Source organism: Balaenoptera ricei, chromosome 4 (genome assembly GCF_028023285.1).
Source record: "Balaenoptera ricei isolate mBalRic1 chromosome 4, mBalRic1.hap2, whole genome shotgun sequence".
NCBI lineage: Eukaryota > Metazoa > Chordata > Mammalia > Artiodactyla > Balaenopteridae > Balaenoptera > Balaenoptera ricei.
This window is the reverse complement of record NC_082642.1, coordinates 93,568,719-94,044,935: the sequence shown is the minus strand read 5'-3', so window position 1 is coordinate 94,044,935 and position 476,217 is coordinate 93,568,719. Positions and strand designations below refer to the sequence as shown.

The 476,217-nt window shown below is 39.6% G+C and overlaps 8 protein-coding genes, 1 long non-coding RNA gene, 2 other non-coding genes and 2 pseudogenes across 29 annotated transcripts; 8 read left to right on the top strand and 5 right to left on the bottom strand.

The window, feature by feature from the left end:
- Positions 1-4,573: 4,573 nt before the first annotated feature.
- On the bottom strand, positions 4,574-52,479 carry IQCB1 (IQ motif containing B1). Of its 6 annotated transcripts, none has more exons than XM_059921010.1 (15): positions 52,389-52,479; positions 51,770-51,852; positions 47,375-47,486; positions 46,979-47,141; positions 44,982-45,111; positions 32,611-32,704; positions 26,354-26,453; positions 23,195-23,373; positions 21,106-21,215; positions 20,387-20,496; positions 16,550-16,692; positions 14,796-14,944; positions 7,619-7,750; positions 5,992-6,148; positions 4,574-5,155 (listed from the first exon to the last, which is right to left on the bottom strand). In XM_059921010.1, exons 3-15 carry the CDS (start codon positions 47,472-47,474, stop codon positions 4,926-4,928), a joined length of 1,797 nt encoding a protein of 598 aa, XP_059776993.1. In that variant the 5' UTR covers positions 47,475-47,486; positions 51,770-51,852; positions 52,389-52,479; the 3' UTR covers positions 4,574-4,925. The 6 variants fall into 6 exon arrangements, with proteins under 6 accessions (XP_059776993.1, XP_059776994.1, XP_059776995.1 ...); XM_059921011.1 differs by lacking the exon at positions 52,389-52,479 and adding an exon at positions 51,983-52,372; XM_059921012.1 differs by lacking the exon at positions 52,389-52,479 and adding an exon at positions 52,245-52,372.
- LOC132365412 (pirin-like) lies at positions 10,919-12,877 on the bottom strand (annotated as a pseudogene).
- A 109-nt stretch (positions 52,480-52,588) lies between the features above and the next one.
- EAF2 (ELL associated factor 2) lies at positions 52,589-109,054 on the top strand. Of its 2 annotated transcripts, none has more exons than XM_059921007.1 (6): positions 52,589-52,767; positions 59,145-59,239; positions 67,250-67,386; positions 69,474-69,619; positions 87,501-87,761; positions 108,978-109,054. In XM_059921007.1, exons 1-6 carry the CDS (start codon positions 52,659-52,661, stop codon positions 109,052-109,054), a joined length of 825 nt encoding a protein of 274 aa, XP_059776990.1. In that variant the 5' UTR covers positions 52,589-52,658. The 2 variants fall into 2 exon arrangements, with proteins under 2 accessions (XP_059776990.1, XP_059776991.1); XM_059921008.1 differs by lacking the exon at positions 108,978-109,054 and adding an exon at positions 103,343-103,767.
- TRNAG-ACC (transfer RNA glycine (anticodon ACC)) lies at positions 65,376-65,448 on the top strand. Its single transcript has one exon. It is a non-coding gene; the product is annotated as a tRNA-Gly (tRNA).
- SLC15A2 (solute carrier family 15 member 2) lies at positions 108,922-146,103 on the top strand. Of its 2 annotated transcripts, XM_059920997.1 has the most exons (22): positions 108,923-109,169; positions 111,004-111,091; positions 111,695-111,836; positions 119,616-119,708; positions 120,808-120,907; positions 122,723-122,813; positions 123,099-123,176; positions 128,915-128,997; positions 129,419-129,505; positions 129,679-129,768; positions 129,993-130,037; positions 131,090-131,122; positions 131,850-131,938; positions 133,068-133,149; positions 133,725-133,859; positions 134,802-134,966; positions 135,120-135,166; positions 136,781-136,891; positions 137,561-137,657; positions 143,079-143,225; positions 143,800-143,904; positions 144,251-146,103. In XM_059920997.1, the coding sequence occupies exons 1-22, from the start codon at positions 109,065-109,067 to the stop codon at positions 144,425-144,427; spliced, it is 2,190 nt and encodes a 729-aa protein (XP_059776980.1). In that variant the 5' UTR covers positions 108,923-109,064; the 3' UTR covers positions 144,428-146,103. The 2 variants fall into 2 exon arrangements, with proteins under 2 accessions (XP_059776981.1, XP_059776980.1); XM_059920998.1 differs by lacking the exon at positions 119,616-119,708 and having other exon boundaries at positions 108,922-109,169.
- On the bottom strand, positions 134,926-213,294 carry ILDR1 (immunoglobulin like domain containing receptor 1). Of its 5 annotated transcripts, none has more exons than XM_059920999.1 (8): positions 212,941-213,291; positions 199,992-200,162; positions 198,444-198,593; positions 194,685-194,804; positions 194,260-194,406; positions 188,117-188,248; positions 187,066-187,898; positions 134,948-135,286 (listed from the first exon to the last, which is right to left on the bottom strand). In XM_059920999.1, the coding sequence occupies exons 1-8, from the start codon at positions 212,993-212,995 to the stop codon at positions 135,101-135,103; spliced, it is 1,794 nt and encodes a 597-aa protein (XP_059776982.1). In that variant the 5' UTR covers positions 212,996-213,291; the 3' UTR covers positions 134,948-135,100. The 5 variants fall into 5 exon arrangements, with proteins under 5 accessions (XP_059776985.1, XP_059776982.1, XP_059776987.1 ...); XM_059921004.1 differs by lacking the exon at positions 134,948-135,286 and adding an exon at positions 173,266-174,704 and having other exon boundaries at positions 187,107-187,898; positions 212,941-213,288; XM_059921003.1 differs by lacking the exon at positions 134,948-135,286 and adding an exon at positions 173,266-174,704 and having other exon boundaries at positions 212,941-213,287.
- Positions 213,295-226,160: 12,866 nt separating this feature from the next.
- Positions 226,161-342,392, bottom strand: LOC132364809 (uncharacterized). Of its 2 annotated transcripts, none has more exons than XR_009502921.1 (5): positions 342,290-342,392; positions 314,568-314,740; positions 303,670-303,791; positions 263,254-263,288; positions 226,161-226,421 (listed from the first exon to the last, which is right to left on the bottom strand). It is a non-coding gene; the product is annotated as an uncharacterized LOC132364809 (long non-coding RNA). The 2 variants fall into 2 exon arrangements; XR_009502922.1 differs by lacking the exon at positions 342,290-342,392 and adding an exon at positions 341,980-342,063.
- On the top strand, positions 231,728-292,361 carry CD86 (CD86 molecule). 2 transcript variants are annotated; one of them, XM_059921005.1, is made up of 7 exons: positions 231,728-231,802; positions 265,883-265,932; positions 277,273-277,608; positions 279,185-279,493; positions 282,197-282,349; positions 289,717-289,762; positions 292,241-292,361. In XM_059921005.1, the coding sequence occupies exons 1-7, from the start codon at positions 231,789-231,791 to the stop codon at positions 292,335-292,337; spliced, it is 1,005 nt and encodes a 334-aa protein (XP_059776988.1). In that variant the 5' UTR covers positions 231,728-231,788; the 3' UTR covers positions 292,338-292,361. The 2 variants fall into 2 exon arrangements, with proteins under 2 accessions (XP_059776988.1, XP_059776989.1); XM_059921006.1 differs by having other exon boundaries at positions 292,246-292,337.
- Positions 341,229-420,121, top strand: CASR (calcium sensing receptor). 6 transcript variants are annotated; one of them, XM_059920995.1, is made up of 8 exons: positions 341,479-341,800; positions 375,454-375,613; positions 389,871-390,294; positions 392,621-392,927; positions 396,942-397,826; positions 411,197-411,427; positions 415,702-415,825; positions 417,135-420,121. In XM_059920995.1, the coding sequence occupies exons 3-8, from the start codon at positions 390,110-390,112 to the stop codon at positions 418,646-418,648; spliced, it is 3,246 nt and encodes a 1,081-aa protein (XP_059776978.1). In that variant the 5' UTR covers positions 341,479-341,800; positions 375,454-375,613; positions 389,871-390,109; the 3' UTR covers positions 418,649-420,121. The 6 variants fall into 6 exon arrangements, with proteins under 6 accessions (XP_059776979.1, XP_059776978.1, XP_059776975.1 ...); XM_059920993.1 differs by lacking the exon at positions 341,479-341,800 and adding an exon at positions 341,816-342,119; XM_059920994.1 differs by lacking the exon at positions 341,479-341,800 and adding an exon at positions 341,816-342,119 and having other exon boundaries at positions 375,454-375,617.
- On the top strand, positions 347,126-347,587 carry LOC132365411 (large ribosomal subunit protein uL22-like). Its single transcript, XM_059922133.1, has one exon. It carries the CDS (start codon positions 347,126-347,128, stop codon positions 347,585-347,587), a length of 462 nt encoding a protein of 153 aa, XP_059778116.1.
- A 5,771-nt stretch (positions 420,122-425,892) lies between the features above and the next one.
- On the bottom strand, positions 425,893-425,964 carry TRNAR-UCU (transfer RNA arginine (anticodon UCU)). Its single transcript has one exon. It is a non-coding gene; the product is annotated as a tRNA-Arg (tRNA).
- Positions 425,965-458,646: 32,682 nt separating this feature from the next.
- LOC132365410 (SRA stem-loop-interacting RNA-binding protein, mitochondrial-like) lies at positions 458,647-458,978 on the top strand (annotated as a pseudogene).
- A 1,712-nt stretch (positions 458,979-460,690) lies between these two features.
- Positions 460,691-469,927, top strand: CSTA (cystatin A). The gene is made up of 3 exons (XM_059922132.1): positions 460,691-460,949; positions 466,167-466,268; positions 469,716-469,927. The coding sequence occupies exons 1-3, from the start codon at positions 460,884-460,886 to the stop codon at positions 469,842-469,844; spliced, it is 297 nt and encodes a 98-aa protein (XP_059778115.1). The 5' UTR covers positions 460,691-460,883; the 3' UTR covers positions 469,845-469,927.
- The last annotated feature ends 6,290 nt before the right edge of the window (positions 469,928-476,217 follow it).

The window sequence follows — 476,217 nt, the reverse complement described above, 5'->3', positions numbered from 1 at the left end:
CTGGCCTCCAATGTTTCTGATAACAAATCTGCTGATATTTTATTGAGGATCCCTTGTATGTGACAAGTCACTTCTCTTTTGCTGCTTTTGAGATTCTCTATCTTTGACAGTAAATTAACTTCTAAATTGATTAAAAATAAGAAAAAATCTTTTATATTTACTTAATTTTTACAATTTCCCTCACTTTTTTTTGTGTAGATCTAATTTCTATCTTGTATCCTGTTCCTTCTTCTAAAAAATCTTTAGTTTTTCCTTTATGATCAGCTTTGTTTTTCTGGAAAATATCTTTATTTTGCCTTAATTTTTTGAAAGATATTATTGCTGTATGTGGAATTCTGGGTTGATAGTTTTTTCTATTAGCATTCTAAAGATGTCATTTCCATTGTCTTCAGGCTTGTATAGTTTCTAATGAGAAGTCTGTTGAAACTCTTATATTTGTTTCTTGGTATAAAATTTTCCTTTTTCTCTGCTCTCATGATTTCCTATTTATCTTTGATTTGAAGCAATGTGACTATGATGTATTTAGGTGTGTTTTTACATTTGTAACATAATTGTTATTTATCCTGCTTGAGGTTCTCTGGGATTCTTGAATCTGTGTTTCATTAATTTTTCAAAAATCCTTGGCCATTTTTACTTCATCTATTTCTACCTCATTTCTCTTTCTTCTGCTTCTGGGACTTCAATTACTTGCATGTCATATTGTTTGATATTGTCTCCTAGCTCTTGGAGGCTCTGTTCTCCTTACTGCCCCACCCCTCATTTTTTTCTTTTCTCTTGGTGTTTCTGTTTGGAAAATTTCTATTGATGTATTGGCAAATTTACCTATTCTTTATTCAATTCTAGTCTGCTAATGAACTTGTCAAAGAACTGCTAACAAACTTAACCTCTGATATCGTGCTTTTGCTAGCATTTCCACTAATCTATTTTAAAAGCTTCCATCTCTGTGAAATTCTCCATTTGTTTTTGCACGTTGTTTACTTTTACATTTTGTCTTTTATTAATAACAGTTATTATGGTATTTTTTTGTGAATTCCAATATCTGAGTCATCTCTGAATCTGGGTTTGTTATCTCTCGACAAAAGTTTTTTTTTTCCCAGCTTTTTTGTGTGTCTCAATTTTTGACTAAACGTCATACATGTGTAGAACAGAAAAGACTAAGGTAGATACTGTTTATGCCCAGATATGGGTACATCTCTCTTTGTATCAGACAGTTAATGTGGGGTTGTTGTATAGTAAAGAATTTGTTCTTTGCCTCGAGTTCCTGGGATGGGGCTTCTAAACCCTTGGAATTTCCTGAACAATAGGAGTGTCTTTATTCTTTGTGGTGGGCTCAAAGGGATTAGAGTTTTGAGGCTTCGAGCCACATGATATCAGCCTGACCTTCTGACCACTGGCGAGGTGTCAGGGGCTGGGGATTGATTTCTGTCACATGGCCACTGGTACAATTAATCATGCCTATGTAATGAAACTCCAGTAAAAACTCTGAACATTAAGGGTCATTTGAACTTCCTGGTTGGTGAGCACATCAGTGTGCCAGGACGGTGATGCATCCTGATTCCATGGGGAGAAGGCATGGAAGCTCCATGTTTGGGATCCTCCAAGACCTTGCCCTAAGTGTTCTTTACTTGGCTAAACCTTATTTGTATCACTACAGCAAAACTAGTCAAAAGTATTTTGTTTCCTGAGTTCTCTGGTTTATCCTAGAGAATTATCAAACCTGATAGGTTTGTGGGAACCCCCAAATTTGTGGTAAGTTGGTCAGAAGTGTGGGAAGTCTGGGTATATCTGAATTTATGAGGGAATTTTGTTGGGGACTATGACCTCAACTTTGGAGTTTGCATTAACTCCAGTGGATAACATTATATCACAAATGGCCAAAAAGTACATGAAAAGGTGCTCAGCATCACTAATCATCAGGGAAATGCAAATCAAAACCACAATGAGATATCACCTCACACCTGTTAAGATGTCTTTTATTAAAAAAAGCAAGAGATAAGTGTTGGCAAGAATATGGAGAAAAGGAAACCCTTGTACACTGTTGGTTGGAGTGTAAATTGGTACAGCCATTATGGAAGAGTATAGAGGTTCCTAAAAAAAAAAAAAGAAAACCCAAAAATAGAACTACCATGTAATCCAGCAAGCCCCCTTCAGGGTATATACCTGCAGGAAATGAAATCAGTATCTCAGAGGCATCATTGCAGCATTATTCACAATCGTCAACATATGAAAACAATCTAAGTGTTAATGGATGAATAGATACAGAAGATGTCAGAAAATATAAACATATAATATTATTTGGTCATGAGAAGAAAAGAAATCCTGCATTTGTGACAAGGATGAGCCTGGAGGATATTGTGCTAAGTGAAATAAGCCATACAGAGAAAAACTATATGATCTCACTTGTTATGTGGAATCTTAAAAAAAAAAAAAAAAAAAAAAAAGTCAAACTCAGAAACATAAGGTAGAAGGTAGAATGGTAGCTCCCAGGGGCTAGGTGGGGGAAATGGGGAGATGCTGGTTAAAGGGTACAAACTTTCAGTTATAAGATGAATAAAGTCTTCAATATTTAATCATTAAAGTTCAGTAGCAATCATTAGCATTAGCAGACATCTGCTTTCTATTGGTGTAGGATTTCTGGGCCCAAAATCATTTCCTGCCTCCCTCCCAGGAGAGAGGGTTTTTATTTCTATCCCGCCCTCAGCAACACTGGATCTCTACTTGTATCTGGGGGCTAGACTGTTCGCTACCCCACACGCCCAACACACAGACAGCTAGGTTTTGTTTCTGTTCCTTCCTTAAGCGCAATGGAATTTTCTCTGAGCCTTGGAGGTAACAGGGCTTGCTGCCCCTGCTCTAGCAGCTTAAGACTTTTAAGAGAAGGGTTTGGGAAAGCAGGTGAGTCTTTGGGCATGTCACCCAATAGCAGCCTATCACTTCACGTTTGCCTGTGCCACTAAAGGCATCTCTTCAGGTCTGCCCTGCTCCCAAACTTTCTTGTTTGTGTTTGGTAGAGGTCTAACTTCTCCTTCAGAAGGTCCTAGATATTCTAAACTGACATGCTACCCACACTTGGCCTTTAAGAATGTTTTTTTTTGTTTTGCTTTTAAAACATGTATTTATTTGGTTGCACCAGGTCTTAGTTGCGGCAGGCAGGCTCCTTAGTTGTGGCTAGCCAGCTCCTTAGTTGCAGCACGTGGGCTCCTTAGTTATGGCATGCAAGCTCTTAGTTGCAGCATGCATGTGGGATAAAGTTCCCTGACCAGGGATCAAACCCGGGCCCCCTGCACTGGAAGCGCAGCCTTATCCACTGCACCACCTAGGACTCCTAAGAATTTGTTAACATTTTAGTTGATTTCTTCCTATCCAGCCACCTTTGTCTCTTGTGCTCTACTAAAGATGAAATGGGGGACTTCCCTTGTGGTGCGGTGGTTAAAAATCCGCCTGCCAATGAAGGGGACATGGGTTCGAGCCCTGGTCCTGGAAGATCCCACATACGGTGGAGCAACAAAGCCCATGCGCCACAACTGCTGAGCCCGCATGCCACAACTACTGAAGCCCGTGCGCCTAGAGCCCATGCTCCACAACAAGAGAAGCCACTGAAGTGAGAAGCCCATACACCGCAACGAAGAGTAGCCCCCGCTCGCCGCAACTAGAGAAAGCCCACGTGGAGCAATGAAGACCCAATACAGCCAAAAATAAATTAAAAAAAAAAAAAAGATGAAATGGTTTATTTCACAGATACTGAGTCCCATCAATTTACTTGGTTATCTTGAGGCCTCAACTATCTGATAAGCTCAAGAAAAATGATTTTTATAGATTACCTGGCATTTTTTTTGTTAAGATGGAAGAAACATTCTCATGGAGCTTTTTACCTTCTAAGTGAAATCAGAACTCTCATCTGCTTATTCTTACAAATGAATTTTATTCATTTTCAATTATCAATAAAAATTACATTAGAATCTTGACTAGAATTTTACTAAACTAACTTTGGTGGGATGAACAACATTATAGTATTTGGTCTTCCCAACCGGAAATACTGGTTTTCCTACTCATTTATAGAAAAGGCACACTCCAGGTTCCTTATGATATGGAGTCAATAATTTAATTGATTTTAACTTAAATTCCATATTATCACAAACACAAATAGAGGTGGCTTCTGGTATTAAAACACAGTTAAAGATAAACAGGAAAATCAGAAATTATTAGATTGGAACCAAATAATCATGTAGGTATTGAGAATCATAACAGAAAGTAAGCATTGTTTTAGCTCTGAGATTCCTAACAGACAAATCAAAATGCAAATAGTGGGTTATATAGTTCTCTTAGTTTAATAGAAAGAATGCAGTTTTATCAGGAGAAATTTTTCTTGCACTGAATCCTAGGAGGACTTTTTAATGTAGTTCCTTTTAGAAATAACAAGATAGAAATTGAGTTCAAACACTGTTTGGTAGAAAATAGTCAAATGTCTTTCAAATGACCACTTCTTTTCCTCACCGTAATAAATGCCAAGAGCACATTTCCTATATTAATAGAAAAATCAATAAATGTGAAAAGCTGAAGTAACCCTGACAAGTTTTTCAGAACAATTGTTGAAAATATTTATTTAGAAAACAACTTTAGTTGGAAAACAGCAGAAACAAAAATAGAAATATCACATTTCATATATGCAATAGAATACAATGCTGAGTTTAGCTCCATAATAAAAGCCATACCAATTATTATGTGTGGCCAAGGATGGAAGTATGGAAAAAGAAAAAGAACTGAAATCGAGGTAGAAGATAACTCTGCTTACTGCCTTCAAGTCTTGTTTGGAGAGGAACCTCTGGAAAACCATGAGTTAGGATAATGCTAGTCTACTAGCATGTCAGAGGCAGAACCAATATAATCTCTTGAAATATAATTTGTCATTCCTCCAGGTAACTCCCTTAAGGGGGTTTGGTTCCACCAATGAATAAAGTTCCTAATTCTATACTAAGTTCATCCTTTGGGATATCAATCTCATCTCTTGCTTCTTCCCCAAGCTTCTTCCACCAGGGTGCTTGTATATGCTTCAGGGTGTTAAGATGGGCCTGCTTGGCCTTGGCTGCCACAGGCCTGGATCTGCTTAGGAAGAGCTCAGGTTCTTTTCCTTCTGCCTCCTTCAGACTTGGTGCTTCTGTGGTAAACAGAAAATAAAAAGGTGAGTGGAAGAGTTCTGTACCAAACAAATAGCAACTTGGAAACTACAGAGTTGGAACTCTGCAATAGCAGGCAAAAACAAGGTTCCAACTCTGAGTCTATTATTATTGTCAGCTGTAGATGGCATGTGACTATTCACAAGTTGTAGCCCACGCTTCCATGTTTAAAGGGAAAGAATAAAAGAAAGAGGTAGATTTTTTTAGATGGTTTATTTAAAAGAGCAGGAACTTTTAATAGCAGAATCTTTACAGATGAGAGGCTCAGTTCCAGCCACCTATCCATTCAAAAACACAAAATTTGCAAGTAATGGCACTAAAGAGAGGACCCTGGCCCTTTTTGCTCCACAAATACTAAAAGTGTTTCAGAGGCCATCTGAAACACTGGCTTCATGGATGGGATCTCTCATTAAATGCACCAGTGGTTGTGAGAAGCAGATGAATTAATTTTTGTGAAAACACTTCATTAAAGTGCCACCATAACCACTCTCATCATCTACTTTTAAAATATGTTCAAAAAGCTTTTCATACTATATAATAGAATCTGGCTAGTAGGGCTCAGCATCTTTATAATTAATAACTTTTCTAAGTTGACACATATCAATGATTGCAAGGCTGATGGAAGCAGTCAAGAAGGTTATGGGGTCTGCATCATTTGAAATCACTGTGTGCTGATATGATCTAGAAGAAGAAATTTCTGAGGATAGGAGATGGGCTAATAGACCACTAAATGGTGTTTTCCTTCTGAAAATCTAGATGTCACAAAATCTTACATAGGCTGTTCCTTTTAGGAAGCAAAAATGGAATGAGCACATACTCATCAACTGTTCAATGTTGGTGTTGATCCGAGCCGTCAGTGCCTCCCTGTGCTGTTGGGCTCTCTCTTCTAGAGCCCTGCCCATGAAGTAGTGTTGCAGTCGTTCTTGTGCTTGGGAATGGAGCTCCCTGTTGATCACACCTGATACCTCAGAGCCCTGGGAACAAAGGACAAAAAAATTGTCACATGAAGGACACATATATCAAAGTACGTTTCACTTAACCACTTAGTAGAGGTTCTAAAATGCTTAGCTGTCTCTCATCAATTGAATGTTATGGTTGATATCTACTTTGTACTCTTGAGCAAGCATTAAATAGCCTCTTAAAAGCAGCTTTAGATGAAAATGCAGGTGGGCCAGATTCTTTTTGGTATGCTCCTATACCTCACTTCCTCACATAGTATGGTATTCTGGGAGAAGAGATAAGATTGAGGAATCATAGTGAAAATTACAAATGGTTTGGTAAAGATACTGGCCTGGAAGAGGAGTAACAAGACCAATCCTTTTGTTCTAGCCCCACCTGGTAAGACTACCTAACTTCTTGTCCTATCCCCACTCCCAAACTTATCTAAGCCATAATGTTATAACGGCTTCTAATTTCACAGAACAAGGGACAAAATCATTCAAAGGACCATATTCTTTTGGCTAGTCAGCTACTTTAAAAGGAACTTACCTAATTAGTTTGGACAAGGATGAAATAATCTCAACATTGAAGCTGATAGAGCTCGACACCCCAGCTTTCTCAAATATTCCAGTTCATGGATCTTGGATACAGCCCTACTCCAGCTAACACCTTACTTTTCAGCCACAGAGTAACAGCTGTATTAGAGTATGGCTAAAGCAGCACTTCTTTTTTAAACAGGAGAATTCATCACAATCACACACAGTGCATTAAAAAAAAAGAGATCAAAGACCTAAACAGAAGGACTAAAACTATAAAACTCTTAGAAGAAAAGACAGAGGAAAAGCTTCATGATATTAGATTTGGCAATGATTTCTTAAATATGACACTGAAGGCACAGACAACAAAAGAAAAACCAGACAAACTATACTTCATCAAAATGAAAAAGTTTTGTGTATCAAAGGACACTATCAACAGTAAAAAGGCAGCCCACAGAATGGAAGAAAATGTTTGTAAATCATACATCTGATATGGGATTAATATCCAGAATATACAGAGAACTCCTAAAACTCAACAACACAAAAACAAACGACCTGATTAAAAAATGGGCAAAGGACTTGAATTGAAATTTCTCCAAAAAAGATATACAAATAGCCAATAAACACATGAAAAGATGTTCAAAATCACTAATTAGAGAATGCAAATCGAAATCACAATACTTCACATTCTTTAGGATGTGAAAATAATAAATGTTGGTGAGGATGTGAAGAAGTCTTGCTGATGCAGTATGGAAAACCACTAATTTGAAGTGAAGTCTCCTTTACTATTGACTTTACCTCTACGGTCCACGTAATTATAGGAAGACGCCAAATCCATTGACTATGGTAAAGCAACTGCATTACCTTATGCCAACAATATATGTACATATACAGCTGAGACACTTTGTTGGTGAATATCACCCACTGCAATAATGTAACACCGGTACCATGGCACAAAAGCCTACATACTGGATGTCTTCTGATATAGTCATCCACTTGTTGCTTCAGTTCAACTCTGCATGCATCAGTGAGTTCTCTGAGTCCTTGCCAAGGAGCAAATAGTTTCTTTTTCTTACGGCACTTTGCTAGGAATTTAAGAGCCTGGGACAAAAAAAAAAAAAAAAAAGATTTGTGATTTTTTCTTCCCTAACAGAACTATTTTCTTCCTGTAAAAACATATAGTGACAACAGTTGTTAACTCTTTTGTGTATGGGGAGAAAGATAGGATTGTGACTGGGGTGACAGAGGACAATAACTTTATTGTTATATTCTTCTGTAGTGTTTTAATATTTTACAAGGATATATTCATGTATTATTTGTACAGAAGGCAATAAAGAGAAAAAAATAGGAAATCAGCTTTGGGTTCTAGTCTTAATTCTAGTCCCTTATAAAACTGTTTGATTTTGGGCAAGTCATTCAATCTCTATAGGACAGGTTCTATGTCTACAGAAAACAGGAAACCCAATTGTACTTAGCCAAACGATTGTAAAGATCAAGGAGAAGGTATACAAGAAAAAGCTTGGTAAATGAATGTGCTTTCTCCTGTCCTTCAGAATGAATTCCTGATAAGAAATCTTGTAACAGGCAAGATGTGGAGACACATTTGAAATTATTCTGCCCAATTTTTTTTTTCACTCTTCTCCCTTCTTTGTAGTTTTTATTTTCATCAAAGTTATATGTTCACATTGCTTAAGGCAAGGGTTGGCAAATTATGGCCCACAGGTCAATCCAGCCTGCTGCCTGTTTTTGAACAGCTGAAAAATGGTTTTTTACATTTTATATGATTACAAAGTTCAAAAGGAAAAGAATTATTTCATGACATGTGAAAATTATGTGAAATTCAAAATTCAGTGTCTACAAATGTTTATTGAAACAAGAGTCATGCTCATTTGTTTACATACTGTCCACAGCTTCCTTTGGGCTACAACTGTAGAGTTGAATAGTTCCAAGAAACCGTATGACTTGCAAAACCTAAAATATTTTACTATTTGATGCTTTCCAAAAAGTTTGTTGATATAACTATTGTTTAAAGTGTCAGTTTTAGAAGAAATGTTAAAAACCTCTCCCCCAAAGACAGCAACTTTAGTTCTTTCAGGTTTTTCTTCTGATGTTTATCTCCATCTACATTTTTGTGATTTTTTTCAGTGATAGGTATTATCTATTGACTTTCTCGTATGAAAGGTAAGGACTTAGCTCTCTTTCACACATACTTTCCATATCTCCAAATATCCATTATTAAATCATAATTTTAGTTAATGTTAATGTTCAGTGTTTACATTATTATGACTACATAAAGGCTATTCATTTTTCAACCATGTAGTGATGATTACTTTTTCTTCCTTGCATATTTTTATTTTCACTGGAATTAATAACTCTATTATTTTCCTGTGCTTATTTTTCTATATATTTATCACTGATTACATATCACAGTTTCTGCCCTAACTGTTCATACGTTAAAACACATCAGGCAATCTATCAAATTAATTTTCTTAGATACACATATTCTGGAGCTTTCTGACTTGTCCCAATCTGGATAGATTATTCCCTATGCTTGGTGCATAGCTGTCATCCCGAGATCCCCCACTCCCCATCATCTTGGTGACTCTTTTCATCTTTCCTTTGTGTTTCCTGGATTCCATGTTGTCCTTTCTTGGGTTATTCCTTTGTTTCAGAGACTCTGTGATGCATAAAAATGTCTTTAGTCTATCTTTACCTTTAATTGATGGTTTGGTTGGATGTAGAATTCTAGTTGGAAATCACTTTCCCTCAAACATTTGACAGCCTTACTCCAATATCTTTTAGCTTCCAATGATGCTGTTGAGTACTTTTCACCCCAGTGTATTTCACAATAATGTGAAATAGATGTGAGTGTATTTTTGTCATTGTACTGGACATTCAGTGTTTTTAATCTAAACCACATGATATTCAATTCTGAGAAATCTTAAATTATTTGATTTCTTCTCCTCCAGGTTTTTTTTTTTTTCCTTTGTTTCAAATGTTTGACCTCCTAGACTGGTTCTGTTTTCTTTTTGCCCTGCTCTCTAGATTTCCCAAACCTTTTTTTCTAGCCCTTTTATTATGTCTTTTTTTTTTTCTTTCAAATTTTATTCCATTTGTTCCCTGTTATCCAGCATCTTGGTTTTTGTTTCATGTTTTATTTTCTTTTAGCTCTCAGAGAAAATAATACATTTTAAAAGTTTTCTTATCCCTGCAGTATCTCTATTTCCACCAAGTAGTTTTATTCTATTTGTTTCGGCCTTAGCTTCCTGCAGACGTCCAGTGATACTTTCAGCTGATATTTAAGAGTGGGCACTAAAAAGCTGTTTAGAAATGCTGAGCAGATGGGTAGGGTTTATCTATTCTGTACTTCTTTATAGGGCTACTGAACTGGGCTGTTTCATTGGAGTACCTCATTGTGAGTACATGTATAACTATTCCCTTGGGCTGTTCAGATTTCCTAAAGAAAATGTTTTCAACCTACTGTTTACAGGATACAAGCCTGGCTGACAGCACTGAGAGCTGAGAAGAAAAAAGGGCGTGGAGGTTTTCACATTCAATATAAAGATTTCCTTAATACCCCTGTTTTTACTATAGTACTTGAGCCTTCAACTGCGCTTACATTCTCCTATTGAGAGATTTTTCTCCTTTTCTTCTATTCTTCCCTTTTTTTGATTTTTCTTCCTTCCTTCTCCTTCTATCTTTCCTCTACTTCCTGCTTTTAGTATGAAGCCAGGCTTATGATGCTACTCTGGGAACTCAGAGTAAAGTTTCCAGAACAGAGGAATTTTTGCCCTTAGATCAGAAAAGTCCACCTTGGCATCTCTGTCTCTTTTCCTCATTCTTTGTCATTTTAGGACTCTCTGAAATTGTATTTATCTCCCAATGTTTATTTTTTCAACTGGTTTGTTTCAGTAAGTGCTTTTGTGGTTGGTCTTTAATAGATATGTATATTTGATACTGTTCTGCTATAATCAAGTAGCAAGAATTAGCTATCATTCTGGCTCTAGAGAGCAGACGCCAGCAAACATCACCTTCCTTCTGAGCTGCTGCTTCTTTTTTTTGTTTTTTTAAAGAAGGAACAATTAGGTTTATTTGCTTGTGCCAGGAAATATCTCACATACATTGCTATAAAAACCATGTTTATCACTTTAGTGTGGAATTCTTTAGAAGCATTGGCAAAGTCAGCTTTGGAAACTGGATGCACTGAACTGGTGGATGCCACAAATGGAAAATTCTAGAAGGCAGCCAGACCTGCCCTTGTGCTTGTCACTAGTTTCCAGTCTTTGATTTCCAGGATTTGGCTCTTTCAAAGCCATTTTTCACATTTCTGAAATCAAGAAAGGCTTGAGAAATCTCTTCATTTGTGTGCATCAAAAATGAACCTAGAGTAAAAAGAGACATTCAAAAAGTTCTGGGTGACGAGAATATTTTCTTCTACCACTAAAATTGTGCATATTTCTGTAGTTCTTAATTTGAAACAAACTCAGGCATATCTGAATAGCAAACGGTTATTTTCCCAGCATCAGATCCTCGAGGACTGTAGAACAGGTTTTTAGGATTGTGTATGATTATAAAGACCAAACTTCAGATAAACATATGCAATTAGATCTCACTCATCCATTGCAGGCTGTCATCAGCAATGGCAATCTCTTTATTCAAAACATTCTTAGGTTTGGTTCTATCATGACCATTTTTGTAGTTTTAGTTCTTTTTACCTTTTTTATTTTTTTAAATTGAGGTATAATTGACATACAATATTATATTAGTTTCAGGTGTCCAACATAATGATTCGATATTTGTATATATTGGGAAATGATTGTCCCAAAAGTCTAGTTAACATCTGTCACCATACATAGAGAATTTTTTTTTTCCTTGTGATGAGAACTTTAAAGATTTACTGTAGTTGTCAGTTAAATAGCATTGGCTGATGTCAAGAACTGAACTGATCTGATAAAAAAAAAACTGGCAAATCTTGTCATAGTTTTGGTGTCTCTGCAGTATATGAGGCTGTGTCCTTACATGAGGGGTCTAAGTCATTTTTGAAAACTAGTAGCACCTTGCTGACAATAACAGAAGATTACAAAAATTTCAAGTCAAGAAAGAATCACATTTTGGATTCTTTAGGGGTCAGCACACTTTTCCATGTTGAACAACTGTTACTCTCTCTTTTTTAAAATTTACTTATTTAATTTATTTATTTTTGGCTGCGTTGGGTCTTCTTTATTGCTGCGCACAGGCTTTCTCTAGTTGCGGTGCACAGGCTTCTCATTGCGGTGGCTTCTCTTGTTGCAAAGCACGGGCTCTAGACACGCGGGCTTCAGTAGTTGTGGCTCGTGGGCTCTACAGCGCAGGCTCAGTAGTTGTGGCGCAAGGGCTTTGCTGCTGCACGGCATGTGGGATCTTCCCGGACCAGGGATCGAACCCATGTCCCCTGCCTTGGCAGGTGGATTCTTAACCACTCGCTACCAGGGAAGTCCCAACAACTGGTTCTCTTAATGGCTCCCCAGGAATTAGGACAAAGTGGCTTCTCTCAGGATCCTTGTTCTCCACCTGGACACTGTCACCTTCCGCCAGCACAGCTGTGTGATGAGGTTCTATCTTTGGTTGTGTGTTATCAGGTCCAATATGCACGTTTCCAGATATGGTATAAATGAAGCTTGATCACCCTTTAGGAACAGGCTGGGAATGCTTTGCTCCTTGGTCCAATCTGAAGTCCAAATATAAAGTTGGTGTGTAAGTGTAAATCTTGGACTTGATTCCCAGGGCTTCTCCAGAAATGACAGCAATGGTAACACCATCCTTACGGGTTTAGGGATTTCGCTGCTTTTCACTTCCTGGTACCAAGGCTCCACCATCTTCTGTGAGCTCCTCAAATTAACCCACAGCTGTAGGCCATGGACTGACTCCTCCGAGCAAGGCATCTCCGCATGCACAATGCCCCAGCCCATGGTCATCCACTGCAGGTCTCCTGTGTTCAACTGACCAGCATGTCCACAGAAGTCTTTGCTGGCCATGCTAACCCCCTTCCAGGAGGTAATACACTGTTTCAAAACCTCAGTGTGGGTGATCAGGAAATCCACCTGGTCTACCACCTTTAAATTCATCAAACAGTAAAAATGGATCCAGATTTTTAAACTAAGGTCAGCCAATGCTTCTGCGGACCCATGCTCCAACCCTTTCCGACTGCTCCCAGCTAAGCACTAAGAGGGTAACCTTGCAGGATGCCATATAAAGGCTAAAATGAGAGCATGCTGAAGCTTAGCAGATTGCAGTGCTCTGCAGAAAGAAAAGTCATTTGCCACTTGCACCAAATTGCAGAGGACCATTTAAGCATCTCTGACCATCTCCCTTGGAGACTCCCCTGGGAGTCTAAAGCTGGCCGGGGAGGGTGGGGTCCTGCTAACTGATCGACGGCACCGGCCCCGCCTGGCCCCATGGGTACCCGGTACTCCAGCGTGCTTGGGGGCCCCTTCTGAGCTTTTTAAGAGATGAAAAAGCAAGAAAAGAAAATCCTGGAACATTAAAAAGGAAAAGACAGCTAATTCTTCAAATTTAATTCTAATACTACACCACTACAGAGAACTCCAACTTGTTTACATAAGGATGTGTAATTTGAAATTAGCAGGTTTACGTAAGGTTTTCTTGATTTTTATCTGTCTGAGAAACAATGCCTCTCTTTTAGGCAAAGTGAGGGACAGAAGGCAAACAACAGTTCTGGCCTTTGTCTGCCAAGGACACTAATAACCAGTTCCTCCTGAGGGATAAGTTCAATGAAATGATATTCCAACTTCCTTCTGCGAAATTGATAATTATTTCCTTTTCTTTGTTATCAAGGTCATCTGCAGTGCGAATAGAAATATAAAGTGAGTCAAATATGTAATTTTAAATTTTCTGGGAGGCAGAATAAAAAGGTAAAAACAGGTGAAATTAATATTTTGCATGTACTGAGTTACATAAGCATAACTCAATATATGTAAAATAGTAGCATTTCCACATGTAATTGAGACTCCGTGCTTCCACTGCACCACTGCAGGGGACACAGATTCCATTCCTGGTGGGGGAACTAAGATCCTGCATGCTGCCATGGAGCCCAGCCAAAAAAAAAAAAAAAAAGACGGTAGCCATGAGGTAAAGGTATTAGAAAGGACCCAAGGCACTGATATCCACGGGTCCATGGGTTAATCCTTAGATGGCATTGCTTAGCAGAGGGTAAACAGCAGATGTGGGTGTGATTCAGTGATGGTGCAGGACTGTTTGTTGCACACATGGCCTAAAATCCCCAAAAGAGCCTGAGAAAGATGGAGGTGGCAGACATCTCTTCCTATTTCCCTAGTATTTATTTTTTAAGCGGTTTAAAATATCTTTGTAAAAGCTTAATCAGAGAAATCAATAAGGAGACTGTTCAAAATCTATCACTGTGAAAAACTGAAATTGACCTAAAGTTTAACAATAAGGGATTATAAAACTAAATGCTACATGATCTGAAATCCTAATATGAACGTTAACTATCTATAATAACTAGATATTAGGAAAACTGGTCATTAAGTGAAATAGACAGCCTTGTACTATGTTTTTCCAAGGCAATAAAATATTACTATGCTCCAGATAAATCCCAGGAAGATCATCATTTAAGAACACGATTCTATAATTCAAGAATTATAATGATCTAATTATACCTAATGTATTACCTGCACATTAAAAAACATCTAATATGATACGCTGCTCCTACGTAGGACTTTACAATTGACAAAATACTTTCCCATAAATTAGGTCATCTGATCCACATAACAACTGAGTGAAAAGATAGGGTAGACATTCATTCATACGTCAAGCACATTCAGGAAGCTGACAATAAATAAGACTTAGTTCCTTACCCTTGAGATTCTCACTGCTCAAGTAAGAAAGAAAAAAATTAACAAATAACACTGCATTTTGGTAAATGATGTACAAGCGTCTATGGAAATACTAAGGACTGAATGTCTAAATCATTTTGGCCAGTGATAAGGATGTTCTCATTTTAAGAAACTAAGGCTCAGAAAAGCTAAGTGACTTGACCAAGACTTTACAGCAGGTAAACAGGAAAGTCAGGTTTGAACCCATGTCTTCGCCTCCTAATCCAGTACTCTTTTTACTAAATCAGACTCACTGCTCTCTGAAGTGTGACAGCTGCTTTATACTCCACAAGAGATGGCCTCTGTTGGCAAAAATTCTTCCTTTCCCTGTACCCTCTCCAATGTTTCTGGATAATCAATGCTGATTTCTCTTCTATTTCCCGATTATGTTTTTCCACCTGACCTAAAAAGATAACAAAACACTATTACAACATACTCACTTCTACGCTTTCTCAAGTTCTAGAATCAGGACAATGAAAGTACCAACAATCTTGCAGTCCTTTTATTTTTTTCAATATTGATTTTCCCAATTCTATTATTTTACAATGGTTGTAAGATTTTAGATACAAAACGCTCCAAAAGCTTTCTCAGATTATGCATCTTCTTTAGAAAAGACTCATATCATTTTTTTGTCTCAGAGGAATGAGAAAAGGGCTAAAAATCCAATAGCAAGAACATTTAGAAAAAAGAATCACAAGTAAATAGTTAGAAAGTCATTCAGTACTACCAAAAGGGAAAGGCACATTGTGTATATATGTTACCTACTCTGCGTGGTTCTAAATTTCTCTTTAGTCACTCAGTTAGTTCTACAGATGACTTTCTGGGAGTTGGTCAGCATATAGTCTAGGGTTCACAGGAGCTAAGTGATAGAATAAGGCAGAAGGTAAAAATAAAAAGGGATATATTTGAGAGACAGTACCAAAAATTGATAGGATTTAGTGGTGAACTAGATGTGGAGGGAGGGAAAAAATTCTAGGATGTCTCATAGATGGGACACTGAGTAGACTGTTGGTGCAATAACCTGAGAGATGAGGAATACAGGAAGAGGAAATCAGTGAGGGAAGATAATGACTAGTTTTGAGGATGCTTGTGGATATCTAAGTAAAGCTAACCAATAGGCAGCTGGCTACAGGGCTGTGTTGTCCAATGTAGTAGGCACTAGCCACAAATGGTTACATAAATTTAAAGAAAGTAAAATAAAATTTTAGATCCTCAAGTGCACTAGCCACATTTCAAGTCAACAGCTACCTCTAGCCATTGGTATTGTGAAGATATAGAACATTTCAGTTTGTAGAAAGTTCTACTGGGCAGGGCTGGTCTAGAGCTTAGGAGAGAGGGTGAGGATGCAGACAAGATTCCAGAGTGCTAAGCACTCAGTTGGTAGTTGAAGCTGCAGTTATGGTTGGGATACCTCAGGAAGAGCAACATGAGAATAATGGGGTAAGGATGGAACCCTGGGAAACATCTGTATTTAAGGGAAAGAAAGAGAAATAAGAGCCTAGTGAAGGATACTGGGAATGAGTAGTAGAAGGGGGAAGGAGTAGAACAAAAAAGGAATCTTGAAATGACTCACATCTCCCAGACTACACTTTAATATTAATTTCAGCTTAGTGTGTCAAAAGTGGCAAGAGGTGTCACAAGGTTTGTACTGAGTTCTGAGGGCAGAATGTAGCAATATTCTAACTCCTTACTTAAGTTCAAGGGGGTTCTTTCTTTATGTCAAAGACAGATATCTTTAAGCATAAAATTTTATGTTTCACTAATTTATCTGAAAGAAAAGAAAAATTACTGGAGAGATTGCTCATCATCAACTAATAGGCCTTAATCAAAATAAAAATAATAACTTTTTTTGACTCAAGAGATTTAATAAGATTTATCTGAAAAAGGAGAAACAGGGAAAAGGTCCACATTTAAAAAAATAAATCATCAGGTAGCTAGGAAATTTGGTTTATTAAAAGATACCCTAATCAGTCTTAATTACACTTATAAAACTGATACTGCCACACACCTGGATGAACTATTTCAAGCATACTCAGCCGTAATTCTCGGGAAAGTCTCATGGCTCTCTGCCTTTGAAGTTGCAGTTGTAATCTGCGGTCCTCTTCTTCCTTCTGTCTACTTAGCTTCAGTAACATCTTTGTTCGTTTAGATCTGTGATGGAAACATTAAGTACACACAATTTTCATAATTATATGTCCACTCAAGAAGTATTTATGAAAAACGGCTTAACCTCACTAGTAATCATATAAATACAGACAGCAAAAAAAATTTTAAACATAATTCCTAGTGTAGTTAGAGTATGATGAAATAACTTTTCATGTGCTGCTCTACAACCTTTCTGAAGAAATATTTTGGATACATGCATCAAAATATTTCTGAAGAAATACTTAAAATATGTATCAAAAGCCTTAAAAATGTTAACCAATTAATTCCATTTCTAATAATTTTCTTAAGGAAAAATCCGATAAGTATGTAAAGACTTACGTTAAAGGATGTTCTCCATAGCATTACAACAGTAACAAGCTGAAAACAAACCATATGTCCTACAATAGTGAGTTATATAAATAAATACTGGTTCATTCACTGGATGGAATTCTATAAACTACGAAAAAATAAAAATTTCAAAGAAACAATCACTGTCCCTAAGGCAAACAAAGAAGAGATAGAGTTATGCCCTTAAGCTCGGTTTCAAGGGGGAAGTTGAAGGGTAGTGGAATATGCCACTCTGGCATAAAGATCGTTTTGAGCTGGAGGCAAATGAGAATCAGGAAACACAGAAAGAAGCCTTCCCAGAGGATCCCTTAACTGACTAAAAGCAGAAACAGCTGAGAAATGAGGACTGCCATAAATTTCCCCTCCCAAGGAAGTTTTATGGCCATAGAGATGGAAAGTTGATGCTAAGATAGACCTGCACAAATAACCCATATCTCCCATAAGTTCCCCAATATATTTACCATCCCCAATATACTTACCTTCCCCCAGTTTGCTGCCCTCAGAAACCTAAATCCTTTTCTTTTCACCTGTCACTTCTCTATAACTTATTCTTTGTTAATGTCTATATAGGCCCAAATTCTTTTCTTTTTTTTTTTTTTTTTAAGGTAAGAAGTGGATTTATTTAGAGAAATACATGTTCCATAGACAAAATGTGGTCTGTCTCAAAAGGTGAGAACGGCCCTGGGAGAAACACACTCCACAGAGTGTGGGCCATCTCAGAAGGCGAGAGCTATATAAGCCCAAATTCTAACCACCCCTTTAAGTTATGCATCATGTCAGGTTTCTTCCATGTGATGTGTGCTACACATGTTAAGAAACTGTTTTTCTCTTGTTAATCTGTTTTTGTTTTTGTCAGTATAATTTTCAGGGCCCCAACCACCAAACTTAAAATATATAGAGGTAAAAATTGTTTTCTTCCCCTACAAAGTCAAACAAATAAAATTAAAATACCTAAGTATCAGCACCATGATAGAGGAAGGTAAATTGTGAGCTGTCCTGCTTGTGAGGCAGCTGTTAGCTGCTTCAGTAAACCTTGCTGAGGAAAAGGGTACTTAACAGAAAACAAAGTTTCTGACCATGAAAAGTGATTAAATAAAGAAGAAACCCCCAAGAAAGTGCTTTAGCAAGGGTGTGACTATAAAAGAGTACCTCTTGTTGAATCCAAAGCTCTGATGAATCTAGGTCCATAACTGTGAGTGGTGGGCAGTCCCTCCCCCAAAAAAACATGGGAGAGGGAAATTACTCTGAGATAATAACCTGACCACAAAGAGACAGAAATAACCTTGGCAGAAAGCCCAGCTACAAAGGAAGTAAAAGAAATTTGCATAAACTGTTGCAACTAATAGAAGAGGAAAGGTGCTGAAGCCTGGAGCAAACTGGAGATTCAAAAACTAAAAACTCATTATAATGTGAGATTTAAATAATTTTGGCTTCATGGCTAATGTCTTATAATGGATATATTTATAACTGGTCTGGTGTTGTTACATAAAGCAATGGAATTTCTATTTTAAAATAGTGGAATCTTAATTAGATTCCACAGATAACCCTCTAAGTGGACAAAATCTTTAATCCTAGGATACTTCTAAGTAAAGATTTTAATATTACAAAGAAAAGTAAACTGGCAAATTTGGCAACTACTGTAAGACTAAACATTAAAGGTCTGAATCCATGGCATAGGGGCACCTTTAAATGTAAGAGGGTACATAGCTGAGAATGGTAGCAGGAAGAATCCATAAGGGATAACTACTCTGAGTTCACCACAAAGGTAAAGCTATACCAAGAACATCTCAGACTCTTGAATAGAAGAATATACACTGTGACTCTCAAAATATTCATCATTTCCCAAATTTATTTAACCAAAGAAATAACTTTTTTAATATTTGTAAAGAAATAGCTAGTAGGATAGACAAACTTTGAGCAGTGCTGGAATGGATTATACTTGCCTCTCATGAGTACTATTTACTTAACAGATCTGCCTGCCTAACTAGATTTGTAAATCTTCAAGGGCAAAAAATGTGCCATATGCATTTTCCTCCCTACCACATTCTAAGTGCCCAGTAACATGCTGCAAAAAACTTTCTATTATTTTAATTTTGTGAGGTACATAGACAATTATCCCCATCTTATAGATGGGAAATTTGAGGCTGAGAGAGGTGGGGCAACTTGTCCAAGATCATTCAGCCCATAAGTTGCTGAGGAGGGATACAAACTCAAGTCTGTTTAACTCTCCCAATACCTAGCACAGCCTCTGGCATATATTAGGCACTTGAAGCATGCTTAAAAAATTAATGTTTTTTTGGCTATCAACAAAACTCATGACCAATGATATTAATAACTTACCTTTTAAGTCTTCTCTGAAGGAAACTTTTATCAATGAAAAGCATGTCCACTAAGGGACACAGCCAGAGTGGCTTCAAGACCTTCCACTAACCCATCCAGATTCTTAGAGGCAATGGAAAGAAAACACACAGACACAAATGACTTAGCTCCTAAGGTCATTTATGATAAAGTAGAGCCATCTCGGAGGTGATTTCTCATGCAGCCTAACTTAAAGCTAAATTTTAGTTCACTATTTTAAAACACAGTTGTAACTGAGAAACACAGCTGCAGTTATTAAAAGAATAGTTTCAGTTTTCTTAAAAAAAACATTGACTTCTGGAATATGCAAGTTACACTTTCGTGAACTAAAATTTGGCTTTAAATTAGGTTACATGAAATCACCTCTGAGATGGCTCTAATTTATCAACAACGACCTAAGAGCTAACTCATTGTGTGTGGTGTGTGTGTGTTCTTTTTGTCACCTCTAAGAATCTGGATGGGTTAGTCATGTAAAAACTGGGCCATGTCTTCAGTATTTCATTTTTAGTCTACTTGAAATAGCAACAAATGACAAACTATGTCATATCTCAGTGACCATATGTATCCACGCCATATTTACTGAGGAAAATCAGGTTAACATACTTAAACCTTTTTGTACTCATACACATTCTTACCATAATTACATATGAACAATTATGGCAATTTTTAGTTTTAAGGGTTTAATGAGATAATTGACCATTACTGGCTCCCTCTGTAGGCCTGGCCCACAAAAAAGTCTTATTAAGTGAACAGGATTGTGTATTTGTTACATCAGATTCCTGTCTTGCATTATGTCCTTTGCTTTTGAAAGTGCATCTGGTTAATGAAGTGCTGGTACTCAGAAATGTATGAAGCAAGAATGAAAGAAACAGATTAGAATATTGAAAAAGAAAAAAAAAAAAACACCCCAAACTCTAAGTTTTCACTCAGCTATACTCTAATAAGATATATCTAGCCCTCTCAGATCATAATTCCTCTCACCCCAATTTTTTACCTGAAACTCCTCTGCAAAGTAATCACAGCAGATGGAAGCTTCTTTAATCTCTTTCTAGTCTGGAAACCCTTCCAATAAGCTTGAATCAAGCAAGCTGCTTGATGCAGTTTCTGAAATTAAAGGCCAGAATTAATTTAGAGACATCTCTAGGAAAGTCTTTTTTAGAAGTTTACTTCTTAAAATATCAGGCCTGGGCAAGTATTAATCTCCATCTTTAATAAGCTGAGCAGGAGGCAACATCTGCATAGGCCCAGGACAGGGAAGGCGTAAGAATATTAAACCTGATCTCCCAAAGGAAGCTCAGTTAGGCATTATCTAGAATATATTCAAGATACAGTCTAGTTAGCTTCAAATTCTCCCTGATTAATCTCACTTCCATTCCCATTACAAGGATTTCATAGTTTTGCTTATTTAATGCTTTAACATCTTTGCTTCACTTCCTATGCCTGGCTTCATTTATTCAAAGATTCAAGGGTATGAGGGACTCTTTGTATAGGTTAAAAAAAAAAAAGGCTCTGGGGTTAAAAATTTAGACCATAAACAACTCCTTCTCCCATAAAACTATGGCTGCTCTGGATGTTAGGGGAAAATAAGTAAAGGAAGGGGGAGAGAGAGCAAAAAAAAAGATTCAAGAGACTACCACTATCCAATATTTTGAAACTAAAATGTTTACTGAAATGTTAGTTAATATCATGCAAATTATTTTTATAATTTAATACCTGCTCTTCTACTTCCTGATAGACCTTAGGGCTTAAAAGACCAATGAGCTGTCTAAGTTCTTGACTAAACTCTGTCCCAGGCTCTTGTTTATTTAGTAGACTTCTGAGTCCTGAAATGCAATAACAAAGGCACAACTATTAATAATAAAATATGATTTTGTTATCTAATCAGAATTAAAATTTGAGGTTAAAAAGTCTAGTTTAGAAACAAATGAAAACAATAACAAGATTAATCACATGATTTTTCTTTTTCCTTTTCTCAAAAACTTCTAGATTGAGGTCTTTAGGATTTTCCACTGTCCTGGAGTTCTTATGTGCTCACTTGTGAGATCTGATGCAAAATCTGTCTAGTCAACCTCTTTAATTAAAAAAAAAAGGAAGAGTGGAATCACTGCAATAAGTCAAAGGGTAGAGACATATAGTTGTTTTTTTTTTTTTTGAACATAAATACCTTAAACAAAAACATTTAAAAAAAGATAATGAATACATACTGAGTAAATGCCTATCCTGTGGTAGCACTTAAGCAGGTTATTAGTTACTACTAATTAAAGGAAGTTATTATTACATAAAAATATACAGTAATGTATGTAATTTGGGGTAAATCAATAGGTTCCTGAGCTTTTATTATAGGAGAAGTGCTATAATATTAAAATACTGCACTTTCATCCCAAATTAAAACTGAGTAGTAATATAAGTTACAAAGTAAGTACTATTTCCAGGGCATGGAGGAATGATGGATTATAATGTATGTACGCAATATACATAAGCAAGGGAAAATGGCCTTGGACTGTACAACTGGGGAAGCCACTAAATGGGTCTTTCTATGTCTTATACTTTCTTCAAGACTCAAGTTCTCAGCAGTATTAATAATTGTAAAATATCTTGAGGAAACTGAATAAGTTCTACTGTTGAGAAAAGAAAGGGAGACAGCTTAAGATAAAATTCCTTTAGAAGGAACTCTGTTGTACATTCACATTTCTATAGAAGAAATCTAATTACAGAAATAAAAAATGTGTATCTGGCACAATATCATCTAGACAGTTTTATTACTGGCACTTCTCTCCCTATTTCTATAATACATAAAATAATTACAATGTTCACAGTAATGACTCATGCAAGATAAGTCACTAAAGTGCCTTCCAAATCATCAAGAATGATTAAAGGCCATTGTAATAGTTTTGGTATTAAATGCATCACATTATATTCTAATTCTTGAAATTTTATATATAACATAACCCTGTATTAGTAAGTATATTTAATCAATTAGAAACATACTTCTTGACCATACTGAATAAGAAAATATATTGTAATGAATTCATGGCTCTGGCTAGCAAAGAAATAAAACAAAGCTAACATATAACTCTGATTAACAGTTGAAAAAAAAAACTACCTGAGTAATTCTGGGTAAACACCTACATTTTTTCCATGCCTCTGTTTCCACTGCTATATAACGAGGATAAGAATAAACATCTCACAGGATTGTTATGAAGATTAAATATTTTAATACACATAAAGTATGAGGAATAGTTATCTGACACACAGTAAATGCTCAATTAAATGAAAGATATTATATGGTAATGGTAAAACACTGAGTCCTTTCCTTCTCAAGTTTTCAGACTTTTTATTCACATATGTTTGATTTTGGAGGTGAGGGAAATTTTTTGTTTGTCTTTGAGGAAAGGCAGTATAGGAGTTGAAGAGTAATTATCAATTGATGTAAAGATCAAAAGGGCTGTCAATCTCTGAAGCACAGCTCTATTTTCTCAGTAAAGTTAGGTAAGATCACTGATCTTTTTGGTCATTATTTTACTACACTATATGGTATATTCAATACACAACCTTCTTGTCAGAGAGGGAGCAAATATTCATTGTAACCTTGTCAATAAGGTATCATATGCCGTCTGTTGAGACACGAAGATGGCTGGATTACATAAAGGTTTTTTCCCTGAATTGTTATCTGCTGTGACAGAGTTTATCCGCACATTTCAATTATTGACTTTTTAAAAACACAAGCATTTTGTTTTCCATAAACCATCAATAAAAATGTTCTTTTTGAGACTTGCAAGAAAAGAAAGAATATATGTACTACCTTTGTAGCAGGCACTTAGTCTCAGTAAAATCAAAATTTCCTGATGGGATTCAGCCATCAACAGTAGGAGCCTTGTAGCAGTACTTCTTATGACTGGACTAGGAGTTGATAAAAGTTTGAAAACAACTTCATCTAAAATTGAATGCAGGGTTTTCCCTTCTATTCTGAGTAAATCACCACTAATAGAACAAAATAAAAAAATAAAAAATGTACCGTTACTAAATGACACATAAGTATCACAAAAAATTAAACATTAAAGGTGCAGCAACTTAATGCCTATGGCCTGATCCATGAAGATAACCAGTAGTTTAAGCAGATAGCTTAGTTCCAAGAATACATCACATTAAATCAATTAATTGAATTCTTACTGTAAGGCACCATGCTAGGTAAAGTAAGGAATACAAAGTTGCCCAAGAAACTTGCAATCAAATACTGGAGGAAAGATAAATGTGCAAAATAGTAAATAGATGGTTCAAAAGCTTCAAGGCAATAATAAGAGGAAAATCACAGGACATTAAGTACATGGTTCACTGCTTAATGATGTACGAAGACAAACATGTTATAGGAATTCAATTATCATGTACTTAATATAGAAGGAACTTTTTCTTTTAGTATTCCTTTATTACACTAGCAACTTCATGTTGCATTACCGATGTCACGAAAAATTACCTGAAACATCGAAATAGTCAAAAGGGATTACTGGGTGTTCTTTTACTCACCCCACCAAGGAGTATGTGATTTTCTAGGGGTGTGTACCTTTGATTATCCATTTACTACTGATTAGGATATTTTGCAATTCTGTAAAAGTAGATGTTGGCTTGTAGAAAGCAAATAATGGCAATGATTATTATCTGAGAGCAATGCAAAGAGATTCTTACTCAACAACAATATAAATGACTTTTATCCAGTAGAAAAAGTAACCGTAACGGTTATGCCTGATATTCTCTACCATTCAGCTCCTGTGATAACATGTTCTTCTGATCCTCTTCCATCCTCTACTTACAGATTTTTGACCATTCTTTCTCAGTCTTCTTTGTGGGCTCCCCTTCCCCAATATACCCCTTAAAGGTTACTCCCCAGGATTCCATTTTCAGCCCATTTCTTTTCTCACTCTATTCATATTTTCCACTGAGCTCATCTTCTCTCATGTTTTTAACTATCGTTTTTAGGCTAACTCATAAGTCCATAGTTCTAGTCCAGATCTCTTCCAGAAGTCACATTCACTTGTCAGTGGACATTTAAGTTGTCTTGTCTTTGGGTGTTACAGATAAAGCTGCTATAAACATTTGTGTACAAGTCTTTGCATGGACTCTTATTTCTCTGCCTGCTGTAAACATCTACCTATGTTGGACATAACCAATATTGAATTTGTTTTGGCTATACCACTGTCTATTATCCATTATAGAAAACTTGGTGTCATACCTGAAGGCATCCTTTATCTTACTGCGTATCAAAATGCTCAGGAAGACCTAAGGATTTTTTATTTTGACCAGCTTCATTAAAGTATAATTGATATACAACAAACTGCACACATTTAATGTACAATTTGGTAAGTTTTGACGTTTCCCCATCACAATCAAGATAATGAACATACCCATCACCCCCCAAAGCTTCCTTTTGTTTCACTGTAGTCCCTCCCTTCTTACCTTCCCTGGCACCTTATACCCAGGCAACCACTGATCTGCTTTCTGTCACTATAAATTAATTTACATTTTCTAGAATTTTATACATAGTTATGATTGTAGATCCTATCTGAACATCATCAGTTTGCAGAAATGATTACTTTGTATTACTAAAGGAAGAGGGGGAAAAAAAAAGAGCAAAGCAGAGATTCTATGATGGCACAAGTTTGATTTTCTCATCCTTTTAAAGCCAAATCAAAGTATGACCATTTCTGCTAAATTTCCTGCCTTTGTATACTTTACAAATAAAGAAAATTTTAAGATGTAGGCAGTTTCAATAACCAGATGTGGTTAACTTGCTTGGAAACAATTTGATCCTTTCAGATCTTGCTTTTATTTTGTTTGGATGATCCAGAATGGTGCTCAGTCTAGTGCTATTATCCCCCACTACTAAGATGAAACCATCCTGAGTACTCTCAGTGCTCCATTTTTCATGTAGTTTTCCAGTTTGGCTGCTGGAATCAGTCAGTATTCTTGGCTCTGTGTTTCTGGTACTGCTCCTTTTAATCCTTTTGGATTACTGTTTTCCATGACATTGGATAGTTTCCTCAAACGCATGTGCTGATCAGTACTCTACTGAAAACTTGAAGGGGACTCTGCAGATCTCTGGGGTTCTCTCTTTGTGTAGCTCTCTCTTCTATGGTATCCTGTCTTATGAACTCTAGCCTACTTTTTACCCTCTGCATGTTGTTTCTTACCTGTGTGCACTTGCTTATATTGTTATCTCTGCCTAGAAATACTGTTTTCTCTTCTTCCTCCCTGGCTAATTTCTCATCCGTAAAGTTTCATCTCAGGTGTTAACCTTCTCCAGGAAGTATCCCCCCCTCAGTTTGGTTTAGGAGCTTCTCTAATATTTGTGTACCCTTAAACATTGTAACTTATTACACTGTAATATAATTGTCCTTATGTGTTAGTCTCTTCCACTATACTGTAAGCTATTTGAAGACAAGGTTCATATCTTAATCAATTTTGTAAACCCAATGACAGACAAATACTTGGCACATATAGTAGATGCTTAACAAATCCATATTGAACTGAAAGAATCAATGATTTCAACAGTATTTACTCTGCCTTTCTATTTTAACCTGGGGAAATTGCCTATTACTTCTTTTATGCCCTTCTATAGCACCTGGCAAATACTAAGCTTGCCGTTTACTAAATAAATATATGATTAAACATTTTTTATTGTGATCCCAATATTTTCCTTCAGATATCACAGTAATTTTTCTTCTCTAAGCCTGAGATTTGGGCTAAAATCTTCTTAAGCTCTGAGATAAGATACAAATTTGATAATAAATTTCCAGTCTTTTACAGTATTTTACAACCATTTTTTTCTGAAATACAATGGTAATAATAGAGCTTTTTAAATGCCATGTATAAGTCATATACAATCGATGATTTTAGGAAAATTGGAATAAAATTGGTAATGCTCTGATCACAAATAAAAAATTCTACATATTTTGTAAGGCCAAGTTACCTGCTGATCTGTAGTATGTTCTGTAGCATGGTCATGACCGTAGATCCTACCTGAACATTGTCAGTTTGTAGTAAGTGCAAGAAATGATCACTTCGCAGTACTAAAGGAAGAGAAGATAAGAAAGATTAAGATTCTATGATGATATAATTGGTATTTACTTGCCCTTTCAAAACCAAGCCAAAGCATAATCATTTCTGTTAAACTTCCTGCCTTTATATACTTTGCAATAAAGATCTTTTAGAATAGTTTCAATAACTATAATAGATAGCTATTCCATTTTTATGGACAGTTACAAATAAAGAAATACTAAGCTAAGATGGGACTTCCCTGGTGGCGCAGTGGATAAGAATCTGCCTGCCAATGTAGGTGACATGGGTTCGATCACTGGTCCGGGAAGATCCCACATGCCACAGAGCAACTAAACCCATGCGCCACAACTACTGAGCCTGCACTCTAGAGCCCACGAGCCACAACTACTGAGCCCGCGTGCCACAAATACTGAAGCCTACGCACCTAGAGCCTGTGCTCCACAACAAGAAAGCCACCGCAATGAGAAGCCCGCGCACTGCAGCGAAGAGTAGCCCCTGCTCGCTGCAATTAGAGAAAGCACGAAGACCCAACGCAGCCAAAAATAAATTAAAAAAAAAATAAAGAAATACTAAGCTAAGAATCTACTGTTATCTCCCCTTAAATTAAAAGTAAAATATAAAATCCTAAGACTGAATCTCCTTTTCTAGCAGTGATTTCAGTGAAGAAAACCAAGTTTTCTGTGAAAAAAAGAGAACGTGAAGGAATAGCAATGGTACAGATGACCGTAATCAGCGGCTCGTGTCCTTAAAAATTTAATTGTTATATAATGTGTCATGTTTATCATGTTTGCTATATCTTATCTTAAATAATAATAAAATCATTAACTACCCAGAAGAGTATTTGTTTTTATTGGTTTATAATTTTTAGGCTCTGAGCAGCCAGTTATGAAGACTTGGCACTGGATGCTTACACAAGTCGCTTAACCTCTCAGAACACCTATTTCTGCCTCTGTAAAACTAAAAATAACAGCTCTTTCACAGACTACTGTAAAATGTCCTAGAACAGGGTAGGTTCCCAGTAAATGTCAGTTTATAGTCCTTTCTTCACTAACTGATCAGAATTTTTTTTTAAAATAAATTTATTTATTTATTTATTTATTTTTGGCTGTGTTGGGTCTTTGTTGCTGTGCATGGGCTTTCTCTAGTTGTGGTGAGTGGGGGCTACTCTTCGTTGCGGTGTTTGGGCTTCTCATTGTGGTGGCTTCTCTTGTTGCGGAGCATGGGCTCTAGGTGCACAGGCTTCAGCAGTTGTGGCACACGGGCTGTAGAGCGCAGGCTCAGTAGTTGTGGCACACAGTCTTAGTTGCTCCATGGCATGTGGGATATTCCCGGACCAGGGCTCGAACCCGTGTCCCCTGCATTGGCAGGCGGATTCTTAACCACTGCACCACCAGGGAAGCCCCTCAGAATTTTAATTAAAGTGGGATCAGGTATGTTGGCAAGGCAGCTCTGTGAACACTACCCTAGCTTCTACAAAACAACTTTCCTCTTTTCCTCTTTCAGTTTCCTGAGGGAACGTATTTGATTTCTTTCACATACTAACTACTGTTCTTCATTTCTATTTATATAATCCAGTATTTCAATATCTCACCAGATACCATTCTTTTTTTAATGTTTAACAACTTCAAAACACAATACCACTACTATTAAATATTTTTATGGCTTCTAATTTTCTATTCTTTAATAGCAAAAAAATTCTCCTCTGTAGCTGGGATAAGTGTATTTTTCCATTTTTGTCTACTTAAAGATGTTTCATTAACAACTCTTTAATTAACTCTGAATTCACTGAAATCATGTAGTATCTAGTGTGTATATACCTTTTTTCTATATTGGAAAAATTATGATAATTTATTAAAGTTATTCTACTTTATTTTTTATACTATTTGTCTTATATTATTATATAACTTATTTTTGAAGCCTCTATTATGTTTTTCAAGTACTATTTGGTCCCCCAAACTAAAACTGATACTTTTGCCCATTTCTTTATTTAATTAAACTTTTTACAATTAAAGTTTCAAACATATGTAAGAGTAGAGAGAACAGTATAATGACCCTGCATGTACCAGTCACTCAACTTTAACAGTGATCAACTCACCAACAATCTTGTTTCACCTATCCCATCTACTTCCTGCCTCCCATTTTATTTGAAAGCAAATCTAAGACATCAAATCATTTTATCCACAAGTATTTCAATACATATTCTCAAAACATATGAATTATTAAAAAATAAAACATAGCCATTATCTAACCTAAATAATCATGATTCCCTGATTTTATCAAATATCCAGTCAGTCCTCCCATTTCCATTTTTTGTGTGAATTTTTAAAAGTTTATTTGAATCAAGATCCAATTAAGAGTCACACATTGGAACTGGTTATCTTTCAAATTTCTTTTAACCTATGGGTTTCTACTTTACCTTTTTTCCCCCTTGCAATTTATTTGTTGATGAAACTATGTCAATTGTCCTATGAGTTTCCCACAGTCTAGCTTTGCTAACTGCATTCCTGGGGTATAATTTAATGTTTCTCTGACCTTCTACAAATTGGTAGTTGGAGCTCCAGGATCAAAATGATTCATGTTTGAATTTTTGGCATATCCATGTCATATGTGAGGTTATGATGAGGCACTTATTATCTGGTTTTCTCTCCTTCTGAGGTGTTGACAGTGATGGATAATTCACTAAAGGTTGCAAAATGGCACTATTCTATCATACCTTTTTCACTTATTAGTTGGGATATGTTTATAAAGAAAAGTTTCTCCTCATCAATATGTAAGAAAAGGCAGTATAAATGCTGGACTCTTCATTTAACAGTTTTCAAAATGAATTGGTCCCCTAGCAGACTCTAATGGTAACTTTTATTAATAGTGGTATGGGAATATATAAAAAAAGATTAGCAAAATGTTGATAGTTGTTGAAGCTCAGTGATGAGTACATAGGGGTTCATTATACTATTCTACTTTCCATAATAAAAGGTTAAAGTTAATAATCTCACTATATTTGATGAGTTTTAATCCACTGTAGTTATTACCCTTATTACTGTTCAAATTTCCCATTTTTAGCTAGTAGAAGCCTCCTTATGTTGGCTCCTGAGTCCTTTTCACAGAATCCTAATAGACTTTGATTGCTTCCTTCCTATCTAGTATTCAAGATACTTTTGGCTTACCTTGCATATTTTCTACCTCATACCTATATACAGTCAGCCGTTTCTCCAAGGAGGTGGTTCTTTTGAGAGAAAAGGTTACTGGACATCCTAATTTTGTATCCAATTGTTTAACTTAGTTTTAATACCTACTTTATTGGTGTTTTAAATCTACAGATTGATCTGCGGAGTATTGTCACATTTGTTATAATTTTTTTTTAAAATTTGAACATGGTGTTAATTTATTAATAATAACTATGAATCCGAAGAGTTGAAACCACCTTAAAAACACCTCCACATACCAGAAAATGACCCAGTTCACAACAATATATATACACATACACATATATAAATTTCTCTGACCTAGTTACAAATTCTATTGCACAGAGTATTCCTCTAGTACATACGTCTTTACTACTCTCTGCCTAATGGAAACATCCTGTTTTGGATAAGAGCCCTGATGCCTGGCAAAGCACCTCACTGCGTGTATCTACTGCCAGCAGATCAAGGAGGCCAGCAAGGAGAAAACACGAATGGCCCTAGAAAAAGGCATAATACATATTTAATCTCCTAATTCCAACCTTACATCAACATACTATAGCAGTTGTTTTCCATGTAAGTTAAATACTACAAGAGTTATGTTTATGAGTCTGAAGTTCAGCTCTACGCTGGGCCTAGAATTTGGCCTCAAAACCACAATAATGTGACCCTGAAAGAAAAATGTGGCTAATTCTTTAAGTAACACAGAATTTCCAATTTTCTAATTTTTATTGGGTTACAATCGAGAATGTTAATTTAACAACGTGATAGAGGTTGGCAGTAATATATATTAGTACAAATGTGTCTATGTTTTATATAAATTTGCAGTTAATCAACTACACTAATAATAAATATAAGAGTTATCTTTTTATTTGGGTCTCTTTCACATTCATGTTTCTTTCACAGGTTAGAAAAACAAACCTTCCCGCAGGAATTGACAAAGCAAAGGAAAGGAGAAGCTCTTACTGGCTGGGATCCACTTCTGGCACTTGTCGCAGAAGTAGGACAGCTGCTCCTCTCTCCACGACACGTCCCCTTCATCACTGTTTAGGGAGTCCCCGCTCTGGTCGTGAGACAAGTCCACGGACACCTGGTCCTCTGACTCGATGATCAGCAGAGTCTCCCCCTCCACCTCTCCCTCCTCCAGCCCCTCCAAGGTGGACGTTCTTGTGGCTTCATCGTCGTGCCGACTGATCAAACTGCTCAGATGGATGTTACTCTCCATCCCTCCCGGCTTGCAGGTTCAGTGCTCTCGGGAACAATCTCAGTCTCTGGACACTAAGCTTGAAGGGGCTCCTTGCTGACCACACAAACTCTCAGAAGAGCGTCTGCCTGGCTCTACTCAGACACAAGGGGCACTTAAAGCAATTATTTAGAATATACGATCCATCGTCCTTTTTCTGATCAAGTTTAAAAGGACGGTGACCACAAAAAGGCTGAAGATCTCACTAAGCTGTTCTCCATCAACACTCACACACACTTAACGCTGTCTGTTCCATCAATATCTCACACGCATTTCAAGTCACGTTTTTTGAGATCCTTTTGCCAACACCATCTTCTCTCTTTCTGCTTCAAGTTGCTCAGTCAGAAGAATCTGTTCTCCCAAAAGACGAATATTTTCTTTTTTCCGATTTTGCCTCTCAATGTCTCTGATCACTCCGTCACGAAGCCTCTGCTGGTCCTGCCGCTGCTTCATATGCACGCCCGCCATGGTGGCCGCCGTCAGCACCACCAAGAGGCCCAGCACCACCTTCGAGCTCCCCGACATCCCGGCGCCGGCCACCGCGGCCTCCGCTCTCAGTGCCCCAGGCCTGGGGCCGCCGCCGAGCACGCGCCGTTGTTGGGGCGGGCCAGGCTCGACCCCTCGAGTGCAGAGCCCCAGCTGCCGCCAGGCGCGAGCAGTCGCTTGTTATAATTTTTTAAAAGGAATATGGCATATTTAAAAATTTTTCAAGTATTCTCTCTCTCACTGTCTCTCTTTAACTAGGTCTTTAATATCTCACTATAGTGTGGCTAAGTACTTTATATTTTTGGTAAAATAGTTCTTTAAGTTGGGAAGTTTATAATAATATTTGTTCTATAATGGGAAATGGATAATGCTTTTTTTAAAAAGAAGTATTCAAGCATGTTACTTAGCTCTATGTGGCTATAACTACCAAAAGTATTAGTTATACTCATCGAAAGTAGTTGCCTTTAGAAAATGGGAACTGGAGTGAGGTGTGAGGGCCAAGGATTGTGTGTATTTTTTAAACAATTCTTACGGAACTATCTGACTCTTTAAATTATGCACATGCATAATTCTGAGAGTAAAAAATAAAATATTAATATTCAGTTCAATTTTTACATTCTAAAAAATATCAATGTTCTTATATTATTCCTATATAATTACATTTTTCTTAGATTAAATCTTTCAAGAAGGTAAGAATGTTGTCATCATTATTAGTTTACTTTCTCAGTCTCAAGGAAACATAATATAAAACTAACATGTATTTGTATTGCTCAATGTAAGTACAGAAATCCTATATAGTAACTTTCAAGTTTAGTAAAATATCATTAGATAAAAGCTTACTCTTACATCAATAGTTAGGCTGTGAGTTAAATTGTATCTATACTCTGTACATAGGGATTTCTATCATACTAAGTCTAAAATATAACTGTAATCTTTGGGGGAAAAAAAAAAAGATTTTCCCTAGACTAAACTGTTAAGATCATTAATCCTTATCTTAGATTTGCTAAATAGAAAAAGCTAAGGAGAAAGTTATATTTTAGCAATTTTCCGCTTAATGTAATATCTACATTGTTAATGTTGTCTATTTAAAGCTGGAACATCCAAATGTAATTTTTTTTTGTGTGTGTGGGGTTATTTCAGTGTGGTTTCATTTAACTGTGGTTATCTGTAGTTAATGAGGTATTTATTTTTAGAAAAAAAAATCAAACTGTTAGTGGGTGACTCTACAATGAGTATCAATTAAAAAATCTTTTTTCTTACCATTCTGGATGAGTTGAACATGTCCTCCCAATAGCCAGAAGAGAGAATCAGTCACAATTTCAAAAAAGTGTAGTAATGCATCTTTTTCTTCACCCTTAACACACACACAAAAAACCAATTGACTTTTCTGTAATTGTTTTAATTAATAAAAAAAATAGACTTCTCTTTGAGGAGTCACAGGACCTGGTTTCTGGATCTATCTCAGCTATTTATGAGGTACATGATCTTGTAGCTTTTAGTTTCTTAATTTATAAAACTGTGGTAACAGGCTGGTAATACCTACTCTACTTAACAGAAATGATTGCTATCCAGAGGTCAAATGGGACAATATACGTAGTATAAGAACTACAAGTTGATACACTAGGATTTTTCAATACCAGCTATACATAAGAATCATCTATGGAGTTTTAAAAAATATCCCTATGCACAGGCTTTAGTCCAAACATACTGAAATCTGAATCTCCAAAGTTAAAAGTCTGGACATCTGACTTTTTACAAAGTTAGGTGTGTGATTTGGTTATGTAGCCAGGGTTGAAAATCACTGCAATATGCAAATGTAGATGTCAGCATAAAAAGCATTATTATTAGTGCATTTCAGTTGCAGCTTCTACTCTATGACTCCATGAAGGCAGAGACCATGTTATTTAGCTCTCCACTATACACCCAGTGTCTAAAACAGTTCTGACACACAGTGAAAGTTCAATCAATATTTATCCAATAAATAAATGACAATATTTTCTGCTTCTTTCCTTCTGGAAAGTAGGGTGAGAAATTATTCTACATTAGAGTATGTGTCACAATGGGAAATAAGAAACAGATTACATTCACAATTCTGTCTTACTGGCCACATAATTTTAGTGGAAAGTTGTATAAAGGCCATTAATCTTATCCATGTCCTGAATGTACTGTGGCATACAAGTAATGACAACAGCAAAAACATGGTTGCTATGGTTACTCTTCATAATAATGAAAGTATTTTCTTCCTATTATTCTACCTCAGGGTTAGATAGGTGCTTAAATAGACGTGTACTAACAAATATACCAACAGTCAAAAAAGAAAGAAGTGTAACATTAGATCAAGAATCCCTTTAGTCCAATAAACTGCCTTAGCCAGTTTCACTGAAATAAAGGGCATGGTAATCTTCATTGCTGCCAACCTCGAAGTATAGTGCTGGGCTCCTATACTTACTGATTTCCTTTAAAAACCCATTAGATAATGTCACCCACAAATTCATGGCCTCTGAGACTGGTTAACAAAATTTACCCTTAAGTCACTACAAAATTCTGGCAGTTATTTTTCTATTCTTACATATAAAATACATATATTGGGTTGGCCAAAAAGTTCATTCGGGTTTTTCTGTAACATGTTATGAAAAACACAAACTTTCTGGCCAACCTAATATATATATATGTATGTGTGTGTGTGTGTGTGTGTGTATACATATATATATATATATATGCACGTATATATGTATATGTGTATGCATATTTTAACGAGTTTGCAGTTTAGGCCATAATACCCTGTGTATGTCCCACCATGTGCTCTACTACCTACCTGCTAGCTAATTTAAAAATATATATATAATTGGGAAACAACTAGGTAGATAGAACTAATAGATAAATTCAGTTTTCTTTTTCTTTTTTTATCACTAGAAACAGAATTTTAATTAATTTTAAACCAAAGTCCAAATTGTTCCATTTTAGTCTGTGTTGATAATTAACTTTTTCTGTGCTTCCCATTGCCATGATGACCCATCAACAAACAAGTGTGGGGACCTTCAAGATGGTGGAGGAGTAAGACGTGGAGATCACCTTCCTCCCCACAAATACATCAAAAATACATCTACATGTGGAACAATGACTACAGAACACCTACTGAATGCTGGCAGAAGACCTCAGACTTCCCAAAAGGCAAGAAAATCCCCACGTACCTGGGTAGTGCAAAATAAACAAGAAAAACCACAGACAAAAGAATAGGGATGGGACCTGCACCTCTGGGAGGGAGCTCTGAAGGAGGAAAAGTTTCCACACACTAGGAAGCCCCTTCACTGTCGGTGACAGGGGGTGACCAGGGGGGAAGCTTCGGAGCCACGGAGGAGAGTGCAGCAACAGGGGTGCAGAGGGCACAGCGGAGAGATTCTCGCACAGAGGATCGGTGCCGACCAGCGCTCACCAGCCTGAGAGGCTTGTCTGCTCACCCACCGAGGCGGGTGGGGGCTGCGAGCTAAGGCTCAGGCTTTGGAGGTCAGATGCCAGGGAGAGGACTGGGGTTGGCTGCATGAAGTCTGCCTGAAGGGGGCTAGTGCACCACAGCTAGCAGGGAGGGAGTCCGGGAAAGAATCTGAACCTGCCTAAGAGGCAAGAGACCATTCTTTTGGGGTGCGCAAGTAGAGTGGATTCCTGCTCCATGTGCCCAGAGACAGCAGAGCACTGCCTAAGCGAGCTCCAGAGATGGGCATGAGCCACGACTGTCAGCTTGGACCCCAGAGATGGGCATGGACCGCTAACGCTGCCGCCGCTGCCACCAAGAATCCTATATGCAAGCTCAGGTCACTATCCACACCTTCCCTGGGAGGCTGTGTAGCATGCCACTGCCAGGGTCCCATGATCCAGGGACAACTTCCCTGGGAGAACACAAGGCACACCTCAGGCTGTTGCAATGTCACACTGGCCTCTCCCTCCACAGGCTTGCCCCGCATGCCAAATATGACTACTGTACCCCTCCCTCTCCCTGGCCTGAGTGAGCAAGAAAGCCCTAATCAGCTGCTGCTTTAACCCCCTCCTGTCTGGGTGGCGAACAGATGCTTAAGGGGGGCCTACACGCAGAGGCGGGGCCAAAACCAAAGCTGAACCCCAGGAGCTGTACGAACAAAGAAGAGAAAGGGAAATTTCTCTGTGCAGCCTCAGAAGCAGTGGATTAAATCCCCACAATCAACTTGATAAACCCTGCATGTTTGGAATACAGGAATAGACAACGAATGTTCCCAAAATTGAGGTGGTGGACTTTGGAGCAACTGTAGACGTGGGGTTTGCTTTCTGCGTCTGATTTGTTTTTTGGGTTTAGGTTTATCTTAGTTTGGTTTTTAGTGCTTGTTATCATTGGTGGATTTATTAGTTTGGTTACTCTCTTCCTTTTTATTTTATTTTTATTTAAAAAATTTTTTTTCCTTTTTTCTCTTTTTGTGAGTGTGTGTGTATATGTTTCTTTCTGTGATTATTGTCGGTATAGGTTTGCTTTTACCATTTGTCCTAGGGTTCTGTCTGTTCGTTTTTGTTGTTGTTGTTGTTTGGTTTTGTTTGTTTTCTTTTTATCAGTGTGTGTGTGTATGTTTCTTTGTGTGATTTTGTCTGTATAGTTTTGCTTTTACCATTTGGTTTGGGGTTCTATCTGTTCATTTTTTTTCTGTTGTTTTTTTCCTTCCTTTTCTTCTGAGCCATGTGGCTGGCAGGGTGGCAGGGTCTTGGTGCTCTGGCCAGGTGTTAGGCCTGATACTCCGAGGTGGGAGAGCCAAGTCCAGGACACTGGACCACCAGAGACCTCCAGGCTCCACGTAATATCAATCAGCAAGAGCTCTCCCAGAGATCTCCATCTCAACACTAAGACCCAGCTCCATCCAACAGCCAGCAAGCTCCAGTGCTGGACGCCCCATGCCAAACAACTAGCAAGACAGGAACACAACCCCACTCGACAGCAGAGAGGCTGCCTAAAGTCATAATAAGTTCACAGACACCCCAAAAAACACCACCAGACACGGCCCTGCCCACCAGAAGGACAAGATCCAGCCTTACCCAGCAGAACACAGGCACCAGTCCCCTCCACCAGGAAGCCTACCCAAGCCACTGAACGAACATCACCCACTGGGGGCAGACACCAAAAATAACGGGAACTATGAACCTACAGCCTGTGAAAAGGAGACCTCAAACACCGTAAGTTAAACAAAATGAGAAGACAAAGAAATATGCAGCAGATGAAGGAGCAAGGTAAAAACCCACGAGACCAAAGAAATGAAGAGGAAATAGGCAGCCTACCTGAAAAAGAATTCAGAGTAACGATAGTAAAGATGATCCAAAATCTCAGAAATAGAATGGAGAAAACAGAAGAAACGTTCAACAAGGACCTAGAAGAACTAAAGAGCAAACAAACAATGATGAACAACACAATAAATTAAATTTAAAATACTCTAGAAGGAATCAATAACAGAATAACTGAGGCAGAAGAACGGATAAGTGACCTGGAAGATACAATAGTGGAAATAACTGCCACAGAGCAGAATAAAGAAAAAAGAATGAAAAGAACTCAGGACAGTCTCAGAGAACTCTGGGACAACATTAAACACACCAACATTCGAATTATAGGGGTCCCAGAAGAAGAAGAGAAAAAGAAAGGGTCTGAGAAAACATTTGAAGAGATTATAGTTGAAAACTTCCATAACATGGGAAAGGAAAGAGTCAATCAAGTCCAGGAAGCACAGAGAGTCCCATACAGGATAAGTCAAAGGAGAAACATGCCAAGACACATATTAATCAAACTACCAAAAATTAAATACAAAGAAAAAATATTAAAAGCAGCAAGGGAAAAGCAACAAACAACATAGAAGGGAATCCCCATAAGGTTAACAGCTGATCTTTTAGCAAAAACTCTGCAAGCCAGAAGGGAAAGGCAAGACATATTTAAAGTGATAAGGAAAAACCTACAACCAAGATTACTCTACCCAGCAAGGATCTCATTCAGATTCGACGGAGCAATTAAAAACTTTGCAGAAAAGCAAAAGTTAAGAGAATTCAGCACCACCAAACCAGCTTTACAACAAATGCTAAAGGAATTTCTCTAGGCAGGAAACACAAGAGAAGGAAAAGACCTACAAAAAACACACGCAAAACAATTAAGAAAATGGTAATAGGAACATACATGTCAATAATTACCCTAAAAGTAAATGGATTAAATGCTCCAACCAAAAGACACAGACCGGCTGAATGGATACAAAAACAAAACCCATATATATTCTGCCTACAAGAGACCCACTTCAGACCTAGGGACACATACAGACTGAAAGTGAGGGGATGGAAAAAGGTATTCCATGCAAATGGAAATCAAAAGAAAGCTGGAATAGCAATATTCATATCAGACAAAATAGACTTTAAAATAAAGACTATTACAAGAGACAAAGAAGGACACTACATAACGATCAAGGGATCAATCCAAGAAAAAGATATAACAATTGTAAATATTTATGCACCCAACATAGGAGCACCTCAATACATAAGACAAATGCTAACAGCCATAAAAGGGGAAATCAACAGTAACGCAATCATAGTAGGGGACTTTAACACCCCACTTTCACCAATGGACAGATCATCCAAAATGAAAATAAATAAGGAAACACAAGCTTTAAATGACACATCAAACCAGATGGACTTAATTGACATTTATAGGACATTCCATCCAAAAACAACAGAATACACTTTCTTCTCAAGTGCACATGGAACATTCTCCAGGACAGATCATACCTCGGGTCACAAATCAAGACTCAGTAAATTTAAGAAAATTGAAATCATATCAAGTATCTTTTCCGACCACAATGCTATGAGACTAGATATCAATTACAGTAAAAAAAAAATTGTAAAATATACAAACACATAGAGGCTAAACAATATGCTACTAAATAACCAAGAGATCACTGAAGAAATCAAAGAGGAAATCAAAAAAATACCTAGAAACAAATGACAATGAAAACATGATGTCCCAGAAACATTTTCTGGGGGAGGGGCAAGACGGCGGAAGAGTAAGACGCGGAGATCACCTTCCTTCCCACAGATACAGTAGAAATACATCTACACGTGGAACTGCTCCTACAGAACACCCACTGAATGCTGGCAGAAGACGTCAGACCTCCCAAAAGTCTGAGCCGTGTGGATGAAAGGCTCTTGGTGCTCCAGCCAGGCATCAGGGCTGTCCCTCTGAGGTGGGAGAGCCAACTTCAGGACACTGGTCCACAAGAGACCTCCCAGCTCTATGTAATACCAAACGGTGAAAATCTCTCAGAGATCTCCATCTCAACATCAAGACCCAGCTTCACTCAACGACCAGCAAGCTACAGTACTGGACACCCTATGCCAAACAACTAGCAAGACAGGAACACAGCCCCATCCATTAGCAGAGAGGCTGCCTAAAATCATAATAAGGCCACAGACACCCCAAAACACACCACCAGACGTGGACGTGCCCACCAGAAAGACAAGATCCAACCTCATCCACCAGAACACAGGCACTAGTCCCCTCCACCAGGAAGCCTACACAACCCACTCAACCAACCTTACCCACTGGGGACAGATACCAAAAACAACGGGAACTACGAACCTGCAGCCTGTGAAAAGGAGACCCCAAACACAGTAAGATAAGCAAAATGAGAAGACAAAAAACCACACAGCAGGTGAAGGAGCAGGGTCAAAACACACCAGACCTAACAAATGAAGAGGAAATAGGCAGTCTACCTGAAAAAGAATTCAGAATAATGATAGTAAAGATGATCCAAAATCTTGGAAATAGAATAGACAAAATGCAAGAAACATTTAACAAGGATGTAGAAGAACTAAAGAGGAACCAAGCAACGATGAAAAGCACAATAAATGAAATTAAAAATACTCTAGACGGGATCAATAGCAGAATAACTGAGGCAGAAGAACGGATAAGTGACCTGGAAGATAAAATAGTGGAAATAACTACTACAGAGCAGGATAAAGAAAAAAGAATGAAAAGAACTGAGGACAGTCTCAGAGACCTCTGGGACAACATTAAACGCACCAACATTCGAATTATAGGGGTCCCAGAAGAAGAAGAGAAAAAGAAAGGGACTGAGAAAATATTTGAAGAGATTATAGTTGAAAACGTCCCTAATATGGGAAAGGAAATAGTTAATCAAGTCCAGGAAGCACAGAGAGTCCCATACAGGATAAACCCAAGGAGAAACACGCCAAGACACATTAATCAAACTATCAAAACATGATGACCCAAAACCTATGGGATGCAGCAAAAGCAGTTCTAAGAGGGAAGTTTATAGCAATACAATCATACCTCAAGAAACAAGAAAAATCTCAAACAACCTAACCTTACACCTAAAGCAATAAGAGAAAGAAGAGCAAAAAAACCCCCAAAGTTAGCAGAAGGAAAGAAATCATAAAGATGAGAGCAGAAATAAATGAAAAAGAAATGAAGGAAACAATAGCAAAGATCAATAAAACAAAAGCTGGTTCTTTGAGAAGATAAACGAAATTGATAAACCATTAGCCAGACTCATCAAGAAAAAAACAGAGAAAACTCAAATCAAAAGAATTAGAAATAAAAAGCTAACAACTGACACTGCAGAAATACAAAGGATCATGAGAGACTACTACAAGCAACTATATGCCAATAAAATGGACAACCTGGAAGAAATGGACGAATTCTTAGAAAAGTACAACCTTCCAAGACTGAACCAGGAAGAAATAGAAAATATGAACAGACCAATCACAAGTAATGAAATTGAAACTGTGATTAAAAACCTTCCAACAAACAAAAGCTCAGGACCAGATGGCTTCACAGGTGAATTCTATCAAACTTATCCTTCTCACACTCTTCCAAAATATAGCAGAGGGAGGAACACTCCCAAACTCATTCCACGAGGCCACCATCACCCCAATACCAAAACCAGACAAAGATGTCACAAAAAAAGAAAACTAAAGACCAATATCACTGATGAACACAGATGCAAAAATCCTCAACAAAATACGAGCAAACAGAATCCAACAGCACATTAAAAGGATCATACAGCATGATCAAGTGGGGTTTATCCCAGGGATGCAAGGATTCTTCAATATATGCAAATCAATCAATGTGATACACCATATTAACAAATTGAAGGATAAAAAACATATGATAATCTCAATAGATGCAGAAAAGGCTTTCGACAAAATTCAACACCCACTTATGATAAAAACTCTCCAGAAAGTGCGCATAGAGGGAACCTACCTCAACGTAATAAAGCCCATATATGACAAATCCACAGCCAACATCATTCTCAATGGTGAAAAACTGAAACCACTTCTTCTAAGATCCGGAAAAAGACAAGGTTGCCCACTCTCACTACTATTATTCAACATAGTTTTGGAAGTTTTAGCCACAGGAATCAGAGAAGAAAAAGAAATAAAAGGAATCCAAATCAGAAAAGAAGAAGTAAAGCTGTCACTGTTTGCAGATGACATGATACTAAACATAGAGAATCCTAAAGATGCTACCAGAAAACTACTAGAGCTAATCAATGAATTCGGTAAAGTAGCAGGATACAAAATTAATGCACAGAAATCTCTTGCATTCCTATACATTAATGATGAAAAATCTGAAAGAGAAATTAAGGAAATACTCCCATTTACCATTACAACAAAAAGAATAAAATACCTAGGAATAAACCTACCTAAGGAGACAAAAGACCTGTATGCAGAAAACTATAAGACACTGATGAAAGAAATTAAAAACGATACAAACAGATGGAGAGATATACCATGTTCTTGGATTGGAAGAATCAATATTGTGAAAATGACTATACTACCAAAGCAATCTACAGATTTAATGCAGTCCCTATCAAACTACCAATGCCATTTTCCACAGAACTAGAACAAAAAATTTTACAATTTGTATGGAAACACAAAAGATCCTGAAGAGCCAAAGCAATCTTGAGAAAGGAAAAAGGAGCTGGAGGAATCAGGTTCCCTGACTTCAGACTATAGCACAAAGCTATAGTAATCAAGACAGTATGGTACTGGCACAAAAACAGAAATATAGATCAATGGAACAGGATAGAAAGCCCAGAGATAAACCCACGCACATATGGCCACCTTATCTTTGATAAAGGAGGCAAGAATATACAATGGAGAAAAGACAGCCTCTTCAATAAGTGGTGCTGGGAAAACTGGACAGCTACATGTAAAACAATGAAATTAGAACACTTCCTAACACCATACACAGAAATACACTCTAAATGGATTAAAAACTTCAATGTAAGGCCAGACACTATAAAACTCTTAGAGGAAAACATAGGCAGAACACTGTATGACATAAACCACAGCAAGATCCTTTTTGACCCACCTCCTAGAGAAATGTGAATAAAAACAAAAATAAACAAATGGGACCTAATGAAAATTAAAAGCTTTTGCACAGCAAAGGAAACCATAAACAAGTCAAAAGACAACCCTCAGAATGGGAGAAAAGATTTGCAAATGAAGCAATTGAGAAAGGATTAATCTCCAAAATTTACAAGCAGCTCATGCAGCTCAGTATCGAAAAAAGAAACAACCCAATCCAAAAATGGGTAGAAGACCTAAATAGACATTTCTCCAAAGAAGATATACAGATTGCCAACAAACACATGAAAGGATGCTCAACATCACTAATCATTAGAGAAATGCAAATCAAAACCACAATGAGGTATCACCTCACATCGGTCAGAATGGCCACCATCAAAAAATCTACAAACAATAAATGCTGGAGAGGGTGTGGAGAAAAGGGAGCCCTCTTGCACTGTTGGCGGGATTGTAAACTGATACAGCCACTATGGAGAACAGTATGGAGGTTCCTTAAAAAACTAAAACTAGAACTACCATATAACCCAGCAATCCCACTACTGGGCATATACCCTGAGAAAACCATAATTCAAAAAGAGACATGTATCACAATGTTCATTGCAGCACTATTTACAATACCCAGGACATGGACGCAACCTAAGTGTCCATCAACAGATGAATGGATAAAGAAGATGTGGCACATATATACAATGGAATGTTACTCAGCCATAAAAAGAAATGAAACTGAGAAATGAAACTTATTTGTACTGAGGTGGATGGACCTAGAGTCTGTCATACAGAGTGAAGTCAGAAAGAGAAAAATAAATACCATATGCTAACATATATATGGAATGTAAAAAAAAAATGGTTTTGATGAACCTAGGGGCAGGACAGGAATAAAGATGCAGACGTAGAGAATGGACTTGAGGACACAGGGAGGGGAAGGGTAAGCTGGGACCAAGTGAGAGAGTAGCACTGACATATATACACTACCAAATGTAAAATAGATAGCTAGTGGGAAGCAGCTGCATGGCACAGGGAGATCAGCTTGGTACTTTGTGACCACCTAGAGAGGTGGGATAGGGAAGGTGGGAGGGAGACGCAAGAGGGAGGGGATATGGGGATATATGTATACATATAGCTGATTCACTTTTTTATACAGCAGAAACAAACACAACATTGTAAAGCAATTATACTCCAATAAAGATGTTAAAAAAAACAAAAAACAAGTGCAACAGGAAGAACTGGATGGGCTCAGTGGCAGAGGCTGGGCTTTCAGGCCAAAGAGAGCTGGTCCTCCTGCCTTACCAGCCTGTCTATCACACCAGTACCTGCTCCATTGGAACCTGAGTCATGGACTCAGACAGCAACTTCCTGCCTGGATTCTGGACACTTCTGTGTCCTCCTGGTCCTGTGCACTGAATCCTGTCTCTCGTCATTTTCTTTTTATTCACCATTTTAATTTGTTCTGTGGTCAAGTGGCTCTCTTTTTTTGTAGCTGATTTACTCCCTTTGATGTATATACTAAAGAATTTTTTATCTCTATACAAATACCATGATTAAGAATAAGAAAGTATTATGAAAAGTACTGAAGGACTGTAGAAATGAAAAGAATATAAGTATTATTGCTTTTAAGTGGGGAATATTAAATAAAAGTGCTTTGAAGAAAACATAAAGCTTTCATAATGGTCTGAGCTATTCATGAGATGGAAATTCATTTTACAAAGGAGGAAGCTGAGATAGAGTGAAATCAAGTGATTTGACCAAGAACCCAGAGTTAGTTTGTGGCACAGCCAGAAAAGAAATCAAGTTCAACACAATTTCTATAGTTCATGCCGCTTTAACTGAACTGAATTATATCTAGCAAATATGCAAATATTTATTTACTGCTAGCATCCCTCAAAATGTCAATGGAGATGCTAGAAGTGGCATCTGTGACCCATATACTCTACCACTAAGTTAAATTCTCTGCCAACAATACTTCTCATATTCAAACCACTCTTTTGTCCATACTGTTGTATATCTTGCTCAATTTCACTCTTAAACTTTTTAAACTTATTTTTTTGAATTAAAAATATACCTGTCTTAGGTTTTCTATAAGAAATACCTAGAGATTTTATCTACTTTATTAGCCTGAGAGTTGTTTAAATGCAAAACTATGTCTATTCCTTATATACCCAAAGCATCTCAAATGGAACTTAACATCCTATAGTGATTTACATTATTATTTCCCTTCATAATTCACAGAAGTTGTGAATCTGCTCTATCTCTGATGTGGCAGTTGGCCCAAATGTACATATAGCCAAGAACTCTTCCAAGGTGGAATTTCAGCCTTGCGGACTTATCACTCCTTATATATTCTATATCCAAACTGATCTAATTGACATTTACAGAACATTACACACTACAACTGAGGAGTTCACATTCAGGTATACAGGGAGTCTTTGCTTTTGCATGGTACCATGTTAAATGAAATCTGTGTATGTCAAAAGCTTTACATGTCCCTGATATCCATGAGTTTCAGTTAAGACAGCACTGTGCAAAGTAAGGACTGCTTGTAATGGAACCTTCACCACTATAAAACATATGGAGTGCCATAAAACAAGTCTGAAAATACTTCAAAGGTCTGAAATGACACAGAGTATGTTATCTGACATGACAGAATTAAATTAGAAACTGATAACAATAAAACACCAACAAAACCCTCAAATATTTTGAAACTAAGCAACATACTTCTAAATGATCCATAGGTCAAAAAACAAAAAAAAAGTACATATAGCATCCAGCACAATTCACCCAAGAAATACTTGTTGGAGTGAAATGAATCCAAATGTTTAGGTTGAAATATTTTGACTAGAGAGGATCTGAAGGAGCATATAGAAAGTGCACCTTTATTCTTCTTCACCATTGGAGCTACTGAGAAAAGCCTTGGGCCTAGAGAACAATACTTTCTTCCACTACTGATTTAAGTAGAAGGTATGTTTTAGGAAAATGCTACGGAAATAAATGTCTATGGGTGATGCTCAAAACTGAGTAGTAAAACAGATCCTTCAAAAAGCATACTGTCATACAATATGCTTCAGTTCAGTCAGCACTTTAAAAATTTCAAATGTAGAGATTTTCTTTTTTTGGGTTGTAGCTTTAAAAATGTTTGAATCCATTACTCTAATTGTACTTTCAGCCAAATATTGCACACTTGAAAAAACAATGTGGAACATCGTCTCAAGAATTAACCTGTTTTGGCTACAAAACAAAAAACCCTAAATAAATACATATACCTTAGCTGCGTTGATGAAACATGTTTGCAATTGCCTCCCCAAAACCAGAAAATTTTCTGCAGCTGATGGAAGTAATTCATTGTAAAATTCCTCTGCATCTTCTCCTGGTTCTAAGCCCACACAGCAATGGCTGAAATAAGAGCACAAGTTTGTGATTAAGTTTGTGCTAATTATAAATTTTAGATGAATGCTAAAGCTTCTATAGACACAGTGTCTTAATGAGAATTTTTAGTATCTTTCTTTTGTTGCCAAGCCAATAAAGAACTTTTACAGGAAAATTAGTGTAACAACTTTCTTAACAAGTAACAAGTAAACAGTGGTGTGGATTTTGCCTGTACTTAGAGCTAGGACTTACATGTCCTAAAAACTTACTTGTCAATCCTTCAGGAAACAAAATACACTTGGCTCACAATAAAGAGAAAGAGGCAAGTTTTCAGTGAAGGGGCTACACACACTCTAAAAGCAACAGAATACCATTCAGGAGTAACATATGTGTTAACTGATACATTTTACACATCAGAGAGCTGAAAAATAGCTAGGGTAGCATTAGTCTACAAGGGACAGATTATCAATTTTTTCCAATAGATCTACTTTCCTAAAATCTGCAAAATATCTGATTGCACATTCCCTACATCAGAAGAGGAGACAGCAAAAACTCTAGTAGGAACAGTTTACAATATACATTGAAAGAGAGAAGGTCATTTAGAGAAATGGGTCCTCTGGAAACCACACATAAAGTCACCCCCTGGATATGAAATGAGTATATTCAAAAGTCTCAATGATAAGAACTATTTGTGCAGACTAATACCAAAAAAAGTCCCCAATCCAAGAATGGTCTCTATGTGTGTACTCTAATGAGTAAGTACCGATGTTAGAGGCTTGTGCAGACACTGATAAGCAAGAGTGACTACATACTGAGTACACTAAAAACTGACTAATGCTTTTTTTTTTTTTGCATATCAGTTCCTAAGGTCAATAGACTTACACTACATGTACCAGTTTCTCTTTTCCCTTTGGTTTCTAAAGTTAATTAAGAGTACTACTTTCATTGAAAATGTTAATAAATGAAATACGTTTTTTGTACATTCACAAACATGGGGATTTCTTAAGACTTGGAGTCCACTTCTGAGAGCCTAGCTCAATCAATATTTCCATGAGCTAACATATCTAACAACACAAAGACATAAGGCTCTATTTACTTAAGGAAATAATTAATCTTGAAAATTAAGGTATAAAAAAATATTGCATGTGTTAACTGTTTTTCCTAACTGTATACCTTGAATCTGGCCTTTATCTACCTATGTTTAATTATAAGCAGTTTCAAAAGCTAAGATCCAACTAGTACTGCACATTTTCAGTTACTTAATTAGGAAGTGGCTTAGACACTGAGAACACCTGATTTATTTTATTGCCTCCTATATGAAAAAAGATTTTGATCTTTTTCTCGTAATTTCTAGCATGGCAGTAGATCAGTAAATGCTACTTCTAAATTTATTGACATGATTTGGGTTACTTAATGAAATATACAGTTGAGACAGCTAAACCAATATACTGTGAAATGAAGTTTCTGTATCTCTTCTCCTGCAGTCCTTTGCTTATGCCTTTCATTTCAGCACCTATTTCATTCTGCCTTGTATGATAAATCCACATGACTGTCATCCCACGTCTACTGTAAGTTTTTCCAGTATAGAGCCAGTGCCTTAATCTCTTCATTTCTTCAATATTTTTTAGTCTTTAGTCTATTAGGTCCTTGGGATTCAGTGGTGAGCACAAGATCACCATCTTCGTAGAGCTTATGGAGTGAAATTTTTGACAGTGAAATATTCACAAATACAGTTAGGAATAATAATATATAGTATGAAGGAAAAGTACATCCATAACATACCATGGGAGGTTGCCAATGCTTGTTAGCCAGATGAAGAAAAGAAAGCAAATGTTGAAATTAAGAATCTACTACTATATCCCTCAACAACAAGCTGATTTATTGTTCATTTTACCTTAATATCTGTGTAAGCTGGGAAATTGTAGTCCAACCACCCTGGATTCGAGAACAATCTTGACTGAGGACCAAGAGGCAATACCGAATGAGATCATAACAATATATATCTTGTTTGACTTTCTTCAACTCTGAGCTTCCAAAAGGTGTGTTGTTTATTATTTCTAAGGCAAAAGGAAATAAGATACACTTATTTTTGCTCAATAAATCCAAGAGCTATCCATATTTTTATAGGTTGAATAATGACTAAAAATACATTTAAAAGGAAAAAGAAATCACTGCTTTATCACAGTGTTAAGATTTCACTGAACAAATTAAAAACAAATGCTAAAATTGTACCCATGATGGAACTTGTTTTGTTAAACAGTGTCAGCCGATCACAAAAAGATTTTCTTACCTTTTAACTTCAACAGTATAACAGGGACATTCTGCTCAGGACTTATTGCAACTTCAGCAGCTAGAGATAAGATCCTTGGGTCTGTACCCATTGCCTTCATTTCTCATACCACCTATATTTGACAGAATCAGAAAAATAAAGGTCAATAGCCTAAAACATTCACCCCCTAAATAATGTTTGAAATATAAATGACAACAGCTTTGCTTGGTTCAAGAAGTGAAGGGTAGATTTTTCTCATTTCTTCCTTATAGGGAGAAACTGGTTTTTCCAACTAGTGTACCTCTAAAAGAGCTAAAGACCCTTATACCTTACTGTAACAGCTACACTAGGTACTGTTTATTGTGCACTCTCTAAGAGTCAGAAACTGTGCTTGGTGCTTCACATTCACTCTCTCTAATCTGCACAACAATCCTAGGTCAGGAGTTAATTTTCTTTTATCATGAAAGAGAAACTGAGTGTGCAGAAATGAGCTAATACAGGCCTAAGACTGATATCTTTTTTAAAGGTCTCCTTACAAGGTTGGCCCTTGCCTGATGTCTAGGAACTTGGATTTCAGGAGGGTTTCCACCAGTTTCCTAATATGACTGGCTCACTGGGCCTAAACTGTTTGTAAAAACAATGCGGTTTATGTTGAACACCTGCTTTCCTTCCTGAAGTCTGGAATTCTGATATGTGGTAGCAGACGATGCCTACATGACCATCTCCAATAAAGACTCTGTCACTGAGTCTCTAGTGACCGTCCCTGGTAAACAACACTTCAACATGTTATTACAACTCACTGAAGGAGGAATTAAGCATGTCCTATGTGACTCCGCTGGGAGAGGACTCTTGGAAGTTTGCACCTGTTCTCCTCTGAATTTCATCTCATGTGCCTTCTCCCTTTGATGATTTTCTTTTGTATCCTTTTAGTGTAATAAATCATAGCTATGATTACGATTATATCCTGAGAACTATGAGCCCTCCTAGCAAATTACTAAACCTGGAGTTGGTCCTGGGGATTCCCAACACACAACTCAGAAATGTTATTATAAGATAACCAAAGCTTGTTTATAAATAGCATAGTGAATAAATCGATTATCTTAAAAAAAAATCCACATCCCAATTCAATTTGTTGCTAAAACTTTTCTTTAAAAAATTTAAAGAAAATTAAATTCTTTTAATTTAAGTATTCAAAGCTCAAAGATACCATTTTAAAAAAAGTATAATCTTAACTTATTTATAATTAATAAATACTAACATATATTAAGTGCTTACTATGAATTAAGCACTGTGCTAAGTGCTTTCATATGCATTATCTCATTTAATCCTCACAACAGGACTATGAGGTAAAGCCTTTAATCACCTACATTTTACAGATTAAAAAAAAGTAAAGTTTGAAGAAGTTAAGAAACTTGTCATGGTTCCACCAGCATGTGGTGGAGTCAGTATTCAAATCCAGATCAGTATGAATCCAATTTCCATTACAATGTTCATTATATTCCTTCCCACACAAAAGAGTAAAGAAACACAAAACACATTCCCAAATAACCTACTTCTCACTTTTTAAGCTATTATTCTTCATAACTGGCACCAGGGTTCACCCTTTATATTAAAGAGTTGGGAACTTCCCTGGTGGTCCAGTGGTAAAGAATCCACATTCCAATGCAGGGGATGCGGGTTTGTTTGATCCCTGGTTGGGGAACTAAGATCCCACATGCCGCGGGGCAACTAAGCCCACACACCACAACTACTGAGCCCACACGCCTCAACTAGAGAGCCCGTGTGCTGCAAACTACAGAGCCCACATGCTCTGGAGCCCACGCCACAACGAGAGAGAAAATGTGCAGGCCATGACTAGAGAGAAGCCCGCATGCCGCCACGAAGAGCTCCCGTGCTGCAACGAAAGATCCCACATGTTGCAACTAAGACTCGATGCAGCCAAAAATAAGATAAATAAATAAATAAAATAAATATTGAAAAAAAAAGAGTTGGCCATAATACAGGATCCAAAAATCATTCCTTTTTAGGTAAAATACACATCATTAAAAAACAAGTTTTCTGGAAACATTTTTAAAGAAAGCCCAGCACAACTCTTGGCACACTAACTTTCTAGGAGAGTGGATATAGTTATCTCATTCTTTCCAATGGCTGCATTATGCTATGCTTCCTTTGTAAGAGTGTATCAAAATATATTTAAACATCTCCTCTACTGGAAGTCATTCAGAGTGTATGCTAGTACAAGCAATGCTGCAATGAATATCAAAGTATATGTCTTAGGTACTCATGATAGTACTCTGTGGGATGAATTCTTCCCTTGCAGTCAGATGGTCGGGTGGCAGGACACATATTTTAAAATTTTTGATTAGATACCAAATTTTTCTCCAAAATGGGTGTTCCAATTTACACTTCCACCAACAATGTATGAGGGTGTTCATTTTACTATGCCTTCAATAGTACCTAATGTTATATTTTACATTTTTGTCAATCCGCTAGGTGAAAAATGGTATCTCCTTGTTTTAATTTTTATTTCTTTGATTATTAGGGAGGTTCAGCACGTTTCATGTTCACTGGCCATTTATTCTTTTATATATTTTCTCTTCACATACCTCACTTTTTCTATTGGCTTCTCTTATTCTTTTGTAGAAGCTTTAAGTTTTTCATACATGGATATACACCCTTTATCTTTTATATTGGCTATAAACACTTTATCCTCATCTGTCGTTTATTTTTTAAAGCTTGATTATGGTTTTACTGTAGTTTTACAATTTTTATGTAGTCAAGTATAACAATCTTCCCTCTATAACTTCTGCCTTTGGAGTCATGCTTAGAAAGGTCCTCCCTATCATAAGAGCTAAAATATAATCTCCTAATTTTTTCTACTGTTTTTATTATTTTGTTTTACTTATATCTTCATAAACATACAACTTTATTTATATCTTCAATACAAATGTAAGTTATTTTTGTGAGTGGTTTAAGATAGGAAGCTATAACAGATGAGGTTACAGACTGGTGAAAAAAGAACAAATGCACATAGCTGTCATAAATTTCTGAGATAATTTATCATGAATGGATACAAGAGAAGCAATCTGAAATGTCACTTGGGTATATTTTTAGATTCTATTTAGTTCATTAGTCTATTTCTTTCTTCCTGGGCTAGTACAACATATTTCATTTAGATATATGTTTAGAGAAAATTCACATTAGAAGGTAAGCTTCATAAGGGCAAAACTCATACCATTATTGGTGGCTGCCTTCTTACCTCTTTGGTTCACTGTTATATTCCCAGAGGCTAGACTAGCGCTTGGCATGTGGTAGGTACTTAGTATTTATATATGTTGAAACAATGAATAAATGCACAAACTTTGGGTATTCCAAAACCTCAATTTCTTGATGCTCTGCTTTTCTCCTGGTTATAAAATGGAAACCTCAGACTTCTGGTTGAAAGCCTTTTTAAAGTAAAATAGATTCACAACACTGTTCTTGCTCTCTGGCTAATATAAGAAAACATCACTAAAACATCATCACCACCACCAAACATGCGTAGGGCTCTATGATAGACCCAAGGTTCACAAAGATTTTATATAGGACAGATTTCCTGCTCACATTCTGGCTAGGAAAGAAAAGTATACACACAGACCCATATACACACATACGTAAAATAAAATAATTATGTAAAATACATTACATGCCAAACAGGTGACACAGATGATAAGAATAAAGACCACAGAGTCAGAGGACAGGGTTTCCATGAACAAGCTTTCTTACCTGTAAACAAAATAATAATTCCTACCTCCTAGAATAATTCAAGGTTTAGAAAAGAAGGCAGCCACTAAAGATGGCCCTAAAATGTTGCATGACAGTAAAGTCTCAAAAATAATAACCATTCAGAGAGCTTTTACTTTATCCCATGAATTGTTTTAAATGCTTTCTTGTACTAATTTAATCCTCTCAACAACTGTAAGGTATAAGTACTATTATTTTTTCCTCCCATTTTAATGATGAGCATCCTTAACTTTGGTTTGCACAAAGTCATATTGTATAGAGTATGAAGCTGGGGTTCAAACCCAAAGATTCTGGCTTTAGAACCCAAGTGCTTAACTACCACAGGGAACAGTCTTAGTACACCTTAAAAGAGTAGAATTTGGACAAGCAGATAGGCTGAGAGAGACACAGGCATCTACCTGCCTGGAACAATAAATTACAAACCTGGCGAAGGTAGCAGTTAAGTGAGAAAGTTTTCTGATTACGTAATTACCCTGAAAAACCACCACTGTTATGGCAACCATTTGTAAACCTTCTCTTGGAGGCTTCTCTTCTAATACAGCACTTCTCTCATCTTTACCCTTAAACTCACGAACTTTTGACAGGAAAAAAGAAGAAAAAAGACAATTATTTTTCAATTATTTATGCTATTACCCTGCTGCCAGAGCACAAGGTCTGGCCTTGATCTTTTGGGAATTCCGTCTTCGGGGCCGTGCCGTTACCGCCGCCACAGATCACTGTGAAGAAGATAAAGAAGGTAACCCAATGCAATCCAGCTGCAACTAATCCTAAATATCTGCAGTTCCAAACTTTGAAACTTTTTTACCCGCCCCACTTCCCCCCCTCCCTCTATCCCAATCCTTATACCACCAGGAACTTCCTCTGGAACATAAGGTCAAAAAACGATTGCTGAGGTAACGGCGTCGCCTCCAGTCAGGTCCACCGACCGCGTCTCTGAGGCCACGGGCGTCTCTACTCCGGATTCTAGAGCCGGCTTTCGTGCTACCAGGCCTTGGACAAGACACCAGGCCTAGTGACCAGGCTCCGCCCCTCCCCCGCCTCAGTTTCCAAACCAGATCTCCACAGAAAAGGCGTGGAAAAGGCCGATTCTCCCTTTAAGAGCTCCTACAAGACGGGTCGCTTGGTCCAGAAGCCTGCGGTCCGGGCTTCCCGGTATCCCGGGGCGCCCTCCTTCCCCAGCCGCTCCGTCAGATCGGCTACCTCCTTCCTGCCTCGCGTTGCTCCGCCAAATAACCCCGCTCCCACCGCTCACCTCAGAAATGCGGCGTGCCGGAGTCTGCGTGCGTCGCAACGTGGGAAATGGAGCCCCGCTGCAGGACCAGGAGCCTCGGGGCCAAGGGGCGGGGCGCCCCTCTCCAGGAAACCAATCAGCACGCGAGAGGCCCGGTGGGACTGCGCTCGTCGGCCGCGGGGCGGAGTCTATGGTGGCTGCGCCCGCGGTGGCCAAGCACCTCTTCTTCAGGCTGAGTTGGCAGAGGGTAGTGAGCGCCGGTGGCCGAGGCAGAGTCGGAGCCGGAGGAGAATGATGAATGGAACCGCGGGACCTTCGCATATTGACAGTCGCGAGCGGGTTCTCAAGTTAGGGGAGAGTTTTGAGAAGCAGCCGCGCTGCGCCTTCCACACTGTGCGCTGTGAGTGAGGACGACCCCCGGGGAAAGGGGGGGAGCTCTGGGTATGGGGGTGCGGAAGCACAACTCTCTCCAAGTCGTGTTCGCACAGACCCCCCCCAACCCCTTATTCTATGGGAGAATGGGGTGCCCAGCGCGACCCGCTGCCCTGTCCGGAGTGCTAGGGGGCCGGTGGAAGCAGCCTGGTCGAGCAGGTGTGGGTAATTCTGAGCAGAGAGATTTAGGTAAGACCAGCAGGTAGAAAGGGACGCTTTGTGGAGGAGGTCTACAGGGGTGACTATGGGTGGAGTCAGACGTGACTGGCGGATCATGCAGAGGTGGAAAGGAAAGTACAGTTGACGCTTGAACAACGCAGGGGTTAGGGACGTCGACCCCGCGCAGTGGAAAATCCACGGACTCCTATCTCGGCCTCAAAAACGAAGGAATCGATACATGACTCACCCAAGGTCCCGAAGCTGAAACCGTTTGGGTAGAATCAGGACTCAAACTATAGTTTTTTTGATTCCACGTATTGTAATCTCTAATGGAACACAAACTTTTCCCCACACTTCGTTAATTTAAGGATCTGTAAGATGAAAATACAGATACTCTATTTATTGGAAAAAATCCTCATGTAAGTGGACCCGTGCGGTGCAGACCCGTGCGTGTTATTCAAGGAACAGCTGTAATAAGGTGACAAATGGAAGGGGGCAAAGGGAAATGGGAAGGGAAAATGCCTTTAGGTTGGTAGGGAAACATTCTCTCCTTTCTTCACTTTTGGTGTCTGCCTGATGAAAATGCGTTTAGGTTGGTAGGAAAACATTCTCTCCTTTCTTCACTTTTGGTGTCTGACTGATGAGGGTTCTTATTTAATGTGTTCCTGGAGAAAGATTCTGGGCCATTCTAATAATCTGTATCTCTTTTGGACCCCTGATTTCATTCAGTCACTTATCAAATACTGATTATCACTGTACTGAAGGGTGTGTTATGAATTTATTAGAAAGATATTTAACCCCTGTGATTTCTCCTTTTGGTTTCCCTTTGTCCTCTGGAACTAGTTTTGATACATTTTTCTCTTCTATGTTGTTGAGGTAGAAAATGGAACTCTTTTGCTTTAATAGTTGGATGGTGTAGATTCCAGGAAGGAAAATATAGTATATTATGATTTGGTATGTAAAACATTCATGTTTTGCATAATAGCTCTCATAGAATTATAGAGTGGGAAGGAAACTTTGAGATCACTGAATCATAACCTCTTATTTTTCTGTGGCCAAACTGTAAAGTAAGTATTTTTTCACTTCCTCTTTCTAGCCCTGCCCTTCCTTAGTGTCTCATCATTCCACCCTTCTCAGTCATTCTGTCCTTAGACTGTTCAGAGATCTTTATGGTTTTTACTCTGAAGTGTGCCATGCTTCAATTAAAACTCACATTCTCCAAAAGTTTACTTAAGTTGTACACAATCTAATTACAGTAACTCACAGTAAAGTTATGAAGAACCAATAGGTTTAACTCTCCAAAGATATATTTACATTTTATGAAAGGATTTTATTAAGCAAAATTAATATCCGGTTGATAGAATAAATGGGGGCGATATTTGCAAACAGATCTTCAACACTGTCCCTTCTTTACCATACTTTGTGGTCCAAGACCTTGAAACAGCTAGTGCTGGCTGTGCAGTTTCTCTCCTTCTTCAGTCCCATTTTCCAGAAGTATGATATAGTTCTTATCTGGTTTCTCCATGCCTTTCTCTCAAATAATAACTTCCCTCTCCTTTCCTCTTCTTTCTCAGGTATACAGTAATCTTAGTATCAATTTTTTTAATGATAAGGTTTGAGATTACACGAATTTGCTCAAGAATCTATTTCCGTGTAACTTGGGTATATAGTCTCTTTTTAAGGGCATAAGCCCCAAATTAAGTGAATAAGAAATAGCCTTCGAAAAGCACTTTGCAGGTGCTCAAAGCCTTTTATTTATAAAAGTTCTCAAAATGCTGGAATCGTGTCTTCAGAATCAGAGTATCAGATGATCCTGTTACAAGAATGAAAATAAACAAAACAACAATAATAATAACCACAAGAAACCCAAATGTTTGAATACACCTTTAGTCCTGTGGAAGACATCAGAAAGGTTTTCTGCCCTTAGTTTTATTCTTGTTGAAGCAGACAGAACCTTTCTAGATTTATTAAAAGAAAACCAATCATTATCCTTGAGGATAGGTTCATTTCCCATATGATTCTCATCCTTAAGGACTCAGAGTGAGGGATGGAAACTATAGACTTTCATACAGGCAGGTGGATATGATTTATTTATTTATTTTTTTAATTGTACATTTTTCTTTCTGGAAACCAAAAATGTTTAGTATTTTTAATTATCACTACTACATATAAAGATATGTTTTTTCCTCAGGGAACTGAAGAAGAACTTTGTTTCTATTTTCAGAAAAATATACTCATGTTTAAGCTCTGTAATGAAGTAGAACAGAAATACACACAGATAATACATTAATTTCAACTTTTTATTAACTATGTAAAATAGACAATTCACTTTAAGTTGCTGAGCTCATCTTATCTATAGAATGAAGCAATAAATTCAGCCATTCTATCATTTTTTATTAAAATTATAAACTGCCCTTAAATTGACAGGTATGTGAAAAATACAATATTTTCAATATCAGTTTTACGTAATGCTTGAAGCTTTCATTCATTCACTAAATGTAAATATCTTTCTAAATCTTCTTTTTTTAACAGGTAAGGCTGTAAAGATAAATATTGAAAGTATCATGATAATTTGTAAGAATGGTTCAAATATATTTTAGCATGACATTTATTTATTTATTAAAAATTTTTTTATTGAAACATAGTTGGCATACAATATTATGTGAGTTTCAGGTTTCCTACATAATGATTTGACATTTCCATACATTATGAAATGATCAAGACAAGTCTAGTAACCATCTGTCCCCATACAAAGTTATTACAATATTATTGACCATGTTCCTTATGCTGTATATTATATCCCCATGACTTGTTTCTTATGTAACTGGAGGCTTGTACCTCTTAATCCCCTTCAGGGTGGACCTAATTTATAACAAACAAATCAATGTTACCTGGGAGAAAGTAATATTCTATCTTTATGTACTTGGGTAATTATGCCTGTTCAATACACTGAGGTTTTGGAAAAACCTGGATGTGAATTCTGACCTCTACCACCTATATATGTAATGTAACTTTAGGAATATTCTCGAAGCTTTCAGTCTCAGTTTTCTTAAATGTAAAATGGTAATTATAATATCTACATTTCAGAGTTTCAGGATTAAATAAGATAGTATAAACAACCTAGCACAGTTTCTGGTGCACGGTAGAGAAAAAATAGTAGTCACCATTATTATTGAAGGGTTATATTCATGTGTGTATGCAGAGTGCCAATAAATGTACTTAACCTAGACTTTCAAAAAGCATTTATCAGGGCTTGGCAGTAAAACCTATCAAAAACATAGTCTGGCATGTGGTAGGGAAGATGTGGGATGTTCTGTAAATGATAAACTTAATGCTTAACAGCAGATGCTTCACTGGGTAGAAGAGTTTGAGCAATAGAACCCATTAGAATTAATTTTGGATTTGAGCTAGTACTAGTTTTACAATTTATAACCAGATAAGGGAATAAAGATTGAAATTCCTAAGTTTGTAAATGGCACCATTTTTTCCTGTCATGAAATGATGAGCTCATGGACGGTGACTACAGGAAGATTGTCTGAGGCACCAAGTGGAGCCACTCCCAAAAAACTGGTTGTTAAGCTTTGGTATGAGCAAACATTAGAAAGTACACTAATGAAAAATAGGATTAAAATTATATTTACAATTAATGTTCTCTGATTAGTGTGGTATACTGGAAAGGGTATGGGTTTTGGAGTTAGTTGAATTAGTTCAGATTCCAGGAAATAAATTTATGTTACTAATTGTGGACTCTTTTGTGAAGATATTGACATTGTGTGATGCTACAGCCAAAATAGTCAGAGAAGTGATCAACAATGATAGGAAAAGTGTTGAGAATAAAGCAGGAAATGTTTTTCCACTCTTTATGTAATATAAGTAATTGTATTGTAAACCTGAAGAAAATAACATAGATGAAGGAAATCCAGAGAAAATAAATAAATGATAAAATTAGTGGTGAGGCTTCCAAACCAAGAAGAACCGAAAGAAATAAACTAGTCTGGAATCATTCCAACTTAGAAGAGAATACATTTGACATTAGAAAACATATGGAAAGCATGAACATGAGATTATTCAACAAATTCTGTAGTTCTAGAGCTATGTTTAACCCCTTGAATCTCAAAATTTGTATACTTAAAAAGAAATTTCTTGTATGAAGGAAATAAAAGACAACGCTACTTAATATAACAAGTAATAAAATGTGGAATTTATTCTAACGATAATAATTAGAAATATAAATAGGTTCAGAATAGTTTTGATGGACTTACTGGTTATAAATTCCAGCTTATTAAGCAAAGCTACAGATATTTTGAGTACATTTCTATCTGTTATTGGTATCTCGTATACTATAGGGATTTATGCATAGGCTCCAAGGGCTTGTGAATCCCTAGAAATTATATAGTATTTGATATGTATGTTCATATATGCATTTTTTAAGCATGTATTACTTTTTTAAAAATTAATTAATTAATTTTTGTATTTTTGGCTGCATTGGGTCTTTGTTGCTGCATGTGGGCTTTTCTCTAGTTGCATCGAGCTGGGGCTACTCTTTGTTGCAGTGCGTGGGCTTCTCATTGCGGTGGCTTTGCTTCCCTTGTTCTGAAGTATGGGCTCTAGGTGCACGGGCTTCAGTAGTTGTGGCACACGGGCTCAGTAGTTGTGGCTCATGGGCTCTAGAGCGCAGGCTCAGTAGTTGTGGTGCAAGGGCTTAGTTGCTCCACGGCATGTGGAATCTTCCTGGACCAGGGCTCGAACCCGTGTCCCCTGCATTGGCAGGCGGATTCTTAACCACTGCGCCACCAGGGAAGTCCCCACATATGCATTTTTATGCAGAGAGGGTCTGTAGCTGGTCTATAATTTTCATCAGATTCCGATAGGGGCTTATGACTATCCCTCATCTCCTAACACCACCCCTCCAGACACATGCATATACACAGAAGTTCGGAACTGTGGATCTAAGGCAAAGAGGCTATATAATATGGAATGGGTAGAGTGTGTGGCTTGAGTTCCTGGCTTATCTTTTACTGGCTTCATTACTTTAGAGGAGTTCACCATCAGTAAAATATGGGTGAGAATATTCAATTCAGAGAGTTGTTGTGAAGATCAAAAGTAATGATATATTATAAAGAAAAAGAATCTGTTTTTAAACACTAAAACAGAGGTTATAGATTTACCCTATCAGCTGATTTGACTTTAGAGATGCTTTTTTTGACCCACACAGTTGTTGTTTTAACATGATTTGGTTGTAAATACCTAAAAATCAAGATCTTTTATACAAAAATCTGGATTACCAGCCTCTATTTAAAAAAATTCAGAAGATAACCTGGCAACAGCAAAGGAATTCTGTATCAGAATTATTATCAGTCATTGATATATATATATTTTTTTTAATTTTTGAATTTTATTTTATTTATTTTTTATACAGCAGGTTCTTATTAGTCATTGATGTATATTGATGTGAATTATTTTTAAGTGACTTTCATATCTTAGAGGTTTTTAAGCTTGCTCAGTATGTGAAATATCTTAGCACCCTGTGTTTTCTCTAGGTGATATATTTTAATGACATCATTTGAATTATGATCTAATTCAAAATGAAAACTTATTTTAATTTCTTCTGAAGTGGCAGATTTGGTTAAATTTACACATCTTTTAGTGGTGTATGTATCCATGAAAAACTCAAGCTGTTAAACTGAATAAGCTTTCTTTAAATTTTCCCCATGAATGTGTGTTTGCTGTGTTTTCATTCATTTTGTATTCTGCTAGGACAGCAGACAAGTGGTAGTAGGAGCCCAAGATGGTTTAAGAAAAATTTAGGGGAGAAAAAAACCTGAAAATTGAAGATGTTCTACTGATACTGGTTTTTAGCAAATTGTCAAGATACTGACATTATTTCGCTTTTAGCAGTGGAACATCTTAGTCTAGTTCATCTTGATCTAAACAGGATCCCAAGGGATCATGAAGTGAAGAATACTGTTTTAGAGTGTACCTATTTCTTTTTTTCTCAGAATTATACATACACAAATAATCTGGATTGTATTTTGTTTGTTTGCAATATTAAGACTCTTCTAAGCCATTTTAATTACTGGCTGTTGAAAAATGATTTATCACTCTGAAACATGCTCATATTTTTGATGTCCAGGTATTCAGGTATTCTTCCATCTTATAAAAACCAGTATCTATATCTATTTTTAGATGACTTCAAACCTGCTTCTATTGACACTTCTTGTGAAGGAGAGCTTGAAGTCGGCAAAGGTGAACAGGTGACAATTACTCTACCAAATATAGAAGTGAGTATTTCCATATATTTAAACTAAATGGGTGTTTTTACAGGATTTCCACTAAATTTAAATGAAAATAATTGTACAATTCATGTAGTGGTAGTCAGTTAAAGAAATTAATAAATACAGCAAAGCAAAAAAATCATATTTTAAACTATCTTAAGGAAAACAATCTTAAACTCTTAAAATTTACTTTGTAAGTTTCAAGAACTATCATATTAAATGATTTGAAACAATTGGAGGTCTAAACAGATATTTATTAAATCACTATTATGAGCCAAATTTTGTTCTCCAAACTAGGAATAATAACATATGCCCTGACATCTAGTCCTAATCTGTTACAGCAAACAGACACATAAACATCTATCTAGTGCTATAGATTAGTACAGAGACAAAATTCTGTTTAAGCACATAAGTGGAATTAGATACTCTGCCTGGTGGAATCTTGAAAGGCTTCACAAAGCATATGCTATGTGGGCTGAGACTTAAAGGACAAGTGGAATTTCATCCGTTATAAGAGGAGTAGAATATTCTAGGCAAAAAGAACAGTATGTGAAAGGCTCCAAATGGAGAAAGGACAAGTGGAATAAATGAATGAATGTAGTAAATTACAGAATAATGAAAAATGATTGATAGGAGTAGAGACTGGAAAGGTAGATTGGGACCAGATTATAAAGAATCTTTTATGTTGTAATGTAGAATTTGGAGATTATGCCATAGGTATTAGAGAACCATTAGAGGTTTTTAAGCAGAGAGCTAACATGATTAGATTTGTGCTTTGGGAGTGATTTTAACAATGACTTAGGGAATGGATTGGAAAAGAAAGAGACTAGGTCAGGGAGGCCTTTACCAAAATTTTGCCCATTTCAAAAATTTTCAGATATATCAAAGTAACACTATCAAATACTGTTTACATAAATATGCAAGTTCTTTGTTGTATGCTCTAGTTTTCTCAGTCCTTGAGTTAGAAATTTCTTAGCATTCAACTTGTTTCTTTTTCCTTTTATACTGACTTGATCTATTCTCAAAGAAAACCAAGACTAACTTTATACTCTAACATAGAAAACACTGGACTTTCTGCGATTTTTTTACATTTTTTTAACTTTTGTAATAGGAATGGTTTTGTGCTAGTTCATCCACATTCTCTTGTATACATTTATGAGATGGCTTGTCATGGTTAGAGGTATAGCAAGCAAGCTCTCTATCCTCTATTTAGCCTTCCATCTGTTTCTTTTTGTCTGTCAACACTATATATTGAGACCCCACCTTTATGTCAGACTATATGAGTTGCTGCCTCTGAAGGTTTCCCTAATGTTAATGAAATTTGTGGGTGCATTTTATTGTATATTTCTCATTTGCTCCCTTAGAAATTGAAGAAAATGAAAAATCAACTCAGTCTGAGACATTGTAGATAAGTAAGCCTTTGTATTACTCTGTTATTAAAAAGTGTTCAGATTCTGGTGTCTCTAAAATAGTTTGGATATTAAGTACCCAATAATCTAAGGCTTTTTTTGCTTTATGAGGTTTATTAAAGAAAAGCCCAAATCATTCACTTAATCTTAAAAGTTATTGAAAAACCTCAGGTGGATAACAGGCACCACCTATTATCCTGGTCTCAGATTATAGGATTATTGATCAGTGATGATTGCTTTGCAGAACTTTAGTTGAGTTCTTCTTTGCCACGTAGCATATTATTTTCTCAAATTGCAATCCTCCCATCCTCATCCCTTGCATTCTCTTTCTACTCCAAGCAGATGGGGATTCTTACATTTATTAATAAACCTTTTTCATTCACACATAATCCTGCTTTAATCAAGAGTTACCATCTACCATGTGTTCGATTTGGGTCTCAGTTGAAAATACTTCTTGAAGGAATGACAACTATAGGACGAAAATTTCAAGCTTCAAATTGTAAATTTATGAAATAGCAGAGAAATCATTTGGGAAAAAGTAGTTCCCTCCCCACCTCAGCCCACCAGAGATATGTCCAAAATGACTATGCCTCAATATTTTTGTGTGTATATGTGTGCATGAGAAAGGGAGACGGATGGACAGACAGACCATATATGCATATACTTTCTGTGTGGTAAGTCCTTTGCTAGGTAGCTGTTAAGAATGCAGAGGTAGGGACTTCCCTGGCGGTCCAATGGTTAAGACTCCACATTTCCACTGCAGGGGACACGGGTTCGATCCCTGTTGGGGGAACTAAGATCCAGCATGCCACGTGGCGTGACCAAAAATAAAAATAAAAAAAGAAGACAGAGGTAGACTGGACGTGGTAGGTGTCCTAAAAAATATTATCATTTAATGAGGAAGATAGGAGATAATTGATTAAAATTTAGTAATGTAAGGACTATCATAAAGGTATACACAGAATATTATGGGAGTACAAAAGAGAGACGATTCAGCCTGGGGAGGGAGAGGAGACATCAGGATATGCTGTCTTGAAGATGAGTTGAAATTACCCAGGTGAAGGAAAGCGGGAAGGACCTCTTAGAGAAAAGAAAGATGTGGGCTAAGACAAAGCAACAAGAGTGTGTTACATTTGAAGAACTATATATAAGCCACTATGGCTAGGTAAGAAAGGGTGCATATGGAGACATAGTCGGAGATGGTATTTAGGAATCAGATAAAGAAAGGCCTAATGTGTAATGCAAAAGAATTTGAATTTTATCCTGTGAATCTTTCAGATAGCTGGAATGGAAGAGAATTGTTAAAATTACCACTTGCTAAGAGCAATTTTTTTTTCTGCTGGGCCTACAATCCTTGAACAATTGTGAATAAGAATAGAAATTATATTCTCAAATTTTGTGGGTTTTTTCCCCCTTCATTAAAGAACTTCTTCAAATAAGTAGGAGGTTTACGTTTCTTCACAGTTCTTAATTTTGTGGGTATTTTGTGGAAATGTAATGATTATTAGTTTGAGGCATTTAGATTCTCCTATTTTCTTTATCAACTTGCCTTCATCATCTTGGTGAAAATGCCTAGAAGCTTGGAGGCATTCCATAAAATAGACTTTTTATTACACTTTTTTTTAAAATTTTATTTTTATTTTTGGCTGTGTTGTGTCTTTGTTGCTGCGCGCGGGCATTCTCTAGTTGCAGCGAGCGGGGGCTACTCTTTGTTGCGATGCGCGGGCTTCTCATTGCTGTGGCTTCTCTTGTTGCAGAGTACGGGCTCTAGGCACGTGGGCTTTGGTAGTTGTGGCACGTGGGCTCAGTAGTTGTGACTCACAGGCTCTAGAGCGCAGGCTCAGTAGTTGTGGCACACGGGCTTAGTTGCTCCGCGGCATGTGGGATCCTCCTGGACCAGGGCTCGAACTCATGTCCCCTGCATTGGCAGGCGGACTCCCAACCACTGCGCCACCAGGGAAGCCCCTATTATACTTTTAAGAGTACCTTCAGGTTCTGGTGGTTCTTCGATAGGGTAGATTTTCTAATTCTCATTCCTCTAGGTGTTCTTTGGTAGTATCAAATAGAAGAAACTAATAAAAATGAAGACTGTTAAGGGGGTTAATATTGGGCATTTACAAATCTCTCTTTTTTGTAAACAATTCTCTATGGTTGAGTGCTATAAAATTTCAAAATGTTGAATATTGAAAGGAAAAGATTTACTTGACTGTTATGATTTGTCATTGGTGTTGTCCAGTTTGGCATATTTTTAGTGCTATCTTGTGGGGTACTTTTGTGGGCTTTGATGAAATAGCCCACAGGAAACTTCCAGCTACACTTCCTATTATGCAATGAGTGCATCTCTAGTGGTTGCTCAACAACTTTAGCCCACAAACCCTGGACCTGTGAGAGTTCCATATGTCTGATGACTACTATGCCACTCTAGATGACCCTGTTGGTCAAAGTCCCTTCCAAGATGAACCTAGTCTGATTCTTTCCATTGAGTTTACTTAGCTTACATGGGAAAATAGCCTACCACATTCTTGGGACTTCAGCTTATTTTAGGACTTGACTCCTATTTTAATGTCCTATTACAGTTATACTTCTAAATGAGTTATATTTTTATCATTGTATAATAAACCTTTTTTACCCTGTTTCTGTGATTTTAAGCTTAAATACCACCTTGTTTAATATTAATATTGCCAACTTTGCTTTCTTTTTGTTTGCATGTTCATGGAATCTTAGTGTCTCTTACTTTTATTTAGCTTACATTTTAAGTATATCTTTTGTTAACAGAATATTCTGTGTTTCATTTTTAAACCCATTTTGACACTTTCTATTTTTTTTTTAAAACTTATTCATGGCTGTGTTGGGTCTTCGTTTCTGTGCGAGGGCTCTCTCCAGTTGCGGCAAGTGGGGGCCACTCTTCATCGCGGTGCGCGGGCCTCTCACTATCGCGGCCTCTCTTGTTGCGGAGCACAGGCTCCAGACGCACAGGCTCAGCAATTGTGGCTTACGGGCCCAGCTGCTCCGTGGCATGCGGGATCTTCCCAGACCAGGGCTTGAACCCGTGTCCCCTGCATTGGCAGGCAGACTCTCAACCACTGCACCACCAGGGAAGCCCCAACACTTTCTATTTTTATTAGGAGAATTCTATCCACATTTAGTTCAAAGTTTTGATACTTGATTTTTATTTCTATCATCTTATAGTATGTGTATTAGTTATTTTAATTTGTTTTCTTTTTTTTGTTCTTTATTAGTTTCGTCAAGCGTCTCTTCTTTCTTTTCTTTTTCTTTGTTTTCCCTCATGTTACTTTGGGAGTACTATTGTACTCTTCCATTCCATTACTGATTACTTTCCTTTCCTGGTATTCATAATCAGGCATGATCAAATTTGCCTGTTAGCAGATGGGAAATAAAACTAGAAGGAGAGTAGGGAGGAGGATAACAGTAATCTAGGTGAGCTGATGATTGGGTTCTGAAGTTGGGTTATAGCAGTAATCCTGGAGGTGGTAGGATGTGTTCCATAGTTATTCAGAGGCAAAGAGAGTTTATATGCTTCGGAGTTTCCTGGTACCTTAATAGTTTAACACCCCTTTCTTGGAATATGAAATAAGAGGGCAGAAATTGAAGTTTAAAATAAGAATGGTGCTCAATTTAACGAGGAAAAAGTTTAATTAAAAAAAACTTGTTCGGGGCTTCCCTGGTGGCACAGTGGTTGGGAGTCTGCCTGCCAATGCAGGGGACACAAGTTCGAGCCCTGGTCTGGGAGGATCCCACATGCCGCGGAGCTACTGGGCCCGTGAGCCACAATTACTGAGCCTGCGCGTCTGGAGCCTGTGCTCTGCAACAAGAGAGGCCGCGATAATGAGGCCCGCGCACCGCGATGAAGAGTGGCCCCCGCTTGCCACAACTAGAGAAAGCCCTCACACAGAAACGAAGACCCAACACAGCCATAAATAAATAAATAAAAATTTAAAAAAGATTTAAATTAAAAAAAAAAGTCAATGACTCAGCTACTTGCCTTTAAAAAAAAAAAAAACAAAAAAAAAAACTTGTTCAAAGTATAGAAGGCAGGTACAGGGATTGTGAAAGGCTTATTTAACTTGTTATTTATGGTAAAAATGTTCATATTGTTTACATTCAACATTCATTGAGTATCTGTGAAGAGCTTGATACTTCAGGTGCTAGGAGCAATAAAAAATTTCTAATCCAGTCCTCCTCCTTCAGAAACTCAGAGTACAATAACATATTGTATTTTTAAATGTTTTCTATTCTAAGTAAGAATACAAGTATTTTTTAAGAAGAATATATTACATGACTCTCTTAAATGTAATTTGGAGCCCTTGGGTTGCTATTCTGGGGTATCTTACTCACTTGTTTTTAGTCAAGACGTTTGAAAAATATACTTATCAGCCAAGTAGGCCCAACTTAGTTTTGTCATGATCATGCTTCTGGCTCTCTACCTTACCAGGGCTTCAGCTAAGTGCTCGGCATCTCACTCTTCTAGGGCCACTCCAGGTATGTCCTTATCTATGTGCTATGCATGCTTGACTTCCTGTAGATCATTTTTGTTTTAGAAAAACTTGTTCCTTACTTTTGGTTTCATAATTTTCTCTCCCAACCTCTCAGAGGTCTCTAACCTACCCCTTTTTTATGGCATCCTCAATTACCAAATTTATCTCATACTCCTCTGGTAATGTGTTAAGCCTCTAATGATTGTTAACTTTTAAAATATGATATCCCCTGGGACTTCCCTGGTGGTCCAGTGGTTAAGACTCTGTGCTACCAATGTAGGGGGCCTGGGTTCGATCCCTGGTCAGGGAACTAGATCCCGCATGCCACAACTAACAGCCTGCATGCCTCAACTAAAAGATCCCGCATGCCGCAAAGAAGATCCCACATGTGGCAATGAAGATCCCACGTCCACAACTAAGACCCGGCACAGCTAAATAAATAAATAAATAAATATTTAAAAAAATATATGATAGGCCCTTTAGTCTTTTTTAGAAGTCACCTTTTTCTAACCTGATCTAACTTTACTATTGTATTTGGCAAAATTATTATAATCAGTGCTTTAAAAATTTAATGTACTTTTATAAAGTTCAAAACCAAGCAATTATAACAATATATTATTTAGGGATACATATATGTGGGATAAAATAAGAGAATGAGAAACATAAAATTCCTTCAGGGTTGAGGGAGGCAGGGACAAAGGATAGAAGAGGAGCATAGGTAGCTGTAGGTTATTAGTAATGACCAGGATTCTTTAACCTTTTATTATGGAAAATAGAATAGTATAATGAACCCCTATGTACTTACTGAGCTTCAACAATTATCAACATTTTGCTAATCTTTTTTTAATAGAGCTTCCTACTTTTTTCCTGGCATATTTTAAAGCAATCGCAGACATTCACAAATGCTTATGTATGCATCTCTAACTGATAAGGATATTTTAATTTTCACCTAAGTACCATGCTAACCATGCTATTATCACACATAGTAGAATTAATTGTAATACTTGGTCCATATTCATGTTTTCATGATGGTTTCAAAAATGTCTTTTTTCAGTTTTTCTCCCTAGGAATCCATATAAAATCCCTATATTGTATTTTTATTTATTTATTTTTATTGAGGTTAATTTACAAAGTTCTGTTAGTTTCAAGTGTACAGCAAAGTGATTCAGTTATACATATATATTCTTTTTCAGATTCTTTTCCATTATAGATTATTATAAGATATTGAGTATAGTTCCCTGTGCTATACAGTAGTTCCTTGTTGTTTACCTATTTTATATTCCTATATTGTATTCTGATATTATGTTTCTTATCTCTTTTATTCTATAAAAGTCCCTCCCCCCTTTTATGCCACCGGTTTGTTAGAGAAACCAGGTTAATTGTCCTAGAGAATATACCCACATTCTGGATTTCAAATTACTTCTGTCTGGGATTATGTAACTTGTTTCTCCTTCCTCATATTTCCTATAAACTGGTAGTTATTTCTAAAGCCTTGGTGAGAGTTAGATTCTTTGTGGGTTTTTTTTCAGGCAAGAACACTTTATAGGTGATGCTGCATACTTTCTTTTATATCACATCATGAAGCACATAATGTCTGGTTGTCCCACTTTTAAGGACGCTAAAATTGATCAGTGAGTTTAATGTAACATATGTTCCCTGATACATTCATTTTCCTTAATCTGCATAGGGAAGCACCCCTTTAATAAAATGCCAGATTTAAAAAATTAAATTTAGGAAGGAAGAAGACGAAGGGTAGGAAATATAACTCAGGACTTTTGTTCCCTTATTTTAAAGTATATTGGTTGTATTAGAACTGAATCCCAATTTCCTATTTTAGACCATGTCTACAAAGATTTGTGAAACAAATCTTTACTGGCTCAGGGCAGCTGCTTCCTCTGTTCCCTTTCCTCAAGACAGCAATTTTGAGATCTCAGCCTCTCTTCATCTGTCTTTTTTACTATACTCCTTATTGCCAGAGTAGTAAATTTAGGCAGTTAGGTGACTTGAAGTACAGTATATCAATAGATTGAGAAAGGCAGAAGATCTCAAAGGCCCTCTCAACTGAATTTCTATGATAAATTTCAAGTAATGATAATTAATTTTTTAAACAGGGTTCAACTACACCAGTAACTGTTTTCAAAGGTTCAAAGAAACCTTACTTAAAAGAATGCATTTTGATTATTAACCATGATACTGGGGAATGTCGACTAGAAAAACTCAGCAGCAACATCACTGTAAAAAAAACAAGGTATGTGGTTAATGAAATAAATTATTTAATCATCACATAAATTGCTAAGAGAATGTCAGTGAAAAAAGTTATTGGATTAAGTCACACTATTACATAAGGGTTATTTCTGTGTGGTACAAAAATGTTTTGATCTTTTTCCAAGTTTAAATTTGATGAAGATCCTTTAGCCAGAAGCTTTTACCATTTCTCCCTATGATATTTAAAAGCTTGTTTTGTTTCTAAATGTTTTCTTATGTGTAGGTATATCTTTTATTCTACTGTAGATACTTTTGTAGATCTGGACTAAAAGGAGCCATTACACATTCTCCAAAATAATTTCATTATCAGTAGTAAAATTTTATCAAGCACTTAGAAAATGTGAGGCAAGAAAAAGAATTTCCTATACAAATACTAACCTTAGAACTTTCACATTTTAATTGGATTAGCAGATAATTCCATTAAAAATGTCAATAAGAGAACATAGCCATCTCAAATTTTTTTTTTTGGGGAACTAGGCAGTGCATTAATTAACATGTAGTATACTCTAAAAGCCATACAAATAGTATAGATAAAAATTGTTCTAGGAATTAAAGGAAGGGAGACATTATGGTTCATCGGAGCATTCAGGGAGCCCTTACTGATGTACCTTAAGAGGAGGTTGAGATTTAGGGCTTTTTTTTCCCCCAAACATATTTCATGATAAGGATTGCCTTTGGGTGCTTGTTAAACAAATGAGTTCCTAAATTCAACTACAGATCAGGGAAGGAGCCCAGGAAACTTTTTTTTGTTTTTTAATTATCCCCTCTTCCCAGGTGATTTTTATTTGTAGGAAAGTTTGGAAAATACTGATTTAATTGATCAGAGAGAACATGAGGATGTAAACAAGACAGGAATATATCTGACTTATTTGGAACCTATGAATAAGACTTGCTTGAATAGAGCAGAGGTTTGTTTCTTTCCCTGTATACAAGTATAGAAAGTGGGGTATGAGGTTGGAAGTAGACTAGAGGTAAGGTTATAAAGGTAGATTGCCTTCAATATTAACTATGAAATTAGGACATTGTCTTTTTTTTTTTTTTAATTTTATTTATTTATTTATTTATTTATTTATTTATTTATTTATTTATGGCTGTGTTGGGTCTTCGTTTCTGTGCCAGGGCTTTCTCTAGTTGCGGCAAGTGGGGGCCACTCTTCATCGCAGTGTGCGGGCCTCTCACTATCGCAGTCTCTCTTGTTGCGGAGCACAGGCTCCAGATGCGCAGGCTCAGCAATTGTGGCTCACGGGCCTAGTCGCTCCGTGGCATGTGGGATCTTCCCAGACCAGGGCTCGAACCCGTGTCCCCTGCATTGGCAGGCAGATTCTCAACCACTGCGCCACCAGGGAAGCCCAGGACATTGTCTTATTGCCGGTGGTTGCATATTAAAGTTTTTTTAACCAGGGATCGACATGCTTACATTCTTGTTTTGAAATGTAAATCGACCAAACAAATTGATTTAAATGAAACAATGTGGGAAAGAGAAAAATGCACAAACCACAATTTTTTAGAGTAAGAATGAAGAGAAAAGTGAAGTTCTAAATACTTTGTGAAGGAAGAACTAACAGGATTTGGTGACGAAATGGGAGAGGCAAAGTCAAGCATAGTTGTGTTATATACGTTTTTTTTTTTTAAAGTATTGAAGGGAAAGTATACGAACCTCCTTTGATAACATGTCTTAACCTTATGAATGAGAAATGTGGGAGTGACTTAATTTTAACAGAAATGATAATTTCAGAATTTAGGGAATATAATGTATCTGCTATACTCATGTATAATTTCATTTTATTTTAGTCATTTGTGTATGTCTTATCTCTTCAATTTTGAGCAGTGGTTTTTTTTTTATTCACATGTGTATCCCTCAGTGGATCTGTGTGTATGCCATGCCTATAGCAGGGATCAATAAAGGTTTGTTAAATAATGAATTAAATTAATGCTTTAATCCTTGAATATCATTTTAAAGATCTCTAAGAAAAAGAATAAGTGGTCGATTTTAGTAGCTTTGTAAGTTGAAATTGTTGTTATATTGCAATCATCATACCTGTTTTGACCTTTTGATTTTCTTAACTGCAGAGTTGAAGGAAGCAGTAAAATTCAGTATCGTATAGAGCAGCAGCAGCAACAAATGCGGAATTCAACTAGGACTCCCAATCTTGTAAAACATTCTCCATCGGAAGACAAGATGTCCCCAGCATCTCTGATGGATGATATTGAAAGAGGTAAAATCTATGAGTATGTAATGGCCCTTTAAAAGAAATTATTAATAAATGTTAAGTGAAATTTTTCATTTTAATTGATAAGGGAACTAACTGTAAAATTCTAAAAACATAATGTTTTTTGTTATGGTTCTAGGGGAAAAGTGTAGTTTATGATTTAGAGTATTATGTACATAAGCCTGTGTCTATATAACAGAATTTATATTTTTTATTATTCAGGGGAAAAAGTAACTGTTTAGATATGTGTAACTGGAGTTTTCTTCTTTTTGACAGTTGTGATGATTCCAGTTTAGTCCTTCACAGCGTCTTCTTGTTGAAGTTTTTTTATGTGTAGCCAGACTATAGATGTCTAAGATGTAGCCAAACCAATAGTGAAGTGAGGAGATGTAGTAAGCCAAAGCAGCAGGCAAGTTCTTCTGAACTGCTGCTCACTTCTCAGCAGGAAGGTGCTTCTAGAGAGGCACAGTCTTTTTGAAAGTAAGGAAACTTAAATATCCATTTTTTTTCTAGCTGCAGTTTGGGTGTTTATGTTATAGTAATTGTGGTAGGAGTAAGATCCTGGTCACCAAAGTTTATTTGTTTCTACGCTTTGCCTTCATAACTTGCATATAGCTCTCCATTTCCACTTGCCCCCTTCTAGGCCCAGTATAGTATTAGCTCCCTAATATATTAGTGTTCCCTTTACAAACAATAAGGAAAATATAAGCTCAGAACCCTTGTTGCTACAAGGGATCTTGAATTTTATTTTATTGTTATATCTGCTTCCAAAATGGATTTGAATCATTATATCATTTTATATATGTGTACAATAAAAATCTGGACCAGAAAATTAAGATACTGGAGGGAAGAGGAAGCAAATTTGCTAATTATTAAAACATTAAATTTATATCTGAGCTTCCTATCCACTAATAGAAAACTGAAAACTTTAGTATATTTTGTATTATCTAAGAGGTTCCAAAGACTTGGACTCTTCCCTGCTACTAAATTCTAAAAGGAATTCATCATATGGAACCTGTTCTTCAGAGAATTAAACTGTATAGTACCTTCAACTATAATTTTGCAATACAAAAAGAAGTTCCTCTATGTGGCAGGTTTTTAGCAGAGACCTTAATAAAAACATTGTATTGTAGAATATAAGTGAAGGTAATCCAAGCATAAGATCTAACTTTGTATACGAATTTACCTTGAGATGTTTGCAGAGCATGTTCCTTAGACTATCTTCTTTTAAATATTTTCTTAATATTTGACCCTACTATGCCAATGCCTACTGCTATGGTTGAAACACTTTTAAGTTTATGATTAGATGTCTGTCCGCTTTACTACTGTTTCTCTTGTTTAATTTTTACATTTACCTGTTTGGGCTATCTGGAATTCTAGTTTAAGAAATAAGAATCTAAATTTCCTTCCTCCCCAACAGTGTAATTACATAGATATTGATAGAGAATCAACAAATATAGTATTGAAAAAGAGTAGCAATATCCATTTTTTGAATAAGCCAATATTTCTTCTGCTGATATGAAAAGCCATTTTTTAAATTCAATTTTTATTTTATATTGGGGTATAGTTGCTTTACAACGTTGTGTTAGTTTCAGGTGTACAGAAAAGTGATTCAGTCATACATATACATGTATCTATGCTTTTTCAAATTCTTTTCCCATTTAGGTTATTACAGAGTATTGAGCATATTTCCCTGTGCTATGCAGTAGGTCCTTGTTGATTATCTATTTTATATATAGTAGTGTATATATGTTAATCCCAAACTCCTAATTTATCCCTCCCCCACCTTTCCCCTTTGGTAACCATAAGTTTGTTTTCGAAGTCTGTGAGTCTGTTTCTGTTTTGTAAATAAGTTCATTTGTGTCATCTTTTTACATTTCACATATAAGTGATATTATATGATATCTGTCTTTCTGTGTCTGACTTACTTCTCTTAGTATGATAATCTCTAGGTCCATCCATGTTGCTGCAAATGGCATTATATCATTCTTTTTTATTGCTGAGTAATATTCCATTGTGTATATATACCACATCTTCTTTATCCATTCATCTGTCGTTGGACATTTAGGTTGATTCCATGTCTTGGCTATTGTAAATAATGCTGCATTGAACATTGGGGTGCATGTGTCTTTTCAAATTATGGTTTTTCTCCATATATGCCCAGGAGTGGGATTGCTGGATCATGTGGTAGCTCTATTATTACTCTTTTAAGGAGCCTCCTTACCTTTCTCCATAGTGGCTGTACCAATTTACATTCCCACCAACAGTGTAGGAGGGTTCCCTTTTCTCCACACCCTCTCCAGCATTTATTGTTTGTAGACTTTTTGATGATGGCCATCCTGACTGGTGTGAGGTGATACCTCACTGTAGTTTTGATTTGCATTTCTCTAATAATTAGCGATGTGGAGCATTTTTTCTTGTGCCTTTTGGCCATCTGTATGTCTTCTTTGGAGAAATGTCTGTTTAGATCTTCTGCCCATTTTTTGATTGTGTTGTTTATTTTTTTTGATATAGAGCTGCATGAGCTGTTTGTCTGTTTTAGAGATTAATCCCTTGTCGGTCGCTTCATTTGCAAATGTTTTCTTCCATTCTGTGGGTTGTGTTTTTGTTTTGTTTATGGTTTCTCTTTGCACTGCAAAAGCTTTTAAGTTTATTTTTAGGTCCCATTTTATTTTAAGGTCACATTTGTTAATTTTTTATTTTATTTTCATTACTCTAGGAGGTGGATCCCAAAAGATATTGCTGCAATTTATGTCAGAGTGTTCTGCCTATGTTTTCCTCTAAGAGTTTTATAGTATCTGGTCATACATTTAGGTCTTTAATCCATTTTGAGTTTATTTTTGTGTATGGTGTTAGAGAATGTTCTAATTTCATTCTTTTACATATAGCTGTCCAGTTTTCCTAGCACCACTTATTGAAGAGACTGTCTTTTCTCCATTGAATATTCTTGCTTCTGTCATAGATTAATTGACCATAGGTGTGTAAGTTTATTCCTGAGCTTTCTATCCTGTTCCATTGATCTATATTTCTGTCTTTGTGCCTGTACCATTCTGTTTTGATTACTGTAGCTTTGTAGTATAGTTTGAAGTCAGGGAGCCTGATTCCTCCAGCTCCATTTTTCCTCTCAGGATTGCTTTGGCTATTTAGAGTCTTTTCTGTTTCCATACAAGTTCTGAAATTTTTTGTTCTAGTTCTGTGAAGAATGCCATTGGTAATTTGATAGGGATTGCACTGAATCTGTAGATTGCCTTGGATAGTATAGTCATTTTGACAATATTGATTCTTTCAATCCAAGAACATGGTATATCTTTCCATCTGTTTGTGTCATCTTTGATTTCCTTCATCAGTGTCATAGTTTTCAGAGTACAGGTCTTTTGCCTCCTTAGGTAGGTTTTTTCCTAGGTATTTTATTCTTTTTGATGTGATGGTAAATGGGACTGTTTCCTTAATTTCTCTTTCTGATTTTCATTGTTAGTGTATAGAAATGCAAGATATTTCTGTGTATTAATTTTTTATCCGGCAACCTTACTGAGTTCCTTGATAAGCTCTAGTAGTTTTCTGGTAACATCTTTAGGATTTTCTATGTATAGTATCATATCATCTGCAAACAGTGACAGTTTTACTTCTTCTTTTCCAATTTGGATTCCTTTTATTTCTTCTGCTTCTCTGATTCCTATGGCTAGGACTTCCAAGACTATGTTGAATAAAAGTGGTGAGAGTGGACATTCTTGTCTTGTTCCTGATCTTGGAGGAAATGCTTTCAGCTTTTCACCACTGAGTATGATGTTAGCTGTGTGTTTGTCATATAAGGCCTTTATTATGTTGAGGTATGTTCCCTCCATGCCCACTTTCTGGAGAGTTTTTATCATAAATGGGTGGTGCTGGATTTTGTCAAAAGCTTTTTCTGCATCTATTGAGATAATCATATGGTTTTTACTCTTCAGTTTGTTAATGTGGTGTATCACACTGATTGATTTGCAGATACTGAATAATCCCTGCATCCCTGGGATAAATTCCACTTGATCATGGTGTATGATCCTTTTAATGTATTTGTTAAATTCGATTTGCTAGTATTTTGTTGAGGATTTCTGCATCTATGTTCATCAGTGATTCTGACTTGTAATTTTCTTTTTTTGTGGTATCTTTGTCTGATTTTGGTATCAGGGTGATGGTGGCCTCATAGCATGAGTCTGGGAGTGTCACTTCCTTTGCAAGTTTTTGGAATAGTTTCAGATGTGTAGGTGTTAACTCGTCTCTAAATGTTTGATAGAATTCACCTGTCATGCCATCTGGCCCTGGGCTTTTGTTTGTTGGAAGTTTTTAAATCACAGTTTCAATTTCAGTACTTGTGATTAGTCTGTTCATATTTTCTGCTTTTTCTGGTTCAGTCTTAGAAGTTGTACCTTTCTAAGAATTTATTTCTTTTAGGTTGTCCATTTTCTTGGCATATAGTTGCTTATAACAGTCTCTTGTGATCTTTTATATATTTGTGGTGTCAGTTGTAACTTCTCCTTTTTCATTTCTAATTTTATTGATTTGAGCCCTTTCCCTTTTTTCTTAATGAGCCTCGCTAAAGGTTCATCAATTTTGTTTATCTTTTCAAAGAACCAGCTTTTAGTTTCATTGATCTTTTCTATTGTTTTCTTCATCTCTATTTCATTTATTTCTTTTGTGATCTTTATGATTTCTTTCCTTCTACTAACTTTGGGGTTTGTTCTTCTTGCTCTAGTTTCTTTAGTTATAAGGTTAGGTTGTTTATTTGAGATTTTTCCTGTTTCACGAGGTAAGGTTGTATTGCTATAAATTTCCCTCTTAGAACTGCTTAAGGTAATTATCGATATGTATGTTCTTCTTGTCATTTTGTTCATTGTTTAGGATTTGTTTTTGTAGGTTTTTTTTCTTCCCTTCCTCTTTTGTTCTTTTCTCTTTTGATTTGATGACTGTCTTTAGTGTTGTTTGGATTGTATTTTCTTTTTTTCTGTGTATCTATTGTAGATTTTTGGTTTGCAGTTACCATGATGTTTTGATATAGCAGCCTATATATATATATATATATATATATATATATATATATATATATATATATATATATATATAACACATTTTTTACCAGAGACGTATTACAGCCACAGGTGTTAGTTTCTGCAAAAAATCCCCGGTCAATAATGTGTTAAGTTGCTGTTCTCTTAATTTCAAATGTATTTCCAATATCCTGCATTTGTACTCTCCTCCTCTCACGATTGCTGGTTTTGATATATTTGTGTATGGATGATATCCTAGCTTTACTGTATGTTTCTCTTTACCTGTGAGCTTCTCTTGTTTCTAGTTACGGGCTTTTCTTTTCCACCTAGAGAAGTTTCTTTAGCATTTGTTGTAAAGCTGCTTTGGTGGTGCTGAATTCTCTTAGCTTTTTCGTGTCTGTAAAGCTTTTGATTTCTCCGTTGTATCTGAATGAGAGCCTTGCTGGGTAAGCTATTCTTGGTCGTAGGTTTTTCCCTTTCATCACTTTAAATATATTGTGCCACTCCTTTCTGGTCCACAGAGTTTCTGCTGAAAAATCAGCTGATAAACTTATGGGAATCCCCTTGTATGTTATTTGTTGATTTTCCCTTGTTGCTTTTACTATCTTCTCTTTGTCTTTAATTTTTGTCAATTTGAATAATATGTGTCTTGGCATGTTCCTCCTTGGGTTTGTCCTGTATGTGACTTTATGCACTTCCTGAACTTGAATGAGTATTTCCTTTCTCATGTTAGGGAAGTTTTCAGCTATTGTCTCTTCAAATATTTTCTCAGGCCCTTTCGCTCTCTCTCTTCTCCTTCTGGGACCCCTATAATGCAAATGTTTGTCCATTTCATGTTGTTCCAGAGACGTCTTAAACTGTCCTCATTTCTTTTCATTCTTTTTTCTTTATTCTATTCTGCAGCAGTGATTTCCACCATTCTGTCTTCCAGCTCACTTATTTGTTCTTCTGCCTCATTTATTCTGCTATTGATTCTTTCTAGTGTATTTTTCATTTCAGTTATTGTATTTTTCATCTGTTTGTTCCTTAAATCTTCTAGCTCCGAAAAGCCATTTTTATCACATGCAGAATTTCTTTCTGGACTTGTCTGTCTCACAACATAAGATGTACAGTGGCCAATACATGTATGAAAAATGGATCAGATTCACTAATGCTTTCAAAGTTCAAATTTTAAGATTAAAAGATATTTTTTTCTAAAATTTAATAGTTTCATTCTTGCAATGTCTGACACTGTGAAGAGGTTACAAGAGTATGCCTAGAAATGAATAAGCTAAAAGTTTAACATAATTTCAAGGAAAAATGGATAAATTCACTTCATAGTGGGAGATTTTTAGTATGCCCCCTCTCAGTAATTGATAGATTCAGGCAAACCCCAGATTAATAAGATTTGCAAAACACCATTAAGAAACTTGAAGTAAGTAGACATACATAGCACTTCCACAGTTCGAGATATACAGGTTTTTCAAGTCCATGTGAAATTAAAAAACAAAACAAAAGAAAACTGACCATGTGCTACATAGCAAAGCATCTCAACAAAAAAAGACATTTTGGGACTTCCCTGGTGGCACAGTGGTTGAGAATCTGCCTGCCAATGCAACGGACACAGGTTTGATCCCTGGTCTGGGAAGATCCCACATGCTGCGGAGCAAGTAAGCCTGTGCATCACAGCTACTGAGACTGCACTCTAGAGCCCTTGAGCCACAACTACTGAGCCCGTGCACCACAACTACTGAAGTCCAAGTGCCTAGAGCCCATGCTCCACAACAAGAGAAGCCACCACAATGAGAAGCCCACACACCACAAGAAAGAGTAGCCCCTGCTCGCCACAACTAGAGAAAGCCTGCATGCAGCAACAAAGACCCAACGCAGCCCCCCCAAAAAAAAAAAGACATTTTTCTTTTTTTAATTGAAGTATAGTTGATTTACAATATTATATTAGTTTCAGGTGTACAACATAGTGATTCAATATTTTTATAGATTATAATCCACTTAAAGTTATTATAAAATAATGGCTATATTTCCCTGTGCTGTACAATATATCCTTCTTAAATTTTATTTTACACATATTAGTTTGTATCTTTTAATCCCATACCCCTATCTTACTACCACTCTCCCCATGGGTAACCACTAGTTTGTTCTCTATATATGTGAGTCTGTTTCTGTTTTGTTATACACATGTTTTGTTTTATCTTTTAGATTTTATATTACACGTATAAGGGATAAGATACAGTATTTGTCTTATTCTCTCTGACTTATTTCACTAAGCATAATACCCTCTAGGTCCATCCATGTTGTTGCAAATGGCAAAATTTTGTTCTTTTTATGGCTGAGTAATATTTCATTGTGTATATATATATGTGTGTGTGTGTGTGTGTGTGTGTGTGTGTGTATAAATACCACATCTTCTTTATTCATTTATCTGTTGATGGATACTTAGATTGCTTCCATATCTTGGCTATTGTAAATAATGCTGCTATGAACATTGGGGTGCATGTATCTTTTCAAGTTAGTGTTTTTGTTCTCTTTGGATATATACCCTGGAATGGGATTGCTGGATCATATGATAATTCTATTTTTAGTTTTTTTAAGGAACCTTTATACTGTTTTCCATAGTGGCTGCACCAATCCACATTCCCATCAACAATGTACTATGGTTCCCTTTTCTCCACATCCTTGCCAACATTTGTTATTTGTAGACTTTTTTATGATAGCCATTTTGACAGGTGTGAGGTGATATCTCATTGTGGTTTTGATTTGCATTTCTCTGATGATTAGCGATGTTAAACACTTTTTCATGTACCAGTTGGCCATCTGTGTATCTTCTTTGGCAAGAGTCTGTTCCAGTCTTCTGCCCATTTTTAACCAGGTTCTTTAGGTATTTTTGGATATTGAGTTTTATGAGCTGTTTATATATTTTGAATATTAACTCCTTATTAGTCATATCGTTTGCAAATATTTCCTCCCAATCAGGAGGTTGTCTTTTCATTTTGTCATTAGTTTCCTTTGCTGTGCAAAACTTTTAAGTTTAATTAGGTCCCTTTTATTTTTGCTTTTGCTTCTTTTGTCTTAGGAGACAGATCCAAAAAATATTACTACAATTTATGTCAAAGAGTGTTCTGCCTATGATCTCCTCTTGGAGTTTTATGGTTTCAGTTCTTACATTTCTGTCTTTAATCCATTTCGGGTTTATTTTTGTATATGGTATAAGGAAATGTTCTAATCTCATTCATTTACATGTAGCTGTCCAGTTTTCCCAGCCCCACTTATCGAAGTGTCTTTTCTCTATTATGTATTCTTGCCTCCTTTGTCATAATTGACCATAAGTGCATGGGTTTATTTCTGTCTCTGTATTCTTTTCCACTGATCTATGTGCCTGTTTTTGTGCCAGTATCATGGTGTTTTGTTTTGTTTTGTTTTTATAAATTTATTTTATTTATTTATTTTTGGCTGTGCTGGGTCTCCGCTGCTGCACGCGGGCTCTCTCTAGCTGCAGCGAGCCGGGGGCCACTCTTCGCTGTGGTGTGGGGGCTTCTCATTGCGGTGGCTTCTCTTTGTTGTGGAGTGTGTGCTCCAGGCATGCGGGCTTCAGTAGTTGTGGCACGCAGGCTCTAGAGCGCAGGCTCAGCAGTTGTGGCACACACAGGCCCAGTTGCTCCGCGGCATGTGGGATCCTCCCAGACCAGGGCTCAAACCCGCATCCCCTGCACTGGCAGGCAGACTCCCAACCACTGTGCCACCAGGGAAGCCCTATCATGGTGTTTTGATTACTGTAGCTTTGTAGCAAAATCTGAAGTCAGGGAGTGTGAAACCTCCAGCTTTGTTCTCTTTTCTCAAGACTACTTTGGCAATTTCGGGTCTTTGTGGTTCCATACGAATTTGAGGGTTATTTCTTCTAGTTCTGTGAAAAATGTCATGAGTATTTTGATAGGGAAAGAGATATTTTTTTCATTTATCTGCTTGGTAGTAGCTAAAATAATTGTCAACATCCAGTACTGGTGAGGATATAAAGGGAAATAAATGTGTTCATACATTTTTGAAGAAGCATAAATTGACATTTTTTTGTAGAGGAATTTTTCCTGCAAAACACTTAGGACAGGGTCTAGCACAAAGAAACTACTATATAAGGTTTTGCTTTCATTATCATCCTTATTTGCCAATAACTATTAAATTAAAAGTGTGCCTATTCCTTACCTAGAAAGTCTAGAAATTTCTCTTATTGTGAAACTTGTACAGATAGATGCATAATTACATAGATATACCTATATCAGTCACATAAGAGTGCTCAATGTGGCATTTTTTTATACTAAGGAAAAAATGGAAAAATCCTAGGTGCACATCAAGAAGGGATTACAATACTATACATCCCTATTAAAAAAGAGCTAGTGCACATTTTAGTAACAAAGAATGATATCCAAATATATTATTAAGTAAAAAAGTTTTTACGTATTATACAGTGTGTGTGAGTGTGTATGAACCATTTTTGAAATCAAAATGTGTATATAGTTGCAGATGCATAGACGAACTTGGAAGAATTATACTAAAATGTAAGCATTATCTTTGGGAGTTTGGATTATAGGAACCTTTCACTTTCTGTGGTGCAAATTGTTACTTGAATTTTTACGATGAACTTGTTATTTTTCAGATAATGATTATTTATTGAGAAGACAATATAATGTAAAAACAATGTTAATGTAAAACCACTCATAATCTCACCACCCTAATGCAACTATGTTAATTTCTGCCTATATTGTATATATATTTAATATTTATTTATTTATTTGGTTACACTGGGTCTTAGTTGTGGCAGGCAGGCTCCTTAGTTGTGGCTCGCCAGCTCCTTAGTTGCGGCTCGCCAGCTCCTTAGTTGCGACTAAGCAACTCGCCAGCACATGAGCTCCTTAGTTGTGACAGGAGGGCTCCTTAGTTGCGTCTCCAGGTCTCCTTAGTTGCAACTTGCCAGCTCCTTAGTTGTGGCACATGGGCTCCTTAGTTGCAGCAGGCGGGCTCCTTAATTGCAGCTCATGGGCTCCTTAGTTGTGGCACATGGGCTCCTTAGTTGTGGCATGCGAACTCTTAGTTGCGGCATGCATGTGGAATCTAGTTCCCTGACCAGGGATTGAACCAGGCCCCCTGCATTGGGAGCACAGAGTCTTATCCACTGTGCCACCACGGAAGTCCCTGTATACTTTTTATGTTATGTAAAAATATGTTATATTTTATTTTTTGGGCAACTACTATGTGCCAAGTCTTCCTGTACATTATTTCAGTTAACCTTTAGAATTTTTCTTAAGAAATAGTTCAAACACATAGAAATTACAGAGACTAATGTAACAGATTATAAACCTACAACTTAGATTTAACATTTTACCACTTTGGTTTCAGTTTTTTAAAAAATTACAGAAGTTTCTTTCCTTTCCAACACATTCTCTTCCTTTTCCTGTCTATCTATGCACATGTCTGAATGTACTCTAAAGGATTTATATACTTTGCTATTCCTTGAAACAGTTTGTATGTGGTAGATTTTTCTAAATTTCTTTAATAACGATAGGTTTGTTCAGTTTCTATTTCTTCATTCAGTTTTGGTAATTCATATCTGTCTATTTCTTCGTTCAGTTTTGGTAATTCATATTTGTCTTGAAAATTATTAGTTTAATTCACATTTTCAAAATACTGGCATAATTTGTCCATATAAATCTCTACAGTGTCTGTAGTTATGGCACGTTTTTATTCCTAACACTGATTATTCATGCCCTTTCTCTCTTTTTCTTAACCAATATTTCTAGAATTTGATACATTTCATTAGGCTTCAGTGAACCAGCTTTTGGTTGTGGTGAGACATAATTAATGTGGTGACTAAGAATGACATCTTCAGAGTCAGACTACTCTCATTCAAATCCCAGCTCCATCATTTATCAGCTGGGTGGCCTAGGGAAATTTACTTAACCTCTTATTCTCTCTGTGTATGTTTTCTCATTTTTTAAATAGAGATAATAATTAGGATTATTGAGAGGATTAAATGCAATAAATATATATAAAGTACCTAAAGCAATTCCTGGCACTAGGAAGTATTCAAATATTAGCTATTATTTTAATTTTTATTGTTATTTTCTTTTTCCTTTTTTTACTCTTTCATTAATGTATGCTCTTTAAAAATAATATATCCTTCTTTGACTTGCTTTGAGTTTGCTGTGTTGTTCTTATAATTGGATGCTTAGTTCATCTATATTGAATTTATCTTTTGTATGCATTTAAGAGTATAAATAGCTTTCTAGGTATCACTGCATCTAGTAAATGACTAACACTTCCATGGTAGTTAAATTCTAAAAATTTTTGTAATTTCAGTTCTTAGACAATAAATCATTTATAAGAATGTTTTGTGGTTTCCAAATATATGGAATTTAAGGAAAATATTGGGCAGGCTTCAAACAATGACAACATATTTTCTGCTCATAAATCTTCAATTTGTGTAGGGCTCAGTAGGGATAGTTCATAGCTGTTCTAGGAACAGCTGGTGTCAGCTGGACTGACTTGGGGTCTAGCAGCTGGAATCATTTGAAGACTCACTTATTCACATCTGCCAGTTGTTGCTGGCTTTTGGCTGAGACTTTGGGGGTTGTCAGCTGGAAAAGCTACACATTGCCTTTCCAGGTGGCCTGGGCTTCCTCACAACATAGTGGCTGGGTTCCAAGAATAAGTGTCGAGAAAGGGAGAGTGGAAGGGAGAAAGGATACAGAGGAGTGAGGTCAAAACTTTATCTTTTTAATTACACAGGCTCAGAAATCATGTAGGATCACTTGTGCGAGTGTGTTTCTGTGTGTATCTGACACAAAATCTTCATGTATTTGAAGTACAGTTTGCTAGGTTTTGACATATGTGTACATCCTAAAATTACAACCACAACCACAATCAGGGTAATGAACATATTTATCACTCTAAAAAGTTTCTTCCTCCTCCTTTGTAATCCCTCTCTCCCACTCCTTCCCACCCCATCCATTCCCAGGTAACTACTGATCTGCTTTATGTCATTATCATTAGTTTGCTTTTTCCAGAAATTTGTATCAGTGGAATCATATAATATGTCCTCATTTTTGCATAGATTTTTGCACTAAACATAATTATTTTAAGAATCATCCATTATTGAAGGTTGTATCAATAGCTCATTCCTTTTTATTGCTGAGCAGTAATCTACTTTATGGATATACAGGAATTTGTTTATCTGCTCAACCTGAAGATGGACATTTGGGTTGTTTCCAGTTTTTGGCTTTTACAAATAAAGCTGCTATGAACATAACATACAAGTCTTTGAAAAGACAAATGTTTTCTTTTCTCCATAGTAAATATGTAGGAGTGAAATAGCTGGATTGTATGATAGGTGTGTATTTAACTTTTTAAGCAACTGCCAAAATGTTTTCCAAAGTGGTTGTACTATTTTACATTCCTACCAGCAGTGTACATCTATATCAATGCTTGGATCAGTTTTAATGAGGTGTGTAGTGGTATCTTATTGTGGCCTAATTTTTTTTAAAAAATAAATTTTTAAAAATTTATTTTATTGAAGTATAGTTGATTTACAATGTTGTGTTAGTTTCTGGCATACAGCAAAGCGATTCAGCAGAAAAACCTGAGTGAACTTTTTGGCCAACCCAATGTATATAATAGTTTGCATCTGGTAATCCCAAACTCCCAATCCATCCCGCTCCACCCCCTCTCCCCCTTGGCAACCACAAGTCTGTTCTCTGTGTATATGAGTCTGTTTCTGTTTCATAGATAAGTTCATTTGTGTCATGTTTTAGATTCCACATGTAAGTAATATCATATGGTATTTGTCTTTCTCTTTCTGACTTACTTCACTTATATGATAATCTCTAGGTCCATCCATGTTGCTGCAAATGGCATTATTTCATTCTTTTTTATAGCTGAGTAGTATTCCATTGTGTGTGTATGTGTGTGTGTGTTTGTGTTTGTGTGTATACACACCACATCTTTTTTATCCATTCATCTATCAATAGACATTTAGGTGTTTCCATGCCTTGGCTATTGTAAATAGTGCTGCTGTGAACATAGGGGTGCTTGTATCTTTTTGAATTATGGTTTTGTCCGGATATATGCCCAGGAGTGGGATTGTTGGATCATATTCATTGTCACTTTAGTTTTCATTTCCCTAATGACTAATGATGTTGAGTATCTTTTCATGTCCTTATTTGCCATCATTATATTTTCTTCAGGCACAATGTCTATTCAAATCTTTTGCCCATTTAAAAAATTGGATTATTTATTTTCTTATTAGACTTATAGGAATTCTTTATATATTTTGAATACAAGTTCTTCATCAGATACATGCCTTGCACATATTTTCTCCCAGTCTGTGGATTGTATTTTTTCATTCTCTTAACAATGTAATTTGAAGAGCCAAAGATTTTAATTTTGAATACATGCATTTTACCCATTTTTTTCTGGATTCTCCTTTTGGTGTCATATTGAAATTTTTTGCCTAAACCAAGATCATAGTAACAAAGGTTTTCTTTCATGTTTTCTTTTAGAAGTTTTATAGTTTTACATTTAGGCCCATGCTTCATTTTGAGTCAATTTTTGTATATGGTACATGGTATGTATCAAAGGTGTTTTTTTTGCATGTGGATATTGAATTATTCCAGCACCATTTGTTGTAAAGACTGTCTTTTCTCATATATTTGCACCTTTGTAAAAAACAAATCAGTTGTCCATATTGTGTGTGTCTATTTCTGGACTCTTTATTCTGATATGTTGATCTATTTGTTTATCTTTATGGCAACACCATATTGTGTTGATAGTTGTAGCTTTATATAAGTCTGGAAACCAGGAAATTTTAGTCCTACAACTTTGTTCTTCTCTTACAAAGTTGTTTTGCATATTCTAGGACTCTTCCATTTTCACGTGAATTTTAGAATTAGCTTCTCAATTTCTTAAAGAGCCTGTTGAAATTTTTATTGGGATTGCATTGAATCCATAGATCAATTTGGGTAAAACTGGCATCTTAACAATATTGAGTCTTCTGACCCGTGAACACAGTATCTCTCTCCATTTATTTAGATCTTTAATTTCTCTCAGAAATGCTTTATGGTTTTCAACATACAGGTCGTTCAAATATTTTGTCAGAATTATCTATAATTATTTAATTTTTTAATAATTATTTAATTTTCTGAAGCTATTATAAATGCTCTTGTTTATATGATTTTAATTTCTAATTGCTCATTGCTAGTACATAGAAATAAAACTGATTTTTGTATATTGTCCCTGTATATTTAACCTTGCTAACCTCACTATTCTAGAGCTTTTTTGTAGATACCATCAGCTTTTCTACATAGACAATCACGTTATCTGTAAATAATGACAATTTCACCTCTTCCTTTCCAATCTGGATGGCTTTTATTTCCTTTTCATGACTTACGGCACCAATTACAACCTTCAATACAACGTTGACTAGAGGCAGTCAAAGTGGAAAACCTCTTCTTTCTGATGCTGGAGGGAAAATATTCAGTCCCTTATAATTATGTATGATTTCAGCTGTAAGCTTTTCCTAGATGTCCTTCATAAGGTTAACTTCTTTTTTTTTTTTTTTAAACATCTTTATTGAAGTATAATTGCCTTACAATGGTGTGTTAGCTTCTGCTTTATAACAAAGTGAATCAGTTATACATATACAATATGTTCCCATTTCTCTTCCCTCTTGCATCTCCCTCCCTCCCTCCCTCCCCATCCCACCCCTCTAGGTGGTCACAAAGCACCGGGCTGATCTTCCTGTGCTATGCGGCTGCTTCCCACTAGCTATCTATTTTACATTTGGTAGTGTATATATGTCCATGACACATAAGGTTAACTTCTATTTCTATTTTGCTGAGTTTTTATCGAGAATCACTGTTGAAATTTCTGCTGTTTTGAGATGGCTTTTATTTTTCAGTTTTTAATATAGTGAATTATATGGATTGATTTTTGGAAGTTTGTATTCCTTGGAAAACCCCACTTAATCATGATGTATTGTCCTTTTAATATAGGACATTTCTTAACCTCAGCAATAGTGGCATTTGGAGTTGGATGGTTCTTTGTCAGGGGCTGTTTTATGCATTGTAGGATGTTTAGCAGCGTCTCTAGCTTCTACCCACTAGATGCTAGTATCACCACTTGCCCCCAGTTGTGACAACCAAAAATGTCTCCAGATTGCTGGATGTCTCCCTGGGTGACAAAATCATAGCTGGTTGAAAACCACTGTTATATATTATTAAATGTGATTTGGTAAAATTTTCATTAAAAATTTTGTGTCTGTTCATAAGGGATATTTTTTTTTTCTGGTAATGTCTTTGTTGGATTTTGTATAAGTAATTCTGGCCCTAAGGAATGAATTGGAAAGTATTTCTTCCTTTTTAATTATACAGAAGCATTTGTATCAAACTGATATTATTTCTTCCTTAAATAACTGGTAGAATTCACTAGTGAAGTCATCTGTCACTGGTGATCTGTGTGTAGGGTGTGGGGAGGGTTTTAACTACAACTTAGTTTTTTTTTGGAAGATTTGTGGATATTCCGGTTATCTGTTTCTTCTTGAGTGAACTTTAGTAGTTTGTGCCTTTCAAGGAATTGATCCATTTCATCTAATTTATTGAGTTTGTGGACATAAAGTAGTTCACAGTGTTCCTTTCTATTCATTTAATGCTGTAAGATCTGTAGTGCTATCACCTCTTTCACTCCGGATATTAGTAATTTATATCTAGTATCTTTTTTTTCTTGATAAACCTGGTTGAGTTTGATCAACATTATTTATCTCAAGCAGTCAATTTATGTTTCATTTATTTTCACTTTTTTTTCTGTTGTCTTTCTTGTTTTGTGCTTTTGCTATTTTTTTTCCTTCTGCTTACTTTAGTTTTAATTTGCTCTTCTTTCTCTAACTTCTTAAGGTACAGCTTAATTCATTTAATTGAGACTTCCTTTTTCCCCCCAGTATAATCATTTAATGTTTCAAATTTCTCTCCAAGCTGTGCTTTAGTTGTATTCCAGATTTTGATAAGTTGTGTTTTTATTTTCATTCAATTAGAAGTATTTTCTGAAATCTTTTTGATTTCGTATTTGACCCATGGGTTTCTTAGAAGTGTGTTTAGTTCTCAACTACTTGAATATTATCTAGGTTCCATCTATAAATTTTAAATTATTTTGTTTTGATAGAGAACGTACTCTGTGTAAGTTCAGTCTCTTAAAATGTATTGTGGAACAAGATGACATAGACTTATCTATTTCTGCTTCTCCCCACTAAGTAAAACTATAAACCCTGGAAATAATGCAAAAGAGAATCAAAGGAGAACTCTGAAAGATGGAAAGAGGAAGGTAATCTGGTTAGGGACCCAAGGAAGCACTAGAAGAACAGCTTATTCAGGGCACCTTATAACCTCCCCCTTCAGAAGATGACAATTCAGGCCCAGCATGTCCTGACTCCAGCTTAGTTACAGAAGGCGTCTCAGATAGGCTTATTCTTCCCCCAGATTGAAAGAGGTATCCAACAACAGCAGGCTAGTCAAGACAAGCGTTTCTAACACAATACACAAACACACACAAACACACACACAAAATGGCAACTATGTGAGATTATGTGTTAATTAACTTGATTATGGTAATCATTTCACAATGTATATGTATATCAAAGCATCATGTTGTACACTTTTGATATGTGCAAGTTTTTTGCCAATTATACCTCAGTAAAACTGAAAAAATTCATCTCTATGTATTGTGTTGCATTACATATATTGGGGGAATAAGAAAAGAATTGGAGGACGGTTTCTAACAAAACAGATTTCAATTTTTACAATTTAAAACGTTCACATTCTTTTTTGTATTTTATTTGAGTTACATGGGTAATTAAGTATAATGGCATAAGTAAATATAGTATTTAAGTTTAGATATTGCCTATGTCTTTTACTTTTCATAATCCCAACATTGAATATAGCTCGGCTTGATAGCAGAGGAGCTTTTTATTTTATTTTTTGGGGCGTCCGTGAACTATGTGTATATGTTGTCCAGACATAGGACAGGGAGAAAGAAGGACTGCCAGAGAAGAGCTGGGAAAGAAAGGTTTGGGTTCAGGGATGCAATTTTTGCCAGAAAAGTTGACTTTAAAAAAATTAATTAATTAATTTATTTATTTATTTTGGCTGCATTGGGTCTTTGCTGCTCCGCGCAGGCTTTCTCTAGTTGGGGCGGGCGGGGGCTACTCTTCGTTGCAGTGCACAGGCTTCTCATTGCGGTGGCTTCTCTTGTTGTGGTGCGCAGACTTCAGTAGTTGTGGCACGCGGGCTCAGTAGTTGTGACTTGCAGGATCTAGAGAGCAGGCTTAGTAGTTGTGGCGCACGGGCTTAGTTGCTCCACGGCATGTGGGATCTTCCCGGACCAGGGCTTGAACCCGTGTCCCCTGCATTGGCAGGCGGATTCTTAACCACTGCACCACCAGGGAAGTCCTGACATTTTTTTTTAAACTCTTGGTTGGTTAGTAACAAAGACCACACTCAGGCTCTAACAGTAGGTGAGTTGGTGTCAAAATCTAAAATGCCAGTTTCCAAGCAGAATTTTAAAACATATATGGTCACAAGAAAGTGTTAGGAGTGATTATTCCTGGAGAGTAGGATTAAAGGGACTTGAGGAGGGGGTAAGAGGGATTTTACTTTTCATTTTGTACTAGTAGAGGAGCTTTTTAAATAAAATGCTTTAAATCTGTAAATGTATGTTTAGTCTTACTTATTACCCTTCAAGTTTGTTAGAAACTGATACATTCAAATTTTATTATATTTATTTAATATTTATAGTTAATATTTATTTAAGCTAACTATTAACTTCTGTTTTATTTTCAGAACTGAAGGCAGAAGCTAGTCTAATGGACCAGATGAGTAGTTGTGAGAGTTCATCAGATTCCAAAAGTTCATCATCTTCAAGCAGTGAGGATAGTTCTAGTGATTCAGAAGATGAAGAGTGCAGATCCTCTCCTTCTGATCCAGGGAATTATGTCTCAAAACATCCTACCATGTCTACCATGCCACAGTGCAGGATTCCTGAGATAGTGGCCGGTCATAATAAACATCATGACAGCAATGGCCTTCTGATGAATACTTTAAGTAAGTATACATAAGCATGAGTAATTGGAAAAGTAAGAATTCACAGTGGAGCCATACTGATTATGGTCTAAAATTTGCATACAGAGAAAGACTTCTTTTTTATTCATTTGACAGTATTAACCATTACCTTCTTTTTTTTTAATTTATTTTTTTCTTATTAGTTACCAATTTTTACATATCAGTGTATATATGTCAATCCCAATCTACCAATTCATCCCACCAGCACCCCCCCAGCACTTCCTCCCCTTGGTGTCCATATGTTTGTTCTCTAAATCTGTGTCTATTTCTGCCTTGCAAACTGGTTCATCTGTACCATTTTTCTAGATTCCACATATATGCGTTAATATATGATATTTGTTTTTCTCTTTCTGACTTACTACACTCTGTATGACAATCTCTAGTTCCATCCACGTCTCTACAAATGACCCAATTTCGTTCCTTTTTATGGCTGAGTAATATTCTATTGTATATATGTGCCACATCTTCTTTATCCATTCGTCTGTCAGTGGGCATTTAGGTTGCTTCCATGACCTGGCTATTGTAAATAGTGCTGCAATGAACATTGGGGTGCATATGTCATTTTGAATTATGGTTTTCTCTGGGAATATGCCCAGTAGTGGGATTGCTGGGTCATATGGTAATTCTATATTTAGTTTTTTAAGGAACCTCCATACTGTTCTCCCTAGTGGCTGTATCAATTTACATTCCCACCAACAGTGCAAGAGGGTTCCCTTTTCTCCACACCCTCTCCAGCATTTGCTGTTTGTAGATTTTCTGATGATGCCCATTCTAACCAGTGTGAGGTGATATCTCATTGTAGTTTTGATTTGCATTTATCTGATAGTTAGTGATGTTGAGCAGCTTTTCATGTGCCTCTTGGCCATCTATATGTCTTCTTTGGAGAAATGTCTATTTAGGTCTTCTGCACATTTTTGGATTGGGTTGTTTGTTATTCTAATATTGAGCTGCATGAACTGTTTATATATTTTAGAGATTAATCCTTTGTCCGTTGATTCGTTTGCAAATATTTTCTCCCATTCTGAGGGTTGTCTTTGCGTTTTCTTTATAGTTTCCTTTGCTGTGCAAAAGCTTTTAAGTTTCATTAGGTCCCATGTGTTTATTTTTGTTTTTCTTTCCATTACTCTAGGAGGTGGGTCAAAAAAGGTCTTGCTGTGATTTATATCAAAGAGTGTTCTGCCTATGTTTTCCTCTAAGAGTTTTATAGTGTCTGGTCTTACATTTAGGTCTTTAATCCATTTTGAGTTTATTTTTGTGTATGGTGTTAGGGAGTGTCCTAATTTCATTCTTTTACATGCAGCTGCCCAGTTTTCCCAGCACCACTTATTGAAGAGACTGTCTTTTCTCTGTTGTATATCCTTGCCTCCTTTGTCATAGATTAGTTGACCATAGGTGCATGGGTTTATCTCTGGGCTTTCTATCCTGTTCCACTGATCTATCTTCCTGTTTTTGTGCCAGTACCATATTGTATTGATTACTGTAGCTTTGTAGTATAGTCTGAAGTCAGGGAGTCTGAGTCCTCCAGCTCCCATTTTTTCCCTCAAGACTGCTTTGGCTATTCGGGGTCTTTTGTGTCTCCATACAAATTTTAAGATTTTTTGTTCTAGTTCTGTAAAGAATGCCACTGGTAATTTGATAGGGATTGCACTGAATCTGTAGATTGCTTTGAGTAGTATACTCATTTTCATAATATTGATTCTTCCAATCCAAGAACATGGTATATCTCTCCATCTGTTTGTGTCATCTTTGATTGCTTTCATCAGTGTCTTATAGTTTTCTGAGTACAGGTCTTTTACTTCCCTAGGTAGGTTTATTCCTAGGTATTTTATTCTTTTTGTTGCAGTGGTAAATGGGAGTGTTTCCTTAATTTCTCTTTCACATTTTTCATCATTAGTGTATAGGAATGCAAGAGATTTCTGTACATTAATTTTGTATCCTGCACCTTTACCAAATTCATTGATTAGTTCTAGTAGTTTTCTCGTGGCATCTTTAGGATTCTCTGTGTATAGTATCATGTCGTCTGCAAACAGTGACAGCTTTACTTCTTCTTTTCCAATTTGTGTTCCTTTTGTGTTCAAACTTTCAGTTTTGTGTTCAAAAGTTTCAGTTTTTCACCATTGAGGACAATGTTGGCTGTGGGTTTGTCATATATGGCCTTTATTACATTGAGGAAAGTTCCCTCTATGCCTACTTTCTGCAGGGCTTTTATCATAAATGGGTGTTGAATTTTGTCGAAAGCTTTCTCTGCATCTATTGAGATGATCATATGGTTTTTCTCCTTCAATTTGTTAATATGATGTATCATGTTGATTGATTTGCGTATATTGAAGAATCCTTGCATTCCTGGAATAAACCCCACTTGATCATGGTGTATGATCCTTTTAATGTGCTGTTGGATTCTGTTTGCTAGTATTTTGTTGAGGATTTTAGCATCTATGTTCATCAGTGATATTGGCCTGTAGTTTTCTTTCTTTGTGACATCTTTGTCTGGTTTTGGTATCAGGGTGATGGTGGCCTCGTAGAATGAGTTTGGGAGTGTTCCTCCCTCTGCAATATTTTGGAAGAGTTTGAGAAGGATAGGTGTTAGCTCTTCTCTAAATGTTGATAGAATTCGCCTGTGAAGCCATCTGGTCCTGGGCTTTTGTTTGTTGGAAGATTTTTAATCACAGTTTCAATTTCAGTGCTTGTGATTGGTCTGTTCATATTTTCTATTTCTTTCTGGTTCAGTCTCGGCAGGTTGTGCATTTCTAAGAATCTGTCCATTTCTTGCAGGTTGTCCATTTTATTGGCATAGAGTTGCTTGTAGTAATCTCTCATGATCGTTTGTATTTCTGCAATGTCAGTGGTTACTTCTCCTTTTTCATTTCTAATTCTATTGAATTGAGTCTTCTCCCTTTTTCTCTTGATGAGTCTGGCTAATGGTTTATCAATTTTGTTGATCTTCTCGAAGAACCAGCTTTTAGTTTCATTGATTTTTGCTATTGTTTCCTTCATTTCTTTTTCATTTATTTCTGATCTGATCTTTATGATTTCTTTCCTTCTGCTAGCTTTGGGGTTTTTTTGCTCTTCTTTCTCTAATTGCTTTAGGTGCAAGGTTAGGTTGTTTATTCGAGATGTTTCCTGTTTCTTGAGGTAGGCTTGTATTGCTATAAACTTCCCTCTTAGAACTGCTTCTGCTGCGTCCCATAGGTTTTGGGTCATCGTGTCTCCATTGTCATTTGTTTCTAGGTATTTTTTGATTTCCCCATTGATTTCTTCAGTGATCACTTCGTTATTAAGTAGTGTATTGTGTAGCCTCCATGTGTTTGTATTTTTTACAGATCTTTTCCTGTAATTGATATCTAGTCTCATAGCATTGTGGTCGGAAAAGATACTTGATACGATTTCAATTTTCTTAAATTTACCAAGGCTTGATTTGTGACCCAAGATATAATCTATCCTGGAGAATGTTCCATGAGCACTTGAGAAAAATGTGTATTCTGTTGTTTTTGGGTGGAATGTCCTATAAATATCAATTAAGTCCATCTTGTTTAATGTATCATTTAAAGCTTGTGTTTCCTTATTTATTTTCATTTTGGATGATCTGTCTGGACAGTTTTTATCATAAATGGGTGTTGAATTTTGTCAAAAGCTTTTTCTGCATCTATTGTGATGATCATATGGTTTTTATTCTTCAATTTGTTAATATGGTGTATCACATTGATTGATTTGCATATACTGAAGAATCCTTGCATCCCTGGGATAAACCACACTTGATCATGGTGTATGATGCTTTTAATGTGTTGTTGGGTTCTGTTTGCTAGTATTTTGTTGAGGATTTTTGCGTCTATATTCATCAGTGATATTGGTCTGTAATTTTCTTTTTTTGTAGTATCTTTGTCTGTTTTTGGTATCAGGGTGATGGTGGCCTTGTAGAATGAATTTGGGAGTGTTCCTTCCTCTGCAATTTTTTTGGAAGAGTTTGAGAAGGATGGGTGTTAGCTCTTCTCTAAATGTTTGATAGAATTCACCTGTGAAGCCATCTGGTCCTGGACTTTTGTTTGTTGGAAGACTTTTAATCACAGTTTCAATTTCATTACTTGTGATTGGTCTGTTCATAGTTTCTATTTCTTCCTAGTTCAGTCTAGGAAGGTTATACCTTTCTAAGAATTTGTCCATTTCTTCCAGGTTGTCCATTTTATTGGCATAGAGTTGCTTGTAGTAGTCTCTTATGATGCTTTGTATTTCTGCGGTGTCCATTGTAACTTCTTCTTTTTCATTTCTGATTGTATTGATTTGAGTCCTCTCCCTCTTTTTCTTGATGAGTCTGGCTAAAAGTTTATCAGTTTTGTTTATCTTTTCAAAGAACCAGCTTTTAGTTTTATTGATCTTTGCTATTGTTTTCTTTGTTTCTATTTCATTTATTTCCGCTCTGATCTTTATGATTTCTTTCCTTGTACTAACTTTGGGTTTTATTTGTTCTTCTTTCTCTAGTTCCTTTAGGTGTAAGGTTAGATTGTTTATTTGAGATTTTTCTTGTTTCTTGAGGTAGGATTGTATTGCTGTAAACTTCCCTCTTAGAACTGCTTTTGCTGCATCCCATAGGTTTTGGATCATCGTGTTTTCATTGTTATTTGTCTCTAGATATTTCTTGATTTCCTCTTTGATTTCTTCAGTGATCTCTTGGTTATTTAGTAATGTATTGTTTAGCCTCCATGAGTTTGTGTTTTTTACATTTTTTTCCCTGTGATTGATTTCTAATCTCATAGTGTTGTGGTCAGAAAAGACGCTTTGTTATGATTTCAATTTTCTTAAATTTACCGAGGCTTGTCTTTTGACCCACGATGTCATCTATCCTGGAGAATGTTCCATGTGCACTTGAGAAGAACGTGTAATCTGCTGTTTTGGATGGAATGTCCTATAAATATCAATTAAATCTATCTGGTCTATTGTGTCATTTAAAGCTTGTGTTTCCTTATTAATTTTCTGTCTGGAGGATCTGTCCATTGGTGTAAGTGAGGTGTTAAAGTCCCCCAGTATTATTGTGTTACTGTCGATTTTCTCTTTTATAGCTGTTAGCAGTTGCCATATGTATTGAGGTGCTCCTATGTTGGGTGTATATATATTTATAATTGTTATATCTTCTTCTTGGATTGATCCCTTGATCATTATGTAGTGTCCTTCCTTGTCTCTTGTAACATTCTTTGTTTGAAAGTCTATTTTATCTGATATGAGTATTGCTACTACACCTTTCTCTTGATTTCCATTTGCATGGAATATCTTTTTCCATCCCCTCACTTTCAGTCTGTATGTGTCCCTAGGTCTGAAGTGGGTCTCTTGTAGACAGCATATATACAGGTCTTGTTTTCGTATCCATTCAGCGAGCCTGTGTCTATTGGTTGGAGCATTTAATCCATTCACGTTTAAGGTAATTATCGATATGTATGTTCCTATTACCATTTTCTTCATGGTTATGGGTTTGTTTTTGTGCATCCTTTTCTTCTCTTGTGTTTCCCACTTAGAAAAGTTCCTTTAGCATTTGTTGTAGACCTGGTTTGGTGGTGCTGAATTCTGTTAGTGTTTGCTTGTCTATAAACCTTTTGATTTCTGTGTCAAATCTGAATGAGATCCTTGCCTGGTAAAGTAATCTTGGTTGTAGTTTCTTTCCTTTCATCACTTTAAATATATCATGCTACTCCCTTCTAGCTAGTAGAGTTTCTGCTGAGAAATCAGCTATTAACCTTATGGGAGTTCCCTTGTATGTTATTGTAGTTTTTCCCTTGTTGCTTTCAGTAATTTTTCTTTGTCTTTAATTTTTGTCATTTTGATTACTCTGTGTCTCGGTGTATTTCTCCTTGGGTTTATCCTGCCTGGGACTCTCTGCACTTCCTGGACTTCGGTGGCTATTTCCTTTCCCATGTTAGGGAAGTTTTCAACTATAATCTCTTCAGATATTCTCTCGAGTCCTTTCTCTCTCTTGTCTCCTTCTGGGACCCCTATAATGTGAATGTTGTTGCGTTTAATGTTGTCCCAGAAGTTTCTTAGGCTGTGTTCATTTCTTTTCATTCTTTTTTCTTTATTTTGTTCCGCAGTTGTGAATTCCACCATTTTGTCCTCCAGGTCACTTATCCATTCTTCTGCCTCAATTATTCTGCTATTGATTCCTTCTAGTGGATTTTTCATTTCAGTTATAGTATTGTTCATCTCTGTTTATTTGTTCTTTAATTTTTCTAGGTGCTTGTTCTTTAATTCTTCTAGGTCTTTGTCAGACATTTCTTGCATCTTCTTGATCTTTGCCTCCATTCTTTTTCCAGGGTCCTGGATCATCTTCACTATCATTATTCTGAATTCTTTTTCTGGAAGGTTGCCTATCTCCACTTCATTTAGTTGTTTTTCTGGGGTTTTATCTTCTTCCTTTATCTGGTACATAGTCCTCTTCCTTTTCATTTTGTCTATCTTTCTGTGAATGTGGTTTTCGTTCCACAGGCTGCAGAATTGTCATTCTTCTTGCTTCTGCTGTCTGCCATCTCAACCATTACCTTCTTATTGAATTATTCATTTCCTTTTGACTCTGTAGCATAACGTCCTATTGGCTTTTCTCCTACCTTTCTAGGTACTTTTCTGTCTCTTCTTTGCTAGTTTATAAGCTTTTACTCAGTCATTAGAGCTGGGGTTCTGCAAGGCTTAATTCTAGGTCCATTTTTTGTTTTATTCTATATTCTTTCCGCAGATAATCTCCATATTTCTGTTGCAGTCAATACTTATATATAGATAACTTGTAAATTTGCATCTCTGACCCATACCTCTGAGCTCTAGACACATAAGTCCAACACATCTCATATTAAAAGGCATTTCAAATTCACCCTGTCCAAAACCAATTTATAATCTTTCACTATGTTTCTTCCTAGTGAAAGGCAGGAATCATCTAATTATGCGAACCAGAAGTGATTGTATTCTAGGGTTGAGTTTCTCTCCCTCTTTACAGTATAGTCAATCCTTCACCTTCACCAAGTCCTGTTTATATTACCTTCTTAATCTCAAAGTCATCTACTTTTCTGCATCTCCACCACTGTCACTCTAGTTAAACTTACCATTATTTCTTGCTTTAACAATGCAATGACTTTCTAACTGGTTCACCACTTATCTACTCAAACCCATTTTTGATCTACTAAGTACATTGCGGCCATATTGATCTTTTCATAATTCAAGTATTATTTGTCTCTCCTACTTTAAACTTTACAATAGCTTATAATTTCTTTTAGGATAGAGACAAAACATTTTAACGTAAGAGTCTTGCCCTTTCTGTTCTAGCAACATTTTCCTTCTTTTTGTCACCATACTCAAATACTTTTGCCTACCTCAGGGACTATACCCGTACTGTCCATTCAGCTAGAAATAGTTCTTTCTTTTCATGTAGTTAACTTTTTCTCCTTTAGATTGTAGTTTTATATATACTTTATCAAGAAAGCCTTTCTTGACCTTTATGAAAAGATGAAATCCTCCTTGTTATAGACCTTCAGAGCAATATCTTCTTTATATCAATTATCATTTATAAATTTATATTTATTTGATTTGTTCTCTTCTAAAGTATAAGCTCCAGGAGGGCAGTGATCTTGCTTATTTTGCTTATCACTGAATACTAGCACCTGGCACAGTACCTGATATGTAGTAGATGCTCAGTAAATTCTTTTTGATAAAGGCATGCAGGTTGATACTCTCTGGGGGAGAATGGGACTTTCTGTATATTTAAAACTAATCTCACTGTGTTAATTTTAACGGTAAAGTAAATATCTAGGAAAGACCGACTTGCTCTAACTTAATAACAGAAGTAAATAAGGGAGGAGCCAAGCATGGGTGGTAGAGTAAAACTGTGGTTGTCGTTATGGTAGTGTAAAACTATGTGTTAATTAGGGACTAGGAAAGGTCTTTTGAACTTCCAGTTATTTATGTATTTAGTGCTATTATTTATAACTTGAGAAGTGAAATTATAGCATCTGATTTCTTGAATGGCCAAATAATGACAAATACTAGGAGGATAAACAGTAATGAATTTGTATGCCCATAATAATATACCTTCACAATGTATGTAACTACATATTTAAAAATGTAGTTACATATGTGTATTTGTATATATAAAACAAAAATTGACAGAGGTAGGGGAAATTGACAAGTCTATTGTAATGGTAGCTTTAATGTATCTGTATTCAAGGATACAGAATTTAGTAAGGGTATAAAATCTTTGAACAACACAATTAACATGTCCTTTTTTTTAATATAATAAATTCTATCTTTTTTCTTTTTTTTTTTGGTCCACAGCACAGTGTCATTTATGTAAATTAAAATTGGTCATAGGAAGCAATTTATTTTTTGCAAGAGCACAAACAAATGGAAGGAACTACACTGTGATACTTTTCTAGGGATGCTAGGAAATATCATGAACTAGGTGATTTAAAACAACAGAAATGTATTCTCTCACAGTTCTGGAGTCCAGGAGTTAAAATGAAAGTGTCAGAAGGGTTGATTTCTTCTGGAGGATCTGAAAAAGAATCTGTTTTGTGACTCTCCTAGCTTCTGGTGGTTGCTGGCAATCCTTGGTGTTCCTTGGCTTGTAGACACAGTGCTCCAAACTTGATCTCTGTCTTCCTTCTCTGTGTGTCTGTGTTCACATTTATTTTTTCTTTTTTATACCTTTTTTAAAATTTATTTTTATTGCAGTATAGTTGAATTACAATGTTGTGTTAATTACTGCTATACAGCAAAATGACTCAGTTATATATATATATTTATTTATATACATTCTTTTTCATATTCTTTTCCATTATCACAGGGTATTGAATATAGTTCCCTGTGCTATACAGTAGGACCTTGTTGTTTACCGATTCTATATATACCAGTTTCCATCTGCTAATCCCAAACTCCCAATCCAACCCTCTTCTACCACCCTCCCCCTTGGCAACCACCAGTCTATTCTCTGTACCTGACTCTGTTTCTGTTTCATAGATAGGTTCATTTGTGTCATCGTTTAGATTCCACATATAAGTGATATCATATGGTATTTGTCTTTCTCTTTCTGACTTACTTCACTTACTATGATAATCTCTAGTTGCTTCCATGTTGCTGCAAATGGCATTATTTCGTTCTTTTCTATGGCTGAGTAGTATTCCATTGTATATATGTATATATGTACCACATCTTCTTTATCCATTCATCTGTAGATGGGCATTTAGGTTGTTTCCATGTCTTGGCTATTGTGAATAGTGCTGCTATGAACACAGGGGTGCATGCATCTTTTTGAATTATAGTTTTGTCTGGATATATGCCCAGGAGTGGGATTGCTGGATCATATGGTAATTATATTTTTAGTTTTCTGATGAACCTCCATACTGTTTTCCACAGTAGCTATACCAACTTACATTCCCACCAACAGTGTAGAAGGGTTCCCTTTTCTCCACACCCTCTCCAGCATTTTTTATTTGTAGACTTTTTAGTGATGGCCATTCTGACCAGTGAGAAGTGGTACCTCATTGTAGTTTTGATTTGCATTTCTCTAATAATTAGTGGTGTTGAGCATCTTTTCATGTGCCTATTAGCCATTTGTATTTCTTCTTTGGAGAAATGTCTCTTTAGGTCTTCTGCCCATTTTTCGATTGGGTTGTTTGTCTTTTTGTTGTCAAGTTGTATGAGCTGTTTGTATGTTTTAGAGATTAAGCCCTTGCCAGTCGTATGAGCTGTTTGTATATTTTGGAAATTAAGCCCTTGTCAGTTGCATCATTTGCAAATATTTTCTCCCATTCTGTAGGTTGTCTTTTTGTTTTGTTTATGGTTTCTTTTGCTGTGCAAAAGCTTGTAAGTTTGATTAGCTCCCATTTGTTTTTGTTTTTATTTCTATTGCTTGGGAGGCTGAACATGCCCGTTCTAACAGTAAATACGTAGAATCTTACAATCTAAAAATGAGAAGCAGGCATTCTTTTAAGAATATAAATAAAAACCATTTATGGAAATTACTTTCTACTAGGACAAATGAAATAACACATTTAAAAGAATTCATATTTTATTCATCATATCACATGACTATAAAACAATGAGAATATAAATAAATAACAAAAAATCGTTTAAAATACATGCTTAGAAACTTTGGAGCACATACCTAGTGATTTACACGTTAAAAGGAAATTACAATGAAATTATAAAATATTTATAATTAAGCAATATCAGAAATATCTCAACAATTTTGGGGTGCAACCAAAATGATAGAGGTAAATTTGTAGCCTCAAAATGTTCTTTTTTTAAAAAAATTGAAAATAAATGCGTGAAAGTTTCACCTTTAGGAACTAGAAGAACAATAAGATCTTAAAGCAGGAAAGAAAAGTGTTATAGATTAGAATTGAAATTAGTATAATAGATAGCAAAGAAACATTAGAGAATCAACAAGACTATAAGTTATTTCTTTGAAAACTTATAAGAAGACCAACCTGTAACTAGGGCTGATGAAGAAGAAAAGAGTAAAACATAGTATTAGGAATGAAAAAGTGGTTAAAATTATGGTATGTTTTTATTTTTTTAATTATGGAAACTTTACAAAAATTTTATCCCAGTAAATTTGGCATAAAAATGGATGATTTTCTAGGAAAAGAGTATAATTTACCAAATCTGACTCAAAAAGAAGTGGAAAGTCTGAAGAAACCATTAACAATTAACATCTCTTCCTCCTTCATCCTATCTCCATATCCCCAAGATGCTAGAAAATTGAAGATAATTTTACAGATGAATTTTAGCAGATCTTCAAGGAACAAACAATTCTTATCTTCTACAAACTGTTTCAGAGAATAGAAGAGTAGGGTAAGCAACCCAGTTCATTTATAATTCTAGAGTAATCTCAATATCAAAACTGAACAGGAACAAGACAAAAAGCATTATAGACCAATTTCACTTAAGAACATGGATGTAAAATTACTAAATAAGATATTAGCAAATTGAATAACCACTGTACTTAAAACAAGCAAGCTAAATCATGACCAAGTAAAGCTCATCACAGAAATGTAGGAAATGTTCAATATCTGGAATGATATCAATATAATTTACCACATTAACAGATTACAGGAATAAAGCCGTATGATCATTTCAACAAATTTGAATTTGACAACAGTCAGTATTTATTAATTTTAAAACTTTTACTGAAGATTGAATATAAGGGAATTTCCTTAACGTTATAAAAGTTAATCACAAAGAACAAAACTACTGCCAACATTATACTAGTAGAGACTCCAGAAGCATTTCCATTAAAGTCAGGAAGAAGACAAGGAGGACTAATATCATGATTTCTGTTCAACGTTGTACTGAAGGTTCTAGAAAATGTGGTAAAACAAGTAAAAGAAATGAAAATAAGAATCGGAAACAGGAAATAAAATGATCCTTATTTGTAGACAATGTAATTGTCTACATAGAAAATCCAAAGGAATCCACAAATATAGAAATAGTAAAAGAATTTAGAAATATTTTGGATGCAAAAATGATATGGAAAAATCAGCAGCAATCTTGTTATACAAGTAGTAACCACTTGGAATTTCTTTTAAAAAAATAGTGAATTTCTTTGCTTGATATATTTTATCCAAACTTTAAGTTTCCTACGAGGAAATAAACCCTTTTTTATTGTTACTGCAGTCATCCCATTTTCAACCTTAGCAGACTCAACACCCTCTTTTATAACATATATTTAAGTCCCCTTTACTATTCTGAAATGAATTTTATAGCTTAATATCATCTAGGTACATACATCTTTGAAAATAATTAATGTACTATTAAGACAAAATGAAAATAGTTTATAATAAAGTAATATATATTCTACTTTGTAAATGTTCAGGCCTGGTGAGACAACATAACAAAGTGCCATATGTTTGCACTTAGGTTTAATGAATATATTTGGAATTAAGGGAAGCAAGGCAATATTCAACTCATATGTCAATAATTTTTCTTTTTATTTATCTTGTTAAAATAAGGACTGGAAAGGTATATACATACATATTCATAGAACTGCGTACACAGATACGTTTTGAGGTGCTGTATTGCTGACCCAAAGCCAATGAGCAACATAGATATCACTGTGTTTTCAGAAACAATTGAAAAAAATCTTTGTAAAGGTCTCAAAATAAAAGTAAAGTCTTCTTTCAGTTTACATGATAGTTGCATCCTTGTAAATTTCAGAGAATTTTATATCTGTGCAAAAGGATACTTTTAGTTTATAAAAATGCAATTAGTTCTGACCTTAAAATTATAAACAGATCTCTCAAGTACATGAGTATCCCACTGGACTTTCAAAAGTTTTACAGAATGTAGAAGAGTTCTTTATTGTTTACGACTGGTCCTTGCATTACAAGACATTTAAGATTCCTAAGTTCCCTGTTCACTAAATGCCACTAGCAATCTGCAAATCCCTGGGACAAGCAACCCCTCACGTACATTTCTATAACATCTCCTAGGGGGCAGTATTGCTCTCATTGAGAAACATTGGTTTAGGTATCTGAATGCATTTGCTATGGGTATACTCTTTTTTCCAAGTCATAATTACCATTTTGATTGAAAACATATTTCCTTTACTAAGCATCTCATATTCAAAGGCTAATCTCATATCTTCAAAACTGAACATTTCAACCAACAGCATGGTAATGCTGTGCTTATAACCTCCGTAGTATGAAGTCTATTAAGAAAAACGGAACTCAGGACATTTGGGTTTGTATCACTTGAGAAACTCATTTTACAGGCATCACATCAAGATAAACATTCTTATGCCATACAATAGTTGTGTAATAAGTAGAAACTTAAGCCTTGAACATAAGAAAATGGTCATGTGAACCAGATGCACAAATGAAGCTTTAGCAGGTTTCTTTATCAAGTGACGTAATTAGTTCTGGAGTTCATGCAGTGGACTGAGGTATCTTACAGCAGCTTATATATGGCCTAAAAAGTACTCATCTTAAATTGGATATTAACTTCAAAATATGCCAGCTTTTGTTGATTGTGGAGTAGTTTAAAAATACAAGAGTTTGGGGCTTCCCTGGTGGCGCAGTGGTTGAGAATCTGCCTGCTAATGCAGGGGACACGGGTTCGCGCCCTGGTCTGGGAAGATCCCACATGCCACGGAGCAACTAGGCCCGTGAGCCACAACTACTGAGCCTGCGCGTCTGGAGCCTGTGCTCCGCAACAAAAGAGGCCACAATAGTGAGAGGCCCGCGCACCGCGATGAAGAGTAGCCCCCGCTTGCCGCAACTACAAGAAGCCCTAGCACAGAAACGAAGACCCAACATAGTAATCAATCAATCAATAAATAAATCTTTAAAAAAAAAAAAAATACAAGAGTTTGTTAACCATTGTAATTTACCACCCAAAAGATTTATCCAATCCTATAGCTTCAAATAAACCCCCTGTAATCAATAACTCCCAAATCTTTTGCGGCTGTAGCCTCTACCCTGAGCTTCAGACTTGTATATCCAATTGCCTATACCATATATACTTGAATATTTACTAGGTATTTCAAATGTACCTTGTTAAAAATTGAACTTGTGATTTTTTTTTACACAGTCTTGTTCCTCTGGCTTTTCTCATCTCAGTAAATGATACCACCATTTATCCAGTTGTTTAGACCAGAAATCTTGGGGGTCATCCTTCACTTTTCTCTTTCTCTCATGCACTAAGTCCAGTACTGTTGATAGTCCTGTAAGCACTATCTTCAAAGCAAATTATAAATCTGACCACTTAGCACCACCTTCACCTGAACCACCTGAGTCTAAGCCAATATTACTTCTTTTTTCCCCAGTTTTATTGAGATATAATTAACATACAGCACTGTATAATTTTAAAGTATACAACTGTTTAACTACATACATCCTGAAATGATTACCACTATAGGTTTAGTGACTATCCATCATCTCATATACATAAAACATTAAAGAAATAGGAAAAAATTTTTTTCCTTGCAACAAGAACTCTTAGAATTTACTCTCTTAACAACTTTCATATATAACATACAACAGTGTTAATTATTTTTATCATGTTATACATTACATCCCTAGTATTTATCTTATAGCTGGAAGTTTGTACCTTTTGACTGCCTTTTATCTAATTTCCCCTCCCCCCAACCCCCCACTCATGGTAGCCACAGATCTGATCTTTTTCTCTGAGTTTGTTTGTTTTTGAAGTATAATTGACCTACAACACTATGTTAGTTCTTGGTACACAGCATAGTGATTTGATATTTCTATACATTTCAAAGCAATTACCATAAGTCTAGTTGCCATCTGTCACCATACAAAGATACTACATAGTTACTGACTATACTCCCCACAATGTACATTTCATACTTGTCACTATTTTATAACTGAAAGTTTGTACCTCATCTATTTCTCTCCTCACCCTATCCACCTCCCCTCTGGCACCTGTTTGTTCCCTGTATTTGTCACTCTGTTCCTTTTTATATGTTCATTTGTTTTGTTTTTTAGATTCCACATATAAGTGAAGTCATACAATATTTGTCTTTCTCAAAGCTGATATATCTGACATGAGAAACTGCATAGACTCATAACTGTTCTCCCTGATTCCATGTTTCCTCCACACCATTATAGTCTATTCACTGATATACAATAGTGTTCAAGTCAGTTGCCTGTTTAAAATTTTCCAGTGAATTGAATTCCCATTACATTTCAAACAAAATCTAAAGTTTTTTCCATGATCTACACACCATGGTCTTCTGGATATCTTTCTGACCTATTTCCCTACATTCTCTTCCTCATTCATTCCACTCCAGCCACAGGGGTGTTTTTGCTGTCAGAGAACACAAGAAGCATGCTTCTGCCTTGGGGCATTTGTATTTGCTTTTTCCTGAGCCTGGACATTTTCCCCCACCTCTGTATTTTCATTACTCTCTCTCTACATTTGGATCTCTGTTCTAATGTCCCACCTTGAGGAGGCATTCCTAACTACCCTATTTAAAATAGCATCTCTCACCAATCTCCCCAGACCTATCTAAATAATGTAATATTTATCCCTACTTAGGATAAATATTACATTATATATTTGTTTATTGTCTGTCTCCCCCACTGGAATGTAAGTTCCATGACTGTAAGAACATGGATGAATTACAAAAGAATCAATGATGAGGTACTCTTTAACATATACTACTTAATGACTTTGACTGAATTTGAAGTAAAAAATTATACATTTTTTCACTCTTCAAAATAGTCTGATCTTCTGAACCACATTTTCTCCTCATTTCCTGATGTAATTAAATCAGTGATATAAAAGAAGGGTGATGTTGGTATGTGAAAGAAGACTAAAATATCAATAGATGCCAAGTGACACTAAAACTGCTGAAGATTGGTGGTTTATTTTTTCTTTACAGGTAATAGTAATTCTTTGAGTTGCTACTGATGTGACTAATAATCAGATTGCTTATCCTATAATTTAAAGACATAATGATGGCTAAACAGGATCACCTTGGGGTTATATTTTGTAAAACATCTATGTTATCCAAAAATATTAAATATTAAAATATTAAATATTCAATTACTACAGTTTTCCTTTTTTTATTTTAGGAAATGATTTGCAGCTGAGTGAATCAGGAAGTGACAGTGATGACTGAAGAAATATTCAGCTATAAGTATAAAGTTTATAAGACATGTGACAATTTATTTTATATTAGGAATAAAAATTCCCAAGACTGAGGAAAATGTATCTTAACTTTGATGATAAGAGAAATTTAATCTGATTCAGAATTTTCAGTTGATGTTACATTTTTTACCTTTTATGGGTACCAGCATTTTCATGTGTTTTCATTTAATCTTAACAAAACTCCTAGGAAGTTTTACAGATGCGAAAACAAACTTCAGAGGTTAGGTTACTTGCCCACATATTGTTAACAAGTGGCAGATCAGGTGTTCTGAAGTTCAGGTTCAGTGGTCTGTTTTACCACACTGCTGTTTTCAATTGTGAATGGCAAAACTGTTGATTTATAATAAATGTCCTGGTTTTAATTACATCTCTGAGCCTTTCTATCTGATATTCCTTAAATTTTGGTTGAAAATTAAGCTAAAATTTAGGGTAAAGGTGAAGCTAAGTAATTGTTTTAATGAAACAATTGTTCTCTTATCTCTCACACATTTTATCATGTTCTCTTATCTCTTTGATACTTTTTAATCATTTTCTTATTTTGCTTTTGAGAGTAAAAATAAGCATTTATGTTAATGAGATAAATAATTAATATTTATACCTATAACATTTTTGAATTTGGGGGAAATGATAAATATTATAGTTGAGAGTCACTAACCAGCAGCAAGTTTTTTTTTTTAAATTAATAAACTTTATTTTTAAGAGCAGTTTTAGTTTCACAGCAAAGTTGAGCAGAAAGTACAGAGAATTCTCATATACTCCCTGTTCCCACACATGCACAACCTCCCCAACTATGAACATCCTGCCCAGAGTGGTACCTTTTTTTTTTGTATAATTGATGAACCTACATTCACACACCATCACCCAAAGTCCATAGTTCACATTAGAGTTCACTCTTTGTGTTGTATGTTCTATGGGTGTTAACAAATGTACAATGACATTTATCTACCACTGTAGTATCATATAGGATAGTTTCACTGCCGTAAAAATCCTGTGCTCTGCCAATTCATTCCTCCACACCCCAACCCCTGGTAATCAGTGATCTTTTTACTGTCTCCTTAGTTTTGCCTTTTCCAGAATATCTTATAATTGAAATCATACATTACGCATCCTTTTCAGATTGGCTTCTTTTACCTAGTAATATGCACTTAAGTTTCCTCCATGTCTTTTGCATGTCTTGATAGTTCATTTCTTTTTAGCACTGAATAATATTATTACATTGTTTGGATGTACCATAGTTTATTTATCCACTAACTGATGATAATATAAGCGCGAAAGTAAGTTGGCTACAAAGGAACAAAAATCAGTGGGCTTTGAACTATTCCATAACACTACACTAAAACTCTAAAGTTAGTAAAGCTGCGTCAGCACAAGGTATGAGTGTGACCTATGAATTATGTATTCATCAAATATCATCTACAGTTCGGCAAGAAGGCATTCTTAGACATGTCAGAATTCAGGAATTATATCATTCACATATCATTAATGTAATAATTACTTTAGTAATTTCCAGTTTATTAAGAGATGAATCAAAATTACCAACTCAAGAATGGGAAAAATATTATAAAAATATATTCTAAAAAGGTTGAAACCTTCTTCAAAGGGACTGACTCAATTCGTAGGAGTAGTATAATATATAATATATATTATTATATTGGGTTGGCTAAAAAATTCATTTGGGTTTTTCCGTAAGATGGTATGGAAAAACCTTAAAGAACTTTTTGGCCAACCCAATATTTATTATAAGTAAATATTTATTACAAATATATATAATCTTACCTGGGTGGTGGTTGTGTGAGTTACACATATGTAAAAAATAGTGGAGTTTTACACTTAAGATTTGTGCCTTTTAAGTTACGTTTAATTTTTAAAGTCCATAAACAAAATCAGTAGAAAAAATATTTGCAACATAGAGGGTAGCAGAGCTTTAATATAAATGATATAAAGGTAGATCTTACAAACTTACAAGAAGGGGACAAACAACTCAATAGAAAAAAGGGAATGAATCTGCAGTTCTGAAAATTATAAAAACATTTTTGTCACAGCTATCTCACTTCTAGAAATTCATTCTACAGATACATTTGACTTATTTGCAAGGTTATTATTACAGTATTATTTATAATTGCAAAAGACTTAAAAAATCTGAATGTGAACCTTTATTTATTGATTTTTGAAGTGATTTATATAGTCTGGACACAAATTCTTTGACAATATATGTAATATGAGTATTTTCTCCCACTTTGTGAGTTGTCTTTTTACTCTTAATGGTATCTTTTGGTGAACAAAGAAGTTATTGATTTTAATACTGTCCCATACATCAATTCTTTTTCTTTTATGGTTACCATATTTTATGTCTTATTTAAGAAATCTTGGCTTATCCACAGTCGTAAAGATGCTCTCTTATGTTTTCCTCTAAAAGCTTTAATTTTTTAAACTTTGACAGTTAGATCTGTAATCTATATTGAATTGGTTTTTATGCATGGTGTAAGATATATTTACACCATGCATAAAAACATGGGTAAACGTATTTTTTTCCATATGAGTATCTAGATGGTGTTTTTTTAGTTGAAAACACCATCATTTCCCCCACTGCACTGCAGTGTCACATTTGTCATAACTGATGCCTCAGTATATGTGTGGGTCTTTTTCTGAACTCTGTTCTGTTGCATTGGTTGCCTTATCTATCTTTGTGTCTGTTCCACTCTGTTATAATTACTGTAGCTTTATAATAGGTCTCCTACTGGTTAGTGCAAATCCTCCACTATTGTTCTTCAAGATTGCCTTTGCTATTCTTCGCTTTTTGTATCTCTATATGAATTTTAAAAATCAACTTGTCATTTTCTACACTCACAAAACCTGTTGGATTTTGTGTTGCAACTATAGATTGATTTGGGGATTACTGACATTTTTGCTGAGTCTTCCAAATCATGAGCATGGTATGTCTGTCCATTTATTTAGATCTTTAATTTCTTTCAATAATGTTTTAGAGTGGTTAGTATTGACGTCTTAGACATCTTTCAATAGATTTATTCCTAGGTATTTTTTATGCTATTAGAGCTGGTATAATGTTTTAAATTCCCTTTTCTCTTTGTTTTTGCTGATATTTAAATACAATTTATTTCTATATGATGATTTTGTATTCATACACCTTGCTAAACACATGTTCCCTTTTAATTTCATATTTGCCTCTTCTCTCTGACTATATTAGTATCTGTCATTTTCAGCCTCCTTTCTGTACATGATTGTAAAATATCACTCTCTTCTGTTATAATCACTGAGGTCACAAATATTTTTTACTCTTATCACTGATATTTTAGATTCTTTCACTCTATTTTTTTTTATCTTTCAAGAGTTTGTACTCATTTCTATTCAGGAGTTGCTTTTCTGTTTGATCTTTTCCCTTTTATCCTTCTATCTGATTTCAACTTAGCAAAAATGATGGTGTACAAGAGGCATCTTGATAAGATAGAAAAGGTTCTAGAATAGGTCTTGGAGGCTGGGAGGCTCTTCTGTAATATTCTTCAGGCTAGACTAGGGAAAGGATTTCAAACCAGTATTCACCAAATCCCTATTATAAGAATTACCAGAGATGCTTATTAAAAATACAAGTTCTTAGATACCTACTTAGATCTATTGAATAAGACTTTTCAAAGCAAAGGCCTGTTAATTGTGTGTGGTGTGTGTGTGAATTGCTGTGGAAATTTGTAGTTATAGGTATATATACAAATATAAATATATATGTAAATATATATATCCTTAAGTGATTTTTAGCATCTGGGAAGTTTAGTTTATGTAGGACAAGATTAAGATTCCTTTCATCTCTGATACTATTCGATTTTATAAATGCTAGCATTGTATTGCCATAATCAAAAGAAGAATTTCACTTAAACAAACGAGTATCAGAGAACCAATGCCAATACTCTAAAGTCTGGTATTTAGGGCACCTATAAGCACAAATGAATTGGTGCCTTGCCTACCGGTGCTATTCCATCTGCTCTGAGAGATCAAATGCTATTCCAGAGGTACAAGGCCAGAGCAGGGGGAGCCAGTGATATAATTAGATCTTAAAAGCATCTGTGCCCCTAGTGGTTAACTTGACTAGTAAGTTTTGACTGTTCATTTGTTTTGTATCCAGAGTCATTAACCAAACTAGGTCAGAAAGGGCAGTACTTCCTGAAAGAATAACTGTAGCTTAATCATTAATGTCACAAACAGAAATGAATTGGACCCTTCTTTGGGTAAAGGTTGGTGGAAGAGAAGCAGGAGGAGGAGTGAATAGAAGCTGGGAAAACATGGTCAAAGTCTAAGATGGAGTTTAGGGAGGAAAGGGTAGAGTTTCTCCTGGTCTTATTTGTCAATAACTCAAATAGGTAATGTTAGAATTTTATGAGGGATAGAGTCATAGGTTCTCATATTCTAAAATAAAATAATTCATTCTTCTGTTTCCTGACTTCTTTTTTCGTTTAGTCCTCATTTTTCTTATTGCTCTCTAGCCATTCTTTTCCTTTTTCTTTTGATTGATAGCTAGATGGGCACCGTACTCTCTTGTTCTTTTACCTCTTTAACTTAGCAAAAATAATACTGTCTAAAATGTATCTATCATTGTCATCTCTGTTCTTGTTCCTCCTCTGATAAGAACTAAATATTATATTCTGGAGTCATTTGGGAGTCCATTCACTGAAAATTAAGAAATATAATGTTTATAATGGTTCCTAGAAAATAACTGGCTCATAATTTTTACACAAATTAAATTTTATTTACTAGTGAAATGATGGATTCATTTTGAAGTGAAAAAAATGAAAACACAGAGAATGAATTTAGCAAAGGAGAAGAATGATTCCCAAATGTACATCACCAACCCTTTCCTTTTGTTTTCTTCAGCTCCACCTCTTTAATTGCTTATAAGACATTTCTAGTTGAACTTTATTATGCTGAAAACCAAAAATCAACATTTTTTGTATCTCTCCAAATTCTGTTTGGAGATAACTTTCCCTCTTCGATGCATTTCATTTCCCCTACATTGCTATGTTTTTATTTCCATAGTTTCCATTCCTAAGTAATGACCACAGGCATTACTGATACTAATCTGTAGTGGCATAGTGAAAATTCCAGCTCTGCCACTTACTGGCCACATGACTTTGGACAAATTACATAACCTCTTGAGACATTAGTTCCTATAAAATGGGGATAGTAGTAAGAATTAGAACATGTAGATATAATATATATGTGTGTGTGTGTATGTGTGTATAAACCTTCCCCACAATAGGTGTGCAATAAATGGTAGCTATTATTACCCTGAAATCGATCTCAAAATCTACTCTAGGCTATGCTCCAGGCATTGTGTTAACTAATTTTCACTCATTTGAAATTTTCCAGCATTATACTGTCTCATCCCATGATGTGTTATTCTCACTTCCCTGTGACATAAACATTCTTTTGAACTAGTCTCTGAGACCCAATCCTTTCTTTTTCTATAGCTGTCTGCTTTGCAGGCAGCTGCTGATGCCTGACACCCACAGGGTTAAACCTAGTTGCTGAAGCCACCCCCTCTTCCCCTCCCAGTCCCCCTTTTCACAGTAGCCTGGCAGCTGTCCCAACTGCCTACCGAAGCCAAATGCTTGAAGAGAGAGAGAGAGTAAGGAGCCAGCCATGAATCTCTTCCAGAAAAATGAGTTCAAGGAAACTCCTTTTTTACCTGTCTCCCCTGAAGAGGTACCACCTCGACCACCCAGCTTTCCAAAGAAGCCATCTCCGGTGAGTCCTCAGATTCGGTTCTGTCTCTGGTAGGAACAGACTTACTCTTTTGGTTCTCCTCCTTGGCCCCTGGAGCTTCATGCTGAGCTGTGTTAGAGTATTAAAAACTATTCTCTCTTGGAGTTAGAATTAACCTGTAAACCAAACCTAAACAGAAGTTTCCTTTAACTTAAGAGAGGAAGCAGCAGGAAGAGGTAGTCAGAGTTCTTCAGTTGGTATCCAGGACTTGGCTGTATTTCATTGTATATTCTGAGTTTCTCTGGGGTGCAAAAAAAGTAATTTGAATGTCCAGGGAAACTTGGCAAGTACTCCTTTCTGGAGAACTGTGTGTGATTGTTTTCTTCACCAAAAAAAATCTCAGCCCTTAGTTTCCCCTGTGCACAGAATCTATGCTGACCACCAAGAGAAGTTTTAGAACAGATCTAGTCTCTGTTACTGTGTTCCAGTTTACAGTGGGAGAAAGGACAGAGAAACAAGGAAGTAATAATGTTTTACTTTATACACTTGTTAAAGCACTTCCCAATTCTTATTCAATCCTCATATCAAAATCCTGTAAATGGAGAGGATATAGACATACTAGCCAGTATTTACTGAATTCTTACTACAGGCAAAGAGGTAGCTGTAGTAGTATTCTAGAGGTGGTAGTTTCTTTGGAATAACAAAACTGAAGTATAAAGCCAAGTGTAGTGACATGGCCTGGATCAGTATGTTAACACAGCCAGTGACAGTGTTACATAGCTAGTAGAAATGTGTTAACTAAACTTCAGGTTGCATGATTCTCGAGCTGTGAGCTGGGAAGGTAATAAGACTAATTCATATTGTCTTTCAAGCAAGTTTTTATCATACGTTAATGTATGTTAATATTTTGGAGGGTTGTTTTTATATATCCATGTGGATAAAAGAATGAATACATTAATTTATTTAGTTATACGTTTTCTGGTCCCAAAGAATATGAGGCTGCTTACAAAGATGTATGTACATCTTATGAATAAGAAAAGGCAATAAAAATCTCATGATAAGATTCGATTGAACCAAGGACACATATCTCCATCCCCCTCTCATATTGGCTGGGCTATCATAATGAGTAGGGATTTGAAATAAAGCATGATGTTCCTTTTATTCTGACTGATACAGTGCATGAAATAGCGTAGTCCTTTTAATGCCCAAAAGGATTAGCATGAAAATGTTATAGAATCTCTCTTTCATAGAAAGAATGGACACTTAATTTGACAAGATTTAAGAACTCTCTGCCCAAGGTCAAGGTGATCAATCATCTTACCTTTAAGAATCTGTACTGGGCTCTGTGCCTGGCTTCAGTAGCCACTGAATGGGAAGCCTTCATATTGCTAGGATTTCTCCCAGCACAGTGAATGGGGCAAGTGGGAACAGAAAGGTTAATCCGCACAGTGGAGCTAAGCAGGATACTGACATCTGAGTGTGACTGCCTGGACATCAAGTGCTCCAGAGGCCAACCCTTTGTTCTGTTCCTGAAAATAAGTATGATTATTCTCCTACCCAGAGCCCCAGGCTTTTCATTTAGTACCTGTGGGAAGATGAACAGGTCCTGGTGTCTAGTATCAAGGAATGCCTGAGCAGTTTCATGTTAAATGAATTAAGGAACAAAGTAATATTCAGAATGGCTTCTCACTGCTAAATCAGCAATGCAAGCACTTTTAATGTGATACTGGCTGTTTCATGAAGAGCAGGGGCCATTGTTTCACATGACCCATCATGGCAACCTAAAATAAATGATTTTTTTCTGTTGTGGAACAATCTAATGGTTTAAACAGGGAAATATAGTTCACGCTTGAACCATTGCCTTTTTGTTTCTTAGAAAATCTGTGGCTCCAACTATCCACTGAGTATTGTCTTCATTGTGGTGAATGAATTCTGTGAGCGCTTTTCCTATTATGGCATGAAAGGTAATTTTGTGTCCCCGAGTCCTACTCTTCTCCACTCACTCTCACCCCATGTTTGTAACAGCCTGTCTCATATGCACTTATTTCCCTTATCTACTCTTTCTGCCTTCATCCAATTGGTCCTTTCCTTTGGGGAAGACTTCCAAAAAATGCCTCATGGGATTTCACCTACTAACTCATACAGGCCAAGAACAGAAAGGCCAAGTGGAAATCAGAACACAGCCTATGAGAATATAGGTGGAAAAACTCTCATCATCGACATTCCATTCTTCATTTCTGTTCCTCAGGTCTATGGATTATATCATTGCTGGGAAGGAGAAGGAAGGGATATTAGAAACCCCATGTTATCTTTTGGATTGGCCTAAATGATGCTGTGTACACATAGACTGAAGGGAGGAGTATTGCATTTGTATACTAAGCATAGCCCCATTCACTCCCACAACTCCAAGGGGCCCTGCTTCTACTGCCCAGCAATCACCCCTCATCACTTCACTGATAGGAGTGTTGAAGGTCAAGATCAACTTCAAAGACCATATCAAATGTTCTTCTGCTCCATAAATCATTTTAATGCATCTATTTTGTTTTGTCTCTCTTTTTTTGCTTCAGCTGTGCTGACCCTGTATTTCCTGTATTTCCTGCACTGGAGTGAAGACACTTCCACATCTGTATACCATGCCTTCAGCAGCCTCTGTTATTTCACTCCCATCCTGGGAGCAGCCATTGCTGACTCATGGTTGGGAAAATTCAAGTAAGGATGATGGGAGGTCACAGTCCAAGAAGCTGCACATATTAATTGTGCAGAGACTATCACTTCTAGCCTCTTGCATCCAAGCAAGAACATACTTATGTCATCCATGACAAATAAGAATCTCTCTCAGACTGACAATACAGAAAGGTTTTGTCTCTTCATTATCAGTTTTTCCAGTATTTTTATACCCTTTTCAGTCAGCAGGGTTTTTTTCTTTTATCTAATTTTAATCTTCCATTCTGTAATGTAAGACTAGTTCTTGTTCTGATCTCAGGTGATAGAGATTGCTACCCACAAGAAAATTTATAATTCAATGTAGTTATTTAATATGCTATCCATCTCTTCTCTAGATTGAGTCATCCCAACACTTTTACTATCTTCTTATGAATCCCTCTTTTTAGCTCTTTTACCATCTCTGCTTCTCTTCTCTAACCTCCTTCTGTAGTTTCTTTCTTAAGAATATAATATCTTCATGAGTTAGAGTAATGGTCTATTCAGTTCAGTATCTTTTAAGTCCCTGAAAATAGCACCAAGAGATATGTTTGGGATAGTGTTATTTTTGTCCCCTATAACATCATCCTCATGGGCTAGAGATGGCTCTTAGATATCCATCACTCAGGTATTTTCTGTGGACTTGTCATCTATGGAATTGTCTAAATTAGCATTTCTCAAAGTGCATTCTGTTGAAAATTGGTTGTATAGGATCTAATGAATGTTATGTGGGAACATAAAGCTCTCATAGTCAAATAAGTTTGGAAAATGCTAGGCTGAATAAAGCTAAAAAGGTATCTTTACTGCATGACTTCTTACAGCCTTTAACATGTGAATTCATACTATAAAATATCCAAGAGGAGGTTATGGTATGTAGTATTTTCCAAACTTATTTAACCATGGAATATTTTTTCAGGATTCCTTGTGGATCTAGTGTTCCAAGGAATCCTCTTTAGTAAACATTGGTTTCTATCTCACTTTGGCCTAGATATATTCATTCTCCTAAAGTTTTTAATCAGCACCCAGTATAGCGCTACAACCACAACTTAGTGCTAAACACAGTTTCTTGCCTTGGGAAAGGTATGGCAGGTGGCTGAGATCTATGTTTGCTCCTTATGTAGTAGTAGTTACCGAGTCCATCCAGATAGAGGGTTGGCACTATGTGCAGAAAGAAAGTATAAACCATGGTATATAGTCTTCATTCAGTTATAGAATAAAAGACTCACACATATCACGTAGTAATTTTATTTATTTTTAAAATGACTTCCTTTAAGATTGAAAAAGTATAGATCCGAGATTTGGTAAGCAATAGCTTCCTGACTATTTCAGAGGAAATTTAGCACCCTCCACTTGTGCCCTCAATCTCAATCCTCAATCCTTTTTAAAATTTTTTTGAATTTATTTTTATTGAGGTATAACTTACATAAAGTACACAAATCCAAAAGTCTTAAATGTACAGCTGGATGAATTTTTACAGATGTATCACCGTCACCTAGATCACTCTCCTTGGTGTCTTTGTACCCTCAATACCTCCGTCTCTTGCCTTCAAATTCTTCCTCAGAGACACTCTTGTCCTGTACCTAGAAGCAAGGGCAAATATGAGACCTTTAAACAAACAAAATTATTGTTAACCTTTCTTTTTCTATCTTCTTTGTCTTATTACCACTACCTTCAGATTTTTAAAAGAATCATTTATTATTTGTTGCCTTCCTTTCTCACTCTTCATTATCGCTCCTTAGGGTAGAGTAATGTAATGCAGTGCAGTAGAATCCAATTAGATTCAACTTAAGCTGATTGAGTTTAATTCAGTAAATGTTTATTGAGCAACTTCTATTTGTCCAAAGAACCATGAGGGATAAAAAGATGAATAAGACATAATACCTGCTTCATGTTGTTCATATTCAACTAGCTTTAATACAAAGCAGATTACGGTAAGTGAAATAATATATAGTATGTCATCTTTTTATCCTATTGAAATTCTTCTCTCTAAGATCACTGGTAATGATCTCTTTGTTATCAAACCCAGTGGTCTTTTCTAAATTCTTATTCACTTTGAACGTGTTTTAACATTTTAGTCTGTTATCACTCCTAAATTCTTGAAACTTCCTGGGCTTCTCTAACACTGTATTTTCTGGTTCTTTTACTTTTTTGGATTCTTCCTCATTTGGCTTTTCTTTTGCTTTTTGTTTACTTTACTCTTTCCTGAATGTAGGCATTTCCCCAGTGTATACCTTTTACCCTCTTCCCTTTCTCCAGATTCTCCTTCAGCAAGCTCTGCAGTGTCCATTTTACCTATATGCTAATGGCTCCTCAAACTCTGTAATCTTAACCTGTCACTCAAGCGCCCTTATGCATTATAACTACACATTAGCATTCATCTCCTGGATATTCCACCTTATCCTCTCTCCTAGCTTTCCTATACTCCCACATCCAATCAGTTTTCAAATTCTGCCAATTCTATTTCTATAATCTCTGTCACTTTCTCCCTCTTCAACACTGTATCCCACGGCCATCAATCACCACTACTCTAGTTTTGGTTTTCATTAGCCTCTAAATTGGGCTATTGAAATGGACATGTATGATGTTTTCATTGCTTCCCATATCTTTTGTTCACAATTGAGTCTATGCACTACTGTCAAATTAATCTTCCTAAAAGAAATCTCTGTTCATATTACTACTCTGCTCAAAAATTTCTGCTAACACTCTGTCTACTAATCTCATCCAATTTACCTTTCTGCTCTTATTGTCATACTCCCTTTCAAAAATGTACACTAGAGAAAAACCAAATACTAATATTTACCTAATGATAACCAGGGACATTTCTTTTCCATGTCTGTTTGCATAGTTTCTACTTCATGGAATCTCCTTCCTCCCCAGCCTTCTATGTCCAAACCCTTTAAGGCTCAGTTCTAATTCCACCTATGCAATGGAGTATTCTCTGCCCCTCACCTTTCACCACTAGCCAGAAGTAATCTAAAGTTCTCTAAACTCCTTATTTTTTACCCTCATGTGACATTTACCAAACTCTGTCTTATCATAACTATTGTATATGAATCTAATACCTTCTTCAGACACTTAGAAGACAAAGTCTCATTTATATTTTTATCCACAGCACCTAGAACAGTGCCTGGTACATAACAGGCCCACAGCAAGTGTTTCAATTAATAAATTTATTCACCCTCAGATACTCAAATGTAGGCACAAGACTGAGGTAGGTGTGGGCAGGTGTGAAGATGACTTATTTTGTTGTGGGTATTGTGGTTGCTTTTTTTTTTTTTTAATCTCTACTTCAGCTACTTTTTAAAAATAAATTTATTTATTTATTTATTTATTTATTTATTTTTTCTGCTTAAAACCAGATTCATTTATTATACCACAATTCTGTAAGTGAGAAGTTGGAGCCAGTCAGTTGGCTCACAGGTCTGGGTGTCTCCTAGGTTGGACTCTGGGGAATAATCTACCACCAGCCTCATTCGTTGTTGGCTGAATTCATTTCCTTGTCATTGTAGGTGCTTATTTTCTTGCCATCTTTCAGGTGGAGGTGTCCCCTTTCCTTGACACGTGGTTCTTTCCATATTCAGGCTATCAGTATGGCGTATCAAACCCTTCTCGAACTTTGAATCTCTTCCCCTTCTGTTACCAGAGAAAAGTCTCTGCTTTTAAGGGCTCATATGATTAGATCAGGCTCATCTAGTTAGTCTCCCTATCTTACTGTCAATTGTGTCATATAATATAACATAATTAAAGAAGTGACATCTCATTATAGTTATAGGTTCCAGGGATTAGGGTGAGACATCACTGGTGGGGGGGTGTGGATTTCAGCAATTCTGCCTGGCACCATGGCATACGACAATAAGGGGTAGTGACAAAGAGCATTCTTATGTCAACATCTGCTTTGTGCCTCAAGAGTAATAGCCTTGATTACCTTTGACACTTGATAATAATAAAAGAAATATTTTAAAATAATATGGAAATTTTTATTTGATGACAACATTTTAAATTAATTCCTGAAATAGAAGAACACTGACATTTGTGAAAATATGAGAAAAGTTCTGTCCGTTTGTAGTAAAGAAAATATTTCCTCTTTTTGAACAAAGATGATTTTTTGAAGCTCTATAAAAAAAGAAATAGGATTATAAAAATATCTAAGTCCCAAGGTTCCAATAGATTCTGCTAGGTGTGTGACTTTCTGGAGAGTTTCCTTTTTCCTAAGGAAGGAGCTATTTGAGCATCGTGTACCTTTCTACCATTAATTCTCTTGGAGCACGAAATTACCGCCTCTGTGTATCCTCTGCACTGCATCCAGAGCAACCACACTCACATACTAAGGTAGCAGGCCCAGCATTTATCTATAAATTTAGAGCCTTTCGTACTGTGAAAACATCATGGACTAATAAAAAACATCTAGGAATTGTTATGAGTTGCCTGAGATACTTTCCCCATAAATTTTTAAATTATTACTTAATTTTGATATTTCTTTCTTTGGAAATAGATTCTCTGTTGATTTTATAAGAAACCATAAATTCTTAAGGAGTGATCAGTCAACTATTAGCTTTGCACTATTTCAAGCAAATGACAATATTACGTGATAATAAAGTAGTGAACTTCTTAAATTAGACATGTGCATTAAAACAAACCCTTCCTGGTTGGAAACCCAAGTGACTGTCATTAACCACTTTAGTATCACAGCAGGCTACACAAATTATTATTACATTTAATTAGCATTCTGACAAGTTGAGGAATTCTTTACCTGCATTCAGATTACACACAGAAAGTGATCTGAAAGCATTTCCTGCCTTGAAAGCACCAAAGCAAATCAAAGAAATCAGCTCCAATCTTATCTTTATCTTGACTGTGTTGGGTCTTCGTTGCTGTGTGCGGGCTTTCTCTAGTTGCGGCGAGCGGGGGCTACTCTTCGTTGCGGTGCGCGGGCTTCTCATTGCAGTGGCTCTCTTGTTGCGGAGCACGGGCTCTAGGTGCATGGGCTTCAGTAGTTGAGGCACACGGGCTCAGTAGTTGTGGTGCACAGGCTTAGTTGCTCTGTGACATGTGGGATCTTCCCGGACCAGGGCTCGAACCCGTGTCCCCCTGCACTGGCAGGCTGATTCTTAACCATTTCGCCACCAGGGAAGCCCTGTGGTTGCTTTTTAAATAACAAAACTCTTTGGGGGATGAATTGGTATCTCTTTCTGAGAGAAAGTGAGTTGGAGAAAACATGAGTAACTTGTTCTGTTGGGGTGTGTGTGAGCTCACGTGTACAAAAACAATGATGACAGCAACATAAGAATATAAGTATTTAAAACTCCTCTCCTTTTCTTCAGATGTTATCTTCAGGATGAAAAACATCCTATAACATTAGAAACATCTGAATTTAGTAAACAACTTCTATTAAAAGTGCTTCCTCTGTTTGCAGTCCCAGAATCATAGCTTTGTTAAGAGAAAATGGGTACCCAGGGTCCCTGACTCTTGTATAAGGAACTCCCTATGTCAGGAAAGAGGTGAACCTTCCTTCAGGGCTACACACAGGAAAGAGTAGCCAGTGGATACACAATGGAAAAGAAAATTTTTAAGCATGGACACTGGCTTTTTATGATTTCTATAAACATCTACTGAGAGGGTTAATTACATGCTCAGATGCAATTTTTGATACCTAGTTGCTTTTAAGACAGAATAGCATTTTTAGTCATAGTCCCTAGTGTTGGTTTTTACCTTGTGACCTGTGCCTATCACTCTGGACTCCTGATCATGGCAATCACTAAAAGCCACTCTGTTAAATGTGTTTATTGCCGAATATGCTTTTGGATGTCTTCTCTACAATTTCTGTTTTTTTTGAGTGTGTCTATAGCGTGTCCTTCCCCCACTATTTTTTTTTTTTTGTCTTGTCAGAGCTGACCCTCTTTATGCTGGGTCTCTTCCTCTGCTATCAGAGGAAGTATGTATAATAATATATGCCTACTGCACATACTCCTTCTCAGTTCCTAAGCTTTAGTTTACAATGTCTCTGGCTTTTGATATTCTTACGGTTAAATAAAATTTAAAACTTCTTTCTCTTCCCATTCCTTTTTCCACATTAACTTGTTCATGATAAAACTGAAGGAATGCTGGGCTGTAAGAAAGTAGAAGTTCTAGACCTAATCCTAATACTAATTAGAATGTCACCTTTGACTTCTCTGGATTTCACTTTCCTCATTTGCAAATGGAAGATTGGTCAAGTCTATCTAAAACAGAACTGTGTCCTGTGGTTGGGATTGTAATGACCCCAATGACTCCATTTCAAATGCAGAATTTCCAAGTCTCTCTTGACTTCTCTCTCCTTCTGTTAAAGTTCTCTGCCATTAGCTTCCTGTCTTATATTCTTCACATTCTAGACTAATTCCCTGAATCTTTCACCTAGAAGGTTGCCCGTTTTCCTTTTAAGGCACTTACACTTCTCTCATTCATTTAGTCCAGCAACCTGATATTGCCCTGTTCTCCCAACGCAGACTATCACTCCAGCTCAGACTCCTTTTGTTTTTTCTCTGTGATGATTTAGCATAGATCATCTATTTTGTGTTCATAATTGTTGGCCTTTTTTTCAGTCCCTTTTTATTCCCTTTCTTTCTATTCATTCTTTTTATTTCAATGAAGGGAACTTTTCTCCAGAAGACGCTACAAGGCCTTTTGGAAAAGGCTGCCCCCTCCCCTAATATTAATTAGCCCTGGTTTAGTCACTCAGCTTTCTTATCCCCTGCTTCCCATTATAAACCCTCTAAGATCTCTTCCCTGGAGGGCCAACCTAGGAAGATTAGGCATTTAGAATGAGAAATCCACATTCTGAGATTTCTGACATCTCCAGCCTCTCTCTGCTACCTTCATTCCATTCTTTATATTCCACATTAGCATATAACACTTCAAAATCACAGAAGTAAGCTATATAATTTCCAAGATTCCTTCTAGTATTAATATTCTACTTATATATAAAGAGAATACTGGTGTCCTAATACAAATAATACACATTGTATATTTGGTAGTATGCCATGTTTCAGTGTGTATATCTCTACATATGTTCTTACTGGAATTCCTCAATCTTCTACTTCCTGTTTGTCATTCAGAATTTTTTGAAAAACAACATAACAACAAGTCCCTATCAACTGCATGAGCTATATCACCGGACAGTCTGTTCAAAGACCCTGGTTCCTTTCTTACCCTTGGGAAATTGTCCATGAGGAAACTGTGGTGGGGATTACAATTAACCCAAGTGTTCAGACTGAACCTGAGAGCCCTTTACCTCTCTATATATCCCAGTGATTGTGTTTAGAGAAAGTTCTTTGTGTTAACCATCCCTTCTTTCCTGTTTATGTGACGTTCTTTCTTGACCCTGATGGATTTCTAGAGCCAAAGACATTCCTTGGAAGAAACCTCAGGTCAAAGTATCCTGTTCTTCTGGTTCTCCTTACTTAAAACATTATCGCTGGCTACAAATCCAACCTGGTCATGACATATCTACACAAGATCAGGGGTACTCTGTGTTTGTGTGGGGTTAGTGAGGGAAAAGAGAGAGCAGGTATGAGAAAGGAATGTCCATTATCTCTAACACTACAGGGTAAAGAGTTACTGTCTCTTTTTCTAGACTGTTTCATTCACCATTATTATTTCTATTTGCATATCTCAGGTAATTCTTTCCTCCTCCACCCCCTCCTTCTGCCGCTCCTTTTATCCTGGCACTGAGAACAGTATGAACTCTGAGTCTGTAATTACTCAAATCTCTGAATTCTGTTTGTAGACGGACTGATTTAACTCTCTCAACAGGACAATCATCTATCTCTCCTTGGTGTATGTGCTTGGCCATGTGATCAAGTCCATGGGTGCCTTACCAGTACTGGGGGGACAAATGTTACACACGTGAGTAAAATCATGGAATAAACTAAACCACTTTTCCTCCATTGGGCAGGTAAATGTCTCACACATTCATTACAGATGTTTTTCTGTCTTCTTACCAATGATGTCCCTTTATTTTCCAATCTGTTTTAATACCAAATCGGTTAAGGAAAAACTTTGACCAGTTAAACTCTTTCCTGCTTTATCTGAGCTCATTTGTTTTTATTAAATATTTGGGGACTAGTAGAATGCCCAGTTAGTATCCTTTTCATAAAAACTCTTCATGTGCTTGAAGACATTAAAACCTTCATGCCCTCCATATTCCCTCACCTATTCACCCATCCACACATTGTACCTTTACCAGAGTTAAAAAAAAATGTCTGTGATATTTCCTTATAATACATTGTAGAATTCATTTTCAAAGCTTAGATTATTTCCATTTATGTGTAGTTCCATATATTCCAGTTGCTCTATCCCTCTTTATTAAGCTCTTGATGTTTATGATGCCAGAGACTCTTGATAGATTCTGATGTCTGTTGGTTCAGTCAGTAGAGAGGATTAGAGTTGTTCAAGAAGCAGGTCATACATATTCATGTTTATACTGTGCCTATATGTGTATTTTCCAATGAGTTAAGAATTTTGTTTGAAATTTAATAAATATTAGATACCTCCTTATTGTTGTCCCCTCAGAAATCAGTGACACTTCTCCTATTAGTTATGACTAGTTTAACATTTTATTTTGTGGTTACTAAGGATATGTGGGATAAGGGTTCACAAGGTCATTCTATTGAAGTGTCCCTTTGACTAAGACAAGATTGAGAACCAGTGCTTTAACTTTGGAGTTCCTTCAGTATCTGCTTCTATCTGTTGTGCACAAGGGGTAAATGAAACGATCAGGGACAAATCTCACCATGTAATATATACTTGCTGGCAGAAACTCAAGGATTATAAGTGTACCTGAGTCTCCCCTAGGAGTGAAGGCATATGGAAAATGCCCACAGTGTAGAAATGTGAAGAAGGTCTTTGCCCTTGTACACATTTTTTTTCTCTTGTAGCTCTATATTTCATTTCTACAGTTGTGTTTAGTATCAATATGGTTAGTACTCTCACCTCTCCATTTCAGAGTCCTATCAATGGTCGGCCTGAGTCTAATAGCTTTGGGGACAGGAGGTATCAAACCCTGTGTGGCAGCTTTTGGTGGAGACCAGTTTGAAGAAAAACATGTAAGAATCCTGTAATTTCTGTGTTTTCAAGAATGTAGAGCAGGCATCAAACGGCAGGTAACCATTTGCCAAGATTGAAGTGATCCACTAGTCAGATCATATCTGGGGAGCTGTGTTCAGTGCTGGGTACTGGTCATTAGTAGAGGGAAAAACTGCAACATTTCAAAGGAAAGTGACCAGGGTGGTAGATGGACTAAAAGATGCTCTTATGAAGAAAGGTTGAGGGAAATGGAGATATTTATAGCCTGGATAAGATAAGAATTAAAGAGAATATTTTAGCTGTCTATAGATATTTGAAGGATGTCAGTAATTAAACCAAAGATCAATGGCTGAAAGCTATAGGAAGCTGGCTTCTGGCTTGATGGAAAGAAAAACTTCAAATAGTTGGAAGTAGTTTACTCTCACTTGAGGTACTTAAGAAGATACATGGTAATCACTTCGGGAATGGGAGGTGATGAGTAGTGTGGAGATGATTTAAGCATCTCTAGCTTTGAGATTCTATGGAAGGGGAAAAGGACCATTTGGAATAAAACAGAATGAGTTTCTCCAGATGAACCTGTCTGGATGATCATTCCTTCTTTTCCTAAATACTTGCCACTGTCAGTGGGAGGGGAAAACAGTATGAATAAAGGTAAAAATGGGCCTGTATAAGGAAGCAGTGACAACTAGGCAAGGGAAGTAGTCTATGCTTAGATCAGCCAACATTTCTAGCTTCCTCTTTTTTCCTCTCAGCTTTCTTTTTTGGCTGTCTTCATGTGTTATTCCCTCTTCTGTAGCTAGTTACCATGTTTCTGGGTTTTCACTCTGTTCTTTCTCTGTGTCCTGTCTTCCTTCGTGTCTCTAACCCTTCAGACCATTTGAGTTATTTTATATTCTTTATCTGCCTGAGGGTCCATAGATCATAATTGCTTGCTGACGTTGGAGAAATAACCAACCTCTGGCAAGTGGGATTCTATGCACAATGAACTATACACGTAGATTGGTGTAACGAGTTTAAATGGGGACCAGAAGAGGAAGCAAAGCACACCATAAATAGAAAATGAGGATTGTGCTGATGTGTCAGGAAAAGATCCGAGGTGTCAGAATGAAGCACAGAAGTGCACAATGAATAAAGCATCAGCAACTGTATTTGAAAATTGCTTCATTTTGTAGCTGCTCCACAAAGATATTTCAATAATAGTACAAACCCACCTCCAGGTTTCCACCAGCCATTTCCAAGCCCACAGACATCCTTTTATACTCTTTGGCAGACTTCCCATAAACATTAGGTAAATTATCCTGTTTGAAGGATAATTTACTCCACTGTCCCATGTTCTAGTCCTATTCCTACCACACATTCCACAAAATCAATTATTTAATTTAGTCACTTAATAAATTCAGTTAATAAACATTTACTGAGTCTGTAGTATAACAGGTACTATGCTAGTGGGGATTACAGATAATAATAAGATACAATTTCTGCCCTAAAGGAACTCAACCTACAGAAAGAAACAGACATTTAATGCAAAGAAACTAATATTAGAATAGATATGTATAGGACACAGTACATAGGCATAGTGTACAAGATGATCATTTTTGCGAAGATAAAGGGGTAAAACAATGTTAAAGATGCTTGTACTAGGGTTTGAAAGATAGGGAAATGTTTGGCGTCAGCGAGATATGTGTTAAAATATCTAATATGATATTCACATACCATGGAGGCAGTGCCTGAATCTGTCTCTGTGTATGTACCTCTCGCTTAGTCTGAACATGAGGTGGGGGGTGGAGCTAGGAGGCACATTGCACTGATGATTTGTCCTTTTTTTATTTTTTCAGGCAGAGGAACGGACTAGATACTTCTCAGTCTTCTACCTCTCCATCAATGCAGGGAGCTTGATTTCTACATTTGTCACACCCATGCTGAGAGGTTGGGATCTTTTCTGAGGGACTCTGTATAAGCTTTACTCTGGCCAGCCAGAAATCTGTTCAAGGCTTCCTCCTGTCCATCTTCTTCTTTTATAAGGGTTTGAAAATCTGAGAAAATTTCTTTTAATCTTGCTTTGTCTGGCCCAAAAGAAGGATTGTGGATTAGGTGATGGGAAGAAAAAGGATGGCTATGTCTATGACCTCAAAAACCTGAGCTTACAGAATAGAACATCAAAGACTTAAGATTCAGGATTAATTTGTTTTGTTTTGTTTTGTTTTCCTGTAGGAGATGTGCAATGTTTTGGGAAAGACTGCTATGCATTGGCTTTTGGAGTTCCAGGATTGCTTATGGTGATAGCTCTTGGTAAGTGCAGTGGAGCAAAGGAAACTAATAGCCACTGATGCCTTCCACATGTAAAGCATGATGTAAGCACTTTACACAAACTATTTCATTCAGTCCTCACACTAACCTATTAGGTAAGTGTTATTGTAGGGGTTTTCCCTAGACATTGGCGATAAATTAACTGAATAAAGTCAGAAACCTCAAAAAAAGTGCCCAAGGTTACATAACTAATAAGAAGTTTCCTAGAGAGCTTTAAAAAAGACTGATCCCTGGACCCTATGTAGGACTAATTAAATCAGGATCTCTGTGGGATAGGGCCTTGGCATCTGTAACTTTTTAAGTATTTAGGTGATTCTGATGTGTAGTCAAGGTTGAGATGTACTGATCTACACTACAGTATATAATGAAGCAAGGAAAATAATTAATCCTTCCTTTTGAACTAGCTTATTTCATCTGATGGTTATTTATCTGGTAATTGGAAGACTTTTAAAATTCGTTGGGCCTTTTAAAGTAGCTTCTAGGTTTAGCCGTTTCTGCCCTGCTCTGCAATGCTCCCAAGAAGTTTGCTCTTAAGCAAAGAGAATAAGAGGTGTTGGATAAGTAGGGGGAGACTGATGCAACTTAGATCAAGTGGCATTCTCTTTACCACAGGGAACCCAGGAATGGAAGTGGAACAGGGATGTGTGTGTTGCTTAATTTACACAGCCTAAAGGGAAACTTGGACATGATTGTTTCTAATCATTGACCTGGAAACCTGTTCTCACACTGAGCCTTTGGGTGACACCGCCCCCCTGGAAGATATCCAGTCCAAACACATAAAGAGCTCAATAGAGGATAAAGAGCCCAGAGACTCAATGTTCCATCTGATTATTTTCTACCGGGGGTTGGGGGGGGGGCTAATATTATTATATCAGATTGCAATTCCAATTCCAAGGAAATGTATGCGTAATTCCTGGAGCCCTGTGATAATACATTCTTTGCTTCCTTCTCCCTTTTTTTTTTTTTTAACATCTTTATTGGAGTATAATTGCTTTACAATGGTGTGTTAGTTTCTGCTTTATAACAAAGTGAATCAGTTATACATATACATATGTTCCCATATCTCTTCCCTCTTGCGTCTCCCTCCCTCCCACCCTCCCTATCCCACCCCTCTAGGTGGTCACAAAGCACAGAGCTGATCTCCCTGTGACCTTCTCCCTTTGAAGTCAAATATTTTCCTGGTTTTCCTCTGATTAGTACTATGTCTTTTTCTCTGGATCATTGAACAATAATATTATTTACATATCAGAGTAATTATGACGATCAAAAGAGATGCTGTAATGGAAATGTTTAATAAATTATGAAATGTTAAATAAGTATTAGCTGTCATCATTAGTCAGCTGCTTCAATTTTCTGGGTACTAATAAATAAGTCAGTTCTCTGACTTTTCACTATAATTTAATTTATTCATTTGATTTTTTTTCACTCATTAATTTGATAGACATTGACTTAATGAGCCGTTTATGTGTCAGATTCTGTGCTAGGTATTGGGGTCACAGTGGTGAATTAGACAGCTACAGAATTCATGCTTTCAAAGAATTTATTTGGTCCAGCAGGAGGAGGGAGACAGATAAGAAAACAGGAAATTTCAATATAGTATGATCACTGTCACAGCTGGTGAAATACAGAGAAAGCTATAGGAACACATAGGAGGGATATCTGACTAAGACTTCGAGGGTCAGGAAAGAAGTGATGTGTAAGGTAAGACCTAAAGGATTAGCAGCAATTAATTCAAAGATTAATCAAAGAAAAGATTGAAAGTGAAACAGAAATAGGACACGGTATCTGTAAGACAAGGAGATGAGAAATAGTATGACATATTTGAAGGCCTTAAAGGAATTCAAATTGCCTGGAGCATAAATGGAAAGATAGAGAGGAGAAATTGACAGAAACTAGATAATAAAGGGCCTTTTAACCTACTAAGGAATTAGAACTTTATCAGGAGACTAGTAGGGAGCTTCAAAAGGATTTTGAATAGAGGAATGATTGTTAGATTTTTATTTTTCAGTGGTATTTCTGACTGTAATGTGGAGAAAGAATGGGTTAAGGGTGAGACAAGGATACCCTTTGTCTTGATTACTGAATTTTGGTACTCCCTTAAATTTTGTGCTCAAGGTGAGTGCCTCACTTAGCTCACCCTCCTTGGCCCTGACAGAATTGACAAACTTGATATGATTAGATGTGTGAAAATAAGGGAGAAGATAAGCCAAGATTGAATGTAGGGTTCTGGCTTGAGCAAATGGTGGATAGTAGGGTCATTAACTGATAATAAGGAAGAATAGGTTTGGGGCAATACTAATGAATTTAGTTTTGGATACATTACATTTTAGATGTCCTTGAAACATTTAATTGGGAGTATCAAACATTTATTTGGAAATACAGGTTTAAAGTTCAGAAGAAATGTTTCAGCTATAAAGATCTGGAGCTATTAATATATGGATAGCAATTAATTCATGAAAATAGATGGAATAACTAAGAGATAATAAGAGTAGGGTAAAAAGACAGCAAGGATAGAACCGTGAGGAACACAGGTATTTAAAAGACAGTCAAATGCATATATACACTACCAAACGTAAAATAGATAGCTAGTGGGAAGCAACCGCATAGCACAGGGAGATCTGCTCTGTGCTTTGTGACCACCTAGAGGGGTGGGATAGGGAGGGTGGGAGGGAGGGAGATGCAAGAGGGAAGAGATATGGTAACATATGTATATGTATAACTGATTCACTTTGTTATACAGCAGAAACTAACACACCATTGTAAAGCAATTATACTCCAATAAAGATGTTAAAAAAAAAAAAAAGAAGACAGTCAAATGATCTAAGCACCAGGAATTAGAGATAAACAAGTTATGGTACCTATTTGCAAGGAATTTTATTTTCCTGGTGAAGATACAGATAAGTGAACAATGAAGTTCTGTTCACTGTGATAAGTGCAGAAATAAAGATATCTACAAGGAAGTGCAGCAAAGGCATGAGTAACTAGGTTGCACTGAAGTTATTCAAATAAAGATTCACAAAAGAAAAGTTGGGGAAGGGCTCTCCAGGTAGGAAAAAAACAGTGCAAATGGAGAGGCAGAAAACAGAACATCGTATTTTGAGAACCAGTGTGATTTCATTAATGCCAGAATCAAATCTCTAAGGGGCAATCTCTATGGCATAAACCTTTAGAATAATGTTTCAAATTTGTATGGGAATGAGTCTTAATATAATGAAAACTTAATAATGATTATTTTCTCCAATATATAGATTGTCAATTCTTTGTTATGTATTTATATTATTAAATGAGATTATTCAGTGTTGAGCATACATTTATACAAGCCAGCATTTACTTGTAAGTTCTTGTATTTCCTTTACAATGAAAATGTGTTAAGGGTCAAATTTTGTATTTGAATTAGGTAAAGGGTTCAACAGTTAACAACAAAAAAAGACAGGCAAAGAGGGAAAACCCACAGATGAGACTAAGAAGGAATGGCCAAAGTGATAGTTGTTCTATCTTGGCTACCAAGAGGATTTCAAGAAGGGACTCATTCAGAGTAACAAATGTTACTGACTGGGAAGGCAAGATAAGGGTGGAAAATGTCCATTAAATATAGCAACAAGAGGGTCATTGATTTGATGATATCAGCTATGGTAGATTGGTGGAGATTCGAGACTAATTAGAGTAGATTGGGAAGTGAATAAGAGGGACGAAAGGGAAGACAGTATTTATAGCTAAAAGGCGACATGGAGTCAAGAGAGGATATTGAGCATGCTTGAATGTCATTAGGAAGACTCTAGTAAAGAAACATGTTGAAGATGTAATATAAGACAGTATAATCAGTACGAAAGTACACATGGCACAATTGCCTTTATACAGGAGGAGGAACATCAATCACCCTCACCTAAATGGAGAAAGGAGAGGATGGGTGTGGATACAGAAGTTAATAGATTTGGTGGCAAGAAGTTGAGGGAGTTTTCATTTGAAGCCTTCTATCTTCTTTGTGAAGTAAGAGGCAACGTCTACTAGTGGGAGGAGATGGTAGAGAAACTCAAGGTCCCTACTCATCTTCTTTAGTTAAGTGGCCTTGAAATTTAAGTGTGAACTTGTCAAGGTCTTCCTTTTATCACTTCACTGTCACTTTTTAGACCAGAATTCCTGAGAATTTCAGCCTCTTTCTGGGATCATTCTTAGTTTCAAGAGCAGTCTATTTCCTGTCCAAAATCTTCCACTTATCTAGATACCTCTTTATCTGCCCACTGGTCTCCCAGGAATAGCATTCTTTCTCTGAACTATTTTTTCTATCAACAATAAGAAGGCTGTGGTAGGTAAATGGTGCTATTTGGAGAAGCTTTGTGGAAACTGAGAGGATAAATAAAGAAAAAGTGGTAGAGTGAATCTGACTGAGAGGAATGGAGAAATTAGAAAGTTAAGATAGAGAAAAGTAAGGTGATTCAGGCATTCTGGATGTAAGGATATTGGAAATTGCTACTGGTCACTGAGAAAAGCATCTTGGGTAGGAGATCTACTAGAGGGGCATCTTGCTGGAGCTGGGAAGTCCATTCAGGAGGAAAGTACGTCTGGGAGGGTACCAAGATGGAGGTTTCCCACGGATTTTAGTTAAATTTAATAAACTTGAAAAAAATTTACTTTTTTATAATTGTAAAAGTAATATCTCATTGCTGGTAATTTGGAAAATAAAGGAGAAAATAAGAAAATTAAATTCACCTATAGATAACTGTGGAGATGTTGCTAAAGGATAAAGATAGGCGTTGAGGGAAAGAGAATGAGCTCAAGAACAGAAATAGAACAGAAAAGAATTTTTCATAGAAATGATAAATAGTGGTTAGAGGATAAGGTGCCAAATGGAGAATAATGAAAGGTAAAATGGGAAGTGGTAGGTTGAGGGGAGCTCCATTGCAGACAGGGGCCACCTCTTTTTTATCTTTATTACCAGTAGTATCTAGCACAGTGTGTAATGCAAGAATGAATGAATGAGGTGCTTTATGGTGGTTAAGAGTATAGATTCTTGAGTCAGGCCTCAGGTCAAAAATGCAGTTTCTGGCACTTTCTTGTACAAATTGCTTAATTTCTTTAATCCTTGATTTCTTCATGTGTAAAATAGAGTATTACATATTTTGTCAGGTTAAATCAGTACTGTATGTAAAATGCCTAACACTTCACATATAATAATAAATCTTCAAGAGATCATTAATGATAATAATAACCACCAGGATAATAATGAATTTGGGAAGGCCTTCCATGCCAGGAGTTTGGGCTTGTTAGGTAGGTCCAGGAAAAAATATTTTAATTTGGCATCAGATAAAAGAAGAAGAGAACAGGACTGAGAAACTAGTTGGTGGCCGTTTTGTTAATACAGGGTAGAAGTTGTGAGGTCCTACACAAGAGTCGCAGCAGTGGTGATGCAAAAGAGGGGGCAGGCAGGAAATGCACTGAAGACAGAGGGTCAGTGAAAGTTGGTAATATGTCAGATGTAGAGATGAGGAAAGAAGAGTGAGAATTCAAAGGTGACTTTCATTTCTGTGATAACAGGAAAGTCTCAACACTGACCATTTTGGCTCCCATAGTTTTTATAACTCCAAAGTCAGGTAGCGTCAGTCAGTTCCCTCCCTTTATGAGATGTGCCAGTTGCTCCTATATGTCAGCATTCTGTCCTTAGTGTTTACATACTGAATGTGCTAAATGAGAAGCTAAGAACCTTGTTTGTCTATCAACTGCAGTTGTGTTTGCAATGGGAAGCAAAATATACAGAAAACCACCTCCTGAAGGAAACATAGTGACTCAAGTTGTCAAATGTATCTGGGTAAGTCCATGAATTATTTGCCTGCCTTTTTCAATCAAAGGGAAAGAGATGCTGTGCTGAGCATATAGGCCTTCAAACATGGCTTTTCTCAATGACCTCTGCTCTACTTCTGTGCCTTTTGGCAAACTGAGATTAATCGGTCTTCCCTCTGTGCCTCTACTTAACCATTAAGTTAAAAATAATGTAATCGTTTTTAAAAATGGGCAAAAGTCTTCTGAAATGTAGTTATATATGTTGCCAACAGAAAATAAGGATAGGTAAAATTAGATTTGAAATATTCTGAAATTCAATGCCTGATGAAATCAAAAGGTTGGAGTAAGTCACTTAAGAGTTATGTGTGTTTGAGGGAAGAGATAATGAATTGGAAAAAGCAGGGGATGGTTTTTTTGGTATCTCCTCTGATATCTACGCTCTGCCCTAGTTTGCCATTTCCAACCGTTTCAAGAACCGTTCTGCGGACATTCCAAAGCGAGAGCACTGGCTGGACTGGGCAGCTGAGAAATACCCAGTAAGTTGGAACTGTAGAAACATCTGATGCCTCCATGTAGTCTTTCCTAATGTCCAAACTGATTCCCTCCTGCTGTATTTGACCTCTTCTCTTACTGTTCTGGGCCACTTCTACTCTAAGCAAGAAAACCCTATCTGGCAATTCAGCCTGTTCCTTCTCACCCCTTCTTGCAGAGGCACCTCATTATGGATGTGAAGGCACTGACCAGGGTACTATTTCTTTATATCCCGTTGCCCATGTTCTGGGCTCTTTTGGATCAGCAGGTAAGAATGGAGACACAGGAGGGAGGGGATATGGGAATATATGTATACGTATAGCTGATTCACTTTGTTATACAGCAGAAACTAACACACCATTGTAAAACAATTATACTCCAATAAAGATGTTAAAAAAAAAAAAAGAATAGTTCTTTTGAAAGCTACCCCTTCTTCCAGCCCCTTCCCTCTCAGAGAAAGGGATTTCTTTTAATAGCATCTGTTTGCCCTAGGGCTCACGATGGACCTTGCAAGCCACCAGGATGAATGGGAATTTGGTGAGTAGAAGAGATTTTTCCAGAGAAGTCTATCATTTTCTTTATAATCCATATTAAGGAGAAATTTCTTTGTGTTTTTGCCTGAAAAGTGACATAAGATCATAAGAGATGTGTCTTTAGCATGAAGATCCTGAGTAGGCAAAGTAAAGAAAGCAAATCTAGAAAGAAAAAACAGAATCTTATCTTTAGAAATCAGAAATGTAAGGATGGAAAGGTTTAAATGTATACAAAGAAGCATTGAGAGGGTAGCAAATGAAGTGATAGAGCCTAGGGGAGTGGATGTTTTCTTCCATCTAAGCCTGGCCAGGGCACAGCGGGTTTGATTGCTGCTACAACACAATTGGCACCATCTCTTAGGCAGGGCTAACAGCAGAGGACCCAGAGGTGGGATATTTTGTACATGGATACAGAAATAACGGGAAAATTGTAAACATTATTTCCTCTTTTTCCAATTTCCATTCATTGGCAAAAAGTCTTCTCTCATTTGTTCCCACTTCCTAGATTATTGTATTGTTCTTCTATTGTCTCAGTTGTGAAGAGGGCAGGGTAGAATGATGCCAGGGTTTTATGATGCCAGTCTGTTTGGAGCCTGCTTAATATAATTTCACTTTTTTCCTTCCCCTGGCTGTCCAGGATTTACCATGTTTGTCCTCTTTTTGACCTCCTGGAGAACAACTTCAGAAACACTGTGTGTCAGTGGGAGTCTTCACCCTAACCATGATGTCTTGTCCTTCGTATTATTACCACCTACGACTGCAGTTACTGAGATGAATAAAAAACACACTGACTCTATTCTCTTTCAAGTTAAAGAAAGTATAATGCACAGAAAATAAGATTCTCCCTTAAGCCCATCTGCCTTCAGGAGACGTAGCCTAAAGCCATTCCCAGTCTCTTTCCCCACGTACTCTTACAAGGATAATAGTGATCCTGAACCAAAGACCTGATGGATTTTACCTTACCGCTTCTCACCTGCTAATTAGCAAGATGGTTGATCTAGGCTTTTTTTTTGTCTTTAGGCCACCATCTTAATGTCATTTGTTATCATGTTTCAGGGTTTTTTTGTGCTTCAGCCTGACCAGATGCAGGTAGGAGACTTCTCTATAGTGCCGGGTACTTATTTCTTTCCTCATCTACACCATTGCCTGTAGTAGTAGGATTACCAACCATAATTTGATGTTTTTTTCCTTGTATGCTGAGGAGAGCTAAACATAGGGATGAAAATATTCTCTTTAAGCCCCACACTTCTCTTTCACATCCTCTGTTAAGTAAGTAGCTCCTGATCAACTCAAGGGAGACTGAGTTTTGAGCTCACAGGGCAAGTATAAGCACTGGATTTTTTTCCATGTCAAGTATCATGGAAATATTGTCAAAGAAAGTATAAGGCTTTGTTGTGTGAGCAACAAAATCAGAATCTCTGTTTATTGGTGACTCCCAGGTATTTTTTAAAACTCTTGTTCAACAATCCCCAATTCTTCCTTCTCTCATTCCTTTCTCCTGGCCTTGACATTTTTCCCTTGGCTGTGGTGCTGAAGAAGATAAGTGAAAATGGGAGGGGAAAGCTCCCAGTTGATTGACAGAAAAACAGGTTCAGAGTGAAACTGGTTCCTTGGGATATTTGGAAGCTAATGTGCTATGCAGGGGAAATAGAGTCTTGGGTGTAAAGAGACTGAAAGATGTGGAATCATTCTGTACATAGTATGATGAAAGTGTGTTTGGATGTGAGAGAGAGTGCACACATGCAAATGAGAGCACATGCTCACACTCATGATAGAAGAACACTTGTAACTAATCCTTTTTACCATGGTGTTACAGGTACTAAATCCCTTTTTGGTTCTTATCTTCATCCCATTGTTTGACCTTGTCATTTATCGTCTGGTCTCCAAGTGTGGCATTAACTTCACGTAAGTGCTCACTATGCCTATGTTACTCCAAACTGACTCAACATTTGCCCAGTTTGATAAAGAGTCAATATCTTTTCTACTTAGTGATGATTTGTTTTGATTTATCATTTTTCTGCTTCTGTTTATCCATGTTAGATTAAACGCCTGTTAATACTGGAGGACGGGAATTAGATCTAATTAATTCTTATGATAGAGAGTCCAAGCCATTACTACAGACTTACATATGTGATGTTGAAGAGTTAGGACTATACTTCATGGAAAGTCAAAAGTATGTGAGATTAGGCTCCTAAACCAACTTGTTGCTTTGTTCTTGAAAGTTGCCTCTTCAAAGAAGTCCAAAGCCTTTGAGGATAACTAATCCCTTTAAATCTTCTACTGTCCCTATGAAACAAATGGGGGACCTCATAAGAGTGGGGATAGAATTGTCCCTAATTACTGCTTTCCCCCCCTTCTAAATAGAAGTGTTATTCTTTGTAAAGTTTGACAGAGGAGGGTGTTAAGTCTTCTCTAATTTCTGATTTAATAGCAATTTCCTTTTGATAACCACTTACCATATTCAAATGACCTTTTGTCATTTACTCATTCATTGAGCAGTTTATTGAGTTCAGCACCAAGTGCTATGCAAATGTAAAAGCACAAATCTTGCTCTTAAGGTGTTTACTCTTTAGTAAGGAAGCTAGAAAATATGCAAGGTTAATTATTGCAACAAGGTGAAATATGTTAAGTGCCCTAAGAAGGAAAGCAAAGTGCCAGGGAAATGCAGAGATGGAAGAGAGATGGAAGAGAGAGGCCAGGGTCAAGAAAGACTTCTGAAGAAGAGGAAAAGGAGGTAATAATATATAGTGACTAGTATATGGTAAATGTTCAGTAAATCTGGCTATATTACTATTATTTTTGTTATTATGACATAATGGATTAAAAAAATCATAAGCAAAGATAGAGGGAAAAATTTGGTGCATTACAGAGGACAATTCAGTATGACTCAGGTAAAAGTAGAAAGAAGGTTGTTTGAAGGGGAGGCAATACTTTGAAAAGTAATTGGGACCAAATTAGCTAAGCTTAGGGGGTTTAGATTTTATTCTTTAGAGTCTAGAGTTTAGCTATAATTGTCTCTTTCTTTCCCCTATAGATCACTTAGGAAAATGGCTGTTGGTATGATCCTAGCATGCCTGGCCTTTGCAGTTGCTGCTACTGTAGAGATAAAAATTAATGTGAGTACAATAAATCTTAAGCCATGAGGGCAGGACCATACCTATTTTGTTCACTTTTCTGACTTGTTCAATCTTGATTCCCTGGGCCCTAAGCACAGTACCTGTTTTAAAGAAGGTGCATAATAAGTGTTTGTGGTAAATGAGTAGATACAGGGGTAGAGCAGCAGTGCAAAATGAAGCCCACCTCCCACCTGAGTGATTCAGAGTATATTGTCAAGGAATTTCTAAACACCGGTATCCAAGATATATAACCATCTCTTAGATAGCTTACCAGACACTCAAACAAATAACTTTTGGCAGATTGAATAGCCACTATTAGGGAATGATGTATGAGGCCACGGCTGAGTCAAAAAGCATGGAGTTTGTTACCTGGCATCAGTGCTTGCTATATTGAGCTGGTATTTCCCCCTCCAAACTGCCTTCAGAGTTTTCTAAGCCAAATGCTCTTTAGAGGTAGAAAACTGTGTCCTCCTGACTAGATGAGCTAGGCTGTCGAGAAAGGACTGAGGTATGTGTTCTCATGGTATCTGAAGGGTTATTTGTTGGTAATTCTAACATGTGTTCTCTGTCCTAAGGAAATGGCCCCACCCCAACCAGATTCCCAAGAGATTTTCCTACAAGTCTTGAATCTGGCAGATAATGAGGTGGAGGTTACAGTGCTGGGAGATGAAAACAACTCTCTGTTGGCAGAGTCCATCAAATCCTTTCAGGTGACGTATGGACTTGAATGAATCAGAAATACATTCAGATTATGCGCCAAGGCAGCAGCATAATACAGTGGTGAAGAGCGTGCACTTGGGGAGTCAAACTGCCCCAGTCCAATTCCTGGTTCTGCCACTCCCTAGCTATAAGACCCTGAACAGGTTATTTGATCTCTAAGCCTCAGTTTTAGCATCTGTAAAATGGCAATAATTTTTATGTCATAAGCTGTTGTAAGGATAAATATTATATGTAAAGTGCTTAGCATAATGTCTGGGACATTGTAAGCTCTCAATAGGTTGTAATTTGTCTTATTATTTCAAACTGCCTTGTAACACACACCCTGTGGAAGAGTTTGGCTTGCATATTTTCACTACTATATTATACATATTCTGAAATATTCATTTAAAAATATTTTTTAAATAATAAAAGTAATATACGTTTATTGTAGAAAATAGGGGAGTATGTCAAAAGATATAAAAACCACCTATAAATCCATCACATGGAGATAATAATAGTTAGCATTTTTGTATAAATGAATAAACAAATTTTTAAAAAGTGTTGAAACACTATATGTTGTATTGACCTTGATTTTTTTCTTAACATTAACTGCATCATAAGCATTTTCCCATGCCCTTAGGTAAACTTTGAGAATGTGATTTTAATGGATACATAATATTCTATTCTGTGGCTATAACATGGTTTAGTAAAATATTTCCTTATAGGTATTTAATTTTTTTTGTTATTATACATAATTCTATAATGAACATCCTTACTCATAAACCTTTATTCAAGCCTCTAATTACTCCTATGGTATATTTCTAGAAATGGAATTACTAGGTTAAAGGGTAATGTTGAAAGTATCTAATGAGGTCACCTGCCCTGGGTTACTATGAGATTGTGATGTCCAAGATGGGGTAGAAGGTGAGTGTGACAGGCTCTTCATTCTATAGAAAATGCCACACTATTCCAGACTCCACCTGAAGACAAAAAGCCAGAATTTCCACTTCCAACTGAAATATCACAATTTGTCTGTCTACACTGAGCATTCTGTGGAGGAGAAAAAATGGTACACTCTGATCATTCGAGAAGATGGGAGAAGTATTTCTAGCATGATGGTAAGTTGAGGAATGGCCTAGTTTCCAAATTATCTTAGAGTATGATGACTGGGCTCATCAATATCTTACCAAGGATATGACTGATGATCAAAGTTTCTGATTATCAGTTCCCTCTTGTCAGCTGTAACTGATTTTTACTTCCCTCTGTTGTAGGTAAAGGATGAAGAAAACAAAACAACCAATGGGATGACAGCCATGAGGTTTGGATGCCAAGGAGACCCAGGCCTCTCTGTTCTCTTGAATCTTGGGTCTCTTCTGATCTGTGGGGCTTCACATAAAGAGACTTCACATTCTACTTGTCTTGTACAGGGATTCTCTTCCTAGAATGTCAAGAGAATTAGTGTCAGAAGGCATTTCCCAGGGCAGTGAGAAGCATAGATTCAAAACCAAGTCTTTTGGCTTGCTTTCTCCTGTGGTATTCAAAGATGACCCTGTATTTATGTACGCCCCCTGTGCTCTGCAACATAAATCTCTTCTGCTGAATTGTATCCACTTATCTTGCTCTTAGGAAAATAACTGAATTCTTTCCTCTCTGTGATCACCAGAGAGAAATTTAGAAGTAAGCAAATAATCCTCCCTTCGTTATTGGTAGTTGAATATCTTTTATAGTTACTGTGTTTTTAAAGTAAAATTTAAAATAAACCTATAGAGGCCTCATGGTTTAGTAAAGGCAACACACTTGGAGTCAAAAGACTTGGTTTTGAATCTAGATAAGGCTGAAGGTCTTGTTAGACAGCCTGGGACATTTACAGAAATGGAGCCCTGAAGGGGTCACCTGCTCACTGGGGCAGGAATCTGACATGAAATAGACAGATGCATGTGCCTATTAGATGGTTGCTGTTGAGAATAGCATTTTAGAGGAGAACTTTCAATGAAAAGTTTGAATTTCACTGAAGGGTGGAACAGTCATAATAATCTGCTTTTGCATATGCAGCTTCAGAAAAAGTAAACAGATCAAAATAAGTAAGACAACAATGAGGATAGGACTTCCCTGGGTCAGAGAGCAATGGGAACCTCCAGGAAGGATGAAAGGGAGCAATTTCTAGGTTAGTGCAGGATGATTGAATGTCCAGAAATCAATATCAAGGATTTTAGAGGGAACTGCCCTTCTAATCCCATGGGCCAGGGACCAACGCAAATGCTACCAGAAACCCAAACTGAGGGAGCAATTTAGCAGCCTGGGTTCAAAAGACTAGAAAGATGGTTCTGAAAGAGTCCAGGGTTATCTGCAGACCCAAAACAATGATAGTTCAACCTACTGTGGGCTGGGAGTCTGAGCTTTGCATAAGTCAAATCAGACTTCATTTGTAAGAGGATAAAGTATCAGTTTTATATAAATACTGGTATGTATTTATACATACATGTGTATATATATATATATATGTATATATATATATATATACATATATATATATATACACACATAATTATTTTTCTTAGTGGAGTCTCAGTTGATGAATTACACCATTAGAAGAGGGAAAGAAATTAGGTGCAGCTAAGGTGGGTTAGTAAGGAGACTCGGACTGCCATGGGTGATCACAATAGTGTCATCCCAGCTGAAATCAGGTGAGAGTGTGGCAGATAAAAAGCTAATACCTGAGGAAAGAAAAGGTTAGGGACAGCTAAGACTACTGATTGCTTCTTACATGTGAGTTCGTTTATTCACCCAGTTAACAATATACATCACGTACCTTTTATGTGCCAGCCACTGTTCTAGGCACTAGGCATATAGCAGTAAACAAAACAGAAAAGGCCCCTGCCCTTTTATCAGGTGGGAGAGTTAGTCTGATCTGTAACAATGTCTCTACCCTTAGGTTTGTTAACACTTTGCATGAAGAGATCAACATCTCCCTGGGTACAGATAGCTCCCTCCGTGTTGAAGAAGACTATGGTGTGTCTGCTTACAGAAGTGTGCAAAGAGGAGAGTAAGAGCATTACCCTTGTAATTTTACTTTTATCAACAACTGTTTTTTAAATGCTTTCTTTGCATATAGGTGGGAGGATTAGGTATATCTCAGCTAATTTTAAATACACACAGATTCCTGCTCTCTTTCGACCTTTGCCTCCTTCCCTCAGTCTCACCTTTTTCTGCACAGATATATTGAGATCATGCTTGTTGTAAAGGCCATACTGTATAGTCAACAGGCCATCTCTGGGAGGTTTGCCAGTTTATTATTGGCTTCCACTCCTACCCTTTGGTAACTCCTATTAACACCTCCTTCGAGCTTATCCTTTCAGGTTCACTGTTTTATGCTGTTCCACTAATTCATAAGACTTAGAAGAGAAAAATTCGTAAAATTTAGATGAGAAGACTTAGAGTCTGAAGTTCACAAAAGAAGAGAATTTGTGCCTTCTGCATTCAGGTTTAAGGTGAAAAAAAAAATTAGCCAACAGACAATGAAAAGCTCAGATCAGGGGTAGAAAACATCTGACATGAAAATAATTCACTCTGAGACTCCTCTCCTCAAAGAGAAATGGTAGCTTTGCTGATTGATTCACCATCAGTAGAGAGATGAAATCACTCTTTCCTCCAGAGATGGGAGTGCTTTTCTAAACTGTAATGTTGATTCTAACCTAAATTTATCCTGTTCCAGATATCCTGCAGTGCCTTGTAGAACAAAAAATGAGGACTTTTCACTGAATTTGGGTCTACTAGACTTTGGTGCAGCTTATCTGTTTGTTATTACTAATGTAAGTAGCTCATGGCCACCCTTACTCTCTCCTTCCATATATCTGTATCTATATTTATGTCTATATAACTATATCATATCTATATATATATATAAATCTATATCTATCTGAATCTGTATCTATCCTGGGACCCAAAGAAGACTCTGTGGCAAGACAGCATCACATACTTATTTCTAGTGTAAGGTGATAGTTTCTGTAGTGACTTTAGAAAACCTACTAAGGTCTCCATGAGGACTTAAAAGAGATAACATTGGCAACAGGCACAGGGTCTTGGGGAATGGTAGACATAATTTATCCTGAGTCATTGCTATGAGGTGACATGGTCTGCTGCAGTCTCATTATGGCCCCAAGAAAACAATAATTGTTTAGGTCTTCTTGACTGACTCCACATGCGGGTCTCCTAGCTCCTTGGAAACTGATCTGCTAGCATATCACAGTCTGAAATACCAAGACTGGTAGCAAATGTCAATCTCTACACAAAGTTTAGGGAATGAATTAACTGTGCTCCATCAAAAGCAATTGTCTCAGCACTCAGGACATGACACCTCTGAATTTTAATTCTGATGTGAATCTTGATTCTAATTTTATTTCATTACTTTTGACATTGTATTAAATATAAAAAGAAGACAGTGAATAAGAAAAAGATGGAAAATTTCTAGAAGTGTGATGAGAATAATCTGTAAAGTTTTTTTAATTTTAATTAATTTAATTAGCATATCTTTAGTATGCCATTTTTTATTACAGCTTTATTGAGATATAAGTCATATACCATACAGTTCACCCACTTAAAGTGTATAATGGTTTTCAATGCACTAACATATTCAATATATATTGTATATTCAATACATATATAGAATATATTTTCAATAATGTATGTTCAATGGTTTTTAATAAATTCACAGAGTTGTGTAATTTTAGAACATTTTCATCATTCCAAAAAGAAGCTTAGCAGTTACTCACTATTCCCCCCCATACCCTCTAACACTAGCGACCACTTGTTTACTTTCAGTCTCTATAAATTTGCCTATTCTGCCTATTTCGTATAAATGGAATGATATAACGTGGCCTTTTGTGTCTGGATTCTTTCATTTAGCATATTTTTTAAGGTTCATTCATATAGCATACATCAGTACTTCATTTCTTTTTATTGCCCAATAATATTCCATTTTATAGGTATAACACATTTTATTCATATTCATCAGTTGATGAACATTTGGTTGTTTTCACCTTTTGACTAACATAAATAATGTTGTTATGAACATTCATGTACAAGTTTTTGTGTGGACATATATTTTCACTTCTCTTGGGTGGAATTGTTGGGTCACATGGTAACTCTATGTTTAACCATTTGAGGAACTGCTGCTAGACTTTTCCAAAGTGAGCATACATTTAACATTCCCACCAATAGAAGGTGGCAATTTTTCTACATCTTTGCCAACACTTGTTTTTCTATCTTCTTAATTATAGCCATCCTAGTAGGTATGAAATGATATTTCATTGTGGTTTTTATTTATATTTTCCTGATGACTAATGATGTTCAGCACCTTTTTATGTACTTTTTGGCCATTTGTAATCTGCTTTGGAGAAATGTCTATTCAAATTCTTTGCCCAATTTCTAATTGGGTTGTGTTTTAATTATTGAGTTGTGAGCATTCCTTATGTATTTTTTTTTTTTTTAGAAATTCACGTTCTTATTGATTGATTGATTGATTGATTGATTGATTGCTGTGTTGGGTCTTCGTTTCTGTGCGAGGGCTTTCTCTAGTTGCGGCAAGCGGGGACCACTCTTCATCGCGTTGCGCGGGCCTCTCACTATCGCAGCCTCTCTTGTTGCGGAGCACAGGCTCCAGACGCGCAGGCTCAGTAATTGTGGCTCACGGGCCCAGTTGCTCCGTGGCATGTGGGATCTTCCCAGACCAGGGCTCGAACCCGTGTTCCCTGCATTGGCAGGCAGATTCTCAACCACTGCGCCACCAGGGAAGCCCTACCTTATGTATTTTAAACATAAGTCAATTATCAGATATATATTTGCAAATATTTCCTCCCATTCAATAGGTTGTCTTTTTAACTTCCTTAATGGTGTCCACTGAAGTACTAACATTTTTAATCTCTATGATGTTCAATTTATCAATTTTTTTCTTTGATTGCTTGTGCTTTTGGTGTTACATCTAAGAAACCATTGCGAAATCCAGTGTCATGAGAATTTATGCCCATTATTTTCCTTTAAGAGTTTTATAGTTTTACCTCTTATATTTAGGTCTTTAATCCATTTTGAGTTCATTTTTGTATATGATGTGAGCTTGGGGCTTAACTGCATTCTTTTGTATGTGAATATCCAGTTGTCCCAGCACAATTTGTTGAAGACTCGTCTTTTCCCGTTAAATGGTCTTGACATTTCTTGTCAAAAGTCAATTGACCAGAAATGTGAAGGCTTATTTCTGGATTCTCAATTCTATTCTATTGATCTATATATTTATTCTTGTGCCAGTACAATAATCTCTTGGTTACTGTTATTTTGTAGTAAATTTCAAAATCAGGAAGTATGAGTTTTTCAACTTAGTTCTTCCCTTTAAAGATTGGTTTGGCTATTATGGGTCCCATGAATTTTCAGATGAATTTTAGGATCAGCTTAGGATCAGAAGCCAGCTGGGATTTTTGAGAGGGATTGCACTGAATCTGTAGGTGATTTTGAGTTTTGCTATCTTAACAATATTGTCTCCTGGTCAGTGAACATGAGATGTTTTTCCATTTATTTAGGTCTTCCTTAAGACCTAAATTTTTCAACAATATTTTGTAGTTTTTAGAGTATAGGTTTTACATTTATTTTGTTAAATTTATTCCTAAGTATTTTATTCTTTATTTTGCTGTTGCTAATGTAATCATTTTCCTAATTTCATTTTTAGATTGTTCATTGCAAATATGTAGAAATACAATTGATATTGATCTTGTGTCCTGCAACCCTACTGAACTCATTTGATAGTTTTAATAGTTTTTTAGTGGATCCCTTAGGACTTTCTACATACAAGATCCTGTCATCTGCATAAAGAAGATTTACTTCTATCTTTTCAGTGTGGATGACTTTTATTTCTTTTTCTTGACTAATTGCTCTTGCTTGAACCTCCAATACAGTATTGAATAGAAGTGGTGAGAGTAGACATCCTCCTAGGGGGAAAGCATTCAGTCTTTTATCACTAAGTATGTTAGCTGTGGGGTTTTCATAGGTATTTATCAGGTATCAGGTTAAGTTCCCTTCTATTCCTAGTTTGTTGTGGGTTTTGTTTGTTTTTTACTCTGAAGGGGGGAGGTTGAATTTTGTCAAATGCTTTTTCTGTGTCTATTGAGATAATCATATGGTTTTCTATTGATATGGTATATTATATTAATTGATTTTCTGATGTTAAACCAACCTAGCTGTATTAGTTTTCTAGGGCTGCTGTAACAAAGTACCACAAGCTGAGTGGCTTTATCAACAGAAATTTATTTCCTTACAGTCATAAAGGCTAGAAGTCCAAGATCAAGGTGTTGGTAGAGCTGGTTCCTTCTGAGAGCTGTGAGAAAGAATCTGTTTCATTTAGCTTCCTTTAGCTTCTAGTGGTTTTCTGGCAGTATTTGGTGTTTCTTGATGTGTAAAAGAATCACTCCAGTCTCTGCCTTCATCTTCTAATGGAGTTCTCCCTGTATGTTTGTCTATGTTCAAATTTCTCTTATGAGGACACCAGTCACATTAGATTAGAGCCCACCCTAGTGACCTCATTTTAACTTGACTAATTCTATCTGTAACAACCCTATTTCTAAATAAGGTCACATTCTCAGGTACTAGGGGTTAGGACTTCCAACATGAGTTTTAGGGGGACACAACTCAACCCATAACACTTGCATTCCTGGTGTTTTCCTTCTGTCTCTCATATACTGCTCAAGATAGAGGCTATATATATTGTTTCTGAATGCCAGGATAATAAGCATCTAGAGTAGAGATCATATATTAGAGGCCTGAGGGCCCAGTTCCTCACGTAGTCCTGTTTTGTTTGGTCTGTACAGTCTTGACAAAAATAAAAATAATTATTATTAATTGACAATATTTAAAATTAGAGTGATTTTACCTAAGAAACTGGAATCCTTACATTTCTTAAAAACAAAATCAGAAGATTCTATAACAGGTATTACCATGTCAGTTGGCTGGTGCTATAGTGCCTGTACACTTTAGATGGGGCTGGGCTGTCCAGTTCACCATAGTCCCTATCATTACCATTCAGCCTGCTTTGTTTAGTTAATTACCTGCCTGTGTGTATTTGAGAATGTGACCTTGATTTACAAGCTCAGGTCACAGTCTTCTCTTAGGCTAAGAAAACCCAAATATATGCCCAGGTATTGTTCACAATACCAACTAAAACAACATTTGCCTTACTACATTTCAAACGCAATGGGTTTTGACTCAGAGAATCAAGGGCATTTGGACATCAAAGACTTTTGATTTCAGGGACTTTTGACCTATATGTTTTAGCTCCGCTATTTTTATCTCATGATATATCCAGATATTACACTGGCTATCTAATAACACTTACTACCTAATAACTTGGTTTTACTCCAACAAAAATACATAATTCCAAAAATTTAATTCCATTATTGTAAGAAATATTAGTAAATATAATCTATATAAAATAAAACCAACTACAGCTAAAAACCTGCATGTAATAAAAGTAATTTTAGATGAAAAAAGAATTGTAGAATCGTGTATATTGGTAACATTAATAACAAAAAATTGACCCTGAAAAGATTCTTTTTGACCAAAATTTTACAGAAAAATTGCATCTTTTTGACAAAATTTGAATGTGTAAGATTTGAGTTCAAAAATAATGGCTAATAAATAGAATTCAACATAGCAAGTGGTATTTGATATGGATTTTAAAACATTGATCAAGAAAATCTTCAATGTAAGGGTTACCAAGAAAATAACTCATTTTGATAAAAGTAATTTTAGTAAAATAGATATTTAAATGGAAAATGTTAGAAATAGTTTAACTGTATTTACATAGAAAATTTAACAAGGAGTTAAACTTTTCTTAAGTACATGCTTTTCTGAAAATTCATTGTGTTTGTATAATTCAGATGCCATTTTACATTTAAAATGTTGGTCAGGATCAAAATACCCAGTAGGTCAAAATGGTGGGAATCCAAAGTACAGTATCAAAATAGTCTACCATTTAAGGGCTCTGCAGTAATGGTATTTGATTGACTGAAGTCAGGGAAGTGAGTTCAGTGTTAGTGAAAGGAATTTCAAAAAACTGAAATTGTGTAGAAATTGCTTGGTAGCACAAGGATGAAAATACAATGAGGGGATGGATATAAGACCATAAAATGTTGTAGGCCAGGAATATTTACTTGAGACTCCTGACAAGCCCATTTCTTCTTTCCCTCACTAAGAGCACCAGTCAGGGTCCTCAGGCCTGGAAGATGGAATATATCCCAGCCAACAAAATGTCCATCGCATGGCAGCTACCACAATATGCCCTTGTTACAGCTGGGGAGGTCATGTTCTCTGTCACAGGACTTGAGTTTTCTTATTCTCAGGTAGGTTTTTGCAAGTGGAAGGTGGAGGTGGAGCTGTTGCTCAGAGGATGGAGTTTTAATCCCGGCACTGCCTTAATTAGGTATGTGACCCTGGCCAAGACCTCCATATTTTTTGGCCTTAGATTCCTTATGGTCCTGAACAGAGTATCAACTTGACTCCTAGGGTAATGGCAGGCGGGATCCCTATGCTGTTTGGGATCCAGAAAAGGATACTTAAATACTGAGAATAAGGGCTATGGAATCAAACTGCCCACATTCAGATTTTGGCTGCACACCTAATGTGTAACCTTGAGCAAGTGTATCTCTCTAATGCTATTTTTCTTTATGTAAAAAATAATAGTAATAGAACTTATCCCTTAGGGTTGTAATGAAGATTATATGAAATAATGAATTAAAATATTCAGTTAAGAGCTCCATCTTATTGTTACTTTGAACATTATTACCATCCCCTGAATCAATGTGATAGCTGAACTTAGTAGGGGAAGTTTTTGTGGGAGAAGTTTTCTGGATAGATGCATGGGGCATGAGGGTGGTGTAGGGAGTTTGTTTACTAACAAATTTGTGTCCTCTCTAGGCTCCCTCTAGCATGAAGTCGGTACTCCAGGCAGCCTGGTTGTTGACAGTTGCAGTTGGGAACATCATCGTGCTTATTGTGGCACAGTTCAGCAGCCTGGTACAGGTATGGACCTAAGGGAAGCAGGAGCACGTGTCTACCCAAGAATTTCCCTCCAACTTCCTCTGCTCTCTCTTCCCCCTCCCCTCTGTCTCCCACATTCCCCACTCAGCCCTCTGACTTGAGATGGATTAGATACCCACAGACTTTGCCAGAAAAATAGACATGTAAGTGGCAATAATGACTACAATAGGCCCATGCAAGGAGAGGCCAGTGAGCCCTGTCTTTTCCTGCCAAAGCTCTTCCTAAACAGGTGACCCTGGGTAAATCTGCTCCCCAGTCCTCATCCTATAAAGATCCCTTTAGTTTCAGGTTCTCCATATTCTTCTCTTATATGTATTTCTTCCTGCAGTGGGCCGAATTCATTTTGTTTTCCTGCCTCCTACTGGTGGTCTGCCTGATCTTCTCCATCATGGGCCACTACTATGTTCCTATAAAGCCAGAGGATATTCAGGGGTCAGCAGATAAGCAGATTCCCAAAATCCAAGGAAACATGATCAACCTGGAGACCAAGAAGACAAAGCTCTAATGACTCCCTGGACCCTGCCCAGACCCCAGTTCCTGACTCTGGTCTTGGCCGTCACCATCTTCAAGCATTTTTTACTCCGACTTGGTTAGAAGAGAGAAGTAGTATCATATCTGAGCTAATCTCCTCTACTTTTCTCCCATGATAGAGGCAGTTCTAGGACTGGGTTTTTCAGTACATTATAGCAAGGCCCCTGAGACTCTATGTCTTCCCATCTGTCAGTGAACTCGGTAAACCTTGTGTAGTGTTGCTGAAGCTGGCCTGCTACCTCCAAATGGCCATGAAAAACACAAGTGTATAATTGAGGTTAGTCCCTGTGGTTATCAAAGTTATGTAGGAATTGTTTTACCTGCCATTTAGAACTGCTGACCCCACTTTTTGAAGTGCTGATTTAGAGGCAAAATTGCAGAATAACAGAGAAATGGTATTTCAAGTTTCTTCATTAGCAGTGTAATTGTACTGTGTACAAGGACCTCAAGAATTGGTATGTCTGGTGTGATCTGGTCCAGGGCCTGGCTTCTCAGGTATCCAGATTTGATAAGACCTTAGTTAATTTTTCAGTACAGATAGTAGGAAACAAAATGACATTTTATTAACACATAGGAGAAGATATATCTTTCTGATAATTACAGTATTTTATCTACTAACCCAAATCCCCTTTCTCAGTACTGATAGATATTTGGAAACCAAATTAAAGATAGTAAACATGGTTCTGGAAAAGAGAACAAGTATAAATTGCAGAAGTCCTAATGAGCCATTTCTTCTACAGTGTACATTCTTCTTAGGGACTACAATGTTTCAGCCCTAGAGTGCGCCCTCCTGTGGACAGCTGTGTAGACACTAATTATAATTTTCCACCCCTGCCTTTTCAAAGTTGTTGGACCAGCTTTTTCTTATTATTACATCATCTTGCTTATTGCAACAAGTATTTAATAACGACAGTATTTTTATGAATACAACTTCCTTTTTTATTAGTACTTCCCTCGGCCTGAAAGTAGTGGATCTGTTTTGATAATTTTTCCTGTTTTACTTTTCCCAAAATTTTTAAATGCCATTTCTTCATTTAGGCCTGGATTTTCCTGTTTATTAAAAAAAAAAGTTATATTAATACTCTAGGTTTGAGCTTCTAAAATGGCAATGCTCAATGGGGGACATGGTCCCATATTAGGATTCTAACAAAATCTGGGGGTTGAGGGAAGGAGTGGTAGAACATGACAGGTTTTTGTTTGTTGCTGTGTTGGTGAAAAAATTTGAGAAATATTACCTTGCACACAATGAATGAATCAGTGGACAGACATGGGAATATCATGACTCTACAGTGTATTGCTGGGGGAAAAGTTCAGAACAGTTGTCCTAGAGAGCCTCATTTCCATTGGTTTTGCTCCATTATTCTCATCTAGAACTGTGTTGAGTCAGTCTCATGTTGTAAATGTAACAAGGAAAGTTGCTTCAGTTTCCCAAGCTTTAATACTCTAGTCTTAGTTACCAAGTTTTCCGAAGTACCGAAGTGACAGCAACACCATCCAGTTTCCACAGATATCTTAATGTGAACCTGACTGTGCTTCTTGAGAAGATTCTCTGTTCATTTTTGAGCAGCTTTAACTCAATCTGTTCTATGAACTATTGTTTCAAGAGATATTAACAGTGCTCTGTGAATAAAAGTTTTTATGGATAAATAACTTTTGGAAATGAAGCATATATATCTTCTTCTTAACATTTGCATATTAAGGATTCTGAGATATCCTTCAGTAAAGACACAAGACACTTTGTTTAGTCTCACATGGTATAGTGTTCTGCAGAACACTGACTTGGGAAAAACTGGCAGGCAATTCTTCCTTATGTTGAACTGAAAGCTTTCTCTTTGGAACCTCCTACCATTGGTTCTTTCCTTTATGGCTAACAAGAATAAGCATAAACCTCTCTTTTATGCAGCAGAATTTCTGCTATTTGGGGAGAATTTTCATGTCGCCTCCCCAGTCATCAAGTAAGTATTCATCAAGCTAAAGATTCTCAGTTTTTTTTCATGGCTCTTCACAGGGCATAGTCCAGTTCTTTCACAACTGTTTTTCCACTTCTGAAAAATATCCTTTCCCTGAAATGTAACAGTGGGTCAGAATCCCTCTTAATATGTGATATCTGAAGCCAAATATGTACAGCATTCCAGAATTGGTTGGACCAGAAGAACCTGCTTTTCTCCAAACAATACACTTCTGTTAATGTAGCCTTAGGTAACATTAGATGTTTTTGGCAACTGCATCACAATGTAGGCTTACCTTTTAATCACATGGTTGGTTAAAACCTCAAAATTTTTTAAGAGAGTTATTTTTTTATTCAAATACATCTTTGAGTTTCACTATATGCCATTCATTGAGTTAGGTGTTGGAAAAACAAAGATGAGTAATCTGCTATACCTGTGTGCAAGGTTACCTCACTCATCTTGACTAGCTGTCAAGATCTTAGAGGGTACACGGGGCTTGAGGAAGTAATGGAATACTGAGGAAGAGCAAGAAGGACAGTATGACAGGAGTGGAGTAAGTAAGGTGCAAAGAGGTAGAGGATGCAGTCCCAGGAAGCTAGGGACCAGATTATGTGGGGCCTGTGGCCATGATAAGACATTTTGATGTTATTCTAAGTGAGATATGAAACCGTTGGAGGTTTAGAACATGGGGATGACATAATCTGACATTCTCTAAGATCAATTTGGCTGCTAAGTAGAGAACTGTCTGTAAGCAGGAAGGAATGGAAGCAGGGAGTCCAATTAGGAGATACTTATAATAGTCCAGGTAAAACATGATATTTAGCCAAGGTGGTAGCAGTGGAGGTGGGGAGAAATGGCTTGACTTGGAATAAATTAAATTATCTTTAAGGTAGGACTGACATGAATTGAATATGGTTTGCATATATGATTTGAAAGAAAGAAATCAGTGCTGACTCTTAGATTTGAAGGCTCGGGTAATGAGGATGAATGATGGTGCAATTTTCTGAGAGTAGGGAAGACTAGGGCAAGAATAGATTTGGGGTGTAAAGTAACTAAGAGTTTTGTGCATATTGAACTTCAGATGCCAATAAGGTATCCAGTTGGAGATGTTGAGCTGGCAGTTTTATGAGTCTGAATTTCAGTTAAGAGCCTGGAGCTGGATATATAAACTTGAGAGTCATCAGCATATAAACGGTATTTAAAGGCATGACACTGGAGCAGATATCCTAGGAAGTAAACGTATACAGAGAAGAGGTTCAAGGTCTAGTCCTGGGGTTTCCCAACATTAGAGATCTAGAAGAGGAGGATCCAGAAAAGGTGATGAGAATGAATGATTTATGAAGTAAGAGGAAAACCAGGAGAATGTAATTTAATTATACATTGTTTATTACAATTAGATAAAACTAAAATGAAAAAGAAAATCATTGACCTAAAGGAAGCACATGTTCCTCTTTTCTATGTAAGTTTACCTGAATTCTTTTGCCTCCATGGTTTAATTCAATTTAATGGAACTTTTTTTTTTTAACCTGAGAGACATTATGTCAGAAGCTATGGGAGAAATCAATTGGAATAAATAGAGTCCCTACTCTTAAGGAGTTTGCAGTAGGAAGATAAGGCATGTACCTAAATAACTATCATGTAAATAAAAATTAGTGTAATAATTTTCATTTGTTTAGCATTTTACTTTTCACATGCATTATTTCAGTCCTGTTTACTGAAGATAGAATGTCACCTATACCAAGGAAATTACAAAATATTACGAAAATTCATAAGAAGGAGAGATTACTTCTGGCCACGGGAATTAGGGAAGGATTCATGGAGTAGATAGTGTATTAGGCTTGACCTTGAAGGTGACTAGAATTTGGACATGGAAGCAAGGGACAAGACAGCATTGCAGGTAGAGAGTCCCTCACAAGCAAAGGTGAAGAGGCAGGAATACAAAACATTGGGAAAATGATGAGTAGCCTGATTTGTGTGGAGTAGAGTGTGTGCAGAGTAGTAGTGGGAGATAAGGCTGGAGAAGTATATAAAAATATGTTGGAGTCTTCCACATCCATAGACATAAACATTAACACCAATTCTTTGGCTCCTTTTTAATGCCAGTGATCTCCATTTTACTTTATCTAGGGTAACTCAGTCATCCTCAAACTCAACTATATCTTAAACTTAAACATACCTTGAAAGACTCTACCTCCAAAATCTTCAATTTTGAGATCTTCTATCCTTCAACTTTTCCTCCCCCTCTCTATTGAACTCATTGTTCATCTTCATTTTAACCTCCAATTGACACATCTCAGTTTTCTCATACTGTGTGCTAGTCTGGCCATGAAACTAGCTTGGACCTCATGATCAGTTATTATAGCTCCACATTTTAATTATGCATTTGCTACCACCTCAGAATTTTTGGCCTTCTTCACCTTCCAATGTCTTTGCCAATCTCTTCTACCACTAGGCACATATATCCATTATTTCTATTCCTATTTTTGGATTGCCTGGGAGTGCAGGAAAAAGTCACAAGACGTTGATTATGTAGTTCCAAATTCTACATCATTTACCCATTTTCCAAATTAGGAACTTAGGCATTTTCCATGATTCCTCCCTCTGCCACTTCACACATACTCAACTGATCAACAAATCTTGGAGATTCTACTTACTTAGTAGGCTTCGAATCTGTCCACTTCTCTCCTTTCCCACTGCCACTATACCAGTTAAAGCCACCATCATATCTGTAGATTATTACAACAGCCTTTTAAGTTTACTTTTCGGCCTCCAATTTTTCCTACATTACTAGCAATATGATCTTTCTTACAATGTAACCCATATTGCTTTATTGCTTAAAAACACTTCATTGCTCCCTGTTCAATCTAAACTTCTAACTTCTCAACAAGGCCATCTGACCTTGTCCCTACCTACCTAACTAGTCTCATCCTGCCACTGGCCCTTGTCAAGTTGCACACACCCCCACACACAGAGATCTGTTGAGATCTTAATTGGGATTTTATCACACCTATAGGTCAGTCTGGGGAGAGTTGGCATCTTTACCATACTGAGCCTTCCCAACCTTGAATCTTTCTTTTTTAAATGTCATCCCTTTTACTTTCTTTGGGTTTAATTTGCTTTGCTCTTTCTAACTTCTTGATATAGATACTTGGTTCATTTTTTTTTAATATAATATACACATTTAGGATAATAGTGGGGTTTTTTTTAAATAAGTTTATTTTATTTATCTATTTTTGGCTGTGTTGGGTCTTCGTTGCTGTGCACGGGCTTTCTCTAGTTGCGGCGAGCGGGGGCTACTCTTTTTTTTTTTTTTTTCCCCCACATTGAGCCGGTCTTTATTTGCATCCGTTCATTTATTCATTGGTTTATCCATTCAACACATTTTTTTTCCTTTTTTTTCTTTTAACATCTTTATTGGAGTATAATTGCTTTACAGTGGTTTGTTAGTTTCTGCTTTGTAACAAAGTGAATCAGCTATACATATACATACATCCCCATATCTCCTCCGTCGTGCGTCTCCCTCCCATCCTCCCTATCCCACCCCTCTAGGTGGGCACAAAGCACGGAGCTGATCTCCCTGTGCTATGCGGCTGCTTCCCACTAGCTATCTATTTTACATTTGTTAGTATATATAAGTCCATGCCACTCTCTCACTTCATCCCAGCTTACCCTTCCCCCTCCCCGTGTCCTCAAGTCCATTCTCTACGTCTGCGTCTTTATTCCTGTCCTGCCCCTGGTTTCTTCAGAAACTTTTTTTTTTTTTTTTTAGATTCCATATATATGTGTTAACATACGGTATTTATTTTTCTCTTTCTGATTTACTTCACTCTGTATGACAGTCTCTAGGTCCACCTACCTCACTACAAATAACTCAATTTCGTTTCTTTTTATGGCTGAGTAATATTCCATTGTATATATGTTCCACATCTTCTTTATCCATTCATCTGTCGATGGACACTTAGTTTGCTTCCATGTCCTGGCTATTGTAAATAGAGCTGCAATGAACATTGTGGTATATGACTCTTTTTGAATTATGGTTTTCTCAGGGTATATGCCCAGTAATGGGATTGCTGGGTCATATGGTAGATCTAGTTTTAGTATTTTAAGGAACCTCCATACTGTTCTCCATAGTGGCTGTATCAATTTACATTCCCACCAACAGTGCAAGAGGGTTCCCTTTTCTCCACACCCTCTCCAGCATTTAATGTTTGTAGATTTTTAAATGATGGCCATTCTGACTGGTGTGAGGTGATACCTCATTGTAGTTTTGATTTGCATTTCTCTAATGATTAGTGATGTTGAGCATGCTTTCATGTGTTTGTTGGCAATCTGTATGTCTTCTTTGGAGAAATGTCTATTTAGATCTTCTGCCCATTTTTGGATTCGGTTGTTTGCTTTCTAGATATTGAGCTGCATGAGCTGCTTGTAAGTCTTAGAGATTAATCCTTTGTCAGTTGCTTCATTTGCAAATATTTTCTCCCATTCTGAGGGTTGTCTTTTCGTCTTCTTTATGGTTTCCTTTGCTGTGCAAAAGCTTTTAAGTTTCAGTAGGTCCCATTTATTTATTTTTGTTCTTATTTCCATTTCTCTAGGAGGTGGGTCAAAAAGGATCTTGCTGTGATTTATGTCACAGAGAGTTCTGCCTATGTTTTCCTCTAAGAGTTTTATAGTGTCTGGCCTTACATTTAGGTCTTTAATCCATTTTGAGTTTATTTTTGTTTATGGAGTTAGGGAGTGTTCTAATTTCATTCTTTTACATGTAGCTGTCCAGTTTTCCCAGCACCACTTATTGAAGAGGCTGTCTTTTCTCCATTGTATATTCTTGCCTCCTTTATCAAAAATAAGGTGACCATATGTGTGTGGGTTTACCTCTGGGCTTTCTATCCTGTTCCATTGATCTATATTTCTGTTTTTGTGCCAGTACTGTACTGTCTTGATTACTGTAGCTTTGTACTATAGTCTGAAGTCAGGGAGCCTGATTCATCTAGCTCTGTTTTTCTTTCTCAAGATTGCTTTGCCTATTTGGGGTCTTTTGTGTTTCCATACAAATTGTGAAATATTTTGTTCTAGTTCTGTGAAAAATGCCATTGGTAGTTTGATAGGGATCGCATTGACTCTGTAGATTGCTTTGGGTAGTAGAGTCATTTTCACAATGTTGATTCTTCCAATCCAAGAACATGGTATATCTCTCCATCTGTTTGTATCTTTAATTTCTTTCATCAGTGTCTTATAGTTTTCTACATACAGGTCTTTTGTCTCCTTAGGTAGGTTTATTCCTAGGTATTTTATTCTTTTTGTTGCAGTGGTAAATGGGAGTGTTTCCTTAATTTCTCTTTCAGATTTTTCATCATTAGTGTATAGGAATGCAAGAGATTTCTGTGCATTAATTGTGTATCCTGCAACTTTACCAAATTCATTGATTAGCTCTAGTAGTTTTCTGATAGCATCTTTAAGGCTTCTCTATGTACAGTCTCATGTCATCTGCAAACAGTGACAGTTTTACTTCTTCTTTTCCAATTTGGATTCCTTTTATTTATTTTTCTTCTCTGATTGCTGTGGCTAAAACTCCCAAAACTATGTTGAATAATAGTGGTGAGAGTGGACATCCTTGTCTTGTTCCTGATCTTAGAGGAAATGGTTTCATTTTTTCACCATTGAGAATGATGTTGGCTATGGGTTTGTCATATATGGCCTTTATTATGTTGAGGTAAGTTCCCTCTATGCCTACTTTCTGGAGGGTTTTTATCATAAATAGGTGTCAAATTTTGTCAAAAGCTTTTTCTGCATCTATTGAGATGATCATATGGTTTTTCTCCTTCAGTTTGTTAATATGGTTTATCACATTGATTGATTTGAGTATATTGAAGAATCCTTGCATTCCTGGCATCAACCCCACTTGATCATGGTGTATGATCCTTTTAATGTGCTGTTGGATTCTGTTTGCTAGTATTTTGTTGAGGATTTTTGCGTCTATGTTCATCAGTGATATTGGCCTGTATCTTTTTTCTTTGTCTGGTTTTGGTATCAGGGTGATGGTGGCCTCGTAGAATGAGTTTGGGAGTGTTCCTCCCTCTGCTCTATTTTGGAAGAGTTTGAGAAGGGTAGGTGTTAGCTATTCTCTAAATGTTTGATAGAATTTGCTTATGAAGCCATCTGGTCCTGGACTTTTGTTTGTTGGAAGATTTTAATCACAGTCTCAATTTCAGTGCTTGTGATTGGTCTGTTTATATTTTCTGTGTCTTTCTGGTTCAGTCTCGGTAGGTTGTGCTTTTCTAAGAATTTGTCCATTTCTTCCAGGTTGTTCATTGTACTGGCATATAGTTGCTTGTAGTAATCTCTCATGATCCTTTGTATTTCTGCAGTGTCAGTTGTTACTACTCCTTTTTCATTTCTAATTCTATTGATTTGAGTCTTCTCCCTTTTTTTCTTGATGAGTCTAGCTACTGGTTGGTCAATTTTGTTTTTTTGTTTTTTGTTTTTTTTTTAAACATCTTTATTGAAGTATAATTGTCTTACAATGGTGTGTTAGCTTCTGCTTTATAACAGAGTGAATCAGTTATACACATACAATATGTTCCCATATCTCTTCCCTCTTGCATCTCCCTCCCTCCCACCCTCCCCATCCCACCCCTCTAGGTGGTCACAAAGCACCGAGCTGATCTCCCTCTGCTATGTGGCTGCTTCCCACTGGTTATCTATTTTACATTTGGTAGTGTATATATGTCCATGACACTCTCTTACCCTGTCACATCTCACCCCACCCCCTCCCCATATCCTCAAGTCCATTCTCTAGTATGTCTGTGTCTTTATTCCCGTCTTGCCACTAGGTTCTTCATGGCCTTTTTTTTTTTTTTCCCTTAGATTCCGTATATATGTGTTAGCATACTGTATTTGTTTTTCTCTTTCTGACTTACTTCACTCTGTATGACAGACTCTAACTCCATCCACCTCATTACAAATACCTCCATTTCATTTCTTTTTATGGCTGAGTAATATTCCATTGTATATATGTGCCACATCTTCTTTATCCATTCATCTGTCGATGGACATTTAGGTTGCTTCCATGTCCTGGCTATTGTAAATAGAGCTGCAATGAACATTTTGGTACATGACTCTTTTTGACCTATGGTTTTCTCAGGGTATATGCCCAGTAGTGGGATTGCTGGGTTGTATGGTAGTTCTATTTGTAGTTTTTTAAGGAACCTCCATACTGTTCTCCATAGTGGCTGTATCAATTTACATTCCCACCAACAGTGCAAGAGTGTTCCCTTTCCTCCACACCCTCTCCAGCATTTATTGTTTCTAGATTTTTTGATGATGGCCATTCTGACCGGTGTGAGATGATATCTCATTGTAGTTTTGATTTGCATTTCTCTAATGATTAATGATGTTGAGCATTCTTTCATGTGTCTGTAGGCCATCTGTATATCTTCTTTGGAGAAATGTCTATTTAGGTCTTCTTCCCATTTTTGGATTGGGTTGTTCCTTTTTTTGTTATTGAGCTGCATGAGCTGCTTGTAGATCTTGGAGATTAATCCTTTGTCAGTTGCTTCATTTGCAAATATTTTCTCCCATTCTGATGATTGTCTTTTGGTCTTGTTTATGGTTTCCTTTGCTGTGCAAAAGCTTTTAAGTTTCATTAGGTCCCATTTGTTTATTTGTGTTCTTATTTCCATTTCTCTGGGAGCTGGGTCAAAAAGAATCTTGCTGTGATGTATGTCATAGAGTGTTCTGCCTATGTTTTCCTCTAAGAGTTTGATAGTGTCTGCCCTTACACTTAGGTCTTTAATCCATTTTGAGTTTATTTTTGTGCATGGTGTCAGGGAGTGTTCTAATTTCATACTTTTACATGTAGCTGTCCAATTTTCCCAGCACCACTTATTGAAGAGGCTGTCTTTTCTCCACTGTATATGCTTGCCTCCTTTATCAAAGATAAGGTGACCATATGTGTGTGGGTTTATCTCTGGGCTTTCTATCCTGTTCCATTGATCTATATTTCTGTTTTTGTGCCAGTACCAAACTGTCTTGATTACTGAAGCTTTGTAATATAGTCTGAAGTCAGGGAGCCTGATTCCCCCAGCTCCATTTTTCGTTCTCAAGATTGCTTTGGCTATTCGGGGTCTTTTGTGTTTCCATACAAATTGTGAAATTTTTTGTTCTAGTTCTGTGAAAAATGCCAGTGGTAGTTTGATAGGGATTGCATTGAATCTTTAGATTGCTTTGGGTAGTAGAGTCATTTTCACAATGTTGATTCTTCCAATCCAGGAACATGGTATATCTCTCCATCTATTTGTATCATCTTTAATTTCTTTCATCAGTGTCTTATAATTTTCTGCATACAGGGCTTTTGTCTCCTTAGGTAGGTTTATTCCTAGATATTTTATTCTTTTTGTTGCAATGGTAAACGGGAGTGTTTTCTTAATTTCACTTTCAGATTTTTCGTCATTAGTGTATAGAAATGCAAGAGATTTCTGTGCATTAATTTTGTATCCTGCTACTTTACCAAAATCATTGATTAACTCTAGGAGTTTTCTGGTAGCATCTTTAGGATTCTCTATGTATAGTATCATGTCATCTGCAAATAGTGACAGCTTTACTTCTTCTTTTCCGATTTGGATTCTTTTATTTCTTTGTCTTCTCTGATTACTGTGGCTAACACTTCCAAAGCTATGTTGAATAATAGTGGTGAGAGTGGGCAACCTTGCTTGTTCCTGATCTTAGTGGAAATGGTTTCATTTTTTCACCATTGAGGACAATGTTGGCTGTGGGTTTGTCATATATGGCCTTTATTATGTTGAGGAAAGTTCCCACTATGCCTACTTTCTGCAGGGCTTTTATCATAAATGGGTGTTGAATTTTGTCGAAAGCTTTCTCTGCATCTATTGAGATGATCATATGATTTTTCTCCTTCAATTTGTTAATACGGTGTATCACATTGATTGATTTGCGTATATTGAAGAATCCTTGCATTCCTGGGATAAACCCCACTTGATCAAGATGTATGATCCTTTTAATGTGCTGTTGGATTCTGTTTGCTAGTATTTTGTTGAGGATTTTTGCATCTATGTTCATCAGTGATATTGGCCTGTAGTTTTCTTTCCTTGTGACATCTTTGTCTGGTTTTGGTATCAGGGTGATGGTGGCCTCGTAGAATGAGTTTGGGAGTGTTCCTCCCTCTGCAATATTTTGGAAGAGTTTGAGAAGAATAGGTGTTAGCTCTTCTCTAAATGTTTGATAGAATTCACCTGTGAAGCCATCTGGTCCTGGGCTTTTGTTTGTTGGAAGGTTTTTAATCACAGTTTCAATTTCAGTGCTTGTGATTGGTCTGTTCATATTTTCTATTTCTTCCTGGTTCAGTCTCGGCAGTTTGTGCATTTCTAAGAATCTGTCCATTTCTTCCAGGTTGTCCATTTTATTGGCATAGAGTTGCTTGTAGTAATCTCTCATGATCTTTTGTATTTCTGCAGTGTCAGTGGTTACTTCTCCTTTTTCATTTCTAATTCTATTGATTTGAGTCTTCTCCCTTTTTCTCTTGATGAGTCTGGCTAATGGTTTATCAATTTTGTTTATCTTCTCAAAGAACCAGCTTTTAGTTTCATTGATTTTTGCTATTGTTTCCTTCATTTCTTTTTCATTTATTTCTGACCTGATCTTTATAATTTCTTTCCTTCTGCTGGCTTTGGGGGTTTTTTGTTCTTCTTTCCCTAATTGCTTTAGGTGCAAGGTTAGGTTCTTTATTCGAGATGTTTCCTGTTTCTTGAGGTAGGCTTGTATTGCTATAAACTTCCCTCTTAGCACTGCTTTTGCTGTGTCCCATAGGTTTTGGGTCATCGTATCTCCATTGTCATTTGTTTCTAGGTATTTTTTGATTTCCCCTTTGATTTCTTCAGTGATCACTTCGTTATTAAGTAGTGTATTGTGTAGCCTCCATGAGTTTGTATTTTTTACAGATCTTTTCCTGTAATTGATATCTAGTCTCATAGCGTTGTGGTCGGAAAAGATACTTGATACGATTTCAATTTTCTTAAATTTACCAAGGCTTGATTTGTGACCCAAGATATGATCTATCCTGGAGAATGTTCCATGAGCACTTGAGAAAAATGTGTATTCTGTTGTTTTTGGGTGGAATGTACTATAAATATCAATTAAGTCCATCTTGTTTAATGTATCATTTAAAGCTTGTGTTTCCTTATTTATTTTCATTTTGGATGATCTGTCCATTGGTGAAAGTGGGGTGTTAAAGTCCCCTACTATGATTGTGTTGCTGTCAATTCCCCCTTTTATGGCTGTTAGTATTTGCCTTATGTATTGAGGTGCTCCTATGTTGGGTGCATAAATATTTACAATTGTTATACCTTCCTCTTGGATCGATCCCTTGATCATTATATAGTGTCCTTCTTTGTCTCTTGTAATAGTCTTTATTTTAAAGTCTATTTTGTCTGATATGAGAATTGCTACTCCAGCTTTCTTTTGATTTCCATTTGCATGGCATATCTTTTTCCATCCCCTCACTTTCAGTCTGTATGTGTCTCTAGGTCTGAAGTGGGTCTCTTGTAGACAGCATATATATGGGTTTTGTTTTTGTATCCATTCAGCCAGCCTGTGTCTTTTGGTGGGAGCATTTAATCCATTTACATTCAAGGTAATTATCGATATGTATGTTCCTATTCCCATTTTCTAAAATGTTTTGGGTTTGTTATTGTAGGTGTTTTCCTTCTCTTGTGTTTCTTGCCTACAGAAGTTCCTTTAGCATTTGTTGTAAAGCTGGTTTGGTGGTGCTGAACTCTCTCAGCTTTTGCTTGTCTGTAAAGGTTTTAATTTCTCCATCGAATCTGAATGAGATCCTTGCTGGGTAGAGTAATCTTGGTTGTAGGTTTTTCTCCTTCATGACTTTAAGTATATCCTGCCACTCCCTTCTGGCTTGCAGAGTTTCTGCTGAAAGATCAGATGTTAACCTTATGGGGATTCCCTTGTGTGTTATTTGTTGTCTTTCCCTTGCTGCCTTTAATATGTTTTCCTTATATTTAATTTTTGACAGTTTGATTAATATGTGTCTTGGCGTGTTTCTCCTTGGGTTTATCCTGTATGGGACTCTCTGTGCTTCCAGGACTTGATTAACTATTTCCTTTCCCATATTAGGGAAGTTTTCAACTATAATCTCTTCAAATATTTTCTCAGTCCCTTTCTCTTTCTCTTCTTCTTCTGGGACCCCTATAATTCGAATGTTGGTGCGTTTAATGTTGTCCCAGAGGTCTCTGAGACTGTCCTCAGTTCTTTTCATTCTTTTTTCTTTATCCTGCTCTGCAGTAGTTATTTCCACCATTTTATCTTCCAGGTCACTTATCCTTTCTTCTGCCTCAGTTATTCTGCTATTGATCCCATCTAGAGTATTTTTAATTTCATTTATTGTGTTTTTCATCATGGCTTGGTTCCTCTTTAGTTCTTCTACGTCCTTGTTAAATGTTTCTTGCATTTTGTCTATTCTATTTCCCAGATTTTGGATCATCCTTTCTATCATTATTCTGAATTCTTTTTCAGGTAGACTACCTATTTCCTCTTCATTTGTTACGTCTGGTGTGTTTTGACCCTGCTCCTTCATCTGCTGTGTGTTTTTCTGTCGTCTCATTTTGCTTATCTTACTGTGTTTGGGGTCTCCTTTTCACAGGCTGCAGGTTCGTAGTTCCCATTGTTTTTGTTATCTGTCCCCAGTGGCTAAGGTTGGTTCAGCGGGTTGTGTAGGCTTCCTGGGGAAGGGGACTAGTGCCTGAGCTCTGGTGGATGAGGCTGGATCTTGTCTTTCTGGTGGGCACGTCCACGTCTGGTGGTGTGTTTTGGGGTGTCTGTGGCCTTATTATGATTCTAGGCAGCCTCTCTGCTAATGGATGGGGCTGTGTTCCTGTCTTGCTAGTTGTTTGGCATAGGGTGTCCAGCACTGTAGCTTGCTGGTCATTGAGTGAAGCTGGGTCTTGATGTTGAGATGGAGATCTCTGAGAGATTTTTGCCGTTTGGTATTACGTAGAGCTGGGAGGTCTCTTGTGGACCAGTGTCCTGAAGTTGGCTCTCCCACCTCAGAGGCACGGCCCTGTTGCCTGGCTGGAGCACCAAGAGCCTTTCGTCCACACGGCTCAGAGTAAAAGGGAGAAAAAATAGAAAGAAAGAAAGAAAGAAAGAAAGAAAGAGGCTATAATATAGTGAAGTAAAATAAAGCTATTATAAAGCAAAGCTATACAGACAAAATCTCACCCAGAAGCATATACATATACACTCACAAAAAAAAAGGAAAAGGGGAAAAATTAATATATCCTGCTCCCAACGTCCACCTCCTGAATTTGGGATGATTCGTTGTCTATTCAGGTATTCAACAGATGCAGGCACATCAAGTTGTTTGTGGAGTTTTAATCCGCTGCTTCTGAGGCTGCTGGGAGAGATTTCCCCTTCTCTTCCCTGTTCGCACAGCTCCTGGGGTTCAGCTTTGGAATTTGGACCCACCTCTGCGTGTAGGTCGCCTGAGGGCGTCTGTTCCCCGCCCAGACAGGACGCGGTTAAAGGAGCAGCTGCTTCGGGGGCTCTGGCTCACCCAGGCCGCGGGGAGGGAGGGGTACAGAGGAGGCGGGGCGAGCCTGCGGCGGCAGAAGCCGGCGTGACGTTGCAGCAGCCTGAGGCGCGCAGTGCGTTCTCCCAGGGAAGTTGTCCCCGGATCACGGGACCCTGGCAGTGGCGGGCTGCACAGGCTCCCGGGAGGGGCGGTGTGGAGAGTGACCTGTGCTCGCACACAGGATTTTTGGAGGCGGCAGCAGCAGCCCCAGCGTCTCACGCCCGTCTCTGGGGTCCGCGCTGATAGCCGCGGCTCGCGCCCGTCTCTGGAGTTCGTTTAGGCGGCGCTCTGAATCCCCTCTCCTTGCGCGCCGTGAGACAAAGAGGCAAGAAAAAGTCTCTTGCGTCTTCGGCAGCTGCAGACTTTTTCCCGGTCTCCCTCCCAGCCAGCTGTGGTGCGCTAACCCCTTCAGGCTGTGTTCACGCCACCAGCCCCAGTCCTCTCCCTGCGATCCGACCGAAGCCGAGCCTCAGCTCCCAGCCCCTCCCGCCCCGGTGGGGGAGCAGACAAGCCTCTCGGGCTGGTGAGTGCTGCTCGGTGCCGAGCCTCCGTGCGGGAACCTCTCCGCTTTGCCCTCTGCACCCCTGTGGCTGCGCTCTCCTCCGTGGCTCCGAAGCTTCCCCCCTCTGCCACCCGCAGTCTCTGCCCGCGAAGGGGCTTCCTAGTGCGTGGAAGTCTTTCCTCGTTCACAGCTCCCTCCCACTGGTGCAGGTGCCGTCCCTATTCTTTTGTCTCTGTTATTTCTTTTTTCTTTTGCCCTACCCAAGTACGGGGGGAGTTGCTTGCCTTTTTGGAGGTCGGACGTTTTCTGCCAGCGTTCAGTGGGTATTCTGTAGGAGCAGTTCCACGTGTAGATGTATTTCTACTGTATCTGTGGGAAGGAAGGTGATCTCCGCATCTTACTCTTCCGCCATCTTCTCTCCTCCATCAATTTTGTTTATCTTCTCAAAGAACCAGATTTTAGTTTTATTGATCTTTGCTATCGTTTCCTTCATTTCTTTTTCATTTATTTCTGATCTGGTCTTTATGATTTCTTTCCTTTTGCTAACTATGGGGTTTTTTTGTTCTTCTTTCTCTAATTGCTTTAGGTGTAAGGTTAGGTTGTTTATTTGAGATGTTTCTTGTTTCTTGAGGTAGGATTGTGTAGCTATAAACGTCCCTCTTAGAACTGCTTTTGCTGCATCCCATAGGTTTTGAGTCGTCGTGTTTTCATTGTCATTTGTTTCTAGGGTTTTTTTATTCCCTTTTTGATTTTTTCAGTGATTTCTTGGTTATTAGGTAGTGTATTATTTAGCCTCCATGTGTTTGTATTTTTTACACATTTTTTCCTGTAATTGATATCTAGTCTCATAGCGTTGTGGTCGGAAAAGATACTTGATACGATTTCAATTTTCTTAAATTTACCAAGGCTTGATTTGTGACCCAAGATAGGGTCTATCCTGGAGCATGTTCCATGTGCACTTGAGAAGAAAGTGTATTCTGTTGTTTTTTGATGGAATGTCCTATAAATATCAGTTAAGTCCATCTTGTTTAATGTATCATTTAAAGCTTGTGTTTCCTTATTTATTTCATTTTGGATGATCGGTCCATTGGTGAAAGTGGGGTGTTAAAGTCCCCTACTATGATTGTGTTACTGTTGATTTCCCCTTTTATGGCTGTTAGCATTTGCCTTATGTATTGAGGTGCTCCTGTGTTGGGTGCATAAATATTTACAATTGTTATATCTTCTTGGATTGATCCCTTGATCATTATATAGTGTCCTTCTTTGTCTCTTGTAATAGTCTTTATTTTAAAGTCTATTTTGTCTGATATGAGAATTGCTACTCCAGCTTTCTTTTGATTTCCATTTGCATGGCATATCTTTTTCCATCCCCTCACTTTCAGTCTGTATGTGTCCTTAGGTCTGAAGTGGGCCTCTTGTAGACAGAATATATACAGGTCTTGTTTTTGTATCCATTCAGCCAGTCTATGTCTTTTGGTGGGAACATTTAATCCATATACATTTCAGGTAATTATCGATATGTATGTTCCTATTACCATTTTCTTATTTGTTTTGGGTTTGTTATTGTAGGTCTTTTCCTTCTCTTGTGTTTCTTGCCTAGAGGAGTTCCTTAGCATTTGTTTTAAAGCTGGTTTGGTGGTGCTGAATTTTCTTACCTTTTGCTCTCTGTAAAGGTTTTAATTTCTCCATCGAATCTGAATGAGATCCTTGCTGGGTAGAGTAATCTTGGTTGTAGATTTTTCCCTTTCATCACTTTAAATATGTCTTGCAACTCCCTCTGGTTTGCAGAGTTTCTGCTGAAAGATCAGCTGTTAACCTTATGGGGATTCCCTTGTATGTTATTTGTTGTTTTTCCCTTGCTGCTTTTAACATTTTTTCTTTGTGTTAATTTTTGATAGCTTGATTAATATGTGTCTTAGTGTGTTTCTCCTTGGATTTATCCTGTATGGGACTCTCTGTGCTTCCTGGACTTGATTGACTATTTCCTTTCCCATATTAGGGAAGTTTTCAACTATAATCTCTTCAGATATTTTCTCAGTCTCTTTCTTTTTCTCTTCTTCTTCTGGGACCCCTATAATTCGAATGTTGGTGTGTTTAATGTTGTCCCAGAGGTCTCTGTGACTGTCCTCAATTCTTTTCATTCTTTTTTCTTCATTCTGCTCTGCAGTAGTTATTTCCACTATTTTATCCTGCAGGTCACTTATCCGTTCTTCTGCCTCAGTTATTCTGCTAGTGATTCCTTCTAGGGAATTTTAAATTTCATTTATTGTGTTGTTCATCATTGTTTGTTTGCTCTTTAGTTCTTCTAGGTCCTTGTTAAACGTTTCTTGTATTTTCTCCATTCTATTTCCAAGATTTTGGATCATTTTACTATCATTACTCTGAATTCTTTTTCAGGTAGACTGCCTATTTCCTCTTCATTTGTTTGGTCTGGTGAGTTTTTACCTTGCTCCTTCATCTGCTGTGTGTTTCTCTGTCTTCTGATTTTGCTTAACTTACTGTGTTTGGGGTTTCCTTTTCGCAGGCTGCAAGTTCGTAGTTCCTGCCATTTTTGGTGTCTGCCCCCAGTGGGTAGGGTTGGTTCAGTGTGTTGTGTAGGCTTCCTGGTGGAGGGGACTAGTGCCTGTGTTCTGGTAGATGAGGCTGGATCTTGTCTTTGTTGTGGGCAGGACTGCGTCCGGTGGTGTGTTGTGGGGTGTCTGTGACCTTATTATGATTTTAGGCAGCCTCTCTGCTAATGGGTGGGGTTGTGTTCCTGTCTTGCTAATTGTTTGGCATAGGGTGTCCAGCACTGTAGCTTGCCGGTTGTTGAGTGGAGCTGGGTCTTATTGTTGAGATGCAGATCTCTGGGAGAGCTTTCGCTGTTTGATATTACATGGAGCCAGGAAGTCTCTGGTGGACCAGTGTCCTGAACTCGGCTCTCCCACCTCAAAGGCACAGGCCTGACACCCCATCGGAGCACCAAGACCCTTTCAGGCGCACAGCCAGGTACGTGGGGAGTTTCTTGCCTTTTGGGAAGTCTGAGGTCTTCTGCCAGCGTTCAGTATGTGTTCTGTAGGAGTTGTTCCACATGTAGATGTATTTCTGATGTATTTGTGGAGAGGAAGATGATCTCCATATCTTACTCCTCTGCCATCTTGAAGGTCTGTCTCTCTAATCTTCTTGAATCTGTAAGTTAACATCTTTCATCAAATTTGAAAAATTTTCAGCCTTTGACTATTTCTTTGAATATTTTTTCAGCCCTACTCTCCTCCTCTGCTTCTGGGGCTCTCATGACATAAATGTTAGATCTTTTGTTATTGTCCCACATGCCGCTGAGGCTCTGTTCATTTACTGTTGTTGACTGGATAGCTTCTATTAACCTGTTTTTGAGTTTACTGATTCTTTATTCTGTCATCTCTAGTCTACTGTTGAGCACATCTAGTGAGTTTTATTTCATTTATTGTAAATTTCAGTTTTTATAATTTCTTTTTTATTCTTTTTTATAGCTTTATTTCTTTGCTGAGACTTTCTATTTTTTCATTTGTTTCAAGAATGTTTGTAATTGGTAGTTAAAATATTTTTATGATTGCTGTTTTAAAGTGCTTGCCAAATAATTCCAACATCTGAATCATCTCATTGTTGGCATCTGCTAATTGCCTTTTCTCATCCAAGTTGTGATTGTCCTGGTGCTTAGAATGGTGAATTATTTTCAATTGTATCTCATACATTTTGGTTATTATGTTGTTAGATTCTACATGCAATCTTTTTCTTTTTTGGCAAGGAGTCACCCTGTTTAAGAGTAGTGCTCAGGTCAGGTGGAGGTGGATATTCAGTTTCCCATTGGGTCCTGTGACAACCCTAGGTCCTATGATACCAACTGGCACTACCTCATTGCTGCTGGGTTTAAAGTTGAGCTCCCTGCTGGGCCCCACTGACAGCAGGGGGGAGATTAGAGTGCCATATAGCTCCACCTCATACTTCCCCTTCCACCTCATTGCTAGTGGGTGGGTGTGGCAGTTCAGTTCTCTGCTGAGCTCCATTTAAACTAGGGATGGAAAGATGGTGAGAGTGGAGAATGTGGACCACCAATATGTCCCACTTCATTCCATCTCATTGCTGCCTGGTAGAGGAAGAAGTTCAGCAACCCCCTGGGCCCTGCTGACACAAGGGCAGGAAGGAAGAAGAGTGCTGACTAGCACCACCTTCAACAACCTCCTTTTGCCTCCTAGCTGATAAGTAAGTGTTGGAAGCTCAGCTCCTTGCTTAGTCATGCTGACACTACCCCAGTGGTGGAACTGGAGTACTGCCTGCTATCACTGACCTTGCATACACCACCCTGATGGGAGAAGCAGAATGGTAGCAATGGTTGAGGGATGAAAGTTCAACTCCCTGCTCAGTCCCACAGACATTACAGTGGAGGAGACAGTTTTCCATTGGTGTTTGGATGGAGTAGGATTGGTATTGCAAACAATGTTTTCTGTTCTGCTAACCTGCTCTTTTTCTGGTTCCTTGGCTGTGTGAACAGTCATTATGGAGGACTTTTTTTGCTGCACCCGTTGGTGGTTGCAGTTTGTAGGCTTCTCCAGCACCCTGCCTGAGATACATAGGAAACAGAAGGAAACCTAGGAATTCCTGTGAGTTTACTTTCTAAAAACCCAAACATAATGTGATTTTTGTTTTGTTGACCCTTCCTTTCTTCCACAGACTATAGTAGAGGCCTTCGTAAGGGTGAGATTAATGTTTGGTATGGCATCTAGGGAGGGTTTATAAGGTCTTGTGTGGTCCCTGAGAAATTATGAATCCTGTATGGTGGCACGTAGACCATGTTGCAACGTGTAGCTTGAGTAGTGGCATGTGGCCTCCTTCCTAGGCTATGCCATAACAAACAAAGCCAGCACAATTCACTTTTAACATGTCTGGTTTCTGCATTGCTCTGGTGCCTTCTGAGACACTAGGACCTCTAGAAGAGGTGGATTTAGTTCTAACTAAAGGTAAGTTTCTTATTGCTCTGGTTAGAGAGACAGCTTTGTATTATTACCAGAAGAAACATGGACTCTGGACTAGCAAACTCTAGTTTGAATCTCTACTCTATTTACTACTGTGGGTCCTTTTGCAAAGTTTCTTAATATCTCTGAGACTTGGGTAAAGGGTGATAATAACTGTCCATAGTGTTTCTCAGAGAAGAGAATAAAATAAAATATGTGCAAAGCATTGGGGATACAGTAGGTACTCCATAAATACTATAGTCTACTACATTAAGTTTTAATCTTTAGGAAAGAAAGTTCAGATCTTCAGTAAGTTAGAACTTTATTGGTATAAACCTGCCTTGGGCTAACTTCATCTATATTCTCTGCAATATCCAATTATAGAAATTCAAAAAGGAGCCAGAATTCTACTAATGAAGCACAGTAGGTTCTGAGTCCATGATATTCAATTCCCTGAAGACAAGGATCATATCTTATATTTCTTTTACATTCTCCAGAGGATCCTCCCTGCCCAAACCTCTCTCTTAGAGAAGCTCACCAGCCACACCCAGAAGAGGGGAAGCCCTAGGTATTAAGCGACGCTGCCATCCTTGGAGATTGGACCAAGGCAGAACATTGGCCCAAGTAGGGCTCATCAGAGTCTCTCAAGAATTTAGAATTGAGACAAACGTTCAGAGAGTCAGATGGAATAGGACACTCAAACTGAAGGGTGTGTGGGTTTTGGGGGGTCAGGGGTGGTGGCAGCATGGCAACTTTTGTGTAAGCAGAAGTTACACAGGGGTGAGATTAGAATCCTGTAAAAGAATGTGGTCAGCTGAGAGGACACATGAGCAAAAGAGAGAAAAGCTTAAGTATGAAGACACACAGCTTGGAAGGAAAACAAAAAGAGCAACAAAGAGACAAAAACAGACAAGAGGACAGACATCCAGGGAAAAGTGAGAAAGAAAAGGGGACAGGATATCAGGAACACAGAGAATTGGAATGCTCAACCTAGAAGAATTCAGATGACTCTAGGAATGTGTTAGCTGCAAACACCACTGAGCCTCTGTTGCCAGAAGCAGCCGCTTTACACCTGATTGATGGTGCCTGCCTTGTCTGAAGACCCTGTAATGACCCTACTTGAGGTGATTACCAGGTAAGTGAGTTCCAGCTTTCCTCACACACTCCCCAGCTCTCCCTCACATCTGCTTCCACATCTACAGCTAGAGGCAGATCCTAAAATGCATGTGGGCCAACTACACAGTCAAATTTGGGAGCAAGAGGCCTGCATGGTAAAAGAGTTGCAAAACTGCACTAATGTTTATCAGCAAAACCCCAGAGGAATAAACATGGAACTGAATTATGAGGATACTACACTAGAAATGGAGGAAAAGAATTTCAGTTAGGTTAAAAATGATTATATAGGTGCACTTATCAGAGAGTCTGCATTCAATGTGCTATCACATGCAGTTGGTAGAGTTCTAATAATTTCATCTTTTTGTAGACTGAAAATTGGATTCACTTCTCACCTAGGCTGAGTTGAGATGCCAGAAATCCCTTATAGAGGAAGGAATAGAAAGATCTAGGGAGATGAGAATGCCAGCATGGATTTATGTACTACCCTCTAAGCCATCCCAACCCTGAGGACACAGCTGTCGTAAGAACATTGAGAAATGCATTAATGAAGGTAGTACCAACGTATTTGAAAAGCACCACAGTGGCTACCTTCTGTAGGTCAGAGATGAAGGTGGAAAATACTGATATTGAAATAGATTCTGTGATTTCAATAAGGATGATGGCAGCTTGGGATCGAAGAGATAATAAGTGGCACCAAATTGCCAGAAACAACTTGGAGCTCGTTATTTTAATAGGCAGAAGAGCTGGTGTGGGTAATCAATTTGGTTTGACCCACAGGAACATTTGGCATTGAATAACTGATCATAGGGTCACTAGCGCTGAAATTAGGAGGATCATCATGCTTACCTGGGTAAAGAAAAATTTCTCTGAAGTAAAGGCCCTTTGGTGAGCATTTACATAGGACACAGATATTCTCACACTCTGAGTTCATTCTGAGAGATCCCGTCACATACCTCCTTTTCCAGACCAACTTGTTACCAATCCTCATTATCTTATTCCTTTCATGTCCCCGACTATCCTGCCAAATCATTAGCCCCTGTCCATGCATTACTATAGAGCTTCTCCACAGGCCTGCTTTCCTGTGGGCAAAATGAGATGTCCTGTTTAAAATTATGCCCATTGGATGGAATTTCCATTTTATTTTGCTGAAGGGTCACTCCTTGGTGGGGCTGCTGCATTGCAGAAGTCATCTCCAGCTGTCATGCAAAACCATCTATGAACTAGGCTCAGATATTTTTCAATCAACTGGCCATGGAGAGCACTTCATGCGGCTTAAGTATAGTATGAGGGCAGGATGGCAATGCAATGGGAGTAGCACACCAGGAGAGAGAACTACCTGCTCATCCAATTTACACTTGCTCAAGCCCAGTCCCAAATATACCATGTGATGCAGGAGTGTTACTGGGCATGCCTGACTCTATGGCTTAGTAGATTGGACACCCAATTCAGGTGGGGCAGCTGTTGTTTTACAGTCAAGTGAGTGTTCAGTCTTTACCACAGCCCAATAGGAAGCCAAGAGTTCTCTTTCAAAATAAGGATAATAATAACTTTTCAAAATAGGTGTGATTTTACTCAAAAACCCTATGGGCCTCTACTCTGAATCTCCTATCAGGGCTTTCACAGAGTCCATACAGTATCTTGATCAGTCACAGGTATTTTGCAAACCATTGGACTCACTGGTCATAAATAATCATCTACATTCAAACTAGGAATGTCTTGAGAGTAAAGGGGGCACTAGTAATAAATATGCTGGGACAACAGGCATAAATTTCTTGTCCACTTGCAGTCAATTCCTGTTCGCACCCCAATCTCAGGCAACCCCTAATCTACTTTCTGTCTCTACAGAGTTGTCTTTTCTGGATCATATGATATGTGGTCTTATGCATCTGGGTTCCTTCACTGAACATATTGTTTTCGAAGTTCATCCATGTTGTAGCACATATCAGTTATTTGTTCTTTTTTTACTACTGAATAGAATTCCATTGTATGGATATACCATATTTTGTTCATCGATTCACCAGTTGATGGAAATTTGGATTTTTTTCTACATTTTTAGTTATTAAAAATAAGGCTCCTATGAACATTCATGTACAAGTCTTTACATGAATATATTATTCCTCTTGGGTAGATGCCAGGGAGTGAAATTGCTGGGTCATATGGTAAATTTATGTTTAATGTCTGTTTTTCTTTTTTTTAACATCTTTATTGGAGTATAATTGCTTTACAATGGTGTGTTAATTTCTGCTTTATAACAAAGTGAATCAGCTATACATATACATATATCTCCATATCTCCTCCCTCTTGCATCTCCCTCCCACACTCCCTATCCCACCCCCCTAGGTGGTCACAAAGCACTGAGCTGATCTCCCTGTGGCTGCTTCCCACTAGCTATTTTACATTTGGTAGGGTATATATGTCCATGCCACTCTCTCACTTCATCCCAGCTTACCCTTCCCCCTCCCTGTGTCCTCAGGTCCATTCTCTATATCTGCATCTTTATTCCTGTCCTGCCCCTAGGTTCTTCAGAACGATTTTTTTTTTTTAGAATGTGTTTTTTTTTTAATTGACAAAAGGCATTTCAAAGTGGCTACATCATTTTACATTTCTATCAGCAATTATGAGGATTCCCATTTCTCCATGTCTGGGCCTCCACTTATTATTGTCTGTCTCTTTTATTATCATCATTCTAGTGGGTGTGTGGTTTTAATTCGTATTTTCCTAATGACTAATGACATGATAAAGAGCATCTTTACATGTGCTTATTAGCCATCTTTGTTTTCTTTGGTGAAATCGCTATTCAAATCTTGTCTTTTTAAAAATTGGGTTCTTTGTCTTCTTATTGAGTTATGAGATTTCTTTATATATTCTGGTTAGAAGTATTTTATTAGAAACATGATTTGTCACTATATTCTCTAAGTTTGTGGCTTGTATTTCCATTTCCTTAATGGTGTTTTTTGAAGTGCAAAAGTTTTAAATTTTGATGAAGTCCAATTTATAAATTTTTCTTTTAAGGATTATGCTGTTGGTGTCATAACTAAGAACTCTTTAAGTAATCCAAGGACACAAAGGCTTTCTACTACCTTTTCCTCTAAATGTTTTACAGTTTTAGCTCTTACACTTAAGTCCACTGTCCATTTTGAGTTAACTGCTTTTGTGTGCTATGAATTAAGGGTCTAAATCCACTTTTTGGCATGTGGCTATTGGCAAATGACCCAGCAGCATTTGTAGAAAAGACTATCTTTTCCCCATTGAATTGCCTAACTAGCTTTGCCAAAAATGAACTTACCATAAATATAAGGATTTATTTCTGGACTCTCAATTCTGTTCCATTGATCAATATGTCTCTATCCTTATGTCAGTACCACACTGTCTCAATTATGGTAGCTTTATAGTACATTTTAAAATGGGAAGGTATAAGTCCTCCAACTGTATTTTTCAAGATTGTTTTGACTATTCTGGTAATCAGTCTTGCCTACCTAGAATAAATCCCACTTGTTTGTGGTGTATAATTATTTTTGTGTATTAAAATATTTGGTAATATTCTGTTAAGGATTTTTGCATCTAAGTTCATGAGGGATGTTTGTTTGTAGTTTTCTTTTCTTTTCTTTTTTTTTTTTTTTTGGTCATATCTTTGTCTGGCTCTGTACTGTCTTCCTGAATGAGTTGGGAAATGTTTCCTCTTCTATTTTCTGGAAGAGATTGTGTAAAGTTCGTTTTAACTACCCTTTAAAGGTTTGATACAATTATCCAGTGAGACTATCTGGGCCTTGAGATTTCATTTTGGAGAGCCTTTCAATTAAAAATTCAATTTCCTTAATGGTTATAGGGCTATTCAGATTGTCTATTTCATCTTACTTGAATTTTAGCAGTTTGTGGTTCTTAAGGAATTGTTCCATTTTTTTTTCTAAGTTGTCATATTTATAAGCATACAGTTATATGTAGTACTCACTTATTTTTTTTAATGGCTGCACTATGTGGAATGATATATCTGCTTTCATTCCTGATATTGGTGTTTTGTGTTCTATTTTTGTCAGTCTTGCTAGAGGTTTACCAAATTCATTATTTTTTTGAAGAACGAACTTTTTGTTTCCTTGGGGTTTTTTTTTTTCAGTAATTTTTTCCTATTTCCAATTTTATTTTCTGTATTATCTCATTCCTGCTGCATGCTTTGGGTTTATTTTGCTCCTTTTTCTAGTTTCTGGAGGACAGATGTTATTGATATGACACCTTTCCTCATTTTAAATGTAAGCATTTAGACCTATAAATTTCCCTCTCAATACTGCTTTAGTTGCATCCTACATACTTTAAGTTGCGTTTTAATTTTTATTTAGTTCTACATACTTTTAAATTTCCCTTGAGACTTATTATTTGACCCATAATTATTTAGAAGTGTGTTGCTTAGTTTCCAAGTGTTTTGAGAGTTTCCTGTTGTCTGTCTTACAGATTTCCAGTTTGATTCCACCATAGTCAGAGCACACATGCTTTATTATTTCAATTCTTTTATATTTGTCAAGATTTGTTTTATGTGTGTTTTTTTTTTCCTACTTGGTCAATGTTTCACAGGAAATTGAGAAAAATGTAGTCTACTGTTGTTGGATGGTCTGTTTTATATATGTTAATTAGATCCTGATGATTGTGTTGTTCAGATCTTCTATATCCTTGTGATTTTTTGCCTAACAGTTCTATTGGTTGCTGAATGTGAGCAGTGTTAACGTTCCCAACTATAATCATACATTCTTCTCTTTCTCATTTCAGCTTTAACAGTTTGCCTCATGTATTTGAGGCTCTGTGGTTTATACACATTAGTATATCGTGTCTTCCTGGCAGATTTATCCTTTCATCATTATATAATATCCCTTTTTTTCTCATAATTTTCTTTGCTTTGAAGGCTACCTTATGAGCTATTAATATTGTCACTGCTTTTTATTTCTCTATTTTTTTAAAAAAAATATTTATTTATTTTTGGCTGTGTTGGGTCTTTGTTTCTGTGCGAGGGCTTTCTCCAGTTGCAGCAAGCGGGGGCCACTCTTCATCGCGGTGCGCGGACCTCTCACCATCGCGGCCTCTCTTGTTGCGGAGCACAGGCTCCAGACGCGCAGGCTCAGTAGCTTTGGTTCACGGGTCCAGTTGCTCCGCGGCATGTGGGATCTTCCCAGACCAGGGCTCGAACCCATGTCCCCTGCATTGGCAGGCAGACTCTCAACCACTGCGCCACCAGGGAAGCCCTATTTCTCTATTATTAATCTGTACATAGTATATCTTTTCCCATCCTTTTACTTTCAACCTACCTGTGGTTGAATATGAAGTGAGTTTCTTATATGCAGCATATAGTTGGATTCGGTTTTTTAATTTTTTAATCTACTCTGCTAATCTCTGTCTTTTGATTGGTATGTTTAGACCATTTACAATTAAGGTAATTATTGATATGTTAGCACTTTACGATGCTATTTTATTATTTAGTTTCTACTTGTTTCCTTTGGTTGTTGTTGCTCTTTATTCTTTTTTCTTGCCTTTCTGCAGGTTATTTGAACATGTTTTAGGATTCCATCTTAGTTTATAGCACTTTTGAGTTCATCTCTGCAGTTTTCATAGTGGTTGCTCTGGGTGCTGCTTGTAACTCTGTACTTGGTATCACAGTGTTTACCATTTAAAATGAAATATAGAAACCTCACTTCCAATTAGGTCTCTTTACCTTCCCCACCTTTACATATCATTGTTAACTCATTGCATAACTTCTATTTCTTTTGTGAGATTTTTTTCCTTTTGGGTTTTATAAATCATATTTTATGATTGAAACAAATTATAATACCATCTAATACTCAAAAAATGTCTACGGTCTGGACTCATATTTCCGATCTTTCTATTGTTTCTTCTTGCGTTCTGATGCTTAAGTTTCCTTTTACCATTTTCTTTCTGTTTGAAGAACTTCCTTTGTCCAGTCTTTCCAGGGTGTATCTGCTAGTCACAAAATCTTTTAGTTTTCATTCATCTGTGAATGTTTTTATTTTCCCTTCATTTCTGAAAACTAGTTTTGCCAGATATAAAATTATGGGTCAACAGTTATTTTCTTTCAGTGCTTAAAAAAATATTTGGCCATTTCCTTTTTCATGATTTCACATGAGAAATCCATTCAAATTGGTGTTTCCCTATAGGGAATGCATTGTTTCTCTCTGGCTGCTTTCAGGATTTTTTTCTTTGTCTTTAGTTTTCAAAAGTTTAATTATGATGTGTATTGGCACGGATTCTTTGGGTTTATCCTGTTTAGAGTTCATTCAGCTTCTTGGATCTCTATGTTGATGTCATTCATCAAATTTGGGAAGTTTTCAGTCATTGTTTCTTTGAATGCTTATTCATTTCCCCACTCTTTCTCCTTTACTTTCTGGGACTCCAATGAAATGAATGTTGGATATTTTGTTATTGTTCCACAGGTCCCTGAGGCTCTGGTCATTTTTTTCCCAATCATCTCTTTTCCATTATTCATACTGGGTGAATTCTACTGTTTTGTCCTCATGTTCACTGATTCTATTCTTCATCATCTCCAGTCTTCTGTTGAGCCCATCCAGCAAGTTTTAAATCTCTATTGTATTTTTCAGTTCTATAATTTCCACCTGTTTCTTTTTTGCATAACTTCTATTTCTTTTCTGGATTTTCTACATTTTAATTTAAGACAATTTGTAATTGATTGTTGTAGCATCTTTATAATGTCTGCCTTAAAATTCTTATCAGATAACTCCAACATCTGATTCCTCTCAGTGTTGGCATCAGTTGATTTCACTTTTCATTCAAGTTGTGATTTTCTAGGTTCTTGATTTATATCCTGGACATTTGGTCTATTGTGTTAGGACAATCTGGGACCTATTTAAATATTTTATTTTACACGAATTTACTCTATTTAAGTTTAACACATGAGTCTTAGCCTACTTTTGTGGGCTGTGATTCCAACAACAGTTTAATTTTCAGAGACTTTGTGACTGCCTGAGGGAGGCAGGTGAGGAAATCCTTCTATTAGTAATCCCCCCCAGCCCCCCGCCAGCTACCCAGGTTTCTCTGGGCAGGGAGGAGAGATAAAGTGATTTCTGGGACCAGGCTGCTAGCTACAGGGCTGCTAGCTGTGACAGGTTCTTTTTCATGATTCCGCCAGTCAGCCCTAGTGTCTCTGGGCAGAGGAGGAGAGTCTCTGGCCCTTGGGGACAAAGAGGCTTCCCCAGGTGGGCCACCTGCTTTACCTGGGTGTCTCTTACTGGTTCCTCCCATCCACATCAGTATCTCTCCATAGAAGAGAGGAGTCTCTGGCCCAGCAGGGTAGGAGAATGCTTCCCCTGGTCACTTATTTTTGGCAGGACTCCCAGTTGTTCCCCCTTGCCTGAGGTTGTCAGAGGGACTCCCACTACAGGGGGAAGAACAAGCTACTAGACTACTTTCTGTTGCCAAGTGGGAAGTCAGAAAAACATCAGGTCTGGGTGGCTGCCTTCTGTTGGTTGGGGGACACAAGATGCCCTGCCTCTGTGTTGTCATCTGGTCCTGGGTTCCCAAACCAAATCGTCTTCTTCTTAGCACCCTTCAGAGTCATCTTTTGCTTGTCTCTTGTGTCATTTCTAGGATATATAAAGTTGTGCTTAGGGAGGAGGAGCAGGGAAAAAGAGGTCTATGCCATCTTGTCCAGACCAGAAGTCCCTCAGCTACTGAATTATCCATTAAAATTTTATTTTTTCTGTTTTACCAATTTAGACTCAGTTACATTATGGATAGTAAAAATCCCAAAGACACCTTTGCACAGTGCAGGTATTTAAACAATATTCTCTAATATGTAATTAATGAGACTGGGAGAAACAATGGATGTTAATACAAAAGGATCTAAAATGAGCTTAAGGCCATACACATAAAGATACTGTTGAACACGCACACGCGTGCACACACACACACACACACAAACACACACAGACATGCACATACTTCCTTTCAGGCCATCTACTTACAGTCTGCTCAAGGAGAGTCTCTACATGAAGCACAAATGGATTGATGAAGCCACCAGAAGGGGCTGAGGAAAATGAGAGAGACAGGTAGGGCCTATTACAGAGAGGCACAGACCCTTCCTCCTGGGGCACTGAGTAGTAAAACCTGCCTGGATGCCTTTGCTTGGGGAATAACTCTGCAAGGCTGAGTGGTGCCAGGAGAAAGGTCACTCCAAAATTATCAGGTTGGCCTGGCTCTTCTCTGAGCTTTAGTCGGGAAGAAGGCTTAATTTCATCAAGTGCATCAAAATAGATGTTTGGGGCAGAATCCTCAGGCCAGTAGGTTTCACTTACTTCTTCTTTACTTATGTACTGTGTTGTTCCCAAGAAGCATTTAAAGTGGTTTTAATGGATGCATGTTATATAGGAAAATATAAATTACATATAGGCCAAAAAAAAAAAAAAAAGGCAAGAAGAAAACAAAGGACAGGAATAAGACTGGTGCAAAAGTGCTTCTCTGTGACTTTCTACACACGCAATAAATAGCCTGTGAGAGGGCACATTGCTGGAGTATTTCCTGTGCCATCTCTGAGTGAACCCTCAAAGGCATTCAGGACCAGGCTTGGGGGCAGTAAAGTGGACTCGTAACATGGAGGGATCCTCTAGATATGCTATAGGGGGAGACAAGTTTCCATGGAAATTTCCCTATAGTACTCCATAGATTTCCTGCTCCTAAGAGGAGCAGGAAATGTTTGATTTCCTCTTAAAGATTCCTGAGTTCTCACTTTGAGAATGGCCACAGTTCTGAGCAGTGTAACCTAGTTGAAGACTCAGGCTACTAAGTTCCTGAGGGATCACATCCCAGTTAGAATTCATTACAAGTCTGACTATCTAAATATGCAGGGTGTGTACCAAGGCTAAAATTACAGTCATTAATTCCTCAAATTTTGTTTATAAAATTCTTCTATTTGATTCTCAGAACCTAAGCCAAAACTGTTAGATACAAACTTGCGGTGTCCATCTCAAGTCAGCTGGAATGGCCCCTCCCAAGTCAGCTGGAAATCTAGGTGATGCTGATGACACGCAGGAGCTGAGAAGTAGCCACAGAAGCAGTGTTGTGCCTGGTGACTAAATGACCACACTCCTTCCACTATGGGAGCTCTCTCTCTCCTGGGGAATAGAAGAATATACAAAAATCCAGTCAGCTGGGCTCTATTGTCTATGTATACAATACACAAGTAGGCTTGATTCTGGTGCAAATCCTCAGTGAATGGTGGCTGCTGGGACAGCAGCTCTGAATCTAAAAATTATTTCTTGACTTGTCATGAAGCCAGTTTCTCCCCTTGGCTTATGTTTCTCATCTTTCTACCTCGCTGGAGCCTCCCTCAAACACCTTTAATTTCTGAAAATTTCTTAGAGTCTCATTCACTCTGCTTTTTGCTGATTTTTAACATCTTTAAGTCTCTCTTAGATCGAAAAACAAGGTACCCTGTTCCATTCATGAGTCCCTCTCTCTATCATTTATTCATGAAGATATGGCCCAGTTTTCCTTTTCCCATTTATATTCTCCTGAACCATCTGTTCTCAGCCCTTGTCTAAAAAGTTAAGCTTCACACCTTGGTATTTCTCTGATGTTATTTGTTCAGATCACTAATTACCTCTTCCTGACCAAACGCGGTGGCTTTTCTTCAGAAGTTATTCCACTTGATCTTTTGGCTTTCTCATCTTGCACTATGAAGGCTTCAAGAACTATGGTTTTAATTTCTTGTATTTCTCTAACTTTGTATTGGAGGAGATTATTTTTATTTCAGTTTTGAATATCTACAATGTCATCTATGAATGTGACCCTTCTTGTTTGAAATGGCAAGATAAGGTATCTGCCTCAAAACATACTGTTCAAAATGTATATGTATGTACTATATTCATGTTACTATAAAAATTTTTTGTGTTTCCATTTTATCAAGAAAGTGAGTTTTGAGAGCATGGTTTCTAATCAAAATGCTGTGGGATGCGAGACTGTAGCCAAGATGGCAGAGTAGAAAGGCCCTGAGCTCACCTCCTCTCATGAGCACACCAAAATCACAACTATCTCCAGAACCACCATCAATAAAAAACAAAACAAAACAAAACAAAACAAAACAAAACAAAACTGGAACCTACAGGAAAAGATCTCCTACAACTAAAGATATATAGAAAGAACCACAATGAGACAGGTAGGAGGGGCAGACTTGCAATATAATCAAATCCCATACCCCCTGGGTGGGTGAACCACAAACTGGAGAATAATTATATTGCAGAGGTTCTCCCACAGGAGTGAGAGTTCTGAGCCCCACATCAGGCTCCCCAACCTGGGGATCCAGCACCAGAAGATGAGCCCCCAGAGCATTTGGCTTTGAAGGCCAGCTGGGCTTAATTGCAGGAGCCCCACAGGACTGGGGGAAATAGAGACTTCACTCTTAAAGGGAGTACACAAAAGCTCCCATTCACCAGGATGCAAGGCAAAAGCAATCCTTTGATAGGAGCCTGGGCCAGACCTACCTGCTGGTCTTGGAGAGTCTCCTGGAGAGGTAGGGGTGGCTATAGCTCACCCTGGGGATATAGACACTGGTTGCAGACATATTAAACATTCAGCCACATGAACACTCCTGGCAGCTGCCATATTGGCTCATTAGAGTCAAGACCTGGGTCCAACCAACAGCCTGTAGGTGCACTAGTGCTGGGACATCTCAGGCCAAACAACTAACTTGGCGGGGACACAGCCCCACCCATCCACAGACAGGCTGCCTAAAGACTACAGAGCCCACAAAAGCCTCTAGACACAGCCCAGCCCACCAAAGGGCCAAGACCCAGCTCCATACACCAGTGGGCAGGTACCAGCCCCTCCCACCAGGAAGCCTGCACAAGCCTCTAGATCAGCCTCACCCACCAGGGGGCAGACACCAGAAGCAAGAAATCCACGATCCTGCAATGCAGACCAGATCCTACCCTGGGACCACCTGGACCCTGGCCCTGCCCACTGTCATGCGAATGCAAACTTCAGGACACCCCAGACCCCATACCCAACTGTGTCAGGAACTGCCCCCCTTCCACCAATGGTCTGAAACAAGCTCTGAGATCCCTAGACCCTGCAGCAAGACTTGGGAACTAGCTCTGCCTGCCAGTAGTCTGGCACTAACCCCAGGATCTGGCTTCACCTGCTAGTGGGTGTGCAACAGCCCCAGAATCTTCAGGATCCTGACTTTGCCCACCAGGGAGCCAGCACTAGCCCTGGGGAGCCCACTTGGATTCCAAAACCAGGCACCTCATGACTAGACCACACTAAACAGCAGGCAGCAGCATCTGTACAAGACAGGGGCTGACACCAACCAAACTAGGGGCCAACCAAGCCTACCAGACTGCCCACATAGCCTGCCTCAACAGAAGGGCCCACGTAGCCCTCTTAGGGGGAACCCCTAGAGAATACAGCTTGGGTAACAAGAGGGGAATGCACTGCTAGGACCCATAGGACGCCTCCTACAGAGGGCCACTTCTCCAAGTTTGAGAAACATAACTAATATACCATATACACAAAAATACAAATAGCAACTTGGACAAAATAAGGTGGCAGAGGAATATGTTCCAGACGAAGGAACAAGATAAAACCCCAGAAGATGAACTAAGTGAAGTGGAGATAGGCAATCTATCTGAGAAGGATTTTAGAGTAATACTCATAACGATTATCAAGGAACTCAAGAAGAAAATGGATGCACAGAGTGAGAAGTTAGAGATTTTTAACAAAGAATTAGAAAATATAAAGAACAACCAAACAGAATTGAAGAATACAATAACTGAAATAAAAATATTTATTTACAGATTGCTGTATAAAAACCTCATGGTAACCACAAACCAAAAATCTATAATAGATATACGCACAAAAAAGAGAAAGAAGTCCAAACATAACACTAAAGGTAGTCATCAAATCACAAGAGACGAGAACAAAAGAAGAAAAGGAAAAAAGACCCAGAACAAATCCAAACCAATTAACAAAATGGCAATAAGAACACACATATCAGTAATTACCTTAAATGTAAATGGACTAAATGCTCCAACCAAAACACATAGACTGGCTGAATGAATACAAAAACAAGACCCATAATATATGCTGCCTACAGGAGATTCAGTTCAGATCTACAGACTGAAAGTGAGGGGGTGGAAAAATGTATTCCATGCAAATGGAAGTCAAAAGAAACCTAGAGTAGCAATACTTATATCAGACAAAATAGAGTTTAAAATATAAAGACACTGGCACAGAAACAGAAATATAGATCAATGGAACAGGATAGAAAGCCCAGAGATAAACCCACGCACATATGGTCACCTTATCTTTGATAAAGGAGGCAAGAATATACAGTGGAGAAAAGACAGCCTCTTCAATAAGTGGTGCTGGGAAAACTGGACAGCTACATGTAAAAGAATGAAATTAGAACACTCCCTAACACCATACACAAAAATAAACTCAAAATGGATTAAAGACCTAAATGTAAGGCCAGACACCATCAAACTCTTAGAGGAAAACATAGGCAGAACATTCTATGACATACATCACAGCAAGATCCTTTTTGACCCACCTCCTAGAGAAATGGAAATAAAAACAAAAATAAACAAATGGGACCTAATGAAATGTAAAAGCTTTTGCACAGCAAAGGAAACCATAAACGATGAAAAGACAACCCTCAGAATGTGAGAAAATATTTGCAAATGAAGCAACTGACAAAGGATTATTCTCCAAAATTTACAAGCAGCTCATCCAGCTCAATATCAACAAAACAAACAACCCAGTCCAAAAATGGGCAGAAGACCTAAACAGACATTTCTCCAAAGAGGACATACAGATGGCCAAGAAGCACATGAAAAGCTGCTGAACATCACTAATTATTAGAGAAATGTAAATCAAAACTACAAGGAGGTATTACCTCACACCAGTTAGAATGGGCATCATCAGAAAATCTACAAACAACAAATGCTGGAGAGGGTGTGGAGAAAAGGGAACCCTCTTGCACTGTTGGTGGGAATGTAAATTGATACAGCCACTATGAAGAACAGTATGGACGTTCCTTAAAAACTAAAACTAGAACTAACATACGACCCAGCAATCCCACTACTGGGCATATACCCTGAGAAAACCATAATTCAAAGAGAGTCATGTACTAAAATGTTCATTGCAGCTGTATTTACAATAGCCAGGACATGGAAGCAACCTAAGTGTCCATCAACAGATGAATGGATAAAGAAGATGTGGCACATATATACAATGGAATATTACTCGTCATAAAAAGGAATGAAACTGAGTTATTTGTAGTGAGGTGGATGGACCTAGAGACTGTCATTCAGAGTGAAGTAAGTCAGAAAGAGAAAAATAAATACCGTATGCTAATACATATATATGGAATCTAAAAAAAAAAAAAATGGTCATGAAGAACCTAGGGGCAAGACGGGAATAAAGATGCAGACCTACTAGAGAATGGACTTGAGGATACGGGGAGGGGGAAGGGTAAGCTGGGATGAAGTGAGAGAGTGGCATGGACATATAGACACTACCAAACGTAAAATAGATAACTAGTGGGAAGCAGCCACATAGCACAAGGAGATCAGCTCGGTGCTTTGTGACCACCTAGAGGGGTGGGATAGGGAGGGGGGGAGGGAGAGAGATGCAAGAGGGAAGAGATATGGGGACATATGTATATGTATAACTGATTCACTTTGTTATAAAGCAGAAACTAACACACCATTGTAAAGCAATTATACTCCAATAAAGATGTTAAAAATATATATATATATATAAAGACACTGACAAGTGTCCTTGTCCTTATAAGAGACAAGGACACTACATAATGATCAAAGGATCAATCCAAGAAGATAAAGTAATTGTAAATATATATGCACCCAACATAGGAGCACTTCAATATATAAGGCAAATGTTAACAGACATAAAAGGAGAAACTGACAGTAACATAATAATAGTGAGAGACTTTAACACCCCACTTACATCAATGGACAGATAATCCAGACAGAAATTAGTAAGGAAACAGAGGTCTTAAATAACACATTAGACCAAACGGACTCAACTGATATTTATAGAGCATTCCATCCAAAAGCAGCAGGTTACACATTCAAGTGCACACGGAACATTCTCCAGGATAGATCACGTTAGGCCATAAAACAAGCCTTGGTAAATTTAAGAAAATTGAAATCTTATCAAGCATCTTTTCTGACCACAATGCTATGAGACTAGAAATCAACTACAAGAAAAAAAACTGCAAAAAACACAAACACGTGGAGGCTAAACAATATGCTACTAATGGATCACTGAAGAAATCAAAGAGGAAATTTTTAAATACCTAGAGACAAATGAAAATGAAAGCACAATGATCCAAAACCTATGGGACACAGCAAAAGCAGTTCTAAGAGGGATGTTTATAGCAATACAAGCTTACCTCAGAAACAAGAAAAATCTCAAATAACCTAACCTTATACTTAAAGCAACTAGAGAAAGAAGAGCACACAAAACCCAAAGTTAGTAGAAGGAAAGAAATCACAAAGTTCAGAGCAGAAATAAATGAAATAGAGACCAAAGAACCCCACAAAAACAATAGAAAAGACCAATGAAACTAAAAGCTGGTTCTTTGAAAAGATAAACAAAATTGATAAGCCTTTACTCAGACTTATCCAGGATCATAAGAGAATACTACGAGCAACTCTATGCCAATAAAATGGACAGCCTAGGAGAAATGGACAAATTCTTAGGACGTACAATCTCCCTAGACTGAACCAGGAAGAAATAGAAAATACGAACAGACAAATTACCAGTAAGGAAACTGAATCGGTAATTTAAAAACTCCCAAAAAACAAAAGTCCAGAACAAGATAGCTTCACAGATGAATTCTACCAAACATTTAGAGAAGTGTTAACACCTATCCTTCTGAAACTATTCTAAAAAACTGCAGAGGAAGGAGCACTTCTGAACCCATTCTCTGAGGCCACCATCACCCTGATACCAAAACCAGACAAAGATATCACACAAAAAAGAAAATTATAGGCCAATATCACTGATGAACACAGATGCAAAAATCCTCAACAAAATACTAGCAAATCAGGCTTCCCTGGTGGCACACTGGTTAAGAATCCACCTGCCAATGCAGGAGACATGGGTTCAAGCCCTGGTCTGGGAAGATACACACGCCTTGGAGCAACTAAGCCCATGCGTCACTACTACTGAGCCTGTGCTCTAGAGCCCGTGAACCACAACTACTGAGCCCATGCGCCACAACTACTGAAGCCCGTGTGCCTAGAGCCTGTGCTCTGCAACAAGAGAAGCCACCGCAATGAGAAGCCCATGCACCACAACGAAGAGTAGCCCCCACTCGCCACAACTAGAGAAAGCCCGTGCACAGCAACAAAGACCCTATGCAGCCAAAAATAAATAAATAAATAAATAAATAAAAATACTAGCAAATCAAGTCCAACAATACATTAAAAGGATAATATACCATGATCAAGTGGGATTTATCCCAGGTATGCAAAGATTTTTCAATATCCTCAAATCAATCAGTGTGATATACCACACATTAACAAATTGAAGAATAAAAACCATACGATACAATCATCTCAATTGAAGCAGAAAAGGCTTCTGATACAATTCAACATCCATTTATGATAAAACCTCTCCAGAAAGTGGGCATAAAGGGAACATATCTCAACATAATTAAGGCCATATATGACAAACCCACAGCTAACATCATACTCAATGGTGAAAAGCTGAAAGCATTCCCTCTAAGATCAGGTACAAGACAAGGATGCCCACTCTTGCCACTTTTATTCAACATAGTTGTGGAAGTCACAGCCACTGCAATCAGAGAAGAAAAAGAAATAAAAGGAATCCAGATGGGAAAGGAAGTAGTAAAACTGTCACTGTTTGCAAATGACATGATACTATACATAGAAAATTCTAAAGACACTACCAGAAAACTACTAGAGCTCATCAATGAATTCAGTAAAGTTGCAGGATACAAAATTAACGTATAGAAATCTGTTGCATTTCTATACACTAACAACAAAATATCAGAAAGAGAAATTAAGGAAACAATACCGTTAAAAAAATAAAATACCTAGGAATAAACCTACCTTAAGGGGGCAAAAGACCTGTACTCTGAAAACTATAAGGCGCTGATGAAAGAAATTGAGGATGACACAAACAGATGGAAAGATATACCATATTCCTGGATTGGAAGAATCAGTATTGTTAAAATGACCATACTACCCAAGGCAATCTACAGATTCAATGCAACCCCTATCAAATTACCAATGACATTTTCCACAGAACTAGAACAAAAGATTTTTAATTTGTATGGAAACACAAAAGACCTTGGATAGCTAAACTAATCTTGAGAAAGAAGAACGGAGCTGGAGCAATCTCACTCCCTGACTTCAGACTATACTATAAAGCTACACTAAACAAAACAATATGGTACTGGCACAAAATCAGACACATACTTCAATGGAACAGGACTGAAAGCCCAGAAATAAACCCATGTACTTATGGTCAATTAATCTACAACAAAGGAGGCAAGAATATACAGTGGAGAACAGACAGTCTCTTCAACAAGTGGTGATGGGAAAACTGGACAGCTACCTGTAAAAGAATGAAATTAGAAAATTCTCTAACACCATATACAAAAGCAAACTAAATGTAAGACTGGATACTATAAAACTCCTAGAGGAAAACATAAGTGGAACACTCTGACATAAGTTGCAGCAATTTTTTTTTGGATCTGCCTCCTAGAGTAATGGAAACAAAAGCAAAAATAAACAAATGGGACCTAAATAACTTAAAAGCTTTTGCACAGCAAAGGAAACCATATACAAAATGAAAAGACAACCTACAGAATGGGAGAAAAATATTTGCAGGCAATGCGACCAACAAGGGATTAATTTCCAAAATATACAAACAGCTTATACATCTCAATAAAATAAAACCCCAATAACCCAATCAAAAAATTGACAGAAGACCTAATTAGACATTCCTCCAAAGATGACACACAGATCGCCAACAGGCACATGAAAGGATGCTCAACATCACTAAATATTAGAGAAATGCAAATCAAAACTACAATGAGGTATCACCTCACATTGGTCAGAATGGCCATCATCAAAAAGTCTACAAATGATAAATACTAGAGAGGGTGTGGAGAAAAAAGAACCCTTCTACACCGTTGGTGGGAATGTAAATTGGTGCAGTCACTATGGAAACAGTATGAAGTTTTCTTAAAAAACTAAAAATAGAGTCACCATATAATCCAGCAATCCCACTCCTGGGCATATATCTGGAAAAGATGCAAACTCTAATTTGAAAAGAAACATGCACCCCAATGTTCATAGCGGCACTATTTACAATAGCCAAGACATGGAAGCAACCTAAATGTCCAGCAACAGATGAATGGATAAAGAAGATGTGGTATATATGCATAGACATAGAAAACAAACTTTATGGCTACTAAAGGGGAAAAGGTGGGGGAGGGATAAATTAGGAGTTTGGGATTAAAATATGCTACTATATATTTATAAAACAGATAACCAACAAGGACCTACTATATAGCGCAGGGAACTATACTCAATATCTTGTAATAACCTATAATGGAAAAGAATCTAAAAAAGAATATATATACAAATATATATATATATATATATATACACACACACACATATATAAACAAATAATATATATAAAACTGAATCACTTTGCTGAAACTAATACACATTGTAAATCAACTATATTTCAATAATTTTTTTCTTTTTTTTTGGCCACATCACGCAGCATGTGGGATCTTAGTTCCCCAACCAGGGATCAAACCCATGCCCCCTGCAGTGGAAGCATGAAGTCTTAACCAGTGGACCATCAGGGAAGTCCAATAAATTTTTTTTTAAAAAGATGTGGTATATATATACAATGGACTATTACTCAGCCATTAAAAAGAATGAAATAATGTCATTTGTAGCAACATGTATGGACCTAGAGATTATCATACTAAGTGAAGTAAGTCAGACACAGAAACACAGATATCATATAATATCACTTATATGTGAGATTAAAAAATGATACAAATGGACTTATTTACAAAACAGAAATAGACCCACAGTCATAGAAAACAAACTTATGGTTATCAAAGGGAAAGGGGTGGGGGATAAAGTAGGAACTTGGGATTAACACATACACACTACTATATATAAAGTAGATAAACAACAAGGACCTCCTGTATAGCACAGGGAACTATATTCAATATCTTGTAATAATCTATAACAGAAAAGAGTCTGAAAAAGAATATATATATAAAACTGAATCACTTTGCTGTACACCTGAAACATTGTAAACCAACAATACATCAATAAAAAAAATTTTTCTTGGAACAAAAATGCTGTGGGATGAATGCTCTCTGACACAAAGGAAAGCAACAAAATGGGGCCAAAGGAAGTTGTACGGGGCTTTCTAAAGAAAAGACATTATCAAAGAATAGATATTTTACTGAAAGTAGAAGAAATTACCATAATCTAAAATTTTTTAAATTAAATCAAAGAGTCAAGAAAAAAGAAAAAGATCTTGGATTCTCTACAGCAAGTTTGAGTTTAGCTTGGAGAGGAAAGAATGCAGTAGCTTTCTCTTGCATTAGAACAGGTGTGTACAGGCCAAGATTGGAACAAATCAGCAATGCCTTGGGAAGCCCTTTCTGACAGAGCAAGAGTAGAAAGAAAGATGATCGATTTGAAGGATACCACAAACACAGGGGCCACTCAGTCTGAAACCCCTGGAGTTTAAAGCTTGATATTACCGCTTCTTATATTTCTGAGACTGTTGACTATTGGTGGAGTGAAAAGACCACCAGACACGCAATGAGATCTTGGCTGGAGTCCTGGTTCTGGAGTCAAATGGAAGATACCTCAACATAACTTCTCTTTTCTCATGGGCACTGTGCAGACAATACTCCTTACCTAGTTCAGTTCCCATGAGATCATTTACATGCAAGGCCTTGCCTGTTGGTATCTACTTGTTAAACATTACTCTATAGAGAGACTCCATTTGAGCCAAAAGATTTTTTGATTAATTCATATTACTCTGAATATTCAATAAAGTATTTTTAATAAGTATTTTGTAAAAAGTTATGGTAAAGCTGTAACTGTTGAAAGCTTGATTTAAGAAAATAGTGATACATCTTATCAGCTCAATTTAAGAAACTCAAGTTATATATAATCAAAGATCACCACCTAGTGGCCCAATTGTACTATAACTTCTAAAGTTAGCTGCAAGCTCCAAAGACTTCAGAGGCTAGAAGGTGTGTGGAAAGCATCCGGCCCCGCCAAGGAGAGGAGCGAAGAGAGATTTTGGGCCCACTAAAAGCATTCAAAATTCAAGTTACAAACAAAATAAACAAAACACGGTGCCCTTCAAACGAATCAACCTTCCAAATCAAGCTTTGGTCTTGGGCCTCTGGTCACTCAGAGTATGAGTGGACAGTTGAATGGGATAAAGTAAAGTGATAACTATTTTGGAGATAAGCTCAGAGAAATCCAAAACACTGAAGGCCTTTACAATTATCTTAAGTGACTTTGCCTCTCACAAGCAACTTTACAATCAAAAATTTGGTTTGCTTGTGATAGAATTATTGGTGTGTACATCTTGATGATAAGGAAGAAATAAAGTCACAAGAAAACATCATTGCCCCACATAATCTTCTTCTAATTAGGCAGCATGAGTTATTGAAAAGGGCATAGTCTTGAGTCAGAGGGCTTTGTTCAAATTCTGGCTTCACTCCCTATTGGCTGTGTGACCTTGAGCATGTTACTTAACCTCACTGAGCCTCACAGGGCTATCGCAAGGATTAAATGAAATAAGCCTTATTCTGGTATCCAAAACATAACTGGTGCTCCTTTTACCCTTCTCTCACTTGCAAGAAACCATATAATTTAGAAGAAAATAAAGAAAAAGTTTAACTTAAAAGAAAATAGGGTTTGGATTTGAAGCCGAAAGCTGACTTTTAAATTACATTTTTCTGTTAAAATGAAGATAAGAGACTGTCTAGTAATCATATGACCAAAGTAACAGTGGTTGTCCTGGCTCTGATTGATTCTGTATTTTCTTTCAGGGTGTAATTTTCTCACTGGTAACATGGAAGAAAGAGTTGTATCCACCGTAAAATGAACATAATAGTACAAACCTCACAGGGTGTTGAAAGGATTAAATGAGATGTTGCCTAAATGTCCATAGCTCAGTACCACTTAGTAAGGATACTACTAAGTTTCATTATTACTGGTCTTTGCCTCTCTCGTGGGACATCTGTGAGAATATAATTGCCATTGATTATTTCAGAAATGCCTGCGGGCTTTTGCTACCTTCCTCACAAATCACTCTTTCACCAAGGTTCTTCCCTAGAAAGACCAGCACTGGGGCTCTCATAAGGTGCCTGTTTCTTTGTACACACTATGCAGATGATCGGTTTTAAAGCAAGTTCACAGCAGAACTTGCATTTCCAAATGAGAGTTGTATCCTTCAAAGTGCGTGAGAGATTAAAATTCTATTCCTCTAATATCCCTCTACTCTGGGAACTTCCCTCACAACCTACTACATATCCCTTTATCTCAACAGAAGCAAAACAGAAAAAGGATTTTAGTCGAATAGAGAAATAGATTTTTGTGGGTAGCCTGTAGGTTGGTTCTGAGGCAGTTCATGAGTATTTCTGAGCAACAGCCAGCATAACTTTGCAAAGTGACAACATAGAAGGAATACTGTCATTAGGGTATATTAATTACAAGATGATATTTTAAAGTCACATCTTAAAGGGGAAAAAAAGGTCTATATTTGGAGGCGTAAAAAGCCTGCATCCCTCTTTGTGCCCCTTTCCATCGGCACCTTGCCTGTTCACAGAGTCCTAAAGTTTTGACCCGTATTTGGGATATCAGGGTTTTTGGGGGGTTTTGTTTTGTTTTGTTTTTGTTTCCCTAAATCACTTTAACGATACTTTCCGGAGGGGTTGGGGGTGGGTCTCAGGCCCTTGCACACTGACTTGCAGCACCCAGAAGTGGCACAAGTGTCCTGTCAGGCCCACGGTTCTAATTTGGGGTATGGAAATTGTTGCTAAGTAAAGCAAGGCAGCTATGACAGGAAGTAAAGCCTCAGCCGGTGGAAGCCTGTGCTGGAGTTCTAGCTCCACTACTCACAAGGCGCTTAATTATTTGGAGCTTCGTCTCCTCACCCGTGAAACGGGGGGACCCGGCCCGACTGGCCTCAGCAGACTGTGAAGCATCGCGCCCGGAGTCCCTCCCCTGCTCTTGGCACTCACGGGTCCCTTCCGGCTCTGCAAGAGGGGTCTCACCACGCCCAGAGGGCCAGCGGGGCAAAACAGAGATGAGGGACCCTCCGCGGCGGCAGGGGACGTGGCCTGTGTCAGCCTGGCTGAAGGGTCCTTTCTGCCCACGCCCGACCCTCAGCGGGAAGCCCCAGGCTCACCGAGCGCCTCTGCACACTCCCTTTTTTCCTGCCATTCTTGCCTGGGGTGACATCCAGCGAGCGGTAGCTGGGTGGCTTCTCCTCAGGCCAGTTTGGGGAGCGCGAGCGGCGGCGGCGGCGGCGGCGGGGCCCCCAGTTCCGGGGCTGCCTCTCCTTCTCCTCCTCCTCCTCGGAGCTCCAGGAACTGAGGCCGGAGGGCAGCGGAGGGGAGTAGCTGCGGTGCCGGCGCCTCTGGTGGCCCCGGGCGCTGCCCTGGGGGCTGGGCCCGCGGGGTCTCTCTGGGTAGCGGCTCCGGAGAGGGGGGCGGTTGGGCGGCCAGCGGGCCTCGCTGGACGAGGGGCCGTCGCTGAGGCTGTCCCTGTCTGACCAGGGCGTGGGTGACCCGCGCTGCCTGGAGCCGCGGCGCCTTCCGCTCCACAGTCGGCCCAGCTCCCTTTGCTCCAACGCCCAGCGCTGAGGCTCCGGGTCCCGGTGCTCCTGCTGGAAATCAGAGTAGCGGTGTTGCCTCCTCCCCTCCCTCAGATCCCAGGGTCCGGGGGGAGGCGGGGGGAGCCACTGCTGGCGGGAGGAGTTGCTGGTCCTCCGCAAAGATGGCAGGTCTCTGACCAGCGGGGGCAGGTGGATGATTCTGCGTTCCACGACCTCAGAGCCCAGGGAGGACAGCATGCTGCGGGGATGGCCAGATCTGCCTTGGAGGTCAGCCGGCAGGGGCTGGGCTGGGTTGAGGTTCCGCAGCTCTTTCTCCAAATACTCTAGGACACCGTTGGTGATGGGAGGGTGAGCGGTGGTCTGGGTCACTGGCACCTCTGGGAGGCTGGATCGCAGGGACAAATCTGAGTGAAAATAAGGAAAAGAACATGCAGAACTGCTGGTCCAAAACACGCTCCTCAGAATCAGGGCACCAAAGTGCCACCTTATTAGCTTGCATCTACCCCCTCCCATCCTCAGTCGTAAAGATGCCCACCATATTGGTCATGAAGGCCCCAATGCAGCCCATGCTCCTACCCTTGCCCTTTACCCTCTCCCACCCCAAATCTCTGGCAAGGTTTACCTCGCTGCAGCAGTGGGTTCATTGGATAAGATGAAAACTGGGAGCTCCTGTCCGCCCCCCAGTACAGGGGTTTTTCGATCATCTGAGGGCCTAGGGCCTGAGCCTGCTTCATGTAGCGGTGGTGGGCCAGGGCTGCAGGGGGAAAAGGAGAAATGCAGACCCTCAGCCAGGGCAAGGCCCACACCTCCCACTTCACTTCTCTCCACCTAGCAGCCTTGCCAAGAGGCCACTTTCTCTCTTCAAAGTTTATTGTGACCTCTCTCGCATGGGAGTAAGAGTTAAGGGAAGTAGTGAATCAACTATTCCTTTGGCAAGGAGCTGGGAATAAATTCCCTAGCCAACACTGCAACTCCTGCACACTAGGAAATATATCTTAAAACTTGACTTCCTAGTCTTGAAAACATTTCATTGTTCTGCCCATTTCCAAGGTCACCTAAAATGTATAGGTAGATACATAGGTATTAGCAGGCAATGAAATTTCAGGCCATAGGCCAAATATAGAAGGTACAGATGCAAAGGGCTTAGAGGAGGCGTTAGTCAGGGGCTGCTTGGGAGGACTGCCTGCTCAGAGTGGAAAAAGAGAAGGACGCAGATGCTGAGGTCAATGGGCAGAATTACTGGTAAAGGGAGAGGGACTGAAGAACGTTTCTAGCTGGTAATGCCAGCCCTGGGTGGGAGAAAACCAGGGGGAAGAAGGCAGAGAATGCAAAAAAGTTGAAGTGGATCCTTTCTACTCTTCTCCTCACTTTATTAAGTATTGGGGTTTTCCCTAAGTAGGGGGACTCTCTAATGGGTGGGGTAGAGGCAGAGAAGGGAGAAGGGAAATACCATTTCCTTTCAGGGCAAAGAAAATAATACAAAAAAGCAGCACAAGGGATCCATAGAGATGTTTCTCCAGTCCCTTAGGTGCAGCTGGTCTGAAGCACACAACCCACAGCAAGTACAAATTAAAAACAAACGCATCTAGTTGTTTTTGTTCATGAATTTCTATTTTGAGGTAATTGTGACCAAGGGCACATGTCTCCCAAGCTCCCTGTCTATCCATGCATGTAGGAAATGTGCTTGTGTGCTTAAGTGCAGGAAGTGCCTGCCAGCTTGGCACTCTCACCTCCTCCTGGGTTCCTCAAGCCCTGTGGCCACCCCTAAAGCAGCAGGGCTCTGCCAGAGGCTTCCTCTTACCGCAGTAGGAAGAGGTAGAAGACAGGCATTCTGGACCCAGCTGCATAGCTTGGGGGATTTGCTGAGGCCAGCAGCTAAAGGGCCATCTGGAAGGCTACCCAATGGCTCTAGTATGAAACCAACTTCCAGCACAATAGGAAGTGGTTTCAGCCAAGCCCCCAAAAATGTTTGGAGCCCCAGCCCTGATGGTGAGTCACAGCCCAGCATGGAGGAAATCAGATGCAAACTTAGAGCAGCTCACCCAGCTGCCACATCTTCATGCCAAAGGACAGCACTTCAGACCCTCTGAAGATAGGTTCACTTGCTCAGCACTTTCCTCTCCCTCTTGCTAACAGGTGCCTCCCCCAGCTCCCTATACGTGGCATCTTCAGCACACACAATGCCCTCCTTAATATGCGCCAGTCACTTTACATGAGCTAACTAATCCTCAGAGAAATCTCTTAATATGAGAATCAGATGAGGAAGTTAGGCTTACAGAGGTTACCTTCCCAGCCCAATGTCCCGCAGCTGGTGACTGGCAGAGGCAGCATGTGACCCGGTGTCTGTCTGCCACTCAAGCCTGTACTCTTTCTGCCAAACCACAGAGTCCCCAGACTCCTTTATTTATGTGATAAAGCAAAAAGAAACAACCTAAAAACAAAAAACCCCTTCCCTAGTGGTAGTGCCTCACTTTATTTCTCTCCACTCAGCACCACACCATTCAAAACCCACTTCAGACTAATCTCTGCTTCCAAGGCCTGGGGACATCTGATTCCATTGGGAACAACCCTACCCACCCCCTGCCCCTCTGACTGAATCTTGGTTTCCTCCAGATGGTACCATTCCCCCTTTGGGCCACTTCCTTCTTCAACTCCTCCAATTCAATAGGAGGGAAAAGGAGAGTTGGGCTTAACTCCTTGCTCCCCAAATGACTTTTTAATTAATGGGACCCCCTGCAGAGATGACTCCCTAGAGACCCTCCCAGATCCTCCACGAGCTTTCCTGTCAAATTTTTACATATTCCCAAGATTAACCCACCTGCTCCCTTCTCAGCTGCCATAAACTTTTTCCCAGGGTCCCTCCTTTCCCTGATTCACTGGAACTGATGAGCTGGGAGTGGAAAAACACAGCCTCTGAGCTTCTCCCTTGCCCTCCTGTCCCTGGAAACAGCTCCATGGGGAAGTCTAGACTATCTGGGGTTTCTATTGCTCACCTAATGGGGGAATCAGGCAATAAAATAAGAAACACGGAGAAATTAACAAAGCTTCAGGACTCCTAATAAGTTATCTCTGAACCTCAGTGGTGTAAAGTCTGCCTTGGTCACCTTTAAGGAGCTAGTTAAATATACAGACTCCTGGATCCTGCTCCCAGACTGACCTTCAGTCTAATACAAGGTAAGAAAATCCATGTTTTCAACAAGCTCTCTGACTTTAATGCAGGGAGTCAAACTGGAGTTAACTATTGTGGATTCTCAACAACATTCTGAGAATTATGGTCCTCAGGGATAGGTTTCCTTAAACACAGGTTTTGAGGGTCACGTGGACTTCAACGTGAATCCCAGCATGTATTAGCTGTGTAATTTTGAGTGAGTTTCCAGAGTGTCTGAGCCCAATCTCCTCATCTCTGAGCTGGGGATAATAATACCTACTTCACAAAGTTGTTGAAGTTAAATGAGGTAATGCACATGAAATGCCTAATACATGACAGACAGTCAATAGCTCATGGCTCTCACTGTTACAATAAATTGTTAAAATAAGTCGCTTCTTTCACCTTAGATCTCATAGAAGACAAAAAGTACACATTTGGAGACTAAACCACCAAAAGCATATTCATCCTCATTTCTGAGGAAAGCCCAGGGCATGTTCTTTAAAATGACCCTTTTGTGGCGGAAATAACACTCAACACCTCCCCTCCGGCAGAGACCTGCAGCCAGCCTCCTCTGTGTGCATCACCCATGGTGCCCCTGAGGACCTCCAACTTCTTACTATTCCTTACCACCCCCTCTCTGCTCTTACAGTGTGTTCTTCGCCCTCCCTGACCCATGGTCACACATTCCTTTTTTGCATACATACACTGGCAGTATACACAGTATAGCAACTTGACTGGCAGTCCTTTCACTGACATCCTCAGGAGCACCCTAGAATCTCACGCCCCTTGAACTCTTGCCATTTCAGCTTTAGGGAACCACCAGTCAATGATTCCTGGGCCCACACTGGCTGCACAGTCAAGCAACCGACCTCATATAGCCCTTCTCCCAATGTGCGTAGATCTCCTTGACTCATCTAGCGACCCTGCTGCCCTCCTCCAGAGCAGCAGTTTAAACTTCTCATGTCTTCCCCTCCCTATGAACTTTCAGCTAATGACATGTCTTTGTTGAGGAAGAGGAACCAGCCCTGGACATGGAATCAAGAGATCTAGGTCTAGTCCAGGGCTCATCACTAACAAGCTGTGTGTAATGGTGGAAAAGTCTCTCTAGGCCTCACTTCCCTCAGCTGAGGGGATGGGGAGGTGGGTGGCATAGATCAGAGATTCTCCGTGCGGCCTATAGCCCACTGCAGGGTGCACCTAGGGGTTCTGTGGGGAGGAGGGTCAACAAGCAATCTAGGGATGGAAGTTGTTTCTCCAGTTCCCACGGAAAAAAAAATAAGGTTCAGTGTCAATAACTTCCATCTTTAAGTTCTACTGTAGGTTGTTTACTAGTACTAAGTGAATTACCAAGGATTACTAAACTTTGGTGTCATTTTCATTTTTCTCCTCTCTGGTCCTCTTTTAACTCTCACTGGAAAGTAGGAGCAGGTTGGAGAGGTGGGCTGTGGTCTCGGAAGCTCAAGAATCACTGGCATCGTTCTCGAAGCTGCCTTTTGCATCTAGAATTTTGATGTGCTGAAATCGAGACAGGCTGGCGTGAGCGCGCCCCCTCAGCTCCTTCCCTTACACTTTAATCATCTTCCAGGTGTTAACAACTTCCCCTCTCTCTTCAGAGGGCAGGTTTCCTTTTCCTTTTCTCTCTAAAGGTGATCCTTTCACTGTAAGCCTGATGTCTCTCCCACTGGCTCCATCCCTTCTCAGTCATCGCCTCACTTCACAACGCTTCCCTTCACTCTCTTTCTATTGGCCTTGGTTCTCTGTCTACAAATATGCTTAGGGTTACCTTATTCTAAAAAAAATCAACGATCACATACACCCTCTTCCCCACCCAAGTTGTTTCCTTGACAACTCCTGCCCCCTCCATGTAATCTCCTCTTATCACCTAATTTCTCAGGACACACTCCCCAGGTGACTCACTTTGAAAGTGATCTCATCTGCTCAAGTTCAGGGATCTTTATTTGTGGCCCACATTTCTTTATTTTACCAGTTCTTCTAAATGACCTCTAACCTCTAACCACTTAGGAGAAACCACTTTCTCCCAGAACCTGTTTATCAGCTTACTGACAGTGGATACATTTATCACTTGGGCTGACTGGGTCCCTAGCCCTGACTGTTTTGAGTACCCCACAGACCTAGGGATTCCAAGAAAGTATCTTGGGAGAGTTTCTCTCCTCTCGGTCTGCATATTACTGCTCCAGTGGCAGTGACTTCTACATGGCATGTCTCCCAGAGGCCTCTGAAAGGTAGGGAGCGCCATGGCCCAATATTGAGTTCTCTGCTATTTTTCTTCTCTTGAAGGAGTTCATTGGTATCTCAGCCAATCCCATAGTGATCTACACAGATAGGTCGTGGCAGCCTCTCTCGTGGGAAATTCAGGTGCTCATAAATCAGATGAGCACAAATGCAACGCTGCACTACTTCTGCTACTTACCAGCTGTGTGACTCCTCTGACCTTCAGTCTCCTCATTGTTAAATAATGATGATACCTGCCTTCTAGGGTTGTGAGGATTCAAAAGGGAAATATATGCAAAGGGCCCACACACACCAGACATCCAATAAAAGTTAGTTCTCTTTTCCTGTAAGACAGCAACCTCAGAACATAGGCCTGAAACTAGACTCAGACCATTGACCTTCTTGACCTTGTAGATTAGGTTTTGTTTCTGTCTTAAGAGCCAATTTCTTATTTTTTTCTTTTGAAAGTTTTCCTTTCAAATGGACCAAAATGATAAGAGTGGTTATATCTGGGTGCTTAGATTAGTCCTTTCATTTTCCTACATTTCAAATTTTCTACAATTTAATACTTTACTTATATCATCAGGAAAAGGAAATCTTACTTTGAAAACACAAAAACTCCTTCCATTTAAAGCTGTTGATTCCATCTCTTTAGCAAGGAAAGATCTTTGTAGAATAATTCTTTTTCTTTTGCCTTCACCAAATTTTTTACGGCATATCACAATTCTGTTTTAAAAGGTCAAACTTAAGCCCAAAGAAAGATCACATTAGAGCAAGATCTTCTTCTGCCCCCTCTTTCCTTTGCCTAAAAATGAGGCTCTCAAAGTGTGGCCCCCAGACTGGCAGCATTGCATCACCTGTGAACTTTTGAGAAATATAAATTCTCAGGGCCACCCAAGACCGATTAAATCAGAAACTCTGGAGATGGAGGCCTCCAGGAGATTCTTAAGTTTGAGAACCCCTGCTCCAACACCTCTCTCTTCTCATCTGTTCTTCTCAAGTCATCTTTGAGAAGTGGCCTTCTCTCTCACGGCTCCATGCAAATCACTCCCTCCAGCCACCTCGTGTCCAAGCAAGGTCAGTGCTGGGAGCAAATACTGCAGCACAGGCACATCAGGGCTGCTGACATGTAGGCAGAGACATCTGAACGCGGCCTTAGGCAGGCTAGGAGGTGAACAGGCAGAAGTCCTCCCACTTTGCTCCATAGCTTCCCTGAGCATAATTCCCTGGGCTGCGGCCAAAGACCTCTGAGCCTCTGACGGGAGAAGGGCATGGAGGAGAACCTGGAAGAACCCAAGGTTTTGACCTGGGCATAGGAAATTGATCTGCCTGGGGCACTAGGCTCCCGCACCACCCCACCCCACTGCTCGTCCATCCCCTCTCACCTTCCTCGGGGCAGCAGCAGCGGGTGGGACAGCAGGGGCAGCGGAGGTAGCAGCAGCAGTACTGAGGACAGCACTGGCACCAGCACACTCCAATCAGCAGGAGCAGGAGGAGGGCTCCCAGGATGATGAAGATCACTGTCAGCCAGTCTGCAGGAGAGAAGCGGAGCAGCGACTGAACTAAACATGCAGGTGCGTGCTTCAGGTTGTAACATTGTAGAGGTCTGATCAACACAGCTCTTGACCTATAGGTTAAGGCTGAGCAATATACAGGCAAAAAAAAAAAAAGTTTATCTTTGTTAAGGGAACTTCAGAGGCTGGCTACTGACAACAATAACCTAGGCTTGCTTGTTTCTGTTTTTCTTTTTTTTCTGTATGTAAAAGTGTCACAGTGAGGTGGCCAAATAGAAAGCTCCAGGAGCACTTACGCAGGACAATGAGCTTCACTTCCTTATCTGGGTCTCCTGACGTGTCCCCTGGAGCCTCAATGGTGCAGTAATACACTCCATGGTCCCACCACATCACTTCATTAATCACAAGATCTGCTCCTGCAACAGGGGAGGCGAAGGTGCCAGTGGTTAAAGGAGAGGGATCTGATCTATGGTAGCTTCAAGTCCCCAGCATTGTACTTCCACATCCCAAGAGGGCCTCTCATAGTTCAGAGAAAGGCCTCAATTCCTTCCTTTGAGACTCTCTTCTTTCTCCAAACAATATAAAGGTGGCAGAACTTACCATTCATTGAGCCCTACTAGGTACCTTGAAAGGATTTTGGATACATCACCTCATTTACTTTCCAAAACAACTCGAAGTGGGTGAGGTAGAGATAACCGGCTATCTCCCAATGTCTATTCTCCCCTTCTCTCACGATCATAGAAGTTCTGGTCATGTACATGGCCATCCAGAATAAAATCACTATTTCCCACCCTCATTTACAGATGGACACGGACATGTGACTCAGTTCTGGTGGACACAATATAAGCAGAAGTGTCACATGATGGCTCCCAGGAACTTTTTATTTTTTTATTAAATTTATTTATTTATTTATTTTTGGCTGTGTTGGGTCTTCGTTTCTGTGCGAGGGCTTTCTCCAGTTCCGGCGAGCGGGGGCCACTCTTCATCGCGGTGTGCGGGCCTCTCACTGTCGCGGCCTCTTCCATTGCGGAGCACAGGCTCCAGACGCGCAGGCTCAGTAGTCGTGGCTCACGGGCCCAGCCGCTGCACGGCATGTGGGATCTTCCCAGACCAGGGCTCGAAGCCGTGTCCCCTGCATTGGCAGGCAGATTCTTAACCACTGCGTCACCAGGGAAGCCCCCAGGAACTTTTAAAAAAACAGTTTAGGAACTTCTTTGCCCCTTTCTTCTTCAACTCTGTTATCTGGAAAGCAAATGTGATGGCTGCCATCTTGGACCATGAGGAAGGAGATGACATTCTTGGTGAGCTGGGAGGAACTTGGGTCCCTGAGGACATAATGGAACAGACCCACCACACTAGTTCTGGTCTGTCTACCTCCAAATTTATACATTAGAGGAAATAAACTTTATTGTTTAAGTCACTAATATTTTGGGCTTTTGCTTACTTGCAATCAAACTTAATCCTGATACAGTGGGTAGGATTATTAGCTGCATTTCAGATGAGGAAACTAAGACTAGAGGAAGCTAGAACAGAGAGAGGTAACAGAGGTAGGTTCAAACTCATGTCTCTGCCCCAAAGCTGGTGCCCTTAACCACCAAGCTCTACTGTCCTCTCCTAACTGGGTGGATAACTCCACAGCCTGGATTCCTCACAAGCTGGAAACACATACTTCTGAATCTTGAAAGGACAGGTGAGATGAACTTGAATAATAAGTAAGGATGAAATGCCAATATTTTAAGGGTAAATGTTACTCAAGAAAAGAATTTCAGTTTTCATGAGCACCAAGCATCTACCCCATTAAGATAGGTGAATGTTATGTTCACACTTACTAAATGCAACAAATGTTCACTAAAGACCTTTTGTGGGTCCAGCACTATATCAGACTCTGTGGAAGGTCAAACAAGACCTATCTCTGTCCTCAAAGGGCTTGAGATCCAGTCAAAGGCATCAGGGCAGCTCCCACGTCCCTGCTACTTCAGCCACAATAAGTACCAGAGGACACCTTCAAATTCTTAAAGACCTTAGTTATAGACTTGCTCCTGCTCAGTTGGCAGTCCTAGCTGCAATTCTTTATTATCTCTTTGTCAAGAAATATTTACTGAGGAAATGAAACAAACATGCAAGGTCACGCACCACTGGAGCTAACTTCGACTTCTGTTTCCTTCTCTTTCTACGTCAATCCCTATGGTTTTTTCCTACCCCATGATTTTCCAAACCCGCTGCCTTTCCCAGAAACAAGCTTGCCCCAGACTTGGAAGAATGGTGAAAGTGCTTAGGAGGAAATTCCCCCTCCAAGGTTAATGTGTATTATAAATCCGCCCCAATTTTATTAGAGACATAAGGATTATTTCAGGGATGTCAGAGTAATGAGGACATTCAGATATGCTAATATTTTAAATGATCCAAGAACTGATTTGACAGGGTCTTCTCAAATGATGCAAACACAGGCATAAAAGTATCGGAAAACAAGGGCTCCAAGAAGTCACAACAAGCCTGGGGTTAAAAATTAAAACCAAGGGGAAATACCACTTTCCCATGGGAGTAAGAAGGAGGCAGAGTTTGACCCAAACGTGGTTGGGAGGGGAAGTAGTAGACAGTGCTGCTCAAAACTAGAAAAAAAGACAGAAAATCAGGGACTATCCCCTAAGGGCACTTTCATCCTTCAAAAACTGTAAAGGAGACTTTAAACTTTGGGGTCAGATCGGAGCTAATTCTGTGGGCTCTGGAGAAAGCAGAGTCACCCTGAACCTCTGAGCATGCACCTAGAAACTGGAAAAGGACAGATGTTCCCTAAGGCTGAGCATTCAAGGGTTGACTTGGGAAGGTCCGTGGTTGAATGTAAATGGATCAGACTTATGTATTATAGCCAAAGTATTATATACAAAGGTGGAAGCAATTTTTAAACTGGCTTGATCTACCTCAACAGTCATAGAATATTCACTGATTTCCTCACATTGTTGCTATGAGTACCCTGAGTGGCCTTCTAGGTGTATTCTCCCACTTTTTTTTTTTTTTTTTCACTTTTAACCAGCCAATATTTATTTAACACTGCACATAAAGCTCATTGAAATACGCTCTGAATTCTGTGCCAATAATCCATTGCAGCAGTCCTGGATTACAAGACAGGAATGTGGGGCGCTGACCCATCCATTCAAAAGTGTGTTGCGTGATCATAATTGAAGTTTACTGCACACTTAATGTTTGCTAAGTGCTTTATACCTATTATCTCACTTAATCCTGACAACTCTCCATGAGATACATGCTACGGCAAGTCCCATCTTACAGAAATTGAGGCTAAAAAAAATGGAAGGGACTTGCCCAAGTTCACACACCCTGTAAGTGCAGAACGGGGATCTACACCTGAGTCTGACCCCAGAGCCGGGGCTGACCACTGCTCCCTGTACTCCCACAAAGAATGCATATGCTTCAGACATAGCTCTCAGATATCACATTTGACACTCACTTCGGTGTGGGGAGACAGAGGCCATTATGCCCATCTTTCAGATGTGGCAACAGAGGCCAGAGAAAAGAATGGATCTGCTGCTGGTCACTAAGCAAGGGAGTGGAAGCATGGGGGCACCCACCCTGTCTTTTGATTCTAAGCACAATGCTCTTTCCTCTACCAATGGAGGGCGAGGGTCTATGGTGGCCATCTACTTGGAAACCCCTATTTCCTTAGATTTGGGCAACAGAAGTGGCCAGAGGGGAACTCAGGGGCCTGGGGTTCGAGCAGGCCCTGAGAGCAATTTGTAGAAGGAATCAAGGGAGCCTGAGCCACACGTTAGACCTGCATCTTGGAAAAGCAAAGGAAATCACCCACTCCCTGACCTTTAGCCAAAGCTGTAGGATGTCTTCTTGCCTGAGACCAACTTCCAGGGTAATGACTTCAGATGGTATAGCACATTCTGTGTATTTCACACTTTCCTCAAAAAATGAAAGTGACCAAGTAGACCGTCAGGCAGCAGAAAAAAAGGGAAATCCCCACAATGACTCAGACCTCTGGGCCTGGTCTACACACCTCTCCACCCCCAGTTCCCTGCTGCCTCCACACTCACGGTTCTGGATGGTGATCTTGCGCTGCCGGTAATCCACCCCCAGCACGGGCTCGTTCTGCCCCCGCCTCTGGGCCACGATGCGAACCTCCCGCTGGCTGTCATTGCAGTCATTGGATGGGTCCTGGCCCAGGGATAAAGCCGCCTGGTATGCTGGGGAAAGAGTACACACCTAAGTCACACAGCAGTGGGGAATTCCCATGAAGAAAGGTGCCCTTAGTGCTTTCTGGAGCAATGAATGTTCTCAATTTTTCCTGAGCCTATGCAGCCCCTGGGAATCTTCTTAAACATGAAGATTCTGATTCTGGAGTGGGGATCTGAGATTCTGCATTTCTAATGAGCTCCCAGGTGGCACCAATGACCCACACTTTGAGCAGAAAGACTCCAGACCCCTCTAATGGGCCATCATTTCCAAATCCTGACTGCATCCCCATCTCCCACCCCAGTTTCCCTTGCCTCATTTTCAAAGTCACCCCAGAATCTGCTCCCATATGGTTCATCCACCTGCCCTTACAATAAAAGTTTTGAGAGCTGTTAAATCTGCTGGTGATAAATGCGTACTAGCCGGTCCCTCCTACCTTCCCACTTAATGCAGGCATTTTAAGAGTAACCCCCAGGAAACAATGCCTCAATTTAGAGAGGGGTGTCTTGGGGACAATGTCAGGCTCCGCGGGTGGCTCAGACAGTTAGGTTTTGGAGTTCATATTGTAAGATACTAGGGCTAAAAAAGGTAAAGCTGATGTCTCGCCCTGCTCTTCCTCATCTCGGGAAGCTCAGTTCCTTCCTGTGAACAGGGTATCTAGTTCTATTCTCCAAATTTCTAACGGTTAATTGTCCCAGGCTGGTGGTGGGGATCAGGGTTCCTTTGTTTCTTGAGAGAGGCAGAGGTGGGCAGCTAGGGAAGAGTTTTGGTTCCAGACAGCAGGACTGATGTGAGTAGGGCAGCTGTTACTGAGAGGTAGGACTTGGCTAAGCGTGGGGAGAGCGGCACAGCGCTCCGGGATGTCCAGCAACGAACAGGCTGCCTGTGGCCAGGGAGCGCTCCAGCACTGAGAGTGTTTAGTCCACAGAGGACTGACCGTCCACCAGGAAGGCTGGCTCTAGAACGGAGTGTGGCAGTGGGCGGGAGGCTCACAGGTGACCACTCCTCATGCGTCACAGGGGGCGGGTAGGAGTCTTGTCTGCATTCGGAGGAGGTGGGGGTGATGAGAGGCAGACCTACATCCTCATCTTAGCGCATGGGTGGGCAACCAGGAATGAACTAGGAGTCACGACTTGCTCTGCCTTTTACTTAATGTCTAAGCTGCCTTAATTTATTTTAGAACAAGGCGGGACATAAATTTTAAAATAAATAAATATTATGTGACCCTGAATAAGTTATTTCATCTACCTGGCCTCCGTTTATCTATAAAATGAGGGGACAGTATTAAGTGATCTTTCTGGCTTCTTCTCACTATAAGGATTTGTGATCCTAAATAATTCCTACACCCTAATGGCGGTACTTCACAGAAGGGCTCCGGGAGAGCAGGGGGTAGGGAGGAGGGCACTCACATGCAGAGTAGTAATCAAAGATGGGGTCCTTGCAGAAGGACTTGAAGCGCCAGGTCACCACCACATCCTGGAGCTGGGCAGAGGTGGTGTAGTCACATTTGAGAACGACGGAGGCAAACAGGGTGACGTAGCGCTCCGTGTGCTGGACTGTCACCAGCAAGGACACACACCCTGCGGCCAAGAGCGGGAGACAATGCTGAAGGCAGACCTCAGGTAGGTCTCTAAGGGGTGACCTACTTCTATTCATGGGGCAATAAAAGCATTGCACGCAAGCAAACACACCGCCTGACTGGCTGGGAGCAGCTCACAAGCTGCCTGTGTTCTTACTTAGCCAGGGCAGGGTTGGGACGGAAACTGCACAGACACCCTGGAGGAGACGGAGGAGAAAAAGAGCAAAAACCATGACTCTCAAGTCGCTCCCAGTCCACAGGGAGCGATAACACATCCAACAATGATAAAGAAACGATATTAAAAGAAGGCCATGTATGTACTGGAGTGACTCTGCTAATATATATAATTTTTCATGTCGCTTCTCTTCTTAAAATGTTTTCTCTTTTCCCTAAGGATAAAGTTCAACCTCTGTACCCTGGCCTAGGAGGCCAGTCACGTCTGCCTTCAGCCTTTCTCTGGGGCCTCATCTCCCTTCGTGCCCACCCCCACTCGGGGCTTCAGCCACTCCGGGCTTGCCTCAGTCCTCCCCGCGCTAGGAGTGCTGTCTTCCCCAGATCCTCCCACATGTACGTCTCTTGGCTGGAGCACTCTTCCACATCACCAGCTGCCACTCCACTCCCTTCCCCAGGCTAAGTACCACTTATTTCTTAGGTCTTCAGCTGCACCCTTACCTCCTCAAGAAGCCTCCTCTGACTGCAAGTCTGGGAGAGGGGCCTTCCTCTGTTTTCCCAGAGTGCCTCATCCTACCCCCAGGCAGAGCATTTCACACTTCTGGGGATGGCCTGTCTACTGTAGGCTCTGAGAAGGCCGACTGGGTTTGCCTCTGACTCATTGTTCAAATACAAGAGCCTCATACTGTGCCTGTCACCTCCTTGACACCCAACAAATGTTTGTTGAATAAATGATGGGATGGATGACCAGTGAAAATTGGCAGTTCAACTGGCTGACATAACCATAAAGAAAATAAAACAAAAATGATCAGACTGTGACAAATTTTATCACGAAAGACTTGAAGGAACTAACAATTTTTCTTTTTACTTTTTAAAAACTTTCTCCCCTTACCCTCCAAATCTACGGATATACTGAAAGCTCCAAGTCTGTGTTGACGAGGAACCAGGTGGCACAGAAATGTCAGGTGGGACTTTGACATGGTCAGAAGTCCACACGTAACCAGCATCTTCAAGTGTTCCTATGTCAATATGGATTCTAGGCCAAGTTATAGGGGCTTTCTCATAGGAGGTTTAGTGTAGAGCAGTAGTATTCAAACTTGAGCATATACCACCAGGAGGACTCGTGACAGCCCAGATCACTGTCAGCAGGAGTTTCTAATTCAGTAGGACTTGGGTGGGATCCAAGAACTTCTATTTCTAACAAATTTCCAGGAGATGCTGATACTACTTTGATGGGTACCATACTTTGAGAACCACTGGTGTAGACTAGCTAAAGTAAACCCAGGCTTTGGACTCAGATACAACTGGGTTCAAATCAAACTGTACTACTCACTTGGACATTGGACAAGTTATTTACTCTCTCTGAGCTTGTGTTTCCTCAGCTATGAATGGAGATTATAACAGTACTAACCTAATCAGGTCCTTGCAAGAATGCAATGAGATAACCCACTCCTGGCACTTGGCATGGTACCTGGCAAGGTGCTGGCATATATGCTGCCATGTTAGTGACACTGTATGAGTCTTTTTCCTTTTTTCCCTAATTATGAGGGCCAAGGAGAAAGGGGTTCAAGCTGGGAGTCCCTCCAATAGAGTTCTCAGGTAGAGCTACCTTCATTTTGACTGTTACTCCCATAAACAAAATAAATACAGTCACCCCCGTTATAGAGCAGCTGGGTGGGCCTGGCTCAATGGCCAGAGACACATGGTTCTGGGTCCTGCCTCGCCTTCTGGACACAACCCTCATAAGACAGCCACCAGCAGCCACTTTTCTCATGTCCACAGAGAGGTAGCAGAATGTTGCTTGGGACAGGCTCTGGTCCCCAGAAATGACCTGAGCCATCTCCAGGGCTGGGCTGTAATGAGGATGTGCCAGTGACAGCCATGCTAGAGAGAGGGTCTGCAGCAGTGTGGGGGAGACCTGTGGGTGGGAAGCATCACAGAAGGAAGAGATTTAAGCTAGACCCTAAAACCCAAGTAGGATTAAGACGATACGTGAAAAATAGGGAGAGGGCAGAGAGACGCACTGTGTCAGGATGGAAGAAAGGAGTGAGCAAAGGCCCTTATCAGGAAGGGGCAGTTCCTTGGAGAACCTGGAGGGAACCAACCCAGCTGGTGCCTCTGGCTTTATAGACAGAGGATAAATAAGGTGAGCTGGTGGTGGGGAGTAGGAAGTGGGGAGATGGGGTGGAGTGTAAATTGCACTCCAGAGTCTATTTCCAGTTAATGGATAATCACTGAAGGCTTTCCTGAAGAAGAGTAATAAGGTGAAAGAGATGTTTTTAGGAAGATGGATGACTTCCTTATTTAGTTGTGAATGGAAAAAGAACATCATTTTGAAAATAAGCCTTGAGGAGTTTGGGGGAAATAGCTGCTGTCTCTATTAGCTGTAGGATTCCTGGAAATCAGTCCAATCAGAATGGAAGAGCTAATGACTAGTATCTCCAGCCTAATGAGGATTATTTCATAATCTGATTTTTTATTTTTGCTTCTCCACCTTCACCACCTCTTTGTTTTTTTCCAGAACTGACCTGAAGTAGACCTTGGAGCTTTTACCCAACACAGCTTTAACTGAATACCAGAAGCAGCTACAGGTAAGATTTGACAATGAATAGGATGGCACTGTCAACACTAGCTTATTTTGTTCAGTAACATGCATGGATTGGAATAGAGAGAAAAACATTGATTTGTGGTGTAAACAAAATCTTAGGTTCACAAAGCACTTTCAAATATTTTCTTTTATTCCCTAAATATGAGCCCTGGGAGGAAACAAGTTGTGCCGGTGCATACACAGCAAATCTAGGATTGGATAAGGCAAGTGGCTTGTCTGTGGTCATTCATTTTCTAAGGGGGTTGGAGCCAAGATTCTGCCCCTGAGCAGTCTCTTGCCACTCTACCTGGCTATTCTTTAAATAAAGGAAGATGTTTGGTATTCAATAGCTTGCAAATAATCAGAGCATGGGGCCAGGCTACAAGAGCAATAATTAATATACAATGGGCAGCAGTTAACTCTAATACTGTGATTAATAAACTACATATTCTTTATTTTGCTGAATGGTAATTCAATACAAATGACAGTTTATTCAAAGGACTCCAGTCAACATTATTTGTATAGAGGTGGAATATCTGCAGGGGGGTAGTGCAGGTTTGCTGGGAGTCAGAGAGGGTATTTGGTTGGAGCCAGAAGTTGCTCTGGGGTAGCTTTGAAGATGGCTGAATCTGACACCCTGAGGCAGAAGAATGGGGACAAGGGTGATCACCTTCATTACCAAATGCTCACTCAGCTTCTTTTCCATGAATGCTCTTGTTATGGACAAACTACACGTGGGGTGACTTGACTCACCTTTACCAACGTCAGCACTGGCTTTGTTGCCTGGTATTTCTCTTTTATCCTCTCTTTAATTTCATGCCTTAGGTGAATTTCAAGCCTTGAAATACAGCAGGTTCCCACATATCTGACCATAATGAGCTCACTCACACTCCCTCCAGGGGTCTGTTGGCCCTACAGCATCCTGAACAGCTCCCAGACCTTCACCCCTCGCCCACCCTCACATGGAGAGTGGGGGAGAGTCTCAGGGCAAAAAGTACCGAGCAACCAGCAAACCCTTCTCACTTCTTCTCAGCTGTTGCTCTGGATTTCAGCATCTACTGTGTACCAGGTGATATACATACATTGTCTCTAATTCTCACAAAATTCCCTAGGGTGGGGTCAGCCCTGCTCATATCTGTGGGCAAAAGTTCAGAGACTATAATAAACCAGGCCCTCTCAGCCTCAGGATTTGAACTTGGGTCTTGCTCACACCAAATCCAATCTTTCCCAAGAAGGCAAGCCTGACTTTCCAAGTAGAAGTCAGGCACTGGACTCTCAAAAAGCAGGAGGAATTTCCAGATTGGGAGGAAGAGAGAGGAGGTAGCAAGACAGACCATTTCAAAGGCAGAAACCGCCTATCTTTTCCTTTAGCCTCTAATTTCTCTGTAAAACTAACCACACTGGGCACGCACACTACTAAGCAGGTAAAGTTTTCAAGAAGAGACTAAGGGCAGCAGAATCTGGGCTGAAAATATGAAGAGATTCAAAAAGATAAGTGTTCTGTTTATATGTGTCCTGGTTGCATCCTTACTCTTTTAAACCCAGTACTACAGGTTTTCAAATTCTTAAATTTTCTTTCTCTTCTTAAATTCCCTTCATCCTGTGGCATCTCCTTCTCCCCAGTTCATCACCATCTAATTGTCTAGTTGTGTCTATAATTTTCTCCTGAAAACGTTAATTCTGGAGACTGATTTTCTGAGTTCAAATTCTGCCTCCACTCCCCTGCTAGCTAAAAGACCTGACAAGTTATTTCCAAACTACAGTTGTTTCTATATATGCAAAATTGGGATGATGATAATATGTGCCTGATAGGGTAATAGTGAGGGTTACATGAGATAAATATGTCCAGCATTTAGCAAAGAACCTGGCACATAATAGACACTCAATAAACAGTAGCTATTATTTATATCATTTGTTCTTACCTTGCCCACTTCAAGAGGTAGAGATCAATTGAGAACAGCATGTAAAAGCATTTTGAAAGAATTAAAATGATACAAATGTAAGCTATCATTACTGCCTTCTCTTTGCAAAATGAGTTAGTGCATTAAAAGCTTTTAAAGCTGCGTCTTACCTGGCAAACCCATTCACAGTTAGTCTCTGTGAAAGAGGAAGGGAGATCTGTAAGGGTGGAAAGGTAACTTCAGATGAGATAGCAGAGCTCATGGGAAGGAGGGAAGGAGAAGGGGATTCTCTGTTTCCCGCCATGAGGTACTTTCCAAGACTACGCTGCTGCGCAGAGTGGGGACTACCATCCTGCGTTGAAGTGGAAGGTAAATATACCAATGGAAAAAAAGAGTATCTTTACAATTAAATGCCATGTGTTCCCAAATAGATGCAGATCTTTACACATTTATTTATTCAGCCTGTCTTCCCTGTGTAGTATCAGAGTGGGCAAGATGTTTTATAGTTTCTAGAACATATTATCCATACAGTATAGGGATACAGGTACAAAAGGTTTTTTTCCTTTTAAGCTAAGAATCACTTTCAGGGGACTGGATGGCATTTCCCCTCCTTCCCACATGAAGGGTCTTGCTTGGAAGGGAGTGGCAGGCAGGGAGGAGAGCAAGGTCTTTCCCGGCAAGGGGCAGTGGCCTGATGGTGCCTCCGATGGAAGGTCTTGATTCCTGTTTTTCAGGCACCCAGGCACCTCTGCTCCACTAATCAGGTTAACAAAAAGTACACAGGTTTAATCCTATCAGAGTTTATGTCAGGGCAAGCTATCTCCCCAAGTATATTTACCATCAGTATTTGTTACATTTCCTCAGGTAACAGTGCAAACAGAAGAGGAATCAAGGGGAAGAGGGCCTGGCAATGCATGGGCAAGAAGTAAGGGACGGAGAGAGCAAGGAGAGGAGAAAAGGGGAGAAAGAAGCAGGTTGGGGCGGGGGAGGAATTATGTCTACGCATTGCACGTTTAACAAAGGTCTGGGGGTGCTTCTCGACAGTTGTTAGGCTTGGGGTGGCAGAAGCCTATGTCTACCGTGGGGAGGAAACTGGTAACTACTGAGCACTTCAGTGTTGGTCAGGATGGTATTGGGGGCTTCATTATGTAGTATGTAGTTTAACCTTGGCAAACCCCCATGAGATCAGCCTTATTTTTCTCTCAATTTCATAGATGAGGAAAATCCTCAGGGAGATTAAGTAACTGGTTTGAAGCCACACAGCTAGTAAATAGCAAAACTAGACATAAGCGTATACCTCTAAAATCCCAAATCCTACAGTTTCCATTGTACCACCTGCCTTCTGGATAAGCTTCCTAATGGTGGAGGTTTAACCCTTTAAGAGACATTCACAAATTTATTTTAACCATTTTGTAGAGAAACCCCTTTCTTCCCTTTTTATTTATAAGATAAATAATAAGAAACTTCAAACAATAGAGAAGGGTATAAAGTAAAAAGTTCATCCTTGCTCACTATGAACTCTACTCTCCAGAGGCACCATAATTCGGAGTCTACCCTCCACATCTTTTCCTACACGTTTTTTTAAAAAAAATTAATCATATTATGTACATTGACCTGCAACTTTGTTTTTTCTTCAAACTAATGAGATATCATTATATTCTATCTCAGTATATATAGATCTAATTTTTTTAGTGGCTGCATGAAAATTCGCTACATGGATGAACCATAACTTACCCATTTTTCTAATGATGGGCATTTAGATTGTTTCTAATATTTCACTATTACAAACAATGCTGAAATAATTTGTTGAAATGAATACCTTTATATTATATAAAGTATCTCTTCACATGCATGCTTTTATTCTTGTAGGATGTATTTCTCAAAGAGAGATTGCTGGGTCAAAGGGGATAAGGCTTTTATATTTCAATAGACAATTCAGGAAAGAAATTTATATTCCCATCAACAGTGTGTGACACTCCCATGTTTCACCACAATCCTTCCAACAGGGGAAATATCAATCTTTAAAAATTTTCTGATAAACTACTAGGTGAAAAAAATAGCCCCTCAGGTGGTTTGAATTTGATATCCTTTGGTTATTAGGGGTAGAGGACAACAAGACCTGGTTGAGAGGCAGATGCTCGGGGTTTCCCAAAGTCAGACGCTCAGTGTCTGTGACTCAGTGACTCATCTGTGTCCCCACATGCTAATCTCAGAGCACATGCAAATTGAAGTCTCACCAGAATGACAAATTTCTGTGTGCCCTGGGCCTTCAGAGGTCACTCATTCACTCATTTATTGAATACCTACTATGAGCCAGGTGCTGTTCCAGATGATGGGGGTAAAGTAGCTAATGAGAGAGACAAGGTCCCTGTACTCTTGGAACTTATACTCTTGGGGAAAGTCAACAATATATAAGTAAACAGATAAACAAGGTACCTCTGGTCATGGCTAAGCTTTATAGGATTGCTTAGAAACTGCTAGAGCTTTGAATAACAAATCCTACTACTGTACAATAAGAGCCAAGAGGACACACGGGTCCAAATCCTCCTCATAGCTCTTCTTGGTTGTTTCAGAATCTAAATCAGGCCCCAAATCTAAATCCTATTCCTTCTGTACAAACTTGGGCTTCTTCCCTATTTCCCATCTCAGTTAATGGACAAGACTGAAAACTAGGAATCGTCCTTGACATCTCTTTCTTCCTCACTCCATATAAAATCTATTATCAAATTGGGTTTATTTGTCTCCTAAGTATTTCTGGAATCTCTGTCTCTCCATCGTCACCATCACCCTAGCACAAGCTACCATCACTTCCAGCCTGCATACTGCTTCAGCTTAACTGGTACCTGCACATACTCTGGTTTTCCTCCATGTGGATTCCACACCCGTCTCCCAACTCTTTCTCCTTAAATATCTCCAAAAGCTGTCCATTGTTCTTAGGATAAATACAAAGCCTTCTACCATGACCCATGAGGCCATGCATATCTGGTCCTACCTATCCCCGGCCTCCTTTCCACCACACGTCCGGTGGCTTCCTCCTCTCAGTCACACTGATATTCTTGCCACCTCTCATTCTCACTGAGCTCCTATCCAGCAGCCTTGCACATACTATTCATTTGTTTGGGATGATCACCCCTCAGCTCTCAGTGTAAGCATCATTTCTCCAGGAAGAGCCTCCTGAATGAGCAAAATCCATCTATTATATGCTCTTGTGGTGCCTTGTATCTCTTTCTCATGGTCCCTATCATAGTTGTATTTCTACATTTGCTTGTATTTCCTTTAGACCATAAGCACCATGGGGACCAAAGCCGTGTCTGCTTTTGTTTGAGAGTACGTCTGGCACATGGTGTGCATTAAACCTTTGCTGAATAAACAAACAAATAAATTCATACAAGACAGGCTAAGCTGCTTGGAACAAATTTTAAGTGCTCTGAAAGTACAGAAAACAAATGGTTAAAGTCAACCATTTGTAATATGGCCAGAGAAAAAGCAAGGAAGAAGGGTGTATGTTGGGGGGAGAGGGGGTACAAGAGCATACTCATAGCAGTGGAGACAAGGCTGCCCATGTTAGTGAGGCCATAATGAGTGAGCCTTGAATTCCAAAGAGCTTTAATCCACTCATATAAACTATGGGGATCCAGTAGAGGTTCTTGGAGGACTCAAGTGAAGGTGGGAAAGATTAATCCAGGTAGGTTAACCCATCATCTGGGTGGAGGATGGTTGGAACTAGGCAGAGAGGTAGCAGCCTAGAGGCAAGGAGATGGTTAAGATGCTGGGATTAAGTAATAGCACATGGTGATTAACTGGGTTTGGGAAATGAAGAAAGTGTAGAATGCTTTCCTCTGACCTCACCTTACCCTAAGATTTGTAGATTGGAAGATCCAGAAACGAGGACTGGAGAAAGACAAGACATGATCAGAGTCTTCCTAACTCTTAAAACACACAATTTTATTTCTCCCCTAAGGACTTCAAATAATGAAATAAAGTATTAGGCTGAAAGAAACTTAGGCAGACAGTACAGTAATTACCCAGCATCTCATCCCACTGCATTGTTGTTGAGGCAAGAGGTTTAATGATTAACATCTGGTTACACATCCAGGAGGTAGTCAATTTCTATTTCTACCAGGATTCAATTAGACAAAACAAACCTGCTCCATGGTATGAAATAGGTGAAAGAGCAATGGACTGAGTGAGGATGCCAGGGTTCCCGTCGTCCCAGCTCTCAAACCAACTCCACTGTGTCAACTTGAGACGCCTGACTTCCTGGGACACAGATTTCCTTATCTGTAAAACTGGCTGGGAGGGGAAGACAAGGACTGGGAATGATTTCTACTTGTGTTCGCAGAGCACTGGGGTTCTGGGAGGTACTTCAGGGAGCCTCATGGCAGGGGGGTGGGGGGCAAGGGAGGAGTCGAGTGGACAGTCCCCCATCCATCACCTGAGAAGCTCTACTTTTTACTATCTACTGTATCAGGGACCAAGATGTCATTAGGTCTTCAGTATGATCCCAACCTTCACCCCCACCACCAAGGGAAAGCTCCTGGTCTAGATGCTCTCTAAGAATCTTGTCCCTTAGATGTCAGCTGTCTGATTTCCCAAAGAATAATATAAGTTGATAGCTACGTGTATCTATAAGTTAACACCCCTCTAAGATCTTTTTAAATATTCACAAAAGCACAAACAACACACAACCTTTTAGAATTTGGCAGTGGGGGGGCAGGGGGCAGAATCTAAACTTTTCATTCCAGGAATAAACTTTGAGGTTGGATGAAGGTAACCAGAGCTATTAGCCAATAATGCAAAGGGCTATAGGAACTTACTTTAGCCTTAACTTAAGGCTCTGTATTAAGAAGCAAATCTCACTTGTGTGATAAAAACTTCTTTCTTTTTAAGGAAAAACAGTTTGGAGAATTACACACGCACAAAACCCTCTGACAACCCATCTCTCCACAGCTCCAAACATAAAGACTGTGGTAACTTCACAGGACTTCCTGACCTCAGAGGCCCCAAGCCACACCAACTAGCCAGTACCCACATCTGACATAATCTCTCTACTGACCCACACTTCGCAACTGCAGAAACTTGGATGCTAATCAGAGAGCTGGGTTGACTTTTCTTTAGAAACAGAAGAGAACAAGGTGACAGACCAAAATGAATACGTTCTAATGCAGGGTTTTCCAAAGTTCATACCTCAGTTTGCAGTGGGTCTTGAGAAAATCAACTTACTGGATTTTTCTATTTAATACTGTTAATTTGGGGATTACTTTCTATGAATTTAAATGTTATTAAAGTAATATTTAATGTTAATTTGTTATTCTTTTATCAACATAGTAACTGGTTGTGTGTGTGTGTGTGTGTGTGTGTGTGTGTGTGTGTATACCTTTTGTTCTTATTTTATAAATCTCATATATGTGTGTATATGTCACAATGTAAACTGTATTTCTTCCTGAACTTAGGATTTTTCCGTGTTCAGCATTCTTTGCTTCTAAAATGTGTCACGCAGGTAGGCTTCCACTTAACGAATGCCAGGCAAATACAGCAGTCTGTATTATTTGACCACCTCAGTATCCTGGCTACTCACACTGCATGGTTGGTTCATGAACACCTGGAGCTCCACTTTCTGAAGTCTCTGTCCACTTAGCAATTTGCTTACTTTAAGAATATACCCTTTAGCCACCAGAAAACTACTAGAGCTAATCAAAGAATTTGGTAAAGTTGCAGGATACAAAATTAATGCACAGAAATCTCTTGCATTCCTATACACTAACAACAAAAGATCAGAAAGAGAAATTAAGGAAACAATCCCATTCACCATTGCAACAAAAAGAATAAAATACCTAGGAATAAATCTACCTAAGGAGACAAAAGACCTGTATGTAGAAAACTATAAGACACTGATGAAAGAAATCAAAGATGACACAAACAGAAGGAAAGATATACCATGTTCTTGGATTGGAAGAATCAATAGTGTGAAAATGACTATACTGCCCAAAGCAATCTACAGATTCAATGCAATCCCTATCAAATTACCAGTGGCATTTTTTACAGAACTGGAACAAAAAATCTTAAAATTTGTATGGAGACACAAAAGACCCTGAATAGCCAAAGCAGTCTTCAGGGGAAAAAAATGGAGCTGGAGGAATCAGACTCTCTGACTTCAGACTATACTACAAAGCTACAGTAATCAAGACAATATGGTACTGGCACAAAAACAGAAACATAGATCAATGGAACAGGATTGAAAGCCCAGAGATAAACCCACGCACCTATGGTCAACTAATCTATGACAAAGGAGGCAAGGATATACAATGGAGAAAAGACAGTCTCTTCAATAAGTGGTGCTGGGAAAACTGGACAGCTATATGTAAAAGAATGAAATTAGAACACTCCCTAACACCATACACAAAAATAAACTCAAAATGGATTAAAGACCTAAATGTAAGACCAGACACTATAAAACTCTTAGAGGAAAACATAGGCGGAACACTCTTTGACATAAATCACAGCAAGATCTTTTTTGACCCACCTCCTAGAGTAATGGAAATAAAAACAAAAATAAACAAATGGGACCTACTGAAACTTAAAAGCTTTTGCACAGCAAAGGAAACTATAAACAAGATGAAAAGACAACCCTCAGAGTGGGAGAAAATATTTGCAAACGAATCAATGGACAAAGGATTAATCTCCAAAATATATAAACAGTTCAAGCAGCTCAATATTAGAATAACAACCCAATCCAAAAATGTGCAGAAGACCTAAATAGACATTTCTCCAAAGAAGACATATAGATGGCCAAGAGGCACATGAAAAGATGCTCAACATCACTAATTATTAGAGAAATGCAAACCAAAACTACAATGAGGTATCACCTCACACCGGTTAGAATGAGCATCATCAGAAAATCTACAAGCAACAAATGATGGAGAGGGTGTGGAGAAAAGGGAACCCTCTTGCACTGTTGGTGGGAATATAAATTGATACAGCCACTATGGAGTACAGTATGGAGGTTCCTTAAAAAACTAAAAATAGAATTACCATATGACACAGCAATCCCACTACTGGGCATATACCCAGAGAAAACGATAATTCAGAAAGACACATGTACCCCAATGTTCATTGCAGCACTATTTACAGTAGCCAGGTCATGGAAGCAACCTAAATGCCCATCGACAGACGAATGGATAAAGAAGATGTGGTACATATATACAATGGTATATTACTCAGCCATAAAAAGGAACGAAATTGGGTCATTTGTAGAGACGTGGATGGACCTAGAGACTGTCGTACAGAGTGAAGTAAGTCAGAAAGAGAAAAACAAATATCATGCATTAACACATATATGTAGAATCTAGAAAAATGGTATAGATGAACCGGTTTGCAAGGCAGAAATAGAGACACAGATGTAGAGAACAAACGTATGGACACCAAAGGGGGAAAGAGGGATGAATTGGGAGATTGGGATTGACATATATACACCAATATGTATAAAATAGATAACTAATAAGAACCTGCTGTATAAAAATAAAATAAAATTCCAAAAAAAAAGAATATACCCTTTGGTTATAATCATTGTGTTTGAAAAATGTTGAGCGTTCAATAGTCTTTGTAAAAATAGAGCAGCTTTTAAAACATCATGCTGGTGATTTAAGGATTGGGTTTTATACCCTAATGGGATTTTTGTCTGTAAGTCTTCTTTTATTATTCTTTTGACCTAGATGACTGCTGGCTACAAAGTCCTAATTCTGAGGATGGGGTGCCCAGGGGCAGAAGTGGGAATTAAGAATTACAATTAGGAATTGTAAGAGTGGTGTTTCCGCCTCCATCACTTTGGCTTTAGAGACCAAGAAGTGCCTAAAGAGCAGGAGGAGAAGCCCAGAGGCTCCTGGCTTCTTCCTTAGCTGCACCTGTTTCGGAAGGGCCTAGGCTAATAAAAGAAGAAAACAACAGGTTCCCACAGGCAGAAACTCGATTCAGTCCCCGCAACTCCTGGCGCCCGTGCCAAGAGCCACCTGAGCGCGGCCCAGGCCTCCGCTGTCCTGCCTGTGGCCAGCTCTGCAAGGCCAGGCAACAATGGCTTCCTCTCCCCTTGGGCCCCGGGTGGGACCCATTTTCCCACGGCTCACCTGCTGGGAGCCAGGTGAAGAGCAGCAGCCAAGGTGCGGGCAGCTCGGGGCCCATGCCGGCCCTCTCCGGTCCCTTTCAGCTCAGGGGCTCCAGGGACACTGTGTCTGTCTTCATCAGCGGCCGGTTCAGGGCGCACCGCTTCTCCAAAGAATCCCCCCGCTTTCCGCTCACTGCGCGCAGCGCGGCAGGAGGACCGGTCCAGCTCCGCGGGCAGGTACCGCCCGCCTCCAGTCCACCTGGGAGCTCCCCGCGGCTCCGCCTCCCGCTCCGCGCGCCGCCGTTTCCTGCTCCGCCCCGCCCTGGCCCGCGGCCACCTTTCCTACCTGCCACCGCCCCCAGGCAGGCTGCCAAGTGATTCTCCTCGCCGAAACACCATCTCATGCCACTCTTGCCTCCCACCTATAAGAGCCTGTTACCATTTTCCCCAGAAGTTCTTCGGAAATCTTACCCCTAGCAAATTTCTCCCTCACTCTTCGTAGAATTATGTGGATATAACTTTCTAGGGAGTATTTCCTGCCGTATGTTTCCATTCACTCATACGTGCTTGGAAAACATTTTTTTTTCCCCACTAAAAACACACTAATAGAAAGTTTATGTGTAATGATTGTTCAGGTTTTCTATAAATAAAGATGGTGGGGTGTGAACTAGAGAAATAGACCTAATTTTCCAAGTTATAAAAGAAAAGGGTGCTCATTATAGAAAAGTTAGAAAAGATATAAATTAATGGCAGTAAGAAAAAATCCTGCTCCCACCATCCATAGTTAGGCATCGTTAATATTGGTTTAGGCCTTATTATTTGCCATCCTGAATGCAGCTCAGCAGCCCCTCACAGACCTCAGCCTCCCAAGATGAAAGATTCTAGGCCTCTTTGCACCAGGCCACCTAGGATGTATTCCCAGTCTCTCCTTCTTCCTTGGTAGGAAGTAAGGGGTAAAGCAAATCAGAGGAGGAAGGCACAGTTGCCTTCAGGAACCAGCCAACCAATGACATTAATTTGGAAAGTGACATGAACACTGGCCAATATAAATAGACAGCAAGCCACCTTATACACCTCTCCTTTATCAGGGATTTCTCACTGTGCTCCCCGTTCTGTAACAAACACAATTCCCCCCTCCTCCTAGCCACCACCTTTTCCCTGAAGAAAATAGTTATAAAAATGCATTGAACATGGTTTCTGCCCTCAGGGACCTCCTATTCTGCTCACCGACCTTAGAAGTCAGTATTATTTCTCCTAAGTGTATATCCTGTTTTGCTCTGCCAGGAAGGCTCCTCTTCGCTTGGCACTACCGGAGTCCCTCATCTCGCCTCCACCCAGAGGAGCATCCTTGTCCTGAATCTGACTGGAGGTTTCAACCCAGTCTCTTCTCTCCAAATCCCCTCCTCCCCCCTCCACTCCTGGGTCTGGCCTCTGGTTCCCCAATAGGGCCTCTCCACTTTAAATAGTTTTCTTGTAGCCTCTTCTCTTCTAAAAAGTAGGAAGTAAAATCAGGAAGTGCATGGCCAAAGGCAGATGGCACAGTGTGTTTAGGAGCCTTTGGATCTTCCGCAGTGGGATCCCAGCACAGCAGGAGCAGCAGGATACAATGTGAGTGAGGGGTGCTCCCCCAACGCCTTCCAGGGACCCTGCACGTGCTCCCAGGAACCTTGTATGTGTTTGAGAGTTTGTGACCCTGAGGGATTTGTGTGATTCCTGGCTTTGAGAATTGTTCTAGGGAAATTTTCAATCCAGTCTAAAAAAGTATGAGCCCTCTCCTTCCCACACCTATACCTCCCTTAGCCCTTGCTTTGGTATTAAGGTCATTTTGCTATTCACTGAAGTCAGCATTTCTCCATGTTTATTCCATGGAACGGTAGTTCCATGGAATGTTAATAAATTGTATGTGGAAAAAGGGCTCTTTGATCAAATATATTCAAGAAATGCTGGGTTAAACTAAATGAAACATTTTTCCAGGACCTATCAACCCCTTAGGGTGCTAATATACATTTGAATTTCCAAGAGAATATGTCATGCAGCATTTCCCAGCATTGTTCAACCACAAAACCCTTTTTTCTCATACATATCTTAGGGCAGATGTCCCATGGAACATATTCTGGGAAAGCCTGGTGGTCTAACCCAAACATAACTGGGGGAATACGTTGAGGCTTACATAGGAACAACAACAACAAAATAATGACTTTAACAAAGGTTATTCCAAGTGTAGTAGAATTAGAAAATTCCCTTATTTTCTCTTGAGAATCACTCATTCAACTGAACATCTACCTCCATTTCTTCTCTTGTAGTGAACACTTAGGTTAACTTTATATGGTCCTCTGTCTACTATGTGCATCTTTTTTTCTTCACCACTTATTACATATTATGTACCAAGTAATGTTCTACGTGCTTTACATGCATTATCGCATTAAATTCCCACAACAACTGTATGAAATTGGAACTTATTATCAATTCCATTTTATGGAATGGAAGCTGAAATACAAAGAAGTAACTTGCCCAAGGTGACAAAGCTAGTAAGTGGTGGAGTTATGAGTCTAAGTGAGGCAATCTAATTCCAGATCTTGTGCTCTTAGTTATTATACCACCATACACTCTCACCTAGTTACGTCTCAATGTGTATAGTTGACTCTATCAGCGTGTGCTAATGCAGTTTCTTTCCACATATGCCATTTAGCTCCAGACAAAGAAAAACTCCATTCCACTGCCATGAGCTCTCCTGGGCCAGTCATTTTGCCAACATGTGCCATTCATTCAACAAAGATTAAGTAAGAGTATACATTTGGCTCAGAACAAATAGTTTTTTCATTGCTAGATATAGAAGTAAAAATCATTTGACCTGCTGATACTGACTGAGACAAAAGTGTCCTCATCTGCAAAATAATAATAGCTACTACTATTAAACACTTACATTGTGCTAGGCACTATTCTAAGCACTTTTTGTTTTAACTTCAATAATTCTTTCAACAACACTATGAGGCAAGGACTATCATTGACCCCATTTTATAGCTGATGAACTTGAGGCACAAAGATTCAGTTATTTACCCAGGGCCACCCAGTTTGTAAGTAATAGAGCTGAGATGCAAACTCAAGCAACCTGACTTCAGAGCACACAGCCTTAATTACTACTCTAGTTATGCTGTGCTTCTTTGTGTCGACTGGTCCAGGCTCTGACCACAAAGTACTGAGCTTATGATCTCACCATTTGTAATTGCACTTCCTAGTTGAAACTGTATCCATGAATGTTCTGAATACTGAGTCTATATGTGCATATGCATCTGTATTTGAGAATACTGTGACATTTCTACATCTATATGTGTATTTATCAAGAATGGAGAAAAGAAAAGAACATGTAAATAAAAATTATGCTTCAGGCGTTAAAGGTAAAGGAGGGCAAGGAAAGAAAGTCACCAACTGATGCTGCACCATTTGGAGTATGTCTTATTCATCTTTGTATGCCTGGCATATAGCATAGTACCTGGCATATAGGTAGTGCTCAATAAATATTTGTTGAGCTGTTAATCCTTAGTTTCTGGAGGAAGTGACATGTGATCTGGGTTTGAAAACAAATAAAATTTTGCCAGAGTAATCCAAGCAGAGAGACCAGCATGTGAAGAATCATGGAACCAGGAAATAGCATAGCTGAATTATAAGCACTTGAGTTCTGCTAGACTATAGAGCAAGGTGGGGAGTGGTAGGAAAGTATGTTAGAGAGCTAGCCAGGGTAAATAAAGGGCCTTGCGTGACCAGCTGGATTACTAAGACTTCATATAATAGACACTGGGAAGCCAGTGAAGGGTTTTAAGCTGGGCGAGGCATGACCAGACTTGCATTTTAGAAAGATAAACTTGGTAGCAGTAAGAAGAATGGTAGGTGAGAATTGAGATGAAAGGCAGGGAGACCAGTTAGGAAACTGATACTATAGTCAGGGTGGGAGATACTGAGGGCTTAAGCCAGTCGTTGGTGTTGGGAATGGAGAGGAGAGAATACTTGGGCAGATATTTCGAATATAGAATTGACAAGATTGGTGATAAATTAGATGTGGGAATTGAGAGAAGAATATAAGTTTCTGACTATTGAGCCTGGGTGGATGGTGATGCCTTTAAAGAACACAGATATATAGAAAGGTTTTGAATCACTTCAAACACATTGCACCTGAGAGAATAGTGGACCATCCAAATGAAAATCCTATGGAGGGTTGGACATCTTTATTAAGTGCGATCTGGTTAGTTTAGGTTAGTAGGACATGCACAACTATATAGGGAGGTCTGGGTTAGTAGGGACTGAGAAACCTCCTGGATTAGTGGGATATAACAAGACAATTATCTTGGAGTAGGGCTAAAAGCAGGAGGTGGTAGAATCTAGTAAAAGGAGTTTGAGAACAAATACATTTAGTATCACCATTCCTAGTCAACATTTTACAGGATATTATAACTAGTATAATAAGAAAATAAAAAGTAAAAGTCTGAAAATGAAGGATAAAGATGTTACATTATGATTATCTACACAAAACATTGAAGAGAATCTATAAATTATATATAAGGACTAACAAGAAAGATTGCTGGAAACAAGGTCAATATACTAATGTCACTGGTGTTTGTATATACCAACAATATCCATTTAGAAGAAATGAATTTAAAATATACATTTGCAATAGCAGTAAATCTATAAAGTAACTAGGAATAAATCTAAAAATATATGTGGAACAGTTTTATGAAGAAATTTGAAAAAAGGTACCGAAGACATTTTTTAAAGATTTAAATAAATACAAAGATGTACCATGCTCATAGATAAGAACACTCAATATCACTAAGGATGATAATATTTCCCCAGTTAATCAAATTCTATATATTTCTAACAAAATTCTGAAAAAAATCTCTGTAAAACTTCACAAGCCATTTCTAAGATTAAAAGGAAATTATAGGGTGATAAGTAGCTAAATAATTTTGAAGAAAAATTAGGAGGAAGAGGGAATTTGCCTCTTCAAATGATAAAGCTAGAGCAATTAAAACAACGTGGCACTGGCATATAGATAGACAGACAAGTGGAACGTAACAGAGATTCTGGAAATAGACACCCATAATAATGGGAACTTGATATATAACAGAGATGGCATTACAATGCAATGGGACAACCATAAACTATTAAGTAAGTGATGCTGGGACAATTAGTGTCTGTTGTATTAAAAGATAAGGTGTATCTTTTCTTCATACCGCATACAAAATTCCAAACTGATTCAAATCTACATATTAAAGGTAAGAATTTCAATTTTTTATAAGAAAATATAGAATACCCATATGACCTTGTAGAAAAGACTGAATTATTAAACAGAAAACAAAAAGAATAATTCATTAAGGAATACTGATACATAAGACTAAATTAAATTTAAAAGTTCTATAAACAAAAGACAACATATACAAAGTGAACAAACAAACCACAAACTGGAAAAATATATTTGCTGTGCATTTAAAAGGCAAAAAAACTATAACCAACAAATATTTTAAAACTCCTAAAAAGTAAGCAGGAGACAATCCAATGGTAAGGGAGATGAACAGGCAATTCACATTAGAGGAAATCTGATTCAGTATTAAACATATTAAAAGATGCTCAACTTGACTAGTAATCAAAAACTGGAAATTTAAAACAACAAATGCTACTTCATATTTGACAAATTGGTTAAAATGTAAAAGTCTGAGCCAAATAAGCATTAGTAAAGATGTGAGAAGTGTAAATTGGTTCAACTACTTTGAAGAACAATTTTACAAAGCCTCATAAAGTTGAAGGTGAACATATCCTAGGATCTTGTGATTTCCCCTCTAGGTCTCCACTCTATAGAAATTCTCAACTCTTGTGAACACAGATACATGTGCAAGGGTGTTCACTGCAAAGCAATTTGTGCAAAACTTGGAAACAACTTTCTACTGGAGGGAAATAATAAGATAGGGATGGATATCAATGGAATGAGATAATATGCCACTGTTAAAATGAATTAACTAGATCTATACCATGGATGAACATTACAGATATAAAGTTATATGAATAAAGAAGTTGCAAGATACTGTTTTGTCAAATGTTAAGACACAAAACAATATCGTGTAGTGTTATAGAAGATTCATATATATGTAGAACGAAGTATAAAAACATTCAGGGGAATGGGATTCACCAGTATTAGAGTGTTGTTACTCCTGAGAGAGGGAGAGGAGAGAAATGGGTTGGAAGGGACTTTAGCTGAATCTGTAACATTTTATTTTTTTTTAAATATTTGAAACAAATATGCTAAAAAGGTAAAATCAGTTAAATTTAGGTGGTATAAGTGTGAGATTATATTATATTGTGTGCTTTTCTGTACCTTTGGAATCTTAGGTATTTAAAAAATACTTTCAAGACAAAAAAAGAGAGTGAGCAGTGGGTGTAGAATCAGACCAAGTGTGTTTGTCTCATGACATTTCCACTGGCATTCAGTGTGACTTTATGTAAGTCACTTTGGGCCTAGATGTTTTTATCTATCGAATGGGAAACTGCATGAGATAACCTCCTTGGTCCCTCCCAGCTCTGGCATTCTACAGTTCAAAGGTGAGAAGAACCCAGATTAGGAAGATGTTAGGGTCCCTTGACTGGACAGAGGAATACAGAACCAATGCATCTCTGAGGGTGACCTCCCTGAGAGAAGGGTCCTCCTGGGTTCTGCCCATTCTGAGCAAAGGGGTAGACTCCATGTTCTGCCAAAGGATGAGACCCATGTACTTTAATTGCACTTGTCATTGAGAAGCTAAGAATCTGGTTCTCTCAATATTTTATTATAAGGAGAGAAACCAGAGACGAATTGGGGGGGGGGGTGGCTGGGGGAATGGGGCTGCATTCCTGAGGCTGGAGCCATAGAGAAGAGGTCCATGTCCTCAGGTCATAGCAACAAAGGCAGAAAGCCTGGAGTTTTGCTACCACCAGAGGGATTTTTTTTTCCTCTCTAGTGTTTCTTCCTCTTGTGTCAAGGCCCAGTTTGCTATTCAGACTCAGAGCTCCTCTAAGATGATGAGCTCACTCTATGCACATCTCGGTAAAGCTCAATGAGGGTCAGACTATCCAGTTCTTTCCAGCCCACTTCAGAGACTCTGGTTCAATTAGTCTATGGGGAGGCCCAGGAAGGAGTATTTTTTTTTTAAGTTCCCAGGTGGTTCCAATGTGCAGGCAGAGTTGAGAAGCTAGTTGAAGGGTGAGCTGGGTAAAAGAATGCCCCACATATTTGTTACCAAACAGGGTATTCCCTAGCGCAGTCCCTAAATGAAACACTTTCCAACACATCTCTTATGTCAGCTTCTCTTTAGTAACTTTGCTTTGCCGCCACCTTGAGTGACAGAATAGGAGAGTTTCTACTCCAAAGACTATGATCCTGAGATGTGTAACTTTCCCATTTTTTGGCTTCTCCATCAGGGCAGCACAATATGGTACCTTCAGATGGCAGTGAATCTCAGGTCATTACCACCAAGTAATAGCTGTATAACTCTGAACAGTTATAACACAGTAGTAACACACACTCTCTAAGCCTGTTTCTTTATTTGTAGCACAAGGGAGTTAAACTAGATCAGTGGTTTTTAAACTGTTCTGAGAAACTGTTCTGTGGAATATCTAAGGGGTTGCCTCTGCCAGAGAGGCCGGTTTGAAAAATCACTGGATCAAATGATCCAGAAGGTCTTTTCCAGAACCAACATTCAACAACTCCAAATTCTATAGGAATAGATTTATGCTACCACCAAAGGCTACTGTAACCCACATGCCTTGAGGCCTGCTGAAGATCACATTTAGCAACCCTGGTCTAAAGCAGATATTATAAACTGGCTAGTTGAAAGCCAAATTCAGCACAAAGTCCTGTTTTGTCTATGCCTGAAGAGTATTCTTTTCTTTCCTTGGTATCTTTTTAAAATTTTCCTAATTTGAAGTATAAAACAATGCTGAAATCTGCACAAATAAGAGGTGTATGGTTCATTGAACCATCACGCTGTAAACACACCTTCGCAACCACCACCCTGGGCAAGTTACAGAACAGTTAGCACCATTTCAGAAGCTCCACCTCATTACCCCTCGTAGTCATTCCCTCCTTTCTCCTCTTCAAAGGTAACCACCATCTTGATTTCTTACATTGTAGATTGGTTTTGCCTCTTTTAACACTTATATAAAGGAAATAATGTAGTACAGTTTTTGGAGTTTGTCTCTTTTGCTCAATATTAGTGAGCAAAAGAATTAGTGAGATTCATCTATGGTTTCGCATGTACCTGTAGTTTATGAATCTGTAGTTTACTAATTTTCATTTCTGAATAGTTTCCCATTGTTAGAATATACCACAATTTATTTATGCATTCTATTGTTGATAGACATTTGATTTGTTTCTACAATTTGGCTATTATGAATAATGATGCTATAAGCATACTTGTAAATGTTCGGGGGGCCATACACCCACCCTTTTTTGCTTCTATAATTCAGGGTCAAATTATTTGGTCATAGGGTATGTGTGGTGATTTTAATATATGTCCATAAAGTCTTTGACCCTCCTGTCTTCGAAAGGGGGAGCCTAAATCCATGACCCTCAAGAGTAGGCTGGACTTAGTGACTCACTTCTAATGAATAAAATAACAGAAGTGACACCGTGTTACCTCCAAGACTAGGTCATAAAAGACATTACAGTTTCTTCCTTGTCTCCTCTGGGGGAAAAGCAGTTGCGATATTATGAGGATACTTAGCTAGTCCTATGGAGAGGCCCACACACTGAGGAAGTAAGGCCTCCTGCCAGTGGCCATGTGAGTGAGCTATCCTGGAAGGAAATTGTCTAGCTGCAGTGAAGTCTTCCAAAGAACTGACATCTTGACTAAACTCATGAGAGACCCTGAGCCAAAAACCCTACAGCTAAACTACTTTCAAATACCTGACCCACAGAAAGAGTGAGAGAATATATATTTATTATTTTAAGTCACTGAAACAATATTGTTATTATGCAGCAATAGATTACCAGCAGAGGAAGCGTATGTTCAACCTTAGTAGAAAATGCCAAAGATTTTTTCCAAATTTACCCACACACCACCAGTGTATGAACGTTTTAATTGTTCCACATCCTTGGCAATATTTGGAACTGACAGTCTTTTCAAGTATAGCTCTACGGGTAGGTGTGTAATGGTATTGTATTGTGGTTTAATTTGCATTTCCCTGATGACTAATGAAGTTGATTAGATGACTAGTAAACTTTCATATGTTTATTGGCCTTTTGGACTTTTGGATATCTTATTTTTGGCTTTGGTGGAATCTTTTGCTTATTTTTCTATTAATTTCTTGATTTTTAGGAGTTTCTTATGTGTCTTGGATATGGTCCTTTCCGTGGTTAAAAATATCTTCTCCTAATTTGTAGGACTTGCCTTCTTGCTCTCTTAATGATATTGTTTGATGAACAAATATTTTTATTTATTTAATAATTTATTATTTATAAATTTTAAAATCTTTTCCTTTAATGTCCTTAATATTTTAGTATTTTATTTCAGAAATACTTGCCTTCCCTAGGGTAATGAAGATATTCTCCTCTATTGTCTCCTAGAAGGATTATATTTTGGTTTTTACATTTCAGTCTATAACCCACATTGAATTAAGTTGTGAAGTACAGGGTGGGTTAAGTTTCTTTTTCTCATATGGATCCAATTGACCAAGCCCAGTTATTGAAAATTAATTTATTTATCCACTGCTCAGCAGTGTTAGCTCTTCCAAAAGTCAAGTGTTGATACATGTGTCTCTCTGATTCTGGATTCTCTATTCTCTTCCATTGGTCTATTTATTTGCCTACCTCTGTATCTATACTCTTTTAATTAGAGCTTTATAACAAGTCCTGATATCAGCTAGAGCAAGTCCTTCTACCTCATTTTTTCCTTAAAACTGACTTTTCTTAGCTCTTTGCATTGACACACACATTTTGGAATCAGTGTGATAATTTCCAGAAAAATCTGCTAGGATCTTAATTGGGATTGCCTTACATCAGTAGGTCAATTTGGGGGAGTTTTATATTTTGAGCATTTTTATATTTTGAGCCCTCCAATATCTCCATTTATTTTTATATTTTTCAATTTCTCTTAACAATTTTTAAGGGTTTTTTTTTTTTGGTAGAAATGCCACACATCTTCATGAGGTTTATTTCTATTGATATTGTTTGATGGCAAATTGTATCCTTAAAAAAATTTTATTTTCTATTATTTGCGGTTGGTATATAGACATTAAGTTGATTTTGTATACTGACCTTGTATTCAGCAGACTTGTGTGTCTGGTCATTTTTGTTGAGCCCCAGAAATTGTACATGAAAAATTACAGTGATTAATTCTGGTTTCACCTCAGAAGATGTAGAAAGCTATAAGGACAGTTGTTCCCACCCTAACAACAAGAAAATGCTGGACAAACTGCAAACCAATGAAGAACTCTTAAAAGAACTGCTATGACAGGGCAAAAATATAACCCAAAATTTAGGGAGAGACAAGCTCCTATATGGAAAAACAGGATGCGAGCATTTGATTACCTGGGGCAGATGCCTCCAGATGCCACATATCAGTAACAAGAATCAGCTGGAAAATTGTAACAATTAATTGTAAAGACTGAGTGTAGGTTAGTGTGATACAGCGAAGCCCCTGGCTTGCATCGTTTTTCTGTGAGAACGTCATCGGGAGCTCACAAGGAAAACTGGAGAAAATCCTGTGGAAATTTTCTTCACAGGGATGGGTGGATGATGGAGATTAGAAACTGCTGCAGAAACTCTGCCCAAACCCATCTATCCTGTCTCCCATATGGAACAAAAGGCTTAATCTGCAGGGATAATGAAAACAAAAACTATATCCTTAGGGCACTTGTGGAAGCCCGTTGCCGCTCGGGTACAAAAGCAGGAAAACCATGTTCATCCCTGGGAAAAAGTCAGGAATAGGTTCTAGCCTAGCACTTGATTTGGAGGAGGGACAGGAACACTTAGTGAAGGCCCACAGGAAGCAGGTTCACAATGTCTGACTAAAACTGAAACAATTAGAGAATCAGAGAACTCTGCCTTCCTCATGCCCCTCCTCCATAACCACTCTGATAAGCATCAAGTAAGATAAGAATGGAATACAGCTAGGAGAGCTGCAAAAGACAGATTCTTTCTGGGGAGCAGTTCAAAGGGAAGACTCAAAGCAGAGAGAGATGAAGCCAGGTGTAGAGCAGACATTTGGAGAAACACCCTGGCAAATAGCCCACACAAGTTATCATTAGAGAAATTTGAAGTCTACGGTACACTGAGGTTAACCATACCAACAACAAACTTCAAACCCAACTCAACTCCAGACAAACTTAACACAAATCCCCACATTGCTAAGGACCTAGAGAAGGAAGGCATGTTTATCTCTAAGCACAAAACATATTTACCTCAGCATCTATTATTTTATATAACACATCTGATTTTGAACAAAAAATTATGAGGCTGTCTTACTTGATTCAGGCTGTCGTAACAAAATTCCATAGACTGGGTGGCTTAAGAAGAAATTTATTTCTCACAGTTCTGGAGGTTGGAAGTCCAAGATCAGCGTGCCAGCATGGTTGGGTTCTGATGATGAAGACAAGCAGGACCCTGTGGGGCCTTCCCAGGGGCATGCCCCACCCCTGTGTTCCCCATCTGTTCTTCGTAAAATTGCTTTAGCTTCCTAGGCCTTCCCTGAGTTCCAAAGAGCAAATTTAATCAGAGAAGTGAAAAAAATGAAAAAACAAAGAAAAACAATCAAGCAAAACAAAATAATAATAGTTTAGCCATAAAACAAAGTCAAGAAAGTCAAGTCTTTAGTTCCTCCTCAAGAGCTGTAGATAATATCCTAGCCATATCCTTAAGTTGTTTTGCAGATACTAAAAACCCCACCAGGTGGAAAAAAGTTAACTGCATGCTGACCACCAGCAAGTAAACCGCAGACTGTTTGGAACCAGAATGTTGATGATCTAGATCCCCGAAACACCACTCTATTACCTCATCATCAACCAATCAAAAAACTGTGCATGGATTGTGCACACCCTCTCTCACACTGTCTTTAAAAACCCTTCCCTGAAAGTCGTTGGAGAGTTCAGGTCTTTTAAACATGAGCTGCCTATTCTCCTTGTTTGGCACCCTACAATAAATGCTATACTTTCCTGCACCACAACCCAGTGTCAATGGACTGGCTTTGCTGTGCACTGGACAAGCAGACCCAAGTTTGGTTTGGTACCAGTGAGAGCTCTCTTCCTGACTTTCAGATGGCTGCCTTCTCTCTGTGTCCTCATATGGTAAGAGAGAGAAAGAGAGTGAGCATGCAAGTTCTCTGGTGTCTCTTTGTATATGGGCACTAATCCCATCACGAGGGTCCCACATCTAATTACCTCCCAAAGGCTTCATCTCCAAATACTATCACATTGGATGTTAGGGCCTCAACATACAAATTTGTATAGCAGAGGCATACAAAAAGTCAAGAAAAATAAAAATCTGAAGAGACAAAGCAATCATCAGAACCAAACACAAATATGATACATATGTTGGCACTATCTTATAGGAGATTTAAAATAATTGTAATTAATATGTTAAAGGACCTAATGGAAAAGGTATTTTAAAGATAATTTTAGCAGAGAAATGTAAACTATAAGAAAGAATCAATTTAAAAATGCAGTAACAGAGAAGAAAAATGCCTTAAACAGGCCCATCAATAGACTTGACATAGCAAAAGAAAGAATCATGGAACTTGAAAGTAGGTCAATAAAAATTATATAAACTGATAAGAGGAAAAATAGGATGGGGGAAAAAAAACAGAACAGAGGAACCAAGAGCTGAAGGAAACTGCCAAATGGTATAATATACATGTAATTGGAATCCCAGAAGGACTAAAGAGAAAGAATATGAGACAGAACAAATATCTGGAGAAATAATGGCCAAAAATTTTCTAAAATTAATGCCATACCTCAAACCACAGACCTAAGAAGCTCAGAGAACACCATGAAGGATAAATATCAAAATCAAACCAAACCAAAACAAAAAACAAAAAAAAACCAAAAAAACCCCGAAACCCACTAATATTTGTATTTGCTAGGCTACCCTAACAAAATGCCACAGACTGGTTGACTTAAGCAACAGAAATTTATTTCTCACAGTTCTGAAGTGTGCAAGTTCAAGATCAAGGTATGGCAGGACTGATTTCCTCTGAGGCATCTCCTTGTGGCTTGCACATGGCCATCCTCTTGCTGTCTCTTCACATGGTCATCCCTTTGTCCATGACTATCATCCATGGTGTCTCTTTTTGTGTCCAAACTTTCCCTTCTTATAAGGACATCAGTCAGATTGGATTAGGAACCATCTTAACAGCCTCATTGAAACTTAATCACCTCCTTAAAGACCATATCTTCAAATACAGTCACATCCATGGTAATTGGGGTTAGGACTTCAACATATAAATTTGAGGGGGGGACACAATTCAGTTCACACCAATATTCAAAGTGCTGAAAACCAAAAGCAAAGAGAAAATCTTAAAAATAGGAAAAAAAAAAAAAGTACCTGCAGAAGAACAAGGATAGGAATTACAGCAGACTGTAATTCTTTTTCTCCCCCTGAAACCATGCAAGTAAGAAGACAATGGAGTGACATATTTAAAGTGCTGAAAGTAAAAAAAACCTGTCAACTCCAATTCTTTGCTCAGCAAAAAATATTCTTCAGAAATGATGGAGAAATACTTTTTCAGACAAATGTTGATAAAATTCATTGCCAGTATGCATACTCCCCAAGAAATGTAAAAACACACAAAGAGCAGAAAACAAGCAAACAGAAAACCCTTTAGGTGAAGGAATATGTATTGGTCAGAAATTAACAGGCATACCTCAGAGATACCACTGGTTTGTTTCCAAACCACCTTAACAAAGTGAGTCACACAAATTTTCTGGTTTCCCAGTGCATATAAAAGTTATGTTTCCACTATATTGTAGTCTATTAAGTGTGCAATAGCACTATGTTTAAAAAAACAATGAACATACCTTAATTTAAAAATGCTTTATTGCTGAAAAATGCTAACCTTTATCTGACAAGTCTGGGTTGCTGCAAACCTTCATTTTGTAAAATATGCAGTATCTGCAAAGTGTAATAAACCAAAGCACAATAAAATGAGGTATGGCTGTATACACAAAAAATTTAATGAAATAATAGAATAAATAAAATGGAATAAATGAAAGAAAATAAAATCTTTTTTTCTTAGAATTAAATGTGCTAAAAAAATAACTGATCATATAAAGCAAAAAATGACAATGTAGTGTGTTTAAAACAGGAGTAAAAGTAAAATAGATGATAAAATAGCACAATTTTAAAATTTACTGATAAGTTCTTAAAAGACCTAGTTAAAAAAGAACTTCTTTTCTTTCTTAACGTAGACATTTATTGTTATAAACTTCCCTCTTGGAAATGCATTTGCTTCATACCATAAGTTTTGGTAATTTGTGTTTTCATTTTTATCTGTTCAAAGTTTCTTTTTGACTCCTTTTTTTGATTTCTTCTTTGACCCATTGGTCACTACCGATTTTAGTAATTTTAGTCTTTTTTTCTTAATCCACCTAGCTGAAGGTTTGTCAATTTTTTTGATCTTTTAAAAAGTACCAAATTTGATTTTATTGATTTCTCTATTTTTTTCTATTTCATTTCTGTTCTAATCTTTATTATTTCCTTCCTTCTGCTATTTTTGGGATTAGTTTGTTCTTTTTCTAGTTCCTTAAGATGTAAAGTTTCTAGTTCCCTACATTGTTGATTTGAGATCCTTGTCTTTTAACATCAGTGTTTATAGCTATAAATATCCATCTTAGTCCTAGTTTTCACTGTGTCCCATAAGTTTTCGTGTTTTGTTTTTGTTTTCATTCATCTCTAAGTATTTTCTAATATCCTTTGTGATTTCCCCTTTGATCCAGCAGTTGCTTAAAAATATGTTGTTTAATTTCCACAAATTTGTGAATTTTCCAGTTTTGGTTCTGTTATTGATTTCTAACTTCATCCCACTGTGGTCTGAGAAGATATTTTGTATGACATCTTTAAAATCTATTGAAAGTTAATTTGAGGCCTAACATATGGTCTACCCTGGAAAATATCTTAAGTGTACTTGAGAAGATGTATGCTGTTGTTGTTGGGTAAAGTGTTCTATGTATGTCTGTTGGATCTAGTCAGTCTACTGTGTCCTCTGTTTCCTTACTTATCTTCTATTTGGTTGTTCTATTCATTATGGAGAGTGGTCTAATGAAGTCTCCAACTATCAGTAATTACTAAAAAGGAGAGACTTACTTTTGTCATTTTGCTATTTGTTTTCTACCTTCCTTATAGATTTTTTTGTCCCTCTTTTCCTACATTATCATCTTCCTTTGTGTTTAGTTGATTTTTTGCAGTGAAATGTTTAAATTTCTTTCTTATATCCTTTTATACATATTCTATATCTATTTTCTTTGTGATTACCATGGAGATTACAATTAAACATACTAAAGCTGTAGCATTCTAATTTGAATTATACTTGCTTAACTTTAATAATAAACAAAAACTCTGCTCCTTTACAACTCTGTCACCACCCCTTTCAGTTGCTGATATTACAAAATTACATCTTTATTCATTGTGTGCTCCAAAACATAAACTAATGAGTCTTTTAAATGCATTAATCTCTTAAACTATGTAGAAAACAAAATGTAGAGTTACAAATCAAAGTTACAATAATACTAGCTTTTAGAATTGCCAGTGTATTAACCTTTATTGAGATCTTTATTTCTTCATACAACTTTGAGTTACTCTCTAGTTTGCTTTCATTTCACCCTACAGGACTTTCTCTGCATTTCTTGCAGAGAAAATCTAGTAGGAAACAACTCTCTCAGCTTCTGTTTACCTGGGGATGACTTAATTTCTCCCTTACATTTGAAGGACAGGTTTTCCATATATAGGGTTGTTGATTGACAGGTTTTTCTTTTTTTTTTTTTTTAGTACTTAAAATATATTGGCCCATGGCCTTCTGGCCTCCAAAGTTTCTGATAAGAAATGTGGTGCTAATCTTATTGAGAATCCCTTGTATATTACAAGTCCTTCTCAACTGATGCCCTGAAGGTTCTTTGTATTTAGCTTTCCAGAAACTTCATCATAATATGTCTCAGTGTAGGTCTCTTTGAGTTCATCTTACTTGCAGTTTGTTGAGCTGCTTGGATGTTTATATTCATATCTTTCATCAAATTTGTGAAGTGTTCTGCCCCTTTCTCCCTCTTTTCTCCTTCTGGGACTCTCACAATGAATATGTTGATTGATTTCATGGTGTCCCATGGGTACCTTAGGCTCTGATAATTTGTCTTCATCTTTTTTCCTGTTTCTCTGTCTTGATAATTTCTTTTGTCTTATCCTCAAGTTCATTGATTCTTTCTTCTGCCTACTGAAATTTTCCTTTGACTCCTTCTAGTGAATTTTAAAATTTCAGTTATTGTACTTTTTAGCTCTATAATTTTTTTGGTTTCTTTTTAGGTTTCCTATCTCTTTTATTGATACTTCCATATTGTTCATACATCATTTTATTGACTTTCTCCACATCTTCCTTTAGTTCTTTGAGCATCTTTAAGATAGTTGTTTTAAAGTAGATGTGCCATCAAGTCTTTAACAAGATCAGTTTCTGTTGATTTATTTTTTCCTTTTAATGGAAAATTCTAAGAGGGACGTTTATATTTTCCTTTATATACATTGTGATATGATTTTTTTGTTGAAAGCTGGACATTTGAATCTAATGTGGTAACTCTGGAGATCAGATTAGCCACCTTTCCCACTGTTTGCTTTTTGTTATTCTTTTTGTTTTTTTAAGTTGTTGTAGGCTGTCTCTGTGCCAAGGATCACACTGAGGTATAAACTTAAGGTCTTTTCAGGTCTTTTTTGAGTCTTTGCCTTTCCCACTTTCTAATTTTCCCCACATATGCAGTTGTTTTTGAATTTCCTAGTCTTTAATGTCTGGCTCCAAAGAGTGGAAAAAGAGAAAAAGGAAGGAAGAGGAAGGGCACCAGTCCTTTAAATCCACTGTAAGTCACTTCAGCTGGCGGCAGGGGAGGTGCAACAAAAACGGCTTCTCATCTCTTTGTCTGCACTTCTGTACCTGAAGCAGCAGTCGGGGATCAGGACATATATCCCAGATATTTGGAGTACAGGGTCTTGTTTTGCCCACCCTGATACATGCAAGCTGTGTGCAAGGTGCTCCAGGAACTTGTGCACAATTGCCTGCAGTGGGACTGGGAGTGGCAGATGGGTAGCTGCTCCCCTGTGCCAAGAGCTGAAATTGATTGAAATTAACCACAATTTACAGTCCAAGCCTTCCCTTGGAAATTGAAAGCCTTCAATAGACTACAGAGTTCCAAAATAGTTACAACAGACAGATTCTGCCAGTGCAATTGTCTAGGTGGTGAGAGAGATTCCTGGTGCTTCCTGCTCTGCCACCTTCCCAGAATCCTATCACCTGTTATTTTCAAACTTCATTAAAAATAATATAGGAAATCTATTTCTAATAATTTTTCTTAACATTCTGATCTTCTAAACTAATTTACAACAATTTTTTTTAGTGTTATCTCTATATGTTTTACTGGCTTTCAAGCTTACCAAAGTTTTATTTCTTTCTTTAATCATAGCTTTTCCATTCTTAGGCTTTCAATTTTAATTCATTTCTAATTATTTGGGAACACACATATTTAAGTAATTTATTTTGGAAGGTTATCTTAGTGGTGGTATTTTTGTTGTTGTTGTTTTTGCCTGCTTGGTAATATATTTCTACTGACTTCACACTTAACTGGCATCTTATCTGGGAAGAGAATGCTACCTCAAAACACTATGGATATTGTTCTGTGGTTTTCTGACATTTAGGGTTGATTAAGAGGCCAAGCTGGTTTAACTTTCTCTGCAGTCATCCTACTTTAATTTTTTTTCCTCTTTTTTTAGTTTTCTTTGTCTTTGGAATTTAAAATGCTCACAATGATTTCTCTGGATGAAAATCCATTTTCTTAAAAACATTTTTTTGACCATCTGAACCCTTTGAGTTCCTTAATTGTGCCTTTTTTAGTTCATACGTGGAAATTTCTTTTCTTCTGGTAATAGATTCCACTTGATGAATTTTGTGTTTCTCTCTCAAGTACATCTTTTAATTTTAGGGTTCTGCTTTTTTTTTCAGGTCTCTATTTCAGGAATCCTCTCTTTGACCAATCTAACTTTTGGCTATAGTAGGAATGACATAATAAAAGTGGTAGTTTTTGTTTGCCCTCCTTGGTTGTGCAGCTCTCATAGGAGGTCACCCCCTTGCCCTTGAAGTTCAGTGAAATCTTCCATCATCCTTGTGGTGGAAATCACAGGGGGAGGCTACCCACTTCCAATACACATCCATAATAAATCACACTTTTTACTGTCTTACCAAAATCTATAGAACGTTCTTATTCCATCTTATAGATGCAGAGTGTTGTTTTTTTTTTTCTCTCTTTTAATTATCTTATTTTCTAGGCTTTTTGAGGGAGTTTCAAGAGGGGGGATTTTTAGTCAGCTTTATCTTAATGCCATGTCTGGAACTCAAGCCACTGAATTATTATTTTTAAAATATATTTAGACCTAGGTCAACAAATTCAAATGCAAGAAAAGGGTTAAATTTCTTCCACAAGTGTTGGCAAAATCTGTAGAAAAAAAGAGGAACAGCCTTTAATAAAGAAAGTTACAAAGTAAACAGTCATTGAGGAGGAAAGCTTTCAGGGGTGTAGGAGGGGTTGTTCCTCCTCCCACTGCCAACTAGCACAGACAGACAGACAAACGAAGTCATTCCCAGACAGTTACCCCAACAGCAGAAACCAGTGAAGATGGGTCTCGGATGGTGAGTGATCATTCTTATTCTTGAAAGGCAATTATGAGTTAAGTGACCTCAGTGTCAGGCTGAGGTCGAGGATGGTGCTGTTTTCTGTTCTTCCTGCCCAAGAATGCTAATTATGTATTAAGGACGTATTTATGCAGCAGGAATATCTGGGAGAAAGAGCAATCTATGCTATGGAAGGTTAGCTAGAGTCTTGAAGCCATTTGCACCTTCTTGCTCCATCACTCTAAGATGATCCCATACCTCCAAGGCAGGGGAGCTTTTAAAAAATGTCTACCGAAGATATACATGTCTTCGGTAGACATTTAAAAAATGTCTACCAAAGATATTTGACTACTAATTGAAGATGAGATGGAAATGTCAAAATGTTTATTGGTTGTTGGGGGTTTTTTAAGTGATTTAATTTTGATTTTTGAAATTTGTTTTTCAGATATTTAAATGTTACAGTTATTGATTTCAAGAATCAGGAAATTTTAAAATGTCTGTACAAGTATAACAAATGACAGGGAGTAAATTCAATGGACACCAAGGTCAGTTTGGCCTGGGGGTGGGGAATGAGATAGAGAAAGTAGAAAGAGAGAGGCCGAGGAAAAGGAAGAGGAATAAGAGGTGTAAAAAGAAAATGCAGAACCCAGATAATGAGTCACAAAGAGGCCATGGGAGATTCTGAGCAGGGTGAGGTAGCAGAAGGAGGTAGAGTAATTCATTTAGCTACCGGGTATTGAACATGCATGATATGCTGTGTAGTTTACTAGTGTGATTTCACTGAATTTTAATCTTCACAGTGACTCTCAGGCAGATGATATCATCATTGTGTTTTATGGATGAGATAACTATGGCTTAAAGCAGCTAAATAATTAACTCAAGGACACACTGGTCATAAGGAGTAAAAATCTTTCTTTTCACTTTGTCCTGTACCAAAAGGTTTCTCCATGTCCTGGCAGGCCCCCATGGCAGTGACTTACTGGAAGAAGTCACATCCACCCTTCTCTTGGATGGTGGCAGCTGGGGTCACTGGTTATTTATTATTGTTCTTTGAAAATCTACGTAGCCCTCATCTATCCAGTGCTTACTGGTTTGGTAGACAGCTTTGCTGCTTTTATTTCAGAAGATTAGAATTTAATTTCCAAGTAAAGACTCCTTTTCCCTCCAGTGAAATTTTGAAATGTTACCCATGTATGAAGTGAGCAATTTCAGAATATATAATTTTTGTGGAACCATAGAAGTGGTACCTTATGCTAACACTGCCTGCAGATGTCTATAGAACCACAGGCCACTGTCTACACTGTTCTTGTTAAGATTCTCTTTGTTTCACAGTGCCTGAAAATTGATCATGAACAGGAAATTTTAAAATATAAATGGCCAATACTGTTTAGTCTTACCTGAAATAAAAGAAATGCAAATTAAAAGTGAAATGTCATTTTTCTTTTATCAACTTGGCAAATATTTTGTTTGAAAAGCAAGCAAGTAAGAATCCTATGTGTTTCTAAGGAGGGAGGAACATTTACACCCTTATTACCTGTTGATGATAATATAATCTTTCTAGACAATAATCTAGTGATACATACCAAAAGCAAAATGTATACGCCTTTTAACCAAGTAGTTCAACTTTTAGGAATTTATTGTAAGGACGCAAGCATATTTTTCTTGCCATTGTTTCTCATAGGGAAAATCTTAGAAACACCTTAAATATCTAAACATAAGTAGTTGGTTAATTATGGAACATCCATGATGAAATACCATGCAATCATTAAAAACTGTATTGTAGAACAATTCTTAATGTATTCTGTATAAGAAAAAAAACAGAATGTACACTGCTACTACTTTTATACATGATACCTCTATACACACAATATTAGAAATACAGATGATTTTTATTTTCTACTTGTGCTTTTGAACTTGGATCACATCTGCAGGCAGAAAAATAAAACTAGATATTTAAGAAAAAGTAACCAATAGCCGGCTTCTCTCAGAAAAGCAGTCAGCTGTCTAGTGGTATGTGATCACTCATAATTTGTGGAGCTCCATTGTTAGGGCTTTGGCCCTTTGTGTTTAACTTTTTTGTCTCTTGACTCCTTCTCAAAATATACTCACTCTACCCATAAATCACTAGATCCTGATAAGCCTGTTTTCATAGAATATTCTATGTGGAAGAGACCAGAGTGTTCATTTCCTTATTTTACAAATGGATCTCATGGCTCTGGAGTGAGCTGCACGGTGAAAGAACAGTGCAGGGGTTAAGTGGCCACGGTTAGGAACCAAAGTGCTAGTGTTTCTGTCCTGGATTCTTTCACTTTCTAGCTGTGTGACCTTGGACAAATTGCTTAACAATTGAAATCCTTAGTGTTTTACTGTATAATGGGGATAATTGTGATAAAATAATTGTGAGATTTTAATGAGATAATCCACGTAAGGTACTTAGAACCTTGTCGCGGTAAGTACTCAGTGATTATTATTATTGTTGTTGTTTATTACTATTACTGTTAGGATTAAGAAATAGAAGGGAGGTCATTTGTCCAAGATGATACAGCTACTTGATGTCAATGCTAGGACTAGAATTCAGGAAAGATTTTTCCCAGCAGAAGTGTTCAATCCCCTCTGAGCCTGTCAGGACAACCCTAGGCTGGGCTCCCAGGGGAGCTGACAATGAAACAGGCAGAGCCCAAGGACAAGACCAGCCACCTCCAGGAAATGACTTTGATCACAGTGGGAAGCCAAATGCTGGAAAGGAGGATGAGGGTAGGGAAGCCGAGAGCCAAGTTAGATGCAAGGATGAAGCCAGGAGCAAAGAGCTAGTACAGGAGAGAAAAGATGGCTCAGAGACCCTCCTGAGGCTTTTTAGACCACCAGCTGTGGGCTTCATGGGAAGTCAACATAATTTAAACACCCAAGGTCTGGGTAATTAAGTAGACAAATGGGGTGCATGGGGGAATTGCAGGTATAGCTGTGAGAAGATGCCTGACAAGTAGTACTCATAGAGGATGAGGTGGACACTGGGAGGGGTCAGAACAAGGACACTCTCTCCCCCCTGCCCTGAGCCCAGGCATCCACTGTGATTATCCTAAAGTCACAGCCTACATTTGAAGAACCATAAACAAGCAAAAATATGATAAAATTTGCTTTAAAAATTCCTCGGGCAGCAGAGTGCAGAACTGAGTTAACAAGGAAATCATTTAGGAAACTATTAGACTAATAGGACTATAGGAAACTAATTCAAGGAGAGGTGTTGAGGACATGAAACCAGGGCAGTTATGGTAGGGTGAGAGAGGAGAGGATGCATTTAGGAGATATTTACACACTAGAATTGATAGGATTTGGTTTTTGACAGATATGGAGCTTGGAAGGAGACATCTAAGTATATAGTGGCATCCTTCACAAAATGAGGGATATAGGAAGTGGATTGGGTTTGGGCCAGGGGAAAGAGGACAGAAGTTGAATTCATTTTTTAACATGCTGAATTTGAGATCTTTTGGAGCAGCTAGATGGTGATGTCCAAGTAGGCAACTGGATATACAGGTGTAAAGCTCAAGAAAGAGGTATGGGTTGCAGAAAACATTAAGAGTCTTCAGCATAAGTATAGGTGATAGTTGAAATTCTCGTTGTGGGTGAGATCACTAGGGAGAGGGGATGGTGAATTGAGAAGAAGCCAAGGATGGAAGCTGGAAAATTTTGACATTTAAGGAGGTAGATGAGGATAAAGAGTCCACAGTAGACACCAAGGAGGGACTAGAGAGAATGGAACAGAGCAGGAGAAAAGTGATGTCATAGGAACCAGGGGAGGAGAGAGACGCAAGAAAGAGAAGGACAGCTGTACACCTGAAACTAACATAATATTATAAATCAACTGTACTTCAGTTTAAAAAAAGAGGAGGACATGTCCATGGAAAGACAAAGCATATTTACCAAATTTCTACACTGAGCACATGAGATACAGAAAAAGTGACTCTAGGGACTAAGGGTTAAGGGTTGGTTGTGTCCCCTCAAAATTTATATGTTTTAAGACTCTTGGTACAGAGTCTTAAATTGCTTTCCAGAAAGGTTATAGCCATTCACAATCCCACAATCAGTAGTATATGAAAGTACCATTCTTCTTAATGGTATCTCAGGATGTGACTGTATGTAGAGATAGGGTCTTTACAGAGATAATCAAGCTAAAATGAGGTCATTAGGATGGGCCCTAATCCAAGATGACTAATATGCTTAAAAGTAAGAGGAAATTTGGACACAGAATCATGCATAGAGGGAAGACCATGTGAAGAGACTTGGAAAAGATGGCCATCTACAAGCCAAGAAGAGAGGCCTAGAACAGATCCTTCCCTTAAAACCCTCAGAAGGAGGGTTGTTTAAACCACAAAGTTTGTGGTACTTTGTTATCACAGCCCTAACAAACTAATACATTTGGTGGGTGTACATAATCCTTTGGTGAAAGTGCAAATAGCCAGAGAAAGAAACTGTGAGTAAGTATCTCAGAGAGGTTGGTGAGGAACCAAAAAAGGATTAGGTCACCTAAGCTAAGAGGTGAAAAATATTTCACAAAGTAGAGGGTAGTCACGGTGTCAAATTCTGCAGAAAGGTGAAGTAGGAGAATGACTGAAAACGTCACTCCAGAGGTCAGTGGTGACCTTTGCGGAGCACTCCCAGCTGAGTAGAGGGGGTAGATCTTAGAGAGCTGAGAACAGAGACAGCAGATAGATCACTCCCACAAAACATTAGGTGATGAAAGGGGACCTCTTCACTGAACCAAACTCACCTCTGCTGTCCATAAAGGGCCACACGGAGACATCCTAGAGTCAATCGGCCAGACCTGGAGTCTCCTCTGCTTTCTGCAGCTGTCATTTTATATGTTGGATTTTTGGTACTGACATAGATTCCATTCTCTTTTGTTAAGCCATAAGAAATGTGTTTGTCAAAGCTTCTCAGAGATGAACCCTATGATGAATCTGATGTTGTAAGGGGGATGTTGTAAGACTGTGGTGAATCTAATGATGTAAAGGAAAAAACAAGCCTGAGTGGAATTTGGGGGATCATTATAGCTTAGGTCAATAAGCAGGAAAAAACATAGTAGAATTGGAATAGGGAAGTATTAAAGCGTTGTCTTAGAAAGCTTTGAAGTCAAAGTGAGTCTAAAATTTGCCTTCTGTAGCCTCAGGATATTATTGGCCAAGCAATGCAAATGTCACACTTCTATATTATTGGGGATCAAATTAATCAGGTGTGACTCTACTAAAAGATCTAATAAAATTTTTTTAAATGAACATTTAGCGAAATAAATGAATTAGTCAATAGCAGCCAGGAAATAACCATGGGGTAAAACCTGAAATAAATAAGTACCCAAAAGATAAACCTAGATCATCATCTCCATCTTACAACTATTTTCAACCAAGTAAACAATAAATCTTTATCAAGAACCTGATAGTTTTAAGGCAGTATGGAGGATACAGAAGAAAAAGCCAACATACAATTTTTATAATCTAATTGGGAATGGAAAACAACAATTATGAAGTGACAAAAGCAATCCAATGCCATTAATAATTAAGTGATTTTAAAATATACAAATAACAAAAAAATGTTCATTTTCAGTAGACATTGAAGAAACACCAAATGAGATGTTTTCATTTATCAGATTAAACAGTAAACAAGTAATCCAATTACAAAATGGGCAAAAGACATAAAAACATTTCCCCAAAGAGGATATACAGATGATAAGTAAGCACATGAAAAGATGTTCAACATCATTATCCATTATGGGAATGAAAATTAAAACCATAGTGATCTATTATCGTACACTTATCAGAATGGCTAAAGTGAAAAATAATGGTAACACCAAATGCTGGCAGGATGCAGAGAAACTGGATCACTCATACGTTGCTGCTGGGACTGTAAAATGGTACAGCCACTCTGGAAAACCGTTTGGCAGTTTCTTACAAAACTAAACATACATTTATCATATAACCCAGCAATTGCATTCTTGGGCATTTATCCCAGAGAAATGAAAACCTATGCTCACACAAAAAACACTACATGAATATTCATACCAGCTTTATTGTTAATAGTCAAAAACTAAGGGGAAAAAATGTCCTTCCTTGGGTGAATGATTAAACAAACTGTGGTACACATATACCATGAAATACTACTCAGCAATAAAAGGAAAGAACTACTGATACACACAGAAACTTGAACGAATCTCCAGGGAATAACGCTAAGTGAAAATGCCAATCCCAAAATGCTACTGTGTGATTCCATTTATATGACATTCTTGAGACAACAAAATCACGGAGATGAGAACAAGTTGGTGGTTGCCATAGTTAGGGGTGGTGGGGAAAGGAAGAGGTATGTGTGGCTACAAAGGGATAGCACCAGGGAGCCTTGTGGTGATGGAACAGTTCTGTATCCTGATAATGGCAGTTGTTACATGAATCTACACGTGTGATAAAACTGCATAGAACTACACACACACACACACACACACAGAGGAGTGCACATAAACCATAAAACTGGTGAAATCTGAATAAACTCTGTGGATTAAACCAATGTCAGTTTCCTGATTTTGACATCGTACTAGTGTTATACAAGACATTACCATTGGGGGAAATTGGTTGAAGGGTATATAGGGCCTCCCTGTACACTTTTTTTCAGCTTCCTTTGAATCTTTAATTATTTCAAAATAAACAGTTTAAAATGTAATTTTAAAAGACAAAATTTTCATCTTCACTAAATATTAAGGAAATGCCAGTGCAAACACCAATGAGATATATTCATTTATCAAATTAATAATTTATGTTTCATTAGGGGATGGGGGTATTAATGCTCAGAGTATACAGGAAGAATGGTACTTTCATATACTACTGACTGTGGGATTGTGAATGGCTATAACTTTTCTGGAAAGCAATTTAAGATGCTGTATCAAGAGCCTTAAAAATGCAGATAACAAGCAAACTTGGCCACTGCCTATTTCTCTATGTTCTAAGTAATTTTTTCAGTTCATTCAGCACCTTTGTTCCAGGCACTATGCCACACATTTGAAATATACCAAAGACGAGCAAATATGATTTCTGTCCTGAAAGAGCTCAGCTTAGTGGTAAATATATTAAATGTGGTGTTATTTTTATGACTGAAGTGTGTGAGGTTCCCCAGGAGCACAAAGCTGTCTGTTTTCCGTTTGTCTGTAGGTAGTATTGTGTCTTAGATAAGTGCCAGCGTTTTGAGTCAGTCGGGCTGGTGTCAAATAATAACTAGTTAATAAGTAATTTTGTACTTATTAGCGAAGTCACCTTGGGGAAGCTATCCAGCTCCCTGAACTTCAGTGCTTTCATCTGTAAAATAAGGCTATTGGTACTTACCAATGCTATGAGGGCTATAAGAATTTATAATGGATGTAAAGTCTTGTGAAAATGAAATATTTTAGGCTTCACATTCTTTTCTTTAAAATCTATTATTTCCTATCTTTTAAATGAAGTCTTAAATTTCTTTGGCTCTGCCTTTTCTGACTCAGTTCTAGCAAATGGATTTTTACCTATAACTCAAAAGTTGCTATAATAGACCTCCTAATTATAGATAAGAGAAGGCCAGGCTCAATGCAAGTGAATAAGGTGAAAGCCAAACAAAAAAGCCACCTAAAATATATTTATATGAGGTAGGATGCCAAAAACATTAAAATGAAACCCTGTCCTGTGATTGGTAATCAAGTGAGTGTCTTCATGAAGTTGTCCTTGAAACCCCCTTTTTAGCCTTTTGGACCTCAAATATTTTATTTCTGCTTGCGTGCTTTTAATTTATAAAGATGTTTTTGCTCATTAGTCATCATGGGTAACATATTCAAATTTACACTTCTACTTCTAGAAGATATATAAACTATCATTTTTCTTTACCATAAAAATATGCTTATTTATCTTGTTCTAATAATTTCACCTTTAGGGATCTATATAATTAGATAATGAGGGATGTTAACAGATTTGTGCACAAAAATGTTTATTACACCATTATTTAATATAATGAAAAGTAAGAATCAACCTAAATTTTTCATAGTAGGTGAATGGTTAAGTAAACTAAAAGTGAGGTGAAGTTGATGATGACTTCTTGATGACAGAAGAAAACATAAGGCTATGGAATTATAAAGAAAATAATGCAGAGAAACAAGATAGCAAGCAAATACGTCAAAGTAGTCATAGTGATTACCTCTAGATTGGTGGGATTGCAGAAATAGGGATTTCATTGCTCTGCTAAGGAGGATGAAGTCAAGGTAAAAAGTCATCTAGTAGAGGGGTACAGACTCGTAAGTCAAGAGTGGCAAACATAGAACACCCTTGAGACCCTCAGATAACAGAAGTGAGTGATGGAACAAGACAGGTGAGAGCTGGGAGACAGAAGCTAAGGGGGTTGAAAGTGTGGACCCAGCAAGACACTTCCCTAAGGAAGCCAGATCCTAAGGCAGAGGCCACTTATCTTCTTCTCTTCTGACTGAGTTGGGAGCATTCCCAAGATCTTCCCCTGGGGGTTGGAAGGAAGTGGATTGGGAGCGAGGGGAGAACTTGATTGAGAGCTCAGTGGAGAAGGCGGAAATTTGAGGAACATGGAGAATTTAGACAGTAGGGAGTAGAAAAGTTAATGTGCCCATTCAGTGGCTCACCCAAGACTTTATTTCCAAGAGAATTCCCTGGCTTGTTAAGTGTTCGTGGTTGCCAGAAAATAAAAGTTAAAAAAAGGAAAAGAGGCTCAAACCCAGGCTCTTTAATGCCTCCAGCTGAATTTTCACACATACAGGCGAATGATCCCTTTAAACACTACTTAGTTATTGATATCAGGGGCTCATTCAGTTCTGGGGGGCCTTAGGAAAAACATCTGCTTAAAGGAACTTTGGGCAGGTTACTTAATTCTCTAAGTCTCAGTTTCTTCATCTGTTCAAAGGTTTAATAGTTTCAGTTTTTCAGAGGGTAAGGATTAAGTGAACTCTGGAGGAATATGAAATGCGTGGCTCGAAGTAGGAAGGAACAGTGACGGCTGAGACGAGCAGGGACAGGGCTAGGAACTTACGTAGGTGTTGTCCCTGGATCCTTACGACGACCGTGTGAGCCTGGTATTATTTTCCCCATTGAAAAAAAATGAGGAAATTGAGGTTTAGAGAGGTTTAGTAAGTTACTCAACATCACAAAATTAGTAAGGGGCAGAGTAGAGACATGTACTCAAAAAAGTGCCAAACCACACCAAAAAAGTACGCTGACATCTGACATTCTAATGATAGTCACATAGTATGATGTTAGAAATTAAAACAGATTCAATTCTATATACCACTAAAACGTTGAGGTTGCCAGCTGTGCGTCCCTGAGCAAGTGGCCTAACTTCTCTGAAACTTAGTTCCCTCACTTGTAAAACTTTGTATGTTTGTTGTGCAGATTAAATGAAGTAACAGATTTAAAGTACTTAGCAGAGCACCTAGCTTATAAGCAATCAGCTAATAGATATTAACTTTAATAACATTTACTGGACCTGTTCCTTTGCTAAGCACCAGGAACGCAAAGGGGAATGAAACATGTCCCTTGCCCTTGTGGAACTCAGGGCAGGAGAGCCATATGAGCAGTGAGATTGTAGCACAATGAGGAAATAGCTATAATGGAAGAATAAGTAATATGATTTGGGAGCAAGGAAGATATAGATATTGTGAAAAGAGGAGGGGAAGGACGGCCAAAAAAAAAAGGTTTCAGCTGTGAACTGTGGAATGATCTGGATCTTAAAGGAAGAGGAGCATTTTGCCGACAGAGAAGGCAGGAAAGGCATTCCAGACAGAAGGAACAGTTTGTGCAAAGGCAAAGAAGGCAAAAGAGTCTTGAAAGGATTTGAGAGGGTCAGGGAATAGTGAACAGTTCAAGTGTGACTAGAGGGTAAGTTATATGAGTTGACTGATAAAAGCAGAAGAGAAAGCTTGGATTCAGGCTGTCAAGGGCCTCATGTGTCTTGCTAAGTAAGTGTGACTTCTGCCCATGAGGAACAGGGAGTAAGTCTTTAAAGCAAGGAAGTTTCATAATCAGATTGTTTTTGATGAAAGATAATGGTAGGGTAAAGGATAGTGAGAGGGAACCAGCCTGGAGGCTGCTGCAATAGTCCGGACAAATGGTGACAAAGATCCTAACATTGACCGCCATTGAATTGGAAGTGGGTGGGGAGGAAGGGGAAGTGAGGGGGTCACTTAAACACGTGTGAAATCCAAGGTATGAAAATGGCTTGGTCCCGTCTTACCACAGTCATCCCAAAGGACCAAAACAAAAACACAGAAAACCTCTTTTAAAAATAATCTCTTTTGTTTGTATGCAAATAGGCCATGCACAGTGAAAATGCAACTCAAGTGTGACGACAGATACAATATTCTGTCTTCAATCCATGAAACATGAAGATGGAACTGGTTTACAAATGCTGTCCTTCTTAAAAATTCCAACTCCTCACATTAAAGCTGTAGCTAACCAGAGCAAGGCTTATTTGAAATTGTTTTCAGTCTTAAACCAGATATGTGGAAATCTATTTAAGGCACTTTTCAAAGGAAGCTTTACTAACATTGCTGCAGAGTAGGAAGAGCAACAACTTGTTTCACTGGAAAATTTCTTTCATATAGCAACACCTCTGCGTGGTGGTGGACCTTTAGAATTTTCCAGATAAAGGTGTGTGAAGGGAACTGCAAAAATTACACTTCTATGGTTCTGCACCACCAACTTGAAAATTGCAAATTCAAGTTGACAAATACGTATTTTAAGGGTTCACAGAAGTCTTATGTGCATTGCTTTTGGTTACAAAGATGACACAGGGAAGTGAGCCTTTGGGTATGAAGTACCCCCTCCCTCAACCCTGCTGTGAAATGGAAGCTTTAAAAAATCCAGTGGTTTTTTTTTTTTTTTTTAAACAAGCTTAGTCATATTAGTTGTGTTCTGTATGCCCCAGTCTATTTTATTTTACTTTGTAGTGCACATTTTATTTATACTCCTATATAAATATTTTGCATAAAAAGGTGCTTTCTCAGGTCTTTGTGCTTCCCTAAATTTGAAATATACTGCCATTTATTAAAATGTGTCAGTTTTGTTATGTATTATATTCCCTCCTCTGCACACACAGGAAAAAATACATGGACTTAACTTTTCTAGCATCTTTTACGTTTAGAAGATTACCTCATTTTATTTCTTCTAACCGAGGTTATAAAGGAAATGGCAAATGTCAAACGCTTTGTGAAAGAAATGACAGTTTCTCAGAATGCGTAAGTGCATACTCTTAAGCAAGGGGCCCCTTTAAATTCAGAGAGCACACTCTTCTGAACTGAGGTTTAATGTTCCCAGGTAATGCTAAAGATTGAAAGGATGTAAGTTTGGAATCAGATATTCACTGTTAGATTCTGAAAAGTTCCATCACCAATGCTGGCAGTTTATTGTATCAATTTTTAAACTTGCCACTGTATATATTTCCTTCCTCTTGGAAAGATTTTATGTGGTTTTGTTATTTGTTAACTAATAGGCCATCTTTTGAGTAAATTATCAGAGAAAGTCCTGGGATTGTAAAATTGTATCGTAAACCTTACTGAATAGCTAGAGCATAGAATTATTAAATTAGTTAAGGATCACTGAGTCTACCCCTCCCTCAAGTGAGCTCTCTCAATTGTTCCACCCATGACTAATGGTCATGCAGACACTGTGACCATTTAAAATATGAACTATCTCTCAGAGAGCCTATCCTTGAGATGGAGGGCCTGGGGAAATTTTTCTTAACCGTGGCCTACATGATCTAGTTAGAATCTGCCTCATGCTTTTAAGATGGTATTTGATCATTAGGACATCATATGTAACTGAAGTTGTTTATGTTGAAAATCAGTTGGTGGCAAGTACCTTGACATTATTAGATTGCGTAGGTGTCCTGCACTCACCTGCAGGATCTGGGAGGACAGGGACCCTCTGCTTTTGCTCACCTTGGATCCCAGGACCAGCCCAGGGCCTGTACTTAATCAAGGCTGGTTAAGCATTTGTTGATGAATGAAGGCAAATTAAAAAGTAGAAATTCCAAATAGTGCAATTACATCTGTGGATTTTTAAGAATTATTGAAAAATGGGAAATGTTAACTGAGATACAAAGATCAGTGGGAACACAGGTGAAGCATAAAATGTGTGTATTTGGATGTCACTAGAGTCTATAGTTACTACCAGTTCCCATGTATGCTCTGACACCAGCCTTGATGCTCTGCCCAGCCCTTCCAGGAGGTGTTTGTACACACAGCAGGCTGGCAAGGCAGGACGGATGCTCTGGATGTGATCTTGCTGGTATAATCCTGGTCTCTGTGCACTGAGTTGTGAATTCCTTGGTTCCCTTAAGCTGCCATTCTTCTCTGGCTTAACCTTGTTTCTGACCTGTGGTCCAGTTCCCCGCTGGTCCCTAGGGCCTGTCCCGCAGTGAAGGGCCTTGTTCCATGGGGACAAACAAGGAAGCATCTCCATTCACCGCACTGTAGATATCACACTTCTCAGAAACTCCTGATTCTGGGTGTGTCGTAGCACACTGCCACCCCATTCTGCCCTGTCTCCACCAGACCACTGAGGCCTCTCAGACCCTGAGTGTGGGATGGCCGGCTCCTCGCATGCTGGGGTTGTCGCCCCCAGCTCCATCTTCCTCCCTTTCCTCACTCACCCAGACCACTAGAGCTCATCTAAAGGCCACCGCCATCTCCGGTACAACAGTACTTCTTTTTCTAAAATGCACGTACCCTGACGCTTACCCTTTCGACAGTTTTTTTCCTTAACCTACTTTTCAATATATGCTAATGTGATCTTCAATCCAAATAGACGTATTTTGCTGCTGAATATTAAGCCACCGTGTGATTTTGAGAGAAGAATGATTTGTATTCACTTGATAGAATCTTGCAAAACAACTGTTGGTGCCTCTTGCCTTTCTGACTTCTTAGAGGACATCTAGGCAAAAGTGTATCACTGGGTCCTAGTTTCGGTGTTCAGAAGCTGATCAAATACAAGTTAAGAAACAATACACATGGCCTCTTTCTTAGCATGCATGAATGATAGGTGTGAATTTGCATCATGAGAAAGTGAATAGAAGGAGGGCAGCTAGGGAGACCAAACAAGCCAGCCTAGGACAGGAGGGGAGCCCGTGCTAGAGGTTGTAAGGGTGAGGGTCTCTCCTACCTTGTCGACCCACTTGCAGGATATAAATACCGAGGCTGCAGAATTTGGGCTCAGAGAAAAAGACTGATGCTTAACTATATAAAATCCATTTTAAATGTAGGTCAAGATTGTATCTCCCCCTCAAAGAAAAAAGAAACATTTTATTTCTAAGAATGTTCCTCCAGAAACATGGAACTGAAAGCTATTTTTTTTTAATTGATCTGGCCCTTAGAAAACAACGGGGGCTTTTTCTTTAATTTACCTAAGGAATTGACATAAAAATCTATGGCTCTGCATCAGAAAGATGCAGAAAATGTCAAAATAGAGGGCAGAACCACAAAACTGGAGATTTTTCACTGCAACATTTTATGCATGGCATCTGATAAGTGTGCAACATGGAGAAGTGAACCTCTGGACTGTGAAATTCATGCTAATTTCTTACCCACTAGTCTAGAAGCCCTCTAAAATGTCACATCGTTCATTTGGTTGCTTTACCAGGAATCATTGCATGTGGTGAGTGTGCATGTGTGTGTGTTCAATTAATAGATTTTATTTTTAAAACAGTTTTAGATTTACAGAAAAATGAAGCAGATAATACAGAGAATTCCCGTATACCCCCTACGCTGTACAGTTTCCCCTATTATTATCATCTTGCATTACTGTGGTATATTTGTTACAATTAATGAACCAATATTGATACATTATTATTAACTAAAGTCCATACTTTGTTTCCCTCTTTGTGTTCTATGGCTTTTGACAAATTTATAATAACCTGTATCTACCATTACAGTATCAGAGTAGTTTCCCTGCCCTAAAAATCCCCTGTGCTCCCCCTATTCATCTTTCCTCAAGTACCCTGGCAACCACTGATCTTACTGTCTCCATGGTTTATGTCTTTTTTAGAATGTCATCTAGTTGGAATCATACAGTAGGTATGCTTTTCAAACTGGCTTCTTTCATCAAGCAATATGCATTTAAAGTTCTGCCATGTCTTTTTGTGGCTTGATAGCTCATTTTTTAATCACTGAATAATATCCCATTGTGCGGACATATCACAGTTTGTTCATCCATTCACTTATTAAAGGGCATCTTAGTTGCTTCTAGTTTCGGCAATTATGAGTAAAGCTGCTGTAAATATTCATGTGTAGGTTTTTGTGTGGACATAAGTTTTCAATTCATTTGGGTAAATACCTAGGAGCATGACTGCTGGGTCATATGGTAGGCTTATGTTAAGTTTTATAAGAAACTGTCAGATTGTGTTCCAAAGCGCCTATATAATTTTGCATTCCTACCAGCAATGAATGAGGGTTCCTTTTGCCCCACATTCTTATCAGCACTTGGTACTGTCAGTTTTGTGAATTGTAACCATTCTAACAGGTATGTCGTTAGTAGCTCGCTGTTGTTTTAATCAGCAATTCCCTAATGATATATGAAACTGAGCATCTTTTCCTATGCTTTATTTGCCATCAGTATATCTTTGGTGACTTTGTATAATCGGATCGTTTGCCGTTTTTAAATTGAGTTGTTTCTTTTCTTATCTTTGAGATTTAAGAGTTCTTTGTACATTTTAGATACCAGTCCTTTATCAGATTTGTGTTTGACAAATATTTCTCCCAGTCTGTGGCTTGTCTTTTCATTCTCTTAGTGGTTAGTGTGTTTATGCTTTAAGGAGGAAGGTTCTAAAAATACAATTTTACAACAGCAGTAAAAGGCAAATGTCATAGCAAATGTTCTATGCTCTTTCTCAGGTGGTGTCAGGGAATCCTGTCTGTGGACCCAGCAGAGTTTCATTAAAAGTAGAGTCATATGCTGGGGCGGCTGACCATCCTGCATTATTAGAGGTTGTGCGACAAGGCTGGGAAGAAGAACAGGACCCAGCCCTAGGCTGCATCACTTCTAAATAAAGAAAAATTCAGAAACTGTGTTTACAGTCCAATCCTGGGCCCCCTGCATGGATTATACCATGTGTAGGCTATGAATTTCTGTCCATGAATCCAAGTGTGTAAGAGATGATCACTTTTCCTATTTCTTAATCCCAACTCTGAGCCCCCATTCTGCCAGTCGGACAGGAGACTCCATCTTGATCATACAGGGGTGCCCTTCCCCTCTTGTGGCCCAGTCAGAATTCAGGAAGTTTACCTGGTGCCTAAGAAGTGGTGGAAGTCCTAGTCTGTATTGGTTGCCATTGGCAGCCTTACTTTCTAGCCCACAGTGGTCTGTGAAGTCTGGCAGCTCTTTGCCCCACGCCACGGTGGGGAATGAGGTCACCTACTGAGGCTGGGTTCCCTGAGCCAAGGGCGCTGGCTCTCTAGGCATGAGCCACTGCCCCTGAGGTTGTTGTCTCTTTGGGAGCAGTGAGAGGGGTGCTTGATTCCCGCTACACATGGGCCCCGTGCCCCTCTGCCCTCTCTCCCTTCCTTCCGCATCTCAAAAGCACTCTCTGTGTTATCTCTCACCCTCTAGGGCACCTGTATTGTCTTTTCCAGGGGCTTTCACAAAAGTCCAGGAGTGCCTTTGACTTTAGGTCTCTTCTGCTTTCTTCTCTGCAAAAATCTCTGTGTCAAGGAAGCTCAGAAAACAAACACTAATTAACATTTCAATAAATCATTTCTCTACAATTATTTGTGGAAACTATTTTGTCCGGTATCAGAACCACCACCTGGAATACTTTTAGAGTGCCTCTTGACCACTGGCCACAGGAAGCCATTTATATAAAGCAACAAATATGAATGGAATTGGAAAATTCAGCTAAGTGTTTGGCTGTTTCCAAATACCACAGGTTTCTAGCTTTGCCTCCCAGAGTGGACCCTAACGATGTGGTCCCAGAGGAACATCTCTTGAGCAAAGCTGAGCAAGGACATAGGGAAGGGATCTGTTTCCTCCACTCAGCCACCATCTATAAGCCACTCCCCTCCTGCTGCTTCCCTGGTAGCCTTGGCCTCCTCAGACCTTAGAACATCTGGGAGTGAGGCAGTGGAGGAAGCAGCCCCACACAGAAGGCAGGTTTCTGAGGTTACCAGCAACTTCCTCCTCGCTAAACACAAGGAACTGATCTTCATTTTGTTTGACCTCTTCTTAGCATTTGAAACTGTTGACCACCATCACTGTTGAACCCTATCTGTTCTTGGCTCTGATGACCCTTGGTAAGGCCTCCTTATCAGATGTTCGAGTGGCACAGGCTTGGAGGGATGGCTAATTTACAATGGATGACATACGTGGGATTCAGAGTAATTTCAATTGGCTGAACGCTGGCCCCAAATACTGATACACAAACAAGATGGGGCCAAGAGGGTGGTGATCTGACTCGACATGTGAAAAAAATCATGGTCAGCCAACCTACCGATGCAACTATTTACAGGCTAATTTGATCTCTGACTCATTAACAAAAGTGATCTTGTCACTGCCCCTTTCATTCTGTGAGCAAAGAGACAGGTGACAAACTCAGGGACATGGGTGCCAGTGCGAGAGCCACCAAGTTGATTAGGGTTCTAGAGACCAAATCATATGAGGAACAGTTGAGGACACTGACCATATTTAGTTGAGAGAAGAGACTATTAAGGAAATTTATAATATCTGCTTTTGACTATTTGGAGGATTTTATATCTAGATAGATATAGATACAGATATAGATATAGATGTAGATATAGACACACACATACATATATTCTGGTAGTTCTAGAAAACATGTCAAGGACAACTAGATGGTACTTATGGGGGTGAGGAGTAAGGAGTGGGAGATTTGGGATTATTATAAAGAAGACCTTTGTCTTTTTTTTTAAATTAATTTTATTGGAGGATAGTTGATTTACAATGTTTTGTTAGTTTCAGATGTACAGCACAGCGATTCAGTTATACATATACATACATTCATTCTTTTTCAGATTCTTTTCCCATATAGGTTATTACAGAATATTGAGTAGAGTTTCCTGTGCTATACATTAGGTCCTTCTTGGTTAGCTATTTTATATATAGTAGTGTGTGTATATTAATCCCAAGTTCCCAATTTATTCCTCCCCCCCATGTTTCCCCTTTGGTAACCATAAGTTTGTTTTTGATGTCTGTGAGCCTGTTTCTGTTTTGTAAATAAGTTCATTTGTATCGTTTTTAAAAATTAGATTCCACATATGAGCGATATAGTATGGTATTTGTCTTTCTCTGAAGAAGACCTTTGTCTTGTAACTGTCTTATCAGGTAGTGAGTTTTCTAATATCAGTGAAAAAGCAAAGACTGGACATCCATCTATCAGAGATGATATCGAGGGGGGTCGTTACTTGAGTGAGAGACTGGAACGACTTCTGAGGTCCCTTAAACAACCCTGCAACTCAAATTAAGTCATAGAGTAGGAGAATTCCATGACACTGTATCATCCTTTATTTCTGCTGCCTGTCTCATCTCCCTGCACTTCTGTGTTACAGCTTTGGAGGAGGCTGCTCTAAGCAAGAACTAAAATAAATGGATGAAAGAAGGGATATGGAAAAAAGAAAACAAAAACAAAAAACCTTTTTTAAAAAAGGACCTACTACATGCCAGAATCTGTGCTAGGTACCATGTATATATATGTATATATGTCATCCTATTTGACCCTCACAACAAGCTTATAAGATACTTAGTATTACTTCTGTGAGGAAACTAAGGCTCAGAGAAGTTAAGTAACTTCCCCAAGAACACACAGTTATTAACTATTGGAGCTGGGGTTTGAACACAGGTCTCTGTGATTCCAAAGTCCAGTGTGACGTGTTATTTTTACTCATCCTTTATTTATGGCAAATGATACTGCTTTTTAAAATTTTTAGTATTGACATAAGGCTTCCTTTTAAAATAAATTTACTTAAAGTAAGTTAAGAGAAAAATATTTTACAGAGAATAGTACAGATTTTACATGGGTATGAAGTGGTACTAGTACCTAGAATGACTGAAGTTTGGGAAATACTATTCCAAATGTTTTGATAGCAGGACTTTCCAATTTAGTCAATCTTATATTTTGATTGCTGAGTACAAGGAAGAGAAGAAAAGTTGAAGAGTAAGTGGAATGTGAATTAGTCTCCTGTGCTCTGATAGGTGGGGTAATTTCATGTGTTACAATAAGGAAACCAAATGGACCCTTTCAAATTAAAAACTATATGATTGTAAAATCCAGAGGAAAACCCCAGGTGGGGCCTATTCGAATAAAGGATGACGTTTCCAAGGTATGCACACAGAGTGGCTGAGGGGAAGTAGTGGGGAAGAATGATCATCACCTTTCCAGTGATAGAAGGAAGATCTTTGTGGAAAGGTCAAAGTGAGAATTGGAAAGTCCAAAAAGAAGATAGGAAAGTAGTAATGAAGACTAAATAGCGCATAGCATGCTCTGTGTCGGGTGATTTACATGCAAGACCTCATTTGTTTTTCACAACAACGTGGCAAGGAAGCTATTACTAGTCACAATTCATAGATGAGAAGACTGAGACTGGGAGGCGTTCAATAACTTGCCCAGGGTCCAGTGGCTCAAGCCAGGATTTGCCCTTGGGCTGACCACCAGTTCCAAACCCGCACTACTTCCCCTGCACCACACGCCCTTGCTTGGGTGGACCTCCTCCACCCAGACAACATCAAGCAGTTTTCACTTTGTCTCTCTTAATTTCTCCAGCCTCGCAGGGCACAGCTAGCCTCCAAGAGGCGGGGAGGCATGCTCAGAGGGGGCTGCCTCTCTCCTGAGCTGCAGACTCAGAGGCACATAATTGCCCCCAAAATTGAGCAGAGGGCATTGTAGGGCCTGATCGGGTCAGAAAAAGAAGCTATGCGTTTGGGGCAGGATTATATATGTGAGGCCTATTTCTGCCTAAGCACTGGATTTGGAAAAATCCACTTGGAATTCACATGCTTTCGTACTTCTTCTTGTGACTTTTCCCCAGACTCAAGAGTACCATCCGCTTCCAGGAATAGCAAACCAAGGTAACAGAAACATTCTAGGCTACGACAATTAGGATTAGATTAGGGTAATCTGAAAATAGGGGCTGTGTAGGCTCATTGGCTTCTCGCAGGATCTATGGAGTGGTACTCAGTGAATGATTTTGTGGGGAAGGTGACAGTTGAAACACTGGGTCTCTCTGCTCTCTCTCGTTGAGGACTGTCTCCTGCAACCCGGCCGAGCCAGACACAGCATCTGGCACATAGCTGCCCAGTAAAACGTTTGCTGAACTGAGCTGACTCTTTACCTGTGGACCTCTGTAATCTGTCAGGGAAGGTGTCTTTGCCATGTTTGTGGCGGGGCTGTCTTTGGGGGGTTTCCTCAGGGCTTTACAGTCACTCGCTCTCAGGAGTGCATTTGTAGTCATTCTCATCAGTGGAAATGCCCACCTGTCAGCAGAAGTTATCTGGAACCAGCGAGAACACTGCCACTGTCTGTGGTGTTATTTCTCTCTAGTCAGTTCCCCTTTCTGCATTTGAGATCTAGCCTCAGCCCTGACATTCTTTCTCTACTAGGAGTGTTAGGAGGTATGGGGAGCTCACAAAGGCTCCTCTTCATTTATTCTTAATACCTTGCTTCTGTGTTCCTCGGGAATGCCACTGGGCTTATGCCTCTGGTCTCTGGGAGCTGCAGTGGATGGGCATTTGTGACAGGTATGTTCTTATGAAGCTTGTATGCCTGGGGGAGCATGGTATGGGATCAAGCTGCATCTGGGGCAGATGTTCAGAGGTGGGGCTGACAGCCAACAAGGGAGTGGGTAAGAAGGGGTGAGGGGTACGTGCTTAAAACCTTTGACCATCAGGCTTGATTCTCAGACTGGCTACGTCGGAGGTGGGACATTATCGAAATGTGTCTCTTCCAGTCAGATCCCTTTGTCTGCTTTGGTGAGCTAAGAGACATGACAGGCAGGAAATAGACGGCACCACTTACCAAACAACTGGCAGCCGCTCTTGGCCTTGGAGTGCTGGGGGCTACAAGCAGCTCTGCTCCAGGAGAAGCTGTCCAAGTATGCTAGCCCTGACTGAGCCCCTTGTGCCAGTAGAAAGTCCAGAGGACGGGGACAAAACTTACACACTCTGAAATGGCCTCTGCTTTCTTGATTGGCCTTTCCCTTCTCCTGTCCAGAAACCTTTGCCCATTTCTTCCTCCCATCCAAGTGCCCCATCCCAATATTGGCCCCTTTTGGCACCAGAGACCAATAGCTTATTTGGAAAGAAATAGTCCGAGGTCAAAAGAGAGCCCAGGCAGTGGTTTATCGTGTTCTGTATACCATGAACATATTTGCATTTGCAAATAGGCTTAAAATAGCAACTCCACTAACAGTTATTTAAGGCTCTGGAGAGACAGGTGAAAATAATTTTTGGCCAAGGGAACTTCCCACTCCTCTCAAATTATAATAACTGAGGAGTTGACCTGTTCCTCCCAACCTCAATCTTGGGACTCAGGCTCTGGACTAAAATAAGTCAATTTAATTGCACAAGTTCACAGTTTTATATCTTCTGTTTGCTGCTACAGATACCACTAACTCTATTTACATGAGCTATCCTGTGTATAATGAAAGCTTTTTCAAATCCCTGCTCATTTGTGTGTTCTAAATACATTTATTGAATGCTTCCTACATCCTAGGTACCGGGTTTCTAACAGGGAGCATAAAAGACATGGTCCTTGTCCTCTTGAAGCTTCTAACCTAGTGAAAAAACAGTGCTAATTAAATAGTCACACTAAAAAATTACCGTATAGCAACAGTGCTTTGAAGAGAAGAAATGGTTCTTTGTGATTGCGCTCACTGTTCAATAACTATGTCTTTGAGCTTGATATTTTGGTTCCTCTGATATCCCCAGATAACAGATGTCCCCTCCTGGTGGAGGTGAGGACTGGATTTCATGAAATTGAGGCTAGGGTGGGAGGGGAGAGGACATGAAAGGTGAAAGGGTGAGCCAAGCTAGATTCCTTAGTAGAAAAATCAAGGTTCAGATACCATGCTTCAAAAATCAGATGGGCTTCCCTGGTGGCGCAGTGGCTGAGAATCCACTGACACGGGTTCGAGCTCTGGTCCGGGAAGATCCCACATACCCATGCGCCACAACTACTGAGCCTGCGCTCCAGAGCCTGCGAGCCACAACTACTGAGCCTGTGCTCTAGAGCCCGTGCCCCACAACAAGAGAAGCCACCGCAATGAGAGGCCCGCACACCGCAACGAAGAGTAGCCCCCACTCTCTGCAACTAGAGAAAGCCCATGTGCAGCAACGAAGACCCAACGCAGCCGAAAATAAATTAACAAACAAATAAATTTATTAAAAAGAAAAATCAGATAGAGGTGGGAGTTGAGTTTAGGGGTCTCTGGGCCAGGAGATTGAAGCTGTGAAGACACAGAACTAGAGCAAACATGTCTAAACAAGCGAGGAGGTGGTGGGGAGTTTCCTGGAGTCATTCAGAGTCCAAGCAAGTGGGGACACTTCACCTTTCATGGTCAGGAAGGATGGATAGGCCTTAGGCTGAGCATATAACCCTTTATTAGACCCTTATCCTCATCTCGAATCTGATATAGAGAACTTCTGAGCTACACATCAGAGTATACTTAGGCTGAGGTTTGGGAGAGAGACACCATTTTGAATATATGTAGAAGAAGAAAAGTGTCCAGCACTTTCTGTCTCCCCATCAAAATGGGAAAGGTCCCATTCCCTGTTCTTCTCCCTCCTTTCATGAATATGATTTCTTTCCGAGTTCCATTTCCTATTTAGATAAATTAACTTGAACTTAACTTTTTTTAAAATATTAATTAATTTATTTATTTTTTGGCTGCGATGGGTCTTCGTTGCTGCGCGGGCTTTCTCTAGTTGCAGGGAGCAGGGGCTACTCTTCGTTGTGGTGCGTGGGCTTCTCATTGCGGTGGCTTCTCTTGTCGCAGAGCACGGGCTTTAGTAGTTGTGGCGCACAGGCTTAGTTGCTCCACGGAACGTGGGATCTTCCTGGACCAGGGCTCGAACCCATGTTCCCTGCATTGACAGGCGGATTCTTAACAACTGCGCCACCAGGGAAGCCCAAACTTAACTCTTAATAGCTAAAAACAAAAGACATTTCTCCTTTCCAGACAGCATTTGCATTTTAACAGGGGCTTTCAAAAAAATGCCTTTACCCAAGGAATGAGTAATTTGGGAATTCCATGCACCAGGGTAGGGTTAGTACATGGAATGGGGAGAAGGGAATGTCCCTCAGATTGTGCCCTTGAAACTTTGGTTTTCTCTTTTTGACCATGATTCTGGTTCTGAGAGAACAGGAAGGGGCTCCCTTAGGTTGCCGGAATTGGCATGGCTGCCTTTTGGTAAGTTCTGTGGGTCTTATTCATGGCAGGCAGAACCCTTGATTGGATATTTACAGACTCAGAGAGAGGAACTTGTAAAACTTTGCATGATACTTACCCATAGGAACTTTTTGGCACAAGGGGGAAAATGGTTTCCAAAACCATTGATAATTTGAAAAAGCAGTGCTTCTTGACTCAGAAAGGTCCAATTCTAGACACGACTAGGAAAACTGGGCATCTGTCTCATACACAAACCTGCTGCTGGGAGACTGGAAAAGCTAATTACTACTGCCATGTTACGCTCCTTCTTCTGGGCAAGTGAGGGGAATGGACTCAGTTTTAAGACTTTAGTTACCTACAATATTGGGGAGTGGAGAAAAGCATCCCCCTGCTCCCTATGAATCTGCCTAGACATTTCCTCTTCGTACCTAGGCATCTTTGATGCTGCTCTCCTCATAGCTGTGTGGAAACACTGTGCTCCCAAATGGGTGAGGAAAAGGACAGCTAGCGAAAGGAAGGCAGTGTTAGGCAAGAAGCTTCTCCGCCAATGAGGGCCCAAAGGGATTTGCTCCAAGAAGAGACTGGAAACCAAGTCAGACATATGATCCAGCCTAAGCTAGGAGATGTGGCTGGTGGGGAAGCTCAAGGAAAGCAGAGCTCAGGATGGGTGACGTGTATCCGTACCAATCACCTCCCATGTCCACCAGACACCAGGAAGTGTTCACGTTTTCATCAAGGCATTGCTCATGCCCATCTTCTTTCATGTCATGCCTGCTGCCCCTAAGCTGGTTCAGCCTCTTCATCTCAAGGTCTACAAGCCTTTAACATTGGCTTTCTTTTTTTTTTTTTAACATTGGCTTTCTTGATCACCCTGATATCAGCCCTCACCTCCTTCCTCAGGCCACTGACAGGATTATTTTCTTTAAATTTTCATTACATAATTTCTTTGCTCCCACACTATTAATCCCAAACTCCCAATTTTCTATCAAATATAAACTCTTTATCTGACTTTCTAGGCCTTGTTAAGCTATCCTACGCTGCTTACAGAAACTCATTTCCCATTATTTGTCCAGAGTCAACCAACAACCTCTCTTCCAGTCCAGCCTGATTTTCTTACTGTCCTATACAAAGACCATGGTCCTTCCCCTATTTCCAGGTGTCATAACATTACTATATTTGATTGTGGCTTAGGAAGTTGCCAAAGACTTTTATACTAGTAAGAAACATTGAACACAGGGTTCTGCCTCTGTTCTTTTTTTTTTTTTTAATTAATTAATTAATTTATTTATTTATTTTTGGTTGTGTTGGGTCTTCGTTTCTGTGCGAGGGCTTTCTCCAGCTGGGGCGAGCGAGGGCCATTCTTCATTGCCGTGTGCGGGCCTCTCACTGTCGCGGCCTCTCCCGTTGCGGAGCACAGGCTCCAGACGCCCAGGCTCAGTACTTGTGGCTCACGGGCTTAGTTGCTCCGTGGCATGTGGGATCTTCCCAGACCAGGGCTCGAACCCGTGTCCCCTGCATTGGCAGGCAGATTCTTAACCACTGCGCCACCAGGGAAGCCCTGCCTCTGTTCTTATACATGTGCGTGCACCTCAAGAATATGGCTAAAGTGTTTATCCAGTTAAACTCAATCAAACTTTTAAAAGTGGTTCATCAGGAGGCAGCAGTTTTTTGAGACATATTAACTGGATGCCTAGGATGGTACCTCTTCAGGAACCTGTTTGAAGGGCTGTCCTGGGAAGAATTGTTGGAAGCTTGCAAAGGCTTTCAAGGACAGAGGCAGATAGCCACCACATCGAGTTCTGGACAATCAACAATTGCTAATATGAAAGGAAGACAGAAATTCTCCAAGAAAGATTCTGTTACGCAGTGGCCGAGGCTGACAGCTCTCTGGAGTGGGAGTATCAGAATGAGTGGGCTTAGGTGGAGCCCTGGGAAGAAGCCTCACCTGCTCTAACAGAACCTGACTCTCTCCAGCAAGCACTAACACCCCTAGCTCACTCTGTTCCTGTCACCAGAGGACAGTTCTGAGACCAAATCTGACCTACTTTTAAGTCCCAGGTCAGTTATCACCATCTTCACCCCACCCTTCCGGACTATAGGAGTGCTTGCTGTTTTCCATCTCTTCTGAAGCCTTAGACCACACGTCAGCTCAGCAGACCCTCCACAGACCCTGGGATCCTCTAAATGCACCCTACCATATACTATGCTAAAAATAAGAGGAATGGGATTGGGTGGGGGCAGGGAAAGGTGGTGTGTCCAGGTTTTCTCCCTTATTTTTCCTCCCTCCTGGGAATGGAATGAGAAGCTTCAAGGTAAACTTAAAAGTTATGAAGTTCAACCACCCACCCAATTCAAGCATCTCTCTTAAAATGTCTCTCTGCATTATTACCCCACTTTTGCTTGAGCAAGTCTGGTGATGAGGAGCTCATTACCTCACAAGAAAGTCCAGTCCTTGGTTGTACCACTCTATTCAAAATTCTTCACTATCTGAAGCTGAGCTCTGGCTCCCTGTGACTTCCAATTATTGGAACTACTGGCCCTTTAACAACAGTGCATGTGTCTTCCTGTGGGCGGGCCATTAAATATTTGCAGAGGGCCATCAGGTACTTGCAGGCTTCTCTTCTTTAAGTTAGTTCACCCCAGGCCTTTTAACTGTTCCTCATTTGACATACTTTCACTATTCCCTGGTGAATCCCTTGATAAACTCTAACTTGTCATTGTCATTCAAGTATAACCGACCGTGATACCACAAGTGATGTGGTCTGATTAGCACAGAACACAGTGACCACATTCTACACTAAGAGTGAATTAACTTTTGGTTAGCCTTGCCATGCGAATGCTTATATGATTTTTACATTTACTATGGATAAGCTACTTCTCTATTGTCTACTTAACTACTTCACTTAAGTGCAGATCTTCATGTGTACCCTGAGATTCAGCATGCTAGTATCACACTTTCTTTTCAGGCTTTACAAACATTAATTCAGCTTACCAACTGACCAGTAGCTATCTGGCTCATTCTTGTGCACATTTTTATGCACATCTGCACATTTGAAAGCAGAAGTATGATTTCTGTGCTTTCATTCATAGTTTTACTAAATATGTGAAAGTGAAAAAGTAAAAAACAGAGCCCCACAGCATCCACCATGGTATGAGTCTATTAAACAAGAATGATTCCTGGCACTCAGTTGTTGAGTGAATCAATCAATCAATACCTTGTCCTCATTCCCCATATTTAACCCATCACCATATCCTGTTGGCTATAATCCTGCTTGAACCTATAAACTACTATCTACTTTTGCCACCACAACCATAGGCCATCTTCTGTCACTTAAACAACTAGAGTAGTCAACTGATTGGTTTTCTGGCCTCTGCCCTGGCTTCCCTACTATCCATTTGCTACACAGCAGCCAGTCATCTTCAAAATGCAAACCTGATTATGTCACTCCTCTGCTGTTGATGTTGCTCTCAGAATAAAGACCAAAAGCCTTAACTGACCCATAAAATGAGTATGGTCTGACCCTTGCCGACCTCTCCAATCTTGTCCTCCACTGCTCTGTCCACATTGACCTCCTCTCATGTGCCCTCAGTGCCTTTGCACATGCTATTTCCTTTGCCTAGCATCCTTCCAAGTCACCCCCCCAACCCTTCACCTACTTAGCACCTATTCAATCTGTTCTGTTTACCTATTGATGCATCACAAACTGCCCCCAAACTTAGCAGCTTACAACAATGAATATCTTACTCTTTCACAATGTGGGAATCAGAAATTTGGGCAGGCTTCTGAGTGATTTTTCTGGTCCTCATGGCATCAATTGAGGTCACTTGGTGGTATTAAACTGATGAATGGGCTAGTCTGGAAGTACACTGCCCAATTCAGTAGACACTAGCCACATGCAGCTACTGACCACTTGAAAGGTAGCTCATCTTAATTGAGATTTGTTGTAGGTCTAAAATACCCACAAGATTCTGAAGATTTAGTACAGAAAAAAGAATGTAAAATATCCATTAATAATTTTTATATTGATCACATGTTGAGATTATAATATTAGGAATATTGGATTAAACAAAACATATTATTAAAATTAATTTCACCTATTTCTTTTTGAATTTTTTAATGTGGCTACTAGATATTTTCAAATTACTTATGTGGCTTGCATTATATTTCTGTTAGACAGTGCTGATCTAGAGCAAGGGTCAGTATTTTTTTTTTTTCTATAAAAGGCCAGATAGAAAATATTTTCAGCTTTGCAGGCCATATGGTCTGTGTCACAGCTACTCAATTCTACCATTGTAGTACAAAAGCAGTCATAGATAATAATTAAATAAATGGGTACGGCTGTAGTCCAACAAAACTTTATTTGTAAAAATAGGTGATAGCCTGATTTGGTCTTCACGCTGCAGTTTGCTGACCTCTGATCTAGATGATTCAAGGTTTTATTCACATGTCTGGTGGCTTGGCAGAGATGGCTGGAAGGCTGGGTTCAGCTGGGTCTATTGACCCAAACACCTACACATGGCCTCTCCAGCATGGTGGTCTCAGTAGTGGGACATCTTACACGAGTATTCCAAGAAAGACAGAAGCTGCAAGGCTTCTTTTGACCTAGCCTCAGAAATCCTAAACATCCCTTCTAGTGCACTCTATTGGTCAAACAAGCGTCTAAGGCCAGCCCAGACTCAAGAGAGGAGATTAGCAAAGACTATGTGTCCATCTTTAATCTATCACATCATTCTTCAAAGTTTAGACTAGACCTACTATGGGCCCTCAAAGTACCATGAACCTCTCCTCTGTAGCACTTGTCATCATTGTAATTTTACATTTATTTGTATGATCATTATCCTGCTCCTCTGCTAAACCGTAAGCAACCACATGAAGAGGAGTCCTTTCTGGTTTTGCTCATCATTCTGTTCCCAGCACCTAGCACAAGGCCTGGCTCCCTAAATATTTGTTAAATGAATGAACGACATTAGGGCGCAACTTTTCTGCCAAGTAACTGTACGAGTATATATCCCATGTTTCTCCATTGCTCTCAAGCATATCGTGAGACACCCTGTCAGAAGTTAAAATTCAGATACAGTCAAGTCCCAGCAACCTTCTTATTTTGCAGTTCAGAAACTTCGTAAAAAAGGAAATAAGCCTACCCTATTCCTCCCAGGGCCTCAGAGGTTATCATAGCTCCTCTAAAGGTAGAGCCTCAGGTTCTGGTGCCCCGAGAAGTGATTCATGCAGCACGTCACCCCGAGGCCAGCCAAAGCCCCGGGCAGCCTTGTCCTCCTCCTGGCCTTCACTCTCCTCTCACCCGGCTGGCTGTGCCCATCTAGCACACCTGGCTGGTCCAGTCACAGTGTGAGCTGGCAGAAGGCAAAGGGCCAGGGCCTGAGCACTGGGCTGAGGCCCATCTAGTCCTCCCTCCACGGAGGTTGTGGCGTCTCCCGCTTCGCTCGGAGCAAGGACTCTCGTATGTGCCAGGAGGAGATAAAAGAGTCCACCTTCCACACTGGCCTGGAGCTTGAATGGTAGCTATTTGTGGACATTCTGTTTCTCTTTTTAGTGCTGGGTCAGGAACCAAGGCCTGCACATCTTTACACTCCCCCATAACCTCTAGAACAAGCCTGACGCTGAGCAAATTCACTACATGTTTGCAGGAGACAGTCTCAATGAACAACCTTCCTTAGACACCAGCAAACCTATCAGCATTTTTCCTGGTGCCCTGATCACCACTAATACTCTAGACAAAGTTGAGAAATAGGGAACTTTTTTTGTTGCTCCCCAACTTCTGCCTTGGAATCCTTCTCTCACTTCCTGAGTCATCATGTCTGTGCTCCCCTGTCCCACGCCATGGCTGGCCACCACTGCACCACACCTCTGCATACTGCCTTTTGCCTGAACTAGATCCCACATCCTCCTGCAGACCTGAGATGAAAAAGAGCTCTTCTTAATCCTCTCCTTTTTCTGCCCCAATACCTGTAGTTCCCCGAGCTCTTCTAGGTGAAGCTTAGCTGAAACACAGTAACATGTGTCTGGAGGTCAGCCCAGGCCAGGAAACTGATTACCTGTCTAGGGCTGGAGTGGAGAGGAGCATTCTCCGCCTGGCACATAGTGGATGCTCAAGCAATATCTGTGGACTGAATGGCAGCTCAGGACAGAAGTTTTCCTGATACACAGGAACACTTATGGCTCCCTCCTACCCCCAGCCCAGCCTGGCCCCCTGAGTGTCACACTCTGATTCCAGGAGCCACCATCACACTTGGCCCCAGGGATGTGCTGCTCCCCTGCTGTCCTGAGAGGGTAGAACTGGGATCCTTTCACTGGGTCTTACAGCACATCTGAAACCAGCTGGAACTTTTAAAGGAACTACACCAGTGTTAAAAAGAACACAGTGAGTGACGGATGGAAACTAAATTTTTGGTGGTGAGCAAGCTGTAGTGTATACAGAAGTGGAAATATAATGTTGTATACATGAAACTTATATAATGTTATAAACCAATGTTACCTCAAAAGAATTTAAAAAGAATGCAAGGAGGCTGTGCAGGTTTAAATCTCAACCTCGGATCTCAACCTCTCAATCTCAATCTCAACCTCCGGGTGACTTGGAACGTTCTCTAACCTTTCTGAAACTCCATTTCTTCATCTGTAACACGGGGAGAAATAATCTCACCTTGTTGTGAGGCATAATAATATACTTAGTCATTCAGCTGACTCTCACTCACATTCTATGATGGCCAGGTATGTAAAGCAGGGGAAAGTAGTGTCTGATGGGTACTTTACTTTGGTTTCTGAAGTGAACCTCCAGCTAAATGGAAGCTACTCATTCTAGGTTTTTGACCAGTTCACACACCTACAGACTTTACTCTGCTCAGAGCTGACAGAAATCTCCTCTCAGAGAATCCTCCCTGTAAATTCTTAGGTTCTTTCCTCTCCCATTCCCCTTTTTGCTCTCTCCCTCCAAAGGCTAGAGTGTCTACTTCTCAGGCCCTCTGGAAAAAGCAGTGACTCGTAGTTGGGGTTAAGAGTTCATTGCACAGGAAGCAGTGACATTTTTGCTCTTCTTCAGAGCCGATGACATTGAAGAAAACTGGCTTCCTAAGTCAAGCCTCCACCCTCACGCACACTCCATGGCTAGAGGTGAGAGAAATTTTTTACATGGGGCATTTATACTGGGTAAGAGAGAATCATGTCACTCTCAAGTGTTTTAGCCCTATATTTTAATAGGGCCTCTGATAAACTAAGTGTCTAAAGTGTTGGCCAGGATGGTGGGCAGTCTCCAAATTGATGTTAGTGAAGTTTACTAGGAATGTCACTGCTGGGCCAGGATTTTGAGAACAAACATGATCTCTATCCCCCAAATCCATGAAGGGCTTAGATGGAAGTGTGGTAGGCTTACTCTGCATAGTTTGAGAGAACACCACCAGTATCAATGAGAGGAAGTTAAGGAGAGGCAGCTTTTCACTCAGGGGAAGAAAGCTTTTCACTCAGAGAAGTCAGAAGCAATGTTGACTTCCTTCTCATACCCAGTGCTCCTCCCCACTGCATGAATTACAGGGCCCATCTGTCCAGGATTTCCCAGGGCCGTACCAATTTCATGTAATTATTTGAATTAAGGGTGATTCATTAAATTTATAACAAAATATAATTTTGATTGTGTGTCCCTGTTCGACACATCACCCAGGGGAAAAAAATCTTTGATTACGTCAAGCATACTGATATTTGGTGTGCAAACAATGGGAGATTTTTACACTAGGTGGGAGTTCAGACTCAAAGGGTTCCCAGTCCTCAGATTCTATGATAAATAGGATGCTGGCGGTGATTTAGGATGAGGAAGTGCACAGGAATCAAATAGAGAACCCCTTTACCATATGATCCAGCAATCCCACTCCTGGGCATATATCTGGATAAAACTCTAATTCAAAAAGATACATGCACCCCAATGTTCACTGCAGCACTATTTACAATAGCCAAGCCATGGAAGCAACCTAAATGTCCACTGACAGATGAATGAATGCATAAAGAAGATGTAGTACATATATACAATGGACTATTACTCAGCCATAAAAAAGAATGAAAAAATGCCATTTGCAGCAACATTGATGGACCTAGAGATTATCATACTAAGTGACGTAAGTCAGACAGAGAAAAGACAAATATCATATGATATCACTTACACGTGGAATCTAAAAAAGAATGATATAAATGAACTTATTTACAAAACAGAAACAGACTCGCAAACATAGGAAACAAACTTATGGTTACCAAAGGAGGAAGGGGGGCGGGGATAAATTAGGAGTTTGGGATTAGCAGATAAAAACTACTATATATGAAATAGATAATCTACAAGGTCCTACTGTATAGCACAGGGAACTATATTCAATATCTTGTAATAAGCTATATGGAAAATAATCTGAAAAGAATATATATATGTATATATAACTGAATCACTAGGCTGTACATCAGAAATGAACACAGTGTTGTAAATCAACTATACTTCAATTAAAAAAACAGAGAACTCTTTTTCCAGACTCTACCACTGAGTGGTGCCAGCTTTGGCCCAACAGATAATGCCCGAGTTCTGAAACCTATTGAAATCACTGGAAGGAAGGCAGAGCAATTGGGAGAGAGCATGAGGTGCATAGACTGAACACCTACTGTGTGCTTCAGCAAACTGAATATATTTGCAATTCACTGTCACAAAGCACTAATTTTCTAATTGTTTACTAATCAGCACTAATTTTTTAAATATAAAAGCTCCTAGAAATCAATAAAAAAAAAGGTCAAAGACCCAAGTTAATAGTAGGAAAAAGAAATGTACAGATATGGAACAGGAAATATTATCTCTCATACATTTGAAAAGACGCTCATACTCAAAATAAAAGAAATTCATTTTAAAATTACAGTGAGAACCACCTCACACCCATTAGGATGGGTACTAAAGAAAAAAATACAGAAAATAACAAGTGTTGGCAAGGATGTGGAGAATTGCAACTCTTGTGCATGGTTAATGAGAATGTAAAATGGTGCAGCCGCTATGAGAAACAATATGGCAGTTCCCAAAAAAATTAAAAATAGAATTACCATATGATCCAGTAATTCCACTTTCGAGTATATACCTGAAAGAAATGAAAGCAAGGTCTCAAAGAGATATTCGCACATCCATGATCATAGCATTATTCACAACAGCCAAAAGGAGGAAGCAGCTCAGATGTCCATCAACAGTTGAAAGGATAAACAAAATGTGGCATATAATACAATGGAATATTATTCAGCCTTGAAAAGGAAGGAAATTCTGACATATGCTACAACATGGTTGAACCTTAAATACATTACGCTAAGTGAAATAAGCCAGATACAAAAAGACAAATATTGTCTGATTCTACTTACATGAGGTCCCTAGAGTAGTCAGATTCATGGAGACAGAAGGTAGAATGGTGGTTGCCAGGGACGAAGGGGTGGGGGAGAGTGTGGAGTTAGTGCTTAACGGGTACAGAGTTTAATTTTTGCAAGATGAAAGAAGTTCTGGAGATGGGTGGTGGTGATAGTTACACAACAATGTGAATGTGTTTAATACCACTGTACACTCAAAAAATGAGTAAGATGGTAAATTTTATTTATTTGTGTATTTCATGACAACAAAAAAATTTTAAAAATTACAATATGTCATTTTAACCTTCCCTATTGATAAAGATCGCAAATTAGAAACCTTTGTTGGCAAAAGCTACATGAAACTAAGCACACTCATGTTTTGCTGCTGGGAGCATAAACATAAAATTTTAGGGGAGAACAATTTTTCAGTATCTGTGAAGATTAAAATTGCAATTACCTTTTGACCTTTTGGTCAAGGCATTCTGCTTCTAGGAAGATAGCTTACTCTCACATATGTGATTTGGCATATGATCAAGGTTTTTCATTGCAGCAGAAGATTGGAAAAACCTAAACGTCTATTGATAGGGGCTGGTAAAGTAAATTATTGCCATCCAATAGAATACACCGGAATAATATGCGAATGTTAGAATGAGGATACTCAGTACGTGCGGATACAGAACAATCTCCAGGGGAGTGGTTAGTGTGCAAAACTGCGTTATAGTATGCTAACATTTGTGTTTTATAATAAAATGAAAAAAATATGGGTATAAGTTTTCATTTCGTTTTGCCTAAAATAACTTCAAGTAGAGGCAAGAAACTGCTAACAGGTATCAGTGGTCACTCCAGTTATTTCTATGGGGGAAAATCAGACTGCTAGGGGGCAGGGTTGGGAGTGAGTTGCTTTCCACTATTTATCACCTTTACATTTTAAATTTAGTACCATGTGCAGGTATGATCTACTAAAATTTTTTTAATTAAAAAAGAAAGGTTATAGTCCAGAAGGGAAGAAACGGACACTTTTGGCCCAAAGCTGTGTGCTGGGTGCTATGGGAAAAGAAAGGAAGGGTGTCTAGTCTAGCCCAAAGTCATCAGGGATGGCTTCTAGACAAATCACCCCTAAGAAAGAAATTTCTGCTATTGCATCAGGAATAGTTGCACACTTACCCCTGAGCATTGGTTTGTTTTTATCTCATGGACAGATCTGTAAATTAATGTACCAATTAGGTTTACCTTTTCTCTTTGGCTGTTAAAAAAGCTACAAGCCGAACTTGTGACCCACACCGTGCAAAGTGGGCAGAGTTCTATGGTAAGCATTTAGCATTTGCCTTGTACTGGGCTCCATTTTATATTCCTGCATTTGGTTTGCTTTTCCCCTGTTTGTAATGTTGGTCATCTTTCCTATTCTGTGCTTCCCTGTAAGCCACTCTACAGCCTTTTTGGTCTAAGTTGGGGTAAGTGGGTGAATGAAGAAAGACAGAGGGCAGGAGAGTTAAAAAGAGAGGATGGAGTTTATGGAGCAATGCCTGTCATTTTCCTTGGCTCCATCATGTAGATAAGTGAACACTCTAGTGCAGTGGTTCTCAAAGTGGGGTCCTCAGACCAGCAGCATCACTATCACCTGTGAGTTTGTTAGTCATGGGTTTCACTCAATCTACTAAATCAGAATCTCTGTGGACAAGGCCCAGGAAACTGCTTTGACATGCCCTCCAGATGATTTTTGTGCACAATAAAGTTTGAAAACCACAAGGAAGCCAAAGAAAAATTGATTTCTAAACATAAATACTTTCTATTTGCCCCGCCATACCCATTTATTGGTCAAGATAAGTAATGCTAGCTACTGCAGTAAACAACTCCCAAAATTTCATTAGCTTAACACAATAAAGTTTTATATTTTGCTCACGTCACAGTCCAATATAGATCACTGTGGGGTGTTGAGAGCTGTTTTATTAATTTGTCTGGCAAACCAGCTTCTTTCATAGTGAGGCTTTGCCATCTTCTAGGCCTTTGGACTCCTCCTCTAGATCCTCTGTATCCAAGAAGGCAGAGGAAGGAGGCAAGAGAGAGGCTTTAGTGCTGCTGTATCTGGAAGTAACACCTGTCACTTCTGCCCACAATTCCATTGGCCAAAAACCAGTCACATGGCCCACCTAACATGGGGTGGGGAGACTGGGAAATAGGGCGTGTCTGTGGGGTTAGGAGGAAAAGAAAATGGCTTTGGTGTACACACTGTTTGATCTCTGCCACACCCATGGGCCGAAGTGAATTTCAAACTCCACTTGTTATATTTTGGTTTTTGGTTTCATTTTCTAATCAAGTTTTATCTTCTCTTTTTTAACTTTAGCACTATGGGACTGAGAAACACTCTCGTTGTGATGGCCCTCCTGCTGTCTGGTAAGCACCCTCTGGCTTTATAAAGTCCTAGAATCCTCCCACTGTCTCCCGATGATCCTGACCTACAAGCTGGGGTTTGAGACTTGATGGGTTTTACTCACTTTCTATTCAGCGTTCACAATACCACATGCAAAAGACTTTCATGGAGAAGAAGGAAGTATCACAATCGAGAACAAGTATCTCAGCTGATGGCGGGCCCAGCGTGAGGTGCAGCCCTACACCTTCTGTCGTCTCACACCCGTGCTCCTGGATGCACAGAGGAGGGTAGACTGGCCTGTCCACCGGTGCCCAGGGAGCTGGGGGAGGGTCCCTACTGTGACACGCCTGAGGCTTAACTCTTCTGCTCCTCTGTTCCCACTTCTGGCATTCTCACACTTTTAGGAAATGGCTGACAGGCTTCTAAAAGTCTCCTTCCACTAGCGATCATTGTTTTTCTGGTTCCCTACCTTCCCTCTACCCCCCCCAATCCACTGCCCTCCCCACCAGCCCGTGCCCATAGATCATAGTTGGCACTGATTACTGGGAGGATCAAGAAACCCAGCTCTGCTACCACCTGCTTCAGTGACCCTCAGCTAATTGTATCAGCTGATTTACCATCAAGCTAAGGGACTAAGCTTCAGGGCTCCTCACTTGCACAGCTTTTTCCAAGCCCCTCCGAGACCCCAGGAGGAGCCCTAACAGTGTGGTCCTGTGTCTTAAGCCTTAGTAAAATGTTCATTAATAAGATATTTTAACCACAATAAGTTAAGACCACTGTCTCTTTCCACTGCAACTTTTCGACTTTTCTCTCTATCACATTCTCCCCATGTTGAGTGGCACTGTAGTGGCCATGGGCATTTTGTTTTGTGTTCTGTATTCTTTTTCTGAAAGAGCTCTTCCCCATCAAAAGAAATTTTAGAAGTGTCAGGCCTCACAAAACTCAGATCTTCCCTGTTTACTGCTCTCTTTGAGTTTCAGTTTCATCTGTAAACTGGGGTTGGCCGAGGTTCCTGCGGCCCTTCCTGCGACTGGGTGCCTTTAGTTTCTCCTGGCCCATCCCCTTCCTGCTGCCTGTTTTCCCCACCCTTAGCACCGAGAGGGAAGGCATCCGGTCCTGGTGTGGGGCAGACAAGGAGGGGGAGCCCAGCCTGCTGTTTGGCTACAACGGCACACAGGCTGCCCCTGACTAACTGGCCCGGCCACGAGCTTACCTCCTTCCGATAGCCACACACCAGGCCCTTGGCCACTGTCCTTGTCCCTGCTGTGGGTAAAAGGAGTCAGGCTACAAGGGAGAGATGCTCCCTCAGATTGATGCTGGCTGGGACAGGCCTTTTGTGATGTGTTTTCTGTTTAGCACCTTGGAGCTTGTTGGGTCTGTGCTATAGATGAGCTGCCTGATCTATAGATGGGCTAACTGATCACTTTACTGACTTAGGTCATAACAGCAGCTTCCACCTCCCAGCACCAATATGACATGTTACTCTAGCTCTTGGGGAGGTAGAAGTTATGTGTGAGCAAGAGCAAGAGAGAAAGGGGATAAAACAAAGCTTCGCAGGACATTATCCAGCAAGAACCCCTTCCCATCCCACTTCTTATTTTATTTATTTGACAAATACACAGATGTAGTGCTTACTTTGTGCCAGGTACTGTTCTAAGCATTTTATAAATATTAACTCACTTAAACGTCATCATAACTCTCTGCTTTAGGTCTTGTTATGATTCCCCATTTTACAGCTGTGCAAACTAAAGCCCAGAGAGGTTAAGTAATTTGCCTAAGACAACATTGCTAAGAAGTGGCAGAGCTTGGATTCACACCCAGTGGTATAGATTCAGCCTCTCTTCACTTCACCTTGACATTATGCTGTTCCTCCTAACTCTTGCTAGGGAACTCTCCATAATACTAGGATTTGTCCCTTGGGGACTCAAACAGCTTTGATAGATAAGGTGGCTTGTGCCTTAGCCAAGTTCACAAGTTCCCCACCAGGTACATCCTCTACCTTCCCAGCTGACACCTTAGCTGTCCCTAGAGCTCGGGTCCTGGCCCTTCTCATACAGTGACCAGCCCAGCTCTTATGACTTGGGAGAGAAGAAAGAAAAATGTTCTGGAAACAGTTTTTCAGAAAAGTCTGGATTGAGATACCATTCACCACCACCACCACCCCAAACTTTCTGACTCTGCACATGGAAAGTGAGAATAAAACTGAGAAACCTTATCAAAACTGAGTCCAGGTGTCACTTTTGCCCTTGCCTTGCATTTGAAACTGCTTGGATACTTCCTAAGTTCTAAAAAGAGAATTATCAATATTGAAACTTTAAAAATAACTCCCCCAAATGGAAGTCATTTAAGCTTTATGGTGGTGAGAGAATAGTAGTTATATTTTTGGCAGTAGAAATTTAAAGTGGGATAGGAAAATGGTGACACCTGATTGGAAGATAACATTGCCAATATTTAACACACGATTAAAAATAACAATAAAACAGATTTCATTCTTTTTTAAAGAATGAAAAAGTATCTTCTCAGGGCACATCTCTGCTTGCTGGGCTGGCAAGCAGTGACCTGCCCATAGGCAGGCATCCAAAGGGAGAAAGGAGATGCAATTGACCCAGATAATCCACAGCAAAAATGCAGGGCTGAATAATTCATTTGACAGCAGAGGTAAAACAGTACAGTGAAATAATTCTGTTTCTCCTTTTCCCTCCATATGTTTTGTGTCCTCCCCTAGTCATGGAAATCAGACATTACAGTTGCTGCCCTGGCCCATGAGGCGAAAACTGGATGAGAGTTTAAAACCTAAAAGGGCGAGAGGGCAGCCATGGCCTTGCAGAATTAGGTTATAATTTGTGCTTTGTATTCATAAAGCTAAAGGAATGTTGAAGTGCCACTTGCAAAGGCACCTCTAACTGTCCAGCTCTGTTGACTGCTATCCCAGCACCTCCAGTAGCACTTAAAGCTGGAGTCAGAGTGGTATTTGGAAAATCAATAGCTCACGTATCAGGAGGAAGTTTCTTCCTAGTTTGACTTTTTATGGTTGCTCTTATTGTCTGGGGGTTTTCTGGGTCCTAAGGCTTCTCATTTCTCTTGAACAATACCTCTGGTTCAATTAATGTACCAGGAGTATAGTTGGGGGTCTTCATTCACTTTAAGGTTTACATAAAATTGGCTCAAACCCTCATTTCGTATCTTGTGTAAAGGTCTACTGTTTCCTCCCAGATTTCTGCAGGTTCCTACATGGGTGGCTGCATGAGGATTATGTTTATATGATTACTTTGACTCCCACTTCCTGTTGCTGTTGATAGTTGTCACTATAATCACAGAGGTGAATAGATAGATAGTTCAGACGTAATTCCCAAATTCCCAAAGAATTGTCATGGAGCCTAGTAGTTCTCCTATTGGAGTCACCCCTTTATGTTAAGGTACTGTCTCAGAGGCCTCTGAAATAGATGTTTGCTCCCCAGTAGGGAGTATCTTACTTCCGAAGTAGTGGATCATTTTAGTAGAGTATTTAGTAGGTTCCAGAGAGAATGGGCTGTCAGACAAGTTAATTTAGTGGAAGATGGTCACTGAATAGGATAAGTAGAGGGCTGATTGGGAGCAAGAGTGAAATTTGTAGGGAACAAGAGAGGCTCCAATGGCAAACAGACTACTCTGGGAAGGAGCAAGAGTTTGAGAGACTGTGGCTTGTTTTTACTCTGTGAGAGATCTTAATACCATTTCCAGAGTATGCAACTCAGGATTTTGGCCCCCTCAGTACTGTTAAGATTTACAGAAACAAAAACACTTGTAGCCCTTCCTTTATAGTCATTGCCAGTCATAGGGCCAAGTTCCAGGACCTCAAAATTATGAAAACTCTTTCAACAGTCTCTAAGAGTATTTACCCATTCTTGGTTTCATTTTCACTCTTTCTTTCATTCATTCTCCCTATAGATGTCTCCACTAAAAAGTATTCAACTCCCTCCACTACTTAAAAATCACTCCTCTGGGACTTCCCTGGTGGTCCGGTGGTTGAGACTTTGCCTTCTAAGGCAGGGGGTGTGGGTTCGATCCCTGGTCGGGGAGCTAAGATCCCACATGCCTCGCAGCCAAAACAACCAAAACATAAAACAAAAGCAATATTGTAACAAATTCAATAAAGACTTTAAAAATGGTCTACATCAAAAAAAAAAAACTTTAAAAAAATAGAAAAAAAAAAAGTCACTCCTCTGGTCCTTACTACAGTGTAACAGACAAGAGAGTAAAAATAGTTATATATAGTTGTGACCACAATATATAGGCAAATCCCTGAATATGTTCTATTCAATATTGTTTCTTCATACACACTTTCTCATGTTTCTAAATTCTTTTCATTTTTATAATTTTTGAAATTGTATTAGTCCAGTGGGTTGAAATGCTGTAATTTGCTTTATTTGTATGTGTGTGTGTTTTACTCATTCAGAAGTTATTGCCCCATTGTCTTCTTTGGTTTATGGTTGCTAAGGAGCTTTCATTCTGTCATTGTTTTATAGGTATTCTTTCTTCGTTTTTTTAAAGAATGAAAAGATTCAATTCAATTCTTCTTCTTTGTAAATTTGAAAAAATATTTTATGCTTTTTGTTTAGCAGCTTCACCACAACATATCTAGGTGTGGATTTATTCTCATTTATCTTACTCGGTACTTAGAATACACTTTTTTTTTTTTTTTTTGGCTGCGTTGGGTCTTTGTTGCTGCACACGGGTTTTCTCTAGTTGCGGCGAGCGGGGGCTACTCTTCTTTGCAGTGCGTGGGCTTCTCATTGCGGTGGCCCCTCCCACTGCGGAGCATGGGCTCTAGGCGCACGGGCTTCAGTAGTTGCGGCACGTGGGCTCAGTAGTTGTGGCTCGCGGGCTCTAGAGCACAGGCTCAGTAGCTGTGACGCACGGGGCTTAGTTGCTCCGCGGCACGTGGGATCCTCCCGGACCAGGGCTCGAATCCGTGTCCCCTGCATTGGCAGGTGGACTCTTAACCACTGCACAACCAGGGAAGTCCCGAGAATACACTTTTGATCTGAGGACTTGTGTCTTTCTCCATTTTGAATAGTCACAATCTTTATCTCTTTAAATATTGTTTCTCTACCATTCCTCGCATTCTCTTCTTCTAGAAACTACTAGAGCTTCTCAGACTAACTCCTCTTGACCCTTAACTTGTTCTTCCACATTTTTATTTCTTTCTCTCTCTGTGCAGCACACCAGTCAAGGGTCAGGTGGATCATCACAGACATGGGGGTTCTTCTCACTGTTGAGGGAGCCCCAGACAAAAGGCTCCAGCAGTTTTATGGACCCTGGGGAGAGGTGGAAGGGAAGGATGAGGGGAAAGGGCTAAGAGTAGAAATACTGAGTCAGCTGGGGAAAAGTAAGGCTCCATGGGGAAAGTGTCTCCAAGGTCCTCCTTCCCTCCTACCATAAGGCAGCCTGAGCAGAAGCATCTGAAGAAGACCTCTGCCCGAGGCCCCAAATAAAGAAACTGAGGAACGAAGGTGCCTGGGCTACAAATATAAATATGTGAAGGAGCGTGACTGGCCAGTGACAGGGCCGAGTCCTTGACTGCAACTCCCTTCAGAGACTGCAATGCCTTCTTGGCTGTGCAACAAGAGTGAAGGGGGGAGGCCTTGTGATAGAATGTGCCTGGCATTTTGGAGGAATGGCAAGGAAGCCAGTATGGCTGGGGCAGAGTAAGTGAAGGGAAGAGGTCTGAGAGGTACCAGGGGCCAGATTACATAAGACTTTGTAGGTCATGGGAAGGATTGGGGGTATAGTTCTCAGTGTGATGGGAAAGGAGTTGGATATAATTTTCAGAGTGGTGGGAAGTCATCAGAGACTTTAGAACAGGAGGGTTATACCATCTGAGACATATTTTAAAGGATCAATTGGGCTTAAGGAATTAGATTTGTGGGCAAGGGTGGAAGTAGGTAGATCAGTTAGGAGGCAATTGCCAACTATCTAATCAAGACGTAATGGAGGCTTGGCCTAGGGTAGTATCTGCAGATACAGTGAGAAATATTCCAATTCATAATATATCCCAGTGAGGTGGGAGAATTGATGGAGTGGCAGTAGAAGAAAGAATGGAATGAAAAGATAAGAGGTGGTGGCCACAAGGTGAGACGCTTGATATTGAGAGTTTTTATGGGGTGCAGTGGTAACAATAGGGTCTGGGGTCTGGTCCAGGGAGGAAATGGCTGGGGTAGAGTGGGCAACAAGATACTGGAGGAAAAGAGGACAAGAAAGTGGAAGCTAGGCACTGTGTGCAAGAGGCTGAAATCGCCTAGGCAAGGGCAGTGATGGAGAAGCCAGGTGCCTAGGAGGAGATGGACCCTGGGAGCAGTGGGTAGTGTAATCTGATGGCTTGGACTTACCAGGAGCTGAACTTTTTGACATGTAATGATGTGTTTTACATTTTACATTTACATTTTACATTATATGATGCTTCATATATTTTAATAGATCATATTTCATATAACATATAGTTCTATATTTTATAAAATATACAGACATTATATATCTATAATATATAAATATACATAATTGTATATACATCATATTTATATCTATAGTGGGATCCATGGTGAGCATGAGATCAAAGCAAAGCTAATCTTAACAGAAATACCATCTCAGCCATGAAAACTTCTGGAGAACCATCCCTGCCCTAGTCACCATTTAAGGAGTGACGAGAGAAAACTGACCAGGATGTCAGAGATTGGGAAAGAATAGAGTTTCAGAAGGAGAGACGGCCAACAGTGTGGCGTTCAACAGCATGGTCAGAGAAGATGAGGTCTGAAAAGTGTTCTGCGTTTGGCAGTGGGGGGAAGCCACTGACAACATCTGCCAGGGAAGTTTCAGCAGAGAGGTGGGGACAGAGGCTGGGGGTGGAGGCAGCAATCTCCACTTACTCTTTCAGAGAGTTGACTAGAGTCTGTCATACAGAGTGAAGTAAGTCAGAAAGAGAAACACAAATACCGTATGCTAACACATATATATGGAATCAAAAAAAAAAATGGTCATGAAGAACCTAGGGGCAGGATGGGAATAAAGACGCAGACCTACTAAAGAATGGACTTGACGACATGGGGAGGGGGAAGGGTAAGCTGGGACAAAGTGAGAGAGTGGCATGGACATATAGACACTACCAAATGTAAAATAGATAGCTAGTGGGAAGCAGCCGCATAGCACAGGGAGATCAGCTCGGTGCTTTGTGTCCACCTAGAGGGGTGGGATAGGGAGGGTGGGAGGGAGGGAGATGCAAGAGGGAAGAGATATGGGGATGTATTATATGTATAGCTGATTCACTTTGTTATAAAGCAGAAACTAACACACCATTGTAAAGCAATTATACTCCAATAAAGATGTAAAAAAAAAAAATAGGAGAAAGAGAAACTAAAAGCAGTAGCAGAGGGTACTGCTGAAGTAACTGCTGTGAGGAAGGGAGAGGGTGGAGAGCCGGGTGAGCAGCCCAGAGGCCAAGTTAAGTGGAACTAGAGACTACCAATTTGTAATGTCACCAGTCTGATCAACTGCATAATTTCCTCCAGGAGTGCTCAAACATTCAGTCGTAAGAACAGATATGTAGATCAAAAGTAGATTGTTCTTGGGATGAAATCTGCACAAAGGGGCAAGATGATTGAAGTTGCTTGCAAGAGAATGACTGAAAAAATATTCTATCACTGTGCTATCCAATATGACAGCCACCGGCCACATGTGGCTATTTAAATTTAAATTAGTTAAAATTAAATAAGATGAAAATTCAGTTTCTCAGTCATACTAGCTACCTATTACGAGAGTGCTTTTGGAAAGCACTGCATTATAGGGTCTAGACTGGACAGAGCTGAGGTCTTGATAAAGTTGAAGAACAGATGTAGGTAGAGTAATCAAGAGCAAATCTCGGTGGAAAATATCTTCTGGACAGAGATTGGTACATTGAGGTTTAAGATTCTAGGGGCAGAGGTGTTCTTGGTGATAAGGTTTAGGATTATGTCATGGGAAAGGGGCTGCTGAAATAGCCTGTGGATGAAGATCTTTGAAGTGGGAAAGATCAAAGAACTTTGAGGCAGGGGTGTTGGTAAACTCATCCATGCCAAAGTCACCCACTTTGATAGGAATAATTGATTGGAAAGAAAGACCTTACATCTAATGCCAAAAATCTTCAGTGAGCAAGGAAGTAGTGACAAATGATTAGTAGCTAACAGCAGTGAGGGAGGAGAACACCTCAAAAGGGGAAGAGTGTTGCTCAAGGTCCCTCTGACGTGTGATAAAACAAGCAGTGGCTGGAGGCATGTGACATTCTTTGGGTTGGGCCAGATTTCAGTGAAAGCACAACCCTGGGGGAAACATTTGATGAAGAGGTTGAAGACATAGAGGAGTTTATTACAATGGAATGAGGCTTCCAGAGGGCCTAGTAAAGCTTTGGAGGAAGTTTAGTAAAAGAAGGGAAATTCATGAGTACAGATAAGCATAGTAATATGAGGAAGATATGACCCTAGAATACATAAGACATGCATGCGGGGTAGTAGCTGGGGAAGACTGAAGTCCCAGGTGGGGTCAGAAACCTCACAAAGTTAGAAGACTGTAGTTTTTGTCTGACAGCCAAACAGTTTCTTGCTGATGACGTCCTCAAGTATCCTTTGAAAGAAAAGTCTCCAGCTGATTAGGGAGGTGTCTAGATGGATTCTTGAGTGCCTAGCTCCTAACATCATCATAGCAACCAGTTATAACTAGACCCAGACCATTTCTATGACTCAAGTGCTAGGGAAGAGAGAGAATCTCAATGCTTACCCTCCAGTGGAGCCCAGCAAGTCCCATAGCTGGGTGGCGTAAGGTTTGGGGTCATAACAGGGGAGGCCTGACGCCACTTAGAAAAAACAGACTTTGAGCTAAATCTTCCCCATATCGTCAGAGAGGCAATTAGCATGCATAGCTCTAAGTGATGTCATGGAAGCCAGTGGTTGGTGAGGAACTATGGAGTGTAAGTTGTGAAATACTTTCAGTTCCACTCAGAATGGACTTCAGAGTGATTTCCACCCCAGGGTGAAGAGACAGGGTTTGGGGAAGGGTGGATGGAAACAAATTTTTCTTGTTCCGTCATCTGTCTGTTCCACTCTGGAGGCAGAGATAGAAATACTCTATTGCAGCTTCTCAAACTGGAGGTCTGTTAAAAATGCAGATTCTGACTCAGAAGGTCTGGAGTGGGGCCAGGGATTCTGCATCCCCTTGGGGATGCCGATGCCTTTAGAGCACAGACCACACTTTTGGTTGGCAGGTGAGAGGGGAGCAGTTACATGGGTGGAAAAATTCCGTATAATCTTTGGGAGAGGCAGCCTGGGTCTTGGACCCCTCTGTGAGTGGAGAGAATGGGTGGGCAGGAGAAAAGGCTCTGTGAGGCTCTGTAGGGAAGCAACCCTAAATTAGGAAGACAGAAGAAGCCAAAGGCAAAGTCATTTCCAGGCCAGAGGCACTGCTGAATAATAACATAATGGTGACTGTTAACTGGCAGAATTTTCAACTATGTGTTTGGTTTCTCCACCAGGTCATCTGCTCTATATCATATGGCAAGTTAGTGATAAAACCAGCATGAGTTTCCCCAGAGATAGTTGCTAGAAGCTTTTACAGTAGGTGACACCCTTACATTATCATTCAGAGTTTAGCAGCGGAGTAGCAGCACCCTAGGAGTGCCTGATAAGTAGTTACTGAACACAGTAAGTCTTCTTTAGGTCCCCCTTTCACTGTTCCAGGTACCCAGGTAGTTTTCCCGCCTCCCTCCAATATGGGAATGCATCTTGTACAGACTGTACTTTCTGCTTTCAAGGGCTTCACAGGCTTCTAGTGAGTGTAGTGCAATAGGCAGTGATTCAAACTTGTGCCGACTCTCACTGATGACTGGAGTCCCTTCCCATAGAGTTCAAGACCACCCCAGGCACCCACCCCCTTGATTATGGTTCTCACTGGGCCACTCTGCACACAGTTCAATTTCACCAAGTGCATGTCACTGTTATTTCTCTTCTACTCCCTCTTAGAAGAGAAACCTATTGATCAGATCAATTTAATTTCTCCTACCACCCCTGAAAGAACACCTCAGATAACTCCTCTCATCTCCCTCACCAACCTGCTTCTCCTTTCCTCCTTAATGTCAACATCCCTTTACTGAAGTCTGGAATGATGAAGCTTTACTTAGAACCCATCCTAACTCCCTCCCCAAGGTGGCGTCTAACTTCATATTAACTAAGAAACAGCATTTCTCCCCTAACCCTGCACTTCTCACTCACCACTACTTAATTTCTTGGCTGGGTCTCAAGCAATTCTGTGATCCAGAATAGGTCTTACAGAGACCCTATAATCAATCACATTTAAGGAGTGAGGAGACCCAAATCCCTCCACAAACCCCAATATGCCCTCAGGGATGAAAGCCTTTCTCTGAACTCTCCCAGCACATTCTCCAGGGGTTGAAAACATTTCCAAAAGCAATGCATCCTGGGGAGAGCAAATTTGTGGTACCTGGGGATTCCCCAGTACTCCAAAAGTACATCCTCACCTTCCCATTTATGATTCATTTCCAGCATTTCATTCATGTACCTTAAATGGTCTTCGACCACCACAATCCCAAAACAACCATCAAATCTGCCCAGTTCCCTTTCTGATCTCTGAAAGAGCTTAGAGAGGTCACAGAATAGAGGCCTTGATTGACCATTTGTGTCATTTCCAAACTGTTTTATACCCTTGGGAGAGCTGGCCATGGGAGCAGCAGTCATGAGGGAAACTCTATAAAGGGAACTATTTGAATTTCAAAGATATTATTCACTCTGATCCCCAGCTACCGAGGCATAATGAAAGGAGGGATATCAGAACTCTTTTCACCACAGCAGGCCAAGGGATAAGGGGATAGGGAGGGGAGAAGGGAGCTTTTGGTCATGGTGAAGAAGTAATGGAGCCTGTAACAGCTACAGTGAAGAGAATCAATATTCAGATTATAGGGAAGTAACCAATGGGTGAATGAGTTGTCTAACTTTGCTGATTTTCTGTGTTCTGGGATTTAAATTCACAGAACCATAGTACTGGAAAGAACCTTAGAACATTTAGTCCACCCCTTCATTAAACAGATAAGGAAACTGAGCCTCATAGGAGTTGCAGTTTGCACAAGGCCACCCAGTTAGCAATAGAGCAAGGACAAAAGCCCCTTCCTTTCTGCACACGCCAATGTGTATGCACAGTTCCAGAGTCTAATATCTACTTCTTCAAGATCATTACTGATAAGATAGCATCAGGGTATTGTATAAAGAGAAACGGAGTTTCTGGTTTTTTTTTTTTCTTTCTTTCTTCCCTCTTGTGTCTCTTTCCCCACTTTCCACCTTTCCTTCTTTTAGGTGCTGCTTCCTTGGAAAGTCAGGCATTTTTCAACGAGACTGGAGACCTGCCATGCCACTTTCCAAACTCTCAAAACCTAAGCCTGGATGTGCTGGTGATATTTTGGCAGGACCAGAATAAGTTGGTTCTCTATGAGCTGTACAGAGGCCAAGAGAATCCTCACAATGTTCATCCCAAGTATATAGGCCGCACGAGCTTTGACCAGGACAATTGGACACTGCGACTCCACAAGGTTCAGATCAAGGACAAGGGCTCTTACCAATGTTTCATCCATTATAAAGGACCCCAAGGACTGGTTCCCATCCACCAGATGAGTTCTGACCTGTCAGTGCTGGGTATGTAGCCAATGGTGCGTTCAGATCCGGGGCCTTCTCAGATGAGACTGCAATAGGTGGGGGAGAGGGCCGCCTCGAGAGAGGCAGAGGACAGCCAATTCTGGGAAGCCCGTTTGAAGGGAGTGCAGGGCTTGGGAGTAGGGAACTAAGAGTCCTTCGTACTTTTTATAGTTTACTTCTGAATGATCTGTAAGAATCTGCTTTGGGGACCAGATAGAGCTAACTAAACCAAGGTAATGTGGCTAAGTGAAAACCATGGGTGATTTGGCCCTTAAGTTTATATGAACCATATAGGTCTCAAATCTCTTTTACATTCATTTTCTCCTTTAGTCCAAGAGTTCTCACCTACTAAATCTTTGCCTGGAGCTCCTACCAAGGGTGACAGCTGGCTGATTTGGGATTTCCCTTCAGCCTCCTGGAGGTTGCTTATGACTTGTTTGCTGCCCAACCATAAGCCCAGTAGACAGGAGGGAAATAACCCAAGGCACACAATCCAAAAGCTGACAAACCAGCTCCCTTGTTTTTCCAGGCCTTGAAAAACCTAAATGTCACTACAGATTTTTTAAAATTAAAATACAGTAAAATTATTTTTATTTTGGTGTACAGTTCTATTAACATGAACTTATGTATAGATTTATATAACCAGCAATATAAACAGGATACAAATCATTTTCAGCACCCTAAAAATATTTCCCCATGCTATGCCCTTATAGTCATATCCTCTCTATACCCATAACCCCTGTTTTGCATCTTATAGTCTTATCTTTGTGTGAATGTCACATAAATGAAGTCATACAGTATGTAACCTTTTACGACCAGCTTCTTTTATTTAATGTAATGCCTTTGAGAGTCATCCAAGTTGTTGCATGTATCAAAAATCTGTTCCTTCTTATTACTAAGTAGCATTTTTGTTTATCCACTCAACCCATGGAAAGACATTGGGTTGTTTTCAGTTTGGGGCCATTATGAATAGATTTGCTGTAAAAATTCATGTACAAATTTTTTGTGTAAACGTAAGTTTTCATTTCTCTAGAGTAGATACCCAGGTGTGGGATTACTAGGTCCAGATTAATTATTGTTAATGAGGTTTAAAGTAGGTAACAACATGGCAATCTACCTTCTACCGGCCACATCAGGTACAAGCAGAGTGCTTAAGGAGTGGGTGGATATAGCAAAACTTGTAACAATATCATGCTAATCACTGAAGTTTTAGAAACAATATACTAAATTATAAGTTAGTATGTAGAACCTGCACAGCATCTACTGACTACAGAAGAAGAGCAAGGGATTTGGCTGGCAGAAGGGGCTAGCCCCCCTGTTGCTCAGAGAGCACCTCCTTGATTGGGGTAAGCGGGAAGTAAGCATGCTGGCCCCAAACTCCATTCCTGAAAAATAAATGTGGGATCATTATGTGGCTCTCACCGTGGGCTGAGGCCCACAATTTAGGCACCCTGAGGCCTGCCAGATGTGTCCCCAGTGAGTTCCCAGGATACCTAGTTATTTGTTGTTCCCTTCTAGATACATCTAAATTTAAACTGGTTTCTTTTTTTTTTTTGTATCTCTATTCTGCTTTCAGCTAACTTCAGTCAACCAGAAGTAAATCTAATTCCTAATCAAACAGAAAATTCTAACATCATAAATTTGACCTGCTCATCTACACAAGGTTACCCAGAACCTCAGAGGATGTATATATTGCTAAAAACTAAGAATTCAACTACTGAGCATGACACTGTCATGAAGAAATCTCAAAATAATATCACAGAACTGTACAACGTTTCTATCAGCATGTCTTTTTCCATCCCTCCTGAAACAAACGTGAGCATCTTCTGTGTCTTGCAACTTGAGCCAACGAAGACACTGCTTTTCTCGCCACCTTGCAATATAGGTAAGCCTGACAGTTTCTTTTATCAGGTATTATACACAGATGGGTAAGGCAGAGCATCCAATGTCCCCTGCTTGCCAGGAAACCTCCAACTGGGCCATTTTGATACTGTTAGGAAAGACCCAGACAGAGGGCTCCTGTTTCATCTGAGTGCTACAAGGTCCAAGAGGCTATGAACCTGTGCTGCTCTTGAGAAAGCATGTTCTTAGCCTTGACACTGGCCCAGTCTTTTGGGCTACCTTTAGATAGAAAATTCTGGAGCTTAGGTTAGAAGATGCAGGATTTCTCCAGGCTAAAATTCTTCCACTCATTAAAACACACACACACACACACACACATTCATATATACATACAGCACTTGTTATGAGTACAAAACCATTCTAGACATTGTTGGTTTCAGGGGAGAAAACCAAATGGTATAAGACACGCTCTCTGCCCTTCTAATAGAATCAGAACTCCACGATGGACACACGTGGTAAATTGGATTGTAAAAGGACTGAATTAGAATCTAAATTATATCCCATGGAAATACACAACTAAATTTAAAAACAAGAGTGACTGATAATAAGATTTATAGGCATTCAGAGATAGGCAAGTTCCTTGAGGGTCAGTAAAGGCTTCCTAAAGGACATGGGACCTTATATTACCATAACAGAAATAACTGGGCTTAATAAGTGTGGGAAAGAGGTGACAGGTACTCAAACTTGTGGTAGCTTCTGAAAAATTCTGAAACAGCATTCAGGCTTGGGAGGTGAGAGGGCCACAATCTATTAGCAGTATCTGCCATGGGCAAAGGCAGTGGTGGCCATCAGTACACATGTGTCAAGGAAATACGCAGAAGCAGAAATGCTTGTGGCATGTTGACAGTGTACTGTGGGGGCCAATCCCACTGGGAAAGGGTTGGAACTAAGCAGTGTACACTAATAGGAGCCTGCCATTTTAAATTCCTGGCTTTGCCCTAGAATACATCCATATTTGAGACCCCACTTTTGAGGAGCAGTAATTGCAAGAGTCTCTCCTGCAATAAAGGCACTCTGTACCCACACTGCCTTCAACACTGCTTGTTCTGATCCTGACCCCTCCCCCCACCCATCTGCCTTCTGTTTGCCTTGGCCCCTCGTCCACCTCTGGCCCCTTGGTTTGCCCCCTCCTAAGGCATCCATCCAGCTCCTTGCTCCATCCTCTGGCTTTAATGCCTCCCCTCTCCTCGTGTTTCATTGTTCAAACATAACTTGGCCTCTTGATGCATTCTTACGGACAGCCCCTGGGGCCAGTCCCCACCAGCCAGCTTAGCTGTACCAGTGGGCCAGTCCCCTGGGCAGGTGCTGATTTCCTTCTGATCAGACACCTCTGACTCTTGACAGTTCAGTAACTGGCGAGGTCACCCTGCCTGTCCTGGTTGCTTCCACTGTAGCCTCTCTTGGCCTGATAGAAGCCTCTCCCATGCTGTCCTGGAATTTAGCACCTTCTTGGCGCTGCCAACATCACCACACATGACACACCCTGGGGCTCTCTGCCATGACTCCCACGGGAACAGAGCCTCGCCACCACTAGAGCCTCATTGTGGCTCACCTTTCTGCCGTTTCTCAACTGCTGCCAAAACCTTCCTAGCTGCCGCCATCTTCAGAAATGTTTCAGCTCTAGCTGCCTCAGGAAGATGGGGCTTGCCTCTCTGTGTCCCTATTCTATGGCTAGATCAGATATAGGTTAGGCCCTGTGTCAAGGAATCTTTTTGGGTATCAAAAGGTAGCAGCCTCCATGTTAACTGGGATGCCAAACAGGTTCAAGTGAGATTAAACTGGGACAGACTCAAAAAGTGTTGAATGTGGCCTGCAGTACCAACAACTCCTTTTCTTAAGGTCCCAGGAACAGGGCATGGGTCCACAAAATGCCCCTAAGCTAATGGGAGGTCAGCTGGCCCTATTCTCCTGTAATTTGAGATTAACTACCAGACCTCTTCCCATAAATGTCTATAAGATGGGCCACTCAGTCCTAATTTTTCCGCCCAAAGCCTGTTTTTTAACTTCCTGCAAGTTTAGGAGTCCTTGTGCAAGGAAGTAAGTCCTGACTTCCCAGGAGCGGATTCTGACCCTGATCCTCAGGGCATGAAGAAATATCAAAAGTTTTCCAGTAGAAGAGACAGGCTGAAAGCCATGCTTGAGGAAGTCCACCTAGACATCAGGGGAAAGAACAAACAAAGCTGGAGATAGGAGGCCTGTAAAGAGGCTGCTATGTTTGTCCTGGTGAGAGGTGTCTGGAGCCTGATTTAGAGATGATAGTGGATGGAGGAATTACTATAAGAGAAACTTCAAAACTTGAGGCCTGACCACACAGGGGGCGGAGGAAGCCGGATGCTGCCCAGATGACTGTACCTTCAGAGCCTCAGCACAGGTATGTTACCCAGATTCCAGAACCTAGGGCCAAGGTGACCCTCTTCTAGATCACGGTCATTGTCATCTCAGTCTCTGGGAAGGGAAGGCAAGGCAGCTCAGACCAGGCACTTGGTCAGAGTCACTGACTTGGTTCTCAGTCAGCTGCCGAGGCCCTGAGACTTGGATTTTCTATGGCCCAAATCATGTGGATTTCAGGCTGCTCTGGCAGTAGAGCCCTGAGGAGATGCTGGCATGTAAATAAAGCGAAGAGAGCAATTATAAAGCTTTTATAATCAACCTTCCTGGCTGATTGAAAACTTGGGTTCATTTTTAGATGCAAAGCCACCTGTACCAAGCCCCCCTGTCCCAGACCACATCCTCTGGATTGCAGCTCTACTTGTAACATTGGTCGTTGTGTGTGGGATGGTGTTCTTTCTAACACTAAAGAAAAGGAAGAAGAAGCAGCCTGGCCCCTCTAAAGAATGTGGTGAGTCAGTGCTTGTCCTCTCTGCAGATTGCCACTTTGCAGCTAACTTCCGATCAGCTGCCTTCTGGAGCTCGTTGGCTGAGCCCAGGCTGGCAAAAAGTCAGCAGGTGTTCGGAGGAAAAGGTTCCCTCAGGGTTTTGAGCCCATATAGACGGGACTCAGCAGCTGATAAGGTTGCCTGGATTTCCAGGAAAGGCAACACTTCTAACCTAAGGTTTACAAATGTACTTCTGGTTTCCAAACAAAGCTGATTATTCCTTGCCTTACCTACTTTATTTCATGAGGTTACTGTGAGAATTCAATGAAGTAAAATGGTGAAAACACTTCTAAATGTTCACGATTATGGACCTGATGATGTTCAGGCAGGGATGTTTGGTGGGAGAAGGGGAGGATTAGGTGACCATAAGATTTGCCTTCTCATCTCTAAAAGTCTCGGTTTACTGAGAACTAAGTTAGATGAATTATTCCCCACTGACTTTAAAAAATAATATTAACTCATATGGATTACCAAGTAGTACATATCCATTACCAAATATACTGAAAATAAAAATCACCTATAGTTCTACTAGTAAGAAAAAATGATTATGCTGACATTTTAGTGTATAACTTCCAGATTTTTCTATGTATTAATCTGTTATTTTTCCATAAGTGGGATAGTATTATGAGGACTGTTTTTCACAATTTGAATAATATAACATGTACTGTTTTCTAACTTTTTTATACTAAATGTTGGAAGAATATTTTCAGTGTCACTAAGTATTATTCTACAGCATCATTTAAAATGGCTGCAAGATACTCCGTTATGTGGATACACCTTAATTTATTTAACCAAGTCCATATTGTTGGACAGTTGGGTTGTTCCCATAGTTTTGCTATTTTAAACAGCACTGCATTGAGCAGCCTCCCCATTGACTTCTGTTGTAAAAATGCCCTGTGTTTAAGGGGGGGCAAAGTGGTTCCTGACTTTATAAGAATCCCATGCCTGTTTGTGGTTTGGGCTGGTTTGGATGAAGTTGTAAGATAAGCTTGGACTTTATCTCAGTAATTGCCTCCAGTAAAAGTTTGGTTGGTGCTAATAATTAAGGTAAAACCTTCTTACTCACTTATGGTAAAAAGCACAAGATGAGTAATGCTTCTGGTCAGCATCTTAAGATTTCAGGGTACTGATTTTAAGATCCATCTAGAGAATAGACGGATGACATTAGCAGTCATTCATCTCATCCAGCTGTATTCCAAAAACAAGAAATTTAGGAGTGATGATCCAGTTTCAATACATTAACACAAAGCATATGGCAGAGCCATTCAAACTGCCCAAGTACAGGGTATACTGAGAGATTTCTATGATACAAAAGTGAAAAGTTCACAGTGCAGGGTCAGATGTACAGTTATATCATGCTTGTCTAGGCTTTGACTTTTCAAAGCGAGAATTTTGAACTTCTCTTTCTCTCAATCTCATTGCTATTTAGAATTAGCTAAATGTGCAGAAGCAACCTTCTGCTTGGAAATAAGCTGTCTCCTAAATTTGGTTTTGCATTGGAATGATTAGCTTACAAACGAAACAAAGAAAAGGGATGGAGAAAAGCCAAGTAAAATGTTTCTTCCCCTAAAATGCAATCAGAAAAATTCAGGAGACTAGATAAGGGAGTTAAAGAGGGTGTGTCTGTATATATGAGAGAGTTGTAAGGGTGTCTGTTGCGTTTGAGATGGTCAAATTGAGCTATGAGTATTAAAAGGCAGAAGACCACAAGAGAGCATAGTACATATATGAACCCCTCAAGAACGTGATAAAGAATATTGGTAGAAAAAAAGTTGTTTGGTCAGATAGTCACATGTGCCAGTAAGTTTGGTCAAAGAGAAGAGCCTTGATATCATTGGAGGAGGGAGATGTACCAAGTAACCATGCCACGTAGATATGAGATGTTTGTAAAACTGGGTTTTGTAACTTCAGCAATGTCTGCACTTGTTTGTGGATACCCCTGGCATTGGCTGTATGATAGGCAGAATAATGCCACCAACAAGATATCCACCTCATATACCCCAGAATCTATAACATGTTATCCTACGTGGCAAAAGGGACTTTTCATACGTGATTAACATACTGAGTTTAAAATGATGAGTTTATCCTGGATTATCCAGGTAGACCCAATCTAATCACGTGAGTCACAGAATCTTTCCCACCTGGATTAGAAAGATGAAATGGAAGGAGGAGAGATCCAAAGCTTGAGACAGGCTCAACGCACCACTGCTGCCCTTGAAGATGGAGGAAGGGGCCATAAGCCAAGAAATGTGGATGGCCTCTAGAAACTGGAAATGGCCCCCAGCTGAAAGCCAGCAAGGAAATGGGGATCTCAGTCCACAAGGAACTAAATTCTGCCAGTAGACAAACATGGAAACAGTCATGACCCATCCACAGAGACACAAGCTTACTGATGAGTAGAAATTTCTCCAACAATGCAGCTTCCTCCTAATCCAATATTAATCCTTTTCTCAGAGGAGACAGCCCTCCAACTAACTAACTTGGTGTCAAAAGTCCTTTCCAGTGATTTTTCAGTAGTTACAGTTTTTCTATTCCTCAACCGTACATATTTACCCTGTTTAGGCTGTTAAATGAATAAAAGGGAAATGCCATGGTTGTTCTAGCTGGTTTCTAATCTCTCTTCTCTTTTTTTGTTTTGTCAAATAGGGCAGTTAAAGCATGAGAAATTGTAACCTTCAATTACTGTCTTTTCCCAATCAGAAGTTACCCTCTCAGCTTACCCAGTGGGGAGAAAGACTAAAATAGCTCCTCCTGAAGTTTTACTTCCTCATTTGGTTCTTGTCTGACTAAAATCTGTATTGTAATAGTGCCTAGCAACCTACAATTTGTACAACTTGCCTCCCTCCTCCAAACTTGGAAAAGTCTCAGCTCTTTCAGGAATGATTTCTTAAAGGGAAAATGTCTTTTCCAAAATAAATCATTTTTAACCACCATTTAAACAGAAAGTTTCACAGGGCTTAAAAACTGAAACCAGGTGATATCATCATATCTGCTCTTCAAAATGCTAAATTTGTAATCAAATCCAAAAGTTTAGAAGCTGTCTTTTTATTGTCTGCTTTCATTTTAAAATAGAAGCTTTTTTAAAAAAAAAAAACGGTGGTGATTTTGTCATGAGTATGAAAGGATAATATTATTTGTGTTGGTGTACAGACATCCTGAAATACTGTATTCAGCTATAAGCACTGTTATTTTTAAGAGGAACTTTGACAAAAATAGAATGTAACTAGATTTACAAAGTATCTGGAAGATCAGTCAAATATACAATGGAATATTACTCAGCCATAAAAAGAAACGAAATTGAGTTATTTGTAGTGAGGAGGATGGACCTAGAGTCTGTCATACAGAGTGAAGTAAGTCAGAAAGAGAAAAACAAATATCGTATGCTAACACATATATATGGAATCTAAAAAAAAAAATGGTACCGATGAACCTAGTGGCAGGGCAGGAATAAGGACTCAGACATAGAGAATGGACTTGAGGACACGGCGGGTGGGGTGGGGGAAGCTGAGGCGAAGTGAGAGTAGCGGCGACATATATACCCTACCAAATGTAAAATAGATGGCTAGCGGGAAGCTGCTGCATAGCACAGGGAGATCAGCTCGGTGCTTTACGATGACCAAGAGGGGTGGGATAGGGAGGGTGGGAGGGAGGCGATATGGGGATATATATATGCATACAGCTGATTCACTTTGTTGTACAACAGAAACGAATACAGCATTGTGGAGCGATTTTACTCCAATAAAGATGTATTAAAAAAAAAAAAGAAATATCTGAAATAACTGAGAATGCTCAGCCTGGGGGAAAAAAAAGAGCCTTGGGGAGGACACAAGTGCTGCCTTTAAATATCTAAAAACTGCCATAGGGTGCAAAGATCATACTTAACTGAGGCTCTAAAGGGTATCTCGATGAAGGTTATAAGAAGGTAGAAAGAAATAAGAGACTTTTCTAACAGTTAAAGCTCTTTTAAAATTATATAGAAGAGACAGACTTCTCCTTCCTCCCATTAAGGATTAACTGCTACAGGAATTGCCCTCCTGCTGTAGACAACTAGAATCAGACAAAATATATGTAACAACTGTTTTCAGATATTGGACAACAGGCTACAGAAAACTATAGTCCCTGAGAGAAGGGAAAAGATGAGGTGAGCCCTATGATTGTCCACAACTTACTGCCTGGAGTCAGTTTCTAGGCTGCTCTGAAGGCAGGGGGAGCCCTAATACCAAAACTAGAAAAAGACATTACAAGAAAAGAAAACTACACATATCCCTTGTGAACATAGATGCCAAAATGCTCAACAAAATTAGCAACTGAAATCTAGCAGTGTATTAAAAGTATTATACATCATGATTAAGTGGGGTTTATTCCAGGAATGTAAGGTAAGTTTAACATCCAAATATCAAGCAATAAAACTCACCTATTGAAAGACTGAAAAGAGAAATCACGTGGATACAGAATACATGTCAGTGGATACAGAAAAAGCATTTGGCAAAATTAATACCCATTCATAATTTTTCAAAAGAAAGATAAACTCTCATAAAAGCAGGAATACAAAAGAATTCCCTCAACTTGGCAAAGAACAGCTACTAAAATCCTTTAGTTAGCATCATAGTTAAGGATAAAAGACTGATTGCTTTCACCTAAGATCAGGAATAAGGCAAGGATGTTACTCTCACTGCTTCTGTTCAACCTTGTACTGGAGGTCCTAGCCAGTGCCACAACTCTAGAAAAAGAAATAAAAGGCATGCATATTGGAAAGAAAGAAGTAAAACTGCCTTATTTTGCAGATGACATCATGTTTGTAGAAAAGCCTAAGGAATCCATTAAAAGCTATTAGAACTGATTTAGTGTAGCAAAGTAGCAGGATACAAGGTCAATACACAAAATCTATTGTTTTCCTACATACTAACAACAAACAATTGTACACTGAATTTTTTAATACCATTTACAGTAGCATCAAGTAATATTAAAGACTTTGGAATTAATTTTTAAAAACAAGTACAAGACCTGTATGTATACTGAAAACTAAAAAACATTACTACTGACAGAAGTTAAAGTAGACCTAAATAAATGGAGAATTATGCCGTGTCCATGGTTTAGAAGACTAGCTATTAAGATACCAGTTCTCCCAAACTGATCTTTGGTTTCAATGCACCATCAATCAAAATCCTGGCAGGCTCTTTAGTGGAAATTAAAAAGCTTATTCTAAAAGTTATGTGGAAATACAAAGGATCTACAATTGCCAAAACAATTCTGAAACATGACAACAAAGATGGAGGACTTATACAACCTAATTTCAAGATTTATTATATAGCTATAGTAGTCAAGGTGTGACACTGGTGAAAGGACAGACATATCAATCAATGGAACAAAATGGAGAGTCAAAAAATATGATTTTGTCAACTGATTTTGACAAAAGTGCCAAGTTAATTCCATGCAGAAAGGATAGTCTTTTCAACAAATGGTATTGGGTCAGTTAGATATCCACATGGGAAAGTATGAACCTAGACACCCAAAAAAATAACTTGAAGTGGATCATAAACCTAAAATAAGAGCTAAAATTAAAAAACTTTTGAAAGAAAACATAGAAGAAAAATTTTGTGAGCTTAGGTTGGGCAAATCTCAGATAGGACACGGTAAGCACAAACTGTATTATAAAAAGATAAGATTGATAAACTGAACTTTATCAAAATTAAAAATTTTTGCCCTTTGACTTTGTTAAGAAAATGAAAAGTCAAGCCACAGACTGGGACAAAATGTTTGCAAAATATAAATATAATAAAGGACTTATAACCAGAATACATACTTATATAATACTACTCAGTAATGAGAAGACAATCCATATAACAAAAGGCAGAAAGTAAAAGACTTGAATAGATACTTCACATAAAAATATACACAAATGGCCCATAAGCACAGTCACACAGTCGTAACACCATTAGTCATTGGGGAAATACAAATTCAAACCATAATGAGATACCACCCCATACCCACTAACATGGATAAAATTAAAAGGACTGACAAATGTCAGATGTTGGAGAGGCTATTAAACAACTGAAATTCTTATGCTCTACTATACAACCCAGCAATCCTTGATATTTACCCATGAGAAATAAAGACATATGTCTTCACAGAGACACACACACAAATGTCCATAGCAGTTTTCTTCATAATACTGAAAACCTGGCATCCTGAATTTTTGCAGTTGGTGAATGGATAAACAAATGGTGCTATATATATACAATGAAATACTGCTGAGCTATAGAAAGGAATGGACTACTGGTAACATGAAACAACATGAATGAATTTCAAAAGCATTACGCTACATGAAAGACACTAGGCACGAAAAGACTACACATTACATGAAATCCTAGAAAAAGCAAAACTACTGTGGCATTAAGCAGATCAGTGGTTACAGGGGATGGGGTGGGGGGAAGGATTTGATTGAAAAGGGGCTGGAGGGAACTCTTTGGGCTTATATAAATGTTCTATATCTTGGTTGTGGTGGTATTTACATGACTGCATACATTTGTTAAACTCATCAAAATCTGTATGGATAATGATTGGATTTTACTGTGTATTTTACCTCAATAAAACTGATTATTTTTAAACACACACACATGCACACACAAAGAGAACTGCCAAAGATAGGAAGTGTTCAAAACCATCAGGGGTGTTGTTGAAAGGATTGCTGCGGTCCCTAAATTCCTCCATGGACCCTGGGTTAACAACACCTGCTGTAAGGCTGAGAGTGGGACAACAGCACGGTCATAACAGTCAACATAGAGGAATTTTCACCCGAAGTTGCTTCAGTAGTAAGTCCATGCCAGTAGGAACTCAGGCTTTGGGAGGTCCAGCCCACTAGAAATTTCCCACTTGAGCCTCTCCATGCAACCTTGTGTATTATTTGGTAGCACCAGCTGGCTAACCCATTTAGGCACCAACATCTGGAAGATTTCCTTTTCCTCCTCCTTCTAAACCTTACTTTCAGAAAAGGATTGGAAACTTATTTTCCCATCACTAAATGATTGCTAAAACTAAATGTATTATACCTCCCAGTAGTATTTTTATTTTAGTAAAGAATAGAGCTGTAAGTAAAACCTATTCCCAACATTAGAACTTAAGGCACAATGAACAAAAGAAGGCATTTGCTTTTTGGATGAAAGAAGCTCCTTCTCAGTCCCCATGAAATCTCATCAAGGAACCATCTATTCCACATATATGGCAACAACGATTTCTCTCTGAGTCCTAGGACTTAGGAGCCTCTTCAAACTTTCCCTCTTTTAGTTTTTATGGGCAATACATTTTCTGAAGTTGTTTTTGTCTCTTTCAGAAACCATCAAAGTGGAGGGGAAAGAGAGTGAACAGACTGAGAAAAGGTGAGTCCTGACCCTACAACATTGTTGAAAGAGGTACAATGCCCAGAGAGTCTATAATTTAACTAGGCTTGGTCTGAGGCATGCTGAGACCTCAGCATACATGAACTAATGGAGAGGAAGAGGAAAGTCAGACTAGTTAGGACTTGGAGGAAAATGTCCTAGCTATAAATGGATGGCAGTGTGCCCTATGCACAATGCCCAAGGGTCATGGCAAGTTCAGTTGTGGTCAAGTAAAAAATTAATACCAAAAGGGTCTGATGTGGTGAGCATAGGCTGCATCTTATTCACCATGGTAACCGCCGTACCTGGCACAGTGCCTGGGTGTCCTACATGTGTGGAATGAATAAATAAATAAGTGAGGAGTGATAATATGTACCCTCTAGCCTCAGTGTCTTTGCATCTGCTGTGCCCTCTGCTTGGAATGTTCTTTGCCACTTCTTCACCTCATTCTTCAGATCCTGACTCAAGTTGCACTTTCTTAAAAACCCTTCCCAAACTAGATTGTGTCAGCCTGTTATAGTATCATGTGGATTCCTGTGTTTTTTCTTCATAACACCAGGTTATACTTATATACTGGTATAATTATATTATTAAACTCTATAAACTTAACTAAATCAAACTTTATAGAGGGCAGGGAACATATCAGTGAAGCTCATCATTGTGCTGCCAGAACCTAGCACAGTGCCTGGCATATAGTGCTCAATAAATTTTTTAAACTGTGAAATTGCAGCAGCAGATATGTTTGTGTCTATAGAAAGTAGCCTTTTAATAATACTAACAGTTTTCAGTAGTTGTAATTTTCATGGTGAATACTGGTTGAAAGATGATAGGACTTATAGAATTTACACTCTAATGGTTTGATAAGTATATAACATGTTGAAAAGGAGTTTTGTGGAAAAGTAAACATTATTCTGGGCTTTAGTTTCTCTTACGTTTGCTTTCAGCTGAGCAATAGTTTAAGTTGTTTGTTTGATTTGTACTTATTTTTCATTTATTTGGCTTTCTTTCTAGATCCTTTACCTAATCAAATCCAAATAAGAACAGCACTTAAGTAACCCTAAATATGGCATAGGGAGAAGTGTGTATATCCTTTTCTTTATATTTTCCTTTGTTCACGTACGAGGGCTGTGGAAGGCAAAATTTGGTGAGGTGCTTTTTTTTCTTTAAGAGTGCAAGTTTTCAGATTGTTTTTAAAAATTCAGTTTATTTAAACCAAAAAAAAATTTACCCATTTCTCCCACCTCCATACCCCGCCACCTCTGGCAACCATCAATCTGTTCTCTGTATCTATAAACTGATTTTTTAAAATTATTATTATTCCTTTATTTTTAGATTCCACATATAAGTGAAATAATATAGTATTTTTCTTTCTCTGTTTGACTTATTTCACTTAGCATAATACCCTCAAGGTCCATCCATGTTGTCACAAATGGCAAGATTTCATTCTTTTTTATGGTCTACTGTATGTGTGTGTATGTGTGTATCACAATTTCTTTATCCATTCATCCATCAGTGGACACTTAGATTGCTTCCATATCTTGGCTATTAAAATAAATATTTGTTGAAAGAATGAATGTATGCATGATGGAATACACAAAGATTCCTGGTGATCCATCCTTTCACAGCATGATGCAATCAGATTGTCTGTACCTCCACCCACCCTGAGAAACTGCACTCTCAAGAATATCAATGCTCTGGTCACATAGTCATGGGGTCAAAGCAACCCTAAGTCAAAAACCTGGTCACAGGGCTTCCCTGGTGGCACAGTGGTTAAGAATCCGCCTGCCAATGCAGGGGACACGGGTTTGAGCCCTGGTCCGGGAAGATCCCTCATGCCGCAGAGCAACTAAGCCCGTGTGCCACAACTAGTGAGCCTGCGCTCTAGGGCCCGCGTGCCACAACTACTGAAACCTGCACGCCTAGAACCCGTGCTCTGCAACAAGAAGCCACCGCAATGAGAAGCCCGCGCATCTCAACGAAGAGTAGCCCCTGCGCACCACAACTAGAGAAAGCCTGCACGCAGCAACGAAGACCCAATGAAGCCAAAAATAAATTAATTAAATAAATTTATAAAAAAAACCTGGTCACAGAGACACAGGTCATGATCCCAGGGTGCACAGCTCCCAGTGTGCCCAGCACTTATCTGGATACACCAGCCGCTGTGAGTCTCGGAATCCAGGATGGTGAGCCCAGGTGCTGAGATCTTGCCTGCCCTGTCAGACTTAGCTCAGAAGTGGTCCGGAAGAGCTGCAGAGGGAAGGCAGCAGGGAATCAGCATAGGGCAGGGGCAGGCCCAGACAAAAATCAAAGATAATAATTTAGGAAGTGTGGACGGTACATCTCCACCTCTCTTCAGTAGTTTATTTCTCCTCATTGCTAATGCAATGTCCCCTTATATTCTGCCCTATCATTGAAATCTAGAAAGAGAAAGTGGCTCTACTGTGAAATCTCACTGAATTCTTTTCTCTGTTTTTCCAGAGTAGAGCTCCAAGAACCTGAAAGATCTGATGAAGCCCAGTGTGATATTAACATTTCAAAGACAGCCTCAGGCGACAAAAGCGCTACACATTTTTAATTAAAGAGTAAATGCCATATGACTATCCGGTTTTTATATGCTTTTCTTTTCAAGTTTTGACTGACCTTTTTCTTGTCTGTCTAAGCCTTCCCAGAAGGCAAGAGAATATTACTATTAATAATAGAGGGGGCTTCACGATTCCCTCTAAGTGAAATAGCCTCCCTACAATGCCAGCTCTGCTCTCTATGCCAGGAGCAGATTTTAACTGTTTCTTTTCATTTCGGAGCACAGTTGTGGGTCAAGCCCACCTAACTGGTTCCTGGCTCAGGAATCATGTGTAAGACTAACACCTCCTGTTTCAGATTCAGTCTCTTAATGTTATAAATTGTGTTTTATGTAAAACTCCCAATTCCTGGAATTGTGGCTTTTATCTACCCTGAATCTCAGGTAGTGCCTCATTCCATCCTGTATACCTGTGACTGAACAACTACCTTTTCAGTCCGGGTGGGAGTTATGTATTTTATGGCCTTATAGTGTTAATATTAATATTTTGAAGTATAAAGAAATATGTACTATAATAATGTAATTACTGAGAAAAGTCCACCCTCTGCTAAGGAGTTCCTGTCCCTCTGTGAGGGTCAGTAAGGAAAGTGGTGGCCCAGTGTGCTGACAACAGTGAGCAGACCAACTCAAAATCTGGGAAATTAGAGACAGAGAAGGAACCTGTTCTGTAGCCATTACCGTCTGGGCTGTTGCTAATGTTAAGGAGGATCCACCTGCCCAAGAAGCTACTGCTGAGCCTTAGCAAAGAGTGCTGGATAAAGCAGGAGAGCGCTGTGCATCATAAACCCTGCTTCTCTTCTCAAAGAAAATGACTGTGACGATGGCCTGGGGCAACTGTTCAAGAGCCAAGAGAGAGATCGCAATACTCAAAACAGGAAAGAAAATGAAAGATCTTGACCAACAGAAATACACATGAACGTTCAGTCTGTCCAGTCCTTCGACAAGCCATAGGAAGAGCAACGGATGGACAGTCTGTCCAAATGGACTTAAGGCCGACTGCAGTTTCCTTGGAGGTTGGTGATTGGTTTTGATGATAGCCAGGTTGTTGTGATGTTTCATCTGGCTGGAAGCACAGCTGGGTGGGGAGAGCTATCATCTTAATAATGGGGTGAATGGAAGGAGGCTTAGGGCTCTTTCAATGAATGGCCGAGAGGGAAGGAGCTGGAGCAGAATTAAAAGGACCAGAATACAAATTGCCCAGAGGCTGACTTAGCCTGCAGATGTCCTAAGGAGGTGATGGTTGGCCCAGAGAAGGGCTAGCCAACTTGTGTCTGAGGACTGTCTATGCGTCATTCTCAATGATGGGAAACCTGGGCGCAAGAGAGGAATATATTAGCCCTGTAGAAATGAGCTAGGAGACTCTGGCTCTAAGGCAGCATCACTAAGGGATGGAGAAGCCTCAGTCCAAACCTAAAGAGAACTTTGGGAAAGCCACAGAAATAGTAGTTCTTCTTATTCTACATAAAGGACCCTAAAGGGTTATAATCAGCTGTGCTAGCCATGCTTGTACTTGTAATCGTACCATCTGTGTGCTCTGCCCTGCCCTTGCCTTCCTTAGGCTCTAAGCATCTTGCTGTTTTGTAACATGTTTTTTTTTTACTTTTTATTTTATATTGGAGTATAGTTGATTAACAATGTTGTGATAGTGTCAGGTGTATAGCAAAGTGATTCAGTTATACATATACATGTATCTATTCTTATACAGAGCAGTTCTCAATAAATTTCTATTAAAATGATGTAAAAGTCAAATTTTCTTCTTCTATTTTAACAGTACTTATAGTCTGATATTACTCCCTCTATCCTCCTAATGTATGTCCTTCCTCTTAACAGCTCTAAGGTAGCCCCATTCTCCAGTCACCTAGCTAAAAGCCTCTGACTCACCCTAAACCCTCTCCTCTTCCCTTTCCTCTGTGTCTCATACGATTCTATGTTTATCTAGTTACTGAGACATATGTCAGGTAAGGTATGTTGTTTCTCCGGATAACTAGGAAATCTGAAGTTAAGGAAGGGATACTTGCTTTTCAGTTTGTAATGTTTTATACCATGTAATGTGTGCTTGCATGTACATTAAACAAAAGCTTAGTATAAAAATTTATTCATTGAAAATACTCCGATTATAAAATAAATGCATGTAATTGTATTGTATATTTGAAAGTTGCTAAGAAGCAACTTCTTCTCATCACAAGAAGAAAAATTCTTAACTATGTGTAGTGATGGATGTTAACTTATTGTGGTGATCATTTCATACTATACACTATATCAAATCATTATGTTGTACACCTAAAAGTAATACAATGTTATATGTCAACTATATCTCAATTAAAAATAAATACATGGCATGTGAGAAGAGTCATTATGGAAATTATGGAAAAAAGAAAACTGTCCAGGCTCTGTGAAGGCAGGACTGTGTCTAATTTCTTCACCAGTGGATCCCAGGCACCTAAGGTAGTACCTCAAAACTATTTGTTTAAAAGGGACTTCCCTGGTGGCACAGTGGTTAAGAATCCGCCTGCCAATGCAGGGGACATGGGTTCGATCCCTGGTCCGGGAAGATCCCACATGCTGTGGAGCAACTAAGCCCACGCGCCATAACTACTGAGCCTGCGCACCACAACTACTGAAGCCCATGCGCCCTAGAGCCCGTGCACCACAACTACTGAGCCCATGTGCTGCAACAACTGAAGCCTGTGGACTCTAGGGCCCGCGTGCCTCAACTACTGAGCCCGCGTGCTGCAACTACTGAAGCCCGTGTGCCTAGAGCCTGTGCTCTGCAATAAGAGAGGCCACCGCAATGAGAAGCCCGCGCACCACAACAAAGAGTAGCCCCCGCTTGCTGCAACTAGAGAAAGCCCGCATGCAGCAATGAAGACCCAATGCAGCCCAAAATTAAAATTAAATAATTAAAAATTTTTAAAAAAATTAAATAACTAAATAAAAAATAAAGATTGAATAAAACATTAACATGCCCTCTGGTGAAAACATCCCCTCTTTGTACATTAAATTCTCTAGGCCTTCTGTGTGCCAAGTCTGAGAGAAAGAACCCCAAGAAAGGTGAAAAGTGAAACAGTACTAGCTAATATTACTGGTGTTTATTTTGTACCAGGCATTCTTATAAACCTTTAAACTCACTATCCCATCTAATCCTCACAACAACCCTGTGATGAAGGTACTGGGCCATTATGCCCATTTTGCTGATGAGGAAACATAGGGACAGAGAAGTCACAGTGATTTACCCAAGGTCATTAACTTAGTAAGGGGCAGAGCTGGGGAAAATTTTGCGAATCATCATCCCTTCCACCTCTTTATTTCCCAGCCTTGTGTTTTCTGGCCATGGAAGAGGCCGCATCTTGGTTGGTTACAGGTTGAGTGCCTACACTCCATCTTACACTACACTACCTCAGCCTTCCAAGGTGGTGCCTCCAGAAGACCCATCACTGAGTTTTCCAGAAGCCATTCCATCATCTCATAAGTCCAGAAGCTGTGGATGATAAGGCACGTGATATGACCAATGAATATGTTTTTGGTCAGAGAAAACGTGAGCTACGGTTGCTGACTCTAACTTCTTCCCCTTATTATACTTTTGCAATCTACCCTCCTCCCTCTGCCCTTCTGAAGCCAGTTTCATCTACTCAGTGTCCTCACATTTGTGAACCCAGGCTAGAAAGCAAGGAGTCATCTCTGACCACTGCCCTCTGACCTTTCCCTTGGCGCCCACTGCCCACCCCCACCCTCCTGCCACATCTGGTCATCACCAGGCCAGGCAAAGATTCCTCCAGCTTTAGCATCCAGCCACTGTTTTCTCATTCAAGCCCTTATTTCCTCATTCCAAGAACATGACAATCACCAACCAAATAATCCCAGTCTACTATCTCTCTTACCCTGCATTTTGTCCAAAACATCAAAAGGAACAAGGAGATAAATAGTGAAATGAAGGTCTCCCTCACATTCCTTTTCCCTAGCCACGAAGAGGCAGCACTGATCTCCAGCTTCTTATGCATCTTTCTATAGATACACTATGCCTCTAGGTAAGTGTTCATGTGTGTTTAACATGTGTATACATATGTACACACATATATAGTATGTGTATACATATACATACATACACATACATTTATATGTGGGTGTGTGTTTGTGTGTATGTTTTCCCCTTATTCAGGCAGATTTGCTTTTACTCTATACCTAAGCAACCTAAAGAGCCTAAACTAAGGATCTTGCAAAGATAATTAAGAGAGATACCAGTCTTTAGTACGACCCTTCAAATTAAAAACGTACTTCTTTCATGTGTCAGTTTTCAGTCTCACCCGTATGCCAGAATTATTATGGATCTTATAAAAGTGAGGTTCCATTGGCTTTCACCATGGCTACCGGTTCACACCAGGAGAAAAAATACATATAGATACAGAGTCCTGCACTGTCTTTAGACACAAATTTCCGAACCTGTTCTAATCTGAACAAGCTAGATCCTAGGTCTGGTGAATAAATTCTGCACTGAATCTCCTGGTTCCTACATTTCATGTATTTGTCTTTATTTACTTTGGTTGTACATTCACTTTGGTTGTACATACATATCCACCAGTAACTTTCTGAGAAAGGTATGTAGGGATTAAATTTAATGAGATTTTGTATATCTGAAAATGTATTTATCCTACTCTCTCACTCAGTCATTTGGCTCAATAGAGAATTTTGGATTAGAAATCATTTCCATTGTCTCTAGCTTCCAGTGTTGCCCTTGAAAAATCAGTAGATATTCTGATTCCTTATCTTTATGTGGAAGTTTTTAGGATCTTCTCTTACCTCCAGTGTTCTTAAATTTTGTAATGAAATACCTATTCACCCACTATTATTAGCACTGAGGTGGCCTTTTCTATCTGGAAACTCATGTCCTTCACTCCAGGAAAATGTTCCTGAATTGTTTCATTGATTATTTTTCCCTCTATTTCTCTCATCTCTCATTCTAGATTATTGGATTCCAGTGTTGTACCTCCTAGAATGATCCTCCTATTTTCTTATCTTTCTCTCCTCTTCTCTGTATTTTTGTCTTTGTTCTATGTCTTAAAGGTTTTACAACTTAATTTTCCAATCTGTCTGTTGTATTTTTAAATTTCTGCTATCATGTTTTCATTTCCAAGAGCTCTTTTTTGTTCTCTGAATATTTCTTTTTCCAAGGACCTTGTTGTTCATGGTTGCAATATCATCTATCAACTCTCTGAAGATATTAATGATAGGTTAAGCTTTCTTTTTCCTGCATTGTCTTTGTATACTCCAAGTTGTTTCTTCTTGCTTTGGTATATATCATCCATGTTGGGGGATTCCTTAAATATCTAATATTCCTTGATTGCCTGTTCATGTTAAAAGTGCAGAACTGAAGATTTGTTTGGAGGATCTGAGTCTATGGATGGCCTTGTTAACTTTAGCTTTACTGTAAAGGGATCTGGCAGGAGCGCTTTGTCAGGAAACCATCTTTAGGTCTTTCCTGTTGGGCTGGTAGTTTTCCAGTATCTTGCCTGAAAGGTAGAAGTCTGGCTGTCAGAATTTTGGGAGACAAGTGAGAGAAGAGGGGTGTGTGTGTACGTGTGTGTGTGTTAGTGGTGGAGTCTCTGCAATCTTTATTCAGTATGTATAAATTTACTCTGTCCCTATGTTTTCAGTAGGATAACTCCATCCTCAAATGTGTGAGATGTCCCTCTTTTCAAACACTTTCTGCTTTTCCCTCTCCAGATAATAAAACTCCAGATTTCTGCCAGGGTGGGAGCGGAAAGTTGCCCAGTGGTATGGAGTGGGAAAGAGAGCTCAGCTTCTCAAACAACTTTTACCCAGTATTCCTTATTTTGGCCCTCACACTCACTGTCAATTGGTTCCCAGTCTTGCCATTTCCTGAGGCTTTTGATGACTCTGGGGTACAAATTGGGTTGTTTCTTGGTTTCTACACTGACAGGAAAGATTTGGCTATTCTGCCTTCCTAAGTTAGTTACCAGGCATCCATCTGTTTTTCAGATTCCAAACTGTTGTCTCCTTTCTTATTCTTGTACTTGAAATTAAAAAATATTTTTTCTTTAGTTTTAGTGGAAGTTCAGGAGGTAATGGAATTAGATGTGTGTATTTAATCAATACTCTTACCTGGAACTCCACTATTCAAAAATTTCAAGGACTCTACCATTGACTGCCTTCAGCCTAAAATCCAAAGTCATCAACAGTGTGACTCAAAACTAACTCAACTCTTTACCAACCTTATTTTTCCCTCTTCTCATATTGGATATCCATGATGCTGCCAAATTTAACTACTAATAGTTTCCAAAATATAGCTTGTATTATCTGGGTTGTTTTCACTTGTGCTATTCTGTGTGTCTCTGGAATATTTCTCACCATCTCTTTCTGCTTATTGGACTCTTGTTCATCATTAGAGCTCAGCTCAAATACCACTACTTCTGTTGGGTCACATACCTCACCACTAGCCAGGCTGCACAAAATTGACACAGTATCTTGTGATCCAAGAATACCCATTCCAGCAATAATTCATTCCTCTCCCAACACTTCCTTTCCCCACCAAGCACCATGACTCTGGCCACTGGCCAGTATATAGAGCAGCTCCAGGTATCCCAAGGGGAACCTCAAGCCACTGAATAAGCAAGAGTTCTTGTTCACAGCCTTAGTCCTAAACTTCTTGGTCTGGGTAGTTTCATGCTCTACCTGCCATCTTCACCCCAACCATCCTAGCTCTCAACTGCCCAGCTGCCTCCTGTCCTTGCCACAACACTCAGACCTGACAATCAGCTCCACCTCCCAGGTTAGAACTTTAGTTTCCCACTCTAAGAATGACTTGGATTTACTCCCTTAAAAAAGCTGCCTCTGGCCACCCAGGATAATCATCCCCCCATCATCTCAGCCTTCAGAACCCATTATTTCAGAGCGTTCACACCAGACGAGCTCTTCCCAGCCAACAGGAAGCAGGATCACAGGGTACATACTTGACTCTATACAGGAGGTAGAGGTATCTACCCTGTATCTACCCCTCAATTTTAGTAGAGATCCTTATTAACTAAAGTAAAACCTCTCATTTCATGAAATCATATAATTCTAGAGCTTAAAAGAAGTCAAATAGTCCTTGGCCCTCATGGGAGATGGAGGCTAGGTACCACAGGAATTGGGAAGCAGGGTCTGGAGAGATGGGAAAGAAAGTGAAGATTCATTCAGAGATGGGTGGGGTGGTGGCAAGGTTAAATTAGACTAGAAAAGGAAAAATGTCCATTAGAGCAACATTTCTGAACCTTGCTACACTCTGTTTGCCAGCATGTAACAAAATGCTTCTAATTATGTAGGCAGTTATCTATCTGTTCCTTATAACTTTCTTAAGAAAATGCTTTCCTGCTGACAGTGCATTAACAAACATTGAGGATAAAAGGCATGATAATGAAGGAAACAAAAAGGGATCAGAATCAGTAGTTTCCACATCTTATAAGAAGCACATAAGATTTCCCACTGCTCGGGCTTCCCTGGTGGTGCAGTGGTTGAGAATCCGCCTGCCAATGCAGGGGACACGGCTTCGAGCCCTGGTGTGGGAAGATCCCACATGCCGCGGAGCAACTGGGCCCGTGAGCCACAACTACTGAGCCTGCATGTCTGGAGCCTATGCTCTGCAACAAGAGAGGCCGCGATAGTGAGAGGCCCGCACACCACGATGAACAGTGGCCCCCGCTTGCCGCAACTAGAGAAAGCCCTCGCACAGAAACGAAGACCCAACACAGACAAAAATTAATTAATTAATTAATTTAAAAAAAAAAAAGATTTCCCACTGCTCAACTTATTTCTTATTAATCTACACTTTCAATTAGAGTGATTAATAAATTTTCTTTAGTGGACAAGGGCAATACATCTCAGTATGTATAGTGTCCTAAAGTAGTACTCTACTTTAGTAGAGTCTAAATCAGAATCACAGAGTTCAGGGAACCATAGATGCTATGCCTTAGGTCAAGGCTGTCTACTAATGACACTTTCAGAGGAAACTAATACCTAGCCTTCCTCATGCTGGCACCAATTATGTTCTTCCCTATTCATACGTACACAAGAACAATGAAGTATTTTTATAAACAAGTGTAACTCAACAAAGATTAGAGTGCTCAGTACCTTTTAAGTGTTTTTATTATGAAAAGATGCCTTTTAAAAATACACATGAACTTATTTCAGAAAGTAGCTCTCCACCCTGGCAGCAGTGCCAGCTTGATACTACTCAGCACATGTGGCAAAGTGGCATCTCTTCCCATGATCTGATTGTAAATCATTGTTCCTGAGGTTAAATGCTGTGAACTCATGGATTTCCTAAATATAGAGAGTACAGAGTAAAGAGTCACTAAATAGTCCTAACAGTCTATTAGAAATGGAAGAAACATAGAAAGCATCCAGTAGAGCCCTTCCATTTTATGTGGCAAATGAGGGCAGAGGAGAGGGATTCACCAAACATTAAAGAGAGCTATGACCAAAAGTCAGGTTCCCCAGCTTCAGTCAAGGGTGCTTTCCACCTTACTGTGCCTTTCCGTGCTTCCTGTTACCTGGACCATCTGGGAAATGGGCGTTGACAGAGTATAACGCAGCAAGAGCATGGACTTTCTGTCAAGTAGACCAGACACTGCTATAGTTGGCATGTAACCTTAGGCAAATTACTTAATCTTTCTGATTCTAGGTTTTCTTATGTGTAAAATAGGGTTAATACTACCTCCTTACCTACCTCATAGAATCAGGGGCAATCCAAAAGATACAAGGATTATACAGTTAAAGAAGAGAAGGGAAGGGAAGGGGCTTCGGCAAACAAACAATTGGGTACCTTGTTGCAGCAAGGTGGGGCTGGCGGTGGTGAGGGAGCATTAGAAGCAGGAGAATGGGAACAGGAAGCCATCGTGGAGTAATAGGGGTAGGCGTGGGTTCTTTCATATAACACTCAGCCCAGAAGTCCCCCCACACCCTGCCGAAAGCCAGAAATGCTCCTACAATACCCCCCGCATCAGCCTCATTTGAAGAAGTCTCTCAGCATCTAAACCCAGGGACTGAGATGATTCATGTAATCATGTTATGCACATGGGACTTTTCCATCCTTACCGTCTGAGGCCAAAGCCATCTTTCTAAGACTCCCTTTATATTTCCTTTGTCAAGATTATTTCCAGACATGTAATAATTTCTACTTCTCTGTCATGGTGGCAGAGAGCTCTGTCCTTACTAAGTGTAACATGAGATTCTAAGCAGCCGGACTGAGAGGAAAAAGGGGATCTCTCAAGGGCTAGGGCCTCCCTGCTAAGATTTTGGAGGACTTCGTCTTAAAGGGTAGTCGTGCAGAGGACGGTTTGTTGGGGGAGGGGTGTACAGGAAAAACAGGAAACTGGCACAATTAACCCCTACAAGTTTGGCATTTCTAAGGAGATGAACTAGGAGAAGCCTCCTGATATTTCCAGGCTGGACCCCAGTGCCCAGGCTCATCAGACTGAAGACAGGATCAAGTAGACTCCACTACAGAAGCAGATGCAAATGACAGGGAAATGAAAACTTAAGTGAGCTGCTTTAGGAGGGATGGACCACAGGAGTTCTCTGCACTCAATCATAATGGGAGGAAAGAAATCCTAACATTGGGTATTAGAAAAACTATATGATTCAGGCATAGCCGGCAGACTGAAAATAGTATTATCAATCACAGTCTTTGATTTAGTCACCAAAGTGAAAAAACCTTTTTCTATGTCATAGACCCAGCATGGGGTTAGGGCAAAGGTTAATTTCAGATGTGAGAGCGCAGAGACAGAGTGGGAAGCAGGGGATCTTTGCTCCCAGAACACTGGTTACCTAATAATTAAAGCCCTCCCTTAAATTCATATTTGCAACCCAGAGCATATACCTGAAGCTTATTATTAGAACAGGCCAGGGTATGGTCACCATGCTAACTGGTAACACAAACTAGTTACATGCTGTTTCCACCAGTACACCTGCCACTTTTTAACTGCACACATCAAGTATTTACCCTCAGGCTTCAGGCCTCACAACCTCTGTAAGAATAGCTGAGCTGTGTCCACTTGATGGGAAAACATCAAGCCCATTCCATTAAAAAAAAAAAAAAAAAAAAAAGCCAAACCAAACAATTAAATCAGTCCTTTACTTTTTTTTTTTTTCTCCAGTTTTCAATTTACTTGTTGAACTCTCTTGGAGTCACAGCTTCAGAGTTATATTTGAGACTCTCATTATCCATTTAAAAAGAAAGGAAAAAGAAGGAATGCTTTTTTAACATTAAAAATAAATCTTGTTCCTGTGTCCAAACCAGCCATACATATTAACATGGGTGAGTGTCCCCAGGGTTTAAACTCTGGCTGGAAAAAAAATATTGTAGCAAGATTCAAAGAAACAAGATGACATATCAATGAGAATTTTAATTCTCCCTGAGTAATTGCTTATATTAAGAACTTAATAGAAATGGTTTATTTGCAGCAGGAAATATAGGTAAGAGATGAAAAAGATCTCGTATCAGGGTGTTTAGCATTGGAAACAATTGTCAAATCTTCCCAACACTAGGTAAGGGGTCGATGCTGCCTCATTGCCATTGTCATCGTCATCATCATCATCATAGCTATTTATTGAGCACACTACATGCCAGGCACCCTGTTAAACAGCTTACATATATTATCTTGGGAAGAAGGAAGAAAGGCTGCATCATCTTGTAGAAGTTTAAGAACTCATTTTAAGACGAGAAGGGAGAACCAAAAGGAAAGTGTAGTGATATGAGATAGTATGAGAATTTAGAGAAGAAAAAAAATTATGAGAGCAGCAGAACAGTGAGCAAGTATGTTACTGTAGTGGGGCAGAGTGGGGAGGCGCAGTCTAAACCCAAATTGTCCTACACTAAGACAGGTATAAGTGATCATGAGGAGAGAATTGGTGGGGAAGAACTGGTGTTGCTAGGGAATAATTCATCCTAAAAAAAGAGAGAATCCAGGCATAGATGTTTGATTCAAGAATCATGGAACTATTGCCAAGAGAGGTAAGTAGATTTTGAGGAAACCAGAGTATCTGTCCCTCAGCTTATTGTCTGATTCATGTTTAACCTGAAGATGGAGCCAGTCCTAAGAAGCAGATCCAGGAGATAAATCCTGGTGATGTCATGCAGGTACTGTTCCCACCACACCTGAAACAAATGTACTCCTGGGCTCTCCAGTTATGTTTTTCTTTCTCTCTCTCTCCCTCTCCTCTCCTCCCACCCTTTTTATTCCTCAAGTTGGTTTTATTCTTTAAGTCATACTTTCTGTTCTATACAACAAATATATTCCTAATTGAAACATCATAGAACAGAAAAACCTTGGCTCACCTGAGTCCAGCACAATCAATATTTTTAGGCCACTCTCTTTCTCTCTCTAGCTTCATTTTTGGCTCAGATTTTCTCTGCATGTTGATCTCTTCTCCTGTTACAGGCAGATTCCTTCGGTGGAGCTAGAAAAGACATCCACAAGCAACTCTAACTTATGTTGTCCAGAGCATCTTTTCTGTTAGCTCCAGCAGAAATATCCTTGAGAGGAAGCTGATTGGGCTTGTTTGGGTCACATGTTCATCCCTAAAGTAATCACCATGGCCAGAGATTTTTGACCTTATGAAACAGGTCCAAGTATTATTCTCCTCTTCTCCCTCCCCAAAATGCTAGGGGAATGGAGTCAACCCAAACTTAAATACATGGAATTGGGGAAAGGTGGTGTACTGGATGTTGCTGGTGCCCCGCCCAGGCCCCCTTTATCTTCATGGATCCCCCAGATGCTGTGAATGTTGACTGACAACGAGCCACAGCTGCCCTCTCTTTGAGACCTGCCCTTGGCCAAATAGGAACCTCCTCCCCTAATTCTCTTTATTTAAAATTTGACTTTGTTCGTTGTGAATTTGGGGGGTTAATTTTGATTTATTTAAAATATTGCATTAAAAAAGTATTCACCTTGATTACTGAGATTTTGGTACTCCTCTAACTTTACCCTGCTCACCTCACCCTAGTCCTAGCCCTGGCTAAGAAGCTGCACTCCAGCCCTCTGCCATCCCCTCTGGGAGCAGACCTCAGCCAATGATTAACTGATGTAGGGGTACAAAAGGTTAGCCCCCTTGCCTCAAGATAGGACTAACTCTGCAGTTGAACTTTGTTCTAGAACTCCCCATGGGATCAGATTCTACAGCTAGTCTTCAGCTAGGACCACATTCCTGCTGGTTTTCATTCCTGCCCTGTTCCTGCCTTCCTCACTCTCTTTTTCTAAGAGCATTCATGGCAAGTTACTTGGATAAGATTCCCTGTCTTCAGGGAACCCTACCTAAGATAGTTGATACCAAAACAGGTCCTAGGAAGTAGACACTAAGTGTGAGATTTTGTAGTTGGATTACTCACCAGCTGGATGACAATGAGGACTAGATTTTGAGACTGCCTGGATGCTGTGGTGGTAGACTAAGGCTTACCTGTAATGAGCTATAGAGGGATACAGGTATAGCGGGATGTACTAACTGGTACAGTGTCCTAGCATTAAAGTCACCTGGTAATCTCTTAAAAATTCCTAACCAAGATCACACCTAAGACTAATGACATCGCAATTTCTTGGGGTAGGACACGGGCACCAGTATTTTTAGAAGCTCCCAGATGATTCCAATGTGTTGACCAATTTAGGAACTACTGTGTCAGGCAGTTGAGGGGTATGGGAGCAATAATAACTGTAAGGAAGAACCGTGGGATCAGATAGCTGTTGGTAATCACTACTGATTCTTTGCAGAGAGAAAAATCACAGGCTCAGCTGTACTCAACAACTTTAAGCAGTGAAAGAGTCAGAGTATTTCCTTGACGGCATTTAAAAAGGAGTCCCCTCTTCATTTAGCTGTTATCAACAAGCATCTCACAGTGGTAAACAGCTTATTAAGTGCATAGCATGATATTGACATCTTAAATCAGAGGCCACAAACTCCTTTGCATGTAGCTGCTGATCTTGGAAATGTGGAAACCCTGCGGAAGGCGGGCGGTGACCTAAAGGTTGTTGACAAGCAAGGGAAGACTGCCCTGGCCGTGGCCACCAGGAGCAGCTGCAGCCTCATCATGGACACGCTCATTAAAGCCGAGAGGTGCTACGCCTGGAGAGAGGGCCTCCTTGGTGGCGCAGTGGTAAAGAATCCGCCTGCCAATGCAGGGAACACGGGTTCGAGCCCTGGTCTGGGAAGATCCCAAATGCCGTGGAGCAACTAAGCCCATGCGCCACAACTACTGAGCCTGCACTCTAGAGCCAGCGAGCCACAACTACTGAGCCTGCGTGCCACAACTACTGAAGCCCACGTGCCTAGAGCCCGTGCTCCGCAACAAGAGAAGCCACCGCAATGAGAAGCATGCGCACCGCAATGAAGAGTAGCCCCTGCTCACTGCAACTGGAGCTGCTACAAGAGTAGCCCCTGCTCACTCCTCTGCAGCTGGAGGGGAGGCACAGCTGAGGATTTAATGAGAACTTTGAATTGCCTGAACCCTCTCGGCCTACCGAAGTGACCAACTCTCCCTTGTTGGAAGAGAGAGGACTTCCGCTGCTTAAAGGTTATAAAGAGGCCTCAAATGAGGCAGTAGGGTCACCAGATAATGTGCAAGATGTGCAGTTAAGTTTGAATTTCAGATAAACAATGAATAATATTTTAGTATCCTAATCTCCTGTATCCTACTTTTTTATTTGCTAAATCTTTCAACCACACTTTCAAGGCAATCCTTGCCCTCTTCAGGATCTGTTCCCACCTCCATCTGATCACGAGATGCACAGCTAAGACCAAGACTCTGTAAAACCTGACTGAGGGAATACAGGCTTGATAAAAGAAGAAAGAGAAGATATACAAAAGAACTGCAGGACTGGGCTAGCATGTACTGGCAGGAAATGGGAGTAGATCCTGGGGGTGCTGGATCAAGGGAGGAAGAATAAAAATCTAAAAAAGGGATTTAACATCTGGTTATTAAAGGGTTTTGAGTGACAGTTCTAATACACCACTGGGATGGTGCTTGAAGATTAGAAAAAACATGACACGTACCTAGCGAATGAAATAGAGATGCAAACTGTGGAGGAAAGTCTCAAAGGGCTTTGGGAAGTTGGAATGCTAGAATAAGCCTGCTTATAAACCTGAAAACCTATCACTGTCTCTGTTTCTCAGCAGGGCCTGGAAGATACTTCATTAACCAAGGCGATGAGAAACATGCTGGTGAGAGAGGGACACACATTTTCAAAAGTCCAGTAGTATCTGTTCTCTGTAGGCCAGGACTGACAGTAGAAGACACTTCTACAGAAGTGGGCTTTACAGTATCAATGGGGATGACAAAATTCTGGAATAGCAGAGACCAGGGGTGGCACTTAAACATCAGAGGTATTGGTCATAGTTAATGTGATGGGCAGCAAGTTTGGAACAGCAGCCAGGGGGGCCTCAGAGATCCCTAGAGATGGCTCATAGAACACGGTATTCCTGGGGGCAAGGAGACAGGCTGCCATCAGAGGCGCTGTGTGACTGCCCTATTTGTATGCCCCATGAAGCCGACCCTGCATAAAATATTCATACAATAGAACAACATAGAGCATTGAAAAGGAGGATGCTATAGGTGCACACACACTATAAGTCTCAGAAACATAATATTGTTTGAAAGAAATTAGTCACACATAAAAAACCATACAGTATAACTCTATTTATATAAAATTTGGAGTCCTGGGCAAATTAGACTATATTCATTAGGGTGCATACATAGTCTGTAAAACCATAAATCGAACAAGAAAAGGTTTATCACAAAGGCAGGATGAAGACTACCTTTGGGGGGAATGGTGGGCTTTTGACCTCAATTTTCATCTCATTCATTTTTGATCCCAGACAATTACTGATCTGCTTTTTGTCATTAAAGATAAGTTTATAGATAGTAGATTGACTTTCAAGAATTTTACATAAATGAAATCATACGGTGTGTATTGGCTTGGTTACTGGCTTCTTTCACTCAGCATAATTTGGAGAATCCACTTATTCTTTTTTTCAAATCTTTCAAATTTTTTATTTATTTTTTTGACATATAGTTGATTTACAATATTGTGTTAGTTTTAGGTGTACAGCAAAGTGATTCAGTTACATATATTTTTTCAAATTATTTTCCATTATAGGTTATTATAAGATATTGAATATAGTTCCCTGTGCTGTAGAGTAAATCCTTGTTGCTTATCTATTTTATGTACAGTAGTTTCTATCTGTTAATCCCATACTCCTAATTTATCCCCCCCCTCCTTTCTCCTTCAGTAACTATGAGTTTGTTTTCCGTGTCTGTGAGTCTGTTTCTGTATATAGATTCATTTGTATTAATTTTTAGGTTCCACATATAAGTGATATCATGTGATATTTGTCTTTCTCTGCCTAACTTACTTCACTTAGTATGATATTCTCTAGGTCCATCCATGTTGCTGCAAATGGCAATATTTCATTCTTTTTTTATGGCTGAGTAATAGTCCATTATATATATTCCATTTTATATATATATACACACACACACACACATATATATATACATAAAATCTCACATCTTCTTAAACCAATTGTCTGTTGATGGGCACCTGGGTTGTTTCCATGCTTTGGCTATTGTAAATAGTGCTGCTATGAACCTTGAGGTGTGTGTATCTTTCCAAATTAGAGTTTTCATCTTTTCTGGGTATATGCCCAGGAGTGGGCTTCCTGGATCATATGGTAGCTCTAGTTTAGTTTTTTAAGGAACCTCCATACTATTTTCCATAGTGGCTGCACCAGTTTACATTCCCACCAACAGTGTAGGAAGGTTCCCTTTTCTCCACACCCTCTCCAGCATTTATTATTTATAGACTTTTTGATGATAGCCATTCTGACAGGTGTGAGGCAATACCTCATTGTGATTTTGATTTGCGTTTCTCTAATAATTAGCAATGTTGAGCACCTTTTCATGTGCCTGTTGGCCATCTGTATGTCTTCCTTGGAGAGATGTCTATTTAAGTCTGCCCATTTTTTGATTGGGTGGTTTGTTTATTTTGATATTGAATTGTATGAGCTGTTTGTATATTTTGGATATTAACCCCTTGTCAGTTGCATTGCTTGCAAATATTTCCTCCCATTCCATAAGTTGTCTTTTCGTTCTTCTTTTCTGATCTACCTAAGGCTATAAAGTTCCCTTTAAAATCTGTCTTAACTGTATCCCCAAAATATGCTATGAAGCATTTTCATTATTGTTCAGTTCAAAATATTTTCTAAAGTCCAATGGGTCATTTATAAATGTGTTTCTTACCTAAATATTTAGGGGTTTTTTAGTTTTTTTGTTTCTTTTTGCTTTTACCAATTTTAGCTTAATTACATTGTGGTCAGAGAACATGATCTGCATAATTGCCAGCCTTTGGTTTTGTTGTGACTTCTTTATGGCTCAGCATGTGGTCAAATTCTTTAATATGTTCTGTTTGGGCTTGAAATGGAAGTACTTTCTGTAGTTGTTGGGTACAGTGTTCTATATAAGTTCATTATGTAAAAATCTCTTAATCATGTTAATAAAATCATTTAAATCCTTATTGAATTTTAGGGGGGATTGTTGTTCTATCAATTACTGAGAGAAACTTAAAATCTCCCACTATAGTTCTCCATTTTTCTATTTCTCTTTGTAATTCTGTCAATTTTTGCTTTGTATATTTTGAGGCTATATAATTAGGTGTATTATAAATTTTACATTGTAATGTCTTCCTGTGAATTGAGCCCTTTATTGTTATAGAATGATTCTCATTAACAGTAATTCTTTTTGCCTTGAAGTCTTCTTTGCGTGATGTTAATTAACATACCAGCTTTTCTTGGTTAGTATCTGTATACTGTATCTTTTTCTGTCCTTTAACTTTTAACCTCTCAGTTTCCTTATATTTTAGATGTGTCTAAACATTTATTTTTAGTTTTGATAAATCCAGTTTATCAATTATTATTATATTTATTGTAATTGTTGATATATTTCAGTTTATATCATTTTATTTTGTGATTTTTATTTGTCCCACCTTTTCTGTGTATATTTTTCTATCATTTCTTGCCTTCTTTTAGATTATTTCCCAACATTCTAGTTTTTTCCTCTACTAGGTGTGAAATTAAACAATTTTTTCCCATTATTTTAAGGATTACTATAGAAATGACAACAGCCAAACTTACCAAAGTGTACAGTTAATCACTATCTCCTCTTGGACAATACAAAGCCCACAGAACACTTTTCATACCATTTAAACCCCTTCCAACTTACATGTTGTTTTTATTTTGCATTTTATTTTTTTAAAATTAATTTTTACTGGAGTATAGTTGCTTTACAATGTTGTGTTAGTTTCTACTGTACAGCAAAGTGAATTGGCTATACATTCACTTTGTATACAAAGTGAACATATATCCCCTCTTTTATTTCCTTCCCATTTAGGTCACCACAGAGCACTGAGTAGAGTTCCCTGTGCTATACAGTAGGTTCTCATTAGTTATCTATCTTATACATAGTAGTGTATATATGTCAATCCCAATCTCCCAATTCATCCCACTCCCCCTTCCCCCCTTGGTATCTGTAAGTTTGTTCTCTACATGTGTGTCTCTATTTCTGCTTTGCAAATAAGTTCATCTGTACCACTTTTCTAGATTCCACATATAAGCGATATTATATGATATTTGTTTTTCTCTTTCTGACTTACTTCACTCTGTATGACAGTCTCTAGGTCTATCCATGTCTCTGCAAATAGCACTATTTCATTCCTTTTTATGGCTGAGTAATATTCCATTGTATATATGTACCACATCTTCTTTATCCATTCCTCTGCTGATGGATATTTAGGTTGCTTCCATGTCCTGGCTATTGTAAATAGTGCTGCAATGAACATTGGGGTGCATGTATCTTTTTGAATTATGGTTTTCATCTTTTCTGGATATATGCCCAGGATTGGGACTGCTGGATCATATGGCAGTTCTATTTTTAGTTTTCTGAGGAACCTCCATACTGTTCTCCATAGTGGCTGTACCAACTTACACTCCCACCAACAGTGTAGGAGGGTTTCCCTTTCTCCACACCCTCTCCAGCATTTATTGTTTTTATGATGCATTTTAATATCTTATCTTTTTTATACCACAAGATGTCATTATTGTTTTATATAGTCAATTTACCCACATATTTATTAGTTTATTGTTCTTTTATTTCTTTTTTTTTTCTTTTTTTTGGCCATACCACGCGGCATGCAGGATCTTACCTCCCCGGCCAGGGATCAAACCTGGTCCCCCTGCAGTGGAAGCACGGATTCTTAACCACTGGACCGCCAGGGAAGCCCGTCCTTTATTTCTTCTTACATTGCAGATCTTCCCTGTAGGATAATATTCTGTCTATCTGAAGTACATGTTTTAGAATGTTTTTCTTTCTAAAACCACTTTATTGAGATATAATTAATATACAAAATGCTGTACATATTTAACGTATACAACTTAAGGAGTTTGTAGATAAGTACACTCCAGTCAAACCATCACTTCAGACATTAGAATTTCTTTTAGTGATGCTCTGCTGTTGAAAAACTCTCTCAGTTTTTGTTTATTTACCCTTATTCTTTTTTTTTTTTTTTTTTTTTTAATAAATTTATTTATTTATTTATTTATTTTTGGCTGTGTTGGGTCTTCGTTTCTGTGCGAGGGCTTTCTCTAGTTGCGGCGAGCGGGGGCCACTCTTCATCGCGGTGCGCGGGCCTCTCACTGTCGTGGCCTCTCTTGGTGTGGAGCACAGGCTCCAGACGCGCAGGCTCAGTAGTTGTGGCTCATGGGCCTAGTTGCTCCGCGGCATGTGGGATCTTCCCAGACCGGGGCACGAACCCGTGTCCCCTGCATTGGCAGGCGGATTCTCAACCACTGCACCACCAGGGAAGCCCATATTTACCCTTATTCTTGACAGATATAAAATTCTATTTTGGCAATTATTTTCCCAGTGCATTGAAGATACTACTTCACTGTCTTCTAGCTTTCCTTGTTAAGTTGAGAAGTCAGCTGACAAGCTGTCACACCTTTGAAAGCAGTCTGTATTTTTCCCCCTCTGGCTTCTTTTAAGATAGTCTCTTTGTCTTTGTCTTTCTGATGTTTCATTATGATGTGCCTAGGTATGGATTTCTTTTTATTTATGTTGGTTAGCTTCTTAAGTTGGTATATTGCTGTGCCTTTTTCATTTTCAGTGAGTTATCCATTATCTCTTCATATACTGTTTCTCCGAATTTCTCTTTCCTCTCCTACTGCAACTCTGATGAATTGATTTAGACCTTCCCATACTATCCTCCTTGTCTCTTAACTTTTCGTTTGTATTCCCCCAGTTTTTTTCCTCTAGACATTTTTTTCTGTCCTATCTTGTAATTCACTAAATATATCTTTACCTATATCTAATTTGCTGTTAAACATGTTGACATTGTCCCTACTATGAGATATAATCCCTGGTCCTTCTCGGGCTGTAATGGTTGCCATGCATTCAATTAATACTTACTGAGTACTTTCCATGTGCCAGGCACAGTGCTAGGCCTTGGATATACAGTGGTGAAAAGCACACAAGACCCCTGCTCTCATGGAGCTCACAGTCTAGTGGAAAGAACATACATTAAACAAGTAATTAAACAAGCACATTCATTTCATACTGTAGTAAATATGATGCAAGAGAAAAACAAGGTGCTGTGAGAGAGAATGAGTGTTAGAGCTTCCACTGTGCCTGGCTCACCTCCACAACAGCTCCCATCATGATTTATACTAATTGTCTGATCCCTGTGGCTATTATTTTGCCTGACACCATTCCTCCCTAACAGGGATAGACTCTAGTTTGACTCTGCTTCCCTCTCTCTGGCTGCCCTGCTGACTTAGCATGGCCTGGGTCACTCTTGCTCTGAGAAACAAAGTTCTGAGAAAACTGAGCCAACAAACAGGTGACAGAAAAATAAAACTCCTAGCGTAAGGGATTTGGAGCATGTAGGGGTGGAAAAATCACTCTGGAGTTGTCAGATGAACCTGATCCAGATAAAATACTCTGTGCTTAGATGAACAAACAGATAGTGCGGTAAATAAAAGTACATTTTGAGTACTGTTTGAAGCAGTGGCATGTAAATGCCTCCTATACCTTGAGAAAGGCCCTCACAGTAATAGGGGAGATCTTGTCACAAAACCAAACCTAAATATATGGACTATGAAAAAAACAGAAAATAGAACATGCAGTCAATGAATCCACATTTTCTCTGTCATCATCATCTGAGAAACAAGCCATTATAGCCTCAGGGTTTCAGGACCTTAGAAGTCCTAAAATGACAGGAAAGTGCCTTCCAGTGTCTTCCCTGAACTCAGGGCCTGGCATTTCCAATCAAATCTCTGCTCCACCAGCTGCATGGTCTGGGGCAGGTTATTTAACCTTACTCACCCTGGGCTCAGTTTCCTCATGCATAAAATGTGAATAATAATGGGTCTCCTATGGTTCCCCACCCCCAGTTTTATTAAGAATCCTAGGGGTTCTTAAATATTTATATATGAAAGGCATTACACTTTTATAATATTTAATTTTTTCAGCACCCAGCTCAGTGCTGAGCACATATTAGGTACCCAATAAATGTTTTATTGTTTGATTAGCTGTGCTTTTATTACTGGGGTGTCTCTGAAATACTGAGGCTGCATCTCTGAGATAAATGAGTAGGTGGTCCCTGTGACCCCACAGAGGCTTTCAGAGGCCTGGTGATAAGTCTACAAAGAGTGACTCAGGGGCATTCAAAGACAGCTGAGCCTAGCTAAGGCCCTCAGGGATGGAAAAGAAGAGCCTTCCTCCATTGACCTGCTCAAGTGCCTTGCTGGACTTATTTACCTTCCAACTTCCTAGGCAGACCTAGTCACAAAAGCAGAGAGCAATATGGATATTCTTTGCCTAAATGAATAAATTAAAAGCACTGGGTAATGTATATTGTACACTCTTGGTCAAGTTTAGCTAAAAGGAAAGCTCAAGCTGGCCAGAGGCTTTGCCAACCACCTGCTCAGCACATAAGGTTGTATGATGCTCGTTGGACACTGACCCTGTCCCAAGCCCCACACCTGGATCTGGAGCTTTCTTTCCTAACCAGAGCTCTATCCCACGCCCTGGTGGTCTTCAGTCAGCTCACATGTTTTAACTTTCCCAGTGGAGCAGCAGGAACTATCTTCTCTATTCTGCCATCTGCTTCGTCACCACCCCACGCCAAATCATGAACTGTCAGAGGATGGGGTCGGGGCCTGCCTGCAAGGGCACCACCTCTGGCTGCTTCCCTGATTGTTTAATGGAAGCTTTAGCTCTGCAGGGAACTCTGCTCACAGGGGCCCAGAAGGAGCTCCCTCTGAACTGCACTCAGTCCCAAACCAGTCTGTGACATGGAGTAAGAAGGGATTTGCTCAGAGAAGTAGAGAGACAGTCTGCACATCTCCACCTGAAAGGGTAAGGATCATCCTAGATATTCTGGTGGAAATTCTGATGGACCTAATCAATAGATCATCTGAAACTCAAGGAGATTTTCTTCTACCACAAAGAAAACTAAGGCCACAATTTTCCTTCTCAAAGTAGCCTGAACCACTACTTGGAAAGGAAGTTTGGTATTTCTAATTATGGTTTTCTTAGTAATCAGCTGACAATAATTTTAAAAATCGAGAACTGAGATAGAATTAAACACTCAGATATGAGCTTGGTACATCGCAGTTAAGGACAATACTTAAAGAGTAAAATGATTAATCTTGGGTTCACAGCTGTGGGGTAAGACTGCAAGAAAAGTTTATTTCCTGAAAGCTAAAGACCAGGCTCTCTCTCTAATCCCAGACCGTATTATCCTGATAAATAAGGAAGTTGTGCTTATTAACAGGAGCTTAATAAGATTGCAGACCCTTTAAATATCCTGAAGACACCAGCCGCTTACCTCTCCAGCAGCAAATTGTGGTGAGCAACTCAAGGTCATTTCCTGCCTTGTCCTTGACTACCGGCTACAGCCTGTGGACATGGCTGACCAGGGCACGGAGCCACATGAGTCATTTTTCTTCCAGCATATGGATATGAGGGCAGCACCATTTCACAGGAAAGCACAATTTTGTTTTATTTTGCCTAATGTGGTTCTGGGACAGCACAAGCTGTCCCTAATCTGAGGCGAGAGAATTTGATTTCCTCTCTTACCTGTGGAAATGGGTTCAGCATGTAAGCCTATTTAATCACAAACTATTAACACTAACCTTACTAAGATGGCCAGCCCTGGGCCACCACAGATGCAGCGCGGATCCTTCTCGCTGAACCTCGCTCCAATCTCAGAATACAGAGCTCTTGGCAGCCCCATCAACCACAGGAGGCATGTGTGATTGAAACCACCGTATATTTCCTCAGTTCAAAGATGCATATTTTTTATTCACTAGGAGAAGAAAACACATTACTATTTTAATAGTTGACACCAGAATTCCACTAAGGGAAGAGTACAACCACTTCTCGCAACAGTAATGTACATTCATGTTGATGCTCTTTCCAGTGCTATTTTCAAATTCCTCTCTGTTATCCCTAATTCCTCAATCAGAGCCTAATATAGACAGCCGCCTTGTATTCCTGAAGAGTTTGGGGAATAAAGGAAGAAAGGTGGTGCCTGTGTGGGGTGAAGCAGGGGGAGACAGGACCACAGCTACAGATGCTGAAAGACAGGGTAGAAGCCAGGAAACAGTAGAGAGGCTGGCTGCAGTGTGGACAGACTAAGAGAGAGACAGACACAGGAGAAACCCTGCAGTCGAGGGGACAGGGAAGGGAAAACAGGTAGATGGGGCTAGAAGGCCTTGGGGCTGTTATATGGAAAGGGGCTTTCCAAGTGATAGGCATGTACTTGTTTAACACATCTGTGATGATAATTCATGAAAATCTAGTACCTTGACTATTTTTGCAAAATATAATCTCAGTAGCACTTTCTATGTTAATATTATCTTCATGAATATAATTTTCAGTGGTGTCATAATAGTCTATTGAGCAGCTTTACCATGGATTACTTAACATTTCCCTATTTTGGACTTTTAAATAAATTCAAAGTTTTAGCTATTAAGGATGATGCTATGAATACCTTTATGTATAAAGCTTTTTCATAGCTATGATAATTTCCTCATGATAAACTGCCAGCAATGGAATTTACCAGTTCAGATGATATGAAAGTTTTGAACTCTTGTTAATATTGGTAAAGTAGTTTCTACTTCCATCAATACTAGGGGAATCCCATTTTCTTTACACAAAAGAAGCTCTCTATTAACTTCCACTTATTCTCTGGAGGGAGATGTTCTTAAGACTGATTGGTATTCTTAGAGGTATAATTGCTAAGTCAAAAGATATGCACATTTGAACTTTTGGTAGATAATGCCAAATTACCTTCCAAATAGGCTATACCACTTAAACTCTCATCAACCATGTATGAAAATACTCATTCCTCCACATTTCTGCAAACATGGGTATTATAAAATTCATCATAAAACTATTTTGGTCAATCTGATGGTCAAAGATATCTTATTATTATTTTAACTTAACATTTCCACAAATGCTAGAGAGGCTGTCTTTTCATATTATCAGCCACTTGTATTTTTTTCATCTGTGAATTGCCTGTTCATATACCTTGACCATTATACTATTAGATTGTTCATATTTTACTTACTGATTGTAGAAGACCTCTAAATATTACAAAAATATATTGCCTATTACATATATTGCAAATATTTCCTTCCTTCTTTGTTTTTAATGCTTTTTATTGTACAGAAGATTTTAATTTGTATGTAGTCAGATCCATCCATCTTTCCCTTTTGAACACCTGTGTTTTTTACCTATTTTAGAAGGGTCTTACCCATCCAAGATTATAAAAATATTCTCAGAAGATTTATTCTAATATTTTTGTTTTTTATAGTTAGCTATTTAATCTATATGGAATTTAGTTTTGTATGAAGTGTGATTTCATTTTATTTTTCAAAAAAAATTAGCAATTGTCCATTTATCACAAAATAAATTCATAGTCTTCTTGGATCTAGCTTTTTTTTGTTTTGGGCCACGTGGCTTGAGGGAATCTTAGTTCCCTGAACCTGGGCCCTGGCAGTGAAAGCGCCAAGTTCTAACCACTGGACCACCAGGGAATTCCCTTGGATCTAGTGTTATACTCTCTAATTATTACCTTCATAATAGGTTTTGTTCTGCTAGAGCAAGTTACTCCTTGATATTTTTCCTGTTTTAAAATTTTATGGGTAATTCTTGTGTATTAACTTTTCCAGATGAACTTTAGAATCATCTGAAGAGCATTTTTTTAAAACAATTAATTTCTTTGAGACTACACTGAATTCATATACTAATTTGGGGAGGAATAGTACCTTGCTATAATATTAAATCTTTCTATGCATAAAATGGCATTACTCTCTATTCATTTATTTACTGGACTACTTTTCAATTTATTTTTATTGGTATTTTCAAATTTTTCACTTTGTCTTGATAAAATTTTAATAACAGCTTTATTGAGATACAATTCACGTATCGTAAGGTTCATCCTTTTAAAGCACATTATTCATTGGTATTTAGTGTCTTAATAGAGTTGTGCATTGATCACCACTGTCTAATTGCAGAAGATTTTTATCATTACTTATAGAAACTTCATACCCATTAACAGTCACTCCCCATTCCTTTCCTCCCCCTAGCTCTTAGCAACTACTAATCTATTTTCTGTCTCTGTGAATTTACCTATCCTGGACATTTCATTTAAGTTGAATCATACGTGGCCATTTGTGTCTGTCTTCTTTCACTTTGTATAATGATTTTAATGTCCATCTATGTTGTAGAATGTTATCAGAACTTTACTTCTCTTTATGGCCAAATTATATTCTGTTATATGGATATACCACATTTTGTTTATCCATTCATTAGTTGATGGATTTTGGGGTGTTTCCACTTTTGGCTATTAAGATAATACTGCCATGAATATTTGTGTACAAGTTTTTGGTGGAGGTATGATTTCAATTCTCTTGGGTATAGATATAGGCATATATACTTATACCTATATATATCTGCAATTACTGGGTGATATGATAACTCTATTTATAACACTTTTAGGAACTGCCAAACTGTTTTCCAAAGTGATTATACCATTTTACATTCCCACCACCAATTTATGGGAATCCTAATTTCTTCAACTCCTTGTCAACACTTGTTACTGTCCATTTTTTATTATAGTCATCTTAGTGAGAATAAAGTTGTATTTCATTGTGGTTTTGATTTTCATTTCCCAAATGACTGACGATATTAAGCATCTTTTCATGTGTTCCATTTACTCCTATGTTTTTTTCTAAGAGCTTTTTGGTTTTAGCTCTATGATCTATTTAAGTCAATCTTTGTATGTGATCTGAAGTAAGGATCCACCTTCATTCTTCTGCATGTGGCCATCCTGTTTTCTCAGCATCATTTTTGACAAGACTATTCTTTCTCCCAGTGAATGGTCTTGGCACCCTTGTTGAAAATCAGTTAACCATAGATTCATGGGTTTATTTCTGGACTCTCCATTCTATTCCATTGATCTATATGTCTATCCTTATACCAGTACCACATAATCTTGATTGTAGCTTTATAGTAGCTTTGAAATCAAGAAATGTGAGTTATTAACTTTGTTCTTTTTCAAGATTGTTTTGACGATTCTGAGTGCCTTGCAATTTTATATGAATTTTAGAATCAACTCACCAATCTCTACCCAAAAGTTCAGGTGAGATTCTGATAGGAATTACATTGAATCTGTAGACCAATTTAGGGAGTATTGTCATCTTAATAATATTAGCTCCTCTGATTCATGAATATGATATGTTTTTCTATTTATTTAGGTTTTCTTAAATTTCTCTCAACTATGTTTTGTCATTTTCAAAGTACAGATCTTCTATTTGTTTTGTTAAATTTATTGCTAAGTATTTCATTTTTAATATACTATTGTAAATGGAATTTTGTCCTTAATTGCATTTTCAGATTGTTCATTGTGTATAGGAACTTGATTTTTATATTGATCATGTATTCTTCAAACTTGTTGAACTCATTTATTTGGTCTTATAGTTTTTCTTAATATTTTCTATATAGAAGACCATGTCATGAAGATAGTTTTACTTCTTTCTTTCCAATCTGAATGCTTTTTATTTTTTTTTTTGCCTAACTATTCTTACTAGAACCTTCAAAACAATGTTGAGTAGAAGTAGTGAGAGCAGACATACTTGTCTTGTTCCTTATCTGAAGGAGAAAGCATCTAGTCTTTCACTTTTATGTGTGAAGATAGTTGCGGATTTTTCAAAAATGCCCTTTTTCAGGTTAAGGAAATTCTCATCTATTCCTAGTTTTTTCGTGTTTTTATCTTCATAAAAGGGTGTTGGGTTTTGTCAAATAATTTTTCTGCATCTATTGAGATGAACATTGTCCTTTATTTTATTCATGTGGTGTATTACAATAATTGATTTTCAGATGTTAACCCAACATTGCTTTGCTAGTATTTTGTTGAGAATTTTTGTTTCCATATTCATAAGGGATATTGGTCTGTAGTTTTCTTTTTGTGTGATTTCTTTCAATGGTTTTGATATCAGAGTAACATTTACTTTATACAATGAGTTAGGGAGTTTTTTCTCCTCTTCTATATTTGGGAAGAGTTGGTGACAGATTGGTGTTAATTCTTATTTAAATGTTTGGTGTAATACATCTGTGAAGCCATCTGGGCCTAGACATTTCTTTGTAGGAAGAATTTTAATTACTAATTCAATATCTACTTATTATAGATCTATTCCAATTTTTATTTCTTCCTGAGTCAGTCTTGGTAGGTGTCTTTCTAGGAACTTATACATTTCACCCGGGTTTTCTAATTTGTTGGCATATAATTTTTTATAATATTCTCTTATAATCTTTTTATTTCTGTAAAGTCAGTAATAATGCCCCCTCTTTCATTCTTTAATAATTTGTGCCTTCTCTCTTCTTCCTAGTTAATCTAGCTAAAGGTTTGTTAATTTTGTTGATCTTTTCAAAGAATCAAATTTTTGTTTTACTGATTTTATTAGTTTTTCTAGCCTCTGTTTCACTTATTTCCACTCCAGTCCTTTTTTCCTTTTTTCTGCTTGCTCTAGATTTACTTTGCCTGATTTTGCAGGTTGTTTCTCATGGAAGGTATTGTAGAAAACTAGATTATTGATTTGGGATCTTTCTTCCTTTCCCATAGAGTTGCTTACAGCTATACATTTCTCTCTAAGCACTGCTTTGCCTGCATCTCATACATTTTGGTATGTTGTTCATTTTTATTCATCTCAAAGAATTTTCTAATCTACCTTATGATTTCTTCTTTGATATATTGGTTATTTAGGGGTAATGCTGTTTAATTTCCACATATTTGTGAATTTCCTGAATTTTTTAATGTAATTAACTTCTAACTTCATTCCATCATGGTCAGAAAACATACTTTGTGTGATTTCAATCTTTTTAAATTAATTGAGGTATGTTTTATGGCCTAACATATGGTCTGTCTTAGTTCATACAGGCTACTATTAAAAAAAAAATACCATAAACTGCATGGCTTGTAAACAACAGAAATTTATTTCTCACAGTTCTGGAGGCTGGGAACTCCAATATCAAGACACCAGCAGATTTAGTGTCTAGTGAGGGCTTGCGTCCTGGTTTAGAGATGACTGTCTTTTTTCTGTGTCCTCACATGGGGAAGGAGGCAAGGGAGCTCTCTGGGCCTCTTTTATGGGGCTCAGTGCTCATGACCTAATCACCTCCCAAAAGCCCCACCTGAAAATAACATCACATTAGGGATTAGTAGGGATCAATTAGTAGGGATCAATATATGAATTTGGGGGAGATACAAACATTTAGTCTATTGCACAATCTATCCTAGAGAATGACCCACGTGTACTTGAGAAGACTGCATGTTCTGCTGTTTAGGGGTAGAGTGTTCTAAACAGTTATCTGTTTAGTTCTAATTGGTTTACACTGTTGCTCAAGTTATACTATTTCCTTGTTGATCTTCTTCCTAGTTGTTCTAGTTGTTTCAGCTGATGAAACTGGAGTACTGAAATCTCCAACTATTACTGTTGAATTGTCTCTTTCTCTCTTCAGTTCTGTCAGTCTTTGCTTCATGTATCTTGCAGGTCTCTTGTTATGTACATATATGTTTAGAATTGTTATGTCTTTCTGATAGATTGACGCTTTTATCACTAAAAAATAACGTTATTTATCTCTAGTCATAAGTTTTGTCCTAAAGCATATTTGTCTGGTATTAGTACAGCTGCTCCAATTCTGTTTTGGATACTGTTTGCAAGGTACATCTTTTTCCATCCCTTTATTTTAAACCTAAGTGTGTCTTTGAATCTTGTGTCTCTTATTACAGTATATAGTTGGATCATTTTTTTTAATTCATTCTGCCAATTTCTGCCTTTTGATTGAGGTTTTTAATCCATTTACATTTACTTACATTACTGCAAAAGTAGGATTTATGTCTACCATTTTGTTGTTTGTTTTATGTGTGAATCTTAGGTCTTTTTGTTCCTCTATTCCTCCATTACTGCCTTTTATCGGATAAAATATTTTCTAGTATAACACCTTAAGTCCCTTTTTGTTTATTTTACTATATATTTTTTAGTTATTTTCTTAGTGGTTGCAGTTAACATCTTAACTTAAAACAATCTAATTTAGATTAGTACCAACTTAATTTCAATAGTGTATAAAATTCCTTCAAAGCTCACCAACACAACATTATAATTATTCTTTATGTGGTTATCTTTTACATTAGAAAGGAGAAGAAAAAAAAACCATTATTTTTTTCCTTGGTAGAAAAAAATAATAATAAATTAGATAGGAGAAGAAAAGTATTACAAACAAAAATACATTTATATCCCCTCTTATAATTATCTCTGTAATTACCTTTACTGGTGTTCTTTATTTCTTTACGTGGATTTGAGTTGTCGTCTAGTGCCCTTTCATTTGAACCTAAAGTATAACAGTTAATATTTCTTGTAGGGCCAGTCTCTCACTTTTTGTTCATCTGAGAATGTCTTAATTTCTCTTTTGGTCTTGAAGTACGATTTTGCTGATTATAGAATTCTTGTTAGACATTTTTTTTCTTTCAGTACTTGAACATGCCATCCCTCTGCCTTATCATGTGGGGCCTGAAGGCCTGTATAGTTTCTGAGAATTCTATCAGCAGTTGATCTCATTTAGGATCCCTTGTATGTGATGAGTTGCTTTTCTCTAGTTATTTTCTTTTTGTCTTTGCCTTTTGCCAGTTTGATTATGATGTCTAGATATGGTTTATCTGAGTTTTTCTACTTTGATGCATTGAGCTTCTTGAATGTGCAGATTAATAGTTGTTTTTTTTTTTAAAACAAATTTGAGATGTTTCCCACCATTATTTCTTCAAACAATCCTTTATGCCCTTTTCTGTCTCTTCTCTCCTTCTGAGACTCCCATCATGTGTATATTGATATTCCTGATATTATCCCATAGGTCTGTGAGACTCTGTTTATTTTTTCTTTATTCTTTTTTTTCTCTTGAACTGAATAATTTCAATTAATCTGACTTTGAGTTTGCTGATTCTTTCTTCTGCTAGTTTAAATATGCTGTTGAGTCCATCCAGTAAAAACTTTATTTCAATTACTTTACCTTTCAGTGACAGAATTTCTATTTGTTTCTTTTCATAATTTATTTCTTTATTGATATTCTCTATTTGATGAGACATAGCTCTCAAAGTTTCCTTTAATTATTTAGGCATTGGTTCCTTTAGTTCTCTTACCACATGTAAAATAGCTGATTTAAAGTCTTTGTCTAATTAAGTCCAATGTCTGGGCTTCTTCAGGGACAATTTCTATTGACTGCTTTTTTCTTTTGTATGGACCATACTTTCCTGTTTCTTTGCATGTCTTGTAATTTTTTTGTTGAGAGCTGGACATTTAAAATAACATAGTGTATCAATTATGGAAATCAGATCCTGCTTCTTGCAAAGTCTGTTGTTGTTATTTATTGTTTGTTTGTTTGCTTGGTAACATTCCTGGACTAATTCTGTAAAGTCTATGTTCTTTGTGGTGTACAGCCACTGAAATCTCTTAGTTAGTTTAGTGGTCAGCTAATGATTGGACAGGGATTTCCTTAAATGCCTGGGACCAATAGCCTCAGCCTTTGCTGAAAGGCTCTGTATGTTGGGATATGCCTTCAATGCTCCCACAGGCAGTTTACAACTCTGTTTTAGCCTCCACTTCCTGTTTGCACAGAATCTCAAGGCCAGAAGTGAGAAGTTAGAGCCTTCTCAGATCTTTCCCACACAGCCTTGCACATTAGAGTCCAAGGAATATGTCACAGCTTTTTAAAGTTCCCTATGGACATCTTATTCCCCATGTTTTATCAAGTTTTTCAACTTCTTGTTAGCCTCACTGATAATGCCACATCAGCCAGCTGTGATGTTAATTACTGCTGCTTGTTTCCAAGGAATACCCAGAAGGCAGGGCAGTTTGCATGCAGTGAGCTCTGAGGGCTAATAAAGGCAAGCCCTGAGAATGGAGCTTTTATTTATTTATTGATTTATTTTTGGCTGTGTTGGGTCTTCGTTTCTGTGCGAGGGCTTTCTCCAGTTGTGGCAAGCAGGGGCCACTCTTCATCGTGGTGCGCGGGCCTCTCACTGTCGCGGCCTCTCTTGTTGCGGAGCACAGGCTCCAGACGCGCAGGCTCAGTAGTTGTGGCTCACGGGCCCAGTTGCTCCGCGGCATGTGGGATCCTCCCAGACCAGGGCTCGAACCCCTGTGCCCTGCATTGGCAGGCAGATTCTCAACCACTGCGCCACCAGGGAAGCCCCCGAGAATGGAGCTTTTAAACAAGTTTCTAGGCAGGTAAAATGGTGATTATTCTCTGGGGATGAGGCTTTGGGGAGCTCCAAACTCTTTTTGTTCACTCAGTAGCTTCTAGCCTGCTGGTTTTCACAGCTACCATAACTGCATTAGTCGTGGCTTTCAAGGCTACCACACAACTGGGGAGAGGGAGATAGGATTAAAGCAAGGTAAAATGCCACAAGATTTGCCATTCCAAGTAAGCTTCGGCAGATTTTCTTGAATAAACACTCCTCTGATTGTTGTAAGACTTTAGTGAATTTCCAGAGTTCTGAAAAACTTGGTCTGTCCATTTTTGCCAGTGTTCTAATTAATTCCGTTTATGGAGATTTTCAGAAGTCCTTACTCTGTCATTCCAGAAGTCAAGGGGTTGATTAAATTTTTTTTTTTTAAACATCTTTATTGAAGTATAATTGCCTTACAATGCTGTGTTACCTTCTGCTTTATAACAAAGTGAATCAGTTATACATATACAATATGTTTCCATTTCTCTTCCCTCTTGCATCTCCCTCCCTCCCACCCTCCCCATCCCACCCCTCTAGGTGGTCACAAAGCACCAAGCTGATCTCCCTGTGCTATGCGGCTGCTTCCCACTAGCTATCTATTTTACATTTGGTAGTGTATATATGCCCATGACACTCTCTTACCCTGTCACATCTCACCCCAACCCCTCCCCATATCCTCAAGTCCATTCTCTGGTAGGTCTGTGTCTTTATTCCCGTCTTGCCACTAGGTTCTTCATGGCCTTTTTTTTTTTCCCTTAGATTCCGTATATATGTGTTAGCATACTGTATTTGTTTTTCTCTTTCTGACTTACTTCACTCTGTATGACAGACTCTAACTCCATCCACCTCATTACAAATACCTCCATTTCATTTCTTTTTATGGCTGAGTAATATTCCATTGTATATATGTGCCACATCTTCTTTATCCATTCATCTGTCGATGGACATTTCGGTTGCTTCCATGTCCTGTCTATTGTAAATAGAGCTGCAATGAACATTTTGGTACTTGACTCTTTTTGACCTATGGTCTTCTCAGGGTATATGCCCAGTAGTGGGATTGCTGGGTCGTATGGTAGTTCTATTTGTAGTTTTTTAAGGAACCTCCATACTGTTCTCCATAGTGGCTGTATCAATTTACATTCCCACCAACAGTGCAAGAGTGTCCCCTTTCCTCCACACCCTCTCCAGCATTTATTGTTTCTAGATTTTTTGATGATGGCCATTCTGACCGGTGTGAGATGATATCTCATTGTAGTTTTGATTTGCATTTCTCTAATGATTAATGATGTTGAGCATTCTTTCATGTGTCTGTAGGCCATCTGTATATCTTCTTTGGAGAAATGTCTATTTAGGTCTTCTGCCCATTTTTGGATTGGGTTGTTCGTTTTTTTGTTATTGAGCTGCATGAGCTGCTTGTACATCTTGGAGATTAATCCTTTGTCAGTTGCTTCATTTGCAAATATTTTCTCCCATTCTGATGGTTGTCTTTTGGTCTTGTTTATGGTTTCCTTTGCTGTGCAAAAGCTTTTAAGTTTCATTAGGTCCCATTTGTTTATTTGTGTTCTTATTTCCATTTCTCTGGGAGCTGGGTCAAAAAGAATCTTGCTGTGATGTATGTCATAGAGTGTTCTGCCTATGTTTTCCTCTAAGAGTTTGATAGTGTCTGCCCTTACACTTAGGTCTTTAATCCATTTTGAGTTTATTTTTGTGCATGGTGTCAGAGAGTGTTCTAATTTCATACTTTTACATGTAGCTGTCCAATGTTCCCAGCACCACTTATTGAAGAGGCTGTCTTTTCTCCACTGTATATGCTTGCCTCCTTTATCAAAGATAAGGTGACCATATATGTGTGGGTTTATCTCTGGGCTTTCTATCCTGTTCCATTGATCTATATTTCTGTTTTTGTGCCAGTACCAAACTGTCTTGATTACTGAAGCTTTGTAATATAGTCTGAAGTCAGGGAGCCTGATTCCCCCAGCTCCATTTTTCGTTCTCAAGATTGCTTTGGCTATTCGGGGTCTTTTGTGTTTCCATACAAATTGTGAAATTTTTTGTTCTAGTTCTGTGAAAAATGCCAGTGGTAGTTTGATAGGGATTGCATTGAATCTGTAGATTGCTTTGGGTAGTAGAGTCATTTTCACAATGTTGATTCTTCCAATCCAGGAACATGGTATATCTCTCCATCTATTTGTATCCTCTTTAATTTCTTTCATCAGTGTCTTATAATTTTCTGTATACAGGTCTTTTGTTTCCTTAGGTAGGTTTATTCCTAGATATTTTATTCTTTTTGTTGCAATGGTAAACGGGAGTGTTTCCTTAATTTCACTTTCAGATTTTTCGTCATTAGTGTATAGAAATGCAAGAGATTTCTGTGCATTAATTTTGTATCCTGCTACTTTACCAAATTCATTGATTAGCTCTAGGAGTTTTCTGGTAGCATCTTTAGGATTCTCTATGTACAGTATCATGTCATCTGCAAATAGTGACAGCTTTACTTCTTCTTTTCTGATTTGGATTCCTTTTATTTCTTTGTCTTCTCTGATTGCTGTGGCTAACACTTCCAAAACTATGTTGAATAATAGTGGTGAGAGTGGGCAACCTTGTCTTGTTCCTGATCTTAGTGGAAATGTTTTCAGTTTTTCACCATTGAGGACAATGTTGGCTGTGGGTTTGTCATATATGGCCTTTATTATGTTGAGGAAAGTTCCCTCTATGCCTACTTTCTGCAGGGCTTTTATCATAAATGGGTGTTGAATTTTGTCGAAAGCCTTTTCTGCATCTATTGAGATGATCATATGGTTTTTCTCCTTCAATTTGTTAATATGGTGTATCACATTGATTGATTTGCGTATGTTGAAGAATCCTTGCATTCCTGGGATAAACCCCACTTGATCATGGTGTATGATCCTTTTAATGTGCTGTTGGATTCTGTTTGCTAGTATTTTGTTGAGGATTTTTGCATCTATGTTCATCAGTGATATTGGCCTGTAGTTTTCTTTGTTTGTGACATCTTTGTCTGGTTTTGGTATCAGGGTGATGGTGGCCTCATAGAATGAGTTTGGGAGTGTTCCTCCCTCTGCAATATTTTGGAAGAGTTTGAGAAGGATAGGTGTTAGCTCTTCTCGAAATGTTTGATAGAATTCGCCTGTGAAGCCATCTGGTCCTGGGCTTTTGTTTGTTGGAAGGTTTTTAATCACAGTTTCAATTTCAGTGCTTGTGATTGGTCTGTTCATATTTTCTATTTCTTCCTGGTTCAGTCTCGGCAGTTTGTGCATTTCTAAGAATCTGTCCATTTCTTCCAGGTTGTCCATTTTATTGGCATAGAGTTGCTTGTAGTAATCTCTCATGATCGTTTGTATTTCTGCAGTGTCAGTGGTTACTTCTCCTTTTTCATTTCTAATTCTATTGATTTGAGTCTTCTCCCTTTTTCTCTTGATGAGTCTGGCTAATGGTTTATCAATTTTGTTTATCTTCTCAAAGAACCAGCTTTTAGTTTCATTGATTTTTGATATTGTTTCCTTCATTTCTTTTTCATTTATTTCTGACCTGATCTTTATGATTTCTTTCCTTCTGCTGGCTTTGGGGGTTTTTTGTTCTTCTTTCTCTAATTGCTTTAGGTGCAAGGTTAGGTTGTTTATTCGAGATGTTTCCTGTTTCTTGAGGTAGGCTTGTATTGCTATAAACTTCCCTCTTAGCACTGCTTTTGCTGCGTCCCATAGGTTTTGGGTCGTCGTATCTCCATTGTCATTTGTTTCTAGGTATTTTTTGATTTCCCCTTTGATTTCTTCAGTGATCACTTCGTTATTAAGTAGTGTATTGTGTAGCCTCCATGTGTTTGTATTTTTTACAGATCTTTTCCTGTAATTGATATCTAGTCTCATAGCGTTGTGGTCGGAAAAGATACTTGATACGATTTCAATTTTCTTAAATTTACCAAGGCTTGATTTGTGACCCAAGATATGATCTATCCTGGAGAATGTTCCATGAGCACTTGAGAAAAATGTGTATTCTGTTGTTTTTGGGTGGAATGTCCTATAAATATCAATGAAGTCCATCTTATTTAATGTATCATTTAAAGCTTGTGTTTCCTTATTTATTTTCATTTTGGATGATCTGTCCATTGGTGAAAGTGGGGTGTTAAAGTCCCCTACTATGATTGTGTTGCTGTCGATTTCCCCTTTTATGGCTGTTAGTATTTGCCTTATGTATTGAGGTGCTCCTATGTTGGGTGCATAAATATTTACAGTTGTAATACCTTCCTCTTGGATCGATCCCTTGATCATTATATAGTGTCCTTCTTTGTCTCTTGTAATAGTCTTTATTTTAAAGTCTATTTTGTCTGATATGAGAATTGCTACTCCAGCTTTCTTTTGATTTCCATTTGCATGGAATATCTTTTTCCATCCCCTCACTTTCAGTCTGTATGTGTCTCTAGGTCTGAAGTGGGTCTCTTGTAGACAGCATATAGATGGGTCTTGTTTTTGTATCCATTCAGCCAGCCTGTGTCTTTTGGTGGGAGCATTTAATCCATTTACATTCAAGGTAATTATCTATATGTATGTTCCTATTCCCATTTTCTTAAATGTTTTGGGTTTGTTATTGTAGGTGTTTTCCTTCTCTTGTGTTTCTTGCCTAGAGAAGTTCCTTTAGCATTTGTTGTAAAGCTGTTTTGGTGGTGCTGAACTTTCTCAGCTTTTGCTTGTCTGTAAAGGTTTTAATTTCTCCATCACATCTGAATGAGATCCTTGCTGGGTAGAGTAATCTTGGTTGTAGGTTTTTCTCCTTCATCACTTTGAGTATATCCTGCCACTCCCTTCTGGCTTGCAGAGTTTCTGCTGAAAGATCAGATGTTAACCTTATGGGGATTCCCTTGTGTGTTATTTGTTGTCTTTCCCTTGCTGCTTTTAATATGTTTTCCTTATATTTAATTTTTGACAGTTTGATTAATATGTGTCTTGGCGTGTTTCTCCTTGGGTTTATCCTGTATGGGACTCTCTGTGCTTCCAGGACTTGGTTAACTATTTCCTTTCCCATATTAGGGAAGTTTTCAACTATAATCTCTTCAAATATTTTCTCAGTCCCTTTCTTTTTCTCTTCTTCTTCTGGGACCCCTATAATTTGAATGTTGGTGCGTTTAATGTTGTCCCAGAGGTCTCTGAGACTGTCCTCAGTTCTTTTCTTTCTTTTTTCTTTATCCTGCTCTGCAGTAGTTATTTCCACCATTTTATCTTCCAGGTCACTTATCCTTTCTTCTGCCTCAGTTATTCTGCTATTGATCCCATCTAGAGTATTTTTAATTTCATTTATTGTGTTTTTCATCGTTGCTTGGTTCCTCTTTAGTTCTTCTACGTCCTTGTTAAATGTTTCTTGCATTTTCTCTATTCTATTTCCCAGATTTTGGATCATCCTTACTATCATTATTCTGAATTCTTTTTCAGGTAGACTACCTATTTCCTCTTCATTTGTTAAGTCTGGTGTGTTTTGACCCTGCTCCTTCATCTGCTGTGTGTTTTTCTGTCATCTCATTTTGCTTATCTTACTGTGTTTGGGGTCTCCTTTTCACAGGCTGCAGGTTCGTAGTTCCCGTTGTTTTTGGTATCTGTCCCCAGTGGCTAAGGTTGGTTCAGTGGGTTGTGAAGACTTCCTGGTGGAGGGAACTAGTGCCTGAGTTCTGGTGGATGAGGCTGGATCTTGTCTTTCTGGTGGGCACGTCCACGTCTGGTGGTGTATTTTGGGGTGTCTGTGGCCTTATTATGATTTTAGGCAGCCTCTCTGCTAATGGATGGGGCTGTGTTCCTGTCTTGCTAGTTGTTTGGCATAGGGTGTTCAGCCCTGTAGCTTGCTGGTCATTGAGTGATGCTGAGTCTTGATGTTGAGATGGAGATCTCTGAGAGATTTTTGCCATTTGGTATTACGTGGAGCTGGGAGGTCTCTTGTGGACCAGTGTCCTGAAGTTGGCTCTCCCACCTCAGAGGTACGGCCCTGATGCCTGGCTGGAGCACCAAGAGCCTTTCATCCACACGGCTCAGAGTAAAAGGGAGAAAAAATAGAAAGAAAGAAAGAAAGAGGCTATAATATAGTGAAGTAAAATAAAGCTATTATAAAGCAAAGCTATACAGACAAAATCTCTCCCAGAAGCATATACATATACACCCACAAAAAAAGGAAAAGGGGAAAAATTAATATATCCTGCTCCCAAAGTCCATCTCCTGAATTTGGGATGATTCGTTGTCTATTCAGGTATTCAACAGATGCAGGCACATCAAGTTGTTTGTGGAGTTTTAATCCACTGCTTCTGATGCTACTGGGAGAGATTTCCCCTTCTCTTCTCTGTTCGCATAGCTCCCGGGGTTCAGCTTTGGATTTGGACCCGCCTCTGCATGTAGGTCGCCTGAGGGTGTCTGTTCCCCGCCCAGACAGGACGGGGTTAAAGGAGCAGCTGCTTCGGGGGCTCTGGCTCACCCAGGCAGCGGGGAGGGAGGGGTATAGAGGAGGCGGGGCGAGCCTGCGGCGGCAGAGGCCGGCGTGACGTTGCACCAGCCTGAGGCGCGCAGTGCGTTCTCCCAGGGAAGTTGTCCCCGGATCACGGGACCCTGGCAGTGGCGGGCTGCACAGGCTCCCGGGAGGGGCGGTGTGGAGAGTGACCTGTGCTCGCACACAGGATTTTTGGAGGCGGCAGCAGCAGCCCCAGCGTCTCACGCCCGTCTCTGGGGTCCGTGCTGATAGCCGCGGCTCGCGCCCATCTCTGGAGTTCGTTTAGGTGGCGCTCTGAATCCCCTCTCCTCGAGCACCAGGAAACAAAGAGGGAAGAAAAAGTCTCTTGCCTCTTCGGCAGCTGCAGACTTTTTCCCGGACTCCCTCCCGGCTAGCTGTGGTGCACTAACCCCTTCAGGCTGTGTTCACGCCGCCAACCCCAGTCCTCTCCCTGCGATCCCTGAGCCTGAGCCTCAGCTCCCAGCCCCGCCCGCCCCAGCGGGTGAGCAGACAAGCCTCTCGGGCTGGTGAGTGCTACTCAGCACCGATCCTCCGTGCGGGAATCTCTCCGCTTTGCCCTCCGCACCCCTGTGGCTGCGCTCTCCTCCGTGGCTCCGAAGCTTCCCCCCTCTGCCACCCGCAGTCTCTGCCCGCGAAGGTCCTTCCTAGTTCATGGAAATCTTTCCTCCTTCACAGCTCCCTCCCACTGGTGCAGGTGCCATCCCTATTCTTTTGTCTCTGTTATTTCTTTTTTCTTTTGCCCTACCCAAGTACGGGGGGAGTTTCTTGCCTTTTGGGAGGTCTGACGTTTTCTGCCAGCGTTCAGTGGGTGTTCTGTAGGAGCAGTTCCACGTGTAGATGTATTTCTACTGTATCTGTGGGAAGGAAGGTGATCTCCGCGTCTTACTCTTCCACCATCTTCTCCCCAAGCCTGATCGCTTGATTAAATTTTGATCATTTATGATTTCCTATTAATTTTTCCATTTTTATCCACATTGTCTAATATATTGATATAATGAATTTCCTTTCAACCATTGTAGTTCTGTGTACTTTTTTGTTTCTTATGACTTCATGATTTTTTTTGTTTTTTTGATTGACAACATTTATCTATTTTATTGGTTTTCCCCAAGAAAAAATAGTATCTGATTTAATTGAAGCACTGGATTTTTTTTGTCTGTTTGTATTTCATTAATTTCTGTCTTTAACGTCTATTAATTCCTGTCTTCTACACTTTTAGACAATTTACTGGCCTTTTATGGACTTAAGTGTTTAGGTACTTTATGTTTAGTCTTTATTTTTTTCCCAAGGAGAAAATTTAAGACTATACATTTTTCTCTGAATAATGCTTTGGCTAAATTCAACAGGTTTTTATATGTTCTAACTATTGTTAAGCAATCTATAATGTCAGTTTTTACTTCTTTAATCTAAGTGTTATTTAGAATAATTTTTGTTAATATCCAACTGTAGACACTAATAAATATAAAATAGATAACCAACAAGGACCTACTGTATAGCACAGGGAACTATACTCAATATTTTGTAATAACATATAAGGGAAAAGAATCTGAAAAAAAATAGATATATATGTATGTATAACTGAATACTGTAGGTATAACTGAATCACCTTGCTGTACACCTGAAAATAACACAAAATTGTAAATCAACTCTACTTCAATTAAATAAAGATTTAAAAAAATCCAACTGTAGAGAGTTTAAATGTCTGTGTATTTCATTATTTTATTATAATTAAGAAATGTGGCTTTTATGACGTCTACTTTGGAGAATTTGTTGAGATTTTCTTTGTGATCTAATACATGTACAATTTAAAAAATATATTCTAGAAGTGAGCGAAAGGAATTAATATTCTCTATGGACCCCAAAGTTTTATGCATACACATGTGTGTGTTTAACCTCAATTGTACTACTCACATAGCATATGTTCTTACTCATTTTTTAATCTACTTATCTTTTAATTTCTTTAAAAAGGTATCTTTAAAAAAAAAAGGTGTCAATTCTCCCTCTATGAATGTCAATTTGACAATTATCTTTGTGCTTCTAATACATATTCTTTTATATGTTTCAAGATAATTTTTGGTGCATCAGCTGATGTGCTTTTTGCACTTGGTAATGTCTTTTTTCCCAGTGTTTCTTCCCCCATTCAAACTAGACCTTGAATCATTCATTTCTTTGAAGGAGGAAGGCTGCTACACAAAAACAGAAGAAAATAAAGTCCGGTATCAGTCAAAAGCTTTTGAGTTGCACATACCTGGGTTTCAAAGGTCTAAATCATGATGGATTAGAAGCCCAAAGCCATAAAACAAATTTGCAAGAATTCCTGATGTTATAATAGCTAGCTTTTACTCTCTCAGACTAGATCAGTATTCCTTGGGCTAGGATCAGGAGACTGGAAAGGAATTAAGAGAGTTGGAGACTGGTGTGCCTCCTTGAGAAAGTGACCAGCTCCCTCTCCCCTCGTCACTCTGGGCTAACTTACTTTGGTTAGAGGACACACTAAAAACTCCAGACTGGGTTGAAAGATCTAAGAGCATAGAGGACCTGCACGTTGCTTCCTGAGTGAAGCTTGAAGAAGTGGCAAATACTCAGAGTTCTCTACCATGAAATATGGAATGGGAGCAGTAGAGTAGAGGTGGCTGCATTCACTGACTAGGCAAATATTTCATACAGTGTTGTAGAGGTTTCCAAATTTTCCCAGGAGGGGCATAGAAGTAACCAAGAGAGGGTCGGACCTGAAGAGGTCTTGAAATGAGGACAAGAAGAATACTGCCTCACTGATTCACATGGACCAATGATTAGAGACCTATCAGGAACAAGCCTTTCAGCAGATGCTAAGAACAGACAGAAAATGATGCCCCCCTGACATTAAGTATGTCCCCTGGAACACAAATTCAACTCAAAGAATTTGTCAGGTAGAATAAATGGAATATGGAAAATCTGAACCAGCTGAGATTCGCCTGAACCAAATAAGATTACATTTCTGCCATCTAGCAGCATGAACAGTTGAAACAAAATTTAAGTTCACTTACAGAAAAATTTGTTTCATTTTAATTTTTATACCTAAGGTTGTAAAAAAATACCCACAAGATCTATTTCAAAACTAACTTGATAGATGCATAAAGAATTGACAACTGTCCTATCTTCTAGATGGATCATACTTTCTACCAGTGTAAATTTTTTTCCATCTGATGCTTTTAGCTTTTAATTCAGCCTTTTCTGTTACTACTATTGTTTGTGTAAGCATTTATCAGGTATATTTTTATTCCTATAATTTTAAATATCCTCGTGTCATTTTATTTTTGGTGTGTCTTTTGAAACAGCATATAGCTGGATGCTTTTAAAACTATACTTGAGATTTTCTGCCTTTTAATAATTTATTATGATTAGTGATGTGTTGGATCTATTCCAGTCATGTCCTTTTATGTTCTCCATTTATTATGCTTTCTTGTTGGGTCTTGTTTTTCTATTTCCTGCTTTTTGTTGCTTAATCAAGTTTTCTTTGTTCACTTTTTTTTCCTCTAATGGTTTTTAAAAAGTTATCTCCTAGCCCTCCTTTGTTGCCACCATAAAATTGGACGAAGAAAACTTGTAAATTGCTTCTTTGGCTCAGCTCCATCTTCTCTCCAGTACCTGGGAGCTGCTCCAACTCCTCCCCCTTCTCCTCCAAGCTGGAAAAGGAGGAGATGTGAGAGAAAAGACAAAAGCAAAGGTGGAATCAGAGGGAGGAAAGAGAAGCAGAGGTCAGGAGAAGGTGTATGTTCTCTGCAGCACACCTACCACTGGCCCAGCTGGCCCCTGTATTGTTACAGATGATATCAAGACTGGTACCTGGAGTTAGGAAGGTGAAGGAATGTTCTTACGCGTATAGAAGCTGGAGAAGGGTGACGATCAACAGCTTGGGTTCAGAGAGCTGTCTCAAATTGCAAATTACACACCTTTGAAGAGTAGCGTCTGTCTGTCCCAGGACTTTTGCCAGTTCTGCTAAACAAAAGACTTCATTGTGTGGGTTTTGTTTTTTTTTAATTCTCTGATACTTGCATGAGTGTGGTCTCTTTTTCCCAGTGAGATTAAAACTCTCTATGGAAAAGGAATTTAATAGCTAGCTCAAAAATAATTTATAACCAGGCTATCAGTGCTGAGTCATGAAAAACTGTGGGAAGAAATTGGGTTAGGACAATAGACCCTGGTAAATATGAAAAGTTGAGCAATCCTAACATTCCTAAAGGATGGTAGCTCAGGGAGGACACTGTGTTGGGACTGGGGCAAAGAGAGGAAAACTAAATTTCCTCCAACCGTACGCCTAGGTAGCTGTTTACCGGTGCAGAAAAGGCAAAACTATTCTAGATCTGTTTTGCCTCTATCTTCTCAATCAATCAAAGTGGCCTTCCAACAGAAAAGGGGAGAATTAACATCGGAAAGAAAGTCTGAGATAGATGGAGAGATAATAAAGATACCTAACCCCTATGAACCGGTTTGAATCCTCAGATTCCAGAAAACCTCATTCTAATGAGGTAGAAAACGTTAAAGGTATGATCTAAAAGTCCCTGTATGCCACACTGAGAAACCGTAAAGAATGGATAAAGAAGGCAAATACTCTCCTTATTTTCAAATAAGGGGCAACAAATGGATTCTGGACACAAAAGACAAATAAGGTAGGTGTTGATTCCAGACAAAATTTTTTAAAAATTAAACTTTTTTTTTTAGTATTTAGAATGAAGGGTCATTCGGTTCAATAATACAAGTTGAAACAAGCAAATGTCATTTCTTTTTTTACAGAATTACTAGGATTACAACAGGAAGGGTGTTATTAGATTCCTTGAGTTGGGCAAGTCTCTCATGATAGTAATGTTACTTGTATGGTTAAATAAGAGCTAGATGATAATATAGCCAGCAATTCTGCAGCTGATTGACCAAGTGTATCTACAAAGAGTTGATAAAGAGATTGGTATTTACCCAAAGATGTAAATAAGTGAAGACCTGCAGGGCCTGGTCTTTAACCCTATCTAGGTTTGTAGGTTTTAAGTTACTTAAATAATGTATAAGAGGACCTGCTTATCAAATTTTCTAGATACACAAGGGTTCAATAATATGATTGATGACAGGATCAAGACTCAAAATGATCTCAATGAGTTTAATGCTAGGTTAAAATTTAGCAGGAGCAGATCCAAGAATTGTGGGGCCTGAAGCCTACAGAATTTGGAGGGGCCTCTTTAATTTAAAAAAATTATAAATACAAAAAAAAATAAAGAAATAAAATACAGAAGTGAATATTTATCAGCATGGTAAAGAAATCACCCCAGGCTTGGAGCTAGATCTCTTTATCCAACTCCCAACATCTCCCTACATTCACAGGGGCCATACAAATAAAAGACCCTGAAGCTTAAACTTTTTTAGCTTCAGGGTGTAAGTACTTCTGGCAATACTCTTTCATCTATATTAAAATAATTAAACTTCATTTCAAAAATACAGGCTGGGGGATATTGTTTGACCACAATCTTACTATGCATCAATATTGTGACACAGCAAATAAAAATGATCCAGCTCAGGCAATTAATATTCAAATTTACCATACACATTGATCAGATCAATTCTGGGAGCCCAGATTGAAAGGGAATATTGGCAAACCAGAGCATGTACTAAGGGGAAGCAGACAATATAATGAGAGAATTCTAAAACCTGCCTCATGAGGAACTGCTGAAAGAACTGAAGTGCTTGGCTTTGGGAAAGGAATAGTGCTGGGGGATAGATGACAACCCACAGTATACAAGAAGAAGGAGACTTATTCTGTATTGTTCTGGAGGAAGGAAGTATGAGTTGCAAGAAGATTTCAGCTCAATATAAGTCAATCCAATTCAATAAATATATATGAAGTCTATTATGTGTCAGGAACTGGTTAAGGCACTGGGCATAAAGAAGTGATCAAAATGGACAAAATTATCTATTCTCACAAAGTTTACATTTTGGAAGAGAGATAGACAATAACACATAAATATATAGTATATCAGGTGATGAGGTAATGTATCCTAAGAAGATAAATATAACAAGGTATCAGCAACAAACAATTAAGAATACAATTTTAAAAGGATGTCAAATACAATTGCATCAAAAAGCATCAAATACCTAGGAATAATCCAGCAAAATATGTGCATGACTTATACACAAAAAACTGTAAATTATTGGTGAGAGAAATTAAAGAAGACTTAAATAAGTGGAAGGATATCCTGTGTTTGTGCATTAGTAGTCTAAATATTTTCAGGATGTCAATTTTCTCCAAAATTGTTCTAGAGATTTAACATAATCCCAATGAAAAATTCGTGAGTGTGTGTGTGTGTGTGTGTGTGTGTTGACAAGCTGATTCTAAAAATGTATATGGAAATGCAAAAGTCCAAGAGCAGCCAAGATGACCTTAAAGAAGAATAAAGTTAGAGAACTTACTGTACCAGATTTCACAACTTACTATAAAACCACAATAAATAAGACAGTATGGTATTTTGGCAAAAGAATAGATAAATAGACTAACCAGACACAGTTGAGAGTTCATAAACAGAACCACACATATATGGGTACTTCAAAGCAGTGGTGACACACAGAACAGTAGAGAAAGGTTGATCTTTTCAATAAATGGTGCCAAGTCAATTGGAAATTCATTGGGAAAAAAATGAAAGTTGACCCATACAAAAATCAATTCCAGTAGGATTGCAGATCTTAATGTAAAAGACAAAACAAAAAGCCTTCTAGAAGATAACACTGGAGAATATATTCATGACTTGGTGTAGGCAAAGATTTCTTAAGCCCGACCAAAACACATTAACCATAAAGGAAAATACAGATAAATTGGACTACATTAAAAATGAGAACTTCTCTTCATGAAAAGGCACTATCAAGAGAGTGAAAAGGCTGTTCACCTGAAACTAACACAATATTGTAAATCAACTATACTTCAATTTAAAAAAAGAGTGAAAAGACAAACCACAGAATTGGAAAAGGTATTTTCAATATCAATAATTGACAAAAAAAACCTAAATATAAGCCTAGCATATCAGAAAAAAACATATATTGGTAAGGAAAAAGAAAGATAACCTAATTTTTAAAACGGCAAGGGGGACAGAGACATAAACAGACACTTCATTAAAGAGACTATCTAAACAGTCAATAAACATATGAAAAGGCACTCAACTTCACTGGTCATCTGGGAAATGCAAATTAAAACTACAATGAGACATCACTTTACACACACAAGAGTAGTATTTTTTTAAAAGACTATACCAAGTGTTGGTAAGGAGATAAGTAAGAATTCTCATTTACTACTGGTGGAAATATAAATTGGTATGACCACTCTGGAAAACTCTTTGGCAATATCTTCTAGTGCTAAACATATGCATATCTTTTAACCAAGTAATTCTACTCCTACATATTGCCCAACAGAAACGCACGCACATGTACACCGAGACATATACAAGAATTTCACAGCAGCATTATTAATAATAGCTGAAAACTGAGAGCAATTCAAATGCCCATCAATAGTAAAATGAATCAATAAATTGTGACATGGTCACACATTGCAATAGGACACAGAAATGAAAAAGCAACAAACTACTGCACAGTATGGCTGAATCTCACAAATTATTGGGTGAAAGAAGCTAGATGTAAACGAGTATTTACTGAATGATTCCATTGGTATAAATATAAATAATCTATGGTGTTAGAAGTCAGGCTAGTGGTTACTCTCTGGAGGGTTTAGAGGATGGAAAATGGTATAAACGCTGGTCAAACTGTACATATTTCTAAACATATGTTATACTTAAATGAAATTAGTTAATTAAAACAAAAATGAGCAAAAGACATAGGCCCCATTTGAGCTTTTTAGAGTATCCTGAGCGGGGTTAGAATAAAAAGAGCACTTGGGCTACAAGTGAGTGTGTGAGAAAACCTGACAGTAATGAAACAGGAGACTGGGAACCATGGAGGAAAGACAGCCAATGAGAAATTCACAGTAGCTGGATTCCTTAAGTGTTTTTAAAGAACAGAGTATTTAATATTCATTTTTACGTTGTTTTCCGTGCCGTGATTTGCTCTAACCTCTCTATGACCCCATCACACACCCCAAATTTACTGCTCTCGAACCATCAGTAAAGTTTACAACATCTTTAAAACATAGTAAAGCAGGATAAATAAACAGTGATGAAGAGGGGTGAAAGAGAGGCTATGCTATTAGAGGACAGGAATCCCAAAGGAAGGTCTCTCTGAAAAGGTAACACTTAGAATTGAGAGCAAAAGAAGTTAGGGAGAAGAGTGCTCCAGACTGAGAAAAGTAAATGCAGAGACCCCAAGGCAGCATATGCTGGGCACATCCAAAAAACAGTAAAGGAACCAATGTGTGTGGAGCCAAGAAAGACCATAGGAGATGACGTCATAGAAATAGCAAGGGGCCAGATAATGCTGGTCTCCACGGGGCATGGCCTTTACTAGATTTTACTCTGAGAGAGATAGGAAGCCATTACAGACAAGGTTTTGAGCAGAGAAATTACACATCCAAGTTGTTTCAAATCTATCAATCCAGTTGCTGTGTGAAGAATAGACTATAGAGATATCCGCAAGGGTGGATGCAGGACCAGTTAGGAGGTTTTCTAAGAGTAAGATCATGCTGGCTTAGAGAAACTGGCAGTGGTGAAGGTGGAGAAAAGAGGATGATTCTGGATGTATTTGGAAATCAGAGCCAGCAAGACTTGCAGATGGACTGGATATGGAGTGTGAGGGAAAGAAAGGTATCACGAATGCCTCAGGAAAGAACCTCCTAACCCAAAGAGCTGTCTGACAGTTAGATGAGCTTTCCCTTGATGCAGTTATCCGAGTGGAAGCAGTTATTCCTTCATGGGGCCCTCTGAATGTTCTTCTCCCTCCAGCTCACCTGCCAAACAAGCTCCTAAGAGGATCTCTGCCCTTTGAGGCAATGGACCTAGGTGACCTCTAAGATAGCTCATGTGCAAAGTATTCTAGAACTTTAAGGCAGTCAGAACGTGGTCTATACATCATAAATTTTAGGCTAAATGGTTGAAAAGTAAATTTCCTACAGCAAAGTAAGTTTTTAACTGCTATTTACCTTTTTCACCACACACGTATTTTTATTCCAGTCAAAATGGGTTACAATGAACAGCAGAAGCAGCTGCTTTGGGGTAAGCAGACACCACAAAAGCCTGGAGCTGGCAGATGCTGATGTGTGGAAGGAAGGAGCAACCCCACCCTCTTGGCCCTTGGGGATGGTTATGAGTACAGGCTACTCAAAAGAAAGTGTAATTAGAGAGTAAATAATTGAATTGTAAACAAGCATCCTAACATTTTCAAGTGCTCCATAAATCATACAGTTGTCACAGTGGTGCCGCTATTGCTCAAAGCTCACTTGGAACTCTTCTTTGGGATTTGTCCTCAAAGGAAGTTAATGTAACTTACTCCAAAATCCAGTCTTTCAGGTGGTCAGATCCCTGGGAAGCTCTGCTTTCAAAAATCTCAGATTCTGGTTCGCAGAAACTATAAAGCTTCTAGTCTATCTGGTGTTTGACCTCTCATGGCATCATTCATGAACAACAGACATCTAACCTCTGCTTCAACCCCCAGAGTGAAGGAAATGTGGTTAACACCCCCAAGGCAGCCCTTTTTCATCTTCCTAGACAGCTCTGATTGTCAGAAAGTTCTCATTCATTTTGAACTGAAACCCGCCTCACCATACCTTGCACCCACTGATCAAAACAGAGTGTAGGGCAGTATTTCCCAAACATCAAGCACCTGTGTACCACCTCCACATTTTGTCCTTTTTACCATATCTAAGTATTGCTTCATATCTAAGTATCACTGGTCCTATTAGCTCCTTAATATCTCCCTTTCAAATTACCCAATTTTCTTAGCCAAGTAATTTTGCCTTAAATGGAAACTACATCACCTTGTAAATGAAAAACCCACACCAATTAGAAATTAACAGCATAAGGAATAATATCAGAAGGAAGAGAAAGTGATGATGTTAAATTCTACTCAGGAACTGTTGCCTGGCAAGAGTGCTGATCCTGAGGCAGGCTCTCGCTCTGTTAGAACAGGAGATTAGCAAGTGTTGAGAGGTGTAAGGACAAAGCACGACAAAAATGATACTTCTTTCTTAACATCCATAGGTTCAAGAGAATGGAAGAGAGCATAACTTTTTTCACCACGTGATCCACTGTTATTTAACATTGTCTGTGTACCACTCAAAAGCATTGCCTATACTTCTAGTGGGAGATGTACACACTGGGATCCACTGGCAAAGCAGCTTGGCAGTGGTCAACCTGATCAGATTCAGGTCATTGTTCTGCCACTTCCTAGCTGCCCAATCCTATACACCTTAACCAGTTTCTTCATCTTCAAAATGGAAGTAACAATAGCTCTTCGGAGTGATGTTTTCTTAAAGACATTTGACTATTTTGCTCCAATTGTAAGTTGATGATTGAAGAGTATAAATTCGGGCTAAGATTGCAGTGTCATTCAGCTTTTGGGCTGAATTAACTCAGCCTTTGGGCACTGACCAGGCTGTGTTGGTAGCCAACTAAAATCTCTAAGATATTTTGATATGGACTGCTGCTGAGCCAAATCCCGCATTGTTAACTTGTATTGCTGGGCATTTGGGCCTGAGGGAGGACTAGGCATTTATTTTATTAACTAGATTCTCCCCTTCACTTTAACCTGGTGCTTCAACACTTGTTCAACTCCTTCTCTTACCCTACATTTGAAGAGAAGGTGGTCAAACCAGCAGAACTGGGCTAGGATGAGGATGTATTTGTGATTCTAGATGCATCTGTTCTTCTGGAGTAGGAAAATGGAAACTTTTTGCTGAGTACCCATGTGGTATCAGGCACTTTTCTCCAATAACTTATTTAATGCTCCAAGAACCCCTTAAGGTAGGTGTTAACCCCATTTTACTGAGAAGAAATCTGCATTTTCACTTGAAGTCGTTAAGCAAGGTAACTATGCAATTTCTTATTCTTTTGGCTTAATATTTTCCTTTTTTTTTTTTTTTTTTTTGCTTTATAAGTAAATAAATACTCCCTCCTTGTTCTAAAAACATTTTGAGGCACTCCTGCCTTGATGTTTCTCATTTTAACGATTTTGTATAATATCTCATTAAGTTACCCTACCATAATTTATTTTACCAATTTCCTATTGTTGACAGTTTGACTTTGTTTCTTTGCTTTTTGTGGGTTTTTTTGTTTTGTTTTGTTTTGTTTTTCTTTTTGTGGTTTTTTAAATTATTGTTTTCTGTAATAAAAGATCCTGCTACGAACATCTGCACATAAGTATTATTTTGTTCCGGAAATTTCCCCAAGAATGGAATTAATGCATCAAAGAGGATAACAACTTTTGTGGCTCTTTATAGAGACTAGCAAATTGCTCACCCAAAGGAGTATGTGTTATTTGAGGATAAAAAGAAATAACTGGCTGTTTACAAAAGAAATCAATTTCCCACTTATTCATAAAGTATTCGATCCCCTGATAGGTGGCAGGTGCCGTGCCAGGGACTGGGTACAGGGATGAGCAGGGCAGGCCGAGTCGCGGTCTTCAAGGAGCGCACGGTCAGGTCGGGCAGAGGAAACGACAGGCAACAGGTGTCTGCCTCTGACCAGGGAGGACCGAAGCGCCCTTTCGCGCAAGAGAGTGGAAGGAGGGAGCTGTTTGCAAGCACCGAGGAGATCTCGCAACGTAGGCAGCACCTGACCTGAGTCTTGCAGAATGAGTAAGAATCTTGGTACGCGATTTGTATTTATTTTACCGTGACTTTCTGGCCTTTTATCGGAAAAAAAAAGTTTCCCACTCTTAGCACAGAGCACAGAGAACGCTGGAGGAGTCGTAGGCCCCCAACCTCTTAAGCCTCTTTCCATCTCCAAGGAGGAGGAGGAAAGTGGGGGTCTCTCCAACCTCGGGAGCAGGATCTGGGGTCCGGGACCTCCCAGCGCGGCACCGGAAAGAACAGGAGAGGACGCGAGCGCGGGGCCCGCCGCCCCGAGAACCAGACCCGACGCGTGGCCCTCGGCGCCTGGCTCCAGCGGAGTCAGCTCAGCACGACCTGGGAAGCCGGTGAGGGAACCGGAGCTGCCCGGGGTGGAGGGTTGAAGAGCAGCCCGCGAGCGGCTCCGAGGGGAACTGGACTCGGCAGTCGGGGACCCCGAGGGGGCGGGAGCGGGAGAGGGGCGGAGCTCCGAGGCCGGGGCAGCGGCTGCCGCCCAGAGGGTCTGCGGGGTCTGCTTTGGACATACCCGAGGACGAGCGCCTCTCCGAGACCGTGACCTTGGCTTCGGGAACCGACCCCGCGCGCCGTCTTGAGCGCGCCCTGTGGAAACCCACGGCCGACGGGCTGGCGCTGCTCGCGGTGAGGCAGCCCGGGCCGGGGCGCCAGGTAACCTGGACCAGGGGCCGCGAGGGCGGTCAGAAAGGGCCCCAGTGGGGGAGGGGCAGTGACGGGGCTGGGGGCCGCGGGCTGGGGGCTAAGCGAAGGGCGCACGCTGGCGCAGCTCAGGCCTCGGAACACTGGGCGTGGGGCGTGGGGGAAGTCAGGGTCCACCTTACCGGACCAAGGGCTCACCGGTCCTCAGAAGGGGCAGTGGGTCGCCCTCGCGGATGAACGGGAATGCGCACCAAGACGCGGCTTCTGGGTAGCGTCTTGTGCCTCCGCCTTGTTTCTGCCTGTGACACAATCAGAAAGTATTCCCTTTCCGTGTGTTAACAAGGGAACGGGCAGTTTTCTAGCGTGTGTGCATAAGGAAGGCTACAGCGTCAGCACCCATCCTTCTGGGCCATGAGTCCCCTAGCAGGATCCTTGGCCCAAGCCTCCAGCTGCCTTGGGGACCTTGTCTCAGTGACACCAAACTAAGGTGTCAGTCCCGGGGCTTTATCACCAGCCGCTATATTCCTTGGGGAGAAAAAAGAAGTACCAGTTTGATGGAATCTTATATTATTTTTTAATCAATAAATTATAGTTTAAATAGATGATTTTTTAAAAAATCAAATAATGCAAGTTTAACTTCTACAGATATTCCTATACTTGCATTTGTGTCTATTTATACCTTCCTTGTTTTTTACCCATATCTTTTTCAACTCTACTTCTTCCGTCCCCTCCCTTTGATTCGTTATCTCACCTCCTGCCTAATGAAAGTACCAAAAGAAAATGACGTCACCGCCACTGGCCGCATCCCTTAATCTCCAGCGTTCCTCGCTGGTCCCACCCCTGCTCTCTTCAAAAGTCTTTCACCCGGGTGGCCCTTGGGGTAGGGAGCCCACTCCCGAGCGGACATTTCTTTTACTTGTCTTAACTGTCCCAGAGATTCAAAGAAAGGAGCTTTGGCGAAGAGCTCCTGACGAATTCTGTACTACCTGTTCTTTCCCTTAAACTGGACTTTGCAAATGCAGTTTAAGTAGAGTCTGGTACTGAGGAAAATTAATGAAGGAAATTTCCTAAAGTGTTCTAGATTTCCAGAAATTAACACTTCACTAGTTCCTATTCCTGAAAGCAGAACTTTGCCAATCATACCTCCCATTATCTCTGCTGCCTTCACCTAGGACCAGCAAAGTAACAGGCATAGGATTTTTCCTCAGTAGCAATCTCATAGGGTGGATGTTTTATATTTGTGAAGGGGCTCAGGGACATACCTTTGTGGTAGACAAGGGGGGAGAGGAAGATATAGAAGAAGGAGTTAGAGGGGATCAGGGGATTAGAAAGAGAGGAGCAGGCCAAGACCCTTAAGAGGAGAAGAATCCTGGAAGTGGGGCCCTGTCATTTAGGAACAACCTCCAGATAATTTGGCCAGCAGACCACACATGCAGCTTACTTCTTGCCATCAACCAACACAATCAACTACTTTCCAAGACTTTTTCTATGCAAGGCCAAAACATACTGAGAAGTGGGGAAAAAAATCAGCAAATCAACCCACTTTTGTCTATGTGATAAAATAGAAGTGGTTTAAATTATTTTTCCTGAATTAATAGTTTTTTAGGAGTTGTGTAGACTGCTTAAAATAACCTAATAGCTACTCCAGTCACTACGTTTTCCTTTGCTTTGTTCATTTTTTTCATGTTGTATGACCTTGACCTGGATCCCACACAGTTCAGGAAGTTCAGGTAGGTTAGAAGCTTCCACTTCTAAGAACCTTTTTAAATGAAGGATTGGGAGAGGAGAGGATTGGAAAATAAGGACTGAGTCTTGTGGTAGGGTAGGGGAATAATGAAGAGGGATGGACTGAGTACCAGCTTGAGACTGGTAAGGAATCGGGTGTAATTCTCAGAACAAGGCAATAATGAGTAAGTAAGACGTGAAGGAATCATTCATCATTCATTCGTTCATTCAAAATGTTTGCAGAATGCCTGGCTATGTACCAATCACTGGGAGAAAAATGATGAATAAAACCAGGCAAGGTCTCTGATCTCCTGGAGTTTACAGATGCTTTGGGGAGGCCACCATTAGTAAAATAACTAAGTATTGAATATGTAATTACAAACTAAGATAAGCTTTCCTTTTTTTTTAAGCTTTCCTTCTTTTTTTCATTGTTATTTTATTTTATTTATTTATTTTGATTGTGCCAGGTCTTAGTTGCGGCTCACAGCCTGCTTAGTGGCATGCAAACTCTTAGTTGCTGCATGCACGTGGGATCTAGTTCCCTGACCAGGTATCAGACCCTCGCGTCCCCTGAGTTGGAAGGCAGATTCTTAACCACTGCGCCACCAGGAAAGTCCCTAAGATAAGCTTTCTAAAGGAAAGAAATAAAGGTCTTTGAGGGTGTATACAGACTGTCCTCTGAGATCAGGGAAGGCTTTCTCAAGGAGGTTTCCTTTGAGCTGAGATTCAAGGGTAGGTGGGAATGTTGGGGATATATATGGCTTTGAGGTAGGACCAGAATGTATCAGTTAGGAATTCCATTTGGCTACCAGTAATCAAGAAGCCAGGTGTAGTGTTTGCAATACTGCATATGCACACATGTAGAGTTGGAATTTCTGGAACTTGGGGGAAGGATGCTTTGTTATCACAGCATTGTTTGTACTGCCCTGAGTTGGTCATGGTTTTCCATTATTGTTGTTCTTGCTTCTAAATTAAATGTTTAGATTCATTTTACTCTTGTCAGTTTAGCTTATTGTGCACAATAAAATTTGTGCATTGTGGTTCAAATGTGAATCATCCATATTTCCACTGCTAAGGTAGATATGTACATAACTCCCATACCAGATTTGGCTTGTATGGTGATAGCTCATTGTTGTCACTGAATACTTTCCCAGGTGAAAACAGGTGTGGCAGGTCAGCTACAGTGTCTTCTCTCCACCCCTATCCACTGCTCTAGTTTTAGTTACCCTAAAGCTGCATGTACCTCTTCAAAGTTTCATATACAGTCCTTAGGTAAAGAAAAAAATTACTAATTGCATTGACGCTGTAAGTAAAATTAACATAAATCTCACAATATAGTGGCATGGTGAGTTTTGACCAAGCATCATATTTCATGTGCAAATATTTTTACTCATTCAACAATATTTACAGTGAACCTTTAATATGCCTAGCACTCTGTTAGATACTGTGGGTAAAATGGATTAGTAAGAGTCAGTCCCAGCATTTAAGGAATTCACAGAAGTGTAAGAGGAGAGAGTCATACTTGTCTATGTAAGGGTAGGAAAGCACTGTGGTTGCTATAATGGAAGCATAACTAAGGTACAGTGATGCACAAGGAAGGGGAGTGGTCAATTCTACTAGAAAAGGAGAGGAGGGGTCCAGAAAAGGTTCATGGAGGAGTTAACACTTGAGCTGAATCTTGAAAGATGAGACATACCATAAGATAGACAGAGGGGAGAAGGCATTATAGAAGAGGGATCCATGTGCCAAAACAAACAAAGACACGCATGAAACACTGTCAAGGTCCAGGACCTGCAAGTGTCTCAAAGAGCTGAAGCATAAAGAGCAAAGAGGGTCTCATGAAGAGATGAGGCTGGAGTGGCGGGCAGGCCAGGTCACAGAACCTGCATGCCATCACACCGATAGCATTGTGATTAAAGTATGTGCTCTAAGGTCAGACAGTCCCAGGTATGAGTCATGGTTCTGCCATTTTCTAGCTGTGGGGTCTTGGTCAAGTCACTTAGCCTCAATAAGTAATGGTAACGAAGGTTGTATCTCTCTCATAAATTTGCTGCAAGAACTGAATTAAGTCATGGAGTACCTGGCACATTATGCACCCACTTGTTGTTGGCTGTTATTTTCATTTTTTATCCTGGGGCAAAGGGAGCCACTGGAGGGTTTTACGTAGAGAAGTGACTTAGCATTTTTGTTTAGAACGCTGTCATTCTGGCTGCATGTGGATACTGGGTTAAAGGGGGATAAGTTTGGAGGAGAGCAACCATTTAAAGAGATTATAACCACTCAGATGATGGTGATGATGGCCTGAACCATGGTGGCCATAGGCATGGAGAAAAGGAGACAAGTGCTTGAGATGTCTACAAGGTAAATACCACAGAACTCAATTACTCATTAGCTGTGACAAGTGGGATTCTGGTCTGTCATCCTTTGGTACTGTCATCCAAGTGTTCTTAGGATAAACAAAAGGAAGCCAGGTGTCAAGCAGAACTGGGGATCAGATATTTAGGAAGTGCTTATATACTGAGGACTCAATGATTGGTACCAGAAAAAAGCTGTCTTTCTAATTTAGGAGACGCCTTGACAACTTCCATCTCATAACATTAAATAGGATCAGGAAGGTCTAGTTCATCCATAACAAATTTCATTCATTCATTCATCCTGTCTCTCTCTCTTTATCTCTCTCTCTCTCTCTCATTTCTGGGAGGCTTTTAGTTCAAGGTGGACGAACGTTAGACTTCATCCATTTGCCATTGTCATAATGTGGCACATATAACCCTCACTCATGCCTGGTACTTTTGGTTCAATTCTTGCCTGACACTAGCATGACTGAATTTTTCCTTCTTTTTTCTCAAGTGTCCTCCCACAATCCAATAACCTCTGGCCAAGGTGCCTTTATTAAAGTCAGTGAGAATTAGAGGATTTAGGTGGTCCCTACTTTATAATACAGTGTAGTCTTGGTAACCACATTTGTCCATTCATAAGACAGAAAATAATCCAGACATATGTGATAGTGTCTGCTGAAAAGTTGCTGGGAGCTTTATGCCTGTACCCCCCAAATGTGGATCCTGGGAAATGTTGATTGAATGTGGTTCTCTTGGATTCAGTTGCTTGAACAACTGTCTAATTACTTGAAGCCACAGAAATGAACAGACCTTAAATTAGGCAGGGCCAATGAGTGAGGTGGCAAAATGTGAAACGAGGGGGAAAAAAGGTCTGCTTATGCCATGGACAGTCTAGAATTTGATTAAAAGTGGACTTTCCCTTTTCCGATAAGCAACCTGAGGTGACCTCTAAAAATGGTTCACTATTCACCTGACCCAGAAAACCCCACAAAACCATGCAAGTCAAGATGTTCAAATCTTCATGTTCACTTTAAGAACACTCGTGAAACTGCCCAGGCCATTAAGGGTATGCATATCCGAAAAGCCACCAAGTATGTGAAGGATGTCACTTCAAAGAAGCAATGTGTGCCATTCCGTCGTTACAATGGTGGAGTTGGTAGGTGTGCCCAGGCCAAACAGTGGGGCTGGACGCAGGGTCGGTGGCCCAAAAAGAGTGCTGTATTTTTACTGCACATGCTCAAAAATGCAGAGAGTAATGCTGAACTTAAGGGCTTAGATGTAGATTCTCTGGTCATTGAGCACATCCAGGTGAACAAAGCCCCCAAGATGCAGCACAGGACTTACAGAGATCATGGTTGGATCAACCCATACATGAACTCTCTCTGCCACATGGAGATGATCCTTACTGAAAAATAACAGTTTGTTCCTAAACCAGAAGAGGACGTTGCACAGAAGAAAAAGATATGCCAGAAGAAACTGAAGAAACAAAAACTTATGGCCCGGGAATAAATGCCACAAAAAATAAATGCAAATAAAAGTAAAAAAAAAAAAGTGGACATTCCATCTCTGTGACCTTGGGCAATATATCTAAGCTCTGTGAGCCTCAGTTTTTACTGGTGGCTATCCCTTTGATATCTATAAATCTGAGGTAATGTTTCCTCCAAAGGGTAGTTGTGAGGTTTAAATGGACTATATATGGAAAGTGCTTAACACAGTGCTTGGCATATGGTAGCTGCTTACCTGGCCCGTATCCTTTGCCCCTGCTCGTCTCTGAGGCTTATCCTTACATGGAAAAAGCAGGAAGGATGAAGGTTTCTTAGGTTAAGTAACCTGAATTAATTGGCTTTTATGTATTTCTCATCTATGATTGATCACCCCCTCCCCCCCCCCCCCCCCCCCGGGGAACCGGGTTGGAAACCTGTTTTCCTCCACCCTCAGGGAATGCTTATCAGTGATGAGGGCAAAGGTAATATGATACCTGCAGAGAGGAAGCTAATTTTAGATATTCTTCTTTCAACAAATCTTTCAATACACACAAGCAAAATTACTATCAAACAGAAAAATGGAATTCTTTGACTTCTTTCACCCATGTTTCTTTGTTGGTGGAGTTCCTAACATGCATGTTTCTTGTTTAAATTGTTGTTTTTCATGTAGAAAGAAAGAAGCAGGCTCAAAGAGATTGTAATTGTTCCCCCTAATAACTGTGAACTGTTTGCCCTTAGGGGAGAAAAAGTTTTGTTTTTCTCCTCATAATAGAGGTTGATGGTTGAAAGAATGATCATATCCTCAGAGTCTCTCTAAATGTTCTATAATTTGACATAGTTTAGTTCAACAAGCATCAGTTGAGTTCCAACTGCGTGTCAGGCATTATGTTGGCACCGTTCACTCAGAGACGCCAGCTGTGGTACCCAGATCTCCAGTCTGGTAGCCCTTGCGGAAGAGGGTGGCCAGGGAGAGGAGGGGGTGCCAACTGATCTGAAAGAGCTGGCGAGAGGGGAACCCTCAGGCCGAGGTTCTCCACCACAGCTTCAGACCACAAGTCCATTAGATCATGAGCACCTTCAGGTCAGGATCCAGGTCTGCTCATCCTTACGTCCACAGGGCACCTTTTGTGCTAAGTGATCAGGAGAGGAAGGTAGTGAGGAGGCCAAGTGACCTTTTCTTTCTGCACTCTTAAAAATGAAAATATTCCAAATAAAGTTTGGCTCTGTGCCATTGTCAGCCAATTTTCAGCCTTATCTTAGGAGAGGCAGTGCAGTACATTGGTTAAAAGTCTGGGCTCTGTAGTTAGATTACCTGGGTTTATGTCCCATCTCTACAGCTTACCAATTGTGTGACCTTGGGCAAGTTGTTCAATCACTCTATGCCCTACTTTCCTTATCTATAAACTGGGGTTATTCATATTATCTACCTCATTGATTGTTTTTTTTTTTTTTTTTTTTTCATTGATTGTTAAAGGACTCATTGAGCTAATACACATTGTTCGAGGTCATCAGGCACAGACAGCATGTCTTATTTAACACTGAAACCCCAGAATCCAGCATAGTGCCTGGTACATTGGAGGAGCATACTGAATGAACAAGTCTAATACACAGGCTGGTATGGCAGTAAGTGACTGACAAAGCACTCATAAGGGATATGGGCAGGCTAGGTGTCATCTTTTACAAGTGAGGAAACCAGCCCACTGAAAGGTAGAGTGACTTGCCAGAGAAAGCACAGCTATAAATAATATAAATGACACACCTGGTTAATGCTCCTGACTCTATCTCTAGCCCTCTGCTCTTCCCACTATCTGACTCTCGATCCTATACAGCTTTTGTGGAACTCAAGGAATATCCACCTGAAAAAAATGAACACACATAACTTGTTTAGCTCTCTGAAAAAATGAATCTTACTGTAAATATCCTCAAATAGTAACTTCGAGTTAAAACTTGAAGTTTGGAAAGTTTCTATTTTGGGGTGTGGGGAGGAAAGCAGAGGATATTTTTTGTGAGAATGAAGAAGTTCTTTCAAAGTGAGAAAGTAACAGAGAATCATAAAGGAAAATTTTGATAGATTGTATTACATAAGCATTTAAAACATTTAAAATACTTACGTATAAAAAGTCATAATTAAATTAAAAGGAAAATAAACTAAAAAATATTGCAGCAAGTATGCCAGATGGTTAAAAGTTTCAGTATCTAAAGAGCTCATAGAATTTAAAACCATGGCTTCAGAAAAATGGGCAAAGGCTATAACACTTTTCAAATGAGGAAAAGCACATGGTTGGTGAACATATACAAATATTTTGACTCGACAAAAGAAGTAAGAATTTTTAGAATGATATACCAGTTTGTTGATCAAGAATACGAAGACTTTAGGGGCTTCCCTGGTGGCGCAGTGGTTGAGAATCTGCCTGCCAATGCAGGGGACACGGGTTCGAGCCCTGGTCTGGGAAGATCCCACATGCCGCGGAGCAACTGGGCCCGTGAGCCACAACTACTGAGCCTGCGCGTCTGGAGCCTGTGCTCCGCAACAAGAGAGGCCGCGACAGTGAGAGGCCCGCGCACCGCGATGAAGAGTGGACCCCGCTCGCCACAACTAGAGAAAGCCCTCGCACAGAAATGAAGACCTAACACAGCCAAAAATAAAAATAAATAAATAATAATTAAGAATACGAAGACTTTAAAGATAATGAAGGTGGAGTAAGGAAATGGCTACCCTCTTAACATATCGTCTGGAAAACAATTGCCTTAAAATTGTTGATCACCCTTGACCAAGGATTTCAATTTCTGGAACTCTATCCTAAAGAAATCATCAGAAATATGGTTAAAAACTTATACCCAAATATGTTCTTCACAGTGTTTATTAATGAACCTGAAACACTAGAAACAACCACTGTGCCCAATAGTCAGGGAATGGGTAAGTCATTTATGGTGGGGGTGAAGCAGCACAGACTAGCAGCTAGAAGCATGGACCTGGAGTCTCACCGCCTCGCTTCAAATCCTGGCTCTGCCACTTATTAGCCTTTAAGCTTAGACACCTCTCCACCTCTCACTTTCCTCATCTATACACTGGGGATGACCAGAGTACCTATCCCAACAGGGTAGTTTTGTGACTTAAATGAATTGATATAGGTTTACAATTCTAAAATCCTCAAAGCTCTAAAAACGTAAAGGTTTTTTAGAACTTTATGATCAGGAGAACATGATAGAATAACGTAAACTAACATAACTTTATCCCACTTACTGTGACTATTTTCTACGATTATAATTAAGATTGAATCTTAACTCTTTTTCATAGTTTCACTTTCCTTGTAGAATCTCTAAGGTTCTCTTTATAAATTAATAACCCTCTTGCACATGTGAAAAGATTAATTTTGAGGACAAAGCTAACTGGAATCAGGTATATCTACTTTGAGCTAATCTCTTGGCCAAGAAACTTTTCCACGTCCTCCAGTCCAGGGCTTTCATACTTTAAGATGCGGATATTATTAACCTGCAGATTGCTGAGCTCCACCCCCAGAAATTCTGGTTAAGTAGGTGTGGAGAGAAGTCCGCCGTTTTGCAGCTCCCAAGATGATGCTGGTGATGCTGTCCCATGGACCACACATTAGGTAGCCCTGCTGTAATCCACGCCTTAATTTTTTTTATATACTAAAAGAATAAAGATTTTTATTAAGCATTGTAATTTGCATTCAGTAGCCTTCAGATACACCACACCACAACCCATCTACGATCAGTCAAACCCAACAGCAGTTCATTCTTGCACAATCCATGAGTTAGGGCAAAACTCCCTTCAACTTACAGTAAGATCCTATTCAGGTCTTGTCACGCCTTAATTTTTTTTTTATTAATTAATTAATTTTTTTAACATCTTGATTGAAGTATGATTGCTTTACAATGGTGTGGTAGTTTCTGCTTTATAACAAAGTGAATCAGCTATACGTATACATATATCCCCATATCTCCTCCCTCTTGCGTCTCCCTTCCACCCTCCCTATCCCACCCCTCTAAGTGGTCACAAAGCACTGAGCTGATCTCCCTGTGCTATGCGGCTGCTTCCCACTAGCTATCTATTTTACATTTATGCCTTAATTTTTAACACCCCTTACGTTGTCCCTTTTTAATGTGAACATTTTCATTTCTGGAAATCTTCAACTTGTTTTTTATATTCTCATTCTCCTGTCCTCTTATTTCTATGCTGTGCTTTTATGTCCAGGAGTAGTAACATAATAAACTTATCTATCACTTTCCAAAGCACTTGTCATGTACCAGTAACTGTGTTAGTGCTCTGTTCATATCATTTTTTCACCCTTTCAACAACACTGAAAAGAGGGCATTATTATCCTAGTTTTAGAGGTGAGAAAACTGAAGTACTAGGACTCCCAGTAAGTGGGAAGAACAATTTACTTTCCATTTTACTGTGCTACCTCTTTCACACAGTGGTACATGTCACCAAGTCTCCAGTGACATGCCGTCTCAGTCCTGTCCCAGCTGCTTAGCTCCCCAATATGGAACACCCCTCACCTCAGAATCTGTCCAGATCCCATCCAGGCCTTCTATGCCAGGAAGCTTTCCTAGCTATACCCTGCCCATAGCCCACACCCCTCTGCATCTTTTGTTCTTATCTGGCCATTTATCATATGTGTTTGCATTTTCATACCAAGGGATTTTGTCTTCCTAACTGGACTTGGAACCCCTTGAAGGAAGGGCCCATCCCTTGCATCTCTCGGTCGCCCTTGGAATAGCCATGGTGGGGACTGATTGCCTCCCTTATTCCCCTTCCTGCTCTTCTCCTTTCCCATCCCCCCAGTCTCTACCTTGTCCTTTCCTAATTTGGTAAAATCAAGCCACATCAATGAGAAGGTGAAAAATAGGCCAGGCTGAACCCTTCTTCATCCCCTTCCCTGCAGTGCAGTTGTGGGTGGTTTGCTGGTGTTTGCCCTGTTGTTCCACAGTATTATGAGAAAGAAGGTTTCCATGCGGCCGTGCACTGGGCAGCAAAGTACCTGCAGTGCCCTTTAACCTTTGGTTCTTCTTGAGGGTTTCCAGACACCCCTCCCCTCCTTTCATATTTCCTCAAATCCCATTTCCTTTGTTTTACTTCCCAGCAAAACAAGAGTTTCACTCTCCATCCTTGTCTTCATTCAAGTATATGTCAAGATGTTCTCACTTGCCCACTCCTAACTTGTACATCTTTGGAGTTACTTCCCCCCTAATGAAACCTCCTAGAGCCAGTACAGTGGGACACATTCACCTGGTCTGTACACTTTGGTTCTTTTCTCTTTTCTCCTCCCCTCCCCTTTCCCCTCCTCTTCCTCCTCTTCTCCCTCCCTTCATTTCTCCCTTCCTCCTTCTGAGGTCATCATTCCTGATATTGCTTGGTTAGTATTATCAACCCACTCTGATAGGGTACACATCTCAGGCCTTGTAAGCTTCCTTTTGTAATTTTCCCAAAACTTGTAAGGGGTCTTCAGAGCAACTGGGCCTCGTAGCGAAAGGGTGAGATTTCCGTGTTGCTTTCATTTCCTCCCTGTCCATTAGATGAAAGTATTGGTTGTGTCCGCCTCGTGGAGCTACACTGCTAAACTGACACCTGCACTAGTACATGATTTTAGATTCAATTAGTTTTCCCATTCAGGTGGCTTTTTGTGACCCACGGTTATGAGCCAGCTCGGTGGTGATCCTGATACTCTCCTTCAGTGTCTCCTGGGGCCTCAATTCCTTCCCCTTGGGGCCTCATTCCATTTTCTTGGACGCTTTCAGAGTGAAACCCTAGGGAAAAAAGTCTTTCTGAGGACTGCCCTTTACTGTTTCTTTAGTGTTTCCAATGTATTAGGCATGGTGCTAAGCATTTTTATACCTTGTTTTGTTTAATCCTGTCAAAAACTTTAGTTAGGTATTATCCCAATATGATGGGGAAACTGAGGTTTAGGAGGTTAACTGACTTGCCTGAGGTCTTACGGCCAGTAAGTGGAACAGGCTAGATACAAACCTATGTCACATAATTCCAAAGCTCATAGTCAAAATTTAGTTTCTGGGAGCTTTCTTCCATCCTTCAAAAAATACAATGATTTTGCCAAAAGCTCTCACATACATCACTGTGACAGTATAAATGGGTACACCCTTTCTGGAGGGCAATTTGGCAATACATATTAAAAGCTTTAAAAATGTTCTTATCCTTTAATCTAACAATTTCCATGCCTGAACTTATGCTAAGGAAATAATCATTAGTATGTGTAAAGACTTAACCTTAAGGAAGTTCAGGGCAGCAATATTCATAATATGAAAAATTTGAAACAGGTTCCTTGTCCAACAGAAAGGAATTGGCTAAATTAAGTATGATACATAGAAACAGTGAAGTACCAAGCAGTCATTATAAATTATTTGGAAAAAAGAATATTTGGTGGCATAGGAATGTGTTCATGATGTAATAAATAACATACTATAGGATTTCAGATATGTAGCATATATAAAAACTGTGAAGAGTCGTGAGATAAAGGAGATAGAATTAAGACTGATTTTTATTTTCTTCTTGTATCCTTTTTCATATGTAATAATTACTTTTTAAATTGACATTGAGGGTTTTTTTAAATTTTGTATTTATTTATTTACTTTTTAATTGGAAAAATGGCTGCATGTTGTTTGAACATGCAGTCTTTGTTCACATTTACTAGTGCTCCCATTTTATATTTATAATTTCCCCCACAAACAAGCATTTCTCCAGACACTGAGTTTATCTTTGCAGTTTCTTTTTTTTTTTTTTTCTTAATGTAGGTTTTCATTCATTTTTTTCTCATTAGCCCAGTGTGCTTTGGTGTCCTGACCAGGTCGCCTCCCAATTGCCTGTGCCATTGACTCACACTGATCTCCTGCACTCATCACACTGCCACTCCTTCTTTCAGGCCTCAAGGCGTCTTTGCAAAGTGCCCTCATTCTTGCCTCAGCTTTTCTTTCTGCTCTCACCACTCTCATCATCTCTCTGCTGCTTGCTTCATCAACCCCTTTGTATTCCCCTTTTCTGTTTCTATCGGGCCCACCTGTCTGTCTCTTATCTATTTACAGTAAGTCCCCTACATACGAACCTTCAAGTTGCAAACTTTCAAAGATGTGAACGTGTGTTCCATCAACGTCAGGAGTGAGTGAAATTGCATCTTGCCCTCGGTCCCCTATTGCTGATGATCCTTCAGCTCTACCATCTCCCACCTCCTCTCCCTCCTCCAGTCAGTAACTCTTCTTGCTTGTTCACTCCATGCCAGCTCCTGTATGCCAGCTGTTGTACTGTACTACTGTACTTTTCAAGATACTGTACTGTAAGATTAAAAATGTTTTCTTTATGTTTTGTGTTTGCTTTTTATGTATTATTTGTGTGAAAAGTATTATAAACCTAGTACAGTACAGTATTATATAGCTGATCGTGTTAGTTGGGTACCTAGGCTAACTTTGTTGGAATTAACGAATACGCTCTCAGAACAGAACTCGTTCATGGATAGGGGACTTATTGTATATTCTCCATTTAGCTGGTAATCCTTGGTCTGATCATTTCAGCCTTTGATCTGGGCCTTCCCTGAAGCGTTGTTTCAGGTATTTTAAAACCAAGTTCCAAAAAAAAGAATAAATTCAATTCTTTAATTGAAAAAAAAAAGTTCCACCACACACTGTCCTGAGAAGGGTGTGGAGTTTTCTGACTCATGCCTTTTTCTTTAGGACCTAATCAGTTGTAGAAGGAACAGTTTAACCTCAGAAAATAAAATACTAAAACAAAACATTAATTAGCATTCCCTCTATAAGATATATATATATATATATATATATATATATATTATCCCTGACTAACCAAAAAAAGAATTCGTGACAGAGCATTAATTTCCACCTCTGGGAATGAATCCTAAGAAGATCTCTGGCAAGTATTAAAGAAGTATTTGAAACTAGCTTAATTGAAATGTTGTTTTATAATAGTAAAAAAATAAGAAATATCTTAAATGCCCAGCAGTAGATGATTGGCCATGTACATTTTGACTCATATATACTACTATAAAGTCATTGAATATGATTATTCTGTATTTATAGCAATAAATAAACTAGGTTGCAGACCGGAATGTATAAGAGGATCCCATTTCTGTAAAATTATACATGTACGTCTGTATAGAGTCAGCAAAAGGAAGTCTCTTGATGATGAACTTTTTGGATGATTTTTCATTTTCTGTTTCTTTTGATTTCTTCTTTATACTTTTCTACATTGCTTGCATATTTTACAGTTAGCAAATTTTGTTTTTAAACGAAGAAAAATCTTAGTTTTTTTTTAGTAAATTACATAAATAACTTCAATTTTTGATCGTTTATTTTATATTTTCCTACTGTTTACAATGAAAACATCAAACATCCTTTGCCTAGCTTCTTATTATGAAATCTGTCATTCATATCAGAGATCAGTTATATTACAGTTTAAAGAATAATAATAAAATGGATACCTGTGTACTTATAATTCAGCTTAAGAAAATTAATTCTTTGGAGCCCGTATGTGCCTCTAGTCAAGTCCTACTCCTTTTTCCAAAGAGGTAACCACTCCCAAATTTGTATTTCACATTCCCTTGCCTTATAGTTTTATGAGATACATATGTTCAGTTCATTATGCTACAACTTGGTGTTACTGTAATGCACATTGGTTCATATGCAATCAGTAAATAAGGGAATTGTGTCAATATACACAGGAGTCACATTGCTTATACAGTATTTTTACCCACATGTAAATGTGCATCACCAAGGAGCAGCAGCTGACACAGAGTGCACTGACACAGCTGAATGCAGCAAGCTGTGAATCTCTGTTCCAAAGCTCATCCACTCCAAGTTGTTCTCTTGGCTCACTTTGGCCTCATACCCTGTGTGGGAAGTGCCTGTTACACATGCCTTGATCATCAGACGTTTTGTCCTAAGGCAGCTTCCTCAACCTTTCTTAAACCTTCTCCTAAGAAGCTATCTTCCTCTTTTCTCATATTTGCAGTATTATTTATTTATTAAATGTTGTGTGTATGTTGTGATTATACTAATGTGTTTATTAGGGGTTTTATTGGTTTTATTAATATTCTGTTTATTAGGGTTTTTAATTGGTGTTATTAATATTCAGTTTACAAAGTGATATAGCATTTTTTTTCATTTTTTCCATAGGAAAACAGTCCATAATCTGTTACTTTTTTTTTTTTAACATCTTTATTGGAGTATAATTGCTTTTCAATGGTGTGTTAGTTTCTGCTTTATAACAAAATGAATCAGCTATACATATACATATATCCCCATATCTCTTCCCTCTTGCATCTCCCTCCCTCCCACCCTCCCTATCCCAACCCTCTAGGTGGTCACAAAGCACCGAGCTGATCTCCCTGTGCTATGCGGCTGCTTCCCACTAGCCATCGGTTTTACATTTGGTAGTGTATATATGTACATGCCACTCTCTCACTTTGTCCCAGCTTACCCTTCCCCCTCCCCGTGTCCTCAAGTCCATTCTCTAGTAGGTCTGCGTCTTTATTCCTGTCCTGCCCCTAGGTTCTTCATGACCTTTTTTTTTTTTTAGATTCCATATATATGTGTTAGCATATGGTATTTGTTTTTCTCTTTCTGACTTATTTCACTCTGTATGACAGAATCTAGGTCCATCCACCTCACTACAAATAACTCAATTTCGTTTCTTTTTATGGCTGAGTAATATTCCATTGTATGTATGTGCCACATCTTCTTTATCCATGCATCTGTCAATGGACACTTAGGTTGCTTCCATGTCCTGGCTATTGTAAATAGAGCTGCAATGAACATTGTGGTACTTGACTCTTTTTGACCTATGGTCTTCTCAGGGTATATGCCCAGTAGTGGGATTGCTGGGTCGTATGGTAGTTCTATTTTTAGTTTTTTAAGGAACCTCCATACTGTTCTCCATAGTGGCTGTATCAATTTACATTCCCACCAACAGTGCAAGAGGGCTCCCTTTTCTCCACACCCTCTCCAGCATTTATTGTTTGTAGATTTTTTGATGATGGCCATTCTGACTGGTGTGAGGTGATATCTCACTGTAGTTTTGATTTACATTTCTCTAATGATTAATGATGTTGAGCATTCTTTCATGTGTTTGTTGGCAATCTGTATATCTTCTTTGGAGAAATATTTATTTAGGTCTTCTACCCATTTTTGGATTGGGTTGGGTTTTTTTTGATATTGAACTGCATGAGCTGCTTGTAAATTTTGGAGAATAATCCTTTGTCAGTTGCTTCATTTGCAAATATTTTCTCCCATTCTGAGGGTTGTCTTTTTGTCTTGCTTATGGTTTCCTTTGCTGTGCAAAAGCTTTTAAGTCTGTTACTTTTAATGCATGGTTTTGTAGGATGAGAGAGGTTTTTTTTTTAAATACATATATTACCTTATATGAGAAACACCTATGTATCCCTAAACAATGCATTGTTTAATTTGCATTGTTTTGAATTTTGTACAAACGGAGTCATGTTCTTTGCATTCTTCTTCAATGTACATTTTTAAAAATATTTTATTTGTGAGAGTAATCCATGTTAATGACTATAGCTGTGGCTCATTCATTTTCACTGCTGTATAGAATTTCATTGTACAAGCGTTCTAAAATTTATATATTCTCCTGTCGACCAGCAACTAGTATTTGCAGTTTCCTGCTGTTGTTAAAAAAAAAAAATGTTGTTATAAATATTTTTGTACATGACTCCTTGGCATATGTGCAAAAATCTCTAGTGCATTCTACCTAGGGGAAGAAGGGCTGGGCTTAGAGTATGGACATCTTCATGTTTACTAGATAATGTGAAATGGATTTGCAAAGTGATTTTACGAATTCAAACTTCCATCATTAGCGTATTCAACTTCTCATTTATTCACATCATTTCCAAGAGTTGAGTTGTTGCCAAATTGTTGTGGTTTTAATTTGTTTACAAATGTGTATATGTTTCTTTCCTTGTCTACTCAGTTTCTTCCTCTGTGAAATGTCTGTTGATGTCTTTTGCCCATTGTTTTTCCATTGGGAGGTTTCTATTTGTCTTACAATAGGAATGCTATATATTCTGGATGCCACTCCTTTTTCAGTTATATTGTTACAACTATCCTCTTCCTTTTTGCAACTTATCTTTTCACTTAATAGGGTCTTTTTATGAATGGTAGTTCTTAGTTTAATATAGTTGAATTTATCATTTGTTCTTTTGTTGTTTGTGCTTTTTTTACTTGTTTAAGAAATCTTTCCATATTCGGGGTTATAAAGACGTTCTATATTTTCTCCTAAATTTTAAAAAATTTTGTCTATCACATTTAAACCTTCAAGCCATTTGCAGTTGATTTTTGTGTATGATCTGAGTACAGGTCCAATTCATTTCTTTCCCACATGGCTAACCAGTTGTCCCAATACTGTTATTGCATAGTCTGCCCTTTCTCCTACCAGTACAGATGCCATCTGTCAACTATCACAGTTCCATGTATGCATGAATCTGCTTCTGGGCTCTCTGTTCTGTAATATCTGTCTTCTCTGCCATTATCAACTGTTTTGATTATTCCAGCGTAGTATTGTTTTGGCAGCTGGTAGGGTGAGCCTTCCTTCCATGTTCTTCTTCAGGATTATTGACTATTCTCAGCCTGTTGCTCATCCATATAATTTTAGAAGAAGTTTGTCAAGTTGTGCACATGCAACACACACACCTGCTGTCAAGTACACACACGCACACACACACACACACACACCTGTTGAGATTTTTATTAGGATTGCAGTGAATTTATAAATCAGTTTGGGGAGAATGACATCATAACAATATTGAGTCTTACTATCCATGAACACAGTAGAGATCTCCATTTATTTCAGTTTTTTCAAAAAGTTTTTCAATAATGTTTGAAATTTTTCCGTACAGTTCTTACACATCTTTTAGTTCATTCTATTTTTGAGAAACTTACTTTTTTTCTATTATAAATAGTATCTGTTTACAAAGTATATATTTCTGTTGTTGATGATTAATAGAAATGCAGTTGACTTATATAGTATATGTCTGGTAACTTTGCTAATTTCTCTTATTTATTCTAATTATTTGAATGTAGATTCTAAGGTTATCATGTTGTCTATAATTAATGATAATTTTATTTTTTTTACTAAACCTTACACTTATGATATCTTTTCATTATGTTACCAAACTGGCTAAAACCTCTGGGAAAATGTTAAAGAGAAGTGGTGATAGGGCATCCTTGTCTTCTTCCTGATTTTGACGGGAAGACTTTTAACATTTTATCATTACATGTTGTTTTCAGCACCTGTAGCACCAAGTTTCTGTGTATTTTGGAGTACACTTTTCTCATACTTAATTGGAAAGAGCTCAACTCAAGATTAGCCTTGGAGAAAGGGGCACGATTGCTTGCCTTAGCCTAGATTATTTAGGCTAACGTAGTGGAGAAAGAGGATCCTCCGTGTGGTTCACCCTCAGTTACTAGAGTTTGACATTGGGGTGGGGGGGGAAACCCAGATAATATTCTCTGTACTTGCATTTTCCTCTGAAACCTTGAGGGCAGGATTTGAGTAGTTCTGAGTCCCCAGCCAAAACCACCTTATAATGCCGTGGGTGGGTATCAGAATTACACATTGTAGGGTCCCACCCCAGAGTTTATGACTTGAAAGGTCTAAGTTGGGGCCTGAGAATTTGCATTTCTAAGAAGTTCCCGGGTGATGTGGATGCTGCTGGTTCTGGAATTACACTTTGAAAAACACTGTCCTAATACTGTCTCTTTAAAACATCCCAACACTAGGCAGAACAGAGACAAGGAAACAAAATTATTAAAGTACCTGAAAAGGAAGGAGGAAAACTCAAGAGTGTGACAGCAGCTACCATGAGTAGCACCCCTAGAGGATGACAGACGGCTACCTCCAAACATGGGAGAATGGAAGGAGAGGGAAATGCAGGAGGAAATGGGAGATTTGGGGCAATGAACAATGGAAGGAACTCATGGGAAAGTATGAAGGGAGACCATGAATAAGAAAATATATCAGGTAGGGGTGATCATTCAATTTGCATCCCACAAAGAACACTGAGGGGAACGATAAGAGACCTGTGTAACTTTGGGAAGGAGAAGTAACAGGATGACCATTTAAGCCATGGTTCCTTGTAAAGATCTGTTCCACATAGAGACAGGCCTCTGCCTAGTGAGACAATAAGTGCTGTATAAAACAGAAACCCAAGTCCCAGGAAATGACAGACTTAATGCAAATTTCCTGTTAAGCAGATAAACTGGATTTATTCTTTTTTTTTTTTGATTTTTAGAATTTTACTTATTTTTTTATACGGCAGGTTCTTCTTAGTTATCCATTTTATACATATTAGTGTATATATGTCAATCCCAATCTCCCAATTCATCACACAATGAATTGGATTTATTCTTTTTTTTTTTTTAATTTTATTTATTTATTTATTTTTGGCTGTGTTGGGTCTTTGTTTCTGTGCGAGGGTTTCCTCTAGTTGCGGCAAGCGGGGGCCACTCTTCATCGCAGTGCGCGGGCCTCTTACTATCGCAGCCTCTCTTGTTGGGAGCACAGGCTCCAGACGCGCAGGCTCAGTAGTTGTGGCTCACGGGCCCAGTTGCTCCGTGGCATTTGGGATCTTCCCAGACCAGGGCTCGAACCTGTGTCCCCTGCATTGGCAGGCAGACTCTCAACCACTGCGCCACCAGGGAAGCCCTGGATTTATTTTTAAAGTGGAAAAGAAAAGGGGAAGTACTATAAGCAAACAAGGCTTAAAGTCACGTTCATCACTTGAGGAGCTGCAATTCCTGCCAGAGTCGCTTTGACTTGGGCTCAGGGCCTGCGAGGGGGCAGGAGTGGGACAGGGAGAGTCACTCGAAGAAGAGGAGGTTGGGGCTTTGCCCTGCTGGAGGGAAGGCAATACCAGAGGTGCCAGAGAGAGCCAAAGGCTAACTCTACACAGAGAACTGGAATCATATGGTGCTTTCGAATCTAGGTTTTTACTCATCAACAGTGTGAATAAGCAACTGATAAAAATAAGAAGGGCATGAGTTCTCCACTCCCCTTGCATACTTGCTGCCAGCCACCTCCCTGTCAAGGACTAGCTGGCTCTCTGGGGCACCATGTCTTAAAGCTGCCTCTGGCTTTGATAGTGTACAACATGTCAGAGCTGGAAAGATCTGAAGAGGTGATCCTCACTGGTCCAGCAGGGCCCAGACAGCAGGAGTGACTTGCCAAAAGTCAACCAGAGTAACTGCATTCATTCATTTATTTTATTTTACAAATTTGTCATTAGGACTGCTTGATTCAATTTATTGACATATTAAAACATAAAAATCAGTATCCCCATATTTACTGTATAAAATCTGAAAAGCTTGCCTTGGATTTATGTGGTATCTTGCCTCTGGGTAAACTCAAGTAGCTTCATAGGTATAAGTGCATAGAAACCACTGAGAATTATATTCCTAGGAAGGGTTTTGGTGTTTTTTGTTTTTAATGTTTTCAGCTTAATTTTAATGATAAAACTCAGCTTCTCAGACTGATACATCAGATCCCACTGGCTCACTGGGGCCCAGATTCTTCTTGCTATGATCACAGAGTGAACGGCAGTGAGGCCTTATGCCCAACGTCCAAAGAGAAACTGAAATAGTACCTATGTGTTAAAAGGGAATATTTCATACCTTTTATATTTTTAAGACATTAAGGAAAAAAATGCAAGCATTTTAAAAAAGCTATCAAAAAAGCCTTCTTAAACTACATGTTTTTCAATTATTTAAAAGCTATGCCTTAAAAAATATTTTTAATCACTTTCCTTTTAAAAAAAAAAAAAAGATTTATTTATTTATTTATATGGCTGCGCTGGGTCTTTGTTGCGGCACACGGGATATTCGTTGCAGCATGCGGGATCTTTTAGTAGTGGCATGTGGAATCTTTTTTTTTTTTTTTAATTGTGGCATTCAGGATCTTTAGTTGCGGTGTGCGGGACCTTTAGTTGTGGCATGTGAACTCTTAGTTGCGGCATGTGGGATCTAGTTCCCTGACCAGGGATCGAACCCAGGCTCCCTGCATTGGGAGCTCAGAGTCTTAGCCACTGGACCACCAGGGAAGTCCCTAAATCATTCTCCTCTAATGTTATTTGAACTGTCAAAATAAATATTATGATTTTTAAATTAAGAATATTAAATCTACTTTTGCAAAGCACCACTTCTGTCATCCCCACTAACAAACAACAACAAAACCCATTGCTTTAACCTGCAGCTCTCTGTGGCCCCTAGTGTTTCCTAGAGGCCCAGAGCCTGGTGGCCGCTGATTGACAGGCCCACAGAAGGGCTGTGCTGCCCCTGTGGGCAGCATCACTGCTGGGGCTCATACGAGGCCCGAACTGGGAGCTCCTAGGAAGGGTTTTGATCCCAAATTGGCTGCAAACAATTTTTAAGCAAGTTGCTTCATTGTTCTGTGATTCACTGAATCTTGTAAGACTAGAGGTAAAGGCACTTTAAGTTCCAAGAAAGAAAAGTGCAGGGACTTCCCTGGCTGTCCAGTGGTTAAGATCTCACCTTCCAATGCAGGGGGTGCGGGTTCTATCCCTGGTCAGGGAGCTAATATCCCACATGCCTCGGGGCCAAAAAACCAAAACATAAAACAGAAGCAGTATTGTAACAAATTCAATAAAGACTTTAAAAAATGGTCCCCATCAAAAAATCTTAAAAAAAAAAAAAGAAAAGTGTAATATAAATTCAAGATTATTCTTAGAACTGCAGGTTCCTCTAGTTGGACCTACACGTCTCATGTCCACACTTACCCTGGTGCGATGTCCTCTCTGCTTCCCTTACACCTGACCATCTAGCCTTTTTCTGAAAATGTTTTCACTTTCACTTTGGGAGGCATTATTTCCATTGTTGACTAGCCCTACTTGTTGTAATGGGAAATTTTTCTTGTGCTGTGTTGGAAGCCTAGTGCATTGCTGTACAATTCTGAGGTTAGAAAATTCTTCCTCACATCACACCAAAATCTATCGCCGTGGAATTTCTGCCTGTCTGTCCAGCCCTATTCTCCGTACCCACCTAGAAAAATATCTGAGACTTCTTTTAGCATCTCGAGGATCCAAACCATGTCCCAACTAAGAGTTCTTTTCTCCAGGCAGACTCTCAGGGTTAGTTCCCACAATTGTTTCCTCCCCATGGCTTCATTTCCAAGCTTTCACTGTCCTGCTCGCCTTCTCTGAACATAGGCCAGCTTGTCTGGGTCCCCTTCTCTGAGACGGAAGTACACATACTTGGACACCATACTGCATATGAAGTCTAGGCCAAGGCTGAGATTGATAGGGCTCTTGGTCCCCCTGGTCCTTGCTAACACTACATTGCTTTTAGTAATCACCTGACCCTGGGGCTCATATATTGTCTTTATGAGGCATCATAGACTCTTTTGTCTTTTTTTCTAACTATTTACAAATAGTTACTAAGCCAGTTTCATAAACACCTATCTGAATTACTGAAATCACTTATTCCCTATCTGCCATTTTGACGACCATAGCAAGGAAAGGTCAAGGATAATCTAGGATGACTTGCTCAGGGTGGCCCCTGACTATTTCACCTGTAGTTTCTAAGAGGTGCAAGACCTCCACTTGAAGTTGTCTTTCTCATTTCTCCCATGTGGTTGTTCCTCTTGACCAGATTCCGCCTGTTGTCCAGGACCTACATCAGTGCATTGTCTGCCCACATTTAGCTCCTCAACACTTGATCCTGTGTCATCCCCTCTTCTGGAAAACTCCATGGTGACTTTTAGAAGTGCCTGCATTTTTGCATTTTTGTTGTTTTGTATACTATTTCCTTATCCCTTTGTCCCTCTGGTCTCTGTGCCAGAGTCTGTCATTTGCTCTTTTAGGTTTGTTGATTCTACTTTATGACTCTGTTCTTTTTTTCTACCTACAATATCCGTTTGAAGATTCTTTAATGGAGAATATCCATTTTACCCATTAAAGTCTTTATTTTGTTCTGTCTTCTAAAAAAAAGAGAAAAAAAGGAAACAAAACTTCCTTCTGAACCTCTCTAAAATATGCCATAGTAGCTTTATGGGAGGGGAGTGGTGAACAAGCAGTTTCACAGCTGGAAGAAAACCCAGTTCTCCAGTTTCTCATTTGTGTGTCTCAGACAAGAGCATGGAGACACAACCTTATTCTCTCTTAGTTCAGAATGTTTATAAACCTCCAGGAGACAGTGGGGTAGGTGGGAGGTGGGGGTGCTGGGCTGGGCACATCAGGAGCATCTAATGCCACATCTGAGTCTCAGCTCTAGCCCAACCGGCAGAGGTGTACCACTGTTCAAGTAAGCTCTGTTGTCGTTCACTTTGTACTTGGACTGTATAGGAATGCTTTATGGTCTAGACTCTAATGGCTAAAGTTTAGCCAAATAAAATTTTTCTTGGCTGCTAAGGAGTCCTTGGAATGAAAATGACCAAAAAAAAGACCATTTGCCCTAACGGGACACGTGGCAACAAGGCAATAAGGCCAATTCCTTATTTGAAAGTGCCCATAGCACAGTGTTTTTTCATTGACTGGACTGAGGGTCACACAAAAGCCCATGATAAATGACTTGCTTTTCTTCAGAGTCATTTATTAACCTCAGGAGTGTGGAATGCATCACCAAGAGACTAATCTGTGTCACTGAAAGGACATAAACCAGAGTTTTCTGGACCTGTAAGGGGGAGGGTAGGAGAAAGGAGGAAGTAGGTTTATCCTTGCCTTTGCTACTTTCTCAGATATGGATGCTGCACCATCTAACAAATGGATAAAGAGCCTTGCCTGCACATATGAGTAAGGTGGGCCATATTATGATTACCTCTGCCTCCAGGTGGGAACAAAGGGCACAACTGGACAGTTGGACTATGAATGAAGCATAAAATAACTTATTAATTTATTTTCCACCAACACACTGGTGTGTGCACAGCCAAACGAGTGTGGTCTTCTTTTAAGAAAAGCCTTTTGAAAGGCTTTCCACTTATTCCGTGGTGCTTCCGTTGCTCAAAAGATTGTTGGGGAACTGGGTAAAGGAAAACATACACATGCACACAAATGACAGCCATCTACATCTACAACTCAGAATTAGATACTCTTAATATTTGGGCATATTTGCTTCCAACATTTTTGTTTATTTAAGAAATCTCTTTCTATTGTTTCTCATTAAAATGAAACATGGTTTATTATAGCAATTTCAAGTAATGTAGAAAAGAACAAATATTAGAAGATTTTTTATAAACACCTGAAAGTTCATCATTAATATTTGGTGAACATTATTACAGGCATTTCTCTGTATTTCCCATTCTTTTGAATATCTTCAGTTTTGGCAAAGTTTCCACCTTTGAAGGAGGATTTGATTTTCAGAAATAGGTCCAAGTTGCCAGGAGCCAGCTAAGTCTGGTGAAGGTAATGATTAAGCTAAGTAACAAGATTTTGTTGCCAAGTCAGGTGTAATTGATTTTCTTGAACAGCTCAGAAATTGGTTCTAAGAGGGGCACTCATAACAGAAGTGTTCTGAGCATCAACAAGAGCTGCTCTCTGAGGGGCTGTCTCTGAAGGACATGTGCCTGGGGTGGCAGAAACCTAGGGAACCATAAACTCTGGAACCGAGCCAGGCTTGTGCCCTAACTTGAGGGCTGTGGCTTCGATCGGGTCTTTACCCTCGCAGAGCTTCTGTTTGCTCATATTTAATGGGATGTTCATAATGTCCACTTTTCATGAGCTGTTATGAGAATCAAATTAGGTCATGGACATGAAAGCTCTTTTGCAAACTGTCAAGCCCTATGCAAATGTAAGGCACTATTATTTACGTATGTTTGTCAAATTAATCTTGTTTCTTCGTAGGTGCACCTCCTACAAACACAGTCACTCCCACTTATGCTTTGATGATGGCCACATCATCAAAGCATAAGTGGGCAGGACCATTCTCTTCCCTTTTGCTCTCCTCGGGCTGTAGGTTTATTAGCCCTTCGAGGCTGCTTTGCCCTTGACCATATGATCATTTTACCTGATTTTTCCAATACCCAAGCATGGGCAAGGGAAATCAGAGAAGGCCAGTGGGACACAGTTTGACTCATCACCACTGGCATTTCTAGCTTTCAGCAGCCTGGGGTGGGGGGCAGGTGTGAATGATCTCAGTTTGGGTGTCTATCTTGGAATTTTAAAAGGATCTGATCAATTTACTATTTACCTGAAAGTTCTTTTGACATTTGAAACTCATCAAATCATCTTTCACAGAACAAGGGAATCTGAGTTCCCATGATGCATTTAAAAAGGGAAGAAAGATTTAAAACTACAGTTATCTCATCTAGAAAAATGGGAGCAAAACTGTACCATCCTAATAGGTGGTTGGGTGGGCTAAATTTCAGGTACTAGTACAGTCTGGCACATAAAGAGTGCTCAATAAATGTTAGCTATTATCTTTGATGTTATTATTAACACGAAGATTGGAATCTATTGACTCTGTAAGTTAGAAAGATGTCAGTGTATATGTTGTCAGTGACTTTTTTTTTTTTTTAAATATTTGTCTCACAAATGACTTTTATTTATTTATTTATTGGCTGTGTTGGGTCTTCGTTTCTGCGCGAGGGCTTTCTCTAGTTGCGGCGAGCGGGGGCCACTCTTCATCGCGGTGCGCGGGCCTCTCACTGTCACGGCCTCTCTTGTTGCTGAGCACAGGCTCCAGACGCGCAGGCTCAGTAGTTGTGGCTCACGGGCCTAGTTGCTCCGCGGCATGTGGGTTCTTCCCAGACCAGGGCTCGAACCCGTGTCCCCTGCACTGGCAGGCAGATTCTCAACCACTGCGCCACCAGGGAAGCCCCTGTCATTGACTTCTGACGCATGAAAGAGTACCTCAGCAATAATGAGCTACTACTACTCATACATAATTTATAGATATAATTTCACCATTTGGAATGTCTGCTTTTTAATTTTTATTCATCATATATTTATTGAGTGTTTACTACATCTAAGTCATTGTGTGTCCACTGGAGATACAACAGAGAACCAAACAGCCCTCATCCCCGTGAAGCTTACTGTATAGTGAAGGAGACAAGCAGTAAACAATTACGGAAATGAATATTCTATTAGAACTTAAGTGCAATGATGGGAAAGTATAATTCTATGATGTCATGTAGCTGAGTAGACCCAATCTTGTGTGGATGAATGGGGAATGGGTAGGGAAGATTCAGGGGAGTTTTCCTTAAGTACATGACAGGTGTGCTGAGATCCAAATAATGAGCAAGACAAATGTAGCAAAGAGTGAGGAGAAGCAGATTCCCTGTGGAAGGAATGACACATGCAAAGGCCCAGAGACTGGAAAGAACAGGACATAGTCACATCTTGGAGTAGTGAGAATGATGGGTGTGGAGCAGAAAATGAGGTTGGGGGCAGGCGGTGACCGAAAAAGGCAGGGCTTTGTAGACCATGATAACAATTGTGGTCTTGACCCTCACAGCAAAGGAAGCCATTGAAGTGACTTCAGCAAGAACATGAAATGACCAAATTCCTGTATTCAAAGATCACTCCCACTGCAAAAAGAAGCATGGATTGGAGGGGAGGGGAGCCCAAGTGAACGCACGGAGACAGTGTGAGAGGCCATCACAGCATGCCACGTGAGGGCTGATGGTAGCTTGACCTAGGTGATAGTGGTGAAGCGGGAAAGAAGTGGGAAGAATCAAGCGTTATTTAAGAAGCAAAAGTCTATAGGATCTCCTGATGAATTGGATGGTAGGAAAGGGGAGGGTGAATAGTCTGTTCATTCAGCAAATATTTATTGCACCCGTATTAAATTCCAACATATGCTAAGTACTGAAAATTCAGCTATGAACAAGACAGGCAGGTCCCTGCCCTCAAGGGGTTACAATCTAGGTTTGGAGCTTAGAGAGTTGATAATAAGTAAGTAAACAGATAAACAATTACGTGCTTGCCTTTGCAAATTATAATTCCGTGTTACAGAGTGTGTGACTACAGATAAGTGCTACGAATTTAAAATATACAGGAATGTCAGAGACTAGGTGAGGGCAACTTTTGATATATTAGTCAGGAAAGACATTTGAGGTCAGACCTGAAGGATGAGAAGGAGGCAGACAGAAGAAGAGCATTTCAGGTAGAGGTAACAGCAAGGCCAAAGAGCTTGGTGTGTTCCAGGAACAGGTAAGGGTCTAGAATGGCTGAATATAATGAGCAAAGGGAGAATTGTACAAAATGGAGTTGGAGAGGCAGATCATTTAGATTTAGATCATTTAGGAGAGGCAGATCAGTCGGTATTTAAAAGATTACTCTAATTGCTATGTGAAAAATGGGGATGGGGTGGGGTGGGGAATGGATTATTTAGAAGGAAGCGTGAGAGGAAGGAGACCAGTTAGGAACCTGTCATTCAGGAGATAGAAGATGATGGCGTGGACTAGGTGGGGTGTCGGTGAATCAGGGAGAGGTAGACAGATATGAGGTGGATAGTTGTATTTCGTAGATAAATCTAACTGGCTTCACTTAAGATCCAAATGGCCCCTAAAGCAGTGGTGACATGATTCATTTGCAGATTTGCAGAGGTTGACAGCCTGGTGTAACCTACCTATAGAAACAATATAGGGCTCATTTCCTGAGTCCAGGCAAGGATGGGGCTGCAATAGTCCAAGCTCCAGAAGAACAGGTTGTTGGCATTAGGGAGACCCAGCCTGGATCAGGGATCAGAGACTCAAACCTGGCACCAGGGTAACTGGGATCAGAGTTCACCAAGACTGGGGTCGCCAAAGTCACAGCAGCCCAGAGTGAAGGGGAAATCTGTTGAGCTAGGTCTCAACAGGAAGAGCTGCCTTCCTGGCACCAGAAGTGGGAACTGGTTCAAAACCTGGGTCAGGGCTGGGCCAACCATGGAGGTTAGAGTGGCAAAGCTGCCAGTTAAAGGTTAGAAGGATGGAGACATGCCGCCTATCACACCAGTTTGATGAGACATTTGGAGGATGAGTCAGACATTTGAGATCTATTGTAGAATAGCAAATAGTGTAATCTCAATGTTCTTTATTTCTTTGTGATTTAGACAGGAGGAGTCCCTGCCTCTCAGTCTTGGTTTGATCTAGAGCATAAGGCCTTTTGGTACCCTTGCTGGGAACATAATTGGCTTCATGATTCCATTCTGTTTCTCTGCCATTTCAACAGCATTTTGCACATAAGGTAAAATATTCAGAATTCTGTGACAAGTTTCATTCCAGTGCTCCCATGCTGGTATACCTGCATGCACATAGGTGTATACACACGTTATGTCAACCATGATGAACACATGTGGCAGCTGGGGTGTGAGTAATGGCTACACTAAGGTGCATTAACCTGCAGGGTAACAAGCATCGCCATGCTCTGAGTTACATACGAAGTTAAAGATAAGCAAAACTAATCTCAAGTAATAGAAATCAGAACAGTAGTTGGGGGTGTAATTGACTAGGAGGGGGAATGAGGGAGTCTTCCGGGGTGCTGGGAATGCTCTATGTCTTGATCTGATTGGCGGTTACATGGATGTTATACATTTGTAAAAATTCATCAAGTTGTACTTTTATGATTTGTGAACTTTGTTGTATGTTAGTTTTACTTCAGTAAAAATGCTTTTATAAAAGAGAGAAAGAAAAGTGACACCTGATTCCAAGGCAGATGACAAATAAGGATGGTCCATTCTGGTGTCAATCACAAGGAGCAGCAATTTACCTCCTCCCAGAGCTTGCCTGCATCTGACCACTCCTTCCTGTTCTTCTCCCAATCTCAATCCCAGCCAATGCTAAATACCAAACAACACGCAGAAAGTTTGGCAACTTATGACAGTAAGCCAGAAGCCAGTGACGTGTCAGATAGTACTGATTATTTCCAACTAATCCAGTGTGACATAGACTGAAAATTTCTAGAGAAACACAGAACAGCATCCCTGTTCATCATCATCAGGGAATCACAGTTAACCACAAACCAATTAAATAAATCATAGAAATCAAGGACTTACAGCACTTTGAACTTGAGATCCAGGGAAGAGAAAAAATAAGAAGAAGAAAATTAACAAAATGACATTATTTTGTCTTAACTTTCAACTTTATTTACTATGTCCTTTTCTTGGAGATTATACGATGGACATTAGACTCTGTATAAATCCTGCAGTAAAGAGACATGTTTACTTTTATTTGACACTGTGTTTCCATATATATTTGACCAAGAACACTTTGCCAAATTCCACCTTAAGGCTATCATTCATTTTCTTTTCCCCTTACTGCCTTCCTTGGAGAATCATCACTCCTCACCATTTGGTGTTAAAGTCTTTCTTGTCCCAGCCCCCGCCCCAGCCCCAGCCTCTCCCTGCCCATAGCAGATCTTCACCTGGATGGTCCACAATGGGGTAGAGTAAGGATCTACAGAGGTTTGGAGGAAGCTCTGAATTTATTAATCTTTCATTCAACAGATATTAAGAATGAACCTAATTGGTATGGAAGAGGCTCTAATTCTGCAGTTTTTATTAAGCCATTCAAACTCAAATCTTTTATTAAAGATGTAGACTCTTTACTGATCTATTACAGCTAGAAAGACTGTAACAATAAAAACAACAACAAAAATCTCCAGTACACCAGTGAAGTCTTCTGGGAACAATCCACCCTAGGTTTAAATTCTTTCTCCATCATTTATTACAGTGTGACTTGGCCACATTGCTTCACATCTCTGAGTGTCACAAAATTCATCCTGTGAGTGGAGAAAACATCTGTGGAGATCGTTGGGAGGGTTTAATGAACAGCTATGGCAGATACCTTTTACCTTTTACTCACCTCTCTCTTATTTGTCTATTAGCTCTCATCTTCTCCTACTTCCTTTGAGATCCCATTAAGCTAGCACATTCTCCACACAAGATACCTGCATCCACATCTATCAAGCCTCTTCCTCCTGACCCAGGCACATCAACTAAGAATTCTACCAGAAAAGGAGAACTGCCGGCCCCTTTCTTTCAGGTTTGAGGTGGGATTGGTCTTCTTCTGGGATAGCCTCTAAAAGACAACAGCATTATTTCAGAGTAGATTCTACAAAGTGAGATAATGGGGACTGGACGAGGCCCTTAGGAGTGTCCATTCCCAGCTGGGAGTAAAGACAATTCACTTTGTCTTGACCCTTCATTTTCTCATTTGCTGAGTATTTCCCAGGGTCCCCTCCAGCTCTGATAGCCTAGGTGCAGAGAGTGTGTGCGTAAAGTGCCTGGCAGCTTGCCCACACGACTTGCCGATGAGAGATTCAGGAAGCAGGGAGGATGTCTTTCTAAAGGCATCTAAATGACCCTGTGGCCATGTCAGTATGGCTACGTTAAAGTAACATGTCCTTCCTGAAATGTTATACCTATGAGGGACACCAGCAATCTGGAGAAGGAGTGGCTTAGAATGGCCCAGTGGAAGAACATTGAATCAGGAATGTGAAATCTGGTTCCAGCTGAGGCTTTGTCAGTTACCAGTTATGTAATGTTGGGCAAGTAAGTTGCTTAATCCCCGTGAACCTCAAGTAATTTTGTTTTTGCTGTTGTTTGTTTTCAGCATCATGGGACTAACACTAGTAATCTCTTCCCTGTTTAGTTCACAGGGATGTTAATACTCCTCCATCTTTTCTTCCTTTGTCTATTCATATTTTCAGAACAGATTAGTTTCACTGTACATTCTGTTCTGTAAATTTGTTTTTTAAATTTATCTAACAGCATATCATAAGTATTGTCCCATGTCTTTAGGTAGTTTTACCGTGTGTTTTTTAGGACTGCACAGTCTTCTGTTGTGAGACGGTACCATCTTTGCATGCCCGTCCTCACTTGTTGGGCATGGAATGCCATTATTTGCTGTTATGAATAGTGTTGCCAGATGCAGAGAAAAGGAAGGAATCTGAGCTCCTCAGATTGAGGTCACACATCTTGTGCTCTACTTACACAGACCCATCTGTCTCTGGCTGGAATCAAGACCCTGAAAACCCGAGGGACTGAAGGGCTGGTAACTTTGAAGAGGGGAAGGGTCTGAGTAGAACACAGCCAGAGCTGTGTCTGTTTATTGAGGAATAACACTTTTACGTGTGCTAAAACAACACTGTGAGGCAAAGGTTATCCCCTAAGAACAGAACCACCACTGTGCCACGCCCTCCTATGCCTCCTGTCCCCACCTTCCATCCCCCAACATCCCACTCCTTTCAAATACATCCCTCAGATACTCGCTGATTTATCTTTTCCGCCATTCTCAACCGCATATTTAGCATTTTATTATGAATGACTTAACCCTCAGATCCTTAGGGTCACCACAGTTGATTTACACAGCCCTGCCTGTGTGCAATCACGTCCCTACAAGATAGACAAACTCCTTGAGCTTAAATTTTAGTGATCCCACAACACTATAAAGATACTCTATACTAAGTGTATATTTTATGGTTAACAGTCTTAAGTTTTAAATGTACACTTTTAAGTCTGCTAAACACTTTTTACCAGCCTCCATACTTTTCCCTCCCGCTCCACCCTTCCCTCAAAATCAGGACACACACTAGAAGCAAAATTTTTAACTTTCTTACTGGATTGTGTGTATGGATTTTATTTGTATTTCTATTAAGATGAGTTTCCTTATTTAATAACAGCTGGAGCAGTGGCAGGGTCTGTGGGAGTCTCTGCTCTTCTCTGCCACTAAGCAGTCCATGACTGAAGTGAGGGAGTGAGTCAGAAGACCTCTAATATCCTTTCCAAATTTAAAATTCTGTATCATTTGGACATAATATGTAAATGTTCCAGTGGGATGGATCTTTCTGTCGACAAAAACAAATTAGCCAATAGTCAATCTAAGAAAGAAATAGAAAATTTTATTCAAGCCAAACTGAGGATTATAACCTGGGAGTCAGTCTCTCAGATAGCTCTGAGAACTGTTCTGAAGAAGTAAGCGGAGAGGTCAGAATATATGTGATTTTGATGAAGAGGGTATGTGCAACCAAGCATATGTCTTGGTAGAAGGTTGCTGCTGGTCATGAGGACCAGACATCTTAGTTAACGGTTTTAGTGCTTTTCTAAGTATGGGAAGATGCAAGAATCCAGGTTCATAAAAAATTTCTCCCGAAAATATCTATCTGAGGGCCAGTTCTGTCAGTTTTCCCGGGGCAGAGTCCCTTTTCCTGATCTTTTTTTTTTTTTTTTTTTAAACATCTTTATTGGAGTATAATTGCTTTACAATGTTGTGTTAGTTTCTGCTGTATAACAAAGAGAATCAGCTATACATATATATCCCCATATGCCCTCCCTCTTGCGTCTCCCTCCCACCCTCCCTATCCTACCCCTCTAGGTGGTCACAAAGCACTGAGCTGATCTCCCTGTGCTATTGCTCTGAGTTCCTTTTAGGATGTACTGTAGGTCAGTGACTGCAGTGGCAAATGACTTGATTCATATAGAACAAGAGGTCAGGCAACATTATTTTATAATCCCTTCCCTTTCAGTCTTAATTTTGACCAAGATTTGGGAGGCATTTCACGACCAGTTTGTTCCAGGGCACTAGGAATGCTCATTCCCAGGTCAGGTGAGGACAGCACACTCAATGTGCTGTCATTGGACTAGGCCCTGTTAACAGTGCCCAAAAGCCTCTGGATTGCCTGTCTTACTAGTCTCTTATGGTCCAGGAAATGCTTCCCTCTTATTGCTTCTTCCCGTATCTGGAGTTACACTGTTAAAATCATTGATCTTATAGGACTATATATTTGGTCAATTGTTTCAAGTCACCTAGTTGTTAATTTTATCGGAGGCTCAGTCACACATTTGGTAATGCAAGAAACAGTAATCTTATAAAATAGGCAGAATACAAGTAATACAGCTAGTAACATTAATAAGGTCATAAATAAGTATTTAAGCTAAGAACTTCCATTAGGTGCGGCCCAGTATCTTCCCAGGTCAGCTGACCAGTCTGCACCAATTAATATCTTTAAGGAAATAATACGTTGGCATTTGTACATAACGTTCACCAGAGATGTCTGCACATGCAAGTCATTGTGACCTTACATTGTGACCTGTAAGGTCATGCTTACGGGATTGAGAAAGGAATGTTACCTTCTGGGGAGCTACAGGGCTGGCACCAGAAGAAGAAAACTTAACTTTTATAGCTGAGCAGGTATTTCTGCCATTGGGGAGGTCTAGTTAAGGCATAATGCACAATAGAGAGGAGGGGGGAGGCCAAAATGGGCAGAGAAAATTTTTATGTTTAAATTTTTCTTGTCATGCCTTAACATATGAATTATTTCATCATTTCCATTGTTTTATTTTCTTTTGTAAAAAGTTTGTACACTAAAAAATTTTCGAAAATCTTCCATTCCTTACCTAAGTAAGCTCTATGGAGTGAGAGACATTCACATCCTACTCCTAGCACTGCTAGAGGCTGGCCATGTGACCTTGGCAAGCTGCTTCCCCTCTCTGAGCCTCAGTTTACCCTTTTGTAAATGGGAGATTTAAGCTAAAAGTATTCCGAGATGCCTTCTGGCCCAGGCATTACTGGATTCTAATTACGTATTCATTCTGCTTCGAGTATGTCGCTGGTCTTAAGTTATCAATAACCCCTGGAGGAGCTAGGACCCTGGGCCGGGATGCTCCGAGCCCAGCAGGGGCGGCCCTTCGGAGGAATGGCCGGCCTGGACCAGGAAGGCTCAAAGGCAGCATCCCCGCGCCGTGGAGCCGGCGCCCGAGGCCAGAGGGCCCCTCCTCTAGCCCCATGCATCACAAGTCAAAACAATCTCTCTTCCCTGCTGACGCCACGGCCGGGTTGGGGCTGAAAATCGATCTTCAATCTTTCTGCTCCAGCACAGCCAGCCCCGCGGCGGATGTGGGCATGGACGCGCAGGCGGAAAGGCCGGCTGGCTGCTGACGGCGGAGAAAGGAGCCCGCGTCCGGGGACAGCCCTTCTCTCCCTGCACGGCGCCCCTGGCCGCAGGACGGTGGCTGAGCCCTCAGGAGATGGGCGGTGGGTAAGAAGGAGGAGGGAGACCCTCTCACCCACGAGCCGAGGGGAGGGGACAGGAAGAGTGGCCACTTCTAAGCCCAGCCGTCACTGAGGCTCCGCCTGCATAGACAGGTCCTCGCAGGACCCACGAAACCCGCGCTGCTCAACTCCGGCCCACTTACAGATGAAAAGACCAACGCCCAGAAAAGGGCAGCAGCTGGTCCCAAGGGGCAGTGGCAAAGCCGAGACTAGAACCACGGTCTCCAGACCGCTTCTAGGCCACGGTCTCCTCTGCCAGGTTTCTTAAGCCCGAGGGCTTTCTCTTGGTTTCTTCACTGGCAGGCTTCCAAGTTGTTGCATTGACCTGTCAAATTGCTGGGTTTGCACATTTGGAACCTGAAACCCATCCCTCCCTGTGGAATCTACAGCAGACTTTCCTTGCTTGTTCTGCTTGCCGTCAGTTCAGACTTTCTGCAGCTTTCTGAATGTCGCCATCTGGCCTGTGTCACCTTAGAGATGTCAGCGAATGTTTTGATCATGATCGCATGTAAGAGTGTGTCACACAGCTAATCTCATCCACCCTGTGGACAGGATGCTAACTGCATCTGGGAGGGTTCCATTTCTCTAACCTAGCTGTCGGGTGGCTTGCCTGGCTTTCTGAAGCAGTCCTGTCTCATCATCATACACTTGCTGTTTGAAGGTAGCCATGCTGCAGGTGAACTAAACCAGGTGTGTTCTAGGACCAGAGGGAGGGGGCAAACTGACAGTTCTGCTCAATTCAAGTGGGGCGTCACTATCCTCATCACATTAAGAACTAAGTTTCTTGAGCATTTACTATGTGCTAGGCTCTATGCCAAGTTCTTACAAGTATTTTAATATAAGCAAACCTGCTATTGTTATCCCTGTATCGTTATACAGATGAGGAAACAAAGTCACAGAAACTAAACAACTTGCCCCAAGTCACCAACTAGTGGTTGTCGAAGCAGAGATTTGAACCCCAGGTTCATCCAGAGCCCGTACCTTCAAAGGTTATGCCCTGTTGCCGCTCATGATGGAATAAACATTTTGTCATAAGGGAAAGGATACTACATGAGGAGAGGAATGAGGAAACAAGCCTTCTATTCTAGCTCTACCTCTGTGGGCAAGTCACATAACCTTGTTTTTCAGGTACATGAAACCCCTGAGACATTTAGAATCATGTGCAGATGTGCATTTTTCTGGGACGAGCAGCCATAGTTTTCATCAGCTGAATCTCAGCTAGATTCATATACCCTCTCTGCCTCCCACCCCCCCCCCCCCGAGAATACTATATATGTATAAGAACTCTCTGAACTATCTTAGCTTTATACACTTTTTCATGTCAGTCTTCTCTATATTCTCTTCTAACATTTTAGATAATGATGCAATAGCAGCTTCAGACTCCAGGACCTTTCTCTGGTTTAGGGGTGTGAAGGGCTCCTGGCTGCACGCTGTCCTTTCAAGCACACCCGCATGTCCAGATAGCGATCGCAGGAAAGACGACGTTGGAATAAGATCATCAAATTAATCCTCCACCTCCTTGCAACACCTCAGCATTTTTACTGTAGCCCGTTGTATTCTTTACTTGCAATCAGACTGTACGTTTATATAGAGGCCCCAAGATTTCAGAATCCTTTTTTTACTCTACTATAAAAAAAATTATAGTGGTAGAGCCTCCAGCAGGCTTGGGGTAAAGCACCTGCCAGGGAAAGGTAGAAGAGAATGGTAACCAGATAGGTAAATCCCCTCCATTTCTCTGGGAGAATAGGCAAGAAGTGGCTGGTCTACGGTAAATGGGCATTTTCTGTAGTTCACAGAATATGCATACTAATTATAGATTCAGAAAGTTACCCTAGCAGTGGAGCAATGATTTCTGAACAGTGTTTCCTGGAAAACTAGTGTCATAAAATGTTAGCAATTATTGCATGAGAAAATTTTCAAGGAATCTGAAGAATGAATTGACATTGACAGGAAACTGTTGTGTTCCTGTGCATTTCTGTTTTGCTAGGTTATGCTTGGGGTGGGGGGTGGGAGGGAGAGTCATAGTATTAGGGGAAAAAAAAAAAAACGTTCATTTTGAAGATCATTTTTAGGAAACAGATTTTTCAGGGCCAAGACCAGACTACTAACCCGAGCTAGTGCAGTGGTTCTCAAAATTGAGTGTACATTAGATTCATCCAGAGGGCTTGTTAAAACACAGGTTGCTTGGTCCCACCCCCAGAATTTCTAATTCAGTAGGTTGGGGTAGGACCAAGAACTCGCATTTCGAACAAGTTCCCAGGTACTGCTGCTGATGCAGGGACCTCACTTCGCCCTGTACCCAGCCTGACAGATATGAGGCTCTTTATACCGTCACATTTCTATCTGAGGGGTACTACATTACAGAAAATCAATTGGTTGGGTTTCCACCATGTGTGAGGGTGTGTTGGATAATCCAGCTTCAAAGTCAGGCTTATAGAAACATACATGGGATTTATTTGGGGAAGGCTTATTACTTTGAGACAGGCTTCCTCCAGAACAGCTGCAGATGTCATTAGCAATGGAGCATCTTCTCATAGGGGCAATGGAAGGTGGCATATTGCAGGATTTATTTTTTAAATGATGGCTCACGATTCTCCTGCGCTAAGCTGGAGAGGCCAGTTGATAAATCCTTAAATTTTTTGCTGACATTTTCTGACAGGGAGACATGGTCCTTCAAAAATGGGAACAAAATCCAAAATGAATTTAACAGGGGGCTATAGTTCTTCAGTAATAAAATGCAAATTCAACAATTGCACCGTGATATATTTGGGGATTTAAAAAATACAAATACAAGTTCGGATAGGACTGTTCAAGCAAATGTATATTAGAAAAATGAAGAGGACCTAAATGACCAGAATGTGGATGTGAGTCAGCCAAATTATGGAGTTACGGGCAAAAGGCAACAAAACACAGTCATGGAAGGGCTGGGACATGATGCCTCCCAACCTTAGGTCAGTCTCAAACATGGTACCAATTTTTGTTAGCATACTCTAAAAAATGACATAAAGGAGTTAGAGAAAGTCCGTGGGATATTAGCATATATCTCTAGAAAATATGAAATAGCCCTAAGCAGAAACATTTGAAAGAAATTTGGGTTGTTAAGCCTGGAAAAAAATGAAGACCACTCTATTCTACCTTTAAATGAATGAGAGTTTTCTGCCTCTGGTCTTTCATTGCAGTGGTAAAGTAAGCAAGAGGAAATGGCCCTAATTTTTAAAATATTGGGTTGGCCAAAAAGTTCATTCAGGTTTTTCTGTAAGATGTTATGGAAAAACCTGAAAGAACTTTTTGGCCAACCCAATATATGTGATTTTCATTAACTTTGAGGAAAAAAATCTTCTTTAAAACAGCATGATTAAAACACTGGGGCATGTCATTTTGGCCTTGCAAATGTGCAAGAAGCTAATAGCAGTTATCCATTTTAAGTGCCTTTAGAAGTTCATAGAGCTCTTGGCATGATTCCCGAACAGTCCTGGAGCAAACCTGAAGGAAAGAATTGCCATGTCATTGAAACAGGCCAAATACCCATCAGTGAGAAAGTGCATGCATAAAGTGTGATATATTCACACAGTGGACTATTATACAGCAATCAAATGATGAACTATAGTAAAACAGAGTAACATAGGCAAATCTTATTAATATAATATTAAGTGAAAAAAGTCTCGAAAGATTACAGCATGATACACTTGCATAAAGTTTAAAACAACTAAAAATTTTTTAAATACTTTTTAGGAATACAGGTAGATACAATATATCTATATAAAAGGAAAGCAAGAGATGACTACAATCAAAAAGACTGGCAATACCAAGGGTGGGCAAGGATGGATTAATGGAAATTCTTATATACTGCTGATGGGAAGATAAACTAGTTACAACCATGTAAAAAACTTTTTGGCAGTATCTACTGGAGCTAAACATACACAAACTCTATGACCCAGCATTTCCACTTCGAGGTATGTACTCAACATATTTCACCAAAAGACATGTTCAAGAATGTTCATAGAAGCACCATTCATTAAAACCCCAAACAGTTCATTAACAGGGAGGTGGATAATGTTTGATATAATCATATAAAATTCTATATAACAGTGAGAAAAACAAACTATGGTTACACACAACAATACAGATGAATCTTGCAACATAATTGTGGACAAAAGAAGGCAGACACAGAAAAGTATACATTATGTAATTCCATTTATCCAAAGTTGAAAACATGGGACACTGATTGGTAATGATAGAGGTCAGGCTGCTGGTTACCTTGGGTGAAGGGTAGTGACTGGGAAGAGTCATGAGTGAGGCCTCAGGGATTTTGGTTCTTTTCTGGATCTGGATGCTGCCTACATGGATGTGTTTACATTGTGAAAATTCTCTTATGATTTGTGCACAGGTCTGATGTCTTATATGTCAATTAAAAGTTTATTTTAAGAGAGAGAGGGATAGAAAAGGTGAGGTAAAAAAGTAAGGGGAAAAAAAGGATGGAGGATATGAAGAAGTAAGAAGCATCCATAAGCATATTTTTCAATGTATATTTCAGAGTATCTATAGTATGAGTAGACAGTAAAATCTCTTTTTTTACCATTTTTCCTTCTTATTTAATGTTTATGTCTATTTATATTGCCATCATTTTAAATAACATTTTACAATAACATCTTCTGATTTTAAAATAATACTTTTTCTTCAGAGAACAAAACAAGGAAGAAATACATAATTCCATCACTGAGATCTAATCATTCTTATCATTTTGATGTGTATCCTCCGAGTCTTCATTACAATTAAAAAAATTTTTTAAGCAGGTGTTATGGGGAGTGGGGAGGAAAGCAAAGAAATGATGAACACGTGGCTCAGGATGATGGCTTCTTTGGTGGGAGGGAGGCAGGAGAACAGAATGCAAGAGGGGAACATAGGGTACTACTGACGTTCTTTGTTTTGGATGGTAGATTCACAGGTGCTTATTCATTATTAAAAATAACTTAGAAATAGAGAAATAAAAGTGGGTGAAGTTGGTAAAAAGGTACAATCTTCCAGTTATAAAATAAATAAGTCATGGGGATGTAATGTACAGCATGGTGACTATAGTTAATAATAGTGTACTGTATATTTGAAAGTTGATAAGAAAGTAGATCTTAAAAGTTTCATCACAAGAAAAAGAAGCTTTTGACTATGTACGGTGTTAACTAAACTTATTGTGTGACCATTTCACAATATATACAAATGTCGAATCATTATGTTGTAAACCTGAAACTAATATAATGTTATATGTCAATTTTATCTCAATTAAAAAAGAAATAATATTTGTAGAAAATACTAGAGAATCAATGAACAATAAAGCTAGTTTAAATGATAAAAGAACTCAGTAAGGTATCAGGATATATAATTAACATACAAAACTCAATAGCTTTCATAGACACAAACAATGACCAGCTAGAGGAGATAATGTTAAGAAAGCCCCATTTATAATAATAACAAAGGTGATTAAATACCTAGGAATAAACTTGACAAAAATGTGCAAAACCTAAAAGATGAAACACTCTCGAAAGACACAAAATTAGACTTGAACAAAAGGAAAGGCATTTCTGTTCTTAGGAAGATTCCTCATCATAAAGATGTAACACAATTCCAATAAAAATATCTAGGGACCTAGACAAGTTCATGCTCAAGTTCACAAGGAAAAAGAAACCTGCAGGAATAGCCAGGAACACACTAAGAAATAAAAGCTAAAAAGCTGGACTAGTCCACCAGGTATTAAACCATACTATAAGTTCCCATAATGAAAATGGGGTACTACTGCCACAAGAATAGATGTACAGACCAGTAGAATAGAATAGAAGGACCTGAACTAGATCTGAGTAAATATGGAAATAATAAACGTGGCATCTTAAATCATGGAAGCAAAGGTGGGCTTTTTAATAAACATTGCTGGCACAACGAGGCAGCCACTTGGAAAAAAGATAAAATTAGATCCATACCTCACACCATACACAAAAATAAACTCCACACTGATTAGGAAACTAAATGTAAAAAAAAAAAAAAGATAGAAAATAATTTAATAAACTAGAAAATATGGTGAATTCCTCTATAAACTCAGTGTAAGGAGAAGCTTTCTAACACTGACTCAAAATCCAGTGGCAATAAAAGAAATAATTCATAAATTTGACTACATAATAATGTTTTTAAAAATTGCATAGTAAGGTAAAGTCAAAGAAGAGCTGCCAAATTAGAAGAAAACATTTACAGCATGTATCACAGATAAAGGGCTAATCCATAATATATAAAGAACTCTTAAAATTTGAGCGGAAAAGGACCAAAACTCTGATGAAAAAATGGGAAAGATATAAGAACAGAAAAAAATTTAAATAATAATAATAAAGAAATAAAAAAGGACCAGGCATGGGCCAATGATAAGGATATGTCACCAACCAAGGATTATGATTAATCCAATTTGTGCACCTGAGGTCCATTAAAACTACGAGAATTCCCATAATAGATTTTAGGCTATAATTGAAAGTAAGTTTAATCTTCTGAAGACCTAAAATAATACTAAAACACACTAGGGTGCTCTGACAAATCAGAAAAAAAAGAAAAAAGAAAATGACTTCCTTTTCATCACTAAACCTCACACAAGTTTTTTCAATGAGTTCTGAGTTCCAATTCCTACTATGATAAAATTGGCCACCACAATCCAAACATCAATGTGTCAGAAGCCTTCAGGGTGAACCAGATAAACTTTCCAGGTCCCTTTTACCTCTAAAATTCTGTATTTTAAACTAATGACCTGGTGTCCCAAATGGTCTGTTTAAATCTACCCACTCAGTTAATGAGGCAAAAGTGACTTTCCCAGGCCCCTTCCTCCTAATTACACAGGGAGTTTCACCTGTGGACACAATTGCCTGCAGCAAAACTCTAGATTTATGCATTTGTTTGTTTGTGTGTGTGTTTATATCCCTATCACTGTTTATAAAAATGAAAGATTTAACATGGTGAGGAAATTGGAGTGAAATAAGAGCAGTAAGAAATAAAAAGTAATACTATAAGTAATATGAGAACACAAAAATGCACACTTTTGGTTTCTATCTTAGCTAGAGCTGGGCCACAAATTTGGCTTGCAGCTTCCTAACAGTTGGAGCAGAGATGGAAACAGGAGGAGATAAAAGATTCACAATGCCTATAAAGTAATTTGGGCAGTTTTTCCAAAGACCAGGATTCCATTTACTTAGAGATGTGTCCCAGTGGTATGCTGCAGTAGGTTCTACCGGTTCTCAAGAGCCAATGGTTAAATATCAAGGATTTTTCCAAGTTGGCTGTTAAACCATTGGTAGCTTGAAATTAGCCATGGTGGGAGTATTCAGCAAACACTACAAGTCAGGGCATTTGGGGGTTTGTTTTTGTTTGTTTTTTCTTTTTGCCTTCAGAGAGCTGGTTTGCCAGCACTCCACTGCATGTTCCAATGTCCTTGTAGGGAGACACAATGCGAGGCCAGAAGAGCTACAAGTAGGAGAGAGAAGGGCTCAGTGTGCAAACTTATTGAGTATAGCAGAAACTCCCTCAGGAGAAGAGAGAGGGCATATATGCCTGAGACCAGAGAATGATGGCAGACTGTATCAGCATTCACCTAACCCACCTCAGTCCTTCCTTCTTTCTGGTACTACCCTTTGGAATTTCATAGCTGGGGTTACAAAAAATGTTAGGTCCAGTGAGAGGCAGACATACCTCTCCATTCAAAAATGCATGCAGAGAGACTGGGAGAGGCTCAGGTGAAGGGATTTATGCTTTCCACTAGGTGAGCACTTCCCAAGCCTGTATTTCACAGCATTGTAACAAGTGTCCTGCAGGGAGAAAAGTGTCCCAGGCCGAAATAAATTTGGGAATGAGTGGGTTAAAGTGAAGCAGTTTTCTTTACTGCAGGACTTATCAGAGCCTTTGGGAGATGAATGTGCCCTTTGGCACAGAGTACACATCAATTCCCAAACTTACCTTACATGAGAATACCTTGTGGTGGCACGTCTTGGGACACCAGGCTGAAAAACGCCAGCCTGGGTAGTCAGGGTTCCTTGCGATTTTGAAAGGAAATACTGAGGATGTTATTCCACAGAAACATTGCTTTCACGTAGGACTTGAAGCTCTGGCATTTTTCTTTATAAAAACATGACTTGCATGTCTTTGCTTTTCACCTGAACCGTTTCATTAAGTCTGTGGGTATCCACATATCCATCAGCAGAGCTTACTTAAGGGAAATGTTCCAGGCCAAGGAATTTCGTAACTCATGTCCCATGTCCCAAGGAACTCACTCAGTCCTGGACCTCCCTGAATTAGTAATGTTAACGCCCAAAGCCAGTGTCCACTTACTTTCAACTCACAAGATCCTGGACCGGAGAAATGAGCATTTCTTGTCATTTTTTAACCTTAATTGTTCACCCCCCTCAACACCCATTCTATTTCTTTTTTCTTCTTCTGTCACTTTCTTTCTTCTTGCAATAGTTTCATAAACTTCTAAGACAGTATATCATGCCATGGGCACTCCACACATATTCAGTCCTTTACGGAGCCCCTCCAGGTCCCAGGCCACGAAAGGGACAGACCAGGCCCTGCGTCAAGGAGCTTATAGTACAACATTAATGAATGTTCGTTTCCTCTCCTATTTGTCTTCTTTATTTGCTTTGTCTCGGCTCTTTGCCCCACTTTGCTCGGCGCCCCCCGTGCTGCTCCTCCCCATTCCCGTTCATCCTTTCACCTCCCTTCCCTGATAGCTTTTTCCAATGACTAACGGGGACCCAACTCAGCTGGTTTTTATCACGCTCCTGTCCTTGCATTTTTCCGACTCAGTTAAGCCATTACCAGAGCTAAATGAGGCATGGACTCTCCAAAAGTCACACCTGTCGTCAGGGAGATGGAGGGTAAGACCCTGTGCAGCTGGCGGGCGGGCAGCAAGCAGGGCTGGAGGGAGGCAGCCGAGTGTGACCTGGCAGTTTGTGCTCCCCCAGTGCTGAAAGAGGGCCCTCATTGTAAAACAAGATGCCCCTTGCTTTAATAGAGAAAGAATGAAGTCTGACACAGAACTGAGGATGGTCACATTTGTGATGACAGTTGAGATGTCCCTAATTCTTTGGCAAATGTGTACCAGGTGCACAGAATAACCCATGTTGTGGGTGTGTCCTCAGCAAGAGGTAAAGAAAGCTGTAACCAGAGCCAGCTACGTGGGGTTTTGTGATTATTGGTTGAACTTTCTCAGGTTTCTCCCTGTTCACCCTCATTAAAACATACACGTTTCACCTTTCTGCAGTGGTGGCTTCACGCCTTACTGTTAGTATTCTTTATGATCAGAGTGACGAAAGAGGGCAAAGATCACAGTACAGTAAACCGGAGACAAATCAGTGTACTCACCCTACGAAGATAAATGATAAATGATCTCTATTGGAAATCAATTTTGGTTTCCACCTTTTTTCTAGGCAACCTAGAATTTTTATTTCTGCAGCCTAGGAATTGAGAAGTTGTAGCTTCTGAGCTTGCTGTGCTTCTAATTTACAAGAGTGGTTTTATGTTCAGAAGATCTATGCCTCTCTTTTCTCTAGTTGAAATGTGGGCAAAATCATTCTGCTCTAGAGTTACACAATTTCCAGGAATGTTAAAGCCAAGGGGCAAGAGCCAGGGTTTTTACTTTGATGAGCACTGAAGTATTACTGTGTTGACCCTAACCTTGCCTTGCTATCCTGTGTTAATTTGTCCTTAACTCTGGAACTTGGATGAGCCATCCAACTTTTTGGACAAATGCAAGGTCAACAGATTTTTTTGAGCATCCATTCAGTACCAGGTTCCTTGTTCCATGCTGGGGATGCAACTGTGAGCATGATGAGGCCCCTGCCCTTGGGAACCTTCAGTCTTGTGGGGTGACCCCTTCCCTGTTCTGTCCTAGAATTGCCCGACCAGCCCCTGGTTTTTCACTGGTTATGCTTTATTCATTCATTCAGCAAATATCTGTGGAGAATCTACTAAGCTCTAGGCACTGTGCTTGGTGCCAGGCTACAATGAGAAAAAGAGATGGGCCCTACCCTCATGAAGCGTCCGTCCCCACCTTGAGTTAATTCACTCTGCTGGCAGTCACCAGAAAGAATGTCACTCCTCCCTTTGTACTTTCTCAATGCTTAGTTCATGCCTCTTCCTAGCTTCTGTATCACTGTAATTATAATACATCTTCCTGTCTCCTTTTAAACCATGAGCACATTGAAGGCGACAGTCTCAACTTTCTTTCCTCAGTACCTTGCACTCCCTAGTGTCTAGCAAACAGAGGAGCTCAATCAATGTTTCTTGAGTGAATAAATAGTTGCATGAATTTAGAAGTTCATGAACCTGTGGAACCATAGACCAGTCTGCTCTGACGTCCCATGCCAAGTCTCTTGGATGAGGAGCTCAATGATCAATCAATCACCTGTCAGTACTGAAACACTCCTCGTGATTTCAAGGACGTTCTAAATGTAAAACCAGCTGTTCCACGGGTCATTTCTTCTTCCAAACATATCTGCCATTGAGATAAAGAACAAATACTAGCTTCAGCTTGTATTTGCGATACTTTTTGCAGGAGGGTAAACATGATTATATATGATTTAAATGAAATGAACTTACAATAAAGAGAACAAATGGGTTTATTTGTGACTCTTGGATAGATACTGTTAATATAACTGCAGTGAGAAAAATATAACAGTGGCTTAAACAAGCTAGAAGCTTGTTTTCTCTGTCATGTAAAAGTCCAGGAACAGTCTGATATAGAGCTTCTGCTCCATGAAATCCTCAGTTCATGGCACCATCATTCCCTGGGATATGCTCATGGTTCAATATGGGCTCCAGCTGTCACACCCACCTCCATGCAGCAGAATGGAGGAAGGCAGATGAAAGAACAAACGCCAACTGTCTCTTAAGCAAAGTTTCCTAGAAGCTGCCTCAGGGCACTTCAGCTTACATCCCACTGGCCAAAACATAGTCATATAACCACATATAATTATAAAAAGAAGTTGGAGAAAGTAGTCTTTATTCTGGACAACGTTGTCCAGCTAAAAACTATTTTACTGTGCCATAAAAGGAGTATGGTACAAGGGATACAATTTAAAATCTCTACCATAGATCCTAAAACTGAAATGTTAGTGATTATTCAAGAACTTTTGTATTCTAATTGTTGCAAGATGAAGTCACAATGATGAACCCAATAATTAATCCATTGTGCTAGGGTCATGCTTGGTACTGCTGTGATTGTCGATATCTAGTGGGTAGGAGGAGTGAGGTAGAAAGAAAAGAAAGCTTTTGCAATAAGGAAGTTGGTGGGGGCGATGGGAGTCTGGCAAAGGCAGTGGCAACAAGAATGGAAAAGGGAAGGCAGAGCAGAGAGAGATGGTAGAATTAACAAGACAGCGTAATTGGAGATGGGAGGAAAGGGGCAGGGAGGATCTAGAATGATTCTTAGCTTTGAAAGCAAATTAGACTCTGGTAATTGGACTAAAAAGGGTGGTTTGGGGACTACATTAGACTCGAGGAGTTAATTGCTACAAATTGACCCGAAATCTCTCCTTCATCTATTACTTCTTGCCATGAATGTTCTCTTGAATGGACTAATGAAGTTAATAAACTTCTCCAAGTAGTTAATCTTTCACAGGAAAAATCTAACAGGTCTCAGTGACTTCCCCTAGCCAGTTGTAATGTTCCCTTTCCTAATTCAGTACACCACACAGTACTCCTTAATATTCTGAGTTCTTGAGGCCTTCTTAATTCAAGTGCCAGAATTTCTCACTTGAGTAATCCAGTCCCCCATCTCAAAAGTGGAGTTTGTATTGCCCTCTTTACCATTGTGAAGTTTAAAATACATTGGATGTGTAAAGGACCTGACACTATGCTTGGTTCAATAAATGCTAGTTTCTGTCTCCTCCCAAAGTATTTCCTTTTCTTGTGCATGCATTCAACCAGCATTTATTCAACAGTTACTATTTCAGACGTTGTGCTAAGTACTGGGGAGCAAAGTTGAATTTAGTCATTGGAAACAAAATTACTATATATATTTTTTTCACTTCTGAATGTTGAGGTAAATTCTGCCCACTGGCTGGGGAGCTCCTGAGGGCAGGGAACATGATGTGTGTGGTACCTTTATATTTCCAGTCCTTAGCACGTGTACTTATTAAATGTATGAATGAATATATGACCAAGGTCAAGAAATGAAGCCAAAAATCTAAGAGCAGGACTGGAGTCAGAGAACTAGGATGGTCATGGATGTTCAGATGTTATTTCAACAGTTCTGTGACTGTTGAGTGTCTGCTGGGGTGCTCCTTCCATTTGGGGCCCAGCACCCTCTGCTTGTAATGCTGTTGGAGAAAGAGCCCCCTTCCTAAGGGGCAGGGGCAGCATATGACAATGGTTAAGAGCTTGGGGTCTGGAATCAGACATTTATGCATCTAATTTTAACAAAGTGTGATCAGTCTTCCAAGAGGGGAACTCCAAGATCCATGGTATAAAAGACTTTAACAGGTGGACCTACCTAATCTGAAAGTCCAGGGCAGGTCTCCTTAAGGAGTCCTCAAAGTTGCTCACTGCACAACTGAGGGGTTAGTGTGGGTAGAAATCCAACCTGTGCTCCACTCCCCAAGCTGGACATCTTGGTACAAGGTTGTATCTGGCCCATAGGAGTTCTATTCTCCATACACACAACGACCCCACAGCTGACCAAGCCATGCTCCCACAGTTATGGACGTCTGAAAGCTAAAAGACAAGTAGATGTTTTCCAGAGGGACCAAGGAGGTGGAACAGCATGTGTGAGGTCTGAGAATTTTTTAAAAGGCCTAACTTGAGGATCTAAAGGAAATTCAGTGTGCATGCAGTATGGAGTTCAAAGGGAAGACTAGCAAGAGTGAGGCCGGAAAGGTATTCATTACAGCTGGCATTTCCTGTGAGTTTACTAGTTACACTGTGCTAATGGCTCTCCATGCATTATTTTATTGAGATCAGAGGTTAAGTGACTTACCCAAAGTCATATGTTAGGAAATAGTGGAACTGTGATTCAAAGCCAGGTTTAACTCCAGAGTCTGTGCTTCAAACCACTTGTTCCATGGCATCCAAAGACTTGCAGAGGTGGATTGCAAAGGGACAAGACTGAAGGCAGGAAGACCAGTTAGGAAATAGTTGCATAAACCCAAATAAGAAATGCCAGGGTACTTAAGATGGCCTTGGAAATGGGAAGGTGTGGATGGATTCCAAAGAGATTTAGGAAGTAGAGTCTACAGAACTTGGTGGTTGTTTGAATATGAAGGATGTTGATGAGAACAGGGAGGAGGTAAGGAGGATTCCTTATTTTGTGTCTTTGTGGATGGCATGTCATTTGCTGAGGAAGAAGACAGTGAAGGAGGAACAAGGTTGGGAGGAAGGTGAGTTTAGAGTCTGTCAAGTTGGAAGCACCTGTGGGACATCCAGGTGGAGATGTCCAGTCGACAGTTCAGTGCTTGGGCCTGAACCTCAGGAGAGGCTGTGTAGTTAGTCAACATTGGCATGTAACTGGTAATTAGTAATTGACCCACAGCGTGGGTGAGATAGAGTGTGGAGTGAGAAGAGCAGAGAGTTCCTACTAGGATAATCATGCTAAAGCAGAAGGACCATTCCCTAGATCCAGCTGTAGAGTTTGGTACAACATAATCCAACCCTTGATTTATCTGCATCCTTTACAAGAACTATTCTTCAAAGGTTTATAGAATATCATATTATAAACGGAACCAGAAATCTGGGATGAGGAGGCCCTGAAAGGGGGGGTGAGTACAATAATAAATAAAAATAAGTGGCCTCCTCTGATATTTTTGTTTGATTTGGAGTCAGATGTAAACTTAAATATGACTCATTCTGTATTTTCCATACAAACATATATGCTGAATAAAATAGCATTAATAGTATTATAACACAAGGAACTGCTACCACTAGGCCAATTCTGTGCATTATTCACACGGAAGAATGAAGGGATTAAAATCCAGTGGCAACATCAGTGAAGGCCTTAGCTTATCAGTGGCCTCTTTAAAATGAACATCGTCCTTCTCTGATATGGGCAATTGAAATTTTCTGTATCTTACATGAAGTGCTATAAAAATGAGGTGCTAAGCCATGCCCTCCCCACCTGCTACCCCTCAGCCTCTCTAAATGGAAATTCTGAGCCACTTCTGTTTCAGTCATCATAACAACATGGGATTTAGGCTTAGTTGAATTCATTTTGTTTCTGTTTTGTTTTTAGAAAGTACTACAGGCGGTCTCTAAATGATGTGGTTTCTGAAGACTCAAGAACCACCTACCTCACTAGTCTGCAATGGAGAGGGCAGAAGTGGAAACTCAAACACCACAGTTCCATTCTGTTACTAATTCTGTAGACATGTGCCTCCACCGCAGGGAGTAAGTCGCACCAAGGGGGAAAGTTCTCAGGGGCCCCCAGACCACCAGCACCCTTGTCCCTCCCCCTGGAGAGAAAGCAGAACTATGGCATTTTATAGCTGCTGTTGGATCTTCTTGGCTTTTACCTGGTGCACTTCTGCCTATGGGCCTGACCAGCGAGCCCAGAAGAAAGGGGACATTATCCTTGGGGGGCTCTTTCCTATTCATTTTGGAGTAGCAGCCAAAGATCAAGATCTAAAGTCGAGGCCGGAGTCTGTGGAATGTATCAGGTAAGGTCAGGAGCCACCTTGGAGAGTCTTTTCTCCTCCTGGTGGTTGGAGAAAAGCTGTACCAAACCAGAAATAATTTTTTCAAAGTTGGTTCTCTCTTTTAAAAAATGGTGATTGGTAACCATGCTGAAGCTTATTATTCCCCCCCTCATTTTTTTAAAAGAAATTTTTCCAAAAATAAAATGTCAAAAATACTGAATAGAAAAATCCATGGACTGCTGGAGCCGTGCTTGGTCACTTGGTAACTGAGTCATCATTGTTCACCTGGAGGCTGTGTTACTTAATGGAAGACCAAGTACCTAGAAAGAAATTTATTGTAGGTTTTGCAAACCTAAGTAGTAAAATCTCCTAATGACCTTAAGTGCCCCAGTGGTCATAATACCTGAGTGTTGGCTGCCTCACTCTTATTTTTTTTAAGGATTTTAAAGCTGAAAGAAACTTCAGTGGCTGGCATGACCTGGGCATCTTCAAAATGCAGTCCGTAGCATTTGGAATCACTCCCATTAGAAATTCTTATAGAAAGCTGAAATCCCCCTGCTAACACAGAATCCATCTACATAGATAGAGAAACACAGAATCCATCTTAACTCTCTCACTGGACTCTCTCTTCGGCCATTTGAAGACAGCTAACATGCCCCCTTGAATCATTTCTTTTCCAGACCAAATAATTTTCTAAATAACTGTTTCATGACATGATTTTCAGACCCTCACCATTCTGGATGCCCTCTCTCTGATGTTCCCTAATTTATCATGACTCTTAGAATATGGCATCTAACACTAGGTACAGTTCCTTCAAATAGTATCTGACTTCTGCAGAGTACAGAGGGCTGTATATCACCTCCCTTAATCTGGACATCAGAGACCATTACTGCACCTCAAGGCTTGACCCATCTTCAGAGAGAGAAGAGCACTTTCTCTTGAGATTTGCAACTTCCAGAAGGGATCCAGCACTTTCCCTTGGTCTTCCTGATAGCTAGAAAATGAAAATGAAAACTAGAATCATTCCAACAAAACTGGATTTCTGCTCATGTTCTAATGAGGGCTCACAAATTAGATAACATTTTCACATTTTTTTATGAGTGCAGAAAAACTAAGTGTAGAATTTCACTGATGCTGTTTATATCCTTCACATAACCCATGTGGACAAATATCCTTTTTGTTGTTCCCTTGCTGGACAGAGTTGTGCAGGTGCCGCTTACATACCTGAGATCAAGCAAGAGCTTGTTCTGAAATAATATATATATATTTTTTAATTGTATTAAAGAAAGATAGGAAAATCAGTTTAGCAGTATACATGTTTTAGGTAATGAAATATTCTGTAATAGATCTTCATAACTTTGCAGGTTTAAAAAAAATAAATAAATGAAGGAAACATGAAGAAAATGACTAAGAGAAAATGTCACATTAAAAGTTAGACCAGGACCTTTAGGAACCTGACTGATACAGTGAAGTATAACAGCTTGTATTTCTTTCCCCCTGCCTTTGAGTTCAAGTCTTGAAACCCAAGATACAAAGAGAGAACCTGCAGAGTTGTTAGGTTTTCTTCTCTGGGCGCTGATACACTGATTCAGAACATTTATCAAGCTCTCACTATGTGCTGTGTCCTGGAAGAGTGAAAACTATGTCACTCACCCTGTTTCTCTTTGTTAATTTGCTTGATTTTTATTTAAAATAATGTTCTTTGAAAAGCAATGCATGCTTATTTTTTAAAATAGAAAGTATAAAGACAAAAGCACACAATTTTAAAACTCATCATTCTACCACCCAGAAGTGACCACTGTTTGTGAACAGCCTTCCTATGCATAATATTTGTTTGCTTGTTTGTTTATGAAGATGATATCACTCATTTCCCTTTCCTCTTCAACCTCCAGGAATGTCGGTTTATATTTGTGACTCTGCAAATCTTAAGTTATTTTTAGCTTCTTATGTATTCAACTCCTAATCTATTTATATTTTCCCTGGTCCTTTTTTTTTTTTAATCTCTGTATTACTTTTACTAAAGTACCTCATATCAGTTATTTCAAATTCTTTGTTGGATGAGGCAGATACAAATGATTCATTCTATTACTAACCACAATCCTTGTTATTATTGGTCCCTAACTCTGTGTGAGGCACCATGCTGAGAATTTTGCATAATTATCTCATGTTCACAGCCACCCTCTGAAGTAGGTGTTATCCCCATTTTACAGAGAGGACTTTGAGTCTCAAAAAACACAACGTCATGAAACCAGAGTAATGAAACCAGGTTCAAACCAGCTTTGCCCAGTCTGTACTCTAAAGAAGTTGACCAGAAAGCCTCTTGCTTTCTTCCATTTCTTTCTTCCAGGTATAATTTCCGAGGATTTCGCTGGCTACAAGCTATGATATTTGCCATAGAGGAAATAAACAGCAGCCCGGCCCTTCTTCCCAACATGACCCTGGGATACAGGATATTCGACACTTGCAACACTGTTTCTAAAGCCCTGGAAGCCACCCTGAGTTTTGTGGCCCAGAACAAAATCGATTCTTTGAACCTTGATGAGTTCTGCAACTGCTCAGAGCACATCCCCTCTACTATCGCAGTGGTGGGAGCAACTGGCTCAGGCATCTCCACAGCGGTGGCAAACCTGCTGGGGCTCTTCTACATCCCCCAGGTACCCGTGCCGTCTCAGATGGGGCGATGTGGGCGGGGGCCAGGAAAGCAGGCTGGGAGGATGCCACACCCAGTGTCCATACAGTTTGCTATTTTCCCTTCTCTGGCTTTACTTTGGCACAAAAGATCTTTTAATTATCTGTATCATGACCACTGGGGATTTTTGAGACCCCAGAGTCAACAATGTCAACTGGGCCTTCACAATTCTTCCAAAATTCTTTTAAACATACCTTGTATAAAACTTTGTCTTTTTTTCCAGAGGGTTCAGTTATTTATTTTCCTCTCCATTCCTTCAGTAAGTGGCCATTCTTCTGCCTTTACTAAAAGGAATGAGACCAAATGATGTAAATCCCACCTTTCAAACCCAAAATATCTGCCCCAAATCCTAGTCCCTTAAAAGTCTCTGCCTCTGTCTCCCCTGGTTGAAAGTTTAGCTCAGAAGAAAGCAGGGCATATTTTCTCACCAAATCGGAACTTAATCATTATCTTGCACATTCTAGAAATGGAAAATATTCTATTTCATTCAACAAATACTTGTAGAGTGTATATGAATAAGCAGTTTCCACCCTGCAGGAACTCAGCCTAGACAGGGAAATAGACGTCTGCATTTTCAGATACTAACAATTCACTGAAATAAGTGCTTTAATAAACATCTGTTCAAAGTTGCATATGTTTTTCACCAAAAAAAGACAGCAGACTCTAAATGCCATTTTATAACCTGCTTTTTTTCCCATTAACACCATAGAGCAAACCTTTTTTTCATATTAATATTTATAGATCTGTGACATCATTTTATAGTAGTGAAAAATTGGAAACAACCTAAATGTCCATGGATGGGAGAATCAGCTCAATTGTGTTGCATCTCATATATCAATTTTTAAATTTAATTATATATCACGCTTTAAATTATTTTATTCAGTGTCTAGTATTTAAAATTTGTTTGATTTGATAAATTCACATTTCTATGCTGGGAGGTCTCTGTTTCCTTGGTGATAGCCATTATCCCTTTTTATACATGTGGCAACTGAAAAAGACTCGTCATCATTTCCCGAATCCTTACTTCAGGGAATTAAAGGTGTTTCCCATGGGGAAACCCTGGCTCTGTAATCTTTGTGCCAAAATGATCTGACAAAGCCCACAAGAGTAAATGTGTTGGGCAAGATGCAAATATGCATCTTTATATCTGGCATATTGCGCAGTAGTATTTTAAATACACAGTTAAAGCAGGTTGTCATAGCCAACAGACATAAGATGTAATTGCCATCAAGTAAATAAAGAACACAAAGGGGAGGGTTTTAATTCATTGTGGTTTGGATGAAATATAAGGTTAAGTTGAACTTGAATTATAAAGTGCTGAGAAGACTATAATGAGTATCAGTCAAACCAATGTAAGTGTATCTGCAGCAGTGGTTCTCTGTCATGGCTGCATGTTGGAATCACTTCAAGAGCTTTAAAAATACTGATGCCTGGGACTCACCCCCCAGAGATCCTGGTTTAACTGATATGAGATGCAGCCTGGGCGTCAGGAGTTCTGAAAGCTCCCTAGATGAGTCTAATGTGCAGCAGAGCTGGGAACCACTGCCCTGTTGGGTGAAGGCAGCGGCCCCAGTTGAACTTCTTATGCCACTCACGCCACCAAGTGGATGGAACAAGCAGACCAGCTAGAACAAGTTGTGGTTAGAAGTTTTCTGAATCATTCATGAAACTCTCCCCTCTTACAATAAAAAAATTTTGTGTGTTTTTAAGGGGTTTTTTGGGGGGGAGTGGGTAATGAATTGGTATTTATCCCCACTTTTGTAGTTTACCTTTTAAAAAGTGGAAAAATATTATAAATGCATTCTTTAAGAGAAACATATCCATGGAGGATATGTTTGTTTGTAATTTTTATATCTTTAAAACCCTTTTTGGCCCATTTTTCAAAAGAGTATCAAGAAGTAAGCAATAATGAATGAATTTACAAAAGGCCTGAGTAGACTTTTCATTTGCAAAAACCTGATCGAGAAGCCTGTTGTTTGGGTCTGCAAATAGAGCTCTCTAAAAACAATGACATCTCAACAATTACTTAGTCTAACTACCTGCCTCATGAGGTGTCACAGTAGAGCAAGAAGGAGCTTATTTTAATAAAAGGAAAAAAATCACTTTCATATTATAACTTTCAAAATCAAAGCTCTTGTCAGAAAAATAATGCCTGCTCATTAGCAAAGTTGGACCAGGTCTTTCATGTATCAATGTCTTTTATGTTTTTGATGTAGAAACTATTCATTAATAAGGAGAAATATATAGAAAGAATTCATTTTAAAGCACTGAACATTGAAAACTAATTGTTTCAATCAGTGAAAAATATTAAAAAGGCATTCCCCCAACTTTCTTCAACATGGTTTTCTTAAGAAGTTTTCAATCTCTCTAGAAAACTGGAGAACAAGAGATATTAAACATTCCTTCATTACTGAGAAGAAATTCCATTCAGTGTAAAAATGCTTTGTCCTTCACAGAGAACAAACGTATGGACACCAAGGGGGGAAAGTGGCGGGGGGTGGTGGTGGTGGGATGAATTGGGAGATTGGGATTGACATATATACACTAATATGTCTAAAATGGATAACTAATAAGAACGTGCTGTATAAAAAAATAAATAAAATTCAAAAAAAAAAGAATTGAAAGACAAGACTGCTAATGGCAAAAAATGCTGAAAGAATGCGAGGATGAAATATGAATAAACCTCAAATTAAATTAAAATAAAAATAATTTGTCCTTCAGAAGAAATGGTTCAATAACTTGGAACTTCCTAACTGGTGAGCCAAGACACACAAGAGTGCTGCAGATAGGCTGAGATACTGACCCTCTCCAGGTCTGGGATGGTGGGTGGGGTCTAGGGTGGTCAGAACACACCCACCAGGGCTGGTCAGCCTCCTCCATTCACCCCACCTTCTATGTTTGCCACAACTTGAAAAGAAATTGGGAAGCTCTGCACTAACGAATGCTTTACATGATATTTGGATGCTTCTTCAGGCAAGGATCATTTATCACAAAAGGTAAGGCTTTCTACCCTTGGTGACCCACATCCATGCTCAAATATAGTACTGGCTATGTCCTAGAAAGTAGAAACACATCAAGACAGCTTCTCCAGGGTTCCTTTTCAGCCTCTCTAGGTTTTGGAGACCCACATCAAAAGCCTGTCAAGAGGCCTCGACCACCACCTGAAATTGCACAGAGGAAAGGGCTGCCGGTGGTGGTTGAACTCACTGAGAAGTCAGGAGAGGAAAGGATGTTTTTCTGACTATATTTAATGATGTACATCATCATTATTGTGATGAAGGGGAATTGAGCCTAATGAACCTAAATGGCTAATTGAGCCTAAATGATAAACAGTTCTTAGAAATGACTGCAATTGAGGGTACTTTTATCTAAAGTACTGCTGGCGTGGAGGAGGTGGGGAGATAGAGGAGGGGAGAGAGGGAATAGCTGGAGACTGGAAGAGAGAAACTAGGCAGAATAAGAAAGGGGAATCCCAGAGGCTTCTCTAAAGAGCCTTAGGTTCATAACCCAAAGGGAACCTGATTCCTTCCAGAAGTAAGTCATGGACAAAGTGTTCGTTATAGTAAAGGGGAAGCTAAAATGTTCAAATGAGAACCTGGACCCCACAGGCAGAAGATATGTACATGGATATATTTTAGCCAATGAGGCAGCACAGAGGAAGTTAAGAGAAACTATGGAACAGTGCATAAAGGATAAGTAGATCCTATTGTTGTTGGGTTGACTTTACGATCAGACCCATTTTTGAAGGTAGCATTGTGAAGGATCACCTGCTGGGAATTAGAATGCCCTTGATAGACTGACAGATGCTTGAGTGCTCACACTGGAGAGGAATAGATTCTGGTCGTCTTCACTCCTTCATCCTGTCTGCAGTGACCAGCGTTTGATATATTAGATCAGTGAATGCTCAAAAAGCCTCCTCCACACAGTTTGGAGGCTCACCTGGCACCTCAATCACTCACTCATTCTGTGTTCTTTCCAGGTCAGCTATGCCTCTTCCAGCAGACTCCTCAGCAACAAAAATCAGTTCAAGTCCTTCCTCCGTACCATCCCCAATGATGAACACCAGGCCACCGCCATGGCTGACATCATCGAGTACTTCCGCTGGAACTGGGTGGGCACAATTGCAGCTGATGATGACTATGGTCGGCCAGGGATCGAGAAGTTCCGAGAGGAAGCTGAGGAGAGGGACATCTGCATCGACTTCAGCGAACTCATCTCCCAGTACTCTGATGAGGAAGAGATCCAGCAAGTGGTGGAGGTGATCCAGAATTCCACAGCCAAAGTCATCGTCGTCTTCTCCAGTGGCCCAGACCTGGAACCCCTCATCAAGGAAATCGTCCGACGAAATATCACGGGTAGGATCTGGCTGGCCAGCGAGGCCTGGGCCAGCTCTTCCTTGATCGCCATGCCTGAATACTTCCATGTGGTCGGAGGCACCATTGGATTCGCTTTGAAGGCTGGGCAGATCCCAGGTTTCCGGGAATTCCTACAGAAAGTCCATCCCAGGAAGTCTGTCCACAACGGTTTTGCCAAGGAGTTTTGGGAAGAAACATTTAACTGCCACCTCCAAGAAGGTGCTAAAGGACCATTACCCGTGGACACCTTCCTGAGAGGTCACGAAGAAGGTGGTGGCAGGATAAGCAACAGCTCTACTGCCTTCCGACCTCTCTGTACAGGGGATGAGAACATCAGTAGTGTCGAGACCCCTTACATGGATTATACACATTTACGGATATCCTACAATGTCTATTTAGCTGTCTACTCCATTGCTCATGCCCTGCAAGATATATACACCTGCATACCCGGGAGAGGGCTCTTCACCAACGGTTCCTGTGCAGATATCAAGAAGGTTGAAGCTTGGCAGGTACATCCTTCACTTAGATAGCAGTTCACTGTGTAATAAAGCAGAGTTAGACTGATCCAAGCAAGACAGATTAAAGTGGTTACCTCAAAAAGCCAATATCTAAATGAGGTCACTAGATGTAGCCTGGGATTCAACTTGCCTTTTCAAACATCTGAACAGCTGACTTCTGCAAAATTGATAGTAATTTAATTTGATTCTTTGTTTGAACCCTTGAGCTCAACTATTCTTTAGTCTAGTGGTTCAGAATATCAGGAGTATGGTCCCTAAATGTTTTCAAATATCCTGGGACAGATTTAGTACTGAGTGGAGTGTTTTTATAGTGCTTAAATTAAATATATTGTTCCCTTGTACGTAACAAGTATTTCTTGAGTACCTATTATATTCCATATACCAAGGGGCATAAAACCATAAAACTAGTGTCACTATGTTTAGCCACCACTTTTGCCATTATATTACTCAAAATATAATGTGCCGGACCCCCCCCCCCATAAGTCAACTAAGCTTAGGACACAAGCAAATCAAGGACACAGAAAAAACTCTTCTTAAAAGGATATTGGATATTTCAAAAAGAAGCACTGAAGTAGCTGTCATAAAAAATAATCAAAACTTAAGTGGAATCCCTACACTTTAGTTTAGACTTGTATTTTTCAATTATACGCAGGAGAGACATCATAATCTTTTTTATTTCATAGAGCTTCTGAAGATAAAAGTCTGGCCCAACTTATATCCCATGGAGCTGCTCGTGTCTTGCATATGTACCTTGATTTTTCAATAAGACCATGTTTTACGCTCCTTTTGTATTTTCCTTAGTCCCAGACTGAGCTATCAGAGAGTGCATGATGGGGGGTGGGGCGTGAGGGGAGGGTGTGAATCCCTGAATATGGGTTGAATGACTCAGCCTCCAGCTTCAGCTATGGCCCCCCCATTTACTGGCTGCATCATCTCAGGAAAGACACTGCTCTGCTCAAGCCAGTCTCTTCATCTGTAAAATGACCCTAATACCCAGCCTACTTTCCAACCAAGTTTCTTTTGAAGAGGAAATAAGGTGATATATGTAAAAGCAATTTGTAAATTGTCAAACTCTAAACAGGTGGTGATTATTTTAAGTAGGATTTCAATATGCCTCAAATTAATCAATCAACTGAGTAAAACATGATCATGAAACCAGCTTTGCATACAGAACCCAACCACCACAAACCCTTGGGAAAAGATGCCAAGAAAAAAAGAACGTACATCCTATGTCAGTCACTTTAGAGATTCTCATGGGATGAGGAGTGACTGTCTAGGCTGGTAGAATGAGCCAAAAGGACCTACAAGTTCTTAGCCCTTCTCGTGCGTGGGACGTCTCAGTAAGGCATCATTGTTGGCTAAAGTTTCTAATCTTTATGAGGGACTGAAAGTTTCCTTCCTCGCATTGCACCCCACACACTGCCTGGCAAAGAAAGGGAGCTCTAATGAAGGTCAAAGACCAGAAAGACTTCAGGAGCCATGATGTTATGGAGTGGAGTTTTAAGAAAGAGGAATAAAGGGACAGTCTTTTAGTAAATACTAGTGTCTTTCTCTCTTCCCTTCCATGTCTCCCTCTCCTTCTTCCTCTCCCTCTTGAAAAGCCTATGGGGGAAAAAAAGCCTAAAGAAAAGTCCCAGGATGGGATTGAAGGGAAAAGAGGCTTCCAGTAGGTAGTCTGACAGTTCTGCTCTTCAGGGACTCCTCTCCCAGACAAGGAAGTAAAATCCAGATGGCCAAGGTCAAAGCATGGGCATATGAGAAAAAAAGCCAAGAATTAGGCTATAGTCAAGGGTGGGACTTACAGCTGCATGCAATAGAAAATTCAAACCAAACTGGCTTAAACAAAAGAAGGAACATTATTAGCTCACCATACTGAAAAATCTCAGAAATACCCCAGGTACAACTAGATGCTCTCATCTTCATCTCTTTGTTCCTTTTCCTTGGGCTTAGCAGTTTTCAGCCTCTGCAGCAGCTTCAGGCTCATAAAATCCTTACTGCTAGGCTCTCCTTACTTCCCAGGATTTCTTGGAAAAGTCCCAGAAACCACATTGATTAGACAGCCTGAGATCACAAGTCCATCCCTGAAGCTAGGAGTGGAGTTCTCCCAAACTACTTAGACTGAGAGTAAGAGGGGGGTTGGATCCCCAAAGGGCAATCAGAATGCTCTTACCAAAAGGAGGAGGAAAGAGTAGCAAAGTGGCCCAAATAAAAAGTAGCCACTACACAGACACCTCAGCTGACCCTCGGACAGGTAAATTCGTGTCCTCCTGGCTCACACATGGTCTGGCACAATTCATCCAGGAGAGGAGACAGATAGGAAAACAGGGTCAGAGCTCTGGGGAGGAGCAACATGCGGGCATTGCCCAACGTGTCCTGTGTGCTTGCGATAAGTCTCCTTTAAGCCTCAGGAACCCAGGCGGTTGGGTGGGCATTCTGGAATTTAAGCTCTTGGCCATGTCTCTGTCCATCAGGAGATGGACCAACAATTCTTTACTCTCATTACTAACACCTCCATGGAAACCTATCACTCATACAATCTATACAATCTAATCCAAGTATCTCAGCCTGGAATTCCAGCCCCACCTTCTTTCAGTTCTCTTATAAGCCAATCTGCCTGGCACCTCCCCACAAGCACTTACTAGTTTTTGGCACAGTACTTTTACCTGAAGAGCTATCAAGTTTTGTCTCCTCTATCATTGTCCACCACGAACTTTTAACTCTTTCAAAATTCACTTTCTCCTGGAAGTCTTCTCAGATCATACTCCCACACACACACTTGCTGACCGTGCTTGCTTCCTCACTTTTGCCATTTATGTGTACCCAGGTTAATCTTACCCAGCTCTTCAGTTAACCAGAATAGATTCTTATCAACTAAACTTCTGATTAAATAAGATCAATCATAATCTTTTTTTTTGCTGATCTTTTCTCCCCCTAAAATTTATCAATCAAGTCATATGCCTTTAAAGTAACACCAACAGGTAACTTAAGAGCACACAACACCCAATTCCTCCTGACCTCCACAGAGACCCCAAGCCCTCCTCACACCGTTCCTCAGCTCTCTCTTCCCTCTGATTCCTCTGCAATACTCTGAGCTTCATACGAGCAGGAACTATGTCTGTATTGTTCAGCACTGTGTCCAGAACACCTGACACCTGAATATGCGTAGAATAAGTGAATGAATGAATGAATGAATGAGTAACAATCTAGTTGATTTGACCTGACAACACGACATAGACTCCTTTGCAGAGAATTATTCTACCCAATAACCCAGCCTTGAATCAATGACTCTGGCCAGGGTATTCTAGACTCTGATCAGATGAGCCTGGGTCACATGCCTAATAATCAAATTTGAATGGAACATCATGTAAATAAGTAGGTAAGGAACCACCTGCTTCCTTATCTCAGGACAACTGTGCACAAGGCATGCTTCCTACTTTCCCCCACCTTACACCAACCACTCACTAGTCAAAAAATAGGCATGCATGGGAATTCCCTGGTGGTCCACTGGTTAGGACTTGGTTAGGACTTGGCGCTTTCACTGCCGGGGCCCAGGTTGAATTCCTGGTTGGGGAAATACGATCCTGCAAGCTGTGCAGCGCGGCCCCCACCAAAAAAAAAAGGCATGCATGATGAAAGAACCATGGTGATAACAGAAGTCAAATGGAATTGATCTGTCCAGGAAGTTTGGGGGAAGGGGATGAATGAGGTGAGAGCCAGGGGAGATGGAGGGGAGATAAGAAAATATGACTGAGGTTAGAGAAAGCAATTGGTCCTGGACTTCCCTACACTTAGCACAGGAAGTGGCCAAGAAGCAATAGGCTCCTTACCTCTGTGAACTGTCCCTCATTATCTATGTGAATGGGGTGCTTCGTGCATTCCATCCCATTTTCCCTCTGTGCTAAAAAGTGATGCCGTATGTAAGCTCTGGAAATTCTAGTTTCTAGTCTTTGGCTTAATTCAATTGACCCTTAGAGTACATACCAAGAGGTGATTCCCATTTATGCTTATAATGAGCAATAATTTGACTTTAAAACCCTTTAGAGGAAATACCCTAAAAGGCCACAAGATGGAAATATTACCACATAATAGATAATACATGACCATCTAAGTGACGCGCGTTACGCGCATCTGTCCCTCTTTTAGTATGTCTTTCTCGGTGTTTGGTTTTCTTTTTGAGCCTCTCAGTCTCTGTCTGTATGTTATATTCTATGTTTAAGTCTTTCTTTTAGCTTTTTTCCTTTCTCTTCCCCTTCACTTATTTTTTCTTTCTTCTCATATTTCTCCCCAAATAAAATAATTTAGAAGTATATTATACAGAATTATAATCTCCAGTATCGACAAAATTGTGTATTTTCTTTTTTTTTTTAATTAATTAATTAATTTATTTATTTATATTTTTGGCTGGTTGGGTCTTTGTTTCTATGCGAGGGCTTTCTCCAGTTGCAGCAAGCGGGGGCCACTCTTCATCACGGTGTGCGGGCCTCTCAGTATCGAGGCCTCTCGTTGCAGAGCACAGGCTCCAGACACGCAGGCTCAGCACCTGTGGCTCACGGGCCCGGTTGCTCTGCAGCATGTGGGATCTTCCCAGACCAGGGCTCGAACCCGTGTCCCCTGCATTGGCAGGCAGATTCTCAACCACTGCGCCACCAGGGAAGCCCCAATTTTCTTTTTTAATGGAACTATTAGTTCCTTCTTTTAAAATTCGCAAAAAAAAGCAAAAAAAAAAAAGGGAGTTCCTTGGCAGTTCAGTGGTTAGGACTCTGCACTTTCACTGCTGAGGGCACAGGTTCAATCCCTGGTCAGGGAACTAAGATCCCACAAGCTGCACAGTGCAGCCAAAAATAAAAAAATAAAAATAAATAAAATTCTAAAAGAAGAGTGTTTTCTCTGGGGGAAATATCTAAATTATTTTTTAGCTTATGTTGCTTTTTTGTGGTTCAGTGGTTATCAATTTAAAGATTCCCTATCATTGCTTTTAAGGGTGAAATTTTTCCCATCTCCACCTTCCCTGTTATGCAAGGTATGATGCAGAAAATTAGGTGCTCGAGTGCAAAACATGCAAGTCAACATGCCAAAAGAAATATTAAAGATACCTAAAGAGATGACTTAAAGACATGACTTAGTAAACAGATAATTGATTATTAGTGGACAAGGTGCAAATTTTGACTAGGAAAATGCAACACTCGTGTGATCTTACTTGCATACCTGCTGTGAGGATGAAACACTACGGTACTATGCAGGTTAGGATTTGAAATAAGGAAGAAAGTAAAAGATATCATCTGACTAGGCCTTTAAGGATGAATAAGATGTGTGAAAAGGATCTATTCCTTGAAGGAAATGTCAAATGCAAAGGCAATTACACACAACAACACAGGTAAATCACAAAAACATCATGCTGAGTGAAAAAATCTGGACTGAAAAAAAGTACAAACAGTATTGTGCAATTTATACGATACTCTATCTCTAATGGTAGAAAGAAAAAAAGCAGTGGCCTAGGGCTGCAAAAGGGGTGAGGATTGACTTGAAAGGGACATTAGGGAACCTTTTGGGGTGACAGGAGTGGTGGTTACACAGGCAAATACATTTGCCAAGACTCAGAACTACACTCTTAAAATGGGTGCATTTTATCCTATGTAAACTGTACCTCAATAAAACTGATTAAAAATGGAAAACAATGGAAAGCCCCCAGGGAAGGGGGCTTGCACGGGGATCTGAATGCCATTCAGTTTGGACCACTTTTCCTATTACTGCCTCTTGGGTTGCCACAAGCATTAGATGTGTCTCTACCATCCCATTTTTAAAATATGTCCATCTTCTCAACCTAAATTTTACGCTGGTCCACCTGTTGTAACTAGAGATAGACAACCTAGTAGATGGGCTGTATAATCTCAGTATAGAGTGTAATGGTTGAGAGTTTGGACTCTAGAGCCAGACTAACTGGATTTAAATCCCAGTTGCTACCTAACATAACAGCTTTATGGCCTTGAGTAGTCACTTAATGTGCTTGTGCCTCACTTTCCTCTCCTGAAGAATAGATATCTCTATCTGAAACTCATGAGGTTTTTATGAGGATGACATTAGTTAGTATGCATACCGTGCTTAGGATACTGCCTATACATAATAAACTATTTTTTTAATAGTATTTTGGCCTTTTTTATAAAAAAAAAAAAAAAGGAAGCCTCATCCCTCATGCAATTAGTCTGAATTACTTTGTCATAGCTAATTGAATAATTCTGGTTCTCTCTATATTAAGAAACTTCCAGTCCTACATTTTAGGTGTTGGTTGCTCCCTTCATCCTTCATCCGACATCCTCCTGTCACATTCTTATATGGAACAGTTGTGTTTGGGACTTACCCTTCTCCTCAGGCAACTCCCAGCTCTTACTCCAACATTATTACACTATGGTGATTCCAACTCTCTTTTCCCTCAGGAAAGTGGTGGAGGTTTTATAATCACTTTATTCCATGTTTTGAATGGTTACTGAGAATTAAATTATGCCTATAACTGAAAACACGACATGCAAAATATAATATTTAGCTCGAGCTTTCTAAAAAGACCACAAAGGAAATATTTCCTCAGAAAAACCCAAGATGCCTCTTTGTCCTTTGTGAAGAGAAAGTTATTTTATCCTATGAAAACTGTAATTTACTTAAGTGTGATAGGATATATCTATCCTATCACACTTAAGTAAAATCTTCTAGCACATTTTAAAACAAATTCTAGTATTTCCCTGTTTGCTTGTTTGCCTGCTTGTTTGTTTGAATCTAGAAGTTTGATTTCTCTTTTTAAATCAGAAACCAAGAACTTAGGTTACATTTATACCTCAAAAGGAGAAATTGTGTTGGCCCTTAATCCCATAGTATAATTGTAAGTATTCTGCTTTTTAATATATAGGTTTAAATTGCAACCAATTATATAAAAGTCTTAATTTTTATGGTCCTTCTGCCTATTTACTCTTTAACTAATACGGATCTCACGTCGACCTTGTTTTTCTCATCTATCCTCAGACTGGTGAAAACCTCATTCTGGGCACCATTTGACAAACCTAACAGTGTTGATTTAATGTTTACTCTATTAACCAAAACCTTTAACACACATAGTTTGAGTAGCCATTAAAATTCAGGCCCTCTACAAATCATTAGGAATACAGAAAGGAATAAGAAAGCATCTGCTTTAGAGGAGCTCGGTCTAATAAACTGTAGGTATAAATTTTCTAGCAACAAAGATTCCAGGGTGCTTTCTTTTCTGGATAAGATGTTTGCACTACTAACTCTTACCTTCTGCCTGTCTTTATCTCCTGTCCCATTTGTGGCTAGAGTTACCAGGTCTCATTAGTAAACTCTCAGCACCAAGTATCCTAGAGGTCACCTTGGTATCAAGGTCTCTACCTGCAGCTGAACGTCAGCTCCACCAATGAAGTCATATTTGTATATTTTAAATCCCTTTCTATACTTTCTTTTTTGCAACAGCTTTACTGAGATATAATTCATATACTATATACAGTTCACCCATTAAAGTGTATGATTCAATGGTTTTTAGTATATTCACAGAGTTGTGCAGCCATAACCACAATCAATTTTAGAACATTTCACCATATCAAAGCTGTCACTCCCTACCACCTCATTCCAATTCTTTTTTTTAATTTATTTTATTTTTTTAATTGAAGCATAGTTGCTATACAATATTATTTAAGTTACATGTGTACAATACAGTGATTCACAATTTTTAAAGGTTATATTCCCATTTATAGTTATTATAAAATATTGACTATATTCCCTGTGCTGTACAATATGTCTTTGTAGCTTATTTTATAGCTAATAGTTTGTACCTCTAACTCCCCTACCCCTATAGTGCCACTCCTCCCTTCCTTCTCCTCACTGGTAACCACTAGTTCTCTATATCTGTGAATCTGTTTCTTTTTGTTATATTCACTAGTTTGTTATATATTTTAGATTCCACATATAAGTGATACCATACAGTGTTTGTCTTTCTCTGTCTGACATATTTCACTTAGCATAATGCCCTCCAAGTTGCTGCAAATGGCAAAATTTTGTTCTTCTTTATGGCTGCATAGTAGTCCATTGTGTGTGTATACTATATCTTCTTTATCCACTCATCTGGCTTTTTAATTAATTTTTGCTGGAGTATAGTTGCTTTACAATGTTGTGTTAGTTTCTACTATACAGCAAAGTGAATCAGCTATATGTATACGTACATCCCCTCTCTTTTGGATTTCCTTCCCATTTAGGTCACCACAGAGCTCTAAGTAGAGTTCCCTGTGCTATACAGTAGGTTCTCATTAGTCACCTATTTTATACATAGTAGTATATATATGTCAATCCCAATCTCCCAGTTCATCCTATCCCCCCTTTCCCCCTTGGTATCCATATGTTTGTTCTCTACATCTGTGTCTCTATTTCTGCTTTGCAAATAAGATCATCTATACCATTTGCCTAGATTTCACATATAATGTGTTAATATACGATGTTTATCTCTTTCTGACTTACTTCACTCTGTATGACAGTCTCTAGGTCCATCCATGTCTCTACAAATGACCCAATTTCATTCCTTTTTATGGCTGAGTAATATTCCATTGTATATATGTACCACATCTTCTTTATCCATTCATCTGTCGATGGGCATTTAGGTTGCTTCCATATCCTGGCTATTGTAAATAGTGCTGCAATGAACATTGGGGTGCATGTGCCTTTTTGAATTATGGTTTTTTTCTGGGTATATGCCCAATAGTGGGATTGCTGGGTCATATGGTAGTTCTATTTTTAGTTTTTTAAGGAACCTCCATACTGTTCTCCATAGTGGCTGTATTGATTTACATTCCCACCAACAGTGCAGGAGGGTTCCCTTTTCTCCACACTCTCTCCAGCATTTATTGTTTGTAGATTTTTTGATGATGGCCAGGTATGACCCAATTCTTAAATAACTACAAATCTTTCTGTATCTATATATTTGGACATTTCTGGACATTTCATATAAATGGAATCATAAAGTATGTGGTCTTTTGTGACTGGCTTCTGTCATTTAGCATGTTTTCAAGGCTCATCCGTGTTGTAGAACGTATCGGTACTTCATTTCTTTTTATGGCTGAATAGTGTCCCATTGTATGACACATTTTGTTTATCCATTCATTCAATTGATGGGCATTTAAGTTGTTTCCACTTTTTGGATATTATGAATGATGCTGCTATGAACATTCATGTACAGTTGTTTTATGGACTTATGTTTTCATTTTTCTTGGGTATATACATAAGAGTGGAATTGCTGGGTTGAGTGGAAACTCTATGTTTAACTTTTTGAGAAAGTGCCAGACTATTTTCAAAAGTGACTGCACCATTTTACATCTCCACCAGCAGTGTATGTAAGATTCCAATTTCTCTACATTCTTATCAACACTAGCTATTACCTGATCCTATGCCTTTTGATATGAAATCTAGCCTCTTTGCCTTGACTGCTCTTTGCCTCTCAACTTTATTTTCCCTTGTTCTCTAGCACTTACATAAATTTTGAGAAGTTGGTCTCTTCGCTGCCTCCATAATATTGATACTTGTTTTCCCATGTTGTGCCCACTGTCTTTAACACCTTTCTTCCCCTTGTTCTTTGCCACTACAAATTCCTACCATGCCTCAAGCCTGTGTTGACCATTTCAGCCCTTTTTAATGTCCATCTCCCCTGAGTTTCTCTGTACTTAGAGTTGATACCCCATAAGTTAGGCATTAACTGTATTTTATCTCGCACTGTTGGCTCTATCATCCAATGTCTTATATCTTATCACCCTAATCCATAGGTAAACTCCATGAGAACTTTATTACTATTACATCCTATACTACTGCAGCCCAGTTCAGAACACACAGTGGATAACCTATAAATATTTGTTTGTTGATTGATTCTAACAGTATACAAATCTAACCTTGTATTTACAATGAGTTTTTTGTTTTTTATTTATTTTTGGCTGTGTTGGGTCTTTGTTTCTGTGCGAGGGCTTTCTCTAGTTGCGGTGAGCGGGGGCCACTCTTCATCGTGTTGCGCGGGCCTCTCACTGTCGCGGCCTCTCTTGTTGCGGAGCTCAGGCTCCAGACGCGCAGGCTCAGTAGTTGTGGCTCATGGGCCCAGTTGCTCCGTGGCATGTGGGATCCTCCCAGACCAGGGCTCGAACCCGTGTCCCCCGCATTGGCAGGCGGATTCTCAACCACTGCGCCACCAGGGAAGCCCTACAATGAGTTTTTTAATAGAAAACTTTTAAATGATTTTGATTGGTTCCCTTTTCTTTCAAGGTAGGTTATGGTAGAAATCGCTAGCCTGTGCCAATAGCAATGCAGAAGAATTATAGCCAGTGATGATCTTTGAGTCACTTTTCTGTCCAATCTAATGTGGAAGATGACCATTTAATTATGAAATGATCTTATTCCAGTTCCCCTTCCAATTCACCCACTGTTGTCTGGAGAGTTTCACTGCAGAGAAGCTGTAGACTGAGAAAAGGAGAGAGAGAGCTTGTTGCCTGGAGAATAAGAACCTAGGAATTGAAACCTGGATAGGAGGAAGAAAATTTATGCTAACTACTCTAGCTTTACTGCTGCATATGCTTTTTAAAGTATTCTTCAAACAAGAATGATGCTTTTTAAAAATATATTTAATGAGGAACTATTACTAACAAATACCTGCCATCAACACTCTCAACAATTTATATTGGAGGCAGGAGGGTGTAGCAAAAAGCACATGTTTGAATCACAGCTGGAGAACTTTCTAGCTTATGACTTTGGCAAGTTTCTTGATCTCTCCATGCCTCAGTTTCCTCATCTATAAAATGAAGATATTAATAGTTCCTATCCATAGATTTGTTATGAGGATTAGATGAAATAGTGTGTGCAAACATTAGTACAATGTCTGGCACATAGGAAGTGTAAATAAGAGGTAGTCCCCTACCTCTCCACTCTTCTCATCTTTTATACACATCAGGGCAAAGGCAGGGTTAGCATGACATGTGGAAAGGATATGATGAGGATAAAACGTTTGCATTAACAAGTAGTGGTAGTTACATGGGACCAAAGTATAGAAGGCTTAGGAAGCTACCTAGAGAAGGTTGAAGCATATTTCATCTGAACCATGGCAGGTCCCCAGTAGGAAGTAGGAGGGGCATGGTTATGGAATGGAGAAGGGTGGATTGTTCATGTCAGAAAAGTTGCAGAGTAGGTGGGAAGAATGAGGTTCTCAGTACTACAAGAGGGGTCAGCCTTATAGAGCAGAAGGAACGTGTGTTCCTCTAAGAGAAGGAGATGTATCAGGACAGGGGTGTGTTAGGGTAGAGACAAAAGGATGTGCCCCACTGCATAGGAGGAGATCATCCCAAGAGCAAGGGGACAAAGGGAGGAGAGTTGGAGGTATACGAAAGGAGTATGTCAGTGGCACCACCTCTCTGAGGAATGTTTTAAGGGCTCAGTAAAAATGAAGGGAAAAAAGTAAGATTGATGACCCCTGAGGAAGGCTTGGGAGAACATGGGTGGCATGAATCCTTGGTAGGATTTATTCTCCATCTTTTTTGAGGATGACTCAGCAGCTCTGGTTGCAGAACAGAAGAGCCAGGCAGCAGGGTGTAAGGGGTCCCCTTCCCCCCACAGGCCTGGGACAAAAATCAGGGCAGCCAGCGTCTGCCAGGGCAGCAGTGAGAGCACTAAAGGAGTAACCACACACAGCAGTAATCACACAGGCGCCCACGGTGCTGTGCCCGTGCACACATGTGGCCAGCCACAGACTCTATCCCCAAACTCATCCCAGGGCTGTTTATGAGCAAATTCAGGTGGCTCCTTTTCTTCATTTGATTTTCCTTACAATAAATGCTTACTTTAAAATAAAGTCAATATGGATATAAACTGTTTAAAAGCTGTGTCATCTCTGGAGTGGAGTGGAACATGAAAGGTGCCTCCCTTTGTCACACATGTGGATAATAGGTGCTGGGCCCAAAGTTTTCCCAGTTTCAGATCAGATGCTGTTTTTTTTAGGTACCTTAAAAGTTATGCTAGGGAATTCCCTGGAGGTCCAGTGGTTAGGACTCTGCACTTCCACTGCAGGGGGCACAGGTTCGATCCGTGGTTGGGGAAGTAAGATCCCGCGAAGCGCGGCCAAAAAAAAAAAAAAAAAAGCTATGCTAAAAGGGAGAGGGACCTCTAAATGTACTCCTGGGGTACGCCAAACCATAGAACAGAGAGAAGTTCATACTAGAACATGGAGGTTCCTGCAGCCTCTCTGGCCCAGCCCTCTCATCCTGCAGGTGAGGAAACGCACTCAGAGCCAGAGAGTGAGAAAGCCCCGTGAGTCGTGAGGTACAGTGGAAGTGAGCACCCCTACTCTCACAGTCTGGACTGTGTGTGTTTCACTCTCTCTTGGTGCCTCAATGACCCCCTGGCCCTGGGCGGGTCCCGCGTGAAAGATAAGCTGCAAAGTGCCCACTGCTCCCTCTTGACCAAAGTCAGGGGCACACAGGAAGCAGAGGCAGGAGCCTAATGACGCTGCAGTGGAGCAGAGCCACTACAGACGCAGGCTTGGCACCACTTGCTGGTTGTGTGACCCTGGACTAGATACTTCTATTTTCTGTGCCTCGGTTTCTCCATCAATAAAGTGGGGGTAATAGTACTATACGTTATGAAGATTAGATAAGGAATATAAAGTATTTGGCATTGTGCCTCAAAGGTAATAAAATGACTAGTAAGGTTTAGTAATTATTATCATTACTTTTTTTGTACAGGGGCTTTGTGACCCATAAAACCCTGTAGAAAGTAAAGGACTGGCCATGATTATTACAACAATGATGGCCAAGACTCCACTCACAGCCTTGTTTCTTTCTTCCTTCCACCCTCCCTCTGTGATCTTTGGCAACAAGACACTTCTACAGAAGCAGTAGCATAGGGAAAGATGGTGCAGAGCGTAAGAGTACTTACTCTTTCCGAAGCCCATCTCAGAAGACACCAGGGATGGCTCTGGCTTACAAACCCTGACCCCCTCCTGGACACCGCCAGGTGATGGTGCACCTGCAAAAGTCTTGATTTGACCAGTGGCCATGGTGAGATGTATTCCTTTTCCTTTCCTGACTTCAAGAAAGTGTTTCCTACCCCAGTTACAATTTGAGTATCAAATAAAGTTGAGTATCAAATAAAGTTCATGGGTTACCAGGGCTGCCATTAACACATATAAGCACCTTAGTGTGAATTGCAAAAAGGCCTCTCTTCTTCAAGTCATGTTCCTTCCACTTTGTTTGAACAAGATAGTTTACTGTCCTGTGTAGCGCTCAACCTACATAACCATACATGGCAGCCTGTGGCTTATATTCAGAATATTCATCTCTGTTCTTCAGGTCCTGAAGCACCTACGGCACCTAAACTTTACCAACAATATGGGGGAGCAGGTAACTTTCGATGAATGTGGAGACCTGGCAGGGAACTATTCCATCATCAATTGGCACCTCTCCCCAGAGGACGGCTCCATAGTGTTTAAGGAAGTTGGATATTACAACGTCTATGCCAAGAAAGGAGAAAGGCTCTTCATCAATGAGGAGAAAATCCTGTGGAGTGGATTCTCAAGGGAGGTACGTGTTGTCCATCAGGATACCAGATGCCTCCACCACAGGCAGAAACTGTGCTGGGTTTTGGGAGGGCCTTGGACTTCACCACTGGACTTCCAGAATCATGAGTCCACTTCCCTCAACTCACTAACTGCATTGCCAGGGCTCCCTGTGAAATCCATGAGTGTTTAGTGTACAGAAGAGAATCTTCAGAACCTGAGCCCCATACTTATTATATTGAAACAAGTTTATTCTTTACAAACCTGACTCCTTGGCTAATAATAGTTTCCTTGGCTAAAACTTTCCCCAACCAGAGCAAAACATCACTCAAGGCAGGGCATGGACAATTCACACAGAGGTAGTCCCCTGTCATCCAGATAGCTCAGGACTGACGTGTAAGTCAAAAGGACAATTTATTCTCCTGCTATGGGAGACCTGTAACAAATAGGAGGATGCTTGTGACCATGATCAGGACCCCCTTCCATGAGTACCACTGCATCTAGAAGCTTGATTAACAACCAGAAGCACATTACCCAATGAATATGCACTTAAGGAAAAGACACATGATATGCTGAAATAATAGCCATTCTATGATGGTTGTGTCCTAGAATATAGTAGGCTGCTGAGGGCCTGGATCCTCTGTAGGAACAGACCCTGGACCAGGCATCCTCTTTAACTCTCCCAAGAAGCCTGGATGAGACCCACTACATTTCTCTTTGCATTTGCCTTTCTATTATCACCTTTGAGTGTCTTGAACCACTTTTTATAACATGACCAAAAATTCAACTTCATCTTTTTACCAAATGCTTCTTAGGTTGATGGGTTTCTGATGAAATACTACAATTTCACTGTTTCCCAATATATAGGATAAGTTACCCATGAGAAGGTCTCCTATAGATAGCGAATATCGTCCACAGTGTGCAAGTCTTTTTTAGCTTCTACCTCAGGGGGTGGATTCTCAATTATAAACATGCCATAACCTTTTCCAGACAGAGCTTTTGGGGTTCCAGAGATTATATCCCTCTGTCCACCAATTATACTCTTGTCTAAATTATCACAAGTTTCAACTGACTGAAGTCTAAATTGATCAGCTATATTATCAAGTCTTCCCTGCTGTTGACTCATCCAGGTTATATTTTACCTCCATTGATGCACATAATTGATTGTCTCTAATTGGTGTAGATTGAACCATTTTTATTTTGTTATTTTGAGGTTTTTGCCACTCACAGCCTAAAAGAAGCCAAGAGGGAAAGCTACTAAACTCATTTTATGAGGCTGATAGAATCTTAACACCAGAAACAGACAATAACAGTACAAGAAAAGACAATTATAGGCCAATATATAAACATAGATGTGCTCACATCCTAAATAAAATATCAACAAACTTGGACCACCAATGTGTAAAATATATAATATATCGTGATCCAGTAGAGTTTGCAGTGAATTTACAGGAACATAATGATAGCCAAACATTACAACGTTGTAATGTTTGTAGATGTAGTTTATCCTTTCCTTTCCTTTCCTTTCCTTCGAACCAGGGTCCTGAGAGTCTTAGCAATCATCAGGTCTGATACGGCCATTTCTATTCCTCTTTCATTAGAAAATAGTGCCAATCATCTTCTGTTCAAGTGTTTTGAAATTCCTTGTTAAGCCAGTTATTTCTTTTTTGCTGGAAGCAATGATAATTATTTTATTGCTTTCCATGTGTTTAACTTTGTAAGATGTCTCCAGTTCAAGCAGTCGTGGGGATGGGGACAGTCTTATTAAAGAGATATTTTGGAAATAGTATGAGGCCTACCACATATCAAGCATTATGCAAGGCTTTGTAACTGGGGCTACAAAAATGAGGAGGACTTGCTCCCTACCTTCAAGAAACATATGCTTTTGCAAAGTATACTTCATTCTTATGATACATCTATTATCTCTGATACACATAGACTGTTAGGTAGTAAATACCCAATAAGTTTCTAGAGAATGTACTCAGTTACTTGGCATGATCAGAGAATGAGATAGAAGCAGGACTTCTGAAATGGTGAAGCAATGGTAAATTGGGCCAAGCTGTCAAAAACAACCATTTAAGAACCTAGAAATCAACCAATAGCATACATCAAAAGGTGAAGGTTTTTTTTTTAAGAAAAACTAATGAAACTCAGGTAAGAACAGCGGCAGTCTGGGCATTTTAGCCTGGGGCTTCTCTCCAGTTGTTTCTAATGTGGGCAATCATATCATCTGCAGTTTTATTAAAAATAACAGTTTTATTTAGCCTTTTCCAATATGTTTGCCCTTATTTTTCTTGTTTTATTCCACCAGCTAGGAACTCCAGTGCAATATATAATAATAGTGGTGATACTGAGCACCCTTGTTTTAAAGTAAATGCTTTTAATATTGTGTATTAGAATAGAATGATTTTTAAGAATTTTGGGGGTTTTTTTCAAGGTAAAGGTATTTCTTCCTACTCTCTTTCATTGTTTTTATCACTAGTTTGTGTTAAATTTCATCAAATACTTTTCATCCACTGATGATCATATTTTTCTGTGTTAATTTATTATTGCAGTGAATGACACAGATTTTCTAATATTAAACTTGTTTGCATTGCTGGCATAAACTCAGCATGATCATGGTGTATTTTCTTTTTCATATCCTTTGAGTTTTAGTATTTTTCATCTATTTTCAAGTAGTAGAAAGTAGTTGTACTCTTTCCAGATCCTTTCAGATTTCTTACACTTTGCATGTATCTCCAGGACTTCTGTACATTTTTACTTCCAATAACCAGAACTTGATGCTCTTTTTCAGAAGACTGCCTGCAGGCTAATGGAACCCATTTTCCTCACAGGCTCAGAGAGGCAAAGGAGAACCTCAGAAGAGCCTAGGAATTTACATTTCCCTTAACCTGTGAGTGGTGTGGAAGTGTGAAAGCTCTAGCCCTTTTTCTTCAGATCAGGACAGCTCTGGGGTATAACCTACAGCCCAGAGCTCCCCTGGGGGATCAGGCAGAAGTCTGAGGGACTTTGCTCGGGATCACACCCTTGCTTGTTCTCCTCCCTTCTATGTCCTACTTCCTCTAGTCTCTTCCTGGTTCCCTTGGGAGAACTTTCTTTATAAATCACTTCACAAATCCTCAACTCAGCTCTGCTTCTGAAGACAACTTAATAAGTGAGACGGGCCTGTAATTTTTTTTTTTTTTTTCTTTTTCATGCTGTCCTTGTCTTGTTTTGGAATCAGGGTTATTATACTGGCCTTACACGACTGAGTTGGAAGGTACTCCTTTTAAAAAAAAAAAATTATTTTCCTGATCTCTGATAGAGTTTGTACAAAATTAGGTTGCTCTATTCCTTGAGAGTTTAGTACTACTTGCCTGTGGTGAACACAGGATGATGGTCATCTCAGGTATGACTATGTGGTGAGGAGGAAGTAAGTGGAGAGGGGAGTGTATAGTTAGATGTAGGTTACTGTCTGAGTCCTAGTTTTTGTCTTGGATGGTAGTCATTAAAAATGACTCACCAAAGTTGGTTCAAACATGAACAAGTAATGATGGAAAGAAACAAGGATTATGATTAATCAAGTTCTGTGCACCTGAAGTCCACTACGGAAATAAATAAATAAAATAAAATCTATGTTATCTGAAGTTAATGTAGCTACTGAAGCTTTCTTTTGGTTAGTAATTACCTGATGTGTTTTTCTGATCCATTTACTTCCGACTCCTCCCTGCCTGTCCTGCCTGCCTCACTGAGCTGTTGCAAGGATCTCAGAAATCACCCTATAAAGCCTAAAAGAAAATTACAGGAATTGCAATTCACTACAAAGTTCAAAATCTCATTTTCAAATAAATTTCCCTTCGTCTCAGCATCTCCCCTTGTGACTCTCCCTCTGTGTGTAGGTCCATGTCCCTGTGTCTTTTAGTTTGTTTCAAACTTTTACTTCTATGGAAAGTAAACAGATGTCTCATTATGGGACTTGGAGACGATGGAAGGGAAGACTGTTTAAGGAGGATTTTGTCACTGCGTAGACTCCCAACAATTAATCTTTCTAGAATCCCACTGAGGTGTGTGTGTGTGTGTGTGTGTGTGTGTGTGTGTGTGTGTGCGCGCGTGTGCGAGCACGCCTGCACTTGCCCATACGCATCCCTCCCTTTCACAGATAACAGGAACAAAGACCTCTGGACCTTCCTATGCCTGGATTGGGCCTGAGTCTGCCGCACTGGTCCTAGTGCCCAGCCCCTCCGTCTTACACGTGTCAGTGGAGCTGGAAGACTGATCCTGCGGCTGCAGCCCCTCACTGTTGTGATCTCTGTCCTCCAGGTGCCTTTCTCCAACTGCAGCCGAGACTGCCTGGCAGGGACCAGGAAAGGAATCATTGAGGGAGAACCCACCTGCTGCTTTGAGTGCGTGGAGTGTCCCGATGGGGAGTATAGTGATGAGACAGGTAAAGGAGCAGCCCCTCGTGGACACCATGCAGAGCTCAGTTCACTCTGGGGCCCTGGGATCAGCGAAGTCCCTGGAAGGGCTGGGCTGAGATGGTGCTTAGCACGGTTTCTCATTTAACAAGGTGTGTCTGAGCATCACGCTGGGCTGGGCACTGAGGGGGTAAGAAGAGGAATGTTAGTCTCTGTAATACCATAAAAGCTTACAAACACACCTGTTACACATCTTCCTCTTACTTCGATACTGCTCTCCAATATTGTTTTCTTTTTCTTATAGCTCAATGATCCTGAATAGACAAAGTTCTGTCTGTTCCAGTCTCCAGAGTTAATAGGCCATGATAGATTGCCTGCTGAGTGACTGGCACTGTACTTACTGTCTTACTTATGTTTTTCCTGTGCCTCAGTTTCTTCATCTATAAAGTAGGAATAATAATAAACCTATCTTATAGAGTTTGGGGGATTAATTGAGTTAGTATTGGTAAAGCACATGGTAAATTATAGATAAATATTTGTTAAATAAAAACCTTGATTAGCATATTGGAAGCACTCTATAAATATGAACTATTGTTATTTTATCATTGTTTTTAACTCATTTCATCCTCACCACAATAATGGGGTTATTATTGCCTCCATTTCACAGATGATGAAACTGAGGCTCAGAATGTTTAAGTAGCCGGATGAAAGTCACACAGCTAATAAATGGCAGGGCCAGGATTCCCATCCAGATCTCTGACTGCAAAGCCCATGCTGCTTTCACTCCCCAAAACTGCACACTGCGTGAGACATAGCAGAGACTTAATAAACATTTGTTGGTCAAATGAGTCTGTAGACTCCCTCACTAGAAAGCCGTGGATGAGGAAGGCACAGGTCACCTGCGTGGAATACTTTGCCTTGATCTAAGAAGAAGTCTGCTCTGGCATGTCTACAAAGCCCATCCTTATGTCCAAAATGAGTCAGGCTGAGCGTGAAGCACTGTAAACTTTGGTGGACAGTGCCAGACCCTTAGCGTGTGGGGCAGCCACCTACCCAGCAAGACTAATCATTCTCTGCCACAAACCATCAGCAAGGAGTGTTAAAGGAAACAAGTAGCTCCGTTATGTACAAAGGAAAAAAATAATAGAACCATCAAAGACACATGAAATTAAGTATATTATTAAGCATAAGTCAGGGTTCAAAATATTATTTGATAACGTAAAAATCACAATTATTTCATCAATAAAGAAAATTTAAAGTGCCCTCACCACCACATTCACACTCACAAATTTCAGTCTTTGCCACACAGTACTAACGCTTTCCTGGGACATTTTACAGACGCGAGTGCCTGTGACAAGTGCCCTGATGACTTCTGGTCCAATGAGAACCACACTTCCTGCATTGCCAAGGAGATTGAGTTTCTGTCCTGGACTGAGCCCTTTGGGATCGCACTCACCCTCTTTGCTGTGCTGGGCATTTTCCTCACTGCCTTCGTGCTGGGCGTCTTCATCAAGTTCCGCAACACGCCCATTGTCAAGGCCACCAACCGAGAGCTCTCCTACCTCCTCCTCTTCTCCCTGCTCTGCTGTTTCTCCAGCTCCCTGTTCTTCATTGGGGAGCCCCAGGACTGGACCTGTCGCCTGCGCCAGCCGGCCTTTGGTATCAGCTTCGTGCTCTGCATCTCGTGCATCCTGGTGAAAACCAACCGCGTCCTCCTGGTGTTTGAGGCCAAGATTCCCACCAGCTTCCACCGCAAGTGGTGGGGGCTCAACCTGCAGTTCCTGCTGGTCTTCCTCTGCACCTTCATGCAGATCGTCATCTGTGCCATCTGGCTCAACACCGCGCCCCCCTCGAGCTACCGCAACCACGAGCTGGAGGATGAGATCATCTTCATCACCTGCCACGAGGGCTCGCTCATGGCACTGGGCTTCCTGATCGGCTACACCTGCCTGCTGGCTGCCATCTGCTTCTTCTTCGCCTTCAAGTCCAGGAAGCTGCCGGAGAACTTCAACGAAGCCAAGTTCATCACCTTCAGCATGCTCATCTTCTTCATCGTCTGGATCTCGTTCATTCCCGCCTACGCCAGCACCTACGGCAAGTTTGTCTCTGCCGTGGAGGTGATCGCTATCCTGGCGGCCAGCTTTGGCTTGCTGGCCTGCATCTTCTTCAACAAGGTCTACATCATCCTCTTCAAGCCGTCCCGTAACACCATCGAGGAGGTGCGCTGCAGCACCGCGGCTCACGCCTTCAAGGTGGCGGCCCGCGCCACGCTGCGCCGCAGCAATGTCTCCCGCCAGCGGTCCAGCAGCCTTGGGGGCTCCACGGGATCCACCCCCCCCTCCTCCATCAGCAGCAAGAGCAACAGCGAGGACCCCTTCCCGCAGCCCGAGAGGCAGAAGCAGCAGCAGCCGCTGGCCCTGACCCAGTGCGCGCAGCAGCCGCAGCCGCGGCCGCCCTCGACCCTGCAGCTGCAGCAGCAATCGCAGCAGCAGCCCAGATGCAAGCAGAAGGTCATTTTCGGCAGTGGCACAGTCACCTTCTCGCTGAGCTTTGACGAGCCTCAGAAGAGTGCCATGGCTCACAGGAATTCCACGCACCAGAACTCCCTGGAGGCCCAGAAGAACAACGACGCCCTGACCAGGCACCAGGCGTTACTCCCGCTGCAGTGCGGGGAGACAGACTCGGAACTGACCGCCCAGGAGACAGACCTGCAGGGGCCAGTGGGTGGGGACCACCAGCCAGAGACGGAGGGCCCGGAAGAGATGTCCCCAGCACTTGTAGTGTCTAATTCACGGAGCTTTGTCATCAGCGGGGGAGGCAGCACCGTCACAGAAAACATGCTGCGTTCCTAAAACGGAAGGAGAAGGCCAGTCCAGGCGGAATTCCGGAGAGGTTTCCTGGGATCACGGTCTCCGACAGGGATGAGGAATCGCCCCAGACTCCTTTCCTCCAGGAAGGAGGAATGAGACACCCCAAATGCCTGGAACTTAGTTGCACTGCCACAAACGACAGTGAATTGACTAATGTTCCCTTTAAAATTAAAAAGAGGAGAGCTGTGTGCTTCTGTGGTTGGATTTGTCAGAGCGCTGAGATCCCCGTAGTCAGGTTCGCTGTTCATGTCCCTGCCTCTGTTCTCCTCCTCTGTTCTATCCCGCTCAACAGCCCAGAGATGAAACCAAGGCTTTAAACTACCCACCTACTCCCCTCTGTTTTTTGGGTTTTGGTTTTTGGTTTTAATATTGAAATGTCTGTCCTGAACTTTGCAGACAGCCTGGTCCAGAGACAAAAGTGTGCAGAGTGACAGAACATCAGATTGACCACCACTAGAGTTGAGTCTGAAAGACAGAATGTCACCAGCACTGCCCAACACCTTGACGATGGAAAGAACTTGAAATGTCCAAAACTGTAAGGTGAATGTGTCCCCTCCTATTTATGAAAACCATAAAATATTTAGACTCTTACTTGCTGCTGCTATCATGTGACATCGAGAAGGTTAGCACCCCTCCTGTACCAGGACATCTGGTTTTGTCCAGAATGGGTTAGTGATGTTATGTTTAGATTCCATGATCACAAGAATCACCTCAGATTGTTGGGAAGGGACTGCATGAATCCAATGAGCTGTAGCTGTAATTAATATTGCCATATGTAGCTTTATCCTTAAGAAAATGCTTCTGTTGTTAATAGTCCGTGGACAATATAAACTGGGAAAAAATGCCCCAGTCTGGTTTATATAAGGCAGTATTATTGAGCTCCATTTTCCTTGCCCATCCCACCACCCGCACCCCCATGAGCTAAGCCCTATGTGAGTCCTTTCAGGGCCCCAGGGATCCAGAAGCTCCCTGCTTCCCTGCCCCAAAGGCTTCCTGAAGCCAAATCCATGCCTTCCCCTGTGAAGAATAAGCTCCCAGGTCACTGGCCTCCTACCAGTTGCTGGGGTAAGAAAAAGTGATTCTGAGAGAGCTCTCATGGGGTATTACCCTGGCACTCTACCCTCCAAATGCCGTACCTACGTTCCCTCCAGCAGTGGGAGTCTGCCCACGGGGAGTTACAGGATTGAATGTTGAACGGCACGCTGCTGAACAGTCAGGCTCCGGAGCTAGAGAGACCTGGGTTCAAGCACTGGGTTGGTCACTGACAAGTTGCGTGACCATAGGCAGGGAACCTTGACCTCACTCAGCCCCAGCTTCTTTGTGTCTAAAATGGGGGTAATAATCATTCTTTTCCCTCAGAGCTCTTATGTGGATTAAACGAGATAAATGTATGTAAAGTACTTTAGCATGGTGCCTAGCCCATAATAAGCAGTCAATAAATATTAGTTAATATTATTCTTGTTATTGTCATTTTTTTCACGTGTTTAAAATACAAAACAACACATTTATTTACCATTCAGATTTTAACAACAAGCTCACTGAGCCCAATAACTTTCTCCATACTAAGCCCTGGAACTCTAGGGCCCAGTTCAAGGGGTCCTGAGCAACACTGCTCATGGTGAAGCCAGAAGGTCACTCCCCCAAGCGCCCCATGCTACCTCCACCTCTGTGGTGCCAGACCCAGATCTCTAGCACCAAGGGGAGACCATTCTATTCCGGCATTAGTTTCCCAGGTCACTCTAAATGCTGCCCTTAAGCCAGGGTCAGGTAGAGCAATCAAATCTGTGTGAGGCCACAAAGTGTACAGGTCCTGATGACTTCTTCCTCTGACCATTTTTCTCCAAAGGGCCACCTTTCCACGATTTTTAAAGTGACTTGTGGAAATGATGGTTGTCAGTCTGGATGAAAAGGCATTAGAGGGCGCCACGTGGGAGCACCGCTGCGAGACACGGAGAAGGTGTCACACAGGAAGACCTGGTGAGGCACCTTCTCCCTCAAGCCAGGCCCAGCCTGCCGCTCCCACCCTGGTTACGCCTCTGAGCAGAGCTGAGTGAAGATTTATATTTAACATTTTACTTGGACTTTTTAAGAAATGGCTGAAAATTTGATGGCTGGGTTTTTGTTTTATTGGTCAGAACAACTATGCGGAAACAGCTTCTTTGCTCTGCAGAGTGCTGCACACTCAAGCTCACACTGCCCAGGTGTGACAAACAGCTAACCCTCGTGGCTGAGCTGGAGGAAGAGGCTCGTCGGGGGAAACACACACCATTTACAGTGAGCTTCACTTCACCAAGTGCTTGCAGATAAAGTCATCTCTCCCCACGTCCTTGTCAGGAAGGGAGACGGCATCACTGTCCTCAGTCATACGTAGCAGGCGCAACTCTCAACGCACAGCCATGGGTGTCAAATATGAACCTTCATTATTTTTCTGTAACAGCCTAGCTTCTTTCTCAAATTCCCATTCAGCCTAATGACAGAAACTTCATCTTAGTCAAACTGGGTTTTTCTCAGTAACTTCAGAGCTTTCTGAACCAATTTAGATTTCTGGGGATCTGTTCAGAGGTTTCTTCCTTCCCGCTTACAGGAAGGTTTTTGTAGCGTAAGGAGGCGGTGTTCCTCAAACATCTGCAGCTCCTGTTGACATCTCTGAGAACATTCTTATCTGACCCTCAGTAGTTGTTATGCCTCCACGCTGGCGTCCTCTGAGGCATCGCATCCCCGTGTATCCCGAGTCATGGGATCCACAGTGATTTTCACTGCTGCATCCCTTTGTCCCAACTACGAGGCCTCTCCCGGGCCTGCCAGATCTCTCATGAGACAGCCCTGGGGCCTGGGAATGACCAGGCAGCTCTCAGGCCCCTCCCTCCTGGCCCCTCCACTGCCATGTCTGCTTGACGGCGGCCTCCCCATGACGGTATGGAGAAGTCACAGAGGCTAACAAGCTTCCAAAACGCCAGAGGAGGAACAGGGCGCTTATCGCCAAACCTGTACAAGCCTTTGTGGAAGGGTGAATAATGGCCCCCCAAAGATGCCCATGCCCTAATCCCTAGAACCTATCTATGGTTGTGTTAAGTTACATGGCAAGGTGAATTAAGGTTGCAGATTGAATTAAGGTTGCTAATCAGCTGACGTTGAGATAGGGAGATTATTTTGAATTATCCAGGTGGGCCCAATGTAACTACATCTCCGTAAAAGAGGGAAGCAGAAGCAGCGGCGTCAGAGTGATACCATGTAAGAAAGACTCCGCTGAGTGTTGCTGCCTTTGAATATGGAAGGGAGCCATAAGCAAAGGAATGCAGGTGGCTTCTAGAAGCTGGAAAAGGCCAGAAAACCGGCTCTCCCCCACAGCTTCCAGAAGGGACCAGCCCTGCCAACACCTTGATTTTAGCCCAGTGAGACCTTTTATGGACTTCTGATCTCCAGAACTGTAATAAACCTAGATACATAAATAAAACCTAAGAAATAGATGTTGTTTTGAGCCACTAAGTTTGTGGTAATTTTTTACAGGAGCAACAGGAAACTAATATATACAGCGTTTTCACTGTCATCTCCTTTCCTGAGCTTCAGCAGCTCAGGGCAACAGGCCACGGCCTTTCTCAGAGAGCTACACCTGCTCCTGCTATAGCGCTCTCCCCTCCAGCTAGCTCCCTCTCTCTCCTCCACAGTTTCCTTCCTCCTATCTGCTTGGGGAAGTATAAACCTTGTGTTCCGAGTCTTTCTGGGCTTTGGTTTTAGACAACTAATGGCCGTGTTCTCCCAATCTATTTTCTGTTAGTAGCAGAAACCTGAAAAATAATAGCTTCAAAAAAGCAGTTTGTTTTTCTCTTGTATAAAAGAAGTCAGAAGTTTTTGGAGGGACTTCCCTGGTGGTCCAGTGGTTAGGAATCCGCCTTCCAATGCAGGGGATGAGGGTTCAATCCCTCTTTGGGGAACTAAGAGCCAACATGCCGCGGGGCAACTAAGCCAGCGTGCCACAACTACTAAGCTCGTGTGCCTCAACTAGAGAGCCTGCCTGCCACAAACTACAGAGCCCACACGCTCTGGAACCCATGCGCAACAACTAGAGAAGAGGAAAAAGACCCGCACGCCACAACTAGAGAGAAGTCCACACTGCAGCGAAAGATCCTACATGCCACAAGGAAGATCCCGTGTGCCGCAATGAAGACTCAACGCAGCCAAATAAATAAATTAAGTAAATATTAAAAAAAAAAGTTTTTGGAAAGATTCTTTAGAGTCCGTTGGCAATGGGAGACAATCTTTCTTTTGAAAATAAAAATGAATTATATAGTTATGAAGGATTTTCACTCAAATGAGTTTCTTAGCAGATTCTACGAATTTACATTGGAACTTAGCGGTAATGATCAGTATATAACATTTCACCCTGAAAGTCCCTATGATCATCAAAACTTGTTGAATTGTGTTAGTTTCAACTTGGGGGAAATTAGGCCTGCCCTACCTCTGTCTCCAGAAGTTGCATTTCAGGACAACGTTATTTCTCCTCTTGGCCTGGCTCAAGCCATAGAAGCTGCGGGCTGGCTCTGCATGGAGCCAGAACTTCCCTCTGCTGTCTCCTGCATTTGAACTCGTTAGTGCTGGAAGAGCAAGGGAACATCGGTAAGGGGCGCTGGTTAATCACTGGAGGAGGCGGCCTGCATTGCTCTGAGCCTGGCTAGTCATTTCAGGAGTCCGCTGGAGACAAAGGCATCTCCCAAAGCTGGGTGGAATTGGGGTAAGTGGAAAGAAGTTGTTATAGTGAGATCACTCGTCTCCAGGAGACCCTGTATTTCCTGTCACTAATCATGGAAAAATACTAGGGATTGGTCAAGAACTTTATATATATATATATATCTTTATTGGACTATAATTGCTTTACAATATTGTGTTAGTTTCTGCTGTACAGCAAAGTGAATCAGCTATATGTGTACATATATCCCTGTATCCCCTCCCTCTTGATCCTCCCTCCCACCCTCCCTATCCCACTCCTCTAGGTGGACACAAAGCACCGAGCTGATCTCCCTGTGCTATGCAGCAGCTTCCACTAGCCTTCCATTTTACATTTGGTAGTGTATGTATGTCACTGCTACTCTCACTTCATCCCAGCTTCCCCTTCCCCCCACACCCATGTCCTCAAGTCCGTTCTCTACGTCTGTGTCTTTATTCCTGCCCTGCAGCTAGGTTCATCGGTACCACTTTTTTAGATTCCATATATATGCGTTAGCATAAGGTCTTTGTTTTTCTCTGACTTTCACTTCACTCTGTATGACCGACTCTAGGTCCATCCACTTCATTACACATAACTCAATTTTGTTCCTTTTTATGGCTGAGTAATATTGCATTGTATGTATGTCACATCTTCTTTATCCATTCATCTGTCGATGGACATTTAGGTGTCCCTGGATGAGAAATTTGAATGAATTTTGATGTTATGCAAGAAGTGAGGTAGCAGCTTCCCTGGTGGTGCAGTGATTAAGAATCTGCCTGCCAATGCAGGGGACATGGGTTCGAGCCCTGGGCCGGGAAGATCCCACATGCCATGGAGCAACTAAGCCTGTGCGCCACAACTACTGAGCCTGTGCTCTAGAGACCACGATCCACAACTACTGAGCCTGCGCTCTGGAGCCCGCGAGCCACAACTACTGAAGCCCATGCACCTAGAGCCCGTGCTCCACAATAAGAGAAGCCACCATAATGAGAAGCCTGCACACCACAACGAAGTGTAGGCCCCGCTCACCACAACTAGAGAAAGCCCGCGCGCAGCAACAAAGACCCAACACAGACAAAATAAAGAAAGAAAGGAAGGAAGGAAGAAAGAAAGGAAGAAAGAAAGAGAGGTAGGGATCAGAGATATACATACAGGGTAGGACCAGCCATGGAAATAATAAAGGTGCATTCCGAGGATACGGAGAATTTTAGCCTTGATGGGAACTGCTCAGCCGGTGGTTAAGAGAAGTGAACTACTCAAAGAAGGCCAAGCAGGGGCAGGAAACTGGGAAGAACCATCATGAAAGTGCATCTAGGAACTGGAGGGACAACTGTGACCCAAGCATCAAGCGGGGCTAAGAGCACCTTCTTTTCTGTTGGAATGACCACCACATCCCTCCCTCCCCCAAGTCCCGCACTGGAGTGGAGGGAGTTTGGAGTGGAGGTAGGGGTACCTGTTTATATAGTAAGAGCTGGATTGGAGGAAGGGAGTAGAAATAGAAATATATCACAAGCTGCCTCCCTCTGAAATTTGGATACTGGCTGTCTGAGTAACTAGCTAGGGTAGGAGGCTAGAACTAATATGAGCAATTAACTCTAGGACTGAGTTCCCAGGGCATGGAGGGCAAATGCCTGAGAGTATAGTGAAAATAGAAAAGAGATCAAAGCCAGAGAATAATTCTCCGGATTGGTACAGGATTTGATTCCTGACAAAAGCATCAGGAAATGTTTTTTGAAGAATGTGGCTGTTCTCCTTGACATCAGCCCAAAGATGTGGTTATTGCTCAAAACGTCCCGATTTTCTTTAAATGTTTTTGTTTCTATCTCTGAAAATATTCAAATTATAAGCAGAGATTTCATGGAAAAAGGTATTCCATGCAAGTGGAAATCGAAAGAAAGCTGGAGTAACAATACTTATACCATGTAATGAAGTTTTAAACAGATGAGCGTACCATATTAAATAAGAATCACCCTATTAGGTCAGTGGCCACGCCTATAAAGTTTTGCTAGAGCTCTAATTGGTCCCAGGACTTCTACGGAAATATTTTTTGTTTTATTTACTCATGTTTTGTTTATTCCACTATATGGAATAGTGTAAAACCAGGAGTGGGCTTCTAAGCAGCATAGCAGATAGACTATATGTCCTTGGATGAGTTGCTTAATCTTTCTTTTTCTCGCTTTCTTATATAAAGTGGGTATAATATTACCTGTCATAATTACCAATTATTGTTACTTTCCAAATAAAATAATTGATGTAAAGTCACTTTCAGGAACGTGGGAAAGCTATGGAAAATCATTAACACTACAAGTGACTGAAGTTAAGAGGGTTTGCTTTTGAATACTCAAAAAAAAAAAAAAAAGAAGTACCATGGAATTCAATGGTTTCATCTATCAAGTTTCTTAGTTAGAGACAATGGAATCCACCCTAGCTACTTTAAGCAGAAGGGGATTTGTTATAGGGTATAAGAAAGCTTATAAACATTTTTTTTTTTTCTGGCCGTGCCACGCGGCTTGCAGGATCTTAGTTCCCCAACCAGGGATCGAACCCGGGCCCCTGCAGTAGAAGCACAGAGTCCTAACCACTGGACTGCTAGGGAATTCCCAGGAAGCTTATAAACTTCTAATGATCCAAGTTTGGATGCTACACAATCAGGAACAATACAACCAGAAGAAATGCTTAATTCCTCCATGGGGTTGTTTTGGCAAAAACCTTACTACCTCCCATGCCTTGCACTCAGCACCTGTGACCCACAGAACCAGACACTAGAACCTTCACTGCAGCTGGAGGAACCAAAGTCCTCTGCCATTGTGCTTGGCCCCATTAATATCAAATTTCCAAGACTCCCATCAGTCACATGCAGAACTCTATGTGCAAGAGAGTCTGGAAAAGTGGCCTTTGCTGTCCAGCCTCTGGAGTACAGGAAAACATGCTGGAAGAAGGTGGATGATGAATGAGCCAGTCTGCAGTATCCACTGCCCACAAACAAAGCATGTTTAAGATCAAACACAGGGACTTCCCTGGTGGCGCAGTGGATAAGAATCCGCCTGCCAATGCAGGGGACACAGGTTCCATCCCTGGTCCGGGAAGATCCCACATGCCACGGAGCAACTAAGCCCGTGTGCCACAACTACTGAAGCCCTCATGCCTAGAGCCCATGCTCCACAACAAGAGAAGCCACCACCATGAGAAGCCCACGCACTGCAACAAAGAGTAGCCCCTGCTCACCGCAGCTAGAGAAAGCCCGTGTGCAGCAACAAAGACCCAACACAGCCAAAAATAAATAAAATTAAATCTTTAAAAAATAAATAAAGATTAAACACAAAATGAAAAACACACTCTGCTGAGAAAAAATAAGCAAAATTTGATTCCCTTTCATCTTAACAGCTGTGGTAGATAGAACAGAAAGATACTGTGCTGAAGACAGAACTGCAGCTGGCATTTTGCCATGAAAGAGAGGCTGCTGGCAGGTAAGAGAGAGCAAGCAGGGGCCAGCACTGCAGGGGGTGGGACTGGAGAGGTGGAGGATGGGAATTTGATTATAAGCTCATTAGCACTATTGGACTTTTTAAATGATATGCAAAAGTTTGTGTGTCTGTCTGTCTGTGTTTGTTGAATAGCCTGGAGAAAGATACATAATCGTTTAATAGTGATTATGTCTGGGTTAGAATTATGAGTGATTCTTATTTCCTTTTTAATATTTTTTCTGGTGTTTTTTCCAGGAGTGTGACTCATAGTAAAACAAGAAAAATCTGTTTCTTGGATTATCAAATGTGATGATATTACAGTCATGTTTTTGTTTGCTCTTTTTTTTTTTTTTACTTTTTATTTAGAAATCATTTCAAACTTACTTCTACCTAGACTTACTTATTATTAACATTTTACCACATTTGCTTTGTTGCCAACACTGTGATCATTTAACAAAATATGATGCACACTGAAGTACTTATGGTTGCGATCATACGATGCCTGGAATTTGTTTTAAATACCACAATGGGGGAGGAAATAAGGATGTAGGGAGAAAGATAAGAAAGAACAGCAGAAAGTTATTTAATGGTTGTTGAAACTGGGTGATAGATACATAGAGCTTCTTCATTTTTCTACTCCTATTTTTTAAATTTTTTTTTGAATTTCCATTAAAAAATTAATGTTAAAAACCAGCCAAAGGATAAAAAAGGATTCACTAGTCAAAAAATCACACAAAAGATTTCAGTGATTTGAATGGCCCTATTCACTACAAGAGAAGTTAGTCCATCAAACACACAAACAAAAAGAACCTGAAAGTCTGCCAAGCAGCTAAAATTTTAGTTGAAAAGCAAAAAAATTTTAATGTAAGACCTTTACAACAAGGTTCAAAAAGCAATTCTCTGGAGTATATCAGAAAGGCCTTGTTGGAGCTTGATGAAAGACAAGTCTTCCTGGATCTTCACATGATCTATTATGATCCTATCCTTAAATGAACCAGCTGTGGGTTGGTTCAAGTTTTCTGGATTGTCCTCGGGCAATAGGTTTAACAGATCCCTCTTAGCTTTAGTGCCAGTAATTTTTCTTTTATGAGTATACTCCCAGGGAAATAAGCCAACAGGCAGCAAAATCAATTAGTACATGTGTTACAACTACATGAGCCCCCACTGGGGCCACATGCGGGGAGGCCTGAACCCAGGGGAGCACAGACACACTGCTGAGGTCCCGAGATGCAGATTAGAAAGAGTCCAGACACCCAACACCCAGGGGATGGCTGAGGAAATTATGCTATGATCCCATTGCAGGAGAGCCCACCCACAAACATCAGATGTGACAGGCATGTGCACTAAGTCAAAGCAGGTAATCAAGCTTAGAAATAATAGCAAGGGGGAGGGCAGGACACAGAATAGTATGTCCACACAGAATAACATGAATAAAGTTTCATTGAAAAGAAAAGGAGGGAATACAGGGGAGGAAAATAGTTTATTGTTTGCTTCTTTCTTTTGTAAAGTTACATAACTTCATTGAAATGAAGGAGGCAGGAAGAGAAGAGGAACAAACACAGCCTAACCTGAGGTACGTTAGCTATGATTTAAGGACTAATAAAGCCAAGATACAATGGACAGTGGATTAGAAGAAATCACTTGCAGGCTAAATCCACCAGAATTCTTGATTGGATAGGCTATGGAGAGCATTAACCCATTTCCCAACACCCTGGCCAATATTAAGTGACCTTAGATAAGGTAGAAGATAAAACATTCAAAGAAAAATTTTAAAAATCACTTCGTCATACAGATGTGGTAAGTAAACTTTAAACCAAATATGAAACAAAGAAAAAGTTATTGGCATTCCTCAGCGTCTCCTCTTTTTTCAGTCTCTTGACCCTCCTCCCCTCCCCCACACTAATGAAGGCACCAGACATCTCTGTCCTGGACTTTCTCAACTGTAACCATCATATTGAACAAGCAAGGCTCCAGAACCTCAACTCTTAGTAAAGTGTTACGCCGTGACACTATACGAGTCTGGGTGTCGACAGCATGACCCACCTCAGATCTGACTTTAACAGATAACCCAGGAGGAGGTGCGTGTGACCCACCCCCGCCCCAAACCTACGGTTTTGGACTCTTACTGTACCTTGAAGTGATAGAAGAAGATAACTAGAATTTAAGATGTTGAGTTGAAGCAAATTATAGGATTTACGCCACTTGGATTCTCTTACTTATAGTCAAAGAAAACACAACTTCCTTATCAAAATCAAACAAAACTAGCAAGTGAAACTATCTCACTTCAGATAAATCAGATACACAAACCGGCACTATCCTCCAGAACCAAATTATGGCTCCACCTGGTTATGAGAATGTAATTTTGTGATAAAAACCTTCTAATGCCTCTTATATTAAATTCTCTTGCATAGGGTTCAACATAGGATCATCTTTTACTAAATTCCAATGCAAAACAAACAAACATATAAGGTTGCAGTGGGACTCCTGTGAGTAAGTAATGAATCTTTGTCAAGCCACTTTCTGTCATAGGCAGAATAATGGCCCCCAATGATGTCTATGACCTAATCCACAGAACCTGTGAATATGTTATATTACATGGCGAGGGAGAATTAGGCTGTATGTGCAATTTAATTGCTAATCAGCTGATCTTGATATAGGGAGAGTATTCTGGATTTGTTCAGGTGGGCCCAATGTAATCACGAGTCCTTATAAATGGAAGAGAGAAGCAGGAAAGTCAGGGTCAGAGTCAGAGATTTGAAGATACTACTATGTATAACATAGATAAGCTACAAGGACATAATGTACAGCACAGGGAATAAAGATATTATTTTATAATAACTTTAAATGGAGTATAATCTGTAAAGGTATTGAATCACTATGTTGTATACCTAAAACTAATATAATATTGTAAATCAACTATATGCTTCAATTTTTTAAAACTATATATATATTTTTTAAAGAGAGATTTGAAGATGTTATGCTGCTGGCTATGAAGATATAGGAAGAGACCATAAGCCAAGGAATGTAGGTGGCCTCTAGTAAGCTGGGAAAAGCAAGAACAGAGTTTCCCCTAGGGTCTCCAGAAAGGAATGCAACACCTTGATTTTAGCCCTTTTTGGACTTCTGACCTCCAGAATTGGAAGATAACAAATTTGTGTTGTTTGAAGCCACTATACATGGAATAACTTGTTACAGCAGCAATAGGAAACTATTACACTTACCTTTTCTACCGCATCAGTGGCGGGTGGGCTTTCTGGCTTCAACATTCTATGGCTGCAAACCTTCAGGAGCCATGAAAGAATGAGTCAGACCAAAAGATTTTTGTGGCTTCAAACCACTGCAGCTTCTGAAAACTTTCACATGGTAATAGGAATTGGTTGTCATAAAATTAATTTGACAAACTACTCTTAGAGTTAAATGACACTGCGAGGAAAAGTCAGACAAATGTCCTGGTCTCTTCGAAAAGTCAATATCATTTTTAAAGGCCTTTGAAGATTATAAAATTCTAAATAGCAACCAAAAGTAATGTGTGAAATTTGAATTTGAGTGAAATTTGGGAAATGAGAATATGGGCTGGTTATTAGATGAAATTAAGGAAGTATTGTTAATTTTTTTAGGGGTGATGATATAGTTATGTAGGAGAATGTCCTTATTTTTAGGGGACGCTGGCTGAACTGTTTAGGGGTAAATGATCACAGTATTGGCAACTTACTTTTAAATGTTTCATAAAAAATATAGACACATATTGAAATATATGGCAAAATATTAATAATTGTTTAATCTGAGTGGTGCTGTGGGGTGTTTATTGCACTATTTTTCTGAATGTGTAGAAATTTTACAATAAAAGTTAGTAATTTATTTTTTAAAACTTTATAAATGTTTGTCAAGCTACTGCTCAGAAACTTTACATTTTAGCTTAAAGTGCCCTCTATGCATAGAACTTTCTTTCTAAAATTATTTGTAGCAATTCAGATTTGTGGTTAGAATGTGGCAAGATAAGTACCATCATATGTAAAATAGTTTAAATGAGTTTCCAGTTAGAAAGCTGATGGGAAAAAAATAATGTCATCCTATGAATCAGTGGAAAGTTACTGCTCTCTAATTGAAGAAAGTCACCTGGTGGAATGGGGATTTTGGTCTCAGCAGGTCAGAGATTTTCATTTCTTGATTTTGTCAATAGAAGGAATAAAAGTGAAACCCTGAAAATAAGAAGTGGAAACTATGGACAAGTAAAAGAAGACAGGCACAAAAAAATTATTCCCTGAGCCTCCACAGCCTGGAACCAGAAGCAGAAGGAAATTGCAAGAAATACGTTACCCGGTTTCCTATGGACATATTACTACAAGAGAACATCAGAAGGATTTAAAGAATAGCATTCTTGTCAGTCCATAGATAAGAATAGAATTAATTAGACTTCCAGAACTTATGCTGCCAGTGTCCTTGTCCCCGTGGTGAGCCACAGCCACCCCTCCCGCCTCTGCAGGAGACCCTCTAACACTAGCAGTTTCAGACGCTGGACCAGCTTCTCCAGTGAAAGAAGGCATTGCTTCAGGCTGATCTGGCACCCCGTCTATAACTAGAAAGGAAAAAGTTTTGCCTCTTCCAAAATGTCATTTAAATGGAATCATACAGGGCTTCCCGGGTGGCACAGTGGTTCAGAATCTGCCTGCCAATGCAGGGGACACGAGTTCGAGCCCTGATCCGGGGAGATCCCACATGCCGCGGAGCAACTAAGCCCGTGCGCCACAGCTACTGAGCCTGCGCTCTAGAGCCCACGAGCCACAACTACTGAGCCCACGTGCCACAACTACTGAAGCCCACGTGCCTACAGCCCGTGCTCCACAACAAGAGAAGCCACCGCAATGAGACACCCGCACACCACAACGAAGAGTAGCCCCCGCTCGCCACAGCTAGAGAAAGCCTGAGCACAGCAACGGAGACCCAACGCAGCCAAAAATAAATAAAATTTAAAATAATAAAAAATAAAAATTTCTGGGGCAAATAAATATATGATGGGAGGACAACCAGATAACCATTCCAAAAAAAATCAAATTGGATTATACCTCAAACCATACACAGGACTAACCTCCAAATGCATCAGAAGTTCTAAATGTAAAAAATAAAATTATAAAAATACTAGAAGAAATATATGGTGAATTCTTTTTTTAACCTGAATGTGGGGAAAGGCTTTCTATCTATGACTTGAAATCTAGATTCAGTAAAATACTGATAAAGTTGACTACATAAAAATAAAAAATTGTCACATCACAAAAAAGAATGCCAAAAGTAAAGTCATATTGATAAATCACTAACTGAGGGGAAAATATTTGCAACATATATCACAGATAATGGGCAGTATCTCTAATATATAAATTATTTTTAGAAATCATAGAAAACAAAGACCAAAAACCCAATATAAAAATAGGCAAAAGATATGAACACACAATTCACCCTAATGTGAGAGAAGGAAAAGGCTGTAAAGATGAGCAGGCTCTTCTCCTGATGGTTTATAAGCAGAGTTAGAGGCCACCAACTTCTCTTTTAATAAAACAATAGGGCTTCCCTGGTGGTGCAGTGGTTGAGAATCTGCCTGCCAATGCTGGGGACACGGGTTCGAGCCCTGGTCTGGGAGGATCCCACATGCCGCGGAGCAACTAGGCCCGTGAGCCACAACTACTGAGCCTGCGCGTCTGGAGCCTGTGCTCCGCAACAAGAGAGGCCGCGATAGTGAGAGGCCCGCACACCACGATGAAGAGTGGCCCCCACTTGCCACAACTAGAGAAAGCCCTCGCACAGAAATGAAGACCCAACACAGCCAAGAATAAAATAAATAAATTAATTAATTAAAATACTTATTAAAAAATATATATATATATATTAACTTTAAAAAAAAAAACAATAAATACCAGCTAGCTGCAATGGCTTTTAAAAAATATCAGGTGTTTCAAACACCTCTGAGTGGTACTTAATTGAAAACAACCTAATGAGTTAGAAAGCTGTGGTACAGTCTAACAACAGAGTCAGTTTTATCAATGATTAATGACAAAATAGCACCAAATTGTTTTTGTGATTTTGCATTTCTTTACATCTGGCTTTAAAAGTGAGTAAGGAAGGATTAAGGACTATGCTTTTCTAAAACACAAAACAAAACAGAAAAAATAAACCCTCTATTTTTATTTCTAACACTTGACTAGACAGCATTATGAACTCTTTAATCAATGTTCACTATTAAGGGGCTGGAATTTAAGGCTGGCTCCAACGATGAAACCCTGTGATACTATGATAATTCTCTGATAGCTCAGCTGGCAAGCATAACCAAGGTGCCACTGGCCACTTGGTGGCAACAGATCCTAATTGTCTTAAAGTCCTTAATGGGTGGATTTGGAAACTAATTTATAAAGACATTTCATGCAGGTCACAAGGTGCTTTAGTTGGAAAGGTTAGCACAATCCCAAATATTCTTTTTTTTTTTTTTTAATTTTTATTTATTTATTTATTTATTTATGGCTGTGTTGGGTCTTCGTTTCTGTGCGAGGGCTTTCTCCAGTTGCGGCAAGCGGGGGCCTCTCATTATCGCCGCCTCTGCTGTTGCGGAGCACAGGCTCCAGACGCGCAGGCTCAGTAATTGTGGCTCACGGGCCCAGCCGCTCCGCGGCATGTGGGATCTTCCCGGACCAGGGCTCGAACCCGTGTCCCCTGCATTGGCAGGCAGATTCTCAACCACTGCGCCACCAGGGAAGCCCCCCAAATATTCTTTAAAAGGGCATTAGAAGGAAAGAAAACATATCCTGTCTTTGTTAAAAACAGTTATGGATACATTCTAGAACATTCCATTAGGAAAGATCTTTGGAGCTAGAACAGGTTCAAAGGGAGGAGAGAACTGCTGACATAGTAATGATAACTAAAAAGATATAGACTGAAAAGAGATGTCATGAATAATATTAAGAGCCCACTTACTGTTTAGCCATCTGAGCTAGCTAGTTACCCTATCAGGGCCTCATTTTCTTTGCCTGAACCCTGAGCTAGATCAGCGGTCAGCAAATTTCCTGTAAAGTGTCAGTTAATAAATGTTTTAGGCTTTGTGGGCCACACATTGTCACAACCACTCAACCATGTCATGGTAGCACAAAAGCAGCAATAGACATTACATTAAAAAATAAGCAGGGCTGTGTCCCCGTAAAACTTTAGTTATGGACAGTGGGAAATCTGAATTTTACATAGTTTTCACATGTCATGAAATATTATTCTTCTTTTGATTTTTTCTTTTTTTACAACTGTAATTTGCTGACCCCGGGCTGGATGGCCTCTGAGCTCCCTTCCAGCCCCCTGTCTCTGTTGATTGAACTGCTGTTGATTCCCTACTTAACTAGCACTGGGGTTATACTTCTTTTACACCTTCTTTTACAACCTAAAGCAGTTTCTCAAGCTTTATTTACTCACATCCCATTAGAGAAGATTTAGAAAGATGTCACAGCATATCTAGCTCACAATTTTTTTTTGGCTGCACGGCATGTGGAATCTTAGCTCCGGGATCAGGGATCAAACCAGCGCCCCCTGCATTGGAAGCACGGAGTCTTAACAACTGGACGATCAGGGAAGTCCCTGTAGTTCACGATATTTTAAAGGTAGCTAACTTTGGTCTCCCAAAAATGTACAAATATGGGTTTTCAACTTTACATGTCCTTCCTCTCAACTCACCACAAGGAGATTCCAAGGCTTGTGCTCGTGCATTTGAAAATCAATGCCTTAGAGTTGCTTAGACTTGAAAACTCCCAGTGTGAAAGCACCCCCCAGAAGCCTCACTTCTCCTTTCTGCTGGAAAAGAACACCAGTTTTCCACAAACTCCTGTGTAAGGGAGGATGGCTAACTTAAGCTTTCTCCGTGGACCAGCGGGTTCCAGGTAAGACCTGGACTTCACTTCCTCTCAGTCCTTCCTTTCTTCCACGTTGTCAGAATCCACAGTATGAGAGGGAGCAAGGGTTCCTGCACTTGCCCTTCTCCCCTGTTCGCCTAAGACCATGAGACAAGATCTGATCAGCTTGATGACCACGTAACTGGTTACAATTGCTACAAGAATAAAACTGTAGGAGATCTACAGTTACGGTCCATCTGCATAAAATGTCTTTAAACTGTAGAGGAGAGAAAGAAGCTAGCTGCTTTTAAACCCCTACCTGGTGATGAGCAGCCTTAAAACTTCTCCTGGAAGGATGGGACATTATAAAATGGCCCATCTTCGTAAATAAGTCTTTCCCTGTTAAGGAGCCTCATCAGAAAGATGCCCTGGGGGCGTGAATACTGAGTGCCCAAGGTGAGCCAGCAGAGCGACATTAGGTCACATCATCTCTCGTGTGAGCCTGTTTACCCTGTGAAGTCCATGCAGACCATTAGCACCCTGGGGCACATGAGGCCTTGAGGTTTAACCCACTTACCCCAGCTCACCTGTACCAAGGAGGAGCTAGGACTCAATTCAGACCTGCCTAGAAAAGCTGTTATCCATTCATCCTATTTGTCTGTCTCTCTATCATATCCATCTGTCCAGTCTAGCCATCTATGTACCTGTCTCATCTCAACATCTCCTCCCTGGAAAGCATTAGGTCACTTATGTTTGAATAATTAAAGTCCCCTAGGAGTTATTTGGCCAATCAAACCAGGTTAAAAGACTCCAAAGAGAAGTTGTCCACTGGGAATTTACCGGATAATCTTACCTGCAATGTTCTCTATCCAATCCTTATCACAAACCTGGTTGTGAGAAATGTTATTTTTGCAGGATAGCCAGAGAGAGTGGAGCTCAGGCTCTTAATACTCCAAGTTTGACTATTAGATCAAGTCAGAACATTAGAGACCCTGCTAAGCCACTCTTTGACTTTACTGAATTATAAAACGTGACATCGTTAACATGACTGAAAGTTAATAAAAACTAAAGTATACTTTAAAGTTCTAAAGCTTTTTATTTTTTAATATTTATTTATTTGGCTGCGCCAGGTCTTAGTTGCGGCACATGGGATCTTCGTTGCGGCATGCAGGATCTATTTCCCAGACCAGGGATCGAACCCGGGCCCCCTGCACTGGGAGCACAGAGTCGTAACCACTGGACCACAAGGGAAGTCCCTAAAGTTTCTGATTACTATAAATTAATTCTTAAAATATCCAAATCACTGCTTCATTCCTTTGAAATAGTGTGAAGGAATGTCAGATATTGTTTAAATCCATGATATTATCAGATGTTGTATGGATTATATCTTACCATTCTGCCCCATAAAGCTTTATGCCCCATAAAAATATGTGCCTGGATTTGAAGCAATGTAGCTGAGAATGACCCTGTTTCTCATTAGTACTTTTGTTAGGATTTTGGAAAATTTTATTAATTTCTACAGAAAGTAGAAAAACAAATGAGTGGATATAAATTTCAAACCATAGTCTAAATATCAAAGAAATATAACTTGATTTTCTGTATTTCTATTCCTATTTTGAGCTCTCATCTCACAGAGAAACAGCTTTAACTCTTTGGGGGTTTCCCTTACTTCCTCTGGGTTGTGCTGTTGTTCCAGAACCTTACATGATGCCGAAGATGGGGGAATACAGGTCACAATCTGGTTCCAAGTCTCAACAGAGATGTCCACCATTCCAATCAGCCTGCCCCTCTGCTCCCACCCCTCACTTGGGCACAGGGATCTTTGCAAGGCTTCCTAGCATCCCGCATGCCTGGCTGCACCTTGGAGCTGCTTCCTCTTTAGGGTTTTGCTACCACCGTCCTTTGCTCCAGGGCCCCACGATCTCTGTTCATTCATCACTTCCCTTCCCCTTAGCCAGGACAATATTTTCAAGTCTCACTTTGGTTTCAAACACCTTGTTTACCTCTCCCTATTCTAGAACGTAACCTCTTAGAAACAGAAGCCAGAAAGTCTAGCAGACTTCTGCTTTCTGACATGCAACATCCCTTCCTTAAGACAATGAGGACAGGGTGACCACCAGCTTGAATGGGCAGGGGAGATGTATAAGAAGAGCAAAAATATAGATAAATATCTGAAATACTATCTGGCCATTCTTTTATTTTTCAGTATTTACATAGGCTCTTAGATGCCTCGCTTGCACAATTTTGTATGTGTCATCAACCCACTTACTTAACTAAGTTGGCAAATTTAATTTCTACTTTTAACCCCATTTTTCTCATTTGAGTATTCTCTCTACTTTGTCCCTGTATTTCTGTAATACCAAGGATCCTGGGACTTGAAAATATAAACTAAACCTAACCCCAAAAATCAGGGCATCTGATCATCTTCACTAAGGAAATTGATATACTAACATCCTCTAATCAATAAACATATGTGGAGTTTATATTGAACAACGTTTATGCAGCATTATTTATATTTGCAAAAAATTGAAACAACCTAAATGCTCAGTAATGGAGAATTGTTTAAATAGAGTAAGATCACATGATAAAATTCTATGCAGCAGTTAAATGTCAAGTTGTAGAAGAATATGTGATAATATAGGGAACTAGTCACAATAAAAATAATAAAGGCAATATGAACTGTACAGTCACAATTTTATGAAGGACATACTTGAATAGAGTCTATAGCAAAAGGCTGGAAAGTTAAAAGGGATCTCTGTGTGATGGGATTATTAATGATAATTATTTCCTTTCCATATTTTTAAATATTTCTACAATGCACATATGTTGTTTTCATAATCAGAGAAATAATGTTATTTGAAAAACTAAGCATTTATTGAGCTTATGATTTGTGTACCACGTATATGCTATACCTCAATAAAAATATTTTTAAAAATAAAAAAGAGCAGAGATCTTTAACAAGGAGAATAAGAAAGAAAAGAAACATCTCCTGAGATGATCTCAGCCCTGACTGGGCTTCCTTGCTCACCAAAGAAATCTTTTGTACTAATTAAATTTCTTGGCTATCCCATGGAAAATGTGCTCCTTATTTTTTTTAATTCTCATATACTACTGTGCTTAAGAAAAGTATTTTGCAAACCATATGTACACTAATTACTGATCCAAAGAGGAAATTGTACTGCAGTCTCCCCACAGCTGACTGCAGAACCAGGAAGTAATCAGAATATGTCATACAGGTTATGAAATGTCCTGGATCACAGGTTAAGTGAGTCATTGAGAACCTGGTGGGTAAATCTGGTCTGACTACTTGTCCTGGACTTCCTAGCTCCTGACTCCATCCTCAGAGCTCTGCTCTGGCTGTTTGACATCCCCACCCTCTTGCACAGGCTTGCAGAGCAGATGAGGCCAAGCAGGGATATTCAGGAGGAATGGTGCTTGGCTGAGGCATGTCTAGTGCAGAATGATGGATATGAAGGATAAGAACCTGCTTGCCATTGCTGAATCTGGGCCTGACTTCACCTATAAGCACTTTATTTTTTTTTCTTCTATCTGAATCAGTTACCTCCATTTGGAGATATTAGGTGGTTTGTTTCAATCAACAATGTCATCCTCTAGTGTCTTCTGCTTGGTTTCAGGGTTATTGTGTAACCAGAATGGTAGAAGAGGGTTGATTGCTGATGACTTGTGCTGACTTGTGCTAATGTTCTTTTAACTGATCTCTGACACTGAATATTCAGAGAAAGCCTCAAAATTACATCCTGAGCTTCTAGGTCTAGGTGACTTTTAATTAACATTAGTTTAACTTGTAGGACTTTAACCATCTTCAATTCATTCATTCATTCAACTATTTATTGAATGCCTGGAATGTGTAAGACACTATGCTAGGCACTGGGGATGATGTAGGGAACAAAAGAGACATGGTCCCTGCCTGTGAAGCTATGGTTTAGATAGAAGCGCAGACCAAAAAAACAAAAGCAAAATAATCCAAAAAAAAAACAAGAAGAAAAATAAACAATCTAAAAAAGGCAAAACAGGCAATTCCAGTACACTGTGGTAAAAGCTCTGATAGAGAAATTACAATCATAAAGTGCCATAGGAGTACCTAGCAGAGGCATACAGTTGGCAGTGAGGGGAGGGGAAGTTGAGGGAGGGGGAGTTGGGGGAGATCGTGTCCCCAGGGCTTAGGTCTTATGTTAGTTTGCTAGGGCTGCCATACAAAGTACTACAGACCAGATGGCTTAAACAATAGAAATTTGTTTTCTCTCCTTGGCATCTAGATGTCCATCTTCTCCCTTTTCTTCACATGGTTTTCCCTCTATATATTTGTGTCCTAATTTCCTCTTCTTATAAGGACACCAGCCATATTGGATTAAGGCCCACCCTAATGACCTCATTTTAACTTAATTACCTCTTTAAAGACCCTGTCTCCAAATACAGTTGCATTCTGAGATACTGGGGGCTAGGACTTCACCACATGAATTTAGGGGGGACACACTTCAGCCCATAACAGGCCTGAAGGATAAAGAAGAATCAGCCAGCCAAATGGAAGCACTGGGAGGGGTTTCCAGCATGAGTAGAGGCAGCAAGAAAGGCACTCTAGGAGAATTTATCAGGAACCAAATCAGAAAGTGCTTGTGAGCTATGTTAAAGAGGGAGAACTGTATCCTAAGGACAATGGAACGCTATTGAAGGGTTTTAATTAAGGAAACAATATGATCAGATTTGCTGTTTCATATTTGGCTGTTGTGTGAAGAATGGATTAAAGAGGAGCATGGTTGGGACTTCCCTGGTGGTCCAGTGGTTAAGACTCCATGTTTCCAATGTAGGGGGCATGGGTTCAATCCCTGGTCAGGGAACTAAGATCCCCCATGCTGAGCATGGCACGGCCGAAAAAAAAAAGAGGAGCATGGTTGAAGGGGGAGACCAGGGGGGAGCTATTGTTGTTATTTCAGGGGAGATCCAATGGATCTATTTTTCTAGATTCTTTGATTTTATCTTTGGATTAAACTAACTCAAGGGATTTTTACACTGATTATTTTGCTTCTCAAAATTGCTTTTTTGGGGCTTCCCTGGTGGCGCAGTTGTTGAGAATCTGCCTGCCGATGCAGGGGACATGGGTTCGAGCCCTGGTCTGGGAGGATCCCACATGCTGCGGAGCAACTGGGCCCGTGAGCCACAACTACTGAGCCTGCGCGTCTGGAGTCTGCGCTCCGCAACAAGAGAGGCTGCGATAGTGAGAGGCCCGCGCACCGTGATGAAGGGTGGCCCCCGCTCGCCACAACTAGAGAAAGCCCTCTCACAGAAACGAAGACCCAACACAGCCAAAAACAAATAAATAAATTTATTTTTTTTTTTTAAATTGCTTTTTCTTTTTTCTGGCCGCGCCATGCAGCATGCAGGATTTTCCCCAATCAGGAATCGAACTCATGCCCTCTGCATTGGGAGCACATAGTCTTAACCACTGGACCACCAGGGAAGTCCAAAATATCTTTTTTCTGCCTTGCCCTTCCACCCGTATATAAGAAACAGAATTCGTAAGCCTTGTGGAATTTACAATTACTGTAAGGATGTGTTGAAGACAGCCCTCATTGCTTTACATAACTTCTCTTTCTAGGCCCATGGGAGAAAAGTCTATCAGGCCTTGCTATCAGGAAACGGATATGCTTATCATTAGAAACTCTTTTTTTTTTTTATTATTGGAGTATAACTGCTTTACAATATTGTGTTAGTTTCTGCTGTACAATGAAGTGAATCAGCTATGTGTATACATATAACCCCTCCCTCCTGGACCTCCCTCCCCACCCCACCCCACCCATCTAGGTCATCACAGAGCACTGAGCTGAGCTCCCTGTGCTATACAGCAGGTTCCCACTAGCTAGCTATTTTACACATGGTAGTGTATTAATGTCAAACCTAATCTCCCAGTTCATCCCACCCTCCCCTTCCCCCACTGTGTCCACACATCTGTTCTCTACATCTGTGTTTCTATTCCTGCCCTGCAAATAGATTCATCTGTACCATTTTTCTAGATTCCAAATATATGCATTAATATACGACATTTGTTTTTCTCTTTCTGACTTACTTCATTCTGTATGACAAACTCTAGGTCCATCCACATCTCTACAAATGACCCAATTTCATTTCTTTTTATGGCTGAGTAATATTCCATTATATATATGTATCACATCTCCTTTATCCATTCATCTGTCAATGGGCATTTAGGTTGTTTCCATGTCCTGGCTATTGTAAATAGTGCTGCAATGAACATTGGGGTACATGTGTCTTTTTGAGTTATGGTTTTCTCAGCTTATTTTCTCATCTCCATGAATCGTGTAAGTAATCCTGTTTCCTTCTTTGCTTTGGTTCCAAGGACCTTAAAAGCCAAATTTGTAGTTTGTCTCCAGCAACTAACCCTACCTTAGAGATGCCAGCATTTAGTGTAATAACCTCACCTTGGCTTCATTTTTTTTTTCTTCTTACCCTTATTTTTCTTCCCTCCTCCATTCCCTATTTCTTTAATTACATATGGTACATGTTTATCTTGTTGATGTGTTTTAAGCACCTGGGCAGGCTGATTGGAATCCTTTTTAGAATATTGCAGGGTGGAATAGATAATCAGTTCAAGATGGAAAATTGAAGGCTGTTGTATGAATGTTGATGAATGTTGTTTAAACCCAGATGTGTAAGGAATGATAACCAGGGCCAAACAAGAGTTCCCTTGGCAGTTATGAAACCTGCTTCAGTTGTTCCACAGATTTATCAGTTCTGACCTGCTTCCTGGCTAGCCCTCAGTTGCTGCCCAAGACAGAGATCACCAAGGCTCTGGCTACCCACAGTTGCCAGGGGTGTCCTGCTTTTCTTGCCATTAAGTTATCAGTCTCTCTAGAGCCCAACCATATTCTGTATGAAAATACAGAAAACATTTTTCAGCTTATCTGGAAAATGTAAGCCCAGCTTCTCTGTATGAAGAGAAGAAAGAAAGGGAAACAAGAAAAGAAGAAGAATGTGACCCTTATCATTCTTATATATGTGAAACTATGTTTTATCATGAGAGAGACACAAATAAGCAGACAGACACCAGAAGGTGTTACAGCCTGCCGGCAAAGTGATTGACTGGATTTCTCTTTCTTTGTGGTTTTTAAGATCATTTAAACTGGTAGTTAAGTCCAGTCCCAGTCCTATGACTAACAAGCACCGTGAACCCAAACTGATCTTCAGTTTCCTCAACTGAAAAATGGAGAACTTGACCAAAACGTGTTCAGCAAATGACCTTCAAGGACTCCAGACCTTCAAGGACTTCAGTATGGTGGATGGTTGACCCCTTCTCCCGAAATGAAAGTGGCGAGACTTATGAATTTTCTCACACATTTGCTAGGCAGATGCTGTGTTTGATAACCTCGGAAATACAACGGGTAGCAGCCAAGACAACAGGGTCTGCCATGGAAGAGATTACAATCAGATTGTGGAGAAAATAAACAAAATATAAGTGTAATACCTGCGAGAAAAGGAATATATATAGTGCAAACCAAAAGCTAAGGGGAAGCAGAAAGCTCTGGGTGGTGTGGTTTTTGAAAGCAGTACTGAACATAAACTGATGGAGAAGAGGAAGAATAACATCCATGTGAAGGGGCATTGTATGAGCAAGAACGTGGAGGCAAAAATGAGAATGAAGAAGGGGTATGAGAGACACTAGAACTCACCTGGAGGGGAGTTCCGAGGGAGGAGGCTGGCTCAAGAAGGATCTTGAGTACTTGAGTGCGATTCTTAAGAATTTAGGGTGGATTTGATAGATGACAGGAAATTCCCAAGTTATGGAGCAACATTTTTTATGGTGAATGAGAAAGAGTTTGATTTTCAGGAGGAACTAGAAGGGCGAGTCCCACCTAGGAAGCGTCAGCAATAATCCAGTAAGGGGATGAGGACAGTTTTGATGGAGTGATACCTGAGAAATCAAGGAAGGGTGAATTTGAGAGACCTTGTAAAGTCATAAACTGCCAGTGTATTTCAGTAATTCCTAGCAATATTGCCCCTGGGTTTCTGTGCAATTGAGCCTTTAAGTTAGCTTCCCAGGATCTCAATAATATTATGCCAAGACCTCATTTATTCAGTTTAATGCTAGGTTTGGGTTGCTAACGCTCCATTTCAGTCTTTAGAAAGCCCTCTATAAGAATACAGTATTTCTAAATATCAGTGGATGTAAAATAAGAGAAGGTTTAATGTTTAACTCTGTCTTACCTTCTTTCCCAGGGTGGCTAAGTCAGTGCAGGGGAAAGGGAACACTAGAAAGGTTAAAGTGGAAATGACACAGTAGGCAAAGGGATTCCATAGATTGTAGAGAAATATTGATCAGTTTGACTTTTGATTAACAATGTGGTGGGGCTATGATCATCTTCTGTCCTCTGCTGATTAAATAGCTCCACCTGGGACTTCCCTGTGGCTCAGTGGTTAAGAATCCGCTTGCCAGTGCAGGGGACACGGGTTCGAGCCCTGGTCCTGGAAGATCCCACATGCCGCGGAGCAACTAAGCCCATGAGCCACAGCTACTGAACCTTCACTCTAGAGCCCGTGAGCCACAACTACTGAGCCCATGTGCCACAACTACTGAAGCCTGGGCACCTAGAGCCCGTGCTCCGCAACAAGAGAAGCCACTACAATGAGAAGCCCGCGCACCTCAACGAAGAGTAGCCCCTGCTCACCGCAACTAGAGAAAGCCCGCATGCAGCAATGAAGACCCAACACAGCCAAAAATAAATTAACCTGCCTGGTCACAGAATCCTCAGCTAGGACTGGGGCCATGGCCATTGGACTAGGACAAGCACTTTTAAGGACTGGCTCATTACATGCCCCCAGCTGAATGTGCTACAATATGAAACCCAGAATTGACTTGTCTTTAACTTGATATGAACAACACATTACCAACATCTGCTTTAGCTCTTTCCTTGAGCTGTGTTCATTTGTTTTCTTTTTGTAAAAATGTCTTCCAAGTAGCAATGGACTGGTCTTCCAGATTTCCTCCTTTTCACTGCCCTACTACATCTGTAAGCTTAGGACACCAACATTGTTATTTGCTAGGTCTCTAAATTTAATGCACACAAGACTTGCCTGGGGAGCTTTTCTAAAATGCAGATTCGAAGCCTCACCCTAGAGACTGTAATTTAATAAGTGTGGGATGGGGCTCAGAATCTGCATTGAACAAGCATCCCAGGGGATTCTGGTGTAGGTGGCCCCCAGATCATATGTTGGAAAGCCTACTAAGTTGAACCGGCAGCACAATTAGCCCATGCCAAGCCAAACTCATAAATTAACATATAACAAGAAACCTTTGAGAACACAGCCTTAAGTTTATGTATGAGTCCATTTTTCCCAGGGTGTAAGCTGACATGAAGCCATGCTGGGAGATGCCTATGATCCTAGAGTATACAGCAGGACAGAGTTTTCCCCCTAGGGAGAGGTGAAGTAACATTGATTGCATAATACTACTCCACCCTGGCATTCATCGTTTATCATAAAAATTGACTGAGCCAACTCCAATTCTGCCAGGTCACTTGATGAGTATCCAGGGTGTGTAAACCCCTGTAATTCCCTTCCCTGTCCCCTCAAAGGGCAATAACACAATGTAACTCAGAAACCAAGCTACTGAGCAAAGGTCATACAAGCTTTTCTACATTGTTCTGAGAGTTCCCAAAAGCCATTGGGTTTGCTGAGATCACAGTTCCTTTGTCCTGCAGAGAAGAAGTTGATCAATGCTACACTCCCTTTTGAAGTGAGAAAAGCTGCAGGTTGCTGAAAGATTTATTCTTGAATTCTAATTCATATGATCCAGCAGTTCCACTTCTGGGTTTTTCTGAAGAAAACAAAATCACTATCTTGAAAAGATATCTGCACCCCCATGTTTATTACAGCATTATGTATGTATAAAGCATGTATGCGTGTGTGTGTGTGTGTGTGTGTGTGTGTATGTTATTCAGCCATTTGAAAAAGAAGGAAAACCTGCTATTTGAGACAACGTGGATGGGCCTCAAGGGCATTATGCTAGGTAAAATAAGTCAAAGAAAAACAAGCACTTTATGGCCTCACTTATATATGCTAGCTAAAAAAACAAAAAAAAAAGAACAAAATTTTTAAAAACCCAAACTCATAGAAACAGAGAGTCAATGAGTAAATCAGCCATTGCCAGGGGCAAGTGTGGGTGAAATGGAGGAAGGTGGTCAAAGGATACAAACTTCCAATCATAAGATGACTAAGTTCTGGGGATGCAATGTACAGCACGGTGATTATAGTTAACAATACTGTAATTGTATACTTGAAAGTTGTTAAGAGAATACATCTTAAATGTTCTCAACACACACACACAAAGGCAGCTATGTCAAGTGATGGTTGTGTTAACAAACATTGTGTGGTAATCATTTCACAATAGGTACATACATCAAATCATCACTTTGTATACCTTAAATTTACACAGTGTTATATGTCAATAATTTCTCAATAAAGCTGGGAGAAAAAGACAAGAGATAACAAATACTGGGGAGAATGTGGAGAAAAAGGAGCCCTTGTACACTGCTGGTGGGAATGTAAACTGGTATAACCACTATGGAAAGCAGTATGGAGGTTCCTCAAAAAATTAAAAATAGAGTGACCATATGATCCAGTGATCCCACTTCTGGGTATATAGCCAAAGGAAATGAAATCACTATCTCGAAGAATACTGCCATATTTATTGCAGTATTATTCACAGCATTCAAGGTATGGAAACAACCTAAGTGTTCATCAACAAATGAACAGATAAAGAAAATGTGAGATAGATGATATATTGATAAAGATATATGGAACGTTATTCAGTCTTTAAAAAGAAGGAAATTCTGCCATTTGTAACAACATGGATGAACGTAGAAGGCATTTTACTAAATGAAATAAGCCAGACAGAGAAAGACAAATACCACATGGTATCACTTATATGTGGAATCTAAGGGAAAAAAACAATTGAACTCATAGTAACAGAGAGTGGAATGGTGGTTGCTAGAGGCTGGGGATGGGGGAAATAAGGAGAGGAGGGTAAAAGGGTACAGACTGTCAGTTATGAGATGACTAGGTATGAAGATCTAATGAGAAATATGGTGACTATTGCTGATAACTCTGTATTGAATAATTGAATTTTTTTAAGAGAGTAGACTGAAGTTTTTCACTACCCCCACCCAAAAAAGGTAAATATTTGAGGTGATGGAGGTGTTAATTAACTCAATGCTGGAATCCTCTCACAATGTACATATATATCAAATCATCACAATGTACACTTTAAATACCTTACAATTTTTTTTTTTTAATATGTAAGACTGATCGTTTTTTTTTTTGAAATTCACGTTCTTTAATTAATTTATTTATTTATTTATGACTGTGTTGAGTCTTCGTTTCTGTACGAGGGCTTTCTCTAGTTGTGGCAAGTGGGGGCCACTCTTCATCGCGGTGCGCGGGCCTCTCACCATCGCGGCCTCTCTTGTTGCGGAGCACAGGCTCCAGACGCGCAGGCTCAGTAATTGTGGCTCACGGGCCCAGTTGCTCCGTGGCATGTGGGATCTTCCCAGACCAGGGCTCGAACTTGTGTCCCCTGCATTGGCAGGCAGATTCTCAACCACTGCGCCACCAGGAAAGCCCTACAATTTTTTTTTAATTAATTAATTTATTTATTATTTTTGACGTGTTGGGTCTTCGTTTCTGTGCGAGGGCTTTCTCTAGTTGCGGCGAGCGGGGGCCACTCTTCATCGCGGTGCGCAGGCCTCTCATTATCACGGCCTCTCTTGTTGCGGAGCACAGGCTCCAGACGCGCAGGCTCAGTAGTTGTGGCTCACGGGCCCAGCTGCTCCGCGGCATGTGGGATCTTCCCAGACCAGGGCTCGAACCCGTGTCTCCTGCATTGGCAGGCGGATTCTCAACCACTGCACCACCAGGGAAGCCCAATACCTTACAATTTTATTCACTAGTTATACCTCAAGAAAGAGACGAAAAAAAATATTAAAGAAGATTTAATGCAGACACCAATCACTAAATTGTATATTTAAATAGAGTTTAAAATCTAGTGAAAATTTAAGAAAATGTAAACACATGGGGACAATTAGATACTTTTTTGCAAAGTTTTCAGCTCTTCTCTAGAATTGTTCAATCCAACATGTTTTTCCCATATTATAAAACTACCTCCTCTCTTGTGAGCAACTTCCGCCAACTTTAGGTTGTTGGAATGGATAAAGGTGGGTCCCTGGACAAGGATGGAGGTAGAAGAGGCATTTGTGGTTTAGCAAAGTCAGACAAGTTTTTGAATCAAGGAAACACTGCTTTAACTGTAAAAAGGGGAGGTGATGACCTAACTGGTGTGATTAATAGATTAATAGACTATAACTATTCCCCAAAATGTATTTGCTCATCTCATATATAAAATTTCACCATCGTATTTCTTCATCTCAAAGCACTTACTCCAGCCAGAATGTCAACATCCATGAAAGATTTTTGTTAGTCGTTTGTACCTTTCTGTGACAGATTTTGCGGATTCTTTCCTAAGAGTAAATTTTAATAGATGAGACAGGGAAAGTAGGTGAGTATAGTAACAGCAAAGGGGATTGGGGAAAGGATGAAAATCTGAAAGCTTCAGTCACAGGCTAGGTCACTCCCTAAATTCACATAACCTGGTTACAAACCTGGCATTTAATGCCTTTACCAACAGAAGAACTATATGCATTATAGGAATATTGTTCTTAGGGACGAGGGAAGGACAAACTTAACAAACATGTACCATTTCCTTCCATGTGCCTTACTCTATAGATCTAGATTTCCTTGGAAAGACACCTGAAATTTGCTGCCTTTTCCCCTTTCTCTCTCTTTTTTTTTAAAATTTTATTTATGTATCTATTATTTTTGGCTGCGTTGGGTCTTCATTGCTGCGCACGGGCTTTCTCTAGCTGCAGCGAGCAGGAGCCACTCTTCGTTGCGGTGCGCGGGCTTCTCATTGTGGTGGCTTCTCTTGATGCGGAGCACAGGCTCTAGGCGCCTGGGCTTCAGTAGTTGTGGCATACGGGCCCTAGAGCGCATGGGCTTCAGTAGTTGCGGTGCACGGGCTGAGTAGTTCTGGCGCATGAGCTTAGTTGCTCCGCAGCATGTGGGATCTTCCTGAACCAGGGATCGAACCAGTGTCCCCTGCATTGGCAGGCGGATTCTTAACCACTGCACCACCAGGGAAGTCCCTTTTCCCCTTTCTCTTGACTTATCAGGACCTGATGGGAAAGAGACACTTAATAGTAAGTGTATAGATCTACACTTATATAGTAAGTGTATAGATCTACACTTATATAGTTGTATATATTGACTATATATAGAGTCAATCAACAACTGCATTGATTAAATTCAGTGGTGAAAGAAGGTTTTTTGTTTTGTTTTGCTTTTTCCAGTAAGTAGTATGGAGCAACTAGCAGTCTGTAAAGAAAAACAAAAGAAACTTGAACTCCCTCCCTCACAGAAGGATCATACATTTAAATGTAAAAGCTAAAACCATAAAGCATCTACAAGAAAATACAGGAAGATGTATTCCTGAACCTAAGGGTAGATAAATATTTTTAAAACATGTCATAGGCAATAACTATGAAAGAAAAAATGGACTTCATCAAAATGAAAAACTTCTGCTCATCAAAAAATGCCCATTGTGGGCAGCTAATGTTCAAAAGACCTGAACTCCCCGATGGTTTTCAAGGAAGGGTTTTTAAAGGCAACATTTGGTTTGAGTGTTGCAGCTCGTGGACTTTCTTCTGATTTCTTAGTATTGAGGTAACAGGGTGATGTTTTAGTTATCTTAATCATCAACCTGCTAGTTCCAACCAGTCTGGGGTCCCTGTGCTTGTGGACAGCATTTAGTCATCATCTTCCACCTGGGTGCGGTCTTGGTTTCTGTCGAACAGCACAAACATATGTGTCAGATTGTTGTTATATATATCACTTGAGGAGGAACAAGGACTCTGATTTATTGCTGAACTGTTGTTTAAGCTGTCATTACTTTTCTTCCTTGACTGCTTTTTCTTTGTTTCTGTATTCCCTCACTTCCTTAATTAGGAACTGCTTGAGTCTGCTCTTTGGAACTCAGGGAAGACCTTGGAGACTAAAACCTCTTTCTGCTAACAAACAAGGGACACATGGAGGGGCTTTTGTACCCAGGAGGGCCCGCAGGGTCCTGCTTTTATTTGATACTTCTCAATCCTGAGGGGAACAGGGTCAGGACAAGAAAAGGAATACAGTTTTGTGTAGAGATGTTAATCATAAATTTACCAGGGGGACTTGGTTTTCGGGGGGGTTGGTTTTGTTGGTGCAGAAACACTGGATTAATAGGGAGTTGAGGAGACTGCAGTAAATTAGATGGAATGTACCTCTTCCAAAAGTTCGTCCACAAATGCTCCAGTGACTATGTCCTGTGTGATTAGTGTGTACAGAAATTCTCAGGATCTCCATAACTGTATTTCCTGTAGCTGAGGTTTGTGGATTCCTATAGCCTTTCTGGGCTGTTCCCTCAAGGGCATTGCTCTACCGGTGGGAAAACAAGGATAGAGAGAAGGGCAGTCCTGTAATCCCAGGATGTGTCTTTTGTGACCCAGCGAGCAGTTCTGTTGATTCAAGTGGCAGCAGCCTTCATTGCTCGCCAATATGGGCTGCCACCGAGGCAAGGTTGCACTTCCCAGGGCATAAGGAGAGAGATGGTAGAGACCATACAGGGTTGCCAACCTAATTTTCCAAGAGAAGTGGGACATCTACACTTTTATTTGGAACCACTTTTTAAGGCTTTCCTAAGATTTAGCAAAGGTTAAGGTAACCCTTGAACAACATAGGTTTGTATAGTTGATGTGCAACAAAGTGCACTTACCTAATGGGTACAATTTGATAAGCTTTGACATACATGTAAAGCTGTGAAACCATCATCACAATCATGAAAGTAAATTTATCTATCACATATTTACCTCATGCTCTTTTGGAACCTCATTCCCTACTCTCCTCAGCCCTACAGACAATCATTGATTCATTGATTCACTTTCCTTTACAATAGGTTAGTTTGTATTTTCTATAATTTTAAGTAGGCATCATAAGATGTATACTCTTTTTTTTAAACTGATTTACTTCATGCTGCACAATTATTTTTATTTATTTTTTTTTTTTTAGAATTTCACTTTTATTTATTTATTTTTGGCTGTGCTGGGTCTTCGTTTCTGTGCGAGGGCTTTCTCTAGTTGCAGCAAGCGGGGGCCACTCTTCATCGCAGTGCGCGGACCTCTCACTATCGCGGCCTCTGTTGTTGCGGAGCACAGGCTCCAGATGCGCAGGCTCAGTAGTTGTGGCACACGGGCTTAGTTGCTCCACAGCATGTGGGATCTTCCCAGACCAGGGCTCGAACCCGTGTCCCCTGCATTGGCAGGCAGATTCTCAACCACTGCGCCACCAGGGAAGCCCCACAATTATTTTTAAATTCAACAATGATGCTTATATTAGTAGTTAATTCTTTTTATTGCTGGGTAGTCTTCTGTTCTATGGAAAATGTCTTTGTTTATCCATTCATCTGCTTATGGACATTGGATTATTTCCAGGTTTGGGGTATTATAAATAAAGCTGCTTTAAATATTTGCAAAAAAAAAATGCCCATTGTGAAAGTAAAAAGACAAGCTATAGATTGGGAGAAAATATGATAGATAGACTAGAGAGATAGATAAAGAGATAGATGATAGATAGATAGATGATAGATAGATAGATAGATAGATAGATAGATAAGTAAGTAGATAGATGAAACTCACATCCAGAATATATAAAGAAATTTCCAGAACAGAAGAAAAAAATAAAAGTAGGGAGCAGGGGGCAAGACTTAAATAGGCACTTCATGAAAGAAAACATCCAAATAATCAATAGCACATGAAAAGTTCCTCAAAATTGTTACTCATTAGGGAAATGCAAATTAAACCACAGTGAGATACACTATATAACCACAAGAATGGTTAAAATTTAAAAGACTGACAAAACCAAGTGTGAAAGTGGATGGAGCATTTAGAACTCTCATGAACTGTCAACGGAGTTTAAATGGTACAACCACATTGAAAATTATTTGGCAGTTTTTAATAAAGTTAAACATACACCTTCCCTATATCCCAGGATTTCCACTCCTAGGTATATACCCAAGAGAAATGACTTGTTCATAGCAGATTTATTCAAAATAGACAAAAACTAGAAACAACCCAAATGCCCATCAGCAGGAGACTGGATAAAGAAATGTGGTACGTTCTTACAATGTAATAGTGCACCACAATAAAAAAAGAAAACACAAAAAGAACAAACTATTGATAAAAGCAACAACATGGGTGAATCTCAAAAACATCAGCAAAAGAAGCCAAACACAAAAGAACATCTATGATATGATTCCACTTATATGAAGTTTAAAATGGGCAAAACTGGTGGTTGAGCGAACGGTAGCGACTGGGAAAAGGCATGAGGAAAATTGGGGGGATGATGGAAATAGGATATAACTTACTATATGGGTGTATACAAGTGTAAACACATAGGCATGTATTACTGGGCTGTGCACTTGAAATGTGTGCATTTTGCCACACATAAATTATGCTTCAATTTTTAAAATGGGGGAAAAAATCCCACCTGGAACCTCAAAGTACGTGTAGCCTAGATGGGAATTGGGAGCCCCCATGAAAAGAGATCTAGGTAGGGTTACCACACCCTTACTCTGGAGCTGGGGGAAACCCTATGACTCCCCAAGAGTTTACTGAGCCCTAAGTTCTCCCGATTCTCTTCTGTTCACTCTGCCTTCCTCCACAGCAATATAGGCATGAAACTCAGACAGTGCACTCCCCCTCAAAAAAAATCCCCTCATGCCAAGCATTTTGCAAGTTTAGTCACCTTTCTGCCAGTTTGAAGTCACAGGGAGGGGTCTCATCATGGAGCACAGGCTGGCCCCCTGCCACCTGGCAGACTGAACTGTTGCCCCTCCTTCTGAAGGCAGAACAAAAACTGCTTTTCTCCAGCCAGGAAGCCAGCCAACACCCAGGCCACAGGGTTTCAGCTTCCTCCCTAAATGGGGCTGAAGAAGAAAATTCTTTTGTAAGAATAGAGCACTCCTTCTAAAGGGAATTCTGGAAAATACAGAATTCTCTTCTCTCCTCTGTGTGTAGCCATGCCACTCTGGTTGAAGCAAAGAGCAGAGGCAAAGCCTCTAGGGGAAACTAACTGCTATTCCTCCTTCCATGGCGCTGGGAGAGCTCTGAGAAAACTTTAGAGTCCCTTGAGGACAATTTGAAAACCACTGCACTAAACTTTAGGAAAGAACTGTGACAAAAAATGAAGTTTACAAAAGAGGGCATTAGCCATGTGTCTAAAGAGTTGGAGTAGGGAGTGGCTGGAGGGGAGATTCTAGTTACATGAGTGTTGGCACCAGGTGCTTTGGGATCTGCTATGGTCACAGGCAGCCACCCTCTAACTGCCTCAACAGTCCATGTGCATTTCTAACATGCAAACATCCACTGGAAGGGGCTACTGGCCCGTGAACTCCCCTTTCCCTCCACTGAGGCCTCCTCACCTTCTTCCTTCCTCTTCCTCTCACTGTCACAGCCCCTCCTGCAGGTCTGGCCCTGCTTAGATGTTAGTGACAGGAGTGATGTGGGCTCCCTCAGTCCCAGCATCTTCCAACCCCTCCTCAGAGGCTGGCTCTGCAGTTTATTCAGATTTTCTATTTCTTCATGATTTACTCTTAGAAGATTGTATGATTCTAAGAATTTGTCCATTTCTTCTAGGTTGTCCAATTTGTTGCCATATGGCTGTTCATAATATTTTCTTATAATCCTTTGTATTTCTGTGGTAGCCATTGTAATTTATCCGCTTTCATTTCTGATATTATTTACCTGAGCCTTTTCTCCTTTTTTTTTTTAGTGAGTCTAGCTAAAGGTTTATCAATCTTGTTTATCTTTTCAGAGAACGAGCTCTTAGTTTCATTGATCTTCTCTGTTGTCTTTTTAGTCTCTACTTCATTTATTTCCACTCTGATCTTTATTATTTCCTTCTCCTGACTTTGGGCTTCATTTGTTCTTTTCCTAGTTACTTTAGGTGTAAGGTTAGATTGTTCAGTGAGATTTTTCTTGTTTCTTGAGATAGGCCTTTATTGCTATAAACTTCCCTCTTAGTACTGCTTTTGCTACATCCCATAGATTTTGGTTTTCATTTGTCTTCAGGTATTTTTTTATTTCTCCTTTGATTTCTTCATTGGCCCAATAGTTATGGTTTTTTCCAGCTTTCTTCTTGTAGTTGATTTCTAGTTTCATACTGTTGTGGTCAAAAAGATGCTTGATATGATTTTAATCTCCTTAAATATGTTGAGATTTGTTTTGTGTCCCAATATACAGTCTATCCTTCAGAATGTTCCATATGCCCTTGAGAAGAATGTGTATTCTGCTGCATTTGAATGGAATGTTATGTAAAAATCTATTAAGTCCTTCTGGTCTAATGTTTCATTTCAGGTCACTATTTCTTTGTTGACTTTCTGTCTGGATGACTTATCCATTGATGCAAGTGATGTGTTAAAGTCCCTACTATTATTGTTCTGCTGTCAATTTCTCCCATTAAGTCTGTTAATTCTGCTTTATATATTTTGTGCTCCTATGTTCAGTGTATGTATATTAATAACTGTTATGTCTTCTTGATGAATTGTCCCCTTTATCATTATATAAGGTCCATCTTTGTCTCCTGTTACATTTTTTAGCTTGAAGTCTATTTTATCTGATGAGATATGGCTACAACTGTTTTCTTTTGGTTTCCAGTTGCTTGGAGTATCATCTTCTACCCCTTCATTTTGAGCCTATGTTTGTTTTTAGAGCTGAGATGATTCTCCTGGAGGCAACATATAGTTGGGTCTTGTTTTTTAATCCACACAGCCACTCTGTCTCTTTTGGTTGTTGAATTCAATCCATTTATATTTAGGATGTTTATTGATAAATGAGGGCTTAGTACTGCCATTTTATCTTTTGTTGTCTGGTTGTTCTATATCTCCATTATTTCTTTTTCCTTATGTTTCTGTCTGCCATTTGGTTGGTGGTTTTCTATGATTTTTTTTCTCTGTTTCTTCTTTTTTTATGTTTTGCATCTCTACTCTAGATTTATGTTGTGTGGTTACCATGAGGTTTGTATAAAACATCTCGTAGGTAAAGTAGTCCTTTTTCTGTGATAGCATCTTATCTTCATTTGCCTATATGAGTTCTGTCCTTTTCCTTTTCCCTTTTTATTATTATTATTTGTTATTGTTGTCTCTCTCCCTTTTAAGGTTGTGATTTTGTTACCAAGTTGAAGTAGCTATAGTTATTTTTATTGATTTTTCCTCTTTAACCTGTGTGCTCTAATTAAGTGTTTAACAACCTATTCTGGATTGATGTGGTGATGTCACGCTCTCCTGGGCCAGGCCAAAGCCATGCCAGACAAAGGACAGACATTCATGGCAAATGGGCCACTCTTCTCATTCTGTCCATGGGGCCCCTTGCCTCTCCTCCATGCCTGTCAGTGGTGTGTGGAAGGCAGGGGTGCAGCATCCAGCTAGCGGTGCTGGGGTCCTCTGATGCAGCAGACACTGTTGCTTCACCTCCTCCCCGCGGTGGGGAGGGCCATCCTGCCTCTGCACTGCACTCCCATCAGTCAGCATGTGAACATGTCTCACCTGGCCCCCTGTGGTGCCCATGGAGCACTCCAGGTCTCCCCTCAGGTGCCCGAGGCTGAGCGATGAGTCGTTTCCCTTTCCCAGCTAGCCCCTCAGGTCTGCACTGCAGTGGTGTGTCCTGTGAGCAGCTCTCTTGGGGGGTGGAGACAGAAAGGGAGGCACACCTGTCCCCCTTGCAGGGCCAGGTGCTGCCTCCTCATGGTCATCCCCACTCCATGGGGGCGGAGGGGGGGACTGGTAAGTGATCACCAGAGAGGTCGCCAAAGAATATGGGGCTGGGTGTGGTGGGAGAAACTCCTAGAGATCTGAGTCCACGCTGCTGTGTCCCATCATCTCTGCATAGTGCGGCAAACACTGGTTTACCAAACCTTTGTTTTTCCATCTCCGGGTGAGTGACCTTCCTCCCCTTTGAAGTCCCAAACCACTACCCTCCACACCCTCTTTGGTCTTTAGGAGCCAAAGGTGTTTTTCAGAGGAGGGCTTTGGTCATTCTGGCAAGTGACTCTGTTCTCCCATCAGGGTTTCTCCCGTGGACGCATGGCACCCTCACCTATGTCTCTTTGGCATATTGTTTGAAGCTGGTTATTTCCTGAGTTGTGGAAAGGGCTCTGGAAACCAAGTAGGAGTTGCCCTTTCATAAGGAAATTTTCCATTTGTAAGGGTGACTCCCTCTCAGGACCTGGAAGAGGAGGATCACCCATTCTCTAAAAACTCTTATTGAGGACAAGGATGGCCAGAGAGGGGAAGGCACGGACTTAAATGTGCATCACGATCACCCTTGTCCACTGTGTTTTCCCTGGTCACCTCCCCAGATTGACTCTCTCCACCCTTGACATCCTCGTTTGTCTTTAGCTGAGAATGATATTGAAGATGAGGGCTTCAGCCACTTTGACGAGTGAGTCAGTTTTCCTGGGACTCTCTCACGTGTTATTCAACTTTGACATTCTCCTGTTCATCTGTTGTCTCATGTCAATTTAATTCTTAGATCAGCCAGAAGAACCTAGAAAAGCAGAGGAAAAGCTCTTCCTCCCCGACAACACTATTGATACACTTGTCACTATGAGATACACTTGTCAAAACCTATAGAATGGGGACTTCCCTGGTGGTGCAGTGGTTAAGAATCCACCTGCCAATGCAGGGGGCACGGGTTCAAGCCCTGGTCCGGGAAGATCCCACGTGCCGTGAAGCAACTAAGCCTGTGCGCCACAACTACTGAGCCTGCGCTCTAGAGCCCATGAGCCACAACTACTGAGCCCGCGTGCCACAACTGAAACCTGTGTGCCTAGAGCCCGTGCTCCGCAACAAGAGAAGCTACTGCAATGAGAAGCCAGCACAGCTCAACGAAGAGTAGCCCCCGCTCGCCACAACTAGAGAAAAGCCTGCATGCAGCCACGAAGACTGAATGCAGCCAAAAATAAATAAATAAAATTTTTTAAAAATTCTTTAAAAATAAAAACAAACCTATAGAATGTACAACACCAGGAATGAACCCTAGGGTAAACTCTGGACTCTGGGTGATCATGAGGTGTCCACGTAGGTTCATCCATTGTGACCAAACGTTGCTCTGGTGCAGGATGTTCATAGGAGAGTTGAAGAGTGCCAGGCTCTGAGCGCCTGGAGGGCATGGGGCAGGCAGGGAGGAGCAGGGGACATAAGGGAACTCTCTGTCCTCTCTGCTCAATTTTGCTCTGAACCCTAATCTGCTCTAAAATATAATTCAGCCTATTTGAATACAAACAAACAAGAAAAAAAAAACCTATTCTGATACAGAGTTATGATTTTCTGATTCTGTCTATTTACTACTTTACTCAAAGTTTTGTGTACTTTTGCCTTTTTGTTTCAGGTAGAAGAGTTCCTTTCAATATTTCCTGTAAGGCAGGTCTAATGGTGATGAACGCTATTGGCTTTTGTTTGTCTAGGAAAGCCTTTATTTCTCCTTCATATCTGCATATTCTTGGCTGACAGTTTTTATCTTTCAATATTTGAGTATGTCATTCCATGCTCTCCTGTCAGGTAAAGTTTCTGCTGAGAAATCTGCTGATTGCCTAATGGAGTTTCCTTTATAGGTTACCATCCTTCTTTCCCTGGCTACCTTTAAAATTCCATCTTCATCATTCAATTTTGACAGTTTGAATATAATGTGTCTTGGAGGAGGTCTTTTTGCACTGAGGTAATTAGATGTTCTCTTAGCTTAATGGACTTGTATCTATATATCCAGTTCCTTCCCCAGGCTTGGGAAGTTCGCAGCTATTATTTCCTTAAATAAACTTAAATAAACTCTCTGTTCCTTTTTCCCTCTCTTCTCCTTCTGGGATATCCATTATCCTAATACTGCCCTTCCTAATAGAGTCAAACAATTCTCATAGAATTTCCTAGTTCTCTCTCCATTTACCTGTATCATTTGTACATGTCTATCTTCCTGATCACTCTTTCTCTCTTCCATGTGGTCTGCTCTATTTCCAATGCTTCCTGATGCATTCTTCCTCTAATTTATTGAGTTCTTAAGCTCCAGAATTTCTGTTTGGTCCTTTTTAGAATTTCAGTCTCTTTGGTAAAATACTCCTTCTGTTCATTAAATTTATTCCTGAGCTCATTGAACTGCCTTTCTGAGTTTTCCTGTAGCTCGTTGAGTTTCTTCATGACAGCTGTTTTGAATTCTCGATCAGTTAGGTTGCAATATTCCATGGCTTTTTGTTTGGTTTCTGGAGAATTGTCCATTTCTTTTTGTGATACCGTCTTACCATGGTTTTTCACGGTGCTTGATGAGTTTTCCTCTGCCAGTACATTTGAAGTGGCAAACACCTTTCTTCTTTAGGTAAAGCTTTTTTTTTACTTGATTGTAAACAATTCACCAGATTAGTAATTAGGAACCTTTCTTTTGTTTTTCAATAGGTGGAACTATAACACATTTCTGGTTTCTCTTACCTGAGCTGCCTCTCATTATATTGGGTTGACCAAAAAGTTCGTTCGGGTTTTTCCAGAACACCTTATGGAAAAACCCAAACGAATTTTTTGGCCAACCCAATACTTGAGAATTGGCACTTTCCACTCTCACTGCCTCTGCCAGAGATGTCACCACGTACCCTCATTACAGCTGCTTGTGCCTCCAGGTTTTCTGGTGCCTTGCTGCTTTTGGTGTCACTGATGTCACTGGTGTCACCACCTGGACTCCAGGATGGCTGGCGCCTCCACCTTGTCTGGGGTTTCCTGGGTTGCAGGCTTCACCATCGCAGGGGGACAGGGGGGTAGGGGGAGCCAGGGTCACAGGCACTTTTGGGGTTGTTAGGTTCATGGGTGTCACTGCTGCAGGCAGGGATCTGGATTTGCAGGCACCTCCATGGCTGGAGGGACAGGATTACAGGCCCCACTGCTGCTGCAGCCCAGCTCCCTGTGGCTGTGTGCACTGCTGGGGTTGGGAGGCCACAGGCATGTGTGCCACCTTCCCAGCTGCTACTGGCTTTTCTGGGGCAGCAGGCTCAGCTGTTGCAGCCAGGGATCCAGGATCACAGTCACTGCCTCCTCTGTTCCCACAGTTCAGCCTCCTCTATGTATTTCAGTCCACCCACTTGTAAATGTACAGATATATGGAACTTTCTGGCATCCTGTTGTGCTGGAAAGAGGAATCTTTGTTGAGTTATGGATGTTTTACCGGTTGGAAATTGAAGCAGAGAGACAAAGGGAGCGTCTCATGTGACCATGAGGCTGGATAATCTCTACAATTTTTTAAATCTATTCATCTGGGTCATTTTGGTTTTGAGCTATCATGAACAATGCAGATATGAACATTTGTACACAAGTCTTTGTTTTCACCCCTCTTAGGTAAATACCTAGGAGTGGAAATGATGGGGTGTATAGTAAGTGATGTAGCCATACATTCACCCCAGCCATGGGTGGAAGCACAGTTAGCTGGGGAAGTCCAGAGCCCCAGGCCTGTACCAAAATCTGGAGATAAGCCCAAATTCTCAATATCTTCACGAGTTAAGAGTCATAAGCCAAGAGCAAAATAAGACCTCGTCTGGGGACTATGCACCCCATATGACCCAGTACAGGCAACCACCCACAACCCAGCCCCCCACAAGGGACATCTCCCATAAAAGATAATTCCTGTGGAAGATGAACTCACAGACAAGAAATATAGGGCATATGAGAATGTCAAGCTCTATAAACATAGCCTGAATAATTGATACCCCTCAAAAATCCAATAATACAACCTTAAAGGTACTTAAAAATAAATGTGTATTAATCTAAAGATGGCGGCTTCGGCAGCGAAGAGTGCTACGACGCTGCCAACGAACATCCGCTGGCGATTGCGTATCTGAGAAAAATTCCCTGGACTGCGGCCACGAGTGAGCTGGGAGAACACTTTGCACAATTTGGCCATGTAGGAAAGTGCACCGTACCTTTTGACAAAGAGACTGGCTTTCACAGAGGTATGGGTTGGATCCAGTTTTCTTCAGAAGAGCTTCACAATGCACTACAGCAGGAAAATCATGTTATTGATGGAGTAAAGCACCATGTTCAAACTCAAAAACCCAAAGCTTTACAAGGGGATCAAACATCTGATGAAGAGAAAGAGTTTTGAGACCATCACTGTGTATTAAACAAAGTAAACAAAACTTAAAAAAATAAATAAATGTGTGTTTAATTAATTAAATAATTAACACAGAGATATTAACTGTTGAGCTTTTCTTTTCTGCAGTTCCTTGTATGTGACTCTTACCCAGTCAGTCAGAGGCATCCACACTACCTTGAAAGTAACTAGGATATATAGTAGGATAAAAGCAACATTTGCTTTGGGGCAGTTTTTGTTTCTAAAAGTAATTATTGAGAATCAAGAGGGAATATCTGAGAGTAACAGAGCATAAACACTAGAAAGAGAACAGAAGATATGCTGTTTTCCCCATGGCTGACCACCGGGGAGATTAGATAAGGATCACCTTGACTAGTTGGTGAACAGAGAGGTAAAAATAGGCTGTGACCTTGAAAAACATTTCGAGTCCTGGATATGAGGGGACCTGACTTGAGAAGGTCACAGAAAGATGTCAAGGATTATGTGTGGCCAGAGCTGAGCCAAAGTCTTCAGATGACTTGTGGCCTCTTGAGTGAGCACCATGTCATCCACATTTGCTATTTTTCTCAATACATAGATAAAGGCATTCCAGGGACTTCCCTGGTGGCACAGTGGTTAAGAATCCACCTGCCAATGCAGGAAACACTCTTATATTGGAGACTCTTTTGTTCCTTTTGAACATTTTTATCATGTGTATGTGTTACACATTCCAAAAATTGAATAAAATAATACAAATAAATATTCACACAAAACAAGTTTTTCTTCTAGATAATTTGCCTGCAAAAGCCCTCACACATGTACAAAAGGGGAAAAAAATGCCTCTTGTTTATAAGGGTAAAAAACTGGAAACAACCAAAGTCTTCATCAATAGGGGAATAAGTATGTAAAATATGGAATAGTATATAGCACTTAGAGGGAATGGATAAACGGTAGATAGATAAATAGATAGAGATAAGTAGATAGACAAATAGATCTATCACAGAATAACACTTAAAGGAAATGAACTAGATTTATCTCTCTGTGTATCAACATGGAATGACTGAAAAATATATTGAGTAGAAAAAAACCATAATATAGAGTACATGTTTAGCATAAAATTTAAGTAGATTTTAAAAAACACACTAAATAAAAGTATGAAAAATGGGCTAGAAGGATACCAAACTCACAATGTAGCTTACAAGTGTGGAGGGCAAGATTGGGGGTTGGGGAGTGGGGAACTTGTGATATCAATAGTTTATTTCTTGAAAACAACTACCAAAAAAAAAAAAAAAAAAAGGGAAACAAACATGACCAAATGTTAAAAGTTTTAATTTTGGATGATAGGAATATAGGTATTTATTGTTTTATCCTTTGTGTTTTTCTGTATTTTAAGCAGTTCTAGAAATGTAAATAAAAGTAAAATACAAACATCCAGCCAAGGTTCTCCAGATAGATCTTTTACTTTCTTTATAAAGTCAAGTCCACTTTAAACAATCAGCCTAGACATTATTAAAAAAATATTCCTTTAAAAAATAAAGTTTTTGTTAGAAGTTAAACATTGGGAAACTCTCTGGTTGTGGTTTCAGATTTCATACTTCAGATGCAACAGGATGGAATCAAGCTCAACAAGAACGCAGGGAAGTTTGACTCATGTTCCAGCATGATGCCTTGTACACACCCATTTGTTCCTCCACAGCCCCTCCTTCTTGCCAGTTCCTGTTAGCATATTCTGCTGAGGAAGCAAGAAGACTTACTTCAAGACATACTCCCTTTATCCCTTCAAGACGTATTTTCCCTTTGCCTTTTGTTATTTGAGGAAAAGAAAACATTCTGCAGGTGGAGCTTGTGAACAACACCTTCTTTAAAACCCAGAGCCTCCATCCTTACCTGACCATTTCAGCACCAGCATCCTGCCGAGAAAAGACGCAATTAGCCAAAATGATAGCTGGAGGCTTAACTGAAACCTCACCTGCCACTCCAGAAATCCAGGAGATTGCTAACACGGTGAGTGGATGCAGCCCATGAAAAGGTTTGATCCCAAATCTTGGTTTAGGTTGGCCCTGTGTTAAATGTGTGGGTGAACATCAAAACCAGAACGTGGGGAAATGTGTGGTTTTGTTCAGGTTTCCTTACAACTGAAAAGTTTTTCAGATGAAACCTCTGATAATTCTAACTGTGAGAGTGATCTTGAGCAAGTCATATCTCTTCTCTGAGCCTCAGGTTCCCCATTTGTAAAAGAAGAATTTTTATTGGATCATCTCTAAAGCTCTTACAATGTATGATTTTAGGATTACTAATTCAGTTTCTGATGAAACTTTTCTATTCTCACCAAGTGGAGCCAACATGTAATTAAAGTCTAAGGTTGTTAACAATTAATGAACTAGGGACTTCCCTGGTGGCACAGTGGTTAGGAATCCGCCTGCCAATGAAGGGGACACAGGTTCGAGCCCTGGTCTGGGAAGATCCCACATGCCTCGGAGCAACTAAGCACGTGCGGCACAACTACTGAGCCTGCGTGCCACAACTACTGAAGCCCGCGCGCCTAGAGCCTGTGGTCTGCAACAAGAGAAGCCACCACAATAAGAAGCCTGCACACCACAACGAAGAGTAGCCCCCGCTTGACGCAACTAGAGAAAGCCTGTGCACAGCAATGAAGACCCAATGCAGCCATAAATAAATTAATTAATTAATTAAGAAAAAAAAGAACCTGCTTATGGTTTAAAAAAAAAAAACAATTGATGAACTAGACTTCAAATGCACTACAGGAAAAAAATTTTTTAATAGATTGAACGAAGAGCAATATCATAAAGATGATCCACTTACAAACTTCCTACAAATTTGACTCAATGGACAATGTTTTAGTATTTGGAAGATGATTAAACTAGTAGAGAAGTGGCATAGTCTATGGTGATTCCAAAATTCATTATGGTGAAAATAGAATTCAATGTGTTCAGCAGGTTAATACATTTTTCTAAGTGTTGTCTGGTTAGCCATTACCTATATAATAAAAATTTATTGTATTGCATATTTTATGAAAAGAAAAAATATATAAATTTCTATTTTAGGTTTGTAAATTGTCATCCTCTTTTCTTGTATCATTCCTTCTTGCTTTTTCTCACTGAAACTTCATTCTATGACACTGTTTGGCAAAGATTAGCTTCTTGTGTAAGTGGAAGAGATGGGATTCTCTATGTTAGGGCACTGAGAAGCTCTCTAAGAGAGCAGATGCCTGAAATTCTACCACTCATTCTGTGGGGCTAAGTATTTCCCTTTCAAGAGTTCTTTTAAAAAAGTAGTTACTTTACAATAATGTGTATAAATATATGTGAAAGAATATTAGATCAAAAGTTTCAATTAGACACCAAGATACAAGGTGTCTTGGAAAGTGCACATTCCAAAGGATATGGTAATCCAGATGCAAGTTTTCAAAGGAAATAGCTAATAATAAATTAGATGATTCACCCATGTTAAGAGTAAAAAAGGGCTTCCCTGGTGGCGCAGTGGTTGAGAGTCTGCCTGCCAATGCAGGGCACACGGGTTCGAGCCCTGGTCCGGGAAGATCCCACATGCCGCAGAGCAGCTGGGCCCGTGAGCCACAATTACTGAGCCTGCGCGTCTGGAGCCTGTGCTCCGCGGCAAGAGAGGCCGCGATAGTGAGAGGCCCGCGCACTGCGATGAAGAGTGGCCCCCACTTGCCACAACTGGAGAAAGCCCTCGCACAGAAACGAAGACCCAACACAGCCATAAATAAATAAATAAATAAAATTTAAAAGAATAAGGCTTTAAAAAAAAAGAGTTAAAAAAAAAAAGTAAATACCTTGTCACTTTTTCTTTCTTGAAGAAGGTAATATTAAGTTATCAATGCCTTCATTCAAATCCCTGTATTGTCAGTGTTTTCAAACTTGAATGTGCACACAGGTCATCTGGAGGTCTTGTTAAAAGACCAGATTTTGACTCAGTAGGTCTGGGGTGGACCTGAGGTTCTGCATTTCTAACCAGCTCTGGTGATGCCCAGGCTGTCCATGACCTCACTTGCCTGCAGTACTAGAGATACAGGGTATTCTGAGAGGCCTATGGGAGATGGGCTTTCTAAAATCAGAGGGCGGGCAAAGAATCTCAATTTCATCTGTGAAATGAAAATAACACCTCTTGCCCTTCGACCTCAGATCCGTAAGGACTAATGAGAGCACCTGCATAAAAATGACTTGGAGGGAATTCCCTGGTGGTCCAGTATAAAAATGACTTGGAGGGAATTCCCTGGTGGTCCAGTGGTTAGGACTCCGAGCTCCCAGTGCAGGAGGCATGGGTTTATTTTTTTTATTTTTTATTTTTTTTAGACAATCAGATTTTTTTTTTTTTATGGCTGTGTTGGGTCTTCGTTTCTGTGCAAGGGCTTTCTCTAGTTGTGGCAAGCAGGGGCCACTCTTCATCGCGGTGTGCGGGCCTCTCACTATCGCGGCCTCTCTTGTTGCGGAGCACAGGCTCCAGACGCGCAGGCTCAGTAATTGTGGCTCATGGGCCCAGCCGCTCCGCGGCATGTGGGATCTTCCCGGCCCAGGGCTCGAACCCATGTCCCCTGCATCGGCAGGCAGACTCTCAACCACTGCGCCACCAGGGAAGCCCCTAAGACAGATAGAAATAAAAATGTCTGCTACATAGTTTTAAAAAAAAAGATAAATCAGATACTCACTATTCACGGCATTTAAAACGCCAAATAACTATAATCAGTAATTTTTCAGCCTTTAGCAGTCATGTTCTCCTCACAGCCTTAGGTTCCTCATCTGCAAAATGAGGCTTAAATAGATAATTTGGGGTTTAGTGTAGAGATTAACCCTTCCCAGCTCAGCTCCTAACTTGACTGGTACCCAGTGTTGGCTGAAAAGGATTAGGTAGGGGGGGAGTAATAAGACACTGAACTCTTCCCTTACTCATTCTCTCTGCATGCTTGTCCACTTTTCTCTTCTCTCTCCTGCGCCCTACCTCTTCCCATTTCTTTCCTTCTTTTTTTTCTTCACTATTTATTTCCTTCCTTTCTCCACTTATCAACCTCACTTTCCATCTCAAGAAAGCAATCACATTCCTCCCAGCTATTCTGAATGTTACAGGAGAAATGGGTATTGGTCCGAGAAGTGTTTGCCCTTCAAAAATGGTCTGAGAACTCAAAGAGTTTGCAAATGTCTAGATCTTTGAAAGCAATCTGGTACCCAAACTGAGGCACAAATAGAAAAGGATTCAAAATGCTTGCCCACTGATGGGAAGGACTGTGTGGCCTTGGGAGAACACTAGATGCACTGGAGGCCTGACTAAAGCTGTACATGCACATAAAATGTTATGGGCTGGGGCTTCCCTGGTGGCACAGTGGTTAAGAATCCGCCTGCCAATGCAGGGGACACGGGTTCGAGCCCTGGGCCGGGAAGATCCCACATGCCGCGGAGCAACTAAGCCCATGCGCCACAACTACTGAGCCTGTGCTCTGGAGCCCGCAAGCCACAACTACTGAGCCTGAGTGCCGCAACTATTGAAGCCCACACTCCTAGAGCCCATGCTTCACAGCAAGAGAAGCCACCACAATGAGAAGTCCGCACACCGCAACAAAGAGTAACCCCGGCTCTCCGCAACTAGAAAAAGCCCGCGCACAGCAACGAAGACTCAATGCAGCCAAAAATAAATAAATAAATAAATTTATTTTTAAAAAAAGAAAATGTTATGGGCAGGGAGGCAACTTCCCAATAAACAAGGTATATCCAACACACACATTTGTTTCCTTTCCCTCTAAATGACAGAAACGATTAGTGGGGGCGAAAAAGGCATAAACCCACAAACATAAAGACAACGTGAGATAGGCAAACACCTCAGAGATATCGACAAAACTTCGTGTGTGTGTGTGTGTGTGTGTGTGTTTTGGGGTTTTTTTTTTCGACAAAACTTTGGAAGATGGAAAACATGAACAATGTAAAATGACTGAGTCGTCTGGACAGAGCATAAGCCACACAGGGGAATGTCGGAGCCAGAAGCAAGCAGATTCATGGTGCAGAGCTCCAAAATGACTCAACCACTAGCAATGCCAGAAACTCAGGAAGACAAGAATGAGGCACGGGGCTAAAACCAGGAGAACTGATGGAAGATTGCTATAAGAAGCAGTTAGACTGTGCCCAGATCCTTCCCTCTCACTATCCTCCACCCTGGAAGACAAGCTATTACTGGTCCTCCACCTGGGCAGAAGATTGGGGCTTTACTCTTAGCAGAAACTGAGTCAGAGAAACCATAGTGGACACTTAGCATATCAGGCCCAGCTGAGAGCAGGAATGGGCGACCTATACTGAAAACTGGCAGATTCAGTAAAAATTTACATATTGAATTTCAGACTCTCTTACTGCCTTCTCATGCTTGGTTCAGGAATACTGGCATCTAAGCTTGTATTCCTCTGTGGTAGACAAAATAATGGCCTTCAAAGATGTCCACGTCCTAATCCCTGAATCCCTTAAATATGTTACCTTGCATGGCAAAGGGACTTGGTGGGTGTGATTAAATTAAGGGCCTTGAGATATGCTATACTATTTTTGCAACTTTGAGTCTGAAATTATTTCAAAATAAAAAAAATTTTGTAATGAAATAGTAATTACGGTCTCCCATTTTTATTAATCAAAGACATGTTTACCTATTTGTAAATACATATTTAACATATTTGTAAATCACATAAATGGAGTTCGATATAGCTTTGGTAATTTGTTTCCTCTTGTCAACAAAAAATTAATCAGTTGATTTAAGAAAGAAATGGGAAATTTTTTCGAGCCAAATTTGAGGATTATAACCCAGGAAGAACAACATCTCAGAAAGCTCTGAGAACTGTTCCACCCATTAGAAGTCAAGGCACAGGTATATAAGTTTTTTGAGACTGAGGGCTGTACATCAAATGATGTATTGTTGACAGTTTATTTAATCCAGATCTAAGCAGCATGGTGGTGGGTCACGTGATCCCTTACAAGATAGAGGAGGGATGTTATCTTTTAAGGAATTGTCTTGTCGATGCTAGGAGAATGTTACTCTTTACGGTTGAGCAGGTATTCCTGCTGATGGAAGTGGTTTGGCCGATGCATAATGCAGATACAAAATGCCAAGTGGGGGGAGAGGGGAGGCCAAAGGGCAGAGAAGATTTTGTTGTTTAAATTTCTCTTGTCTTGCCATAAAAATATGACTTTTATTTCATACTCTTTTCTTAAGGTTAAACCACAGCTTGAAGAAAAAACAAATGAGACTTATGAAAAATTTGAAGCTGTGGAATATAAAACTCAAGTGGTTTCTGGAACGAATTACTACATTAAGGTTAGAGTTCAACATTTGCTTTAGCACTAAAAGATATTGTTGTATCTTTCACTTTATGTGATGTTCCCTGTTGCCCCTACCTTATAATTTGTTCTTTCTCCTTGTCCTAAATCAAGATGCCTACCTAGCATGGTACTGCCAAGTGGTAAACTCTCAAACTTGGCAGATGATGGTATATTTATATCATCTTTTTCTTGTGAATTTAGAAAGCTTTCTTATATTAATTCTTAACTTAATTTCCAGAAAATGCATAGAAAAAGATTTCAGAATTCAGAGCATGCTTAGCTTGTGGCCATGGCTTCTTCATGTGGGATCCTAGGATCCTAAAGATGTGGGGCTGGACCAGATGCTATCTTGAAGCTTATTCCATCTCAAAGCTTTGTGATTCTATGTGTCTAAATTAAATGGGTTTAAGGAATGATTTGAATCATTAGCTGGGAAAATAATTTAAAACTTTTGCCCTTTAAATAAGCATTTTGATTAATATAATTTAAATATATTATTTTTGCAACTCAAATAACTAGTTTCAACTTGTGGCACTGTAGGTGTAGTTTGAAGCAGTAGAGTATTAAAAGTATTTTAAAAATTAATTTTATAGTTATATCAGAAAATTAAGTGATGCACTGATCCAATTCTAATTGAAGAAAACTTTTGTGAAGTTATTGAGAGGGAACCAATCCAACAAATCAACCATGGATATTTGGAAGCTATTTTCAACCTTTTGTATTGAGAAGATGATAATTCTCATTTAGTAAATAATTACAACAGACATTCAAATGTACTTACTTAATCTTTACTAACCTACTTGACGAGGGCACAGTCTGGCTTATTTCTCTTTAACAAACAATTAACCACTTAAGATATAAAAATTTTATTAATGTTTTCAGCAAAAAAAATAAAATGTGTTGTTAAGCAGCTCAGAATGAAAAAATTACAAGACTGGGTCATGTGAAAAGATCAGCCCAAATTGGGAGATTGGGATTGACATATATACACTAATATGTATAAAACAGATAATTAATAAGAACTGCTGTATAAAAAAATAAACAAAATAAAATTCAAAAGTTAAAAAAAAAAAAAATCAGCCCAGTCCTACCACATTTGAGGTCCTGGTACATGCCAGGTGCTGGGGTGCTACACAGGGGTGAGATCCTGCCTTGTCCTCAGAAAGCAATGGTCTTGTTTCCTCCCTTCCTGCTTTCTTCACAGCTAGAAAAGAATGGTTTCTAGTTAAAAGTGGTTTTGTTCAAAGATAAGAAACATTCCATCAAAATTGGGATCATTATTTTAATAATTTATGATTAATCCAAGTACAAAAATTTCACATACTAACCAGCTCATACATTTCTTAAAAGGCCCATCAGAAAACTATCTTGGAAATTTCTTCCCTTAAGACCACAGTCCCCTTCCCTCCCTACCTCACCCTTCCATCTGCTATCAAATTTCTCCTATGGGATTAAAGTCACTGACCACAGTTTCCTCCTTACTTCCTGGCCATCTAGCTGTTGACCTCTTTGATCTGAGACACTCACTCTCTGGATTTCATATCTGGCTGGTGATGTGACCTCCTCTTGTTTTTCTCAAGTACCTGTCAAGAGGCAGGTGGTAAAATGGAAGGATTGTAGGCTTTGGTGTCAGACAGTCCTGGGTTTGAACACTTACTCGGCTTGTTTGACTGGTTAAAACCCGTGTGATCCACAGCCCCTCATCTTCTCTGAGCCTTAATTCCTTTATCTTCACAACATGGATAATAATAACCTACTTTGCAGGGTGTTGTGTGGAATAAATGAACTAGAAATTTACTAAGCACTTATGGGGACTTCCCTGGTGGTCCAGTGGATAAGACTCCATGCTCCCATTTCAGGGGGCCCAGGTTTGATCCCTGGTCAGGGAACTAAGAGTTCACATGCCACAACTAAAGATCCCGCATACCACAGCTAAAGATCCCGCATGCTGCCACGAAGATCCAGTGTGCCGCAACTAAGACCCGGCATAGCCAAATAAATAAATAAATTTTTTTTAAAAAAAGAAAAGAAGTTTACTAAGCACTCACAATGTGCCAGGCACTGTCCTAAGAGCTGGGCATGTGTTATCTCATTTAATCCTCTCAACATGTCTATAAGTATGATCATTTCCTTTGTGTTGCTGATAAGAAAATTGCCCCCTGGGGAGGTGAACTAACTAACAAAGGTCACAATACTATAAGAGCAGAGCCAGAATTTGAACCCAAGTAGTCTGATACTTACCTATTAGCTGTGCTGCCTCTAATAATGTATGCAAAAGCCGGTGCCCTGTTCCAAGCACAGAATAAATGTTTTTGAAATGTTACCCCATAGAGTGAAACTAACAGATGTTGAAGTTTGGCTTTGTCACTTATTAGCTGAGAGATTTATGAAAAATTACTTAATCTCTCTTAATCTGCTCTGCATCTGTAAAATGGTCCTTGTTCCACCTTTCTTCTTGCCTGGAACAAAATGTAAATATAATCAAGTATATAAGATGGTCATCATAGTGTCTGACTCATGGTAAACATTTGATAAATGACATTTATTAAAATTAGTTTAGATTTATATATAAAGAATGAACTAGTGGTTACCTGTGGGGAGAGGGAATGTGGGAGGGGCAAGATAGGGGTAGGAGATTAAGAGGTACAAACTACTAAGTATAAAATAAATATGCTACAAGGATATATTGTACAGCACAGGGAAATAAAGCCAGCCTTCTATAATAATTTTTTTAAATAAAATAAAATTAGGTTAGGAAGGGACATCAGAGCACAATAAATATTATTCAAAGACAAAACTTTTACTGTCTGAACCAAGAACAAAAGTGGAAATTCTTACCATAGTTTTCTAGGTCCCAGATTCATGCCCAGATTACTGTTTCAATCTTCATACCAATGATTTCCCAGCAAGATCCCTTTACTTCAGAAGGGAAACTAGACTCTACACTCCTGGGCCCTGCTCAGTTTTACCTATGGGCATTTATAAAGCAGGTTCTAATATAGATGTGGGAACCACACACCCCAAATTCTCTAGGGCAATTCTGATTTTCTTCTCCTTGCTCAAACCATGTGACAAATAAAGTATCCCAATTTCGGAGTCGGAAAATGGAAACACCAAAAAGACTGTCACTTGTTTTCTTGATCTGTGCATCTTTGAAAATGAAATGCAACTCTGGATTTTCATTTGTGCACAGAATATAGTAAACTATAAAATAAAATAAACCTAGAACCTATGTCTCTTGCCATGCCTTTAGCCTGCCCTTTCTCTCATAAAATAAGATGGAAGGTTTATGTAAACTAAGGGTCTAAGAATGGTGGTCTAGGAATGCTATTCCAAAAAAGCTTATTGCAACGAAATCTTTATAGGTCTGTAGATCTTTCATTTGACATGGATCCGTGTGAATGAATCTCCTTTTTCTTTTTTTCTTTTTTTTAACTTCCAGATACGAGTAGGTAATGATTGTTATACTCACATAAAAGTATTCAAAAACCTTCCTCACCAAAATCAGCCTTTGACACTTCTTGGCTACCAGGCTGACAAAAGCAAGGACGACGAGCTCATGGGCTTCTAGCGGCATGTTCTGAAAGCAGTCGATTCTTTCCACTGATTCCTGATTAATGGCCCCTGCTAATAAATGTAACTATCAATAAAGAAGTATTCCTTTTCAAATAAATTAATCTCTTCCACTAGCTCTCATCTATTTTATATAAGAGTAAAATTACTTTTTCTTTCTCAAAATCAATGTTATAACTTAAGAGTAGAAATTCCATACAAACTGATGTCAATTGGAAATCTTAGAAAAATTACTGAGGCCTAATGCAACTAGCTAAAGGATAAAACCACCACCACTCCCACCATTGGCAGGCCAGATCTTGGGTTATCAGTGCCCTGGGGCTGTTGAGAATTCAACACTCCACCTCTACCCTCACATTTTAAAATTAAATCCAGTATTTTATTAAGCATATTTATATTTTAAAACAATCTCAAACTTACAGATAAGTTGCTCCCCCAAAACTTTTTTCCTGGACATTTGAGAGTAAGTTATCTACAGTGATGTTCCATCACCAACAAATTTTGCATTTTGCACCTCCTACAAATAAGTACATTCTCCTGAAAAACTGAAATATAACCACTAAAATCAGGAAATTAACACTGAAACTGGAACCAAGCAAGACCCTGTGGGGCTCCTGGGCACCAAAGCCTTTCTGTGTCCCCTGTTTCTTGTTTGTAGGAAATAGGCTTCATTCAGCCTCCATGACCTTCCCTGAGTTCCAAAGGGCAGGTTCAAACTATTGCTAACCTGGGAAGGGAGGGGGATGTGAAGACAGGGAGGAGGAGTCAAGAATCAATAGTGCACACACCGGTCAGAATGGCCATCATCAAAAAATCTACAAACAATAAATGCTGGAGAGGGTGTGGAGAAAAGGGAACCCTCTTGCACTGTTGGTGGGAATGTAAATTGATACAGCCACTATGGAGAACAGTATGGAGGGTCCTTCAAAAACTAAAAATAGAAATACCATACAACCCAGCAATCCCACTACTGGGCATATACCCTGAGAAAACCATAATTCAAAAAGAGTCATGTACCAAAATGTTCATTGCAGCTCTATTTACAATAGCCAGGACATGGAAGCAACCTAAGTGTCCATCATCGGATGAATGGATAAAGAAGATGTGGCACATATATACAATGGAATATTACTCAGCCATAAAAAGAAATGAAATGGAGGTATTTGTAATGAGGTGGATGGAGTTAGAGTCTGCCACACAGAGTGAAGTAAGTCAGAGAGAGAAAAACAAATACAGTATGCTAACACATATATATGGAATCTAAGGGAAAAAAAAATGTCATGAAGAACCTAGTGGCAAGATGGGAATAAAGACACAGACATACTAAAGAATGGACTTGAGGATATGGGGAGGGGGAGGGGTGAGATGTGACAGGGTGAGAGAGTGTCATGGACATATATACACTACCAAATGTAAAATAGATAGCTAGTGGGAAGCAGCTGCATAGCACAGGGAGATCAGCTCGGTGCTTTGTGACCGCCTGGGGGGGTGGGATGGGGAGGGTGGGAGGGAGGGAGATGCGGGAGGGAGGAGATATGGGAACGTGTGTATATGTGTAGCTGATTCACTTTGTTATAAAGTAGAAACTAACACACCACTGTGAAGCAATTATATTTCAATAAAGATGTTTAAAAAAAAAAAAAGAATCAATAGTGCAGCGCTTCCCTGGTGGCGCACTGGTTAAGAATCCACCTGCCAATGCAAGGGACACAGGTTTGTGCCTTGGTCTGGGAAGATCCCACATGCTCCAGAGCGACTAAGCCCGTGCACCACAACTACTGAGCCTGCACTCTAGAGCCCATGAGCCACAACTACTGAGCCCGAGTGCCACAACTACTGAAGCCCACATGCCTACAGCCCATGCTCGGCAACAAGAGAAGCCACTTCAAGGAGAAGCCCATGCACTGCAACGAAGAGTAGCCCCAGCTCACCGCAACTAGAGAAAGCCTGTGTACAACAACGAAGACCCAAGGCAGCCAAAAATATTAATTAATTAATTAATTATTTAAAAAGAAACAGTAGTGCAGCCTTTGGGCAGGGTCCTGGTTCCTCCTCAAGGGATATACATAACAATATCTTTGAGCTCTTCTGCAGAGCTAAAACCCACACCAGATTGAAGATGTTAACTACTTGGTGAAGCATTCTTCCTTCCAGAGAGAAGGTCACAGTTCAATACCACCTGATGCCAGATGATCTCTAGATTGAAGGAATGCAGGTCCTGCAGGCACCCTGATCCTTATCAGCAACCCCACCCCTTGACTATATGACTCCTCACAAGCCCCCTGGGTTGGGATACACAGTTTTGAAGGCATTAGCCCACTGTGGGCCCCTTTGCCTGGCAAGGCAATAAGCTATTCTGTTCTACTTCATCCAAAACTCTGTCTATGAGATTCAATTTGGTGCTGGTGCATAGAGGCCGGGTTTCGGCATCAAAACATTTGTTAACATCTAATCTTCCAGACAACATTCAAATTTCCCCAGTCACCCCCAAAAATGTCCTTTATTGCAAAAAGATCCAGTCCAAAACTTTGTGTTCCATTTAATTGCCATTTTTCTCTTTCTTATTTAACACTTTTATTGAGATATAATTTATATACCATACAATTCACCCAAGGTATACAATTCAGTGGTTTTTAGTATATTCAGAAATGTGTGAAACCATTACCACAGCACATTTTTGAACTTTTTAAAAAGATTTTTGTTTTTGATGTGGACCATTTTTTAAAAGTCTTTATTGAATTTGTTACAATATTGCTTCTGTTTTGTGTTTTGTTTTTTTGGCCACAATGCATGTGGCATCTTAGCTACCTGACAGGGATCGAACCCGCACCCCCTGCATTGGAAGGCAAAGTCTTAACCACTGGCCCGCCAGGGAAGTCCCACGAATTTTAGAACATTTTCATCACCTCAAAAAGAAACTCCATGAAGTGTCAGCCCCCATCCTTCTCCACACCCCCACTCCTAAGCAAACACTAATTTACTTACTTTCTGTCTCTAAGGATTTGCCTATTCTAGACATTTCATATATATGGAATCATATTATATATGATCTTTTGTAATGGGCTTCTTTTGCTTAACAAATATTTTCAAGGTTCATCCATGTTGTTGCATGTACCAATATTTTATTCCATTTTATAGCCAAATAATACTCCATTTTATGGACATACTACATTTTGTTTATTCATTCATCAGTTGATGGATATTTGAGTTGCTTTCACCTTTTGACTATTATGAACAATGCTGCTATACACATTTGTGTATATGTTTTTGTGTATACAAATGTTTTCTTTTCTCTTGGGTATATACCTAAGAGTAAAATTGGTGGTTCATAAGGTAACTCTATGTTTAATTGTTCAAAGAACTTACAAACTGTTTTCCAAAGTAGCTGCCTTATTTTACATTCCCACTAGCAGTATATGAGGGTTTGGATTTCTCCAACTTCCTCATTAACGCTTGTTATTACCTGACTTTTTGAGTCTAGCCACCCTAGTGAGTGTGAAGTGGTATCTTATCATGGTGTTTATCTGCATTTCCCTGATGACTAATGACGTCAAGCATCTTTTCATGAGCTTATCATCCATTTGCAGATCTTCCTTGGAGAAATGTCTATTCAGATCCTTTGTCTATTTTTAAATTGGGTTATTTGTCTTTTTATTATTGAGTTGTAGTTTTTGCATATTCTGGATACAGGTAACTTACCAGATATGATTTGCAAATATTTTCTCCCATTTTGTGGTTGTCTTTGCACTTCTTGAGAGTGTTCTTTTTTTAAAATTAATTAATTAATTAATTAATTTTTGGCTGCGTTGGGTCTTTGTTGCCGCGCGCAGGCTTTCTCTAGTTGCGGCGAGCAGGGGCTACTCTTCGTTGCGGTGCACAGGCTTCTCATTGCAGTGGCTTCTCTTTGTTGTGGAGCATAGGCTCTAGGCGCACGGGCTTCAGTAGTTGTGGCACACGGGCTTAGTTGCTCCACGGCATGTGGGATCTTCTGTCCCTGTGGGACACAGGGCTCGAACCCGTGTCCCCTGCATTGGCAGGTGGATTCTTAACCACTGCGCCACCAGGGACGTCCCAGAAGTGATCACTTTTTGACTATTTTCTTTACTCTTCAGTGTTCATGCTCAACTAAGTATTTTTTTAAAAAGAAACAATCAAGGCTTACCTAAAAGGCTAAGTATAGACAGAAATCATGAGTACCCTAAGTGATCTCTGATGTATTTGATTAGATCATCCATCTCTAGGCGGAATATTTTTTTCTTGATTTGAAATGAGACCACACGTTTGACTAATGTCCCAGCTTCCAAGTTATTCCTGGACGGCCTTAAATAAGTGGTGTGGCACAGAAGCACAGTCTACTGCAGTAGCACTGGGTACATTATTGCTGTTTCCCAAACTGGTATCTTTGGAGCACAACCTGAAAGAGACTGACTGAACAGTCATTTGAAACCCACTCTTTACTCCCCATTCCTGATTCCTTGCTTTTGGGACTGCAGCGGGGGGACGGGGGGAGAGCGGGGGCGGAATGGAACTTTAACACTTCTTAGCATGCTATATAATTACTTTCTATTGTTTGTCTCCCCTCACTACATGTAAGCTTTTTCAGAGCAGGTATTTTTTTTGTTTTGTTCACTGATGTGTTAGCAGTGGCTAATAGTGCCTAGAATTTGGATTTGGAAGGTACTCAAATACGGGGTTTGCCAAAAATTTCGTTTGGGTTTCCCCATAACATCTTACAGAAAACCCAAACAAACTTTTTGGCCGACCCAATACTTGTTAAAAGAATTTGCAAATGGATGATCATCAGTGTTTCCTCTATGGTTATCTTCTGTTCTGCTGAGGAAGGGCCAAACTCATCTCTGAACTTTTGCACCTTCTGTTTCTTCTCTTTTTGGCTAAATCCTACCTATCCTTCAAGCAACAAAATCAACAGATTGTTTTAAGGCAGCGATTACATGCAAGACACTGTTTCAGCAGGCAAATCAACTTTCAAAAGCAATGCACCATCCCTTTCTTAAAAGTTGGAGGCTTAAAATGCCATTCATCACAACTAAACATACTAGTATTCATTTATACTAAAAGTCACTCCATACTATCATAATTGCACATTTTCATAATATGGTACATTGGAATGATTCAAGCATCCTGCTAAAATTGGATTGCCTAGATAGTACTTTAGCACACGTGAAATTCTGGAAAGGCTCTTATGAATCCTTTCCAAGGATTCTGTTTCTGAATTCCCTGTTGAGCATCTTTGTTGAGTTTTATTTTTATCCTCACGTGTATCCTTTCAATTCACTCATCCATCCAAAAATTATTAAACATCAACTTTCTGTCATGCACCATTCATTAATAGGTAAGTCCTACAGAAAATCTTTTTCACTGCTGGCACTAGGAAATTTTTTTCTTGTTGAAAAGACTACATTATCTTAACAAAAGTAGGTCTTATTTATCAATATCCCCAACAACTACAACAGTATCTGAGCCACAGTAGATGCTCAAAAGCTTTTTTTGAAAGAACGGTGAGCACTTTATACATTTATTGCTCACTTCCAAGTGCACAATCTGATAAGGGTCAACATACTGAACACACAAGCCTATCCACAACCCCACTGGGTCAATCTAACTGTGCCAGAGCCAGGAGGCTTCTGTTTAAATCGTGGTAAGCAGAATCCTAGAATGACTCTCCAAAATGTCCCACTCTAATCCCTGACTGTGAATATGAGACATTACATCTGTGATGTCACATTACCCAGCAAAAGGGATTTGCAGGTATGATTAAAGTTGTAATCAGTTGACTCTTGAGGTAATAAAAAGGAAGATTATTATGGTAAAACTAATATAAACACACAAACCCTTTAAAAGCAGTCTGTCTTATAGCAGAAAAGGAAGTCAGATTCCAAGAATGAGGATTCAATGGACTGTTGCTAGCTTGAAAAAGGAGGGGGCCATGGTGTGAAGAAATATGGGTTGCTTTGAGGAGCTTAGAGTGGCCCATGACAGGCAGCAACGAAACAGGGACTTCAGTCTTACAACCGAAAGGATCTGAATTCTGCCATCTGAATGAGCCTGGAAGCAGATTCTTCCTCTGGAGACTCCAGACAAGAGCCCAGTCTGGGCCACAACTTGATTTCAGCCTGTGAGACCCCAGGCAGAGAACTCAGTCAAGGCTTCCCAGCCTTCTGACTTACAGAACTCTAAAATAATAAACAGAGGTGATTTTAAGCTGCTAAACTTGTTAAGCAGCAACAGAAAACGAATACAATCATCCGGTACTAGAACACCATTATGCAAGCCCTCTTCTACTTTTCCATTTTCTGAATTTGTTTTACTTTGCTTTCCTTTTCATGGTCCACAGAAACATTATCCAGGAA

Excerpts from the sequence above, each read along its gene's own strand:
- SLC15A2 (XM_059920997.1), top strand. The coding sequence starts at position 109,065 with ATGAATCTCTTCCAGAAAAATGAGTTCAAGGAAACTCCTTTTTTACCT. Across the intron at positions 119,709-120,807 it reads GGGGGACAAATGTTACACAC|AGTCCTATCAATGGTCGGCC; the intron begins GTGAGTAAAATC and ends TCTCCATTTCAG. Across the intron at positions 133,150-133,724 it reads CTGTAGAGATAAAAATTAAT|GAAATGGCCCCACCCCAACC; the intron begins GTGAGTACAATA and ends CTCTGTCCTAAG.
- IQCB1 (XM_059921010.1), bottom strand. The coding sequence starts at position 47,474 with ATGAAGGCAATGGGTACAGACCCAAGGATCTTATCTCTAGCTGCTGAA. Across the intron at positions 47,142-47,374 it reads TATACTGTTGAAGTTAAAAG|AAATAATAAACAACACACCT; the intron begins GTAAGAAAATCT and ends CTTTTGCCTTAG. Across the intron at positions 23,374-26,353 it reads AACATACTACAGATCAGCAG|TGGTGATTTACTCAGAATAG; the intron begins GTAACTTGGCCT and ends TTGTTCTATTAG.
- EAF2 (XM_059921007.1), top strand. The coding sequence starts at position 52,659 with ATGATGAATGGAACCGCGGGACCTTCGCATATTGACAGTCGCGAGCGG. Across the intron at positions 67,387-69,473 it reads ATCACTGTAAAAAAAACAAG|AGTTGAAGGAAGCAGTAAAA; the intron begins GTATGTGGTTAA and ends TCTTAACTGCAG. Across the intron at positions 87,762-108,977 it reads CCTTCTGATGAATACTTTAA|TCCCCCTTTTCACAGTAGCC; the intron begins GTAAGTATACAT and ends TTCCCCTCCCAG.
- CSTA (XM_059922132.1), top strand. The coding sequence starts at position 460,884 with ATGATAGCTGGAGGCTTAACTGAAACCTCACCTGCCACTCCAGAAATC. Across the intron at positions 460,950-466,166 it reads TCCAGGAGATTGCTAACACG|GTTAAACCACAGCTTGAAGA; the intron begins GTGAGTGGATGC and ends TCTTTTCTTAAG. Across the intron at positions 466,269-469,715 it reads GAACGAATTACTACATTAAG|ATACGAGTAGGTAATGATTG; the intron begins GTTAGAGTTCAA and ends TTTAACTTCCAG.
- ILDR1 (XM_059920999.1), bottom strand. The coding sequence starts at position 212,995 with ATGGGCCCCGAGCTGCCCGCACCTTGGCTGCTGCTCTTCACCTGGCTC. Across the intron at positions 198,594-199,991 it reads CTTTGATTACTACTCTGCAT|CATACCAGGCGGCTTTATCC; the intron begins GTGAGTGCCCTC and ends CTCTTTCCCCAG. Across the intron at positions 187,899-188,116 it reads GAACCCACTGCTGCAGCGAG|ATTTGTCCCTGCGATCCAGC; the intron begins GTAAACCTTGCC and ends ATTTTCACTCAG.
- LOC132365411 (XM_059922133.1), top strand. The coding sequence starts at position 347,126 with ATGGTTCACTATTCACCTGACCCAGAAAACCCCACAAAACCATGCAAG.
- CD86 (XM_059921005.1), top strand. Across the intron at positions 282,350-289,716 it reads TGGCCCCTCTAAAGAATGTG|AAACCATCAAAGTGGAGGGG; the intron begins GTGAGTCAGTGC and ends TGTCTCTTTCAG. Across the intron at positions 289,763-292,240 it reads AGTGAACAGACTGAGAAAAG|AGTAGAGCTCCAAGAACCTG; the intron begins GTGAGTCCTGAC and ends CTGTTTTTCCAG.
- CASR (XM_059920996.1), top strand. The coding sequence starts at position 390,110 with ATGGCATTTTATAGCTGCTGTTGGATCTTCTTGGCTTTTACCTGGTGC. Across the intron at positions 392,928-396,941 it reads GGCTCTTCTACATCCCCCAG|GTCAGCTATGCCTCTTCCAG; the intron begins GTACCCGTGCCG and ends TGTTCTTTCCAG. Across the intron at positions 415,826-417,134 it reads GGAGTATAGTGATGAGACAG|ACGCGAGTGCCTGTGACAAG; the intron begins GTAAAGGAGCAG and ends GACATTTTACAG.